The sequence below is a fragment of the Tursiops truncatus genome, chromosome 2 (genome assembly GCF_011762595.2).
Source record: "Tursiops truncatus isolate mTurTru1 chromosome 2, mTurTru1.mat.Y, whole genome shotgun sequence".
In the NCBI taxonomy this organism is placed as follows: Eukaryota; Metazoa; Chordata; class Mammalia; order Artiodactyla; family Delphinidae; genus Tursiops; species Tursiops truncatus.
Window position 1 is genome coordinate 68,238,186 of NC_047035.1, and position 576,716 is coordinate 68,814,901.

General features: G+C 37.0%; 1 protein-coding gene and 2 pseudogenes across 3 annotated transcripts; 2 read left to right on the forward strand and 1 right to left on the reverse strand.

Moving 5' to 3' along the window:
• Positions 1 to 27,653: 27,653 nt before the first annotated feature.
• LOC101317761 (small ribosomal subunit protein eS6-like) lies at positions 27,654 to 28,330 on the reverse strand (annotated as a pseudogene).
• Positions 28,331 to 137,928: 109,598 nt separating this feature from the next.
• PRKD1 (protein kinase D1) lies at positions 137,929 to 472,601 on the forward strand. 3 transcript variants are annotated; one of them, XM_033851225.2, is made up of 18 exons: positions 137,934 to 138,385; positions 310,491 to 310,629; positions 389,317 to 389,448; positions 390,793 to 390,953; positions 414,673 to 414,883; positions 415,026 to 415,103; positions 416,905 to 417,109; positions 421,417 to 421,540; positions 423,070 to 423,147; positions 425,912 to 426,191; positions 427,257 to 427,309; positions 429,787 to 429,859; positions 432,536 to 432,642; positions 448,733 to 448,894; positions 449,467 to 449,565; positions 450,487 to 450,754; positions 471,188 to 471,273; positions 472,099 to 472,601. In XM_033851225.2, the coding sequence occupies exons 1-18, from the start codon at positions 138,131 to 138,133 to the stop codon at positions 472,315 to 472,317; spliced, it is 2,730 nt and encodes a 909-aa protein (XP_033707116.1). In that variant the 5' UTR covers positions 137,934 to 138,130; the 3' UTR covers positions 472,318 to 472,601. The 3 variants fall into 3 exon arrangements, with proteins under 3 accessions (XP_073656695.1, XP_033707116.1, XP_033707117.1); XM_073800594.1 differs by lacking the exon at positions 471,188 to 471,273 and having other exon boundaries at positions 137,929 to 138,385; positions 472,099 to 472,313; XM_033851226.2 differs by lacking the exons at positions 137,934 to 138,385; positions 310,491 to 310,629 and adding an exon at positions 387,522 to 387,655.
• Positions 424,019 to 424,955, forward strand: LOC101329825 (thioredoxin reductase-like selenoprotein T; annotated as a pseudogene).
• Positions 472,602 to 576,716: the final 104,115 nt, after the last annotated feature.

Sequence of the window (576,716 nt, forward strand, 5' to 3'; positions counted from 1 at the left end):
TAAAATATTCAGTTTGAAAGTCATAAAAGAGCAATTTTAATCGACTTATTTATGTGAAAAGCTTACCATTAACAGCATATTGCTAGTCATTGATCATTTTTTTAGCAAATCAGTAAAAATACTGCTACTTAGTACATTGAGTTAATTTTAAAACCAGAAGGATATTTTTTACTTAAGAAACGTAACAAAGATGTGGTATATATATACAATGAAATATTATCAGCCATAAAAAAAGAATGAAATAATGCCATTTGCAGCAACATGCATGGACCTAGAGATTATCATACTAAGTGTAGTAAGTCAAAGACAAATATCATATGATGTCACTTATATGTGGACTCTAAAAAAATGATACAAATGAACTTATTTACAAAATGGCAATAAACTTATAGACATTGAAAACAATCTTATGGTTATCAAAGGGGGAAGGGGGAGTATAAATTAGGAGTTTGGGATTAACAGATACACACTACTATATATAAAATAGGTAAACAACAAGGACCTACTGTATAGCACAGGGAACTATATTCAATATCATAATAACCTATAATGGAAAAGGACCTGAAAAAGAATATTTGTTTATTTATTTATTTATTTATAAAAGGAAATCGTTTTGCTGTATACCTGAAACTAACACAACATTGTAAATCAACTATACTTCAATAAAAGAAAGACACATAACAATTCTGATTCCAAAATTGCATCATTGGTGGTAGCTTTCACTTTTGAATTTGTGGTTTCATGAAAGAGAATACATTTTCACAGAATCAAGTAAAATCAAATAAAAGCCAAAGTTTTGCTACAAGGCCACAAAGGACAGTTCTGAGATTTATATATTCATTTCCAAATTTCAGGGAAACTATATTTTCTGTAATTCTCCCTCAGCTCAGTAAGTTCCATATCCATATTAGCAGCTGGTTTATATTTCACTGGGAAGTTTTTCCTCCATGCACCTCCACTGCAGAAACCTAAATCATGATAAATATTTATCAATCTATAAATTACTTCCGACATTGTGGCTTCCATTGACCTCATGGAAGTTCAGCTGTACAAGTGATTTTTCTCCCCTAGTGGTGGGAAGAGAATTACTTCCTACAGAGCTTGGGGCAAGATTTAGGAGTCACAGTATCTGATATCTGCAGTAGAGATTCATAGGGCCGTGGGAAAAAGGGAAGATAGGACCTGGAATTGATGTCCAGGTCAAAGCCTAAAGACTTGTTCCAAATAGATTCTTAATACAGATAGTGAAAGAAGCCCTGGAGGCGGGGGGGGGGGGGGGGGGGGATGCAGGAAAGGGAGGAAGAACAAGAGCAGCTGAGTGGTGGGTGATATCACATGTTAATTCCAGAAACAAGGTACCAACACTTGTGGGAGGCTTTTAGTATATTACTACATACACCTATATTTGTGTTTACTAGTTAAGTTCATTAAGAGGTCAAGATTCTACTTGCCCTTTGCTTAGTCTAGACAGTTTGAGTTTCTTCTAAAAATCCCCCAAATTGGCAGAGGTTAATGGCACAGTCATAAGGAGATAGGCCCTCATAATCCATTCTTCTGATCACATTACCTAATAACCCTTAAACCAAAATTCACAGTATATGTTTTTCTGTGGTACAAGGGACACTGGGAACATCAACTTCCATTTAAAAAGAGATTTTTATTCAATTATAGTTGACCTACAATACTATTATTACAATACTACAATACTATTAGTTTCAGGTGTACAGTATAGTGATCTTTTTATACATTAAAAATATATACAATATATATTATACATATAAAATAAATGTATATAATAAATGAAATATGTAAAATAAAAATATATTTTAAAGAATACGTAAAAATATATGTAGTTTTCTTTACATTATGAAATAATTACCATGATAAATCTAGTTACCCTCTGTCACCAAAGTTATTACAATATTTTAAAACTGTATCCCCTATGCTGTACATTACGTTCCCATGACATATTTATTTTTATCTAAAATTTTGTACCTCTTAATCCCCTTCATCTGTTTTGCCTGTCCCCCGTCTCCATCCCCTCTGACAAATGGCAGTTTTCCTATGAGTCTCTTTCTGTTTTGTTTGTTTTTTTAGATTCCACAAATAGGTGAAATCATATGGTTTTTGTTTTTTCTCTCTCTGACTTATTTCACTTAGCATAATACCTCTCGATTCATCCATGTGTTGCAAGTCACAAGATTTCATTCCTTTTTAATGGCTAATACTCCATTATATATATATATATATATATATATATATATATATATATATACGCACACACACGCACACACACGCATACATACATACACCACATCTTTGTTCATCTATCGATGGACACTTTGGACACTTAGGGTGCTTTTGTATCTTGGCTATTGTAAAAAATGCTGCAGTGAACATAGGGATGCATATATCTCTTCAAATTAGTGGTTTTGTCTTCTTTGGAAAAATATCCAGAAGTGGGATTGCTGTATATTAATTTTGTAATTTATGACTTTATTAAATTCATTTATTAGTTCTAATGGTTTTTTGGTGGAGTTTTTAGTGTTTCCTATATATAAGGGCATGTCATCTGCAAACAGTGACAGTTTTGCTTCTTCCTTTCCAATTTGGATGCCTTTTATTTCTCTTTTTTACCTAGTTGCTGTGACCAGAACTTTCAATACTATATTCAGTAAAAGTGGTGAGAGTGGGCATCCTTGTTTTATGCCTGATCCTTGAGGAAAAGCTTTCAGCTTTTCACGATTGAGTATGATGTTACCTGTGGGTTTGTCATATATGGTTTTTATTATGTTGAGGTATGTTCCCTCTATACCCACTTTGTTGAGAGTTTTTATCATAAATGGGTGTTGAATTTTGTCAAAAGCATTTTCTGCATCTATTGAGATGATCATATGATTTTTATTCTTCAGTTTGTTAATATGGTGTATCTTGTTAATTGATTTGTGGATGTTGAACCACCCTTGCATCTCTGGAATAAATCTCACTTGATTATGGTGTATTGTTGAATTCAGTTTGCTGATATTTCATTAAGGGTTTTTGCATGTATGTTCATCAGGGATATTGGCCTGTCATTTTCTTTTTCTGTGGTGTCTTTTTCTGGTTTTGGTATCAGGGTTATGCTGGCCTCATAAAATGAGTTTGGAAGCATACCTTCCTCTTCAATTTTTGGAGTTATTTGAGAAGAATAGGTATTGACTCTTCTTTAATTGTTTGGTAGAGTTCGCCTATCTAGTCTTGGCTTTTGTTTGTTGGGTGTTTTTTAAATTACTGATTCAGTGTTACTGTTAGTAATCGGTCTATTCTGATTTTTCCTTTCTTCATGATTCAGTTTTGGAAGATTATATTTCTAGGAATTTATTTCTTCTAAGTTGTCTAGTTTGAACTTCCATTTTGAACTGAATAAATTGCTAAAACTTTTTCTTCTCTTTCATTTTTCTGCCTAATCTGAGATAACCGACCTCAGTGTTTGCAAGCTTATATTAAATTTCTTAATATAAGCAGGGAGTTAAGACCTCTGGTTTGTGCATGCTAATTGTATTAGTCTAATATTTTTAGTTTTCTTAATTGGGTTTGATTTCAATTTAGTTTTGTTGTCCTAAAATTCGTGGGTCTCAGGTAGATTTTACTTGGCACTTAGACTAAATGTGAATTTTCTTTAGAGTTAGTTAGAAAGGTAGTGCTTAAAAAGCCATTTGAAATGGACAAAACTACTTAATACTGCTAGAATGTAAAGCCACAAAAGAAAGGATTTCAAGTAACATCTTGCCTTAGAAAGTTATTAAATTATGTGAGTGTTGAGGATACTAATGTTTTAGATCAATATAGGTAGGTAGTACTTAAGAAATTAAAATTTTTTTCTATTTATTCTTGAGTTGGTGATTTTCAGGGAACTTTTCTGCTCTGTAGATTCAGGCTTTATTAATTTTAAAATTTCTATTATTTGCTTCTACCCTATTTATTTTTCTTTCTTCCTTATTCTTGGTCTCTATCATTCTGTTATTTATTATATACAGAGTGGATGATTAGAATTTTTCTTCCATAGAACCTCTTATCTAAAATTATTTTTATTTTTTTATCCTTCACCTTTAGATAAATTCTGAAATTTGTCTTCTATTTCGCTAAAGTGAATTTTCTGCAATATCCATCCAATCTGCTGTTTATTGCCCCTCCTCAGGTTTTAGTTGAACAATTTTATTTTTTACCTTCATGAAATCTGACATTTCTTAACTTCTTCCTTTTGATATTTGACATATATTTTTGAGAACTCAAATTAGACATTTTATAAAATGTGCTCTTTTTCTTGCAATAAATCTATTTTAAGGAAGGCATTTCCTCTGCTTCCTCCAGATGGTCTCTCTCCTTTTGACTTACAGTATCTTTTACATGTCTTTCTGAGGAAGCCCTACTTTGCCAACTCTTGGTTTTGGGGGGCCATCTGTTCTAGACTAAAGCTCATCCACACATATTTTCTGTTTGGTGCAGCTGCCTGCTCCATATCCTGCCCTCATTTCTCAATTATAGGGTATTAGTATATTATTTTAGGGCCTCCTGTACCTGTCTCCCAGGTAATTCACAGTATAGAATAGTCACCAGTTGGCCTTCTGTACCACCTTCAATACAAAAGAAATTCCAAGTGTCTGGCTTATGAGTGGTATTTTCCCCTCATTTCCAGCACAGGTACTGGCATATTAGTTTCATGCTCTTTAGCCTTTTTCATGGCAATTGGGAGTGAGGTGAGTTAAATATCTACATTCATAGTTTTCTTTTTCTCTTAAAAACATGGTTTTTAGGTTCCACGAAGTACCATCTCCAGTTATAGGCACTACTGAGAGCCCAATGAGAGTCTGGTCCCTCAAATCTTTTCCTTATTACTGTTCTTTTCCCTATCCTCCTTCTGGTTTTGAGCTCTCCAAGAGTGCATGGGAACCATGGCATTCCCATGCTGAGGTTCCCCTTCCTATATACATTCTCTAAATTCCTTCCTAGCAGCACTAGCACCCTCTTCTGCCTTCAGTCTTCATCTCCTCCCAGAGGTGCTCAGGGTTAAGATTATATTGCTGCATTATTGTGGAGAGAATGGAACATCAGGATGTCAGACTGCATCTAGCATGAGTTAGAAGGCAGCTCCCTCAGAGTGAGAAGGGATTCTTCTCCCTCATTGAAAGGGCAGGGAGCTCCTGAGACTGTAAAGAATACTTCTTCCCATGGATACAACCTGATTTTAATCTGTTCTATGTGATTTCCTGTTGTCAGGAAAGTTATTTTACTTCTCTTTATAACTCTGAAGTGTCTGAGGAACTGAGAATCCAGGGACGTAGAAATCTTTAGAGTCTGGAAAAGTAGTTGGAGCCATTTTGTTTTAAACCAACGTTTTAGTCTCTTTCTCTTTTGATGTTTTTTAAAATCACATATGTTTGATGATTTGGGGGTTGCATGAAGGATTTTTTTTTTTTTTTTTTTTTTTTTTTTGGTAAATCTGTTCCTACAAAAAGCAATCCAAAGCAATCAGGCTTTAATTTATTATATGATTACCCAATTGCTCTTATTGTCAGCACCCTAGCTAGCTTCCTGAGAACTTCCTTAGCCTCTTAGATTAGTTATAAATTAGCCACAAAGGCTGAGAAATCTGAGTGTTTAAATGTGCTTTGCTGTGAACATATCTTTCTCTTAAAGCAATGACAAAGCTTAGTACAATTTTTGCCAGTGGAAGTATGCTTGAAAAAGGGAAGCAGATAGCCCAATGAGGACGAGTGGATGTGATGCTAAATGCAGCATGTTTGGAGGAAGAACACCTGGGCCAGGACATGGCCCAGCCTAGCGCCCTGAAAAGAAAAGCTGACAAGGTGGGAGGTGGGTTACTGGGCACCGCAAGAATTTCCTCACATGCAAATCAAGCTGATGTCCCTACCATCCTCTACCCTAAAGTATTAAGGGGAGAGAGCCTGTGATTCCGGCTCCTATGACTGGATGAATTCCTTGTGGAATGTCAGAACAAGAGAGGCTGCAGCAGGGTGAGTTGTGTTTTACTCCTTTATAGTCCACTCACTTGTATCCCCATCTCCTTTATAGTTTTTGCCATGCTTATTTGCTGGTTTGGTAATAAACCAAAGTGAAAATAGCCTTAGAAGAATCTGAATCTATAGTCTCAAAAATCTTTGGGCTTGCATGAGCTTGTGTTTTCTGGTCTGGCTTAGTGCCATATAAACAAGGTCAGTTTTTAATGAGAACTTTTCATCCTGACTATTCTACCAGTGATTTCATAAAAAAGGTTTGAGGGCAAAATTAACCATTTTACCAATGTATCAGATTCAGCTTTCAAATGTAAACACTCTTCATGATCTGAGAATGACAAGCTTACCTCTGCAGAGCTCTGGAGATTGTCATTTTTGGATAGAAAATATCTCATTCATCAGAATGTTAAATAATCCACAGTACTTATATAATGTGTTATTATTTATCAGTCTTGAGCAGCTCTATTTCCAGAGGGGAGAAACAAAATAATTTCAACCAAGTGAGCATAATATTAATGACAGCAGTTTTATAAATAAATTTAAAATGATACCAGAAAGCACGTGACAACAAGAAAAAAACCCCAATTCTCTGAATTTTTTTTTCCCCTTCAATGTGCAAAACATGCTGCTATATATACTTTTATCCACAGGCTTTGCTTGAAAATTTCTCAAGACACAAGCCACCTCCATGTCAACATGGAGGTGGGTACTTGGTTTGGTGCAATTAAGATTTTTACAACTTCTACAATGGAAAACTGCAGGAAACCGGGAAAACTGGCAATTCATCAAACAGTCTAACTGATGGGAAAAAACAAACAGGGTGTAGATGAACCACTGAAAAGAGTACCATTCTTCTCTGTGATATTACAATAGGAGTGATCTTAGGGTCCCATGAATGTGAATTTCAGGCTCCCTTTCATTAAGCTCTCTTTAGACTAGGAATTATTCCAATATGATGTGAATACCCCTTTACATCCCTCATTCTTATAATTTAACTTGGAGCCTGTGTCCCTAAGCAGCTGTGTTGTCATCCTCCGAATAGGACAAACAGACAGGGACACTGTAGGAGACAGTGGTTCTCTGTGGGACACCACTCAGTCTTCCTGCAGAGGGAATCATGTTTCCAGTTTGAAGTTTGCTATTTTGATGCAAGTAGGCAGAGTGTGCTATGAAGATGAGCTATCTTTTTATACCTAATTACATTGGCTTCTGAGGCCTGTTCTGCTGATCTGCATACCTGAGAATTAAGTTGTTATTTATGCTGAGACTTTGCCACCAGAATGTATTGGGCCAAGAAATAGATTTTCTAATCTCAATATTTTTCTCCAGTGCTTTATCCAATGGGTACCATTCTTAAAGAAAGGTGTTATGTGACTGTCAAATGCCAGGCTCACAAACAGGAATGTTAGCTCATGTGGATTGATTCTAGGACGCCTCTTAGGATTCTTAGTTGTGTTTTGCAGAAGTTTACATCCTAAAAATATACACAGATTCAACGCAACCCCAGTCTAAATCCCAGCAGTATTTTTTTTGTAGAAATCCCCAAGCTGATCCTAGATTTCATATGGAAAGGCAAAGGAACTAGAATAGCCAAAACAATTTTGAAAAAGAACAAGTTGGAAGACTCACACAGTCTGTTTTTAAGACTTATTATAAAGCTATAGGAATTGAGGCAATGTGACATTGGTGTAAAGATAAACTCATAATCAAGAGAACAGATTGGGAATCAAAAGTAATCCCCCACATATCTGATCAACTGATCTTTGGCAGAGGTGCAAAGGCAATGTAATGAAGAAAGTATAGTATTTCGTCAAATGATGTTAAAGCAATTGGACCAAGCAAAGAAAATAAACCTTGACCAATACCTCATATTTTATACAAAAATTACCTCAAAACAGATCGTAGACTTAAATGTAAAATCTAAAACTATCAAATTTCTAGAAGAAAAAAATAAGAGAAAAACTTTGTGACTTTGTGCCAGGCAAAAATTTCTTAGATATGACACCAAAAGCACCAAAAGAAAAATCAATGAATTGGATTTCATCAAAATGAAAACCTGCTTTGCAAAAGACATTGATAAAAGAATGAAAAAGTAAGCCATAGACTTCATGAAAATATTTGAAAAACACATATAAGAGGACAAACTTTTATCCAGAATACGTACAGAATTCTCAAAACTCAGTAAGGAAACACAATACAGTTTTTTGGATTTGTACAAATACATCACCAAAGAAGATAAATGGATCACATATAAGCATGTGGGGTGATGGTCAACATCATTAGTCATTAGGGAAATGCAAATTAAAACCATAATGAAGGGCTTCCCTGGTGACGCAGTGGTTGAGAGTCCGCCTGCCGATGCAGGGGATGCGGGTTCATGCCCCGGTCCGGGAAGATCCCACATGCAGCAGAGCGGCTGGGCCCGTGAGCCATGGCCGCAGAGCCTGCGCATCCGGAACCTGTGCTCCACAACGGGAGAGGCCACAACAGTGAGAGGCCCACATACCGCAAAAAAAAAAAAAAACAAAAAAAAACCCATAATGAAATATCACTAGAAACTATCAGAATGAATAAAAACAAAGAATAAAAAAAACTCTGACAATACCAATTGTGAGCAAGTGGAATTCTTGTACATTGCTGGTGGGAATACTGCAATATGGCCAACCCAGTACAATATGGTATAGCCCCTGAGGAAGACAGTTTGCCAATTTCTTTTAAAGTTGAACATATACTTACTATATGACCTAACAGTTTTACTACTGTTCCAGTATTCCAGTACTCCCAAGAGAAACAAAAGCTTATGTTTACACAAAAACCTGTACATGAATAGTGATAGCAACTTTATTCATAGTCACCAAAAACTAGAAGCAACCCAGATGTCCTACAACTGATGCATGGATGGACAAACTGTGGTACATCGTACAATGTAATTCTGTTCAGCAATAAAAAGGAATGCACTATAAATCCATTTAAGAATATGGGTGAATCTTAAATATGTTTTGCTAAGTGAAAGAAGCCAGACTCAAAAGACTACATGCTATATGATTCAATTTATAAGACATTCTGGAAAAGGTAAAACAATGGAGGCAGAAAACAAGTGTTGCCAGGGTTTGGGGTGGATTCAGGGTCTGGCTGCAAGGGGACTTGGAGGAATGTTCTGGGGGTAAAGGAACTGTTTGTATCTTTATCATGGTGGTATTACACGACTGTATGCATTTGTCAAAACTTACAGACCTATGCACCCAAGAGTGAATTTTACTGTATATAAAATTTTTACTTCACTTTGTATGACAGACTCTAGGTCCATCTGCCTCACTACAAGTAACTCAATTTTGTTCCTGTTTATGGCTGAGTAATATGCCATTGTATATATGTGCCACATCTTCTTTATCCATTCATCTGTTGATGGACATTTAGGTTGTTTCCACGTCCTGGCTATTGTAAATAGTGCTGCAATGAACATTGTGGTACATGACTCTTTCTGAATTACGGTTTTCTCAGGGTATATGCCCAGTAGTATTGCTGGGTTGTATGGTAGTTCTATTTTTAGATTTTTAAGGATTCTCCATAGTGGCTGTATCAATTTACATTCCCACGAACTGTGCAGGAGGGTTCCCTTTTCTCCACACCCTCTCCAGCATTTACTGTTTCTAGATTTTGCACAGGGAGATCAGCTTGGTGCTTTGTGACCACCTAGAGGGGTGGGATAGGGAGGGTGGTAGGGAGGCTCAAGAGGGAGGGGATATGGGGATATATGTATGCATATGACTGATTCAGTTTGTCGTACAGCAGAAACTAACACAACATTGTAAAGCAATTTTGCTCCAATAAAGATGTATTTTATATATATATATATATATATATATATATATATATATATATACACATATAAAATTTTTAACTGTAAAAAAGAAAGAATCAGCACTTAGAGCTTAAAAAAATCATATTGCAGATTTTTGAGGGTAAGGACCCTGGCTTCTTTTTCATCCTAGTGCCATACAGTAAGTGTGCATGTGTTTAAAGCTTGTATAAAGTAAATTTTGTCTACATCAGGTCATAGTGAGATTTCTGTAGTCAGACACTTCTATGTTCTTGAGACCAACTAGATTTATTTTTACCAGAGATTTTTTTAATACACATAGGAAAAGAAATAAATAAAAGAGATCATTCATTAAAGCATCCCCAAAGGCATTCCCAAGAATTGTTTTGTCTTATGTAACAAAGGAAGACTTTATTTTATAATGTATCTGCATAAATAAGAGCTTTTCCCCAAAATGAACCAATGATGTATTTTTTTAAAGGCAGAAATAACAGAAGAGAAATACATGTGACCCTTTACAGTGTTTTTCTTTCCCCCTACATTTGAAAATGTGACAGCCCCTCGCCTCCAGCACCTCAGCTGCAGGATCGGGATGCGGAAGGATTATTAACGAGGGCGCTCCCATTCTGTTTTCAAACCCACATAATACCCGTTAAAAAAATAGCCTTGCTGAAAGAATATTATACATCTTTCACACCATATTTGGAGATTTCTGACAGCCAGCTCCAAAGAAGTACAACACTCCGTAGTCTTTGTCAACCAGAACGACTTTTCTTTACATAGAATCAAGAAGCAGTGCCCGTTTTCCCCAGAGATTCTCCCAGCCCAATATTCCCCAAGTCAAATGTGTCAGGGGAAACTACATCTTGCTGTGGGATTCAGATGTAGTTAATAGAAAGAAACACTACTGTTGTTGCGGTACTTATGGTGGTGACGATCTAAAAAGTTCTCATGACAGCAGAAATGACACTTTTGACATGCTATATATAGAGGCAGAAGTGTACCATTTAGAATCTGCAATGGATCGTGACTCAGTCTGCTTGTTCTCACACTTGGTATTGTTCCTTGGCACCACTGTGTGTCTTAAAGCACACACCAGTTCTGCCAGTCACAGACCTCCTTAGCGGATCCTCATTATCACCATGGCACAGAATCAAACCCCCATTCAGCTCTCTCTGCTTTTAAGAAGAGTATCTTTTAAGCTTTACATCAATGTCATGTCAGAAAACTAGGGAGCTCCCTGCTTATGGATTTGCCCTATTGAATAGAAAACAAGTAAATGGAATAGTCAGTGTTCGTGCTGCAACAAAGGAAAGCTCCCAGCCCTAACATTTACCCCACTGGGCTAGCCAATATCAGGGAAAACAATCTTCTGCCTCTGGGGCAATAACCTTCGCGAAATCGGGAACATTCATGTTTTCCGTCCTTCTCGACAACCTTCACTCTTCGCCATGAGGGAACAGGAAGAAACTCTTCCAACTTTACTTTCATCTGAAAGGCCATGCATATTCTGTTTGCCACCCTGACTGCTTTTATAGTAATGGAAAAATTTCTGAGTAATGGAAAATATCCTGAGGCCATGATGGTTCCTGAGAATAAAATAAGCAGAAAATGGAATGGAAGAGAGAAAGTTATAGAAGGCCCAGAGACAAGGTAAGAAAGAAAGAGAGGCTAAGGGGAGCCAAAAGAAAAAGGGTCAGTGTCTGGGCAGACTGAAGAACACTTTGAGAATTTCACGAGGGCCACAAAACCTTTACATAAATGCTATTCTCTGCTCAGGCAGTTACCTCTGCTGCTGTTCGGATAATTCAAGGTTCTGCTCTTTATCCCCAGCTTCATTACTTACATTCAAGGCATTTTCCATTGAGAGGGCATTTGTTCTTTTTTTAAAAATTTTATTGAAATATAGTTCATCTGCAACGTTGTGTTGATTTCTGCAGTGCAGCAAAGTGACTCAGTTATGTGTGTATGTGTATATATATATATATTACATATATATATATACACACACACATTCTTTTTCATATTCTTTTACATTATGGTTTATGACAGGATATTGAGTATAGCTCCCTGTGCTATACAGTAGGACCTTGTTTATCCATCCTGTATATAATAGTTTGCATCTGCTTATCCCAAACTCCCAATCCATCCCTCCCCCATGCCCACTAACCCCCTTGGCAACGACAAGTCTGTTCTCTATGTCCGTGTGTCTATTTCTGTCTTGTAGATATGTTCATTTTTGTCATATTTTAGATTCCACATATAAGTGATGTCATAAAGTATTTGTCTTTCTCTTTCTGACTTACTTCACTTAGAAGACATTTGTTCTTAATGTCTATCCCACATTGTATGATACCACAACTTTCCTACCACCACCAAGAATCTTCTTTCACTTGCCTCGGGGGTCACAGGATATAAGCACCCACTTACCTCGCCCTCGCCCCTCCCCCAAAAAACAGACTGAGCAACCTTGTCTGTCTGTACATCTCTATATGCCATTAAAAAATAATTATTACCATATAAAAGAGCTGGTGAAATTTAGATGTATTTTTGTGTTTTCTGTGTATTCATTCATGAAGTTTTTTTTGTTTTTTGTTTTTTTCCAGTACGCGGGCCTCTCACTGTTGTGGCCTCGCCCGTTGTGGAGCACAGGCTCCGGACGCGCAGGCTCAGCAGCCATGGCTCACGGGTCCAGCTGCTCTGCGGCATGTGGGATCTTCCCGGACTTGGGGAAGAACCCGCGTCCCCTGCATCGGCAGGCGGACTCTCAACCACTGCGCCACCAGGGAAGCCCCATGAAGTTGTTTTTTAATTGAGCAGTGTATCAATATATAATTTGTTTTGTTCTAAAGGTTTTTACAAAGTGAAAAAAAATAATTTTATGTATTAAAAGGCATGCTTATTTTTTAAAATTAGAAGAAATAAAATTATAATGAAGAAAATTTATAAAATACTATAATTCCATATACAAAAACAAACTATATTACCTTTTACTGTATTATGTCCTTGACACTTGTTTCATTTAACCTGTCCTGAATCTTTCAGAATGTGTATCAGCTAGGATTGACTAATCTATGCTGCAGTAACAAAAATCCCCAAATCTCAGTGGCTTAATACTACAAAAGTTTATTTCTTGCTCATGTTACATATCCCAAATGAGTCAGTGGAGGGCTCTGTACCACACATTCACTTACGGACCCAGGCTGATGGAAGCTCCGTCATCCTGTGGCTGCAAAGGTTGGAATGCCCTGCCTGCTCAATTTTCAAAGTAAGAGAAGGGAGAGATTAGAAAATCTTACAATGGCTTTTAGTTGCCTCGATTTGGAAGTGGCACACCTGACTTCCACATTCCACCTTGGCCAGAGTGAATTACATGGCTCTACCTCACTACGAGGGTATGACAGAAAATGAAAGGAGTAAGTGAAATATCTAGTAGGTATTACTGTCTCTGCCAGATGAGGATGGGGAAAGAAAAGAACTCCATTGTTTTAATTTTTATTTCTTTGATTCTTTGCCCTATGCTTTAAAATGCTCCATTGTTCTGGGTGAAAAAACTCAAGACAATTCAGGACTTCAAGAAATAGGCCAATACAACAATTTGTATGAAATGAGAAAAATTAAATAATTTTCATATAAATTATTATAAAGATATGTTTTGAAACTATATAGTAAATAATTTATCTACTTATACTTAAAAAGCAAGTTCAGTTTCTCAAAGTTTTAAAGCAGCTAGTTTATAATCTCAGAAGTTTTGCCAGAACTTTTTCACCAAGAGCAAGTAAAATATCACCAATTTTGAAAAACAAATTTTGCAGATATTTTCTTCAATCACGTATGGAAATCATTTATCATTTTTGTCCCAAACAGTAGAATTTTAAAAAATTGGATTGGTTAGGTGCATTCAGCATTTTGGGAAGGTCTGTGAATTAATCGTTTGAAGTATAGTTAAATAATACAAAATATATTTAAATATACTATAAAGCATATTATAAATATTATAACCTTGATAAGGCCATAAAAATCATTATCCTATGAAAGAAAAGCTCACTTGTATAGTTAGATTTTTGAAAAGTGTATGATGTACAGAAAAATCATATTGAACACAAAGAACAAAGTAAACATATTGGATCAGAATCTTTGATAAATAAATCTGAGTAAATGTTACTAAATCGATAAACACACTGTTGGTTTGAAGAGAGAGAAAGAAATTTTGTTCCCGTTTGCTTTTCGTTACTACCTTCCTACCTCTAATGTTTAATTTTCTTATTAATTTATGAGGTGACTTTATCATGTTTATAAGTCAAGGAGAGGATGGCCGTCTATATTTCATTGTTTCTATGGCGTACTTTTTCTTGGTTCACATTTTCATATTTCTGATATCGGGATGCATTTTGCAGTTGCTGTTAGTGAGGCAGCAGTCATGACTTTTAGTCACTGTCAGCACATGCGTGTCAAAGCTTAGAGGATGGGGGAAGCAATTGAAAGAACGTCTTGGAGACAACAGTGGAGCGGTCATAGGAAATGGTGTATAACACTTTTGATAGCAGAGTGTAATACTGTGTGGAAAAATATCCTCAACATCCCTGAGTATAAGAGGAATCGACCTGTGAATGCAGAGTTTTAGGAATACCTTGTTCAACTTCTTTGCCTACATTTTCCTTACTGTCTAGGCTCAAGAGAGATATATGTGAGTGATAAAGTGTTCTAGCCTAGTTTAATGGCAACGTTTATTTTTCTTTACAAGTGATGATATCTTAGGGTCAATAAAATCGAGTTTTAGAGAATAGAAGAGGACAAAAAGTTGAAAACTTGAAAGATGGGTTACGGTACTAGAAGAGGCAAAAGTGGTAAGGTCATTGACATAAATAGAGGAGTTACCTTGGCAAAGAAGGTGAAGTTCTTTCTCTGTTGGAAGGAAAGGAGAAGATGAACTTTCTTCTAATATCCCATTGTTCCTTATACCCACCTCTCACTCATGCTGCTGCAGAAATCCAAGTCAGTCTATGAAGAGGAAGTGATTATCCTGTTGCACATTGACACCAGAGAATCCAAATAATAAAGTCTGTCATTTATTCAACAAGCCTGCTATATTCCAGGCTTTGTACTAGGTGCTTTATTTGCAGATCAGAAGAAAACATTTGAAAGTGCACTTGTTTCAGTGTCCTAACTTCGAAAGTAAAAGTTAAGGCAGGTGAGGTTTCTCAGAGGTGTTTTGAAGGAGGAGGAAGGGAAGGCAAAAGCCTGATATGACAATTTTAATAGGCGATTCATAGATGCCATAGCTCTAGTGTTCTACAGAAGATATTGGGTCATACTAATGTAAGGTCATCTGTGAGTACATATTCAAGTCTAGAGTAAAGTGACAAATTTAGAATAGCCTTTATAGTATAAAAATAAATACCACTCATAGAGCCCATCTATAGATGCAACAGTAGGCTAAGTGTTTTACATTTATTTCTTCATTTACTTATAAGGAATAATTGTTGGGAGGCAGTACAGTGAAGTGCTATAAAGCATGGGTTCTGGATGTTTAAATCCTGCTTCTGCTATGTGTTAAGTATATGGCCTTGATCAAGTTAGTTACCTTCTCGGTCCCTCAGTTTCCTCATCTGTAAAATGGTGATGATAATAGTGCCCCCTTCATTATGTTGTTGTAAGGATCAAGTGAGGTAATTGTAAAGGGCTTAGAAGAGTGCCATTATTTTCACCTTTTTTATGCATGAGAAGATCAAGACAGAGGAATCTTTGTGATAGTTACTATGCTAAAACCTATGTTTCAGGTAAGGAGACCGAGGCATGGAGAGGTTAGGGTCATATACTTAGTAAGTGGCAAAAGCTGTGACTTGCTGTTAGGTCTCTCTGATGCCAAATCCTATACTGCCTTCCTAATACGGTTGGCACTCAATTTGAGGTGAAAAACAATTGCTGAGCAACAGAGTAGACCCAGCTGAAGAGCATAGATTTTTTAGTGAAAGCACCCAATGATTTTGGGTGACTTAAATTTCTGTAGACGAATATGTGCGTGATATTTGTGTGTGTATAAATTTAAAGATTTTTCTTTTATGTATATACATATCTTTTATGTATATATGCTTATATATGCAATTATCATACAGTATATTTTAAACAAAACACAAAAACCATAATTCATTAAGAAAAAACCTGATATATCGGTATTAAAATGTCCTTCTGACAACTCATGAGAAAGTTATAAAACAGACACCATATAGAGAAGAGATTTTTACAAACATATATGAGATATAATAGTAGTATTCAGAATATATAAAGAATTCCTATAAATATGACAAAAAGACAAACATCTCAAAAGAAAATTGGATAAAAATACATGAAAAAGCAACTCACAAAATAGGAAAGCTAAATGGCCAATAATTATGAAAAAAATCTTCCAGTTTGGCAATCATTAAGGAAATTTAAATTAAGATAGGGAGATTTTATTTTATGCCCATAAGATTGGCAAATGGTCTGACAATATAAATATAAAATGTTGGTGAGCACATAGAGAAAGAATTATCAAACATTTCTGGTGGGAATGTAAATTCACATAACCCTTTAGAGAACTAGTTGGTACTAGGTAGTAAAGATGAAAGTGTGTAAAGATGTGTATAAGGATATTCATACAGTATTGCACATAATCGTGAAAAATGGGAAATATCTAATAGGGGAATGGGAAAATTTATGGTATGATCAATTATATAATGAAATGCTACCTAGCAGTTAAAGTGAACAAGCTACTTACACATTGTTCATGTAACACATTGTTGAGTGATAAAAAGCAAGTTGAAGAATATGCACAGAATGAGTGCATATATGAATAATTAAAAGAACATACAAAGCAATATCATATATTATTTATACACAGATGTATGTTATAAAATGACCTAGAAGTATATACAAGACCTAGAAGTATACAAATCAAATAATGATAGCATCTGGAGAGGGAGGGAGGGAGGGGTACAGGGTGGAGAAGAGTAACAAATACTATTTCAAATTTTTCTGAAATGCTCTATTTTTAAAAAATCTGAAACAAAGTGACAAACTATAAGCATTTGTTAGTTCTGGTATGTGAATAGTACATGCATGATGATGATGTGTGTGTGTGTGTGTGTGTGTGTGTGTTTGCATTTTTACTGTATTTAAATTTTTTTCTTCCAAATATTTAATGAGAAAACAGAGCTTCCAGGAGGTCACTGCAATGAGGAAATGGTATTGTTGATTGAACAATGCAAATTTCAAAAGAAGAGTGATTGGCTCTAAAATGCTTCCCTTGACCCTGCAACTCTGCCAGACTACTTTCTCTTCTCTCTAAATTCTTTTCGCAACCAATATAAATGCAGGTGTTAATTTGGGAGTTTAACCCCTTGACCCAGTGATGTAGTAACGTAGATTATTTTTCCAGATTCGCAGAAAGCCCTGTAAGGCTTCAAGGCAAGAGACAGAGCAAGAGGAGTAATTTTGATCAGTAGTGCTCAGATTGCAATAATTCTCATCAATTTCTGTGTGGACACTGTTCAAGACAATTTGTAAATTGTAAGGTTTAAAATAAAAGCCCAGAGTTTAGAAGGTAGGGTTTGGGGATGGGACAGGGCAAGGCTTGGCATTGCATGTTGAGTGGCCCCAGTGGAGGGGTGACCCTGTGTGGCTGGGACAGTGGATGAGAGCCCTGCAACTTGAACAGGTGACAGTCCTTACATTGGAAGCAAAGCCAGTCCTGCTCCCCAACATGGACCTCCCCTAGGGTTCCTGAAACTGCTGGATTCTCCCTCTGTTTTCCATGCTGGTACTGGGTCGTTGCTCAGACGATCAATCAACATTTTTTTTTTTTTTTTTATTGTGGTATGCAGGCCTTTCACTGTTGTGGCCTCTCCCGTTGCGGAGCACAGGCTCTGGACGCACAGGCTTAGCGGCCATGGCTCACGGGCCCAGCCGCTCCGCTGCCCGTGGGATCTTCCCAGACCGGGGCACGAACCCGTATACCCTGCATCAGCAGGCGGACTCTCAACCACTGTGCCACCAGGGAAGCCCTCAATCAACTTTTAATGGCTCTTCCTCACTTTTCAAGGAATACTGTAGTCAGTGACGTGGATACTAAAGAGATAGAGATATAAGCCACTTAGAAGAGGAAAGGCATAACTACATTAAAAAATCTCTTCCGTAAGGGGACTAAGAAAAGATTTTTGATTAGCTATGCAACCTTTCCTCTGCCATCACAACTCAGAAATCAGCAAATAAAATTCCTTTGGAATAGGACTTCTCTGCTGAGATAATTTTAGGCTTAGATTTTGTGGGTAAAATTCTTTCTTCCTTTCAATTAAACTCCCTCAACAGAGATCTCTCACTTCTGTTATGTAGAGACTTCAGCACAAATTTCCCTCGATTTTATACATTTCCCAAAAAGGCCGACTGTGAAATATTTGCAGTGTCGCAGTTTCCTTCCTTTCGATATTTATTTTTCCCTCAGAGGAATACATTTCCATGATGACATGTAACTACTACTTGGGCTCATGTGATGTATCACTCAGAAAACCTTTCTAAGCCTTAATAACATTTTCACTTCCGTTTGCTATTGTGGTGTATGGTGCTGACACACTCGGAAAGTTTGTGGTCTTTCCCAGCACCTGCTTTTTTTCAAATATGCAATTGAATTTTTCACAGTTGAACTCTAACATTTCTCTCCTAACTGAGCGAAGTTTTACAACACATTTGAAATATTTCTGAGCCTGGGCATATGTTCCTGTTTATCCAACACGAAGCTGAGGCCTCCTTGAACTTTCATCTCCTGATAATGTTCCTCGTATTTTAACATCATAACACTCTAAGATTGGAACTGTTTGGAGGCTTTTGTGCTTTCCAAAGGCTTTTCTCCTTTTTCTCTCCTCCGTGTTTCTCGTCTCTCATTTTAAGCAGCTGTGCAAGGGCTGCAGTAGCAGAGTGTATCGGTGGTCAGTGCCAATAAACCTTTGGTATGTACCCTCTGTTTTCTCAGTGGGGAATTTTCTAAGAATCTTTATCTTACACATATTTAAAATCCTACGAGACCTTCTGGAGAGTTCCAGTACACCATCGTGGGTGTCAGAAGCCCAATCTATGCCAAACGTCTTTGCTCCTGAGTTGAGCCCCTTCAGTTTTTCTTCTCAGATGCATTTCCAGCCCCCTGTTTGTTCTATTTCTCATGTGTTGCTTCCCATAGGTAATGAGAGACTAGCGTAACAAAGCCTCATCTCCATTAGGAAATGGAATGATGTGGTTACAGGTTGGATATACTAAAATACTAAACCTCATCTGGAATCTGTCAGGTTTGACTTTTTATCTTTTGTGAGGTTTGTTTTTTTTTTAAAGAAAAGTCTGGCTCAGAGAAACCTGAAAATGACTTTCTTTGGCTTTTTAACACCTTCTTCACACACCATAAGAATATTATCCAGAATGCATTTGGCCCCCTGTCTGCCATGAAACCTTGGTGAGATATTTCTCTGGAGTTCCTCCAAAGCTGGAGGAGCCCACATGGCATCCTTTTACACCTCTAGGAAAGAAAGAAGGTATTCAGACTACATTTATTGGCTGATTTCTTGGTTGGCTCCAAAATACCAGCTTTATTTGAGCATTGGTACCTTATGCTAGGAAAATATTACCTTCTCAGTCCCTCTTTTTAGATAAAGTTTGACATATTCTTCACCTTTTTTTATCTTCTCCTACCTCTTCTCATGATAGGGCATAATAAGTCTCTCACATGAGTTCTAAGGGAATGGATAAAGTGATAAAGTGTTTTAAGACACAGTAATTATTTGGGCCGCACAAAAGCAAAACTTTAGCATTGTTGTCCAAAAGATTAGCACCTCCGATTTTAACAAAATTTACAATTGCAGCATCTCATGTGAGCAGATTTTTATTTCAGCCTAATGTTGTCTGCACTATTAATTATCTTTGAGTTCTTCATAAAAAGAACAATTTGTAAATCCAAGATGTCATCATAATTATGTTTTTGTCTTCCTTGAAATTTACTTAAGTGATTGGGCAAAGATGGACTTCTCAGTAATTCTTTTTCTTCATCTGTATTTAAAAGCTTAATTTTTCTATATGTCTTTTATCCATGATTGTATTTGCAAAGACGGAAGTAGCAATGAATTAATTTGTTTGGTATAGATATGCTGACTAAATAATTGGGTCATCTGGATCTGGAATCTACTCTAGGGCCTAAAATACTTGACTGAACTGTCTAAGACTTCCTGAAATTTTTTTTTTTTTTTTTTTGGCTGTGCCATGCAGCTTATGGCCCCGAACCCAGGCACCCCTGGCAGTGGAAGTGTGGAGTCCCAACCGCTGGACTGCCAGGGAATTCCCTGAAATTTTTAATTAGAAAGACGAGACAGTCAATTTTATTTCCCAGGAGATCCAACGGGGCAGAAAATCTAATCATGAGGAAGTTTTGTCCTTAGTTTGGTTGTCTGAAAGAATAATGTGTTCCTAACTAGGAGTCAGATCAACTTACATAACTTAGAAAATCTACACAAACATTCTCCAGATGTGTGGTCAATGGTCATGTGAGGCAGAGAAATCTGTTTACTCCCTTTAGTATTCAGTATATTCTGTACTTCTCCTGAGTTCTTTTTTCTTTGTTTTGTTTTGTTTTTTTAATTAATTTTTATTGGAGTACAGTTGATTTACAATATTGTGTTAGTTTCTGCTGTACAGCAAAGTGAATCAGTTATACATATACATATATCCACTCTTTTTTAGATTCTCTGCCCATATAGGTCATTACAGAGTATTGATTAGAGTTCCTGGTGCTATATAGTAGGTTTTTATTAGTTATCTATTTTATATATGTGTATATGTCAATCCCAATCTCCCAATTTATCCCTCTTGCCCCCCCTTTCCCCTTGATAACCGTAAGTTTGTTTTCTACATCTGTGACTATTTCTGTTGTCTCCTAAGTTTTTGATAGACTGAGTTATGTTTTGAATCAAAGATTTTAGAAAGATTTATTAGAAATGGTTAAAGGTCTACATTTCCATTTTTTGCATAATCATTTAGGGACCATCACATAACTGATTCTCCTTCTCCTGATCTTTCTGTTTTCTAATTCATTTGTCACACATTTGTTATGCACTTATTCATTCAGCTATTATCTCTCAAAAGCCTAGAAGGTTCAACACAAATTAGTCTTTTAAATAACTGCCAAGTTAATTGAGTATTTTAATTGAATATGAGTATTTAGCTTTACTTTTTCTTGTAATTCACATAACCTGTGTATCATTGGCAACTTCCAAGGGCTTTTAATTACAGTATAATACCTGTGTGCTATAAAACCACTGACTGTGTGTACCATACTTCTGTGCACAAAATTAATAAGTATACCAGAAATATATGAAAGTCTACTAATGCAAATAATCTTACTGAAAATAAAGTCAAAAGGTGTGCCTCAGAGATATTGTGGGTTCAGTTCTAGACCACCACAATAAAGTGAATATCACAAAAGAGTCACATGAATTTTTTGGTTTCCAAGTGCATATAAAAGTTATAGACTGTAGTCCAATAAGTATGCAGTAGCAGTATGTCTAAAAAACGCAATGTGCATACTTTAAATCAAAACTACTTTATTGCTAAAAACTGCTAACCATAATCTGAGGCTTCAGCAAGATGTAGTCTTTTTGCTGGCGGTGGGTCTTGCCTTGATATCGATGGCTGATGGTTGATCAGGGTGGTGGTTACTGAAGATTGGGGTGGCCATGGCAATTTCTTCAAATAAGACAGTGGTGAAGTTTGCCTCATCAATTGACTTCCTTTTATGAATGGTCTCTCTGTAGCACGCAATGCAGTTTGATAGCATTTTAGGCACAGTAGAACTTTCAAAATTGGAGTCAGTCCTCTCAAACACTGCCACTGCTTTATCAACTAAGTCTTTGTAATATTCTAAAGCTTTTGCTGTCACTTCAACAATCTTCACAGCATCTTCACCAGGAGTACGTTCCATCTCGTGAAACTACTTTCTTTGTTCATCCATAAGAAGCAACTCCTTATCCCTTAAAATTTTATCACGAGATTTCAGCAATTCGCATCTTCAGGCTCCACTTTGAATTCAGTGACTTCCTCCACTGAAGTCTTGAACTCCTCAAAGCCATCTATGCAGGATGGAATCAACTACTTCCAAATTCTTGTTAATGTTGATATTTTGACCTCTTCCCATTAATCCTGAATGTCCTTAATGGTATCTAAAGTTGTGAAGCTTTCCAGAAGGTTTTCAATTTACTTTGCCCAGGTTCATCAGAGGAATCACTCTGGCAGCTATAGCCTTACAAAATGTATTTCTTAAATAATAAGACTTGAAGTTGAAATTACTCCTTGATGAATGGGCTGAAGAATAGATATTATGTTAGCAGGCATAAAGACAACATGAATCTTGTGGTACATCTCCGTCAGAGCTCTTCGGTGACTAGATGCATTGCCAATGAGCCGTAGCATTTTGAAAGGAATCTTTTCTCTCAGCAGTAGGTCTCACAGTGGGCTTAAAATATTCAGTAAACCATGTTGTAAACAGATGTGCTATCATCCAGACTTTATTGTTCCATTTAGAGGGCATAAGCTGAGTATATTTGGCATAATTTTTTTTTTTTTTTTTTTTTTTTGCAGTACGCGGGCCCCTCACTGTTGTGGCCTCTCCCGTTGCGGAGCACAGGCTCCGGACGCGCAGGCTCAGCGGCCACAGCTCACGGGCCCAGCCGCTCCACGGCATGTGGGATCTTCCCGGACCGGGGCACGAACCCGTGTCCCCTGCATCGGCAGGCGGACTCTCAACCACTGCGCCACCAGGGAAGCCCTGGCATAATTCTTAAGGGCCCTAAGATTTTCAGAATGGTAAATGAACGTTGGCTTCAACTTAAAGTCCCCAGCTGCATTAGCCCCTAGCAAGAGAGCCAGCCTGTCCTTTGAAGCTTTGAAGCCAGGCATTGGCTCCTCATCTCTAACTATGAAAGTCCTCGATGGCATCAGCCGCCAGTATAAGGCTGTTTTATCCACATTGAAAATCTACTGTTTAGTGTAGCCACCTTCATCCATTATCTTAGCTTGATCTTCTGAATAACTTGCTACAGCTTCCGCATCAGCACTTGCTGCTTTACCTTGCCTTTTTATGTCATGAAGATGGCTTCTGGCTTCTTTCCTTAAACCTTGTGAACCACTTTCTGGTAGCTTCAGACTTTTCTTCTGTAGCTTCCTTACCTCTTTCAGCCTTCCTAGAATTGAAGAGAGTTAGGGCCTTGCTGTGGATTAGGCTTTGGCTTAAGGGGATGTGTGGCTGATATGATCTTCTGTCCAGACCACTACAACTGTCTCCACATCAGGAATCAGGCTGTCTCGCTTTCCTATCATTTGTGTGTTCACTGGAGCAGCACTTCTAATTTCTTTCAAGAACTTTTCCTTTGCGTTCACAACTTGGCTAACTGTTAAGCACAAGAGACCTAGCTTTTGGCCTATCTTGACATTCCACATCCTTCCCTCACTAAGCTTAATCATTTCCAGTTTTTGATTTAAAGTGAGAGACATGCAACCCTTCCTTTCACTTGAACACTTAGAGGCCCTTGTAGGGTTATTAACTGGCCTAATTTCAATATTGTTGTGTCTCAGGGGATAGAGAGGCATGAGGAGAGGGAAAGGGACTGGAAAGTGGCTGATGGGTAAGCTATCCAAACATAAGCAACATTTATCAGTTAAGTTCACTGTCTTACATGGGCACAGTTTGTGGTGCCCCAAAACAATTACAATAGTAGTATCAAAGATCACTGACCACAGATCACCATAACAAATATAGTAATAATGAAAAAGTGAAATATTGCAAAAATTACCAAAATGTGGCTTAGGGACACAAAGTGAGCAAATGCTGTTGGAAAAATAGCACCTAGAAACTTACTCTACATTGGGTTGCTATAAACCTTCAACTTGTGAAAATGCAGTATCTGTGAAGCACAATAAAACAAGGTATGCCTGTACATGAAAACTGAGAAAGGAATCAGAATTAAGAATTGAAGAGTGAAGTAGTCATAGGGCAACAACACTAGTGTTTAACTGAAACTAGCATTGTTTTCAATTAAACATTTCAGTTAAACAGAGGTCAAAAAATTATTTTAATTTTAATTATAATGTACAGCACAAATGTCAAAATGATTCCTAAGAGAAAGCACCAAATGTTCAAAATAATGTTTTAGTCTCAAGTAGGTGAAGCTAAACATTTACACTGTATTAACAAAATGATGAAGGGCAGGGGGTGGGTGGGGAGAAAGAAGTAGAAGTTTGTTAAATGCCTTATCTTAAAGAAATGTTCTACAGATGAGTTGTTTATTTTTACTCTTATTAATTTTCAAGTTATAAGAGTAGTTATGTTTGTTATACATATCACTTGAAAATAGCTTCTATTTACTGATTTAATTTTTTTTTCTCTGTACCTACTTTTTGTTTTTCCAGTATTTCTGAAATGAGACAGTTTATAAGGACTTATTTCAGCTATTACTTGGATATATTCTGCAAAATGAAATTCTAATAGTGCTTTCTCTAAGTACATGAAACTTTGAATTTTTATTCAATCAGGATTCAATGATGAAATCTAAAACCAAAATTTAATTTGTATTTTCCCCCAAGAATCTGTTGTTAAAGCTGCCAATTATAAGTAAAATAGTCAAATAGACTAACAAATGAAGAATGAAGAGGAATAATGTATGGATCAAGGACGATTGTACATGTTGGTTTTGTCTGTGGTATTATTGAGACTTACCAACATGGGGGAAAATGAATCTCACTGGGGTGCTAAGTTATCATTAAACCAGAGGAAGAAGGAGGAGGCCTGGCTAGTCTCTGCTGAAAGATTTAGTCAGGGTATGTGTGGAAGCACATGGGAAAGAGTGTCAAGAGATGGGTCACCAGCAAGCCTATATTCCCGACTGAGGCCCAGAATGTCTTCTAGAGATTGCCCTAACTCCCCCAGATTCAGTTTATGGGTTTAAAAGTTAGCTTCCTCTTGTCCACATATCACAGGTACTCTAAATGAGTACTGAGCTGGAGGATAGGCTACCTAAGCTGCTCTTGAGTCATCTCTTAACTAATGATAGGAAGGAAATGAACACTATCTAGGAAAGTACAAAATGAGCATAATGGCAAGCAATGATGTGCCTTTTGCTGAAGCAGTAACTTCACTGGGCTCGGAAAGGATATGAGGAAATCCTTGGGGAAAAAAACACGTTTCAAGAATCTTAAGTAAGCCAGCAATTCCACATGCATATGGCCATTTTATTTTTAAAGAGACAAAAAAAAAAAAAAAAAAAGAGGAACTGCCCTTTCAAATATATAAAGCAATTGGATTCTTCGTATACAATACCACTTTAAAAAAAAGTATCTTTATTTACATGTATTAGGAACAATAACGAAAAGCTTAAAAGTAGAGTGCTTAAAAATGAGTTGAAGAATATTCTTGACACATTTGAGGTTGCCTAATCATGCTTTTGAAATATTTTGAAATGATATAGGCAATGTAAAAATGAAAGTCTTCATTTTTTTTGGAAAAACTGTATCAAATATGTTTTTAAAAGAACATTTCTGCCTATTTGAGAACTTCTTGCATTTTATTACCAGACCAAATATGAAAAAATACAAACTAACTCCAACTTATCGATTAATTCAAAAATTCAGGTTTTGGGGGTTTTTTGGCTGTGCTCCACGGCTTGTGGGAATCCTCGTTCCCTAACCAGGGACTGAACTTGGGCCCTCGGCAGCAAAAGTGTGGAGTCCCAACCACCGGACCACCAGGGAATTCCCAAAAATTCAGTAATATTTTTATCATTAACTATGAAACGTGCTGAGGTTCTACCCTCGTGAAGCTGGCATGGCAACTATAACAAAACAATCCCTAAAGTTAAAAATCTACCTCAAAAGGAAAGTATCCAAAATGATGGTACTTGTGCTAGGGTGATCAGTTTATGGGTGATCTTTTCCCCTTTTTTATTTTCTCAGTTTCGTGTAATGTGAATATTATCCTTAAGGTACCACTGATTGAGATCAGTGTGCTAATAGGTGCTTTATAAACATTGTTTCATTAATCTTAGTGATTAATAACAATCCCTATTTTACACTTGTAGAAACTACAGCTTAAAAAATTAAAAATCATACCTCAAGCACTTATCATGGAGTAATTTGAAACCTAGTTGGTTTTACCTCGAATGCTCACAACCACTATGAAATTTTAGCAAATCACAGAACCTTTCAAGCAATATTTATTTCCCTTGAATACGATATAATATGTTAAAAGATAAAGTAAGAGAAAATTTTCCTGGACTTGAACTTTGTAAATTAAAATGTTTTTGTGAGAAACATAGCAATTCTTTATTTTCTTTAAATCAACTCGATGTCCAACTCTTCCCTTCCCATTGGGCTGCTGGGCAGCTCATTCATCATTCTTTAAGCTCTTCCTCTTCAAGGTTGCACCAGGGATCCAATATTATAAACAAGTTTCAAGGGGTTCTTGAGATCTATGGATATTGGTTATCTGTTTCCACTGGTTAGTACTGAAATGTCCATTGTCCAAGCCACGCATTCCATTCAGGTCTGGGTAACTCTACAGCTTTTTTGATTATGTTTTAGGCATAGAGGTCTTTGGAGAGACTGGAAACTTGTAGCCATTCTTCTGTGGGGTCTTGTAATCTCTTTGGGGCATTGTCAGAGAACAGGAAGTAGGTCACTTGCCCACCCCACTCCCCACCAAAACAGCTGTAAAATGTAAAACCTCTGTTGGTGTTGTATGAAACCATCATTTTCCCCAAACATTTGCTAATCCTTGTGAGAGGTAAGAAAGGGTTAACTTGTCCAAAACTGATCTCCTGTAGATTGGCTTCCCAAAGAGAGCTGGGCTTCTGCAAAGCTCCATGGAAACTGGCTATGACCTATGTTTAAGGCCACCAATACTTGGCAGTCTCAAGGCTTGGACCCCAGTTGCTCACTCCATCATGCCAGTTGAGGGGCCACTGCTTCAACTATGAAAGCACGGGGGCAGATTCTTTGCTGACTTGCCACTATGTGCACCTATCAGACTCCCAAGAAAGGGCATTCCTTCCAACTGTGAACACCAAACTGGCAGCTTAGAACTGTAGCAAAGGTTCTGCATATGATGTTGCTATTGAAACTTGGTTTTTAATCCCTGCAGAGAAGGGGTTGGCCTTTCTCAATCCCGCTGCATAAAAGCATCATAGCCCAAGGATCTGAGTTGTTTTCCTAGACCCCAGAGTTGGGCTCTACTAGATTGCTGTGAGGTGTTCCAGGGTAGCTGCTCCTGTCCCTTGAAAGTTTCCCAGGAAAAGCTGCTGAAGAGAGCCTGGCATGTGAAGTGTGTGGCCACTTGAACCTGTTTACACAATATTTTGACATCATCAAATTAAAAAAAATTTCATTGCTAACCTGAAGGGTATAAAATGATATATATTGTGCTTTTAATATCCATTCCCTTGGCTATTAATGGACTGAGTGTCTTTCCTTATGTTTATTGATCATTTTTGTTTCCTCCTCTGTGAAATTCTTGTTCAGTCTTTGCCTTTTTCTTATTAATTGGTAGAAGTTTACTGAAAACCAATCTTTCGTTTCTTATATGTGGTTCAAACCTTCTTGCCCATTGTTTCTCTTCTAACTTTATTTATGTTATCTGTGTTTGCAAAGAATTTACATTTTCACTCCTGATTTTTTCCAAGCTTTGATACGATATTTTCTTTCTTTCTTTTTGAATCTGATCTTATTTATTTGTTACTCTTAGAAAATCTTATTTTTGACTTGACTCAGACTAGCATAGAAGCTCTTAGAGAGAGTAGCCTCTGTCTCTTGGAAATGTTCCTGGCATTTCTCCTTGGTCTTCCATTCTCTTGATCAAAAGTTTAGCGTATTCTTCAACCTCTTCCTTCTTTTTATTAGTAAGCTGTTTCTTCAGAGCAGTGTGTAGAATGCATGGAGTAACAGGACATAGAATTTGGACACTCTGGTTCTGGGTTTCTTAATTTCTTTGTGCAGTGATTTTCTAACAGCATCTTGATGGACATCATCTTTTTAGAGAGATTGAAAACTTTACAGATGCTTTTAGCCTTTTGGGGCCTAAGCAATGAGGCACAGCAGTATCCTTTCAGGAATTTCCTACTCTCCCTTTTAAAAAATAACCAAGTTAAGAACACTCAAATTACCATTTCTTTCTCCTATTCTCCTTGGTCTATCACAGGAAAACCCCCTACTCAGTAGCAGATGAACGTGACCATGGATCAGGACACACTGGATCATAGGGAAACCTTGTTTGTCATTCCCACCACTGATTCAAGCCACATAACCCTTCCATTTTTCACTCAGAGCATCATCAGCAACTTCTGTGTCCATAGGCTTCTTTAACAAAGGTATGAAGTTTTTGTTCATTGTCTATTTCAGTGAGTTTCTGGCGGCTAGTGACTGGGAAGAAGATACCTATCTTCATCCTGAAGGAGCTGCTTTTCCTCTGAGATGCCTTGTGAAAGAGGGAGCCAATCTTATATTTCTAAGTATGTGTTGGACATCTTTCAAAATGAAGTCGTCTTACCTATCTCTTATGACCTCTCCTTCCAAACTTTTCTGTCTTGCATGATCCCAAACTACTGTTGTACATAATGACTTGAAACAAAGTCAATTTTGACTTATTTTCCCTTTTTTTTTTTTTTTTAACCTTTAGGCCCTTTCTAAAGACAATAAGTCAAAACACATTTGATGCCAAACAAACACACCACGATGTTACTCCTTTGGCTTTTTTTCAAAGTTGGTAGAGAAAATATTTTATTGTTATTTTTCTTGCAACATGTTCCCTGGGTTCTAAGTTCAGTTGGGGAAGAAAAATGCTTATGCAAATAAACTATCATGTGCCAGTTTTTAGTGAATGAAAGCTATACTGTAAAATGTTTCTATGATTACTTAATATGCAAATAAACTCCTGTATTTACCTTTCCAAAAGAAGGGGTTCTTGGCAAGCCTCCTTTCTTGACCTTTTAATAGAACAGTGTTGTGAGTATGAAGGTGCTCTGGAAAGGGCCAGCACTCACTGTAGCTTTTTCTCCTGGCTCCCCGTTTTCCTATGTGGTTACCTCCAGTCCCATCTATGGGAATTTCTGTGAAAATTTACTATATGTTACCTTTCTACATGAGGCATACAACCATCAAAATTTTATTTCTCAGTAGCCAACTAGGTAGAAGAAAAATCAGCTGTGATTGTAATTTTAATGCAGCAGAATTTACATTGTTTCCAGGCTGTCTGCCAATTTGTTATTTAGGAAAGTTAACCCAGATGCAGCTTAATCAGTTTGTCTTTTTATTTTAATCATAAAATATTCTCTTGTCAAGATCAGATGAAGGGTAATAATATCCCCTTAATGGTTTTGCACACCAGACAGGAGTCAGTCCCTAACTTCAGTGAATAGGAACCAGCTGGAGGTCCTAATGGGTCCTTCTCTGCCCCCACCCATGGTCTAATGCAGTCACATTCTCTCCTCTCCCATCCAACCTGTTTCTGTTGGCTTCAGCAAATCCATCAGTAGCTGGGGTATGTGGCCTCTTGACCAAATAGCTTGGGAAGCAAAATCTGACCTCATTGTGATACGTCTTCCCCTGACCCATAAAAGTTTTCATTATATTAAAAGTATCTTGGGATTTCCCTGGTGGCTCAGTGGTTTAGAATCTGCCTGCCAATGCAGGGGACATGGGTTTGAGCCCTGGTCCGGGAAGATCCCACATACCACGGAGCAGCTAAGCCCATGCACCGCAACTACTGAGCCTACAATCTAGAGCCCATGAGCCACAACTACTGAGCCTGCGCCTAGAGCCCATGCTCCGCAACAAAGAGAAGCCACAACAATGAGAAGCCCACACACCTCAACGAAGAGTAGCCCCCGCTTGCTACAACTAGAGAAAGTCTGGGAGCAGCAACAAAGACGCAACACAGCCATAAATAAATAAATAAATTTACTTTAAAAAGAGTGTCTTGATGAATAGATTTGAATCTTACACTCTCACAGAACATTGGGATCACAACTTATGTTGCACAATTTACAAAGCTGGTTCCTGAAGCCATCACATTTTACGTTCTATCATGTTTCTGTCAGTTAAAATGTGTGTGTGCGTGTGTGTATGCAAAACACTAGAACATTGTGATATCATACTGGAATACCAGAAGTTTGTTGTGAGACAGGGTAATGTTGTGGCCCCTGCTCCCAGGTGTCCACCTAGAAATGAGACTGTAGCGGCATTGATAAGCCGAGTGTGTAATGCAAAAATCAAGAGACAGAATAGGTCCCAAACACGTTGATTATTTTCCCGTAAAAGAATAAAAGCTTCAGGGTCCATTTTATATCCTCTACCAAAATATAAATGCTACAACTCATTCCACGTTCCTTTCTTCACTACCAGTCCTCACACCCTTCCACCAGCCCCACCATAGCAGGTAATTATATGATGTGTGTGTCCTGGATCTGTTTGCTCTCACACCCCTTCCCTGCCCTCCCCCTGCTCTGCTCTGTGTCAAGAGGCAGCTCTGGTTCCCATGCTTTTTAGACTGGATTGTGGAGGGGGCAATAGGGAGGAATAAGCCAGGGTATCTCTCTTCCTCCTTCCCTGCCAGCAGCTTTATGAATCCAACTCTTGGCAGGTGGGCCAAACTATGGTTCCAGCTTCCACTAGTGCTGGGAACACTGCCTTTGCCTTTTATCCCGTCAGTTGTGGGCGAGGGTGGCTTCCTGCTGTTGTTAATCTTTGGGTTGCCCCAGTGTCCCTTGTTTGGTGTCTCAGCTCTTTCATCACCCACGGAATCAATTTTCTGCATTAAAGTCTCTTTAACTACTCAGGTGGTTTCTGTTTCCTGACTAGACTTTGATGATACACATAATTTCCTCAGTACATATGAAATAACCTTTCAGACTTTTTTTTTCTAAATCTCTATAAAGACTGAAAATTATTCAGTCACCCACAGAGGGCAAATCCAAAAATAAAACTGCCAAGGGGGAAGCCCAAGAATGTGCAACTTTTTAATTTACTCTGATACATCTGTTGACTTGCTCTATTTAGAATATATTTATTTAAATTAAATATTTCCTCATTAAAGATGATGTAGAAAATGAATCTCCACTTTAATAAATTTCAAGAAGTTGAAATATTGCTTTTTACCTATTCGTATCATTTCTCTGGTTAAACTTTACTGATGGTTAGATTTTTACTTTTACAAAGAGAATTATTTCAGTAGTTTGTGGAGAAGGAAAAATCAGCATATAACATTTTGCATTACTTTTCTCTGGTTAACTGCTACAAAATGTGAACCTAGTAACAGTAAAAGTAGCTTCCAAGGTTTCCCACTTAATTTCAAACTGAAGCAATGACTTAGAGTAGAGCCCTTTCATCTTTCTTCTATTTGACATTAAATATTGACTTTCAGTAAATTGCATCTTGACATTATTCCTCTGTTTTTCAGTGTAAGATGACAGACATTTTTATAAAATAAGAAATAATATTTGTTGTGTATATGTGTGTGTGTTTGTCTGTGCACATCTGTGTGTCACACTTTCTGTTTGTTGCTGTATATTCCCCCTGAAAAAAATGGTGAGAGTTCCAAGGAAAAAAAGGCACTGATAAGGAAGAGTTAGATATGACATTGTAATAAAAATAGTTAGAATCTGAAATACCTTTTGTAACCATTTAAATGGCTTCCATTCTCCCTTTTCCTTTATTTCTAAAACAAAAACTCTAAGCCTAGTTTTTTTTTTGTTTTTTTAAACATCTTTATTAGAGTATAACTGCTTTACAAAGGTGTGTTAGTTTCTGCTTTATAACAAAGTGAATCAGCTATACATATACATATATCCCCATATCTCCTCCCTCTTGTGTCTCCCTCCCTCCCACCCTCCCTATCCCACCCCTCCAGGCTGTCACAAAACACCTAGCTGATCTCCCCGAGCTATGCGGCTGCTTCCCACTAGCTATTTTACATTTGGTAGTGTGTATATGTCCATGCCACTCTCTCACTTCGTCCCAGCTTACCCTTCCCCCTCCCCGTGTCCTGAAGTCCATTCTCTAGTAGGTCTGCATCTTTATTCCCGTCCTTTTTTTTTTTTTTTAGATTCCATATATATGTGTTAGCATAAGGTATTTGTTTTTCTTTTTCTGACTTTCTTCACTCTGAATGACAGAGTGACAAATAACTCCATTTCATTTCTTTTTATGGCTGAGAAGATGTGGCACATATAGACAATGGAATAAGCCTAGTTTTTAATTGCCACATTGCTTTTATCAATGTTGAAAGCACATGCCAGGTACCAAATGCCTGCCGTGGGCTGTATGTTTTACTTGCCTGGTTCTAATCATTATTAGCAAGTTAGACATTTTTACTCTCATTTTACAGATGGAAAAACTGAGACTCAGATGTAAATTAATCACTCAGCATACAGAATTTAGGCAGGAAACTCAGGATTCAAGACAATGTAGTACTCTTTTATTTCACTGAATTACTTCTCTGTGAAAGAAGGAAAGCAAATTAAAAACATTTCTGAGCCATTTATTTATGCATAGGACTCTGTTAGGATTTTTTGAAAACTTTAAAGTTGAAAATATTGACTCTACTCAACAGAGCTTACAATTTAATTTGAGAAATAAAGTGTCCCAGATCATGAACAGTAACAGAATAAATGGCAATCCAGACTATGATCATGAGAGTGTCAGAATAGTGTGGATAAAAAAAAAAACCTCTGGAGTATTAGGGTCATGTTAATCAGGGGTGTTTTCTTTGAAGGATTAAATTATGAAAGGTTCAAAAGATAACAGAAGATGCAAAGTACTGAAAGAGAGAGGGAGAGGATTGGTTTGATTGAACCAAGTTAATAAATAATGAGTAAAAGAAATAGGAAACAAAATAGATAAGTTTTAAAAACTAATCTGACTTCACCAGGGCAATTAGGTAAGAAAAAGACATAAAAGACATCCAGATTGAAAAGAATAAAATAGGAATAAACTTAACAAAAGAAGTACAAAAGTTGCACTCTGAAAACTATAAAACATTTTTGAAAGAAATTTAAGAATACTTGAATAATTGGAAAGACATCCCATATTCATGGATCAGAAGACAATATTGTTAAAATAGCACTATCCCTGAAATTGATCTACAAACTCAGTGTAATCTCTACTGAAATCTAGCTGGCATCTTTGCAGAAATTGACAAGCTGACCCTAAAATTCATATGGAAATTCAAGGGATCTAGAACAAGCAAAAAAAAAAAAAAATCTTGGTAAAGGAGAATAAGGTTGAAGGATTCACATTTACTGATTTCAAAAGTATTACAAAGCTATAGTAGTCAAGACTGTGTGGTACTGCCACAAGGATAGACATATAGATCAATGGAACAGAACTGATAGTCCAGAAATAAACTCTCATGTTTATAAACAATTGATTTTTGACAGGGTACGAAGACAATTCAATGAGGAAAGAATATTCATTCAACAAATGGTGCTGGGACAACTGGTCACACAGACCACATGGTTCTCTATTGTCTTTCTCTTGGCCCAGTTTACACATTTCTCATACCTGCTTTGTGTCTGTAAGCATTTGATTTTTCAACCTTGATCAAGTCCAACCATTCACCCAGTGCTTGAATTCTGCCTACCATTTCCCCGAAAAGAGGTTCTAGCATATGCTTGAGTATGTCTTATGGCAGGGATCTCCCTTACATTGAGCTCCATTACTTAAACCAGTAGTTCTGGGCTTCCCTGGTGGCGCAGGGGTTGAGAGTCCGCCTGCTGATGCAGGGGACACGGGTTCGTGCCCCGGTCCGGGAAGATCCCACATGCCACGGAGCAGCTGGGCCGTGAGCCATGGCAGCTGAGCCTGTGCGTCTGGAGCCTGTGCGTCCGGAGCCTGTGCTCCGCAAAGGGAGAGGCCATGGCAGCGAGAGGCCCGTGTACTGCAAAAAAAAAAAAAAAAAAATCAGTAGTTCTTTACAGGGAGAATTTTTAAGTGATGTGATCATTTTTATTTTTCATAGCAAATAGAGGATGATGTTATTTAGAGGGTGTGGGTGGACAGAGATGGTAGATGTCCCACTATGCATGTGTCAGTTTTACACAGTAGAGAGTTAATGGTACATGACTTTCAAATTTTTGAAATTTGAAATTAATACTTGTGTAGGGGGAAAATCATTTACAATTATTTGAGAGACTAGAAAATAATTTTACCTATTACAACAAAGTTTCTTCCTTACAGTTATAAACTCAAATTTCCAGGAATGCAGTACTGTTTATATCAAGGGAATATTGCACTATGTTTTCTCAGTGATATTCGCCATTTCAGAAAATCACATCAAGAAAACAGTGCCACTCATTATAATTGAGTCATCTATATAACTTACCAGTGTCAGTTGGCCCACATAGCTGCCACATGCAAATATATAACAAAGGAAACCTGAGACTCCTTTTAACAGACTTAGAATTAAAAATTGTTAAATTAGTGAAGATACACAAGATACAGGGATCTTGTTGAATTTTATTAATAAAGATTGTTTTTATATTTTATGTTATTGCCATCACATACATTTAAAAAATTTTGTGAATAACAATGATAAATCTAGATTATAAAAGTTACATATTGGAATTATTTATTTTGAGGATTGTCTGTTTTTGCCAGTGTACATAGATTCTCTGTCATAGTTTTTCACTGGTTTCTTGTATTACTGCTTCTTTTTGCAGTGCACCCTCCATCCCCCATAGCTTAGCAAAGGATATGATCTCCTGGGTCTTTCTAAGTGCCAGAGACTGATAGCGAGCCTCAACATGTGGAGGAATTCAAGGCAGGAGATATGTTTTCAGAGATACTTTGTCACTATCCCATCATAACACTGGGAATTATTTTGACATTGCGCTTATAAATAAGGCTTATCTTGTTCGTGCTAATATCATACTTCATCATTTTCTCTGTTTCCAAAGTCTGTAATTTGTCTTGGCATGTTATCCTTATTTCAATTAAGATTATTTCCCTCTTTTTCTTATAGACAAATAAGTCTGGTCTGTTAGGACTTATTTTTAGTTTAGTGACCATCGGTATCTCCACTCTTTTATCTTCTGAATTTCTTGTGATGATGGGTTTCTGATCATGTTACTCTGCTACTCAAAGACCTCCTATATATATACTGAATGTATATGTATATGTATATATATGTATATATAATGTACATACTGCATATAATATATAATACATATATATATAAATGTATATATTATACCTCTTACTCTTCCTCATTTTTTCCCTGAATTAAGTCCAAATCCCTTATTATTTCACTCATGACTTTCTTGATTCTGATCTCCCAGTATCATTTGCATCAATCTCCTATGCACAGGCTTTGCTTATGCCACGTGGGTGGTTTGCAACTCCCTGAATCCATTCATAGATTTCCAGATCTTCACACTTTTGTTCAGGCAATTCCATTTGCCTGGAATGACCTCTTCATGTCTGTGGGCATCTTTGCTACCCTTCAAATGCACATTCAATTGTTGTTCCTTCTGAACTTTTGCTTGAGCCCCAATCTGATTAACATCTCCCTCCACTGAGTTCTGAAGCCCCTTTTTACTTTTACAGGACTTAGATGACATCACATATATACTGCATATTTTTAATTTCCTTTACAAAATCCAAGTTCCTTGGTGAAGCAACAGGACATAGAATTAAGAATGTGAATTAAGAATGTGAGACAGACCTACAGGGTCCAAATCTAGATTCAACCACTTATTAGCTTATGTGGCTTTGATAATACTAGTACCGTGCCTCTAGGGTGTGTTACGTACTTATTTTTATTCTGATGATTTGATATGTGGGACCTTACTGGCACTGGAGACTTACCTTACTCCCAGGGCTAGCCAGTTCTGAGAGATAGTAAATGACTAGTCTGTGAGTATGGCTCTTACATGCAAACTACCCAATCCAAAGCCTACACCCTCTCCTACCTCCTCTATCAGGCTCTTACACTGCAAGCCAATACTTCCCTGCCTCAGTCACCCCAAGGCCAGGCATCAGGCAACTTGGGACAGCCCCTCCACCCCAGAACTACCTGAAATCATTCCAACTAGCCAATCTTAAACCTTTTTATCATGCCTTGCTTGTTCCTCCCAATGGAAACCACAATAAAAGCTCTTCCCCACATTTTCCTTCTACTCTTTTTATATTCTGATTGATCCTGGTGCTTCTTTGTGTGGCCCTGCACAGTGTGACGAGTCCCCCTCTCTTGGGAACTGTGAGTAACAAACTGTCTTTTCAATGGCAGTCATCTCCTGGTCTGTTGGCCTCATCATACCTGAATAATAATAAAACCTGAATATTAAAACATAGGGGGGCTTCCCTGGTGGCGCAGTGGTTGAGTCCGCCTGCCAATGCAGGGGACACAGGTTCGTGCCCCGGTCCGGGAAGATCCCACATGCCACGGAGCAGCTGGGCCCGTTAGCCATGGCCGCTGAGCCTGCACGTCCGGAGCCTGTGCTCCGCAACAGGAGAGGCCACAACAGTGAGAGGCCCACGTACCGCAAGAAAAAAACATAGGGAATGTTGGGAGGGCCAAGCAAGTTGATATTTGTAAATCACATAGATCATTGTCGGACACATAGTTGGTGCTATTTGAGCATCAGCTGCTATTGAGAGAAGTGATGGTGTATAGAGCATCTTTGTGTTCTCCCACAGTGTCTTGCACATAGTAAATTCTCAATAAATGACTGACGAATGCAGTTGTTCTTCTGCTGTCATCTCTACAAAGTCTTCATTAATGAAAAGCAGGAGCAAGTTCATGAATGGATTAGAAAACAGAATAATTAAGAGGAAAATAAGACTATAACTGAAGGAAAACATTAGCATTGATAATTTAAAGGGGAGTTTGAAAGGAAGCAAGGGAGCTGAAGAAAGCTGAAATCAGAGAAGTAGACTGCTATGAAGAGAAGAGATAAGGGCTCATGGGAAATAGGAGCTAAGGGATATGGAACATCAGAGAGGGATCCAAAAGAGGAAACTCAACAAGCAGGAAAATTAAATCCAAAGTTATTATTGTTGCAACTTAATTACAAACTCCCTACTTAGGGTGTTCAGGTATAACTTGCCCATCTTCAGACTTTGATACTGACAAAAATGGGGGAATGAAGAGTAGAGCTATTCAGTGCATGTGCTTGGGGCCAAAGTGAGAACTGTGTGAAATGATTCCATTTTCACTACATGAATTTTCACTTTTGAAAAATTAGACTTTTGCAGAAACTATGAATTTGATGAGAACTAAAATTGTGTCATTTCTACCACAGAACAGTAGGTTGTCATAGCACAGAAAATAAATACAAGTGGCAAAATTCCACATCAGTAATACATCCAGAACTCACTAATATTGCCCCTGGCAAAAAATTTACTGAGCTATATAATGGTTAAAGGAAAAAAAACTCTTGAGGGAAAATGACAGACTTTCACCTGTGAGAAGTCACCTGTCATGGCAGAGGGAAAGAAAAACTTAGAAACTTCCAGAAAAAAAATGCAAGTTGATTTTGTTAGGCGTATATCACATTTTTCTCACCAATGGTGAGAATTTTTTCTCACAGTTCTAGAAGAGAAAGCAAAGCTGAACTCAGCCAAAGTGTCCTGTATGAAAAAAAAAAAAACACACAAAAAAAACTGTGTCCATAAGCTTGGAAAAGCACAACGTTTCATTTTCAGTTTTTTTTTAGGAAATATGACAAATACAAAAACAGAACAGATGTTATGTCTCTAAGCAACATCATCTTTGACACATCTTGAAACTTTGTGAAACCTGCTCTACTTTATTTCTAACTTTTATATCATAAATGGAGGAGGACGAAAATGTTTGGTTTTCATGTTCCCGTGAGCTGTTAGTTAATTCTTTGCTCTTTTTCTACCACACCACAAGCATATACTTGCGCTTAAGCTTTCTCAATCTATAATCAAAGGGTCGTTTAAGTGCAGTTACTCATTTAATTTAATTAAGTGCAGTTATTTAATTTAACTGTGTAGCATAATTATTATTTATAGATTGTGAAGAAATACCTAAAGAAAACTATGCCAGTGCTAAGCATATTCTGGTATGCTATAAATGTATTATCGTGTCACCTCTGTAACCCTTTAGGCAAAATTACTGTTTATTTTCAAAAATAAATTTATGAATCACCAAAAGAAAATATACACAGAAAATTTGAGTCCTTTACCTGGCACAACAAATCAATGCTACAGTCAACAGCTTTGTTCTTTATTTATTAAGATCTAACATACGATGGTGAAATTATTAGACAAAGTAATGAGTCTCTATCAATCTGTCTTTAATTTTATAAAACCCAGCTTTACTCTGTCAACCTTGTCAATGCTACTGAATATTAATGGGAATAAAGTTAATTGCTGGGTGGAGAAAGGTCTTACTCAAAGTGAAAAGGAAGCACCTTGTTGAAATCTGTCATTTTTGACAAGCCATAATTTATTTCTATTTAGTGATATGTACCGACAGGTTTCAAACCTCACTCTTATCTTTACCACAAATCTAATTATTTTCATTCGGGATATTGTTGGATCCTAAGCCTTTGACCACTTTCATCATTTAGAAATAAATTATTTCATGAAAGGTAGTAACGCATTGTTAGTAGAAGGAATTTTGTCTAGAGTATAGGGAAGCAACTTCCTTCTGCAACCTCTAGAAGACATATAAATGTATTTATTTTATTTCAGTAACCAAGGAGAGGAAAGTAATGACTTTCATAACAAGAAAGGGTTATATGTGAACATAATAATGCTAGCATAGCTACATGCTAGTTAAACAATTTCATTCAGAGAAAGTGAATGATGAATAATCACTTAAGGTTCATCCTGATTAGTTTGTCACCTGATTGAAAACACAACATTCGGTTGTGTTAAGAATCTTAAGAAGTTTCCATTAACTTTAAACAGTTATAACTTTAAAACAATACATATTTTACTTTAAATCAGTAGCCTGTCAAAAGTAATACCATTCTTCACTCAGTAGAGTTTAGGAAATAAATTAACCTTGAAAATAAACAGTGGCCAGCTTATAAAGTTCTTATTTGAAAGGACCAAATTAAAATAAGGTGGTAAGATGAAAATGCATTTAATATTGTCCATTTCCCCTTCATATATCTTTGCAGTTGCTTCTTTATGAGAATCTGCATTTATTGTTGGAAACTTTGAATTACATATTGTTAGCTGAAGGTTCATTGTGGTCCTTACACAAATAATAAAGAAAACACTAGAAAGAAGAGAAACAGCTAAGAGGAAAAGGGGTAGCTCAGTGGGGTCAACACAGGATTTTGTTTTTAGAAATTAGACTTTGTGGCCTGATGATTTTGGTAATGATTTAATAAATGAAATCCACCTGTCCTCATGACCGGGCCTCTGATAGTTGGCTGTAGATTCTTCATTATATTTGTCATCTACATCTAGTAACAATTCAGGAACCTGCTCTTTTCCCTTGGCTAAATGTAAGTGCCACATGTGACTGGCCAGCAGATTGGGTGGCGTTTATGTTGTGGTTCTTAGTCATCCCAATTTTTCTCCACCACATCCCAGTCACAATGGGGAAAAATGAAAAGCAGCTGCTAACAGCCTCGCAACAGTTCTGTAATTACTTTCCTGGGCTGGCATTATATGATTTGACAATGGCCTGGGGATGTAACAAATAAGAAAAACCTTGTCATTCAATTTAAAAGGCTTCCTACCAGGCCAACACACTCCCCACTTCATCAGAATGACAGTACCCCACTCTGACACAGCCAGCGTGTTTAGTGCTGAGCGATGTAACTGCAGCCAGGTGGTGCCAAGCACAAACACCAACCTAAATAAATAGGTTGGTGCTTTCCTATTGACACTGCCATTGAATTCAAAGAGGAACCCTAACTTAGGCCAGAGATTCACATCTCAGGTCCAAAAAGCACCAACCTATTTATTCCAAGAAAAAATGCTAATATATTGGAGCATTTTAGTTAAAAGCAAAGATTTTTGCCAGAGATTTCAAGTTTCCTTGATGCTAACACATGCCATTTTCATAGCTTTGCATAATCAAGTTTCATCCTACCTTTCTGAGACAATATTAGGTACTGGCTCAATTGGTCATGGTGGAATACATATAAAAATCAACCCCAATTATCAGTGCGATAAAACTATAAAGATTTTAGCCATCATTCACGTCGCTGTCCAGTGAAGAGTTTGGTGAATGGTCTTCCACCTTGTGATTCAGAGACTCAGCCTCCTTTCATCCGGTGATTCCATCATGTTCTAGGGCATCTGAATCCTCCACTGCATCCTCTCCTTCCGACCAGGGGACAAGGGAGAAGAAAATCACAAGGGAAACGTAAGGACTCAGCCTGGAAAGCGCAATCCTATTCTGTTGAATTTCTACCGTATTCTACTGTCCAGAACTACACTCATAACCTCCCTAAGACTCCCAGGGCTGAGAAGTGGAGTCCAGCTGTATACCAAGGAAGAGATAGTGTCACCCCTGCCATGCTGCATTGCACAATAAGGTGAAGGACCATTAATCATTGCAGCTTACAACCACTTTAAAGTAACCTATCCAAGACCAATAAATTGTTATGCCGCTTAGCATTACTGTGAAGCTCTTCTCCACTAGTGTCAGTGATGAGGTATATTTCTTGAAGGCAGTTTTTGGTGTTACACTAGTCATAATTATACCTTAATTGGTGAGATCACTAGAGGAAAAAGAAAAATTATTTTTGCCTTCAGAAGCTATTGGTCTAGCCTTAAAAGTTAAAGCATTCATTCACTCAACAAGTATTCAGTGTTCTTGGTGCTTGAAATGCATCAGTGACCAAACAGACAAAATTTTCTGTTCTCACGAACCTAATATTGTAAAGGAAGGAGATGATAAACAATAAACATAAGAAATATTGTATAAATAGATGGTAGTACAAAGTAATGAATACTTGGGGTGTGGATGGAGGTTGGGATATGCCTCATTGAGAAGGTAATAATTACTCAGACTTGAAGGAGTGAGGAATTAGAAATGCAAGTATCTGGAGAAGAGGCATTTTAAGCAGAAGGAAAAGTAGTTGCAAGGGCCCGAAGGCAAGGGCAAACCTGACACATTTGATGAATGTTAAGAGGGCAGTATGGCTGGTGTGAAGTTAGTGACAGAGAAAATAGAATGAGGTTCAAGTTTTCAAGAGGCCAATTCACATAGGGCTTTATGGGCCACTGTAAAGACATTGGCTTTTACCCTGCATGAGGTGAGGAGGCATTGGAGGATTTTGAGCAGAAGAGACATGTTATATTACTTAAATTCTAACAACTTTACTCTGGCTGCTATGTTGTCAATAAATTGTAGGAGGACAAGGGTAGAAGTGGGCCAGTTGGAAGAACATAAAAGTAATAATTTAGGTGAGAGATGATAGTGCATTTATAAGGATATATCAGTGGAGATGGAGAAAGTGGTAGAATTCTGATTATATCTTTTTTTCTTTCTTTTCTTTTTTTTTTGGCCAGGCTGCACGGCATGTGGCATCTTAGTTCCCTGACCAAGGATCAAACCCTCTCCCCCTGCCGTGGAAGCACAGAATCTTAACCACTGGACCACCAGGGAAGTCCTGATTCTGATTATATCTTGAATGTACTTTATATTTTGAACAGCAAATCTTTGTGGATTCCATATGGAGTGTGAGAAGAAGGAAGAAGTCAAGAAAGACTAAGATTTTTGGCACAAATGACTGAAAGAATGGAGTTGCCATCATCAGAGGTGGAGATGCTAAAAGCAGAGCAGGTTTGGTGGCAGGATGACTTCAGCTTTGGATGTGGTGAGTTCGAAATGTCTATTACACACTCAAGCATATTGAATTGGCAGTTAGTAATGTAGTCTGAAGTACAGGAGAGGGGTCTGGACCAGTGATATATATTTTGGAGCATTTAAGACCAAGAGATTGGATGAGATGCCAAAAGTGTGTGCGTGTGCATGTGCGTGTGCGTGTGTGTGTGTGTGTGTGTGTGTGTATGAAAAGAGATCCAAGGATGCTTTAGTATGCTCAAATATTAAGAAGTTGAAGAAGAATCACCAAAAAAGATGAGTAGAAGGAGCAACTAGTGAAGTGAAAGGAAATTGAGAAGAGTGTAGTGTCCTGGAAGGCAAGTGTGTCTACAAGACAAGAGTAGTCAACTGTGTCAAATGCTGTTGATCGGTCAAGAAAGATGAAGATTGAGACTTGAACGTTGGATTTAGCAATGTGGAAGCTATTGATAACCATGACCAGAACACTTTGAGTGGAGTGGTGGGGTGAGAGTCAGATTGGAGTGTGCAGGAGAGGACTTGGTGAAGGGAATATAGATGTCTTTCAAGGGGACAAAGGGGAAGAAAGGGAACAAAACCATTTGTGCAGGATCTGTCAGATAAAATAGACTCAAGAGTTCTTTTGAGATGTGCAAAATAATGGTATCTTTATGCATGTTGATGGGAATGATCCAGTTGAGAGTGAAAATAGGAAAGTCAGGGAGGGGGGATTTGCTGAAGTATAGGATTTAGGGTACAAAGTTACGGATAGGCTTTAGATAAGAGCATAGATAATATATATCTGGTAACAGTCAGGAATCCAAAAATGTTGGGGAAGATGTAGGAAAATCTTTGGAAATTCTCAGCAAAGTAGGAAGAAGAAACGATAGCACCAAAGAATAATCAAACAAAACTCAACACTATTGAAGAGTTCTAAATGAGATACTTCTAATACTTCAAATTTATGTAGGCTATTTTGGGAAAGACACCTTTCGAATTGATTAATATGGTGTAGCATCTGCACCATGAATATTTATGACCCAGGTCTCATGAATTCCATTTTCATGATTATCCTCATTTTTTCCATAGTACATGTGCTCCATTTCATTCAGGAGTGTCTTAACTGGGCTGTTGTAGATTGAATTGTGTCTCCCAGGAAGATTTGTTGAAGTTCTAACCCTTGGTACCTGTGAATATGATCATGTTTGGAAATGGGGTCTTTGCAGATGTATGGATGAAGTTATACTGGGTTAGAGCCTTAAATCCAATAACTAGTATCCCTATAAGGAGAAAGAGATTTGGACAGACACAGACATGCAGAGCAAAGACAACCATATGAAGACAAAAGCAGAAATTGGACTGATGTAGCTGAAAATCAAGGAACAACGAGAATTGCCAACTATGAGAAGCTAGGAAGAGGCAAGGAAGGATTTTTCCCTAGAGTCTTCAGAGGGAGCATGGCCCTGATAATATCTTGCTTTCAGACTTCTAGCTTCCAGAACTGTGAGAGAATACATTTCTATTGTTTTAAGTCACCCAGTTTGTGGTAATTTGTTACAGCAGCCCTAGGAAACTACATCAACCATGATCATTTCAGCCTCCATAATTTTGCTATGCTCTTTCGCTCACATGAAGTGCCTTCTCCTGTCCTCAATTTAATTCTTATGTATTTCCACGCATTAATTAAAATTATATATTGCAACCGTTTATGCTAAATGGTCTGTAACCAAAAATTGAGATCTGTAACAAAGGTGAGATGGAAAAGTTGAAAATAAAACAATATCTAGTATTTGCTATCAAAATAATTTCAGGAGCTCACCCCAATCAAATTCTGAGTGTATCTGCCTTAGAGAAAATCCAACAAAGTTTTAGCATTTGAAGAATAGAGAAAACTCACTTAGGAAGAGTGAGTTTTAGGAAGAAACCAATTATATTGTAGATGTCAGTCATTGCCCTCATTCCCAGTCTATGCGCCTTCCTAAGGAGATCTCCACCCATGACCCCTGCTGAGAGGATCGCCATAGAATATCAGAAGTACTTCAATAAGCTTGACCCACTGGCCCGAGATTACTGATCCAAGATGGATGAATCAGACTCTTTCTTTTGAGAATTGCAAAATGAGCACTAAATGACTAAGTCTGTTGTGGAAGAAGAGCTGTAATGTCTGTAAAGACAGATAAAAGTCAGTTCATGCCAAACCAAAGCCATGTGGCCTTTTGTGGGAGTAGAGAGACCACGGGCAAACAAAGCTGGTTTATAAGAGGAAGAAGAATAATAAGATAAGGGGAGAAGCAGAGACCCACTGGCATGAACCCGCTTTAAAGCCAAGGTGGATAGCCTTGTCCTGACCTTTTGGATCCCATCCTATGAATCCTGGTGTTATTGTTTCCCATTCTTGAATTCTCGTGAGATTGTCTATCAATCCTGAAACCAAACTTCTCTATTGATCCCCCTTCAAATAAAACACCTACGCATTCTTGCAGAGAATAGGCTGGCATGCTGTATTTTATGAGGGATATGTGTTTCTGGAAGCAGACATGGAGCTGAATTAGGACTATTGGGGGATGAAGATAGGTAACCCCAATCTTGAACAAAGGCAATAATCCTTTCTCTTAAAATGATCAGAAATCATGATATTTTTACGTCCATTGTTTTAGCCACCATTGCACACAATTATCGGTCAGGGCTACTAGGTCTCTATGCTCTTAGGATGCCATAATGTTATGGTGCCACTTATAATAACAAGGATATTGTGAATCCCCATTAATAATATGCTGACTGCTTTCTAATCTTTACCTTCCTTTATAGATCATTTAGTAGTCCTAGACCACTGGTAAGGTGGCTTAAACAACTGTAAAATTTGCATTTTGAAATCCATCATGATTCTCTTGTTTTGTTTATTTGGGACAGGTTCAACCCTGTCTCTTGCACCACTGTAGTCAGGCATATGTGTCAAAATGTTCCCCAGAGCAGAAACTAAATGGTGGAAAAGGGTCCACTGTGGAATAAGGAATGCATGATTTGAAGGTAGAACTTTGGGCCATGGGGGAAGGAAGAAGTCAGCAAATCCTGTTCTCAAAAGCCAAATGTAAAACTGTACAAAATGGTCAAAGCAAATCCCCCAAGCATTTCTGAGCTTTAGAAATCAACGAAAGGCAAACAGTAAAGAGAGAACTATTTATTTATGAAAAGCTGCTAGAATTTAGGTAAAAACAGTGGGAGGCAGCGGCCTTCTTGCCTGAGGCTGCTTCCATCTCTCCTCCACCCCAGCTCAGTTGGCACACCAGTTAGACCAGGATAAGGCTGTCTGTGAAACCAGCAGCTTTGCTGCCAGAGGGAATGGAATTGGTCTGTAGCTGAAAGCAAAATCCCATGGCTGACAGGTGTTTTCAGTAAGAGCAGCAAACTTGGTAAGAAATGAATAGGCAAGCCTGCAGCTTTGCTAGCTTGAGAGTGCGGTCCTGCTTGTGATGGGTGGCAGGCTTACAGACTAGCCAGAAATTTGACAGGGAGATCCTGGAAGTGAGAGAGCTGTAGCAGGGCTATGTACATTCTCCACACATCCCCGACTGACTGGGGACTTTGTGAACACACAGAGGGACTCCAGAGAGGTGAGAGGAAAATAAAATCTGGAACAGACAAGAAAAAGTTGTCTGAACTTTGAATGTCTTCTTCAAATCACACACAGTTCCATTGGCAGAAGATAAGTTTTATGAGCACAAGGTGTTTGAGCACAATCTCTGACCACTAAGCTATGGCTTATTGGCTGGCCACTGAGCAATTCAGAGTGACCCCTAGGAAGCCAGGGTAACAAATAGAAATAAGAATTTAAAAAATCTTAGCAGAGACACTTGTGGTGGCACATTACAGAGGAGACAGCTTCTACAGAATAAGTTCAACGAAGCAATGTATAAAGAGAGAGAGAGAAAGAAAGGAAGTAGGGGGAGAGAGAGAAAGAAGGAGAGGGAGGGAAGGGGGAAAGAGAGAGAAAGAGAGAGAGAGAGAGAAGAACTCAATGAAGAAAATCAGGAAAACCAGGATCCAGAGCTACTACAATATACTACCTAAAATATCCAATGTTTAACAAAAAAACGTATGAGACATGCAAAAAAGCAGGTAAATGTGACACATACCCGGGGGAGAGGGGGGGAACACTAAATAGAAACTGACTTTGAGTGGGCTTTACAGTATTTTGGATCTACCAGATACAGACTTCAAAGCAGCTGTTAGTAATACGTTCAAAGATTGAAGGAAACCATGTACATGTAATATAAATATAAACGGTTAAAAGAAAATATGATGACAGTGATAAACCAGGAATCTCAATAAAGAAACAGACTATAAAAAAGAAACAAGTGGAAATTCTAGAGATGAAAAGTAAAATAACAAAAATAGAAAATTCACTAAAGGGGTTCAATAGCAGATGACAGGAGAAATAATCAGAAAACATGAAGACAGACCAATAGAAAAATCAAATAAACACATTTTTTGAAAGAAGAGAAAAATTATTCATTATGTACAGGAGAAACAATATGACTAATAATTAATTTCTCACCAGAAGCAATAGAGGCCAGAAGATAATGGAATGGTATAATCCAAGTGCTGAAAGAAATGGAAAACTACTGTCAACCTATATAATTCTATATCCAGAAATGCTCTAAAATTGATTCTGGTGATGGCTGCACAACTCTCTGGCTATAATAAAAAAAACATTGAAATGTATACTTTAAATGGGTAAATTATGTGGTCTATAAATTATATCACAATAAAGCTGTTAAAAACAGACACAGAAAATTCTATCTACAGCAAAATTATCCTTCAAAAATGAAGGCAAAATAAAGATAATTCCTCAAAAATGTATACTGGAAGAATTCATTACTAGCGGATCTTCCTGACAAGATACACTAAATTTAGTTCTTTGGGCTGAAAGGAAATGGCACCTGAGAGTAACATGAATCCACAGGAAGAAAAAATACCATCAGAAATGGTAAATATGTGGGTAAATATAGGACCATGAAAAAAATTTTTCCTTTTTTTTTTCAATTATTTCTTTAAAAGACGTAAGATTATATATAAAACAGAATGAAAGATGCCAGAGACACTCAATTTAAAAGAGTACAATAGAGCATTCATTGACAGAAAGCAATGGAAACAGGGTGTGCTATACCCATTGCCTGAAAGCTTACATGGCAGTTTGCCTTAAAGTGCTTGTTGGGCTTCCCTGGTGGCACAGTGGTTGAGAGTCTGCCTGCCGATGCAGGGGACGCGGGTTCATGCCCCGGTCCAGGAGGATCCCACATGCCGCGGAGCAGCTGGGCCCATGAGCCATGGCCGCTGAGCCTGCGCGTCCGGAGCCTCTGCTCCGCAATGGGAAAGGCCACAGCAGTGAGAGGCCTGCGTACCACAAAAAAAAAAAAAAAAAGTGCTTGTTAACTGAGAGAAAACAACACTCAGCAAATGAAAACACATACTATAAATTTTTATGTATATATCTATTTTATTTTATTTTATACAGCAGATTCTTATTAGTTATCCATCTTATACACATTAGTGTATATATGTCAATCCCAATCTCCCAATTCATCACAGCACCACCACCCCCACCTCTTTCCCCCCTTGGTGTCCATATGTTTGTTCTCTACATCTGTGTCTCTATTGCTGCCCTGCAAACCGGTTCATCTGTACCATTTTTCTAGGTTCCACATATATGCGTTAATATACGATATTTGTTTTTCTCTTTCTGACTTACTTCACTCTGTATGACAGTCTCTAGATCCATTCACGTCTCTACAAATGACCCAGTTTATCTATTTGTTGTGTATATAATTGTTTTATATGGTTGGCCCTCCATATCCACGGGTTCCACATCCTCGGGTTCAAGCAACCACAGACCAAAAATATTCGAGAAAAAATTTTATAAAATTCCAAAAAGCAAAACTTGAATTTGTGGGCAACTATTTATATAACTAACATTGTAGTTACAAACTATTTACATAGCATTTACATTGTATTAGGTATTAAAAGTAATCTAGAGATGATTTAATGTGTACAGGGGGATGTACTTAGGTTATATACGAATACTAGGCCATTTTATATAAGGGACTTGAGCATCCTTGGAATTTGGTATCCGCAGGAGTCCTGGAACCAATCCCACACAGATACCAAGGACGACTGTATTCCAGCTTTGGGAATTGGACTATCTGATTGATTTATCACCGGCCATTTTCTCATGGCAGGGTTCTCAAGGAATGGGACACAGGAAGGGAAAATATTGATGGGAGAAAATGCATGGGGAATGTTGGGAACATGAGTTCCTGCCAAAGCCCTCAAAATCTTATGTGTGGAAGGTAGTGGTGATGGTGGTGGTCATGGCGGCTAGGGGAGCGGCCGCAAATAACGAGATGGGAGCCCTAAAAACCTGTAGGAGTCTTCCGAAAGTAGGGACAAGCCAAAGAAAAACTCCTCATATTTTATAGTTTTGCCTTGGGATGACCTTATCAATAAAATGTGATGACAGTAACTGTAGTAGGCAGGTGAGTAAACAGTAAAAGCTCCGGTGGGGAGTTGCAACACCTTTTACCCCTCATGAATAGGTTCTTGCACTTTTTTCCCCTCTATGAAGTCAGTAGAATTGACCTATTCAGGGCTTTTCTAACTTTAACGAGTGTGATTTAGTCATACTGTTCTGAATTCTTATTCCTCTCCATACATCCTCCATCGCCTTGGGGAGAAGAAAAGAATGGAACCATTAAATAGGAAAGGGTTTATCCTTAACTACTTCTTCTATTCTTCTCTCATCATCAAAGAACTACACACCTCCCTGCCAAACAACAGGAACAAGAAGGAGTGGGTATGTGCCTTCCGGCCTTTCTGGATGTTAAAAGGGATGGATTGAGCAAAGATGGTTTTATAGCAATTATTTGCCTTTGTTTCTGAGTGTATGTATTTGTTTCCATAAAAGTTTTTTTTTTCCCTCTGTGCTGTGAAAGTGTCGTAACAGCAGTCATTAACAATATCTACATGCTAAACAAATACCTAACTAATAGATAGTTAATAAGTATTTTTATTATTGAAAAGGTAGCCTTTCCTTTGCACCCCACTTTAATTTCCTACCCTAAGGCAGGTATGAAGTAGCAAACCAAAGGGGAGGGAGATGGGAGAGAACTAGAGGCCTACTCTGTTGAGGAGCACTATGCTATCACCAACGTGATTTAGAAATGCATGGTGATAAGAAGATGTAAGCAGATTTTTAGTTGGTTTTATTATGGTTTTTCAGTTGCCTACAGACAGTGTGCCTCTTTACGACCTGCACCTGGGGCAGACCACACCCCCGCACCACCATCACCTTACTCTGCCACTGGCATTTAGGAGAATAGACATGACATGCATATTGGAGCCCCAAGAAAGCAGACACTTTGTGTGCACCTTCATACAAATGAATATGCATGCAAACGTGAAAAGATGGTTAAGTTAATATAGGGTCTTGAGCTTCATGTCCATAAATGAATTCTTATTTAGCTATAACCTTCTGGTTCTGCTTCAGAGAAAATATATAATATATGGACACACACATATCTTACATTTGTAACTATACACACATTCATGGTTTAGGGCAAAGTTAACAATTCTTATTCATATCTACCTATCTATCTATCGATGTAACTACGTATCTGTGTAACTACATATCTATCTATGTATCTGTGTATCTATGTATCTATCCATCTAGGAAGAGGAGGGAGATAAGCAGAAGAATAGCAGTCAGATAAACTTCTCCCAGCTCTTCATGTATAAGTTGTATCATTTACTACCCAGTGCCTCATTTTCCTCAGTGGTAAACTAAGGATAATAGTTGTGGCTCCTCATAGAGTTACTGGAGGATTCAGTGAAATGATGCACATGAAGTGCTCACTCCAGCATAAGTCCATGTCCAATAATCATTAACTATTACTATTATATGAAATAGCCTTGTATTGTAGTAACTTGGGTATGTTTTTATATGCTCCATTTCTCTTTTGCCAAATTTCCTCACACTGCAAAGGTGAGGTACAAATGTGCCTTTGTGCCATCAGACTTCAGCGTGTATGTGCACGCCCATTCCAGGGGCTGCTTCAGTAACACCACTGTTACTAGGAGAAGACAGCATTTTCTGTGAGTCATGTATTATTCTAAGTGTTTCATAAATATCAGCTACTTCAGTCGTCCCATCAATCTTATGAGGATGAGGAAACAGATGAGGAGACTGAAACCTAGGCACAGGTATTTTGCTGGAAAGCATGCTAACACGTGACAGAGGCAGGAAGTAAACACGGGCGGTTTGGCAAAGCCCTGGTGGTTTGGACTAGCCCTCTGCACCACTTCCCACAATTCTGCACAGATACACACCATGCGGGGACCTGGCTGTTTTCCCAGAATGTGGATGCATAGACCGAGGTACTAATAAGGTCAGGTTAAGTAGTTTTGAAGACAAGTCAGTTTCATAAAGTGAGCAACTCTGCCCTTTTGTCACCTGCGTTACAAGTTGCTGCTTCTGGTTGTGAGAAGCACTGCTGAATGCTTCACCACAAGAGGGGAAAAAATCCCAACTCACATTTCATTATTCCCAGGTGTAAGAAGCACCATTACTGTGTATGAAATAGGAGACATTATTTCATTGACTAGATTCTCCCCTCTTTGTCTTAAAACAGCCTGTCATTTTTCTAGTCATCATTGGGCCTTTTTCTGAGCCTTTCTTTGGGAAGAATTCCTCCAGATTACATCCCCCTCCTTCACTCCCCTAGGGAGGAAAACCAAATAAGAGCAAAACCCTCTTTAGTATTATAAACTAAACTTCAGAAGAAAATCCATCCCCAGAGAGTACAGTAATACAGTAATATCTTACTTTGGGGATCTATTTGCCTTCTCTAGGCTAGAGCTCTCCTAACATTTCAGTTCGGAGTACATTGCTCCTTTTTATGTGACCACCTGCATGGCTCTGTGCACCTTTAGTGCCAAGAAGCATGAGAAGATTTTATAACAAGAGTAATTGTAATAGGATTTAATCATGTTGTTGGCAGCAAAGGGCCAGCAACCCTAATGATAATGTTACAATAGAGAGCCCTGGAAATGGTATAAGTAGGTAAAATACTGTAAATTGAAGGTGCCTTATGCCTGTAATACACACTTAAATAGCCATTCAAAACCAGGCAGCATAAAAATATGTCCAGCGTCTATATCAGGCATTAAACATGAAGCAAACCTCTGACAAAAATCCAAAACCCCAAAGGATGCCCTCATGTTAAAACCCCATCTGTTAGAAAACTGAATTACAATGCATCAAGAACAGTTAAGAAAGCAACAGTGAAACCAAGGAAAAATTACAAATTACTAGATCTTTCAAAATTTTGAACAAATGAAATTTCACAACCCATTCTTTCGCCTCTCTAGATGGAATGGGTAGACTGGCACACTGAGTTTAGAAGGCAAAATAGATATATAGGTATAACCTTTTGGCAAATGCTTTAGGTGTCAGAGAGTCTGGTATAAGCCGAATATCGGGTTGATCAGGAAGCTATCATTTGTAGGTTTTCTGCATGTCTTTAAGGGATAATTTGTGCATTAAGTAATAGTGACACTGTTTATTCCAACCCTTTTTACAGAATGTTGCAAATGTTAATTCATCAGCCTCCACAATACCCTTTTGGAATAACATAAAAAGCAATATTAATAACACTTTAGGCTTATGTAACGCTCTTGTCTGAAAATCCCTGAAGGCATCATAAACATTAATAACATGAACAAAAGTCCTAATAATACTAGCTGGGTCTCAAACAGAAAAGATTCCTAACCTCATTTTGTAGATGCTGAGATTTAGTCACAAATCGGCTAGGAAAATTGCCTCAGACTACAGAAGCAGTCACCAGCTGAGCCAGCAATAGAAATCAATGCTTTTTGATTCTCACGTCCCCATTCCAGACATTGGACTTTTTCCTATAGAAGCAAGAGGCATTCGATCTTTACTCTTGAACTCTTGAATGTAACATTTTATGTTCACAAAACTATCTAAAACTATCTTGGACTCTCCTCCCTGCCTGCATCTGTTATCCCCAGTATCAGGAACATCAGTTCACTCCAGATGTCTATTTTAGGTGTGGACACAAATATTGTAATGGCTGCCTTTCACGTTCCCAATCATACTTACCTGTACTAGATCTTGTAAATGCTCCCACTTTAACAAGATTAGGAATGGTTTGGTTCTCTTTCACCATACCTAGACTTGGAGGCTTTATTGAATTTGAAACTTGCTAAAGCAACTGACACACACGCACACAAATCTAATTCATTAGATGATCTCACTATTAAATAGATTTTTTTTTCCTACAAACTGGTTGGTAAATATTTACCTTAAACTAGATTTGCGTTAAATTCAGCTTGTACTCTGAGTGTCTAATATCTTTTACAGCAGATCAAAATCTACTCAAAGCCAACTAACTAGTTTCTTCTCCCATTATAGATCTTGATGACTTTTAGTATTTCTCCCTTAGAGCTGCTTTTATGAAATGATGTGGAGCTTTTCAGCTTTACTTTTGAAGGAAGGTGATGCTTTGCTTCCCTTTTATATTTGTCTGAAAGCACCTTTGCCATCCAACTAGCATCTGTGCTACATGTGAACTTTTCTACAGAATCTCCCAAACAAGGTGAAAAAAAATCATTAGTAGTCCAGATTTCAGTCTTCTGCACAGCTCAGGTAACAATAAATGAGTAATTTGCCGCCCTTCGCTTTGGCAAGCTGATGCCTAATGATTACCCAGGGACAGGATAATGGTACCATAGTGATTACACTATGTTTTTCTAACCACTTTCAAGGCCTTTGCTTTCAGACCTGCCCTAATGAAAAGAAAGCTCTGAAATTGGGCCAGGTTTTTATTAAAAATGTTCTGACAGGCTCTGCTTAGATAAAATGTATTCACTTCTCAGATTTGAACCTTCTTTAGAGGATTTGGGCTCCAGAGTGGATAGGATTGCCTGATCACTTTCATAAGGAGGAAATGAGGTGTTGGTTAATTCCAAAAGCCACTGGAAAGCTTTATTTAAAGAAGATACAATGATAACCCATCTCTAGACAGTTTTACTGGCTGAGGGAGAACTGTATAAGAAAAGGAGACAGAAGATCATAAAAATCTGGTGTTTGTTTATATTACTGAGTTACTGTGTGATTTTACAAAAGTTAATTAATATTTCCAAGTTTCTTGGTCACTGTAGGCAGTCAGCACAGATGTTAATCATCTATTTTATAGCTAGAAGAGATTGATAGGTGATAATGATAGATAGACAGGAATATAGGTAGACTTACTATTGACAGGAACCACTATCTTTTGCATGCAGTTGTGGCTATAACTAGAACCTTTAACATTTTTATCTGAAGGAAAACATCTGGGCAGCATTTAATCAGCCTCTAGTACATCCTGCACACTGCTTCCAGAACTGTCTTTCTGAAGCACAATATTTTATACAACGTCATTGTGTAATACCTCACCAGTGCCCAGTGTTTATCAGACAATGGTTTGTTTGATAATCACCTGGGAAAATTTTAAAACACGGCTTATTTCTGCCCCCTTTCTGACTCAGTATATTTATGGTGGGAGTGGGGGTGGATAGGTGTACAAATAACAAACCTGTATTTTTAAATAATCTTCCTCAGGCTCTCTGGGTAAATCAGATTTGGAAACCATTGACTACAGTATACATCCCAAACTCTTTGAAGGACTAAAGACCCTTTGCTGGAGGACGCTAAGAAAGTATCGTAAGAGTCCACACTGAGGTAGAAGAATACAGATGTAAAAACAGGGGACAGAGCAGGTAGGAGGAGCTCTGGATGTTACTCGGGATTTTGGATTAGGTGATAGGAGGATAAAAACCAAAACAGGGATGTAAAATGAAGTAGAGCAGTGGTCCCCAACCCCCTGGGCCGTGGACCGCTAGCGGACCCGGGCCGCACAGCAGGAGGTGGGGGGCGGGTGAGGGAGCGAAGCTTCATCTGCCGCTCCCCATCGCTCCCCGTCACTCACATTACGGCCTGAACCATTTCCCTCTCCCCGGTCTGTGGAAAAATTGTCTTCCATGAAACTGGTTCCTGGTACCAAAAAGGTTGGGGATGGCTGAAGTAGAGACATATTTGAGGGATGAAGTAGAAAGTGAACGTATGAGAAAAGTGATGAGTTTAATGTGTGCAGAGTCTGAAGCAGTTGTCGATAATTAGCAGCCAGTTAAAATGAGAGATCTGGAGCTCAGGGAAGGCTTCTGGGTTAGACATATTGCTTTGAGAGTCAGCACTCATGGAACATGGATAAGATGACCTAAGGAATATAGCTGAGAATTGAACCCTGAGTAGCTCCAAAATTCAGGGCAGGCAGCGGATGGGGAGCAGACACAGAGATGACTAAAAACAAGAGGTCGGAGAGTTAGAAGAGAGGTGTCCCAGAAGCTTGTGTGTCGGGGGTGAGGAGTTGACAGTGTCCCATGTTCTAGCGGGCCCCAGGAGGATTAGAACTGAAAGGCCTATGCTAGGTTTGATGAGAGCCAAGTTATTGATGTGTGTTGACAGATGTGTTGCTGCAATTCACTGGGAGGGAGTGGGGCTGGAAGATATTTAATTATGTATTTATTTATTTTTATTGAAATATAGTTGATTTACAATGTGTTAGTTTCAGGTGTACAGCAAAGTAATTCAGTTATATATATGTGTGTGTGTATATGTGTGTGTGTGTGTGTGTGTGTATATATATATATATATATATTCTTTTTCAGATTCTTTTCTTTATAGGTTATTACAAAATACTGAGTATAGTTCCCTATGCTATATAGTAGGTCCTTGTTGATTATCTATTTTATATATAGTAGTGTGTATATGTTAATCCCAGACTCCTAATTTATCCCTTCCCTACCCCTCGCTATCCTCCTTGGTAACCATAAGTTTGTTTTCTGTGTCTGTGAGTCTATTTCTGTTTTGTAAATAAGTTCATTTGTATCATTTTTTTTAGATTCCACATATAAGCTGTATCATATCATATTTGTCTTTGTCTGGCTTACTTCACTTAGTATAATTTCTAGGTCCATCCATGTTGCTGCAAATGGCATTATTTTGTTTCTTTTTATTGCTAATTTTCTATTATATATATGTGTGTGTGTGTGTGTGTGTGTGTGTATGTATATATATGTATATATATATATATCTTCTTTATCCACTCCTCTGTAAGTTGTGCTGCAATGAACATTGGAGTCATGTATCTTTTCGAATTAGAGTTTTCTCTGGATATATGCCCAGGAGTGGGATTGCTGGATCATATGGTAGTTCTATTTTTAGTTTTTAAGGAACCTCCATATTGTTCTCCATAGTGGCTGCACCAATTTATATTCCCACCAACAGTGTAGGAGGGTTCCTTTTTTGGGGCTGGAGGATATTTAAATTCTATTCTTCTCTTTAAAGCAGCTTGGCTGTGAGGGGATGAAGAGATGTAGTAATAGTTAAAGGGCCAAAGGCGGGATTTGTTAGGTAGAAGAGACTTGAGCATGTGTATATGCTAAGGAAAAAGAACAACTGAGACGGGAAGATTGAGGATAAAGAGGAGAAGAGAAAATTGATGGAATGAGGCTGTCAAGGAGGTGAGAGAGAAAGGGATTCAGAACACAATTATGCGTTTGGGCATGAGAAGCAAGAGAAATGGCCCTTCCTCTGAGGCTTAAGGTAGGATGGCAGTGTAGATAGAATTCTTATCTCAGGTGCTTTGATAAGCCTGACTGGGGAAAGGTTGAGTAGGGCCTTGAGAATAGCAGTGAAATGTGGAGCAGCTTCTCTGCAAATTGAGAGAACAAGGCTCTGAGATTCTAGGCAATATTAATAATCCACTGGCAGTTAAGGACTATGAAAATATAACAGCACAAATCTCATCCACTTTGTGGTTTTTCTCCCATAGTTCTCAGCAGGGTATACAGTAGATTCAGAGTTGGGTTTGTTCAGGGAGGGTATGTAGAACAATAAGATAGAACTCTAAGGATAATAAGAATTGGGAGGTTGGAAATTATGATTCTGAGCATTAGACTGGAAGTGTAAGCCCTACCATCATAGAGCAGAAGTGAAAGTTCTTGGAGTTAGGAATTAAAGGAATTGAGAGGTGAGATGTGAGTTGGTGTGCGATAAAGCCTAAAATTAAGGCTCAATATGATGTGCTGCCTTGACATCTGGTAAAATAAGAAGGGCCTCAAATACCTTAATCACAAGCTTCCCCCACTCCCACTCTGCTCTCAGAGGTAAGACCCCCCTAGCCAAACAGCCCTCCTTATCATGGGGACCAGGTGCAGTTCTTGCTTATCCCTGAGTAGTGGGTTTCAGTTTCCTGTCATCCCATAGAATTATCCCAGCAAGCCAATCCCCTGGGAACCAGGGGCACCTACCCTCTTGGTACTATAACGCCGCCTCCCACTGCCCCTTGGTAGTTCACTCTGCTCCCAAGCACAAGCCCATGTAGCCTGGCCTGGCATATGGTGTCCTCCTCTCCTGAGCTGTGAGTATCATGAGTATCATGGGACCTTTGGGGCCATCCTCACAACTCCAGGGCAGGAATCCCTCCCTCACCAACAGGGTTCTGAATAGGAGGTGATTAAAACAATTGGGTGTGGTGTTCACCTGCACAAGATGACACCCAGTAGGTGGAAGTAGTGTTTTTCTGAAGGAAATGAATGTTCCCACTGTCAGTCATCCAGGGAAGTGATTAATCATGGGGCAGAAATTGAGAAAGCTTTGTATGCCAAGCATTGAAGGATGTAAAGTTACAGAGCTCATCATGGTCATTTGTGTGCTAATTGTGTTACCTGGAGCAGTTTTGTTGGGAAATGGATAAAGGCAGTCAAATTTAGATGGACAGAGAGGAGGGAAAAGTCAGCAGGGGCCTGGAAGAGTGTGGCACTCTGAAAAGTTGAGGCAAATCATGACCCCAGTGGGGGAGGCAAGATAGACAAGAAAAGCATGTATGGCATGATGTCAGGACTTGGGGAAGAGGGAAATTGAGAGTCAAAAGCCAGTTTTAGTAAATGCTGGAAAGCAATTTTGAGGCAGGTGGAGCATTAAAGATAAGAGCAGACAGAGAATATCCAGGTAACATGAGCCATGTGAGTGGGGTCTAAGATTGTCAGAAACTGCTGACCTTCCTAATCCTCAAGCTGAGGCGTGTCGGAGAGTTGTAGGAGGTCAGAAAAAAGGACCCACGTCTTCAGAGACAGATCTGTGCCAGGTGTTATACTGGACACTAGGCATGATACTTCGTTTAATTCTTTACCAAGCCAAATAAGGTGGGTATTATCATATTATCCTCTCCTTTTTTTTCAGAGGTGGTAGCTGAGGACCATAGAAATAGGGGAACCTGGCCAAATTCTCAGAGACAAAGGCTAGTCTAGAACACTGATCTCCTAAGTCCCACTACTGTCCTACAGTGACTCTGTCAGTTCCTATCACTGAACATTTTATTTTGAGATACTATTATGTTCAAAACTCTATCTTAGACACCGAGGATACAGGACATCAGTGGATACAAGAGTTCCTTGCTTTCAAAGAGCCTACAACATAATGGGAAATGTTGTCATAGTCATTCCTCCAGGAGAAACAATGACTTATGCCAGAAGAATTTTTAAAAATTGGTAATGTGAGGTCTGTCTTTACTGCATACTGGATTATAAGTTATTTTCAAACCTAGTGTAATCCTTTTGCCAAACATGAGAAGAGGGATCACTTTTACTAGTGAATATAGAAGCATCTATTTTTAATCACCCTTTTGTTTTTGGATCTTGCATCAGCCCCTACAGCTTAAAGCTGTGTCTGTTTCTCTTATAAGCAGCCTAGTTATAGGCATTGTATGTGGTTCTTTAAGAGACTTATGATTTTTTATTATCCCTTTGTGACAGTTTTCTCAGAGTTATGCAAATGGTATGCCAAGTGTAGTAGACTGAAATTTCTTCCATTTTATCTCTGTCCAAATAGAAGTTGCCTCATCTGCATATAACAGTTCCCTCTGCAACTCAGTTGTAGTAGAAAATTGGAATTCATTTGTATTTGCATTTCCTGGGGATACAGACAAGAGCAGATGCCAATAATGGATGTCATAATTTGCTGCCTTCTCTTTGCTGCCTATAAATCTTTGAATATTTTTCCTACAATAGCAAGTAAAGAGATTCAGCAAGCATAATGGGGAGAGAGGAGATGTAAATCTCAGCAGTGGTGGTGGATTCCAGCTATGAATATTTCAGAAACAAGGCACTCTCTTTAAATGAAACACTAATGGTTTGTAAGATGCTGATAGGCCTGATGGGCTTTTGATTTCATTTAATAACCAAAGCTCCTGACTGCATAACACTAGTTCCAGGTTGGTAGATTCTAAAGGAAGTCTTTTCTCCAGTGCTGGCCTTATTGTGGTGTTAAATCTTGATTGCCTACACACTACACCAGAGATATGCAGGTACGCACAGTTCAAAATTTAAATTATTTATATTTGGTTTTGAAATGACACATATACAAAAGGTCTCTCTCTCTCATTTTACACACAGGTGTACAAATATGCACACTCACCCACATTCACCCCCAAACACCTAGCCTTGAGCCTTTGCTTCCCTGAACCTTTTTCCAGTAGTTTGTGACTCAACTGAGTGTTGGTGATTATCCAAACATCGATATGAAAGACAGCATTTTTACTCAAATTTTGAGTCCCAAATATAGAGATTTCAAAAAGTAATGCTATTGATCAAATGTTAATTTTGTGTGTTTTTTACATCTTATATCTTGCAAGTAATAAATTAGGAAATCCAAAATTCTCCAATCTCCTCCTTTTCTAAATCACTTGGGCTAGTTTTCTACCGTTTTACTTCATTTATTTATTTTTTAACATCTTTATTGGAGTATAATTGCTTTACACTGTTGTATTAGTTGCTGCTGTATAACAAAGTGAATCATCTATACATACACATATATCCCCATATCCCCTCCCTCTTGCATCTCCCTCCCACCCTCCCTATCCCACCCCTCTAGGTGGTCACAAAACACCAGTTGATCTCCCTGTGCTGTGTGGCTGCTTCCCACTAGATATCTATTTTACATTTGGTAGTGTATATATGTCAATTCCACTCTCTCACTTTGTCTCAGCTTACCATTCACCCTCCCCATGTCCTCACGTCCATTCACTATGTCTGTGTCTTCTTCTTGGATTGATCCCTTGATCATTATGTAGTGTCCTTCTTTGTCTCTTCTAATAGTCTTTATTTTAAAGTCTATTTTGTCTGATATGAGAATTGCTACTCCAGCTTTCTTTTGATTTCCATTTGCATGGAATATTTTTTTCCATCTCCTCACTTTCAGTCTGTTTTTGTCCCTAGGTCTGAAGTGGGTCTCTTGTAGACAACATCTCTACATGTCTTGTTTTTGTATCCATTCAGCCAGTCTATGTCTTTTGGTTGGAGCATTTAATCCATTTACATTTAAGGTAATTATCGATATGTATGTTCCTACTACCATTTTCTTAATTGTTTGGGGTTTGTTATTGTAGGTCTTTTCCTTCTATTGTGTTTCCTGCCTAGAGAAGTTCCTTTAACATTTATTGTAAAGCTGGTTTGGTGGTGCTGAGGTTTTGCTTGTCTGTAAGGGTTTTAATTTCTCCATCGAATCTGAATGAGATCCTTGCTGGGTAGAGTAATCTTGGTTGTAGGTTTTTCCCTTTCATCACTTTCAATATGTCCTGCCAGTCCCTTCTGCCTTGCAGAGTTTCTGCTGAAAGATCAGCTGTTAACCTTATGGGGATTCCCTTGTGTGTTATTTGTTGTTTTTCCCTTGCTGCTTTTAATATTTTTTCTTTGTATTTAATTTTTGATAGTTTGATTAATATGTGTCTTGGCATGTTTCTCCTTGGATTTATCCTGTATGGGACTCTCTGTTCTTCCTGGACTTGATTGACTATTTCCTTTCCCATATTAGGGAAGTTTTCAACTATAATCTCTTCAAATGTTTTTGCAGTGCCTTTCTTTTTCTCTTCTTCTTCTGGGACCCCTATAATTCGAATGTTGGTGTATTTAATGTTGTCCCAGAGGTCTCTGAGACTGTCCTCAGTTCTTTTCATTCTTTTTCCTTTATCCTGCTCTGCGGTAGTTATTTCCAGTATTTTATCTTCCAGGTCACTTATCTGTTCTTCTGCCTCAGTTATTCTGCTATTGATTCCTTCTAGAGAATTTTTAATTTCATTTATTGTGTTGTTCATCATTGTTTGCTCCTTAGTTCTTCTGGTCATTGTTAAACGTTTCTTGTATTTTCTCTATTCTATTTCCAAGATTTTGGATCATCTTTACTATCATTACTCTGAATTCTTTTTCAGGTAGACTGCCTATTTTCTCTTCATTTGTTTGGTCTGGTGGGTTTTTACCTTCCTCCTTCATCTGCTGCATATTTCTCTGTCTTCTCATTTTGTTTAACTTACTGTGTTTGGGGTCTCCTTTTTGCAGGCTGCAGGTTTGTAGTTCCCATTGTTTTTGGTGTCTGCCCCCTGTGGGTATGGTTGGTTCAGTGGGTTGTGTAGGCTTCCTAGTGGAGGGTACTGGTGCCTGTGTTCTTGTGGCTGAGGCTGGATCTTGTCTTTCTGGTGGGCAGGACCACATCCAGTGGTGTGTTTTGGGGTGTCTGTGAACTTAATATGATTTTAGGCAGCCTCTCTGCTAATGGGTGGGGTTGTGTTCCTGTCTTGCTAGTTGTTTGGCATGGGGTGTCCAGCACTGGAGTTTGCTGGTCGTTGAGTGGAGCTGGGTCTTAGCGTTGAGACAGAGATCTCTGGGAGAGCTCTCACCAACTGATGTTACGTGGGGCCGGGAGGTTTCTGGTGGTCCAATGTCCTGAACTCGGCTCTCCCACCTCAGTGGCTCAGGCCTGACACCTGGCCAGAGGACCACTACCCTGTCAGCCACATGACCCCAGAGTCAGTTTCTGCTTTCCTGGAGCGCCGTCTTCTGCCCCAACTCCTGTTTTCTGTTTAGTTAAGCAAGGAGGCATTAGACTGTGGGGGCTCCAGTGCCATGACAACCAACATAAGCAAACCAAAATCTGTTCCATTTTACTTTAAATGTAAACCTTTGTTTACTACATTGTTTCGGAAATTCTGGAGCCTCTGGCAAGATTACCTCTCATACACAGTTTTTCCTTTTTAACATCTGCCAACTTATACAGCCTTTCTATAAGGTGTCTATTATTACTCTAGTGAGATGTTGAAATACATTAATTAGTGTAATGTTGTACACTAACCCCAGTATACCTCATTAACCAGCTATATTCAGTAATACTACTGCCAGGAAGTATTGGCAGCTTATAGCTTAAAGAAAATTATCCAAAAGAAAAAAAGGAAAAGGGAAAGAAAGAAAGAAAAGAAAAGAAACTAAATAAAAGTTAACACCTAGCCTATTGATGAGCTTCCACTGAGTTCAGAAAAATGTTGAAATCAGATATATACGATTCTGACCACAAATCTCCTCCAGATTTGAAGTCAGTGATCTTGTTGCCTAAATTACTGTTCACTCCCTAACTTGGCTACTCCGTTCTCAGCCTAATTACCTCTTTTCTCTTCCTAACAGGCCAAGTGTAATCTTCATGACAAAATCTTTTCTAATTCCTCAGCAAAGAGTTTCTCATTCCTCCTGTAGGAGAGCTGCTGGTGCCCGGCCCAGATCCCTTTTAGCAGCTCATGTACAATGATTGCCTCCCACCAACAGGAGCCTCCTCACTCAGAAGCGTCTGAAATGTTGCTCTCTGTCCCAGAGCTGATGATACGGGGAGACAAAAGGCTGCCCGCTTGCCTCCAGGTGGGACAACTCGGGGTGCCCTTCATGCTGGAGAGCTCACCAGGGGATCGCTGAGGCTAGACTTCTACTGTATCTCCATCTAGCTTCATCCTCTGCCCTATTCTGCTTTCCTCACTAACGTAAGGTTTCTTCTGAGAGAACTCCTTCATTAAATCATTTGCACTAGAAGCCCTGTCTCTGGCTCTGATTTTAGAAAACCCAACCCAAGATAGTTGGTACCAGGAATAATCCTAGAAAGCAGTCTCTAAGGATGAGAGGCTGGGGTCAGATCATTCACCAGCCAGATGGCAGCAAGGACTTCATTACTTTTGGTTAGTAGCGTACTGATTCCTGACCTGCTATAGCAGTACAGCTGCTGAGACTTTCACCTCTGGTGATCTTGGATGGGATACAGGTGGACATAGCTTGTGTAATGGTCCTGAGGCTTAAGAATTTCAGGGAAAATAATAACTGTAAAGACTGAGGTATTTGGGAGCTGTTGCTAAGTGCTACTAATGCCTTAAAGAGAGAAAATGACAGGCTCAGACTCAGTCTCCAATTTAAAGTAAAACATACTTCCTTGGCTGCAATTAAAGAGACCCGTACCTCTTGTTGCCAAAGTGCAGGCAGATCTGACAACCAGTCACAGGACTTAACTGTTAAGAGTGGCAGAAATTCACAGAAAGCTGAATTCATAGGCTTGGTGAGTCTGTGATAGTCAGAGCCCTGATAGGGATGGGACCAATTGAATGGGCTCCCTCTCAACATGGTTCATGGCTACTACCATGGCTGACTGTCTGACCTGTCAGCCACAAACACCAGCACTTAGCCTCCAATCAGTTTAAGCAACCTGATAAAAGTGGACCGTTTCCACCCTAGAAGGAGAAACCATTTAATCTGATTGTGATTAACTCGTATTCTGGATATGAGTTTGCATTTCCTATTCACAGTGCCTCAGCCAGTACCAAGATTCAAAGGTCTGATCTACCAGCATGATATCCAATATAATATTGCCATGAAGCAAGACCCACTTTATGGCAAATGAGGTGTGCTGTTCCTACCACATACTATACCATTCAGAAGCGGCCAGCCTGACAGAGTGTTGGAATGGCCTCTTGAAAGTACAGCTGAGGCTTGAAGATGACACCCCGTAACATGGTGCTACGTCTCCAACAGGTGGAATATATGTATCTGGTGATCAAGGCGTGGAAGTGGGAGTCAGCCAACACCTATAACTGAAGTAACCCATTTGGAGAATTTGTGCTTCCCAACCCCACATATTTAGGCTCTGTGTGTCTAGAGGCCTCAAGAAGAGGAATGCTCTTTAAGTTTTCCACTGAAATAAAAACTGCAGCTGCCACTGGTCATTCTAGGCTCCTTATACCAATAGACCAGCAGAAAAAAAGGGAAATTACCATACTGGCAGGGGTAATTGAACTCAGATAAGCAGGAAGTAAGACTCGTTGCATCGTGAGGTAGGGAGGAATATTTTTGGCACACGAGTGACTCCATGAGTCATCTCTTGGTAGTCCCATGCTCCATTTTAATAGTGAATGTGTAAATGGTAAGTGGGTTAATATAGCAACCATGACCTAGAATGGTCAAGGTAACCAGAGATTCAGATCTGTCAGGGATGACAGTCTGGGTCACCTTACCAGGAAAGCTACCTGAATCAACAAAAGTGTTATCTAGGGATTTCCCTGGTCGTGCAGTGGTTCAGAATCTGCCTGCCAATGCGGGGTACATGGGTTCGAGCCCTGGTCCTGGAAGATCCCACATGCCGCGGAGCAACTAAGCCAGCGTGCCACAACTGCTGAGTCTGTGCTCTAGAGCCCATGAGCCACAACTACTGAGCCCACGTGCCCCAACTACTGAAGCCTGCACGCCTAGAACCCATGCTCTGCAACAAGAGAAGCCACCGCAATGCGAAGCCCGTGCACTGCAACAAAGAGTAGCCCCCACTCACAGCACCTAGAGAAAGCCCATGTGCAGCAACAAAGACCCAACACAGCCAAAAATTAATTAATTAATTAATTTTAAAAAAGAAGCCGCCTACCAATGCAGGGGACACGGGTTTGAGCCCTGGTCCGGGAAGATCCCACATGCCACAGAGCAACTAAGCCTGTGCGCCACAACTACTGAAGCCTGCGTGCCTAGAGCCTGTGCTCCGCAACAAGAGAAGCCACTGCAATGCGAAGCCCGTGCACTGCAACAAAGAGTAGCCCTCGCTCACCGCAACTAGAGAAAGCCCACGCGCAGCGATGAAGACCCAATGCAGCCAAAACTAAAATAAAAAAAAAAAAATTTATTTATAAAAATAATTTTTAAAAGTGTTATCCAAGGCAGAGAGGACTCTGGAATGGGTGGGTAGAGAAGGGGGATGGTGAGTATTAGTGCTGTGGGGACTGTGGTTTGTCTCACTAACCCTCCTCCTGTAAGTTTCTCCAGAAATTTTGAACAACCCAAATCTTGGAGAAGTGGTGCCATCATGATACTAATTTAATGTGAGAAGCAGGTGGGGCTGAACGGTGTAAATAGTGGAATGCAGTAGACAGATTCTATTTCCTGGGCCAGTGCACCCATCCCCCACTTGCTGTGAGTGATGGCAGTTAACAGCCTACAGGGATATGCCTGGGAGTTGTCCCTGGTCCACAGAAGCCTGCCCATTTGGAAGTGCCTAGGAGCATATGCCTTCTCCCCAGGGCCATCCTGGAGACTGTGGTTTATTGATATAAGGTCTGGACCTTTATCTCAAGGTGGGACAACTTTATGATGCTGTTCCTGACCCGGAGCTTCTTGAAGAATCAGACCGAAGCTGAACTACTGAACTTACATCTTTGTCTATATTCTTGCTGCCCTCACTGTATGTTAGGTTTCACTTGAACACATTGCCTCAATAAATCACTTGCACAAGAATCCTTGTCTCTTAGGCTCTGCTTTTAAGAAACCCACCCTCAGAAATTCTCTTCTGTGTTCTCATAGCTCCGTTCACTTTGTATCAAATACCTCCTATCATATCATTTATTTTTATTTATTTATTTTTGGGCTGCGTTGGGTCTTTGTTGCTGAGTGCAGGCTTTCTTTAGTTGCAGCAAGCAGGGGCTACTCTTTGTTGTGGTGCGCGGGCTTCTCATTGCGGTGGCTTCTCTTGTTGCAGAGCACGGGCTCTAGAGCACAGGCTTAGTAGTTGTGGCGCACGGGCTTAGTTGCTCCGCGGCATGTAGGATCTTCCCGGACCAGGGCTCGAACCTGTGTTGCTTGCATTGGCAGGTGGATTCTTAACCACTGTACCATCAGGGAAGTCCCTACCATATCATTTAATACTTTGCATTTATCTTCATTACTAACTATGAGCTCCAGGAGGAATTTGTCTCTGGGTCTCTATTATCTAAAACAATTCCTGACACAGACTACATAAAAGCATATTGAATGAACTGAACAAACAACTGAGCAAATGAGTAAATAGTCATTATTGTAGGGTTTGCCAAATCTGGGCTAGACTATGCTTTGAATCTTTTCATCTTAATTAGAAAAAAAATTCAAGATACTTACTGTGGCTGATCAATAGTTTCAATGTATGTAATTCTCAATTGAATGTAATTTCCAAGTAATAATAAGGTGTTTTTCTTCATTTTTAGCTCTATACCTGAAGGTGGTGAAATTCAACTGATCAAATTGTGCTGGTCTCAGGAGCTACCAATTGCTCACTCTGTGATGGAAGGACTATACCATACTCCTGCAGCATAGAGGAAATCCTCTAGGGTAAATTGTTTTTTTACAATTTCTTCTGATGGTAAAATTCCACTAGGCTTTTTCCAATGGGGAAATCCCTTGAGCTTTTCTTTTGATTTATTTAGGAAACAATGGTTCCTGCCTCTTCCAAAATAGTTTAGGCATACATATCAAAAGGAACAAACAGTTCTAAACAAAGGTTTGCAAATTTTCTTCGTATTTCCTCTGTGCAGATTTATAGATGTCTTATTGGAAAATCTCAGAGACTTTAGTTAGCAAAGCTTCCCATGTGGGATATTTCCTGTTTGCTCCTTCGGATTCACTCCTCATTTTCCCACCCTTCTATGTGACCCTATGAGTCTGACCTGTTTGGACTGCATCAATGGTAGAATTTTTTTTATCATTAGTGAGCATAAATGTTTTTCACATACTTATCAGATACGTGTGTTTTATTGATAATCTGTTCATGACCTTATTCCATAGGGATGTTTATCTTTATCTTAATGATTTCTAAGTTATTTTTATGTTAGGATGATTAATGCATTGTCTTACATATACGTTACATTATCCCTAGTTTTCTGTTTATCTTTCAGTCTTTTCAAACAGTACCTGAATCTTTATTTTGATATTCTTTAATGGTTTGTGTGTTTCATAGCTGACTTAGATATCCATGAAAAATTCTGGTTATGAGTCAGATAAACGGAGGATCCCTAATACTATTTCGCTGCTATGCATAATGCCTGTTGTTTTAGGGGGTTACTGAAAATAACTTCTAGCTTGGACACTAGAAGACAAAAGAACATCAGATTTCTTTAATGTTTCTATTGTAGAATAGATCATATTCATTGATTTTCTTTTGAAAATTCTTCCCTCTATTTTATTTGGAGCTGTCTAGTTGCAGAGCTTCCCAGTTACTTTGTAGAGGTTGGAGGCAAGTGCACCTCAAGCATTTCATTCCTCAAGCATTTCATTCCCTAATCCAAGGATTACTAGCAGCTTTTCGGGTCACTCAGTAAATGGGCCAATGTGGAATATGTTGCTTCTAAATTCCAAAGAGGCCCACTAGGCATTGTGTCTCTTTTTCGGTTGTGCCATAACTTACCCTTAATCTTAGAAGGCGCATCTCAACATGCCCTACAGTACTGAAGCCCTAGAAATTTCACTGAGGTAGAAGGTCCCTGATTTTTTGTCAGATTTATTTCCCACCCTCTGACACACAGACGTCTTACCCATAAGTCTAGAGTAGTTTGTATTTCTTCCTCACTAGGTCCATCAGTGTAATAGACCAGAGTGATATCTTGTGGAAAGGAAAGGCAGTCAAGATTCCTGAAAACTAAATGATGACATAGGATTGGAGAGTTGTTGATATACCCCTAAGGCAGGACAGAGAAGTTGTATTGTTGGCCTTGCCACCTGAAAGCAAACTGCTTCTGGTGGTCTTTATTGACAGGTATCAGAAAAAGCGTTTGCCAGAGCAATAGCTATATACCAGGTACTAGGGGATGTATTAATTTGCTCAAACAATGAAACCCCAACTGATATAGCCGTTGCAATTTTAGTAATTATTCAGTTAAACCTAAAATAATCCACTGTCTTTTGCAAGATCCCTGTCTTCTTCACAGATCCAATAGGAAGGTTGAATGGGGCTGTGGTGGGAATCAGCACACATGCATCTTTCGAGCCATTGATAGTGGTACTGATCTCTGCATTCTCTCCAGGAATGTGGTATTGCTTTTGGTTTACTATTTTCCTAGGTAGAGGCAGTTCTAATGGCTTCCAATTGGCCTTTCCCACCGTAATAGCCTTCTCACCACAGATCAGAGAACCAAAGTGGGAAATCTCTTAGCTGCTAAGTATGCTTATTCAAATTATGCATTCTACAACTGGAGAAATAACTAACCCCAGGATGGATTTGGGGACCCACTGGCCCCACTGTGAGTCAGACCTGAGCTAAAATTACATTGATCACGTCACCTCCATAAGCCCCTACTATAACTGGTGGACCACAGTGATGCTTTAGGTCACCTGGAATCAGTGTCAGTTCAGAGCCAGTGTTCAGTAGTCCCAGAAAGGTCTGATTATTTCCTTTTCCCCAAAATACTGTTATCCTAGTAAAAGGCCATAGATCCCTTTGGAGGAGGACTGAAATACAGATTAGCAGTATAAATTTCTGGCAGTGTACCAGGGTCTTTCCTTAAGAGGGCCTCCCTTGCATTTAAAGGGTTCCAGGTCTGTAAACTGGCTCGTCTGGGAACGGATTGAGGGGCTGTGACTCTCTCTTTTTATATTCAAGTTAGACTTTTATTCACTTAACGTAGAATTTTTCTGCTTATACAGGTCAAGTAAGTATTTAGTAGGCTTGCTATTTAGTTCACATTTAGGTGTATACCATGATCAGCTAGTGAATACTGCTTTAGTCAGACTATTCTAATTGCTGCTTTGACTCTGCTGTCCACTGCAGTAACCATACTCACTTTTCTTTTGGCGGTTGAGTGGTGTCTTTTGGACCCTGCCACTCTGGGATTCAGTTGCTCTCTTGCATTTAGGTTTCCCAATTCAGTGACTGCAGTTCCCATTGTAAGGTCTGGCTTACAGAGATAAGCAACAAACAGAGCACTTCAAGGCTGTTGGGACTCCCCTTACAAATTGATTCCTCATAGTTGTGGTAAAAAGTGTGTCTTCTGGACTACCCCAGGGTGGGTGAGTAGGTCTTAAGTGACAAATCCACTCTAACATTTCAGTCTCCCTAAGCCTTTGAATCCCTTCCTCTACAGTAAAGCAAGGTCGGTCCAGCATTTCCAACTTGCTCACTGTGGGCCACCTTTTGGTCCATGCTTTAGCCAATCAAGCAACCAAATTGTTAGATCCCTTTCTAACCCCCCAAGATGCAAAATTAAATGCAGAATCACTGCTTAGTCAGTCCATATTAATGAATTTGGCCTGATCCAACTTTATATTCCTGATACCATTATCCCACATCCTTATTATCCATTCCGATACATGTTCTCCAAATTTCTGTCTGTACAAATTGGAAAATTCAGGTTCTTTTTTTGGAGTATATTGCACATCCTCATGGGTCACACTTTCTACCTCGGCCTTAGGGACCTATTGGGTCTTTAGCCTGGTTGTAGGTCGGGAAGCACAGAGGAGTGGAGGACAGTCAGCATTGTCTTGCGTGGCATCTGCCTCAGGGTAGGCCATTACTCTTTCATCAGGCATTGCAGAGTTAATCCCCCTCAGATGGGGATGAAGAGGCTGCTTCTACTGGAGGTTCCACTGGGGATGAAAAGACCTCTTCCATGGTGAGTAGAGAGGCTGCTTCCATTGGCAAAATGATTCATCAGAATTTAGGGGCTCAGTGTCTGTAGCTACATCAAGGGCTTTTCATGTGTCCTCATTCCACTTTTCAGGATCCCAGTGCCTTCCCAATCAGTGCCCTTTAATAGTAGACACCTTACCAGGCTGGGAGTTCAACATGCCTTGTAAGTCAGCCAGCTGCAGGTTGAGATTCTGCTTTTGATTTTCAGCATTTTCAGCCCTGCAGCTATAGGAGCACACATAGAGCTTTCAGGTCATTTATGTGGCTCTTGAACTGGGAATGTGAATCCCTGAGCTCCTTTTCTTCTCCCACTTTGTCCACCAGTGAGTGTTAGGAGCAATGAGTTACTCTCCTTATACTTGTTAGTTTGACAGAAACGTTCAAAAGCATCATGTACACAGACACTTAGATCCTTGCTTCTTGTAAGTGGTTGTTTAGGAGTCTCCAGTGGTGATATTTTGCTTATCTCTGTTGCCAGAGGTTGCCTGATCATGAACTATCAGTGCTTTCTTTACTACTGGAAATGGAGTCATTAGCATCTTGAAACCTAATCAAATTAGAAAGCCAATTCCAGAAACCCCAGAACCAATTCAGAAAACTCATAATTCTATTCCTCTAGAATCACTGTTGGTAAAATCTGTTTTAGAGTTCCCCAGAGAAACAGAGCCAGTAGGATAGAGATAGAGAGGGAGATAAAGATGGAGATAGAGGTACAGCTAGAACTAGAGTGGGAGTGATAATGAGAGCAAGAGAGAGAGAGATTGAGAATGAGAGAGATTTATTATAAGGAATCAGCTCACATGATTATGGAGGTTGGTAAATCTTAGATCTGCAGGGTTCATCAGCATGATGGAGGCTCAGGAGAGCCAGTGGTTTAGTTTCAGTCTCAGTCTGAAGGTCTGAGAGCCTGATGGTGTTGTTCTAGTCCAAAGCCCAGAAGGCTTGAGACCCAAGAAGAGCTGATGTTTCAGTTTGAGTCCAAAGGCAGAAGAAAGCCAATATCGCAGTCCTCAAACTCTCAGAAAGAACTCTTTTACTCATGGGAGGGTCAACCTTTTTGTTCTAGTCAGCCTTCAACTGATTGAATGAGGCCCATCCACTTTAGGGAGAGCAATCTGCTTCACTCAGTCTACTGATTTAAATGTTAATCTCATCCAGAACTATCTTCATAGAAATATCCATAACAGTGTTGACTAAGTATCTGGGTACCCTGTGGCCCAGTCAAGTTAACACATAAAATTAAATCATCACACCAGACTTCGCCCCCACAAAAATAGGCCTCAATCTTTAATACCAAGTATTACCACTCCACCTTGTATGTTATGTTTGTTGGGTATTTAAATCTCAATTTGTTTGTTTCCTCCCCAAATTAATCATTATTATTCTTGTTATTTAATGAAATCAGTACTTTTTTAGATTTATCTATTTTTTACCAATTTATTTGCTCACCTCCCCTTTTTTCATCTCAATCCTTCTTTACCAATTCAATATTCTTTTTCATGAAGAATATTCATTAGCAATTCCTTCAGTGATAGTCTATTGATAGTAAATACAATTCATTTTTATTTGTGAAATGCCTATTTTGATCTCATTCTTAAATGATGTTAAATGAGCACAAAATATCCATTTTTAGGAGAATTTTCTCAGCTCATCGAAGAGGGTAATTTACTTTCTTCCCTTTTTCATATTGTTACTGAGAAACATCTATGTCTAATTGTTGATTCTGGTCTGCCTCTTCTCTTGGCTTGGTTTAAAAATCATTTATTTGCCTTTGCTCCTTTAGAGACTGCTTGGGATTTATAAGATTTCTTGAATCTGAGGACTGGAGTGTTTTATAACTTCTGGAAAATTCTCAGCCATTCTTTTAATAGATAGGCTTTTTACCATTCTCTCTATATGCTCCCCTGAAATTACTTTTGAATATATGTGTGACTTTCTCATTTTACCTCATGTCTCTGAACCTCTCTTTTTTTTCTTTTTTACATCTTTATTGGAGTATAATTGCTTTACAATGGTGTGTTAGTTTCTGCTTTATAACAAAGTGAATCAGTTATACACATACATATGTTCCCATATCTCTTCCCTCTTGGGTCTCCCTCCCTCCCACCCTCCCTATCCCACCCCTTCAGGTGGTCACAAAGCACCGAGCTGATCTCCCTGTGCTGTGCGGCTGCTTCCCACTAGCTATCTACCTTACGTTTGGTAGTGTATTTATGTCCATGCCTCTCTCTCACTTTGTCACAGCTCACCCTTCCCCCTCCCCATATCCTCAAGTCCATTCTCTAGTAGGTCTGTGTCTTTATTCCTGTCTTACCCCTAGGTTCTTCATGACATTTTTTTTTCTTAAATTCCTCTTTTTGTATTTTTCTATTTCCTTGGTCTCTCTGTGTTTCTTCACATTTATCCTTCTATTCACTAATTCTATCTTTAGCCATATCTAATCCCTTTTTAAAAAATTTCAGTGACTAAATTTTTTATTTCTAAAAGTTATTTTTCATTTTTTTTTCAAATTTGCCTGGTCCAATTTTTTCATTAGTAATAATCTTGCATTATGTTTTAAAATTATAGGAAACAAAACAGTTAACTGGAATCAGATATAAAGAAACTGAACATCCTTTGTGGAGAAAAGGGAACTCTTATGCACTTTTGGTGAGATTGTAAATTGGTGTAACCACTGTGGAAAAAGTATGGAGGTTCCTCAAAAAATTAAAAATAGGACTGTCATATGATTCAGCAGTTTTACTTCTGGGTATCTATCTGAAGAAAACAAAAACACTAATTCAAAAGATAACATTCAAAGCAATGTCCATTGCAGCATTATTTACAATAGGCAAGATATGGAAGCAATCTAAATGTCCATTAAGAGAAGAATGGATAAAGAAGATGTGGTATATATATGTATAAATATATATATATATATATGTGGAATATTACTCAGCCATAAAAAATGAGATTTTGCCATTAGCGACAACATGGATGGATATAGAGAATATTATGCTAAGCGAAATAAGTCAGGTAAAGACGAATACCATATTATCTCACTTTTATGTGGAAATAATATAATAACTTCGTACAGGGACAGATGGTTACTAGACTTATTGTGGTGATCATTTCATAATGTAGGCAAATGTCAAATCACTCTGTAATACACCTGAAACTAACATAATATTGTACATTAACTATATTTCAATTAATTTTTTTAAATAAAAAAGAGAATGAACATCCTTAGAGCAAACACACAGTGCCTTTTCAATTCTTTTAAACAACAATGGATTTATACTATATGATGCTTTTGTAACTAGCTTTTTTATAAGAAAATTTGGAGATCTTTATATATCAGCATATATAGATATACCTAATCTTTTTTAATTGCTGCAAAGTATTCAATTATATGCATTGTTGATAGTATTGTATTACTTTCTTAGACTTTTGAGTCCTTCCTCTATTTATTTTAGTCATTTTAAACGTACTTATTTTTTTTAGTCTGTCTCAATCTTATTACCTAAAGCTCCCAGGATCTGATTCTGCTGTTTGCTTTTTCTGTGGATGCAAATTTTTTATAGACCTTTTTTTCCTACCTAGGTCCCAGGACACCTCAACAGCGTTTCTCTCATTTCACTTTGCCAGTAGATGACTTTTTCCCTAGCTACTCTTGCCCTGAGGACATAGCCCTTCATGTATCCTGAACTTATATATGTGTCTTTGAGGGGAGGGTTTGCTAGTCCAACTCCCCAACTCAAGCAGTTCCAGTGCCTTGGTTTTTGGTCCATAATGTTCATTAAATTCCTTTCAATAACAAGAGTGACTAATATGCCCCACCCTCTCAAGCTGCCAAACTATCAGCATCAGTTCACTAATCTGGTTTTCAATTTTCTCTTTGCTTTTAGCCCCTGGGGATGTTACAACTTCTCTGTGAGTTTGACTATGCATTTCAAACAATGTTTGTTATGTTATTATCTCATACTTATAAGTGTTTGCTGCTGAAGATTTTCAGGGTCTCTAATAATCTGTAATGTTGCTAGACACAGAAGTCCTACTGTTTTGTCACTCAGCCTTAGAAATGCCTGGGTGCTGCTTGTCTCTGAAACTCTCTAACTCTGAATTCCTTGTCTTCACGTGTTCTTATTGATATATTTAAGTAAAGTGGGGCTAATTTAGGTCTGAAAATTTGACATGGGGCTTGTTTGAATTTCGAAGTAAAAATGAACATGCCTAATTAACAATGCCAAGGACATATCTGGCAAATATCTTTATTCTTCGTCACCTCCTTCCCTTCTCTCACACAACAATAGCTCAAACTCCCTGTTTCAATTTCAAGTCCAATATCAATTTTATAATTACATTCGAGGCAGTGCAAGGTAGTAGAAATAATAGTGACTACAGTGAAACAACCTGAATTATAGTTTAAGTTCTACCACTAAATTGTATGCCCTTGAATTAAATTATTCTACCTTTTAGTGCCACTGTTAATCTGTATGAAACCCTCAAGCTCTATCTATGATCATGCAATTCTAGAGCTTATTACTTCTAAGAATTACTTCTAGCCACCAAAAGTATAGAAAAATTAAAAGCTGGAAGGTTTTATGTTTTTACGTTTTTTAAGTTATAATTTTTAAAGGCATGCATAAAAACTGAATGAAAGGGTAATTCTTAGTTTCTGGGGTTTTCCCATAAATCAGGAGAAAGTGGTCATTAGATACATTGTATTAAAATTATTAAGGGTAAGAAAATAGACTGACATGATTTCAATAGGAAAAGTCTAGGCATCCCAACCTGTAAGTGTCTAGGTTACATGTAGGGCTGGAGCTAACTATTCTGACCCAGAGCATAATTGAAGGAATTAAATATAGTCACAAAGCATGTAATTAAACAACTGACTATGGTGTTTCATTCTTTGAAGTAATTCAACATTTCGTCTACAGTGTCAGTTTATCTTGTCTTCTCCCCTGTTTACTCTTACCCTTACTCACACAACCCATTGAAGCCCAGAAATAGACAGAAGTCACTAGAAAAGGTCTCAGAATCCTGACTCCCTCGATCCTAAAAGCTATTTGTAATAGTTAGGAATTATATACACATATTTCTATGGTCAGAGCACTTCCTTTAATAAAAATGCTGGGAAGGAAATTTGTAGATCTTTTTGCTCGTGGCCTTTTAGTACTTTTGACATTTCAGAGGTGAATCTCTCTTGTGATTTTGCCTACTCAAATTTATATGGGTTCCTTCTGTACCTTCACCAGCGATTAATGAGATTATTTTATCTTCAATTTTCTTTAACAGTGGTAAAGGACCTCCAAACCTGTGGTATGATTTCCTCAAAAAGCACTGATAGCATTTTTTAGACTCACTCTCTGGAGGCCTTAGTTGATAGCAGGGAAATGTACCTCCCATAGACTTCCAGTAGATGGCAGGTACAGTATTTCAAACCTCTCATAACATGAAAAAATCCAATAGCTCAATGCGTAAATATAGATTGTTATTGTGTTTTAAATCTCAAGAGCAATAAAAAGAAAGAGTAAAACTTTTGTTTATGGATCTAGTATCATATTACCATATAAGTATCTTCTTATTTTTGTCTTCTACTAAAAATACAAATGCAACAAATGAAAATACATCTTTATCAGGGAATGCCTGCAATTCCAGATTGCAAATTAAGCATTTAAATGTTGAATAATATAATCACCATGTTATAGTTGTTAATTAAAGTGCTTAGTGAACAAAGATACATTTAGCAATTTTTAAATATAAGTTTTGGAGGACGAGAACCTATTGTTTTATAGCAATTATAGTTTAATAGGCTTCCATTTTACACTTTATTTATTCAGTTTTGTTTTACAGATTCATAGATGTCAGAAGTACAGACATAGATAGATAAATACATACAGATGTACATACATACATACAGACAGATTTCTCAATCTGTTCCTTTGTTTTCTTTGACTAATTAATCCCGTAGTGTTTCCTTCAGCTTACTATAGAAATGACTTTCTACAGTGTGTTTGGAAAGAAATTCCTCTCTACTATCTGTGGTAAGAAACAAAGAACGTTTAAGCTGGCCCCTTATAGACGGGAAATGAGCACTCGGTCAGACCATATATCACCGGATTAGTAAGACAGATGTTTGTTCTGAGAAGGATGACTGTGAAAGCTATAAAATATTCCATTACACATTCAGATACACACTTTCATTAAAAATATGTCCAGGTGTGACACAGCTAAAGTTCCCAGGACTTTCTGAAATATTTTTTATTAACTCAGTAAAATACTTTCAAAGGATTTAAAAATAGTTTTAGCTTCACCATATATCTTGAATTCCTTATAAATTTATCATATTTGTGTTATACAGAAGATGTTCAACGTGACTTGTTTGAATGAAACTCAGCCAAAGTAGATTTTGGGCTATTTACTTGACTTTCCCAACTTTAATACTATATGTTTTACTTATTTTGTTTATTTTCTGTCCTTCCCTTGAAATTATAAGCAAAGGTTTCAAATTTTATTTTATAGTTTTATTCATTACTGAATCCACAACATTTAGAACAATGCCTGTCACTTAGTGGATGCTTCGTACATAAGTGCGTAAGTGTAGACTAAGTGAATGAATGGATTTACTTTATATGGTTAGGTCGCAGGATAAAGGAAAATAATGAACAGCAGTCACTCGATGAATGTTGGATTGGCTCAGTTTCCCTTTTCTCTCTCTCCTGTCTACTATAGCACACTAGAAACCTTGGAGTCATCTTTGACTCTTATTTTCCTTCGTCACACTGGATTAGATCATTATTTTCAAAATCTTGTCTTCTTAACGTGTGGTTCACAGATTAGCAGTGTGGGTATTACCTGGGAGATTGTTAGAAAGTCAGAATTCTGGGCCTTAGCCCAGAACTACTGAATAATAACTTGCATTTTTAAGAAGATTCTCAGGCAATTCATGCATACAGTAAAGTTTGAGAAGTACTGATCGAAGTCTGTTTCTTCTCCCACGTCTTAGATTTTTTTCCCCTCTCTGTAATCACCGTCAGAGAGAAAACATCTTCCAAGTTAGTTTACTTGCCTCTGAACTGTACAGTATACCACAACCAGATTTAACTTTTTACACAAACATTTGGTCACAATACACCTCTGCTTAAGGATCTACCACTCCTCCTTTTACCTAGTTACAGGAAGTCCAGGTAACTCCTCTTCTGTAATTCATGCCTCTCCATCATCTGGCACCACCCTCCTAACCCAGTATCATCTCTTATCACAATTTATTCTTCCGTTGGATTTCTGTAGCTTCTACGGTCATTCCTGGCTACTTTGTCTCTTAATCTAGAACACATTTTTTTTAACCAAACTTTTTATCTAATCAAACTCTACTCATCGTTCAATGTTTAACACAAAGAATTATGCCTCCAAGATCTTCCCTCCTTGCTAGAGCCCACATGGATTTCTCCATTGTCTACTGCACATAATTATGCCACCTAATGCTCATTGTGGAATAAGCTGCATTGTTTTGGAGAGTTTTGTTATATGTGAAGTTCTTGTTTCCCTAATAAGAGTTTAAGTTAATCAAAAGCAGAAAGTTTATCTTTTTATTTCTTTGGTATCACTCATAAGTGATTTAGAAACTTAAGTAAATGCTTATGTTCCATTTTAAAAGAGTCAATTTTTAGGAATCTCTGGGTTTCCAGTAATACAAAACAAAGCCAGTTGGCTTAAGCATAAAGAAGTATCTCACAGACTCAAAGGGCAGAAGTTCAGTAGAGCCTCAGAAGGTACAGGAATTAGAGCGTGCAAAGCTGTGTAGAATTCTTTCACCACTCAGATCCCTTTTCCTTCTGCCTGGTCTGTTAATTTACACATATCTGCTTCATTCTTTTCTTCTTTCTCTCTGCGTATTTGCTGTCTCTGCTTCTCTGATCTGCATGGAAGGCAGATCACACTCACCAGTAGCTCTGTCTTTGAGCCTACATATTTCAGGACTCAAAGACATTGAGTCAGGCTCCTCTCACCCCAATCTCAAATTCCTGATTAGTCCAGCTTAGACCCATCCAGTCAATGTCAGAAAGGGAAATCATTGCTGCCAGGGCTTCAATGTTTTTGTGATAAACAGTTAATATGGAGAGAGGGGAATCATAACTTAGGAAATTATTCCAAGTTTGTACATTTTAGCCAGGTAAAATAGAATCTTAGCCCGTATCTATTTAGGTCAGATGAGAAGAAAGCTTTTTTCCCTCAGCAAGTACAGAAAATATAATTAATTCAACAGTATAGCCTTCTCTTTTCTCAAAAAATTCCATGATAACTTTTGTTTAGTCATTTGATCAGGAAGATAGATGTTTCACTCTCTACTTCAACAGGGCCGTAGCAAAAGAGTTTTCCAGGAGTTATCTTGCCATCCTGCTTTTATTCAGGAAAGGCTGCAATTTTCAAAAGCTCTCTAGGGTTGAAAATCTTTCAGTTCCAGTTAAGAATCTATTGTACAATTCCAGTAACCCTAAATATACACTTCTGCTACTTAAAAAACAAAGGTGGCAGAAATACTTCTGTTCACAAAAACTGCTGTAGGAAGATTTTTATAATCATTAGAAGTTTAAAATAGGTGAACTCTTTTTCTTTCTGACTTACACACACACACACACACACACACACACACACACACACACACACACACACACACACTGAGGTCACTGAATCTATGTGAAAAAGAAACAAGAGCAGAGGTAAACCCTAAAGTGTGGACTTTTTTTATTAACTAACTAACATTTTTATTAACTAACCCTAAAGTGTAGTCTTTTGACTACAGTAATTATGATTTGAAACTGTAGTCAAAAGAAATATCTGGGGATGATGAAAAGCTTCTAAAATTAGATTATGGTGATGGTTATATAACTCTGTAAATATACCAAACGACACTGGATTATATGCTTTAAATGGGTGAACTTCACAGTATAAAATTATAACTCAATAAAGCTATTAAAATACATTGCATAAGATTAAAAACCAAATTTAAACAAACCTGAAAAGCACAGGTACAATGTTGTTTAGATCACTGTTTGGACACTAAAAATGTCTCTTAGTATGTGTGACTCATCATTTTGATAATGTTGTATGATTATAAGCAAAATCGTTGAGTTGGTTTTAGGTTATTGAATATTTGAATAAGGTGAATTATTAAATAAAGTCTAGAGATATAGGAAAATTATAGTTGTGCCATTGTAATGTGTGGTATAAATGAAGCAATTCATTTGTAGCAAATGACTTGTAGTTTTCATTTAAGTGATATATGAATAAAGCTAAGTATAAGGTTGAGGAGCAGTAGGTTGTCACTATCTGGATATTCACTTGAAGGTCGAATATCAGGGAACATTGAGCTAATCATAAAAACAAGCTCTTCAAGAAGAATTATATGCAGGTTTTTTGTGTATGAATTATCCTGAATAACCAGCTACCTTGAATTTGGTTGATTGATTATTCAGTTTTTCATTTCACTTTGCTCACATAGTGTCAACTTTGTTTCAGTAATCAGCACTCATAGACAAAGAGAAAAAGACCTTAACGTCGGCACTTACTTAATGCTTCAATGAAGCTCTAACGGGACTGTTACACTGGGTCTCTCTCTGGATCATTAAGCAGATCATACAACCTTTAATTCCAGTTATCAGTGTAGGCAAATGAAAAATCTTGCAGACAAATGTAAAAGAAAAATAAATGTCACTCACTGTCCTGCAAAATGTCTTCTAGTGTACAGTATAGTGGTGCCTTGTTCTCATGCCATGTTCTTCAACTCTGTAAAACGATTTTCTATTTTCTTATTGTTCACTGGGGATAATCCTGGGTTTAGTGATTTCCTGTGCCTTCTGATAGCATAACCCCTAATTGTCACCCACTACTGCTTTCTCAGCAGGTTCCTCTACATTTTTCTTCCTTCCTCCATCACTTTGTAGAGCAAGCCATATTTACTTGTATGCTACAGCCTGTATTTCTTACATGTCTACTTGATCAGTTTCTGTGGATCATGCTATCTGTCTTCATTTGTTCCTTCAATGGCCAATTCTCTGTAGTCAGTCAATTCACTGACTATAAGGGCCGAATTCCTCTGTGATCAAGAAAAATGTGATGCCTGTGAAAATTTATTCAAATACTGTATTTATTGCGCTATTTTTATTGTAACTTTATTTTTAATTGTTTAAAACTAGAACAGAGACAAAGAACCCAGTAAAACAGATAAATTGTGTTATAGTCATACGATGGGATACTATACAGCAATGAAAAAGAATGTATGCCTTTCATACACAGGATCATTGTGTACAAGCATACTATTAAGTGAAAGATTATTCCATTTATATGAAGTTTTAAAAGAGTCAAAACTAAGCTATGAAGATAGAAGTAAAAGAGGTGTACTGTTTTTCCATTGGATAATAAGGGCAAAGGGACATGAGGGATGTTTCTGGGTTGCTATTTTAATATTCTATGGCGTGATCTTGACAGAAGTTTCACAGGTGTATCACTTTGTAAAATCCACTGAGCTGTACACTTGACTTAATATTTGTGTACTTTGTGTGTATTATATTTCTTTTTCCTACTCTTTCTCTTTAATATTATTTCATACAAATAATAATGTTATTTTTATATTCCTCAAGATGGGCCACAGAACTGTTTCAGATAGCTTTTTAGTATTAAATTTAAATTTCCTTTTTTTTAACCTTTTGACCCCGTTCACTCATTTCTTTCACCTCCCACCCCCTGTGCCCATCTGGCATCCACCAGTTATTCTCTGTATTGATGAGCTTGGTTTGTTTGTTTTAGATCCACATGTAAAAGAGATAATATGCTATTTGTCTTACTAGATGCCTAGACCAGTGCTTGGGAAACAAAGGTAAATTGCATAACCCCTACCCTCAATAAGTTCACAGTTAATTGAAGGAGACATTTACAATCAGATAATATGAAAATAAGTGTCACGACTTCTGGCTCCCAATCCCATGACTCTCTGTATCCTCCTTATGCCTTTAGGTGTGAAAGTACAACCAAATACGTCTTGCCTTTAAGAGCTGTTAGTCAAAAAGCATAAAATCCCATATGATGGGAATGTTACCACATGAGAAAATTCCTTAATCAGCTAAAAGAGCTTAGCATCCAGAACTATCCAAAGTGACTAATCAGACATTTTATCCTTTGAAAAAGCAAGTGATAAAGACAGTCATAAAACACTACTTCTAAGAACTTTGTCAGAATTAAAATAAATATCCCCCCCAAATTTGGAATAAATGGTTACTTTAGTATAGTACAAATAGATATAGATGTTCTAAGTAACAGTAAAACAATTTTTAATTCAATCATATGAATTTTAAAGGTAAATTTGGGGCAGAAAAATCACATAGATGTCGTTTTTAGGCATTTAAGTAGTCTGTTTTATCTGTCCCCATTATTATTGTTTGCAAATGCATTGCCTGTCTTTAGTCTTCAAAGCATGAGCATGATATCTAGGTAATTTGGGAATATTCTCCTTTTTCATTCAGTAAACTATTCTAAGCCTCCAACCTGGTGACAAGATTCCCTTCACCCTCTGACTAGTCATCTTTTACAACACAGCACAACAGCTAGGATTGCGCTAGACAGATTCGCTCTATCATTGTAAAGAGGAAAATACCCAAGTCTGCAGGAATCACTGCAAGGAACAAACTGGTTTACCGTAAATAAAAATGCCAATTTAAAAAGGTACATAACAAAAATTGTTTTTAAATGTCATTTTAGCACCCTTGTTTCATATAGGCCTCTGGACACACAAGTTCACATCATTTTGTGTTACTGGGTTTGTTGGAGATTTAGTGTGTCCTGATCACAAGGGCTTTTTCCAGAGTCCATGTGACTGTAAGAGTTTTCTTTGGTAAATTTTTGCTTACTTACTAATTAATTCAATTATACATTACCTGATTTCCTATTATGTGCTTTATATAGTTTCTACAGAATTTGCCTTGTAAGTTGTAGGCAACCTGGAAAAAAATGAATGAATTATTGAATAGAAAACATTATATCCTAACCTTCAAGAAACTGGCACATAGGGTGAAAGTACTTGTGCCTCCCCCATTCCCACCCTCTATGGCCTGATACCCTGTGCTTCTGTTCTCTCTGACCAGGCTCTACCCACCCACACAGAAACTTTGTGGGAATTAGAAAAACACACTTCTTCCTCAAGGAAAAAACACGTATGACAGTATATTTTCTCATTTATCAATAGCAAATTTATAACAAATTAAATTGTTACCCCAATTGGATTTTGTTACAAATGGATTATTAATATTAAATATTAGTTATGAAATATAATTATATGTGAATCATGTCTCAGTGAAAGAACTTGTAGATTTAAACTGGAAACTCAGCATACATTCTGGTGGAGTAAATGTGGATGATATTAAATGCAAAATGAAACATTAGAATTATCTAGATTAAACCATCAGGCTTTTTTTTTTAATGTAGAGATATGCCCCCTAACTTGTACATCTGTCAGGAAAGAAGCTCCTCTTTTAGAAGCACAGGTTATAAAAACGTTGTTAGATCAGCAAGAGTTTTCTTGAATTCACATCACTTTTGTAAGTCAAAATGTAATAATCAAGACCAACTATATAGGAACAAGCCTAATCATTTCATTTATTTACTATGATAAAAGCCAGAAAATGGCCATAAGTATATAAATTGCCCATCTCTGGATTCAACAATTATAGTAAAAAGATGCAAAAGTGAAAAATAATAAAAATGTGAATTATGACCCATTGATAATGGTGCTTTTGTGCAGTGCACAGCCTAAACAAAGGTGTGCTGCAGACCTGTCCCTGACATATGACTCTTTCTATATTATCAGTTTTCATATGCAGTCCCCTCTATTGGAATGCCATGGCAACCTTCATAATTCTGACACAAACTTCTATTCACTTTTTGGCCAAGTCAAATTGAACCGATCTATGAGGATATTCTGGAACTTTCTCCTCCTGGTTGGTTGAGCATTGCCTATGCTTCTACAACACATGCTTCATTTTGTATTGCAAAACACTCATCGGGTTGTTTTATGATATAGTCAGTAGTGTGCTAATAAACAAGCTCCCTGGAGGGTATGGAGAAACCCTGATTAGTAGTATTTGTTGATTTCCATGGTATAAGTACTCCCACCGTGGCCACTTTGAAGTTATCAATGGTTTAATGGTTTAACAACTGGCTGGCAAAAATTCCCAGAAGGAATCGGGAAGATGGTGGAAGAGTAAGACGCAGAGATGACCTTCCTCCCCACAGATACACCAGAAATACATCTACACGTGGAACAACTCCTACAGAACACCTACTGAATGCTGGCAGAGACCTCAGACCTCCCAAAAGGCAAGAAACTCCCCATGTACCTGGGTAGGGCGAAAGAAAAAAGAATAAACAGAGACAAAAGAATAGGGATGGGACCTGCACCAGTGGGAGGGAGCCGTGAAGGAGGAAAGGTTTCCACATACTAGGAAGCCTCTTCGCGGGCGGAGACTGCAGGTGGCGGAGGGGGAAAGCTTCGGAGCCGCGGAGCAGAGCACAGCAACAGGGGTGCGGAGGGCAAAGTGGAGAGATTCCTGCGCAGAGGATCAGGGCTGACCGGCACTCACCAGCGCGAGAGGCTTGACTGCTCATCCGCAGGGGTGGGTTGGGCTGGGAGTTGAGGCTCGGGCTTCGGTCTGAGCACCGGGAAAGGACTGGGATTGGCAGCGTGAACACAGCCTGCAGGGGGTTAGTGCACCACGGCTAGCCGGGAGGGAGTCCAGGGAAAAGTCTGGACCTGCCGAAGAGGCAAGAGACTTTTTCTTCCCTCTTTGTTTCCTGGTGTGCGAGGAGAGGGGATTAAGAACGCTGCTTAAAGGAGCTCCAGAGACAGGCGCGAGCCACGGCCAACAGCGCGGGCCCCAGAGACGGGCATGAGATGCTAAGGCTGCTGCTGCCGCCACCAAGAAGCCTGTGTGTGAGCACAGGTCACTGCCCACACCTCCCTTCCGGGGAACCTGTGCAGCCCGCCACTGCCAGGGTCCCGAGATCCAAGGACAACTTCCCCGGGAGAGCACACGGCACGCCTCAGGCTGGTACAATGTCACGCTGGCCTCTGCCGCTGCAGGCTCACCCCGCATCCGCACCCCTCCCTCCGCCTGGCCTGAGTGAGCCAGAGCCCCTGAATCGGTGACTCCTTTAACCCCGTCCTGTCTGAGGGAAGAACAGATGCCCTCAGGCGACCTACACCCAGAGGCGGGGCCAAATCCAAAGCTGAACCCTGGAAGCTGTGCCAAAAAAGAAGAGAAAGGGAAATCCCTCCCAGCAGCCTCAGGAGCAGCAGATTAAAGCTCCACAATCAACTTGATGTACCTGGAATACATGAATAGACAACAAATCATCCCAAATTGAGGAGGTGGACTTTGAGAGCAAGATTTATTATGTTTTCCCCTTTTCCTCTTTTTGTGAGTGTGTATGTGTATGCTTCTGTGTGAGATTTTGTCTGTATAGTTCCACCATTTGTCCTAGGGTTCTATCCGTCCTTTTTCTTTTTTTTTTCTTTTCAAAAAAATTTTTTTTCTTAATAATTATTTTTATTTTAATAACTTTATTTTATCCTCTTTCTTTCTTTGTTTCTTTTCTTTCTTTCTCTCTCTCTCTCTTTCTTTCTTTCTCTCTCTCGCTCTCTCTCTTTCTTTCTTTCTTTCTTTCTTTCTTTCTTCTTTTTCTCCCTTTTATTCTGAGCCATGTGAATGAAAGGCTCTTGGTGCTGCAACCAGGAGTCAGTGTTGTGCCTCTGAGGTGGGAGACCCAACTTCAGGACACTGGTCCACAAGAGACCTCCCAGCTCCACATAATATCAAATGGAGAAAATCTCCCAGAGGTCTCCATCTCAACACCAGCACCCAGTTTCACTCAACGACCAGCAAGCAACAGTGCTAGACACCCTATGCCAACAACTAGCAAGACAGGAACACAACCCCACCCATTAGCAGAGAGGCTGCCTAAAATCATAATAAGTCCACAGACACCCCAAAAGACACCACCAGACGTGGACCTGCCCACCAGAAGGACAAGATCCAGCCTCATCCACCAGAACAGGCACTAGTCCCCTCCACTAGGAAGCCTACACAACCCACTGAACCAACTTTAGCCACTGGGGACAGACACCAAAAACAATGGGAACTACGAACCTGAAGTCTGCAAAAAAGGAGACCCCCAAACACAGTAAGATAAGCAAAATGAGAAGACAGAAAAACACACAGCAGATGAAGGAGCAAAATAAAAACCCACCAGACCTAACAAATGAAGAGGAAATAGGCAGTCTACCTGAAAAATAATTCAGAATAATGATAGTAAAGATGATCCAAAACCTTGGAAACAGAATAGAGAAAATGCAAGAAACATTTAACAAGGACCTAGAAGAACTAAAGATGAAACAAGCAACAATGAAAACGCAATAAATGAAATTTAAAATACTCTAGATGGGATCAATAGCAGAATAACTGAGGCAGAAGAATGGATAAGTGAACTGGAAGATAAAATAGTGGAAATAACTACTGCAGAGCAGAATAAAGAAAAAAGAATGAAAAGAACTGAGGACAGTCTCAGAGACCTCTGGGACAACATTAAATGCACCAACATTCGAATTATAGGGGTTCCAGAAGAAGAAGAGAAAAAGAAAGGGACTGAGAAAATATTTGAAAAGATTATAGTTGAAAACTTCCCTAATATGGGAAAGGAATAGTTAATCAAGTCCAGGAAGAACAGAGAGTCCCATACAGGATAAATCCAAGGAGAAACACGCCAAGACACATATTAATCAAACTGTCAAAAATTAAATACAAAGAAAACATATTAAAAGCAACAAGGGAAAAACAACGAATAACACACAAGGGAATCCCCGTAAGGTTAACAGCTGATCTTTCAGCAGAAACTCTGCAAGCCAGAAGGGACTGGCAGGACATATTTAAAGTCATGAAGGAGAAAAACCTACAACCAAGATTACTGTACCCAGCAAGGATCTCATTCAGATTTGATGGAGAAATTAAAACCTTTACAGACAAGTAAAAGCTGAGAGAGTTCAGCACCACCAAACCAGCTTTACAACAAATGCTAAAGGCACTTCTCTAGGCAAGAAACACAAGATAAGGAAAAGACCTATAGTAACAAACCCAAAACAATTAAGAAAATGGTAATAGGAACATACGTATCGATAATTACCTTAAATGTAAATGGATTAAATGCTCCAACCAAAAGACACAGACTGGCTGAATGGATACAAAAACAAGACCCATATATATGCTGTCTACAAGAGACCCACTTCAGACCTAGAGACACATAGAGACTGAAAGTAAGGGGATGGAAAAGATATTCCATGCAAATGGAAACCAAAAGAAAGCTGGAGTAGCAATTATCATATCAGACAAAATAGACTTTAAAATAAAGACTATTAGAAGAGACAAAGAAGGACACTACATAATGATCAAGGGATCGATCCAAGAAGAAGATATAACAATTGTAAATATTTATGCACGCAACATGGGAGCAGCTCAATACATAAGGCAAATACTAACAGCCATAAAAGGGGAAATCGACAGTAACACATTCATAGTAGGGGACTTTAACACCCCACTTTCACCCATGGACAGATCATCCAAAATGAAAATAAATAAGGAAACACAAGCTTTAAATGATACATTAAACAAGATGGACTTAATTGATATTTATAGGACATTCCATCCAAAAACAACAGAATACACATTTTTCTCAAGTGCTCATGGAACATTCTCCAGGATAGATCATTTATTGGGTCACAAATCAATCATTGGTAAATTTAAGAAAACTGAAATTGTATCAAGTATCTTTTCTGACCACAACGCTATGAGACTAGATATCAATTACAGGAAAAGATCTGTAGAAAATACAAACACATGGAGGCTAAACAATACACTACTTAATAATGAAGTGATCACTGAAGAAATCAAAGAGGAAATCAAAAAATACTTAGAAACAAATGACAATGGAGACATGATGACCCAAAACCTATGGGATGCATCAAAAGCAGTTCTAAGAGGGAAGTTTATAGCAATACAATCCTACCTTAAGAAACAGGAAACATCTCAAATAAACAACCTAACCTTGCTCCGTGCTTTGTGACCACCTAGAGGGGTAGGATAGGGAGGGTGGGAGGGAGGGAGGGAGACGCGAGAGGGAAGAAATATGGGAACATATGTATATGTATAGCTGATTCACTTTGTTATAAAGCAGAAACCATCACACCATTGTAAAGCAATTATACTCCAATAAAGGTGTAAAAAAAAAAAATTCCCAGATGTTTAACAGTTGGCTCTCATAAGCCTGTATCAGCCCGCTCTAGCACACCAGTGGATATCGTTGTTTTATATATCAGTCTCATCTACTGGATTGTGAATTCCTCAAAGCCAGGAATCCATGTAACCCTATGAGCTAATATTGTGCTAGGTACAAGATAGATGCTTAATACATATATTGAGATGTTAGGTTATGTTGTTTTCCATCGGGTGTTCCCATTTTCTATTCCACAGTTAAAGCAATTGTCTTTGAGTTCATTGGTTCAGAGAATATGCTGTAGGGTAGAAAAGAGAAATAAATGCATGTGTCTTGTTTTTGTAAACAAAAAACCTGAGCCCAGAGAGGGGAAAGGATTTAGAGTATAGATCAAGTGTTAAGACATTCTATTTGGGTAAATTTTATAAACATTTCTATATGCTCTAATTATTGGTTACAGGTATTAATTGTGTCATCCAAATTTTCTATATCCTCAACTTTTTTTCCTTGATTTATCAGTTATTGGTAGAAATGTCCTAAAATTTTCATCATAGAGAATGGATTTGCCAATTTCTCCTAAAGGTTTTATCATTTAAAAAATAAACACCTTTCCAATTGTATAATGTTAATAGAGGAAAGTGTATTTATTATTCATATCAAACCATAGTGTTCGGCCTGATGAATTATGACAAAGAGCCTACACCGAGGTTAAGAATCCCAGAAGTCCCCTTTAGGCCACTCCTTGTCACTAGCCCATGTTCTTTCCCAAACCACTCTCCAAACTTCTAATATCACAAGTTAGTTCTGTTCATCTTTGAGATTCATATAAATGGAATCTGTTTTATATACTTGATTTTTCAATCAAACTCATGTTTGTGAGACTATTCATTAATGCAGTTGCATGTAGCTTTATTTTTTTAACTTTCACCATGGTGTAATATTTCCTTATATGAACATACTATAATTTATTCATTCTACTGTTGTGAGCATTTAGGTTGTTTCCAGTTTGAGAAAATTAAGAAAAATGTTTGTCTTTTGGAACACATTTCTAAACATTTCGGCTGGGTATATATCTAGAAGTGAAATTGCTGGTCATATGGTGTACATATGTTCAACTTTAGTGGATAATGCCAAACAGTTTCCCAAAGTGGTTACACCAATTTCAATCCTACCTGCAATGTAATGAGAGCTTACATTGTTTTATATCCTTAGAGACACTTGGTATTTTCAGCCTTTTTAGTTTTAGTCATTCTAGTGTTACGTGGTATTCTCTCATTGTTTTTTTGTTTGTTTGTTTGTTTGCGGTACGCGGGCCTCTCACTGTTGTGGCCTCTCCCATTGCGGAGCACAGGCTCCGGACACGCAGGCCCAGCGGCCATGGCTCACGGGCCCAGCCGCTCCGCAGCATGTCGGATCTTCCCGGACCGGGACACGAACCCATGTCCCCTGCATCGGCAGGCGGACTCTCAACCACTGCGCCACCAGGGAAGCCCTCTCATTGTGTTTTTTAATTAAACTTTTTATTTTGAGATAGTTGTAGATTTATGTGTAGTTGTAAGAATTTGTACAGAAAAATCCTGGGTTCTCTTGCCCAGTTTCCCCCAGTGGTAACATCTTCCAAAACTATAATATTATATCACAAACAGGGTATTAACAGTGATTAGCAGTCAAGACAAAGAACATTTTCATCACTATAAGTGAATTCCCATCACTACTCATTTTGCACTTTTACGGCCATGTCTAATTCCTTTCTACTCCACCTGCTCCTTAACCCCTTACAACTACTAATCTGTTCTCCATTTCTATAATTTATCATTTCAAGGGAGTTATATAAATGGGTCATACAGTACATAATCTTTAGGGATTGGCATTTTTACCCAGAATAATTGTCTAGAGATTCATTCAGATTGTTGCACATATCAAATTTCTTCCTTTTGGGGGGGATGAATAATAGTTCATAGTACAGATGTACCACAGTTTGTTTAACCATTCACCCATTGAAGGACATCTGAGTTTCCAATTTTTGGCTATTACAAATAAAGCTGCTGTAAATATGCATGTGTAAGTTTTCATGTGAATGTAACTTTTCATTTCTCCAGGATAAATGCCCAGTAGTGTAATTGCTGAGTCATACGATAGTTGCATACTTAGTTTTTTAAGAAACCAAATTGCTTTCTAGAGTGGCTATACCATTTTCCATTCCCAACAACAATGTATGAGTCATCCAGTTTCTTCACTCCCTTGCCATTGTTTCTTGCCATTATTGTTTTTCAATCATACTGATTTGTGTGTCGTGATATATCATTGTGGTTTTAATTTGCATTAACCTTAGTGATTAATGATGTTGAACATTTTTCATGTGCTTTTTTGCCATCTGTTCCTATTCTTCAGTGAAATATCTCTTCAAGTCTTTTGCCCATTTTCTAATTGGATTTTTCCTTTTTTATGGTTGAGTTTTGAGAATACTTTATATAGCCTAGATACTTTGTTGGATATGTGGTTTGCAAATACTTTTCCCCAGTCTGTAGCTTATCTTTTTATCCTTTAATAGGATCTTTCACAGAGAAAAAGTGTTTAAATTTGACGGAGTCAAACTTTTCAGTTCTTTCTTCTACAGATTGTTTATTTGGTGTCAAGTTCAGGAACTGTTATCTAGTCCTAGATCAAATATTTTGTCCTATTTTTTTTGGTAGAAGTTTTATAGTTTTACACCTTACATGTAAATTCATTATCAATTACAAATTAATTTTTGTATTAGCTGTGATATTTAGGTTCAAGTTCTTTTCTTTTTTTTTAAATCTATGGATCGCAGTTGCTCTAGCACTATTTGTTGAAAAGGCTTCCTTTCCTTCATTGAATGTTTTTTTTCACGTTTGTCAAGCATCAGTTGGGCAAATTGGTATGGGTCTATTTCTGGGTTCTCCATTTTCTTGCATTGATCTATGTGTCTATCTCTGCCAGTTGTACACAGTTTTGATTATTATAACTATATAATAAATCTTGAAATTAGGTAGACTGATTCCTTCCACTGTATTTTTAGTTTCATAATTGTTTCAGTTAGTCTAGTCCCTTTGCCTTTCCATATATATTTTTGGAATAATTTTGTCTGTAATATATAATAATATATATATAATTTTGTCTTTAAAATACTTTGGGGATTTTGATAGCAATTGTGTTAAACCTATATATAAATTTAGAGAAAATCAACATCTTTACTCTGTTGAGTCTCCTAATTCATGAAAATGGTTTTTCTCTTCATTAATTTAGATTGTCTTTGATTTCTTTCATTAGTGTTGCATTGATTTTAGTATATAAACCCTCTACATTTTTAATATTTACATTTAAATATTTCATTTTTTAGTGATTGTAAATAGTGTTGTATTTTTAATTTCCGTGTCCACATGTCCATTCTAGTATATGGAAATACAACTTGTTTTTGTAGGATTATTTTGGAATCCCATAACCTTGGTGATCTTACTTATTAGTTCCAGGAATGTTTTTGTAGATTCCTTGAGATTTTTCTATGTAGACAGTCATGTCATCTGCAAAAGGGAAAGCTTTATATCTTTTTTCTAATCTGTGTGCATTTTCTTTTCTTTTCTTTTCTTGTTGCATGGGCTAAAACTTCTAGTACTGTTTGAATAAGGGTAATGAAAGCATAGATTCTTGTCTTAGTCCCACGCATAGTGGAAAAACTTTCAGTCTTTCTCCATTAAGTATAATATTTTCTGTATGTTATTTGTAGTTGCTCTTTATCAAATTGAGGTTGTACTTAGACCAGTGTTTAGATACAAAGGTAAATTGTATAATCTCCATCCTCAAGGAGCTCAGAGTTTAATGGAGGAGACAAATGCAAACAGATAACTAAAATACAATGATGAAAATACGTGTAAGACATTACAGGAACTCAAGAAAGGGGGAAATAGCAATGTGTATCCTAGAGTGGGGATGGGTGTGAAGGTCATGAAAGATATGTCAAAGAGCCCATGCCTGAACTAAGTCTCCCCCGCAGTCAACATTTTATTATGGAAATTTTAAGTATACAGCTAAGTTAAAAGAATTTTAGAGTTTCCACATCAAGAACCTAGAAAAAGAAGAGCAATATAAACCCATTGTATTCAGAAAGAAGGAAATAATTAAGATTAGAACAGAAATCAATAAAATTTAAAACATAAAAGTAGAATGAATCAATGAAACCAAGATCTGGTTCTTTGAAATATCAATAAAAGTGACAAATCTCCAGCAAGACTGACAAAGAAAAAAGAAAGAACACAAATTACCCATGTCAGGAATGAAACAGGATATCAGTACATACCCTGCATACATCAAAAGGATAATACAGGATTACTATGAACAACTCTACACACACAAATTTGACAACTTAACTGACATGGATCACTTCAATGAAAAACAGAAAGTACCAGGCTTCCCTGGTGGCGCAGTGGTCGAGAGTCCTCCTGCCGATGCAGGGGACACGGGTTCGTGCCCCGGTCCGGGAAGATCCCACATGCCACGGAGCGGCTGGGCCCGTGAGCCATGGCCACTGAGCCTGCGCGTCCGGAGCCTGTGCTCCGCAACGGGAGAGACCACAACAGTGAGAGGCCCACGTACGGCAAAAAAAAAAAAAAAAAACACAAACTACCACAACTCACCTAATATGAAATAGATAATTTGAATAGACCTATAACTGTTAAGGAAATTGAATTAATAATTTTAAAACTACCAGAAAAGAAATCTCCAGACCCATATGCTTTCACTGGAGAATTTTGCCAAACTCTTAAAGAATTAACACAAATTCTACACAATCTCTTCCAGAAAATAGAAAAGGAGGGAACAATTTACAATTTATTTAACAAAAAGTATTATCATATCAAAACCAGAGAAAGACATTTCAAGAAAAGAAAACTATAAACTGGTATGCCTCATGAATATAGACATAAATATTCTTACTATAGTATTAGTGAATAAAATCCAGCAATATATAGAAAGGATTATACACAATGACCAAGCAGGGTTTATCTTACTGAGGTCTTAATCTGTATTTTCCTGAAGAGTAAGGTTTAAGGACCTTCTTAAATATTTATTTTTCTATTGTATTGTCTGTCATTTGCTTATTGATTTATAGAAGTTCCTTATATATTCTGGTTACAAGCTGTTTACCATTTAAACGTGTTGCAAATATGCTTCTCCTTGTGACCTGCCTTATCCCTCTCTTAATGGTGTCTTTTGTAGAAGAGAAGTGCTTACTTTTAGTTTAGCATAGTTTGATAATCACTGTCTTTATGATCAGTATTTTTTGCGTCCTATTTACAATTTTTTCCTATTATTAAGATGTGTTCTTTATTATCTTCCAGAATTTTATTTTTACTTTACCTTTAATAGTTAATTTGCAATCCCTTGATTTTTGTGTGTGGTTTGAAATAGAAATTATATCTTTCTTTTAAATGAACATCTAATTGGTCCAGCACAGTTTATTGACTATACTACTTTATTCCCACCGCCTTTGAGGGCTTCCTTTGTCATTATGTGCATGGGTCTATTTCTGGATTCACTATTCTATTCTACTAGTCTATTAATCTATCCTTGTGACAATTCCACAAAGTCTCTCTTTTTTTTTTTCTTAAAAATGGCGTTGCTATCCTTAGTCCTTTACATTTCCATGTGAATTTTAGGATTATCTAGCTGACTTCCACACAAAACAAAATGTGCTTCTGTCACCCGGATTGGAATTGCATATAATCTACAGACTAATTTTCAATACAATTCATGAACATTGTTTATCATTTCATTTATTTGGATCTTCTTTCATTTCTCTCAATAGTGCTGGAGTATATCTGGAGGTCTTGTATATTGTTAGATTTATTCTTAGGTATTTGATTTTTTGTTATTATAAATGTATCATTAGTCACTTAAATTTTCAATGTCTTATTTTCCGTATTTTTACCCTATGTGGTAGGTACAGCTACTTTAGATGAAGAAAGTAAAACTTAAAACAACAACAACAATTTAAGGAGGTTAATTATCTTATGCAAGGTCACACCTCTAATAATTGGTAGAGCTGGGATTTAAATTCAAAGCAATTTGACTCTAGAGCTTACAGCCTTAACTACCACCTTATTAGGCCTCATCAGTCATTGCTTATTTCAGAAATACCAGTGGACTGCGATGAGACTGGCCACAGAGAGTGCTACAAAATGCCCTATAACTCTGGGCACATGCAGGATGGCAAGCACAAAAAAGAAGAAAAGGAAGTGCAGCCTTATCAATTTGCTGACAAAATTAAATTCTCAGACTCCCAAGAAAATACCTAAAAAGAGAAGGGTTAAAGGTGATTTTTAAAGTCTTATTTTCAACTCTAAGTTTTTTAAAAAAAATGAGAGGTAGATGATTCCAGTGGTACCAACTCAGGTTCTAATACTTAGATGGACTCTTACTCAGTTAAAAGTCCTAGGTGGGGGCTTCCCTGGTGGCGCAGTGGTTGAGAGTCCACCTGCCGATGCAGGGGGCTCGGGTTCGTGCCCCGGTCCGGGAGGATCCCACATGCCGCGGAACAGCTGGGCTCGTGAGCCATGGCCGCTGAGCCTGCGCGTCCGGAGCCTGTGCTCCACAACAGGAGAGGCCACAACAGTGAGAGGCCCGCGTATCGCCAAAAAAAAAAAAAAAAAAAAAAAAAAAAATCCTAGGTGGCATTTTGCTGGCTTTATGGAAAGGCCTGGTGGAGCAGCCACAGACCTTCCAAAGCTGATCCAGGGCAAAGGAACCCATGGGTTTCTCCAAATGGGCAAACACTAAATTTGCTTCCCATGAGGTAGCCTGGGACCCAAATGGAGAAACTAAGACCAAGGGTAGAATTCCTACTGGGAACACTGCTCATCCTGATGGGATAATGTTTCTAAGATTTAGGGAAGCATAAACACTCCTCTTTTTGTTTTGATTATGGAGAAGATGGATTTTTTTATGGTCAACAGGCCTCTTCAAAAGACTGCAGGGCTGCAGCCATGGTGAGTTGGCTGGTGAACAGACTCTAGTTGCTGCAATTTCTGATCTGCTGATACTGTAGTTGTAGGGTCTGAAGAAACCAGAGCAGGACCAGAGTGTGGAGCTCCATTGGCCCCACAAGAGCCAGGCTCAGCCCAATCAGTTTGCTTTCTTGTACCAGATGGCTGATCTATGAGGAAGACAAGGTAATGGGTGAGGTCAAGTTGGAGAACTACCCATTGTTCTTCTCCAATTCCCTGCTTCACTCCCCCACCAATTATGTGAGGCCTGCTGGAGTTTTATCTCAAACAAAGAACTTTCCGTCTGCACCACTGGCTTAGCTTCCTGGAGGGCAGGACTGAGACCCTCCTGAGGGAACACGTAGTGACCCACAAACAAAGGAAGTAAGACATCTGTCCTGTAATGAGGCTCCCCAACTCCACACTTAGGGAAAGATCGCCACACAGACAGCCAGTGCTAACAGAGTGGGAGTTACTGTCCCCAGAACCCTGTTGCGGACAAAGACACAAGTCCTATACTCTAGAGATGGGTAATATCTGGATGAAAAGTAAAATTTCTTTGCATAAAAGCAGAGAATTTCTAGAAAAATGTATCAAGATGATATTTTTCTGATATTGATTTATATTTCCTGTCCTAGTATTTCCTCCCTCCCGTTGCCCCTATTGAGACAGATAACAATACTCCTCATAGCTTCAGAGAAGGAATGTGAGAGGTTTTAGGGCACAGATTAAATAGCTAAGACAGAAACATGAGAGAAAAACAATGCCCAGAGACTAGAAAAAGTTTCGTTGGATCAGACAGCTGGGAGGAGAAAAGGAAGTTGCTTTGAATAGCTTTCTCAGAGTGTATCTGAAGACAGACAGGACCCCAGGCAGTCTCACACATAAGGATTCCCAGGTTCCAGGAGTAGCATGGAAGCTGAAGGGGTTTCCTGGACCTTAGGGCCTTGCTTGACTGGGTCAGTGAGTGTCTTAGCAGTAACTGGTGTGTCCCTCTCCTTTGCCTCGTTGCCACATCACTTGGGACATAACATATCCCTGGACAGGATTGATGAGACAGATGCTAGGATTTCCAAACACAACCCAGTACGGCAGAGCTAAGACAGTACAGTTTTATTTCTTGGACTCCTGAGTTTTTGACCTGAGGTGCATTAACTATCACCTTCTATTCTACCATACCTAAACAGATTAACATAGTATTTCCTAAAATGTGTTTTCAGAATACAAATGGGGGTTCCTCGATTAAACAGTTCCGTGGGATGTTGTTCAAACTGTTCAGTGGTTATTTCTATTGTTCATGAGCAAGAAGTTAGAGGATTAGTGCTGGAATTGGCCTGGGGTCCACAGCAGAGAAACAAAGGCACTAAAAGGCCACAGTCGAAATTTAGAGAAAGCTATCGGGCCAGCTACCTTTCCAAAGGCATACTGAGAGCTGGCTCTCAGCAGAACAAGGGGAAATGGGCCAGGACTTTACCTTCTCCAAGTTACCAGTTCCCATGGAAGACTGAAGCTGAAGAGTTGGCCACAGCATGTAGATGAGGTTGGGGCTTCAACCTTGCAGGGGACTGTCACAACACAGCACAGAGAAGCGCCTGCTTCAGAGGAAGACAGTATGATGTTGCCTTCTACCAGTCAGCACAACGATATAGCTGAGTCTCATGGGCCACCAAGGCCAGGGGCTGCTGGGTGTGAGTCCCTCACAGAGGGGCTGCCTACTGGACCCACCACCTGTTTTACATCAAGATGATGAGAATAAGCTAGAACTGAAGTTATAGCCACTTGCCCAGGCAATGTATTGAGCAGCTATTAGTATTTTCCTTCTATTTTTTGCCCCATCAGAGTAGCAAACCTTGTAATGAGGAAAGAAAATGGTGTGAAGACAGACTATGTCCTTCTTAAAGAAAAATTTTCTTGGTCAAAGACATTTGGGAGACATTATATTAAACAAACTAAGTTTCTTTATTGCACTGCTTCTTGAAGCAATTAATCACATGAAATCCTGAGAAAGGGAATGTTATGCACAATGTACCCAAATTCATTTAGCCACCTATTCCTTTTTTCACAGTCTGGTATAAAGGTATCGTCAACTCTGAACACCTTTTTTTGGGGGGGGTGGGTAGGAGTTTATTAATTAATTTATTTATTTTTGCTGTGTTGGGTCTTCGTTTCTGTGCGAGGGCTTTCTGTAGTTGTGGCAAGTGGGGGCCACTCTTCATCGCGGTGCATGGGCCTCTCACTATCGCGGCCTCTCTTATTGAGGAGCGCAGGCTCAGTAGTTGTGGCTCACGGGCCTAGTTGCTCCGCAGCATGTGGGATCCTCCCCGATCAGGGCTCGAACCCGTGTCCCCTGCATTAGCAGGCAGATTCTCAACCACTGCGCCACTAGGGAAGCCCTCTGGACACCTTTTGAGAAACGTTGGGTTATTTGTCTGCACACAGTCAGCAGGAGGGTTGGGGGAGTGGCATTCACAGAATACAAGGGAAATATCCAAGTTCATTCTAAACCAGTGCTTAAGTAATACCCATATTGCTTTTTAAATATAGTTATGCAAGTATTTTTCTCTTCACAGCTGAAATGGTAGTAAATATCAAAAGGTTGAAAGTCCTTTCATCTATGTATAGGCTACAAATATTTTAGGTCTTCCGTAGGTGTTTAAGTGTTTATATGACCCTGTTTTCCAGAACAAAACATTCTGGAGAAATATTTCTTTGTGAGCCTTTGGCTACTGTAGAACAAGATAAACAGGTTTTATTGACAGAGAAAAAAGATAACTTTTATTTCAAGAAGTAACCACATTATTCAAAAAAATAAGTACATTTGTCATTAAAAAATGTCTATTTAATTGTATTCTGAACTTCAGTTTTACAAACGTTTTCACATTTCTATTTATCCCATTGGCTTTTCCACCCTTCTGTGAAACACACTCATTTTTTAAGATTAAAAAATTTTTTGCAATCATTCCCCAACATACTTACACCCACACACAACCACACACCCACCCACCCACCCACACACACACACACACACACACACACACACACACACACACACTTTTATATCTCTCTCTCTAAAACTACATACAAGGTCATTTCTTACCATCAAATCTTTTGCTAATAAGAATCAGGTGTGTTCAGTTGTGTTCTAACCTGGACAGACATGTAATTAAAAGTGACCTTTTATTAATGATTGATTCCTGAGAGGGGAGAGTTTATCAGTGTAAAGCCTCCCATCTAAACTGTTGTTAAGACATCTGAAGTACAACTTTGTTGCAAAAACTTGAAGTCAGGCTGCAGCCATTAATTTGTTCTCATTCCCTGAACTTCTGGCATCCAATGGGGGGTGAAATTCTCTATGTACAGCACACTTTTCAGTTACTTGAACTCTACTCCTTGTCCCCATCAAAGTACACAAAACTCTTCTCAAGGAAAGGAGTTTTTGTTGGAAGGACAAGTCTTCTGGTACCCAATGTCAAATTGGGTTTTTTTGTTTGTTTGTTTGTTTGTTTTGCGGTACGCGGGCCTCTCACTGTTGTGACCTCTCCCATTGCGGAGCACAGGCTTCGGACGTACAGTCTCAATGGCCATGGCTCACGGGCCCAGCCGCTCCGCGGCATGTGGGATCTTCCTGGACCGGGGCACGAACCCGAGTCCCCTGCATTGGCAGGTGGACTCTCAACCACTGTGCCACCAGGGAATCCCCTCAAATTAGTTTTTATCAGTGAGTGACATATATAACTCTGAAAAATATCAGTGTAATTTTAGTAAGCAGGATTGGGAACCTAACAGTTGCCAAGAATGATAAACAGACCATAACATACACATTGTGTATGTTCACCTCTGATTTTCAGGTGAAAATATCAGAATAAGGTGGGAGAATGCGCAATGCAGTGTATGAGGTAACTGTCAAGCGTCACGTTTGTCTTGGGGCAGCACCTCTCTTATGTAGCACCTCTATCCCTCCAGATAGGATCAGCTTCTAAGCCATCTTAATGAGCTGAGACATTCAACACACAGGAAAGGGCAGGATTTCAGACATGGGGACCACCTCCCCACTGTTTCTCTATCACACCATAAATATACACAAGGCCTGATCTAGTGATGGAAAGATGGAAATGGGTTACACATCTTGTTTATCAATTGTTATTTCTTGTGCTTTTCTTTGATTTGTCTTTAATTTTTATAACTTGCTATAGCAGCTACTCAATTATTTAATAGTCAAGAAATAAACCACCACTGGAAAGAGAAAACACCAAAAAGATCATTAATATCCAAATTGACTTCTTAACCCAGCATGATAGATTTTTTTGACCATTTTAGAGTGGTAAGGGAAAAATCAAAGTGGCATGTAACAAGCTGACACATTGAACAAGTCACATAATATTAGGTGACCATATGAAATTCAACACACAAAAATGGCTGTTTCATAGGGCTCGCTCTAATAGCAAAGCACACAGACCTTGTCTAAACTGACTTGCTGCTGCCTTTCCAGGTCCCAAAGGTGAAGTTTCCATGGGTAAACCAAGGACTTCCTCATTTGCTGAAGCTTTGTAATGCTGAACCATGGTAAGAACAATAATAATGGTAGCTACCACTTACCACGTACTGAGTGCTGCTCTGTGAAAGGAGTCTTATATTATTTATCATATTGAATCATTACAAAGAAAACACTGGCATAACCATTTTGCCAATAAAGCTCAAGGAGGCTAAAGATTTTGCCGCATTCACACAAGCAAAGAGGTTGTAGTGCTGGTGGTTTTTGAACTTAGTTTTGCATAAAATGTGCACGTCACATCCCCTCCCATTAATCATATAAGTTTATTATTGTTTTTTTTTCCTCAAAGACAATCTGTTTTACTATGTTTTCAAGGTGTCAACTTGAAGTTAAAAATAACTACTTTCTCATTCACTGCTATAAAGTTAACAGGAAAAACAAACTACAGTTGAAATATATGAGTTCAAAATGAAACTAATAGTTGGAAAACTTATCTAACCAAACTAAAAGGTAATAGCAAGTGAGAACAGCTTGAATTTCCACTTTACTGCCTGGTTTCCTCTAACTGTGGTTAAACTGTCACTTGCAATTCTTCAAATGACAAGTAATAGAGACCAGCCTAAACAAACCCTTTTCAAAAAGTACTTTTTAGTATAGATACTGATAAGCTTAATGGTTTTAAGAAACAAAAACTCTCTAGGTGTCAAGGGTAGCCAGGTGAATGCATCTTTCAAGTTTACTTTTTTCTTTAGATCTAATACTTTAGAGAAGCAGCCGGGGAGCTTCTGTGCATTCTGCTGTCTGGCCCAAGTGTGATCTGTCAGAGAAAGTACACATCACAATTCCTGCAAAAGTGCCTAAGGAGGGAGATACAGAGAGCCTGCATCCACATTTCAATCAAATGTATACACACATTATTGCACAAATTTACCTGGGAATCTTACTAAAACATTATATCACATAGTTTAAGGAAGCATATGTTCAAAATGTCCACGATCACTCATTCCTCTATAATATTCTGGGAGTTATGCATAACATTTGTGTTTCTAGTGAGATAACGACAATTTCATTTGAATGTTTAGTATCCCTCTGCTGCCTATCTTATTTAATGTCAACATTACCATATTTCGTCAATTCTAAAGCGCACCACCACTCATTTTAACATCTCTGTAATCAGGATGCATCTCATAATTAATAACTTCTAACTGTTGTTGGCCCAGGACGCAGTTGTAATATAATTTTCATTGCTGGTGCCTGCATGAACATCTTAATTATTCCTCTTGCTAGAGCTGGACAATGGCAATTCCCTGACCTTTTAGTCAAGAAAAATTTTAAGGATCACTTGAAGGCATATAAATCCTAGACATTGTCTAAAAGCCTCACTTTGACATGCTCTTGTAAGATCAACAGAGTGCCAGCTTCAAAGCTTACAACTTCAAAGAAAATCTCAGAAACAATAGTGGAGAACTCTTGTTGGCACAGAGGACAATACTGTGTGAAAAAAAATGGATTTTGACAATTCTGAGTAGAAAAATGACTTGGAAGAGTTAAATTCTGAATGTGAAAGAAGTTTTAGGAATGCTTTCTAGTTTGCTTATGTTTTCCTTTTCAGAAGAGTAAACTATGATCTTTAAAATTTCTGTCTAAGTAAATCTAAAGTAACTTTTTCAGTTGGTTCAAAATAAAAATTCTAAGAGATAGGAAAACATTATGTTATAGTTTAATAGAGTTTTTCCCTTTCTTAGTGAGAGGTCAAATAATGGTGCATTCTACAATCAAAGTTGACATAGATTAGTAATAATCTAAGCTAAAGATGATCAGAGGCTTCCACAGCATCTTCACTCCTTCTATCCAATTAATTACAAGACTTTGTCAATTTTGCTTGTGGAATGTAATTTTAATCTGACTGCCCTCCACCATCTCCATTGTTTCTTCCCTAATTATGATCATCGTAATTTCTTCCAAGATTGTTAATAGTGTTTTATAGCTCCCTTTGTCTTGGTCTCTTCCCAGCCCAATTCATCCTTAACAACTGAGTGATCCCCACAAAATACAGTTATATTCAGGTCACTACTCAGGTTGCAGACCCTCAATAGCTCCCTATTTCCTAAAGCACAGTTAATGAATGTACTGTGTGTCTTCTTCCCACATGTCCATGGCTAATCAATCAAGGTGTTTTTTTTTTGTTTTCTCTCCTTTAGTTTCTATGCTCAGTAAGGACAGGTTTGTGTCGACCTTGCCAACCACTGAATTCCAAATCCTTAGCATACCACTGCCATATAATATGATCTCAATAAATTTTTGGTGAATGAATAAGTAAGCCAAATTTGCTTCATAATCCATCTAAACACCAAACTCCTGGAGGCAACTATCTATCTCTTGGAGTTGGCGCTTAAAGTTAACAATCCCAAACCTTCAGGACAAAATCCTAGACTCTCTAAAGATAATAATCAAGGTCATTAAAAGTCTATAACTCTGTGCGGCGAGCCGCCTCCGACCAGCAGAATGACGAGTCGCCACACGCAAGATTCTTCTCGTATCACACTTTATTGGAGCACAGCTTGGTTAAAGAAAAGATGGAAGGAAGACACCGCAATCCTATAGCAGTCTGCTTATATAGGGATGAAGAACATGTGTCGCTCTGTGATTGGCTTTCGCCGATGGTGCGACTTGTGAGCCAGCGTCGGATAGGTCGCTACTTTAAAACCTCATTAGTATACTTAGCGCAAGCGCAGTGGCCACAGGAAGGATGATTCAGCTTACTTCAGCTTCCTGCTGCGTGGCAGTTAGCTGACCGCGCCCTACAACTCTGTTCTTTTACAGTCTCATCTTTTGTTTCTCTCCATCATGAATCCTTGTACTTCAACCTCATCATACCACTTGACATTACTTGAATAGTCTTGCCAAATTTCATAACTTCTGCCTCTGTGCTCCCCTCATACTGCTAACTCAACATTATTACCCCGAGTTAATTGAATGTGTCCTTTTGCCCTTTTAGAAAGTGAAGGAATTATGCCATAGTCATTTTTCATGCCCTGAATGCCTAGCGTCATTTCCATCACAAAAATGTGCTGAAGTAGAATGTTTATGGATGACCGTATTTATGTTTCCTAGGGCTGCCATAACAAATCGCACAAACTTGCTGGCTTAGAACAGCAGAAATGTATTCTCTCACAGTTCTGGAGGCCAGAAATCCGAAATCAAGCTGTTTGCAGGGCTGTGCTCCTTTCCAAGGGTCTAGGGGAGAATCCTTCCTCTCCTCTTACAGCTTCTGGTGGCTCCAGATACTTCTTGGCCTCCATAATCACCGGTCTTCTCCTCTTTTTTGTGTCTCTCCTCTGTGCCTCTCTTATAAAGACGCTTCTCATTGGATTTAGGGCCCACTCAGATAATCTCATCTTGAGATCATTAGTTTAATTACATCTGCAAAAATCCCTTTTCCAAAATAGATTACATTCATGGGTTCTGGGATGTGGACATATGTTTTTGAGAGCCACCATTTAACCCACTAAATGACTGTCTAGCATACACACTTTCCCCACAAATAGTTCTAAAGGTGTGAACTCAATAAAATGTAAAGGTAGACCTTACAGGGACCAGGTACAAAAAGACCACATATTTTGAATAATACTAATATGTACTCATGTTGCTTAAATCTCAGGCTAATGTTGACATTTGCATTATTGCATTTTTATTGATGTTAAAATTATGGCCATTCTATGGTGTATCACTAAAATGCAAATAAGTGGTTCTATCTATTACAGACTTTGACAGATTTTGAAATATGTTCTCATCTCTCCACATTCAAAGTAAGCATGCATTTTATTCATAGACTTTCCAAACATAAGTCAATGATTCTAAAATACATATATGTAGTTATACAGATATCTATCTATCTATATATCTATGTATCTATGTATCTATCTATGAGTGTTATCAGCTGCCTGCTATTGCTAGCCCTAGGGAACATTTCCATCTCTTGTTGGTTTCCTTTAACCTTGCCCACAAATTTTAAATAATCCCTCCATTAATTTCTCTTTAATCTCTTATTTTGAGTTTGACACTTTTTTCCTTCTAGGATCCAAAAAAAGTGATTTGGCATCAGGAGTGACTGCAGGAAATTAACCTTTCAAATGGGATTCTGTAATTGAGTTGCTAACACATTCGTGAAGGATGCAGATAACCTCCCTGCCATAGGAAAATATGACAAGTCATTGTGGCATGTAGTGGCACCACTATTACTCAGATTATCACCTATCATGGCATAGAATAGAGAGTAGGTCGAGGGCAAAGTATTTTAAGATCAGGTGACTGTGACACTTCATCACTTTGGAGACAATGGTGATTACAAAATTGTGGCTTGAGCTGGTTATTTCTGACTATTCTCTAGTGTGTAAAGAGAAGAGGACAAATTGAAAGGCTTGAATGCCAGAGTCATTGCAAAGAGGAAAATCACAAAGCCCTTATGGTTAAAGGAATGTCTTATCCCCTATTGCTGCAGAGCAGATATGGCTGAGAATCAAGCCCACGGCCTGACTCTAAGGGTTGCAAAGTTGTGGTGCCAATTAAATAGGCGCCTTGTCAGGTCTTTTAGGCCCATTTGATCTGGTGAATAAGAAGTAGCAAGCACCCTAGATGCTTTACTAAAACACATACATGCCAAAGGATGGGAGGTAAACCCCATAAAAGTGCTAGTTTCTTCGTATAAGTGAAGTTTGTAGGCCTCCTCTGTGTTGTCTGCAGTATGTGGTGAGACCCCTTCTAAAATGAGAGGTACATTGTACTGCCCACCACAGAGAAAGAGGCACAGTTTGACGGATCTCTTTGGATAGCAGGGACCACATATGTTACATTTGGGCATGTTGCTCCAGTTTAATTACTGAGTAATCCATAAGGCAGTTTTGAGTGGTACTAAGAGCATAAAAATGTTCTGCAGCAGGAACCGGTGTGGTGTAAACTGCCTCGCCACCTAGGCCTTAGGACCCAGGAGACCAGTTTGTATTCAAAGAGTTTGTGGCAGATGAAGAGGATCTGTGGAGTATCTGGTGAGCCCTGATAGGAAAGCCCTAGGATTTTGGAGTAAGTTCATGTCCTCTTCTGCCATTAACCATTTTCCATTTGAAAATAAGCTCCTGGCTTGCTTTAGTAGAGACTGAAGAACTGATCGTGGCACATTGAGTGACTGTGCACTCTGAAGTACCCACATTATAGTCCACAGGGTCATAAACTTGTATATGTACAGCAGTATTCCTATGTTAAATGAAAATGGTCTGAATAAGACAAAGCCTTAGCAGATCCAGAAGGCTCTACAAAAATGAATGAGTGGGTAGCTCAGGATCCCATGGTATCTGTTTCTACCGCTTTGTCACTTCTTTCTCAACTTGCATCCCTGGCTCAGCACTGTATGCTAACACATGCCTGAAAGTTGATAGGCACTGCATTACGGTTCCACTCAGAGGTGGCCCTGAAAGACAGTGGCTAAGGAAAATCCTCCAAAAGAATAGAACATCTAGTTGTCTAGTTGGCAGGAAAGGAGAGATGGCCTGAGACACAGATCTATGCAGATTCATAAGAATAGCTAGCAAGTTTATGACATCAGTTGGTCAGGGACCCGGAAAGAACAACGTTGGAAGAATGGTAACAAAGAGTATTGGGGAGGAATGGAGATGAGCTCTTCACAATTTGATAAGTAAAGCTTTTCATAAATCAGTGAGTAAGATGACCTGACCCATGAATATCAGTCAGTTTTTAATCCCAGCCACTCTTAATGTTTGTTGAATGAGCCCATGAACAAAGTGCCAAGGGGGCAGGGATGGAGGCAGTACATGGACTCCACAGTATGGACTTTCCCTCACTTATGCTGAACACTAGCTACTCTATTCCTCTACACCCCACATACAGTCTCTCAATTCATCCCTGAACTTCATCGCATCCCTGGGAGAAAGGCCTACCACTACAGATAGGAAAAGTTGAAGCAACAGAAAGACTGGTGCTTGAAAGACAAATGTTACCCACTTTACATGTGTGCCCAGAGACTTATCCCCCTCCCTGCCAAGTCCTTACAGTGATATTTTATAATGATATGGGATTGGTTTTCTACTTGTTTCACATTTTACATAGAAGATAAGAATTCAGGTCTTTCTAGAAGAGAGGCATTTTTGTGGAAACAACTCTTTGCTGAGTTGTCATTTTTAAAATTTACTTGACTTGATGCTGTAAATATCTGAAAAATTCAGCAAGTTGCAGAATACAAATATTTCTGCCTACATGAACCTTGAAGGTGTTCCAAATATCCTCTTAGCTTTCTAAAACCCATGCTCTTACCCTGCATTTGTGTCAGTTGAAATGCCTTTATCAATTTAGAAAACTTTAGATTGGGAAACACCACCTTAGAAGTAATCTAGATGATGGGTTTCATTTATAAATAGAGAACGTGGATCTCAGTTAGATACACTGATTTGATGAAAGTCACACAGACCTGAGAGTTAGGACTTAGACCCACTCTCCTGTCTCCCGGCTACTCAGATAACACAGGCAGGGATGTTTGCCTGGCCTCTCTGGAGCATACTCCACAGCTGTCATGAACAAACCAACAAATCTAATTAGTCAACAAAAAATTAATAAAGAAAAGAAAGCGCAAGGTCTTTCTTGGCATTGTGAGGATCCAGTTTCACATGGTCACTGAACACATCAGAGTAACTTTGTTCTTTCTCTTAGTATATAACGCGTGTGGATGTTAGAGTCTGATGTGTCACCTGCCAGCAGCTCTGCCCCTTCAGAATTCAGTGCTTTTCACATGAACAGAACTATCCATGAAATCTACTGATAGATGGCCACAATTCATTCATTTACCAGGAAATTAGAAAATTAGAGTTTGACAGCAGGTGGGGGGCGTTAAACAGTCACTGTCACTTTTGTCTGTCGAGTTCCAGATATATAGTGATGCTAGCCTTGCATAAATTTATCTTTCATCTTTTTATTAAAATTCAGTCTTATAAACTAGCAAAAGAAGAGGAAATTTTTTCTATCTATCTATATATGTATTTTTTAAATTCAGCAGCAGAAATTTCAGGCCAGTTTCCTCTCCTTGAGCCTTAATTTATTGGTCCCATAACATATTCAGTCTCAGTTTCCTTATTTAGGTTTCCACAAGTTAGTCATCATTTAGAGTCTGCATTTTTACTTTGTAAGAAGGTTCTATGATCCTTTTAAATTTAGGTTGTTTGAGCTGTGAAAATGCTTACAAAAATAAACATGCTTTGTTTAATCTGCTCTAGTTGTCGGAAAACTGCACCCGATTCATGCTTTTGTTTTGTTCATTGTCTTTGCCTTTGTTTATTTTTCTGATGGGGTAAAGCCTATGATTTCTAGTCTAAACTTTTTTATAATAAGCTTGTGATTATTTTAACTTATTTCCATTATAGTCTATGCCTATCTCATTTAACTTGCAAAGGATCTTTGGGGATACTTAGGGGCTAAAAACTAAAGATTAAGTGAATTCTTGAAAACTAAAAACTAAAGGAAAACTAAAAACTAAAGATTAAATAATTCTTGAATTTATTGACAGAATATCATAGCTAGATTATTTTTTATTTCCCTATGTCCTAGTCAAGTAATTCGAAAAATTTAAGTCATTGATTGTGTCCATTTGAGCCATATAAACTTAGTTATGTATACTTTTAAATGAATCTCTTTATCTGTTAATCCTTGATTGAAGTAAATATATTAAATCAATTCATTAAGTCACATTATTTAACTTAGCATCAGCAATACAAACCAATTTCCAGAAAGACTGCCTTGCTTATTGCTTGGTGCCAGATAGCCTCTTAAGTACATATGGAAAAGTCCACCTGATTTAGTCAGAAAATTTGTTTCTAACAACTTTATGTCTATTTAAATTGAAAACCCATTACTATTCATATTTCTGAAAGTAATTAAGAATGATTCCCTCTAAGATCATATGGCTTCAATTCTATCTTTTTTTCCAAATGCACTAGAATATTAATATTTATTTAAAAGAATTGTTGAAATAGTAGTTTCTTTTAACTTAGCTTTCTAATCCATTATTAAAGCATGCATAATAATCCAAATATTAGCATATGCAAATTTGAAAATGTGGCAGTACAGAATAAGCCATTTACTCCAACATTTGGGGAGTAATGCATGTAAGACCTGGTGCTAATTCTAACTTGATTAATATCTGGCTCATCAGTCTATGCATTTCTATTTTCAGTGTTGATGTGTATAAACAGCAGGTGTTATGCCAATCCACATCCAATAAATGTTTTTTCTTTACACCATTACTTTCATCATAGGAGAAGAGTTGTGTCTGTCTACATAAACACATGCACATACACCAACCGTTAAGGAAAATGATTTTAAATCAACTAAAATACAGAGACCCCAAAATCCTTTAGTAACAGGGTCTGAGATAAAGAGGACACATTAAAAGAAAAATGTTCTACAGATTACCAAGTGCACCGTTGATCAACGAACATTTTTTTAACAGAAAAATGTACAGAATAAAAACAATGTCTGTTAGTTTCTGTCAGTATAATGGTAATTCTCTTTAATTACCAAGTTAAATGGCAGAGAATATATCAGGATCATTTCTGGATTCAAGGCTCTCATGCTCATGGTTAATAATCAGAGATGAGAATAAAGTCATCAAAACACACCAGAAATCAGCAGGTGAACAAAACTAACTTGTCGTTATTTTATTCTCATCACAAAATTTTAGGCATTTTTTTTATTATTATTCCTTTGGGAAAGTCTGACTAAAAAAAGTAAACCCTGTTTTAAATTTAGAAATTCTGAGGGATGGGGTTTGCCAGTTTACTCTAGAGACTTACAAAAAGACAGACTTTTGTGAAAAATCATACCCTCGGCATCTCAAAGCATATATTTGGTAATTGTATACTGACCCTAACCTCTTTGGTCCTCTCTGAGGTATTGCCTCACACAATAGTCCCCATTCTTGGGCATTTTCAACCTATTCTGCTCCAAGAGCTCCTTTCTCTCTTCCTTCAGGCATGTATAAGCCTCCTTCATTCTGAAAATAGCTTTCCACAACCAGTTTCCTCTCTAGCTACTACTGCTCCTCTCTCGTTCCCTTCTCCAACCAGCCTTCTTGAAAGAATATCTATATTGGTTGACTTTTTCCTCAATATTTATTCTCTCTTTACCCCCTTACAAACCTGGTTCTACTTCTACCACTTTACTGAAAACTGCTCTCATTGAGGTCACCAAGAAGATTCTTCAAGAGGTTAGGAGGAGTAACTGTGTTAAAGGCTGTTGAAACCTCAATTGGATGGTAATTGAATCTAGACCTACAAATGGGGCAGTTAGAAGAAAGGCAATCTAGGCTTTTCACTGGGGCATGTCTAGAGGTCATGAAACAGTCGGTGCCCCCCAAAGTGAGGAGGCCCTTTTAACATTCTGAAATGTATGCCCTCTGATTCAAAGAGAGGTTAAAGCTCAAGAATGTTACCCAGTTAAGGCAGCAGAGAAACATTCTGAAATAAACAAGAAATCTGGAAATTTCACATATTTTAAGGAAAAAATATTACCCCAAATGTACATAATTCAACTGAGAAATGAAGCAAAATTAACAGCTCAAGAAGAGGGAACTTATAAGAATTTATATAAAATGACAAGAATGAAACAAGGCAAAAATAGAAAAATAGTCTAAAAGAATCAAAATTTCATTACAAAACTAGTATCAAAAATGAATATTGAAAAAGAAGCTATGTAATATAAAGTTTTTTGTTTTTGTTTTTTTTTTTGCGCTACGCAGGCCTCTCACTGTTGTCGCCTCTCCCATTGCGGAGCACAGGCTCCGGACGCGCGGGCTCAGCGGCCATGGCTCTTGGGCCCAGCCACTCCGCGGCATATGGGATCTTCCCGGACTGGGGCACGAACCCGTGTCCCCTGCATCAGCAGGCGGACTCTCAACCACTGCGCCACCACGGAAGCCCTGAAGATAATATTTTAATAAATCATCTGGGTCAAAAAATAATAGATTATGCAGACAAGGAGCAGTACATGAATGCGGTACCCAAAAGGAAGAAGGTTGTAAAGTTCAAGCTGACCAAGGAGATATGCAAATAAGTCATGTCTAAAAATTTATAAGGGTTTAAACCTCCCAATAAGGAGAAAGATTTTCATATGGAATAAAAAATTAATATAGATACAATTACATGCTTTTTCCTACAGCTACCTCCATAGATATATAATTCACATATTTTGGCCTCTGGGCCAAGATGGTTCCAAGTAATAGAATTAATAGATAACTCCCTATTATAGAAACTGAGAGTTTGGTTTTTTTTAAAGGTGGAGAAATACATCAAATAGTACAAACTTTTAAAAAGTACTTTTTTTAGTTTGAGTAGAGTTCAAGGCAAAACAAAGAAACAACAAACAAATATTGAAAAATACACAGCCCACAATGAGGACGTTAGCTATGGACCTTTAAGTGCAGAAGACATAAAAATATGTAAAGCAAAATGTCCTAGGAATATAAGGATTCATTGATTAAAAAGGCAGTAGAAGTAGGAGACCACATTACTCTATGAATCTTTGACAAATTAAAGCAAAGCATGAATAAAGGTACAGATGTGAATAATATGATTAGAAAATTTGATTTCAGAAATTGCAGATGTGTCATTTTGTCCTGCAATTGAGAACACCCTCTTTTCAGAATCCATGGAACGTTCACACAACCTAACATTAAAGTAAGCCGTAAAATACATAATACAATCCATATATTCTGACTACATTGCTATAAATATAAAACATAATGTTTACAAGTTTAAACGTAGCAACCTGAAAACGAAAAATTACCCTAGTGCTTAAATTACAAAGTATTTAAGACAGGAATTCACAATAGAGGGAGGGGTTTTATTTCATTTGTTTTGGAATTCAAATAAAATGTGTAAGTGTAAGATTTTCATATTTGTTGAAGAGATAGGACTTAAAATTTTGAGAAGCACTGATTCAGAATTTAATTTAAATGAATATACTATGTATGAAAACTCATAGGTACAAAGTCAAACTTGAAGGGATCCTTAAATGTTTCTATTATAACCAATAAGAATTAAAATAGATTATACATATGCTTAAAAAGGTAGAAAGAGAACACAACCATCTAAAGAAATTAGGAAAAGATAATTAATATATTCACTTATGGATATCAATTCAGAAGTCCTAAGTAAAATGTTCAACAAATTTAAATATACTTCAAAATGATTAATGAAGGAAAGGATAGATTAATGGGAGAAAAACTACTGCCTTTGTATTATTAAGTCAAAGAAGAACAATGTTGAAAAAAATTTTACTAAACTGGAAAGATAAGTTATCAACATTATCAAGAATTTCTAACTAACTGCTGGTCTTATACTTAATGGAGCATTTCTATTAAAGTTAAATTTAGGAGTGAGGTGGCCTGGCATCACTACTTCCATTTATTTACATTTTTTTTCCTGGAATTCAAACTAATACTATGAAACAAACCAAAAATGAGGGAAAGAAGGAGGAGAGGGAGGGAGAGAAGGAAGGAGAGGAAGAGAAAGAAGGACACAGTAAGAGAACAAGAAAGAGAAAATAAGTGGTATAGATATTGGGAAAGACAAAAATCTAGTTGGAGTTAATGGGATTATCATGTCAGTGCCCTAAGAACATGTTAGCTATTAACACAGCAACAACAAAGAAACCACATAATTTTTATGAAAACAAGAGCAAACTAGAAAATATTACAAAGCAAAAGATTAAATAGATAGGCATTTATTTTCTACTGGGTTTTTTGGTAAGATTCAGTATGGTAAAAATATAAATTCCCCCCAAATTAATTTATATACTAAAGTTAATTCAAATAAAATTCTTAACAGAACTTATAAACAATCTTAAAGTACTTCTGTGGTGCTTCTGGAAGAATACATGAACAAATATTGCAAGAAAAAATATAAATAAAAGAATATTGAGAAGGAAATTGCCTTACTGATATTAAAACATATTTGTAAAGTGGCAGTGGTTAAAACATTGAGGTATGAGAATAGTCAAGTCAGTGTTACAAAATTAAAAACCTGTTTTTAATGTTTGTATTTTTGTATTTTGTATTTTTAATCATATATGAATCATCAGAGGAGAAATTTATTCTTCATCCCCAGGAACTTGCAGTGAGGTGAACAGTTGTGTCTGAAACATTAGGCAAATCCAAATAAGGACCTTCTGAACAAACACACATACAAAAGTAATCATGTTTCTATGCAAGTGAAGGAATGAAAGCACTTAATGAGATTGAGTAAAGGATGAATGAAGTGTAAGGAGAAAAATTCAAAATTTAAATATATAAAAAAGGGCACAAAAAGTAATCCTATACTGCTGGTAGATGATGAGTAAAGGAAATTTGCCAAATAAGAGTTACTGGTAAAACTTTAAAGTAGTAAGATGTCTTTAAAATTTTTATTTTTCAAATATTTGTGGTACAAGTAAGTAAACATGATAAAAGATCACCTTTTAAATGATTTGATCATTTAAACAAATGCATCTCCTTTTTATTATTTAACTTTATTGCAAGTAGCAGCTTCTGAAGCATTAGCTGCAGGATTGTGTTATAGTCTTTGGTAGCTCTTTAAAGTGAAAACAAGGCTGACCTTGGAATGTAGTAATTTATCATTCAGGGCTCTCTACAAAATTAACTTTAAAAGTCAGACATGAAGACTTATGTCCAAAAACTTAGAAGATAAGCTTTCGGCCTAAGGACTTCATAGGAGAAAGCATTGACCTTGCTCTGGCAGTTTTTAGATAGCGCTTCACTTATACACAGAATAAATGAAATATGGTGCCTGTCATATCAGAGTTTATTTTGCAACCTTAAACACTACAGGTGGAGCATGACTTTTTTTTTTGGAAGATTAAAACATGATCATGAGAATTGTTCCAGAGACGATTCTGGTCAGAAAAATTATTCTAGTGGGAACCCTGTCCACTGAATCCCTTTTTCTCAATGTTTTTCTTGGCCTGGGACAACAATTTTTCAAATCAGTCCTTGACTCACCTCCCAAGTCGCTTTTCAAAGACTTCCCTGGAGGCAGGATAGGGGAGTGGACAGAGGCCCAGCCAGAGGAAAAGGAAACTGATTTTGATAATAGTGTGTTATATAGCTTTGTATAAGTTTATTTCTTTCTCTAAAAAGGGAAGATGATGCCGTCTCTGCCCAGCAGCCCAATATGCTGGCTCTGATTTTCTTCATTCAACATTTACCTACCCCATAATATTACTTAATTATTTCAATGTGTTAAGAATAAGGGACCAATATATTTATTTTATATTCCCCACAGTTTTATCATGGGGCTAAGAGCTATAGTAAGGTACTTAATACTTCTGTGGATTGTCACAAACTTTGAATTGAATGAGAATTATAATTGCATATTATTCATGTAGAATTGAAACACATCTAAGAGTCTAAGTTGATGAGCAAATATAAGATTTTATTACTATATTTACTCTCACAATAATAGAAGTCAGAGGTTCACTATATCTTATGTCTCTCTCCTTTGTTTTGTTTATCTTACTTAGTCCAAAAGTATCGATGCCAAAAACTCGACCTTTGTGCACTGGTGCCAAATCGAATATCAGAGACAGAGCTTTGGGTGAAGTAGAGAAGAATAGCTTTACTGCTTTGCCAAGCAAAGGGGGACACAGCAGGCTCATGACTCAAAAACTGTGTGTCCCAACCCAGGAGGATTTGGTGAGGAGTTTTATAGCAGTGGTTCAAGGGCTGAGTTGCTGATAAGGATCAGAGTGTGTGCAGGGCCTGCACTCCTTTAGTCTGGTCTCAGGTGGTCTCCTGATGAGCTTCTCTGGTTCCTTTAATCTGGCCTTAGGTGGTCTCCTAATGAGCTTCTCAAGGTTATCAAACTGTGACCTTCTCTGGAATGAAGAATGCTAACATCGTCCATCTGTTGGGGGTTTTACTTCTGTAGAGAGCTCAAAGATATTGTTATGTGTATCCCTGGAGGGGGAACCAGGACCCTGCCCCAAGGCTGCACTATTGTTTCTTGGCTGTTCCTCCCTTGTCTCTGCATCCCCTTCCTTCCCTGATGAGCAACTGTTCAAATCTGCCATTTGGAACCCAGGGAAGTTCATGGAGGCTGGAATCTATTTCCTACAAACAAGAAAAGAGAGACACAGAAAGGCTTCCATGCCCAGGAGCCCCACAGGGTCCTGCTCAGTTTCAGTATTAGGGTCCAAATTCTATGATAGTAAACTCTTAGGGGGTGATCTAAATTATATAGTTTCCTTAAATTTTTTGTTGTGTCCAGTAACACTTCAAAGTTGACTGAAGGCTGGATATAATTTTGTTATACATAACTTTAATACTTTATTGATAGAAATAATTTTAGATTTCACATTAGGATAATATCAATCATGAATGCTAACCCTCAGGTTATTTGCAAAGCAGTCCAACATATTTTTTGTTAACTTGATCTTAAGTACAATAGTTTTTTTTTCCCCAAGCCAAAGTATATTTTCTTTTAGACATCATGGATCTTCAGCCACAAGCCGTCTATTACAGGTGAACAATATTTTGTCCACATTTATAAAATTCAAAAAACTTTGAAAACAGAACACTTTTCATGACTCATTTAGAGCCAGAATCCAACCTAGACCAACTCATTAGATGGCACAACTTGACATGAAGCTATTTGTGTTTTTATCCGTTTTTGTACGTTTTGTTACAAAATACAAAAATATTAGCATGTTTGATTACAGAGTGTGGCCGTAGACCTAGATGGGCTTATTAAGAAATACATAGTAGATGTATTGCATTGCTTTCTAAATTTCAAAAATAATTTAAATTCTCAAACACATCTGGAATTTGGGGACTGCATTTGTGTTTTCATTCATGAAAAGATTTTAATCAGGTCAGAAAAGATCACAGCACTTATTTTTTGGTTAATCTTTGCAGGTAACTCTTCATCCTATTGCTGTTTGATTGTTTATTTGTTTGCTTTAACTCCCCTGGTTGTGCACCTCATGGTTCATTCTACCTTAACCATCATCCTCTATTCAGTGCTCCTTTGTGTCCCTTGGACTAAAAGGCACTCTTGCCATGTCTCTCCACTGTCACTAGCAACTCTTCTTGCTTGTCTCTGGGGAAAGAGTTTCTACAAATCACTAAAGGAACCCCTTGACTTGTTCCAACTTTTCTTCCTCCAAACTCCAAATTTCTGTCCTTATTTACCCTTTTCCATTATTAACTGCAAACAGTCGACTTTGGTGATATTTGAAACATTTTTGTTATTCACAAAATGGGAAAAAAAGCCACTTGAAGAGGAATTTATTCCAATATATTCTAAGCTCAGAGATTGATATACCAAATAGTACTTAGCCTATATAAATTACTGAAAAAATAAATGAAGATGGCATGGTGTTCTGGTTACCTGTTGCTGCATAACAAACTGCTCCAAAACTTGGTGATAAAAAAACCCCAATTTGTTGTTATTTTATTTCATGATTCTGTGGGTCAGGATTTTGGACAGGCACAAAAGAGGTGGTTTTCTTCTCAACCATGATGTCTAGAGCCTCATTTTTTTTAAACTTAATTTTATTGAAGTATAGTTAATATGCAATGTTGTGTTAATTTCTGCTGTACAGCAAAGTGATTCAGTTATACATATATACATGTTCTTTATTCTTTTCCATTATGGTTTATCACAGGATATTGAATATAGTTCCCTGTGCTATACAGTAGGACCTTGTTGTTTATCCATCCTATATATACTAGTTTGCATCTGCTAATCCCAAACTCCCAATCCTTCCCTTCCCACCCATCCCCGCTTGGCAATCACAAGTTTGTTCTCTATGTCTGTGAGTCTGTTTCTGTTTTGTAGATATGTTTGTGTCATATTTTAGATCCCACATGTAAGTGATATCATGTGGTACTTGTCTTTGTCTGACTTACTTCAGTTAGTATGATGGTCTCTAAGTTCATCCATGTTGCTGCAAATGGCATTATTTCATTCTTTTTTTATGGCTGAGTAATAGGGATCATTGTGTATATATACCACATCTTCTTTATCCATTCATCTGTCAATGGACATTCAGGTTGTTGCCATGTCTTGGCTATTGTGAATAGTGCTGCTGTGAATATAGGGGTGCATTATCTTTTCAAATTATAGTTTTGTCTGGGTATATGCCCAGGAGTGGGATTGCTGGATCATACAGCAACTCTATTTTTATTTTTGTGAGGAACCTCCATACTGTTATTCATAGTGACTCCACCAATTTACATTCCCACCAACAATGTAAGAGGGTTGCCTTTTCTCCACATCCTCTCCAGCATTTGTTATTTGTAGACTTTTTAATGATGGCCATTCTGACTGGTGTGAGGTGATATCTCATTGTAGTTTTGACTTGCATTTCTCTAGTAATTAGCGATGATGACTATCTTTTCATGTGCCTATTGGTCTAGGGCCTCATCCTGAATGACACTGAGACTTTAATGGTTGGGAGCTGAAATAGCTAGACACCAAGCCAGAATTTCAACCTCTCTCTCTCATGATCCACTGCCTCTTCATATGGCTATTTTGGACTTCCTCATAGCATGATGGCTTCAGATAGGCAGACTTCTTACAGAGTAACTTGAGGCACCAAGAGGTAGGGAAATGGAAATAGAGTTCTCTTAAAGGCTAGGCCCAAATGCGGCATAGCATCATTTCCACCATACTTTACTAATAAAAGCAATGAGAGACTTGTCAAAGAATTTGTGGCCTTCTTTAATCTGCTGCAGTGGGTCAGTCAGCTTCCTCTGTTCTCTGGAGTTCTTCTCTTTCCCTTTATTTTCTTTATTCTATGATTATATGACCTGATTCCATATCACACTTAGTGGATTTACAAAAATTTTCCTAAGTTGTTATTTTTAAAAGCCAATTTGTTTGCATTTTCTGTAATGTTTTTGCTTCCTCCATTCTTCCTATATGCATTACAAGAAGGCTAAAGGAGGTGATGATTGCTCTAGCTGGGACTTCACATTGCAGTCTAATATTTACTTGGAAAAACAAGCAATGCCAAGAAAGACAGAGAGTATTCCATCTTACCTTTCCTCCAAAAAAGCCCCACAGGGAAAAAGTTGTGGATACCTCTGAAATCTCATTTTATATAAGATTAGCAATTAAAGAAATGAATTTAGAGAGTGCTACAGAAAAGATCAAACAAAGGAGAGGTTTTAGAAGTCCTTTATTTCTCCCATTCAATACCACATGTTCTTGAAGACGAGCTCCAAAAAAGTATGTATTTTATAGGGTATTATTAAAGTTCTTAACTGCAAACAAGAGAATCCACTCCAGCTAATTTACAGAAAAGACTTGAAGGAAAGGAGGAAGAGATAAAGAAACTATGCAAGCTCCCAGAAACAATGAACAGGAACACACCCAGAGAGAACACACCCAGAGGAACACACCCTGATGAGAAATCTGTCACCAATATCTGAAGAATGATAGCACTACCTGCAGTAAGAAAAAAAATCACCACACAGACTTTTCAGATAGTTCACTTCTGAATCATTGTCTTCCATGAATGTTTCTGATCGATGGAACCATGGCCATGTGTCCCACCCTAGCTATTAGATTCCCTAGGACCTTTAGGATTAAAAAAAAAAAAAAGGCTAAGATTGTGGCAAAATATCAAAATGCAAAGTGGGTGTTTAAAATTTATTTGAAAGCAGACATATATGAGAAATATCTATCTCAGTCCATCTTTCAGTTGACAAACATCAGTGTACATTTTTTCTACCATATTAAACTTATAAAGAACACAGCAGCAATATTCTCCAACCTGATATTCTGTAAATATCGATTATACTTTAAATATTCTTACTCTTTTCCTGAAAGGACTACCCAAATTCTTCTCAATCCAGCTCCAAGTTGGAGATTTAGGTAATGTCCTTTCCTCCTCTGGTGTACAGCAGTCCCCCCCTTAACCTCAGCTGCACTTTTCACAGTTTCTGTTATCCATGGTCAACCTCAGTCCTAATATATTAAATGGAAAATTCTAGAAATAAACAATTTATAAGTTTAAAATCAAATGCCATTCTGAGTAGTGTCATGAGGTCTCATGCCATCCCGATCCGTCCTGCCCACAATGTGAACCATCACTTTGTCCAGTGTATCTGACCTATTAGTCACTTAGTAGCCTTCTCCAGTTTGGTATCACAATGCCTATGTCCAGTTAACCCTAATTTTACTTAATAAGGGCCCCAAACTGCAAGAATAGTGATGCTGGCAATTTGGACATGCCAAAGAGAAGCTGTTAAGTGCTTCCTTTAAGTGAAAAGGTGAACTTCTTGAATTAGTAAGGAAAGAAAAAAAATCGTATGCTGAGTTTCCTAAGACCTATGGTAAGAACAAACCTTTTATCCATGAAATTGTGAAGAAGAAATTTATGCTAATCTTGCTGTTAACACCTCAAACTCAAAAGTTACAGCTACAGTTCATGATAAGTCTTTCATTAAGATGGAAAAGGCATTAAATTTGTATAAGATATTTTGAGAGAGACCACACTGACATAACTTTTATTACAGTATATTGTTATAATTGTTCTATATTGTTATTGTTGTTACTCTCTTACTGTGCCTAACTTAGAAATTAAACTTTATCGTTGATGTATATGTATGGAGAGGAAAAAAAATAGTATGTATAGGGTGCAATACTATCTGCAGTTTCAGGCATCCACTGGGGGTCTTGGAAGGTATCCCTCGGAAAAGTGAGGAATACCATATTCACAATTCGGTCTTGATGTACTTTCTAACTTATGGACTAAAATATAATAACATTGGGAAAGGTGGGGCATGGAAATGTTATAAGTTTATATATGACCATCAAAAAATAAAATGTGTCTGCAAGCATCCTCCTTTTTTGAAACTAATCATAAGGCTGTAGTTGATATTTACAACTCTGCTTTCACTACACATTCCAAGTTCCCTTTTCCCTCAACCAAATCTTAGTTGGTTACGGTTCCTTACCTTGTACGGTGATACAAACCTTTATTTTTGAGGGAGCTGAAGCTCATCTCCCTTGCCCTGAGTTGGAACAAACTCTGAGGTCCAGTTTATGCTCCAGAGATCCCTCAGGGTCAGGCTGAGGCTGTTCCTCTTCCAGGTCCAGCCTCCCAACTCCCTTCCTGGCTTCTCTTAGGAGCACTTTTTAAATACGTCACTTGGGCAGGAATCCTCACTTCAAGTCTACTTCTGAAGGAACCCAATCTGACAGTGTTGTCATAGGGTTCATCCTCAAGAATTCCCAGCCTACTCTGCATTAAGAAATTCTGTGCTGTGAATTGACTGAGGGAGCCATGGCATGGAGGCTCAATTCTGGACTCTGTTTTCTGGATGGAGTTGTTGATGTTGTTTGTTTGTTTGTCTTGCTTATACAGATAAAGGGGGACTTTAGTGAGTGCATAACTTTTTCAGAGCTGAGGACCTCCTAATCAATTAGCAAGGCAAAGTGATGTGTGTCAGATGACTCTGATTATCACTATGTGGGTTAAGTGCTACTAATGAGGCTCATATTAATGGTAGCATCTCTCACCATTGTTTTAAGCTTGCAGAGAATAGACACTGCATACTTTTCAAAGATGGTTGTGTCTTTTGTCAGTTTTTTTTTTAATCTCATACTTTCCTTTTTCTAAACCCATATCTAAAATTTTGCCTCAATAGATAATTATATTCCATTTGTTCTGATTCAGAATCTCAGAATCCATTCCCACATATACTCCTGCAGGTCTTTGGCAATATAATTTGGCAATATACGACATTCTTTTTGGTGTATAAGCTTTTTATTCATGGGTTTGATTTTGCAGTGTCATCTTGGAGCATGCTATACTCTGACACTAGTTATGAGCCTAAGGCATTGAAGGGTATCAGGAATAGGTTGTGAGGAAAGTTACACCACCTTGCAAGGTAACTGCCCCAGGCAATGTGCCTACATAATTTTCAAAGAGAGCAGGAAAAGCTCATTAAACAGTGGTGAAAAAGCTATTTCTTCCAGTAAGGGATGTTTAGTAACTTAAAGTATTCAAGATGCTCTGAGTTTTCAGGGTTTTCCCATTTGTTCCAGTTAGGATTGGGATTTCAATGTCTTAACTTTCAACAAGAGACATGATACCAACTGAATTCAACAGACGTAATTCATAAGCCACAGGATTAGACTGTGCATCTAATTATTAGTTCCATCAGTCCTGCAGAGTTGAGAGCTAATTTTAGGGTAATCATTTTGTCACCCTGGCTTTTTTACTTTCTTGAGTTGAAAATTTTAAACTGTAAGCTTGTCATTTCCTTTCTTTGGAAGAGCACATTTAGAAGTAGTTGACTCACCCTGAAGCTCTTGCATTCTTCATGCCCATTATACTGTTCTAAGGCAGTGACCATTCATTCTTCCCATTCCTTGCCTTTAATAGTCACTTTCTTCCAGGGGACCAATAGCACAGATGATAAAATAAGCAACTGTTTCATTACAGTATGCACTGGGTACCAGTGCTCTTCTCTCTAAGACTCACTGGACTCAGAGCTTTCACTCTCAACTTGCCAGATAATGAATCCCAGATATCCATTTCCTTGAGGGTTCCTTGCACTTCTGATACAAAGTATTCTATTGTTAAGAATCTTAGTTGCAAGCAACAACATTCATTCCATTTAATTTAAGCAGAAAAGGCATTTATTAAAGATACTAGGTAGCTTTTTTAGTCATTGAGAGGCCTAGAGGAAGAAACAGGATAGCCTCACCAGAACATTACCCATAGTCTACTGCCAACTTCTGAACTGCTTTAAAAACAGTCCCAAGGGAGAAACTGCCTATGGCACTGCCAATGCCACAATCACCAGAAGAAAATGGATGCTCTCCAGAGACTGTCCTTACTTAATTGAAGACTTATGTGGGTGCAAATGATTGCCAGTGTCTGGTTTTTAATTGGTATATTTAGACCATTTATATATATATATATATATATATATATATATATATTTTTTTTTTTTTTTTTTTTTTTTTTTTTTTTTTGCGGTACACGGGCCTCTCACTGTTGTGGCCTCTCCCATTGCGGAGCACAGGCTCCGGACGCACAGGCCCAGCGGCCATGGCTCACGGGCCCAGCCGCTCGGCAGCATGGGGGATCTTCCCGGACAGGGGCACGAACCCGTGTCCCCTGCATTGGCAGGCAGACTCTCAACCACTGCACACCAGGGAAGCCCTAGACCATTTATATTTAATGTAACTTTTGACATGTTAGGGACTAAATTTTCCATTTTATTATTTGTTGTCTTTCTTTTTCCGTTTTTCATCCTTCTGCTTTCTTTCATTATCTTCCTGTGAGTTACTTGAACATTTTTGAGGACTCCATCTGGATTTACTTTGGTGTTTATTAATATATGGTTTGTATAATTTTTAGTTATTTCTCTAGATAGTATATACATACATAACTTAACACAGTCTACTGTTATTGACATTTTACCACTCTGAGGGCAGTGTGCAAGACTTACTTCCATTTAGGTTCCTCTCTTCTCTCAAGTTTTAAAATATAATTGTCTCAAGTATTTCCCCTATATTCATCGAGTACCACATCATATAGTCTTATAATTTTTGCTTCAACCATAAAGTATGATTTAAGAAACTCATGACTCAAGCCTCAAGTAATATATTCTATTACACTGACCTTTCTTTTTTCCATTCTGGTGTTCTTTCTGTTCTGAAGTTTTGAGACTTCAGTTACAATGTCCTTTCTTTTCAGAGAACTCCCCATAGCCATTTTTTACAGGTAGAGTTAGTGGAAACAAATTCTATTTTTTCTTTTTTCTGAGACTGTCCCCACTCCCCCTTCATTCGTGAATGATATTTTGACAACACATACCACCCTGTTTTTGTTAGTTTGCCTTTCTTTTTTTTTTCAGCTTTAGTGAGGTATAATTGACAAAATTATAAAATATTTAAAGTGAACAATGTAATGATTTGACAGTTGTATACATTGTGAAAGAATTCCCACAATTGCGTTACAATGCTCAATTGAAGGAAAACTTTCAGTACTTTAAAAATGATGTACCATTTCCTTATGGCCTCCTTGGTTTTTGATGGAAAATTTACTGTCATTTGAATTGTTTTTCCCCAAAGGTAAAGTGTCATTTCTCTCTGGGTGCTTTCAAAATATTTTCTTTGCCTTTACTTTTCAGAAGTTTAATTATGATATGTCTTGGTATGAAATTCTTTGGTTTTATCTTATCTGGAGTTCAGCTTCTTGAATCTGTAGTTTTATGTATTTCACCAAGTTTTGGAAATTTTCAGCCATTATTTCTTTGAATACTTTTTTAGTTCCATTGTCTCTTTCTGGAAATCGGATGATTCAAATAGTAGCTCTTTTGTATTGTCCCATCAGTCTCTGAAACTTTATTATTTCTTCAGTCTATCTTCTCTTTGTTGTTCAACATAAATTCTCTTGATCTGTCCTCAGGTCCACTGATTCTAGCCTCTCTGATCTCCACTCTACTACTGAGCCCTTCAAGTAAGTTTTTACTTCTGATATTGCATTCTTCAGTTCTATACTTTCCATGGGGTTTTTAAAATAACATTTATTTCTTTGCTGAGATTGTCTGTCTTTTCATTTGTTCCAACAAAATTTATAATAGCTTGTTGAAACATTTTTATAATGGTTGCTTTAAAATTCTTGTCAGATAATTCCAGTATCTGATTCTCCTCAGTATTGGAATCTGTGGATCATTTTTTCTCATTCATGTGATTTTCCTGGCATGATGAGTGATTTTCTGTTGTATCCTGGCCATATTGGATACTATCTAATCTTCTTTTAGAAGATAATCCCCTGGTGAGGTATAGCCCAAGGGTTGGCTGGATGTGTACATTCAGCTTCTTGCTGGCCTTCACTGACACCACTCAGGCAGAAGAGGAGCAATGACTCACACTGCCCCATCTGTCAAGCCAGACTTGTGTATCTAGTGAAAATGTCCTTCAGGAATTAAGGTAAATAAAGATAGTCTCCTGTGAAGGAAGACTAAGAAAATTCAAATGTGGGCAGTAGACTTGCTCTAAAAGAATTGCTAAAGGAAGCTCTTTAGATAGAAGGGAAATGATACCAGAAGGAAATGTTAAACATTTGGAAAGAAGGAAGAGCAATGAAATTGCTGAAGTTACACAGTAGCTGGGGATATGGGGCAGTAAGAGAGAGTGGAGCCACATGTAAGTACAGGCCAGTGATAAGGATGTGAAACTTGAGGAAGGGGGAGAGGGTGAGGGCATGAGCCAGCAAGCTTTGCAAGTATGATTGCAGGCAATGAAGAGGGGTGGGAGGGTCCACAGAGATACAGGCCAGCAGGCTTAATGACCAAGGACACAGAATGGTGTTGGTGGTACTGTGTGGAGGTGGAGGGTGGGCCAGCATTGTTGAGAGATTGGTTACATTGAAAAAATAGGTAAATTACTTGAGCAAATGAATAAAAATACTGAGGATGATGGGAACCAAGTTTCTCATGTTGAAGAGTATATTAACAAACTCAGAAAAGGAGAAGGCTAGAAAACCCTGAATGCTAGAAAAGTGGATTACAGTTGGAGATACAGTATCAGTGTGAACTCCTTGTTTTATAATATATACAGATGGATATAAAAATAGTTATAGAAGTATTAATGTGCATACATTCATGTATATATAAATATATACATACATATATTTCCTAGCTCCATCTGCTGAGAGGGACTAGAAGGAATGACCCATCAGTAGCAATGGGCACTACTAGGCAGGGCCCTGATCTTGGTTTCTGGTAACTTATCCTCCACTAAAGGAACCAGAGCCTCTTGCGGAAATGACTGATTCCAGGGCTGAAGATGGAGGACAACGTGAGCCTGGGATATCTTTTTGTGCCAGAAGGTAAGACTAGTCAATGATTGGGGTACATCATAAGGACACAGAAGTCAGCTGGAAAGGGCTCACTGGCCAAGTACAGGGAAATTTCAGCATCAAAATAAATGATAATAAAATATTTCAATATCGTAAACAAATAAGAATCCATGAGCTCACAGTCATAAATTTAAAAAGTGAATAGAGTACCTTCTCAGAAAAAGGAGAAAAGAGAACATGGCTAACAGTGAGCTTTATTACCTTGTGGAGGAAACCTCCACTTCCTGAGGTCTCCAGATCTGAGATAAACTTCTTTTACATCTTAGATTTGAAGTTGGCAAAAATGTGACAAATACATTCCATTTCTCACTCTTTAATATATAGGAATTCTTAATTTGGGGGGGCAAAAGTTTTAGCAAATTTCAGGGCTTCTCTTAGATGCTTGACTTTGGCCACCCTCCCTGCTTTAACTTATAACTTGTCCCCTTCTCCCCATTCCCTGTCACAACCAACATTAGTACTACCAGTTAATTGTCTAGATTTTTTCTCACCAGAACTCAACCTGATCTTCAACTTCCCAGCCTCCAGAACTATGAGAAATAAATCTCTGCTGTTTAAGCCACCCAGTTTATGGTATTCTGTTACAGCAGCCTGGAATGACTGAGACAGTCAGGCTTTTGGTGTCATATCTAAGAACTTTTAAAGTTATGGATTTACTGTAATTTCCTCAATAGTTAAAGATGATTCAATTACCTATTCATTATTGAGTGAGTTCTGGTTTTTATGCTTTTAAAGAAATGCTCTGCTTCATCTAAGTTGTCAAATTTATGTGTGTAAAGTTCACTATAGCATTCCTTTCTCATTTTGAGGTCTGCAGGGTTTTGTAGTGATATCCCCTGCTTCATTCCTGATATCAGAAATTTGTGTCTTCTCTCCTTTTTTTTGTCAGTTTTACTAGAGTTTTTTTCATTTTATTGAAAAATAAAATTCAGCTCTTTAAGAAGCTGAATGGATTTTATTTCATTGATTTTCTCTATTTTTCTGTTTTCAATTTTATTAATGTCTGCTTTTTATTATTTCCTTCCTTCTGCTTGCCTTGGGTTTATTTTCCTCTTTTTCTAGGCTCTTGAGGTAGGAATTTAGATTATTGATTTGAGATTTTCCTCTTCTCTAATAGATACCTTTAGTGCTATATATTTCTCTCCCAGCATTGCTTTAGCTGCATCCCACAAATTGTTAGATGTTGTATTTTTTTCTTTTAGATCAATATATTTCTTGATCTCCCTTAAGACTTCCTCTTCAGCCCACTGTTTACTTAGAAGTGTGTTGTTTAGTTTCCAAGTGTTGTGAATTTTTCCTGTCATTGTTCTGGAATTGATTTCTAGTTTGATTCCATTGTATCAGAGAACACATTCTGTATGATTTCACTTCTTTTAAGTTTGTTGAGATTTGTTTATGGCCCAGGATATGGTGTATCTTGATAAATGCCCTATGAGTGTTTTAAAAGAATGTGTATTCTGCTCTTGTTGAGAAGAGTGTGTTATAACTGTGAATTCAATGTTGTTGGTTGACGGTGTTGTTTATTTCTTTTACATACTTGCTGATTTTCTGCCTAGTTGTTCTATCATTTGTTAAGAGTGGGATATTGACATCTCCAACTACCTTAGTGTGAATTTGTCTATTTCTCTTTTTACTTTTATCAGTCCCTCCATCCCACTCATTTTGCAGTTCTGATGTTTAGGGTCTCTACATTTAGGATTGCTATGTCTTTTTGGTGGATTGACCTTATTATCATTATGTAATGTCCCTCTCTGTCCCTGGGAAATTTTTTCACTCTGAAGTCTACATTATCTGATATCAATATAGTCACTCATGCTTTCTTTTTATTAATGTTTGGATAGGATATCTTTTCCATCCTTTTACTTTAAATTTTTCTATAGTGTTATATTTGAAGTCATTTTTGTAGAAAGCCTATACTGAGTCATGATTTTTAATGCACCCTGCCAATCTCTGCCTTTTAATTAGTATATTTTAGATGATCTATATTTAAGGTAATTATTGATGTATTAGAGTTTACATTTGCTGTTTTATTTCTTATTTTCTGTTTATTCCTTCTGTTTTTCTTTTCTGTTTTTATTCCTGCCTTCCTGTGTGTTACCTAAACTTTTAAAAAATAATTTTATTTTGATTTATCGGTAGTGTGTTTGAGTGTATATATTTGTATATTTTTTAATGATTGCATTAGGTTTTACTTTATACATACATAACATACTACAATATACTGATATCAACTTTTTATTCATTTGAGTGAAGTGTAGTAACCTTATCTCCTTTTAACTCCCCTTACCTTCCACCATTTATAATATAATCGCCTTAACAATTTCCTCTATATAGACTGAGAACAACCTTATATAATTTTATAATGTTTCTTTGAATTACAAATCTTATTTTAAAACCTCAAGAGGAGGAGAAAAGTCTATTGAATTTATCTGTGTATTTATTTTTCCCTTGCTCTTTCTTCCTTGTTTATGTTCCAGGTTTTCTTTTTTATTTCCTTTCAATTGCAACAGTTTCCCTTAACCATTCATTTAGGGTAGGTCTGCTGGCAAAAAATTCTCTTTAGTTTCCCTTCATCTGAGAATGTCTTTATTTCCCCTTTTTTCCTAAAGGATATTTTCATTGGACATAGGACTCTGGGTTGACAGATCTTTTCCTTCAGTACTTAAACAATATTGTGCCTTTTTCTTCTAGCTTCCATGGCTTCTGATGAAAACCCACTGTCATTTGAATTGTTTTTCTTCTAGAGGTGAGTTGTTATTTTTCTCTGGCTGCTTTCAGGATCTTTTCTTTGTCTTTAGTTTTCAGATGTTTGATTATGATGTATCTTGGTATGGAATTCATTGGGTTTATCCTGTTAGGGATTACTCAGCTTCTTGAATTTGTAGGTTTATATCTTTTGCCAAATTTAGAAAATGTTCAACCATTATCTCTTTGAATACTTTTTAAGATCCACCCTCTTTCTTCTCTCCTTGTGTGACTCCAATGGTATAAATGTTGGAGCTTCATCTCTTTCCATGGATAGCTTAGGCTCTGTTTATTTATTTATTTGTTTCAGTTTATTTTTTCTCTGGTTTAGACTGGGTGATTTCTATTGTTCTATCTTCAAGTTCACCAGTTCTTTCCCCTGACCTTTTCATTCTGTTAAGCTCATTCAGTGAGATTTTACTGGATATTCAGTTATTGTTTCTTTCAGTTGTAAAATTGTCATTTGGCTTTTCTTTATTTCTCCTCATCCTCCTCCTTCCTTTTTGTTGTTCTTTTTCTGTTAAAGCTTTCTATTTTTGAGTCTTTCTATTTTTTATTTTGTTTCAAGCATGTTTGTAATTGTTCATTGAAACGTTTTTATAATGTCTCATTTAAAAATCATTGTCAGATAACTCCAACACCTTTGACATCTTGGTGGTGTTATCTGTTGATTTTCTTTTCTCATTCAAGTTAGAATTTCCTGATTCTTGTTTTGAGAGTGATTTTCAGTTGTATCCTGGACATTTTGGATATTGTATTAGTATACACTGGATCTTATTTAAATCTTCTATTTTAGCACGTCTCCTCTGACACTGTGTGAGAAGAGGGAGGGGCAAGGTAATTACTGTCAGGTGGAGGTGGAAGTCCAATTCCCTGGTCTGTCTCCATCGTCACTAAAGTGAGGAGGCTTAGCTCATTGCTGGGTGGGTGTGGAATTCCAGACTCTCCACTAGGCTTCTGCTAGCACCACTCTAGCGATAGGGGAAGGGATGCCTCGTTACCATTCAAAGGGTGTGGAAGTCTAGACTCACCATGTGCTCTCTACTGATAGGAGATTCAGATCCTAGAAGGATTGAAAGTCCAAGCTCCACACTTGGCTTTCTCTGATATTATCCCAGGGGTAGAATGATGGGGTATTTTATGTGTGCTGGGTGTGGTGCTTGTTCCTGGGGGTTGATGAGAGTTGAAGTCTAGGCTTCTTGCTCAGCCTTTGATGATGGGTGTGGATCACAGTTTTTCCCATGGCGTTAGGCTGGAATAAGGTAGTTATTATTTCAAAGTTTTCTGTCTTACTGGGCTTCCCCTTTCCTGGTCCTTTGGCTACAGAAAGCAGGCTTTCCTTAGGGCTTTTTTGTTTATATCTGTTGGTATTTCCAGGCTGTTGGCCTCTCTAGCACCCAGTCCAGACATATAAGGCAAAAATAAAACACAGTGAACTTAATTTTGTGTTATTTCTTAGGTCTCAAAATCCCTAGTTGGCCTGTCGTCTTCTCCCTACTTTTCAGAGTCCCCATTTGTTTCATTAATACAGTGTGCAGGGTTTTTAGTCGTAACAGGAAAACTACGGAATAAGTGTATCTGCTTCATGTTATCCAGACCTGGAAGTCCTGTTTGTAAATGCTCTTCTGAATTTCTATTTTTGTATATATTTTACACCAATCATATAACATTAATATAATTATACGTATGTTAAATTACAAGTAAGTATACAAACACATACATAGAAGGTACATGCTCAACTTTTACTCAACTTTTACTAATGGGGTACACAGTCAAATTCAGACTGCAGACCACTGGTGCAATGAAAGCACTGTTGACTCATTTCTTGCCTGGCTCGTCTACTAACTTATGCTATTTGGAGTATTCCTTTTTTCACCTCTAAAATGAAGCAATTGGATAAGATGGTCTGTAATACCACTTCTACCTCTAAAATTCTACAAATAAGACCAGCCAGTATCCCTTTTTAAAGATATAAAATACCACATGAAAATTGTTTCCCTTATTTATATTTTATTTAAAGCACTTTTTAAATCCTGAATAATATTCATTCCCTCAAGTGTAAATTTTTATACAATTTGTAATTATAGTAACAGTCAAGATTGAGGTCAAAAACAGCAAAATTGATTTGATTAAAAAGAGCCTATTATTCTGTTCCGTAGCTTCTCTTTTTGTTTTGTTGATGTTTTGTTCTCTTTTTGCTTTTGTTTCCTTTGCTTTAGGAGGCAGATCCAAAAAAATATTGCTGTGATTTATGTCAAAGACTCTTCTGCCTATGTTTTTCTCTAGGAGTTTTATAGTATCCAGGCTTATCACTACCTTTAGTGATAAGTGATGGTCTTTAATCCATTTTGAGTTCATTTTTGTATATGGTATTAGAGAAGGTTCTAATTGCATTCTTTTACATATAGCTGTCCAGTTTTCCCAGCACCACTTATTAAAGAGACTGTCTTTTCTCCTTTGTATATTCTTGCCTCCTTTATCATAGATTAATTGACCATAAGTTCATGGGTTTATTTCTGGGCTTTCTATCTTGTTCCATTGATCTATGTGTCTGTTTTTGTGCCAAAACAGTACTACACTGTTTTGATGGCTGTAGCTTTGTAGTATACTCTGAAGACGGGGAGCATGATTCCTCCAGCTTCTGATATTTGCAAATGATAAATAGCTCTTACAACTCAACATCAAAAAAAACAAACAACCCAATTAAAATGGGCAGAAGAACTGAGCAGACATTTTTCCAAAGAGGAAATGCAGATGGCCAACAGGCACATAAAAAGGTGCTCAACGTCACTAATCATCAGGGAAATGCAAATCAAAAACATAATAAGATATCACCTCACACTGGTCAGAAAGGCTGTCATAGAAAAGAACACAAATAACAAATGTTGGCAAGGATCTGAAAAGGGAACCCTCGTACACTATTGCTGGGAATGTAAATTGGTGCAACCACTGTGGAAAACAGTATGGAAGTTTCTCAAAAACTAAAAATAGAACTACCATATGACCCAGTAATTCCATTCCTGGGTATATATCCAAAAAACCAAAAACACTAATTCAAAAAGATACATGCACCTCAGTGTTCCTAGCAGCATTATTTACAATTGCCAAAGTGTGGAAGCAGCCTAAGCATTCAACAACAGATGAATGGATAAAGAAGATGTGGTATATATATACTACTCAACCATAAAAAGAATGAAATTCTGCCATGTGCAGCAACATGGATGGACTTGGAGGAAGACAACTACTGTATGATATCTCTTATATGTGGAATCTAAAAAATACAACAAACTAGTGAATAAAAAAAAAAGACGCAGACTCACAGATACAGAGAAAAAAACTGGTAGTTACCAGTGGGGAGAGGCAATATGGAGATAGAGGGAAAAAGGGTTATTATGGGATCATGTGAAATCATGTGTGTGAAACCTTTGAAAATTGTAAAGTGCTATAGAATTTAAAGAGTCTTACATTCAATTAAAAAAAAAGAAAAAAGAAAATAAAAAGAATCTATTATCCTAGTTTTCTGTGAATTGTTAAGTTCAGGGTTATATTATCTTATTAAGCAATTTCATACTTTTCCTTGACATTTTTCAGTAATATGCTCCCCTCCCACACTTTTCTGATGAAACTAAAGAAGGTCAAACATCAGAAAGAGAGGCTATTGTACTCTATGTCTAGTGGTCCAAGAAAATAGACCTTTGTCTTTTGGCTCTGTATGTATACTGAAATATATTCATTCTACCCTAACATATTATACGTGACTGTGTTAGTTTGCTAGGGCTAGCATAACAAAATACCGTAGCCTGGATGGCTTAAGCAATAGGAATTTATTTTCTCACAGTTCTGGAGGCAGATGACTATTCCCTTGCTGCCTCTTCACATCGTTGTACCTCTGGGCATGAATGCTCCACAGTCTTTCTATGTGTCTTAATCTCTTCCTCCAGTCAGACTGGAGTAGAGGCTACCCTAAAGGCTTCATTTTTAACTTAAAGGCCCTATGTCTAAATACAACCGCATCCTGAGGTCCTTGGGGTTTGGGCTTCAACATAGGGATTTTAGTGGGGACACAATTTAGCCAATAACAACTACATTCACCATTCTGCCATTAAAAAGTAAATTCTTTAAGATTTTGAGATTATGCTAATGACCATAGTTTCAGTTTTGCTAATACAGTACAATGGAATGTATGTGTATGTGTGTGTATGTGACATATTTGTTCAAAAGAAGCTACCTTCCCTCAGGTTATCTCAAGGCTGTGGGCTGTCAAAGTGTTCCACAAATATGCAGTTTAACAGTTACTAAGAATATAGGTCAGTTAGAGATACTGTACTGACATAATTTGGGGACAAGCCAAGCAAATTTTATAGGCCCAATAGAATAAAGTTGCTTAATTATTTTTTTAAACTAAAAACTAGATGATTTCATCAATTGTATCATTAACCAATAATCTGTGTCTTTGTAATCTTGAAAATGGGATTGGTTTGTTAAAATAGAAGTTTTTTAAAACATAGTTTTACTAGGTTTTAAAAATCAATTTTAAACATCCTTTATTCCATCTACTTTTGAACCATGTGCTTTTAATTTTTAAAGTATTATACTTCAGCATTAAGAAAATTAGATTGGCACTTATATTTCTAGCCAATTAACAAAAAGTATGGTTGGAAAGTAGCAAAGCAAATACTTTACAATTTCACTTGTCAATGATATTTCATGAAGTTAATTAATTTCTGTCATAATAAGATACAGTAAAAAAAAATATATTCTATCACTTACTTTCTAAATATAGCATACATCACTATTTTGATTTCTGACAGCAGAACTGATATTCTCCTGAGGTGTCAAATTTGATTTGATTATTCAATTTAAAAACCTACAAAGTGTCTTGCTGATTTAAAAAAAATGGTTTTTCAGATTTTATGTCAGCTTAATGTATTTCACCGTTACGAATTCTTTGAAATTTTGTGCATTTTTAAATGATTCTATTTTAATTAAAAGCCTCTAGATATTATCCTTGTTAGCAGAGCCAGTTCCTCCCAGAATTTATTAGTCATATTTATGTTTTCTTCATGCAGCTGCATTTCTAAATCTATATTTCAATTTATGAATATCTTTATTGCCCAAGCAATAGTGCTATTATTCACATTTTTTAAAGTGTCCTAGCAAAAACAAAAATAAAGTAAATGTCACAAAAGCGAGACACAAACCTTATTCTAGCATACTCTGCAGCCATTCCAAATGATGTTTCTGAAGAACATTTAATGACTTCAGAAAAATACTTTGGTATATTAAGTTTAAAATCAGATTTAACAAACAATATTTTATTTATATTACTCCATACACACACTCACATAGGAGAAATAGAAGATTAACATTAACTCTGAGTTAGGAGCTGATAGTTTTTTTTTTTTTTAGATTTTTGTTTTTTCCAGATTTTCTAAATTAACACATATTACTTTTATAATCAGCAAGAGAACAATGTATGTTATTCCAAAATAGAAGCACAGCTGAAGTAATTGATTTGGGGGAAAGGTAGGCCGTTAGATTATGCAATCCATCTTTTTAAGGCGTTTTAGACTCAAGTCATTGACTCCTTCAATAAACAATTATTGAACTATTACCAAGTATCAGCATCTATTCTATATCAGGTTTAACAGTTGATTCTGGAGACACTTGAGGAGGGCTATGTTGAGATGATTACAAAATGGTTCCCACAGGTATACAATGCAAGTAAAATCCATATAATGTGATAGATACTATAGCAATAGCCCTAAGAAAGTGCTATAAGCATATCAGGCCAGGGGAGCTATGTCAGACTACATCACAAGAATTGAATTTATCTGAACCTTATTAACTGAGTCCCTCAAAGAAATGTCTGTCTGATTTAGAGTTGGTTTCTGTGACTTGAACTTTTGAGCAGGGTGGATATAAATGACTATTATCTTGAAAAAAAATATTTGCAAATTTTTAATCTAACTGTAGTTGAACAGTTTTATTCAAAAAAGCACATTAATAAACATTTGCTATATTTGGGTGCTAAGCGACAGAAGGTGAGTTAAAACAAGAGTCTTGCCCTCAGGAAGCTCCGGTTCTAAATCAAGTGTTTTTCTATGTCTTGTGTAATATGGACACTTGTGATAATTTCATTTAAAATTTTTGTTTAAAATCAGACAATAAGAATTAGAAAATACATTGTTTTCCTTCTTTTGTATTGACTGTGAGGAGGGTTAGAGCTAAATGTTTCAACGGAAATCGTGGATATTAGTTGAGATATTTGCACTACTTTGTTTTAATAAAAATGTTTCTAATCATTAAAATGGCTTCATTGTTTTTTGAAAAGATGCAGGTGATATATCATAAATTAAAACCATGTAAATCCATTTATCATTTAATTATGAAGTATTTAAAATTTTATATAAAAGCAAAGAAAATATTGGTAAAGGAAATAAAGGTTAAAATGAATCTTCCTCATAGGTGACTTAAATTGTTGTATTTCTCCAAAGCAAGTGAAATGTATTTCAATAATTAAATTTTTTTAAAGTTCAACTTGCAAGGTTAGATGTAGATGGATATGTACTGAAATAAAATAAAGAGAATACAAAGATGTGCTGGGAAGTGATAGGACTGCTGTGGCATGGACAAGCTAAACAAGCATTCAAATCTAATTATCTACACTTGTCGACTTCAGCATTCAACCACAGCAGCAAAGTGCAAAGGTTAAGGCACTCTAGAATGTTCTTCCTTTATCTAAAAGAGTAAGTACATAATTCTTTTCTTGAATATATTCTGAAATAAGTCTGAAAAATAATAATTTTTTCAGTTTATGAGGACTCCAATTTTCCTAGACAGTCTGGATGACAAACTTATTGAACAAAACAAAATATATGTATAAAAAGTATGCATAATATCATATAAATATAAAGGATTTATATATTTAAAATAAACACAAAATTAATATTTAATTCAAGAAGTAAATATTCTACTTTGAGCTGTATGAGGTAGAGATTTTTACTTCGAATGTATGTGAGATCAAATGTGTAAATTCAGTTTAAAAATAGTAAAGTATGGGTAAGAAGGTTTACTGTGGTTGCAATAATATGATTTTTTAGGATGGTATGTTTGAGGATAAGAATGGATAAAGAAAATGCAGCATGATAATTAGATAAAATATGGCTTTAATTCCATATAAATGACCTCATTTTAACTATGCAGACTTTCATCCTAGTGGAATATGAATTTTTATAATAAATGAATTTTAGAAATAATGCCATTTAAAATTTTTCTAAGCCAAGAAAAGCAAATTATTTTTTTCTTAAACTATTAAAACTATTTTTCCTGGTTATGTCACGAAGAAATAAATCTGCCAAATTCTTTCCCTTAAAAAGTTCATTTTCCAAATCAAGCATCAGAAACCACACACGAGAAATTTCAGCTCAAAAAATATTTTTTTCCAGGAAGGAACCCAAAAAGCAACTTTGGATTAACTGTACCTTCTTTATTCTTTCTTATTAGTTTTTCAAGATTTAACCAGTGTTTTATAAAACGTACTGAATAATAGTATGTAAAGTATCACAAAATAACCTGTACTAAAGAGAATAAATCAGGTTATGGAATATTATCAACTGATGGGATGTATTTGATATTCACAGTTGGAAAATATTTGGCTATGAAAACATGTAAGATCCAACAAGAATGGAGGAAAAGTTTGTCTCCCTGGAACCAATGTGCCTCAAAATAGGATTAGAAGAATTGAATCTTTATTAAAAAAAATATATATATGTGCTGCTGTTAATAGTTTCTGAATTTGAATGTTGGATTGACTTAATAAAAGCTGTTGTGCACAATTAGAGTTGGCAACTCTAAGCAATAGCCTACTGAGTATACTATAGTACAAGGAAAAAGTGTTTCAGTCTGTTTTCTACAGGGGACCTGAGCAAATTTTATAATACCTTGGAGTCAGCAGATTTTAGTTCTTATTAGAACAGCAGAGTCAGAGTTATTACTGTCCAGGAAGGAATGATGTTTAGGGAATCAAGTCTAAAGAAAGAACATAGTATAAAATAGAAATGTAAATGTAGGTATTTTGCATGTGTGCAAAAAGTAAAACCTTCAACATTTTGGACAAAAAATTTTAAAGTTCACTTCACTCATGACTTTAAGCATTAGAGAAATGTAAGTTAAAAAGTACTTAAAAAATTTTAAGCTAAACACTGGAAGCTGGATCTATTTTTTCTAACCCATTGATGAATATGAAAGCAAATAAAAATGTCCTCCAATAGCTGAGACAATTGACATTTTAGAAAAATATAGGTCTCGAAATCAGTACATGTACTCAGCTCCCAGATTGATTAAAGTTCTTAAAAAGCAAAATAATAGAGTAATAATGGAAAGTAAAAACTACAGATGAATATTTTTCTGATCTCAGATTAGAGAATGCCTTTCTAAGCAATATAAACAAAGGCAGAAAAAGACATTTGTAAAGCATCTTGAAAGATATAACCCCATAAAAAATTAAAAGATGAATGACAAAAAGCATTTGCCTTTATATATAACAAAGGAATGACATTCCTTATATATGACAATCTCTTATTCATTAATAAGCAGAGAGCAAATATTCCAATATAAAATATATGAGGAACTTAGAATGTAATATTCAAAAAAAGAAGACATACAAGTGATCAATGAGCACATTAAAACGTTTAACCTTGTGTAAGTAAAAATTAAATTGAAAAATTTAATTATTGCCTATAAGTTAATTTCTGGGTGGGGCGGAGAATGTTTAAAAACTTGGCGCTCTCACATATAGCTAGTGCATGTTATTTTTAGCTTAAAATAACCTTTATTTTTATTTACTCTTGCTCATATAGTTTATGTCTATCTTCGTTCATTCTCTGCAGATCTGTACTCATCCAAAGCTTCAAGTGTAGTCACACTGGTGTCTGAGTTTATTGCTCACCCAGATCATCTGTAATTTTATAGTTAAATGCTTCTTCGAGGGCCTCCTGTCCTTTTGAGAGTCTCTGACTCTAGGATCATATTTGTTTTTTCTTTGAATTTTTGAAATCTGCTTTCTGAAAGAGTAAATCAGTTTTTCTTCTTGGTGAAAATTAATTTCAGTTCTTTTCTGTTTTATTTTCCATGAAAGTATCGGCAAGACAAGGCAACATTTTGTCACATTCTCAGGTTTTAGCAGAACAGTATTTTGGCAGATGACTGTATAGTTGATATCTCCATTAGGATATTATTTTTCTGTTGTGCCAGTTTTGTGTCATTAACTTTATTTAACCTGGTCTTACAGACTATCATTTATGAACACTCTTAAGGAAACAAACAATATAAAATGGTTATCATCTACGTTAATCATCTATCATCCATCCATCTATCCATCCATCATCTCATCCATCCATTATCCTCATGCTCACAACTTTCAGTGATTAATTGTATAAAAAGGAGGCCATTCTGGGACCATACTTTCAAAATTTCCAGTTTCCACATTGGTATATAATTTCTCTGCTCTTCAGTTTTTTAGGCTGTAAAATGGTTGTACTAGGTGTAGATAGGATCCTTTCAGCCATAGAATTGCACATGTTTTCTACTCATTTTTCTTTCTCCACCGTCTGTTTCATCTGGACAAAGCATATAGTGCTTCCAGACTGTCTTCCATTCAAATTGGGTCATTCTCAATCCTCTTTCTGATTACTGATTGTGAACTACTAGACACTAAATATGCATCTGTTTTTGCCATTCATGCTCTTCTTCAAAGTGTCTGCTTTTAATTATCTAAGCAATTTTCTTTACCTTCAAATTTTAACTTAAATTCTTTTACATTTGTTGTATAGTACTCCATTTCCCAGAGTGTGTTCTGTGGAACACTAGCCATGTGAAATGTTAGGGTATGCCGTGTGATAGAAACAACAGCAGCAGCAGCAACAACAACAACAGCAACAAATGATAGGGGTTCTGAGATCAAAAATGTCTAGAAAGTAGTGAGTTAAATGACATAAAACTTTTGTAGGACTTCCAAGTGCCTTCAAATGGCTAGTTTATATCGAGAATTTAAATGCTAAGTTAATTTATAAGCTATAAAGAAAAATAAAATGTATGCACTTATATCTAAAACTATTTCAACATCCAGCCCTCTTTTGAAGGCCATCCTAAAGGATTAACATTCAGCTTTGGAAATTGTAAGTACCTCCACATACTTCTGTACACTCAAATCAGTTTACAAGGAGTCTTGATTAGGGTAGTGAACCTACTTTCCAAGATGGTATTCCTTGACACTGCCAGAAGTCCATTATTCCAGTAATGTTAGCCAAGAGTAAGAAAAAAACCAAAATTCATGAATATAATTTATACAAACAGCTATTCACTCTCTACATCCTTTTTTTCCTTTCCAAAGTTCAAACACCCAGAAGGGATTAAAACCACTGAATTCTTTCAAATCCTTCAAGTTTTCTATGTATAGTTTCAAAGTCACCAGAGATGCACGTCAGGTTTCTTTTAGGTATTATCTGTTGTTCATTCTCTTTTTACTCAGCAAAAATAGGGAGCAGTTGGCAAACCGTCAGATCTCAGGTGCCTACTATTCAAATTGCAATAACCAACTCCATAGCATTTTCTGCTTGTTATGGGGGAGCTCCAGTGGTTCTGAGATTTTTTTTTCTTCTTCTTGTTTCCCTTTATCCACTCCCTTGCATTCAGTAATTTACCAGCCTCTTAAAAGTGATTCTAATTCTCCATAATTAAAATTCTTTAGAAGTCTCTCTCCCTCCCCTGCTTTCTTCTCAATGATTTCCAACATCCTACAAGAATCTTTTATACTATTGAGAAATCAGAGTATAAGCAGCAGTTATTGTCCCACAGCTTACTTTCTTCCTATACAGGACATCTAAGTTCCTGTCTCATATAACTGATGACTGCCTTAAGCCCTTCCTCTGTAGCGATCCCATCTAATCTCAGTTTGAAACATCTTTGCATTACTTATTTCCAAATGTATTTCTGACCATCCTCTCTTTCCTGAACTCTGGGCTCAAATATTCAACTATAGCTGTTATTTCTAAGTTGAATGTCTAGAGGCATCTCAAACTCAACATGGTCAAAGCAGAAATCTTATTTCTCCGCAAACTTGCTTCCTCCTTGTCTTCTTGGTCTCAGGCATCAGCACTACCATTTGGCTAATTGCTCAGAAATTTAGGAGCCTTTCACAACTCTCCTGTTCTCTCACCCCCCATAAACCTCTGATTCATCAACAAGACCTTCAGTTCTGCCTCCAAATTAGATCCTGCATCTTTACATTTTTTAGTATCTCTACTACGACCAGAGTCGTCCAAGCCATAAATGTCTCTAGACTGAACAACAGCTAATATCCTACCTGGTGTCTCTGCTTTGACTCTTTTCTCTTACACACAGAGGCAGAGAGTGATTTTTAAAAAATGCTAATTAAATCGTATCACTCCCCACTTTAAAATCTTCAAGTGGTTGGACAGTGCACTGAGAATAGAATGAAAGGGTCTTTCAAGGGTCTTTCAAGACCCTTTGTGATCTGGCTTCTACCAGCTCTCCGACCTCATCTCAGGCACTTGCCCCTCTGTTCCTGTGCCTTGAAAATGCCAAGTACATTCCTATGTTAGTTCTTTGCACTAGCTGTTTCCTATGCCTAGAGTGTAATTCCCCCAGATCTTCTTAAGGCTGGCCCTTTTCTTTCATCCATGTTTTGGCTGAAATATAAAGTCAGTGAAAACTTCTCTCATCTTTAGTTCAAAACTTCTCTCATCTTTAGTTCAAAGTTGTGCTTTTTCCACCATCCCCCTCCACAAGTCACTCATTACTATTGTATTATTGTTATTCACTGCAATTATGATTATCAGAAATAATCTTATTTATTGTTTTCCTTTTTTTCATTTTAATATGATCTGTTATGGTAGGAACCTTGTCTGTCCTCGCAGCTGCACACCTGGTGCCAGTAGTGCCTGGCACAAAGAAGGCCTGAATAGATCATTGCTGTATCTACAGAACACGAATGTCTTCATTTCTCCTGAATCTCAAGCTTTTTGTAAGGCCCTTGTAAACTGACCAGTAAACTTTTTTTTCTCGTGATAGGAAATTGTGGGAAAATTGACTTATTCCAACTTTAAAAGAAAATGAAATACAGTTTCTGACATTAAAAAAAAAACCCTCAGAGAATTCCAAAGGGCATTCATTGCATTAAGAATAATTCCACTATTCTCCTAGCTTAGCTGAATCTGGTACATTAAGGAAATTACACTTTACCATGGATGAAGCGAATCATTTTTTAAGTAAGTTAGGACGGAAACTGCCAACACACATGTAGACCTTCTCAGACCATCAAATCCAGGGAGAAAATCAGGTCTCTTCTAGAGCAGTGAATGACACAATGTTTTGGGGGACATTCAAGACTCCATTACTGACTGGGAACAAGGCTCAAAGAGAAAATCACCTTGCAATGTCATGTCCTGGGTCAGAAACAGAGGTCAAGACATAAATAAACAAATATTATAAACAAACAAAAAATGCAACTGAGTGCAAAATAAAATATGCATATTCGTTTGCCTGTGTGTGTGTGTGTGTGTGTGTGTATGTGTGCTTGTGCTGTATAAGGGGAAGGACTAGGTAAGTGCAGAAGTGGGCTACATAATTTACCTGGCCCACTGCAAAATGGAAAAAAAAAAAATTATTACGCATTCCAAGATGGTGACAGGCAGCAGATCGAGGCCCTGTGCACCTACCTGCACAGTTACCCTGCGCAGTGTGTGAAGCACGCCCAGGTGGGAGGAGAAGATTAGAGTTCATCTCCAAACACCACACCCCCCATCTCCCCACCCCCGCCAAAACTACAACAACAAAGGCAACAAGAAGAAACAGCTATCAAAACTAAAGCAGATGGTGTCCAACTTTGACGGTGGCGCTAGTGATGGCGGTGGCGGCTGAGAGCATCACTCCTAAAAAGCAGACTTTAGAGTGATGGCAAAGGAAAGAAAACGGTTTCTGAGGCTCCCGAAGTAGAAACGTCAGACACAAAGAATAAGGTAAAGGGAAAGAGGCCACATCAGACCTTCCTCCTTTCTTTATGTAGACAATGCCTTCTCTTTCAAAATCCTGATTTCAGTGACTTGTGTTTGGTCTGGTGCCTTGGTAGCTGCGGTGGAGCGTGTGGGATTGGGGATCAGGGTGTGTCAGAGTCAAAAAAGGTAGAGACAGGTTTAAATACATTTCCGTGGATTGGCTTCCTACCCTGTTTGGCAACAAACCCAAGGACTCCTAAAAGGAGCCGGGATGTACGTGGGTTTCCAAGGTCCCTCTATTTTCATCCTCCCTCGACACTCCGAAGGTAAGACCCACGGAGAACCGCAGGGCTGGGCATTCTTGGGTCCAGCACAGGTCACCTCACTGGTAGAAGTGCGTAGTCCTCGGACATTTGGAAGAGGTGGCCGGGGACTGTGGGGACCGTGAAGCTCGCGGTCCGGGGCAGCGGGTTGCAGGAGGTGCGCCCCGTCCCCTCCGTCGGCAGTCGGGAAGCCGGGCCAGCGGAGAGCGGAGTCCGGGAGGGGAGGGTCGGACCACGCCCGCGGAGGCGGCCCCGGGCCCTGCCGCTCGGTCCTGCTCCGGACTCGGGAGGCTTAGGCCCCAGGAACCTCGGGCGGAGGGGGCGGCGACCGGGAACCCTGCGGCCACTGCGGCCGCACGGCCGCGGCTCTTGCGGCTCCGGTGCCTGCCGGGTGGTGGCTCCGCAGTGCCCGCCCCCAGCTCCCCTTCCCCGCCCCTCGCGCCCCCTTCCCCGCCCCCGCCCGGCGCCCTGGCCTCGCTGACCCGCCGCCCCGTCCCTCCGCGCGCGCCGCGGCTGCTGCTCCTCCGCGCGGCGGCGCCTCCCCCGCGCGCCGCCCGCGCTCCCGGCGGCGCAATCCTCCCGCCTCGGCCATTTTCCCTCCACCCCCTCCCCTCCTGATCCTCATCCCCTCGCCCTCCCCCCGCGCGGGGACTTTTCCGGAAAGTTTTTATTTTCCGCCTCGACTCTTGAAGAAAGAAGCTCCCGGCTCGGCGGCAGCAAAACTTTTCAGCTCTCCGGACCCGCGGCCCTCGGCGCGCCCGGCCGAGCGATGAGCGCCCCTCCGGTCCTGCGGCCGCCCAGCCCGCTGCTGCCCGTGGCGGCGGCGGCGGCGGCCGCGCTGGTCCCGGGGTCGGGGCCGGGGCCCGCGCCGTTCCTGGCTCCCGTCGCGGCCCCGGCCGGGGGCATCTCGTTCCATCTGCAGATCGGTCTGAGCCGCGAGCCGGTGCTGCTGCTGCAGGACTCGTCCGGGGACTACAGCCTGGCGCACGTCCGCGAGATGGCTTGCTCCATCGTCGACCAGAAGGTAAGGCGCCGCGCGGCTCCGAGCCCGGCGCCTCCCAGCCGCTCAGGGGGCGCTGCCAGCCCGGCCGCCCCCTCGCCGCGCCAACTTTCCGGCTCCGGGGCCTCGGCCGGGAGCCAGCCTCGCCGGCGCGCTGGAAGGGTCTGGCACCCGCCGAGGTTGGACGCCCGCATCCGAGGCACTGCGCTCCCTGTTGTCCAGTTCTCCCCTTGCCCCATCCTCTTATATTCCCGATATCTCTAGGGTCTGCATCCTCCTCACCCATTCCCATCCCTTTCAGGACATTCCCAGGTATCTTGCTCTTTTCGGGTCGCGCCTCTCCCTTCCCCTTAAGACTTCCCGGCTCTCCCCTCTCTTCCTTCTGCACCCTGGACCAGCACATTCCTGGCGCCGGAATCCTCCTTCCTGCACTAGAGTTCCCCCGGGGACACGCTCAGCACGATTTCAGCACCCCTCCCCTCCCCTTCAGGCCCCTCTCCCAGCTCAGATTGATGCTGAGGAGTTCCTGGAATGATCTGGAGAGGAGGAATTTCTCACCTGTCAAATAAGCTTTGAAGAGAGAATGATTGACTCGGCCAGCTGTGAAAACAACTGACCAGACCACGACTACCCACTTCCTTGTGGTCTTTTATTCCCAACCTTATGTGAACATAGGAGCAAATTTTTCAACGATAAATCTGAAAGTTGCAGTCTTCTTGATTTTGATTCCCAGGGTACTGATAGTAGAGCGTTGAAGCTGGGACACAGATATGTAGATGGTAGGGGTACTGTCCAGGAGCACCCGAGGCTGGCTGTGCCCTTAAGTTTGAGGCTGTGGGACTCTGGACAGCGGCCACCAAAGGCAGGGTTGAAAAAGGGCCATTATCCTGGACCAGGCCACCCGAAGAGGAGACCTAGCCCGCCCACCAATGTTTATAGTGCAATTCTGAATTTCAGGTTGTGTCTGTAGCCATCCAGAGGGATGTTGCATGGAAGGGGGTGATAAGAGTATAAAGGAAAGGGGGCCATGGCGCCAGTCTTCTTAGTATAAACAGCAAGTGTTTAGGGGTGGAGACAGAGGTCTCTAAAGGTGCTGAATTTCAACCCCTGGAGGACTGACTAGTACTTACCTTATGAAGATCACTTGAATAATCATGAAAGCTTTCTCTAAACTATTTGGAACAGAATTTGCTAAACCTGCCTGTTGCAAATTGTGGCACTGAGCCCAGGAATATTAGGAAAAGCCCCAGGGAAAAAATCACTAATCTAAAAGTTGTGAAAGTTCTGGAGGCCAGACTAAGGTAACAGCGAGTGCCAGGAATTTTTGTTTATTGAACGTAGTGACATTTTGTAATGCATGTTACTCTTAAATTTTTGCAACTTCCACAAAAATTAGACAAATTTTGTCTAATTCTGCTACAAGTCATATCATATGACTTATCATCAGTATCGTGGAGTGTCTGTTGCAGGTGAAAAGGAGTATTCTCCTAGGCACTGAAAGCCTTCCCTTAATGGCAGTTGTAGTCTACAACAGTTTTCACTGAAAGCCTTCCCTTAATGGCAGTTGTAGTCTACAACAGTTTTACAACAATTAACTGGGGTGCAATCCAGTTAATTAAAGGACAATACTGAATAAGCATATAAGCAAGGTAAATTAAAATTTCTTTAAAAAGCTAATGTAATTGTATAGAATTTTAATTGAAAGCGAGTGATAGAGTTACAGGTAATATTAAGTTTAATATAGACAGACTGTTTTTGACCAGCTTTAAAACACACACACACGCACATACATATACACACACCTTGATGGAGTTTAGGATGGGGAGAAACATGTATGGTTCAAGAGGTTTACGACTGGAAATTGATTAGAGAGCGAATTCTTATCTCAGTAGCTACCAAGAGGGATGTTATATGGAGGGGGTGATATGCGTGCAGAGGAGAGAGGCAGCAAGCACCTGTGGAACACAGTGGACCTGAGGGTAGTGGCTAGGATATTTAGAGAAAGTAAAACTGTGAAAAGGCCTTGCAACTAAGATGAACTCAGTTTACTAGGAGTCTCTGTAATCGTCCACATAGAGATATCAAACCAAGGACATCTGAAAGATGGATTTGCTGCATGGAATATGTTTTAGAATGCCAAGAATTTTATGGCAGAAGGAAAATTGGAGTTCATGAGCTAATGGAGTCCTGAGCCAAAGCTCTTGGGGAGAGACCTGGAGAAATACTGGAAAAGGAAAATCATCAGCCCTGGTGACTGAGATATAGGGGGAACCCCTTCCTTCTATATTTACTCTAGCAGTTCTGTCCTGAAGAGTTGGAAACATTTGACTACTTGGGATAGCCAGAATAAAGATCTCACTTACACTTTTTTTTTAAGGTTATGGCAAAGGGAGAGTTAGATTTAGAGATGTGGATTTGACAGTTATTTATGTACAGGATACTGTAAGTAAGTATTTACTGGATTGTGGGTCTAAATAGGAAAATTTTCATCTATTTATCTGTCTTCTGTCATCTATCTTGAGATACAATTATGGCCCCAACAAGATTAAGAGGGCTGAGTATCCATCACAGGATAGCAGAGATCACTTTATTTTGTGACAGTAGAAATGGAGGAGGGGTCAGTGTGTAGTTAAGGAAGTAGGAGGAGGTCCTTTGTTCCTCATTTCAGGTTCTCTTGAAGTACTTTTTCAAGATACTAACTCTGAGGAAGGATGACAGGAGAGAAAAAGAGAGAGAGGAAGGGAGAGAGGGAAGGAAATGGATGTTTTAGGAGAGTGCTGGGAGTTTGAAGTCATTTATAATTTACTATGTAGAACGGAGTCATGTTGAACTCACAGCAGAATTCTCCAGATTTTCTGAGCCCTCCACATTCACTGTGTTACAGGGTGTTAAGAGGGTTTTCATATGATATGTCTGAGAGTTTCCTAAATACTAATAGAGATCAGACTAGCTTAAATCTTTGGAAGTATTAGCTGACAGTTCAGTTTATATCAGCAACATCCATGGGACATTTTCTGTGGGATGAGTGCTTGAGGTGTATAGAGCTAAATAAGAGAAGTCCTGTCCCTCAGAAGCAATCTTTAAGTGATTATTGTTATCATTTAGAATTCAGAGTATAATTTTCTTTTTAGTTACATAGGTTTGAAAAGTGGCAGACATATGATTGTACTCGAAAACTTTTGATGGCAATTGATCAAAAATATTCTTAGTTTAAGATAAATGTACCCCAAATATGTACTGAATTATATAGCTAAAGAATTTAAAAAAATTTTTAAATTATTTTTTAAGTTTAATTTTATATTGTAGTATAGTTGATTTCCAATATTGTTAGTTTCATGTATATAGAAAAGTGATTCAGTTATTTTTAAAAATAGTTTAGATGAAAAATCTAGTGTTCCATTTCTGTATATAACAATTTATGAATGTAGAGATAGAACTAATTCCTTCTTTTTTTAAATACTGGCTTAAGGTTTTATTTATATTATGCTTATTTCTTTATTTTGCAAGCGTGTAACCTTGAAGGCTGGTTGTATGTAAAGACATGTATCATGTTAGTTAGTATACATGATTATTATTTTCTGGAGGGTAAAAAAATAATAACAGTAGTTGACTTCACTTTGAAACATTGTTACTTTCTACTATCAAAAGAACCTTGAATATATAGACTAAGAAGGAATTGTTTTCAAATAAGGAACAGTATTCCAAAGGAAGAATTACTTTAGTTTCATAGTACATCATCTGTGTGTCTACACACACACACACACACACACACACGTTTTTAAAACAAGCAGTATTAATTTGGGGATGTGGGATGCAATTACTATGACTATCCATTCATTTTGCCTGTTATCTTATTAGAAAAACGACTCATATTTCCCTTTTTTTTTTTTTCCCGGTACGCGGGCCTCTCACTGTTGTGGCCTTTCCCGTTGCAGAGCACAGGCTCTGGACGCACAGGCTCAGTGGCCATGGCTCACGGGCCTAGCCGCTCCACGGCATGTGGGATCTTCCCGGACCGGGGCACGAACCCATGTCCTCTGCATTGGCAGGCAGACTCTCAACCACTGCGCCACCAGGGAAGCCCCATATTTCCCTTTTGAATTTACTTAAATGGAGTAATAGCATCTATAAGACTCCTGGCATAGTTTCACTTTGCATAGTCGTTTATCTGACCAAAGAAACTAAGGAGTGAGATTTTATAGACGATAGCTCACTAAAGGAATAACAAAGTTTAGCGCCTTGGTTTGAGAGCAACTGTGCTCTGCTTATAGTTGTTTTGCTTTCTTTTTTTTTTTAAAGAAGATGTTGGGGGTAGGAGTTTATTAATTTATTTATTTTTGCTGTGTTGGGTCTTCGTTTCTGTGCGAGGGCTTTCTCTAGTTGTGGCAAGCGGGGGCCACTCTTCATCGCGGTGCGCGGGCCTCTCACTATCGCGGCCTCTCTTGTTGCGGAGCACAGGCTCCAGATGCACAGGCTCAGTAGTTGTGGCTCACGGGCCTAGTTGCTCCGCGGCATGTGGGATCTTCCCAGACAAGGGCTCGAACCCATGTCCCCTGCATTAGCAGGCAGATTCTCAACCACTGAGCCACCAGGGAAGCCCGTTTTACTTTCTTAATTGTAAATTGTTTTTCTAACACTTGTAGTGTCACTTTAATTTTTATTGTTAATTTTAGCTATTCTGCTTCTACACAGATTGAGGAAACTGGAAGTAAATAGCTGCTTGATGAGGCCAGCATATGTGGACTAACAAAATCCTTTTAAGCTAATAGGTGTTTGGGTCTTAGGTATATTATTTTATTTATATTTTATATTTGTCACCATTATATGTTTATTGATTTCTGATTTAATGATGAAGTATAGAATGTGTCAGTTCATTAAGCGATTCTTAAAGTAATATAATGCTTTAATACTGTATATCTAAAATTTTGTTTTCAAGATTAGTTAATAATAGGATTATATTTTGATATACAAGTAATGCCTATGTAATATATATCTAATATATACATACATCTGTAGTATATTATCTAAATATCTGTGTTTTGAAGCATAATTTCGAAAGCCTAATTATTCATAGCCTCCAGATGCTGAAGTATTGTTTTATATTTTGCATTGTAGGCTGCAAAACGTGGGGCCTTGTTATATATCTCATAATCCAAAAGAAACTCTGCTTTATGATTTTTCTATCAATACACAGAACTAAAAACCTTTTCTTATCGGTGTATACTGTTTAACAGTTTTCCCAAGGAAATACCATTTGAGTAAGCCTTCCAGACTTAGGGCTGGGAAGAATTGGACAAATATGTGAATTACTTTAGACCTTTAGATTCAGGATTAAGATAAATTTGAAGGAATTTTCTGCAGCAACTATAGTGTGTGTGTTTGTGAGAGTGGAGATTGAAAGTAGGGAGTGGAGCTGGAAAACTATTAACGAAGTCTGAAAATTTGTCCCATACTTCATGACTGCATTGCTCTGTATCACCGGACCCCTGTCATAATTATTAAGGGAGATTTAAAACTTTATTTTGCCAATTATTATTACGCTTTTTTTTTGACAAGATGATTGTATGTAGGTCTTCAATATTTTTGCATAAATGACTTTTTTTTAACATCTTTATTGGAGTATAATTGCTTTACAATGTTGTGTTGGTTTCTGCTGTATAACAAAGTCAGTCGGCTATATGTAGACATATATCCCTTTATCCTCTCCCTCTTGCACCTCCTTACCACCTTCCCCATAAATGACTTTTAATGACCTTACTAGTCAATACAAACAAATTTATAATCCTATGAATGTATGGTTGTCACTTATCTAAGATTACTTTGAAGAATAAAGATAATATGTGTAAAGGATTAAATATACTGCCTGGTAGATAGGTGAATAATAAATAGGAATATTGATGTGCGAGGCTTTATGAATTAGCATACTGTTTTGTTAACAAAGAAATGTATATTCTATTATCTCATTCTTATCTCAATATAAAATTAAAATTGTATTAAAAAGCAATATAGCTGTATGGTCAAGGTAACTCTTTTTTTCTGCCCTGTATAATAGAGCAAATCTTAGGAGTAGCTGCATTTTGATACTGCCTCTGAAATTCAACCTCAGAATTCCTCAAGGAGTAGCTGCATTTTGATACTGCCTCTGAAATTCAACCTCAGAATTCCTCAAGGAGCAATAATCAAATAATTTGATTATTGCTAAATGAAAAACACATATGTTGATGAACTAAAGCATCTTTTTATTGCATTTTATTATTTTTGACAAGAAGTTGATTTAATTGCTTTTCAGTTTCAAGTGGCATTCCAATGATATTTCAGTTGATAAAAAAAAAAGGGACATAAAATAGGTAATTGTGCAACATTTGGCAACATAATGGTTCTCAAACATGGTCCTCAGGACTGAAATCAAAAGTTCCTTTGTAGATTGACCCTTGATGTGAGGAGGAAGGCACTTGGAAATGACTTACGGAGATCACATTTTGCTGCGATGCTAGCATATAGAGCTTATTTGTTAAACTGTTGCATCTGATGAACATCTAATATAACGTGGTTGGTTGTGCACACGCAGAAGTGTTATATTGGGATGAGAGGCGATTTTACTGGGAAACGATTGAGACAACAGTTTGGCTAAGCCAATCACAAGTCTTTTTCCAGGTCTTTTCACTAACTACCACTTACCACTCATGGGAGTCCATGCTCCTTTAAGACAACAACAATCAGTAATTATTCATCCATCTTTTAAAGAAGAAAAATGGAATGGATAATTACATGAAACCTGTGTGTGTGTGTCTGTGTGTTGTGTGGTGTGTGTGTGTTTATATTAGATTGGAATCATTGAATAAGCTCTCAAACTGTAGTGAGAAACTAGTAGTATAATCAAGATAGCAAAGCCTGGACTCAGATTGGATTAGAAGTGAATAAAATGCAGTTCCATTGGAGTTGATCATAACATGAGAATTCTTTGTTTTATTTTTATATTTGTTTGTGGTGTTTCTGTGTGTTGAGGATAGCTAATGCTTTTGACCTCTGACCGCTGATAGTCACCTTGGTTCATCTGAAAGCTCTAAACCCAAATGTGAAAATAGAGGTTGAAAATATAGGGTGTTTTTAACGATAGTGCTCATCTTTTAATTTCCCCAGTATTATTCTAGAGAGGTTTTGAAAATGAGATTTCAGTTTCTTAAATCTTTCCTTGGTGTTGGAATATGTTAGAACAACAAGAAAAATAATGCATCAATTTTTCTCTTTCTTCTGATAGCGTTTAGATACAGAGAAAATGGTTATTTTGCTCACAGATATTAAAAATTCTTTTCATATTTTCTACAAGAATATGTGAAATTTCTCCCAGGAATTCCTCTGATACTGTCAAACAAATATTTTTGTACCATTAAAAATCGATAATGACAGCACTGCTTGACGTTGCTTGGCAGCAGAGAAACCCACATTATGCTGTTTCTTATTCTGTCTTTCTAGTCTCACAGAAAATAGATAATTAAATAAATAAAGCCTTTAATTACATGGCCACTGTGGCCATTATGGAATATCATACAATTTATATAGTTATAAAGGTGAGAGTTGGGATAAAAATCTCACATATTGAGACATAATTATGCTGGTCCAAATTTATAATTTCCTATATAGAAGTTTCTTCCAAAGTTGCAAAAAGGTTTATTTGGCTAAAGCTAGACAGTTGATACAGCAGCTAAGCAGTGTTGGCAAATATGAAGATTAGATTTTTAAATATGCAATCATGCACAAATTTTGTCCAACTTATTTTACTGAAAAGAAAAAAAGTTATGTACCCTTTACTGCTTCACTGGATTTTATTCTGACTAGGCCACTAATTGATGAGGAATTTGTTGAACTTAGTCACAATTTCAAAAATTTCTGAATGCCTCTCTCCCTGTCCACAGCCATTTTTTTCACATATATGTTATGAAATGAATGAAAAGTATGAATGTGATAATGAAAATATGAGCCACAAGCAGCTGTGGCTTTCACCATTGTTAAAAGCAGAAAAGAGTTGAGGGGAATAGTGGGGACAAGAGGGGTGGCAGTTAAGCTTTGGTGATGGCTTTGAATCCATGGTGGCTGAGTAGACTTGAGTAGGCTACCGTGGGCGAGGCTGGTGGGATTTTGAGACTAGTGGCACCTTCGGGCAGTGAAGGAGAATAACAGCAAAGCTCTGACCTCTTATGGATTGAATTAGCAGGAATGGTCCCACCAAGTAAAGCCTGCATAGCAATCGGGAGAGGTATGGAAGTGGCTTTTTACAAACAGAGTTGGTCCTCTTGGGAGGTTTTCAGAGTGCCACAGGCGAGAGGTTCAAAGAGCAACCCCACAAGGATTTGACTGTGAGAGTTTCAGGAGGAGCTTGTCCTGGGAGCCTTGGACCCTGCTCTACAAGGTTCTCGGGCCTCATGGTAACAGTGACCTGCAAAGGGGAGCCTACAGAGCAACACCTTCCTGTCAGTGACTCTGTGTGCCTGTCTGTGTCTTGGCTTCTTTGCGTTTGTCGCGTCTGATTTTCCCAGTAGCCCTTTGTGATAGTCATTTTCTCTCCATTTTAAGGATGAGGGAGCTAAATAAGGGTCAGAGAGGTTAAGTCGTTCACCCCAGATCACATAGCTGCTAAGTAAAAAGCAAAACCGTCCAATTCTTTCTTCCCTTCATTGTAGGTAACCCTAAGAGCAAGGAGGGCCGGGAGGGCCATAGGTCTATATACAGAGTTTGGAATTATCAAATTGAGGGGGAGGGGAAATGTTAAACTCCCGTATGTTGGGTGAAATTTATTTAAAAACACTTCAGCTTTGACAGTGTGATATTATTTCTGTTAGTTTAAAGTATTCCTTAATCTGGAAGACTTCCCTTATGCCGGATTCACATCCCAGTTAGCGGTCAGCTGGAATTCTAACCACTTTGGAGGCTACCACTGCACGGCTTCTTTCATCTGTGGCAAGATACCTACCCCAGCTATTGATAATTAGCATAAGGGACATTAAATATGGACTCTCATTGGGGATATTAGGGCCATTAGAGATATGTGATTGCCTAAAGTATTTTAGAGACATGCATCACCCTTGAGGAGTCATATGAACTGTAATGTATCTACTTGTTAATATGTTGGGTTTTATTAAAATAAATATCTGTGTGGCAGGATCTGGTTTGGTATTTGCTTTCAGCCAGTCATCACCCATCTTTAAATTTCCAGACACCACGGTTATTTATCCAGAGAAGTTAATTACCTTATGTGATTAAATTTCCTGGGTTGGTTCACAACCCTTCCTTCCAAGGAAATATGGACACAGAGGTGTTTTGGAAGAAGTGATTATGTTAAGAACGTCTGTTGATTAGTGTGGCTCAAGACTAGTGTATATAAAGAATTTTAGGTACCCGTGAACATCAGTGAATCATTTCTTCTTGAATAGTATATTGATTCTGAGCAGATTTTGAGAAAGTAATTTAGGGTCTTAAGAAAAGTGCCTGTCAGTGGTTGCTTTTCATTTGAGAAGTATTTGGATTGCCTGTATGCATATGCTTAGGATTATGCTTTTCAAATATGTTTCCTATTTTTATAAATTTTATGTATTTGTTTGCTTATTTTTGGTCAATTATAAATTAGTCCCCACCCTAAGGTAAACTTAGTCTCACTTGTGCATAATCAATTACAAGCCATGTGGAATTTTTCTTTCCACTTCAGTAGTGCTCACCAATCTGGATTGTGAATTGTCTTGTGTTCCTTTGCATTGTCTGTGTACAGGGCTAAGGCCAACACTTACCATATAGATTGTACTGTTTTTGTACTGTTTTTACAAAAACATAATTGTATATATAGGTAGACATGATTTGATTTAAAGTATTATCATAACTCAGTTATATCCCAAGGGTTCCTGCCCTGAATGACCATTGGGAAGCCTATAGTAAAGTAGGTACTCAGCCCTAATAGATTAGAAAGGTACCTGAAATATTGCCTCTTTCTGATATATTTGGAACTTTGGAGCTTTAGTACAATGGACAGGTTACATAGAGAATTATCTTTTTTTTTTTTTTTTTTTCGCGGTATGTGGGCCTCTCATAGTTGTGGCCTCTCCCGTTGCGGAGCATAGGCTCCGGACGCGCAGGCTCAGCGGCCATGGCTCACGGGCCCAGCAGCTCCGCGGCATGTGGGATCTTCCCGGACCTGGGCACAAACCCGCGTCCCCTGCATCGGCAGGCGGACTCTCGACCACTGGGCCACCAGGGAAGCCCCTGGGAATTATCTTTTGATATGACTCACTGATAGTCTCTTGGCTGACAGAAAGGGAGCAGAGCTGTCCAGCTGTACTAGAAATCTGAATTTACTAGATGTCTCCTAGTGGAGTACTTACTGTTCTCATAAGCCTTATCTTCAGATAACCTGTCTTGAACTAGGAGGGCATGGCATCAGTTGTTGCTCGAGGAGTAGTGAGGTGGATCACTCATGCCTGGCTCTCCTCTACCAACGATCAGTGCTGAGAAAAAATTGCGTAGCTTTACAGTGCTCTCCAGACAGCAGGGTTCTGTGCCCTTCCCTTTGACACATGCTAATTCCATCTATTCATGTGGCATGAGCTCTTGTCACCTGGGATGTAGATTTTTAGAGTATTTAAATAAATCCTGTAGCTTGCATAGATTTGCAAAGAATGAAAGACTAGATATTGCATGATCTTCGCTTTTATTCAATTCTTTGGGAAGAATAGGGAGCAAAAGTGAACATAGAGTGACGATGGACTAATTAGTAGAGTTAAATACAGTGACCAGATGCCCACTTGTCTGGGATAGTTCCAGTCGTGTCTGTTTTCCAAGAATTCTTTTTTTTTTGCAGTACGCGGGCCTCTCACCGTTGTGGCCTCTCCCGTTGCGGAGCACAGGCTCTGGACGCGCAGGCTCAGCGGCCATGGCTCACGGGCCCAGCCGCTCTGCGGCATGTGGGACCTTCCCAGACCAGGGCACAAACCCATGTCCCCTGCATTGGCAGGTGGACTCTCAACCACTGCGCCACCAGGGAAGCCCTCCAAGAATTCTTTTACATTGTATGTTTACTGATAAAGAACTGTGGAATTTTAAGTTAAAAACAAACAACAAAAAAAAACAAAGAAAAATCTTACTTAGGACAGATATTTTATTGCCTTTTGGCCAAATGTCCTTGTATATTTAAATATAAAAGCAAAACTTACACTTAGAATTTATTTCGTGGAGTCACCAGATTATTTATATTAACCATGTCACATTGAGTAATTTTTCTAAATGGAATCTTAAGCTAAAAACAAAATGAAAACCTTACTGTGATTAGAATATTATCCCCTTTGACCAAAAATTAATGTATAACTTAAAGATGAAGACAGTCAACATTTAGAATTGATTTCATAAGCCAGTTAATTAGATCTGACTTTGAATATAGTATCTAAAGTAATTTGAGCTCTATTTTTTCCAACCAATCAATGTAAATCAAGATATTGTCATACTTATGTATGTTTTTTGTTTCAAGCAGCAAATAATTGTACTTATTCTGGTAGTTCATACTACCCTTATTAATTCAAGTAAGTAAATAGAAAGGCCTGCCTTGAAGCTCCAGCACCCTTGGCAACCATCACAAAGGTAGAGTACACTGACTTACATGCAGAGGGATAACACTGTCATAGTTTCAAGGTGTACTTTACTGTATTCTCTGGTCTGCAGAAAATATAGTGCGGTTAGCCAAAAAGGAGAGAAATTACACACAAATATCCTTGATTACTTAGAAAACTTGTCTTATATTTAAAGAAAAATAAGGCGAATAAGAGAGATAATTTCTTTGGAAATTATATTGTCCCACAATAACAATGTGTAGGCTGTAGCTCGTATTTTCTTAAGATGTTCACAGGCATAGCCTGGAAGAAGCAAATATATGAGTTATACCTGTTCTTCTATGCTTGATTTCTATTGATGAATATACTGTTGAAGTAATATTAAGAATTTTAAATTCAGAAATTATAGTGTTGAAAATAATGCAAGTCAGTGGGGTCTAAAACCACTTGAAAAGGAACTTGATTTTGTATAATCATTTCTGTTTAGAATTTTCCTCACATGGAATATTATAATTTTATACTTGAATTAAATAATTGTTTTTCTTTTACTTTGAAAATTATAAAATTACCACATACAATAGGCTGAATAGTGACCCTCAAAGGTGTCCACATCTTAATCCCTGGAACCTGCAAAGGGTACGGCAAAAGGGACTTCGCAGATGTGATTAAGTTAAGAATTGTGAGTTGAGGAGAGTATCCTGGATTCACTGGGTGGGCCCAGTCCCATCATATGAGCCCTTAAAAGTGGTGAATGTTCCAGGTTAGGTCAGACAGGTGAGACCAAAAAGCAGGAGAGATTACAAGTATGAGAGGGACTGGATCCCCTTTTGCTGACTTTGAAGATGGAAGATATGGGCCAAGAGCCAAGGAATGCTGGGATCACTATGAGGGGGAAACAGGAGGAGTCAGATGATAGTAGTAGGAGGAGATGTGACAGCAGTAACTGGAGGTGATTCAAGAAAGGGGTCATGAACCAATACAGCTGAAGCTAGAAGCTGAAAAAGGCAGGAAAGATGATTCTCCCCTAGAGCTTCCAGAAGGAACCATACCTTGACTTTAACTCAGTGAAACTGATTTTGTACTTCAATGTACAGAAGTGTGAGAGAATAAATTTGTGTTTTTTAAAGCTGCTGAGTTTGTGGTAGTTTATTACAGAAGTAATAGGAAACTAATATACCACATTCGCTTGAGAAAAGGCGAGAAATTCAGATATATCCCAAAAAGGGAGCTCGATTCATTCTATAAATGAATATGCTCATCATAACTCGCATATAGTTCTTTTTCTCTTTTCATTCGATACTGTCTTTCTGTGTCAGATTTTAAATATGAAATGTTCAGTGCCCTTGGGGTTAATTTTTGTGTGAAGAAAGGCTATTCAGATATTTACTTTGGTTTTAGAATTTAATATTCAGGGTATTAAAGTTACAGATTCAGATGTTAGTCTTAATCTTTCTAGTGCAACTTATAAATAGTTTAATTTTTTAAGTCTAGTAGATTTTAGCAGTCACATTTAAGGACGTTTGGAGAATTAGTATCCTTTGCAAATGTAATTATTTAAATACTTTCAAACATTTCAAAATGCATTTCTAAATTTAATGTATTCTGTTTTCTTTAAATACTGCAATCACCTGCTTGATAAACCTTTATATCTTCTTTAGTAATTCTTATACATTTTATAAATGAAACTTATAAATATGCAAATATGGTAAAATTTAAGTTCTTAAATGTTCCATTGCCATATACATAAGCCAAAATTAATTGCTTAATTATATTTATATAATATGCACAAAAGTATTAATATGATGGTTTTGACTCTCAAACTTTTCTATATTTAGTTTCAACTATTCCCATTTTTGAAAGATGTTTTTCTACCTGTGAAATAATTATGTGATTCCACACAGTTTGTGGAGTTCCCTCCCCATATGAATTCTGCAGTTGTCTTCTTGGCTTGGTTAAGGTTGCATAAACACCAGTGCTTTTAGCTGGGATGGAGATTGGATTCTTGCTGGAAGTATAGGTCAGTTCCATGGAATCCTGTTTCTGTCTGTGATTCCATTACTTCAAGAATGGGGGTAATCATGTATCCCATCGCTGGATTCAATTTATGTATTACTTCTGAGTGCTGAAAAGTCTCAAATTCCTATCCAGATTGATCATTTGATTGGATTTTGAATCACTTTAAGTCCTAAGATAAATGAATCCCTTTTCTGTCTACACTAAAGAGCTTTGAACCTAACGGAATAACTGCATTTTCATATTTTTTTCTTAAGGCTCTTAAGGCTACATTATTCTTAGAGATATTAGTATGTGATTGAATGTTGGCCCTCTCTCAGGGCCTTGCCTGACCATCTAGTCACAACTCATAAGATGATTCTCCTAACTTGGTATTTTCCCCTGTAAATAAAAGAACACTCAGGGCACCACTTTCTAATATCTGAATAGAATTGGTATATGGATTTATCACAATATGTTTAACTTGTCTCCTACTCTTGGATATTTAGGATTCTTTCAATTTTGGGTTTTAGTTTTTCTTTTTTTTAAAGCATCTTTATGCATATGCCATGGCAGAAATTTTATATTTGAACTTTTATATTTGAACTTATCTGTTAAAATTCCTAAGATTAATATTGTCTTTTAATATTGTCTGTTAATATTCCTAAGATTAATATTTAGATTATAGTTCTTATTTTAGACTTACAGTGATTCTTTGCTTTCTTCAATTTGAAAAGTACAAATGCATAGGGTTTTGGGGGTTTTGCTCTGCTTTTAGAGAGAAAAATCAAGTGGAGCAAGCAGCAAGATGCAGAATAAACTTATTTTTAATAGCCAACACTTAATCCATCATTGGGTAGACTACATATGGACTATATCTAGCAAATTCACAGTGAACAAATAATAAAATTTAAAAAAAGAACACTTTCCTTTTTCCTGTTTTCTTTTGTAACAACTGGCCTGATATTTTCTCTGTATATCCAAATTCACTTTGATCTTTTAAAAAGCAGTTTGAAAAATACACATTCCTATAAAATTTCCATAGGATAATTTCTTAAAGATTAAAATTTCATCCTAGCTTGCTCTTACAGTTCTCTGTAATGTTCTTTAGATACCTGAAATGCAAAGAAGAGGTCCTTAAAGACCTCAGTGTGAGTGTCATCTTTACATGTCCGTTTTTTTCAAAAGTCTTTTCTTTTGCAAAAGAAGCAATTGCATTATTTATTCAATACTGTAGAGCTGTCTTTGATAATTTAAAATATGTTTTGATTGATAAAACTTTGATTTACACACAAAGGTTCAGGAACGTCTTTATTGAGTAAATTGAATAAGATTGAGTAAATCACATGAGAGTGTAAATACCATACAGGCAGCCATCTTTGCCTGTTTCTCCTTTGTTACATCCCAGGGATCTAGAATAGTGCCTGGCACCGAATGATTTGAAATAAAGATTTGTCCCATTATTTACTGGTTAAGTTTCTAGAAGTAGAACTGTGTGATCAGTCTGTATGCAAATTTGTCTTTAGTTATATCTGGTCTATCTGCTTTCTAGGAAGTCCTCATTTCTACTTTTGATCCGTAATTATTATTCAAATCATTGGTTTTTAAAAAGTGAATTAGAAATATTTTGGGAGATAAGATGTACTTCCAGAGAAAGTTGGGCTGTTATTTGAGGAAACAAGCAAACACAAAATTCTGGAATTTGAGTGTCATCTGAGGAACTGGTATTCCTCTCATCTAACTGGGCCAAGAATTTGAAGCCAGCGAAAGCTTTCCTGAAAACGTTTTATGATTGGGCCTGAATAAATATTTGTTGAATTGAATTGAGTCTTTGGAACAGAAGGAGTCTTTTGTGGTTGTTAGTGGATACCTAGTTGAAATATTATGAAAGGCACTTCAGTGTTTTACTTGTCAAATCTCAGCCTAATTTACCTGTAGATTTTAAGAACATAATTATGGAAATAATAAAAAGTCTGACATATAAAATATAGTGGTAGGAGAGACAGTGATGGAGAGGAAAGAATAATGTCTTTGCGGGAGTGGGGGGGTGAATCAGAAAATAACACAAATTCAACCAATGTTAGCTGGAAGTCCCTTTGCTTTTTTTTTTTTGTTTTTTTTTTTGTTTTTTTGCTTCCCACTGGCTTGTGGAGTGAACTTGAGAAGCTCGGATGGGCTGACAGGGAACAGGGAGCATTCAACAGAGTGGCCTCAAGCAAGGAACTTTTTTAATAGTTAATAGTCACTAGTTTGGCTGCTTTGATGTGTCAGTAGGATTACAATTTAAAAACATTTACCTTTTCTTTGTTTCCTGCCAATTCTTAACCTTAGTTACTTTAATTTCTTTACTTTTTATGTCACAATTACTGTGTTTTACATTTCTTAAGTCAGATTTTAGCTTTTTAAATGATATAAAGTTATGCTTTTTCTTTTTTTCTTGCGGTACGCGGGCCTCTCACTGCCATGGCCGCTCCCGTTGCGGAGCACAGGCTCCGGAAGCGCAGGCTCAGTGGCCATGGCTCACAGGCCCGGCCGCTCCGCGGCATGTGGGATCTTCCGGGACCGGGGCACGAACCCGTGTCCCCGGCATGGGCAGACGGACTCTGAACCACTGCGCCACCAGGCAAGCCCAAAGTTATGCTTATTTTTGAAAATCATTTTTATTCATACTTTTAATACTTAATGTATACTAGATGGCAGATGTTAAATTATATATCTATATCTGTCCATCTGTATGTGTATATGTTTGTGTTTCTTATTTGGGGGGATATTTTTTAAAGTCTTATCTTATTTGGGGGGTATTTTTTAAAGTCTTTTCTTAATTCTTTTTATTTTCTGTTCATAATTTTAGCTCTTGACAATCCAGATTTACACCTCATATGTTTTAAATTTTCTGTCCTGCTGTTAGTATCTTTTTTTTTTTCCTTCATAATTTACGTTCTCCTGCAGTTTTAAGACTTCTCGGACATTCTTAAATGTCTGAGTTGATTTTCTCCTGAGTCACAAACACTACTGGGTGGATATCATATTTGATTTTCTGCAGCCCTGTTGCTTTTTAACATAACATCCAGTCCTTGGATGAGGAATCTGTGATCACCCAAGTACATAACCACTCTATTTGGGCAAAGAGTTGCGTGCTGTCAGCCAGAAGTTTGTGTAACTTCAGCAGTCACTCCTGGGGAGGGCTTCTCCCAGCCCTTGGTGCCAAGCCAGGGAAGATGACACCCTCATCAGTCATTCATAACAGGTGGAACAGTAGTGATTTTGTACCCGTGATTCTGTTTAAAACTATCCTGCTTCTAGGCTACTTATACAAGGATGGTCCCCACCTTTCCTGGCAAGATTTTACAAAGAACGAAAAAGCTGGTGAGAAGAGGAGTTATTTCAACTTGGCTTTTTCACAGTGAAAATTTTCTCCACTGGAAAACAGTTGTTTAAAGTCATCAAGTGTATCTTTTATCCAGCATTTTAAGAGTCGAGCTCTTGATATTGAAAAGAACTTTCTTCCTGTTTATTTTTGGATTAGTGACCCTACCCCCCTCTTCCCCCCAATTCCTTGTGGTGCAGGGATATGGAAGACTAAGATTTCCTGGAGAGAAACTTGTTAAATTTCATGAATTAGGCCAAGTTACAACACTCTTGATGGTGTAGTGTGACCTTCCTGCCTTTCTCCTCCAAGAATTTTCTCTCTGACTCCCTTGAAGGTGTGCTCTTTCATCTTGATGGGGTTCATCTCACACAGTCAGTGTGCTGTGCATATGAAAATCAGCTTTAGAGGTGACATCAGTCATCTGGCAGTCCCAGAGTACAAGTAAACTGTCTTCAGAAAAAGTACCATGTGTTCTCCACAAATTACTGATTTATTGGCCTTTTGTCCAAACTGATTTCCAATTAAAAATCTTAAGTCTTGTTGAGGCCACTGATTTTTTATACTAGGAACAGTCAGGAATTGGATGCTATTTTTGTACCACCTCTTCTAACTGGAAATAATATCAAATTACTTTTAGGTTTTATTAATTTCACCTTGGCCTTTGAATCCATGAAATAAGAATCAGTTGTGATTTAACTTGTTTGAACTCAGCACACAGCCCTGATCATTTAAGCTCTATCAGAACCTGCTCAGTAAGGGACCATTGGCATAAACATCAGTAGGAATCAACTTCTGATAGGTCACTTAAGATAATAATAGCAATTATTATTATTATTGTGAGTATTATCCCTAGTACAGCTAACATTTGTCAGCCATTACTCTACCACTCTTAAAGGGCCTACCTCGTCTAACTCATTTACCCCAGAGGTAGATAACAACTTTTACCCTCATTTTACAAGTGAGGAAACTGGGTCACTGGAAGAATTACCCAGTATTACATAGGCAATGACAGAGTTGGGATTTAACTTTAGGCATCTAGGCTCCAAAGTTCATGTACTTAGCCGCCAGGCTATATCTATAGAACATCTTGAACATTTCCAGGCAGATTAATAAACCTGAAAAAACAGTGGCCCCTCATCCCTTTAGCTTGTGTCTTAATCATTTGATAATACTTTTGAATGCGCTAGATGTCTGTTATAGAAAATACAAAGAAAATATTCGTTTCTAAATGGATAAGTTTTATTATTTGAAAGTACGAGGAGCCCGGACTAGAGACTGATCCTGTTAATTAATTATTGCCATAAAGACAGGTACCTATAAACTTTTCTAAATCTAAACTTATTATGTTTCCAAGCTTATAATTGATTTTAAAGAAGCGATTATATATATTCGTGTGTATTTGTACATGTAAAATATATGTATTTGTTAAAAGCATATATAATTAATGTAAAATGTAGATGCATATTTAGGTTTCTTGGTATCGTCACAAATAGTTTATCTTAAAGAGTACATTAAGACTAGTACTGTACAATGTTAGGCTTTCTTTGGATACTTTACTAGATTTTTATTTTCACTTTTTAATTATGGACTCCATATACCTATAACCTAACTTCAATAATTACAAAATATAGCCAGTTTTGTTTTATTAATAATTAATTTCTTGTTCCCCAGTCATTATCCCTTCATCCTCTTTTCCCCAGATTATTTTGAACCTAAATATTAATATTTATTTTTAATTAAAGTTCTGGAAAGTCTTCAGAATGAGTTTTGGAGAGAATCTGGGTGTTGTAACAGTACTTTCTAAGGGGGGATGCCTTGCATTTAAGTGCTCAGCTCTGTATGGCTCCTTACATTTTAGTTTTATTGTCAGTCAGGATATGTGTTCCTTTGTTCAACTAGCAACAAAGAAAAACTGTGCTCCAGGCATTATACTGATACTTGCTCCTTAGTAGTATCTTAGGTGAGAGAGATGGGCTTCAAGGGGAATTGCTTGAAGGACACAGAGTCCATCCATTCTCCCAGATCTTTGAAAGTACATTCCTGAATCAAGTTATGTTAAACAGCTGTGCGCCAAAAGGCATTGCATTAGTGAAACGTAGAATTACTTGTCGTGATGCCATTAAGCGATTTCTAGGTTGGTTAGTCCGCATGATCCTATGAATCTCAGGTCTAGGGTGAGGCCCAATACATTGTTCATTATGATGTACAGCCGCCTTTGTAAGGAACCTACAGAAGAATTTCCTGTTAAACTTTATTTCTGAGAATAGTTATTCGTCTCTGGAGCTGTTCCTAGGCTTCTAATCTCACTGATAGTGTGAAGTGTGAAATTAACATTTTTCAAACTTGTGATGACTGCCCTAAAAGTTAGAGCCAAATTTGAGGCCCAAAGAGCAGGTGTACAGGACTTTATGGTATGGATTTTAAAATTTGTTCCTACCTCTCCTTTGTCCTCACACTTGTTCTTCTTTTCCCTTTTTCAGCTAAGACAAAATATAAACAAATGAATAAAAATTCTAATAACGGTTATCTCTGTTTTGGGGTAAGACAGATGTTTATTATTTTCTTTTTACTTTTCTTAATTCTTTTACGAAAACTGTGGTTGGAGAGCCAGGGTCATGTGAGAATTGGAGGACTCTTTGAGTACAGATTTTATTTTGTCATTTTGAATTAGCCCTATTTGAAATGACCAGATCTTTATAGAACAAGGCTGTTACGTTGAGTACTTTCAGAACAGTACGTCATTGCATCCTTGGAGCATCCATGTAGGAGAGAAATACTCAATCCCTCAAAAATACCTTCTAAAGGAAGTGACAGCGGCTATTAATTTGATGCTTCAGCTTTACTCTATTTGCCTCACTTTTAGAAGGCTTTGGTACTGTTTTGATGATCCATATTATTGATAAAAATAATTTATTCCGGTAAATGTAATGTGTTTTGAATGAGTTTCTTGCCGTGAACATGAATTAATCACAATTCCAATGCACCTCGCTCCACGTTGTGCGTTGTGTCCCGTGAGAGGAGTGACAGCATGACAGAGTGGAAAGAGAAATCTGGCTTCCGAGTAGAAGACCCAGGTTATGGTCTTTCCAGACGTACACCCGGTACTTAACTATACGCCAACCACTGTTCTAAGCACTGGAGATGTAAACTTGAACAGCATTGGGATCCCTGATAGTCTCCTAACTTCTGAATCCTGAGTCCCCACATTTTTACAATGTCTTATCTAACAGGGATAACAGTTTCTCTTGTTCCTACTACAGGGGTGGTTGTTGAAACAATCAAAAGAAAAATGTCTTGAGTGAGTGTTTTGAAAAGGGCCCAGCAGTGTTACGATGGGAAGATAATTTTCTTGATGAAATAGTTTGACATTTTCATGTTACTGTGGATCAGATGCCAGTGTAAGTTGATTAAATGATACATGTGGAGTTGAAAACTCATAGAATTAATGAACTTAATGCTTTACCTTTTAAAGTGCTTTATAGTAGGGTTATTATAAGAGTTTTCTTTTTCCCTTTCCAAAGCCAAAGTTTTTTAATTAACACTGGCTCTCACTTGGCCTGGCTTGACTACTGTTTTTGCTACATGCTTTCTGAGTAACCTTGGGCAATTTACTTATTATCTCAATTGCCTTTTCTGTAAAATGGGGATAATAAGTGTCTATGCATCATAGTGACTTCTTTTTTAACATCTTTATTGGAGTATAATTGCTTTACAATGGTGTGTTAGTTTCTGCTGGTGATCTTTTAATAATATTATCATGCAGGTTAATAATGTCTATAGGACAAACAGTGCTTTGCACATTTTAAGCAGTCTATGCTAGCTATGATGACATCTCATTCATAGCATTAAGGTCATAAATTCAGGCTTGTATGGGCAAAATCATACATGGTAAATTATTATTTTACATGAACAACCTCTTCATGTTTAAGGGTGTATTGTATAAAATAAATTGATTCTACATTTTTTTTCAGTTTCCTCATTTTATTATTATTTTAATTTTTTATTGAGTTATAACTAACATACAATAGTATATTAGTGTTAGGTGTACAACATACTGATTTCATACCTTTATACGTTATGAAATGATCACCACAATAAGACCAGTTACCATCCATCAGCATACAAAGTTGTTACATCATTGACTATATTCTCTATGTGTACTTTTCATTCCTGTGACTTATTTATTTTATAGTGGCAAGTTTTTACCTCTTAATCCCCTTCACCTGTTTCATCTGTCCCTCCCACCCTTTGGCAACCACCAGTTTGTTCTCTGTATCTATGACTCTGTTTCTGTTTTGTTTTGCTTGTTCAGCTTTTTAGATTCCACATATAAGTGAAATGATATGATATTTGTTTATCTGTCTGACTTATTTCACTTAGCATAATACCTTCTGTGTCCATTTGTGTCATCACAAAGGATGATTTGTGGGCAAAATTTCATTCTTTTTTATGGTTGACTAGTATTCCAGTGTGTGTGTGTGTGTGTGTGTGTGTGTGTATGTATATATGTGTGTGTGTGTATACACATACACACACACACACCTTCTTTATCCATTCATTTACCAATGAACATTTAGGTTACTTCCATAGTTGGCTATTATAAATAGTGCTGCAGTGAACATAGGAGTCCATACATCTTTTGGAATTAGTGTTTTCATTTTCTTTGTATAAATACCCAGAATTGGTATTGCTGGATTGTATGGTAGTTCTATTTTTAATTTTTTGAGGAACCTCCATACTGTTTTCCATAGTGGCAGCACCAATTTACATTCCTACTAACAGTACACCAAGGTTCCCTTTTTTCCACGTCCTTGCCAACACTTGTTGTTCTTATCTTTTTGATAGTAGCCATTCTCACAGGTGCGAGATGTGGTACCTGAAAATGGTTTTGATTTGAATTTCCCTGATGATTAGTGATGTTGAGTGCCTTTTCATGTGCTTGCTGGCCATCTGTATGTCTTTGGAAAAATGACTATTCAGGTCCTCTGCTCGTTTTTTGTTGTTGATTTACAATGTTGTGTTAGTTTCTGGTGTACAGGAAAGCGATTCAGTTTTATATATATGTAGTTTTTAAGATTCTTTTCCATTATAGTTTATAACAAGGTATTAAATATAGTTCCCTGTTTTATGCAGTAAGACCTTGTTGTTTATCTATTTTGTATATAATAGTGTATATCTGTTGATCACAAACTCCTCATTTATCCATCCCCCCTTTCCTCTTTGGTAAGCGTAAGTTTGTTTTTCTATGTCTGTGAATCTTTTTCTGTTTTCCAAATAAGTTCATTTGTGTTGTTTTTAAGATTCTGTATATAAGTGATATCATATGATCTTTGTCTGATTTACTTCAGTTAGTATGATAATCTGTAGGTCCATCCATGTTGCTTCAAATGGCATTATTTCATTCTTTCTTATGGCTGATAAAGAATAAGAAAGTGTGTGTTTATACCACAACTTCTTTATCCATTCATCTGTCAGGGTACACTTATGTTGCTTCCGTGTCTTGGTTATTGTAAATAGTGCTGCTGTGAATATTGAGGTGCATGTATCTTTTTGAATTAGAGTTTTTATCTTTTCCAGATATATGCCCAAGAGTGAGATTGCTGGATCATATGGTAGCTCTATTTTTAGTTTCTCAGGAACTTCCATACTGTTCCCCGTAATGGCTGCACCAATTTGCATTCCCACCAACATTGTAGGAGGGTTCCATTTTCTCCACACCCTCTCTAGCATTTATTATTTGTAGACTTTAATAATTTACTTACTTATTTTTGGCTGCGTTGGGTCTTTGTTGCTGCGTGCCGGCTTTCTCTAGTTGCAGTGAGCAGGGGCTACTCTTTGTTGTGGTTTGCGGGCTTCTCATTGTGGTGGCTTCTCTTGTTGTGGAGCACGGGTTCTAGGAATGTGGGCTTCAGTAGTTGTGGCATGCAGGCTCAGTAGTTGTGGTCCATGGGCTTAGTTGCTCCGCGGCATGTGGGATCTTCCCGGACCAGGGCTCGAACCCATGTCGCCTGCTTTGGCAGGTGGATTCTTAACCACTGTGCCACCAGGGCAGTCCCTATTATTTGCAGACTTTTAGATGATGGCCATTCTGACAGGTATGAAGTGATACCTCATAGTTTTCATTTGCATTTTTCTAATTGTTAGAGATATTCAGCATCTTTTTATGAACCTGTTGGCCATCTATATGTCTTCTTTGGAGAAATGTCTGTTTAGGTCATCTGCCCATTTTTTGATAGGGGTGGTTGCTTTTTTGATATTGAGCTGTATGAGCTGTTCGTTTATTTTGGACATTAAGTCCTTGTAGGTCACATCATTTGCAAATATTTTCTTCCATTCTATAGGTTGTCTTTTCATTTTGTTTATGGTTTCCTTTGCTGTGCAAAAGCTGATAAGTTTGATTAGGTCCCATTTGTTTATTTTTATTTTATTTATTTTGCCTTGGGAGATTGACCTAAGAAAATATTGCCATGATTTATGTCAGAGAATGTTTTGCCTATGTTCTCTTCTAGGAGTTTTATGGTGTCATGTCTTATAGTTAAGTCTTTAAGCTACTTTGAGTTAATTTTTGTGTATGGTGTGAGGGAGTGTTCTAACATCATTGATTTAGTCCCATTTGCTTATTTTTGCTTTTGTTGCCCATGCCTGAGGAGACATACCCTCCCAAAATATTTCTAAGTCCAATGTCAAAGAGGTTACTGCCTATTTTTTTTTCTAGGAGTTTTGTGGTTTTAGGTCTTTAATCCATTTTGAATTTATTTTTGTACATGGTGTAAGAAAGTGGTCTAGTCTCATTCTTTTGCATGTAGCTGTCGAGTTTTTCCAAAACCATTTATTGAAAAGCATGCTTTTTCCCCATTGTATATTCTTGCCTCCTTTGTTGTAGATTGATTTACCATATGGGCATGGGTTTATTTCTGGGCTCTCTATTCTGTTTCATCTATCTAGGTGTCTGTTTTTGTGCCAGTACCATACAGTTTTTATTAGTATAGCTTTGTAGTATAATTTCAGATCTGGGAGCATGATACCTTCAGCTTTGCTCTTCTTTCTCAAGATTGCTTTGGCTATTTGGGGTCTTTCGTGGTTCTATACAAATTTTAAGATTATTTGTTCTAGTTCTCTGAGAATGCCATGGGTACATTGATAAGGATTGCATTGAATCTGTAGTTTGCTTTGTGTAGTATGGACATTTTAATGATATTGATTCATCCAGCCCATGAGCATGGTATATCTTTCCATTTATTTGTGTTTTCTTCTGTTTCTGTCCTCAGTGTCATACAGGATTCAGAGTACAATTTTTTAACTCCTTGCTACTCCTAGGTATTTTATTTTATTTTATTTTTTGGTGCAATTGTAAATGGAATTGTTTTCTTAATTTCTCTATCTGATGCTTTGTTATTAGTGTCTGTATTAATTTAGTATCGTGTAACTACTGAATTCATTTATTAGTTCTAATAGTATTTTGGTGGTGTCCTTGGGGTTTTCTGTATACACTATCATATCATCCTCAAATACTGATAGTTTTATTTTTTTCCTTTCCAATTTGGTTGCATTTTATTTCTTTTTCTTGCCTGATTGCTGTGGCTAGGATTTCCAATAATATTTTGATTGAAAATGGAAAGAGTGGAATCCTTTTCTTGTTCCTCTTCTTAGATGAAACACTTTTAGCTTTTTCACCATTGAGTATAACATTAGCTGTGGGTTTGTCATATATGATTTTATCATGTTAAGGTATTTCCTTTGTAACCACTTTGTTGAGAGTTTTTATCATAAATGGAAGTTGAATTTTGCTTTTTCTGCATCTGTTGAGATGATCGTATGATTTATATACTTTGTTTTACTAATGGGGTGTATATCATTGATTGATTTACAAGTGTCAAACCATCCTTGTATTCTTGGAATGAATCCCATTTAATTATGGTGTACGTACGGTCCTTTTAATGTATTGTTTTAGTTGGTTTGCTAATATTTTGTTGAGGGTTTTTGCATCTAGGTTCATCAGGGATATTGACCTATAATTTTCTTTTTTTGTGTATTGTCTTTGTCTTGTTTTGAGATCATGGTAATGCAGGCTTTGTAAATTGAGTTTGGCAGTGATGCTTACTCTTCAGTTCTTTTGGAATAATTTGAGAATGATAGGTATTAACTCGTCTTAAAATGTTTGATAGAATTCACCTGTGAAGCCATCTGGACGTGGAATTTTGTTTGAGGGGAGTTTTTTGATTATTGATTGAGTTTTGTTTCTAGTAATTGGTCTATTCAGATTTTCTGTTTCTTCATGATTTACTCTTGGAAGATCATATGTTTTCAGGAACCTATCCATTTCTTCTAGGTTGTGTAATTTGTTGGCATGTACCTGTTCATAGTATTCTCTTATCTTTTGTATTTCTGTGGTGTTGGTTGTAATTTCTCCTCTTTCATTTTTAATTTTATTTATTTGGGTTCTCTCTTTTTTTCTTGATGAGTCTGGCTAAAGATTTGTTGATTTCATTTATCTTTTCAAAGAACCAACTTAGTTTCATTGAGCTCTCCTGTGGCTTTTTAAGACTATTTCATTTAATTCCTCTCTAATATTTATTTTCTTCTACTAACTTTGGATTTTGCTTTTTCTTTTTCTAATTCCTTTAAATGTGCATTTAGATTGTTCATTTGAGATTTTTTCTTGTTTCTTGAGGTAGGCCTATCTCACTATTAATTTTCCTCTTAGAACTGCTTTTGCTGCACCGTGTAAATTTTGGGCAGTTGTGTTTCCATTTTCATTTGTCTCAAGTGTTTTTTTTTTTTTAAACTTTCTTTTTGTTTCCTTTGTTGACCCATTGGTTGTTGAGTAGCATGTTTACTCTCCATGTGATTATGTTTTTTCTATTTTTCTTCTTGTGGTTGATTTCTGGTTTCATACCATTGTGGTCTAAAAGATGCGTGATATGATTTTGGTCTTAAATTTATTGAGATATGTTTTGTGGCCTAAAATGTGATCTGTCCCTGGAGAATGTTCCAGGTGCACTTGAAATGTTTTTCTTTTGTTTATGTTTTTGTTTTTGCTTCTTTTGGATGTATGGTTCTCTGTATATCTGTTAAGTCCATCTGGTCTAGTGTGTTGTTTAAGGTCAGTGTTTCCTTATTGATTTTCTGTCTCAATGATGGATCCATTGATGTAGGTGGGATATAAAGTCCCCTATTATTATTGTATTACTGTCTATTTCTCCCTTTATTTCTTTAATATTTGTTTTATATATTTAGGTGCTCCTATGTTGGGTGAATAAATATTTACAGATATTATATCCTCTTGTTGAATTGACCCCTTTATCATTATGTAATACCTTTCTTTAGCTTTTGTTATAGTCTTTGTTTTAAGGGATGATATGATTATTGCTACCCTGGCTTTCTTTTGATTTCCACTTGCTTAGAATATCTTTTTCTGTCCTTTTACTTTCATTCTGTGTGTGTCTCTAGATCTGAGGTGAGTCTCTTGTAGGCAGTATATAGATGGGTCTTGTTTTTTAAATTAATTCAGCTACCCTATGTCTTTCAATTGAAACACTTGGTCCATTTATAATTGAGGTAATTATTGATAGGTTTTTACTTATAGTCATTTCGTTCATTGTTTTCTGGATATTTTTGTAATTCTTCTTTGTTCCTGTCTTCTTCCCCTGGTTTCTTCTCTTGTGGTTTGATATATTTCTTTAGTGTTATGTTTTGATTCCTTTCTCTTTTTTTGTGCATGTATTCACTGTAAGTTTTTAGTTTGTGGTTACCATGAGGTTCATATATATATCAGCCTGTATATATTGCTGCCTGTTTTAACCTGATAGTTGTTTAAGTTTGCACGTATTCTAAAAGCAGCACCTTTTTATTACCTCCTTCCTTCACATTTTCTGTTTTAGAAGTCGTATTTTACATCTTTTTATTTTGTGTATCCCTTAACTACTTATTGTAGTTATAGTTAATTATAGTATTTTTTCTTTTAACCTTCATACTAGCTTTTTAAGTGGCTGATGCACTGACCTTACTATATATAAGTGAGATTCTTCCTATATTATCCTGTGTTTTCTTGTTTGTAGTTGTGGCCTTTTCTTTTCCACTTATAGAAGACCTTTTACCATTTCTCATAAAGCTGTTTTAGTTGTGTTAACTCCTTTAGTTTTTGTGTCTGAGAAGCTTTGTTTCTCCTTCAATTCTGTTTTTGTTTTTTTTTGCAGTACGCAGGCCTCTCACTGTTGTGGCCTCTCCCGTTGCGGAGCACAGGCTCCAGACGCGCAGGCTCAGCGGCCATGGCTCACGGGCCCAGCCGCTCTGCGGCATGTGGGATCTTCCCAGACCGGGGTATGAACCCGTGTCCCCTGCATCGGCAGGCAGACTCTCAACCACTGCGCCACCAGGGAAGCCCCTCTCCTTCAATTCTGAATGATAACCTTACCAGATGGAGTATTGTAGGTTGCAAGTTTTTTCGTTTCAGTACTTCAACTATATCTTGCTACTGCCTTCTGGCCTATGAATTTTTACTGAAAAATCAGCTGATAGTCTTATGAGATTTCCCTTGTATGTGATTAGTTGTTTTTAAAATTGCTGCTTTTAAAAACAATTTTAAAATTGTTTTTAAAATCTTGCTGCTTTTAAAATTCTGTTTTTAATCTTTAACTTTTGCCATTTTAATTAGACTGTGTCTTTGTGTGCATCTCTTTAGATTCATCTTGCTTGGGACTTTTGGTGATTCCTGGACCTAGATGTCTGTTTCCTTCCTCAGATTAGCAAAGTTTTCAGCCATTATTTTTTCAAACAAGGTTTCTGCCCCTTTCTCTCTCTCTTCTTCTGGGACCTCCATGATGGGAACATTAATATGTTTGATGTTGTTCCTTAAAATCTCCTTATTTTTAAAAAATCTTTTTTTCTTTTGCTATTCTGATTGGGTTATTTGCACCATTCTGTCTTCCACATTGCTTATTCATTCTTCTGTATCATCTAATCTACTGTTGATTTCCTCTAGTGCATTTTGTATTCTTCAGTTCTAATTTCTAATTTCAGTTCCATTTTCTGAGTTTAAAAAAAATTTTCATTGAGTTTCTCCATTCTTCTTCCAAAGAATAAGCATTCTTATGACCATTTCTTTGAACTCTTTATCAGATAACTTACTTATCTCCATTTCATTAGGCTGTTTTCTGGGAGTTTTATTTTGTTCTTTTGTATGGGACATATCACTCAGTCTCCTCATTTTGTTCAACTTTGGATTTTTATTTCTATGAATTAGGCAAAACTGCTACCTCTCCTGGTCTTGAAGAATTGGCTTTATGTGGGAGTGTTCCCTGTGTAGACTCCTTGTGCTGGTGGCTTTGACAGGCTGGCTGGAGCTGGAATGAGCCCTGGCTGGGTGTAGTCTTTGGGTAGTGTGGTTCCTCAGGGTGGCTGGAGATAGAACAGGCTGGGCTGGGGGCAGTCCCTGGGGAGCATTGTGCCTGTGTCCACCCTGACAGGAAGGCTGTGGCTGGAGGGGGCATGGGCTACTGGTAGTCCTGAGGGTCCTCGAACAGTGGTTCTTGCTGGTGCCTCCAACCTGGGAGAGGACTCCAATAGTTTCCTGCCTGTTTGACAGAAGCTCTAGTGTTAGTAAATGGATTTCCTTCCTGTATAGCCCAGCCTTTTAAACTGCTATTTTATCACTGTGTCCCAGGGCAAGTGAGTCTGCATTCTGGCCCCTCAGCAATATCCCTCCCTATTGTAGGTCAAAGCATGAGGAGTTGGGTTCCTCTGGATACTGTGTCTCTGTCCTCCTACCCATTTCTGTGCGGTCCTTTTATTTGCAGAAACTGCACGCAAAAATCAATCAGCCCTCAGGTCTTCTTCAGGCAGAATTGCTCTATATGTAGGTGGAGATTCGATGGGTCTGTGGAAGGACGTGAGTTCAGGGTCTTCCTGTGCTGCCATCTTGGGACCCTCTCTGCTGATTCTGTAATTTTTTGACAAGGTTTGAAAACTAGAAAATTGATTTATATCATAGAAACTCTCATCAAGAGATGTTTGAATTTTATTTACAAATGTGTCTAAATTCAGTGTTATGAAAATACTGTATTTATTTGATGTAAACTGCATTCTGCTGGTGTGTGCTTGTATTGATTCTTAGTGAACTGTGGATTGAATTCAAAATAGCAAGTGCTAACCTTGGTATAAATATTTTCATATTTGCATCATAAGTATGAGAATTTGCACTTTGAGCATTTCATAAATATTAATCAATTAAACTTCAGAATACTCCAATGATCAAGATATTGTAAATCAACCTTCTGGATGAGTATTAAAATTTTCCAGCCCACAGAGGTATTCTCCGCCTTATGTCCTCTAAAATACCATCCAGATAAGAGCCTTAATATTGATTTGTTCTTCAAAATATATCTTACTTTTTATTTTAAAAGGAATATTTTAAAATATACTAAGTGTAGCAAAGGAAGGCTCAGGCAGTTTGTATCTGTGGGCACACCTGATTATTTGGAGTGAATTGGAGCCTGTTTAGTCCAGTTTTCAGCCAGCTCAATTAAAAACAAAACCAACATGAGTAGTGATAACAGTGTCCTCTGTTTTGCTCAGAATTATTAATCTAGTTATGTTGGAAGATATAATGTTGATGTGCTTTGTCTTAAGAAGTCTAATAACCCAGTGAAGTGATGAAATGTGAAGTAGATTACATCTTATCCATGAAAAGCACCAGTATTTGAATAATGTGGGATTCATTTATTCAATAAACATTTTATAATGTGTCTTTATTGCACTAGGCAAACATAGACCTGTTGATGTAAAAAGAGAAAAAGACCATGCCTCACCCTGAGGAGATCACAGACCACTCCACGGCTTCCTTAGGCACATTAACTAAAATGTAGTGAATTTTTTTTAATCCTTTAAGAAATGAAGTAGCCTCTTTTTTTTTTAAACTTAGATGATTATTATATCTAATGACCTGCATAAACATTATAGAATGAGTCCCTGACTTTCTTAATGTGCAAAAATACACATAAATGTAGAACTGCAAAATCCAGGATTGAAAAGTTGGATATATTACTTTTGCAAACACAATGAATAATAAAAAACTTAATTTTTTTAAATTTGTGAAATTAAGAAACAATTAGTAGTTTTAGGATAAATTTACTTCAATTTTAACTTGTTTTAAATTTAAAGGGGTGCATAATGTATGAGGTATGTCCTATATTCCTTTACATTTCAAGAAACATAGGTAGCTTTATATTACTATACAAGATTGTTTTTGAGAAATCACTTTAATATATAAGAAAATGCTAACTACTATTTCTTGAACATTAGTACTCAGAATTTATCTTTTATCAAAAATAATTGAAAAGAATGATTTCTACTGGAGAACTTACCAAATTATTTTTTTTAAAAATCTTAATTTTCCCCAGATTTTAAAGTATTATATGTCTGTCTTTAGTGATATAACATACATGACCAATATCTGTTCCATTACTTTGGCATTTAAGCTTATCTCCTCAAGAAAGGAAAGCATTATTTTTTAAGGTTTTTTTCATGTGGACCACTTTTAAAGTCTTTATTGAATTTGTTACAGTATTGCTTCTGTTTTATGTTTTGGTTTTTTGGCCGCAAGGCATGTGGGATCTTAGCTCCCCGACCAGGGATCGAACCCGCACCCCCTGCATTGGAAGGTGAACTCTTTACACTGGACCGTGAGGGAAGTCACAGGAAAGCATTATTAGTTTTCTACTTTTGCATGAAATGCCCTCCAAATTAAACTTCATATGCAGATAATATTTTGAGTATTGCAGAAGTCTTTTTTTTTTCACTAACTATACATCACACTCTCTTCAGCAATAACTAAACTTTTCTTTGATGGTTTAATAGACTTGTTGGTGGGTCCTGTTTTGCTTGATTTTCTACCACAGCTATTGTGCACTGAACAGTTAGTTAAGCTGTCAAAATACTATGAGATCATAGTTTCTGCCAAGTTAGAAAGTCAGTCTTTCAGAAATGCAACTCTAATTCTTTATCATATCTTTAGAAAAAATTAGAGTAACTAGGCACCTACCGGATACAGATCACTTTACTTATTTTCTTTCCATCTTCATAAAAATGCTGTGAGATTGTAATTGTTCTTATTTTACAGATTAGGAAATTGTGACAGAAAGAATAACTAGTAAATGGCAAAGGTCTTTTTGCTCCAAAACACTTGTTCTCCCACTGGATCATGGTTCCACATCGGAGATCATTGCACTGCAGTGCACAAGGTTGCTTTAATATGGCATTTGTCGCCTGGTCATAGAAAATACTCCCCTTTTCAACATGCATTGGATCTGTTATAGCTGTTTGTAGGGTTCCATCAGTGTAGAGAGTTACTGAGGGTTTTGGACCACACCTTCCTCCCCAACACATGCTTCATCCTTGTTTTCTCTATTAAGGTGTTTCTTTTTAATTCCTTTCTAAAAATACCAGTTTGAAACACAAAAACATTACATAATGCTTCCCTATGTGTTGAATTTTAACCTTAAGGTTAAATGGGAGTTGGCTAAGTCGCACAATTTACTACCAAATATTCTCCAACTTAAGATGCACAATTTTAAGGTTTCTGAAATTGGAGAATTGGAGAATTTCTTGTCTTTGTTTTGTAATATTATGAAGAGTTTTCCCTTTTGTTAGCTGTGGGGCATTGGACAAGTTATTAAGCCTCTCTGCGTCTTTTTCTTTTAAAATTTCTGGAAGTATCTCCAGATCTTCCTGTTCTACCTGCTTATTGGGTAGCTCTATTGAGACAAAGTAAGCCAAACCTTTTGTAAGCTGTTCAGCACTATAAACATTTAACATATGGGCTAGTGATTATCAGATTTGAGTGTTCATGAGAATCATCTCCTGAGCGTGTTAAAAATGCAGTCCTGGGGGCTTCCCTGGTGGCACAGTGGTTGAAGGTCCACCTGCCGATGCATGGGTCACGGGTTTGTGCCCCGGTCCGGGAGGATCCCACATGCCGCGGAGCGGCTGGGCCCATGAGCCATGGTTGCTGAGCCTGCGTGTCCGGAGCCTGTGCTCTGCAACGGGAGAGGCCACAGCAGTGAGAGGCCCGCATACCGCAAAAAAAAAAAAAAAAAAAAAAAAAAAAAATGCAGTCCTGGGACCCACTTCCAGTGATTCTACTTCTGTGGATTTGGAGAATAGAAACAGGTCATTAGAAAAAAAAGATCTTGCCAATAGCTTATGAAATTTTGTAATAAAAATGCACACAAAACATCTTTCAGAGACTGGTTTTCACCTTTTAAATTGGTAAAGACGAAAACAATAATAATTGATGTCAGGGAATGACTGTTCTTGTATGTCATTGATGTGAGTATAAACTTGGAATCACCTTTCGGGAGAATAGTTGTGGAATATGTATTAAAATATGTAGAAATAGGGCTTCCCTGGTGGTGCAGTGGTTGAGAGTCTGCCTGTCGATGCAGGGGACACGGGTTCGTACCCCGGTCCGGGAAGATCCCACGTGCTGCGGAGCGGCTGGGCCCGTGAGCCATGGCCGCTGAGCCTGTGCGTCCGGAGCCTGTGCTTCTCAACGGGAGAGGCCACAACAGTGAGAGGCCCGTGTACCGCAAAAAAAAAAAAAAAAAAAAAAAAGGTAGAAATATTCTTGCCCTTTGATCTAGCAATTTCATTTCTTGGATTTTTTTAAGCAGAAAATCTCACATGTACACAGTCATATGTGCAGGAATATCCAAGCATATGTGCAGGAATATCCATTGCATAGTTGTTTATGAAAGGAAACATACACTCGACAACTGAAATATGTCACAATAGGAATTAGGTAAATGAATTATGTTATATCCACATTATCAAGAATTATGCAGACATTAAACTGTGGATGTAGAACTATATTTACGTAAAGGTGTCTGTGATATGTGGTTAAGTGAAAAAAGTTTATAAAACACGTATAAAATGAACCAATTAAAATTTGTATATATACATATAAGTCTAGAAAGATAATCTGATCATCTGAAGTGGCAAATGGTTTTCTCTGGCTGATAAGATTGTGTTTTCGTTTTTATTGTATTTCGTTTTTAATAAAATATGAAAATTTACAAATTTTTATAACCAGATAAAGGAAAGCAATTTCTATGCTTTTAAAAGGAAAAACATTTAGGGGACTTATATTACTGATTAATATCATTATTTTCTCTCATATTGTGTATCTATAGCCCCTTCCACTGCCCATTCTTCTTCTAAACATGATAGTATTGGGTTGTTTTCTTCTTAGGCTCTGACAAGAAGCCTCATTTATGTGTTAGTTGTGGTTATAGAAGCCAATGAGTTTCCTGCCCCCTCCTCGACTTTTAAATTTAATTCTCATGATAAATTGAAACATCAGCATTTTTGGACCATTTGATGTAACTAAGGCCTAGCAACCGTGATATAATGTACTTTTACTTGGTTGCCACATGTCTTATTTGTTTCGTATTATGTTTTCCCAGCTTTATAACCATATCTAAAAGTTTTGCTGATGGAGGGAGAAATAAGTTCTCTCTTTTTATTTTCCTGATGGATTACTGATTATCAGGGAGAGAAAAAACATTGAGTCTGCTTCCACTCCTGTCACCTAAGCAAATATTACTTGTAGAAGGGAAAAACAAACCTCTGTTTAGGCTAACAGTTTTGATGGGGAATGTTTGTGAGTGTGCGTGCAGGTGCATGTGTAGAAGCATTAAAAACCTGATTACTCTTATAAACATGGTACTGAGCCAGAGGGTAGCCACTTCTCAAAGTTTTTCTTCAGGGCTTTGAATTTAAATATGTACTGTTATTTGAATGTACACGTTTTAATATCATATGTATAGAAATTAAATAGGACATCTTAGTTTTAGTGATTTAACTAAAGCCCTGGGGAAGAAATAAAGTTTCAAGCACAATAAAGATTGCCTTTGTTCTTCCTTTGACAGTACACGGTCTGGGGTGATTCAGTGTTGCCCTTGCTTATTTCAGAAATTGAGAAGGCATTCTCAACACCACCCTCTCTCTGTCCCCTCTCTACTTTATAATCACCATGTCTTGTCCATTGTGTTTTCATATGTTAATCTCTCACCTGTTTACTTCTGTACATCTCCACTGTTATCCCCACAGTCCTAGACATCATCAGTTTTGCTTGTACTGCAAGTATCCTCATCTATCCTTAGCAAACAGAGACTTTTGTATAAACACAAGTCTCATCAAATCACAGCCCTGTGTAAAACCATTCAGTGACATCTTCTATAGCTTATTCTCTACAGGCCCCTGTCCCTTCTCTGCCCTGCTCTGTACCTCAGAAGGCACAGACAACATCACTGGAACTCGTTTGGCTTCTGACTTCCCATTGAAGGTGGTATACTTCTCCTTACACCTAGGATGAAGTCCACAATCCATGACACTGACAGTAATCTGCAAGGCCCTGTACCATCTGACAATCCACCCAGGACACTCATCTTGCCTCTTTTCCCATCTCTGGCTCTAATGGTTCCCTTTCAGTTCCTTAAAGACCCCAAGCCCCTCCTACCTCCTTGGGTTCATACATCTCATCCCTCCTGACTGGACCTCCCTCCCCCTTCACTTCGCTCACCCTTGCTCATCCAGAATGTCTCAGCTTTAATGTCTCTTCCTCAGAGAAACCCTCCATGGTTATACACTTCCATTTCTCACTAAATTTTTCCTTTGAAGCAGGTAGCATGACTATATATAAATATTCATGTCATAATTTGCATAATGCTTCTTTTCTCTGCTGGATTCCAGGCTTCATGAGGTCAAAGATATGAAAGTTTTTGTTTATCTTTTGAATCTCGGCCTCAGATGCAGTACTTGGTAAATAGAGAGCACTCACTAACTGCCTGGTGAATGCATTCAGAAAGTGAAGATAGCTTCACAGGTAGTTTTCAGTAATTATGAAATAAATTTTAATGTGTTAGTGTAGGGTGAGACCTAGGAGCAGAACTAGAATTCAGAATTACAAGGCGACCTCCAACTAGAACCTTGGTGTGGCATTCTTTCCTGTGCTGAAATTGATACCCATGAACCCAGTGGTAACATGTAAGACACTAAGAATCGTGTGATAAAGAAAATAATGTCAACAGGTATTTCCCATCTTTCAGTTTTGAAATGGAAAGAGTATATAATTTTTTTCATTACATGTGCTTATTATAAATTTTGTGACTGGAATTATTGACATTTTTTCTAACTTTAATTAAGAGCAGTTATATGTAACAAATGGAAATGAGGGAGGGAAAACTTTGGCACCATATATGTGGGTGAAGACAAAAAAAATGACATTAATAAGATTTGAAAAACAAACCTATAAAGCTATGTTATAGATAATTCTTGTTCTTAAAAAATTCCAGTTATTTTTAAAAACATTAACTTTGGTCATTAACACCCTCAATAAAATATAACCTTTAAACATAAAATTTGTTTTTGCCAATAATGAACTACTCTGTTACATGCGTTAAATATTTTGAAATCTTATATTTTACATTTTTGTCATTATGAAACTTATTTTCTACTAGAAAATGAAAATCTAATCTCAGTATTATAATTTAATGTCATTGATTAATTTTTAGAAGTTTGAACTGTACCCTGAGATAGTGCATCAGTAGCCATTTCAGAAGTAAACAGATATGTCATTGAAGTACATATGGTATTCTAAGCATTTCAAGTTCATAGAGCTGAATGGAACTTATTTTTAACTTTATGAAGAAATAGTCTTTGATGGACATTTTTAATGGTGCTTCTATTCCAAAATAAGTTTTGTGGCTGTAACATTCTAGAAATAGATGTGTTTGATGGAAATGTTGACAGATAACTTATTTGTAAGCAATGAATAAAGCCACCTAGAATTTTAGTGACCTCTCCTTCAATGAATGGCTATTCATATTTATTATTATCAATTCTAATAATAATCAGTTTTAAAGTGCCAGCTGAGCACTGTATAACATTTGATGTGCTCTCAGTCTAACAGGTCCACTTTTAAAGTACCGTGGTTCAGCACACTAAAGCCAGTGCACAGCAGATGGTTCAGCTTTGAGCCTCTACCTTTTCCACGAGTTAATATATGACAGGAGGTCAGGATGTATATGTAATAGACCTTGTAGCGTTAAGTCATTCTTGGCACTGCAAAAAAAGGTAATTTGTGTACGATTTTTATTGTGAGTTGGAAACTGCAAAACAAACTCCTGAAAGAGATGATGTCTAATACTCTTTTGTCTTTTATTTATTATTATTGTTTTCTTGGTATGGGTGGCCAGACATGATTCCAAATTTAGTAGAAAAAGGCACAGAAATTTGTTCTAGATACACAGATAAACTTCCTCAATAATTTGGCTAAGGTATTTGGGAAATTTGAATCCTTAAATGAAAAGAGAAAGCCCAGTTAATTATTTATCTAGTATCTACCATATACTTATTCAAGGTGTTACACTCAATACACTGGTGTGTTTTAAATGAAAGAAAGAATGGTTGTATGTATAGACATGGACGATGAGATGAAAGAAAGGTGCTGAAGAGCCGTGTGTAAAAAATCATCTGGAGAATGTGACCTGTAAGAAGTGTGTGGTGTAACATCCCCCATATACTAAAAGGACATGTGGTTTCATGAAATTAAATAATTCTTAATTTATAACAAAGTGAAGTCATTATTGTTAACACCAACACCATGATTTAAGTGACTTATTTGTCAGCATCAATGGGCCTTAAAACTTTTGATGAAAATATTTTAGAAATTTTAAGAGGTAAATAGGGAAATCCTTTAGAAGTTTTTATAAAAAATGAATTTAGATTAGATTATTTTGGTATTTTATATATATGTGTGTGTTTATAAACAGCTAGCTACATAGTAAACTCTGTTTCTGAATTTAATTCCCCAGATATCTCTCAAGTACCTTCTATTTTTCAGACAATGTATTTTTTTCTGTAAAGGCTAAATAGGGGTAAGGTACACACATTCTTTGAAATTTACCACATATATGGCAAACAGAACAATCTAGAAGGAGATTTAAAAAAAAAAAAACAACACTAAAAGTGTACCATCTAGTAGTAAAGGCAGTTTGGAAGAAACCTTGCCTTGGGAGAGACAAAGAAGGACAAGGTCCCATTCACTTGGAGGGATCAGGAAGGCTTACCTCATGGAAGGGGTAAGCATTGGAGAAGACCTTGAAGAAAGAGGCTTCTTTGTATATATGAAGATGGAGGGGGAAGAGACATCATGACTTTAGCTAATAGACTGTAATAATATAATAGTGCATGGGAGGGAGGGAGAGGGCAAACTGGTATCCAACCAGACAGTTCACTTGTGGGTTTTGGTTTTTGCTGCTGAATTGGCCTGAGGCTGTTGCCATCCATGGTGGCTCTGCTTTATATGTGAAAAGGTCGCTCCATTTTTGAGCATCCAGTACCTTTGCCACACCAATGATATTTATCCCCTTTAAAGGAGTTTTCCTGTCCACTCATTTTGCCTTTCTGCTTATTACATAGCTGTCTATTGGGCATCCTGCCAGCATCCCTTGACCATATGTGATAGGAGGTGTTGTGCATTGGTGTTTCTTCCTTGATAAGTCCCCAGTGTCTAGAACAGTGCCTGGGATATAGCAGGCACTTGTTAAATATTTGGTTAATGTGCTTGGTATTCTTCTTTTTTAAAAAAATATTTATTTATTTATTTGATTGTGCTGGGTCTTAGTTGCGGTTCATGGGCTCCTTAGTTATGGCACGCGGGCTCCTTAGTTGTGGCATGTGAACTCTTGGTTGCGGCATGCATGTGGGATCTAGTTCCCTGACCAGGGATCAAACCTGGGCCCCCTGCATTAGGAGCACAGAGTCTTATCCACTGTGCCACCAGGGAAGTCCCTGTTCTTGGTATTTTCTTATATTTAGTATCAGGTATACTGAAATGCAGATTAAGCTCATCACAAGAAACTGTGACTAGTAACTGTGGTGATAGATACAATTTTCAGTCATATGAAGCATCTAACATGAAGCATCACAACAGTGGATCAGTTTCATAAAAAATTACACATCTTTGTTTGTCAGAGTATGTGATGTCAAACAGCTGTCAGGTTTCTTTGATAATTGGTTTCAGTGTTTGCACTCTTATCCATCCATATGCTCTCTAGGCAGTGTCTTCTCTTGGAGGAATTATTGTATTGGAAGATTCCCTTTCCTTGGAAGATACTTAGAATATATTATCTTTAACCACTTTATTAAAAGAAAAAAGACAAGTCAAGGAGCTTGTTTCAATCCTGTGATAGTCCTTAAAGTATATCTGAATTTTCTAAGGTTATTGACAAACTCACCTTCATTCTTTAGATTGTCAGGAGTTTCCTCATCTATCTTCTATCTATATCTACATACATACACACACACACATATGCATGTATTTATTTTGGGGTAACATTTATTATGTCAGGTACTAGGCCACATTTGTTATTCCTCCCAGCATATTTGCTTTATAAATGAAGAATTGAGAATTAAGAGGCTTAACTCTCTTGCTCAAAAGTAAACTATTAGTAAGTTATGGGAAGGGATTGACTCTGAGAGATTATTTGATGGGGTTCTCGCTTTCGGACGATGCCTTTAAGAGATTTATTCTTCTACTTACACAGATTGGGAGAATTAATAAAAGTTCTCAACAGTGAGAAAAAAGAAAACACTGAAATATCTGAGCATATCAGAAACTAGCAGCTCCTTGCTTTTTATCTTAGGAGAAACAGAATGGTGTCTGGAGAGAACTACATTTGATAAAATATGGGCAAAAATATTAACTTACTATGGTAATATAAATAATCGTTTAGGGATTTAAGAAGCTCAAACGTGTAATAAAAATGGCACAAATTATTTGAGAACCTTGTTAGAGAATTACCAAGAAAGGATTTTTAGTTTAAGTGATTCCCTGTATTTTTCAGGGCTAAGATTTTTCCAAAAGTTTCCCTTTTGAAGAGTCAAGGAGAAAGGACAGGATTGAAGTATATTTCTGAGCACCTTAGTGGTTGACTTCTTCAGATTAGAATTCCCTAAATACCTGAACTATTGCCAGCTGTTATTGGCAGTATTCTCAGTTTGCAGTCTAAGGTATACTTTGTGCTTCTGATAATTTGGGGGAGTGGGTATGACTGTGTCGTATTATTTCATCTGCAAAGTGAGCAGTTTTAATAGTAAAATGATCTTGGTCATTTTATGTTAGAGTAGCATAAACTTTTTACTTTTTCTATGTATCTCTTTTTTTTTTTAAAAGTAGCTTCATCACATTGTTGTCTTACTACAGTGTAATTTTACATTTATCTGTGTGATTCTCTAAGTGATGTCTGTCTTCTCTGTTGGACTCTACATACAAGAATACTTTTCTGCTTCCTTCTATATCTGCAGAGCCTAGACGAGTGTCTGGCATACAATATATGCTCTGTAAATTCTTGTTGGATGCATGAAAGGACATGTGTAGGCTTTTTAGAGTAGGCTAGATAATCCGTTTTTCAGGAGCATCACTGACTGCATTATTTTCTAAATGCTCAGGAAGTATTTGTAAAGGATGGAATTGTCATTTAGCAGTCTATAGGTTTTATTTTATTTATTTTTTATCTTTTAAAATTATATTTGTACAAAGTAATTTCTTATATTCAAAAATGGTTACTTTTTCTCATCAAACATACCTTATGTTATTTTTTAGAAAAGTTTTAGGTTTGCAAAAAAATTAAATTGAAGGTGTAGAGATTCATATTATTTTATTTAATTTTTATTAGAGTATAGTTGATTTACAATGTTGTGTTAGTTTCAGGTGTACAACAAAGTGAATCAGTTATACATATATCCACTCTTTTCTAGATTGTTTTCCCATATAGGCCATTACAGAGTATTGAGTAGAGTTCCCTGTGCTATACAGTAGTAGGCCCTTTTTAGTTATCTATTTTATATATAGTAGTGTGTATGTGTCAATCCCAATCTTCCAGTTTATCCCTTCCCCTGCCCTTCCCCATGGTAACCATAAGTTTTCTACATCTGTAACTCTATTTCAGATTCATATTATTTTAAAATGATACTTGGACTACTGATTAACCGGTGAACCATTTGATCATACGCATTATATATTATACATATAAACTGATGTGCTGTTATAAAACTCCATAAAAGCAAACTTTTGTCCAGTAATATTCTAGATATCTCTTAATTTATTAATGAACTATTGGACCACCATAGGAATAGTTTTTAAATTTTGAAACTTTTCTGTTTTGAAAATATATGATATATTTGAATTTATTCATAATTAAAACCACTTAGACAGGTTGACTTCTTGTCTGATTTCCCAATAGCTTTTTATTCCTTGAAGGAAATAGTAATGCATATTAGATACTTTTGTCTATATTTGCAGATGAGGAAATCGAGGTGGAATGATTTTTTTTATGATCACTTAGCTAATAATTAATAGGAAGTTAGAAAGAATTATTTTATCTATCTTTGTTGTTGTTGGTGTTGTTGCAAAGAAGAAAATAACCATTCATGGGGTAGTTTTTCGGTTGCTTCTCTATTTAGATGTGCTGTTATACTCAAATGATGATACTGTCATTTCATTTTTAATACATAAACTCTTTTATTTCTTTTTTTAAATGTCCATGGCATTGGGCAAAACTTCAGAAAAAAAGTTTAAAATGTGAACAACAGTATTTCTAGAAGAATACTCCTAATGTGTCATTATTAAGTAATGATGTCAGCTGTTGTTTTGTATATATTTTCATGTAAATGGAAACTTCTTTTTATCCCTGATAAAATAGTTGTTAGTATATTACTTGAAGAAGCTTTGGTAGAGATCATTGCAACTACAAATCCTTTTAAATTTAATTTTTTTATTGAAGTATAGTTGATTTACAATGTTGTGTTAGTTTCTGGTATATATATGTGTGTGTGTGTATATATATATATATACACACACACACGCACACACACACTATATATATATATATATACACACATATACACATATATATTTGTATTCAGTTTTCATATATATGTATTCTTTTTCAGATTCTTTTCCATTATAGTTTATTGCAAGATATTGAATATAGTTCCCTGTGTAACTACAAATCTTAAAACAATTTTGGTTTGGGAATAGTCTTTCTAATTTAGATCTGAAACATAATTGCCTTTAAAATCACAATTTTGATCATATTAGGATAACAGTATTTATCATTTATTTTGTTTTTTTGGCCACTGTGAGGCATGCAGGATCCTAGTTGCCCGAACAGGGATCGAACCGTTGCCCCCTGCAGTGGAAGCACAGAGTCCTAACCACTGGACCGCCAGGAAATTCCCAGTATTTATCATTTTAAATTGCATTAAAATTAAAATGAGTTTAAGAAATAGTATCGAGAGCTCAAAGGCTAGAGGATTACTGCTTATAATTTTATAGTAATCTTACTCTGAGGAGAACCCAAACTCAGAATGCTTGGGAGGTGTTTGCACACATTAGGAACACAGCGACTCAGGGGATAGGGGAAGACAGATGTTTCAAAGGTTTAGGTCACTATCACTACTTGTATAATAAAAGGTTGACTTTGCCCAGCTTTACTCACCAAGTTATTTTCACCTTATACATTGTATGCTTTCTTTGTGAACTCTTTTAAAATCATTTTAGAAACAGGGTTGAGTAGGTATCAGTAAATACTGGGAATTTTGGAACTAGGTGAGCTATAAATAACTTAGCGCAGTATAAATAAATTATACATTACCTAGGAACTGAATTTCTGATTTGTATGGTGTACCTGCTCTTTTCATCACTCCTCTAATTTTTTTTCTATTTCTTTGCTATGTGGAGTTTTATTTCCATTACTCACCTGTGTTAACCCTGTTGGTCAATATGGATGTCACAGATTTCCTTATATGCCACTTGTGATTTGCTGTCTTGTTACCCTTGAATGAAACCATTTAGGTCTGGATTTTTTCTTCTTCTCTTGAACATGTTGCTTACTAAAATACAACCTATATTCCAGGTCTTGAGCATATGGTATCTCCCTTCATGAGATCCCTTTCTAGCCTATTCCATGTAAAAATTGATACATCTTTTTATAGGCCTTCTTGTGTTATTTTGTTTTATGAGGCATTTATACATTGCCTCAAGTCATATTGAATAGGACTCATGTCACTTATGACATATGACACCATAAATTAATAACTTGAGCTTTTCTTTCTTCCTGATTTTAAAGTCATTGAGGAAAGGCTCTTATATTCTTTTATATCTCTCAAGGAGCCTAGTGTTGTTGCTTTTATAAATTGGGTGCTCGGTTTTTCCCTATTCTTATCCTCACAGAACGTATAGCTTATTTAATGCTTATTTGAAAGAAATATTGCTCCTACTGCAGTATGGATATATCAAGTACACACACATACAGGTACAACCCAGATCAAATCTTCATGCATTATAGGGGGCATGCATTGTGTTAACTCCCTGTTGTGTACCTGTCACACCCCTAGTGGGCGACTTGACCATCTTTGTGCAAGATGAAGAGAGAGCAATAGTGGCAGTGGGCTGTCATAAACGTTAATTCATATCCACCCTCCCAGGGCAGTCAGGATTGCTTCCTGAGTTTTCCCCTGTAGTTTGAGCTGATAGTAAGCATTAGAACCGTCTCTAGAAGATTTTATATTAACACTGGCAAGAAACAAACAATTGACATCAGGCATAAGTCTTATTTTGCGTTATGCTTTTGGCGCATCGTTGCTGGGAAAATTATGCTAATCCACACCATCTGCAGATACCAGATGTGCCATTGAGAGGTGCACAAGTTCCTTTCCAGAAAACTGCTTGATGTCGAATGTCAATCATTCATGTTAAAATGACAGCATCTACCATCAAAGGAGGGAGAACAACTACAATTCGTGTTTTATCTTTACCATCACATACCAATCTGGATGATTTATACTGTAAATTAAATGTGGCTGACAGGGGTAAAGTAACAAATGCAATTGCTCAGTCCCTCTTTTGTTCTTTTGCAAATAGCTATAGAATCTGTTAAAAACTGTCTCATTGGGTACACGTGTACAGTGGGTGTGGTTACAGCCTGCTGACAACCTTACATTTCTTGACTTGGATGGTTTATTATATTAAAAGAATTGCCTGGAAGGGTGTCAGCAGATGGTGCTAGGCACAGAGTAAGTTTTGTCATTGCGTGGTTGCATATGCTTCCAGGAACTCTCTCCCAAATACGATTTTTGAAAATAAGTTCGTTCATTTAAACACACTAATAAGTTCTTCATTCATAACATTATGTCATAAAAGACATTGCCATCAATTCAGTGGAACTATGAATTCGTGTCTTCTGGTTGGGGGAGGGAGAGGGAGAGAGTAAGAAGCAGTTACAATTGACTTTCATCTGAAATCTTTTCATGTTCTACCTGGGTCTGGGTGTATCTACATTTAGAGGTAATAGAAATCCTTTACGTTCTCTTTTCATATCTTTTCAGTTTTGCTAGCTACTGTTAAAAGAATGTCAGGGCACAGTTCAGTCTGAACTGTTGAACATGTCAGGTACACCCTAAAATTCCATTAATTTCTAGGATATTAATGAATAGCAGTGTTTGTCAGCAGCTAGAACTTACTGTAAGCGTTTCTTGTGTAGTAATGTGTCCAAGTGGGGAGCAAGTCTTTTCCTCTTCTTTTTCTTGTCCTTCTTCTAAAGTTCCTGCAGCCACACTGCACTGTCGCCTGAAGGGGCTTTGTACGGACATCAGAGAGAGTTTCTCATAGGTCAGGTATTCTATAAACATGTTGCAACCATTGTATCAGAAGAAAGTGTGGCTTGATTGAAATTCCCCCTTAACCCTGCTCAATGCTGTTCTGATTCAGATTTTGCCAGGAAATGAAGCATTTTTTTTTAAGTTATAATTATTTCCACAAACTGTCTTGGATAAATATCTAAAGTTACTCTTTGGTCCTATAATTGGTATATGGTGTCATTCCTAAGTCTTGAGTAAATGGGAATTTATAAAAGAAAATGAATGAAGAGCCAGCTTCATCCAAAAAATAAGGGGTCCCTGTGGATAAGTAGGAGATCATAATGTTAAAAGAATTACACTGTTTTGCTTTTTTGAATAACAGTGCCCATTGAAAGCTCATCTCATAAATAAATAAAATTGTACGTTTTCTTTTCTCAGGACTGATAACAAAGCCTATAGAGAAAAATATTTTAAACATTTTTTACTGGCCTTTGTGCCTTTGTCCTCCTCGTTCCTTCTACTTAGAGACTTGTCACTTTACCCATGAAACCCTGGGCTCAGCCCCAGGTGAATTTACCAGTGAATTATTTACTAGTCTTTGCAGGATGCTTTTTTTTTTTGACTTCTCAGGGGAGAATTCTGTACTTGTTCCATCCTGTACCCCCAGTCTCCTTCCCTTCCACTCTCAGTGAACTGCTTATATGCTCTAATAATATGCTAACTTTTGTCTTTGTCACCTAACTAAAGTCCTTGATGTGTTGAGAATTTCTTCTCTTCTCCTTTTTTGTTAGATATATCTTTGAATCTGTCTTTGGGATATAATGAATGTCTATTAAATGTTTGTTGAATAAATGGATAGATGAATAATTTAATATTCTATTATTTTTAATTGACGTTTAGTTGATTTATAATGTTGTGTTAGTTTCAGCAAAGTGATTCAGTTATATATACATATATCTATTCTTTTTCAGATTCTTTTCCCTTATAGGTTATTACAAAATATTGAGTAGAGTTCCCTGCGCTATACAGTAGGTCCTTGTTGGTTATCTGTTTTATATATAGTAGTGTTATATGTTAATCCCAAACTCCAAATTTATCCCCCACCCCTTCTCCTTTGGTAACCCTAAGTTTGTTTTCTATGTCTGTGAGTCTGTTTCTGTTTTATGCATAAGTTCATTTGTATAGTTTTTTTAGATTCCATATATAGGTGATATCATATGATACTTGTCTTTCTCTGTCTGGCTTATTTCACTTAGTGTGATAATCTCTAGGTCCATCCATGTGTCTGCAAATGGAATTATTTCATTCTTTTTTATGACTGAGTAATATTCCACCATATAAGTATACCACATCTTCTTTATCCATTCATCTGTCGATGTACACTTAGGTTGCTTCCATGTCTTGGCTATTGTAAATAGTGGTGCAGTGAACACTACTGGGGTGCATGTATCTTTTCGAATTATGGTTTTTTCCAGATATATGCCCAGGAATGGAATTGCAGGATCATATGGTAGCTCTATTTTTAGTTTTTTAAAAATAGTTTTTTTAGCCTCCCTACTGTTCTTCATAGTGGCTCTACCAATTTACATTCCCACCAACAGTGTAGGAGGGTTCCCTTTTCTCCACACCCTCTCTAGCATTTATTACTTGTAGATTTTTTGTTGATGGGCATTCTGACCGGTGTGAGGTGATACCTCATTGTAGTTTTGATTTACATTTCTCTAATAATTAGCGATGTTGAGCATCTTTTCATTTGCCTTTTGGCCATAAGAATGTTATATTATTCTTATATACAAACCTTTCATATATGGAAAGTCATATTTGCCATCTTTATCTTCAAGGTTCAAGAGGGTATAAAATTGTGGACCATGAATTGCAGATAACATAATTAATATCTCTTTTTATTTTGAAAAATGTAATAACATAATGTGTTAAATTGATCATCGGTATTGCTAATATTAGACTTGACATATTAATACATCAGTGTACATTTGAAAGTTTTTTATAAAGTCTTATTAGTTTTCTGTGTTTTAGTTATTTTAAATTTGAAATATTATTTGTTTCATATTAAAAAATAACTTAGCTGATAAAAAATCTTACCAGCCAAAGTTACTGTTACACTTTTATTCATTATACAAGCAGAACATTGCATATAGTTTGAAAAAATTGTTTTAATCCTAATGTCAGTAAATTATTTTTGAAATGTTTGTCTATAGCCCTGCAGACCTTTTAAAATGTATTTGCGGCAGACCTTTTAAAATGTATTTGTGTACAGACTTTAAAGTACAAAGAAGATCACATGTTGTTCTTTAACTGAGCATCACTTTTGAGTTGACCAAATTACCCAAAACATTTTAGGGTAGGAGTTGCCATTTGATGATCATCTCTGCAGATGATGCTCACATTGAAACTAGAAGGTCAACCATATGGAGAGGTTAAAAATAAAATCTGCTGGCCTTCAAAATCCTCTTATCAGCCACCTAACGGGGTCAGATGCTGACAATGATGCATCTGAGAACAGTGAGTAAAGACAGATTGCAGAAGTTTCGTAATTGTGAATTGTGTTCTCAATTTATTTAATTCTGCTTATCTTTGTTCCCAGCCTTGGAGTCTCTGGACTGTGCAAATTTGGTGGCAAATCTCAGATGCAGCCCCAAAGGGCCCGTAGTTGTTTACATATTTATGCATGAAGTAAAGTATTTTATGCTGTGTCCATCAAATATACGCCAAAATCAGAAAACAGGTGTTTTCCCAAAGTAAGTACCTTCTAAATGTAGCTAAAAAGAGCTACTTTATCATTAAAGTGAATGAGTATTCATTTTTAGAACAGACATGATATTTGGATTGTGTTAAACGTATATCTGTTAGTGAAAGTGTGAGTCACAAAGATAAAATTTCTTCTAAAAATAATATCAATAGAAAAAAAGCAATAAGTATACACATGGTAAAATATTTCTCTTTTCTGTAAGCTTTTACTTCTTTATTTTTTATTATTTATTTATTTATTTATATTTTTGCGGTATGCGGGCCTCTCACTGTTGTGGCCTCTCCCATTGCGGAGCACAGGCTCCGGACGTGCAGGCTCAGCGGCCATGGCTCACGGGCCCAGCCGCTCCGCGGTATGTGGGATTCTCCCGGAGCGGGGCACGAACCCAGGTCCCGTGCATCGGCAGGCGGACTCTCAACCACTCCGCCACCGGGGAAGCCCTACTTCTTTATTTTTAATGATTATGATATTGTTTATTTTCTGTTATTAAAAGAAACTTGTGGGACTTCCCCAGTGATGCAGTGGTTAAGAATCTGCCTGCCAATGCAGGGGACACGAGTTTGATCCCTGGTCCGGGAAGATCCCACATGCTGCAGAGCCATTAAGCCCGTGCGCCACAACTACCGAGCCTGAGCTCTAGAACCCATGAGGCACAGTTACTGAGCCCACGAGCCACAACTGCTGAGCCCATGTACCACAACCACGGAAGCCTGTGTGCCTAGAGCCTGCGCTCTGTAACGAGAAGCCTGCAATGAGAAGCCCGTGCACCACAACCAAGAGTAGCCCCCGCTCCCCACAACTAGAGAAAGCCTGCACACATCAACAAAGACTCAACACAGCCACAAATAAAGAAAGAAAGAAAGAAAAAAAGAAAGAAACTGTGACCATGTTCATAGTAGTGTTTTTCACAATAGCCAAGAGGTGGAAGCAATGCAAGTGTCCATTGATGGATTAATGGATAAATAAAACATGGTATATACATACAGTAAAATATTATTCAACCTTAAAAGGGAAATTATGACATGTACTACAAAATGGATGAACTATTATGCGAAGTTTAAATATGCGAGTCACAAAAAGACAAATACTACATGATCCCGTTTATGTGAGGTATCTAGATTTGTTAGATTCATAGAAACCATTCGGTGGTTGCCAGAGACTAGGGAAACAGGAAATGAGGAATTGTTGTGTAATGGGTACAGAATTTCAGTTTTGCATGATGAAAAATTTCTGGCAATTGAATATACCTAACCCTACTGATACGTACAGTTAAAAATGGTTAAGATGGTAAATTTTATATTAAGTATATTTTACCACAATGAAAACAAAGAAACAGAAGAGAAGATATAACTTTTAGACCAAAGCTTATTTATTTTTAGTCATAATTGTTTCTACAGAATAAATACATAGGATTGGTCTTTGAGCCTTTACAGGGTTATGATATGTTACATGATTACAAATCAAATAGAAATATACAATGGATATAGTAAATTATTATTTGTAGAATAATTAAAAGCTAACTGAAATACTGAAATCACTATGTCCAAATATGTATTTAATAGATTCTTTGCTTTTATGGTTATCAGTTCATAATTTGAAAACATTTGTTTATTCAAATATTTATCAACTGCTTACTGTCATGTCAGAGACTGAGCTGGGTTCAGATATACAATGCTAATAAGTCTTGTCCTCAAAGAGTGTAAAGGCAATTGCAGTGGAGCAGGGGGAGAGTTTACAAATAAACAGAAAATTAAAATGAAGTACCATAAAGATGATGAAAGGGGTAAATAAAGAGTGAAGTGGGAAAATGGAAGTTTAGGGATTTCAGGGTTTCTTTTCTGGGGCTTCAAGAAAAATTTTATGAAAGAAGCAACAGCTTAGTTCAATGAGAACTGGAAGTTAATTAGATGAAATGGTTGGAGGCGACCTTGGAGAGAACAATAAGGGCAGAGGGCTTGTGGGCTGAGAGAGCATCTTCCAGTTTTCCTGGGATAGTCTGTTATGCCTGTTGTTCTATTTGGATGGTTTTTTTTCACTCTCACAAGTCCAGGTTTGGTGATCTGCCTGTAGAGCTCAGAGAACCTGCCTTCATAACTGAGAGGAGTTTACTCTGCTTGGAACATTGAGTTTGGTGGTGGGGAGAGAAGAGATGCCATAGATAAAAGGAGGTTATATAATGAAGATATATGTCACCTTTTACCATGATTCTGATGGCGTGGAGGAACCATGCAAGAGTTTTGTAGAGGAGAAGAGTATGGCAAAATATGCACTTTAGAAATTTAAGTCTGGCTGCATTGGCAAGAAGAGATTGGAATGGAACAAGAGGCACTGCTGTCACTTACTAAGTACATTACAGTGAGGGCAATAACTGGCACTGATTGTGGGCATAAAAAGGAGTAAATGAATTCCAGAGCTATTCAAAAGCTGGACTTAACAAGACTTAAGAACATTGCATGTGAGTTTATGTGCATGTGGGGTGGGGAGGGAAAAGCAAAGGATGACATTAGCTCAGACTACTGAGTGAATGATGGAACGTTTCACCAAGGTAAGGACATAAAAGGAAGAGGAGATTTTGGGAAAACACATCCGTTTTCACTGAAGCCTTGGGAGGGGATGGATAAGCCTAGTGAGAGTCCATGGAATGGACTCAAGAAGTCTAAAATATGGAACCAGAGGACAAAAATTAAAGAATTAGCAGAGGGTGAACAGCCCACAACCAAACCTAACCAAACCAACAAAAACAAATAGCAAAACTGGGCAGGAGTGGGTCAGAGAGGAAGGAGGAGAACCTAGTGTGTCATTTAAAGAAACTGAGGGAACACGGTGTTTTTAGTATGAGGCAGTGGTCAGTGGGCATGTCAGGGAAGGATTTGGCAGTGAGGTTCTGGGCGGTGTGCTTGGTGAAGGCATTTCAGGAGCCCTATGGGGCCCAGGCCAGGCTGAAAGGGGTTACGGAGTTAGATCAGAAGTGGGCGCCATGAGTGAAGACAACCCTTTCAGTAATTTTTACTGTAAAGAGGAGGAGACTAGAATAGAAAGAATTATTCTGGAGAGGATGTGATAGTATCATTTTATATTTATTTATTAAAATGTTTTATTGTGGTAAAATGAACGTAGCATAAATTTACCACTTAAATCATTTTCAAGTGTACAACTTAGTGGTATTAAGTACACTCATGATGTTGACCAACCAATACCACTATCTAAATCCAGGACTTTTTCATCACCCCAAACAGAAATTCTGTACCCATTAAGCAGTAACTCTCTGTTCCCTCCTCCCTCTAATTCCTGGTAATTTATAATCTTTCTGTCCTTGAATTTGCCTATTCTAGATATTTCACATAAGTGGAATCATATAATGTTTGTCCTTCTGTGTCTGGTTTATTTCATCTAGCATAATGTTTTAAGGCTCATCTAGGTTGTAGCATGTGTCAAAACTTCATTCCTTTTTATGGTTGAATGATATCCCATTATATGTATATGCCACAATTTGTTTATACATTCACCTATGGACACTTGGGTTGTTTCTACCTTTTGGCTGTTGTGAATAATACTGCTGTGAACACGGATGTACAAGTATCTGTTTGAGTTCCTGTTTTCCATTCTTTTGGTATATTACCTAGGAGTGGAATTGCTGGGTCATATGGTAATTCTGTGCTTAACTTTTTGAAGAACTGCCAAACAGTTTTCTACAGTGGCTGCAACATTTTACATTCCCACCAGCAATGTGTCAAGGTTCCAGTTTTTGCATATTATTGCAAACACTTGTGACTTTCTGTTTTACATATGCCTCCTGGACCTTAATAATGTTCATACGAACTAACATCCTGGCTTTTGTGGACCTCCCCTCCCACCCCTAAAAAAAGATCTGTGAGGTATTATCTCCATGTTATACATGTAAAAACTTAAGTTTTGGAAAGTTCAGAAGTTTGCCTAAGATTCATGCATTGCATCTCTCAGGGTAAAAATCTTTACAGCTATAAAGACTTAATATACTTACTATAGTCATCATTTAAAAAAATTTTTCCTCTCCATGAATATTAGCTAAAACTTGAAGTTGAAATGTGTGTGATTACAAAGCAGTCTGATTAGTCAAGATACATGGAGCTTTTACTATGTATACTACCAAGCAATGAAATATATATTAATACACATGCCAGCCTAGTTTGATAAAACTGTTAGACCTGTAGCAAATAAATCTTAATAACATATAAAATAACTGCATGAATTAAATCTGCGAATGAAGAGTTTTTGTGTAGTCTTCAAACTCTTTTGAGCACACACACCATTGGTGAAAACAAATTGGATCATATATTCCAGATCACATATTCCACATAACTTTATTAATGAAATGCATATATTATAAAATTTAAAATAATACACATTTTATAAAGATAAGAATAGCATTAATATGAAATTATTTAATATGAGCATATTCGTTACTGTTCTCTCTCTTTACAGTGGTTTTTCTTGCCCATTTCTGGGGTGGGTGCCCCCCTATTTGTGTAAATTACTTATTAAAAAATGGCAAACAGCCATCTTGTATGATGTGTTCAGGCACTTTTTTTTTTTTTTTTTTTTTCGCGGTACGCGGGCCTCTCACTGTTGTGGCCTCTGCAGTTGCGGAGCACAGGCTCTGGATGCGCAGGCTCAGCGGCCATGGCTCACGGGCCCAGCCGCTCCGCGGCACGTGGGATCTTCCCGGACCGGGGCACGAACCCGTGTCCCCTGCATCGGCAGGCGGATTCTCTACCACTGCGCCACCAGGGAAGCCCCATTCAGGCACTTTTAAAAACAATATTTAAAAGTCTTTTGCATGGGAAGGGTATTTACTCACATCAGTTCACAAATGCATGTTGAATATTTATTAGGTATAAAGTATTTTTGAAAATGTCATGATCTTGCTTTGCTGTCTTCAAAATATACAATATAACAATGAATGCTGTTTTTCCCAATCGGTAACCTCTCGTAAAATCTAATTTTAACTTAATAATACATGGCTAAAGTTCCAAAACCTTGTCCTTGAGAAAGTGCCTCTAATTACGAGATGATAATATAAATAACACCAGATTCACTTGTAAAGCAATTTTTGCAGCCTTCATCTATAACTTGTATGTAAAATTGTCTTTGGAAAAGTGAACAAGGTAATAATTTATCTCATGAAGTCATTTATGCTGGTACCTTGACATTTTGAAGAAAAACACAAATATAAAATCTAATAGATGCTAAGGGGAAACTGACAAATGACTCTTTGTGATCTCAGGGAAGCAACATCTAAATACATATATAGTTTTTCATAGCCTGAATTCACGTGACTGTGTTTCCATTTTGACTGCTTTTGTACATTGATTTGCTCCATAGCAACTAACAAATAGAAATATTCCAAAGGGAAGGAAAAAAAGGGAAGGTATTTGGTGTGGAGATTGTTAAATGTTTTTTGAGTCAGGCCAGTCAGATGTTTTCCTTTTGATTGTAGTAGTTATTTAAGAAGATTTGAAATGTATTTTTGTGGTTACATTGTAAGTACATTAGAAAGTTTTTCCTGAATAGTGTGTTTTTGTTTCTTTGTTGGATAAATAAAATGAATTTCCTCTCCTGAAACAGTATCAGAATCAAATTTTCAAGGTCAGAATGTGTAAACTTTTTCCCCAGTGGCTCCTGAAAATCTAATGGCTAACTAGAGGTGACTAACTAGCTAAATTCCAGAGACTAGATTAATGAATGAGAATAAAAACATCACGGGAACAGTTTATCAGTGAATACAGCTACTGTTATATTAGGTCTGGAATAATAAGCAAAAGATGACAGTTTTGTATTTGTTCAGAGTCAAGATCAGCCTTTCTAAGTGTGTGTCCTATCTTTCACATACTTTTTTCATCCTTATTTTACCAGGATTAGTAGATGGTAATTTGGGCCAAGAGCTTTACCATCTCATGCAGCACTGGCTTAATTTCCAAACATGTTATCATCTCCTTTAGAAAATAGGTTAATTTATGTAATACATGAGGACCCAGACCTAGAAACAAACACTTGGCAGACAAGTCAGGTAAGAGTACTCACTGCCCTTTGAAATGATGATGCTTATGCTGGTGATGCTGATAAAAGTAGCTAACATTTATTAAAAATTGATGAGAACCTGTTTTGGTAAGAACTTTGCATATATTATCTCATTTAATCCTCAGAATTTTGCAGGTGTTAATTATCTCACTTCACCCTGAGTTAGGTACTCTCATAACCCCCTTTTTATAGATGAGGAAACGGAGACATGGTGAGGACAAGTCATGTTCAGGGTCACATATTTAATGGCAGAGTCAACATAAGAACTCAGGCTTTCTGACTGCAGAGCCTGTGTCTACTACACTCTACTGCCTCTGATTTTGGCAAAACTTTTTAGCAGGTGGTGATCACAGAAGTTGCTTAAAGTCACAGCTTTTAAGTACTGTTTTTTTCTAAAGCCAAATTGTGTAACTTTTATTCCCCCCCCAGATCATATTATCACTTTCGTAGTTTTGAAGAGGAAGGTGTGAAAATTTGAAATGTTATCTATTCTCATTCAATTTCTTACTTTCCATGGAGAACATACCATACCCAGATCTAAATGTCATTACCGATTGTGTCTCACACTTAACGAAAGGGAAAGGGGAAGTGTATGCTCAGTTTTGAGCAGAGGCTCCCTTGTAGGTGTGTGACAGTCTTCAGCAAAGTTTTGGCATTTGTGTTTGGCAAAACATCCTGGGCGGATGAGTGATTCATATGGCAAGAGTATTGCTCCTCGAAAAGGTGCATTAATATGAATATTAGCACCTCTTAGTGCTTGTGAAATAACCTTAATGGAAGGACTAGAATATTGACAAAACATTTTCAAAAAATTGCACTACATCTACTGGTTAAAGATATAGACAAAGAGTAATTTATTGCAGAAGTCTGTGATGATCCAATTCCAAGTTGTATGTGATGTCTGTAATTATATTTTAGAGGAATATTAAGCAATATGGATGTGATATCTGATTCTTAAATATCATCATTAAACTGAGTTCTAAATATAATCCACCTATAACCATACTTAACGGATGTTACTATGTGACAATCAAGACTTAGATGTAACAAGAAAAAACAGAAATTTCAAATTTACATGATTTCAAAATAATTCTAAATAATTCTTAGAATTTCTTCAAGGATTATTAAGGCAAATGAAAGGGATTTTTATAAGGTGTAGTTCAGTTGCAGTTTTCCTCTTCAGAATTCACATTATTGCCACAGTCTACTAGTGACAAACATTTGTGGACTATGGCAGCAATCTGTTGGGTGTTTCAATCTATTTTGAGCTGAAATTGATTAGCACTTTATGAAAAGTATACAGAAAATTGCCATGCTTATCAAGGCAAATCAAGCCATAATTCTGCCTTTTTTTTTGTACACCTGCAGCTATGAATGTTTTTTGGTGGATACATTGAGATGTGCTCAAGAATATACATATTGGACTGCATATCATGCAATTTATTCTGATCTTACTGACAGTTTGCAAACAAAAACTCAAAACAAGATGCAACTGTGTACAGCTTCCGAACTGTAGGTTCTGATTTTGGCATCCATGAATGCATGAGGAAAGGGGCTACAGCTGAAGAGGGAGGTGTGCTTTTGCTCATGTTACTGTGAAATATAATCTGGGCAATTGTTTGATGGATTTCATGAAATATGGAGGAAATCTGAACTAAAGGTTTTACCTGATTGCCTTTATTTTGTCCCACCTCGGAAATAATGAAAAGTTAAAATAATTTGGGATTGATGATTGTAGTGACACGAGTTGACCATATTCAGAGAAAGTTGTTAAGAGTGAGGAAATGAGGAAGTGAGCAATGATGGTGAACTTCATATTTTGAGAGGATGAGCCCTCTTGGTTAGTAATAACTTCAAAGAAAAACAAGTATCAAGCCAAAAGAAAAGGAGGGAGACCATGGGCTACATTTGAAATCTGTTATTTGATAGAATTTTACAAACAAAAATAATGTGGAAAGAGACTAGTCTTTATGCTGTCACTCTGGGGCAGAATTGAGAATAAATACTGTGAGATTAAAAAAGAAAGAAAATCATTGAAAATTTGCATGTGCTATGGAGTAAGCTATTCACCTACAGCTCATTTTAATTCCACCAAATGTTGTAAATTGGTACTTAAAGTAGCATATTGTATGCAAATCTTTTACTTTATGCCTGGCTCTATCTAGAAAAACATCGTGAATCATCTTGCTAAGTTCTGTATCTGCAATCAGTCCATTCTGATAAAATACTGTATTTTACATGAAAACATTTCTAATAAACGTTATCTTAAAAATAGATGTTTGCTATGAAAAATAAGGAAAAAGGAAGAAAATTTAAATCACTCATGATCCAACACCCAGAGACGACACTGCTAACATTTTGGAGTACATCATTCCAGTCTCTTTTATTATAAATTTGATATGGTAAACTGTTGGGGAATTTGCTTTTTTACACAGTACACCGTGAACCTATTTCTATGTCATTAAATATTCTCCTCTAATATTGTATTTAGAGAACATACAGTTTTTTAATCATATGGACTTTCCAACGTTATCATATAGATTTTCAACATCCGGTCTCTACATGGCTGGATGTTTAGATATTTCCAGTGTTTTTCTAATTAACGATAATAATAATTTTCATCATCATCAACATTAACAAAATGTGAAATTCACGTAACATAACATTTGGTTTTGTGCATCCATTACCTCTTTCTAGTTCCGAAGTATTGTCATCACTCCAAAGACCCCTTACCCATTAAAGGGTATTTCTCTGTCTGGCCCAGCGTACTCTCCATCATCGTTTCCAGTCTCCTCAAAATTAAACTCTCAGGTCTTATCAGGGCCCAAACAAGCCTTGTAAATTCCTGCCCTATCACCTTTGTCAACTGTATTCACTTTTCTGCTTCTCTCCCTCCATTGTTTTTCAAGCCCAAGTCAATTGCCATCTCTCTTGTGAAAAACTCTGACAGACTAAGCCTAAATCATCTCTCTGTTATGAAAACCCTTAGCACACATATCTGTACTGTTCATTTGGCCCATTTTTCATCTTATGCCAGTTCAGTAACATGTGTTGCCCATAAATTACATTGCAAACAATTTCTGTTTCTCTAGAGTGATGTCTCATCTATTTTATATCCTCTGATGATTATCTTAGTACATGGCACAACAGAAATGCACAATAAATTCTTGTCAAAATGAATTAAAACTTAGTGTTTTTCCTTACGGACCTTACCATAGTGCTTAGCACATAGTTGAGTGCCAAAAAATATTTGCCAATTGATTTTTTATGTATTTATAGTTTTATCTAATTCTCTGCCTGGAGGTTACAAGTCCTGAATAACTAACAGATTTGTAAAAAAAAAAAAAAAAAAAAAAAGTATGTACTCTTATTTATATGACCTTATTTAGGAGATTGGTATTCATTTTTAGATACTGAGATTTATTGAACAAGGCCTTGTTTGTCACATGTATTGATAAATCTTCCTCCCTCCCTCCTTTCCTTTCTTTGAGTTTGGTGTAGTCTTTTCTCAGCCTTAATCTTCCTATGTGTGATGTTTATTTGCACATGGCAAATTCCAACTGTGGGATTCTAAAATGTAGGATTATGTTTTTGCTTTTGTTTTCATAATGGTACTGGTGGCTAGTAACTTAAGAGAACATTCCACAGTGACTTTGGGGTCCTTTGTGGCTATTATTTCTGATATCTCAGAGCTCATTTTACTAGAGTTATTTATTATATGACTTCTCCCTAATGTATTTGCTTTGTACTTGTGTCCATATCAATTGCCTTCACTTAATTGAATGCATATTTCCACAGGAACTAGAAATAATAAATTGGTATTACTGTGCTTAGAGTTTCATTGTACCGTGAAGACATTTGCAAAGCAAGAGAATGTGAATCTGTGTGCTCAGTAATCTATCTGTTTTGCTTTTAAAAATAATATATGTTTTTGAAAAGCTCCACTTCACTCCAAGAAAATATCTTTTTCTTTATTACTTCTGAGGAAAAATTTCTACTAGGAACTGATGAAATTTTCACCTCCTTTTCCCCCTTTTATATGATTCCATGAAAAGCAAATGAAAAAAAATTCAATGAAGATGAGATTCACAGCTAGATCTCTCAAAGTGTACCTCCATATGTTTCTGATAGACTTTTTATATAGCATAAGGGCCACCGTTTACTTTTATTGTTCTTATAATCAGTGAATAGGTTGAACTTAATTTTATTGACAATTCCTTTTTAAAACAATTCAGCCGGATTTCAGAAGTTACACCTTTTGCATCAGAGAACTAAACTATGCAGAGTGGTGTCCTTTGAGGAATGCTCATGACCAGAATGACATCAAGGAACTCAGCTCAAGCAGTTCCTATGGTGATTGCAAACTGGCTCGTGTCCCAGCTCTTAACAATTTCAGCTTGGGTTTTTCTTGATCAATCATCAGTCTTCAGCATCTCTAAACACATTATATTACTTACACACACACACACACAGTTGGCCAGACACAAGATAAATAAAGATTCTTATTAAACTTGAGGAACAGCTTACACAGACTGATTTAATCCTTTTTGCATAAATAAGATCCCTGTTCTGTTACGCTGTTCTTGGAAATCCTATAAAGCTTGACTGAATTTTCAGAAGGCATAGTCAACTGTAGAATGTTTTTTAGAAGTCCAGATAGTCAGGGTATATGACTAATGCTCTCCCAACATGGATTCTTCTGTAGTCTAAAATGCATTGCCAGACTAATCATTCTAAAACTAATTGGTAACTACCACTCCCAGCTTTAAAGTTGTTGACTCATTTATTCGTTAATTCTGTCATCTATATTTGGGACATTTACCATGTGCCAGTTCTGTACTAGCTGGAGTGTCCGAAACTTCCCTGCAGCGACCCCATGCCCATCCTGCCTCTAGCACCACTTCTGCATACCACAGTCATGGTCATCTTTTCCCAACAGATTTGACCATGTTACCCTCCTGCTTCAAACTTTTCGATGAAATCCCATTACAATTTGCGTAAGTTACAAACTCATCACAGCTCACAAAACCTTGTGTCATGTGGCCCCCGTCACCTTCCCTGACCTCCTTTACTTCTGTTCCGTCCTAGATGAAGCCAGGATCTTTCTCTTCTACAGGCCTTTGTATGTGCCGTTCCCTCTGGCTGGAGCATCCTATCCTCTGTTATTCCCAGGGTTGGCTCCTTCTCCTTCATGTCTTATCTTTTTTTTTTTTTTTTTTTGCGGTACGCGGGCCTCTCACTGCTGTGGCCTCTCCCGTTGCGGAGCACAGGCTCCGGACGTGCAGGCTCAGCGGCCATGGCTCACGGGCCCAGCTGCTCCGCGGCATGTGGGATCTTCCCGGACCGGGGCATGAACCCGTGTCCTCTGCGTCGGCAGGTGGACTCTCAACCACTGCACCACCAGGGAAGCCTTACACTCTGTTTTCCGTATAGAACATTCAAAGCTCTGAGTTTATCTTTATTTGCTTGCTTTATTATCTTCTTCTTCGCCCAGTAGGGAATGATGTCAGAAGAGAGTAAAGTTTCTGTCTTACTGAAGGTGTAGTGGGAATGGAGGTTTGAGACAGCCAGAAAGATGGAAGATTGTGGCCAGATTGACTTTTAAGATTTTAAATGTGTAGCAGTTCTCAGGACAACTTTTGGGGTTAGGTTAGGTGTGTAGGAGGCCAATGTCAAGTGGAGAGGAAGTGAGGGTTGCTAGAGTTGAGTGTCTGCCATGAACCAGGCTTCACTAGGCATTGGGTACATAAGCCTTAAACCAAAATCGAAAGCTCAAGCCCACTACAGTATTTTCTTACTGTTTTTAACTTCATTCCCCAATGGTACTGTTTTTTAACCTCCTACGTCTGCCACATTCTTTTCCTTAAATCCAGTCTAAGCCTATTCTCTGCCTTTCCTTTTGCCTGTCTAAATTTTGTCCATCCTGTAAGCCTCAACTCTTAAAAGTCCTTTCCAATTACCTCTTGCTGCCAGCTGCCCCATCTCCCACTAGCATGCGCCATCTGTTTTTCCCCTAGGCATATAGAGAGTTGTACCTCTCTTTGTGTTGCCAGTTTGTTTATGTCCCACCTAGACATAAACATCTAGAGTGCATAATAGTTTCCCCTATATCTTTGTAATATCATGTCTCAGTGAAGCATGTTAGGGAAAACATTTGATGATAGTAAATTGAGAATTTCTTCTCATGTATATAGCTACCAAAGTGTTACATGGTGCTAATATATAGCTGACTAAGAAATTAACCATTTGACCACATTGTATATGAAATACTTGTATTGTCTTTTATTTCAGTAAGAAACTGATGGAGAGAGACATGCTAGACCTCTAAATGACATAGTTGCCACAGTCAAGGCTAATCCTTTCCTTTTTCTTTTTTGGTCTGAAATAATATCAATGTACTTTTAAAAGTTCCATGTCTTGTTTTCTGTCCATCACTTTATCTTATCATGTGAATTTTCACAGTGATTAACGTATAATAAACATCATCATTCAACATGGTTGAATAATAGTACTTTTTGTTCATTTTAACTTGGGGGTAATGCAAAGTTATGGATATTTTAAAAAACTAAATACATTCAAAGAGTATTGAGCACAAGGTAACCTTTGCTGTTTAAAAAGTAATTTAAGGTCTAACAAGCCATAATTATCAACAATTATTATTGTAGACCAGGTGTATGGAAGTTCATGGATAATTCTGTTACATAAATACGGAATTAGTAGAAGGTTTGTTGTAATCTGGAGAGTAAGCCAGGAAAGTGGAATTTAGGGTTTCCTGCCTTACCAGAAAGCAGCAGAGAGATATGGCAAATGGTAAGACAGATAACTGAAACAACTGTGGCCATTTTAATTTCCTCATTTGCAGCATTTTTGAAAACTTATTTATTCAGCAAATGTTTATTCAGTGCCTGTTCTGTTGCGTTGGAGGCTAGAGATAATTACAAAGGGAATAAGATAAGCACAGTCATCCACCCTCATGATGTTTACGTGATCTTCAGTATGCAGTTGAGTGTGCAATTTTTTTGGCACCTACCTCCCTTGCATTTTGTATATTAATTTTGTATTATCACTGAGTACATCCTGACTGATATTATCATAAATATATGTTGGCAGCAGTTTTGTGTATATTTTTCTAATAAGATGGTGCTTGTACATGTGACTTGTGTCCCAGGAAAATACAGAAAATAGTTGAAGACCTGAAAAGACTACCTTAATATTCAGTTCAATAAAGATACAGCTATTTGAGGAAAACCTGAGGAAATAATCTGAGCATGTGACCTAAAAGATCAGACCTAGAAAGGATTCAAGAGCGTCTACCAGCAAACAGGTTTCAGAGACAGAAATCCAGTAGATCTGTGCTGTTTATTCACATGGACTAACTCCACTACTCTAGTTCCTTTATTTCCCTGTCCTTAATTCCAGGCTCTTGGTATTTAAACTAAATTGCTTCTTCTTAAAGTCATCTTCAAAATGATTCGTTTTTGGTGCCAAACTGTCCCTCCATTTGTCTACACACCCACACTCATACTCCCCCTTTGGCTTGTCTGTATGATAGTGGACATTTTAAATGTGTGTTCTGAGCCTTTGAAATGAAAAAATGACAATAGCTGTTGATAAAAAGGAGTGACATTCTTAGAGAAAAAGTAGCTGTGCTTAATTTTTTCTTTTCTTCATGCTGTCAGTACTGAGGATCTATGGGAAAGAATAGGTATTGAACTCAGAGCTTTGGGCTGTTCAAGGTGTACTTTGGATATACTTCAAAATCAGACAGAATGTGTCTTCTTTTTAAGGTCAGAGAGTCTACAATTTAAAAAAAAGAGAATTGGATTAATTGACTGAGATTCCATATTCAGGAACCCTTGAAGACTTTTAAGTGCAGGCTCTACTCGTTGAATGTCGGAGTGAAACTTTGCACATGTATTTTCTTTGATTCCTTCTGTAGAGTTATATAACAGTGTCTTCTGACCAAGTTACGTTGGCAGGAACATTAGTATGTCACCAGTTTAATTCACATATAGTCATTGCCCAGTAGTGATAAAAATGTCCCAATTAATGTCATTTGGTTCTGCTTTTTAATTCATAAAATAAATATTCTCTTTAGTATCTTGCTTTAGAGATAGATTCATTGCTTTAGCTGATACCATACGTCTGTATTTTAAAACCAAGCATTTTTTTAAACTGCAAAATGGTATTATGCCATTTGATTTTAGGTTTACCTTAAAATTATTTTGGCTGTTCTTGCATCCCTTCTGTTTCCTAGAAGTAGCTAAGTACTGTTATTCTTTTGTAGTTTTTTGAGATCATATCGTCTTACCTTAGATTCTCTGAAAAACTCTGTATGCTTTACTGATTTTTGTTAGGGAAAAGTGTGCATTTCAGGACATAGTTCTCCAGGGTAATGGACATGTTATCCAAATATGAAAAATAGTAAGAATGCCCCCCAAGAGCCTTGAAAACAAAGGGCAAGAGAATGGTGGTCACATTTTCTTTGCCATGTATTTTGCTTGATTTTTCACTATATATTAACTTATTTATGTTTCTCCTTTTTCTCTGAATTATAAGAAGTCACTTTGTGACCAGAGCAGATAGGAATATCCTTAGGCCTCATTTAGCTTTCAACAGTTAGTTCTAAAAGCCACATTGGGGAAGGAGTCAAGATGGCAGAACAGGAGGACACGGAATTTGTCACTGCTCACAAGTGCATCAAGAATACATCTACAAATAGAATAGTTCTCATAAAGCACCTACTGAACATTAGCGGAAGATTTCGGACCCCTAAAAGAACAAGAAAAATCCCCTCACAACCAGGTAGGATGAAAGAAAGAAGAAAAGAGGAATCAAAAAAGGGACCAGCAACCCTGGTGGGAAGCTGAAAGTGAAGGGAGGTCCCTGTACTCAGAAAAACTCCCTCAGGGTGGGGAAATCAACTGGGACAGAAAAGAACCTTCAGGGGATCAAAGGAGAATGCAGCAGACAGTCTGTGGAAGGCAGGACAAAGTAAGAATTGCGCTCATGGTCTACACTGCAGCTCTGCGCATTCCAGCCTGAGTTGTGAGTCACCTGTTGCAGAGGGGGGCTGGGTGCTGGAAAGTGGGGTTTGGAGCGTAGACCCAGGGAGAAGACAGCTATTGGCAGTGAAAAGACAGCCTGAAGAGACAGGAGTAAGGAGCTCCACAACCAGGAAAGTCTGCAGAGAAATCCCGGGACACCATAGAAACAAGGCATCAGTGTTGAGTGGCGCACAAGGGGCAAAGCCGCCATTACAGCCCCTTCCAGCATCTACCAGTTTCTTTGGGCCATGGGAGGGGTTCCCTTCTGAGCCGTGCCCACCTGCCCCTCAGGCCGGGGTCCACTCCACCCGTGAGGGCTCTGGGGCCTGAGCACCGCTCATCCCAAAGCCTCCTTGGGAATCAGCCCCTGCCTGGGACGAGAATCCACCAGTGCTGGCGGGGCTGAGTGCTAAAGCGTGGGGGTGGGAGAACTGATCCGAGTAGAGGAACGCTATTCGCTGCACAGGTACAGCAGAGGGGCCGGGAGGGATGGGATGCACGGCCGGGAATGCCCCTAGAGGAAGTGTGGTCTGCCTGGAAAGCGAGGCACCACGGTTGAGAGGCACGTGGAGCGTGGAGCCACTACCACTGCCACACACCAGCTCCTGCCTCCATGGGCACTGGGAGGGACTCCCACCAGAGTGAGCCACTACAGTTGGTTACAACCGCCTGCTGGCTCCTGACGCTGCAGGCAATTTGCGCACACCCTGGTCTGAGTGATTAAGTGTTCCCCCAGCAGCCACTGCTTTTGCTCCCTCTCATCTGGGCAGGGAACAAACACCTGAGGGTGGCACACAGAAGTGGGGTCAAAACCAAAGCTAAACCCCAAGGGCAGAGCGATGAAGGAAGGGGAACAGAAGTCTTTCTGTGCAGCTGCACAAGCCACAGGTTAAATCCCCTAGATTGGCTTGGTAAGTCCTGCGCCTGTGGAATATCTGAATAGACAATGAGTGCTCCCACAATGGAGAACAGTCTAGTCTTCGCAGCAGTGGCCTTAGGGGACAAATACATGCAGGAATTGGGCCAGGTCAGAGTCTGGGCCCACGGCCCACGGCAGGCCCAGAGACCTACCTGGAGGTATTGGAAGGCCTCCTGGGGAGGTGGGGGTTAGCTCTGCCTCACTGTGGGAACAAGGACACTGACAGCGGAGGCCCCAAGAAAATATTCTTATTACTATTATTCTTTTTTCTGTTTCTTTCAACAGTTGTTGCTGTTGTTGCTTTTATTACTTTTTATCTTTTATTTTCTTATTTTTTCATATGTATTTTTATTTATTTTTTTACTTTTCTAGTTTTACTTTAGTTTTTTGTTGTTTTGTAGGTTTTTATCTTGTTTTTGATTTTACTTTATTTTTTCTCTTTTTTTGATTGGTTTTTATGTGTATATTTTATGTTTTCTTGCTACTCTTGTTTGTTTGCTTTCTGATTTTGCTTTAGTTTTCATTTTTTTGTTAGTTTAGTCCTTATTGACTGTTCTCATTTTTTAATTCTTTGTTTATTCTCTTTTTTTTTTCTCTTTGTGTGTGTGGTGTTGTTGCTGCTGTTTCTTTGCTGTTGCTTTTGCTGTTAGTCCAAGGTGTTGTTTATCTGTCTCTGTTCTTTCCTCTTTTCTTTTCTTTTTCTCTGGCTGCATGGTGTGGCTTGTGGGCTCTTGGTTCCCCAGCCAGGGGATGGGCCTGGGCCTCTGGGGTGGGAGTGCTGAGTCCAGGATGCTAGACCGCTGGAGAATTCCCAGGCCCCGGGAATATTAATTGGTGTGCGTGCTTCCAGAGGTATTCATATCAAAACCAAGACCCGGCCCCACACGACTGCCTGCAAACTCCTGTGCTGCACACCTCACACTAAACAGCCAGCAAGAAAGGAACACAGCCCCACCCATTGCAGACAGTCTGCTTAAAGTCATACTAAGCTCACAGACACCCCAAAACACACCACCTGACTCAGACCTGCCCTTGAGAGGGAAAAGATTCAGCTCCACTGACCAGAGCGCAGGCACCAGTCCCTCCCACCAGGAAGTCTACACAGGCCCTTGGACCAACCTCACTCACCAGGGGGCAGACAACAGAAGCAAGAGAAACTACGACCCTGCAGCCAGTGGAAAGGAGACCATAAACACAGCAGGTTAGACAAAATGAGATGACAGAGAAATATGTTGCAGATGAAGGGGCAAGGTAAAATCCCACAAGAGCAAATAAATGAAGAGGCAATAGGCAATCTACCTGAAAAAGAATTCAGAGGAATGATAGTAAAGATGATCCAAGATTTCGGAAATAGAATAGAGGCATGGATCAAGAAGATACAAGAAATGTTTAACAAGGACCTAGAGGAACTAAAGAACAAACAGTCAGTGATGAACAACACAATAACTGAAAAGAAGAATACACTAGACGGAATCAATAGCAGAATAACAGAGGCAGAAGAACCGATAAGTTAGCTGGAATATAGAATGGTGGATATAACTGCCGAGGAGCAGAATAAAGCAAAAAGAATGAAAAGAAATGAGGACAGTCTCAGAGACCTCTGGGACAACATTAAATGCACCAACATTCGAATGATAGGGGCCCCAGAAGAAGAAGAGAAAGAGAAAGGGCCTGAGAAAATATTTGAAGACGTTATATTTGAAAACTTCCCTAACATGAGAAGGGAAATAGTCAATCAAGTCCAGGAAGCACAGAGTCCCATACAGGATAAACCCAAGGAGAAACATGCTGAGACACATATTAATCAAACTATTAAAAATTAAATACAAAGAAAAAATATTAAAAGCATCAACGGAAAAGCAACAAATAACATACGGGGGAATCCCCATAAGGTTATCAGTTGATTTTTCAGCAGAAACTCTGCAGGCCAGAAAGGAGTGGCAGGATATATTTTAAATGATGAAAAGGAAAAGCCAACAACCAAGATTACTCTACCCAGTAAGGATCTCATTCAGATTCAGTGGAGAAATCAAAAGCTTTACAGACAAGCAAAAGCTAAGAGAATTCAGAACCACCAATCCAGCTCTACAACAAAGGCTAAAGGAACTTCTCTAAGTGGGAAACACAAGAGAAGAAAAGGACCTACAAAAACAAACCCAAAACAATTAAGAAAATGGTAACAGGAACATACATATCAATAAATACCTAAAATGTGAATGGATTAAATGCTCTAACCAAAAGACACAGTCTAGCTGATTGGATGCCAAAACAGGACCTGTGTATATGCTGTCTACAAGAAACCCACTTCAGACCTAGGGACACAAATAGACTGACAGTGAAGGGATGGAAAAAGATATACCATGCAAATGCAAATCAAAAGAAAGCTGGAGTAGCAATACTCATATCAGACAAGATAGACCTTAAATTAAAGACTATTACAAGAGTCAAGGAAGGACACAATATAATAATCAAGGAATCAATCCAAGAAGAAGATACAACAATTGTAAATACTTATGCACCCAACATAGGAACACCTCAATACATAAGGCAACTGCCATCAGCAATAAAAGGGGAAATTGACAGTAACACAGTAATAGTGGGGGAATTTAACACGCCACTTACACCAATGGACAGATCATCCAGACAGAAAATAAATAAACGCAAGCTTTAAATGATACAAAACACCAAATAGACTTAATTGATATTTATAGGACATTCCACCCAAAAGTGGCAGAATAACTTTTTTCTCAAGTGCTCATGGAACATTCTCCAGGATAGATGACATCTTGGGTCACAAATCAAGCCTCGATAAATTTAAGTATATTGAAATCATATCAAGCATCTTTTCCGACCACAATGCTACGAGATTAGAAATCAGTTACAGGAAAAAAAAAACTGTAAAAAAATACAAACACATGGAGGCTAAACAGTTTGCTACTAAATAACCAAAAGATCACTTAGTAAATCAAGAGGAAATCAAAAAATACCTAGAAACAAATGACAATGAAAACTTGATGATCCAAAACCTAGGGGATGCAGCAAAAGCAGTTCTAAGAGGGAAGTTTATCGCAATACAATCCTACCTCAGGAAACAAGAAACATCTCAAATAAACAACCTAACCTTACACATAGAGCAATTAGAGAAAGAAAAACAGAAAAACAAAAAAGTTAGCAGAAGGAAAGAAATCATAAAGATCAGATCAGAAATAAATGAAATATAAACGAAGACAGCAATAGCAAAGATCAGTAAAACTAAAAGCTGGTTTTTTGAGAAGATAAACAAAATTGATAAACCTTTAGCTAGATTCATCAAGAAAAAAAGGGAGAAGACTCAAATCAATAAAAGTAGAAATGAAAAAGAAGTTACAACTGACACTGTAGAAATACAAAGGATCATAAGAGACTACTACAGGCGACTGTATGCCAATAAAGTGGACAACCTGGAAGAAATGCACAAATGCTTAGAAAAGTACAACTTTCCAAGACTGAACCAGGAAGAAATAGAAAATATCAACAGACCAATCACAAGACCTGAAATTGAGACTGTGATTAAAAATCTTCCAACAAACAAAAGTCCAGGACCAGATGGCTTCACAGGCGAATTCTATCAAACATTTAGAGAGGAGCTAACACCTATCCTTCTCAAATGCTTCCAAAAAATTGCAGAGGGTGGAGCACTTTCAAACTCATTCTACGAGGCCATCATCACCCTGATACCAAAACCAGACAAAGATATCACAAAAAAAGAAAATTACAGGCCAATATCACTGATGAACATAGATGCAAAAATCCTCAACTAAATACTAGCAAACCGAATCCAACAACACATTAACAGGATCATACACCATGATCAAGTGGGATTTATCCCAGCGATGCAAGGGTTCTTCAGTATAAACAGATCAGTGTGGTACACCATATTAACAAATTGAAGAATAAATCCATATAATCATCTCAGTAGATACAGAACAAGCTTTTGACAGAATTTAACACCCATTTATGATAAAAACTCTCCAGAAAGTGGGCATAGAGGGAACCTACCTCAACATAATAAAGGCCATAAATGACAAACCCACAGCAAACATTATTCTCAATGCTGAAAATCTGAAAGCATTTCCTTTAAGATCAGGAACAAGGCAAGGGTGTCCACTTTCGCCACTCTTATTTAACATAGTTTTGGAAGTCCTATCCATGGCAGTCAGAGAAGAAAAAGAAATAAAAGGAATACAAATTGGCAAAGAAGAAGTAAAACTATTACTGCTTGCAGATGACATGATACTATACATAGAAAATCCTAAAGATGCTACCAGAAGACTACTAGAGCTAATCAGTGAATTTAATAAAGTCACAGGATACAAAATTAATACAGAAATCTTTTGCAATCCTATGCATTAACAATGAAAGATCAGAAAGAGAAGGAATAATCTCATTTATCATTGCAACAAAAAAAGAAAATACCTAGGAATAAATCTACCTAAGGAGACAAAAGACCTGTATTCAGAAAACTGTAAGACACTGATGAAAGAAATTAAAGACAACACTAACAAATGGAGAGATATACTGTGTTCTTGGATTGGAAGAATCAATATTGTGAAAAAGACTAAACTACCCAAAGCAATCTACAGATTCAATGCAATCCATATCAAAATACCAGTGGCATTTCTCAGAGAACTAGAACAAAAAATTGCACAATTTGTATGGAAATACAAAAGACCCCGAATAGCCAAAGCAATCTTGAGAAAGAGAGACAGAGCTGGAGGAATCAGGCTCCCTGACTTCAGACTATACTACAAAGCTACAGTAATCAAGACAATATGGTACTGGCACAAAAACAGAAATATAGATCAACGGAAGAGGATAGAAAGCCCAGAGGTAAACCTATGCACCGATGGTCAACTAATCTATGACAGAGGAGGCAAGAATATACAATGGAGAAAAGACAGTTCTCTTCAATAAGTGGTGCTGGGAAAACTGGACAGCTACATGTAAAAGAATGCAATTAGAACACTGCCTAACACCATACACAAAAAGAAACTCAAAATGGATTAAAGACCTGAATGTTAGGCCAGACACTATAAAACGCTTAGGGGAAAACATAGGCAGAACACTCTTTGACATTAATCACAGCAAGATCTTTTTTGTCCCACCTCATAGAATAATGAAAATAAAAACAAAAATAAACAAATGGGACCTAATGAAACTTAAAAGCTTTTACACAGCAAAGGAAACCATAAACAAGACAAAAAGACATCTTCAGAATGGGAGAAAATATTTGGAAACAAAGCAACTGCAAAGGATTAATCTCCAAAATATACAAGCAGGTCATGCAGTTCAATATCAAAAAAACAACCCAATCCAAAAATGAGCAGAAGACCTAAGTAGACATTTCTCCAAAGAAGACATACAGATGGCCAACAAACACATGAAAAGATGCTCAACATCACTAATTATTAGAGAAATGCAAATCAGATCGATAATGAGGTATCACCTCATGCCGATCAGAATGGCCATCATCAAAAATCTACAAACAATAAATGCTGGAGAGGGTATGGAGAAAAGGGAACCCTCATGCACTGTTGGTGGGAATGTAAATTCATACAGCCAGTATGGAAAATGCTATGGAGTTCCCTTAAAAAACTAAAAATAGAACTACTGTATGACCCAACAGTTCCACTACTGGGCATATATGCAGAGAAAACCATAATTCAAAAAGATACATGCACCCTAATGTTCATAGCAGCACTATTTACAATAGCCAGGACATGGAAACAATCTAAATGTCCATCAACAGAGGAATGGATAAAGCAGATGTGGTACACATATACAATGGAGTATTACTCAGCCACAAAACGGAACAAAATTGGGTCATTGGTAGGGACGTGGATGGACCTAGATAGAGACTGTCATACAGAGTTGAATTAAGTCAGAAAGAGAAAAATATCGTATATTAACGCATGTATGTGGAATCTGGAAAAATGGTATAGATGATCATATTTGCAAAGCAGAAAGTGAGACACAGATGTAGAGAACGAATGTATGGATACCAAGGGGAAAAGGGGAGTGGTGGGAGGAGTTGGGAAATTGGGATTGACACATACACATTATTGATACTATGTATAAAATATATAACTAATGAGAACATACTGTATAGCACAGGGAACTCTACTTACTGCACTGTGGTGAACTGAATGGGAAGGAAATCCAAAAGGGAGGAGATATATGTATATCTGATTCATTTTTCTGTACAGTAGAAACTAACACGACATGGTAAAGCAACTATACTCCAATAAAAATTAATTTAAAAAAATAAAAGCCACATTGGGTCCTGAAGTCTAAAATCTTTTGTTTTAAAGGAAGTAGCGTGAGGGATTTGGAAAAGAGTAAAAATATGAATTGAAGATTTCAAAAAAATGAAAATTATTTCAATAGTATCAATTTAGGATTGGAAGATAGAAAGACAAGTATTTCAAGAACACTAATGAATAGAAACCATGGATCTTATACTTGGCAGCAAAAACTGGAGAAAAAGAATCTCTATGTTTAAATATTATTTCCTCATGGAAACCTTTCTCATCCTCTTAGACTAGGTCAGGTGCGCCTCTTCTACTTTCTCATAGCACTAGGTACCTGTCCCTCCATGGCAGCTATTGCAGTAGTAAATGTATTTATTTAATGACTGTCTTTCCCCATTACTCTTTTATTCACTGGTATTCCCAGTAAACATCATGCAGCATGTCACTTGGGCTCAATGAATTAAAAATAAAACAAAATTTAAAAGTTGGACAGAGACAATTAATAGAATGAAAAATAAATTGTGTGCACATTATCACGTAAGAACAAAAGTATAACAGCTTCTGTTATGGTTCCCAAATGAACAACTGACAATGATAGAACTGAAAAATAAGACGGCTTTTTTTCAGCTCCAGGGGATTGGTGCATTTTCTTCATACAGGTGAAGCACTCAGTTGATAACACTTTGTTTTTAATTCAGCTGTTTTCAAAATACTTTCATGTCTGATATCTTGTTTTTACCTTAGTCTACTGTAAGGCAATATGAATAGAAATTTTACTCAATTTAGGGATTTAAACTCAAAAAGAACAATATTGAAAAGATACTAGGGGGACCTACGTAAATGTCCAGAGTAGGAAATAAACTCTTTGAGTTTTGGCTCCTAAATGGACTCTTCTGCTAACTTCACTCAATATGTGTGTTTTTCCCACTTGAGAGGTCAGTGAAAGGAAACTCTTGAACGTGTGCTACTGTTCTTCAACCAAATCCTCAATGGAGAGTGGCCGCTGAATCCAGCTAGTAAGATGTTGATCTCTTCAAAGCCAAAGTTGATTTTGCCCTATGAAGCTGCCAAAGAAGAAAACTCTTGTTGAACAAGTAGGATAGGATTATATATGGTATAAAAACTTCTAGAAGTGATGCGTCAGGATACAGTTTGTGAGTCAGGGCACCTCTTAGTAGAAATAAACAAGCTAAAACCAACTTACTTCATGAGAAGTGGCACCAATGAAACTGGGAACTCCCTTCCCCACTGCCATTTTTTCCCCACCGCTATCACTCGGTAAAAGTTATAGTTGGTTTAGGTGGTGCTAGTTATAGTTTATTTGGACTACTTTTGTCATTTATTCTGGCTGAAAAATGAGTTTAATTTGGCTTGTTTAGTGTACTGTTACTGTATTGAAAAGTAAATGATGGAAGGGAGGGCCTGTTTCATGTAGGCTTGAAATTAGACTGGTTTTTTTTTTTTTTTTAGTGCGTGTGGAAAATGTAACCTGTCTGATTACAGAATTAACATATAATTGGGTGAGACAAAGATCTGGGAAAAGCTGGGAAGTTGATTTGGTAGAAAGTTTATTGGCCCTGGAGTCAAGCTAAGTTTGAGTCCAAGTTTTATCAAGTGACCTCAAGAATGACATTTAAATTACTTAAGGCTTAGTTGCCTTATTTACAGAGAATAAAAACACCTCCTTCAGAGGATAGGAGGTAATATTTATAAAAGTACTTTCTAAATTGCAAATAAGTTAAACACATGTTAAGTATGGCTACTAAATGAAAAAGGCATTTATAATGCATGCAAATTGTAGAGTGGCATCAGTAAGCCATCGCTAAAACATGGTCTTATTTCTAGAGTTATAATTGTAAAAGTATCTCTCTGTGCCACCTTTGGGCAACAACATCTCAGATGAGATATGAGCTGAATACACTTAAGTTTGAACTCCCCTGAAACCTCCAACTTGGTTGCAGCAAGTCTGAGACATCTGGTTTGACTTCTGCCATGCAGTTTCCGCTATTCGGAATGCTATTATCATCTATCTTGCCTTCTGTTAAGAAGAGTATCTTCATGTCCCCTTCTGAGCTATACATTGCCTATGCAATTTAGTTTGGATTTCATTCTTCTAGAAAAGTGTAGCCACATTTTTTTCTATGATAGACCTTTGCTCTTCCAAACCTTCAGTGTAACAGCTGGTTATGTCGAAAACAAAGTTGCTTGTCTTATGATTTTTTTCAGGAATAAGAAGTGTACTTATTTTGGAGATTGTAGACATGGTATATATCCTATTCATGTATATTTTGAGTGAAGTGTTTATTTTCCAAAACCACTTCTTGACCCTCCCGTCTTGCACTTAAGTTTCTAGGAATGAAGAGTTGATTTAACTAGGACTGAATTACATAGAATTCAGAAAATGTCCTAAAAACCCACAAGAACCCTTTATTCATCCAGTTTATGAAATATATTAGTTATACATTGTTTTAAAGAAATATCTTAGACTAAGTATGTTAGATTAATTATTTTTTAAAGTTATGTTATTTCCTAAGCATAGTCTCGAACTGAAGAAGAATTACAGATCTCTTTCTAGGCCTTGAATGTTTACTACCAAGTGATATACCTTTATGATTATTAGTAATTAATAAGTTACTAAATTCCCCTTCCCATCTTTGAATTCTTATAATGAGATCAAGGTTATAAAGTGAAGCTTATTTCACCCACTTATCTACATGAGGAAGCTGGGTGACCGAATATAAAGAAGTCATTACTGCCAGACTTATAAATACAATTCACAAAGCAGCTGGGCTTTGTCTACTGATAGCCTGCTTTATTTTGAAAATTATCAAACACTTCATGTGAGAGTCTGTCCAAGTGGGGAAATGATTTACTATTTTATAACAATCAGTATAAGCAATGAATACATTGGTCTGGAAATACAGATTTGACATTGGTTTAATAGTCATGGCTCTTTGAAACCAAAAGAATAATAACTAATTAGAAATAAATGGTATTGTACCATTATTTGGATAGAGGAGACTTCTCTAATATTAGAAGCAGATGGTTCTACCGGAAGTTATTTTGAGACGCTAAATATGAAATAGGTGATTGTGTCCCCTCCTCTCATTTTTCTAAATATCAGTATTTATTTTTTCTACAGAAAAAGAAATGGGAAGATCTTACATTTCTGTATATGTGATTTGGTTTCAGAGGTCTTTTCAGAGAGAGGAGGAAGAGTTTATGGCACTGAAAAAAAAAACAGAGAGACTCATTATATATGTGGAATTATCTACTTTTGGTGCAGGTGGAATCTCTCTTTGAAGGCTTGCCATTAAAAAAATAATCTGGGGGAGCAGTGGTGCCAAGGACAATCACTCATATCATGACAAGCGATCTCCAGTGCTTCAAAGTCATCCGTGGGGCATTATTTAAAAGGAAATGATCACAAGTCCAGACAGTAGTCAGGTACTTGTGGTGTGAAACAAGAAGTGGAGACTGAGTGAGGGAGGGGCCCAGAGTACTGCTCTTCAAGGCTTAGTGTTCAGTCTCAAAGTGTCTTATGAAGACATTGCCATTTCAGATCAGCCATCCACGTATTCAGCAAGTATCAATATTTACTGAGCATTTACATTTGCCAGAGGTTGTTTTAGGTGAGGACTTTAGCAAACCAGAAAACTGTATGTACCCTCATGGAGTTCATGTTCTAGTAGAGAAGACAGGCAATGAATTGACAAACAAATAAATACGTATTATAAGTCAGATAATGATATGTGTTTAGTAGAAAACCAAACCAAGATCAAGGGAGAGAGGGAGATTGATCAGGCTGCTCCTGGCGCTGGCTTGTCATGAAGGCTTTCCCTTCAATTATTCGGTCATCCATACATCTGCTCATCTGTTAGTTTAATGAAATAAATTATCTGTCTTAAACAAGAAGATAATAGGTTATTCTTTTCAGGGAGTCACGTGAGTGAGTTCTGTGGAACTTAGAACTCATTTTCCTATACGAAAAAAAGTTAAACAAATGAAGTTAAGATTATTAGCTGGCTCACGAAAATCCCCGTTAATCCCTGTGAAAGCTTCACTGTGGTACTAATGATGGAAGACTGCATTCCAGATTCCAGTTCTTGGGAGAAGGAAGAAACCAAGTCAGAGGAGGGAAAAGGAGGAGAGGACTTCCTCCTCTTCCCTGGATACCTACCTGGTGGCCACATTGTGGGCACATTTTTAAATTGGCTAGTTTTGGTTTTCAGTGCTGCTACCAGACTTTCCACACCCTAGACTTTCCTTGTTTCCCACGCTGCCCCTTTTCAGCTGCACTCAGGCTGCTCTGTTCTTAGAAAGCACTCTGTGGCATTCCAGCATTTTCTTTATTTTTGGTTCCCCCTCACGTTCCCTATGAGGAGAGCAATTCGATTGAACTGCTTCTCATAAGTGTATAGAAGAGGCATAATGTGAGCATAACCCTAAACTGAACACAGGAATCTGTGTTTTTCTGAGGATACTTGAATCACTAATTGCTGGGGGTTTAAGCTGTCTAGCAGACCTACGTGAAAACACTCAGGGAACGTAGAGGAACTACTGTGGGCCGGGGGCCACACAGGGGTTTCGAAGGCCAACACTTCCTTTCCATCCACTGTGAGGTAAGGTGTGGAGCCTTGCTTTTCACCTTTTTCTCTTCCTCCTGTGAAAAGACTGGAGTTTTCTTCTCTGATGGCTCCCATGACAGCCAGGGAAGAGAGACAGTGGGGACAGAAGGCATTTTTATTTCCTGCCTTTTATTAAATTGGACAGGGAATTCCCTGGCAGTTCAGTGGTTAGGACTCCACACTTTCACTGCAGGGGGCACAGGTTTGATCCCTGGCCAGGGAACTAAGATCCCACATGCCATGCGGCCAAATAAATAAATAAATAAATAAATTGGACATTTGTAAGTCAGGGGTGGGGGGCAGTGGGGAGAGTTGGTTCTACCAGGTAAGTAGTCTCGCCTATTACTGCACGTGGGAGGGGAGCCAGTAGCAGTGACGTCAATGATTATCTTAGAGACTATGTTTCCTGACTGTCTAATATACTAGATATTAAACATGCATTCATGATTTCATTCAGTCTTTACCACAGTCGTGCAGAATGTGTAATAAAACCATTTACAAATAAAGAAGGCTGAGAGGTTGAGTGATCTGCCCAAGGTAACACAGGCAGTAGTAGAGTTGATCCTCAAGTCTCTTTTCTCCTTGTCCCCGTTATCCCAGAAAGAAGCGACTGATGATTCCAGAGAAACGTCCGTTGTTAGATATGCACTCTTTTTTTTTTTTTTTTTTTGCGGTACGCGGGCGTCTCACTGTTGTGGCCTCTCCCGTTGTGGAGCGCAGGCTCCGGATGCGCAGGCTCAGCGGCCATGGCTCACGGGCCCAGCGGCCATGGCTCACGGGCCCAGCCGCTCCGCGGCATGTGGGATCTTCCCGGACCGGGGCACGAACACGCGTCCCCTGCATCGGCAGGCGGACTCTCAACTGCTGCGCCACCAGGGAAGCCCAGACATGCACTCTTAACTCAGGATCAATAAGCTACTTTTCGTGTCCTGTATATGTAGGCGGATGGACTAGGCTGTGGAAAGGAAAGCCTGGCACCTTGAGTTCTGTTTGACTGCTTTGTCTTGTGTCAGCTCACTGGGGCCACCTGTGCTTGGACTCTGTCCTGAGCTTGCTCATTCCCTCTTTTGAGTATTAAAATGGGAACATGGAACAGTGATTAGTGTATTGAGCTAACGACCCTGTCGGTCCTTCTCATGCTCACTATTGACAGGACCTCCTGCTGCAGATTTTAGATAAGGTTTTATCTATTATTCACACCCGTTAGTTATTTGTATTTCTTACTCCATGGGGACACTTTGGCTGATTGTTTACTTTTTTTCGCCAAAACACCTAATGAGAAATCTGCGGTTTTAATGTCTTTGTTGTTCTGCTTAGGGCACCTGACAGATTTTTGGTTGTGGTTGTACTACCAGTTATTCAGGTATTTCAGCAACTGGCTGAATTAATTTTTTGTTTGCTTGTTTTTGAGGGGTTTGGGGGATGGGCAGTGGTGCCTGAGTTTCCATATTTGTAATGTAAAGTTATCTGCTTGGATCAAATGAAAAATGTATTCTTGTAGACTTGGCAAAAGGATTTGTCTTTGACTATAGGCTGGCAGCTGCTTTTTGGTTTTCCAGCTGTTTTCCAATTGGCCAGTTTCAGCTGCCCTTTATTCCCTCTGTGATGTGAGGTATTGGATGCAGCATTCTTTATACTGTGTCACTCTTCATCCAGATGTACATGTTTTTAATGAAGCCCAAAGCTGAGGGAATAGAATAATTCCATTATGATGGGTCTGCATACAGTTTATGACGTATTCTCTGATGTCCAAGATGGTCCTTCCACAAGTGTACTTTTGCGTCAGAAACTTCATCACCAGTGAAGGCAGCTGAGCACAGTGGGAAGAGCAGAAATCTAGATGGCCTATATATATGGTCCCATCTGTACCACTGACTAGAAATGTAACTTGATAAGTTCCTTTATTTTCTCGGTCTTAGTTTTCTCACTAATAAATTAAAGCAATTATTAACATGGCCTTTAAGGCTGTCATTTGGGTCACATATTCTGTAATCCAAGGCAGAAGTAAAATAGGGTACATTCTAGGAATGAAGAAGATAAGACCGAATGGTTAAAAATGCATCACGAAATATGAAAACAAGAGCAAAACAAATCCCAGCTGTAGAACTCAGATTGTGTTGAGATGTGGTAGAAGGGTCTGGACTTAAAAAACACTTCATTATGACAGTGTTATATTATGTTGGTGTTAGTTTAAGCTGTATCCTAGGGTGGTCTATGCCCTAGGGATACACAAAACCAAGAGCTAAGGATTTAATTAAAAGGCTGAACTGAGGAGGTGCATATTATCCCATGTCTTAATTTCTAGTCAACAGGAGAAGTTTTGCTAGCGTTAAAAACAAAATTCAGTTGAGTACATTTGAAGATCTAATTGGCTTTATTAAGAGATTCATGAATTGGGCGCATCTCATCTGGGAAACAGATACTCTCTGGAGTTACACAACATGGAAGGCTTTTATAGTAAGGAGGGTGGGACAAGGAAAGGAAGTCATCAGTAAGGGAAAGATGAAAGTTCATTGGAGGAAAATAAAATTTCAGATGTGGACAGCTTCTCATTGGCTGAACCGCAGCATTTTTCCATTGGGTGGGCATTTTGCTGGGCAAGGAGGAAGTCTTCCTTCCTCCTGCTGGGGTAGTAAACTAGTTTCACTTACTGTTGGGAGTGTAAGGTACATCTCTTTTTGTTGGAGGTCAGTAAAGTAACTTCTTTTGGGGGGTAATTCATGTCTTCCTGCTTGGGGTCATTGACGAAGCGTGGTAGGGCATGAGAGCTCCCTCTATAGACCTTCCCAACTCCAATTTTAGTTCAAGTGTCCTTTTATTAATTTTTTTTAACATTTTTATTGGAGTATAATTGCTTTACAATGGTGTGTCAGTTTCTGCTTTATAACAAAGTAAATCACTTATACATATACATATATCCCCATATCTCTTCCCTCTTGCGTCTCCCTCCCTCCCACCCTCCCTATCCCACCCCTCTAGGTGGTCACAAAGCACCGAGCTGATCTCCCTGTGCCACGCGGCTGCTTCCCACCAGCTATCTACTTTACATTTGGTAGTGTATATATGTCCATGCGCTCTCTCACTTTGTCCCAGCTTACCCTTCCCCCTTCCCGTATCCTCACGTCTGTTCTCTAGTAGGTCTGCGTCTTTATTCCCGTCTTGCCCCTAGGTTCTTCATGACCATTTTTTGTTTTTGTTTTTTAGATTCCATATATATGTGTTAGCATATGGTATTTGTTTTTCTCTTTCTGACTTACTTCACTCTGTATGACAGACTCTAGGTCCATCCACCTCACTACAAATAACGCAATTTTGTTTCTTTTTATGGCTGAGTAATATTCCATTGTATATATGTGCCATATCTTTATACATTCATCTGTCAATGGACACTTAGGTTGCTTCCATGCCCTGACTATTGTAAATAGTGCTACAGTGAACACTGTGGTACATAACTCTTTTTTTGAGTTATGGTTTTCTCAGGGCATATGCCCACTAGTGGAATTGCTGGGTCATATGGTAGTTCTATTTTTAGTTTTTTAAGGAACCTCCATATTGTTCTCCATAGCGGCTGTACCAATTTACATTCCCACCAACAGTGCATGAGGGTTCCCTTTTCTCCACACCCTCTCCAGCATTTATTGTTTGTAGATTTTTTGATGATGGCGATTCTGACTGGTGTGAGATGATATCTCATTGTAGTTTTGATTTGCATTTCTCTAATGATTAATGATGTTGAGCATTCTTTCATGTGTTTGTTGGCAATCTGTATATCTTCTTTGGAGAAATGTCTATTTAGGTCTTCTGCTCATTTTTGGATTGGGTTGTTTGTTTTTTTGATATTGAGCTGCATGAGCTGCTTGTAAATTTTGGAGATTAATCCTTTGTCCGTTGCTTCATTTGCAAATATTTTCTCCCATTCTGAGGGTTGTCTTTTCATCTTGTTTATGGTTTCCTTTGCTGTGCAAAGCTTTGAAGTTTCATTAGGTCCCATTTGTTTATTTTTGTTTTTATTTCCATTTCTCTAGAAGGTGGGTCAAAAAGGATCTTGCTGTGATTGATGTCATAGAGTGTTCTGCCTATGTTTTCCTCTAAGAGTTTTATAGTGTCTGGCCTTACATTTAGGTCTTTAATCCATTTTGAGTTTATTTTTGTGTATGGTGTTAGGAAGTGTTCTAATTTCATTCTTTTACATGTAGCTGTCCAGTTTTCCCAGCACCACTTATTGAAGAGGCTGTCTTTTCTCCATTATATATTCTTTCTTCCTTTATCAAAGATAGGTGACCATATGTGTATGGGTTTATCTCTGAGCTTTCTATCCTCTTCCGTTGATCTATATTTCTGTTTTTGTGCCAGTACCATACTGTCTTGATTACTGTGGCTTTGTAGTATAGTCTGAAGTCTGGGATCCTGATTCCTCCAGCTCCTTTTTTCTTTCTCAAGATTGCTTTGGCTATTCGGGGTCTTTTGTGTTTCCATACAAATTGTGAATTGTTTTGTTCTAGTTCTGTGAAAAATGCCAGTGGTAGTTTGATAGGGATTGCATTGAATCTGTAGATTGCTTTGGGTAGAATAGCCATTTTCACCATGTTTATTCTTCCAATTCAAGAACATGGTATATCTCTCCATCTGTTTGTATTATCTTTAATTTCTTTCATCAGTGTCTTATAATTTTCTGCATACAGGTCTTTTGTCTCCTTAGGTAGGTTTATTCCTAGATATTTTATTCGTTTTGCTGCAGTGGTAAATGGGAGTGTTTTCTTAATTTCACTTTCAGATTTTTCATCATTAGTGTAGAGGAATGCAAGAGATTTCTGTGCATTAATTTTGTATCCTGCTACTTTACCAAATTCATTCATTAGCTCTAGTAGTTTTCTGGTAGCATCTTTAGGATTCTCTATGTATAGTATCATGTCATCTGCAAACAGTGACAGCTTTACTTCCTCTTCTCCAATTTGGATTCCTTTTATTTCCTTTTCTTCTCTGATTGCTGTGGCTAAAACTTCCAAAACTATGTTGAATAAGAGTGGTGAGAGTGGGCAACCTTGTCTTGTTCCTGATCTTAGTGGAAATGGTTTCAGTTTTTCACCATTGTGGATGATATTGACTGTGGGTTTGTCATATATGGCCTTTATTATGTTGAGGCAAGTTCTCTCTATGCCTACTTTCTGGAGGGTTTTTATCATAAATGGGTGTTGAATTTTGTCAAAAGCTTTCTCTGCATCTATTGAGGTGATCATATGGTTTTTCTCTTTCCTTTTATTAATTTTCACACTAGTAAGCCAGTGAGTGTCCAAAGTGGATTTTTACTGGTGAAATTCACAGCTTGTTAGTTAGCATAATGGATGCTAGAATGAGGTTTTGTGTTTTTTTTTTTTACATAAAAAGTGGTATTCAGGATTCATGGATTGGCTGCAATATCTTAGACACACATCCTACCCCTGCAAGAACATGGCATAGGAATCTAGTGTGGCTTTCACGAATGACAATTGAAACATGAATCCCAAACTGGCCAGCTGATAATCAGGGGATTGTAGTTGATTAATACCTGTGCAAGGATAACAGAATCCTCTCTATAGATTGTTGCATGGAATGTATGATCAGAATCCCTAAAAGAATAGAAACCTGAGACTTTGCTGAGCTTATAAACAGGTTTAAAGAACAGTATTTTTGTTTGCTTGCTTTTTTGTCCCTTCTAGCTAATTAGTGTTCTAAGTGGGTCACCATTTATTCTAAGACTTGCTTTTCATACCTGTTTGTGATGTCCAGAAATAAAAATCCAGACCTTTCATTTATTTGTTACTATTGGTAGTAACAGTCAAAAAGAGCTTCATATCGTTCATGGCCAAATTAGCTTGGGTAAATTTGCATGAGATTCTGAAAATCTTAGCTTTGCCACTTAATCAGCTGTGTAATGAGTTATTTAGCATTTATGAGTCTTGGTTTTCTCATCTATAGATTACCTTAACTGGCCATCATGATTACTGGGATAATATATGCACTGTCCTCAGCACAGCTTTTGGAACAATGGTCAGGAATGCTGGCAGGCTTTGGTTACATTTAGGATTTGCCCAACAGATTCCTATTTGATCAGGTCCTGGATGAAGCCAGTGATGTTAGACACGTCCCCACTGCCCTGTAGGAGTCACAGAAACTGCAGGGATGGATACTTCATCCAAGCTGGGCAAATTAGATTATATTTTCTGGGGATTTGGCTCTTGGTCCTACAGTTGGTCTTTATGTGCAGCTGGAACTATAGAGCATGTTGAAACTTGGGAGTTATGGGATGGCCACCTTTCTCCATCATGAAGTTCAACTCCATTTCTGCCTTGGCTGCGAGAGAGATGTTTGTGTCTGTCTAATGAATAACATAAAATAAATAAAAGGTTTTGTTTGGGCTTGCTCAGATTACTTTCTATTAGTTGTAACCAAAAAAAAAAAAAATCCAAACTATATTTTCAAGGTCACCAAGTGTAGAGTTGGTCACATCTTTTTCATGCTGGCAGTAGCATTTGATATAGTTGTAGTTGTTTTCATCTTTCTTAAGACACACTCTCACCAGGTATCCATTATACTGCCCTCTCCTGATTTTCTTCCTACAGCAGTGGTGATTCTCTTCCAGCCTCCTTTGCTGGATTCACTTTCTCTTACCAAACTCCAAATGTTGAGATCCTGCAGGGCTCAGCTGTTGGCCTTCTCTTTATCTACAGTTTATTCCTGGTTATTTCATCTAGTCTGATGGTATCAATTCCTATCTACTTGATTAAATATTATCTGTGTAGTGATTATGCCCAATTTTAACTTTTGCCTCCGCCTTTGCTCTGAGCTCCAGACCTGTATATCCAACAGTATAGTTAGCAGCTCTTCCCTAATGCCTGTTAGGCATCTCAACTTCAGGTGTCCAAAACCGAACTCTTGAGTTCTCTTTCCTACCTGTTTCTGCCAGTGTATTCCTGGTCTTAGGAAATGACACCAATGTTCATCCAGTTGCTTGGGTTGACACACTGGTGTCACGCTTGACTCTTCTCTTTCACTTTAATCCTGTATCCAGTCCACCAGCGAGTGCTGTCAGCTCTGCCCCGTATTCCAACCTGACTCCTCATTTCTACCACCTCCTTGTCTTTGCCGCTGCCCCTCTCAACTGCCAGTCTGTCACTCGCTGGTTTCTCTGCTTGTGCCCTTGTCTGTCTGTAGTCTCTTTTCTTCCCAGCCACCAGAACGATCCTTCTAACGTGTCCTATCCTGCCTCTGCTCTACTGTAAACCTTCCTAGTGGCTTCCGCTTGCACACTGAGTAATACCCAAACACCCTTAACATGGTCCACGGGGCCCTGCCTGATCTGGCCTCTGGCTGCCCTTCTGACTCATCTCCTGTGTCTTCCGTCCTCTTTCCTCCCAGTCGCTCTACTTCCTGTCTAAGCATGTATGCCTCAGGGCTTTTGTACTCACTGAGCCTTCTGTCTGGGCTGTGCTTCCCTTGGATATTCATGTGGCACCCTTCTTCCTTTAATTCCGAGCTTTGCCTAAGTGTCATCTCCCTGGAGAGACTCGCCTTGCCCAAATTCTAAATACCCTTCCTTCCCCTAATGCTTGCTTTTTTTCCTTACCAGTTTTATTTTTCCTTGTAGCACTTATTGCCACCTGCAATTATACTTTATATTTAGTTGTTAATTGTCTCCCACAGTAACATGTAAGCTCATAAGCCAGAGATTTGTCTTGTTTATACCTGTATCCCCAGGGCTTAAAAGAATGCCTGACATCAATAAGTTTTGATTGTAGTTTGATAATGAATGAATAAATACTACCCGCAACTGTCACCTGTTAGATGTTGAAAGATACACAATTTTCTTGGTTAGGTACAAAACACTGATAGTGTATTTCCTTAATTTTAAGATTTTTTTTTCATGTTTTATGATTTGAAATCAAGTTGCATCTTATAATTGATACATATATTTAATATGGTAATCGTAACATCCTGAGCTGATATTAAATTGATTCATCAACATCTCATAAATTTTAAGCAATATATTGGCCCTGTGGTTGATGGGGTAAACAACATACTTCTGGTCCTTCTCAAATATTTAATAACAGTAGGTGCATAGTTTGTTGTTGGGAAGTCTTTTTTTCCTCAACTGGGTAGAGGTTTTTGCTAATTCTTCTTTATTATTCTACAGACATTAACGAATGTCTCTTAGACATTATTTCCATTGTTCTATACAGTATAAGTCATACTAGAATTGCCATGTAGATAGTGATTTTTATCAATTTAGCAAAATATGCTGCTATACAAAATGTGACTTATTTTCTAAGGCATTTACTGTCAAAATCATATGCTGTCTTAAATTTACTCTTATTTTGGGAATTCTACATTGATCTTGATCATATTGTCTTGTGTTCAGAGTTTACCTAAAGATTTTCCAAATGTTGAACTCATTAGAAAGTATGTAATTTTGCAGCTGTCTTAAAAGTATGTTTTATTACCTAATAAGCCTTTCTTGGAATAATTATTTTGGTAGTATGCTTATAGACAAAAAATACATTAAACATGCCTAGATGTTGTATCTAAGATAGTATAGTTCCCTAATATTTATGATAAGTAGACATTAAGTTAACCTGTCAATAATTTAGTTTTTTTCTCTTTAAATGTAAGCCCTTTCTTTACAGAGCACTTATGTTTTGGTATCACTTCATAACTTTGAGTATCATAAGCAAGAAAGCCTTTTGTTTTCAAAATTGTAAATATTACCCATGCACTGTACAGAATTTAGAGAATATAGAAGAGTCTTATGACAGAGACTACAAGGTGCTTTCTTAATCTCTTCTCCCCTCTTTCTTAGTTAGGAAAAATAGCAACAAAAACAGATTGGCATTCTGCCACCCATGTAAAGTTGGTGTATCCTTGCTGTGCTACAGATGGGTATCTATGTTTGGGTAGGAGTGTTTTGTGGTCTTGATGAGAAATCATCTTAACAGCAGGAGGGTACCCGTCCTCTTCCCCTTTTCCTCCGCCTTGTTGACTAGTATAGATACCTGATGGATAATGCTCCACAGCCTCGCTGGACCTTGAGGATGAGGGTCATACTGTAAGGATGGCAGAATGATAAACTAGAAGGAGCCTGGGTCATTGATAACTTCGTGAAACCTTCATACCAGCTCTGGGCTGCCAACCTCCAGACTTTTCTTTAAATGTGTGAGAAAAAAAACTTTTGTTTAAACTATTGTTCTTTGCACGTGATCATCTGTTATCCTGCTATACTGGGAAAAAAATGCTTTCCTTCTTCCAGTCTTTCCCTGTGTCTATGTATCTGAAACACACACATGCACATACCACACACACAAACTAATACAGAGCTGAGGCAAAACTGTTGATAGTGTATTTATATCGTTTTTGTCTCAATATCATATCTGCACTTTCTCATATCATTAAAATTATTTTTAGACATTTTAATATCTACTTAACATGTCTATATACTATAGTTTGTTTAATTGGTCCATTATCTTTGGCTAATTATTTTCTTTTACTAAATAGCAATCTTTTTATCTCTCTTAGGAATATTTTGATTTGCATTTTAACTTACTGAGTGTATGTTGTGTCGAAAACCCTATTTAAACACAGCACATGAAATTCACTTTCACTTCTCCAAGGGATCTTCCCTGTGAAAAAGATGCCCTAGATTTGCTGCACCTTCATTCTCCCTATAATCCCTCGTACTTGCCTCTCGTTTAGCACTTGGCATTCCTACTATAATTACTTATTTTCTTCCATGCTTCCCTCATTTGCACTTTAGGAAGGTCTGGTGCTGGGTTTGGTTACTCACTGAATATTTGGTTTGTTCACTTATCCCGGTCCGTCCACGCAATAGCTCCATGCTTCCCTAAGTTTGAGTTTCTTTATCTGTAAAATAGGTATAATATAGTTTTCCATTCTAAGTATCTTGAGGATAAATTAGATAATCCCTGTATATTGCTTAATACAGTACCGAACCCAAGGTCAATACTTATCTACTACCTTCAAGTCTTTGCTCAAATTTCATCTTCTCAATGAAACCTATCCTGGAGCTGTATTTAAATTATAAACAACACTTACCCATCATTTTTAATCCCCCTTACTCTGTTTTCTCTATAACATTTATCATTTCCAACAACTATATGATTCACTTTATTTATTTAATAGCTCTGTTGTTCATTGTCTGTTACTTCCCACCAGAGTGGATGTTTCAGTGAAGGCAGAAATGTTAATCTTTTTGTTTACTGCAGTATCCCAAGTCCAGAGAACAGTGACTGGCACATAGTAGGTGCTCAATAAGTATTTGTTGAACAATAGTGATATTAGTATATTTAAGATGTGTTGAATGAATAAACATGTTTGAGGAGCGGTTTACAATGTTCTCTTATTTGTGGATTTAGAGACTCTGTAAAAAGCATCTATAACTTTTCCAGGCTCCAGAGGTTATTTTTCAGGCTCCGTATCCTATCCTTGGTCAATATCTGCTGCTGTTTTGGTATGGAGCCTTTAGTTTCCATCCTGCACTTGTCTTCTGTATTAGTTTTTTAAGGATGCCGTAACAAAGTACCATAGACTGGGTGGCTTAAACAACAGAAATCTATTTTTCAGGATTCTGGAGGCTAGAAGTGCAAGATCAAGGTGTCGGCAAGGTTGATAATCTTCTGAGGACCCCTCTCCTTGGCTTGTAGATGACCATCTTCTCTTTATGTCTTCACATGGTCTTTCCTCTGTGCTTCAGTGTCCTAATCTCCTTTTCCAATAAGGACACCAGTCATACTGAATTAGGGGTCACCCATATGATCTCTTTTTTCTTTAGTTGCATCTTTAAAGGCCTTGTCTCCAAATATAGTCACATTCTGTACTAGGCATTAGGACTTAAACATACGAATTTTGGCATTTTGGCAGGGGGCAGGGACAATTCAGTTCATAACACCTCTTTCTCTGACTGGCCCTTTCTATAAGTTGCATAGTGGGACAATCTGTCTAAATTTTCTTGTCTCTTTTCACCTTTGGACTTTTTATGATCTTTTTATGTTCTTTTTCTCAAAGCTTTGAGTTGGCCAGTCATCCCCCTACCCCAATATCCAACCCTGTGCCCAGTCCATGTTTCCAAGAGTCTTTCAGAAAATAAGGCTGAAAGGAGAGATTGTATTCATGCCTGGTATGCTCACAATCCTGTGGACATGTCAGTTTGGTTTAGTTTTGGAGGATAATGTGGGTCAAAGATGGACAGTTAGTATACAGAAAAGGATTATCTTATCATGTGTTAAAGGAACAGTTTGCAAGGACAGTAGAATAATTTGGATATTATATACACCCAAATAACACAGCCTTTAAGTATCTAAAGAAAAGCAAACATATTTACAAGGAAAATATAACAAATCCACAATGGGAATTGTTGCATATTAAACATACAGTTGACCTTCTGTATCTGTGGGTTCCGCATCTTTGGATTCAACCAATCGTGAATTGAAAATATTTGGGAAAGAAAATTTTGAGAAAGTTCCAAACAGCAAATCTTAGCATTTACATTTGTATTTACAACTATATACATATCATTTACATTGTATTAGGTATTATAAATAATGTGGAGATGATTTAAAGTATATGGGAGGACGTGTATAGGTTATATGCAAATACTACACCATTTTGGCTCAGAAATATGTAGATCAAGCCGCTGTTTCTTCTGCTTTATCTTAGACCAGGATCACTTGCAAGACTTGTTAAAACAGAGGAGTTTCTGGTTCAGTAGGTCTGGGGTGACCTGAGCATTTGCATTTCCAACAATCCCAGGTAACTGATGCTGGTGGACTGGGGATCACACATTGAGAGCCAATGGATCAAACAACTAAAAATGAGAAATTAATAAGGACGTAGAAGACCTTGACAACAATTAGCAAACTTGATCTAATGTACATATTAGAATCCTGAACCCAATAATTAGAAAATAAACCATATTTTCAATCATACAGTGAATATTTACAAAGTGGACCATGTACTGTGGCGTCAAGCCAACTCAGTAAGCACCAAATGTTGCTATAATACAGACATTTTGATCACTGTGCAATTAATTAAAAACCAATAATAAATAACTTAAAAACTTCATATATCTGAGGAGTATTTTTAGGAGATTTTATACTTCTAAGTAATTTCTTGATAGTTTTATATAGGAGGCCTCAATTCTGTCTGTAACTTTTATTTCTTAATAAACAAAAGGTCTGAAGCAGATATGGCACAATGTTAAAAATGGACAAATAGGGATGGTGGTTCCATTAATGTTTATTTCATGCTACTCTGCAGTTTTTATTTGTTTTACATATTTCTGATTTAAAAAATGATAAGTGATTTAGAAGCCTATACTCATGTACATGAACTTTATGTGGGAGGGCAAAACAGAGACATTTTCCTAGACTTACGGACCCAGAAAATTCACCACCGATGGAACCTATTAGAATTATAAAATCAGAAGACCCTCAGAGTCCATTTCACTTCATTAAGCATCCTTAGATCTTCGCCTGTGAAAACTAGTATGTGAATGCAAATAGGGAGTTCTGTGCTCTGCTGAGAACTCCATATAGCTTCCAAAAGTCAGCAGCCAGGGAGAGCAGTATTTTCTCATGGAGTACAACATTGACTGATGAGAATGTTTGAAAACTACGTGTGCTGATAAAGTAAATCTGGCATTCCCAAAATTAGTAGAGCCTTTTATTGCAATGCTGGAAGTTCTATCAAAATTTTCTAAAATATAGGTATATAGTTTTTTGTACATATATGTGTGTGTGTGTGTGTGTGTGTGTGTGTCTGTGTGTCACAATAAGTACTTTTAGCAAACCTAAATGAATCTTTTTAATGATTGAGAATCAATGTTTTCGTTATTATGCACATCAATTACTATTACACTATTACTGTAATTAATGATAATACTTTACATTTGATTTTACTTATATAACCTTTAGGTACAAAATGTAGGCCTTGTATTAAATTTATACCTGACAAAGCCATAGATTATAGGTGCCCATTGGATATAAATCTTTTATGCTACTACATTTCATCATAATTTGTCTTCCTTGAAAGTAGGTTTTAGTTACTCAAAGGTTCATACAAATGAATTTGATTACCACTCTACTTTTACAGTGTTAAATATTAAGCTTCTCTAAATACACATAAGAAAGCTGAATAAACATCCTTAGCACTAATGGCTAATATTTATTAGAAAACAGTTGATTGAAAGTGCAGTGGTTTATGCATCATGAACCAAATTCCATTTTTGAAAGGCAGACAATCATGTACTTCAGGCTGCAACAAAACAAGGAGACCTAGAAATAGATGGTTTTGTTTGTTTGTTTTTATTTTTATGTTGCTTTTGGAAATAATTGAATTTTGAATCGTTTACAGAAGGAACACTTCAGTCATCATGAGAAAAAAGGGTACTTAGTTGCCTTCCTTTCCCTTCTTTTATAGTCATTGTGTTTATTGGAATTACTCATGGTGTGGAGGTGCATGATCCTTTTTTTCAGTTCTTAGGGCCATTTAAAGTCTAAATCCAGCCAAAGATCTTTTACTGTGCAAGGAACTAGATGGAATCATTTTGACTACACTCACAGCCAGGAGTTCAGCTAACCATCCTGGTGATAGGTCTGTGCCTGTGACTTTATTATGATTTTTACAGATACTTTGTGGAACCATGTGGCCTGCCATTTCTTCCTCTAACTTACGTCCTACTAAACTTAATCCTAACCCTGTCTAGCTCACTCAGATCTGGCCGTCCCACCTACTGGCCTTTTCATTGGTCCTGAGGAGTGCTTGTTCCATCCCTCACCCCACCTGGCCCTCATTATTCCCACTTGCCTCCCTTACTTGAAAGTGAATCCTCTGATGACAGTGGTCTTCCTCTCCAAGCTCTCTCCAGGGAGACTGCCTTCCTTGCTGCCTCTGACTGAGGATGAGGAGGTGTTGGCAAACTTTTGCTCCCAAGGGCTGAGTCCTGGTTATGTGATTTCTCAGCAGTTCCTCTCTGCAGTTCTGACTGCCTGCCGACACCAGCTGCTGCTCTTCACCTTCATTAGTGTGGCCTGGTGACCTTTTAAGACATTGTTCTAACACCCAGGGTTACAAGTACATGAGCTCTATGTCTACAACATCCCTTTATAGTTCTTCAAGGCCCTCAATACCAGTGAGCACGCTTTTTAGCTCCTAGCTATATAGTAAACATCCATGGGTTCCATTCTACTCTTGGTTACCATATTAAATTTTCCTAGTTCACTGCTCTGATTTAAGACTGAGTGGTTCAAAATCCTCGGTGACTCCTCAAGATTTACCAAATGGACTTGAGGACACTGGGAGGGGGAAGGGTAAGCTGGGACGAAGTGAGAGAGTGGCATGGACATATATACACTACCAAATGTAAGATAGATAGCTAGTGGGAAGCAGCCGCATAGCACAGGGAGATCAGCTCGGTGCTTTGTGACCACTTAGAGGGGTGGGATAGGGAGGGTAGGAGGGAGACGCAAGAGGGAGGGGATGTGGGGCTATATGTATATGTATAGCTGATTCACTTCGTTTTAAAGCAGAAACTAACACACCATTGTAAAGCAATTATACTCCAATAAAGATGTTAAAAAAAAAAAAAGATTTACCAAATCGAGTACCAAAACCTCAGTGTGACCGTCCAGGCTCAGCTCCACTCCCACCCCCTCAATTCAGCTCCAGTTTACTTTCCAAACACCTTTATCTTCCAGCTGGCTAAATGTGCTTGATGTTTCCAAGCACACTCCTTTTTGTTTGAAATACGCTTTTCCCTCCAGTCTGAATTTAGCCACGCTCTAGTGAAAACTTGGCATAATTATCACTTTCTCCTGTCTTGACTTTCTCCTCTGGAGTGTCCTCTCTTCTGATCTCCCATGGTACTTAGTTCATACCTTTTAAGTGACAGTTATTATACCTTTTTATTTTTAGAATATTTTATTGGGTTTTATGATGGCATGAAGTATTAAAAGGGGTCCTGGACCTTAGGAAGAATATAATATTGATTATGCCTGGATTTTCAGATAATTTCTCCAAAAAGCAAGCCCAGAGGTGACAAACATTCAGAGTCTGATCAGTCAGTGCAGATTGAGAAAAGGAGTCTTTTTTTTTCTTTTTGGCTGCATTGGGTCTTCTTTGCTGCACGCGGGCTTTCTCTAGTTGTGGCTTCTCTTGTTGTGGAGCCCCGGCTCTAGGTGCGCAGACTTCAGTGCTTCAGTTGTTGTGGCACGCGGGCTCAGTAGTCATGGCTCCTGGGCTCGGTGGTCGTGGCTCGCAGCCTCTAGAGCGCAGGCTCAGTAGTTGTGGCGCATGGGCTTAGTTGCTCCACGGCATGTGGGATCTTCCCAGACCAGGGCACGAACCTGTGTCCCCTGTATTGGCAGGCGGACTCCCAACCACTGTGCCACCAGGGAAGTCTCCGAAAAAGAGTCTTTGAACAATAACCAGCAGATTTTTAATCAAAGTTGGTCTAAAATAACAACCAGTTTCCTTAAATCTACTCTGTTATGCCTGTTGAGGTAAACTGTACTATGTAATTATAAGATTTTTCACCCAGTTAAAAAGGCAAAAGCTGAACCCATCATCCAGTTTTCAATTATTCAAGCCAGTAAAGGCAGGAAATAAAATATGAGCTGGAAAGGTTATTAGCGTTCATTAGCACAACGAAGTTGCTAAGTAAAAGCAATGAAGTTTTGATCTTTTCAATGGCTCCAGTACTTATACAAAATAAATTTATTATTTTTGCATTGGAACAACATTCACAGCGTGAATACATTTTTAATTAAATGTACTTTTAGTTGGTTTTCCTACATTTGTTTGTATTTTTTTGTGTTAATATTAATCAGATTGTAAAGTCACAAATGGAAAAGGATAAGTTTCAGAAAAAAAAGTAGGTCTCTATACAGCATTATGGACTAGAAGGTAGTAATTCATAGCATTTAAAAACATTGACGGGCTTCCCTGGTGGCGCAGTGGTTAAGAATCCTCCTGCCAATGCAGGGGACACGGATTCGAGCCCTGGTCCGGGAAGATCCCACATGCTGCAGAGCAACTAAGCCCGTGCGCTACAACTACTGAGCCTACTCTCTAGAGCCCGCGAGCCACAACTACTGAGCCTGCGAGCCACAACTACTGAAGTCTGTGCACCTAGAGCCCGTGCTCTGCAACAAGAGAAGCCACTGCAATGAGAAGCCTGCACACCCCAACGAAGAGTAGCTCCCGCTCGCCGCATCTAGAGAAAGCCCACGCACAGCAATGAAGACCCAACACAGCCAAAAATAAAATAAATTAAATGAATTAAGTAAAAAAAAAAAGCATTGACGCTGGAGTCCACGGCCTGACTGTGACTCTTGGCTCCACCATCTTTAGCTGTATGACCTTTGGCTAATTACTTAACAGATATGAGTCAGTTTCCTCCTTCCTACAGTGGGGATAATATTCACTTCTTAGGATGTAGGAGCATTAATGAGATAATCCTTGTAAAATGCTTAGTAAAGTGCCTAACACATAATGACTGCTATATGATTGTAACTTACTGTTATTGCTTTTCAAATAAATATGCCACTAATATTTAGTTAAATAGAAAACAATAGCATTGGGAGAAAAATTAATTATATGTAAATTATCTATAAACTGGAAGACCAGGCATTACATAATTAAGAATATGCTTTGGTGAATTTGCTTTGTTCTAAGATTTAGGGCAAGCTAAACCTGGAACTTAGTTATGTATGAGGACTAATGTTAAAGAAAAAGAAGTATCTTATTGTAACACCAGTGATGTTTGCACTGGATGAATAAAACAAGAAGAATCATTTTAGAGAGAAAAAGAAGATCACTTAAAAAATCAGGCCTGTGTTTCAAACAAAACAAGAAAAGTGAGACAATAGTTTGTTAACACAAACTAGATAAATGGCACAGCTATATTTTGCCCAAATCACAACTTGGATTTATGAGTTTCCCCAGCCAGAACAGTGAACAGCTGACGGCTTCTGTCTCTGTTAGAGCCATTTTGACGAAACTTATTAACATTTTTTTTTTTTTTTTTTTTTACTGAGAAACCCTGCTTGAAAATATTCGTGTGGTTTAAAACAAATTAAAATTTTAGGAACCTATACAATTTAATATTAAAACCCATATAATTAATTTTTAAAGGAAGAATAGGTCTATTGCAGTACAAAATCTGTAGGGAGGATCTCCATCGGGAAGCTGGAGAAGGACATGCTCTTTCAGAAAAGAGCTATATTCCTTGCTCTGTATTTTGCCTTGAGAGGTTTGAATAGCTACTCTCTTGAGAGTTTTTCGTTTTCTTTTTTTCAAACTCACTACTATCCAGTAATGGGTCTGATGGATAGAAAATGGAGGTGTAAAAGGGATTGCTTTTTATATACGAAATTGAAATTGGTTGAATTCAACAAATAGCAATTTCAATGTGTAGGAAGATAAATCAACTAAAGTTCTTTCAGAGAGAATGCAGAAAATGGATAAATGTGGTCAACTGTAAAGTAGAATCCTATCTTATACATATTCTTATACTGAAATGTTTCCTACTTTATGGGGAAGGAAAGACTGTTCAATTCTTGCTGCTCTGGAAGCAACAATAAATATCTGACATCATCAGAATCCATTTCCTCTGAGGCACACTGCCTTTGGGTTGTGAGTAATGGTTTTTATTTCAGTAGATATATTGAAGAAAGGAAGTTGCCCATCCCATTTTGGGCAACCAAATGTCAAAAGGAAATTTTAGTTTCCCAGCTGCTATTGAGGACCTTGAGAATCTGTGTGTGTGTGTGTGTGTGTGTGTGTGTGTGTGTGTGTGTGCGTGCGTGTAGTTTAACAGACTTATAAAGGAATAGAATTTTGTAGATCATTTTGCCTAATGCATTATTTTACATAAAAGGAAAATGAGGTTTAGTGACTTACCATAGTTATATAACTAATGGCAGGATGTTTGATGTATAGAACTGTTTAAGATACTATTAATTCATCCAGATGATTTCCAAAAGAATAATCTAGGCTAGGGAAAGTGTTCATTAAGTCCCACCTTTCAAAAATGGATTGTTTCCAACTTCCATATTTTTGAGATATATTTTAAAATTCTACAGATAATGAATTATAGGGAAAATATATTTTGTCCTTATAATCTCTTTCCTTACATAATATTTTTCAGTTGTACATGCAATTTGTATTTCCAGCTTCTCTGAAAGCTTAAAAATGTAAGTTACCTCAGTAATAAGAAAAACTGACTCTAAATAAAGAAGGAAGCATATGCAAAATGTACAGGTACAAACGGGATAAAATAAAATACCACAGATGGGTCAGTTGATAAAATATATAATCATATAAGTTACTGTGGTCCTTGTTATGATGGATAATGTTATCTTAACAAAAATTATAAATATTTTAATATTTTTACTTCAAATAAAATACAAAATAAAAAGATAATTCCAGTGAAAATGAAGTGATGAATTCTGAATTTTATTGGTAATAACCAAGGATGTAAATAGTCACTTTGAGGAGCATTTTGCTCAATGCAAAGAAGGAATTAGTCCAGTTCTTATTCTTCTCTTAATTTTCTTTGAGAGAGTTACAAATAAGGGGGCCATTTCCAAAAATCTTGGAAGAAAAATATATACATTCATATGAATTTGAATTTATTGTGCTAGTCAAAGGGAAAAAATAGACAAGCTTTACTATCTCAAAATTAAAGTCCCTGTATAATAAAGAATACTGTGAACAAAGGTAAAAGCCAACTCTGTCTGGAAAAAAACAACATACATAACAGACAAATAGAAAAAATTTTCAAGTCAGTAAGAGCACAAACAAGCCAGGCGAGGAATGGGTGACTGATAAATGAATTAAAGAAGAGGAAATCTAAACAAGTAATAGTAATGAACTAGTACTCAGGGAAATGCATAAAATAAGAATGAGAATACCACCTCATATCTTATAACAAAGTTTGAAAGTTTGGACAATATGCATTAGAGAAAATTTGATGGGGGAGTCCAGCAGGGATAACTGTGTAGTGGGTGAAAGTGTGAATTCATACAACCACTTTGGAAAAGTATTTGGTCATATCTAGTGAAGCTGAAAATATACATGTACATTGAGCCAGAAACTTCTGCAAATAAGCCCAAAGAGACATGTACAAATACGTTTATGTAGCATTGTTTGTTATGATGAAAAACAGAAACAAATAATAATAATACAGTATATTCATAGGATGGATATAACTAGAAATTAAAAATAATGACTTGGACATACATACGTATATTGCATGGACAAATCCCCCCAGGCATAGTTTTGAATGACAAAGCAACATACTTATAGTACACAATATGTACCTGAATAAAAAATAATTCTATGTGTCAGTTATGAACACCTATAACAAGTGATTATTGAATAATCATTGAATGATTAAAGCATGGGCTAGAAGAATACACAGCATATTTAGGAAGAGATGAATACAAATAAGGAGAACAAAAGGGACTAAAAAATTAAAAACCCCTATACAGAATGTGAAATAAAAAACATTTTATTGACTATTAGGCTGGGATTGAGAAGAACAGGGTTAGATCGTGTTCTGCTACTAATATATTTGTGACCTTAAACCATCTGGCTTCAGTTCCCTTACCTACAAAGCAAGTCAATTTTAAATGTTTCTTCTAAACTTGAAAATTTCATGAGCTTTGTAGCTGTGCAACACCAGGTCTGTTTTGTAAACTTACTTTGTCTCGGTTTCCTCATCTGTAAAACGGGAACTAATAGTAGTACCTACTTAATAGGATTGCTTTGAAGAGTATATAAATAATCCATGTAGAGTGCTTATCTCTATGCCTAGCAGGTATGCTTACATATACACACACTTGAGTAAGACTGAACTCAATAAATGTTAGCTCCTACAGCCATGACTTTAAGTTTATGAAACAGACTGACTCTGGGATACTTCAATCATAAAGAATATTTTCCTCTTTAGAGACTTCTTTTAGATAACAAGTTTTTCCAGGATATTACTATAAACTTGGTATATATGATTCCCAGGGACTAATGTCTTACATTCTGTAAGCTGGTCATACTTTTTCTAAATGTTGGTTAGATCGTAGTTTTTAATCTAGACAGGAAAAAATATGTATATGAAATAAGGAAAAATTTTAAACATTGTGTTATATGTGATTTTTTTCTGTGTGTTGATTAGAAGGTTGACTGTCTACTTGAACAGTGTCTTTTATTAAAGTCTGCTGATTGTTATGGTTAAATATATACAAGCTTGAGTAAGAATGAAAATAATCTCTTGAGAAAAAAATTGAGGATTAGCATTTAATCATCTAACAGGAGAATGGACATGGAGTACCTCCAGGGCAGACCTGACTTAATTCTTAGATATGATTCAGTAAAATATAGATTTCTTAAATGAGAAGATTTGACAATGTGCGTAATTTAATTGTACAAAGACAAACTCCGCTCTGAATGTCTTCTTGGCAAATGAAGGCCCATTAAGGCATGTTTCAATACACATGCTGGGATGGAGGGTAGGGAGGGGGGAGGGACAATTTGTAGTACACTGTATCTACTTTATGGCTACTGATTTTAAACAAATTTCAGATTACCCTTATTGTCTAATCATATGTTTGGGAGGATGGGCTATTTATGAGCTGTTAGCTTTCCAGATGCTCGAACAATGTGCTTTAAATGCTGTATTCATAAACCAGCCCCCAAAATGCAGCAGATTAGCTGTTTCTAATCTTTGAATTCAGAACAAATGTTAGAAAAAGGAACACTTGCAGAGCTGTGTAGTCTCTATTACCTCATTAAAATGTATTTATAAATGAAGTAGACAGAGGAGCAAATGTCTGCACAAAACATTGCTACTTCATTAATATTTCTTTATTACAAAAGCACTTTCTATGAAATCTGTCAGCCTCAAGGAAATAAGTGAATCAGTTGTCTTTCATTTTTGTGTTTTGTTTATTTTCCCTGATATGCAAACGCAAGTTTAAAAGAAATATTTTAGCAGTAAATATGAACTTAGTGAAATAAAAAGAGTACACGTGACTAGAACAACATCTGTTTCAAAGTATGCATAATGCTAGGATTCAAGCGGGGAAGGTTTCTGAACTTGAGGTTCTATTTTTCTTAAATGTGAGGTTTCTGTGTTAGGGGAGAAATATGTTATGATGGGTTTCATGCCTAAGGGTAATTCCATAAAAGAAGGTTTCTTGTTATATCAAGAGTAGCTAGAAACAAACAAACAAACCATTTTTCTTCTCCAGATTAGAGATAACTAAATACTTAGGTTTAAAAAGTACATAATAAAAAAGTTTTTAAAAAAGGGAGTGACAATGATACTAGAATGATGGACACCTGTCATTATACATAAGTATATTTGTAACCCGTAGAATGCACAACACCAAGAATGTGTCCGAAGGCAGGCTGTGGACTTTGGGTGATGATGATGTGTCAGTGTAGGTTCATCAGTTGTAACAAGTGTACCGCTCTGGTGGGGATGTTGGTAATGGAGGAGACTGTGCATATGAGGGTCAGGGGGTATGTGGGAGATCTCTCTGAACCTTCCTCAATTCTGCTGTGAACCTAAAACTGATCTAAAAAAATAAAGTGTATAAGTTAAAAAAAAGTGAAAAGTGAAAGCATACTGTGACACTCTTCCCTATTAAGTTTGTATAAGGCAGTGTATTTTGGATTTTACTTTCAAGATCTGATAGTGAACTACCTAAAAAATCATGTAATGGGTCTTATTTCTTTTAAGGATGGACCTTATTCAAGTTATCTATTGCTGTGTAATAATCATCCCCAAATTTAGTGACATTAAACAAGTTTTTTATTATTATTATTTTAATAGATTCTATAGGTCAAGATTAAGAAAGGGCACAGGGAGTTTTTTGTCTCTATTCTACAATGTCTGGGGTTTCAGCTAGGAAAAATTGAATGGCTGGGGGCTAGAAGCATTTGGAGGCTTCTTTAGTATTATGTCTGGCTCCCTGGCAAGATGATTGAAGACGGTCTATGCCCATGCCATGTGGTTTAGGCTTCTAAGCCTAAGAATTGAGATGCTCAAGAGGGAGAATTCTAAGAGAGTCGAAGGTCCTTTGTCTCTTAAGAGCAAGCTTAGGAAGTTACATGTCATTATTTACACTGCACTCTGTTGGTTGAAGCAATAACAAGCCTGTCTGGATTTCAGGGAAAAGGTTGCAGACCCCACTTCTTGATGGGGGAGTGTTGACAAAATATTGGTGGTCCTTTTCAGAAAGTTACAGCTGATCAACAGTCCAATCTTTAAAACCACATTTGATGTAATACGGCTAAAATGTAAATGAAGCCATGTCATTATTCCTTTTAAACTCTTTACATACTGTCCCTTTGGAAATTAGGTCCATACCATGGTATAAACTTGCTATGAAAGTCTTGATGATCTGGAAAATATCTACTTCTCATTCTCTATCCCGTTGAAATTTATGCTACTTTTACTAGAGTGAATTTTCCCTGCCTCAGGGCAGTGACTTCTCACAAACACACATATATACAAATCATACATGCACACACACACATATTCAAAAATATGGCTCTTAGCCTGACCAACTGCTGCTGCTTATTGTCTGTCAAGTGTCAGTTCCAGTATCACTTTTTCAGACCTCATATCTGCCTCGCATATCTCTTTGCTTTCTACACATACCTCTGCAATCATGACATTATAAAGAAACAATCTTTTTATACATTATTTTCCCTTTTGGACTCTGTTAAGTCTTTATTCTTACTTCATCAGGAAGCACCTATTACATTTCCTGACACATCTGGGAAACTATCTCTTCTGCAACCCAGACAAGAACACTTATCTTTTGAATTCCTCACTAAGGAAAACTGGAGACCCACTAGATTTCAGAACCAAAAGTATTATCTCTCTTTGGAAAATTCTCATATTCAATGAAATTTTAAAACATGGATGTTCCAGTCCTCCCATAGGATCCCCTGTTGAGGTGATTAATTCTCTGGCTTTTTCAGTATGTTCTGACAAGTGGATAAATACTGAGTCTAGGTCCAGTTGGACTAAATACTTTGTTGTCATCATTACTGACAAATGCTGGGATATTTGTAACCACAAGTCTCTCTTAATTAAAAACAAACCTGAACAAGACATATCCTCAATTATCTACATAGGGATTTCATATGGCCAATTATATAAACTATCTCCAAGTCACCTAGAATGGCAACCAGTTAAAGAATGTACTTAACAGAGTTCCTGGTACAATTTCATCACTATGGTGAATACATTTCTTGCATATGAATACATTCTGTTGATGTCAGTCAAGTTGTTTTTCAAGTAATATTTTGACAGGTCATTTGATACATCAGTTATAATTGGAGACACACTAACATTGTGCCCGATTATTGGTACAGGGCCCTGAACAGAAAATGATATTGACCCTAAATTGCATTCCTACTGATGGATCTCACGCAGCAGGGAAAGGAAGAGGCCACCAAGTGCTGCTGCCACTTAAGAAAATGGTGGTTTTGAAAGGCAGGGGTGGGAGAATCAAGTTTATTTATAACATCATTTTGGTTGTTCAGAATGCTAAGATATAGTCCCTACTTTAATTTTCATAAGTGGAAAATTGTGAAAGCTTGTTTTGGAAACTTGGACAAAACATTATTTAGCTTAGTCTGCTACCACTAAGTTTGATCCCTGTAGCCTTTGGCAGAAGGTAGCAAGTGTGACAGAGGCTGTTTCTCTAAAATGAATAAAGGAACATTAGGACATTCGGATCCCATTACTTCCATTTAAGAACTTTCCAAATACAGAATTGCTGTGCCCTGACCATAGCTGATAACTCACTTAAAATTCACACAAACTGATTAAAAAATGCATGGACCTCAAGCAGTGCTTTCCAACTATGTGTCTTCTGATTAAACTGAAAGCGTGCAGTGTGTCTGAGAATGTGTCAGCTTATGGCGTACTGGGGGGTTTCTATGGCTTACCCTCAGAGTTCTCAAATGGAACATTTGGAGAGCCAAAATACACAACGGAAGACACGCACAGTCTTGCTGTTTCCAATTAGGAGTGGGCTTCTGTTTCTTTGACTTCAGCAGGTGGCTATTCATCATTAAGATGGAAAAATGTTTATTAATGTGATATATTTTGGAATGGTTACAACTGAGAGCCAAAGACTCAAAACCTTTTTTTCCTCTTCCATCAAAAACTTATAATGGTCTCATCCTGATGTTTCTGTCCTCTGACCTATTACTTAAGAGCTTTACAAACGTGGTCTTGACCTTCTTCCTTTTTATGTCAGCTCTTAGGTTATGCAATGGAGACAGTGCCCCACTAAATAGCGTTTTATATTTGATCCAGTTTACTAGGTAGTACAAAGGAGGTGATGATGTGGTATTCAATGAGTGATTTTTGTCATTTGTATCATTGTATCTGATAGGACTAGGAGCCCAGGTATTTTTAAATTACAAGCCTTTTTTTTTTTACATTTATTAATCACATATATACTTTAATATGTGTGCATTTGAATAGTTTTCCTTTTGTATTATTCTCTGAGTACATAGGCTATGGAAGTAACTAACATTAAACATCGCTTATGAATCCACTTGTGACAGTTACTTCCCATGTATCACAGAGGAATATTTGTGATACTCTTTTGGGGTTTTTTTGCAGTACGCGGGCCTCTCACTGTTGTGGCCTCTCCCGTTGTGGAGCACAGGCTCTGGACGTGCAGGCTCAGTGGCCATGGCTCACAGGCCCAGCCACTCTGCAGCATGTGGGATCTTCCCAGACCGGGGCACGAACCCGTGTCCCCTGCATCGGCAGGCAGACTCTCAACCACTGCGCCACCAGGGAAGCCCCTGTGATACTCTTTTTTTTACAGGCTGACAAGTAATCATTGAAATGCAAACGACACATATGTATAATGAAAAATTATGGAATTCCCTAATGAAAAATTATGGAATGTTGTTATTTACATTATCAAAATGGAGAGTCAAGAAGGAAGGTAATATTTAGTGAGTGCCTAGAGGATACCAAATGCTAGGCTTAGTTTATTCACATATTATATTCAATTATTTCCATCTGTATTGTCAGCAAAATCAAATAACTTGTCTAAGGTCATGCAGCCTGTAAACCTGGGAATTTAGGTCTGTTTGAATTCAAATGTGACTTTCAAACATGACTGTACTGTTTCCTATTTTGAATTAGTCTTTTGTGTAATTTACTGTTGGCATAACTTTAAAATTTACTTGGAAAAAAACTTTTTTGGTATCTTGATTCTTCACAGAAATATCCAGCTCTTCCTTAGTCAGAATAACCTTTAAGAATGTGGTAGTACTGAACCACGAACTGTGGGAGTATTTTCTTAGTAGCAAGACTCAGTAAAGAATGTCCTTTTTGCATCCTAGTTCCTTGTGGGATATTCCCTAAACAGAATAGTTTCCATATATGCATGAACAAAACCCAGGATTCTGTACTTAGAGCAACATTTTAAAAAATGTTGATGAAAATCTAGATATTATGTACCTAAAGTAAAGGGCAGAACATTAACTGTCTGCAAACATAGTGATTGCTTTCTTCCTTTGGAAGCTAAGGATCTCAGCATGAGATTTTATTTATAAACAATACTGTTTCTCTTACAGGAGGTTCATCATAAGGTCATCTTTTTCACTGCCCAGAGTGAAGCACTAAAATAATTATTGCTCTATTAACATGCTAGACCAATGGCAAAGCCATTTTGGATTTGAGCTTTTATTTGCTGATTTAGAAAGCATAAGTGAATATTCACCCAAGAAAATATTCACAAAATGTAAAAGAAGTTTGTGTAATGCACATGGGATAAAATTCAGATCATATCTGGACAAAAGAAACTCCTGGAAGGCTTCTCTATAAATCCCTACCTACGTCACTTGTTTTGAAGCTTCTAAACTTGATCTGTGACTGATTATTTTCTATAGCTCATGTGTAATGAATACCTGTAGTCAGATGACTGGGTATTATTTATTCAAATGATTATACAAGAAAAACAGATTGCTTTCTGTAGTGACCTGGGAGGCCAAGAACGTTGCAGATCCAAGCAGTACATTAATTATGAAATTTAAAAAGAAAAAAATTTTACAGACACCAAACTGGCTCAGGGAGCTAGTTGTAAAACCTAGTTGCTATGCTGGGCTACTAATTACAGGTATCACTGTTTCTGTGAGAGGATAGGTGATTGCACCAGACTGTTGGTCACTGTGTGTGATGAGGGCAGAGCGTGTAAAAAATCACTCTGACTATGAAGTCTTTGTGAGTGAGGAGGTTGTGTGGGGTGTGTGCACACACATGTGCTCTCACATGCGTATCTGCAGGCATTCCCTGTGGAGGATGCTTGTTGTTTAACCCAGAATCACCCGGTATTACTATGATGAAATCAGAAGTTTGCACTATTTTAACCGTGGTTTATTATAATATTTTCCCCATAAATAATGTTAAAAAGAAGGGTGAATGTGTTGAAGAATAAGTTTGCGAACCTTTTTATCATTATAGCCCTGAATGGCTACAAAGGCTCTAGTGCGTCCATGATTATAGTCCCTTTTAATATAAAGCCTTTTGTTTAATTTTGTAGTTCAGTGTGTAAAGAGAGAGTGAATAGAACAAGAATTTAACTTGCACTGTATCCAAACTTGAAAGTGACTATCTTATTCAGATATAGTAGGAAATTGGGATAGTGTAATAATCAGGTAGCGAAGCATCAGGTGTCTAATAGCCCTCAGTGATTGTGTGTTGAATGTTGGTAGAACTGTGCTGACTGGGTGTCTAACTCATGTATAAGTACCATGTAGTACCAGTTACCATAGAATTCTGTCCTCTCATTCTTTTTCCTTCTCTTCGCTTGTTTTTTTTCCCCTGATCATCTTTAAATATCTATCCTTATCGTCTCAATCTACACGATCTTCCTTAAAGAATACAAGAAAGCTATCTTGTATTTAATCATCGTCAGTATGATCCTAGCATCTTTACATTTACCCTAACTTCTCTCCTGAACTTCAGTGCACTTTCCATAATCCTAAATTCTATATTGAATGTCTCGAAGCATACTACACTGGAATTTCAGACTCAGTCACTGTTAATGACTCCCAGAGTTTAAGCTAGAAAGCTGTGTCTTCACTCTCATCCCTGTCATATCTCATCGCCCACAATCATTTGGTTGCTGAGCCCTACTCATTCTGCTTCCTTCAATGTCTCTTTCCTGGATGTTGTCTCAGTACAAGCTCTGGTCACAACTCTTGAAGGCTCATGCAATTTACACATGAACCGTTCTTCCTGACTCCATCCTTTTTTGATAATGTATGCTAACATTTCAACCAAAATTGTCTTTCTAAAATAAAAATTTAATCACTTGAAATTTCCTGCTGAAAATACTCTGCCGTTCCGTCTGCAAGAAGATTAGCTGGCAGCTCCTTAGCATGCTCTACAAGGCCACTTGGGATCTGGCTCGGACTGATTTTACCTCCTCTGCTAACCAGACTCACAGGAGATGCTGTGCTCCCAGCCATGGTGATTCCCTTCCTAATCTCTGAAAGCAGCTTACGCTTTCATGCCTCTGTGCCATTGTCTCATGTTATTACTTGCTTTTACCTGAAATTCCTGTCTCACTTCTTCGTCTGTCAGCTGGAGGTTGTCACCCGTCTTTAAGGTCCCTTTCCCTGACACAAAGTAAACGTTCGAATAAATGAATGAAGCCAAGTCTCACGTATGTGCTTAGTCCTTCTCAGAATACTTGATATGTACCTTTATTACATCAGTATTTCATATATTCTACTGTAATTATGGAATTAGGTCTTTTTCTCCTTACGTTGTGAGTTCCTTAAGATTAGTGCCAAAGCTTATTCATCTTTCTCTTCCCAGCACATAGCCCAGTGCCTGCACAGAGTAGGCACTAAGTAAACATTCACTGAGTCAGACCACTAGAGTTGTAGCCATAAGATGTAGCCTCTGGATTGGTGGTGTGGGTGAGCCTTATTTCCAGGGCACGTGAGGGGTGGCTTTGTGATCCTGCAACCATTGTATTAAGGTAGATGAGCCTCGCTTTCTCATTATGGAGACTGTGAGCTTATAGTTGCTGAGGAACTTGAGTGTATCCAGGAGTACCTTTCTGGTGAGACCTTAGTGTCAGAAATAACTGGCACTCCATATACACCAAGGTCTTTTGAGACCTGAATGTCTGTGATAGTCCATGACATAAAATCAATACCTTGAGGGCAGGCTTCAGGGACTCTCCTTCTGTGTCTTGTAAAGAGTGAGCTCAATCTGTGGGATTTAATTCATACTTCTGGTTCAGGTCAATAGTTCTTCATTGTTGCTTTTTTTTAACTTTTTATTTGGAAATAATTTCAGTTTCACATAAAATTTGTAAACAATAAAAATAATACAAAGAACACTCCTCTACCTTTACCCAGATTCACCTAAACATTTTATCCCATTTACCTCTTCCTCATTCTCATGCTTTTTTTTTTTTCTCCTGAACCATCTGAGGATGTTACAGACATCTTCAGGAGATGGGTCTTTCCATCCATTTACTGCAGGGTGTATTTCCTAAGAATAGGGTATTCTTTTATACAATCAGCGTATAATTATCAATTTCAATAAATTATCACTAAGAAAATACTGTAATCTATCTTTCAGATGACAGTTTTATCAGCTGAGTCAATAACTTCCTTTAGAGCATTTTCCCCTCTAGTACAGGATCCAGCCTAGGGTCAGGGATTGTGTTTGGTGACTATGTCTACCTCCTTTAATGTGGACATTTCCACAACCTTTCTTTGTCTGTTACGACACTGACTTTTGAAGAATACACTATACCTCACCCTCTTTTTTAGTAGAACATTCCTTCTTTGGAGGTTTGATATGTCTCTGTAGATTTTGCTTAATCATTTTGTTTTCTTAAACTAACAATGATTTGGATTTGAGCTAATAAGTTATTACCACATCTAATACAAGGAATTACTACATTAAAACTGTTTATTACTTAATTTTCTTTGAGTAACTTGATAATATTTGTGAAACTTCACACAGAAATAAAACAGATCCTTCAAAAAAGATTTCTACCCAAGAGAAGCAGATTGAAGAAACCAATTTTGGGTGTTTAAATAGGCTCCTTATGGTACTGCAAGAAAAAAATACAATGCCTTCTATTGGGTTTTCATTAGTAAAATGAAACAATATAGTAAAATGGAACAAAAATAATTGTATTGAAGGACAGGTACAATTTTTGTTTTATTTTAAAATAAAATGAAGTGTTTAGTTCAAGTGAACTATTCAATATTTGAAATTTTAAATGTCAAGAAGATTGAATTCACCTCCAGTTCCATATGTTGATTAATTAAGTCTTTAAATAAAAGCTTTTGCTGTTATTTTGAGGAAGGTGTGCTATTTTTACTACAGGTACTTGTAAATTAATTCCTTGTAGAATAAAACCCTCAAGGTATTAAAACAATACATGAATATTTCATAGGTAACAAATATTTAGAATGTTTAAACAAGAAAGTAAATTAGCATCGAGTTAAATAAGCAGCTCTGGATATTCATCCCCACTATTGGAGAGAATTGTGTAGTTTGATATTTCTGTTTGTTGTTGTTTGTCATCTGTTCTGCCATCTCAGCTAAACTCATGAATTGAAAAGCATCCTGGGCTTATTTCCACAACATTCAGCCCTTATTGTGCATTTACATTTGCTTACAATATGCTCCTCTTTTCTTTGCAAGCATGGTCATCTTTCATTTTCACACCCTGGGTGCTCTGCACAGCCACTATATACAGTGCCGTCAAATTGTCATAGGCAGCAAGGTAGAAAGGATACTGTCAAATGCCATTTCTTAAAAAACTTTAATTTGTTTTTCTTTCTTCATTGTTTATGATAACCTCCTAGAAACCTGAAAATAGCTTTTCCTTCCCTGCTGTTTTTTGTCATTTGTGTTTGTAAGTCAAATTTTTTTTTTTTATTTCTTACTTTTAGTGAAAAATAGTTATGTTGCCTTTAACTGAAAGGGAAAAAACTCCAAAGCTCTATACAGTTTCATTTTCTTCTGTAATAAAGATATTGTCTTGGTTTCTTATTGGATTTTTTGGTGGAGTTTATGAGAAGAATAAGGGAAGCAGTGGCCAGGAGAAGGCAGTTATTAAGAGCACGGCCTCTGAAGTCTTACTGCTTGGGTTCAGATATTGGCCCATGCAGTTTACTAGCCAAGTGGTCTTGCACAAGTTACTGCATCTCTCTGTTCCTCTGCATTCTCATCTGTAAAATGGGTATTATATAACAGTACCGACTCATAAAGTTGTTACGAAGATTTATTGAGTTAATATTTGCAAAATACTTTAAAATAGTGCCTAGACTATAGTGAATGGTATGTGTTTGTTAAATAAAAACAGTGTTTCCTCCTCTCCCAATTTTACTACACTCATTCTTTTTCTTCATGGTATAACTTAGTGGAAAACAGAATGCACAGCTCCTCAGAGAGTCCTCCTCAGAGAAGTAGGGGGGGCCCTTAACTGAAGAACTGCAGGTCATTTTTGAAATGTAACCTTTTTAAAAGTTGAAATGTGTCAATGTGCCATTCATCCCTGTGCTTCGGTTGAGAGAAGGCATTATTAAAAGGTTACTATTGTTTATTCACCCATGGGCTCTACTTAGTCATGTGTGTCTTCATTTTGATTTAAAAGGAGCCCCACTCTGTGTTCTTGTGAAGAACATTTAGTTTAAAATTTCACAGATGTTAGGTATGTAAACTTGAAAGAAAACACGTTTTTAAAGATGATCCTAGGAGATATAACCTCATTCTTCAAACAAAACAAAAACCCAGCTAGTATGAAAGTAGAGTATATAAATGTGTATTTAGAAAAAATAGTTAGAAACCTTCAGGCCTTAATATGTCTCTTTTATCTAAATGTAGTTAAAATGAGTCATTTTTGAAACCTAGTAGATCACCAGTAGTTTATATTTATTTTATACTGAAGGTAGCAACAGAGAAAGCATGATCTCTTGGACTTCCAGGAATGCGGAATCATTTCAATGTGTGGAAACCATTTTTAGTAATCACAGGGTTACATGGAATAGGTTATTTACTTTATTGAGGACATAATATCCTGATGACAACTGTCTTAGTTCCGGTTGCCAAATTACCATAGACTGGGTGGCTTAAACAGCAAACAGTTGTTTCTCACAGTTCTGGAGACTGGGAAGTCCATGATCAAAGTGCCAGCACATCTGGTGTCTGGTGAGAGCCCGTTTCCTGGTTTGCAGATGGCCATCGCTTTGCTGTGTCCTTAGTTGCAAGGAGAGAGTAAGGAAGAACAAGCTCTCTTGTGTCTCTTCATGTAAGGGCACTATCCCATCATGAGGACACCACCCTCATGACCTAATTACCTTCCAAAGGCCCTGTCTCCTAATACCATCACATTGGGGATTTAGAGTTTGAACATATGAATTTTTGTGGGGGACGCAAACATGCAGTCCGTAGCAACAGCTTTTACACTCCATTGAAATTTAACACCGTCAGCAAAGCTAAAGAAGCCTAGACCAACATCTTCACCCAGGACAAAGTCAAAGTAAACGTAAACTTCTGAAGATTATTAATGACCTGGCTGAGGATATATATTTACTGTTAGAAAAAGAAATCGCCTAGAAATTAAGGACAGTAGTTAATTAAAAGAAGTTCATATGTTGGGCAGTGAATAATAACTTAAAAAGCAAATAACTTTCCAGGTTATTTAAATGTTGTGTTTGTGGGTAATAATTTTTCTATTAATTATGTTACTATTTAAGTTTCATAGCAATAAATTTAACTAACAATAAAACATATTTTTTAAAAAGATGAAAATCAACTCCCTACCGCTGTGGTTCTGTTGTCATTCCTGAGTTTGTGGCACATGGTTAGTTCTTTTGTTAGGCAGAGATGGTAGCTCAGGGAGCGTGGCTTTCTCTCCCTGCTGATTTCTGTAAATGCTGATAAAAAGCTTCTAAGAGGAGTATTGATTAATTACTGACATGGCTATGTTTCATTCGTTCAAGTGTTCCCTTTGCTTACACCTCCACTGAGGGTAGAATTAGTTTTTTAAGTTAATGGAGAAGTGAGTATTATTACTATGTAGAAAACAGGCACCACATTTAAACTGGTAGACATAAAAGCTATTATAATTTCTGTAGTTTATCTGGAAATAAAAATGGAGTCTGAATTTGTGCTATTCCAACTGTAAGAAGCACAGCTGGAAGTATTCAGTGGACTGTGAGTCCACTTAAAGACTTGTAAAGAACATACATTGTTTATGGTCTGGGAAGCACCCCGTGATGAGTAGGCATGTCCCACTCTCCAGAGAGGCTGATACTACAAAATGTATCAGGCTGAGTTCTTATCGAATGTTCCATTGCAGAGTTCTATAAATTGTTCCAGGCTCTCTAATTAAGTACCGCTTGGATTAATGATTAGATTGTTACCAGTAAATTTCACCACCTTTTGTGTGTTCATTTTCATACCTCAGTTTGTGCCAAAGGCTTGTATTCTGTGCTTGAATTTTCTTCTCGTTGTGTTTAACATCTTGCGCTCAACAGTTTCTCTCTAGGGACATTTTGAAACTGAATTTCTGGAATGGAGAGGTGAGAATATGCTGGGAGGGTATAAATCATGAGACTCTCTATGGCATTCATGTCAATTATGATGTACTAGTGGATTAGAAAGTAATAGCTAATTACCGTATGATTGATTTATCTTAAATAATTTAGATATTTATAATGGTAGTTTTGCCATGTCATGATTAATTATTTAATGGTATAGAAGTGTTCAGTCAACTGGTAATTTTTCTTTGATGATTGAAAGGTGATTTGATGCACTTTTAAAAGTAGCTCTTTAACTTTAAAGCCAGTGAGGAACCTCTGAAATAGAGCTAGGAAGAAGAGCAGGGAAGTTGGAGCAGCAAATGATTTCCATGGGACGTTTTAGAAAACTAGTTTCTAAGAATCAACACAAAACACTTTGCATTGTTTATCTATGTTAAACCACACATTCTGTCATCTTCTTTTGGACTGGTATTTATTTAAATATTGAGCCCTCCTTTACACTGTTTATATAGTGACACAATTCAAGTTGGCTCTTACCTATGTTTTGCTTAGTCATTAAAACTTTTGCATGTAGTTAATTAAATTTCATGAAATAAAATTCCTTCATTTCAAGTGCTGAGGAATCAATGGTAGAGTAGAGCAGAGGCAGGGTTTCTGTGGCGCGTAGATACAGAGCTGCATTTGTGTCAGTGCCAGCCCTGCAGGCAGCAGGGAATCACTGAGACGGGCGCGCAGCCAGCCTGGGATCTGCGCCTACGCCAGGTGGGGAGGGTTTGAATATACCTTTGAGAAAGTGTATGGAAGTCAGGTGTGCGGGCACAGGCAGACGTGAGAGGTGAGCGGTGCCAAACCTGAAGGCCGGAGATGGGCCAGGGAGAAGCCCAGTTCCTTAGTTCCCTGGCACAGTCAGAAGCCCAGCAATCCACAGAACCTGGAGACTGCCAAAACAAACTAGGGCACCACGAGAAGGAGACAGTGATAGTCAGCCAGCGCTGCTCTCTGCCTGGGGAGGTTCTTAAATGCTTTTTGTTAGACTCCCATGCTCAAAGCTTGGCTAGACGAAGGCGCAGTAATTTGCCACACCTGGCAAAGCCTGACGGAGTTGTTGATCCACGTCCGACTGGCGCTGACAGTGATTAATTACGTAGCTGAGCCTGCACTATACAGTCAAGTGAGGTCGTGAGCAAAGTGCTGTTTTATTTGTGGTTCCTCCCCCTCTACTTTGATATGTTAACTCCGAAATGCAGCTGAAAGGGAATTTAGCTAGGAAAGAGAAAAAAAGCCAGGTTGGAGAGATGTCTGTGCACATCCATTCATTAATTCAGTCTTTCATTCAACAAATATTTTTTGAATGCCTTGGTATGTAATTAGCCAAAGTGAATGAATATTCATCTATCTTTGAAATTCAAATTCCATTTCACTAATAAACAGCCCAGTGGTTTACCCAGAGGTGCAGAGTTAGCAGTGGCAATATGAATTTGAATCTCAAACTTCTTTCATTGCTTAATCAGTTCTTCAGGTCTCTGCGAAGTTCTGGCTTGAACCAAAGGTGAGCTTATCTTGGCTATGAGCACTGTCTGGTGGAGCAAGAAATCGTAATTGGATGCATAATTTATATGGAGTTGGTGCTGAGCGCTTGAGAGGTCAGAGTGGGAACAGGCTGCTATGGTTGATATAAATTGTTAAAGTCTGGTGAGTATTTCCAGTGTGCTGGGCTCGGTGGTGTTCAGAGCATCTCTTCTTTTACCTTATTTATGGAAGTCAGGGTAGAATTAGGTGCCCTTTGGGCAGTTTCTGTTCCTGAGGCCCTATAGAAGTGGCCTTCCCCTTCCCCTCAGACTGTGATGAGATCCATCCCCTTTGGGTATTTGCTCCCATACACAGTCCTAAAAGGCAACATGGAATTCTCACCTGGCTCAGTTCCTTGGGAACTCAGCCTGCAGAATTCAGAGTTTCCCCCGTTATATTTGTGATGTCTCAGCATCTGACAGGGAAGATGTTTTATATTTGTATATAAAAATTAAGTCACTGTACCAGCATCAAATATGTCCTTTTAGTTGTAAATGGTACACCGGCCAACTCTTCGGATGCAAGAACATTTTAAAGTTGATTTTGTGCTCTTCCATACACACTTCTCCCTCTTTTGTGAATAAAGGCATGCTTTGTGTAGACCACTTCAGTTTCCAGTGTATTTCTGCAGTTTCTCGATGGTGTGTTTTCATTTTATCTCAGGTAGATAAGAGAAGTTTCAACAAGAAGTAGAGCTGAATACATTCCTCCTGATAGTACACTGTGTGGTTAACGTGCTGATTGCAGACTTGTGTTTGAGCTAGTTATTTCAAGGATCGCTCTTTTACATCATGTCAAGTCAAATTATATACAATTTAACGTTCTGAATATATCCAGGTAGAGGTAGTTTTGGTAATGATCTCCTGTATGCTGTATTTTGTCCGTTTAATAGGCCTTGGATCTTTTTTCAAATTTGAGATAATTAAAATATTCATTTGTAAGAAATAATACAGAGAATCCCTTGTACAGTTGACATGGTTTCTCCCAGTGGTAACATTTTGCAAAACTGTAGTGTAGTATCACAGCTAGGATACTAACATTGATACAATCCACCTTTACCCAGGTTTACTCAGATTTTCCCAGTTTGTACTTATTTGTGTGTGTGTGTACGTGTGTGTGTTTGTATTTCGTTCTATAAAATAAAAATAGGGAGCACATAATGAATTTGAATGTCATCCTATGTGTCTGTGTTGTTCAATTTGAGTGTGTATACTGCAGAAGTAAGCACAGGCCTTGGGTTTTTATATGAATCAGGGCTGGCTTCACGGGCCTGTGACCAGAGCACTCAGTTGGAATTCAGTGCTCTGGCTTTCCTGACTTGAAGTCCTTAGTTTTATGTTTGAATTTGTGTTTTGTTAGTGAAGTCTGATAGGATAACGGAGCGTGGCCCGGAACTGGGAGCTTTAGGTTTGGTGGAAGCTTTGGTGTTTCAAAGCTGGAGCAGGTGCGTGCCTTGCTAATATCATTAGCAAGCATTTTCTTAAGTGCCTTGCTAACATCAACACGATGAGACCGCCTCCTTGGGATGGGTTCTCTTCTGCTCTCTACTGCTCATTTCCCCAACTCCTAGGATCCCAAGGACCTGGCCTCTTCCTCCCTGCTTCTGCCCCACAACTGCTGCTGCCTTCAGCCCCTGGCAGGGGAGGCTCAGAGTCTGGAGCAAGAGCCTAGGATGTCTCAGGACAGGACACTGATGCGGCCATCCACATCCTGGAGTGTCACAGCAGTACCTCAGTAGGGCGAACGTCTCACCCACCACAGTCCAGGTACCCAATCCAGGCACCTCCTTGAGTAGAGCTTGCAGTGCTCCCGGGGAGCGGGGGAGGGTCTGTGGGTTGGGAGATGCCTGAGTTGACTTAAGCTCCCCGGTTGGTGTGCAGAGCGCTGGTCTGCGGCTGGAAGGAGGGGAGCTCAGTACCTAGTGGGTGGGTTGTTAGTGTGCACTGTGGGAGCACACGTGGGGTGGTACCCAGATCTGCACTCACCCTGCAGGTATCCCTGTGCCGGAAGGATTGAAACATTGAGTAGCAAATAAACAACACCATGGCAGGTTGAGAGAGGAACTGCAGGAAAAAGGGAAACCTTGATACTTTAGTACCTTTACTAGAACTTTTACTCTGCATTTTGAACAGGGGACCTCACATTTTCATCTTGCATGGGGCCCTGCAAATTCTGGAGCCCATTCTGATAGGCACAGTGTTAACTTCAGCAATCATGTACTGTACACATTGCCCACTTGTTTCCACCGCATCATCCTATATTTGCTTCAAATTTCGTTGACATAATAAGAAGATATTCAGTGAGACTGTGCGGGGACTGGAGCAGCACAAAACCCATAATGATATAAATATGTGGTGGAAAATTACAATAAAACCCTTGCATCTTCCACTTTAATTTTGCCTCAAGGAAATGGCAAGATGCCCAGCTGGCAATAACCAGTTCCAAATGAGCTGCCAAAACTGCTAGGTGCTGAAATATATAGTTTGTTGCTCTTCCCCATTTCGGTGCTTGACTATAGGTTTTGAGGTTGGTGTTTCAAAGCCGGAGCAGGTGCCTGCCACCTGGGAGCATTTTCTTGAGTGCCTTGCTAATATCAACACAGTGAGACCTATTGAAGTGCATTTTTAAATAACATTGAAACTGCTTTACATGTGTATACATGTCTATTGAAATACAATCATAAATAGGCCTAAAATGTTTTCGTCTGGAATTCAAAGGGATATGATTTGTGTCTTGGAACAATGAAGGATTCTTATTAAAAAAAAAAAAAGGAACATGCTGATGAAAAACATTCAGATAAAATTAAACTATTTGAAAAGTTTGTAAATGTGGGTTGAAGTACTAGCATAACAAAATTAGATTGCTTCACCTTAGAGCCCTACAAAAAGAGGTGCCTTGTAACTATCAGGCAGCAGTGCTCCTGGGGGCGAGGTGATGATGAAGAATAAGTACAGCTCTGAGGACACATTTCTATCTTGGAGACCAAAGGCCCTCTCTTGTTTTATTTGAAAAAAGTACCTTCATTTTGGTAGCTGTAAATACATTTACATATCAGATCCTTTCGGGATGCTAAAAGGCAGTTCCTTGTCTCCAGTTAAGGTCTTCTTTTCCTTAAGCTAGTGCTAGAGTTTTCCGTGAGTATCTCTGCATATATATTGCATCAGGGATCAGTGAATGTCAAAAGTTTCCGAGGTCAGTTTTTGTTTTAATGCTTGTCTGAACAATCTGAACTGTTTTCCAGTTCTCATCTAAGCAAACAACTGCTTTGTTTATAGTTCTGCCTGACCTGAAGTCTACTCTGCATAATGTGCTAGCTGTTTTCTGATTCAGACTATATATACTTCAGGCTGGGTACACTCAGCACATTTCTTCCCCCAGCAACATGAAGGCCAGGCAAAGAGGGTGCATTGAATTCTAGGCTTAATAAGAACGTATTTTCATCATTAGTTTCACATGCTAATCTTCCTGGTCCAAACCTATTGCTAGACCCCCAAATAAGAACAAAAAAAGCAAAAACAAACCCCCAAACCCTGACTTAATCGTCTTCTCTTCTCCCTACTTTCACAAAGTTGCTGATTAGAAGCAAAATGTCCAAACAATCCTGTAGGAAGAAGAAAGAGACCTAGCAGGGGGCCCAGATAATGTGTAACTTAGGTAATTTGTGTAAGGATAATCATGACTGTTGTCTTTGAGTGCTTTTTTGTATATTTGGTGGAAGTAAACTGTTCCTGTCCTCCTGTAGTTGGTGAGATCTACCACTTGACTTGCTTTCCTCTCTGGGGCGTTTATTTGCCAAGCAGATTTGCATCTGTGTCTGGTTGGATGCTACTTCCATTAACACAGCACTCTCCTAAATCTATTTTTCTCCAAATATTACTTCCATTTTCTAAATTTTCCCTTCTCCAGCTTGTTCTTATTTCCTGTCTTACCCTAACTTCTCAGTTTTCCTCTTTCCTCTCCATCCCCTATTCCCCTTCACTGGCAACTTAAAAGTACTCTGTCACCTTGCAGTGATTCACACTTCCCATCAACACTGAAATGTGCCTATGTTCCAGAGATCAGAGTCTCTGCTCTGGAGGCAGCCTGCCAGGAGTTGCATCCTGGCTCTACCACTCACCAGTGTTGTGACTTTAGGCAAGTTACTTAACCTCTCCTTGCTTCTTTTTTCCCACATCGGTAAAATGGGGATAATAATATAGTTCCTACCTCATAGAGTTGCTGTGAAGATTAAATGAGTTATTCCATATTAAGTATTTAGAGCAATGCCTGACATATAGTAAGTGTTTAACACACGTTAGCAATTTGTTTACCTCAGTTACATGACCATTGAGTCTCCTATTAGCATCTTATTTTTCTGACAACACCTATTAATATCCCAGATAATTAGGGCTCCTTGGGATCCATTTGGAAAATGCTGCTCTATAAGGTAAGTATAGTATTGCCATTTTTTTCAGTGATTTTCCACGGAGGGCAGTTTGGGGTGGAAAATCTGGAAGCAGAATCTCTTGCAGTCAAGTCCTTCTTTTGTAAGCATCCCTCTGCCGATGTGCTGTCTTTCGCTCTTTCTCCTGACCAGTCAGTAATGTATTCTGTCATCTTGCTACTTCAGGGATGGTCTACTGACATCACCTGGGAGCTTCTAAAAATGCAGATCTCAGGCCCCATCCAGACCAACCGACTCAGAATCTGTGTTTTAACAAGATCCCCAGGTGATTCTTAAGCACATTAATGGTTGAGATGCACCAGGCTAACATTTCTGCCCCTGCAGCACCAAAATTCTGCTCGAGGGAAATAGGAAGAAATCAACCTGAATTCTATTTTACAACACATAATATTGACTACTTCTACAAGTATAGCAGTTTAAGCCCTATGAGATTTCCTGGAAAACCTATGCTGACATTCTCTTGGGTGTAATTGTTATCGATTAATGTCATGATTAAAAGTGTAGCTTAGGTCTACTGGGAGATTTAGCTCATTGAAAGAAAAAAACCCCACCTCATTGATCTGAAGCCCTCAGCCAGTCATTCTTACCTTTTCAGAAAACACTTCAGATAAATAGCAATAATCTTAGCAGTGAGAGATTTGTCTTAAGGGATAATCTTTCCAACAATGACTTGCATTGATTAAGTTCATTGCTTTTTAACTGTTCAGTTTGTTGCTGTGGTAACTGTTTTAAAAATTAGAATGTATTTTCTTAGTCGGGGTTATATGTGGGGATGGTAGCACAAAGAAGCGCATTTGGGCTTCTTCTACTACTGGTTTGGTACTTGCTGAGAGCGTCTAGTGCTCTTGATGTTTTCAGGTTAGTGCTTTGTTGAAACAAGGTTCTGGAATGGGGAGACTTTGGACACGTGTAAGGGGTGGACAGCATACAGGAGGGTCAGGCTAGTATTACGGTTCTTGGTATCTCTGTCAGCTGTCAGGAAAGGACCAAAAGTGCTAGATTGTTAGCTGGAAAACTGCTTTTGAACAGTTTAGTCTTGTAAACCATGTAGAGTAGTGTTGTTAGATTGTTGCCTCGCCCTTTACATATTCCTGTCTATGGGTGGGTGGAACATTTGGAAAATCTCCAGCTTGCTGTGGTTGTGAAGAGTAAAGACTCAGCTTGCTAGATTGGGTTTTGACTTGTATACCACTGACTGGAGTGTATTAACTCATTCAGCTTCCTCAGCTACCATGCGTTCTTTATAATTGCAACCATGAGTATTAATAGAAAACGATTTACGCGAGTTTTTATAACATTTACTGTAAAGAGAGAGCAGAAATGTAAGACTGGTGTCACCTGTCTCCTACACTTTGCCTCACAAAAGCAATCTTTCTAAAATATAATTCACATCATGCCTCTCTCTCACTTAAAATTCCCCTGTGTCTTCCATCACCCCCGGGCAGAGCACGACTCATCAAGACAGAGCTTCTGGTTCAACCATATTGTGAGCTGATTATACAGAAAGGATTTTGATTTTATTTCTTTTGGTTTGTAATAAGAGCTAACTTACCGTTGAGTCAGGCACTCTCTCTCGGGCACACGCTCTCTTTTTTTTTTTTTTTTTTTTTTTTTGGCCACACCGCGTGGCTTGTGGGATCTTAGTTCCCTGACCAGAGATTGAACCCAGACCCTCAGCAGTGAGAGCACAGAATCCTAACCACAGAACTGCCAGGGAAATTCCCAAGGCAGAGCTTCTGACCATTCCCTATGTGCACCTGGATTACACTACAGCCCCCTAGCCTTGCTCCCTTCTCTGCCTGGTGCCATAGCTTCAAAAGACTCAACCAATGATATCACCTCAGTGGAACCTTCCTAACCTCACAGGTTGTTCACCTTGTGTGCTCATACTTCTGCCATGGCATTTATCATGTTGTATTAGTCAGGATACTCTAGAGAAACAGATCAGTAAGGGGTGTGTGTGTGTGTGTGTGTGTGTGTGTGTGTGTGTGTGTGTGTGTGTGTGTGTGTAAAGAAGTTTATTTCAAAGGGTTAGCTTATGTGACTGTAGGAGTTGGCAAGTCTGAAATCCACAGGGCAGCCTGTCAGCAGGAACTGATATTACAGTTACGGGGCAGAACCTCGTCTTCCTCAGGGAAACCTCTGTTTTGCTCTTGGGCTTTTTGACTCTTTGGATGAAGTCCATCCAGATTATTGAGGGTAATCTCCCTACTTAAAGTTAATGGACAATAGATACTAATCACATCTACAAAATACCTTTATAGCAACATTTATATTTAGTGTTTGATTAAATAATTGGGTACTATAGCCTAGCCAGGATGACGCCTAAAAATATCCATTACGTGTGTCTTACTGTAATTGTTTATGTACCTGTGTTTTCAACTTAGGACTGTGAGCTCTCTCAGTCATAAACAAACAGTAACTTTAAATAATTGAAATATTATTTTATAGATTGTTCAAATTGTGAAATAAAAAACATGATAGTTCTACCATTTAAATGTATAGTCCTTAAAAACTTGAGTCAGTTTGCCCATGATTTATAATGAAGTTATCCATTAATAACTTGCTAATATTTTTAATTGAAGGGAAACAGAGGAAGCAGTGTATTTATTAACAATATTTTATATATTATATATTCATAGGCATTCATTATGTGCTTTATTAAATTATTAAACTTGCAAAGTATAGGTATACAAATGAAAGTAAAAGATCTGTGTAAAAATGGTGATTCAGCTTGTTTTAAAATTAAGAGATCTGTATCATTGTGTAAATATATGCTACCTTTATTTTCATTGAGAAAAGTCCCCAACTATACATAATATTAAGTACAATTATTTAATAAATATTTAGTGTCAGCTTTTTACCATGTTGTGTCACCACTGAAAAGGCAATCCCCTTATTTTGATCCTATCTTTGTATTATAGATGTTTGAAAATATAGCTCAAAGCACCTTTCTCTCATGAAAACTTCCAGGATTAATTGATATATTTTAATGTTCCTTTCTTCTCCTTAATATGTGTATATATATTCACATTTGCTCTTTTAAAAAAAATTTATTGGTATGCTGTTCTGTACATGGCAAACATCATTTTTACGTGTTAATGGTTTGAATCTCTTAATATCACTGGTTAGCATCTGCAAGTGGGTTCACTATTTAAGGCCAAATTTACATTGTCTAAACCCAACCTATTCGTCTTTCCTGCTATCCTATGTCTGCTTTTTTCCCTGGCATGTGTATTTCTCTTAGTGGCACTATTATACTCCTACTCGTAACCTTGGAGTCCATGTCAACCTTTCTAGGCCCCTAATCTTTCACATTCAGTCAGATGCGTAGTGAATCCCAGTGATTATCCTTGCCTTAGGGTCTCACCTTTACATCTTCTATTTTTTATTCCAACAGCCATCTTTCCAGCTTGGATTATTATTATCTCCTATGTAGACTGTTGCCGTAAACTTCATATTTACCAGTCCCTCTCTCCTCAAAGACATCTACTGTGCTCTTAACAAATTAATTATGCTATTGTACTTACAATTTTGATATTGACCAGCTCAAAAGAAAAATCAAAACTTGGTGGCTTCCTATTGCCAATAAAATAAAAATCATTATCCGGTTTGGTCATTTAAAGTGCTCCAAATACCCAGTCTACCTGTACAATCTTCTTTTTCAATCTTCCTAAGATTGAATTAGAATAAATTGGATTATTGATTCTAATCAGTACATACATTGTGTTTCCCCATCTTGGGGAAACCTTAGCTATGTTTTTCTCTCCATCAAGAATGGTCTACTCAAAATTTCTGTGCATTAAAATACTTATCCTCCGTCTTTTTTTCTGAATCCTCTGGGTCCTTTCAGGCTTCAACATATAGGAATGACTCAGAGACCAGTACTGGGTAGGAGTACAGAAAGGCCTGTCAGGCATGGCCTGTCAAGCTGGCCTATCACATGACTGGTTCACTGAGGTACAGTTTCTGGTTCTCAGATTTTAAGCTCCAGAAATTTTATTTTTTCCTTCCAGCCAGAGTTGCTATAGCTCCTCAAAGACAAACGCCATCTAATAAAACTCACACAAAATATCTTTATGAACCAGTATGCCTATTTATCAATTCACAGTGATTGATATGCCTTTCTAGGGCATTGCCTCTCCATAGCAAGAGGCCTATGAAGCAGCGTTAGTAACTGGAAAGTTGCTAAATTGGCTCAGAATTGAAACATAAGGAATTGATTAGTCTTGAGGGATATTCCATCTAGGTTATGGGAAAACCTCATTGCCTTATTGGGTCACCTGATAAGGTTCTTTTCCTTGGATAATTTGATATAAACATTGATGGATCTTCAGGTTCTAATCTCTTATCTGTCACTCCAACTGACTGAATTACAGTTCTCCTTTACATTTTCCATTCCAATAGTGTCATTCTAAAGATGTTGCTTTGTTACCTTGTTTTAAATTTTGCAACACTCTATCCTTATCAATTAATTTGTAAGGTAATCCAGGTTTACAAAACCACAATTAGATCCCTCTACTATGGTGTCTTTGGATGGCTGATCTCATACATTGTGCTTGGTTTTTGACCCTTCATAGTCTGAGAATGTGCCTCTTGTTTGTCTTACACCAGAATTCTTTATGCATTAGATGCATTTACTTCTGTATTGCTTTCTTAATATGTTTGTATTATGTTTATAAATGTTCATATGTGCAAGCTGGACTTCTTTACCACTTGTCAGGTCTAAATTGTTGGAAAGCGGGGACTGGTTTTTGTTTTGTTTTTCACTTTTTTTTAATGTTTTTATTGGAGTATGATTGCTTTACAATGGTGTGTTTGTTTCTGCTTTATAACAAAGTGAATCAGTTATACATATACATATGTTCCCATATCTCTTCCCTCTTGCATCTCCCTGCCTCCCACCCTCCCTATCCCACCCCTCTAACTGGTCACAAAGCACCGAGCTGATCTCCCTGTGCTATGCAACTGCTTCCCACTAGCTATCTATTTTACGTTTGGTAGTGTATATATGTCCATGCCACTCTCTCACTTCGTCCCAGCTTACCCTTCCCCCTCCCCGTGTTCTCAAGTCCATTCTCTAGTAGGTCTGCGTCTTTACTGGGGACTGTTTTTTATTCTCATTTTTTTTCCTGTAGTCTCAAGTACTGTAACTTTGGGTTCTTTCCAGAAGTGAACTTTGACATTTATTTCTTCATTTACTTATACATTCATTCATTTTTTTCCTTCCTTCCTTCTTTCCTCCCTCCCTCCCTTTCATTTTTCCTTTGTTCTTTAATAAGCATACTGAGGTTCAGGGAAGAAAAGTGACTTTCTTAAAAATACACAGTTAGTGAGACAGCTGGGGTTTAAGCCCAGGACTCTTGCCTCAGTTTGTTCTTTTTCCCTATTGCTTATTCGTGTTCATTGGAGGCAACTGTATGGGGTAGGGTACTGTGATGGTTAGTTATAGGTGTCAACGTCATTTGGCTGTGGTGTCCAGTTGTTGGTTAAACATTAATATGAGTGTTGCTGTGAAGGTATTTTGTAGTTGTGGTTTACATCCACAGTCAGTTGACTTTAAGTAATGATCTGGGTGGGCCTCATCCAATCTGTTGAAGGCCTTAAGAGCAAATACTGAGAAGAAATTTTGCCTCAAGACTGCCGCACTGACTCCTGCCTGAGTTTCCAGCTTTCCTGTCTGACGGATAATTTTGGACTTGCCAGCCTAGACAATCGCATAATACACACACACAGAATATATACGTACACACACATAACACTGTTGGATTCTGTTTCTCTGGAAATAAAGATTGATTAGCTGCTAAGCTCATACAGGTTCTGACAATTAAGTAGGCAAAAGTATTACACAAAAATGTTTATTGCATTGTCTTAAGTTCCCAAATTAAAACAGTGTTTTAAATTTAAAATTCATATGGCATATAGTAATTTTTTTAATAAGGAGGATTGGTGCCAGTGGCCTTATCGGATAGGGAGCAAGTGTGGAGAGAGAAGGAAAGGGATATGAAGGATTGGATTGTTTCCCAAAATGACTGAAATAGTGGGCTGAAACCATCTACTCATGTGATAGCCATCTAGGGAAAGATTTATAATATTGCTAAAGGCTTTTTCTTTCAAGGAAATCCAGCAACAAAAACAAAAACAAACTCCGTTTTTTTTTTTCCCTTCTATTTGATGTTGGCATCTATCCATATATAGGGTTTGTAGTGTTCAAAATTTTACTTTTGGGATTTTTAAGGTAGAGCATGTCAAATATTTTCCTGAAACATGTTTTTTCCCAATCAGAAGATACTGAAAAGGAAAAAGAGTGGTGATTTTAGGAATTTGGATTGTATAAGAAAAGTAATGTTGTTAGACCCAAAATCACCATGGTCAATCCATAGAAGTAAAGTTTTTTGTTTGCTTGTTTGCTGTAGATTGGAGATAACACTCTTAATAAATCCCCAAATCTAAAGAACGGATTTTTGTTAAATAGAAATGGACAATATCTAGGAACAAAGTGTTAAAGAAATGTGAATGTTCTGCTTTTCTCCCGACGCAGCTTCTCCTTGGGATGGTATACCATAGCCAAATTGATTAGAAATAACACAGTCCATGGTAGTTATGCTCTACAAAGTTATTTTGAACACTGAATTAGTAAATATCAAGCCATTGTTCATAAGGGAAATATACAAGATTGGTTTCTTTGAGCCTCTGACCACATTTTTGTCAACCAATCAATACATAATCTTGTTTATGTGTTTTTGTTTAAAGACACCTTGTTTAGTATACTCATTGGCCACCAGCAGCCTTAACTCATGCCCTGAATGAAGCTAATCTGACTCACATATTTCTCCATAAGGCCCATTACAACCTTCTTACACTCAGGCACACCGGACAGCACTTCAGCACCATTCTCAGGGGCCATTTTAAACAGTGAAATCATCAAAAGAAGCACAAAATGCAAAAACAAAAAAAGTGGCACTAAATAGACAGAGAAAAGTATACTTGTTTACAGTATGAGAGGTGAAACAAGAAGGCAGAGCCTCAGCCTGGGATGTGCATGTTGGGTGACTCAGAAATTTTACCACTCTGTAAATGACCCTGAAATGTCTGTGCATGACCCTGAAAGCACCGTTGAGTATTGGTTTGGGGGTTACAAATACATATTAGCCAATAGGTGAATTCACAAATACAGAATCTACAAATAATGAGGATCTACTGCAAATAGTTTGGGGCTTTCTGGAAGATCCATATATCTGTAGTTAAATAGCCTCCTGCAAAGCCACTCTGTGAGAGAGTACAGTGCTGCGAAAGAAAGTTGTCGGGCCTCTAAACATTTTATGTTCATTTGCAAGATTCTTTAAGAAACATTTTTAATCCTTGCTATCGCAACCTTTTAGGAGAAGGAAATAAGTGCTATAAATAACAAAACTCCAAATATAGCAATAGGCTTTCCTCAGAAACCCTAGCAATTTCAGGTGTCTGTTTTGAACTGCTGGCATGATTAATAAAATCAGCAAAAGTAAACAATACCTGAGCAAAGTAATTTGTCATCTTTTCCAAAATATTAGAGGAGAAGCAGTTTGTTTTCTTTCCCTAAGATTTACAAAGTTAATTCATTAAAATGTCGCATGTTTAACCATGTTAAGACAATTGCTTGTTTAATTGAGGTTTTCACCTTTTAGTGATTTTTGTCATATTGAAATTTGCCAAGAAATTAGCAAGTCTACAACTTTGATACTTGCAAATTGTTTATGTGCTTTTAGATTGATACCAGTCCTATAATTCTTTATTTTTCAAGCACTTATGTACAAATTTCTGTGCTTAAAAGTCCTGAGGGACTTCCTTGGTGGTCCAGTGGTTAAGACTTCACCTTCCAATGTAGGGGGTGTGGGTTCGATCCCTGGATCCCTGGTCAGGGAGCTAAGATCCCACATGCCTTGTGGCCAAAAAACCAAAACATAAAACAGGAGCAATGTTGTAACAAATTCAATGAAGACTTTAAAAAAATGGTCCACGTCAAAAAAAAAAAAAAAAAAGTTCTGAGTCAGCAAACCAGGGCTTTTCTTGGCTTAAGCAGCTGCCACATCATGAAGGTACCCCCCGTGCCCACCCAAGAAAGAGGAGTAAATGGGAGATCTGCTCCTTTATAGCTACTAAAGCAAAAGTAGAGCTCAGGGCAGAAGAAGTAGATTGGCTCAAATACTGGTGAGATGATTATCAAAAAAAGAAGAAAAGAAAAAAATGAAGAATCAGTGATATGGAAGATGATTTGAGTATTTTATTGTCCGTGTTTCAACCGCTAGACCATTGTACACTGAAGTGAAAGAAAGGTTAGGTTGTTATTTCTTTATTTTGAAAAGACATTGCAAACCACTTTCCTCAGCCATTTCATAAATTAGAATGGGAGAAAATAGATTTATGTTACAGCAAGTAGAATTTAGTTTAGACTAGTGGAAGGGGACACTACCAGAGGACTTTGGTTATGAATATTTATAACCTGAAATACATATAAGAAGTAAATTAGAGAAATTAGCATTGGCAATAATCATATTCATATAGTGACACTCTGACTTGGAGGGAATTATATTAGGTAGTCAGAAAACTTAAGTCTATTGCTGCTTGAAATTATGGATACGTGGATCCCTAATGTTCTGGGCTTGAATTTGAAAGGCTCGCTCATCAAGATTTTTAGACACATTATATTTGCTTTTGCAAATTAGAAGCTCCAACCACAGATGCAAGTATACATTGCCATGTGTGGAATTAATGCTTCAGACATCTTATGAATATGTATGTGTATTTTGGTGGTGCTTCTGCTACATAAGTCTGAAAAGCAGTGGGAAGTGGGTGGATCTGTGTGGAACTGCATATTGCTGTCAGAAAAGTGCAATTCTCAAAGAAAAAAAAATTATAGGGGCAAAATTTCATTTCAGACACGTCTTCAAAGACATAAAATTTTCCAGAAGAGGAAAGCTGATATTTGTCCATTTTAATTGTTAAAATTTTTGTTGACATTTTCATAACAACTTGGAAATAATCTGAGGATAATCCTTTGTATTTAAGTGTGCATACATCTTCGTGATGGTTTCTGGAATGCCTTAAGTATTAATATGCGGTGAAATTTGGATGATATTTAGTTCTGTAGTTACAGTTGTACCTGATTGAATGTCTCTATTACTGGTATGCATCAGTTGGGTTCAGCTTAAATTTTAGTGTGAGGTTTCATTTCTATATGTCACCTGGATTTGGGTATTAACTAGTGATTATCTCAAAAGTCTGTTTCGGCAAAAAAAGAAAAAAAGCAAAGTTAATGGTAGTGCAGTTGCAAAATCCATCTGTTTTATGGTCCCCCATTTAGATCATAGTCCCTGGGCAGATTGGGGAAGAAGAACAGGAAAGCTGAGGTGAGTGGCTGCTCGTCCAGTGATGTGTGTTTCTGCAGTGGTGGATGTGCCTTGAGATTTCCTGGGCTCAGTGGAACACAGGATTTCCACCAATTAATTGAGGCCCCCATGTGTAGTTTGAATTAATTATCCATTACAGTTCAGTGCAAAGAAGCCTCTTTCATAAAGGTTTTAGATGTTCTGAGAAACCTTGTTACTTGGTGACAAGTTGATGTAAGGGTGTGGCTAGAGCAGCATCAGATCATAGTTACATATTTTATATATTCTAACAGTACAATTCTGATACTTCAGACAGACATTTAAACCATTCCTTCCAGAACACATTTTAAACATCAAATTGAACTGGTGTTAATAACATCATCCTTCCAGGTCTATTTTATTGAATTAAGCTTATTATTTGACCAATGAATCAACACCAAAGAGATTTTAATTTATCACTGACATACAGTTTGTTTACAAGGCATGCTAATATTCTCCCTAAAAGACCACCTAATACAGCTTTGCTTTTTTACCTGTTCTGGGAATAGTGTCCCTCAGCAGATTTCCCATTACCCCAGTATCATTTATGAAAGGGAAAAGAGCACTTGACTGCTGCTTTTGATATGTAGTTAGAATCCTGGTAAATTTTAACTACTTTGAGAATAGGGCTGGCCTAATTGAGGGTTGAAAGTTTTCTAGACAAAAATATTTTCCTACAGTTAGCCCAGGTCATCATTTCTTAATGCCCTTCCTCATTTAGAGCTTTAAATTGGATTAAGAAAATATGTTGTCTGGGGACTTTATAATTGTTGTAAATTTTCAATTGTCTTAAAAACAAACAAAACCCTCTTGCCTTTTCATCTTTCTTGCCCCACTAGCCATTTTTTGTTTCCCTTGGCAATGAAACTCACAAGTCTATACTTTTTGTCTCTACTTCTCCTTTAATTGTCTTTTAAATGTACTTCAATCAGATTTATGTCCCCACCACTCCACCAGAAATCTGATCAGGTTCAATAGTGACCTCACAGTCACTTGAATTGGTCAATGTTTTGGTCATCTTACTTGATCTATCCCAGAGCAGCAGAGACAGTGCATTTTCCCAGATGCCCGTGACTCACTTTTTCTTTCCCCTTCTTTTGCTGTACATCTTCACATTGGAGTGCCTGAAGGCTCAGTACTTAGTCCTCTTCTCTTTATTTGCACTTATTGTTGGGTACATCATTCAGTCTCATGACATTAAATATCATTTATAGGCTGATGGCTGCCAAATTCATGTCATTAACCCAGAAGTCTTTCCCAAACATTCAGTTTTTCTATTTCAGAAATTATAAGAATCTCTGGTTCTACACCCTAAAATTTAAATAGACCAGTTTTGCATCTTCCACCAAAAGAAAAAGCCGTCTATAAGATGATAAATAAAGAACAAAAATTTAAAACATTGATATCATTATAATTAAACATTCATTCTAATTTCCGTATTCAGGAGTTGGGAAATTTAACTTCAGATAGACAAACTAGAATCACTCAATTCAGGAAAACATCATACACGTTTAAATGATTTTTATGCATACTTGTTGATTACTATTTCATGTTTAAATTTATTTACCTAACAAACTAATTCATACCAACATAATATACCATGTAATCCTATTGAGAGATATCATTTAGCCAGAGAATCATTTGCTTGTTTAGGAGAGTGTTACAAATATGCATAGCACCGTTATTTATATATCAATAAATAAAAGAATAATATAGCATTTATAATTAAGGAAGAAACATATATACTAATATGGCCAACTAACACATTTAAAATGATCTTAGTAAATTACTTGTTTTGCTTGCCTCCCTTTGTAAACATTGTACTTTTTGCTTACCTACCAATAAAAAATTAACTCACTGTTTCAACCAAGTTGAGATATGCAGTCCACAGCATACATCTTGTATTTTCAGGCTTAAAAATGTCCAAAGTAATAATGATGAGCATCCTAGAACATTTTGTGTCACATGTTTTAAATGATTATTTTAACACCTAGAGTTTGGGAATATTCCAAGTTATTATATTTATCATTCTTCTTGGTCAATTTTGCAATAATTTCTCACTAGAAAATAACTCTGATTTGAAAGCAATTCCATATTACTTCATTTCAACCTTAGTCACCAAAATGTTTACTCATTATCTAAGTCACACAAGTACTAATTCTGCTGAAGGAAAGACAAAGTTAAACTGAAGATTTCAGAAATGTTTGTTGGAATTTGTTAGATGAAAATTAGGTGAGAAGATAGTGAGAACGTGAGTTATTTAATGCACAATGTTGTAAAACTGAGGTAAGAATATAGAAGTAGATAAATTTTCCCTATACCTCATGTGATTCAAAAACAGGAAGACATATGTAATGTACAAAACAGATTAAAATAATTACATATATGTATGTAAATATGTGTTATATTTAAAAATATAAAAATAGAAGAAATACAAAAATTGACAAAAGCAAAATGGTTTGGGGGTGAAATTTTCTGGTTCTATATTTAATATTTCAATAAATTTAATAGTATGATGAAGTATTGATAGAGTTGATAACTAAGAAATTGATATTGATGTCATTTTGGAGAATTAATGTAAATTGTGAGATTCAAAGGAAAGATAGATGTTCAAAGAATGAAAATAAATTTTCATATAAATGAAAACACAAATATCAAAGTTGAAAAGAAAAGTATCTTAGTAATATTACAGAAATGTAAATTAAAATAAGTGTGGGGTGTGTACTACTGTCTATTAAATTATTAAATAACTAAAAATTATAAATCCACTTTAGGTGAATTTGTAGGGATATATGTGAACTCACATATTGCTGCTAGTATTATAAATTGGAAGAATTTATCAGTATATCGGGAGGGTTACAACTGTGATCATACCTTTGACTCTACCATTTAGCTTCTAATTCTAAGACTTTTGCTCAAGAAAATAACCCCCAAATTAAATACAGTGGCAGAGAGAGAGAGGGGGGAGGAGGGAAGTATCTAAATTTTTTTATATTTAAACTGGTTTTATTTCAGTAAATTAAAAAAAATTTTTTTTTATGTTGGAGTATAGTTGATTAACAATGTTGTGTTAGTTTCAGTTGTACAACAATGTGATTCAGTTATACATACACATGATTCTGTTCTTTTTCAAGTCCATTTCTCGTTTAGGTTATTATAGAATATTGAGCAGAGTTCCCTGTGCTATGCAATAGGTTTTTGTTGGTTATCTATTTTAAATACAGCAGTGTGTATAAATCTTTTATATTTATTATAAAGATGTAGTATAAATTGATGAACCATATATGAAATAGATATATCAGTATGCAGCATTTTATCTACACAATGATTATAAACTTCTAAGGGTCTGTATGTGGAAGGGTAGTGAAAGGAAAAGGCTAAGGAAAAAAAAACCCAACCCTAATAATTTGTAGATGTTATCTAATGTAATTTAGCTTTGTTTACTTCATTAATTTAAGCTTCTGGTTATAATAGTTGTTGCATATTCATACGTTAAAAAGAAATATGATAATTTTATATACTAAAGTATACTCTGCCATATATTGTAATATATAATATAAATCATGACCCTTGTTTTGTATGAATAAAATTAAAACTTGAAAATAATCTGAAATAATTTTTTGAAATTCTGAGCCACCTTTTTAAAAATCAGCATGTTAACCTTAAATTACAAGTTAGATTTGAAACTAAAATATCTGTTAATATGTCTGCATTTTGTGGCAACAAAAGAAGCTTAATCACCTCTGCACAGCAGAAATTTACAAAATGCTAGTAAGCTTGACTTAAAATGGCCACAGTAAAAATCTGATGTTAGTAAATTCACAGCATGGCCCATGAATTGCTGTGTTGAGAGAAGGTACTCCTCTAGCTTGCTTATTTCCTGTCTCTCTCTTTAGCATTCCCATTAATGCAAAATACACCTGTACATGGAATAAAAATAATATTATGTGTTTAAGAAAAAGACCTAATTAAATTCTACATCTCCTTTTCTGTGGCTAGACAGCAACTGTGGATGACCTAAAACCCACCACTTCAGTAGAGTTACACAGAAGAGTGCTGGAGACCAGGTCCATTTTTCAAAGCTTGAGAAACTGACAACAAATGAAACCCCCTGCCCCCCAACCAAAAACAACCCAAAAGACCAAACTTGTACTTCTTTCTTCCTATTTTTATCAGAAATACCCACTGTTCATGGACATGATTATTTTAAACATGGTACCTATTTAAGTGTAAGAAACTTAATTGTTCAAACAAAATAGTGTCTTTACCCTCCCACCTTCCCAGAGAACACACATTGAACAGGTAGCTGTGCTATTCTTTACAGAATGGGGGATTTAAATACGCAAGTATCTTAGAACAAATCAATTCTTGGTAGTGGCTTTTGTTTTCTTTAAGGAGAGCCTATCTCACATTTCCCTGAAACAGGGAAATAAAGTGAACAGACGAAGTGTTTTCTTTGGTTATTGTAGTTTGGATGATTTTAAAATAGTCTGCTTCTTTTATTTTTCCTGTGGATATTTTTTTCTTGCCGGCATTTTAAAGATGACTACTGTACATGAGGTATAGAATTTGATTTTTTTTAAAGCGCAATTCCATTTTCTCTTCTGCAGAAACACCTACCATTTAAATAAAATTACAGTGCTCCTGCAAGCAAAAAATAATCTTTTGTTACCCTTGTATATTTATGCATATTTTGCTTTTATTTTAACCACAAGAGCTTTATCCAGTTTTGGCAGCGCTAATAATCTGCAGATTGTCATTTTTTTGTGATGCTACTGTGAAGTTAAAAAAGAATCTGATTCGTAGCTGTCTCTATATTGCCATTATATTCTCTTTTATTTTTGAATATATTTTATTTTGTAATTAGGTCACTTTTGATCCAGTGAATGTTAGAGGAATGTTTGGCTTTTTAAGGCAATGTCTTCAAATTGGCAGCACTTTAACATTGACTATTTTACTAAAACCTTGCTAAGTGAATTCGAATAATTTTTCCTGTCTATTTTCCATCATGTCATTGCTTTGTTTGCAGGTATTGCTGTGTCCTGGTATTTGGGAGTTGGTAGCAATTTCCATACAGATAATAACCTTTTTCTTTTTGCCTGAGTTCTTCAACAATGTCATGTTCTGGCACTTACGACATTTTAGCAATTTTCCTGACTGCTGCTGTTACTGAGATGGCAAATTATTTCCTCCCATTTTTTTGTGTTTTTTGACTTAGTTATCACGGTCATCACATTTCAGCCTCCTGGTTGCAGTTTCACAAGCTCCAATTGTGCCAAGTATTGGCCTTGGAAACTTTAAATATTGAATAAAATTTTTTTCTACAAGGAAATCACTCATAATAACATTTGAGATAAATTGATATGTGAAACATTTGAAATATTACTAATATTTGATAACTGTACTAAGAAGGTATCTCATCCCACCCAACTCTGTAGGATTACAGTACAAAATTTGGACCTTCTGACTCTGTAGAAGATATTTCTTTTTTTTATAATATTTCATATTCTAGTCTGTGTTTGGGATTAAAACTCATTTGCCTGCTAATTTTACTGTGATGTAAATCTGCATTATAAAAGTTCAATTATAATATCAAATGGCATAAGAATTTTGACATTTTTTAAGTTTAAAATTTGTATATTAGAACACAATTTTGTGAACTCTGAAGGGACTTTCTGTAATTTATCTCATTGGGAGGAAAACATGAGCAGAGCTTCATTGTTCTGATCTATGACATGGAGATTATATATCTTTTTCATAGAATGAGAATTAAACAAGGTATAACTATAGAATGGCTAAAAGTAAAATGATTTACCATACTCAGTGTCAGTAAGGATATAAAGGAAGTGGAACTCATACACTGCTGGTGGGGAATATAAAACGGTACAGTCATTTTGGAAAACAGTTGGGCATTTCCTTAAAAAGTCATATATTCCAGCTATTCCATTCCTGGGTACTCACCCAAGAGAAATCTACTATACCTTGGTATGGTATGTCCATACCAAGAATTATATACAAATACCTATAATAACTTTGTTTGCGATAGCCTTAGACTGAAAATAACCCAGATGTCCATTTCAGTAGGTGAATGTATACGCAAACTATGGTATATCCACACAATAGAATCATACTTGACAATGAAAAGGAATGGACTATTGATATATGGTTCAATATGGATGAACCTCAAAATAATTATACTAAGTGAAAGACACCCCACACATAAAAAAGTACGTAACAAATGATTCTATTTATAGAAAATCTCAGAAAGCATGCAGTCTAATCTGTAGTACCAAATTGTAGATCAGTGGTTGCCTGGAATCAGAGGGTAGGGAGGAACCAAGGGAGGGATTGCAAAGAAGCATGAGACGTGATGCATATGTTCCTATCGTAGTCTGTCTGGGCTTCTGTAGCACGATATGATAGATTGAGTGGCTTAAACAATAGAAATTTATTTCTCACAGTTTGGGAGGCTGGGAAGTTTGAGATTATGGTGCCAGCATGGTCAGGTTGTGGCTTGCACACAGTACTTTCTTGCTGTGTCCTCACATGGTGGGGTGAGATCATCTCTTTTGTGTCTCTTCTTATAAGGTCACTAACCCCATTCATGAGGACTTCATCCTTATAGCCTAATTATGTCCCATAGCTCTTATCTCATACCATCACATTGGGGATTAGGGCTTCAACGTATGAACTGGAGGGTGACACAAACATTCAGTCTGTAGCAGTTCCTTTGGGATAAAGCATATATTCGTTATCTTGATTTTGGTGGTGATTTCAGTGATGTATTCACATGTCAAAACTTATCAAATTGTGCACTTTCAATAAGTATAGTTTATTAGGTCAATTACGCCTTAGCTAAGCTGTTAAAAAATTTAAAAAGGTAATATATATGAAAGCACCTACTATGTTGCCTAGGAAATGGCAATCTCAACAATGCATGGCATTAAACTGAAATGATAAAATGATGAGGTGGGGGAAAACCAGTTTCACTTCTACTACAAGGAAGAAAATGGTTGAACACTAGTTTCCCTTCCAGTGAGAAGATTGCTGTGTATATTTAAGGATTGTTGTGTACACTTGCTCTTATTTATTTCTGTGTGTGCGTTCATTGAAGCCACTGTCACCCTGTTTTAGTCATCTGGTTGTCCACACATGTGAATGCTTATACTGGCAGGTCCTGGGGCTGAGGCCGATCTCACTGAAATGGCCCAGTTTGAAGAGGAGCTACATGACTGAGGAATGTGGAGAGATACAGAAGGGCAGAACTGAACAGGTCAAGGATGCTAAGTTTCTCAGTGGCTTCATGCAAACCGGAGGAGTGAGGGGCCTAATATGATTGGAGCTGCCTGACCTCAGCCCTAGCTCTTCTCTTTCCTGAGTAGCATGGCAACTCCCATTTGGATCTCAAATAACATATTTAGAAGAGGAGAGCTAGAAATATTCTAGGGAGGCACACACTGTTAAGGCTCTGATGAGCAGAGTCTACGATAAAGTAATGGTAAAGATAATGAAATGGACAGCTACAAGCTCTGAGGCCCTTTGTCGTTATTCCTGAAGCAATAGACAACATACAGTTGTTCTTAGCACATCTGGTTCTATTCATAATATATTCTAAACATGCCTGGTCTGGAGGACTAGGAAGATATTGAGCTGAATGATTTTAATTGTGTCATATCATCATCATTATCACCATCACTTCACTGAGTGGCTGCTATGTTCTGGGCCCCAGGCCATATGCTTTTCACGCATTTAATTTTCACAGTAACCCTCAGAGAAGACTTCCCTGAAAGCCTTTTCTCCCATCCCTCTTCCCCAAAGTAAGTCAGAACTTTATTTTATATGGTCTCATAGCATCCTGTACAGCTGTTTAACACTTGTGACCATTGCAGTCATATAATGGATTACATAATTAGTTGATTAATATCTTTATCCCCTCTAGAATGTGGAACTAGATATGTCTTGTTTACAGCACCTTGTACATACTTAAAGTTTAATACTATTTGTTGAGTGAGTGAGTGAATAAAATATCATCATAACATAACTTTTATAGAACTGCAGTAAAGACCTTGTGATACAGTGATTCCAAGTTCTGTATAAAGATGTTTAGTCTGGGGATAATTTTAGTTTTAAACAAGTGAAACAACTGAACAGAAATATGAGCTGTGACATTGAAAACAAGAATAGAGATTGGGAAATTGGGATGTTATAAATAGGTTAAATCAGAAAAATCCCCTGGGACTGGCTAGTTCCAGGGATTGTTAAACTCAGTCAGTTGATGAATATCTTCTTCGCTGAGAGGCATCAGCTTCTTTGTTCAAAAAGCAGAAGTAAAAACCTAGTGGTATTTATGGCATATGATCAGCATGTTGTTGAATAAATTACAAGTCTTCTGTTACATTACAACTGGCAAAGTAAATAATAATTAGACTGTATCCACAATATACATCTTTCTTTCTTTCTTTTTTTTTTTTTTTTTTTGCGGTACGTGGGCCTCTCACTGTTGTGGCCTCTCCCGTTGCGGAGCACAGGCTCCGGACGCGCAGGCTCAGCGGCCATGGTTCATGGGCCCAGCCGCTCCGCGGCATGTGGGACCCTCCCGGACCGGGGCACGAGCCCGTGTCCCCTGCATCGGCAGGCGGACTCTCAAGCACTGTGCCATCAGGGAAGCCCCATCTTTCTTTCTGTCATAAGATGCTCTCTCAGCCAAGCATACATCATTAGCAAATACGACTTTTATGATACGTATTTCTAGATGCAACATACTTAGATGATGCTTCTAACCAGTTTTCATCCTTACTATTAAATAAACAGCAAAGAGTTCCCAAACCAAATACAGCAGAAGATAATTTAAATATTAAAATTTTTCAAAGGAAAGATTCATAGTTATAATTCCCCAAAACTGTATAATTTACCTAATATAAAATCAGATTTTATATTTTGCCTCAGGACTTTTCTGTTGTTGTTAGTAACACTCAAAACTCAGGAGAAATCACAAAAGTAAAACAGTCTTTAAGATAAAGTAAATGACCCAGAATTCATTTGTGAATCAGATCAGAACATATTAGTGCAAGTGCTCTTGAGAGCAGAATGCTTCACTAAGACACAGAGAAGCATCGATAGTGGTCAGAAATGTTCACTGGTACTTTAGAGTTTCTTTGATAACTTCTCTTCTCCATTGTCCAGAATCTTCTCAAAGCGAGTAGTTTTTCGGTCTTCAGTGGAACTGAGCATCACGATACAATGTCTTACAAAAGCAAATGTTTTTAGGTATTCAGGGAATATAAGGGCATAAAGAATGCATAGTAGATATATTTCATATATATGAGATACCTCAGTGCATTTTCCAAGAATGTTCACAAATGATACAATTGTCTCCGTTTCAATGCTTTTCAGAGAGAATATGCTGACTGCTCTTTTTTCCTCTGTCAAGTTATTTAGTAAGAGTGTGTTCTATGATTATGTTATAGAAGTGTTCCTGTAAACTCAAATCCCTGAATATACAACATAAACAGTGAACTTAAAAAAAATTCCAACTCTAGCCAAACACTTTAGGCTCATCGTGACCTTATTCCAGCTGCCCTTCCACAATGTCCATCCTCTCTGGTCGTACACAGCCCATTCTCTCCAGCACGTGCCACACTAACTACCCTTCCTTTGTCGTTTTCACGCTCAATCCTACTTCCAATGCGAATAGAGAAGGGTTTTGGTTTTGTGACTGCTTCTCCCATGAGCTTATTCACATAGCATTTTTTAGGACTGTTCATATTTCACCTTTTCTAGGAAGCGTTTTCCATGTACTCCAGCCAACTGATCCTTCCTTTCCCTGATCTAATATTTATGGTACATAAAACTTAACACTTCAGTGCTCTACTGTTTCTTATGAATGTGTATTAGTTTGTATCTTTCTGGCTTGAAGTATGAGGTCCTGAGGGTTGGGGCCACAGTGGCTAACTGGTCATAATGGTTGGTTTTCATTAAACACATAGTCCTGAATTAGTCATTTTGGAATAGTTTCCTGGTTATGTGGGTCCATCTCATAGTCTCATGTCTAGCTTGTGGTCCCTTATCAATTTAGTTCTCTCAAAATAGGAAAAATCAATTTTAACAAGCAATGGTCAAAACTAATGAAAACTTTGAGTAAGTTGTTATGTTTCTCTCTATAGAAATAACATAAAATGTGATTGAATTATATAACAGTATATATTTATATATATTTTTATATATATATATATATATATCTTTTTTTTTCTTTTTTTGCGGTACGCGGGCCTCTCACTGTTGTGGCCTCTCCCGCTGTGGAGCACAGGCTCTGGACGCGCAGGCTCAGCAGCTATGGCTCACGGGCCCAGCCGCTCTGCAGCATGTGGGATCTTCCCGGACCGGGGCACGAACTCGTGTCCCGTGCATCAGCAGGTGCACTCTCAACCACTGTGCCACCAGGGAAGCCCTATATTTATATTTTTAAAAGGAAGTAACAAACAGCACAAATGGCTGTGGTGAGTGCAACTGCTCATCAGAAAAATAGATCTGATGGTGATTTATGTGTCACCTAGAAATGCATTGTATATACCTATATAATATAACTCTCTTGGGTTGTCTTTACAACTCAAAGAGTTCTCTCTTTTTTAAAGCTAATTATTTCTGAAAGGATTATCTGAAAGGGTTGGCAGAAGGATTTAGCAAAAAGTACCTTCATTTGTTTTCCAACTCTTATTGTAAAACTATTTTAAGCAGTCCTAAAAAAACTTAAGATTTTATAAAGTACATTTTAACATTTAAGAAATCTTAAGGCACTGAGCACCAAAAAAAATTGAATATGTTAAAACAAAAAATGAGCCCAAACAAGGAGACACTATCAAGTGAAGATAAAGAATGCAGTCATTAAGATTTCTCTAGAATAAAATCTTATGAAGAAAATTCTTGTTATCAGTTGTACTTCCTAAGGAAATGTAGAGAGCTGAAAACTGTGGAGGTGAACATGCAAGGGCTAACAAAGAGAAATGGGCACTGTATTTGCAGAAAAGGTGAAAGAAGCTAAGATTTCTGAGAAACCAAATCCTGCAATCTTTGAAGGCATGGAAGTATACTTTAACTTGTTTGTTGATCTAATGTGCATAATCACATAACATTCTGTCTTAGGCAGAGCTTTGCAACCTGTGGGCAATTGTGAAATGTCAGTAGAGACAGGATTGGTATTAAGTAGGTGTCAGGAACATTTCAGATGATAAATAGAAGAAGAATGTATACTCAAACACATAAATTAATATGAAATATATGTAAGCTATAATGTATGAAATATGATTTATAATATGTAACATAATACATAATATATATCATTTATTGAGAGTTATTTTCTATAATACACATAGTATTTAATAATTATTAATATGAATTTTTGTTTATGTTCATATAGATAAATTTCCTTGTATAACAGTCTATATCACTATTTTCCTATACATTTATATGTATTTGTATATAGTATATTGTTTCTTCGTTAGTTTCCTTAATATACCAGTGGGTTGGGGGTTGAGGTAGCAAACTGCTGCCTTTTTCCACATAAAGGAAAATATTGGCATGGACTCCTCCTCAAGAAACTTTTACATAAATTCTTGCGGAACTTAGATACTCCATATTAAAAAAATAGGAGAGGGGCTTCCCTGGTGGTGCACTGGTTGAGAGTCCGCCTGCCAATGCAGGGGACACGGGTTCGTGCCCCGGTCCGGGAGGATCCCACATGCCGCAGAGCGGCTGGTCCTGTAAGCCATGGCTGCTGAGCCTGCGCGTCTGGAGCCTGTGCTCTGCAACTGGAGAGGCCACAACAGTGACAGGCCCGCCTACCGCAAAAAAAAAAAAAAAAAAAAAAATAGGAGAGAAAAGAGTGCCATATAGAGTCTCTCTCTGGGTGTGTCCCTGCATGTTAGACCTGTGGTGCTTTGGTTTTCTCCCTCTGGTGATGTATGCAGCTCCTATGACCTGCATTTCTGTCTTCCCCACGCCAACCCAAGACTCTTATCTGTTGATGCTTCTGTTATTTCCTGGTATTTGTACAAGTTACTGTAATGCTTTTAGTTTCCTTCTTATCGGCTAACATTGGGCCCAGGTTAAGCATTTTGGGGTGTGGGGAGGCAGAAGGAAATGTACAGGTCAGGGATTACAAGTGACTTGGTCTCCCAGATTCAGGACAGTGCATATCATGTTGGCCCTGAGATGTATGTAACCAAGGATGGTTATAACAGAGGGAGAGTATCTTTTAAAACTGGTTTCAGAAGTTTGAGGCATAGCATAATCTAAAATATACAGCATAACCTAAAATATACAACATCCTGCCAAAAGAGAAGGCATTTGAAACTAGTTTCATAATGAGATCATGGAAGAGGTAGACTGTTTGAAGACTGTTGTATGGTGTTCCTAGATGATAACAAGAAAGCAGAGGTACTTAATAATTGTTTTACTTGTATTTTTTTTTTTAAATCAAGGAGAAAGATCTTCAAATTCTAGAGGTAGAACAAAGCTAGCTAACAGGAATTTGATGCCTTAAAAGATGTGGAAACAGTGCTTGAACCCTTAGATAATGAAGAAGTTTTGTCTTGAGTCCAGATTTACCACTTAGGGATCTTGGAAAATCACTAAGTCATCTTTACAGATTCAAGGAATTGAAGAGTTCTAAGAGATTAAAGATAATTTTCCAGAAGGGGTAATAGAAAAATTTATATTGATAAATTACCAATTAGTTATTTTAATCTCAAATTTTAGGAAAATTTCAAAACAGGTTATGAAACTGTGAGCACTTAGATAAGTAGCAGTGATTAATAGGAGATGGTACAGCTTCCAGAATCTAAGAGGAAATCATGCCATACCAACTTGTGTTACATTAATTAGACAAGGGGTCCATTAGACTGAGGCAGTTCTAGTGCCTTAGTAGCCTATGTAAGCAAACCCAAACCTAAGCCTGTAATACCTCAAGGTTAAGAAATCAAAACCTAAGGACAACCAATCAAAAACAGCCAACAAGGCTTTCCCAAATAAGGCGACAGCTTATAGTCAATCGAGTAAGTTTGTTCTGGGTCTTCCTTGTAATAATCTTGCCCCTAGCTCCTGTCGGTGGAGATCTCCTAACCACCTCTTGCTTGTCATTGCCCTGTTTCAATGGATTTTTACTTAAATATCTTTATCTTTCAACACTTGATATCTCTCTTCAGACAGTTATTTGATTGGGGGTACAGGGAATTTTGTGTATGTGGTGAGTCTGGATAGTTTTTACAAAATTTCTTTTGATAGTCTTAGGAAGTAGATGGAAAAGTGTGGACTTCTTGGAAATGGTTAACTTAGTTCTTAGTTGTGACGTTAATCCTTCAAGGACTGTTGTTGAATGGGTCAGTGTGTCTTCGTATGGGAGGTTTCTAGTGTGTTGCAAGGTTCCTTCCTTGGTTTTGCCCCGTTCAGAGGTTATCAGTGACTTGGGTAAAGACTAGAAGGCCTACTTGTCAATTCTGTGTTTATCTAAAGTCGTGGGATGAGTAGTGAAGGGCAGGGAGGTAGAGCACAGACTTAGGAGTCAGATGAGGTATGAACACTGATTCCAAGGCAAGTTACTTTTGAGGTTTTGTACCTCTATTTCCTTATCTTTAATATAACAATTTTCTGTGTTACAGACACAGAAAAGTTACAGATGAGTAACTACTCATCGAATGCTAACTAATTTACCTCTTGGTTAAAAGAATAAAAGATAAATATTTCAAGCGACTCAAAAGTTGGTTTATAATTAATAGGGTGATATTTATTATATATAAGTATAAAAGTAAACATAATTTTATTGAAATTGATCACTTATACAAAATATAATTGTGTGTGTGTGTGTGACAGAGAGAGAGAGAGAAAGGAGAGAGTGAGATTCTGAAGGTTTGCTGATTTTCACATAACAGTGTAATAGTGCTAACAAAAACAGGGTTTATTCCAGGCTGCATTAATAGTAATGTGGTGTAAGCACAAAGTTCTATGCTGAGTTTGAGCACTTTATTTTGGAAAGAACATTGACAAAATTGAGTTCAGTCCAGTAATGGATCTTGAAACCATACTCTTTGAAAAACAGCTGAAGAAATAGAATATGTTTAACCTGGAAATAAGAAAATAGAATCCTCTCTCTCTATATATATACCTACAAGACCTACATGAGGTTGAGAGAGTGGAGATAATTTTACATGGCTCAGAAATGTACAAGGGGGCTTCCCTGGTGGCGCAGTGGTTGAGAGTCCGCCTGCCGATGCAGGGGACACGGGTTTGTGCCCTGGTCCGGGAAGATCCCACATGCCGCGGAGCAGCTAGGCCCGTGAGCCATGGCTGCTGAACCTGCGCGTCCGGAGCCTGTGCTCCGCAGCGGGTTAGGCCACAACAGTGAGAGGCCCGCGTACCGCAAAAAAAAAAAAAAAAAAAGTACAAGTGCCAGCTGGTACGGCCTACAAGAAATAATTAGAACATCCTTACTACTACTCAGATTATGGATCTTTCCCATTGGAGTTTGGGTTCACTACTGCTGAAGGTTTTCAAGCTGGATAAGCATTCAACAGAGATGAATTAGGTAGCATTATTGCCTGGGTTTGGGGAGACTGTTTTCTCAGAGCTGAAGAAACTGAATAGGTTGCTCAAGAGAAACAGGAAATTTGGGCAAGTTTTTTGTTTCAGGGACAGAAAAGATTCAGGAGAGTCTGATAACATGAAAATCAGGATTTAGGGGTAAGGGTTGGGCACTGTTATTAGGAATAATATAAGATTAAGTACAAGTAACTTTTAAAAACTTAAACATGACATGAAATACAAACCATTCCTTTTCGGAGAGTGCATTTTAAATAAAACATGGTTTCATTTGGGAGAAGGTACAGATTCCTAACCTTAAGTAGAATTTCTTCCTCAAGACAGGGATTGATTAGTTTATTTTATTTTATTTTATTTATTTATTTATTTATTTGCAGTACGCGGGCCTCTCACTGTTGTGGCCTCTCCCGTTGCGGAGCACAGGCTCCGGACACGCAGGCCCAGCGGCCATGGCTCACGGGCCCAGCCGCTCTGCGGCATGTGGGATCTTCCCGGACCGGGACACGAACCCGCGTCCCCTGCATTGGCAGGCGGACTCTCAACCACTGTGCCACCAGGGAAGCCCCTTCTTCCTTCTCTTCTTCCCTCTTCCTATTACTCCTTGTTCCTCTTCTTTTTAAATACTGTTATTATGAAACATAACATGTGACCAGGAGAGTCCATGAAGCTGAAATTATGGTTTAAATAACTACCATAAACACAAATCCATGCAGTCGTCACCAGCTCAAGAAAAAGAACATTGCCTGCTCTCCTGTGTGTCCCACCCCGCTTATAACCTCTCCAACTCCCCCATTATTTTCCTTTTTCTTTAGAATTTTACTATAGGGGCTTCCCTGGTGGCGCAGTGGTTGAGAGTCCGCCTGCCGATGCAGGGAACACGGGTTCGTGCCCCGGTCCGGGAGGGTCCCGCATGCCGCGGAGCAGCTGGGCTTGTGAGCCATGGCCGCTGGGCCTGCGCGTCCGGAGCCTGTGCTCCGCAACGGGAGAGGCCACAACAGTGAGAGGCCCGTGTACCGCCCCCCCCCACAAAAAAAGAATTTTACCACGATGTGTGCATATCTAAACAGTATTATCTGATCTTACCTGTTTTTGACTTTATGTAAGTGTAATCATACTATAGGAATTTTAGTGGCTTGCTCTTTTTCATTTACTGTAATGATGTATGTTATTGTGTATAATTGCAGTTTACTTATTCTCATTGCTGTATAATACTCTATTGTGTATACCACATTTTATTTATCCATTCTACTGTTGGTGGACTTTTGGGTTGTTTCCAGCTTGGGCTATTAAGAACAATGCTGCTAAGAACATTATTGTGTGTGACTCTTGATGTTCCCTGTGCATGAGTTTCTGTAGGATGTATACCTTGGAGTGGAATTTCTATAGCATGTGTGTTTCTTCAGTTTTACTAGAAAAAGCCAAATGCTTTCCAAAGTGCTTTTTTCTCCCCCCAATTTATATTCCTATCAGAAGGGTATGAGAGTTACCGTCTCTCAGTTCTCCAGAACATGTCCCATTCCCCGGCTTCAGAACCAAGCAATCAGGAGGGTGTGTAGTGGCTTTAATTGTGGCTTTATTTTGCATTTCCCTGATTATTAATGAGGTTGAGCACCTTTTCATGTATTTATTCACCATTTGGATTTCCCCTTTTGTGAAGTATCTATATAAATCTCATATAGGACTATCTATATTCTAGACATTAGTCCTTTGTCTGTTACATGTGTTACAGTTTTTTCTCCCATTAGGTGGCTTGTCTTTTCTCTTTCTTTATGATGTCTTTTGATGAACAGAAGTATTTTACTTGAATATAGTCACATTTACTTGTGTACCGGAATGAAGGTACCTTCTCCCAGAGGGAATCTGTATTTGCTTCTACCAGGCACCTGGAGGCACTTTGAGTCTAGCACCAACTAAGTTCAGGGCTTGAGTTTCTTTGGCTGACCTTCATAATGCCAATCAGGGCTGCAAATCCATCCTCTTTCACCTGTGCCCTGAATTTAAGTTGGGATTCCGAAAGGAATCTATATCTGCTTCTGCCAGAGTGATCTCCTATTAGATTCCCCATCCTGTGTCAACTTGGGGTTTGATTTCAAACACCTACTAGTGAGCCCGTTAAGAGAAGATTCAGATCTGTAGGAACTGTGAAGTTTGCACTCAAAGAAAGGTGGTGTCCCATGCTAGCTTATCTCTCTGGGTTCTTGTTTTCCTTTCGGTATTGATCTGATAATTCCTTATTATTTTGTTAGCTCTTTGATGCCTTTGAAGTGATTTATTAAATGAAAAAACTACCCAGCATTTTTTTTGCCAGTGGAGGGAGATTGGTTTGAAAACCTAGTTCATCATTACTGCAAACTGGCACCTCTTCAGTGGTTCTTTATCAAGGGTGTACATCCGAACCAAATAGCGACTTCCTTTTTTACCCCCAAAATACACATGCTTGCGTCCCACCAGAGCAATTCATGCCTGTGGCATAAGACAGGTCTAATCTTGAAAGTCTTCCTGGGTGATTCTATTCTGTAAAATGATTGAAGTATCATTGTGAAACAAAATCAATCAATCTGTTACCTACCTACAAAGAAACAATACCGGCTATCCTAATTTATACAATTAGAGCAGATTAAAATCAACAATTTATAGGAGGGGAGGGGTAATTTAGGTTGCCTGGATTGCTTTGGGGTCCAGTGTGAGCCAAAATCCAACAGACAGTTTATCCTAACTAGAGCAGGAGCTGTTGCAGTCAGTTCTCTACTCTGTACGTATTCTTCAGCAGGAAGAAAAACAGGGTAAAGCGGGGTTTTAGGTACTTGGTTCCCAGTCCATTGTTTTTTCTATGGTTTCTCCCATGAGGTACAAACCAAATCATCAGTACCTTGAACATCTGTGGAAGCTTCTGGAGCACCACCCAAGGCTACAAGAGCTACCTTTCCTGGCTTTGAAGCTTCTGCCTTTTATTCTATGATCCTTCTGCCACCAGGACACTGATTTAACAATAATCAAACGGCTCCATTCTTCCTGTTACTAATCATAATTTACTTCTGAAATACTTCAGTACAGTCAGTAATATATGTGTGTGCTCAAGTTTGCTTTCCATGTAGACGTGGTTGGTTATACAAGAGGAACCTTAGGGGGAGTCTGCCATCTTAAAGTGGTCACTAAAAACACTTCAAATATTGCTCTATAAATATGAACCACAAAGTTAATTAATTAATTAATGGATGTTAGAAGTAATTTTCCGATAGTGAGATGAATGTGGTTCGTTAGGAGTTATATAGGTACCTCCATCCTTTGCATGAAGGGTGTGTAAGAATCTTGTGAGTGGAGCAGCTAACACCCGCAGAATAAAGCCTCTGAACTGAGAATTCCAGTGAGTCCACTCAGGAGCATTCTGCCTCCTTATTTGACTAGAAGGTGAGCTGATCCTCTGGGAATGGTGAATCTTTCACGCAGAGCGGTGGTTGGAGTGCCTAAAAAGTTGAGAGGGGAGTTCAAGAGTCTACAGCAACAGGTAGCATGGTGGTGTTTATGCCTGTTTGCTAATGCTTATTTGAACTGGCGGCCAAGTTCCATCTAAGACTTATTTTCATTGCAGACAGGTTTTGCTGATTATCCCAGGATACACATGTGTTTATCAAAAGAACTAGACAGTTGTGATAGGCCCAGTTGGTGTAAATCAGTTTGTAGCACCTCTTCTTCCTCCATTTCCCTTCAGGAAGCTCTTTACTTAGGGGAACCCATTCCTCTGCTTACAGGAGGAAAGAGGAGAACTCTGTTCTGTTTTATACGGGAAGGTTCCTTTTATTTGTTGTATCCTGTACCCCCTTTTTACTTGATAGACCAGTGGTTAACATAATGATGGCAGTGATAGCATCAGCCTATAGCACAGGCAAATAGACAATAACGATCAAATCAAGCCTGAGAACTCTGAATGTGCCCTGGTCTGGAGCTGTGAGACTAGAGGCAGAAGTTTCACCTGTCTCAGCAGATTCTGAGAGCGCTCCAGCCTTCTAGAGGAATGATGTGGACTTGTGTTTTTTGAGTGCTCTTAATTATCTAACTCAGTCATCCTGACAACCATAAGAGAAATGTGTTCTTACTGCCATTTTGTGCATAAACAGGCCAGGGGTCAGACAATCCCAAGTAACCTGATGAATTCGAACAATGAGCCCAGGACTTTATTTATTTAAAATTTATTTATTTATTTGTTTGTTTGTTTGTTTATGGCTGTGTTGGGTTTTCGTTGCTGCCCTCGGGCTTTCTCTAGTTGCGGCGAGTGGAGGCTACTCTTTGCAGTGCGTGGGCTTCTCGTTGCGGTGGCTTCTCTTGTCGCAGAGCACGGGCCCTAGGCGGGCGGGCTTCAGTAGTTGTGGCACGTGGGCTCAGTAGTTGTGGCTCGCAGGCTCTAGAGCACAGGCTCAGTAGTTGTGTCACATGGGCTTAGTTGCTCCGCGGCACGTGAGATCTTTCTGGAACAGGGGTCAAACCCGTGTCCCCTGCATTGGCAGGCGGATTTTTAACCACTGTGCCACCAGGGAAGTCCCGAGCCCAGGACTTTTGATTTTGATGCTCCATTGTGTTGCTTCCAGTAATTACTGATGTTTATTATGATGACTTCAAGCTAATGTTCAAAATCTAAGTTATGTTTAACAAATATCCTTTGGAGGGAAGGAAGCATGTTTTCCATGTTAGAAATACTTCAATACCTGTTACTTAAAATAAGGCGTTAAACAATGCTAATTAAAAGTGAAACATTAGTAAATCTAGCCAACAAAGGTATGCCTAGGACCACCAATTCTGTACGAGCTTTGTTGGGATAAACTTTTACTATGTAGCTAATATAAATACAAGCTACCTATTATTAGGGTAGATATATGTGTTACAAAGGATCTAGAAAGACTGAAGAACAAAGTGGAATGACTGCATCATAAGGCTGGTAGAATGGAGCTACAAGATAGTAATCAAGAAATAATTCACTAATATGCATGTTAACTAACATGTTTGGTGTTTGCTAAAGGTGAGAAAATTCCAGATGGTGAGACCTAAGTGGCACTTTATAGTGAATTTGAAATCCAGAAGCTGTTGTAATGCACCACTGTTGCAGGCAGGAGTGAGCTCTGTGTGGTCTCTTATTGGCAACTCAGGGACTCTGCAAACTAGAACACAGAACAATTTCTCCAATATGAGGAAAGAGGGAGTTTTTGGTTGGCTGAATGGAATGCTGCCTATTAAAAGGAAAATTGGAGAGCTATTGAAAACTGCCATCATATGAAAATAGTAAACAATGGTTCTCGCCCATTAACTGGACACAATAGTCTCTTATTGAATGACATTGGGGAGGTCTGTATTTCTACAGCCTTTCCATGTGTTTAGTCAAGGGTCTGACTGGTCAGATTATTTTAACTTTTGACCATAAACCTGAATTTGAAAAAGTTGAAGTTATTTTTTATAAACAAAATATTTTGCCAGTGACTAATATGCAGTGTCTTAGTCGTAAAGAAAATATACATACGAAACTTTTCTGCATGAGTGCCTCTTTAAGAGTTTTCACTTAGTGAATTTGCCACGATGTAGCAGCTTTTCACCTACATGAGGTTGGTGCCTGACTGAAGACGGTACCAACTTCTGCTGCTGTGCCTGTGGCCCTTATGTTTCCTATGTGCTTGGTGGGCTCTCATATTTCTTGCATCAAAGTACAATGTTGTACATTTTCATAGAAGCCCTCCCTTTTGTGCTTATTCTGAGTATCACTAAATTGCGTGACCTTCAAACTGCTGCCAAAATGCAGAGGGCTAGGAATGCAGTTGCTTCCTAGTCTGTAGTGGCTTCTGGAATGTTTATATTTTTAAATTAGTGTTAGGCCAGTGTTTAAAGTTACCTGAAGTGTGAAGATGCTTAACGCATTTTAGCAATGTGCCCTGTTTAATGCTTGAGCTTGCCTTCATAATAATAGAAAGATAGCTATTTTTAAACTAAATAGGGTTCGTTATAAGGGCCCTGTGCTTTTCACACACCAGATGATTCACATGCTCTTTCAGGTGAATTCCATGTGCCCTTGCATAGTCCCAATAACTACTCTTTTTTTTTCATTTTTTTCTCTTCTGTTTGCTTCCTGATAGTATGGAATCATCTCACTAGCATCTTCCACACTCATTGCCTTTGTATCTAATCTCAATATTGTGTGGTAACTACAGTCATGGAGCCCAGAAAACCCAGCACAGTTACAACAGTCTCCTTATACTAGAGAACCCTGTGGTGGTGAAGACCAAAAGACCACATCATGTTAATGAACACCATCTGTAAAATGTTGAGATACTTTTGCTCTGGAGTAGAGCTTTATTCTCATATGTGAAAGTTTGTAAGTTGAGAGTTTGTAGGTATAGGAGCTCTTGTATTTAAAAATTTCTTTCTACTAGAAGTGAATGTGCTAATATCAAATGAATATGGTTACAGTATGGGAAATGCTTGTGTGACAGGAGGATTCTTTTCTTGAGAGTGATAGATTGAGGTTCCAAAATTAGCAAGTTCTTTATCTGAAGAGGGAGGCTTCTCTCAGTCCCAACTTGGAATGTCATGTGGCCAGATTTCTAATTTTTGAAAAGAAATCAGAAATGATGTGAAACCTCCCAGTTTTTAAATATTGGTCAAAAACGAAAAATAAAGTATAGACTACACCCACGACCTTGATGGAATTGACCTCCTGTGCTCTAAAGCTCAGTTGAGGAATTGTCTCTTTGCAAATATAAGTCCTGATGTGGCAGTTAAACTTCTCCAGTTATTTATTTGCTAACTGTCCGCATCTGTGGAAAAAAGGAGTTCGGTAAGTCCTGCTGACCCTTTCTTGCCTTGGCTCCCTCAGAGAGAGAACAGGCTTTTGTTAACAAAAGGTATCTGAGGTCTATGACCTCTTGCTGAACTGCCAGCGCTCTCTGGCAGTTTTACTGTAGTGGTTTGCTGGTCTCACTGTAACCACCTTGAAGTCAGGTCTGCACAGCTGCAAAGGTTTGGTTCACTCTCGCCGATGCTAATTATTCTCTTTCCACTTTCTGTGGATATCACTTCCCTCTTCATCTTCCATATGTTCACTCTGCTCATTGAAGTATCTTCTTTTTTCTCTTTCTCCTTTCCATGCTTTTATCCCCCTCTCTTGGTAAGAAGAGATTTTTATTTACCCCATAGGAAACTATAATTTTGGCAGAAAATGACTAGCTTCTGAGCAGTGCAATCAGAAAGAGAGGCACACCCAGGAAGCAAAGCTTGCATCCTGGCATTTTGTACTCCCAAGTGCAGTTCTTCATCTTCTCCCCTAACTTCACTCTTCCTCCGGTATTCCCAGTTTTGGAGCCTATCAACATGAACTATCTAGTGGGTCAGCGCTCAGTGTGTCCCTGTACACACTACACCCTCCCGATCAGAGCTGCTTCCCTTCACTGTGTCCTCACTGCTCTGCCCTTGGATGGCTCTCAGTACTTCCCGTTTGGATCTCAGCCACTCCCGCCCTCATTCCCGTTACTCCAGTCCATGGAATGCCTCATCTATGATCACATTTCTATTGAAAAAACTCAATCAAACTTTTTTGCACCCATAATAAAACAAAACGTTCTTGTAACAATTAAGGACTTAAAAAAAAAAATCAAGGACTTTTCCCTGTCTACCTTTCCTGCCATTTTCCTGAAGTATGATTTGTTACAGCCGTATTCAGCTATTAGTCATTCTCGAGGAGTGCTGTGTATTTTCACATGCTCCTCTCTCTTTGCCCAGTGACGCCTCATACTTCGAAACTCAGCTGAGAAGACACTTCTGCCATGTTGCCTTCAGGTGGGCCAGGTACCGTCCATCCCTGCATTTAGCTTTATCGCTGTGTACATACTGCTTGTTTCTCCAGCTCTCTCATTAGACTGTGAGCTTCTTGAAAGCAGGAAATATTTTTCATCCCAGAATCCTTAGGGTTTCGTGTGATGCCCAGGTACTGTGTTAGAACCTAAGAATGGTGAAACAGCCAACAGACGTCAGTTATTCAGTCGTTCAGGGTATGGAGCTGTTGCAGTTTACTAGCAATATGACATGTTAGCTCTGATGATCTTTATTAAGACTCGTGTACAATAGATTCATTTAGCCCGTCTTATAATTACTATTATTTTTATATAGTTTTAAACTCTGAGTTATAATTATTTTTAGTCTTTTAACTACTTAGACAAATCTAAAATTAAAAACATGAGGTTTATAGGCGATAAAGGTGCTATTGGTCTGAATGTTTGTGTCCCTCCAAAACTCATATGCTGAAATCCTAATGCCCAATGTGATGGTATTGGGAGGTGTGTGGCCTTTGCTTAAGTCATAAGGGTGGAGCCCTCATGAGTGGGATTAGTGCTCTTACAGAAGAGACCTCACAGAGATCCCTAGCCTTTTCCATCATGTGGGGAAAATGTGAGAAGTCTATGACCTAGAAGAGAGCCATCACCCCCCGATCATGCTGGCACCCTGATTTCGAACTTCCGGCCCTTAGAATTGTGTGAAGTAAATTTGTATTGTTTTTAAACCACCCAGCCTGAATAGACGAAGACAAAGGGACTTCAAAGTCAAATAATCTGTTCTGCCAGAGAGCATTCAAGTTAAAAGAGGCATTGAAATTGGTCGCTAGCCACTCTGCCCTTTTCGTAAAATTCATGAACAGCTAACTCAAAGGGTAGTCCCTGATGATGAGTCCTGAGCCTCTCAGGTAGTTTCTGAAATACCCCATCTCCGAAGTCTGGGGCTACTGCTGTGGTTTTGCCACTGCGCAGGCTCGCAGAGCTTTGTTTGCAGGACCTCAGACTTTTTGATTATGTGGTAGAGACTTCAGTCTGCAGTGAAGGAGGAACCAGTGGTGTAGTTCCTGAAATGAGTATTCAGTATCCAAACTGATCCTATTTCCATCAACGACAGAATAAAGGACAAACATTGGACAGTTTTGGTGGAAGTTTTATCTTGCTTGATTTTAAAGTAATATTCCAAAGAACTGTCTATGCTATTAGTATTTGAGGGTTTTAGTTAGTTAGTTTATTTGTTTGTTGTATGTTGCTTTTATTCTTGAAAGCCTGATGGGTAAGAGATGAGCTACCATGTGCATATTTTCAAATCCTACTTCACCCCAAAATCATCAAAATCTTGGATATACCTTTATTACTGAGTAAATTTTGATTTAAGAACATAGAAAGTCTTTATACACATCACAGAGAAAGAACACTTCAAGCAGACTTTGGCAGCATGTGTCATTGTTTCTAAATGTAAAGTTTTTAAACATAGCTTGGTACAACAGTTTGTTACAGTTAAAATTCCGTTTGTGTCACTTTTAGAAATCTAAACATTGTTTCTCTGTCATATGTCTTTGAAATGATATCATATGTTCTGGAAACTCAATGGAAGTATTGAGAGTGCCAGAACTTACTAGAGGAAGAAATAAATATGTATAACCACTATAGATATAGATATGACTATATATAAATATATGTTTTCCTTCTTTCTCATTAAGTTTATGAAACTGTAAAGTCACAATTGGGGACTACCTAAGGAAACTGAGTGACAAATGTGTGTGAAAATTGGTAAATCTCTATTTTATCTGCAAATCTCTGACACCGTGACCTGGGCAGTGTGGGGCTGTGGTGATTGGGTGGAGAGCTAAAGAGAAAGCTTGGTTGTTCCGAGTCAAAAGATAGCCAGGTTCTGAAAGTGAGATCAAGGCTACCGCTTCAGAGAGCTCCGTTCCGCACACCCGAGAGCAAGCAGAAACTGTGGGCTCAGGATATCAAGGCAAAGGCCACGGAGTCAACAGTTCCCCTCAGGCAACATTTTCAGGGGCAAGAGGTCAGTAATCCGTCAAGAGCCAAGGAGGATCCAAGTTTACAGGCCAAGGTATTAAGACCGAACTTTTAGGAATCGTGTGATTCCAAAAGTCAGAAACTAGTTGAGAAACATCTTCTTGAGGAACTCTTGGCACACCCAACTATGCTGACCAGGATTCAGTCTCACAAGGGCTTATTTCTTGGCTTTGTTGGCTCAGATTTGGGTCCAACTACACAGTGAGCCTCTAAGATCCAGCGTCTCCCTTTATGATTCCATACCTCATATTCTTATGCTACTAAGCCAGGCAATGGAGAGCTTTGTTTATCATTCTTCACAAAAAAGTTCTGGGTTTTCTGTCTGGGCCAATTAAGGTAATACAGCTAATCCCTAGACCATTCATTATGGCAAAGGTAACTGATTTGCTGATTGGTAGGGTTAAAATATATGGCCTGACTCTAGAGCTGCAGAAGGGTCACTCCTCCAAAGAAAAATGTCTGATTTGTAAACTTAGATGAAATGAGGCCATTTCTTAAAAGATATAAAATGCTCAAATTGGCACAAGATGCAGTAAGGGATTGGAATTAATCAGGTAACTATTAAAAACACATAACCCAGGATCGGATGGCTTTATAAGTTAATTGCACCCAACTTTTAAAGAACTCTAATTCCTATTCTTGAGAGTTGCTCCAGAAAATTGAAAATGAGAAAAAGCTGTCCAGCTCATTTAATGAGGCTAGTATAATCTTAACTCTAAAGCCCAATGAGCACAATAAAGAAAAGATTACTATAAGCCTGTTTCTCATATGACTATAGATACCATGATCCACACAAAGGAAAACTTCAGCTAAGCAGATCCTATGGTGTGTTATAAATAATGCGTCATGATCAAGTAGAGCTTGATATTTGATATTTAAAAATATGTCAGAGTAAGTCAACATACTATTAGATCAAAGGAGAAATAAAATCAAATGACCATGTTTATCGATCCCAAGAGAGCATTTGATAAGGTTCAATACCTCTTTATGAAAAATGTATCTTGGGAATAAAGGATTAGAAGGGTATATTCTTAATTTGACAAATTTTATGTACAAAAAACTACAGAAATGATTATATTTCATGGAAAAATTTAGTACATATTTTGGAACATGAAAAAGTTAACGGGCAAAGGACAACACTTAAAAAAAAAGAAGTGGAAGGGGACTGGAATGAGAGAGATAAGACCCATTATTTGCGGATGAGATGACCATCTATCTTAAAAGAAAAATCCCAAAGAATTAACAGGCAAACTATTAGAATTATTAAGAGTTAACCAGGGTCCTGTATGCAAGATCAACTTTCGTAAATCAATACTATTGCTCTATACCAGGAATAATAAACTAGAAATTACAATGGAAAAAGAGCAATACAAAGTGTTAAATACCTAGGAATTAACAATTGAGTGTATACAAGACTTCCATGGGGAATGTTAAAATAGAAAGCATAATAGGTGTTGTGTATAAAAAGAGATAGTCCATACTCTTGGGATGATATAATTTGATATTATAAACATGTCAAATCTGCCTAAATTAACCTTGATCTCAATTTCAATTGGATTAAAAAATACTAATTTGATTTAAAATATTTATGGAGAATAGAATTCCGGAAACAATTAACCTTAAGAAGAGGAAAGCAGAGAGATTTGGCCATCAAATATTAAGATATAATACAAAGTCATAGGAAAATTTTTAGAAAGTTTTATTGGTACAAGAATAGACAAGTAGTCTGAAGAGATTGAATGAAGAGCACAGAAGTAAACTGGCATATATGGACAAATTTTATATATGACAAAGCATTGCACCACAAATCAATAGAGAACAGATGGATTGATTAGTAGATGATGTTGGGAAAATTGGTTCAGCAATATGAAAAAAAGGAAACCTCATGCCTTCTTAATACCATATACAAAGACGTACCTCTTCCAAATAGGTGAAAGACCTAAGTATGAAAGGTAAAATTGTAAGTTGAATTGAAGAAAATTTAGGAGACTATCTTGTAATGGAGAGAGGGAAGAAGGCCATCTTCTTCAAAATTTCAAAAAGCAAAATCATAAAATGAAAAACTGATGAATTTTATATAATCAGTTGTAGGATTTCTGCTCATCAAAGGATACCATGGACAACATTAATAAGCATGTAGCTAAACGGGTGAAGATATTTGGAATATCTAAAACCCAACAAGGGACCAATATATAGAATACAAGGAGTTTCAAAAAATCAACTGGAGAAAGAAAGCAGCACCAATAGAAAAATAGGCAAAGAATATGAACAGCTAATTTATAGAGGAAGAAACCCCTAATGCTCGCAACCTCAGATTATTTTGTAATTAGATAAATGCAAATTAAACAAATTACGAAATGTCATCTTTCACCTGTTAAAGTGAAAAAACATTAAAGTTGGATAATGCCAGGTGTTGTTGAGGATTTGTATAGTTAGGAAGCCTGAGGCACTGCTGGTGAAAATGTGTGACGGTACAACCATCCTAAAGAGCAGTCTGGCACTATTAGTGAAATTAAACTATACAAATATTGTAACTCAGCATTTTTGGGTACAGATATCCCCCCAAATCTTCTTGCACTGGTATATGAGGAGGCCTGTATCAGGAAATCCATTGCAGCATTGTTTGTGGAGAAAGCAAGTTGGTAGAAATACGGGTGTCATCATTAGAAAAGTGCATAAGTAGATTATAGTGGTCATCAAGGAATATTATGCATCAAGTAGAAACTGTGAATTTGATGTGCATATGGCAACATAGATACATCTCAAAAGCAAAAAAGAAATAAAATGATTACTTTGCATAACACTGTTTTTGCAAATCAAAATATATGCATATACATACAAACTAAAGATACCCATGAAACACATTATGATGGCTTTCCCTGGGGTGGAGAGAAAAAGGAAATAAGTTGTGGGTATAAAAGAGAAGCAGAAAAAAGACATATCCCAAGGGAAGCAGGAAGCATAGATATTGTAAAATTGAAGAATGAATCTTGTCTGGCCAAAAAAAGCCAAGTGTCTACTGTCTCAAGAATGTTCAAGAGATCAGGACATCAAAAGTAGACTCTAATAGGCAGAGTATGAGAGAAGACTGTGTGAACACCAACCTAAGGCACAGCACTGACTTCATTTATAGTCATTATCAAATCAGCCACCCAAAGACCTGGGCCCCCCAAAATGTGGAGAAAATGGCTAGCTACTTAAATTTAAGGAGAAGGTTTGGCAAGCATTTGCAGAATGGATTCTGAAATATCATGGCACAGTAAGCCAGAAACTAATCATGTCACACATAGAAGTTTCTCCCTAGCTCTGATAAAATTGGTTTCATTGTAATGCTTTCTTTCTTTCTGGCTTTTCTTGCTCTTCCTGTTTCTTTTATATGCCTCCTAGTTTTTTCTGTACCATCATTCACATTCCTTGGCTGTGTCCTGTCACAATTTTTTTTCCACCACATCAACTTGCTTTTTCCACTTTTTTCCTTGCTCTCTGTATTAAAAAATAACTGTTATTTCTCTTTCTACACTTTTTCCTGTTCCAAACAGTCATACAGCCTCTGTCCCCATTTCTTTCTACTAAGAGATTGTTTTTCCTCAGCCTGTAGATCTATCCTGCACACCTCCCACACTGTTTTCCTAATATGACTTGGGGAGGAAAATGGTAGGAGGGAATAAACTACTAGGTTCCTTGATCTTATTTTCATGCACATATTTTAGCAATAGAAAGTAAATGTTACGAAAAAACTCAGGAAATCAGAAAAGTTCATTTCTAAATATACTCCTTTTTACGTTTTAATTTTTGGTACTGTAGGTTGTTCTTTGATGATTTCACAGAAATGAAAAGATTAAATTTAATCACTGTATCAACTAATCTCATTTTTCAGCCTTTGACCTCATGTTAAGTTGGTGATGCCCTCATGGATCCTCAAAAAATGAGGCCCACATGAGAAATTGTTACCTGATTCCTATTTCTAATTGATGAAAACAGTTCAAAGAGCATGGATATAATAATAAATTTTAAAAATTGATTTCTCACTTCTGGGGAGGAATGCAAATAAAAAGTCCTTGTATTTGGAAATCCACCTCCCCACCCTACCTCCCACCATTATTCTAGCTTTCCCTGCAGGTGTATAAGGAAGTAGAAACCTACTTTCACTGATTATGTCATCCTTTTCCTATAGAGCTGAGCAGCTTTCTCTTGGGGAAAATAATTTATTATCTTTCTTTATGATGTAGAAATGGAAGAATCTCTTTTCTGTCTCAGCCTTTGGGAGCTCAGGGGACAAGGTGGCATGTTATCCCATACTCAGTAGTGTGCTGGTAAATGTTTAACACCCAACTCTCTGAAAAAAAAGTATTATAAATTTTAATGATATAAAAGGTGTGGCATATAATTTACAAATAATAATAAAATGTACAATATCCTTTATTATAAATTCCAAATAGCCAGTTATATCTCACAGAATAACTTTGTCTTTTTTCCGCCTAAACTCTTGCATCCTATGGATGCAACCTATGGTTGCAAATGATGAATAAATATAGTTCTGACATGACTGTTGGTTTATAATTTTTTTATATGAACATGAAGATGAAAATGAAACAACAAAGGTGGAGGTCAGAACTTCACATGCTCATCCGTGACATGAATGAGTTCTTTGCTGAGTCGAATAGCGGTTTTGAATACTGGAAGAAAATTTCCTGTGTGTGTATGTGTGTGTGTGTGTGTGTGCACGCACGCATGTATGTGCTCTTCACATGGCAGTGGCAGGTTTCAAGGGTAGCAAGAGAGGACAGACTCTAGTCTCCAGAGCTTGAATCACGTTTGCTTACATCATGTTGGCCAAAGAAAGTCACACGGCCAATCTCAGTCAGAGTGAAGGCACTAAAAATTACAGGGTAACTGAATGGACATGGATACAGGGAAGGAAATAATTGCCAGTCATTTTATGTATTCATTCTATCATAGATGCATTCAGCTGCATCACAGAAAACCCACAGAACGATGTTAAACTATAGGGACATGTAAATGTATTTAGCACGGAGTTTGTAGGTAGGCATTTCCAGGGTCTCTTCTACTGCTCCACAGTATCAGGTTGAGGGATGGTATCTCTGTGGTTCTCTTGGCTTTATCCTCTTTGTCATAAGATGGCTGCCCACATTCTAGACATCATGGCCTTATAAAACTTTGAATAAAGGCAGAAGGTATCTGAGAGGTCAGGGCAGTGAGAGAGCTTAATTTGCATGACCCATCCTTTCATTAGGAAGGAAAAAGTGTTCCCAGAAGCAGCCAGTAGACTGCCCCTATGTGTCATTGGCCAGAATTAGGTCACATGACCTCCCCTAGCTTTGGGTGACTGGGATACCAATTTTCAGGCTTTCTCCAAGAAGGATGGGAATAGCTCTGAGGGATAGGCAACTATGACTGAGCAGGACCCATTAATAGCCTAGGATACTATAATTAAGAGTCAAGTCAGTATCCCCTCTCATGCACTTGTATGACTCAGTTCAAGGATTAGAGGAACAGCAGAGTTTAGTTTGCATAGCTTGGGTCATGTCATCACCCCTTTACCAGAGGAGGAAATGAACTGCTCCTTTTTTTGTACATCTAATGGACCAAAGATGTGATAGTAATTTCCTCTACCAAAAAGTGAAATGCTATTTCTCCAAGAGAGGGATGGATATAGAATGACAAAAACCACTACACCGCCATCATAGGACATATTCTCCATTATGGGGGATAGATCTTTTGAATGGGAAGATACACTTTTCTGACTAACTAGAAGTAACTTCTCTGCTACATCACATACTCTCCTGACACAAAAATGTATGATTTGAAGTTATGGTAAGCTAAATAAATGTTAAAATCCATAGATGATTTTTCACAAATTTGCTTTGCTAGAATGAACTGATTCTCTTCCTGGGTGTCCCTTGGTTCACATTTGTTAGAATATTGATCACACCTCTGAGGGAGACTTATAATGAACTGTGATGCAGTGAACCTTGTTCCATACAGTGCAAGGACGAGGTAATAATTCCTTTGGCAGTTCCTCAGACTGTGCCTCGTGATACCTCTTTTATTGTGATCTGGAATACATTTTTCTAATATCTTTTGCTCTGTAATTTTTCATGTGTGCATGGTATACATACCAACGAATTCTGCCAGCAACTAATTAAATTTTCTCTAAATCAATCTTGCACATGCAGGAGGAAAATAAATATTTGTGATTAAATAGGGGTTTAGAGGTATAGGGTTTCATCTTTCAGTTGCTGTTTTTATATTGTCTCCTTGTCTTATTTATTATTTTTTTTTTTTGCGGTACGCGGGCCTCTCACTGTTGTGGCTTCTCCCGTTGCGGAGCACAGGCTCCGGACGCGCAGGCTCAGCGGCCATGGCTCACGGGCCTAGCCGCTCTGCGGCATGTGGGATCCTCCCGGACCGGGGCACGAACCCGTGTCCCCTGCATCGGCAAGCGGACTCTCAACCACTGCGCCACCAAGGAAGCCCTCCTTGTCTTATTTACTAGTAAGTAAGTATAGGGACTTCCCTAGTGGTACAGTGGTTAAGAATCTGCCTGCCAGTGCAGGGGACATGGGTTCGAGCCCTGGTCTGGGACGATCCCACATGCCGCGGAGCAACTAAGCTCGTGCGCCACAGTTACTAAGCCTGCACTCTAGAGCCTGCGAGCCACAACTACTGAAGCCCACGGGCCTAGAGCACATGCTCCACAACAAAGAGAAGCCACTGCAATGAGAAGCCCGCGCACCACAACAGAGTAGCCCCTGCTCGCCACAACTAGAGAAACTCCGCGCGCAGCAACAAAGACCCAACGCAGCCAAAAATAAATAAATAAATTTATTTAAAAAATAATAATTATAATAATGTCGATTATTTATTACACTTTACTACATGCCAGGCCCTGTTTGACAACTTTACAGACAGCCACATGATTTATTTGCACATAGGTAAGGAAGATGACACCAAGCATGGGTCAGTAATGACCATTAAGTAATTGAGCTAAGTGGGCCTGACCTGTTTTTCCTGACCTCAGATGTGTTCGTAACCCCATGGTTCCATCTTGGTGCTGGGAACTGTACCGTGGTGGAGGAAGCACCCCAAATCTGTTGGTAGGAAATGCGTCCCTGGAGGAGCGACCCCTATATACCATCCCAACACGGACACATGTACACACATACAGACGTATCTGGTGTATGTTCCAACCTGAATAGGCTGTAAAATTGTATCCTGGAAGGCGGATCACAACCCATAGCTGATTCTTTCCTGTCTCTGTAACTGCCTGCTTGCCACCCCTCCATTTTTCTCTCCTCCTTTCCTGTGTATTTGAAGAATGGGGCTACAGTCTGGCACATAATGTGGTATGAGCTGGCTGGCTAGAGAGTGGGAGAAGAGATAGCAAGCAAAGTAATTTTAGGAAAACAGCAGAACCAAGTCCTTCTGCTGTACAGTAGCTTTTTCCCCCTCCTTAATTATAAAGGGATTACACATATGTAGTGGAAAGTTTGAAAAATGAAAAAGAAAATCTTTCACAATCCCATTCCTAGATATATCTACAGTTAATGTTTTTCGATTCTCTTCAAATACTTTTTCTATGACTGCATTTAGTTTTAACAAAATAAGGGCGCCATTGTCTATATTATTTTATAATCTTCCTTTGCACTTACTGGAGCATCAAGACAAATTTCTCACAACATTAAATATTTCAGGTGGGGGGTGGGATGAATTGGGAGATTGGGACTGAAATATATACACTAATATGTATAAAATAGATAACTAATAAGAACCTGCTGTGTAGCACGGGGAACTCCACTTTGCTGTACAGTAGAAACTAACACAACATTGTAAAACAACTATACCCCAATAAAAAATAAAATAGTATGACTGTTGGGAGTAGACAAGTCTGGATGTAAATCTCCAGGCTATCATGTACTAGCTTTGCGTCCCTGGAAAAGTTGTGTCCTCCCTCTTAAAAAAAAATAAATCAAATATTTCATTTCCCACTCTCCATTCGTTTGTTCGTTCATTCAGAACGTATTTATTGAGAACTTCGTATATGATTGGCCTTGGATTTTAAAGGTGGCATAGTGGTACATTAGAGTGACTCAATTTATTTAATTTTCTATTAATGGCTATTGATTCACTCAATAGACAAATATATATTGAGCACCTATTATTAACCTGGCCTGTTCTAGGTGCTGAGGATATAGCAGTGAATGATGCAGATAAGATCCTTGCTCCTTGGAAGTTACCCTGAGGGAAACAGTAGTCAGTCTCCATGTAAATATATGCACAGGACAGGTGAGGGCCTGTATGAGATCTGTTTGCATCAGATTTCCATCTCCTTGATATTTGTCAAAAGTCTGGTTCATTGATGGTTCTTGCCACTCCCATGTTCAGTGGTGACATGGATTAAATTCTCTTTATACAATACTGTCCTTTCAGTAGAATTTTTCAAAATGAAACATTAATGTTTTCTGCTTCATCTGCCATCTTGAACCAGAAGGCTTCTTAGCTTAAATGATTAGAAAGGTATTTCCTAATCAAATAAATATACTCATATTTCTTTCTGATTTATTTATTTAACTACTTATCTTATATTTAATTCCTTTAGTATGTATTTTGGTTGGTTGTAGAGATTTCAATTTATTTTTCCCCAATATTTTGAAATCCATGATCATAGTACATTATATGTATTCAGTAAATTGTAACTGTTACTCTAATTATTAATAGAATCAGAATATTCTGATTTCTATTGGGAAATATTTCAAATAGTAATTCTATAGCCAGATTACACAGTGCCCATAGACATATTTGTTACATTAAGTATTTGGAGTGGTTTTGGCATATATGTTTAGGAAGAATTGTATTTTTAAAGTGTAATTCTTTGAAGCTACTTACATTGAAATTATATAAAGTATACTGGCTGTAGGAACTTACAGAATGGAGTGAAGAAATTGTTCCAGAGAAGCAGTGAAACAAAATCCTAGACAAAGTCATGTCAATTCACAGATTAATGAAATATATTAATAACTGTTAGCTGTGAGTAGTATTAGTTTACATTTCAGTAATGTTCTCCAGATCAATAAAGTGTGTCATTTCATAACTAAGAAAGAAAATTATATTCTAAAGTAGATGTCAAAATAGCCTATTCTTAATAGTTTTGAAATAAATGAAAATTTTCTCAATGAATAATGAGGGGAACTAGTGTGAAGATGTGCTGTTTATGGAGCATTCATTCAACGATTGTTTATTGACTATCTGCTCTGAGCCTGGCCTTGTCCTGGATACTGGGATAGAGCAGTAAACCAAACACATAGTTTGTGCTCAGATGAGGTCACGTTTTAGTGATCAGAGAGATACGATACGTGCACGTGATGAGATTATAACATAAACATATTTGGGCATATACCGGTACCAGATGGTATGTGCCAGTGGACTGTTAGGTGGAAGAGTGTTTCAGGCAAAGGGAACAGCAAGAATGAAGACCATGAGGCAGTGTGCCTGGTAGTTGAAACGCCCCGAGAAGAGTGACTGAGGGGAGAGTGGAGAGTAGTAGTTGATAAGAGAGAGAGGTGAACTGAGCCAAGATCGTGTCGTTTTCTATTGATTTTGCGAATCAGCATATTTAGTTTTCCTTGCTTAATCTAAAGTTTTATAGAGGTGATAAGGACAAGATTCTCTGATAAGTCAACTGAGGAAATACCCATAGTGGCACAAAAACTGAGAATTAGGTCCCGGATGCCTGGAGTTTCTATATTGGGGAAACATGCTTCTCCAGTGTGAGCAGTCTGCCAAAGTCATTGTAAACATTTGAGTGTTCGAATATGTCTGGGCTGTAACCTCTGCAGGGAAAGGAAATCCTGATTTCTAAAAATAAAGACTGCTTTTATTTTAAGAGTCAAAGGGGAACAGACTGTCCCAGTAAATACAGGCCATTGGCATGTTTTAATTGTGAAATTAGAACATGAAGAGAGATCATCACTTTAAATCCGTGGATCGCTAGATACCACTTTTTTTTTTTTTTAGACACCACTTTTTAAAATGTCTCCAAACATATTTTATAACCTCCATCGAGAAGTCATGAATTGGTTTTCAGTATTGATAGGTTGGTAATGTTAAAGGAAAATGAAACAATAGTTAAATTCCTCTAATACTTTTGTGAGGTGAAATAGCTCGCTTTGTTGTGACTTATAAATTTATTCATGCATTCAGTACTTCATACTGAGCACATACTATGTACCAGACACTGTTCTAGGCTCTTAGATTATAATAGCGAATAAGATGGAAAAAGCCCCTGCTCTAATGGAACGTATATCCTAGTTGGGAAACAGATACTAATTTTTAAAAATGAAGATAGATACATTATATAACTTCAGATAGTGATGACTTCTCGGAAGCAAAAGGAGGCAGGATAAAAGAAATCAGTTAGAGGAGCTGTCGTTTTACTTAGGGTGGTCAGGGAAAGCTTCACTGAGGAGGGGACGCTTGAGCAACATGAAGGAATTAGTCATGTGAACCTCAGGAAAAAGAGTATTTCAAGCAGGAGGAGGAGAGCAGGTGCACAAGCCCAGAGGAAGAATTTTTTATGATTTATTTGAAGAACAGTAATGGGGCCAGGGTAGAGGAAGAGTGGTAGAACATGAGAGCAGAGAGGTAATAGCTGGGGTAAGAGCACTGTGGGCTCTGGTTACCACTGTGGGATGGTTTTAAGTATGAAGACAAGCCATCAGAGGGCTTTGATCTGATACTTGTTTTAAAAGGATGACTCCAAGTCCTGTGTGTAGAATAGACCGTGGGATCAAGAGTAGAAGCAGGTAGCTTGAGCAGTTATTGGGTTTTGGATGAGAGATGGTGGCTCGGACTAGGGACATGGCAGTGGAGATGGTGAAAATTTTTAAATTTGGAGTATATTGTACTTTTTTGTAGAGCTAACAGAATTTGTTGATGGATCACACATGAAGCAAGAGAGAAAGAGGAAACTTAAAGATGTTTCCAAGGCTTTTGACCCAACAACTGAATGTTGGTGCCATTCCTTCAGGTGTGAGCAGCAGGGAGGACATCAGGAGTTCCACTGTGAACACGTGAACGTGAAGACCTCATAGATATATCTGTGCAGAGATGTTGAGTGTTGTTAGATTGATCGGTCTGTGTTTCGGGGGAAAGCTCATTAACAGAGATGGACATTTGTATCACCAGACTCAGAGTACGATGGTACAAATGTCTATCATCATTAAAGCCAGAAGACTGGATGAGGTCCTCTAGGAGAGTGATTATAAATAGAGAAAATAAACTTCCTGAAGAATGAGCCCCGAATGCCGTAGCATCTAAGAGGTTGGAAAGAAGAGAAAGTTTTGGTAAACATGACTGAAAAGTTATAGCTTATCAGGTAGGAGTAAAAGCAAGAGAATGCACTATTGCAGAATCAAGGGAAGAAGGTGTTTTGAAGGAGGAGGAAATGAATCACTGAGTCAAGTTCTGCTGAGATGTTGCCTATGAGGACTGAAAGTCACCCATGGAATCTGGCAATGTGAAGGTCATTGACAGTCTTAAGAGATTGGCTTGAGAGTAGAGGCTGGGCAGACAGCTTGCCTGCAGTCACTTCAAGTGAGAGTGTATGCATTGAGCACCAGTACTTCTTGTGAGGAGAATTTCTCTAAATGGGATGAGGGAAATGGGATGGACTTTGGAGTGCAATACATCTTGAGTGTTTTGCTGGCAATCTGAATCTGATTGTTGAGTTTGAAGTTTCATAAAGCATGGTGTTCTGATTCTTACCATGTTCCAGTCTCAACTAATGAATTTCCTTTTCTATGAATTTGAAGTGAGATATCAAATTTCTTTTGATTCTCATTTTCTTGATTCTCTGTGTTCAGGAAATTACAGTTTGTTTTCAGTGCTAATATAATCACTATGGCACACATATATATAGTGAACTTTAAAATACCGTATTCAATTCAAATGTTTGTTTTAATTTTTATATGCACTCATTCCCTCCCAGTGAAAAGGAATATGAATTAGTGCAGTGACTGGATCTAGATGAAATGACGTCATCACGGGCTGCACTCTAATAAACTCCCAGTTGCTTTGAGAATACATTAGAGAATTTTGATAACTTGCAGTTGCTGGGCTATTCAGATCACCCAGATTTCTCAGATTTCACACTGTAAACTAGATTCCTTTCAAGAGGATTTTACTCTCCCCTCTTTTAAAGGCAAATAGAAACTTATCTCAAAATGTCTCACTTAAAACATGTTCCACACTGACTACCATCTTTACTGTGCTGTGATTAGTATAAGCAAATTAGATCATAAAATACCAAGGGAACAGGATGAAAAATGGCAAGAAGTTAGCTTTTGGGGGATTGTCTGTGGTGACTAAGATAAAGTCATGAATTTTAGGCAGAGAAAATAGAGAGGATATCTTAGATTTTCATGAAGGTGGGGACTATTTGTCTATTGTTTACAACTGTGTCTCCAGGCACCCAATAAAATAAAAATATAAACTTGTACTGGAATAACTTATGTCACAAGGTATTAGTGTAGCTATTGGCAGGCTAGCTATCATTGTTTTTCTTGGAAGTACAAGTTATTTTATATTAGCATACATATGTATTTATAGATGACCTTTGAAATGTATGAAAAATGAAAGAAACTAACCTACTTAATGTTAAGTCATAGTATAAGGTTTCACCTTTGTATTCATCTGTACTCTCTACTCTAAATCAAAGAACACAAACAACTATAGTTGTTGTTTTTTTCCCCTCAATGTTTCATCCTTTACTTCCACCTCACTTGGGATCCAGTGTACTTGCTCTCTCTCACCAGTTTTCAGATTTAGTATTTGCAAGTTATCTATATCTGCCTTTATGAGCGACAGTATCAGAAGGTTGGTCAGTTTTGCTGGAAATATAATACATTTCTCTATGACCCAATAACTTGAATCAAGGTCCAAGGCATCACAGATATTTGTAAGAGCCTTTGCAGGTATCTTTTTAATATAAGCTTAGACAGGTCTTTGTAGCTGGGGTCAAAACCTTTTCTTGACAGAGAACTCAGCTGAGGACATCTGGCCACTTAGAAATGAATTGAAAGGCTAATTTATTAAATGTTACTTCTGGTGGGGTGGCAGGTGGTTTTATTATCTTTGGCCACTCCTGACTCTTCCAAAAGCTATAGCATTCTTTCCAGAAGCTGTATAGCATTTTACAAGGGGAGAAAAAATTCTTTCCTATCTTGGGGAACATCAAAGTAAATGAGAGAATGTTTTAATTTTGATCCTATAAATCAGATGCACTGCCTGCTTATCAGTACAAAGAAGAAAAAAAAAATACACCAGCTCCTTGGGGATTTGGTTTTAAGGAAATGAGATTTTTATCCATGGAACCAAAGGATCATTAACAGCACAATCAGAACAATGGAATTCCGCAGTATGGACGCCAACATCCAAATCTATGGCCCTTGCTGGGTTCTAGTACAGTACTTGGAATTAACGCAGTAACATTACAGTATAAATAAATACAAGGAAGGGAGCTGTTTAAAAATCAGTTCATTTATTTTCACCAAAAATAGGTTAGTTTTGAAGAAACATATCTTACATATAATGAATATATGTAACAGAAAGTTCACAAAACTGGGAGTGAAGAAGGTCTTAGCCTACCTAGCCTTTTGAGTTCCAGGATGTGGCTAGAGTCAATTAGAAATTACATGAGCTGTATTGGAGCTACAAGGAGCCAAGGAGAAATAGCAGAACACTGAGCATGCCTGACGTATGCAGCTGAGTTGTCCCCCCTCTGGAGTTTTTGATGAAGAACAGAGTGGCTGGAAAATCTTGCTTTTATTATAGCTAACTTACTTATAACTAAATGTTGTAATTATTATCTATAATAACGACAACAGACACTTATCAAGCATTTACCGTGGATCTGGCCCTATTAGAAATACTTTACATATGTTCATTTAATCGCTACAGTGGTCCTGGGAGGCAATCAATCAATAAACAACTAAACAAGTATATGTGTGTATGTATTGAATATATATATGTATTCATATACATGGATGATGTATATCACATATATACACATATAGGTGTCAAATATAGAAATATGATTTGGACACAAGTTTCTTTGTACACATTAATTATGATAATGTGCATGGTGGGTTTTCAAGAAGGGCATAGCGTATGACACATTTTCCAAATTTATTTCAAACCTTATTGTCATAGAGCTTCTCATGGAGTAAATACATACGCTTTGAGAGATATTAATTTAGTCATTGAACTCAGGTCTAGGTCTAAGTCCAGGGGATTCTTAAATGAATGAGTGTTTTGTTGGGTTTCATGTGGTATCAGAGCTACAAAGCAGCTCCTGCCGCAGGCTTTGGACCCAGTGCGTATGACTGTGGGATCTGAAGGGGTGATGGCAGCAATACTTTTTTCTACCCTTAATCAAAGGAGACTTAGAGCCATTATTTTTAAGGATAATAAAGAACATGTAAGATTTCTGCACAGATGCTTGCTCTGCTGGGAACTCCAGCCTCCTGCCACCCTCCATCTGAAGTTACTGAGTTTGAGCATTGGATCTGAGCTAAAATGTTATCTCTTCAGGGGAGTCTTTCCTAATTCCCTGCCTAGTCCTTTGTCATAGTCCTTGATTATATGCTATCTTAGAATGGCGCTCCATTTCTTTATAACATTGATCTCACTGTGCCGTTACACTCTCATTAGTGCTATATTGCCTCATGTCTGTCTCCCCTACTTGTGTTCTCCTGCTTATACAGCCTCCCCTGACTTATCTCATGACAATGGGGACCATCTGTGGTTTGACTTATCATCATATCTCTAGCTAGGGACACAGTGCCTAAGTGTCTGCTTCATTCCTGAGTGAATGAAGAACCATGAGCCCTTGTGGTGTGCCCAATATCTGTACCTACCTCTTGTGAGAGGTATTCTGTGTGCTGTGGTGATCCAGGCAAGCTCTCGTCATGAGTGTTGGATTCATGACATCAGCTTTTCAATTTCATTTGGAAAGCCAGTGTCTATACTCATTCCTTTTTCCTCTAAGGCATATCATTCAGATAGCTTTGGTAAGAAAAGTATTTTACCTCCAAACTCTTAGGAAATGTCTATTTCTGTATTTATGACCTGAGGTTCTGTATTTATGATCCAGGAAGTTCTCCTCTCTTCCGCATCTATCTCCAGTGTTGTTATAATCCCTGATTTTTACATGTACTTAGATCTATCCCATTATTCTTTTTAATGAAAATTACCTAGAATAAAATTAATTTAGTAAAATTAAACATTTTATAACATGACAGTAAACAGTTAAAAAGGAGATGGTTTACTTATTTATTTAGTTATTTTGCTGAAGATTGATTTTTTTTAAACTGACTTTCATAAATTGGTAAACTGTTTATGGAGTCCGATAATTATTTGAAGTTAGTACCATCTTTAAGGATTACATATATACTTTGTTGCAAATGTGTGCTATTAAATCAGCATTTCCTAGTCATTGGCCTATGTATGTTTAATGTTAAAATTTAGTTTTAATATAATGGAAAATTATACTTCCTGCATCTGAAATACAAACCCAAATTGTGTACCCTAATAGAGTTAGCCTTTCTTTATCATCATCAATGAAGGTGGTATTCAGATGTACAAACTTAACAAATAAGAGTACATTTTATTTTTCAATTTTATTTTAGATAATTTAATGGAAATCTTTTCAAATGTATTATTCAATACTATGTATATGTTTCTTTTTATCTAAAAGGTCAATAATTCTGTAAATATTAGCTGCAGTTCCATGTAATGCAATACTCCTTTGAGGGTGGGATGCATAAGGCTAACAGCCCCTTGTCTTAATGACCTCAGCCAGTTTTTCTGCTGCTGTAAGCTGCCATTCTGCTGTCAGCCAGCCTTCAATGAGCTACCTCACTGTCACTACCCTTTTAATGACTTGTCTGTCTAGTAAGAACTGGAGATTGCCAGGGAGTAGCTGCTACAAAGCTCATTAAGCCATTTTACCTTGGTTTGTTCAGAATCCAAAATCTGGAGGCCTGGGTCTGTACTTTCTGGCCAAGAAAAGTGCTCAGAATTTGCAATTGTGAGTCACTGTTTGCTGGACATTTGGCTATTCTTCCTGCATTTTCTTTCTAAGAGAAGCAGAACTGAGAGGAAAGATCAAGGAGTATGTTTTAAGAGACTAGACCACTCACCTTGTTCTGGCATTACCTAGCATTGCCACCTTGGTAATATGTTCTGGGCATCAGTCTTCTTATCTCTAAATGACAAGATACATAATGCAGCAGTTTTTCTTTTCCAAAGTTAATGATTCTTAATTTTTGGTAAAACCTTTTTAGTTGCTGTCACAGTCTTCATTTTATCCAGTACATGCATCAATTATCGTTAGTTCATTAATGAGCAAACATGTAACCTTATTATGCAATGTAAAAAATCTACACTATGCTATAATGACAGTTTTATTCAGAGTGAGACAAAGAGTGTGAAGTACATTTTTTTCCATTTTCAAGCTGCACATCCACACGCCTAATTACTGTTGTGTGAATAATTTCACAGTGCCTACTAAGACTTCTAATAGCTATCACTGACTAGTAATCTGTCAAGCTATAATGCAGGATAATATGTTTTTACACAACAATGGTGAGGCTCTCATTAATTATTACCACCTATAATTGCTTGATGTGAACCTTTATTCTAAAACTTAAAAATTATATACAACAAAATAATGATTTAAAATACTTCTAGGAAGTCTATACGCAGACGTTGCAGCATTAGAGTTAATGATGTATTAAGTCATTTCTTATTGCTTTTGTCTTTTTAATAGGTGACATATTATTCAAATTGAAATAGAATAAAAGTCTCTGCCAACAATTAAGCATCACACTTAGTCACATCTGCTGCCTTAAAGATAAGCATATAATTTATTAGACAGACTTCTTTAGCAATATCTGATACAGAACGTCAATATATGCCCAAAGAAGAAGAATTTATAGTCTAGCTTTATTCTCCAACGATATTGCAAGTTCAGGTTTTATGCATGTTCTATGTCTTGTAGTATATCTGACTTTCAGATCTCATAATCAAAATCTACCATTTCACCTTTAATCTAAACTTTAATTCCAGAAGATTTCAAGCAGACCTCTTTTTGATAAAGTATATTCTTTCTTTTCTCAGATACCTTATTCCTTTTACTTTTTTACTGTAAAACATATAGAGGGCAAGGCTAAGATCCAAATTTAAAATTATGAATGAAAATGATTGTTTAAACAAGGGAATTTTGAATTTAACAGAAACGAGAAGGGCTAAGAAAAGGAGGTCTAAGCAGAAGAAAATCCGTGTTTCAGATTCTAGATTTGCCTGTAGGAAGGCAAGAGTGGAATAAACTAAGGTTCTGTCTTGAATGAGAAAAGGAAGTTTTTGGCGGTGGAGTGGAGAAAGGAGGACTAACTAGAGTGACTTGTTTCTAGGTTCGGACCTTGAAGATTTCTGAAGTTGATAGACCCCTGGTATTAGGCATACCTTTTCAAAGGCAGCATTGGGTTTGTGGAATGGGGAGTCATATGATTGCAGGTGCTTATGTGAGAGAAGAAACGACAGAGGAAGCAAGGCAAGGATTGTGATCGTTTGCCAGGGTGATCTGCATTTGGACAGTACGCCCATGGCCCAGAAAATAGCAAAGTCAAATGGAGAATGATGCTCTGCAGTGGACAACAGTGCCGTTTTTCATGGGTGGGAAATGTATAATGAATCTTCATAAAGTCAACACTGTAATTAATCATTTAGTCTTTATTTCAGAAACTGAAATTTTTCATAGGCTTTTAAAAGCTATTTCATGAAAGTAGGTATTGCAGATTTATTTATATGAATGACATCTTTCAGACTGACAGATGAATGATTCAACCAGGGATCTCTAGGAAAATAGATTGCCACTAGGAAAGATAGTAAAGTGCTACCTTTAATAGTAGTTCTTAGTTATTTTGATTCAGCGCTATTCATTTTCTGCCCAGCTTGGGTGGCATTGGGTGGAGGAGGGAGGGAGGGGAAGAAAAAAGAAAGGTCTAAAAATTTTTTTCTGGTTTCTGTTTCCTAAGATTACATTCAGACACTAGTCACATAGCTATGTGGTCATAGTGTGGAATTCTTTTCAAGTGCCTCCTTTTGAGGATATGAAATCACCAAATAAAAGATCCTGTGCCCAAATTTGAACACATTTCAGAACTATGCCTGCAAATAATACAGATTATTCGCTTTTTCTTTTATGCTTTCGTTGACACATTATAACTTGTGTTTCTAAGTGAAAATTTAGTGTTCATGCTTTTAGTGGACTTGAACAATCTTATGATTTTTTTTTGTCATTATAGCTGTAGTGCTATGTACATGACACTCACCCAATGTTTATTCACTGTGTTGTTTTTTCATTTACTTAAATTTTTATACACTTAAATTTTCAATCTGTTATTAGATGCTTTTTTAAAAAAGGGGATAGGTTTAATTTCCTAGGCAAAGTTAGTAATACAAGTTTATGACTCGTGTCTTAGTTCTCGCCCATGAGACCCCTTGGAAGGATCCAACTGATCTTAAGGATCTACTGCTTTCAGAACCATCTTTAAGTGCCTGCCCTTTCCTGCTTTTTACAGCTCAATGGCCGCATCACTCAGGTGCAACTCCTCCAAGGGAATCCAGAGATCACTCAGGTGCAACTCCTCCAAGGGGAATCCAGAGACATTTTCACCCAGTGGTTTAGGAATTCTCGTTAAAATAGTTGCTTACAAGGTGTCCATGTTGTCCTGTACTCCAGCAACAAAGGGAGGGTTTTGGTCAAGCTAGGAAGCAGTAGCACCTTTTTAATTTCTTTGCTCATTAAGGGTGACCAGTCATGGCACTACTTGTTGTAAACAGGAGAGTCCTTGGAAAATGACTTGGGAATCATCTTTGATGAGAAGAGTGCTGTATTCACCTGCCTGATGTGTTCTCTTATTGAGCAGAAAAACTTAATTTCAGGACTTTCATCACCTTTTAGCAAAAGTAAACTGCAGTGTATTTTCATTTCCTAATCAGGCCATTTCTCTCTTTCTTTTTCTGCTTGACTGAGTCATGGCTTAATTTATTTCTGATATTGCTCGTTCCTCGCCCTTTGCGATTGGCCTCAACTGTGGAAGAGCACCCTTTGTTCCCTAGAGTTCTCTTTGGCCAGGTCACATTTCAGCTACTCATTGAAACATATATTTATTCTACTCTGGAGCACATTGTCTGGCCAGCCAAGAATTTATAGTGAAATGTAACAGTAAATTGTGCTCTGTGGTCAAAAAATGCCAAATGATACACACAGCAGTACAGAGATTTCCAGTGTAGGGTAGAATTAAAGAGCTAAGGACCAGCGCCAGGATTGTTGGCCATATTTTCACAGTGGCCAGGTTTGTTAGAGTCGAACTTGGAGAGAGCTTGAAATCACTTATCTCAGATGTTTGGGCTCACGACCACAAAGCCTCTGAGAAACACAGAACTGATCTTGTAATAAGCTCCAGCTGAGTGTACAAGCCTCCGAGCCTTTCTGAAAGCCTGTTTAGTTTAATGAGGGTTTTCAGATTTCAAAGCTCACACACCTTCACATAAAAACAGATGATTATGACCAAATTAGGGAATGTTGTTCCATGAGTGTTTTCCCCAATATGTTCTCTTCTCAGTTGTCAGGCATTGTTCCTTCACACTTTTCACCTTCCAGGCATCATTTTTAAATATAATTTTTGAAAGTCTTATTGTATATAGTTTCCATTCAAGCAGAATGTTACATTACATAAAAGAAAAGGTTTTCTCTTAACAGGGAAAGACAAATAGGCATATATTTTATTCTGGTCAATAAAAAAAAGGTACAATCTTAAAAAAAATCGAACCCTTAACTTCTGCTGCCATGACAGCTGTCCCGAGAGGCTATATCTCCATGTTCACCCCTGTGCCCTGCTTCACAAGGCTCTACAACCTGTTTCTGAATGTCTTGTTAATGAAGAGAGAAAAGCCATGTCTGTGACCCAGTAGGAAGGAATGTGGGAGAGTGGCTATCCACACCTCAGTCATTTATATATTGGACAAACAACCTTCAAGAACATTTATAACACTAACTTCATTTTTTCAATTTAGCCTTTTAAAATAATAGCTTTAATGTGTGGCATATATTGGTATTATTCTACTTATTCTGATTTTTCCAAATGTTTTCTGAGTCACCCTTAGAAAGAAACATAATTGGGATGTGAGGCATTCAAGCCTTACTTGAATACCAAATCTTTGATTACACTATACCCATGGTCTTACAAAGAAGCACGACACAGAGTGTGATGTCCACATGTCAGCAATACAGGACCACAAGGGAATGGTATATACAGATGTCCAAGGGACATGTGCATAAAGGCCAGGTTGCGCTGATGAGCCAGCAGAATCCTTGTCTCCTAAGCCCCTCTTCAGTATTCCCACCTATTCTTCCACCACACAGGCTCATTGACAAGGTATTTGTTAGACGATGCAGTAAAGTTTAGCTCTTCTTTGGGGAAACAATTGCTGTTTCATCTCTTCCTTTCCAGCTGTTATTTTCTATTCACTCCAGCTCAAGTACTGAATCTCTTGAATTTTCTCTTCTCTCTTGAGTCAGAATCAGCTACCCATGATTTTTGAAAGAATATGGTAAGAGGAAGTGTGCATTAATTAGTGTATTATATTTTGAAGAACATTTGTATTCCAATCAGGGACAATCCTTTAACAGTTAAAGTTTAACTCAGGATAGGTCAAACTATGTTTTGAGAGTTATATGATAATTATTAATTTTTAATTCTTATTTCATTAAATATACTTTGCATTTATTTCAATGTAATATTAAAAATGTACTCTTACTAACTATGGATGTTTTATTTTTCTTTAATTTACTTTTCTTGCAAATGCTATTTGCATAGAATTAAGTAGTCAAAAGTTTGGGTAGAAAAGATCGGTATTCCATATTTAAAAAGCACATGAGACTTTGGCTTTCATTCACAAGGAATATCTGGTATGGGACATACTCACCTGCCCCAAACAAATAGAAAATAATACAAAATACATAAAATACCTGTTATAGACACTGGCCAACAGGCAATGCAGGGTGACCCCTGAGAAAAGGAAACAAGCAAGGTAGGTATTACAGTCATCTGAGGTTTAGTGCAGGGAGAGAGAACCCAAGAAGAGCCTAGTTCTGTGGCTGCATAGAGGAGACAGGTAATAGAGCTCAAGGTGCCCAAGTCAACAGAATTTTTAGGGGAAGAATACTGGAAAGGTAGGACCTATACAAAGGAAGAGCTCCAGAAATCTGGTTAAGGGTCCACTTGAATATTAGACTGAATACAAGCCCATAGGGTAAAAATCTATAAGGCAGAATAAAGAGCAACTGTTGGGAAGCTCTGAAATGAAAACTTTTCAGAGCCCATATAGGGCTGAGAGATGGTCTAGTTCCTACCAGACAAATAGAAGAGATTTCACTGAACATTTGAAGTGTTCTATAGAGATAAAGAGTCATGCATTAGTAGTGGGACTAAATTATCCCTAGAACAACTGTTATTCTAGAGCTGCCATAACAAAGCTTAAAAGTAAGCCTTGAAAAGATAAAGCCAGTCTGCAAGTACCTTAATGTTTTGCCAAAACAAATATCAGTGTTCTTTAAAGGAAGACAACAACGTACAACTGCTCACATTAATTCATAAAATCTGGCATCTAATTTAAAAAACACAGGTATAAAAAAGCAGGAAAATGTGACCCATAACCAGGATTAAAAGAACTAATAGAAACAGTTCAGAAATGATAGAGGTGATGGACTTAGCAGAAAAGAACTTTCATGGTTACATGAAAATATGAGATGAAAGACTTGTACACTAAAAGATCTCTGAAAGAAATTTAAGCAAAGGCAAATAAATAGAAAACATCACATTATCATGTATTGGGAGAATTAATATTGTTAAAATGTCCATACTACCCCAAGCAACCTACAGATTCAATGCAATCCCTATCAAAATCCCAAGGCATTTTTTACAGAAGTAGAAAAAACAATCCTAAAATTCATATGGAATCACAAAAGACCCCCAAATAGCCCAAGCAATTATGAGCAAGAAAAATAAAGCTGCAGGCATGACACTTCCTGATTTCAAAATATATTATAGTAATCAAACAGTATGACATAAAAACAGATATATAGACCAATGGCCAGACCAATCAAGCAAAAAAGAGAGAGGACATAAATTACAAATATAAGAAAATAATAGACATCACTACAGACATTAAAGAGTGACAAAGGAATAATATGAAAAAACTTTTTGCCTGTAAATTCAGCAACTTGGATGAAATGAATTGGTTCCTTGAAAGATTCAAAATGCCAAAGCTCACCTAGAGGAAATTGAAATCTAAGTAGTGATATATCTATTAAGAATATTGAATATATAATTTTAATCCTTCCAAAAAAAAGATAATTCCAGGCTCAGATGGCTTTGCTAGAGAATTCTACCAAACATTTAAGGAAGAATTTATACCAATTTTATACAGATCTTCCAGAATATGCAAGAAATGAACCTCAATCCATATTTCTTACTTTATTAAAAAATTACCTCAGAGTGGATCATAGACCCAAATGTAAAACCCCAAACAATAAAATTTGTGGAATAAAACATAAGAAAAAACCTGTTACCTTCGGTTATACAAATATTTATTAAATATTAAACCAAAACCATGACCCATGAAGAAATTTTGATAAATTGGGTTTCATAGAAATTAAAAACTTTAGAAAATAAGGGGATGAAAAGACAAGCCACAGACTGGAAGAAAATATCTGTGAAACACGTATCTGGTGAACCGCTTTTATCTAGAATATATAAAGAGCTATCAGAACTCCACAATAAGAAAATAACTCAACTTTTAAAATGGGCAAATGAATTGAGCAGGTGGGTCTGTGTGTGTGTATGTGTTAAATAAGTACAAGGAATGATACTCAATATCATTAGTCACTAGGGAAAAGTAAATTAAGACTATGAGATACCATTATACACCTATTAGAATGTCTAAAATTTAACAACCCAACGTTGCCAAGCGCTGTCAGAGATGCAGAGCAACAGGAACTCTCATGCGTTGCTGGTGAGAATGCAAAATTGTATGGGCACTTTGAAAACGGTTTGGCAGTTCCTTATGAGGTTATCCAGATACTTCCATATGCCCCAGAAAAATAAAAACTTAAACCTCTAAGTGAACGTTTATAGCACCTTTATTTGTAATAGTCAAAAACTGGAGCTAACTTAAATGCCCCTCCACTAATTGAGGAATAGATACACTGTGGTCCATCCATACACACAATGGAACAATCCTCAGCAGTGAAAAGGAGTAGATTAATGATGTATGCAACAGCATGGACAGATATCAGCTTCACTGCACTAAGTAAAGTCAGATTCAAAATTATGTATGTACTGTATGATACCATTTATATCGCATTCTTGAAAAGACCAAACTATAGGGACTGGAGCTGTTCTGTATCTTGGCTGTGTTGTGTATACTACATATACGGCATGTGGTTATGGTATACATCTTTCAAAACTTTCAGAACTGCACACTAAAAAGGGCAAATTTTACTGTATGTTTATTGTACTTTAATCAGCCATTTATAATAGCATAAAAATATAAAAACTTAGAGATAAATCTAGCAAATATATCTAAGACATGTACACTGAAAACTACAAAACATTTTTGAGAGCAATTTAAAGGAACCTAATAAATAGGGCGATATGCCATCTTGTTCATAACAGAATAGAAGTCTCCACATTGTTAAAATATAGATCTACCCAAGTTGATCTATGTTTCAATGTAGTATCATGGAAAAATCACAGCAGATTTATTTTGTAGAAATTGACAAAGTGATTCTAAAATGTGTATGGAAATTCAGAAGACCTGTAATATCCAAAGCAATCTTGAAAAGGAAAAAGATGGAGAGCTTACACTAACTGAATTCAGGGTTAGTAGAAAGCTCTAGTAATAAGTATAATGTGTTATTGACGTTAAGATAGTTATATACTCAAACATATATTTATATGCCCTGGAAATTCTTTTCCTAGATATTTACTCATAAGAAATGAAAACCATATACCCATCGAAACACTCATACATAAATGTTCATAGATTTATTATTTGTAACAGCCACAAATTGGGGGAAAAATACGAATGTCCATCTGTGGGTGCACAGATAAGCAGTTATCCTAGATCCACATAATGAAATGGTAATAACATAATAAAAACAGGTGAATCTCAAATACCTTATGTGTAAATGAGTCTCAAAAACATAATGAGCAAAAGAAGCCAGCCAAAAAAAGAGTACATAGTGCATGTTGTATGATTTCATTTGTATGAAATTCTATAGCTGGCTAACTAATCTTTGCTGACAAAATAAAACTGTGTTGAGTCAAGATTGTGGGTAGCATCAACTGCAGGGGGTACAATAAAACTTGGGGGGTTGATGAAAATGTTTCATGGCTCGGTTGTGATTTTGGTTTCATGCGTGCCGGGGCAGGAGTCAAAACTCATAGACTTATATCCATTTTATTTATTGTAAATTACACATCAGATGAGGTTGATTTTTAAAATAGTACATGAACTATTTGTTGCTGTAGTTTAGAAAATGGTATTTTAGTTTCTCCCTTTCCTTGCACTCTAATAATATTATTGGAGAAATTACCAAAAAAAAGGAACTATTATTTTTGTTTTAATTAGCGCAGTGGAACAGTGACATCATTTCAGCTGTTACATTTTATTTTACAGAAGCCAACTTTACTAAGTGATATGCAGAAGTAGTTTTAAGCCTGGTTGTCAGCAGACTCTTACGAGCAAGAGGATGTTCTGTATATACTTATTTTTAATTCACACAAAATGTCTTACATAATTGTAGCCCCTAGTTTTATTAATAAGAAAAATAAGGAAGAATGCATCATATATTGTATTTATCTTCAGAAGATCTCATATTCTGGACATTTCTTCATGACAGTAGCTCCTTAAAAGTCAACCTTTATTGACATACGTGTCAGAAATATCACAAGTTTCAGGAACAAGACAATTTTCTCTCCTTGACTTATGACCTTTTTCCACACATGGCAAATATCAATTTATAAAAGAAATAACAACTGGTAATTATGTGAAAATATCATATACAAGAAAAGAGCCCTTTTCACATACGTATTAGCCTAGGTTGTTTGTTTTAATAAAAATATTCAATGCTAATACAGACGGATCTTTGCTTACACTGTTCCTGAGATTGTGGTTTGTGATAAGTTTGAAGTTGGCTTTAAGATTCTTAAGGATGTTCCTACCCTTTGATCAAATAATTCTACTTTTAAGATGGAATTCAACAACCAGGACTATGGTTTGAATTTAGAGTACTTTCTTGCATTAGAAGGAAGAGGAAATGAAAGGAATAATATTAATTGTTGATATTCTAATAGTTATTGTTAATATCGGAATTTTTTAGGTTTCTCATTAGAAAATATCATTCATTTAGCTTTCATTATATGCCTGCTATTGGGAGATAGTCTTGAGTAATAAACTCTTGGATTTATCCCTGTGAGGAGAATATAAACTATGTATACTTAAAACGAATTGACTTCTAGCTATTGTACTTGTCTATTTAACCTAGATTGCATGAAAACTAAATGCAATGTATGGGCAGCAACAAAAGGGAGAGTTGGGTTGTCTCCTCTGGTGCTTTCCGGAATCAAAGAATCTAGATAACACCTCTGCCCACACACAGAACATGTTTAGATTTATTGAGTCATCTCTTATTTTTGAATATGCCAAAATGGACTGACCGTTTTTTTTTTTTTTTTGCAAATAAATTGCAACAATATTTGTAATGGAATTGTAACAAACTCCCATTTTAATGTAATTGAATTGCTATAAATCATGTGAAAATGCACAGTTCTTACCACCTGTTGTATTTCTTAACTGCCTTACTGCCAGGACTTTCTTTGAATCTTATCGCAGATTCTCTTGTTTTCTTGCTCTCTAATTAGAAGATCATTTTGTCATTATTGCCCTTATGATATGTGATTTCTTTCCTCCTGCTTTGGAGTCATGTCAATATCAATTTGGCCATTCATTTTTATTTTTTGATGTTCTAGATATTTTGAACTTTTCTAATTAGCTTGTGTTGGTGCCCTGACATTTGTTTATTTGGTTTTGATTAAATTTAGGAAAATTTTGACATTTAACCTGTTGTGGTATTTGTATTTACAGTTCCCTGAATGTGGTTTCTATGGAATGTACGATAAGATCCTGCTTTTCCGCCACGACCCTACCTCTGAAAACATCCTTCAGCTGGTGAAAACGGCTAGCGATATCCAGGAAGGCGATCTTATTGAAGTTGTCTTGTCAGGTAGTATACTTTTTCCCTCTATCCATAGATAAATAATTTGTATCTGGAGAATTCTTGGCCATACGTTTTTAAGGCAGCATAGAAAGCGTACATCAAACCCGGCCCCATGAGGACATTTTAGGGCTCTGTCTATATGAACTTTCAAAATTATTTTGAAAAAAGCAAAAGGTTTCCCTTGAATTGGCTGTTTCCCTAGCCAGTCCTGTCCCAGTCACTTCTCCCAACTTCACGCTCTCCCCAGGCTTCCAACAACACACATGAATACCTTCATGCATTACCTTAGGTCATCTGGAAGAGCAGTAAAAGCCAACAAAAACAAACTCACCAATGGTGAAGCTAAGACAGATGTCAGGGCCCCAAATGTACTGAGTGTCTGGAAGCCAAGGGCTAGGGAACGATTGCTTTAGTCGAGTCAGAAATCCATTAACTACTAGCCAAGACCAAGGTGGAAACCAGAGCTCAGGAGTTATAGCAGGTCAGGCTATGCTGTGTGACTTTATCTAACTCACTCCCTGAGAAATGGCTGTGTTTCCCTCTGCCCAGATTTATATTTCTTGTTTAGGATTTAGAAGTTAGTAATCAGACTGTGCCTGTCAATACAGAAAAAAATTTAACTTTTTAAAAATATGCCAGAGAACACCTGTAGCAGGGATCCTAACAACAATGATCAGTGCAATATTCTGAAGAGGTACAGATGTTTATTGTTTATTTTTGTTAAAATTGAGTCATTATTGAGAAACACAGATTACATTGCTCTTTCTCCCTTCTTTGCTTGCTATCCCTTTGACTAAAGGAAATTCATTCACTTTAAAAATGATTCTAGGCTCCATTTCCTCAAGTTCCAGAGCCCAGTACTTGGATGCACTGATTATAATTCACTTGGTCTTTGTTTTGATTCAGTCCAATTCATGTTGTCTGTATTGATCTATCATTATGACAGGTCCTGGGATTGCCCCACTTTCATTGGGTAGATAGATCCTATAAAACAACTTGGTTTAGCTAGATAAGAGTAATAATTTTCCTGTTGTTTATAAGTTTGCCTGTTGCTAAACAAACCAAAAAAGGAAAAGTTTTCATTTTTTAAATTTGGGGGGTGGGGGTAGAAATCACTTGCTTTGAGTTCTCCTTTTTACTTTCCTCTGGCTCTTTTGACATTGGCTCACCGAGCCTGGCCACACAAAACTAGTGCCTAGACATGTTGTTCTTTAAGTTTCCTGTTTCTGAACACTAGGGGCTGCCTGAAATAAATTATTCAAGGACATCATACACCAGATCTATTCTCACCATGATTCATATTAGACTCATAGCAAGGCGGCTTCGTGAAGAATGTGCTTTGAGTCTTTTCCCTGTGGCCGTGTCCAGAAATATATGAATATTTTCAAGATTGCATTTCGAAATTATTTATTTTTCTTTTCATTTTACTTTTGTTATCAAGCCCTTCAGAGTAGTACCAGACAGATCGAATGCAAGCTGTGTGTGAGTGTTCCTGAGGTGGGGAAGAGGTACTGCCCGTTTGCATGTTATTCCCACGCCCTCCGTGAGCCAGACCTGCTCTGCCCCACGTTGACGTGATGCAGCCCTCTGGAGGGCCCCTGGGCACAAGGATCAGCGTTCTGCTTTTCCTCTCCGTCTTTGCAAGCCCAGAACCTCATTGTGCCTACACTCCACTTCTTTTGCCATCCACCCTTTATGTTCTGTGTCCTGCCTCTCCTGTGTCCCTGGCCACAGTGCTGAGGGGGCATTTAAAGGCAGCCCTTTTCCTCACCTGCTGTCGCAGCACCTGGCTCAGGAAAGCCTCTCCTACTCTGTCAGGAGCTATCTGGTTGCTAATTAAAAGGAGCCATTTTATAACAGCCTGATTCCAATTTTGAAGCTTGAACCTTTGAACCCTTTTCACACTCCACATAGTTGCACTTCACCTTAAATTATTCATATATATACACACACACATTCAATTATGTTTAGATCTCCAGCATTCACCTGTAACTTCTTTGGTATTCTCCTACCACTCTAACACTCAGCATTGTGATTTTCTCAATACATGGTAAAAATGTTTTTCCTGGGGCTTCCCTGGCGGCGCAGTGGTTGAGAGTCCGCCTGCCGATGCGGGGGATGCGGGTTCGTGCCCCGGTCCGGGAAGATCCCACATGCCACGGAGCAGCTGGGCCCGTGAGCCATGGCCGCTGAGCTTGTGCGTCCATAGCCTTTGCTCTGCAACAGGAGGGGCCGCGGTGGTGAGAGGCCTGCGTACCGCAAAAAAAAAAAAAAAATTTTCCTTAAAAGCTCCCAGTCCTCCATATTACAACCCTGTTTCCCCCTCACAGCGCTTACCTTTGCTGGTTGTTGTCAGTCACCTTCAGTGTAACTACAGACCTGACCTCACCAATAAGGTGTGGCCCCCGCTCTGAGATCTGCACTTGAGCGGCACCCCTCCTCCATCTTGTCAATTGCCACCAAATGCACACACCCATTCCCTGTCTTTTTCACTTTAGCTTTTAATCACTAACTCCCTACCATTTTTGGACTATATTTTTCCCTTTCTTCTTTGCCCACAGCACATGGCCCACTATATTCATGTCTTACATCACTTTGATGCACTCTCGACTACTTGGTTATTCTCTTATACCTTAGCAGGTCCTGCTATACCTGTCTGTAATCTGAATTACTTTAACATCCATTTTTGCCATTCCTGTTCCTGAGCCTCACATGCCTGCTAGACACACGGTCCCTTGCCGACATGGCTCAAGGCAGATATGTCTTTCACTTGGCTTTACTGTTGTTTCTCAATCTTCTTCTCCCCCCATCCTTTTGTTACCATAGACATGAGGTTCTGAGTAAACATATGTGGGTTGCTTAAGTGACTATTGGCTATCACATTAGAAGTTATCATGTATACAAAATTTTGTAAAAATACTGATTTGTTGTAAAAATATTGTTTTTAGATATAGACTCAAAACTAAACTGAAATTCAAGTCTCCTTGGTGTGCATTTACCCAGCCCTGACAAGAAATTAGTGCCTGTGATATGGGCAGGATTGTATCGTATTATAATGTGAGGCAAGACAAATGATAGCTACTAAGACACTTCAGGACATCGTGCAAAGGAGCTCATAAGCATACTCATTCCTGAACCAGTCCCTGAAGAGAATGGATGCTATGATTGGCCAGAGAAATGTGCCATTTCCTGGAGGTGTGGTTAAGGACCAGCTTCATTCAAAATGCAGCAGATAAGCGGGGTAGAGGAGCAAGACACTGAACATCCACTCTGTGGCCTTTTGACCAGCTCCAGAACATAAACATGCTCTGGAAATTTTCCTCCTACAGACTATAAATACTTTACTGTTAAAATTCATTTCTCCATATTTTCTATTTTTCCTCATTAAAAATTAAATTTGGAGAACACAGCAGGTGCCTCATCACCTCTTGCTCTCATTGGAGGAGTGCTCACATTCTCAGGAAGCTGCACATGAGAGAGGTGCTTTTGCGGAAGCCAGCAGTGTCTGGTCCAGCCTCCTCTGGGAGTGGGCAGGTGGCGACCCCACGCTAACCCACACAATTCTGTCCCGATCCCCAAATTCTCACACGGTGCCCGGACAGCTGTGTGGCTAACAGGGTGTTGGTGCTCTGGGCGGGTGTCAGACCTGTGCCTCTGAGGTGGGAGAGCTGAGTTCAGGACATTGGTCCATCAAAGACCTCCTGGTTCCACGTAATATTAAACGGCACAAGCTCTCCCAGAGATCTCCAGCTGGTAAGTAAGACCCAGCTCCACTCAATGACCAGCAAGTTACAGTGCTTGACACCGTATGGCAAAAAAACTAGCAAGACAGGAACACAACCCCACCCATTAGCAGAGAGGCTGCCTAAAATCATAATAAGGCCACAGACACACCAAAACACATCACCAGACGCCATCCTGCCCACCAGAAAGACAAGATCCAGTCTCATCCTCCAGAAGACAGACACCAGTCCCCTCCACTAGGAAGCCTACACAACCCACTGAACCAACCTTACCCACTGGGAGCAGACACCAAAAAAATGGGAACTGCAAACCTGCAGCCTGCGAAAAGGAGACCCCAAACACAGTAAGTTAAGCAAAATGAGAAGACAGAGAAACACACAACAGATGAAAGAGCAAGGTAAAAACCCACGAGAACAAACAAATGAAGAGGAAATAGGCAGTCTACCTGAAAAACAAGTCAGAGTAATGCTACTAAAGATGATCCAAAATCTTGGAAATAGAATGGAGAAAATAAAAGAAACGTTTAACAAGGACCTAGAAGAACTAAAGAGCAAACAAACATCAATAGGAATCAATAGCAGAATAACTGAGGCAGAAGGACGGATAAGTGACCTGAAGAATAAAAAAGTAGAAATTACTACTGCAGAGCAGTATAAAGGAAAAAGAATGAAAAGAATTGAGGACAGTCTCAGAGACCTCTCGGACAATATTAAACACACCAACATTCGAATTATACGGGTCCCAGAAGAAGAAGCGAAAGAAAGGGACCGAGAAAAAATTTGAAGAGATTATAGTTGAAAACTTCCCTAATATGGGAAAGGAAATAGGTAATCAAGTCTAGGAAGTGCAGAGAGTCCCATACGGGATAAATCCAAAGAGAAACATGCCAAGACACATATTAATCAAACTATCAAAAATTAAATACAAAGAAAAAATATTAAAAGCAGCGAGGGAAAAACAAGAAGTAACATACAACAGAATCCCCATAATGTTAACAGCTGATCTTTCAGCAGAAACTCTGGAAGCGAGAAGGGAGTGGCAGAACATATTTAAAGTGATGAAAGGGGAAAACCTACAACCAAGATTACTCAACCCAGCAAGGATCTCACTCAGATTCGATGGAGAAATTAAAACCCTTACAGACAAGCAAAAGCTCAGCACCACCAAAGCAGCTTTACAACAAATGCTAAAGGAACTTCTCTAGGCAGGAAACACAAGAGAAGGAAAAGACCTACAATAACAAACCCAAAACAATTAAGAAAATGGTAATAGGAACATACATATTGATAGCTACCTTAAATGTAAATGGATTAAATGCTCCAACCCGAAGACATAGATTGGCTGAATGGATACTGAAACAAGACCTGTATATATGCTGTCTACAATAGACCCACTTCAGACCTAGGGACACATACAGACTGAAAGTGAGGGGATGGAAAAAGATATTCCATGCAAATGGAAATCAAAAGAAAGCTGGAGTAGCAATTCTCATATCAGACAAAATCGACTTTAAAATAAAGACTATTACAAGAGACAAAGAAAGACACTACAGAATGATCAAGGGATCGATCCAAGAAGAAGATATAACAATTGTAAATATTTATGCACCCAACATAGGAGCACCTTAATATATAAGGCAAATGCTAACAGCCATAAATGGGGAAATCGACAGTAACACAATCACAGCAGGGGACTTTAACACCCCACTTTCAACAGTGGACAGATCATCCAAAATAAAACTAAATAAGGAAACACAAGCTTTAACTGATACATTAAACAAGATGGACTTAATTGATATTTATAGAACATTCCATCCCAGAACAACACAATACACTTTCTTCTCAAGTGCTTCTGGAACATTCTCCAGGGTAGATCATATCTTGGCTCACAAATCAAGCCTTGGTAAATTTGAGAAAATTAAAATCATATCAAGTATCTTTTCCGACCACAATGCAATGAGACTAGATATCAACTACAGGAAAAAATCTGTAAAAAATACAAATACATAGAGGCTAAACAATACACTACTTAATAACCAAGAGATCACTGAAGAAATCAAAGAGGATATCAAAAACTACTCAGAAACAAATGACAATGAAAACAGGATGACCCAAAACTTATGGGATGCAGCAAAAGCAGTTCTAAGAGGGAAGTTTAGAGCAATATTGTCCTAACTCAAGAAACAAGAAACATCTCAAATAAACAACCTAACCTTACACCTAAAGCAATTAGAGAAAGAAGAAGAAACAAGCCCCAAAGTTAGCAAAGTAAAGAAATCATAAAGATCAGATCAGAAATAAATGAAAAAGAAATGAAGGAAATGCTAGCAAAGATCAATAAAACTAAAAGCTGGTTCTTTGAGAAGATAAACAAAATTGATAAACCCTTAGCCAGACTCATCAAGAAAAAAAGGGACAAGACTGAAATCAATAGAATTAGAAAAGAAAAAGGAGAAGTAACAGCTGACACTGCAGAAATACAAAGGATCATGAGAGATTACTACAAGCAACTGTATGCCAATAAAATGGACAACCTGGAAGATATGGACCCATTCTTAGAAAAGCATAACCTTCCGAGACTGAACTAGGAAGAAATAGAAAATATAAACAGACAAATCACAAGCACTGAAATTGAGACTGTGATTAAAAATCTTCCAACAAGCAAAACCCAGGACCAGATAGCTTCACAGGTGAATTCTATCAAACATTTAGAGAAGAGCTAACACCTATCCTTCTCAAACTCTTCCGAAATATAGCAGAGGGAGGAACACTCACAAACTCATTCTATGAGGCCACCATCACCCTGATACCAAAACTGGACAAAGATGTCACAAAGAAAGAAAACTACAGGCCAATATCACTGATGAACATAGATGCAAAAATCCTCCACAAAATACTAGCAGACAGAATCCAACAGCACATTAACAGGATCATATACCATGATCAAGTGGGATTTATCCCAGGAATGCAAGGATTCTTCAATATATGCAAATCAAGAATGTGATACATAATATTAACAAATTGAAGGAGAAAAACCATATGAGCATCTCAATAGATGCAGAAAAAGCTTTTGACAAAATTCAACACCTATTTATGGTAAAAACCCTCCAGAAAGCAGGCATAGAGGGAACTTACCTCAACATAATAAGGCCATATATGACAAACCCACAGGCAACTTTGTTCTCAGTGGTGAAAAAGTGAAAAAATTTCCACTAAGATCAGGAACAAGACAAGGTTGGCCACTCTCACCACCATTATTCAACATAGTTTTGGAAGTTTTAGCCACAGCAATCAGAGAAGAAAAAGAAATGAATCCAAATTGGAAAAGAAGAAGTAAAGCTGTCACTGCTTGCAGACGACATGATACTATACACAGAGAATCCTAAAGACGCTGCCAGAAAACTACTAGAGCTAATCAGTGAATTTGGTAAAGTAGCAGGATACAAAATTAATGCACAGAAATCTCTTGCAGTCCTATACACTAATGATGAAAAATCTGAAAGAGAAATTAAGGAAACACTCTCATTTACTATTGCAACGAAAAGAATAAAATACCTACAAAAAAACCTACCTACCGAGACAAATGACCTGTATACAAAAACTATAAGACACTAATGAAAGAAATTAAAGATGACACAAACAGATGGAGAGATATACCATGTTCTTGGATTGGAAGAATCAACATTGTGAAAATGACTATTCTACCCAAAGCAATCTACAGATTCAATGCAATCCCTATCAAACTGCCAATGGCAGTTTTCACAGAACTAGAACAAAATTTGCACAGTTGTATGGAAACACAAAAGACCCCAAACAGCCAAAGCAATATTGAGAAAGAAAAACGGAGCTGGAGGAATCAGGCTCCTAGACTTCAGACTATACTACAAAGCCACAATAATAAAGACAGTATGGTACTGGCACAAAAACAGAAATATAGATCAATGGAACAGTATAGAAAGCCCAGAGATAAACCCACACACATATGGTCACCTTATCTTTGACAACAAAGGGAAGAATATACAATGGAGAAAAGACAGCCTCTTCAATAAGTGGTGCTGGGAAAACTGGACAGCTACATGTAAAAGAATGAAATTAGAACACTCCCTAATACCATACACAAAAGAAACTCAAAATGGATTAAAGACCTGAATGTAAGGCCAGACACTATCAAACCCTTAGAGGAAAACATAGGCAGAACACTCTATGACATATATCATAGCAAGATCCTTTTTGACCCACCTCCTAGAGGAAGAGAAAGAAAAACAAAAATAAACAAATGGGACCTAATGAAACTTAAATGCTTTTGTACAGCAAAGGAAACCATAAACAAGATGAAAAGACAACCCTCAGAATGGGAGAAAATATTTGCAAATGAAGCATCTGACAAAGGATTAATCTCCAAAATTAACAAGCAGCTCATGCAGCTCAATATCAAAAAAACAAACAACCCAATCCAAAACTGGGCAGAAGACCTAAATAGACATTTCTCCAAAGAAGATATACAGATTGCCAACAAACACATGAAAGGATGCTCAACATCACTAATCATTAGAGAAACGCTAATCAAAACTACAATGAGGTATCACCTCCCACCAGTCAGAATGGCCATCATCATAAAATCTACAAACAATAAATGCTGGAGAGGGTGTGGAGAAGAGGAAACCCTCTTGCACTGCTGGTGGGAATGTAAATTGATACAGCCACTATGGAGAACAATATGGAGGTTCCTTTAAAAAATAAAAATAGGGCTTCCGTGGTGGCACAGTGGTTGAGAGTCCGCCTGCTGATGCAGGGGACACAAGTTTGTGCCCCAGTCCAGGAAGATCCCATATGCCATGGAGCGGCTTGGTCCATGAGCCATGGCCACTGAGCCTGTGCATCTGGAGCCTGTACTCCGCAACGGGAGAGGCCACAACAGTGAGAGGCCCATGTACCACAAAAAAATAAATAAATAAAATAAAATAAAAATAAAAATAGAACTACCATAGGACCCAGCAATCCCACTACTGGGCATATACCCTGAGAAAACCATAATTCAACAAGAGTCATTTCCCACAATGTTCATTGCAGCTGTATTTACAATAGCCAAGACATGGAAGCAACCTAAGTGTCCATCAATAGATGAATGGATAAAGAAGATGTGGCTCATATATACAATGGAATATTACTCAGCCATGAAAAGAAACGAAATTGAGTCATTTGTAGTGAAGTGGATGGACCTAGAGTCTGTCATAGTGAGTGAAGTAAGTCAGAAAGAAAAAAACAAATACTGTAGGCTAACACATATATATGGAATGTAAAATATATATATATATATATGTATATATATATATATATATATATATATATATATTTGAAGAACCTAGGGGCAGGACAGGAATAAAATGCAGATGTAGGGAATGGACTTGAGGACACAGGGAGGGAGAAGGGTAAGCTGGGACGAAGTGAGAGGGTGACATGGACTAATATATACTACCAAATGTAAAATAGCTAGCTAGTGGGAAGCAGCCTTATAGCACAGGGAGATCAGCTCGGTGCTTTGTGCCCACCTAGAGAGGTGGGATAGGGAGGGTGGGAGGGAGACACAAGAGGGAGGAGATTTGGGGATATATGTATATGTATATAGCTGATTCACTTTGTTATAAAACAGAAACTAACGTACCATTGTAAAGCAATTATACTCCAATAAAGATGTTTAAGAAAAATTAAATTTTATTCTGTAGTTTGACGTACACATAGTCTGAGTCTTCTCATGTTTAACCAATGTTCCACCAAAAGGAACATTTTCTGGCATAGTACAGTAATAAAATGTGAGAAAACGTGGAAAATATTAATTTTCAGGAATGTTAAACACTCTTGTCTCTTCAGACAACATCAAGAATTTTCTCTTGCTTATGTCATTTTCTGCTGAGACCTTTCATCATGTTAGTACTAACTAGACTGCTCCTGGCTAATTCGCTGGCTTCCCCCACCAATCCCTGCTTTTTTTTTTTTTCCCGGAAAACATGGCATGGTTGAGCTAATGCTTTTAGAACCAGTAAGCCAGGAAAAGATTGCTCATGGGTGGATGGGTTGGGTTATGGAGGGAAGAAAAAAACAACTCCATGGAAGTTTCCCACCATATATACTCCCATGGCTGGCAAACTTTCTTTGTCTGTTGACCAAAGGGTTAGCATTGTTACTATTGTTATGAAGTAGGAAAACACTGCAAATGGAAATTTCTTTTCCTACAGCCAATGTCAAGTTCAAGTGTATGGTACTGAACTGTAAATAAAGTTCATGGAATTTATCTGAAGTCTTCTGCATGATGGATCTCTGTTGAAGCATGGTAATTCATCCGTAGCAAAGCATATTAATAACAGGACTGCATTCATATGACTCAACCCTTTTTTGCTTTGTTTTGTTTGGACTTGAGCTCTAATTGTCTATATGTGTGTATGTATCAGTCTTGTAGGTGATTAAATAGACAAGGACTACAAGAATTTCTCAAATAAAATCACGGTTTTAAAGTCTTAGAGCTAAGTGTTAGATCTTTCCTTCTTTTATTAGTAGTAAAAACCCACATTTTTTCCTGGGAAATTTTTGTCATCTTTTACAGTAGATTATGCTGTATTGTTTATAACTTTTGCAGAATGCTGTTTCCCCATGTGGTTATTTGTTCCCCACTATCTAGAGATGGGAGCCTCCTTAGAAAGCTAGTACTATAGCCCAGGCAGAAGGGTATGGACCTATTCTCAGGCAGTGACAGAAGAGCTGGAAATGAGGTACAGAGATCAAGAGATATTTTGGAGCTGAAATTAAAGAGATCTAATAACCATTTGTATATAGTTGATGAAGGAGATGAGAAAATGAAGGCGACTCCAAGGAGGGCTACAGCTACCTAAGCGTGATCTCATTTCCTTTCCTTCGTCCCAAGTCTTGCCCTTATACCTTCTTCAACATGTTTGCCAAGTGGTTTGGGTACTGCCCCGAAGGGCTGATAACTGATTATATATAATCAGGATATATAGTACCATTGGTTTCCTTCGTGCTTTTGTATAAGTTGCATAACCTCTGGGATTCATGGGTTTTGTTTATTTTTTAATCTAAAAAGGAGCTTATACTGGATGAAAGTATCATACAGTGATAATAATACATGGATTCCATGTTTTCTTCAGCCTGCAAGTAAAGTGGTATGCATAAGGCTTGAGTAGTTTCCAGGGCCAGATCATCTGGGTTCATATCCTTTTTCTGTGCTTCACCACTTACATCTTTGCTAAGACATTAAATCATTCAGCGATCCAGTTTCCTCATCTATAAAATGGGGACAACAAAAGCACCTACATTGTATGGTTATTATAAAAATTAAAATAAATTAATGCATGTAAAGCACTTCGGAGAATTTCTGTGCATAGCAGCTGCACAATAGATGTTAGCTGTTTTGATTGCTCTCCTCACACTCTAAGTGGCCTTACCCATGATGTTCTTGGTGGTTAAACATACCACAAAAGGGAATCCTGGTCTTTGATAACTTTGAGATAACTTTGAGAAATGTTGTGTTAAGCAATGTTGAAAGAATTATTTCCTGCAGGACTCTTCAGAACTCTAGTGCATGCTAATAGAAAACATAATTCTCCAATATCACTTCCCAAATTCATTGTATCACGAACTACTTTTTTTTCCCCTCTATCTGGGGAGTCTTGGGTCAGCAGTTCACACTGGAAATACTCCTCTAGGTCAAGCCCATAGACAAGTGATGTGAGATGATATATCCATTCTCTTTATACAGGCCACTTCTTTCTCACAGAGGGCAATGTTTAAACCATGGAAAAGCAGGAGTTAAGAAGCAATAAATCATTGTTTACATAGTGGCACAGGCTTTTGAAGCAGTTTACATAAGTAATGTTTCCTTTGCAATGACACCATGAGGTAGTGAAATCAGGTATCTTAAAAGCTATGGAGGGCTTCCCTGGTGGCGCAGTGGTTTGAGAGTCCGCCTGCCGATGCAGGGGACAGGGGTTCATGTCCTGGTCCGTGAAGATCCCACATGCTGTGGAGCGGCTGGGCCCATGAGCCATGGCCGCTGAGCCTGCGGGTCCGGAGCCTGTGCTCTGCAACGGGAGAGGCCACAACGGTGAGAGGCCCGCATACCGAAAAAAAAAAAAAAAAAAAAAAAAGCTATGGAATATAACTTTTAACTGGCCCACATCCTACAGTGAGTAGGGGTATTACTAACCAGAGCTTGAATCTAAGTGACTGAATTCTTCACACCGCTTCAAGTTAGCCCTTTGAACTTGTACTGGTAAACAGGAATTCTTGAGAACCTGTTCAAAGAATTCCTACTATAGTAAGACAGTTTATATTTCAAAGAAACATTGATGGTATTTGTAACAACAAAACCAGCAGTGAGCTAGCGACAAGTTCCATTGACATGATTTTTATCACACAACCATTATTTCCCTCTTCCTCATAAAAAATATTTCATAAACATACAAATTGTGATCATATTAAGAAAACTCTGGAGGCTCTTCTCTGTAGAGTTATGATACAAAATATGAAATAATAAAGTAACCATGTCCTTGTTTAACTAGGATCCCATCATGTAATTTCACAGCTCTGATCAAAATTGAAATAGTGTCTTAGGGTCACTATATTTAAAGTATTCTTTTTTTTTTTTTTTTTTTTTAACATCTTTATTGGGGTATAATTGCTTTACAATGGTGTGTTAGTTTCTGCTTTATAACAAAGTGAATCAGTCATACATATGTTTTTCTATTAGTAAGATTCATTGTCTAAACTATAAGCCAGAAAAAATACATGGTAACGAAATTCCAGGTCGTCCTCCCTTATTTTATAGAAGGTGTAAATTATTAATTTATATGGTGCTATGCCAGTTATATCCATTTCTCTCAGATATAGTACATTGCCTAGCAGTGTTTTTCCCCCCTCTGAAATATGGATGGAAGGGAAAAACCTCGAGAGTGATGTATTAGATCACTGCATTATTATTTCTCCAAGAGTACGTTATGTATACATAAGTTTGTTTGTTTGCTTTTAAGAAGGCAGATTTAATCATGGAAAGCACCTCCCCAGCCCTAATACTGCTTGGATAATTGTATTTCTTTGTAGTTGTTCTTAGACATCTAAATCTGCCAGGCTGAGTGGTCCCAATTCCTGTCCACCTTTAGTTGCAATTATCTGTGCAGGTGGTTTTTTAACAGTGGAAAACTTAAATGTGAGATTATAGGTCATTACTCTTTTCTTCTAAATATGGTTTATGTTAACTGTGTCTTTAGCATTTCCATTTATTAGTGATATTAATTCTCTTTACATTCTTATCTTTCAGATAAATCTGGTTTTGGTCTCATTGTGCCACTCTAAACCATTTTCATTAAAAAGTGAATGCAAAGAGCAGACTGTTGGAATGTTTCCATAGATTGCCCATTTCCTACTTGTGACCTCCTTGATCACAAGTAGGAAAAGGGGCCTTGAAGCCCTCCCGCCTTACTTTGATAGTTTTCTCGATTATTTGTCCTTTTGTGGAGTGGATTCTCCAAGGAGATACAGTACAATAGTGCATTGCTTCTCTGTCTTTTTTTTTTTGAAACTTAACTATCCTTAAGTGTCAAGGCAAAGTGAAGACATTCTTCCCAGGTCACATGGGGCATAAGACAAACCCTAAAGGAAAAAAGTTCTTTGAAGAATCTTATTTCATTTGAAAATTTTATGCACATGTTGCATTCTGCTACATTGTATTTCTCTTAATTTTTTTATTGAAGTACAGTTGATTTTCAATGTTATGTTACCTTCAGGTGTACAGCAAAGTGATTCAGTTATACATACATATATATCTATTTTTTTCAGATTCTTTTCCCTTTTAGGTTATTATGAAATATTGAGTATAGTTCCCTGTGCTATATAGTAGGTCCTTGTTGCTTATCTATTTTATATATAGTAAAGTGTATATATTAATCCCAAACTCCAGGATTAACATAATTTTGAATAACTAATTTTTCTTCCCCATGTTGTTCCTTAAGAAAAAAAATAACATTACTGATAGTGATATAAGGACATATAGCATTTATGATGTGTTAGGCACTGTTCTAACTGCTTTACATATATTCATTCAGAAATATGCACATTTCTTTTGTGGCATATATCCTCATAACTTCAATTTGATAAATAGTGGACTTCTAATAAAAGACTTCAGTTTAAACCCCAGAGCTGCCATTTATTTCTTATATAGTGTATTGCAAGTCACCTCATTCCCCAGAGTCTTTATCTGTCACCTGTCAAATAGCAATAACAGTATCTCCAAGATAGGGTTGGGTTATAGATTTCATGAGAATAAATAGAACGCCTTTCACAAGATGCCTGGCAAATGTGAAGTTCTCAACTTTCATGCCCCACCTCCACCCCACTGGACTACACTTTACTTGAAACAGGAACCGTTTATTTTGGTATTGAATCCTCAGGACCTAACATATGACATGTAATCAATATCTGTTGGTTCAGTGAATGAATGAATACTTAGGTAAACAAAATGAACAAACCAACAAATGAACAGTTAAATAGGTGCTCTGTATATGATGTTGAAAATTGCTGTTCTTTTGTAGGAATTGAATTTCAGTGCTTACTCTCTGAAGTAAGAGTCAGTGTTGACTCTCCTTGGCCTAATCTGTTAGTAAGATTAATATTATTATCATCTGACTAATCCTTTTTTTTCTGTTTTTTTTGCTGTCTTCTACATATCCTTAAAAACAATTTTTTGGAAATTATTTATTTTTAGAAATTTAGTTTGCTTTCAAAACATTGCAATGTCTTTGACAACATTTCTCATGTACAATGAGACCTAATTCATAAAATACCAGTTGTTTTCCTATCTTAATTCTTACAACTCCTTGATTGTGCTCATCACCATGACCAAGTGACCTCATCTGCCACCGAAGTCCATTCATTCTTGCTTGAGTTAGCTTTCCCACCCATTGTTCTTTTCTTTCAAATATCCTTGCTTTCTTTCTAAAACATGTTTAGTAATCACTTCTTTTTGATGCGCTCCCCCTCAATAGTAATCTCACTGTCCTTCATCAACTTGCCATCGTTTCTTCATCTGGAGCCTCAGGGTTTCCTACCTGGCATTACAGCTCAGAGAGGTGACCCTGGAGCTGGCCTCGGGCTCTGACCTTTCTATTTCAGCATTTGGAAGGAGTAAGGAGTGATATCCTGAGATGCTGGCTAACCTTTCCGGCCGCTCCCCCTCTTCTTTTCCCTCCTCACATTGGAGCTCTGTAGCTTTGCCTGTCCAGCAGAACAGCTGTCAGTGCCTAAGGGTCAGCTGGCAAAAGATCTATAGGAGAAGCTGCGTCACCCGCTCCAAACTGGAGTCTAAATCTCTATAGAGATCTCTGTCCGTGTACGTACTGTGGTTTTCAGAGAAGGACATACCAAGCCCCTCTGCTCTCTCAGAATTAGCCTAAGGTCTAGTTCTTAACCATCTGGCAAGTGAATATCTAGCCAGAAATCATACTTTTTCCGTCTCTTCTCTTTTAATCTACTACTTCTGTAATTGAGGACAGTACTGTAAGTCATCCAGATAAACAGGAAAAGAACACATGGGTAATGAAAACCACACAGAGGGGGATCTTTCTCTTTATGTTCCGGTCTCTGTATAACCCCAAATTCCTTATAATTCTTCTTAGGGTGGACACTCAATGTCTCACGTATATAAATCTTACAATGTTAGCATTTTAATGATACAACAAGAGCTCAGAGGACTTGCATATTCAGAATCCTTCTAGGAAACATAGTAAGATGTTCTTGTTCTTTTTACATTAATTTTGTCTTTATAATTGGTTTATAAAGCACACAAAAATGTCATTAATCTATTTTATTTATCAGATTTGACTCAGAATTATTTGGAGCTTATTTCCAAAAATCACACTCCAACTCAAAAATGAAGATTTTGACACATCAGAGATACTGAAATAGATGAGTTACACAATCTGACCATAATATAAAAAATATTTTAAGCAATAATAGTATCTTATAAATAGGTATTGCCTTGTCTCAATTCTATACAGAGGTAATACAGATTTTTTTCGAGTCAGAAACTTTGAACAAATGGTTAGTTTTCTGCCGAGCTAAATAACATGAAATTCTTGTGCTGTAGACTCAAACTAGAAAATAAAAGTGTTTGGGTTTTTATTTTGTCCATCTATTGTGAAAATATGAAATTGTATTCGTGAGAATAGGTTGAGGGCTATGCAGTCCAACCATGCCTCTGGCTGTGCCGTGTCCGGTGTGGTAGCCACTATGTGTGGCAATTTAAATTTCAATTAACTAGAATTAATGTAAAATTAAAATTTAACTCCTTAGTCACATGACTGCATTTCAAGTGTTTAATAGGCACATTGGCTAATAGCTGCCATGTTGATATAGAATATTTTGACCATCAAAAAAATTCTATTGGACAGAACAGCTAGATAAATGAAATTTTACTCCTAAAACTCTGGAATACATTCTTTACACACACACACACACACACACACACACACACACACACACACACACTTCAAAAATGCTTTTAACTGAAATGTTCTTTGATATGACATACTGAGAGATGTTATAAATAACACAACTGAAAATTTTGGTAGCATATTTATTACTGAAATCTCATGGGAGTCATTGTCTACTATATCATCTACTATATCACCCTTTCTTATTGGATAAATTCCTCAGACTTTAGTACCCAAAACAGCTCTATTTTATGAATAATATTACTCTTAGGACATTTAATTTTCCTTCTTGCTTTGGCCTTGACCTCTCAAATCTGAATTCATGGGCCACCTTTAATAATGGTGCAAGTCAGTATTACATTGCTTTCACTATACTAATCCTTTGTATTTGGCATGATATTCACTTTCCCCAGGGCTTCTTGATTTCTTTATCTCATTTCACTGTGTGCTACACAGAATACCCTAGTAGTTAAAAGCACAGATCCTGGAACGAAACTGCCTGAGTCCAATTCCCAGCAGCCCATTTATTAGCTGTGTGGCATTGGGAAAGCTGTTTTGTGTTTGGGTGCCTTCAGACTAAGGCTTGACTATGATAATAATGTAAAGTATCTAACACATTATGTAAGACATCCAGATCTTGTAAAATCATCCTAGAAAGGAAGGAGACAGGGAAAGTAGATAGTAGAAAAGAAATAGGTCAGGAAGGATAATACAGCATGATGGTGTAGTATATAGACTATTTGTGCGATATATGAATGGGTTCATTTCTTTGTTTTATCTCACATTTTCCCAAGGTATATTTATAATGGTTTACAAAAACATGCAAAATATAATAAAATATCAGGGGTTAACAATGGATCTTGTGCAAGTTAGAAAAGACATTTAGTTAAGTACGTAAATTCTAAAATCTTTATTTAAAAAGTTATATAACCTTAGCCTCATACTTCATAAGGTGCCTTGAATCAGAGAAAAACCTGCTTTTGAAGGCCAAACAGTGCCCAGCTGTTTGTTCTCTGGAAAATCATGTCTCTGGGTTTGCAGGAAATTTACATAGTAGCATTCTGAATGCAGTTCTTAAAATGTATTAAACAAGATTGATCAGTGAAGATTAATATTGATCAGGATTGTCTCATGATCTTACATGGATGGATTATTTTTCACTATGATGACAGGATATACTGAAATGCTTCTTGACTTCTTCCAAGATAATCCCCTTAGTAGTAGGAGAAATCATAATATATACTTTGTTTTCATATTCCTTCCCCTCCCCCTCCCCCCGTCTCTCTTTCTGTCTCTCAACACACGCACGCGCACACACACACACACACACACACACACACACGAGAGCCCAGAGGAGGAAAGGAAGGAAGGAAAGGTAGAATTGTATGTACCATCAAAATCCGTGAAATAAAGTCATTGAAGCCTGCCTGTGTTGACAAAGGCCAGTTGGAGAATGGCTACTGAATGGCTATCTGAAGACTTCGTGGACTTGAATTATTTTTGCTTGAGGTAAAGGATTGGGCTTGACTTGAAAAGCTGCCAAATATCCCTTTTTGATGTTCCATGATTGGTAGCACATAGCACTTCAATTCAGTAACTCAGCCGTGCTACCATCTGCCCAGCACTCTCATTTTGCTGGTTGGCATGTCGTTTATTTGCTTTTAACATGCCACCCATATAAAAATCCCTTGTAATCTGCCAAAATTAGAAATGCAGCTGTTTTAAGTCTTCAACGGCAATAGACTATTCATTTTGCCAGTATGGAGGAATAAAATAGAAAGATGTATTTGAAAAGAGCAATACTATACCAGAATGTATTTGTACCTCCACTTCTAAGAATTTTTAAGACATCTATATACTGTTACGAGTGTTGACTTCAAGAAGAAGTCTACACACAAATATACCAAGTACCTCTTTTCCTACATATACTTTAATACAAGAATTGGGATTTGAGTCAAACTCTGAATTCATTTTTTTTTCATGTTATGAAGCAATTTCAGCATTTTGATTTCTAGAAAATGAAAAATTTCTAGCTAACTCTGGGTCTCATTCTATTTTTATTTTCCCCAGGAGTTTTTTGAGGTTCTGATCATTATAACTTGTTAATCCTGAGAACGTGATAATGTAGAGCTGTGTGGAGAATTCTCAATGAGAACAAGCAGTTGGTCCTCTGTTTAAAAAAAAAGATGAAGAGAAAAAATTTTTCCCCACATAGTAATCCTGTGATGCTGAAAAAAACAAAATTAAAACAAATACTACCCCTTGTTTCACTATGTTATCCACAATCAGATTATTTAGGAATGATGGACATGAGGAAACAATAAAGATCTGGTATGGATCACTCTATCCAGAAGCATCTTTCCTCACAGTGACTAGGCATAACCATTCTGAAACTCAAGTTGGATAGTTTGAAATTGTTTTGCTCCAACCTTTACACTTTGATGTTCATATCGGTAAAGGTCTAAGTTGAATTCATTTGGTTACATGTTATGTTGCCCCCACATGAGACCTTACACCGTGTGAGTTTTGAACGCTTAAAAAAAAAATCATGTATATTTTTGAAAAATGACCTGTAAAAAATTACCTCCTGTGGAATCAGGGCATGAAAAGCAACAATAGAGCAAGACACAAGTTTGCTAAAATGAATGTATTGATATGCATTTATCTTATGTATCCAACAATATTAATAATACTAAAGAACAGGGACAATATGTTACAGTTCTTCAAAAATATGTATAACAATTAGCTCAGTGCCAGACATATAGTAGTCACTCTGTAACTACTTGTTCATGATATACTTAGCTTGGCAACTTAAGCCTTCATAAATGGATCTCAATTTGAAGGGAAAAATTTAATTTTGGTTTCAAGGAGTTAAAATGTTTGGGTAATTCCAAAGTTAAAAGACACACTAGACCTTATGACATGTTGTTATAACAATTATTTTGAAAATTTTAATGAAAAATATTTAATTCTATAGCCTTAATATACTACCTTTTCCCCAAGAACAAGTGTGTAATGTTTATATATCCAGCCAGATAGATTCATCTTGTCCTTCAAGCTTAACAGCAACCTCAGTATTATCTCATGTGTAAATCTCCACTCTTGCTGGTTTTATGCTTTCAAAACATTTAGTGCTGAGCAGAGGTCTTGGTTTGCTATCGCTAATGACTGAAATCTATTTTTGGTCTCCTGGAATACTTAACATGCAGAACAAGTGAGACAAACACAAATGCATCTTTCCCACTTTGAAATCAGACTGGCCTCCTTAGATGATACCACCCTAGCAAGTGAATCAGTAGTGAAGCATGATAGATTTTTAACTAAACTTTTTATTTTTTGAATAGTTACAGAATTACAGAAAAGTTGCAGAGACAGTACAGAAAGTTCACCTCACTCGGATTTACTTTCCTCCAATGTTATCACCTTACATTGTCATGGTACATTTATCAAAACTAAGAAATCAACATTGGTCAAGGATTTGAACTTAGCAGTGTTTTCCCATTAATGTCCTGTTTCTGCTCCAGGACCCAATCCGGAGTATCACATTGCATTTAGTTGTTAACGTTTCTTCCAGTTTCCTCTGGTCTGCCTCAGTTTCTCATACTCCCCCTGTTTTTCATGACCTTGGCGGTTTTGAGATTTATCTCTTCTCCATTTATTCAAAACCCAATTTTAGGTGTTTATTCTTTTACTACATTTGATAACACAAGTTCTAATGTCACTTGTTACAATATCTTTGAGTTCAGCTTTTTTTATTAAACGTATAAAGAGGATACACACACATATATATGTATAGTTCAAAGAGCTAATTCTGAACACCAGTGAATACCAGTATAACCAACCATGATGGTTAATTTTATATGTCAGTTTGAATGGGCCATGGGTGCCCATATATTTGGTTAAACATTATTCTGGGTGTGTCAGTGAGGTGGTTTCTGGATGAGGTTAAAATTTGAATCAATAGACGAAGTAAAGCCAGTTGCTCTCCCCAGGGTCGGTGGACCCCATCTAGTCCCTCATAAGCCTGATTAGAACAAAAAGGCAGAGCAAGGGAGGACAGTCTGCCTGACTGCGTTTGAGCCGGGACATTGGTCTACTTCTGCCTTTAGACTGGGATTAGAACTAAGTCACTGGCTCCCCAGTTTGCTGCTTGCTGATCCTGGGACTTGTTAGCCTCCATAATTGTGTGAGCCAGTGCTCTTTCTCTATTGATAGACATAGAGATAGAGATAATCTTCATCCTGTTGATTCTTTTTCTCTGGAAGGAACTCTGTTTATTATACCAAACATCCCACCGAAGAATTAAAGAAATACCATAAACCTGAAAACCCTTTGTGGGCCTCTTCCCTGACTCGATCCCTTTCTACACTCCTGAAATTTAAGTTAAATCATCTCCTTGCATTTATTGTTTTATGTGATGGTATTTTACAACTTATAAATTGGAATTCTTCTGAAGTGGTTAAGTAGGTATGGTTCTTAGCAAAAGCTATAAAATAATTTTCTTTACATTTTGAGTTTGACTTTTCCCTTTTATTTAGGGGGATAAAAGGCATCTCTTCCTTAATGCTTTAGCAGTAAAGATGATGAATCAAACCCTGTGTACTGAATAAACTAACTCTTATTGGAGTTTCTTTACTCCATAACTGATCTGTTTCTGAAGCAGGTACTAATCAATGGGTAAGGATCCTCTTATCTTTAGATCTGAAATTGCCATAAAAAAAGAAACTTTGCTTAAGAACAATTTTTTCAAGTATTGCAGTGCAAATTGAAGAAACTTGACACATTAATACTACAGTATAAGTTAAGTTGCATAAAAATATGTCTTGGTATAAATATATAAATGTTTACTATCTTGCTATAGAAGGAGTGATTGTAGCTTTATCTCAATTTAAAGACCTAGAGTTTTTTTATAAAATAAATATTATAACATAAAGATGCTTGGTGTCTTTACCTTACCGTGACTAATAGGTAAGGAAAGAATACTAAAATCTCTTATTTGACATCATGGCCACCGTATAAATTTTGAAATAAATTTTTTAAAAAATTCAAATATTTATGCACTTATAACAGTAGTCATACAATCACTAAAACAAAGTCTTGCAGGGTTTAAACCCTAATAGTTATCTCAACTCTCTAAATCATTTAAGTTTGCCCACCGAAGACTGCAAAATAATCCTAATTATACGTTTTAATGTCATCCTTTAAATACTTAATCCCCTAAAGTCTACTCATTTCTGGGATGTGTTTTCTTTTATTTTTTCACTTTGCAGGTACAATTTACTTCTTCTTTATGCTTTACTCCCACTGCCTAGAACAGAGCCTGACAACTAGTAAACACAATACATATAAGTTAAATGAATGAATGAATGTAATAAATTGGCAAGTTCTATGGATATTACCTTTTACTAAATAGCTGCATCTCTTACTGTTTTCTAGTTCAGGTCACCATACTTGCCCACCTGTATCATTGGAATAGTTTCCTAATTGGTTTCCTAATTGCCTCTAGTCTTGTCCCTTCTCATTCGTTCTCTTCCATCATGCAACCCTAGTAAATTCTAAAGCCTAAACTGGATCATGCCATTCCTCTGTATAATACCCTTCAATAGCGCAAGGATAAATCCTCCTACATGCTTTAGGAAACTGTGATTTGCCTTCTGCTTATTTCTCCAGCCACATGGCCCCCTATTCCACTCCGTACCCTACCCAACTCTAGAATATGGACGTATGGAACTTCTTTCATTTCTTCCAATGTTTATAATATCCTGTTTTACTTCCAGTGCCCCTTTATACCTATTAGTCTTACAACCTGTGCTATTCGTATGCACCTCCATCCTCTTTTGACTTGCCTGGCCACCTTCTATTCATCTTTTATGACTGGGTATATGTATCCTCCAGGAAGTCTTACCTGAAACACCAGGTTTGGGTCAGGCAGCTCTTCCTACCAGGTGCTCCCTTCACTAACACTATGTTTGTAACAACATGTTTATTGGTTTCTTTTTTTTTTTTTTTTTTTTTTTTTGGCGGAACGCGGGCCTCTTGCTGTTGTGGCCTCTCCTGTTGCGGAGCACAGGCTCCGGACGCGCAGGCTCAGCGGCCACGGCTCACGGGCCCAGCCGCTCCGCAGCATGTGGGATCCTCCCGGACCGGGGCACAAACCCTCGTCCCCTGCATCAGCAGGCGGACTCTCAACCACTGCGCCACCAGGGAAGCGCATGTTTATTGGTTTTAAAGTAAATGATACCCTGTGAGTAAAAGGGCCATGGTTATCTAATATGCAAATATAATAGTAATATTATAGGACTATTGGTAAAGATTATATGAGATACTACTGTCAACTTCTTACATGTTTTAACTTTTCTTCTGATTATTATCATCTTCAGTGCCTTGTGCACCATATGGCTGTAAATGTTCACTAAGTAATTATCATTAAATATATTAAAATTCCACACTTATTATCATCATGGGCACTTAAATCAGATTTGGATTTAAATATGATACAGATGATAATCAGTTTAGAACATGATCATTAGTACTTGTCAACCCAAAGAGAAATTTTTCAAATGAATGTTTATGTGGGTTTTTAAAATTCATAACTTGAATAGCATCTAACAACAGTATTCCTAAAAAGCACGCATCAGTGAACAAGAATAAAGAACATATGGAATTAGTCTCCATTGAAGTTAAAAAGCTTAAAAAGAAGTGGGGAAACCAAATTAAAAACGGGCAAAAAATTTGACTAGAAATTTCTCCAGAGGGGTTACGTAAATGACCAATAAGCACATGAAAATATGCTCAACATCATCAGCTTTTAGGGAAATGCAATTCAAAAGCATGTGAGGTACCACTTCATACCTACTAGAATGGCTGTAATCAAATAGGCAAAACAAGTTTTGGCAAAAATATAGAAAAATTGGAACCTTTATATATTGCTGATGGAAATGTAAAATGATGTGGCTGCTTTGGAAAAGAGTTTAGCAATTCCTCAGAATTTCTCAGCAATTCTGCTCCTAGGTATATACCCATGAGAAAACACGTTCATGCAAAATCTTGAACACAAATATTCATAGCAGCATTATTCATTAAACCAAACAATAGGAAAAAAACAAATTTCATTAACCAATGAATGGATAAATAAAATGTGGTATATCCATTCAATAAAAATGAATGAAGTTCTGATACATGCTACATCATGAATGAACCTTGAAAACATTATCCTAAATGAAAGAAACCAGAGGCAAGTCTGGCATAGTGTATGATTCCATTTATATGAAATGTCCAGAATAGGCACAACTTTAGAGAAAGTAGATGAAAAATAAAAGAAAAAATAAGAGAATTTGGCTTTTCTGTTCACCTAGAGGATAAAGGTTTGGTGAAGGGAGGATAAGGAAGATATTAGTGTATAAAAAATACCATGGAGGTTTTTCATACACAATTTCAATTGCCCCAGGGCTTTTAATTGCTTACAATCTGTAGAATATAAGGATTAAAGAGTCAAGAAGTTGAAAATAAGCTTTATTTCTGGGAACCTACTTAATGAAGGATCATTATTCAAATTATCTCTTCTGAGAATAGCCTGTCAATATAATTCAAAGGATTTGGCTATAGCACCTTGCAGTTCTGAAGTACAATATGCTTTGATTCTTTTGCAGCAGAGATTTTCCATTCTTGCCAATGCAAAGCTCTCTCATCTTCTTAACTTATACATGTTTATGCAGTGATATGATATTCTTGATAGAACAATACAACATCTTTAGCTTTGACAGGACAAAAATTGCATAGACTGAATTGTGTGTTAGTCTGTGCATGTGTGTGTGTGTGTGTGTGTGTGTACAATAATTAGTTGGTACTCTAATTATTTCCAGTGGTGTTTAACAGGTATTTATTTTTTTCTTTTTCACTGTGTCTTTGTTTTACATATTACGAGCTCACAGATTTTTATATGTTCATTTCAGTTAAGAGCACTGGAAACACCCCCAAAATCCAGTGGAGTATGATGATTCACATGTAGCACTCTGCATGATCTGCATACCAAAACAGTGGCCACATAATTTACTTGCCATACTTGATGTAGTGGGGGGCTTCACAGAGGTGAAGTAGATTTCTTGAAGGATGAAAGGCAGAAAGTAAAAAGGAGACATTAGCTTTAGTCCACAATCTGGTAGATGTAGTCATAAATGTTATCATCGTTTTTATATGGAAGGTGATGGGAGACTTCTGGATTTAAATGGGATAGCTCCACGAGCTGAGGATCAGTAAATGGAGACGAGGTAGCTAAAGAGAAAGCACAGACAAAGGATGATCAAAAATCCATGGGAAAAAATCAGGGATTGGCTACATGGCAAAAAAAAAATCTTAATAAATTCCTCAAAGTAGAAACCATCCAAGCTATGTTCCTTAACCTCAGCGCAATAAGATAAAATAAAAATCTAAAGGACAAACAAAATCTATCAACTTGGAAAATTTAGAAGATTGTACTAGAAATGCAAGTTAAAGAAAAAAAGCAAGCAATGAAATGATAGACTATTTGGAAATGACTGGTAGAGAGCACTGTACATCATGTACTTTTAGGATATTGCCAGTACGGTCTTAAGAAGAAAATAAATATTCTTAAATTCATTTATTAGAATACAAGAATGTTTAGAAATAATGAATTCATCATTCCACTCAAGAACATGTAAAGGGAACAAGAAAATAAGGGAATTGTAAAATGTTAAAGAGGATACTATGCATTATTCTTACTAACACATTTGAAAATCTAAATGGGGTTTATTCTAGGAGTGAAGGACTGCACACTTTCTAGAGATTTATTGATATAATTTCTTACATTAATAGATTAAAAGAGAATAAATGATATAATCAGCTCAACAGGTACTGGAAAAGCTTTGCATCCATTTATAAAATAAATCTAGCAAGTTAGGAATAAAGGTAAACTTCCTTAACTTTATAATGCATATTTTAAGAAACCTGTATCAAGCATCTCATGTAACAGTAGAGTGAGAAAGAATCATTCTCATAAAAATCTGAAATAAAACACAGTAGACTGGTCTAATGCCATCATTATTAAATATTGTACAAGAGATCTTTGCTAACGACATATGTAAAACAAATTGTATATAAGTATTGAAAAGAAAACCAACTATTATTTTTTAAAACAATTTGATTCTCTAATAGTTAAATCTAAGGAATTTAACTCAAAAGCTCTTAGAGTGATTAGAGGGTTTAGAATAAGGTGAGATAATAGACCATAAATCATGGGAGAAATCCATAAAGCACATAGAAGTACACCTTAGAAATGTTAGTGCCTCTAAAAGAAAACTATTATACATTGCTGAAAGGCATTAAAAGGAAGAGCAAAGGAGATAGTTCCATATTCCTAGATAGGAAGTTTCAATAAAATAAACATTTCAGTTCTTCCCAGAGTAACCATGAATTTATTGCAATCTTAACAATGTTTAAGAGACTTTGATTTAATCTGAAAAGCTGATTTAGAAGGGGAAATGTGCAAGTATAAGACTATTTGGTGGGGCTTCCCTGGTGGCGCAGTGGTTAAGAATCTGCCTGCCAATTCCGGGGACACGTGTTCGAGCCCTGGTCCGGGAAGATCCCACATGCCGTGGAGCAACTAAGCCCGTGCGCCACAACTACTGAGCCTGTGCTCTAGAGCCCACGAGCCACAACTACTGAGCGCATGTGCCACAACTACTGAAGCCCACATGCCTAGAGCCCGTGCTCCGCAACAAGAGAAGCCACCGCAATGAGAAGCCCGTGCACCGCAACGAAGAGTAGCCCCCACCCTCCACAGAGAAAAGCCCATGCGCAGCAACGAAGACCCAATACAGCCAAAAACAATAAATAAATAAAATAAATTTATTAAAAAAAAAGACTATTCGGCATATTTAGATTATGGCCTTTTTAGGTGATTCTTAGAAGGTTGGGGAATTTATGTCTGAGACAGGAAATATACAAGATAAGCTGGTCATATTTCATGGTGCCAGGAAGTGAAGAAGTTATCAAAAACTAATGAGTCTTGTCAGAAAGATACAGGAGCCAACATGAGGAGTTTCCCATTGAGTAAATGTGGCACAATTTAAGCATCAAAAAGCAATAAGTCCAATTTATGGAAACACTGAATATATATTTAGAAATCTATGAGCTCATGATATTTAAGACAAACCTAGAATAAAAAAAGAAAAAAAATAGATAAATAGTTATTGAACACTACTGGAAATAAGTAGAGCACTAACTAATTATGAAAAATAATAGCAAGTAAAAGGAAAGAATTAGGAATTTATTTTGCCTTCCCTATACTGACTGCCAGAAATAGCCAGATAGCACCAGTTTATGAGGAAAAGATATTCTTTACAGAAATATTCCAACTAACAATGTAGAATGAATGATAGAATTAAAATCACTATTTTGCAGCCTCTAATGAGATCATTGATTCAGGCAGTGTTCATCAATGGATGAAACCATTACAGCATCAGTTCTGAAAATTTTAGTGTGCATCAAAGTCTCCCAAGGAACTTGTTAAAATACAGATTGTTGGGCTTCACCTCCAGAATCTCTGATTTAGAATGTTTAAGGTATGGCCAAGAATATGCATTTCTAACATGTTTCCAAGTGATGCTGATGCTGCCGGTCTGAGGACCACACTTTGAGAGCCTCTGCATTAGGTGAAATTTTGGTAGGGAACCAAAATGGAAAAATCAGGCTGTCATCAACTGAATCTATGCATCAGTCAGTGTAAGCCTAAAGTAGGGCAACCAGATACTGTGAGTATCTGGTGTCATGCAGAAGGAAGTACATAGTACTGAACTATATGGACAGGGTTCTCCAAAGAAACATAACCAATAAAGAGAGAGAGATTGATTTTAAGGAACTGGCTCATGTGATTGAGACTGGCAAGTCCAAAATCTTCAGGGTAGGCCAGCAGGCTGGAGACCCAGGGAAGAGTTGATGTTTTAGTTTAAGTCCAAATGCAGTCTGCTGGCAGAATTCCCTCTTTCCTCGCGGGAGGTCAGTCTTTTCCTGTTAAGGGCTTCAGCTGATTGGATGAGGCCCACCCACATTATGGAGGGTCATCTGCTTTACTCAGAGTCTACTGATGTTAATGTTAATTTCACCTTTAACATACCTTTACAGAAACATCTAGAATAAATGTTAGCTCAAATATCTGGGTACTGTGGCCTAGCCAAGTTGACATATAAAAGTAACCAGCACATGAACATAAAGTGTTCTTGCCAACAAAGTTGAACCTGAATCCAATCAAGCCTCCAGAGTTAACTTTTCTTAATAAGAAATATGGGAGAACGTGGAATAAGTTAAATGAGAAAACAAGATGTCAAAGTGATTAGGCTTCTTCAGTGTATCAGTGGTATGAAAGAAAGAAGGAAGGAAGGAGGGGAAGAAGGAAGGAAAGGAAAAGGAGGGGGATCTGCCCTCAACCAAGAGATTTAAGAGATATAACAACCACATGTGATGTATTGAATTAGTTTGGACTTATTCAAACAAATCAATTGTAAAAAGAAGTTTTGAAACTATTGGAGACATTTGTTTATGGAATAGAAATGTCCAAGAAATGAAGTTGTTGTTAGTTTCATTTAGATGTTATTATGGCATTTGTGGTTACGTATGAAAATGTCATTTTTATTTTAAGGAATTCAGTCTGAAATACTCAGGGCTGTAATGACAAAATGTATGGAATTTGCTTTAAAATACTTCAGTAGAAGTAAAAACAAGAATTGAAAGGGATAGGTGAAACAAATGTAGCAACTCTTTTTGATAGTTTTTGAATCTCGTGCTGGGCATGGAAGTTTACTGTACTATTTTTTCTTCAGGCTTAAAAATTTTCATAATAAAAATTTTAAAATACCTTGTAAAAGAAAAATAATAGAGGGGCAAGGCATTTACTCCTCCAGATATCAAAACATACTATACATCTACATAATTAAACAATGTGATTTTAACTTGTAGAAGGCAGATCAGTAGAAAATATAGTCAAGAAGAGACATATTTGGGTAGGAAAATTTAGTTTAATTTTGAATCAATAGAAAAAAGAATGGATTATACAATAGGTGATGTTGGAACAATTGGATATCCACTTAGAAAATAAATTTAAACAGTCAAGAGCTAAGAAGCAAATCTTTTAATTTTAGGTAAAGCCTTCTGAAGTGTGACACAAAACTCTAAATCCATGAGGGTAATTATTACCAGATTCGAACTTATTAAAATATTTAACTTCTGGGGGCTTCCCTGGTGGCCCAGTGGTTGAGAGTCCGCCTGCCGATGCAGGGGACACGGGTTCGTGCCCTGGTCTGGGAGGATCCCACGTGCCGTGGAGCGGCTGGGCCCATGAGCCATGGCCGCTGAGCCTGCGCATCTGGAGCCTGTGCTCTGCAACGGGAGAGGCCACAGCAGTGAGAGGCCTGCGTACCACAAAAAAAAAAAAAAAAATTTAACTTCTGAACAATTAAAAAGCCATAAATATAAAGCACTGATGCAAGGATTGGAGAATGTTTTGCCATGATAGACAGAGGATTGAGAGTTTGGATATTTGTGGAGCTCCTTCAGAAATCAGAACAAGAGAAATTAATCAAAGGAAAAGTATGCAAAGATCTGGATAGCCCACAAAAGAAGAACTAAAAATATATGCAAACAAATGGGGGACTATTAATAAACATTTGAAATGATGTTCAACCTCCTTTTTAATCTAAGAAATGCACATTAACATAATATAGCCTTCATCTAGAAGATTGTCCAGACTTATAAACCGGGGGAATTCCCTGGTGGTCCAGTGGTTAGGACTCCAAGCTTCTATTGCAGGGGGCCCGGGTTCAATCCCTGGTCGGGGAACTAAGATTCCACAAGCCGCGAGGTGTAGCCAAAAAAAAGCAAGGCAATGTCCAGTACAGATGAGGCTCAGAGAAGTCTGCAACCTCACATATTGTTGGTTGGAAAACAAATTGGTAAAGTTCTTTTGGTGGCAACTTGGTAGTTCCTTTCAAAACTCTTTAAAAAGCAAACTCATTGACCAAGCAATTCTACTTCTAGCAAAACCTTTTTTAGAAATACTCTCACATGTAGAAATACTCTTTCAAGGTTATTAGCAGCCAATTAGAAATCCACTATAATAAGTCCTTAATGACCCAATAAATTTTGATACTTCATTGCCAGGGAATATTATTTAATAATTAGAAGGTAGAATTAAGGAGATCTATATTTACTGACATGGAAATATTCATAATATTGAATTAAGTGAAAAAAAGTCAGCAAATTTTATCCTGAGTTATGCTCTTTGTTAAAAAGCTGCCCTTGACCACATGAATCTATATTTGAACTTTAGCATCTAACAGGAAAAGACCTTCCTCATTTGTCCCAAACAAAATTTCTTTTGCTTCATGAGGGCAGTACAGGCTGAGCTTTGTGTTTTGTGATTTTTTATGGAGTCCTAGCTGCTGTTGATTTTGTCCTTAATTTTAGGGCAAGTGGATCATGATTAAGTCAACTGTCAGGACTCACAAACTAGCAGTCAGTGCTGTAAGATACTGCATGGAGCTGTGTCTGGAAGGCCTTTGCACTGTCAAATGGCTCTACATGCTTTCAGGCAGAGGGTTAGGATGATGTTCTTCCAATAAGCAGGGTAGACCCTCTCCCAATTTTAAGAGTAATAAATGTTTCATGATTAGAGAGCTACAAAGGAATTGGAAAAGCCAAGATTTCCTTGTAGCATTGAAACTTCATTGGCAACCTGGGAAGGCAGAAATTAATTCAAACGGCCAAATTATCTACCATCTTGGATTTTTTTGTAATAGATCATTTTCTATTATCTCATTCCTTCCCTGTCAAGCTTGACAGAGCTTGATAAAACTTGCTTTACAAAATTTCAAAACTGTAAAAAGCTTTCCTTATAAATAACACTGTTAAACTTGTTACTTTGCTCTCTTCATTAAAAAATGACATCCTAGAGAAAGAACTATGTCTACTTTGCTTAGTTTTAGTAATTTAAAAGGTTTTATATAGTATCTCATGATCCAGATTATAGAAATTAGAAACATTTATTTATGTTTGAATATCATTTTTCAATTTTCCCAAAATTTAGTTTCAAATATCCAAATCTTTGAAGTGAGGAAACACTGGGTTATTGCTCCAAATATCGATGCTTGACAGATCCCATGTCATTAATGATAACAGGTTTTAGAAAAATTTGAAATATAGGGTGTAATCAGAAGGGCATATTTCAGTAAATTTTTTGAGCATCTCTTGTTTCCTTGTGGATTTTGACCTCAGGTTACTTTAGAAATGCATAATACTGCTTCAGATATTGCTCTGCAAGTTTGAATAGGCATTTATTCTCAGGTGCTCTGTCTTCTCTGGCATATAAAATTACAGGGTTCTTATATAATATCAAAAAAGTAGAAAGCTGTGGGAGTTATACAATTTTGTTATGTCAAACAGGAATACATTAAGGCTTACTGTTTGTTAAAGTTAAAAATGCATTTGCTGAAATTACTGGAGAAATTCAATTACAATCATGTCAAAAAAAAAGTAAAAAAGAACTGAAGTGTGACTACCTAAAATTATTTTAGTCCAGTTCATGAAACAGAATTTTATATTACTACCTTATTGCCTCTCCTCCAAAGTTATTTTGCATATAGATTTTAATAAAATAGATGTTTGCAGTGGGAGAAAATACTGTTAATCAGGGGCTGCCCTAAAACATTTTGCTTCATGAAATTTAAAATGTTACTAAAAGCAAATCTGCATACATGATACAGACATCCTTATTTTAGAAAATAGTAATTCAAATGACATTTTAACTTTTTATTAAATGTTTAATCTTACGTACATATATTCAATTATGCTGTTGTAACGCTGGGAGGTGTGTTGGTGCTATCACTTGCCAACCGAGTAGAAGCGGCCGTCTCCCTTGGAGCACAGTGTAAGAATGGTTTTCAAAAGATTCAGCCCCACGTTTTAGCTCTTAATACTGAGATTTTAAATTATCTGGTCAGAGTAGGAGTGGACTTAAATTTGGGCACATGATTTTTATTTTCTTTTACTATGTATCAAAATGTGGCAACAAACTGGCAGTGCATGGGCCAGATACAACCTGTAGACATGCTTTATTGAGCCAAGAAAATGTTGTTTTTTCCAGAAACTTAGAGCAGACATTTCAAAATACAGAGATTTCACATAAAATCTAGATTCCAGAATTTTCTTGAAAATCCAGAGGGCCTGGCGCTCAGGCTCAACATTCCATGGCAGCCACTTCTCAGAGCAGGCAGCCTCTCTTCTGATGGATCTTCCACTCTGCTGTCAACTCCACTGTCTGTTGTCTTCCTGGCACTGAGGCTGAGTGTCCGTTACCACTAATCTTTGCAATTGCAAATTGTATCTCTCGTAATTCAGAAATATTTACTGGCAACTATCTCTCTAGCAAATGACAAAACAAAACATTGAAATGACTGAATGTTTCAAGCAGAATGTGTTGAAATAATATTGATGATTCACTTCATCTATTTTTGTCTGTTTTCTGCCAGGTCTTATAGACATTTAAAAATATCTTTATTGACATATAAATCATATACCATAAAAGTCAGTCATTTAAAATGCATAATTAATGGTATTCGGTATATTTACAAACTTGTGCATCCATCACCATCTAATTTTAGAGATTTTCGTCGCCTCCGAAAGAAACCTTATAACCATTAGCAGTCTTTATAGACATCTAAAAGTATGAACCTGGCAGAAGATGTGAAACAAAGGAATCATCTTTAGTCCGTAATCTAGATTTTATTTCAAAATTTGGGGCACTCAATTTTCATGTCTCATAAACACCTGGCCTTTCCTAACTTGGTATGTACTTCAGATTTCATTTCTCCATCCAAAATAATGATTTGAAAAAAAAAGCAAAACCACAAAAATCTCGTACATGTGCACAAATATAGATAAGTACTTGGCTCAGTGGAATATGACTAGATGCTTTCCTAGTGATACATATGAATTCATTAATCAGCAGTTTATATGTTTAAAGTTCAGCCCATGTTTTTTTGTTTTGTTTTTTAATTTATTGGGCTAACCCAAGACACTCTAACGCGTGTTTTGCAGAAAACAAGATGCTTCGTGCTCTGGTTATTCCCTTGTCTTCATACACCAAAAAGAACACTTACTCCTAAGGCGAAGTGAATTTATTTGGCTGAAATGAATGAACTGATCACTATTTTTGTTTCCCTCAGGGCTTCCAACTTGTCTAATAATCCAACAAGAAATTTATATTGTAAATCTATTGGTTTATCATTTTCCCACTTTCTTCCCCCTTTTTAAGATCTAGGATAATATGTGCCAGTTTTCATTGCCTGGCAATCTTCCTCTTTTCTGATATTTCCCTACAGATTCACTCTAAACTTTTTCCAGTTTGAAGATGTCCCCCCTGAACTCCAGACTGTCATATCCACCTGCCTCCTCAGCATCTCCATCTGGAATGTCTAATAAACTTTGCAAAGGCAACACGTCTAAAACTGTGCTCCTCTTAGTTTCCTCTAGACGTGCTGCTCTCATACTCTTCCCTTCTGGTTGAATGGCAACTCCATGCTTTCTATTGCTCAGGCTATGAATTTGGAGTCATCTTTGTTTTTTCTCTTTCATACCCTACCTCTGCTCATCAATCATAATCTATTCTGCCTTCAACATATATCCAAGTGCTGATCACATCTCCCTTTCCCTACTGCCTTCACCCTGGTTCAAGCCAACATCATCTCTTACCTGCTTCTGCCCTTGATCCCATACAGTCTGCTCACAATATAACAGCTAGATGATCTAATTAAATTCTAGAATTCAGTGCTTGTGGAGTAGCATTCAGGGTATCCTGAATTGGAGGAAGTCGAAGACAGTGGATAAGTGTCATATCAGGCCACTGCCATCCTTATTAAAAAAAAAACAAAAACCCCACAGTGCACATTTCCAGTAATGTACATTCATACTAAACTTTCATTACAAAAAGAAAATATTCTGGTTGCCCCGCTAATCAAACATTTTAAATTTCCTTTTTCTGATGGCCACCAAATTTTGCAGTTCTTTCTCTCCTGCCTCTAAATAAAAATAATCCTTTCCCTAGAAGCAACCCCAAGAACAGTCATTCTGTGAAGTTTTCCCTGATTAAAACCCAGTCCTTAAGGTACAGCGCTCTCTTGCTTCTAAGAACACAAATGAGGTTAAGTGCTAAGACAACCTAAAGTTCTAAGGATATTTAATTTTTATTTAACTGTGTACACTGAGAGATTTAAAGGCAGGGATTAAATCATCCAACAGGTACACTTGGACTAAAGGCTTGCTGGGACACTTCATTTTCTTTTGAGCAGAATTTTTTAAAATGAGTGGGAAGTCTGTTGTGAACTCCATTTGAAGACATTTTTAAATTCCTAAAATGCCCCTCCCAAATTATTGTAATGGGGATAACTTATAAGGTCACTTATCTCAAGCACAGAGTATCATCATAGGAAGATTTAAGTTGTACTCAAAGCTTGGCTGTGTGGCTTAAGTTTACATTTAAAATATTGCATTTCTATGCATCCATGAAAATTTAACATGTTAGTTATTCTGGTGGAACACTTACCTAGAACTGTATATGTACATCTTTAAAAGCCCTAGAGGAAGGCTGCCTCTTCATTAAGGTAGGCAATGAGGAGGGGAAAACATCTTTTTTAAATAAGCTCTCATAGCTATATGCAAGTGCTGTTGGAGAAATGGCACCTACAGACTTGCTGGACACAGGGTTGCCACAAACCTTTAATTTGTAGAAATCAAATTGATGAGTTTGACTTTGAATATCTTAGACAACATCTAAGGCTCCTGTGAACTGAACAAATGAACTGTGGAATAGTAGGTGGTCATACAAATCTAAAACTCATAACTGATGTTGGGTCTAGGGATGACTTGGGGAGTATAAACATTCATAGGATAATTAAACCAGGGGAGTGGATGACATTCAGAACGTGAGAAGAGAGAGGAGCCTGGATTTAAAAATTTCAGGAATAAACGAGTTTATTGGTGGGCATCCCTGTCCAATACCAGTACATTGGACATCAGTATAACTAGGTTATAGTTCTGGCTTTGCCACTTCTTATAACTATGCCATGGGCAAGTGATTAAATGGTTCTCATTTCATTTTCCTAATCCATTCCTGGAAAAGCCTCTGCCTCCACCTTTGGTAATGCTCCATCAAAGTTGTCTATGTCCTAATCCCTGGAACTTGTGAAAATGTCAGGTTACATTGCAAAGGAAAATTAAGCTTGCAGATGGAATTAAAGTTGCTAATCAACTGACTCTAAAATAAGGAGATTATCCTGGATTATCGTGGTGGGCCCAATATAATCACAAGGGTCCTTAAATGCAGAGGAGAGAGGCCAGAAAGAGAGAACCAGAGGTAGCATCATGAAGAGAACCTGGCCTGAGTTACTGGCTTTGAAGGTGGAAGAGTGGGCCGTGAGCCAAGCAATGCCGGCCACCTCTAGAAGCTGGAAAGGCAAGAAAACTGATTCTCTCCTGGGAACTCGAGGAGGAATGCCACTTGCTGCCACCTTTGATTTTAGCCCACTGAGGCTCATTTTGGACTTCTGACTTCCAAAACAAAAAGATAATAAATGTGTGTTGCTTTAAGCCACTAAGTTTGTGGTACAACAGCACAAACTTAGTGGAAACTAAGGAAACTTGTGTTAGGAAACTAATACAAGTGATGGGCAGATGAAATGAGATTATGGATATGAAATAATTTTAAAGACAGTAAATGGACATACAAATGGATATGCTTATGAGGGCACGTTTATGTTTTCCTCTGCTGATTTCAGTGACAGATATAGAGCACTAGGTGGGGGTGAATTGTGCCAGACGTGATTGGTTTTAACATTAGACTTTTAAGCAGTTACTAAGTAACAGGGAAAATGATCAGAAGACAAATGTCGTGTGAATATGCAATCGATGATGATAATTCTGGTATTGAGATATCTGTGAAGTGCCTGGTAGTGTGTCAGAGTGGTTGTGATCACTGAAGACAGCTTCTCTACCCACTCAAGGACTGTCCACATTCAGGGCCCCCTTTCCACCTACAACAAATTGTGCTGTAGCCTTAGGTGAACTTGGGCCTCATGCTGTTGACCCTGAAGAAATTAGCAAAACATTTTGAGCCTACAGTGATACTAGCCTGTGGAGCTGTTGTAAAGAGATAAGTATATACATGATTAATCCCTTTTCCCTCTTTCTTTCCTCTCCACTCCTAATTTCAACCCTTCTCTCTTCCCACCAAAAATATGAAGACAGCCGGTTTCAACTGGGCTTTAGCACAGCTGGTAAAATAGCTTCAAGTACTTATCTTCTGTTATCAGTATATCATCATAAGAGACTAAAGTGTGTTTTCTAAGAATATGCAAGAAGTTTTCTATTCTGATAAAATTTTTAAGTCCGTATTATGAAAAGAAATATGTTGTAGATGGTAACATCAGCCTCAAGAAATGCCCAAAGAGGCGGGGTGGCTGAATGCTTAGGAGGGCTCAGGCTAGCAGGTCCTAGAACCTGGGGCAGGGAATGGGTAGTCAAGGTCAGGCTGTAGAGAACGAAGTAAAACAGACTGAGCTTTAGGAAGGGGATGGAAGGCTCTGACAACAATACCGTGGCGCATTCTTAACAGTCAGCTGGTAGTGAGTTCTATGCCGTGGTCAGCATCAACCCTGTTTAACCTCAGGTAGAAAGAAGGGTAATGATAATGGATTTCCTCCTTGAGTGTTTAACTGAGTACCAAGTGTTTTCTTAATTATATTACAAAGAATCCTCAAAATATTCTGTTAGGTAAGTAACGTGACGCTCATTCACATTTTTACAGATGGAAAAACTGAGGCACAGAGAAGTTTATGAATCCGGCCAAGGTCACATAGCTGGTAGCTGGCTGGTAGAGTTACATGACCTACGGACAAACCCCTTGACTGGGAATCCAGAACATCTGTCAGATAATAGCAAGGCCCCAGCCCCTGCTTAGTGTCTGTGGCTAACCAGTGAGGGGAAAACTGGCAAAATCAAGATGGGGCAGCAGATGTAGAGGGGATTGTCTGTATCCTAGTACAGACAATGGGAAAAAAGATTCAGCCATCAGAACTGGATGCTTAGAGTACTCTGAATGTCGAGAAGAAGACTGAAGAAGTACGTTTGTCACAATTGACCGACTCACAGGGGTAGCTGGATATCACATCAGAATGTAGAGCGCCAGCTTAAAGCCCCCAACCCTCTCCCAACTGACCACGCTTCCTGTAGTCACTCCCCTAAATGCCTCCCCCCAGAGACCTTGTGAGAATCCTGGTGTTTGCTAGTTCGCCCAGAGTCAGGCAAGTCAAGCAAGCATTCACCAGCTGAATTGGGGAGCACCTCTCCCCTCAAACAAGAAAGTACCCCAAAGGATACAAATTAAGAGGAGGAGGTTTCAAGCCACCAGTGGGACAGGAGCTCTGTATCCCATTTCACAAAACCAATAAAGAAAGTAGGAAGCCCCTTGAAGAATTGTGCAAACTGAATTTAAAACTGCATTATGCCTTCCCCCCCGATAATACTGTTACTGTGGAAAGTTATTATATGTGTGTCTCTGAAGACTTTAAAATGGAAATAAACATTTTCCCCAAATCAGCTGTCATCATCAAAATGAGAATCTGTCTTACTGTTAGAAATTCTGAGTTTAAAAAGTTTCTATTTCTAAAACTAAATGCTGATGAGAGCTATACAGTCCAAAATAGAAACATTTTTTTCTCCTAAGAATAAACATCTGAAGTTCGAGTTATAGTTAGCTGGTCCAGTATTGCATAGAAAAGACTGTTAATACACACACATTCAGAGTGAGCATAAAGATACATCTTTGTTCATTGTCTGAATTATAACTATGCATCTTTCTAAAGTATTAAACTAAAGATCCACAAAGGATGCTATTTGCTTCCAAAGGTTTATCACCTTTCCTGGAAAATATGTCAGAATGTTGATCACAGGATTGGGGATTTTAACCACCCACATTTTTGTTCACTTGAACAAGATGGAGCTAAAGCTGAATAAGATGGTCCCCTTGTCGTAACAGAGTTTGTGATGCCAGATTCATTTCCATGCAATTAAAGGAACACTTTACTTTTTTTCCTTGGAGAGGATATAAAACTGTGCTTTTGTAAGAACACTGTTCAGTTTAATATTTCAGAGAGATAAACGCTGATTATTTACGGAAAATTTTAAGATAAAAACTTAACGGTGTATGAGGAAAGTTCAGTTGTAAAAAGCTTCATTGCTATAGTCTTTTTTTCACCAAAATGAAACTTTTTAGATGTTTGCGTGTACTATACTATCATTTCTATCAAACCGAAGTCCCACTGCAGATGATGAAAGGAAGAGTGGTTTTAAATGCATTTAGTTTGGCGCTTGCTTTCTCAGGTACACTTGGAATAATATTATGGAGTATATTTAAACAAGCTGAAAACAAGCACTCAAAGCAGGGGGAAGACGTACTTTCTAGCAGTTTTCAAGTCAGATGTTCTGGATACAAATAAGGTGTCCCTAGTCCCAAGGGCAGTCAAGCTTTGGCCGAGTGGGCAGCTCCTTTGCCCTCTGAGTGGAAGTCACGTTGAGTCTGTACCTGAGAAGTGCTGCCGGATGGAGACAAGCCAGGGAACTGGAGGGGCTTACGTTTTGGAGTTGGTCTCAATCTTACTCTAAAGAGGACTTCATCTTTGTTTTTTACCAAAAAAAAAAAAAAAAAGTAAAGTTTTGTTTGAGAGGCTTTTTTTTGGTAGAATACTCCCTGGAAAGGGGAAAAATTCTTTCAGATTTCGGAAACCAAAGAACGAAAGGCAAGAAAGCCTTCTAAAATAAGTTTAAACGTCTCAACCATTGGAAGGATTGTATGCCATAATTTGCTAACAGTTTCAGGGGTCTGATAACTGTGTGAGAAGCCAGGTATAATTTCAGAGCTTCTAGCTTGGAACAGCCGTCCTCAGCCCCACCCAATGAGCAGGGTCTTTCCTTCCTAGTCGTCCATTCAAGCTTTTTGGTGGGCTGAGGATATCTTTCTGCTCTCTTAGAACCATCCTGGTAAATCCATATAACTGAGAACATTTCTGCTCACTTAACCCTCAGCACAATTCTGATTTCTTTTAGAGTCTGGAGGAATGGGTTAATTCACGACAAATATTTCCTCACTGGGTATACCACACCTCTCACTGACAAATTGCTTTGTTGGGTACAGAAGAAATATACAAGGTGATAAATCTCTGTCTGAAGGCACCAGCTACTTAGCTGAGGGAGAACAATGCACTTAAATCTTTGGTGCATAACATAGGATGTTACATAAAACTAATGGGTCTTCTACATGTTACATAAAACTAATTGGTCTTCTACGTCTTGAAAAGTAAAATGCTGTGAATGTTATAAAGAGGATATTTGGAGAGTCAGAGTTATGGGAACGATGGCTCTTGAATTAAGCTCTGAGGTCTGGTTTTGAGGAGTGAGGGACATTTTAGCTAAAGAAACCTCACAGCAGCGGGGCATGTGGGCACAAGGAATTTGTTAACTGTGAGAAAATGATCATCGGGGTCCAACCGCTCTGAATGCATCCCTGCTCTGCCAATAAAAACTAGCATTGTGTCTTCAGACAAGATGTTTAAATTCCGAAAGCCTTAGTTTTTTTTATCTGTACAACGACAGTAGAATCTACCTGTTGTGATTTGGTGTCAGGAATAAATGAGATCGTACCCAGAAATCGTTTAACGTAGTGCCTGATGTATGCTATGTGTGTAATAAATGTTCGTTATTATCTCTCAGTCTGTATCCTACTCCACAGCCATCTTTGCAGTATTTGATAGTGGTTTAAAAACTGTTCAATCTGGACATCACTTCTTCCTTAGCGTCCATTGAACTCCTGCCTCCTCTTTGACCATGGCTCTTCCATCCCTTAGAGGACCTCCAAATGGCCTCTTTACTCTTTCTGTTGGTGACCTTTTCACTCCCATGCCTTTAGGAACTACCTGTGTGGTGGGTGACTTCTCCAATCCTGAAGCACATTTCTAACCACTTGCTGATATTTCCGCTTGGATATCGCACTGGCACTCCTGGCTCAATATATCCAGAACAGAATTCACTGTTCCTCTTCCTCAGCTCACACCTGTTGGTCATCTGCCATCCTTAATGGTGCCAGCTGGTCCCCAGTCAGTTGTAAGGGTTCAGTGTCACCACTGACTGCTTTTCTCAGTAACTTCTCATTGCATAAGTTGTCAGGTCTGTAGCACGCATTTGTTTTTCTCTTTGCTTCCACTGCTAGAATCCCTGTAAATCCTTCTGGCTAGTGTCCTTGCCCCTCTGCAGTCCATCTTCTCTGCAGACCATTGACATATTAATCTTCCAAAAACCTGGCCATGATCTGATACCACCTCTGCTCCAAGGCTTCCGTTTCCTCCCTATTCACTGTCTGCTGAATACAGCTTCCCTAAGCAAGTGTCCAATCCACACAAGTCCTGACTCACCTTCCACATTTTCCCTGGCACACTTCTGTACATCCCATTTGGGTATTCCATGATCCAGTCAAACTGAATGGCTATACTCTAAACTGCCCTTTGCTTTTCTGATTCTGGGCATTTCTTTCTGCCTGGAATACCTGCCTCTTTGTAGCTTTTTTTTTTTTTTTTTTTTTTTTTTTTTTTTTGCGTTACGTGGGCCTCTCACTGCTGTGGCCTCTCCCGTTGTGGAGCACAGGCTCCGGACGCGCAGGCTCAGCGGCCATGACTCACGGGCCTAGCCGCTCCGCGGCACGTGGGATCCTCCTGGACCGGGGCACGAACCCACGTCCCCTGCATCGGCAGGCGGACTCTCAACCACTGCGCCACCAGGGAAGCCCTCTTTCTAGCTTTGCCTCTCACGTTTTATATTTCCCCGTCAAGATCCACTTGAGATCCCAAACTCTGCATGAAGTTCTCTCTTCTGTTACAGTATTTGTCGCATTCTACCTAGTGTAATTTTATGCACATTTTATGTCTTCTACTAGACCATAAGCACCTGAACCATATTTTACTTCTCCTCTGTTAATATCCCCACCTCTCCTTTCCTGCCCACTTCCTAGTACTATGTCTTCTGTATAGTTGCTGTTCAGCAAATGTTTCTCGAATCAGTAATGCAGTGAGAAACATAAAGCCATTTCATTTTAAGCAAGGGAGGGGTAGTGATGAAAATGGTATTGGAGGAAGATTAGTCTGATACTAATTACATGAGGGATCTGAGCTATGTTTTCAGAATATTTGAAACTTAAAAAGGGAAGTAAAATTATTTTATTGAGACCCTGAATCCAATTTATCCTTTCAGGCCTAGGGAAGGCCTAGAAAAAGCCTTTGAGATGGAGGTTAAAGGAAATTTCTCTAATTTGTACTGATATGCATAGTTCAGTATCTCCACTTTAACCAATGCTATATAAATAAGTGCATAATAATTACCAAACCTTGTTGATATTCTCAGACATGACATTCACATTTTAGATGACCTAGTATGATGGAGAACCCGAAGTCAAATCTCATACCTAAATTCTTAATTACATGAATACTCACACACACAGACACACTACTTTATATAATCAGTGGGTATCAAATTATGCACTATGATCCGTGGTCATTTTGCTAGTTTTTACTTTCCATTTGTTCATTATCTTTAGGTTCAGTGTATTTTTTTTGCCATGGAAAATGTCATTGGTAGTGTAATTGAGAATTACATCTATACTCAGCAATTTTGGAAGCTTAACTGCTCATTTTCTCAGCATCCTCTCAGTGTTATTGGCTTGAACTGATCCTTCTGGAAGAATTTCACCATGATGTGAATTCTTGAATATAATTTGTGCCACCTTGCAGGTTTAGAATCAAAATCACAGAATCAAAACTATGATCCACGAGGGCAAGTTTTGGTTCTACACAAAGGACAATGTAACTATGACAAAAGGGAAACATCTCTCAGATATTATTTTTTCTTATTTTACTTAAAGATATTAAAGTATATAATTACTTGACGTGTCTAAGTGCCCTCCTAATAATTTCAGCATAATAAGTCTCTGCTTCTTCACCATACTCAGAATGCAATGGAGAATAATGCCTGTGAGAATGACTTTTCAAATACACACTGAATGGGGACATGAGGAGGGCAGGGTTGGTCCCCTGTGGACATTGTAGCAGTGACACAGACAGTTTATTCACCTTTCCCTTCCCCCAGTGTGAAAGTATTACCCATCTCTGTTATGGACACATGTAAATATAATTAATTTATGATTACTCAGAAACAGAACGAATTTTCCAGGATACTAGGTTCTTCCCTCTTTTTTCTTTTTATTGTTGAACTTTTTAATTCATCCCGTATTATCATTTTCATGAAAAGACAAAGGATCAGGAAGCAGACTTGAAAGTAACACAGAAAACTTTAAATTGTACTGTGGGAAAAAATTGAGGGCAGTAGCTAAATAAGGTTTGGGGCTTTTTTTAATGCATTAGTCTTCCATTTTTGAAAGCAAGAAAATATGAAAGAGAGCAGGCAAGCAAGAAGTAATACCTTATTTGCAGCAGGAAATTTGTCCCAAAATACCAGTACAGGACTCTACAGAGCTAAACTGAAATACATGGAACAGTGCATCTCTGTATTAGTTTTCTTTTGCTGCTTTAACAAATTACCACAAACTAATTGGCTTAAAACAGCATAAATTTCTCTTAACAGTTCTGCAGATCAGAAGTCCAAATGGGTCTCACTGGGCTAAAATGAAGGTGTTGGCAAGGCTGCCTTTCTTTCTGGAGGCTTTAGGGGAGAATATGCTTCCTTGCCTTTTCCAGTTTCTAGAGGCTGCCTGCCTGCAGCACTTGGCCCATGGCCACCCCACCATCTTTAAAGCCAGCAATGAAGAATTGAGTCCTTCTCATTTTGCATCATTCTGCCTTTGACTCTTCTTGCTTCTTTCTTCCATATTTAAGGACCACTGTTATTACATTGGGGATTAGATAGTCCAAAATAATCTCAGTATCTAAGATCAGCTGATTAGCAACCTTGATTCCAGCTACTACCTTAACTTCTCTGTGCCACTATACGTTCACAGGTTTGGGAGATTTAGATGTGAACATCTGTGGGGAAGGGGTGATAATTCTGCTTATCACAGTTTTCCCTCTGGCTCAAAAAGATTCGCATTCATCCCACATCCCAAGATCCTCAAAAGTCATTGTAGAATCAACTCAAAGTCCAAAGCCTCATCAGCTCCCTCAAAAGCCCCAAATCTCATTATGTGCATTTGAATCCACTGGTTATCTTGTTAAAATGTAGATGCTGATTCAGTATGTCTGGCAGAGCAGGGATAGGAGTGAAGGGTATGGATGACTGTGATTTCTGTGTTTCTAATAAGCTCCCAGGTGATGTTATATTGATGCTGTAGATGCATGGACCACATTTAAAATAGCAAGAATTTAACTTCTCTTCTAAAATGCTTGGTGGCTATTCTTAGAAAACTATTCCTGAAATTTGGGTGTAGACTTTTAGATTGGATACATAGAGCAGGTCTTTGACAAACTTTAATACTATGGTATCTCACACACACACACACACACACACACACACAGACACTCAAGTAAAGAAAGGAATGGAGGGAGAAAAGGAGGGAGGAAGTAAAGAAAAAAAGATTATAAACAACAACAAAAAATAGTTTATACTTGCTGCATGTTTACTGTTTGCCAGGCACTGTTCTAAGAGCTCATTCAAACCTCAAAACCAACTACGTCTTATTTTTATTCTCAACTCCTTTGTCACATGAAGAAACTGAGGCACAGAGAAATATGTAATTCACCTAAGGTTACCTAGCAGATGAGTGATGGAGGGGCCAACGGTTTATGCCCAGGGCTCTGACCCCAAAGCATGTGCTCTTTGGCTATATCTTAGATCTCTCTTATTTGCTCTACTCCCATATTTGCTATAGTGCAATGGATATACTAGCTTCAAATAAGATCAAATTGATGAGGGCAGTAGTTTAAGCCATAGGCGGCCGCAACAGACTAGAGAGAATACCATGGAAGGCTGTCCTCACCTCTCACGTGCAAGGTAGGCTGCAAGGAAGACTGGAGAGAAGAGACCACACCCCTGCCCGTAACAGACTTTAATCTTCTGAATGTCACACTGGCCAAGAGCAAAGTGTGTATGTTAGAATCCAGAGAGGGGACTTAGTTGTCCTAGCAGCTAATTAAGGTAGAGATGTCAGGTAAGGAATAGTACATGTGTATGGCCCATGTTCTGCCATGAGCACTTCCTATTCTTGTGGGAGAAGTTCACAGCATTGCCTGTGGAGAGTAGTTGCTGAATTCACAGGCAAACACTGACCAGTTGGTAAAGGATGCATGGAAGATTAAAGAATTTTACTCCACGCTTCATCGCTCTATAGTCTCAACAGGCTTACGTTAAGCTAGAATATTCTCTCCCATACTTTGAAGACTAGCATCAGGCATATGGTTTTGACTGTGTTAGCTCCCATTATTGTCATCATACAATTCAGCTCTGAGTCATGTATGTCTTTTGATGTTCTTAAAATTGTTACATAGAATGTTGTTTTATTTCTCCATCTAGCAAATTATGGATGGCAGTCACATCTTGCTTTAAATATGCTCCTTAATACCTTGAAAAACAATGAACCAATGCTAGGTTCTAAGACTTTGTTAATTGAATGAGTTTTGGAGACCCGTGAAAATCAGTGAGGTCACTCTTAAGCAGTGATTCTCACCCTGAGCACTCATGAGAGTTAATATATATATATTAATTAGAATGTATAATTAGATTAATTTTATATTAATTAAATATATAATATATATTAATTATATATATATATATATATATATATATATATATACATTTTCTCTCTAACCCAGAACAATTCAATCATTTTCTAGAGGTCAGGTCCAAAGCTTTCCATTGGTTTAAAGCTTCCCAGGTGATTTTAATGCACAGCAAAGGTCAAGAATTTCTGCACTAGATAATTTGTGAGAAGGAGGCATAGGGAGGCTTAGGAAAGGCCAACTGCTTTGGCAACTGAATAGGAAATATGTATTGGCTTTTGTTTCTTCTTCTTAAGGCGTGAAGAGGCTGGAAGGAGAGAGAGGTGATGAATGTCTCAGCACTGCTCTGGGCTTATTCTAGGTGCCAGAGGGCTGCTTATGGGTTTCCACAGCAGAAATATCATTACATGGCTACAATCCAAGGAAATTTCCTCTTCCTCCCATTACCCAAAGGGATCACTGTGGACTTCTGCTGCCCTTTAATGCCAAGTACTGTGGATAAGAGAAGCTTAAATATATGATATTCCTTTGGAATTCTAAGTGAGGGAAGAAGTCCCTGCACAATCACTTTCTCTTTTTCATCCTTTTCTTTGTCAGCTTCCATCAGGCTGGACTCTGCCCCTCTACTCCCTCTCACAAACTCTCCAACTGACTTGATGTTAAAAAATATGCAGGTGTGTTCTCAGGCCGCACCCTTCTCCCAAAGCTGTCGTCTTTACTTGCCTGTGACACAGGGCGCCTCTGTTACCCCTCTGCCCTGTGTTTCTACTTCTGACAATCCCTCCATCTGTTTCCTTCTTAGCTCTCAAGCCTCAAATCTTAACTCTTTACTTCTTACTTCTCAAAAGGCTCATGTAGTCTCAAATTATTCAGCAGGTGTTTTGGGAAATTATTTCTTGAACCCCTTCATTGTGCATTTTCTTCTACTGATGTAGTTTTTGCACTTAAATGTCTCATTCCCTCAACTATGGATCTAAAATACAGGCTTTCCCTTCAAACCTTCCTCTCTTTTCCTATTTCTTTTAGGGGAACCAATATTTTGTTTCATTAATGCCAGAACAAGTCAAATTAAAACAACTTCAAAAATAAACAAGCAAAACAAACACAACAGATTGAGTCATATTTGCCTTCCGATTTTTTCATAACAGTGTACTATAGGTTTTTCCTTTCTTCTGTATTCCTACTTCTCCTTTCTTAGTCTAAGGCCCCCAGGATTCGTATTGCTCGCTAAAGCATGTCTTTTTGTATCTCCCTGAAAATGCTCCTGAACATCCTTGACTAATCTCACCAAAACACAGACACTTCTCTGTTTAATCCACCTACCTGCGAAAGGGATCATAAGGCAGCTTCAGAGGTAATGGTGATTTTTCTTTTTCTTCAGTTCGATGGACATTACAATGGCTGTTTATTATTACTCTTTAAACTACACATATGTTACCTATGCTCTTTTGTGTATGTAATACTTTTAACTAAAATGAATTACAGTCATTTTTTTTAAAAAAAGTTCAAACTATGTCTTATTGTATTCTAGAGCCTAAGCTTGAAATATCAGAGTTGGCCATCAGCTAATCTCAAATAAACTGTCCCCTTTCTCACTGCTTGGCGATAGTAACCTTCCCTTCCAGTCACATTAATTCTTTCAGTATCCCTCACTTCCCACATGTGTTTCCTCTTCTGAACCTTATTCCCACTGTTTTTCTATCTGAGAAATTCTGTTCCTTCTTCCTTCCAAGATTGATATTTTCCTTCATCTTTCATAGCACATCTTTCTGTACACTCTCCCTTCTCCTTGCCTGGAACCCTTCCTGATGGTCAAATCTCCAAATCTATGTTTGGTTACATGCTGTGTTACAGTCTTAACTGACCTAGTTTTTTTTTAGTATATTTATCATCTTTCCTCAGTTAGAATATAAAATCCTAGAGGGCTGACCATGAATCTTATGCTACTTTGTTTTAAATATGCTGGAGTATGCTGTTTTTGTTTGGTCTAATCATGTCGAGTGTCGAAATAATTTGGAGAATGTTACCGTAAATGTTGAGTGAGCCAAAAAATGTTGAAGGCCAGATACAGTCTTTAAGTGTCAAAAACAATGGCCTTTGAAAATGAATTCAAAGCTTTACCAAGTGTAATAATCCTGCAGGCAAAATCACCTTTTGGAACGTTTTGTTCAGAGTCACTTGTGCTAATGTTATGTTTATAGCACACTTTAGGAAGATGGGCTAACGTTGCCATATGGTACATGTTTATTCTCTGCTTATCATCAAATCAGTTTTCTTCCATTTTAAATTTCCATTTTTAGGTTCATTTCATCAGCTTTTTTGATAAACATGGCACATGACTTGGTTTCTGAATTTTGTACTATTTTTCTTTATCATTTTCATCTAGGAAAATTACTTAAAAGTGTCCAGGAAAATGACTGCATTCTCTCCTGCCATGTGGCCTTCTGATTAACAGGAAGCTTTTAATAATGGCTGAAGCTTTTAACTCACCTAAAGCTGAAAGCTGATGTACAAATTGTCCTTTGTTTTTAATGTTTGTCTTAATGCTTACTTATTATCATTTCGAATAATGTTTGTTTTAATGCTTATTATCATTTCAAGTATCATTTCAAATAATATCTTATGATTTAAGATGAGGATTATCATGTTAAATGTATGCTAATTGTGTTGTGACCCAAATATTCACAGTTTATTAATTTAAATCTGACCGTTTATGTTAAAATTCATTATTTTTATAAGAGATACAATTAAAATCAATTATTGAAATACATTTTAGAAGTAAGGTTTATCCACTATATGATTTTGGTTCTAAGAAGTTATTGGAATGTCCTCTTTACTCCCAGGTAAACATACACACACACACACACTTTTTGATAGAAAATGAAATTTGCTCAAGATGTACAAAGTACCCAAATTTTCCCTCAAAAAAAAAAAACACCCCACATTGTGTAGGCAATTTTTATTTATTATTTTTGGCTGTGTTGAGTCTTCGTTGATGTGCATGGCCTTTCTCTAGTTGAGGCGAGTGCAGGCTTCTCTTGTTGCGGTGGCTTCTCTTGTTGCAGAGCACGGGCTCTAGGTGCGCGGGCTTCAGTAGTTGTGGCACACGGGCTCAGTAGTTGTGGCTCGCGGGCTCTAGAGCGCAGACTCAGTAGTTGTGGTGCACGGCTTAGTTGCTCTGCGGCATGTGGGATCTTCCCAGACCAGGGCTCGAACCCATGTCCCCTGCATTGGCAGGTGGTTTCTTAACCACTGCGCCACCAGAGAAGTCCTAACTAATCTTTTTATTGTATTTTTATAAATTTATTTATGTATTTATCTCTGGCTGCGTTGGGTTTTTGTTGCTGTACGTGGGCTTCCTCTAGTTGCAGCGAGTGGGGGCTACTCTTCATTGCGGTGCATGAGCTTCTCATTGCGGTGGCTTCTCTTGTTGCACAGCACGGGCTGTAGGCGTGTGGGCTTCAGTACTTGTGGCTCATGGGCTCTAGAGCGTGGGACCAGTAGTTGTGGTACACGGGCTTAGTTGCTTCATGGCATGTGGGATCTTCCCAGATCAGGGCTCGAACCTGTGTCTCCTGCATTGGTAGGTGGATTCTTACCACCGTGTCACCCGGGAAGCCCGTGTGGGCAATTTTAAGTGAGATTTCTGTCAAACACTTAAGCAGAAACTATTTCAGAACGCATAAAAGTTGAATATCTTGTCCAATGCGTTATCTAAATCTAACAAAATTTTAATACTGAAACCTCGAAAAGAAAGTATACAAAAGAAAGGGAAATTGCAATGGATTGAATGTTTTTGTCCCGCAAAATTCATGTTGAAATCCTAACCCCCAATTGATGGTATCAGGAGGCAGAGCCTTTGGGAGGTGATTGGGTCAAGAAGACCCCACCCTCATGGCTTTAGTGCCCTTTTAAAGAGAACCCAGAGGGCAGAGCAAGAGTACCTTCCCCCCTGCTGCGTGAGGTAAGAGAGAAAGAAAGTCATCTTTCAACCAGGAAACAGGTCTTCATCAGACACCAAATCTACTGGAGCCTTTATCTTGGCCTTCTGAGCCTCTAGAACTATTGTTTGTAGGCTCCACAGTCTGTAGTATTTTGTTATAGCATCCCAAATGGACTAAGACAGAAAGAAAACTGTAGACCATATGCGCTAGTGGAATGGTTAATGTTTTTGAGTGTTTACTATTCACTAGGCACTATGATAAGCCTTTTTCAGAGGTGTAGAGACATTAAGTAATTTGCCAGGAGTCGCCAAATTACTTAGTAGTAAAATTGTACATAAAACCCAGGAATATCTGAAATCAGAACCCATTAATCAGGCAAAACGAAGTATTATTTTTGCTTCCTGGATGCAAAAGTTTTAAATAAATTTTTGGGAAAAATAGAATCCATAAGAAATCAAAAGAATAATACAAAATAGCCAAGGAAGTTTATTCTAAGAATAAAAAGATGATTTGGCATTGTTAGTAAATTAATTCATTGTCATGAATTTTATTACTCTTTTAAAGTAATAAGGAATAGCTAACTCACGTCAACAGCATCATACGAGGTATAGTGCGATCAAGCTTAAGGAGAAAAGAGCTGTCTTTACTGGAATTCAGCATTGTTCAGGAAATTCTTAGCAAATGCGATAATGCCACAAAAAGAAATGAATTAGAAATATTGGAAAGGAACAGCCAAAGTGATACTTACTTGCAGTTGATATGATGACTTGGAAAAATCCATATATACGTCTGGATTCAAATTGATCTAAATTATTCTCCAGAACTTCTCTGTTATTAGTTTGTAGCCTAATTTGTCCACAAAGTCTTAATCTCTTCATCTATAAAATGATGGTAATAATAGCACTCATTCTGTGAATTTGGGAGATTAAATGAAATAAATAATATATTGCTTTTAGCATGGAACCTGACTAAAAGTAAGTGCTCAATAAATGTTAGCCTGTTATTACTAAGTGCAATACTTATAAAGCTTGAGAATAAAAATGAAACGTAAGCTTAGAAAATACATGTAGAAAACACATCTGTGTTTTATGTGCCAGCTACAAGATCCTTTTACTTTGCTAAATGCTCTCTCTAGAACAGTGCTGTTCAATACAGTTTTCTGCAATCATGGAAATGTTCCATGCTTTCCAATATACTGGGTTGGCCCAAAGGTTCGTTTGGGGTTTTCAAAACCTGAATGAACTTTTGGGCCAACCCAATAGCCACTGGTCACCTGTGACTATTGAGAACTTGATATGTAGCTACTGTGTCTGAATTTTTAATTTTATTAAATTTGAACAAATATAAATCAGAATAACAACATGTGGCTGGTGGCTACCATACTGGAAATTAAAGCTTGAGAGGATCTCATAAATTCATATGGTTTTAATTACCGTTGTTATGCTATCGATTCCCAAATTAACCCTTCAGCCCACACCTCACTCTAAACCTCATCGTGTATCCATTTGCCTACTCCTCACCTACCTCTGCTTGTATTTCTCCAGTTTTCTCAGTTGCACCTTGCTCTTAGCAGATCCAAAATTGAACTCAGAAATTGATCCCACTGATGTTCAAGAAAATGAAAAATGTTTAAAAGTCCACTGTGAAAGAGACTAGTTGTCTCCCAGTATCCATCTGCTCCTCCTTCTTTAGCCATATGAACCCCTATTTTTTGGACACATTTTCTGCGGGGTTCCTTGCAGTTGTGGCTTCCAGCAAGTGTGAGTAAAGGGAGGTGGGCTGTCCTCTCTCTCTATCCTGCTGCCTAGAACTAATGTCCGTTTTGAAGCTGGAGGAAAAACCAACTGAGGAGATACCCAGGTGGTCATCTGGAAGGAGCATAGGTTCATGGAGTAGCCATAGCAACATGGAGCTTCCTACCTCTTTGTGAGAGTGTAACACATTCCCATGTTGTTTATGCCACTGTTATTTTGGGTTCCTTTGAAATAAACATATGAACCTAATCCTATCCTAAAACAAGAACAGGACCACCATTATAAAAACATTAAGGACTTCAAAAAATTGAATAAATGGAAATTCATACAAAATAACAATAATAATCATCATATTAATGTTTGACACCTAACCTGAAGATATAATAAGTGTTAAATAAATTTTTATTTATCTCAGCAACAATAAATACTTGTTGAATGAATGAACATTCCTTTGAGAAAGATAGAGATAATGCATTTGTTCAACATATATCTACTGAGTAGCTGAAATGCTAGGCAATGTGCCATTTTAAGAATAAAAATGAAACAAAAGAGGGGCTTCCCTGGTGGTGCAGTGGTTAAGAGTCCACCTGCCAATGCAGGGAACATGGGTTCGTGCCCTGGTCCGGGAAGATCCCACGTGCCGCGAAGCGGCTGGGCCCTTGGGCCATGGCCACTGGGCCTGCACGTCTGGAGCCTGTGCTCCGCAACGGGAGAGGCCACAACGGTGAGAGGCCTGCGTACCGCAAAAAAAAAAGAAACAAAAGAAAACAAAGACAAGCAAAGAAAACAAAAACAGGGAAGTAAGATCCAGTACCTTGGTATAGTTCTTTTCATTGATGATTTGCAAATGTTGACTTGAGAGTTAGCTGAGATAAACTTTCAATTTAGAAACAGCATTTAAAAAATTACTCTATGAAAGCTAAATGAAAAATTGTTACACTGTTTCATGTCTGCGATATTCACATAACGTGAAAACAAATGAATTATAAAATGAATATGGGAGAGACCTTCAAGATGGCGGAGGAGTAAGGCATGGAGATCACCTTCCTCCCCACAAATACATCAAAAATACATCTACATGTGGGACAACTCCTATAGAACACCTACTGAATGCTGGCAGAAGACCTCACACTACCCAAAAGGAAAGAAACTCCCCACGTACCTGGGTAGGGCAAAAGGAACAAGAAAAAACAGAGACAAAAGAATAGGGACCGGGGCTTCCCTGGTGGCACAGTGATTGGGAGTCCGCCTGCCGATGCAGGGGACATAGGTTCGTGCCCCGGTCCGGGAAGATCCCATGTGCTGCAGAACGGCTGGGCCCATGAGCCATGGCCGCTGAGCCTGCGCTTCCAGAGCCTGTACTCCACAACGGGAGAGGCCACAACAGTGAGAGGCCCACGCACCGCAAAAAAAAAAAGAAAGAAAAAGAAAAAAAAAAAGAATAGGGATGGGGACCTGCATCTCTGGGAGGGAGCTGTGAAGGAGGAAAAGTTTCCACACACTATGAAGCCCCTTCACTGGTGGAGACGGGGTGTGATGGAGGGGAAGCTTCGGAGCCACGGAGGAGAGCACAGCAACAGGGGTGCAGAGGGCAAAGCGGTGAGATTCCTGCACAGAGGATCAGTGCCAACCAGCACTCACCAGCCCGAGAGGCTTGTCTGCTCATCTGCAGGGACGGGTGGGGGCTGGGAGCTGAGGCTGAGGCTTCAGAGGTCAGATTCCAGGGAGAGGACTGCGGTTGGCTGCGTGAACACAGCCTGAAGGGGGCTAGTGTGGCACAGCTATTCAAGGGGTAGTCTGGGAAAAAGTCTGGACCTGCCTAAGAGGCAAGATACCATTGTTTCGGGGTGTGTGAGGAGAGAGGATTCAGAACAGTGCCTAAACAGGCTCCAGAGAGGGGCACGAGCCATGGTTAATCAGCGCAGACACCAGAGACGGGCAAGAAACACTAAGGCTGCTGCTGCAGCCACCAAGGAGCCTGTGTGCGAGCACAGGTCACTATCCACACCTCCCCTCCTGGGAGCCTGTGCAGCCCACCACTACCAGGGTCCCCTGATCCAGGGACAAATTCCCCGGGAGAACGCATGGCATGCCTCAGGCTGTTGCAACATCACGCCAGCCTCTGCCGCAGCAGGCTCGCCCCACATTCTGTACCCCTCCCTCCCCCAGCCTGAGTGAGCCAGAGCCCCCTAATCATCTGTTCCTTTAACCCTGTCCTGTCTGGGTGGGGAACAGCGCCCCCAGGTGACCTACATGCAGAGGCGGGGCCAAATCTAAAGCTGAACCCCAGGAGCTGTGCGAACAAAGAAGAGGGAAATTTCTTCCAGCCGCCTCAGGAGCAGCAGATTAAAATCCCACAATCAACTTGATGTACCCTGCATCTCTGGAATAGCTAAATGGACAATGAATCATCCAAAAATTGAAGTGGTGGGCTTTGGGAGCAACTGTAGACTAGAGTTGGGGTTTGCTTTCTCCATCTAATTTGTTTTTGGTTTTATGTTTATCTTAGTTTAGTATTTAGAGTTTATTATCATTGTTAGATTTGTTTATTGATTTGATTGCTCTCTTCCTTTTTTTTATATATAGATATATATATTTTTTCCTTTTTCTCTTTTTGTGAGTGTGTATGTGTATGCTTCTTTGTGTGATTTTGTCTGTATAGCTTTGCATTTACCATTTGTCCTACGGTTCTACCTGTCGGGTTTTTTTTTCTTTAACTATAGTTTTCAGCGCTGGTTTTCATTGGTGAATTTGTTTTTTGCTTTGGTTGCTCTCTTCTTTCTTTCTTTTTAATAATTTTTAAAATTTCTCATTTTAATAACTTTTATTTTTATTATTTTTTTCTTTCTTTCTTTTTTTCTCCCTTTTCTTCTGAGCTGTGTGGCTGACAGGGTCTTGGTGCTCTGGCTGGGTGTCAGATCTGTGCCTCTGAGGTGGGAGAGCCGAGTTCAGGACATTGGTCCACCAGAGGCCTCCCAACTCCATATAATATCAAACAGCGAAAGCTCTCCCAGAGATCTCCATCTCAACGCTAAGACGCAGCTCCACTCACTGATCAGCAAGCTACAGTGCTGGACACCATATGCCAAACAACTAGCAAGACAGGAACACAACACCACCCATTAGCAGAGAGGCTGCCTAAAATCACAGTAAGATCACAGACACCCCAAAACACACAACCAGATGCGGTCCTGCCCACCAGAAAGACAAGATCCAGCCTCATCCACCAGAACACAGGCAATAGTCCCCTCCACCAGGAAGCCTACACCACCCACTGAACCAACCTTAGCCACTGGGGGCAGACACCAAAAACAAAGGGAACTATGAACCTGCAGCCTACAAAAAGGACACCCCAAACACAGTAAGTGAAGCAAAAGGAGAAGACAGAGAAGCACACAGTAGATGAGGTAGAAAGGCAAAAAACCACCAAGCCAAACAAATCAAGAGGAAATTGGCAGTCTACCTGAAAAAGAATTCAGAGTAATGATACTAAACATGATCCAAAATCTCAGAAATAAAATGGAGAAAATACAAAAAACATTTTCCAAGGACCTAGAAGAACTAAAGAGCAAACAATCATGAACAACACAATAAATGAAATGAAAAATTCTTCCCTAGAGGGAATCAATAGCAGAATAACTGAGGTAGAAGAGTGGATAAGTGACCTGGAAGATAAAATAGTGGAAATAACTACTGCAGAGCAGAATAAAGAAAAAAGAATGAAAAGAATTGAGGACAGTCTTAGAGACCTCTGGCACAACATGAAACGCACCAACATTCGAATTATAGGGGTCCCAGAAGAAGAAGAGAAAAGAAAGGGACTGAGAAAATATTTGAAGAGATTATAGTTGAAAACTTCCCTAATATGGGAAAGGAAATAATCGTTCAAGTCCAGGAAGCACAGAGAGTCCCATACAGGATAAATCCAAGGAGAAACATGCCAAGACACATATTAATCAAACTATCAAAAGTTAAATACAAAGAAAAAATATTAAAAGCAGCAAGGGAAAAACAACAAATAACACACAAGGGAATCCCCATAAGGTTAACAGCTGATCTTTTAGCAGAAACTCTGCAAGGCAGAAGGGAGTGGCAGGACATATTGAAAGTGATGAAAGGGAAAAACCTACAACCAAGATTACTCTACCCAGCAAGTATCTCATTCAGATTAGACAGAGGAATTAAAACCTTTACAGAGAAGCAAAACCTAAGAATTCAGCACCACCAAAGCAGCTTTACAACAAATGATAAAGGAACTTCTCTAGGCAGGAAACACAAGAGAAGGGAAAGACCTACAATAAGAAACCCAAGACAATTAAGAAAATGGTAATAGGAACATACATATCAATAATTAGCTTAAATGTAAATGGATTAAATGCTCCAACCAAAAGAAATAGACTGGCTGAATGGATACAAAAACAAGACTTGTATATATGCTGTCTGCAAGAGACCCACTTCAGACCTAGGGACACATACAGACTGAAAGTGAGGGGAAAGAAAAGGATATTCCATTCAAATGGAAATCAAAAGAAAGCTGGAGTAGCAATTCTCATATCAGACAAAATAGACTTTAAAATAAAGACTATTACAAGAGACAAAGAAGGACACTACATAATGATGAAGGGATCAATCCAAGAAGAAGATATAACAATTATAAATATTTATGCATCCAACATAGGAGCACCTCAATACATAAGGCAAATGCTAACAGCCATAAATGGGGAAATCGACAGTAACACAATCATAGTAGGGGACTTTAACACCCCACTTTCACCAATGAACAGGTCATGCAAAATGAAAATAAATAAGGAAACACAAGCTTAAAATGATACATTAAAAAAATGGACTTCATTGATATTTATAGGACATTCTATCCAAAAACAACAGAATACACTTTCTTCTCAAGTGCTCATGGAACATTCTCCAGGATAGATCATATCTTGGGTCACAAGCCTTGGTAAATTTAAGAAAATTGAAATCGTATCAAGCATCTTTTGTGACCACAATGCTATGAGACTACATATCAATTAAAGGAAAAACACAGTAAAAAACACAAATACATGGAGGCTAAACTGTGTGCTTCTAAATAACCAAGAGATGACTGAAGAAATCAAAGAGGAAATCAAAAAATACCTAGAAACAAATGACAATGAAAACATGATGACCCAAAATGTATGGGATACAGCAGAAGCAGTTCTAGGAGGGAAGTTTATAGCAATACAAGCCTACCTCAAGAAACAAGAAACATCTCAAATAAACAATCTAACCCTACACCTAAAGCAATTAGAGAAAGAAGAACAAAAAAAATCCAAAGTTAGCAGGAGGAAGGAAATCATAAAGATCAGATCAGAAATAGATGAAAAAGAAATGAAGGAAACAATAGCAAAGATCAAAATTAAAAGTTGGTTCTTTGAGAAGTTAGGGAAAGTTGATAAACCGTTAGCCAGTCTCATCAAGAGAAAAAGGGAGAAGACTCAAATCAATAGAATTAGAAATGAAAAAGGAGAAGTAACAACTGACACTGTAGAAATTCAAAGGACCATGACAGATAACTACAAGCAACTATATGCCAATAAAATGGACAACCTGGAAGATATGGAAAAATTCTTAGAAAAGCACAACCTTCCCAGACTGAACCAGGAAGAAATAGAAACTCTAAACAGACCAATCACAAGCACTGAAATTGAAACTGTGATTTTAAATCTTCCAACAAACAAAATCCCAGGACCAGATGGCTTCACAGCGAATTCTGTCAAACATTTAGAGAAGAGCTAAAACCTATCCTCTCAAACTCTTCCAAAATATAACAGAGGGAGGAACACTCCCAAACTCATTCTATGAGGCCACCATCACCCTGATACCAGACAAAGATGTCACAAAGAAAGAACACTACAGGCCAATATCATTGATGAACAAGATGAAAAAATCCTCAACAGAATACTGTCAAACAGAATCCTGCAGCACATTAAAAGGATCGTACACCATGATCAAGTGGGTTTCATCTGGGAATGCAAGGATTACTCAGTATACGCAAATCAATCAATATGAAAAACAATATTAACAAATTGAAGGAGAAAAACCATATGATCATCTCAATACATGCAGAAAAAGCTTTTGACGGAATTAAACACCCATTTATGATAAAGGCTGTCCAGAAATTAGGCATAGAGGGAACTTACCTCAACATAATAAAGGCCATATATGATAGACCCACAGCCTACATCTTTCTCAATGGTGAAAAACTGAAACCATTTCCTCTAAGATCAGGAACAAGACTAGGTTGTCCACTCTCACCACTATTATTCAACATAGTTTTGGAAGTTTTAGTCACAACAATCAGAGAAGAAAAAGAAATAAAAGTAATCCAAATCAAAAAAGAAGTAAAGCTGTCACTCTTTGCAGATAACATGATACTATACATAGAGTATGCTAAAGATGGTACCAGAAAACTGCTAGAGCTAATCAATGAATTTGGTAAAGTAGCAGGGTACAAAATTAATGCACAGAAATCTCTTGCATTCCTATACACTAATGATGAAAAATCTGAAAGAGAAATTAAGGAAACACTCCCATTTACTACCACTGTAACAGAAAGAATAAAATACCTAGGAATAAACCTACCTAGGGACACAAAAGACCTGTATGCAGAAAACTATGAGACACTGATGAAAGAAATTAAAGATGATAGAAACAGATGGAGAGAGGTTCTTGGATTGGAAGATTCAACATTGTGCAAATGACTATACTACCCAAAGCAATCTAGAGATTCAGTGCAATCCCTATCAAACTGCCACTGGCATTTTTTTACAGAACTAGAACAAAAAATTTCACAATTTGTATGGAAACACAAAAGACCCCTATTAGCCAAAGCAATATTGAGAAAGAAAAATGGAGATGAAGGAATCAGGCTCCTGGACTTCAGACTATACTACAAATCTATAGTAATCAAGACAGTATGGTACTGGCACAAAAACAGAAATATAGATCAGTGGAACAGGATAGAAAGCCCAGAGATCAACCCACACACATATGGTCACTTTATTTTGATAAAGGAAGCAAAAATATACAATGGGGAAAAGACAGCCACTTCAATAAGTGGTGCTGGGAAAACTGGACAGCTACATGTAAAAGAATGAAAATAGAATATTCCCTAACACCATACACAAAAGTAAACTCAAAATGGATTAAAAACCTAAATGTAAGGCCAGAAACTATTAAACTCTTAGAGGAGAACAGACAGAACATTCTATGAGATAAATCACAACAAGATCCTTTTTGACCCACCTCCTAGAGAAATGGAAATAAAAACAAAAATAAACAAATGGAACCTAATGAAACTTAAAAGCTTTTGCACAGCAAAGGATACCATAAAGAAGACAAAATGACAACCCTCAGAATGGGAGAAAATATTTGCAAACGAAGCAAGTGACAAAGGATTAATCTCCAAAATATACAAGCAGCTCATGCAGCTCAATATCAAAAAAACCTCAACCCAATCCAAAAATGGGCAGAAGACCTAAATAGACATTTCTCCAAAGAAGATATACAGATTGCCAACAAACACATGAAAGGATGCTCAACATCACTAATCATTAGAGAAATGCAAATGAAAACTACAATGAGGTATCACCTCACACCAGTCAGAATGGCCATCATCAAAAAAATCTACAAACAATAAATGCTGGAGAGGGTGTTGGAGAAAAGGGAACCCTCTTGTATTGTTGGTGGGAATGTAAATTGATACAGCCACTATGGAGACCAGTATGGAGGTTCCTTAAAAAACCAAAAATAGAACTACCATAGGACCCAGCAATCCCACTACTGGGCATATACCCTGAGAAAACCATAATATAAAAAAGTCATGTACCACAGTGTTCTTTGCAGATCTATTTACAATAGCCAGGACATGGAAGCAACCTAAGTGTCCATCAACAGATGAATGGATAAAGAAGATGTGGCACATATATACAATGGAATATTACTCAGCCATTAAAAGAAATGAAATTGAGTTATTTTTAGTGAGGTGGATGGACCTAGAGTCTATCATACAGAGTGAAGTAAGTCAGAGAGTGAAAAACAAATACTCTATGTTAACACATATATATGGAATCTAAAAAAAAAAAAAAAAAAAAAAAACTGGTACTGAAAAACCTAGGGGCAGGACAGGAATAAAGACAGACTTAGAGAACAGACTTGAGGACATGGGGAAGGGTAAGCTGGGAAGAAGTAAGAGAGTATCTTTGACATATATACACTACCAAATGTAAAATAGATAGCTAGTGGGAAGCAGCCACATAGCACAGGGAGATCAGCTCGGTGCTTTGTGACCACCTAGAGGGGTGGGATAGGGAGGGTGAGAGGGAGACGCAAGAGGGAGGAGATATGGGGATATAGGTATATGTATAGCTGATTCACTTCGTCATAAAGTAGAAACTAACACACCATTATAAAGCAATTATACTCCAATAAAGATGCTAAAAAAATGAATATGGACAGAGACAGAGTAAGCTAGACAGGACAAGCTCACTTTGCAAATATCATAGTATGATAACAATAACTTTAAAGTGAGACTAGAGAAGCAAAAAATTTCCTAAATGTTAGCAAACATTTTTTATAAGGTTATTACATGCTAGTCACTGGTCTAAATGCTTATATACATATTGAATACTTCAGCAGTCCTGAGGGAATTTCTTTTATATTCATCACTCTCATTTTACAGATGTGGTAACTAAGACCTACGCAGTTAAGGAATATAGTGAGGCTCAGACACTTAGTGAAGGTGGATTTCAAAACCCGACATTCCTGCTCCAGAACTGGCGTTCCTGACCCATTACATGGAATGAAACAACACAGTCCTTTCTGCCTGCATGTTATCTACATGCTCAGCACAAAGTAAACTCTGCTATCGCATGGAATAATAGTCACAGGAGAATATTCCTCTAGACCAGGAAATCAACTGCTATCATAATTTCAAGGGTAGATATATAATTTGAAAACTGCTTTGTTCCCTTCCCTCCCAATTCTGGAACATCACTGGGAAAATATTACTACTGTGTGAGAATCGCTTACCTAAACAAACCATAAAAGGAAACATCAAATTTAGATAAAAATTTACATCTCTCTCCTTTAAAAATTTTTCCTATGCTGTTTATCCTTTATTGTCCTGAAACCACTGAATTTAGAATTCTGGTAGAGAATTTATATGATAATGAAATTAACCCCTTGTTTTTTAATAATAATGACATTGTGATTTCTGATTTTAGAAAGGGAGAAAGGATAGTATTAAATACTAAAATCAGGTATGACTGTATTAGAACAAGGTGAGAATAAAGTACATATTAAATGATTAAATGAACAAAGTTGAAATAATAATTCACTTACCATACACATGCAGAGCATTTTGATAATCAAAAAATGAATATTGTTATACAAAATTAATTAAGGGCTGTCCAAACATAGTTAGTTTTATATTAAAAACCATAATCTGCAATTACTTGTGATGTTTTCTAAAAATTGTTTGGCAATGATGTCTTGATCTTCCAAAATATTCTCTTAAGTAGGACCATAGTTTGTGATTTGAGTTACAGAGATGGAATATGGTATAATGTCCTAGGACAGATATAGGTTGCCCTGTATATGGGTGAGTTATATCCCCAAATGTATTAATTTGTAAGTTAAATATTTAGAACATGAATGATTTTGGATTGAAAGTTTCATAAATGGTGATAATGATCCCAAACTAGTTTACTAAAAACCACTGAACCCCAGTGTACTGCAGTGAACTCGGTTTCATGTGCTTCTTTGCCATCCATGTAGCTTCTTTTGTCAACTTGTCTTTTCAAGCCTTTTGCCTATTTTTAGTTGGTTCTTTTCTTAATAATTGTTGAGAGTTTTTAATGGAATCTGGATACAAGTCCTTTATCAGAAATATATTTTGCAAATACTTTTTCCCAGATTGTAGCTTTTCTCTTCATTTTTAAACAGTTTTTTCGAAGACTAGAAATTTGTAATTTTGATAAAGTCTATTGATTTTTATTTTATTTTATTTTCTGCTTTTTTAATTTTTGTTTTATATTGGAGTATAGTTGATTAACAATTTTGTGTTAGTTTTCAGGTGTACAGCAAAGTGATTCGGTTATACATATATCTATTCTTTTTCAAATTCTTTTCCATTTAGGTTATTATAGAATGTTGAGCAGAGTCCCCTGTGCTATACAGTAGGTCCTTGTTGGTTATCTGTTTTAAATATAGCAGTGTGTACATGTCAGTCTCAAACTCCCAATCTATCCCTCCCCCTCTGGTAACCATAGATTCATTCTCTAAGCCTGTGAGTCTGTTTCTGTTTTGTAAATATCATATGTGTCATTGTTTTTATATTCCACATATAAACAATATCATATGATATTTGTCTATATCTGTAGGACTTACTTCACTTAGTACGATAATCTCCAAATCCATCCATGTTGCTGCAAATAGCATTATTTCATTCTTTCTAATGGCTCAGTAATATTCCATTGTATGTATGTACCACATCTTCTTTATCCATTCATCCGTCGATGGACATTTAGGTTGCTTCCATGTCTTGGCTATTGTAAACGGCGCTGCAATGAACATTGGGGTGCACGTATCCTTTCAAACCATGTTTTTCTACGGATATATTTCCAAAAGTGGGATTGCTGGATCATATGGTAGCTCTATTTTTAGTCTTTTAAGGGACCTCCATACTGTTCTCCATAGTGGCTATACCAATTTATATTCCCACCAGCAGTGTAGGAGGGTTCCCTTTTCTCCACACCCTCTCCAGCATTTATCGTTTGTACATTTTTTGAAGGTGGCCATTCTGACTGGTGTGAGGTGATATCTCATTGTAGTTTTGATTTGCATTTCTCTAATAATTAGTGATGTTGAGCATCTTTTCATGTGCCTCTTGGCCTTCTGTATGTCTTTGGAGAAATGTCTATTTAGGTCTTCTGCCCATTTTTTGATTGGGTTATCTGTTTTTATGATACTGAACCGCATGAGCTGATTGTAAATTTTGGAGACTAATCCTTTGAAAAGGGATTAGCAAGCAAGACCCTATTGATTTTTTTGGTTTTTTTGGATATTTTTTTTGAATTTTATTTTATTTTATTTTTAGAGAGCATGTTCTTATTAGTTATCTATTTTATACATATTAATGCATATATGTCAATCCCAGTCCCCCAATTCATCCGACCACCCCCTCCCCACCCCGCTTTCCCCCCTTGGTGTCCATATGTTTGTTATCTATATCTGTGTCTCTATTTCTGCCTTGCAAACCGGATCACCTGTACCATTTTTCTACATTCCACATATATGCATTAATATACGATATTTGTTTTTTTTTTCTGACTTACTTCACTCTGTATGACAGTCTCTAGGTCCATCTATGTCTCTACAAATGACCCAATTTCATTCCTTTTATGGCTGAGTAATATTCGATTGTATATATGTACCCCATCTGCTTTATCCATTCATCTGTCGATGGGCATTTAGGTTGCTTCCATGACCTAGCTATTGGGAATAGTGCTGCAGTGAACATTGGGGAGCATGTGTCTTTTTGAATTACGGTTTTCTCTGGGTATTTTCCCAGGAGTGGGATTGCTGGGTCATATGGTAATTCTGTTTTTAGTTTTTTAAGGAACTTCCATACTGGTCTCCATAGTGGCTGTATCTGTTTTTAGTAATTCTGTTTTTAGTTTTTTAAGGAACTTCCATACTGGTCTCCATAGTGGCTGTATCAATTTACATTTCCCACCAACAATACAAGAGGGTTCCCTTTTCTCCAACACACTCTCCAGCATTTATTGTTTGTAGATTTTTTGATGATGGCCATTCTGACTGGTGTGAGGTGATACCTCATTGTAGTTTTCATTTGCATTTCTCTAATGATTAGTGATGTTGAGCATCTTTTCATGTGTTTGTTGGCCATCTGTATGTCTTCTTTGGAGAAATGTCTATTTAGGTCTTCTGCCCATTTTTTGATTGGGTTGTTTGTTTTTTTAATATTGAGCTGCATGAGCTGTTTATATATTTTGGAGATTAATCCTTTGTCCGTTGATTCATTTGCAAATACTTTCTCCCATTCTGAGGGTTGTCTTTTCGTCTTCTTTATAGTTTCCTTTGCTGTGCAAAAGCTTTTAAGTTTCATTAGGTCCCATTGTTTATTTTTGTTTTTGTTTCCATTACTCTAGGACATGGGTCAAAAAGGACCTTGCTGTGATTTATGTCAAAGAGTGTTCTTCACATGTTTTCCTCTAGGAGTTTTATAGTGTCCAGTCTTACATTTAGGTCTTTATTCCATTTTGACTTCATTTTTGTGTATCGCGTTAAGGAGTGTTCTAATTTCATTCTTTTACATGTAGCTCTCCAGTTTTCCCAGCACAATTTATTGAACAGACTGTCTTTTCTCCATTGTATATCCTTGCCTCCTTTGTCATAGATAAGGTGACCGTAGGTGAGTAGGTTTACCTCTGGGCTTTCACCCTGTTCCATTGATCTATATTTCTGTTTCTGTGCCAGTACCATGTTCTCTTGATTACTGTAGCTTTGTAGTATAATCTGAAGTCAGAGAGTCTCATTCCTCCAGCTCTGTTTTTTTCCCTCAAGATTGCTCTGGCTATTCAGGGTCTTTTGTGTCTCCATACAAATTTTAAGATTTTTCGTTCTAGCTCCATAAAAAATGCCGTTGGTAATTTGATAGGGGTTGCATTGAATCTGTAGATTGCTTTGGGTAGTATACTCATTTTCACAGTGTTGATTCTTCCAATCCAAGAACATAGTATATCTCTCCATCTGTTGGTATCATCTTTAATTTCTTTCATCAGTGTCTTATAGTTTTCTTCATACAGGTCTTTTGTCTCCCTAGGTAGGTTTATTCCTAGGTATTTTATTCTTTCTGTTACAGTGGTAAATGGGAGTGTTTCCTTAATTCCTCTTTCAGATTTTTCATCATTAGTATATAGGAATGCAAGAGATTTCTGTGCATTAATTTTGTATCCTGTAACTTTACCAAATTCATTGATTAGCTCTTGTAGTTTTCTGGTGGCATCTTTAGGATTGTCTATGTATAGTATCATGTCATCTGCAAACAGTGACAGTTTTACTTCTTCTTTTTTGATTTGGATTACTTTTATTTCTTTTTCTTCTCTGATTGCTGTGGCTAAGACTTCCAAAACTATGTTGAATGAGAGTGATGAGAGTGGACATCCTTGTCTTGCTTGTGATTTTAGAGGAAATGCTTTCAATTTTTCATCATTGAGATTGATGTTTGTTGTGGGTTTCTCATATGTGGCCTTTATTATGTTCCCTCTGTGCCCACTTTCTGGCGAGTTTTTATCATAAATGGGTGTTGAATTTTTCAAAAGCTTTTTCTGTACCTAATGAGATGATCATATGGTGTTTATACTTCAGTTGGTTAATATGGTATGTCACATTGATTGATTTATGTATATTGAAGAATCCTTGCCTCCCTGGGATAAATCCCACTTGATCATGGTGTGTGATCCTTTTAATGTGTTGTTGGACTCTGTTTGCTAGTATTCTGTTGGGGATTTTTGCATCTATACTCATCAGTGGTAATGGTCTGTAATTTTCTTTTTTTATAGTGCCTTTGTCTGGTTTTGGTATCAGGGTGATGGTGGCCTCATAGAATGAGTTTGGGTGTGTTCCTTCCTCTGCAGTTTTTTGGAAGAGTTTGAGAAGGATGGGTGTTAGCTCTTCTCTAAGTGTTTGATAGAATTCACCTGTGAAACCATCTGGTCCTGGACTTCTGTTTTTTGGAAGATTTTTAATCACAGTTTCAATTTCATTTCTTGTGATTGATCTGCTCATATTTTCTATTTGTTCCTGGTTCAGTCTTGGAAGGTTATACCTTTCTAAGAATTTGTCCATTTCTTCCAGATTATCCATTGTTTTGTCATAGAGTTCCTTGTAGTAGTCGCTTGTGATCCTTTGTATTTCTGTGGTGTCTGTTGTAACTTCTCCTTTTTCACTTCTAATTTTTTTGATTTGAGTCCTCTTCCTCTTTTTCTTGGTAAGTCTGGCTAAAGTTTTATCCTTTTGTTTATCTTGTAAAAGAACCAGCTTTTAGTTTTATTGATCTTTGCTATTGTTTCTATTTCATTTATTTCTGCTTTGATGTTTATGATTTCTTTCCTTCTGCTAACTTTGGGTTTTGTTTGTTGTCCTTTCTCTATTTCCTTTAGGTGTAAGGTAGATTGTTTGAGATTTTTATTGTTTCTTGAGGTAGGATTGTGTTGCTATAAACTTCCCTCTTAGAACTGCTTTTGGTGCATCCCATAGCTTTTGGATCATCATGTTTTCATTGTCATTTGTCTCTAGGTATTTTTTGATTTCCTCTTTGATATCTTCAGTGATCTCTTGGTTATTTAGTATTGTATTGTTTAGCTTCCATGTGTTTCTGTTTTTTCCTTTTTTTCCCCCTGTAATTTATTTCTAATCTCATTGTGTTGTGGTTGGAAAAGATGCTTGATATGATTTCAATTTTCTTAAATTTGCCAAGGCTTTATTTTTGACCCAAGATGTGATCTATCCTGGAAAATGTTCTGTGTGCACTTGAGAAGATAGTGTAATCTGCTGTTTTTTGGTGAAATGTCCTATAATCATCAGTTAAATCTATCTGGTCTGTTGTGTCATTTAAAGCTTGTGTTTCCTTATTAATTTTCTATTTGGATGATCTGTCCATTGGTGTAAGTGAGGTGTTAAAGTCCCCCACTATTATTGTGTTACTCTCGATTTCCTCTTTTATAGCTGTTAGCAGTTGCCTTACATATTGTAGTGCTTCTATGTTGGGTGCATATATATTTATAATTGTTTTATCTTCTTCTTGGATTGATCCCTTGATCATTACGTAGTGTCCTTCCTTGTCTCTTGTAACATTCTTTATTTTAAAGTCTATTTTATCTGATATGAGTATTGCCACTCCAGCTTTCTTTTAATTTCCATTTGCACGGAATATCTTTTTCCATCCCCTCACTTTCAGTCTGTATGTGGCCCTAGGTGAAGTGGGTCTCTTGTAGACAACATATATACGGATCTTGTTTTTGTATCCATTCAGCAAACCTGTTTCTTTTGGTTGGAGCATTTAATCCATTCAGATTTAAGGTAATTATCTATATGTATGTTCCTATTACCATTTTCTTAATCGTTTTGGGTTTGTTTTTGTAGGTCCTTTTCTTCTCCCATGTTTCCCACTTCAAGAAGTTCCTTTAGCATGTGTTGTAGAGCTGGTTTGGTGGTGCTGAATTCTCTTAGGTTTTGATTGTCTGTAAAGCTTTTGATTTCTCCATCAAATCTATATGAGATCCTTGCCGGGTAGAGTAATCTTGTTTATAGGTTCTTCCCTTTCATCACTTTAAATAGAGTTTTAGAGTTTCTGCTGAGAAATCAGCTGTTAACCTTTTGGGAGTTCCCTTTTATGTTATTTGTTGTTTTTCCCTTGTTGCTTTTAATAATTTTTCTTTGTCTTTAATTTTTGTTAACTTGATTACTATGTGTCTCAATGTGTTTCTCCTTGGGTTTATCCTGCCTGGGACTCTCTGTGCTTCTGGACTTGGGTGGCTGTTTCCTTTCCCATGTTAGGGAAGTTTTTGACTATAATCACTTCAGATATTTTCTTGGGTACTATCTCTCTCTCTTCTCCTTCCGGGACCCCTATAATGTGAATGTTGATGCATTTAATGTTGTTCCAGAAGTCTCTTAGGCTGTCTTCATTTCTTTTCATTCTTTCTTCTTTATTCTGTTCTGAAGCAGTGAATTCCACCGTTCTGTCCTCCAGGTCACTTATCCGTTCTTCTGCCTCAGTTATTCTGCTATTGATTCCTTCTAGTTTGTTTTTCATTTCAGTTATTGTATTGTTCATCTCTGTTTGTTTGTTCTTTAGTTCTTCCAGGTGTTCATTCTTTAATTCTTCTAGGTCTTGTTAAACATTTCTTATATCTTCTTGATCTTTACCTCCATTCTTTTTCCGAGGTCCTGGATCATCTTCACTATCATTATTCTGAATTCTTTTTCTGGAAGGTTGCTTACCTCTACTTCATTTAATTGTTTTTCTGGGGTTTTATCTTGTTCGTTCACCTGGTACATAGTCCTCTGCCTTTCCATCTTGTCTATCTTTCTGTGAATGTGGTTTTCATTCCACAGGCTGCAGGATTGTAGTTCTTCTTGCTTTTGCTGTCTGCCCTCTGGTGGATGAGGCTATCTTAGAGGCTTCTGCAAGCTTTCTGATGGGAGGAACTGGTGGTGGGTAGAGCTGGGTATTGCTCTGGTGAGCAGAGCTCAGTACAACTTTAATCCACTTGTCTGCTGATGGAAGGGCCTGAGTTCCCTCCCTGTTGGTTGTTTGTCCTGAGGCAACCCAGCACTGGAGGCTACAGGCTCTTTGGTGGGGCTAATGGCGGACTCTGGGAGGACTCATGCGAACGAGTACTTCCCAGAACTCCTCTTGCCAGTGTCCTTGTCCCTGTGGTGAGCCACAGCCACCCCCCCCCGCTGTGGAGGGTTGGAGACCCTCCAACACTAGCAGGTAGGCCTGGTTCAGTCTCCTTTGAGGTCACTGCTCCTTCCCCTGGGTCCCAATGCACACACTACTTTGTGTGTGCCCTCCAAGAGTGGAGTCTCTGTTTCCCCCAGTCCTGTTGAAGTCCTGCAATCAAATCCCGCTAGCCTTCAAAGTCTGATTCTCTGGGAATTCCTCCTCCCATTGCCAGACCCCCAGTTTGGGAAGCCTTACATGGGGCTCAGAACCTTCACTGCAGTGGGTGGACTTTTGTGGTATAATTGTTCTCCAGTTTGTGAGTCACCCACCCAGTGGTTATGGGATTTGATTTTATAGTGATTGTGCCCCTCCTACCATCTCATTGCATCTTCTCCTTTGTCTTCTCCTTTGTCTTTCTCGATGTGGAGTATCTTTTTTGGTGAGTTCCATTGTCTTCCTGTCAATGATTGTTCAGCAGTTAGTTGTGATTCCAGTGCTCTTGCAAGAGGGAGTGAGTGCATGTCCTTCTACTCTGCCATCTTGAACCAATCCCGGGCCTATTGATTTTTAAAAATGAGGTATATTTTTGGCATTGTATCTAAGACATCTTTGCTTAAACCAAGCTTATAAACATTTTCTCTGAGGTTCTCTTCTAGAATTTTTATAGTTAGGCTTTATATTTAGGTCATTTTGAGTTAATTTTTGCAAATAATGCAAAAACATAAGATTAAGTCTACGTATGCATATTTGAGAAAATGTCTAGTGTGTTTTACCATATTTTGTGCACTACCACAGTGTAGTGCCAGTTACAATGCTGTGATTTCAAAATATTTTCTCAATGAAATGATTATGCAACTATTCTTTGAGTTAATAATTATACCCATTTCAAAGATGAGGGAAATGAGATACAGAGAGATCTTGCAGCCTAAAAGTGGTAGGTGGAAACAGCAACGAAGCCACTTTATCTCACTCTAAAAGTTATATGCTGTCCACTGTTGTAAAAAGATAATTGTTTTCAGCAATAAAGTTCCCATGCTGTGAATGACATGTTCAGATCATAAATTATTTCTCTCCACCTCTTTCTCCCTACTGGAGCCTGGGCTCTGCACCCTAGATCCCTACTGCCCTCAAACCCAGCATGACCCTTGGCCCTAATGCCCAGATGAATGGATAAACTGATGCCCTTTTCAAAAGATTCAACTGGTGAGTGGATAAGCAAACTGTAGCATACCAGCCAAATGGAATTTGACTCAGCACACAAGGATGAATTTCAAATGCATTATGATGTTAGAGGCTACACTCAAAAGACTACATTTATATGACATTTTGGAAAAGGGACAGAAAATAAATCAGTGGTTGCCGGGGAATGGGGGTGGGAAAGAGTTTGTCTCCAGAGGGGCCCAGGGGAATTTGGGAACGGTTGAAAAAAATTGTTCCATATTTCGATTATGGTATTGGTTACACAATTGTATGTGTTTGTCAAAAGTGTTCACAACAAAGCATAGATTTTACTTTGAGTAAAATATTTACTCAGTAAGTGTGACTGAAAAGCATCAAAGCAGATTTTCAATTAATAAAGCTCTTTTATTCTGATAAATCAGAGCAGACCAACTGAACCAGTCAGCCTGATTCTTCTTACAAGAATACAAGGAGTCCCTTAGCAGTAAATTCCCTCCTCTGGGCACCCTTGAGCAGCAGCCAGAACTATTCCTGTTCACAGCAGGTGCCTGGTCAGCAGGCATTGAGCTGAATTCAGCCATCATTGAACTGTTGCTTCTTTGGGAGTGGGAATATCCAGCAAATTTCACAGCTTTTAAGGTTTTTGTTTGTTTGTTTATGAATCAAGAGTAAGCATCTGTTTTTAAGAAAAGTACAGTGAGACTTAAAGAAACTTGAAGCAAAGCATATAGGACCTCAGCATGTTGTCTCTATATGCAAAGATATTTGACAACAGTGATGCTATTTGTTGCCAGAAACCCCGCTGCCTATAAGAACATTTCATTATAAAACTGTACCTAACCTTTGTCTACCAGCCTTTTGTAAGTAGTCTAAAGGGCAGTTTGTATGCTGGTATTCCTCATGCAAATGAGGTCATTATCCTTTTAAAGGTATAAAGTCTCCTGTATGTGATGGAGCTTTCTAAGAAACAGGCTTGACCTTTCTTTCCCCTATTCCGGGTGCCTGCAGAGCCTGCACTCATTAGCTAGAATTTGACTCCATGACATTTTTACTTAATTTTCTTTTTCCTCTATGTTGGACACATGGGGCAACCATTTATATTCTTTCTTGACCCGAGATGCTCTCAAATCTCTTTCCAGCTGTGGCATTTTTCATTCAGTCACATCAGGATATAGTGATCCTTCTTTCCCCTCTGCAATTCCCAACTGTTAATTGTTTCATTTTAGAGAAGGGACTAGACACAGTCCTATGGACTTAGCACCATTTAATTAGCATTAACCAGAACAGTGGAAAGAAAAGCAATTTCCTCTGGAGTGGAAACATATTCTTTATGAGGTAGTAGAGGAAACGAATAATAATAGTTTTTAAAGGCCTTAATTTTTTTATGTGCTGTGATTGATGATGGATTTAAAAGCAGTACTTCCCTCTATTAGTATTGATGATGATGATGACAATAATAATAATTACAAATAACAAATAATAATTGGGATTCAAACCCAGATCTTTCTGATTACAAAGCCCATACCGTTAATTATTATGCTAAGAAATCCCTGTGATAACTACTACCAGTATGCCAAGGACTGTGCTAATCACCTTGTGTCCTCCTCACAGCCTACCTAACAACGTGAGCTTCACTAAGCCAGTTTGAGAGAGAGGGACACTGAGGTTCAGAGAGGGGAAGTAACACATCCAAGGTCGCCCATTTGCTGTGACTGGGATCAGAGCCCAGATATGCTCTGACACTAAGTCCGTACTTATCACCACTGCCTGCACCACTCTGCCTATAAGAGTAATGACGCACTAGCAAAGACATCTCTGGGAGTGTCAAGGACATTGCTAGTTACTTTTTAAAATGTGCAAATTGTGATCCACGTTATGAGTCTGATGGGCTTTGGGCTTTGCTTTTGAACTTGAAATACTATATTTACAGATTATTAGGACTTAAAATGTAGAACCTTAGAACTGCAGGCTAGCAATATCAGTTTTAAAGACATTGCTTCATTTATTCAACCATGGACATTAATTGATTGCTTAATGTCTGCATAAACTCAGAGAAGGTATACTCTCTATCCTTCAACAATCTGCTAATGTCAGGTGTGATTGCATAAAGGGGTAAAGGGTGTCAGAATAGCGTGATACATTTTATGATACGAGTGTGCCCAGGAGCTTATCAGAACATAGAAGAGGGCAGGTAATGTCAGGTGGGGGTGGGCTTATCACTGAAGGCTTCCCAGAACAGGTGATACTGAGCTGAGTTGTGGGATGGGAAGCAGAAGGGAAGGTTTGTGTGAAGGGCAGGGAGGCATATATCAGTAATGACTGGATCAAAAAGTATGTTGAGGGGAGTGTTAATATGAGGGTCTTTGGCAACTTCTTAATATGGAGGTGGACGGATATAATAACTCGTCTTACAGCTCTCTTCCTTTAGTTACGTAGAGTTCCATTTTGTATCTGTTTCATCCTAGTAGCCTTCCTGGCAGAAGACATTGCTACTACTGTAACAGTTATTCTGCAGCAGCTACAGAGCTCAGTTGCCTGAGAGGGAAACAAAGGATTGATTGCTCAGGTGTTAACCGTAACTCTCCAGGTTCATGAACAGATCCTAAACTTCTTGTGCAGAATTTTTAGCCCTGCCATCATAACTCCTACTGTCCTGCTGCTTGCCTCTGGTTAAAAATAAAAGAAGGCAAATAAGGATCTGTTTCCTTCTGAGAAGGAATGAATGAATACTTGTGAACTTCCTTAATTTTCATACTAGAACATAGGCCTTGTCACCTGCATGCCTGACATTTAACAAGCGTAGGGATCTCTCCTTGAATGTTTGTGATTATATTATAAATGCTTGAAACTATTGAACATAATTCTGTGACCTAGCACATATAATTATTATAAATAAACCTATACTAAATAAAAGAGACTATTACATGACTCTTAAGGCACATCAGTCAGTAGTGCCTGCTACGTGATCATGCTGATAAATCTTTCCTATTTGATTTTCCACCACTTTGAAGATTTATGAATTTCTTTTACTTTCTAAAGTCTTTTTTTCTCCAGAGATTTGATAAGCACTCACTTCTGTTTCCTTCTAGTTTTTCCATGGTTTGTTATTTTAACTTTTTACTCATCAGGTATTTTATATATATATATATATATATATATATATATATATATATATATATATATATATATATTTATATATTTGTATAACATAGGAGATAAGCTTCTAAATTGTGTTCCCCCCAAGTAGCTAAATGTTACTAATTGTTAATCATTTGTTAAATTATGTTTCCCTGCTGCATTGATTTATGATATCTATTCTATCATATTTAAAATTCATACATAGAGTAGATTTCTATGTTATCAGCTCTATCCTATTGATCTCTTTTGTCTTACACAACCACCACTTACTTTTCTTTTATAAATTTATTTGTATTTATTTTTGGCTGCGTTGGATCTTTGTTGCTGCGCGCGGGCTTTCTCTAGTTGCGGCCAGCGGGGGCTGCTCTTAGTTGCGGTGTGCGGGCTTCTCATTGCCGTGGCTTCTCTTGTTGCAGAGCACAGGCTCTAGGTGTGCAGGCTTCAGTAGTTGTAGTGTGCGGGCTCAGTAGTTGTGGCTCGCGGGCTCTAGAGCACAGGCTCAGTAGTTGTGGCGCACAGGCTTAGTTGCTCTGCGGCACATGGGATCTTCCCGGACCTGGGCTCGAACCTGTGTCCCCTGCATTGGCAGGTGGATTCTTAACCACTGCACCACCAGAGAAGTCCCACCACTTACTTTTTTTTTTTTTAATTTATTTATTTTATTTTTGCTGTGTTGGGTCTTCGTTTCTGTGCAAGGGCTTTCTCTAGTTGTGGCAAGCGGGGCCCACTCTTCATCGTGGTGCATGGGCCTCTCACTATCGCGGCCTCTCTTGTTGCGGAGCACAGGCTCCAGACACTCAGGCTCAGTAGCTGTGGCTCACAGGCCCAGTTGCTCCGCGGAATGTAGGATCCTCCCAGACCAGGGCTCGAACCCGTGTCCCCTGCATTAGCAGGCAGATTCTCAACCGCTGCGCCACCAGGGAAGCCCCCCACCACTTACTTTAAATATCATAGTTTTGGGCTTCCCTGGTGGCGCAGCAGTTGAGAGTCCGCCTGCCAGTGCAGGGGACACGGGCTCGTGCTCTGGTCCAGGAAGATGCCACATGCCGCAGAGCGGCTGGGCCCGTGAGCCATGGGTGTGCTCCACAACAGGAGAAGCCACAACAGTGAGACGCCCACGTACCGCAAAAAAAAAAAAAAAATCATAGTTTTATAGAATATTTTGATATGACTAGGGCTAAATTTCTTCATTAACTCTCCTTTTAAACTCTTCCACTCTTATCAGAGTATCTTCTATTTTTTTTACAGAAGGCCTTTGGCATAATTCCACAAGCCCAACAAGAGTTTGTTAGAATATTGTGGTAGATGTTTTCATAAGATTAAAAATAAATTTATATAACTCACCTGGGCCTATTGAGAACAGATCAGATTAGATAATCTTTGTTCATCTACCCTAGACTTTGTTTCCTTCTTGAGTATATCTGATATTTCTTCTTCCCTTTATTTATTTATTTAGTTAGTTAGTTAGTTTGAATATAGATACTCCTCTTCTAGAAAAGGTAGAAGCAAAACTACAGTTGAATAGTTTAGCTTTTTCTACTTTGTTAGCATTAAACTCTTTTTTCCATGGTGCAGGCCTATCTCGTCCTCATTCTTGCCACATATGACACACAGCTAAACGGCCTTTTGTTCTTTCCAGCTTTTTAAAAGCTTCAGCTTTCTCCTCCTGTTAGCCTTCTTAAGGTGGTTCTCACTGGCCAGGCCACTATTTGCTGTTTCCCTGACTCTGCTGCTCCTTCTGTAGCTGCATTCTCTTTCTGAGTATAAGCTTAACAGAGTTCCCTGGGCAGTTACATCAGTTTCTTTAGGTACTACCCCCTCTTCTCCCTAATTAAGGTAACTTGTTATTGTGCTGTCACTCTGGCTTGTGAGACCTTTTTATTCCTCTTGGAGCCTTTTTTTTTTTTTTAAACATCTTTATTGGAGTATAATTGCTTTACAATGTTCTGTTAGTTTCTGCTGTATAACAAAGTGAATCAGCTATACATATACATATATCCCCATATCTCCTCCCTCTTGCATCTCCCTCCCACCCTCCCTATCCCACCCCTCTAGGTGGTCACAAAGCACCGAGCTGATCTCCCTGTGCTATGCGGCTGCTTCCCACTAGCTATCTATTTTACATTTGGTAGTGTATATGTGTCCATGCCACTCTCTCACTTCGTCCCAGCTTACCCTTCCCACTCCCCGTGTCCTCAAGTCCATTCTCTACATCTGTGTCTTTATTCCTGTCCTGTCCCTAGGTTCTTCAGAACTTTTTTTTTTTTTAGATTCCATATATATGTGTTAGCCTACGGTATTTGTTTTTCTCTTTCTGACTGACTTCACTCTGTATGACAGACCCTAGGTCCATCCACCTCACTACAAATAACTCAATTTCGTTTCTTTTTATGTCTGAGTAATATTCCATTGTATATATGTGCCACATCTTCTTTTTAAGAGTCTGGCCATATACTTATAAAATATTTTCCCAGAACTTTCTGAACTGCCTGATCAGCATATCTAAATACATTTTATGTTTCTTTGGCTGCTGTAATCTTTGGGATGATATATTCACAGCCTCCCAAGTTCCCATCATTGCTCCTCACTAATGCTTTTCTGGTCATATGTGAGTGAAAAATTGAAATTTCTGTCTTTTTTTCTCCAGTTATCTAAAAGATGTTTTTGTAAGTGTCTCAACAAGAATTTGTTTAATGCTCTTGTTTCTGAAGAGCTATGGGACTTTACCGACTCTAGACATCTCCACGTATAACAAAAATGTGAACCGTGTGATTAATTTGAACAGTGCTTGCGTGAAGGGAGTATCTGGTACAACAGTGGCTTGGAGAGACTGGGATCAATGGAGAAGCAAAAAGAAATGACCAACTTCAGGGTGTAGGTATTAGGTAGTGGAATGGGGGCGAGGCAGGCACACATCTGCAGGCGTAATTTTACAGGCACAGATATCTGGGCCACAATAGTGTGTAAATGATCTATTGTAATTTCTCAGTTACCTGTGTCATGGACAATTTGTTGGAGTCACTCTTGCTAACTGTCCTGACAGTGCACCAACAATCAAGAGCCTACAAAATTATAATTATAAAGAAATTTGTAAGTAGTCTTACAAATTTTCTATAATTAAATAAAATCAGGCTATACAAAATGTTTCCTCTTTCCTTTATCCTATTCTTTGCTTTTCAAAACACTCTTCATCCTTCAAGATTCTGTTCAGTGATCCCTCCTTGCTGAAGCTTTCCCTGATAGACCCAGGCAGTCTTAGTTGCCCTTTCTTTTGTGTTTCCATCCCTGCATCTTGTATTATGATTATTTATGGGTATCTCATCCTCATTTTGACTTTGAACCCTCAACAACAGATACTATTCCTTGTTATTTTTCTATTTCTAATATATACTATATTACAATACATATACATTACTATATAGTAGGTTCTAGATATATGAGTAAAACATAATATTAATCAACTATATGCTTGAAGGTATTAGGCCTGCTTGACTTACATGAGCTGATTTAAGAAAGACACAAAAATGTCTTAATTTAAATGCTTGCTTTTAGAACTATCACCTCCAAATAGAAATTACAGAGTAGAGTTTGGGACTCAATATAAAAAAATATTTCTAATAATTTGAGATATTTACGAATACAGTAAACTGATTTGTGAATAGTTATCATTCCACTAATGAAAGCTCTCACGGAACAGAGGATTACTTATGTGTATCTATTATGTGTGTGTATGGATGAATGATAGGATGTTAAAGTGAATATGGTTTCTTATCCACAGAATACCTTAAAACTGATGAGTATTTGTATTTATGTGCGGAGAGTGATATTCAGAAGCTATTTTCAATATTCCAGAGGTTAAGAAAAAAACAAATTTATCTACAACAAATCTTAATTTTTAAAAGCTTCATAATGTTTTGCTTTGGGCCAGACTTATCAATTGAATGACACTGGTTATCATGTAGACACAAAACTCGAATTGGGTGTTAGTTATCATTACCTTTGATTTTTGTAAAAATTTTAAAACCAGTTATTGTTACTAACTCCAATTTGTTTGGAGGGAGAAGGATTTCAAAAAATGGAGTATATGCAGAAAGCATGTTAAAAGAATTTTTGACTATGAACTGAATTAATTTCATTTTATACATTATTTCATGGACTTTTTTTCCTCAGTAATTTTTGCATCTCTGAATTAAGGATGCACCTTACAATAGTGGTGTGTTGTATTTAATTGCAGTGTTTCTTAAGTCTTTGCTAGTAATTCATAAAATAAAGATGCAGCTTTATAATCGACAGAATTTTGATGGTCAGAGAATATGATGATTAGATTCAGAGTCGCTGAGAGAATTTGTATGGTTCAGCTGTCAGGCTGTCTGAATCAAGATCCTGTGTTACCTAGGGCAGCTCCTTAATTTTTCTGAGACAGTTTTCTCATCTATAAAGTGGGGACAATAGTACCTACTTCATAGAGTCCTTGTGAAAAATTGAATGAGATGATACTTGAAATGTGTTAAGCTTTTCTTCTTCTTATACCTGTTCCAACTTGGCAATGCCAGAACACTTCTCCCAAATTGCCAAAATTACCAGTAAAAATAAATTACTAAAACTCTTGGAAGATAGGACATTATTTGATTTTATTATGCAAATATTTTTGACCTCCAGAGATTATTTATTTTGCTTTGGAAGCCTGATTTCTTCTGTACTGCTAACCAAACAGTTTATTCCATTTTGTGCAACAATTTATCATGAACCTTAAAAGAAGTACTGATTATCTTAGAGTTTTTGGCTCAATTACCTGTTTTAAATGCTCAGTGACTAAGGAAAGCATGTTATTTTCTCCTCTCCTGCACCGTGGAGTATAACAATAGACTGAACAAAGCAAATCAAAGATACACAGGTACCAGTATAAGGGGCCCATTGTGTTTAGTTTGTAGCCCTGTCATATGGTTTTAATTTAGGTCACCTGATTGATTATGACATACTGACAGATAGCACATTGTTCTCTCTTGGAATCTCTAGACACTTTAGTATTTCTATTCTTATCTGTCCATTTTGCTTCCAAACCTTAAGTGAAATGGAATTACAGCATTCACTTTGTTTTCCTGTGCTAAGTGATTATCTCTGAAGTGCAATTTTGTGATTAGGCAAGATGGCATGCATACACTCAGCTAATGCTGATTTCCCCCAGGGTGCAGAAACAGGTAAATTCATAATGAATGGATGTTGTGCTTTGATTTCAAATGCATGTGAAACCTCACCACACTTGGTAGTTTTATTTTAAAAAATGTATTTAATTATTCTAAAATTAACAGGAGAATATTAAAATTGAACTTTAGAAAATGGCATTTAAACATAAGTCAAGGGTGCTAACTGCTTATGAATGTTAATCCCCTTCAGAAAGTGAAAAAACAAACGTACCTGACATAAACTGGATGGGGGGGGGTCATTGAAAATCTTCTTTTTAATTATTTATATTCTTTCTGATTAATTCAAAAAATATCTGAACACATCTAGGTATTAGTATTGTCAAATTCTAACATTCCTTATTTTGAAAACTACCTTAATTATTCAACTAATTGCTATCATGGTATTGTCACCATTGTTTGGGTGACATTTGGCAGGGGTGGGAGATGGGGGGAGAGGCAGGGGAGAAGTTAGGAGTTAATGGTTGGCACAAAGTATTTTCTTTAACTATTTTCTTTGATGTTTTAAAAACAAATTTGTCCATGACTGTGAGAGACCAATTTTAAAGAAGATTTAGCATTTACAAAATTAGACACACTTTGACCAAATTATAAAAGTAGTTGACTGGAACCCAAACCATACTTTTTTACTGATTTACTTAGAATAAGCGTTGACTGTAATATTGTGAAACTTGAAGTGAGAAACATAATAATACAATTTCCCAATCTTATTTCAATTGGAATCCTTTTTGTAAGGAACCTTGACACTAATCAGAACTCCTTGTAGGCAATGCTAGAGCAACTCACTTGGCTGCACTTCTTTGATTAGCTCCTTCTTCCCACACTTTAATCTCTTAGTGTAGTGTCTGGTATACAGTAATAGCTCAATAAATCTTAACCTTATTATTATTCTCATTATCTTTCCATTGAGTAAAACTAGTACCTTTAATAAGTTGATGGATGATTTCCAATAGTAAAGCATATTAATTTGGAATAAAGTACTTTTATTCAAGGGAAAACTGACCCATTAAAAATTTTAATCTCTTTTTATGGTCCAGATATACGTCTGTGAACTATCAGTAATATCCTTTCTGGTTGAAGTGATTCACTTTCCTGCATGTTCTGTTGTCACTTGCCCTGAGGGATGTGATACCCTCAAAGTTGTCCTCATAATTTTGGACACCTATCTAGCAGAGATGAATTGCCTACAGTTTCAGCGTTCACTCTGTCACACCTTGCATACTTACCAAGGTAAGCACTTCATAAGTATACTCCACAGGTGATTCGTTAGCCCATACCTACTATCCAAGACACCGTCAGGAAAACTGCAGATGTTTATTTCCCTCACTATGGAGCTGTTGGATACAACTCTTTGGGCAGAGTTAGGAAAGGTAAGATGTAACACTGGTATGATGAAAAGGACAGTGGATTGGGGACAAAACACTTGTGGGTTGTAGTCTTAGTTCTGTTTAGTAACTTAGGCCAAATTTTGTAGCTTCTTTGAACCTTAGAAGTTATTTTATAGTTATTGTGGAGTTTTTTTGTTTGTTTTTATCTGCCTTTCTGCTGGTCTGGTAGGCTCTGTAAAGATGTCTTACTTATCTTTACATCTCTGTCCCTGGAACGGTGCCATTGACAATATTGAAAAGGTGTTTAACAAATGTGTGTTGAAAAAGTAAGGCAAGAAGACAAACAGGAGGAAGAGAAGGGAAGGCAGAATAGAAGGATGTATTTAAGGCCTAAATTTTCCCCCAAATTCTCTTTGCATAAAACCTTACGAAATCAAGTGCATATGGTTCTATTCTAAGTTTATGGAAGTTTACACTTTAAGGGTTAGGAGAAGTCACCATTGGTCAGACCTTCCCTTTTTATGTATGGGAAACTGAGGCTCGTGATGATTCAGTGAGTTGTCAGTAAGGTAATGGCAAAGCCTCATCCAGCTCTTCTCACTCGTAGGTCAGCACTCCCTGGACTATTACGGGCAGCCTTAATATCGGGCTATATGTGTAAATAGATCCAGAAAGATATAGCCCTACACACTAGAATTTGGGGAAAAGGGGTGGTCTTTCACTTTCATTTATCTGTACCTTTCTATTTCTTGATTTAAGCAATACCAAAAAACCGTGAACTATTTTTATAACATAATAAAAATATCATGTGGAAAAGTATAATTTTTAAAACATAATGAATTTCAATACTCTGTACGAATACCATATGGGATAAATAACAATAAGTATAACAAAAAGTACCCTATAGCATGAATATGATTTGCTAAAATATATTTATCAGAGTGGGCTGAAATTCACCAGTGTGTGTATTAAATCCCTCTGTTTGGCATATTGATGAAGAGACTGCTTGTTATTTTTAGGTCAGGGTTTAAATGCTTGGTTATATTGCCTGAGTTCAAACAACTGTATCTCCCCAAAAGAGGCTGCTTCCAGTTGGGCCCCACCCTTCTAATGTACTTCTTCAAGGTCATATTCAAGTACACTGTCTTCTGATCTGTCTAAATTCCATTCATCAAGTGTTTCCTTTCCATTAATATTTCTGAATACCTCTCTGGCTCATTTAGGTAAGAGAAAAAGCAAAGTGTTTTAAAGCAACATCCCGCATTTATAGATTGAATTGAGTTATTCTTTCATTCATTCTTTGTTCTAGCGTTTTGGCTATTTTTGAAGTGGCCTGAGACCTTGATAAGCAGGAAGACAAGAAAGAGGTTCCTTTGCCACCACTTACAAAGCTGTGGTTGAGAAGAATGGAGTGGAATGGCTAAAATTCAAGCAGTGTTGCATCTTATCTTTCCTGACTTTGCCCAGTTATACCCATACTTGCATGTTAAGTATCTGGCATACTAATTATCTACAGATGAGCGTATTTATTCAACTTAGTTTTCAATGTTATTATTTTCACAGCTTCCGCCACCTTTGAAGACTTTCAGATTCGCCCCCACACTCTCTTTGTTCATTCGTACAGAGCTCCAGCTTTCTGTGATCACTGTGGAGAAATGCTATGGGGGCTGGTGCGTCAAGGCCTTAAATGTGAAGGTAAGGTATTCCTTCCCCAGCCAAGTGGAACGCATGCTGGAGTTAGCTACTTATGTCGTGCCCTCTTCTGCAATGCCTTCTTTCCTTCAGATACCTTCCAGGGATCTGGGTACTGCATGGATTCTGTTCGGTTCATTTCCTATCTTCAACATGTTAGCCCTGATCTGGGAAACCAGATTCTCCTATCTTTTCCCCTATATCATGTGGATATGTTTCTCTCCCAAAAGGTATTGTTTATTTTGCTAACAGGCTAAACATATAATTTGCATCTTAAGCCAGAACTTGGAATAGTAGGCATTCAATAAATGTTTGCTGAAAGGAGCTGAGATTCAGGAGGTTAATCAAACCATCCAAGGTCACTCAGCTGTTGAGTGGCAGGCTGGAACGTGTACCCAGTTTCTACACCAAGATCATAGTTTTATCATCCTCCATGGACAGAAATCCTTGAAGTGCATAATTCAGGTTTATAGGATACCATGATACAATCTTAAAAACGGACCAAATCATACCTTGCTCTTTTTTGATGAAGGATGGGGCGGGGAGGGATAGAGCTGTTTGAACTTTGACCAAAAACCCCAAGCTTTTGTGATGAAATCCATAAATAAAATAACCATAATTTCTGAATTTCTGTTTGTAAGAAGAGAAGTTAAGAGACAGTGATCTGAAAGAAAGTCTGCCTAAAGTGTAGTTTTATGAAAATTTGCCTGGACTGCTATGTGACACATGGGGAAATTCTGAACAGTAAAACTACATGATAGAACTATGAACAGTAGAAATATTGAGAGGAAAATGGTGCTTTTTCCTAATTATCTACCATGTAGAAACTAGCATGCGTAGTATTTTACATATTTTCTCAACAATTCTGCAAGGTAGTTATTATCCTCATTTTACAGACAGGAAAACTGAGGTGAAGTAATTTTTCCAAGGCAATGTAGACAAACAAGTTGTGGAGCCATGATTCAAATCAGTGCAAGTCAAAAGCTGTGAAGCGTTATGATTAATTTTCCCTTGCAATAGAACTTGAGGCAGCTAAAAATAGGTCATCTCACTGGAGTTTTATTGCTAGATCCCTCAAAGCCCAAGTCCCTTATGTTAGAAAACATTTTTTTAAATGATAACCAGGGTAGTTGCTGGGCTCATCCAATAAAATCAGATGTCAAAACCCAGCTTATTGACAAATTGGGAAAATAAATCAGGAGACGCTCAAAAGAAAATTTACATTTTCGAACAGCCGCAAGAAAAATGGAAGCAGCACTGTTTCTAAAAATTCATAATTTACAACTTATACTAAAGTAGCTTTTAATTTATAGTTGAACAAAAGTCATTTTTACTTTCTCCTTCCAGGATGTGGGCTGAATTACCACAAGAGATGTGCATTTAAAATCCCCAACAATTGCAGTGGCGTGAGGCGGAGAAGGCTCTCAAATGTTTCCCTTACTGGGCTCAGCACTGTCCGCACAGCATCTGCCGAGCTTTCCACCAGTGCCCCCGATGAGCCCCTTCTGGTATGGCCTCCTGTTTATCCATTTGCCCGTTTACATGAGAAATCTGTAGGACGATGTGGTAACGGTGGTAATCAATCCAAGACAGCGTCCTGGGAGAGAGGACACAGCCAGGGTGTTAATGACTGTGTTTCTTCAGGGCCTGTGCTGTAGATTGGTCAGTGCTTCAACAAATATCCAACAGCTTCGAGTTTGCTTTTATCTGTGAGCTTAGAGCAATTTTAAAATCTGTGAGGTTTCATCATGGTCATGGAGCCAGAGCAGCACAGACTAATACGTGAATGTGACAAAACATAGTTTGTCAAAATTTGGAAACCAGAGATAAAAGATTTTCTTCTCTGATGATTATTAGAGTATTTCGTGGCATAGTTGACTGTTTATTCTGGGAGAAAATCTGAACTTCGCTCATATGAAAAGATGAAAGTCTTTAATTGTTTGGCATTAAAGGCATACATGCTGATGTCAAAGTGACACTGGTTGACAAATGTCATGGGAAAAATAGCATTTAATACTTTAAATATTTCCATTGGCTCTAAAATATATATCTGTGGATGTGGCTTAAATATTTTTCTTTAAGAAAGTTAAATTTTGATTTTCCAAACATTGAAAGCAAAGTAAAAGTTGTGGTAATTATGTGCACTATTTAAAATAAGAACATTATCCTGAAATAAGCTAATTGTGTGAGCTTAAGTTTCCTATTTTTACTCCCTCTGCTAGTGGATATTACAAAAACTCTTTATAATCTAATAATTACAAAAGTCAATTAAAGAGAAAAATAAAAATTATGAAACATTTAGGTTAGATAAATCCCTGGGGTGGAGAGGGGCAATGCATTTTGAAGCCATCTCTAAAAAGCTGTATTAATTACTCTGTTGTTCAGAAAATATTTCATTGTGATCTTTAAATCACTTAAATTTTGTTGCAACATAAGCCAGACATATAACTCGAATGCTTATTTTGATAAATAGGAAAAGTCTGTACTCTGTGTTTCTGTGACTTTTGGGTGGGAGTTTGTTGTGTTTTCATGAAGTGAACCTGTTAGGGGAAGTCAGGCACTAAATCCCACCAGTAACTAGAAGAATATATTATATTTTGGTGACTATTCAGAATGCATGTGTGGTTGTATATTATTTTATACAGTTGTATTAGTTAGAATTAATGATACTCTTACTGAAAGGTGCTTAAGTCAAAATCTATTTACTTTTTCAAATAACTCTCCTATTATCTTCCCAACTCTGAGATTTCTTGATTTCGTTTGAATTTTTGTAGGTAGTGATTTTATAAGTTAGCAGTTACTCTTGCTTTTAAGTACCATCTCTGAGAGTCATACTGTTTACAGAATAGACATTTTTAAACAAGTTAAAGAAATAAAATTATAAGTTAATGTGTATTGGTTTCAGTTTCACCAGGAAAAGATTTTTAAAAGTTAGTTAACATCTCATAAGTAATCTAAAGCTGTAAACTAAAGTTATTCATCATTAGAATAGATTAGAATCTAGGTAATTAATGCTAAAGATTCTTCCTTTAAAACTCAGTTTTTCAAAAAGAATTAATAGGAATATATTTAATTGTTTGCCTGGAGAATTCAGACCAGACTTCCAAGATGAGGTGTTACTTAAGCTGATCTTTACTGTGCTTTTTCATTTATCAGTGGTTTGATTTTCTATATTAGGCTAAGTGTTTGATCTCTTCAAAGTCATACAGGGTAATTTTAAAATGATGGCTTTTGTGCAAAGACTTCATAAGTCAATAGAAAGAGTTGCATGTATATAATTTGTTTTAATGTGTTTCTTAATATATGCTTGATGTATTTTAAATTAATTTTGTGTGAAATTTGAATACTAAAATTAAGAAAAAAACCTATTTCAGTTTTTAATAATATATACATATATGCACATATGTATGTATACATACACATGTGTGTATATATATATATATGCTTCCAAACATCACATATGTATCATTTAGACTTTATAAATGAAATTATTATATGCATGCATATTTATAAATGTGAATGCATAATTTATATATAAATTTAATTTAGGTTACTAAAGTCTTTAAGCAGGTTTTTGTGTTTTTCAACCAAATTATTTAATTGCTTTAATTGCTTTATTTAATCAAATTACATAATTATTTAATTATTCGAATTACTTGATTACAAGCTATATTGTACATCAGATATTGAAATTCATTAGCACTTTATTGCTGAACGGAATTTTTTTGTAGTAGAATGCTTAAAAATGTTTTAAAAATACATTTTAAAAATCATATTTTAACCATATCTGCCAAGAATGCTTACAAAGGTTTGATCAAATCATATGTTTATGAGGTGAGAAAATATTGGGGCCACAGGATACTTCGAAAAATGTTATTATGAACTTTCATAACCTTATATAAAATGCCCTATGGGTAACCTTTAAATGAAAAATGCCTTTGGTAATAGTGTTGATGACACATTGGCTCTCAAATGCACGTTTTACATTCATCATAGCACTTTTTGCCCCTGTGGGGTGCCTGTATGTCTCTCTTTGCATGCTCGGAGTGCAGCTAATATGTCTCTTTTCATCCCTGTGCAAAACATAAAAGGCCAGTAACTATAGTTTAAAGGTTATAGTGAATGCCTAGTCAAAGGTAACATTATGATAATGATAGTAAAACCTTTTAGTCCGTATACAATAAACAATATTTTCCATTTCTGAAAAGGATGATGGTCTATATTAAGATGGCATTGCTAAGTAATGCCATTAGACCACCCATGTTGCAAGTCTGCAATAAGTATAGATTTTCTGCCAAATGTAAGAAAATGATTTTTCTATTCAACACTTGATTGCCTATTTTGACTGGAAAATCACCATTTCACATATGGATTAAAATACTGGTAATTCTATTAATTTACCCATTTCTGGCAAATAAATTGAGTCTTGGATTTCTCTACTGCTGCTAACATAGAAAAAAAAGTATAACAGCATAGATCTTATGACAAGCTTTGTCTGTCATCAACTTCGGCACTAAACTGTATCCATTATTCCAACCATGATGCAGTCCTTTTTTGAGAAAATCCAAAATGTAGGCAATTTATGGCATAAGAGCTCGGCAAGGGTGTATATCTTTTTGTACATCATCACCTATGTTAGAAGGAAACAAGAAAAACTCAGTAGGTACTTAAGGAGGACACACTAATATGTTGTTTCATTATGTATACTTATTAAGATTATATCAGTTTTATAAACTTTTAGACAATTGCATAGGAGAAGTCAAGATTAAATGATCCTATAATATCTCTGTTTATCATCTAGATCTTTTTAAAAATCATCTCATCTTTTTAAAAATTTGCAGATGTTCTTGTGGTGTTTGGGAAGAGTTAAAGCCATTTGAAATCATGTTATACAAGGCTTAGTCTTAGGCAAAAAAAGTTAATAATCTGTTCCAGAACTTCTGCTCCTAGCTATGAAGAAGCTTGTATCAGACCACTCTCCTGTAAGGGACAATTATAAAAGCTGAATACAGTATAACAGAACATAACAAAACAATATTTAAAGGTACCTGGGAGCAACCAAGGCAACCAGGATTTGAGGGACAAATGTCTCAGAAATAAGGAAATCACAGAGAGGTCAATGTACAGGACAGCCCCCAAACAAAGAAGTAGCTGGCTCAAAATGTCAGTAGTGCTGAGTTTGAGAACCCCTGATGTAGAACAAAGCTGGAGAATTTCCAAACATATCATAAAGCTGTAGTTAAGACAATGTGGTATTACACCAGAACAGAAAATAAACCAATGAAACAGAATAGAAGGAGTCCAGAAACTATGCGCATATACAGGCCAACTAAGTTATGACAACAGTACCACTGCTGTGAGAAAAGGATGGTTTTTTTCAACAAATATTTCTGGAACCAATGGGATATCTATATGGAAAACATGAATCTTGACCTTACCTTATACCATATACAAAATAAATCCTAGGTAGATTAGGAGCTTCTAGGAGATAACATACAAGAGTATCTACAGTAACTTGGGTCACGAAAACCTTTTTCAATAGGACTCAAATCACTGATGACAAAAGAAAAAAATTGGTAAATTGGACATCATTAAAATTAACAAATTATTTTCAGCAAAATATACCATTAAAAGGGTGGAAAAGCAAGTCACAGAATGGGAAAAGATATTTTCAATGTATATAATATGTATATATATCTTGTAAAAGAGTCATATCCAAATGTATAAAGAACATCTATAAAAGTTGAAAAGACAGACAACCTTATTTAAGATACAGGCAAAGTACTTGAATGGCACTTTACAAAAGAAGACAGCCAATAAACATGAAAATGTATTTTATATCGTTATTTATCAGAGTCTAAATTTAAATCTACAATGAGATATCTGTACACCAGAATGTCTAATGTTGGGGGAAAAAAACTGACAGTAACAAGTATTGGTGAAGATATTGAGCAACTAGAACTCACATACACTACTACTAGGAATATAAATTGGTTCAGCAACTTTGGAAATCCGGTTGGCAGTTGTCTTCTAAAGCTGAACATATGCATATCATGCGACTCAGCAGTTTTACTCCTAGGTATATATTCACCAGAAATGTGTATAGACATGCATGGAAAGATATGTACCAGAATTTTTTTTAATTTTTAAAAATACGTACCAGAATTTCTAAAAATTTTTTAGACTTCACTTTTTTAAAGCAGTTTTAGGTTCACAGCAAAACTGAAAGGCAGGCACAGAGATTTCCCATATACCCCTTGCCACCCACACATGCATAACCTCCCCCATTATCACCATCACTCACCAGAGTGGTACTTTTGCTAACACTGGTGAACATACGTTGACATACACATCATAATCACCCAGTCACATCATAACCAACCAAAGTCCATGGTTTGCTTTAGGGTTCACTCATGGTGTTGTACATTCTGTGGATTTGGACAAATGCATAATGACATGTATTCATCATTATGGTATCATGCAGAATATTTTCACTGCTCTAAAAGTCCTCTTAGCTTCATCTATTCTTCCCTCCTCCCCTCCAGCCAACCCCTACCAACTACTGATTTTTTTTACTGTCTCTATAGTTTTGCCTTTTTCAGAATGTCATATAGTTGGAATCATACAGTATGTACCCTTTCCAGTTTGGCTTCTTTTACTTAGTAGGACATACTTAAGTTTCCTCCATGTCTTTTCATGGCTTGATGGCTCATTTCATTTTAGAGTGGAATAACATTCCATTGTCAAGATGTCCACAGTTCATTTATCCATTCACCTAACAAAGGACATCTTGATTGCTTCCACGTTTTGCCAGTTATGAGTAAGGCTGCTGTAAGCATCCATGTATAGGTTTTGGTGTAAACATAAGTTTTCAGCTCTTCTGAGTAAGTATCAAGGAGTGCAATTGCTGGATCATATGATAAGATTATGTTTTGTCAGAACTGCCAAACTGTCTTCCAAAGTGGCTGCACCATTTTGCATTCCCACAGCAATGAATGAGAGTTCCTGTCGTTGCACATCCTTGTCAGCATTTGGTGTTGTCGTTATTTTGGATTTTGTGTTCTGATAGGTGTGTAGTGGTTTCTCATTGTTTTAGTTTGCATTTCCCTGATGACATATGATGTGAAACTTCTTTTCACATGCTTATTTGCCATCTGTATATCTTTTTTGGTAAGACGTTTGTTAAGGTTTTTGGCCCATTTGTAAATTGGATTGTTTGTTTTCTTAATGTGGAATTTTAAGAGTTCTTTGTCTATAGATATATTATTTAATATTTATTTATTTTGGCTGCCCCTGGTCTTAGTTGCAGCATGTGGGATCTTTAGTTGCAGCAGGCGGACTTCTTAGTTGTGGCATGCAAACTCTTAGTTGTGGCGTGTGACCTCTTAGTTGCGGCATACATGCAGGATCTAGTTCCCCGACCAGGGATTGATCCCAGACCCCCTGCATTGTGAGTGTGGAATCTCACCCATGGACCACCAGAGAAGTTCCAAGAGTTCTTTGTATATTTTGGATAACAATCTTTGTTAGATGTGTCTTTTGCTAATATTTTGCAAATGTTTTCTCCCTGTCTGTGGCTTGTATTTTAATTCTCTTAACATTGTCTTCCGCAGAGCAGAAGTTTTTAATTTTAATGAAATCCAGCTTATCATTTATTTCTTTCAAGGATCATATCTTTGGTTATGTATTTTAAAAAGCACCACCATATCCAGGGTCACCTAGGTTTTCTCCTATGTTATCGTCTAGGATTTTTATAGTGTTGTGTTTTACATTTAGGTCTATGATTCATATAGAGTTAAAATTTTAATTTAAATTAACTTAATTAACTTGCATTAATTTACTTTTTAATTTAAGTTAATTAAGTTAATTCATTGTAAGTTCTGTGTCTAGATTCATTTGTTTACATGTGAATCACCAGCACCATTTATTGAAGAGACCATCTTTGCTCCATTGTATTGCCTTTGCTCCTTGGTCAAAGGTGAGTTGACTGTATTTATGGGGGCTTATTTGGGGTCTCACTGTTTTACTTCATTGATCTATTTGTCATTCTTATACCACACTGTTTTGATTATTATAGCTTTATAGTAAGTCTTAAAGTTGGGTAGCATCAGTCCTCTAACTTTATTCTTCTCTTTCAGTATCATGTTGGGTATTCTGGGTCTTTTGCCTTTCCATATAAACTATAAAATCACTTTGTTGATATCCATAAAATAATTTCCTCAGATTTGGATTGGGATTGCATTGAATCTATAGGTCAAGTTGGGAAGAACTGACAAATTGATAACATTGAGTCTTCCTATCTGTGAACATGGTACATCTCTCTCCATTATTTTGCTCTTTTATGTCACTCATCAGAGTTTTGTAGTTTTCCTCATATAGATCTTATTCATATTTTGTTAGATTTATACCTAAGTATTTCACCTTGGTGGGGTGCCAGTGTGAATGGTATTGTTACAAGCATGTTTTAACATTTTTATTCATTGTAGCTAAAAGCTAGAAACAAATAAATAGTGGTAGAGTCATACAATGGAATCGTATACAGCAATACAGCAATAGAATTGAGGAAATGTTGATTCATTCAGCAACATAAATGAATCTCACAAAATAATATTTAGGGAAAAAAACAGACACAAAAGATTATATGCCTGTGAATCCAGTGTATGAAGTTCTAATCCAGAAAAACTGATTTATGGTGAGAGACATCAGAATAATGGCTCCTCGTAGGTGCCCACTTAGAGAGGGAGCAAGAGAGAGCCTTTCTGGGTCCTGGAAATATTCTATATCTTGATCTGGGTAGAGGTTACATGCTTATATGTGCATGTAAAACCTCATCAATATGTACACCTAGAATTTTCTGCACTTTATTCCATATAAATTATACCTCAATAAAAAGATTTTATTTATTTTTTTAATATGTGGTCTTAATTATTTATTTATTTATTTATTTTTGGCTGTGTTGGGTCTTCGTTTCTGTGCGAAGGCTTACTCTAGTTGCGGCAAGTGGGGGCCACTCTTCTTCGTGGTGCGGTGGGCCTCTCACTATCGCGGCCTCTCTTGTTGCGGAGCACAGGCTCCAGACGCGCAGGCTCAGTAGTTGTACGGGCCTAGTTGCTCTGCGGCATGTGGGATCTTCCCAGACCAGGGCTCGAACCCGTGTCCCCTGCATTGGCAGGCAGATTCTCAACCACTGCGCCACCAGGGAAGCCCAATAAAAAGGTTTTAAAATGACAATAGCAAGTTATAAAGTCATTAGGTTTCTTCATCCCAAGTCATGTGGTAAAAGAATGAAATATTATATCAGAAAAGTTAATAATTTAATTTAATTCTGAGATTCCTATCAGTCAATTTAAAGAAAATGGGGTTATAGAAATTACATTATTCAGTAACAGGAAACATAAATTCTTTGGGTGCTAAATGAAAGTAATATGGCACATCACCCTAATATATATAGTATTCATTTACATAATAAACATTTTCTACAGTAGTCTTCACCACAGATACACAACTGTGACTCATGTGATCTTCTTTCAAGGGAAAAACAAAAGTAAAAACAAAGCTCTAGTAAAATATTACAACCAACTACCAAAGGAATAGGTGGCTCTCTTTTTCTTGGCGACCTATGGACATTTCTGGTGATTCTAATTTGATAGCAAGGGAGAAATACAGAGGTGTGTGTTCCCCAAAATTTTTTCTTTAAAATAATGGTGCTATAAAATATTATGCAAAAAATCCTTCTCCTAGTCAAATAAGATTGGGAAGTACTCCTCAGTCCATCCAAGTACTGGACATCACAATATTCATTAAGCATAGTTATGGCTCTCAGAAGTCTTGCAATAATGAAATCAGTATAATGAATAATCAGTATAATGAATCAGAATAATGAATTCCTAAACTGACTCAACTATGGAATCCCTTTTTCTCAGGAAACCTAGGAATACCTAGTGGGAAAATAACATGCACTTTTAGAAATGGTAACTTAGAGGAATAAGTCAATTAATGCATGTTGCATAGACCATCTTCAAATATCGTGCAGTAAGCCAGCACTAAGCTGGAATTGAATTCTGCTGATAGCCCAGAATAAAGACATTCAGGGCTACAAACTGGAGGAAAACCCTGAGCTTTGGATATTAGGTATGTTGATGACAAGGATAATATCTTATTTTGGAAATTGAGGAAATTTGATTTCTTCTCGCAAAGGGAAAGCTTTGCCTCCTCTGTATGAAAATGTTCTATAAAAGTACATTCAAACAGGGTTATAATTTCTCCTCCAAAGTCATGTTTGGGTCTGGCCAAATGAGCAATTGTTGCTCCTGAATTCTGCTCATGCTTCCTGTTAATCCAGAGGTCTAACTGGTATCACTGGGTAACAGTTAATTTTAGCAGAACCTCAGTCTAAATGTACATCCCTTTCCAAAGTCTCTGACAAAATGGGTTAGCTGTAGATTGTAAATTAGGATGCAGGGACTGAGAGAACAAATAATAGGATTTTTCTCAAAGTGTAATGTTTATTCAACACTGGAAATATCATGGATTTCAAAACACCATCATACATTTTTGTTAAGAAAAAGAGTCAACTGTATTTCAGTTTTGATTTAATTTCTAGTTATCAGAGCTACCCCACAAAGCTTGAGGGAACAGAGATGAAAAAGAACATATTCAGCATAAATTACCAGATGCATGTCTACTTAACCAAAATGTTTCTTAGATTTTTCATTGATACTCCTCCTCTTAAAAAAATTTATCATAACCTTTCTACTTTTGAATTATATTTCAACCTTAAATGAAATCAGACAGAAAGCAATGATATGCAGCAAAGACTCTAAAATGAGCAAAGAATACACTGTAGACATATTTCTCTCATTAAAACTCTAACCCACTATTGGACTTTTCAGGTTTGTAAAGCACTGACTGATACTGATTATTCATCAACTTATTCTTGCCTGCAGGCAGATAACTATGTCACATTTGATTACTTTGATGACCTTTTTCTTTCTTTTTCCATTGAGAGTATGAATTATTGTGAAGAAAATCTGATCTTTCACTTAAAGGTCAAAATGCTTCTTTCTGACTCTCATTTATTTTCAAGAAGGTGAATGAACCGTCTTTCATCACTGACACTGTGACAAGTTGATATTTTCTTTACCTCTACCAACTCAAAACTTTAAACTGTGTTTTTTGCAATCTTAGTGTCTGTAGTTCCATTGAAATGTTAAAAAGTAGTTTCTAACCCAGATGTTTCTGTGCCACAAAGACTGATTAGTATCACATTTTGCTTTTTTTTGAAAATATATCTATTATTTGCTAATAATATTATTGAGTAACATGCATTGCTTTCCTCCAATAACACGGTTCTCTTGTCTTCTGCCTCCCCTTTTCTGCACCTTTGTCTGCTTTTTGCTCTTACGACTTCATGTTTCAGTCTCCTCTGAGTCCTGGCTTTGAGGTAGGTACTAACTCTGCCTAGGAATGTGCTTCACCATCTTTTGCAAGCCAACATTATAATATTAAATTAACATCAGACAGTCATCTGTATTGACTCTATGAGAATACTCAGGTTAGAATTTAGCTCAGAATCCCGCCTGTTGAACTGCAGAAAGCCCATGGGTGGTGGTGGTGGTGGTTGTCTTTTCCTGGTGTTATTGTTTAAGTTTTCACAGTCTTCAAGAAGACAAAGAGCAGTGCAGGCATTAGACCAATAGTTGGTTTATTAGATAAAATTTTGCCCTCAGATTACTTGATTCCATAACATTGGTGTGTTTTCTATGAAGCTGGGCAGACCAGTTGAGAATAGAACAGAACACAGTCAGCACTCACTTTACCTGGTAGCATATTAACTGAAATGTGTGCATGCTGGAACTGTGTCCTGATGCTAGGTACCATAGAACCGTGCCAAGTGAGGTCACCATCCTGATATCCAGCAGTTTTGGTTGGCACCATAAGGCACAAAACAAGGACTGCCTGAAGAGGACATAACTTTTCAAGAAAGGAGCTTTGAATCCGTAATGTATTATCACAGTCTATTTAATTATTTTTTAAAAGGATGGTACTAGTGTATGTATTAAGGTCTCAATCCAAGAAGAAATTATATATGGAAAACCACACATTTCCTTCATAAAGGTTTTAAGTAAGACCCCCTCCAAAATTGGCCTTTTGTCTATCTTAAGCAATTAATAACCTAAACATGGAAAAGTCAAGCATTAAAGCAGGATATACAACAGTGCTCTTCTTGTGATAACTTGTTTTGACCAGTTGACTTGTTAATGTTTCGTTTTTCTTATTTCTGTACCTCTGGTGAGTTGAGAGTTGACATATTGTTATTTTCTTTCATGACACTGTAAATTTCAAATACCATTATTAGTGTCCATTCTAAGATGGTATTGTTAAGGTAACTCTAACATAGGAAGCAAATCAAAATACAACCAGAACATGTTCTGGGTTAAAGAAAATTAACAAGTCAAGATATCTTTTTTTTTTTTTTTTTTGCGGTACACGGGCCTCTCACTTGTTGTGGCCTCTCCCGTTGCGGAGCACAGTTTACGGACACGCAGGCTCAGCGGCCATGGCTCACGGCCTAGCCGCTCCGCAGCATGTGGGATCTTCCCGGACCGGGGCACGAACCCGTGTCCCCTGCATCAGCAGGCGGACTCTCAACCACTGCGCCCCTGGGGAAGCCCCAAGTCGAGATATCTTGATTCATAAGATGTAAAATGAAGAGATCTGCTTCAATAATAGTGAATTCCCACGATTGAAAAATTATCCTAGTTCAAAATGTGCCGTACTTAGAAAAGTCTGGGGTGAATGCTAGGTCAGTATAATTTTTGATATTCTTGTAAATTTAAATTTTGTAATTTACAGTGCCGTTCAGACATAATTTTAGATGTGGACTAGTATCTTTCCCTTCAAATTATCCTTTGGGAATAAAGCCAAAAAAGGGCGGGAAGCGTTTTCCACTTCCCTCTCCTGCACTGAAATCGGAGCAGATGGTGTAAAAGAGGACCGAAGGGTAGTTTGCTTTTCTGTGGAAGTTGTACAACTTAAAGGCAGCCAGGCCTTCACGGGATAGCTCCTGAGGGAAACAAGATGCATTTTCTGCATAAGCTATTGTTCTTGAAGTTGTTTATAGCTGGTTTGTTGAAAAGGTAACAAACTTTTCTTCTTTTCTTTATAATGTCCTGGAAGATAATTAGTCATAAAATTTGACCAGTATTTCAGAGAAATATTCTAGTGACAGTTTGTGAGTTGCAGAACTGTTTTGAGAAACCTGGTCATGGCGCCATGTTCAGCATGTCCTAGTCAGAGTTTATATTTTCAGGTTTGTGACTCAAGGATGCAAAAGTATACAAGTGTAGATCAATCCTCTGCCCTCATGGACTTGCAGGAATGGACACTATGGAAACAAAGAAATGTGTTTTTGTAAAAGCTTTCTGGTATTACATTGCAATGATATATATTAATTTACTTAATGTCCTCTATTGATTAGATTGGTTCCTTTTTTTTTTTAAACAATGTGGAAATAGGCATCCTTGTCTGTATTTTTTGCACACTTGTAAACATATTTGTAGGTTTCTCAGTAAGTATTTATTGAATGAATCCAGTAGGTTTTATCCTTAGAAGCCAAGTAGACTAAAGAATATACACATTTTTTTTTGCCAACTAGTTCTTTAAAAGGATGTAAAAGTTTAAATTTATGACTTCACTGACTGCAGTGTATGAGAGTTTCCATTTCATCATAGCCTTCCCAACAATCGATTTTATCAGTATTTTAAAAGGTTTTTTTTTTCACAAATTTGATAGATAGGTAAAATAATTTCTATTCCTAAATATGATTTCTTTACTGGAGAAGAGAAACAACTTTTCATATATTTATTGGGCATCTGTATTTCACCTATGGTGAATTGCCTGTCTCTTTCTCTATTGAGTTGCTTTGAATATATATATATATTTTTTTCTTTAAACTTAAAAAAATTTTAACATCTTTATTGGAGTATAATTGCTTTACAATGTTGTGTTAGTTTCTGCTGTATAACAAAGTGAATCAGCTATATGTATACATATGTCCCCATATCTCCTCCCTCTTGGATCTCCCTCCCGCCCTCCCTATCCCACCCCTCTAGGTGGTCACAAAGCACCGAGCTGATCTCCCTGTGCTATGTGGCTGCTTCCCACTAGCTATCTATTTTACATTTAGTAGTATATATAAGTCCATGCCACCCTCTCACTTCTTCCCAGCTTACCCTTCCCCTCCCCGTGTCCTCAAGTCCATTCTCTACGTCTGCATCTTTATTCCTGTCCTGCCCCTAGGTTCTTGAGAACCTTTTTTTTTAGATTCACATATATGTGTTAGCATACGGTATTTGTTTTTCTCTTTCTGACTTATTTCACTCTGTATGACAGACTCTAGGTCCATCCACCTCACTACAAATAACTTAATTTCGCTTCTTTTTATAGCTGAGTAATATTCCATTGTCTATATGTGCCACATCTTCTTTATACATTCATCTGTCGATGGACACTTAGGTTGCTTCCATGCCCTGGCTATTGTAAATAGTGCTGCAGTGAACACTGTGGTACATGACTCTTTTTTTGAGTTATGGTTTTCTTAGGGTGTATGCCCAGTAGTGGGATTGCTGGGTCATATGGTAGTTCTATTTTTAGTTTTTTAAGGAACCTCCATACTGTTCTCCATAGTGGCTGTATCAATTTACATTCCCACCAGCAGTGCAAGAGGGTTCCCTTTTCTCCACACCCTCTCCAGCATTTATTGTTTGTAGACTTTTTGATGATGGCCATTCTGACTGGTGTGAGGTGATACCTCATTGTAGTTTTCATTTGCATTTCTCTAATGGTTAGTGATGTTGAGCATCCTTTCATATGTTTGTTGGCAATCTGTATATCTTCTTTGGAGAAATGTCTATTTAGGTCTTCTGCCCATTTTTGGATTTGGTTGTTTGTTTTTTGATGTTGAGCTGTATGAGCTGCTTGTATATTTTGGAGATTAATCCTTTGTCAGTTGCTTCATTTGCAAATATTTTCTCCCATTCTGAGGGTTGTCTTTTTGTCTTGTTTATGGTTTCCTTTGCTGTGCAAAAGCTTTTAAGTTTCATTAGGTCCCATTTGTTTATTTTTGTTTTTATTTCCATTTCTCTAGGAGGTGGGTCAAAAAGGATCTTGCTGTGATTGGTGTCACAGAGTGTCCTGCCTATGTCTTCCTCTAAGAGTTTTATAGTGTCTGGCCTTACATTTAGGTCTTTAATTGAATATATATTGTGATAGTAATCCTCTATCTGTTAATCTGTGATGGAAGTATATTTTCAGTTTTACATGTGTTTTTCATGGCTTTTTCCCATACTGATATTTTAATACAGAGAAAACATTTTCACTCATTATCTTACTCTACATGGAATACTATTGAAAATAAATCAATGTAGGCAGATTAAACATAATATTCTTTTCAAATGATTCAAGAGAATAGTCTTTTCTTGACGTAAATGAGCTGAAGTCAAGGTAGAAAATGAAGCAGAATTAAAGACACTGGTGTCCTTTGCAACAACAGGATACAATGATGACACAATATTTTTTTAAGTTAAGTAGGCCTTATGGAGTTTTTTTAAAATTTAAGAACTTTACTGAAGTTATTTTAAATATTTTTAAATGTCTTTAAGGAAGCATTTACTATTACAGCTTTGAAGTTAAGAGGCTCTAGAGAGAATTTTTTTTTTTTGGTGAAATTAAATGCTTCTAGACTAGTCTTCTTGGTAATTCTTAACAGTCAGACTGCCTTACAGTAAGATATTATTAGGAAATACATTGCTCATTCCAAAAGCTTTCTCTATGTTTGACTGTTTACCCTTCACATCCTTTAGTTTTTACAAAATTTGGACGATATTCAGTTTACCTTTTTATGTGAGGGTGCGTATTTTCTAAATAATACTTTTCCATAAACCACTATTATTTTTTATAGAGTTTCCTGAGTCACATTTAATTCAGACAAGTATTGTAGTAAAAGGAACTCTTGTCTGCATACTCTCCTAGAAAACCTCCCCCCAAAATGACTCATTCAGTTGCTGTTTCTGTTCATTAATAAATAAGTAAAGACAAGAGAATACCACTATTGCATTACCTATCTGTAATTGGGTATGATCCTGATACACTTTATAATAGTTAAGGCAGATTCTTTTCAAATGAGCAAATACTGGGGAAAAAGTTTATTTCTAATGAAACTATGGTGAAATTTCTGGCCCAATAAATATTTACCAGGATATTTTCCAAAGTAGCAAAAGTCTATCTAGAGGTAGACACTTTAATTGTTATGCTTGTGTTCTGGAGTTCCAGGAATCCTGGTGATTCATCTGAATTAAGAAGTCATTTTTCCATTTAAATATGAACCATGACATCCAGTACGTTAGCCAGATATTGCAAGATTTCTTTTGATGATTGTACAGACTAGTTCTCTAAATTCAAACCTTGGCAGTGTATACTTCCAGTGAGGAAAAGACATCCAAGAATTATTTAACTGGCACTTTTCCACCTCCTGAGAGGCAGAAGAGAGTATGTGCAGTGGTGCGTTTGTCGGGAAGGAGCCCATCAGTAAAATTAAGAGTGTGAGGCCTTCTTTGATGTGCTATTAATCAGCTGTTGCCTGATTTCATTCAATTTGTCTGGCTTGTCATCTGTACATTATTATTTCATGTTCTGAACATAGACTTCCAGGTGTGTAATTCTAAGTACGAACACAGCTGGAGAGTTCTTCATGAATTCCACTGGGGAAGAGGACATCAAGTACCACTTGTCCACAGTTACAAACATACAGGTCTTTGGAACAAATGGATCTTTAGTGAAGTCCCTGAAGGGCCTGCACTCACATCGGGAAGGTACCTTGGCCTCCGTAACACTCTGCACTGCCATGACTTAAGACACAAAACATTGCTCTCTGCTTTAAGATGCAAAGCAACCCCCCCACGCACCCAGTGACCAGTAACAGGCATATGCTTAGTGGCTATCTGTGTCCATCTAATGTCACGCCAGGCCTGTCAGATTTAAGTCTCTGCTCCTTAAATTCCTCACCAATCATAACTACTAAGCTCCAAGGCAGTAATCACTGGGAAAATCTCTTTCTAGATTATTTCATTCAGCTTTCCCGTTAGCTCGTAAACCGAGGCCAGGCACCTGTCAATTCAGTCAAGGTTAAATACCATGAGAATATGTGTCCCTAAAATCACTTTTGAATTTTCCACATGATCTGCTTACCTTCCAGTTCACTTTCTATATGACAGTCGAAGCCCTCAACTTGTTGACATGCAGAGTTATCTTCTTCCTCAGCGGAAATGCTTTTTTATTTTATGAGTGTATGGTGTGTGGAGTTAAGGTTGCATTGCCTTCAAGGATAAGGAGAGCCAGTACTTGTATTATGTCTCCCCTTTCCTCCAGGAACCCAGAGATTTGGAAGATGTCAGTAACTGACATTTTGAAAGAACAGTGCATTGTAATTTGTAACAAGTTCTCCAGGGGTCTAGTGCTTTCCCTGGAAAAGGTGGATTGCTTAAGAAAATAGTAAGGTTCCTTTATCCTTCATTTCTGTTTACTTAAGAAGAGTGAGGCAGTATAAAAGTTAATGTAACTTCTAAGACTGCTTCAGCACTCAGCAAATCCAGATCACCGTGTATTTTTAATAAGAGATTATATATGTTGTTACTATGAAATCTTTCACAAATTGCTGCAAACATTAACAATGGATTCTCCACTGTAAAACAGCATCCATCACCACTAAGCAGGGGGCACACTTTTTTTTATTTCTGCTCTGTGGCAGTCCTTTTCACTGTTATGAAAAGGTGTTGATTAGATTTTATTTATGCTACATATTTAGGGTATCCAACTGAGGAACCAAACTCATTTATCTGGCACACTTGGCAGGTAGTTCAAGGCCTGTAGAATCAGAATTGTAACAGAATAGCACTGAACAATTTAAAACTCGCCAAACACCGTAGCTCTACTCAGCGAACTACAGGGCATGGCAACATGCCATGTTCGCATGTTCGTATGTGCACCTCAATTCCCAGGGCTCTTCAAACTTGTCTGTTGCCCAAGAACTGCTCTGTGCTGGGAAATCCTGGACTCCCCATGTCTGAGGTGAAATATTCATCTCAGTGTTGTTGACAGAAGTCGATTGTTTCTTTTTTGCTTCGTAAAATAGCCTCAGACTAAGCATTCACAGCCGTGTTTTACTAGCAGTGACAATGGGTGGCATTCGATAATCATTTCCAAGTGGGATAAACAGGTTTCAGAGTGTATAAAAGAAATCTCTAGGCAGTCTGAAGATTAGGAGGACTGAGTTGTCCTAAACAGAATTTTAACTGCTAGTAATAGTCAACATAGTCATTGCATGGCAAGACTCACTTCAGGATCCACACCCAATGCCTCTTCTTCAGGAAACTCCTTTTCTGAATGACCCCTTTATCTCCATCATGGAAGTGGTTTATCTTTTCTTCGAACCTTCATACATATGGGCACTTATTCTGTGTGAGGCAGTATTCCAGAAGTTGGTGATACAGTGATGAACAAAATTGTCAAGTTCCCCTTCTCATGGAACTTATATTCTACTGAAGGGAGACAGTAAAAACCTAATAAACAAAGAGGTAAATAAGATAGTTGTGCTCTGCAGTAATGGCTCTGGAGGGGACGTGATGATGTGCCAGAGAGTACCACAGAGTGGAGGGGATGTGGGCAGGAAGTGAGGTGATCTGGAGGCGTCCTGGAGAAGGTGATATATGACCTGGAATCTGAAGAATGAGACAGAACCATCTATGCCTATAGAAGGGAAGAGCACATGTTGTTGATAGTAACAGTTATGTTGTGTCCAGAATTCTATTGAATAGTAAACTCATTGGGCACAGAGACTGGTCCTTGTATGTCCTGTAGCATCTGACTTGAGCCTTTAGGTAGGATTTGTCCCAGTAAGCACTTGTTAAATTACATAGATCCATCTGGATGGCAGTAGGAGCAAACTGTTACAAGGTGCTATTCTGCACAGTTCTTTGATAATCAAAAAATGCCAGATCATAAAACTTCTAGAGTAAAAGATTAATGTTTGGTTGGCTGTGTTTCACATAGCTGTGCTGGTATCTTTTAAGCATAACAGCACCTGAACAGGAAAGTTGGCAGGCAACTGAGTGATACTTATACAATAGAGGCTGTGTATTATGCTAATCATTATGTTCTAGAAAACATGCATGACTCAGATGCTATCCTCTGGGCACAGACAAGTCGCTTGAAAGTCTCTTCTGTAGGTCAAGGTTAAGGGGTTCACAATATTTTCACTTTGCATTTTGGCAAGTAGAACATACTATTACTTGATTTTTCTTGTTTCCTGTGAACTCTTCCTTCATGACTTAAATGAAGGGAAGAAAATACTTTCTATTTTTATATTAGCATAAAACCAGGGGATGTGAGAACTGGGAGAGGCTATATAAAGAGAGGAATCATTATTATCATCTGGAACAAGAATACCTGGGGCTTCCCTGGTGGCGCAGTGGTTGAGAGTCCGCCTGCCGGGGACACGGGTTCGTGTCCTGGTCCGGGAAGATCCCACATGCCGCGAAGCGGCTGGGCCCGTGAGCCATGGCCGCTGAGCCTGTGCATCCGGAGCCTGTGCTCCGAAACAGGAGAGGCCACAACAGTGAGAGGCCCATGTACCGCAAAAACAAAGAAAAGAATACCTTAGTTCATAGTTCTGCTTCTACAGGCTGTGCGATCTTGGGCAAATGATGTAGTCTCTCTATGATTCAGTTTCCTTATCTTTAAAAAACCTGGTGGTCATGAGGTTTAAATGAGTTGATGAATGTAAAGTGCTACGAAAAGAATCTGGCACCTACAAAGGTTATAGAAAGTGTTTTATGTCGTGATCTAGTTCAGAGGTCTCAGACTCCCCATGACCAGATTTATTCCCCAAATCAGTTGACTGGCACAACGTTTCAGAATTTTTTCAAGAGTCGCTAATGTCGAGAAATAGAGTTATTTCATAAAGCAGCTAGATCTTCTGCTTCTTTTGCAAAACTAAGAGGTCAGGAAACATAGGGCTTTCATACTCACAGCCATTAGCAGTCTTTGATCCATCCCTTTTCAACCGAGCCTGTCCTCTCCGATTTACTGTAGTCTCCACCATTCTCTATTGCATCCCTGACACCATTAGTATTAGCAGCCTACAGGTATTATTGATATTTGAGCTTGCCACCTGTCCTCTTTCCAGAGCAAAAGGGTTCTGACAGATTTTGTTTTCATGTTGGAGATGCCAGGTAGGGACGAGGAGCAGGTAGACAAGTACAGAGAACAGTTCCAGTGGAAAACATTCCTTAGTCAATTGTACTCACTTAAAATTGAAACCCTGTAGAGCAAGTGTGTCAATGTTACAGTGCATGTAATACTAAATTTTTTTAAAAGCTTATATTAACAGTCTGTATTTTGAACATCTCTATTGAAATGTCTCATCCATTATTTGCATGCATTTATTGCTTGAAGACATTCATTTTTGTTTAGTTCAAGCAATGCTTATTACTTATCTTTACCAGGCACTTCTTTCCATTAACAGAGGACAAACATGATTAAGACGTTGTCCTTCCCTTAGGAGCTTATTGTGTCCTTCCCTTAGGAGCTTATGATTAAGACCAAAAAGAGTCCCAAAAATGAGGAGTCCAAAAAGTGATGTCAACACGTATGCTAAAGTGTTCTCTACTTTTCTATTTCTCTTTGATTCAAGGGGAGTTTATGTCACCCCAAATCCAGTCCCCAATATGGGTCTGTGAAATGGATTTTAGTTAATAAACATAAATATCTTAATAGTGGAGAAGTTTTTATTTGAATCTTGTTTTTTAGACAGTGACTTTCATCTCTCAGGAAGTCTTATGTTTGATTTTTCCATAAATGACAACAAGAAACCACAAGTAAGGGCCATTTTTCCCCTCTGTTTTCTAGCTTAACTAATAAAGAGAATTCATTTTGAACTGTGAAGTGGAATATACCTTGTTGGGAAATTGTTTCATGGTCCTGTTGAATGTTTAAAGATGTGTTGGCAGTTGGAGTTTCCATAATGTAATCTAACCAGTCATTTCCTGGGATGGTTCCAAACTTGCTGAGTCATCAATTTAATACACCAGGTTAAAAAACAGATTCAGTCTCTAGAAAAGCAAGATGCATTGCCTCTGTAAGTAGGTGTTCAGTGCATATAGTTTTAACTTTGGCAGTCATTTCAAATGAAATATTGTTAGCATGAGGATGTTACACTTCAGGACACCAGTCTTTTAAAAAAAGTGTAATCTGTATAATCTTTATTTAATATCTAATCCCGCCTTTAAATTCAGCTTTCATCATTTTTTTGTTCTCGTATTCTCTCTCATCTATGATGTGATACCTCTTACAATGAGAACAAGAGATCTTTATACTTTTCGTCATCTATAATTTGCCAAATCCGATTTACATCATTTACATCAATCCATCCCAATACCATATTGTACAGTGATGTCAGTTCTCACAAAAGTTCCACACCTGTAATGTGATCCAAACTCCTCCACTCAGGAAGAGAACAGTTCATAGGACCAGTGGCTAATGTAAAAATGTAAATTTTTAGAAGCACATCCTCCTGCAAGTGCCTACCATAATTATAGAGAGAGAAGAGAATTTTATAGCTGTTCAGAGTTTTGAGCCAGTTTTTGTCCTGCACAAAATAATGAAGCAGAATGAAACAAAATGTTGCTGTTCCCTTTCCAAAACATTTCAACTTTCCTCCCTGTTCCCTTAAAAAAAAAAAAAAAAAAACCACTCATTCTGCAGATTGCCCAGGTTCACCAAACACACAGTGCCAAACTGGAGCAGCAAGTAACAGTGGAAATGAATTTAAACACCATTTAGTTAACCTAGTAAAACTAGTGTTAATGGGTAAGAGAGAGTTTTCTCTTTACCAGAATTAAAGAAAGATTTTATTTAAAACTGTAAAGTTCTATACATATTATAATTAAGTATAAAAATCTACAAATAAATAAAAAATAAAATGAAGTTAATGAAGAAATACAATGATACCATATCTCTTTACTTTGCATAATAATGCATAACATCCATAAAAGCTGTTATTTAAATCAACATTACCCTTTGACTTGCTAAGTCTACTTTCACATTGAAGTTATCTTAAAGTCCAAGCTAGTTGGATTTAGATCAGTGAGATTTTTTAAACCATTCCGTTTCATTTAAAATTACTAATTTCTGAATTTTCGCCTACTCTGTAGCTTGATGCATCAAACAAAAATACTGTAATTGTGGATTTCTGATGTATGTACCTTCAAATAAAACTTCACATAAAAATTGAAATTACAACTAGTAACTTTCTTAAAATAGTAACTGAATATGAATTATTAATCAAACTCTATCACTGATTCTGAAAAGCCTTAGAAGCATTTAGTTTGCTTTCATATTATTGGAAGGAATAATTAGCAGGATTCCAGAAATGATGGTTTTTGAACATTTATATAAACAGTGATATATAGATAGATATTATAAATATAAATTTATATTACAGGTCAATGGCCTTGTTTCATAAGATCTTATTTTTCTGTTTGTTTACAATTTTCTGTTTGTTTTACAAGTAAGGACTCTGGGCCACAAAGTAACAGCCAATTTCTTTTCCCTAAACTCGTGTAACGTTTTAAAATTCCTTATGTAATCTTGCCTTGAAGGTAATAAACGAAATGACTTCTCAAGAATAATTCTGGTTCTTGTAGTTTATGGCAGTGTTTATGTGAATGTTATCATGTTGGATGAAAAGAAAACATTCAGTTTTATCAGATTGCTTCTTGCTCTTCTAAGTGAATTTGCCCCATGGTATACTGAGTAGTCCTACATTAAACTGGCCTTGTTAACACAGCCAAGAATTAGGTCTCTTTAATTAAGGAAAGTAACTGAAAGGTGATTTGGTCAACTTTTCATATGATTTTCCAAATCTGAGAACATTTTAAGTCTGCTAAGAAAGTGTGACATCACGTCAGCTTTTATTCTGAGTGTTGAAACTTTCCAACTATGGAAAAATATCACTTTTCATTTTAGTGTATGCTTAAAACTGGCCCATTGGATATAGTTAAAGCAGGGACCTAACCCTACAAATTTAATTATTTTCCAGTAAAATTCAATTCCATTGAAGATATTTTTTCAATATATTTATGATTCTGGTTTGGCAAACCTTTGGCTCATCTTTAAAAGTGCCCTAGATCTCTCTGCAAGAGTTGAGCCCTTCCAGAATAATTATGCTTTGTAGTTTTATTTTATGGAATTGAAATTATAAATGTAACTGTAGACATAATATCCCTAAGTAGAACCTCATCTCAAATTTCTTTTTATTGCAGCTGGTGAATCTGCAAATCAAAAATTTCCCATTTGGTAATAAATGGTATTACCTTTTGATGCAGATAGGCATTGAAAAGGATGGAAATTGTCTGTAAATATGATTTGTTTCTCATCAGTAATTATTTCAAATCAGAAATTAACTGAGTAATGTGATAATACAAGGGCTCTAGAAGCAGACAAGTGTAGGTTCATGTTTTGGCTCCACTGTTTACTAGCATTTGACCCAAAAGAGTATATTTAAACTTTATGAGCTTAGATCCTCAACTATAGATAACCAGGCCTGTCTTGTAAGGTGCCTAACACAGTGATTATTAAGAGTTAATACTAAGCTAAGAGCTTAATAAATGAGATATATAATTATAATAACTGTTAAAAAGTAATTCAGTTCTTTTATTCCAATGATTATTTTTCCTGATGATTCCCAAGTACATTTCCATGATATCAAGAGATACCATGAAATTGTTCAAAAACATTGTAAACACAGTTAAATTTATTTTATTTTATTTTTTTAAAAACATTTATTGGAATATAGTTGCCTTACAATATTGTGTTAGTTTCTACTGTACAGCAAAGTGACTCAGCTATACGTATACATATATCCCCTGTTTTTTTGACTTCCTTCTCGTTTAGGTTATCACAGAGCATTGAGTAGAGTTCCCTGAGCTATACAGTAGGTTCTCATTAGTTATCTATTTTATACATAGTATCATTAGTGTATATATGATACTATATACAATAGTGTATATATGTCAATCCCAATCTCCCCATTCATCCCATCTCCCCTTTCCCCCTTGGTATCCATATGTTTGTTCTCTGTGTCTGTGTCTCTGTTTCTGCTTTGTAAATAAGATCGTCTATACCAACTTTTTCAGATTCCATATATATGCGTTAATATACGATGTTTTTTTTCTCTTTATGACTTACTTCACTTCATTTATTTTTTTTAATCTATGTACTGGGCTGATTAATTACAAAATGAGAAACAAGAGTGCACAGAGATATAATTGTAACCGAAACATTAATATTTGTGTGTCTTATATAATCCAGTAGTCACTATGTTTTTCAATTATATAAATGATAGTATAATTTTAACCCTTTACTTTTATGGTTGAGGAGTAATTTTAAATTATATTCATTTTTTTCTTGGAGGGAATCCAAAGAAGCTGTAGGCCCTGTTCATATGAAGTACTAGATTGGACAGATTGGGGGAATTTGCTTTTCATTTTTTATCTTCTTGAACTGCTTGCATTTCCTATATGTAAAACTTTAGAAAATGTCAATGAAGTAATATATGGAGTGGGATTAAGAACGATTTTTTGGTTTGCTTTCAACTTTATATTTCTGCATTAAACTAATGAAATTGAAAAGCTGCAAATTATTTGAAAGTCCTAGAAGTAAGGTTCAAATAGTTTGATCTCCAATTCTCTTCTTTTCATACTTTAAAAATAAAGTAACTCAGAAAAGAAATTAAGGGGAAATAAATGACATTAATGAACAGAAACATAGTTTTAGTTTATTCCTCTCACATTCTTAAGGATCAAACCACTAAATACAATAGTAAAATAAAAGGCAATTTAAAAATACACAAATATATTATGCTGTGTCAGGGTCACTTGCATCTTACCATATCACTCTGAGAACATCACTACTATATGAACAGCTGGATGTGCTTTATTGGGAAAATGATTTTTCTCTTTGTGTCAGTATTTCTGCACTAGTGCTTTGGCTCAATAATGAATACATGAGACCTTTTGTTGGAAAATAAAATTTAAAAAAATGAAAATAAAAATATATAAATCAGATAGTCTCTTATATCTTATTGTCCTTTATTGTTTTTCAAACGTATAGCAAAAGTCACCATCAGAGTCATTCATTGGTCGAGAGAAGAGGTCGAATTCCCAGTCATACATTGGACGACCCATCCAGCTCGACAAGATCTTGCTGTCCAAAGTTAAAGTGCCGCACACTTTCGTCATCCACTCCTACACCCGGCCCACTGTGTGCCAGTACTGCAAGAAGCTTCTCAAGGGGCTCTTCAGGCAGGGCCTGCAGTGCAAAGGTAAGGACGATCTTGCCACCAAGTATTTGTCAACCGCCGAAGTTTGAGCCTCACCTATTTGAAATGACTATTTTTCCCACACCTTCTCTTTCTGATGCATCCTTGGTTTTGATTTGTTTTCTTTTAAAATGATTGTGATTAGATTGCAGATTCAACTGTCATAAACGTTGTGCACCAAAAGTACCCAACAACTGCCTTGGCGAAGTGACCATTAACGGAGGTAGGTAAAAGGTCAGCTGTCACATCTATGCTTCTTTTCCCTCTTAAGGCATGTGTCAGTTAGGACTTAGCGGGATTTTTTTACTTTTAATTTCTTCCATTCAGATACTCGTGACCCAAACCAAAGTAAATTACGGCCTCTGTCCTACTTTACTGTAAAAAAGCACCCATCATTGCGTTGTGATAAAGACCAGAGATTTTCTTGATTTTTACATGGTGAACCAGCTAGTACTGAAAACTTGGATATCCAGGATTTCTTCCCCAGCTCTCTTATTTTTCTACACCTATTCTAGTTCATTCAGAAGCGTAGAAATTGTTGGAATGCCTCCCAGTTATAGCTATCAGTCTCATCCTCCATCCTTTTCATTCCCAGCATTGAGACAGAAGTTAACTTTTCTTCCCTGTCTGTCAAGGAAGGGAAGAATCACAGAAATTGACCTACCAGGAAATAGTTACAACTTTCTTCCTCCACCTGCTTACTATTCTCATTATGTATGTGCTTGTTAACCCGCATCTTTAATAATAATAAAAGGAACTTTAATTTAGACAATTAAAAACTACATATCCTTTTCTATATTGGGGAATATTCCTTTGGGAAAACTTTAATTGTATAAATTAAGATTGAAGGAATTCTAAGAAAAACGCTATGTCCTAAAGGAACAGCTCTCATTTTCTTCCCTGGTAGAATTCCTGATGGATTCTGACCAAAATATTTGACTTAGTGTCCCAGGCTGACTTTTTCCATAGATAGTAGACTGTGTTATATTTTCAGTCTGTTATCAGTTTGCTGATTCCTCTGGGAAGAAAACTGGTGATAAAAGACTGGAGAAACAGGTTGAGTATTTCTGTTGCTAAAATCCTGAAGAACAAGTGATTATGTATGTTCTCCAACTTTCTTCTCCAGAAGAAGAAGAGAAAGCTCTCTAGGAAAACATTCCCATAGTCGTTTCTGGCTTCAAGATGCATGACTTAGCTGCCAAACTCAAAAGCTTGGCAATCTTCCCGCTTTCTGTGGCATATGGTATTGATTTTGTTCAGGCCCAGGAAATGTCAATGTGTACTTGATAACTAGAACCAAAGGGAAACAGTGTAGTTTATGTTATGTTGATTAATTTGAAATTGCATTTTTCCATACAGTCAGAAAAATCTGGAAAAATGTGCATTTTCCAAGCTTGGCAGGCTAGGGTCTCTGATCAATCTGTTTTCTAACTTTAAAGTAAGTACTTTGCCTTAGTAAGTAATTATAATTTACTACATTACCATCAACTATATAATGACAGGATTCAGTATTACTTCGAATATCAAATATCTTAGGCTTATGTGACCATATATTAGAATCCATGATTTTAAAAGTTACTGGAATATCAAGAATCAGTGACCTTGAGTGTTCTTGCATGTCAAAGTTTCCCACATCCTCCCATGTATTTCTTTTTCCCACCAGGGCTGTACTACTGAAATAAGATTCGTATCCTCTTCACTGGTGCCTGGTATCACTTTGCTTCCTAGCACTTTGTTTCTGTCTCACCCTTGGCTTCCTTCCAAGGCTTCCCATGACTTTTCATGCTTTTAGGCTTAGGGGCACAAAAACGAGCATCTGCTCGTAAAATTATATATTCATCCTCTCATTCATTCAGGTGACTATGAACTAAAATTTAAAAGGAAAGTGAAAGAAAAGAAAAATTCTTCACATAACTATATTTTTAGGGCTTCCAGTTGATTTGCTTTAAGATTGCCTAACTTTCTCTTAAGTCCTGGCTCCAGGATTCCAGGCTTATCTTCATGGGCACAAAACAATTTTTTAGATTTGCTTAGCCCTGGGGCAGAGTCTGATGTAGTCATGGAAGAAGGGAGCGATGACAATGACAGTGAAAGAAACAGTGGGCTCATGGATGACATGGAAGAGGCAATGGTCCAAGATGCTGAGATGGTCATGGCAGAGTGCCAGAACGACAGTGGGGAGATGCAGGATCCAGACCCAGACCACGAGGACTCCAACAGAACCATCAGGTGAGGGCTGCAACCCCAGCTTTGGCCAAACAGGGGAACCCCAAGTGGTATGTACTTTTTAAAGCTCTTTGATATTTTTATCTGTTATAAACTTCAAGTGTGCATTCACAGGCATACCTCGTCCTATTGCTTTATTGCACTTCAAAGGTATTCCGTTTTTTTTACAAATTGAAGGTTTGTGGCAACCTAGGGTAGTGCACATCTATCAGTGCCATTTTTTCCACAGCGTGTGCTCACTTTGTGTCTCTGTGTCATATTTTGGTAATTTTTACAAGATTTCAAACTTTTTCCTTATTATTATATTAGTTAGGGTAATCTGTGTTTAGCAGTCTTTGAGGTTACTATTGTAATTGTTTTGGGACACCACAAACCATGGCCAGTATAATACAGTATACTTAATCGATAAATGGTGTGTGTGTTCTGACTGCCCCACCAACCAGCCGTTCTCCAGTCTCTCTCCACTTCCTCTGGCCTCTCTATTCCCTGAGATACAGCAATATTGAAATTAGGCCAGTTAATAAACCCTACAATGGCCTCTCAGTGTTCAAGTGAAAGGAAGAGTCACACGTCTCTCACTTTAAATAAAAAGCTGGCAATAAGTAAGATTAGTGAGGAAAGCATGTTGAAAGCTGAGATGGGCCAAAAGCTAGGCCTCTTGAGCTAAACAGTCAGCCAAGTTGTCATGCAAAGTAAAAGTTCTTCATAGAATTAAAAGTGCTACTTCAGCAAACACGTGAAAAATAAGAAAGCAAAACAACATTATTGCTGAAGGAAAAAGTTTCGGTGGTCTTGATAGAAGGTCAAACCAGCCACAACATTCCCTTAAAGCAAAGCCTAATCTAGACCAAGATCCTAATTCTTTTCAAGTCTGTGAAAGCTGAGAAAGGTGAGGAAGCTGCAGGAGAAAAGTTTGAAGCTAGTAGAGATTGATTTACACGGCGTTTAAGGAAATAAGCCATCTCCATAGCATAAAAGTACAAGGGGGGGAAGCATGAAGTGCTGATATAGAAGCTTCAGCAAGTTACCAAAATATCTAGCTAAGACAATAAATGAGGGTGGCTACACTAAACATCACACTTGCAATGTAGATGAAACAGCCTTATATTGGAAGACAGTGCCATCTCGGACTTTCACAGCTAGAGAGAAGACGATGCCTGGCTTCGAAGCTTCAAAGGACAGGCTGACTCTGCAGCTGGTAACCTTTAAGTTGAAACCAATGCTCATTTACCATTCTGAAAATCTTAGGGCCCTTAAGAATTATGCCAAATCCACTCTACTTATGCTCTGTAGATGGAACAACAAAGCCTGGATGACAGCATATCTGTTTACAACAGAGTTTACTGAATATTTTAAGTCTGCTGTTGAGACTTATTGCTCAGAAAAAAATATTCCTTTCAAAATGCTACTGCTCACTGACAATGCACCTGGTCACCCAAGAGCTCTGACAGAGATGGACAGTGAAATTCACGTTGCTTTCATGCCTGCTAACACAACATCCATTTTTGCAGCCCATGGATCAAGGGGCAATTTCAACTTTCACGTCTTATTATTTAAGAGATACATTTTGTAAGGTTATCATTGCCATAGATAGATGGCTGTTCTTCTGATGGATCTGGGCAAAGTCAACTGAAAACCTTCTGGAAAGGATTCACCATTCAGATGCCATTAAGAACATTCATGATTAATGGGAAGAGGTGAAAATATCAACATTTACAGGAGTTTGGAAGAAGTTGTTTCCAAACCTCATGGATGACTTTGAGTGGTTCAAGACTGCGATGGAGAAAGTAACTGCTGATGTGGTGGAAATAGCATGAGAACTAAAATTAGAAGTGGAGTCTGAAGATGTGACTGCAATGTCATGATAAAACTTTAAGGGTTGAGCAGAGGAAGTGGTTTCCTGAGATGGAATCTACTCCTGGCGAAGATTCTGTGAAGTTTGTTGAAATGACAACAAAGGATTTAGGATATTACATACATTTAGTTGATAAAGCAATAGCAGGGTTTGAGAGTATTGACTTCAATTTTGAAAGAAGTTCTGTGGGTAAAATGCTATAAAACAGCATTGCGTGCTACAGGGAAATCATTCGTGAAAGGAAGAGTCAATCAATGCTGCAGACTTTATTGTTGTCCTATTTTAAGATATTGCCACAGTCATACCAGCCTTCAGCCAACACCATCCACATCAGTCCACAGCCATCAACAACAAGGCAAGACTCTCCACCAGCAAAAAAATTATATCTCCCCTGAAGGCTGAGGTGATGGTTAGCATTTTTTAAAGCAATAAACTAATTTTTAATTAAGCTAGATACATTGTTTTTTTTAAGCATAATGCTATTACACACTTAGTAGACCACAGTATAGTATAAACATAACATATATACACTGGGAAACCAAAAAAATTTCATGTGACTCGCTTTATTGCCATATTTGCTTTATCTCCGTGATCTGGAACCAAACCTGCAATATCTCCGAGGTATGTCTATAATTTGTTTATAAATGAGCTGTGTACTATGGAGGAGACTCCTAACTTTGGAATTAGGAGGTCGGGATTCCCTTGGAGAAATGTAGTTTGCATCCTTTCCTGGTATTGCCTCATTCTTTGACCCATTTTCTTTTCCATGTAAGGGTTACACGTATGTGCAAATGACAAATTTACTACTAAGTTAATATTCATTCAAAGCTCATTGTGTAAGGGTAAGCCGGGACAAAGTGAGAGAGTGGCATGGACATATATACACTACCAAATGTAAAATAGATAGCTAGTGGGAAGCAGCCGCATAGCACAGGGAGATCAGCTCGGTGCTTTGTGACCACCTAGAGGGGTGGGACAGGGAGGGTGGGAGGGAGACGCAAGAGGGAAGAGATACGGGAACATATGTATATGTATAACTGATTCACTTTGTTATAAAGCAGAAACTAACACACCATTGTAAAGCAATTATACTCCAATAAAGACGTTAAAAAAAAAAAGCTCATTGTGTGCACATACAGAGATCAGGGATCAACCTCAGCGGACACCATCTATTTTTTTTTTTTTTTTAACATCTTTATTGGGGTATAATTGCTTTACAATGGTGTGTTAGTTTCTGCTTTGTAACAAAGTGAATCAGTTATACATATACATATGTTCCCATATCTCTTCCCTCTTGCGTCTCCCTCCCTCCCACCCTGACACCATCTATTTTTATAGCTGGTCCCTATTACGGATATCACATACGTCTGGACCTTACTGTTCTTGATTTTATTTCAGAAGTGTGTGGAGTTTCATATTTGTCATCTAATTATCTGTACTTTTTGATTTGTAGATGATCCCCATTTTTTATATTAGTGGTCAGCACACTATGGCCCGAATCAGGCTGCTGTCTGTTTTGTAATAAAGTTTTATTGGAACATAGCCAGGCCCGTTCATAGCTATGGCTGTGTCTGCTTTTGCACCACAATGACAAAGTTAAGTATTCTGCAAAGCCTGAAATATGTATTACCTGGCTCTTTACAAAAATAGTTTCCAGACCTCTGATTTATGTTATAAAGTGTATTCAAACTTTTGTGTCCATTTTACAAATACCATATTCATTGACTGACTGAAATTGTTCATGAGAGGAGAGCAATAAAATAATTGGATTTTATTCCATTCAATAGCATGAAAAATATTTTTTAAATACTGGAAAATATTAGTCTTATGACCCCACCGTCTTTCAAAGGTGTACATTTCTTTAGTATCAAAAGATTGGTGTGGGCAGTGGGCCTGTGGTTGGGGGCAGTGAAGGAGAGAGGAAGACACAGAGACAGAAAAGACAGAGAAAGAAAGACATGAAGGATGGGCATAATTCCATGAGCAATAGTTGTTTAAAAGACAGTTTCAACAGCAGATGCTAATTTTTGTGAAATTATCCAGAGAGAGACTGAAATTCACAGTAACTGATATTATCTCTAAACGATTAATATTATGGCTGTAATATGTAGCAAGCAAGCGTTCACGTGTGATTCTGAATACTGTGGCCTCAATACACTAAAACTGTAATCTACCCAATGTTCACCCCAAAACTGAGCACCATGCACTTCAACCTGAAAACCGAGGAGCTTATTATCCTCCCTCGGGATTGTTAAGGTGTACATATCAAGCGCCTATCACCCTTCAGAGTAATCCAGATTCTGAACTAGGGTACTCTGGCAGTACTGTTCACTAAAAATGGAATATGAAATTTTTTTTGACTTTCACTTTGAAATAGCTGAAATAAGGTTTTATGCAGGAAAAAAAGATCGGTATCTAAAAACATTTCTTCCCTAAAATATTTTGACTTTTCAAGTCCATCAACAAGCAACAATATCCCACTCATGAGAGTAGTGCAGTCTGTCAAACACACGAAGAGGAAAAGCAGCACGGTGATGAAAGAAGGATGGATGGTCCACTACACCAGCAAGGACACACTGGTAAGATCCACAGCAAGAAGTTTTCTCTTGCCCTGCAAGCTTTAATTAGAGGAGGTGCTGATGCCCTGTCAACACTGTGGGATGTCTGGGTTACCAGGAGCAGACCTCAGTGCAGGCAGGGCACCGGATTGGGGGAGCACGTTCACAGTCACTGAGTGTCCCAAGTAGTTGAGCTAACAACGGAGTTAGAAAAAAGTGTAGACAGCAATCTCAGGGAAACACTCATTTCCCTCCATTACTTGAGATGATTTCCAAACAACTTGAATGTCTTGCCTGTCATTTTACAGGCTTGCTTTCAGAGCACTCCTCTGTGATTCAGGTTTTTTTTTTTGAAACACTGCATTTTAGGGAGAGAAGAAACGATGATAACTATTATATACTTCTTAAATCCTTAGGTGTTCACTTAAAAACTGACCTATTCAGAAATACAGGAATCCTATATTTTATTAGATAAAAGACAACACATTTTAATTTTTTCATATAGTCTGAGTAGTTCATTACTTCTTATTTTCCTAATAGTTGATGAATGAGTTTGTGTGTAAGAGAGAAAAAAATTTGATGTATGTTTCAGTTAAGCTAATTGACATTTAGTGCTAAGCTTCTTTCTCAGCTATTGGTAGTGTTTTCCTCATCACCCCCTAGCTATAGGATTCCTATCATTTTTTTTAGATAAATGGACATCTGTAACCTAATCACTCTAGCTATAATCTCGACCTTCCCTTCTGGAGGGAGATTTACATGACTTACTGTAGGACTCAACTGAATACTATCCAGTCCTTCCTAGACATGGTAAAATATTTGAAGCATATTTAGTGTATTTGACTGGTCTAAGATAGGTGTGGAAGAGACCAAGAATAGTATTAGGGCATTTTGGCCTAAAAAGAAGAAACACATACACACATACAGACACACAAGGACCTGATCACCAAATCATAGAAGTTTAGATCTGCAGTGAGCTTAAGAGAGAATCGAGTTATTGATGCACTCTCCTGGTATTGTTAAGTTGATGCCATGGAGTCAACCTTGCCATCCTACAGAACATTCTTTAGTTCTGCTGTAACAGTCAGAGCTCTTCCATCTCTAATGGAAGCCAGAATACCTGGCTGGATCAGCATGGCATGCCTTATGTTCTAAAATAATAAGAATATATAAATATTGTATCTCCTGTTAAGCCTTTTTATTTTATTACAGCTACAAATCCACTTTTAGCTCTTCAAGCCATCAAATAAATTTTAAAATGGAGTTTTCTATTTACTATACATTCAGTAAGTGCCAGGCACCGCTTGGGTGCTAACACATCATCTCCTTTATTATTCATAACTCTCGGATGTAGACACAGAAACTCACCACACATTTGCTGAGTAGTCATCTTCTAGAGTCTTGAAATTGAGTGTCAGTCTTCCTGGTCCAAAGCCCATGCACTTTCCACCATCGAGTCTGATGTCCCCAGTGGGAAAATGTTTTGATTTTTATCTATCTTGGATATTTTTTAAGTTTTTAAAAGATACTAAATCCAACTTCTGTTTCAGCGGAAACGGCACTATTGGAGATTGGATAGCAAATGTATTACCCTCTTTCAAAATGACACAGGAAGCAGGTACTACAAGGTAAGGGTGGCTCTTTCCTTGACTGAAGTTTCACACCCCCTCTTTCTTTCTCATGGGAATGTAGAGTATCAGAAATACAAAATACATCCAACAGACATGACTCTTTTGGAGCTTGCTCCAAGGGATATTTTTTCTTCTCTGTAGTTTACACATTTGGGGGGAATCAGGTTGTGACCCCATGTTAGTTATCTGTGAATTTCAAATATCCCTGTGGAATACTTCTGGCCCCATGTGATGGTGGGGCAGGAGCGGGAGGGGGAGAGAAGAAGCTTAACTGACTATTTTAGCAGAGATGTGTGATTTAACTAGAAAATTCAAGGTCACAGAAGATTAGCGAAAAGTAAATTCCTGAAATCTGTTCTATCCAACTTTGTTTGTTTTGTTTTGCATTTGTAGCCTTGCCGTACGTCACTGGGGGTTAAGAAACATTTTATGATTTCTCCATGTATTGTCAATATTCACAAGGAACACTTTCCTCTAGAAAAAGATTTGTCAGCTATTTTCATTCTGTCTCTCTACATGAAATAATACAGGTGTCATATAACGTTATCACCCAGTAAAACACGGTTCCAAAAGAAGTTCATACTGAAGACAGTATATACTTGCTCCTTCAAGATTAATGCAGGCTCAGGCAAAGTTGGTGTCGTTCTCCATGGCCCCTTTACACAGATCTAACAGAAAAAGGAGACGTCATTAACTTTTCAATTAAAAATTTGTTTTAAAAGTTATTATTTCTTAGTCACTCTGTACCTAAGTTATTATTTCTTAGTCACTCTGTACCTCCTGGAAGACAGTGTGGTGATTAATTTTTTTAGTATCTATATTGTCTTAAAAGCAACTACTTTTTAGAGTCTGAGGGCGGCCGAAATGGCTGGCTTGTTTTAAGATGAGGCTTCTGCTACTTCTCCTGGTGGCGGCGTCAGCAGTGGTCCAGAGCTGTGCCTTGGCCAACCTGGGAGGCGTGCCTGGCAAGAGATTAAAGATGCAGTACACCACGGGGCCGCTGCTCAAGTTCGAGATTTGTGTTTCCTGAGGTTATAGGTGGGTGTTTTAGGAGTACACGCGGATTGTTAGCTAGCGGTACCCAGGCATTCTCATTGAAGGAGAGAATTACCTCCCTCAACCAATATATAGACACATAGCATCTTTCCTGTCGGTCTTCAAGCTAGCCTAGTAATTAGGCTTAATAATTGTTGGCAAGGATCCTTTTGCCTTGTTTGGCATGCAGGCTCCTAGCATCTGGCAGTGAGGCCAAGAAAATAAGGTCTCTGCATGCATGATGGTCTTCTTCTTGAGCAACAGGATTGAGAACCAGTGTATGTTAACAGGTGCATTTGAGATAACTTTGAATGATGTACCTGTGTGGTCTAAGCTGGAATCTGGTCACCTTCCATCCATGCAACAGCTTGTTCAAATTCTTGACAATGAAATGAAGTTCAATGTGCATATGGATTCAATCCCACACCATCGATCATAGCCCCACCTATCAGCACTGAATACTCTTTTACATTAAGGGATTTTTGCAAGAGCAGCATGAGTGACATTGTGAAGGCCTGTACTAAAGACAGCAAGCCGTTAGTACAGACCAGATGCTTTCTTGGCAGGCTCGTTGTACCTCTTGGAAAACCTCAACACAAGGCAGTTTTTCAGTGCTGGCACATTTTGGGATTCTGCACATTCGTGGAGTGCAATAATACTGTATAGTTTTTTTTTTTTTTCTTCCCCAAGTCCACTCGGTTAATAGTTTTTTTAAAAAATGCAGACATTACTACTTGTACTTCTTTTTCTCTCGGTCATATTTGAAAAAGTAGAAAACTGAGTTGCAATTTGATTTTTTTTTTCAAAGATGTCTGTTAAGTCTTGTGATTTTATATGAATTTTCCTTTTTTATAGGTTAAAATTGATCTTTTCAGGACTAGAGCTGAAGTTCCCAAATACTTTATAAGAGTTTATCAGACATCTCTAATTTGCTCGTGTCCAATTTATATAGTTTTCAAAATACTGCAGATTGTGAACAGCACATTATATAAGATTATGGGGGGAAATCCTATATCCAGAGTACTGTACAAATTTGTGTATGTGTGTGTGCGCGTGTGGGATTACCAGAGAGCTACTAAAAGACCAACCACTTTTTAAATCCTGTTAATGTAGTTCAAGTGTCCTGCCTTGACTGTCAATTTAATGAGTTGATTAGCTGGGCTTTTATACTTAACTCAATAAAAAACTAAGCAGATGTAAGTTCAAAACAAAACAAAACAAACAAAAAGCAACTACTCTTAAAACCACTGTCTGTGGTTTTTCTCATTAAAACTATTCATGTGGCTATATTATTATATTAACATCGATCAAATCAAATTGTATGATTCATTTTCAGTGCCTTAAAGAATAGTTGAAATTTAAAAACAGCTGCACATACCCAAAGGCATTTCAAAAGGGTCGTGATTTTACCTCACCGTTATAAAAATTATCATTTACATTCCAAGTCTTAGATCTTGATGCAGATTCAAAATTATTATTCTTATTCATACTTATTCTTACCACATGAACATAGTAAAAAAGTCACTTGCATTTTTCTGTAGAAAGGAGATGATAACTTTTCCCCTACTAAAGATATTTTTGTATTTTTCTTAGTAATATTCTGTGTCTTACTAAACCATTTGATGGCTGATTGTAATGCCATTTCTCACATGTCCCTGGCATGAATTTTATTTGAAAGTTTACATAGTTTTGATAAACTGCGTTTAACACACTCTTTCTTCCACAGGAAATTCCTTTATCAGAAATTTTATCTCTGGAACCAGTAAAACCATCAGCTTTAATCCCTAACGGGGCCAATCCTCACTGTTTTGAGATCACTACAGCAAATGTTGTGTATTATGTGGGAGAAAATGTGGTCAATCCCTCCAGCCCACCACCAAGTAGCAGTGTCGTCACCAGTGGCATTGGTGCAGACGTGGCCAGGATGTGGGAGATGGCGATCCGGCATGCCCTCATGCCCGTTATTCCCAAGGGTTCCTCCGTGGGTTCAGGAACCAATGTGCACAGTGAGTCTGCTAGTTTTCTGACTATCTTTAGAACAGGTGAAGAGAGACTCTTTGGGGATGATTTATTTTATTGGCGAACATAGGGTCTCCAAATAAAAGCTGCTGCTACACATACTAAGGTATGTCATTCATTAAATGATCCTATTTTATTTTTCATTTTACATTAAAATTCTGAACAAATGCATGTCAACCCAATATATTAGGCAATAGCAGAAACTTAGAGCTGTTGGTCATAAAAGAAGAACTAATCTAGTCAGCTTGAGCTTGACCTGGAATGCCGGTCTTGCCATTTGCAAATGTGAGTTAACATATGTCCTCAAAACCACCTAATATGCTATTCCGGGCAGGACGCTTAGTGTGCAGAGTACCTGGAAGCTCTTGATCATTTTATCCCAGGAAGAAACCTCTGTTCATTGTAGAATGAGATAAATTTTACCAAAATGCAAACAGGATCAAGTATTGAGGATGAATTTCTAAAAGATATTTTAGAGGAGTATCTATTTAAAATGCAACTTAAAATCTTATAATGGCTATTAATAATGAAGCCTATGGCAAAAAGCCCTCTGTTTTCACATCACAGTGTGTTATCTAATGATCTATCACAACTTTTTAATTGATCTCTACAACCAATATACATATTAATAGAATATATATGCCTAGTTGGGTGCTAAGCATTTTATGTGAGGTCTCTATTTTAATGCCTAAAATAACCCCAATAGTTGGATGTTAATGGTTAGCCTGTTTTGCAGGTGAGGGAATCAGGCCCTAGAGACATTAAGTTGTCTCAGCTTGTACCAGAGTTACGACATGGCACACCAGTATTTGAACCCAAGTCTTTACGACTCCTAACTCTAAACTGACAAAATATTATTATTTTTCAAAGCCAAGTACAGAGTAAATCTGTAACTGTAAAAGGAAAGAAACATTCTAATAGACATTTTTGTAGAAAAGTCTAATCATTATGGTTTTAAAACAGCCCTGCAGCTTGATTAATAAGCATGTATTTACTTGTTTTGCTATTATCTCTCTTACTTATTTTGTGTATTTTTGAACATGTATTTCCAGGAGATATTTCTCTGAGTATTTCGGTATCAAATTCCCAGATTCAAGAAAATGTGGTGAGTGTGTACCTACTAATATAAAACTTGCTACTGTGATCCTTTATTTGAAAATAAGAGCATCATAAAGTACATTTTTATTGATCTGAAATTTTAATTTTTTAGTGTTTTCTAGAAAATAAAATAGGGTCCTTTTGGATGTTTTTCTTCTATAAAATTTTAGAAACATTACATTGTATCAATTCTCTTAGTGATTTTCTATCATCTGTTCTGCAGGGTGGAAAGTTAAATACCTACTTTTCATCTCAGATAAACAGTTATCATGCAGTGCCTGATTTCTCACGTGTTTGCGCATCTTGGTACTGGAATTTTAAATGGTTGATACTATGTAATACCAGATAAAATGAAATAAATTATTTGAGTTGCATGAATAGCTTAAACATGTCCTATTCTCATTCCTTGATTGCTACCCAGAAGTGCTGTCGTATGACAAGGAGCTGCATATACTCTTACAATCACTTGTACTTAACAAGGAGACCTCAGAAAGCTGCATAAATCAGATTTTATGCATCCACATTCTAGCACCCTAGTTAGCTGTGCCACATAACTCCATCCTTTCAGCTCAGTTTTTGAAAATTGTAGATCATACATATTATGAAATAATTTACACTCTGTCATATGTTTGCTTCTTTTGGTTATACTTTGTCACTGGAGCAAGCAGCCCAAAAGTAATAAGGCCTTTCCTACCTCATCCTGTGACTCGATCTTTCCCTCTATTTTGACTGCTATACCTGTCACCAAAAGGAAAAAGTTTGTAGCCTTACACTGATCTGAGTCTATTTTTTAAAGAATAAACTCCATGAAACTCGATTCATCACTAGCATAGCTTTGCAACCTTTGCTACATTGGCATAAAGTAAACTGAAAACCAAATATGATTGAGAGAATTAGGGAAACTTTGTAATGAAAATTAGACATATTCTTGTTCTGTCAATCATGAGCTAGATTTCTAAAGACCTGAAGGTTCCTGTTGTTCTTGCTTAGCCAGAGAAGACTTTGGGAAATACTGATCTACCTATAAGCCTCTTGGGAAATTCTAGATTCCACCCTGTTTGGCTGAAAATTCTGGGTGGCCATTGAGCTATCAGAGAAAGATGGAGTAGTAGTTTGGACTCAGAATACTGGAGTAGTATTAATTCATTTTCTTGTCTTCAGACAACCTTGAACTCTGAACCATGGATACTCTGAAGGGATCACAGGATAGAACTTGTAGTTGTTTTCTGGGGGAAGGACAAAGGGAAAGGATAGCAATGTATGGAATATGCAGAGGGTAGGATGTGATGTAAAAGGACTTTTATTTTTGTTTTTTTAAAAATTTATTTATTTTTGGCTGCGTTTGGTCTTCGTTGCTGCACGTGGGCTTTTCTCTAGTTGTGGCAAGCGGGAGCTCCTCTTTGTTGCAGCGCGCGGGCTTCTCATTGCAGTGGCTTCTCTTGTCGCGGAGCACAGGCTCTAGGCACGCGGGCTTCAGTAGTTGTGACACACAGGCTCAGTAGTTGTGGCTCGCGGGCTCTAAAGTGCAGGCTCAGTAGTTGTGGCGCACAGGCTTAGTTGCTCCGCGGCATGTGGGATCTTCCCGGACCAGGGCTCGAACCCATGTCCCCTGCATTGGCAGGCGGATCCTTAACCAGTGCACCACCAAGGAAGTCCAGGACTTTTATTTTTGAAAGGACAAAGAGTACAAGAGTGGAGGATAGGCAGAAAATTCCATAGGATGTCATAGGAATACTGAAAGTGAAAAAGTGTTACATTGTGCTTTCATGAGTGTGGTCATCAAAATCACAGACTAAGCGTAGTCATCTAAAACAGAATGCTTTACTTAGCAATTATTATTTCAAAGAGGAAAGAGTAGACATTTGGAGACTTGTTAACCTCCAGAAGTGGTAAAAGTAGAAGAGTGTGGTTACCTCACAGATGAGAATTTCATTGTGGATGGTCATCTTTTTGTGGTGTCTCTGGCTCACTCACAGGGATTCAGCCCCCTCTTCCTTCAGTTTAAATTCATGTGGATGTGGATGATTGATAAAGAGGCAGCCACAGCATTTTAGCCATAAAGAATGAAATGGTTGGAATCAGGACTCACACAGACATATGCTTGGGAACCATGATTATTTAATGTGAGATTTCTAAATAACGATTGAAATAAGCAAATCACTTTTTGAATACTGACATTATGTATGTAAATGACATAGAGTTTTAAGTCTTTTTTCTTTCTAATGAAACCTATATAATTGAACATTGGAAAATTTCTGCTGCTTAAGATTAGGATAGTTGTCCAACATTACAGTATTACATTAAATTGAAGACTGGGTTTTTAATATAGTTATATTGTAGATTTCATCTAGCATTTAAATTTTAATTGTTTATGTTTAAAATATTTATCAGTGTTAATGATATATTTAATAAAATTATAGAGTTTATTAGGACTAATCTTTTGTTCCACTTCATGTTTGTTTTCCTCTGGACTTGCACCTATAGGACATCAGCACAGTTTATCAGATTTTTCCTGATGAGGTACTGGGTTCTGGGCAGTTTGGAATTGTTTATGGAGGTAGGTTAATTCACTAAGTATTTTTATTAATTTAAAGTTTTAGCATTTTTGTTTAGAAAAGTAGTATCTCCAAGAAAAATATAAAGGACCTATATGTAGATACGTTTTTATGTATGTCTCTCTGTGTTTGACCTCTTTAGAAATTTCTCTTGAGGTAGTCACTAAATGGAAATTTGGTACCTTTCTGTTTTGAAAGAGAAATTTTTCTACTACTAAATATCAACAAACTTTTGCTTAAATATTGACAAACTCTATACACTATACTGGTTAAATATTGGTTTATTTAGACAAAATATTGAGAAACAAGGCAGCTGTAATCATAAAGATTCCTTTTCCTCTTAGCATATTTGATCAGAATGCTATAGAAGTCCATTCAAAAATTCTTTAATTCTAACATCTTTAATAATATTATGTATTTTGGTAAGGTTTGCATTTTTTACATTTTTGAAGTAAAATACTGAATTTTTACCTTTTTCTTATTGTCAAGCTATTTGGTGAATTTAGTTAAAACTTCTGCTGTTTTTGATTCTAGCCAGTTCAATGACATTTTTCAAGTCTTTAAGAAAGATTTAATATCAATGTTTCACCTGCCCTATAAAATGACATCGTAACTTTCATTTCCTTAATATAATCAGTAACAGATTATCTTTTTTTGGTGAAGTTAGGGTGCTCTGAAATAATCACAATGTCTCATTCAATATTATTTATCATAGTATAATATTGTGCTTTTTATTTAAAAGCTAATTAAATTCTACTCTAAAAGTAATTTTGATTCTTACAAAATGCACAGATTTTTTTTTGATAGAAAATCTATCAAGTCAGCAACCATTGTGCTTTTTGTTAAGGCATAACTATATAATAGAGGAGACCAAGTACTACATAGAAAATTCTTCTGCAGTGTAATAATTGCATGCAAAGAAATCATGGTATATAAAGAATAGTAAATATACATAACTGCGTATAGTGTGGAGGTGAAACAGGGATAAGAAATGAGGTTAGAGAAACCAGCAGGTACCAGGTAATTTGTAACATCCAACAGTGAAGGAGCAGGCATAGGAAAAGGCCTCCGTAAGCTGTGACAAAGTGAGAGAGTGGCATGGACATATATACACTACCAAACGTAAAATAGATAGCTAGTGGGAAGCAGCCACATAGCACAGGGAGATCAACTCAGTGGTTTGTGACCACCTAGAGGGGTGGGATAGGGAGGGTGGGAGGGAGGGAGATGCAAGAGGGAAGAGATATGGGAACATATGTATATGTATAACTGATTCACTTTGTTATACAGCAGAAACTAACACACCATTGTAGAGTAATTATACTCCAATAAAGATGTTAAAAAAAAAATGTTACGGCTGGACACATATGGGATGAGGCAGATAAGAAAAGTTACAGAAGAGAGGTCAGTTGCCATAGTGACAGAAGCATAGAGACAAAAGAAGCTACAACCTTGAAGACAGTAGATGCAATAAAAGTCTGCATTGGAATAGAGATTGCAGCGAGTCAAAGAGTTAAAAAGTGATGTGAAGAAAGTAGAGAACATGAAAGCAAGACAATAGTTTTGTCAGTTGGGAAGGGAAGTATTCTGGAAGGAGTTGGAAGGAATAGTGAAAGTGGGATGTAGGGGAAAGGAACGCTAGATTTACACCAAATGTAGAAATAATGGAATTTCAAGTTAGTTTGTATGTGACCAAAAAAATGAATAATTAGGTTCATTTTCAAATTCAATTAGCATTCCTATATTCTATGCCTTCTATAATCTAGTAGTGTAGGAGTTAAAAGCTTGAGGGTACCCTGTGATTCCCTAGAAAACTTGTGAGAATTAAATGGGATGTGATATACGTAAAGGGACTGTCAGGTGATGACAATGATGATGATGATGATAATTCGTATTTTTGAGTGTGTATAGTTATCTGGGCACTCTGTGTACTGTACGTATCTTATTACACCTAATTCTCACAACAACCCTACCATTGAAGATGAGGAGCTCAGAAAGCTTAAGTGATTTGCTCAAGATCATGAAGCTAATAAGGGACAGAGCCAAGACTTTCATTTGTTCCATTATAACATACATTCGTTTTTTAGGACTTTAAAATTATACTTTTTTGTGTGTGTGTGTGGTACGCGGGCCTCACCATTGTGGCCTCACCCATTGCGGAGCACAGGCTCCGGACGCGCAGGCTCAGCGGCCGTGGCTCACGGGCCCAGCTGCTCCGCGGCATGTGGGACCTTCCCGGACCGGGGCACAAACCCGTGTCCCCTGCATCGGCAGGCAGGCTCTCAACCACTGCGCCACCAGGGAAGCCCTAAGATTATACTTTCTTAAGGAGAGGACTTTTGCCCGTGGTATGAATATTTTCTATATCAAGTAGCTCAGTATCCTGTTTCTAAAACATATATTTTACAAGAAAATATCAGGCTGTTCATGCAAATAGCTTTTAATGTCCTAATTCTTTTGTGTTCTAAATTGTAGCTAATTTTATAGTGCATATTTGATGTAGAAAATGAAGCTAAGAAGTGAAATCTTTATGGATATAAGTCGGTGCTCATCAGAAATGTTAATTTATTCAGTAAAGCATTTTTATAATTCCAAACGGTTTTTATAAATTCTGGTATTCTTTAATAGAGATGATATATAATAAGATTATGCTAATATTTCTCTTTTTTATTTTAAAGGAAAACATCGTAAAACAGGAAGAGATGTAGCTATTAAGATCATTGACAAGTTAAGATTTCCAACGAAACAAGAAAGCCAACTTCGTAATGAGGTTGCAATTCTTCAGGTACTTTTTTGTTTTTTATGTAGGGGCTATAAAATGTCCCCTCAACTTCTGCAAAACAAAGAAAAGTTATCCAAATATCTGTGGCATAGATATTTAGGAACATTTTTAAATAACTGAAAAGGCAGGTCAAGCATCAAACTACAGCCTGTGTAGTATCTTTCCTGAGTCTAGGCAGCGTTTTTTTATTTTTCTTATGTACTTACTTCTAGGTTTTAATGTATTATTAATTCTCATTAAATGGGTAATGTTTCAGCATTTGCTCATAGTGGGCACGCTGAGACCATTTTGTTTTACATTATCAATGAACTTGCCTTCATAAACATTCCTCCTTTATGCTGTGATAATTATATGAATTGAGTACGTAGCTGTCAGCATATCAGGTAAAAGAGTAATACATGTCCGAGAATACATGATCTTGGTCTTATTAATGTCCTCTTTGTGTCTCACTGTAAGCCTTTTATTTAATATTGAGACTGTTCCTTAACTCTTCTCATTTTTAAAGCCAGTCCCTTTTTAAAGCTAGAATTTGTTAATGAAAGGTATTATGTGATATATATAATTTCTATAACTATTAAAACTTTTTCTGCAGATCAAAAGGAAATGGAGCAGTTGTTTGCTAAATGTGGTCAACTTAGCTATCTAGTCTAGACAATTTAGACCATTGAAAGTGCTCATTTTTATATAACTTCCATAATTCTCTACTTGTCATCCAAGCTGATCATAATTTCTAATTTTTAGTTTTATTGAATAATTTTCATTTCAACGTTGCTAGCAAAGCAAAACAGATTACATTTCTTCATTTATTGTTTCATGTAACTGCTATTTATTGAGTTTATACAATAAAATGTTGAAAAAGATATGATTTCTGCCCTAAAGGAGCTCATGTGTACAGACAACTGAAAATAATTGCTGCTGTACATAAAAAATGACATAAACTTTTCTGGGACTCATATTTTCTAAAGATGGTGTTCTTGTGCCTTTGGACAACTAATGTAACACAGAGAACTACCACAGTGTTCTCTGCTTTCTTGGAAGAAGATAACTACAGATCTTAAGCTGACAATTCATAGATTCATAGCTTAGTCCTTGCTAATCAGATTCTTTTTTTTTTAATTATTCTTAATTTGGCCGCATTGAGCTGCAAATGACACCTTTCCACACTTGGACCCTGCTGTCCTGGTCTCCACCCTCACATAGTGTCCTGAAGGCAGACTCCTTTGCAGCTTGCCACAGTTGGCATAAGGATAAGACATTTATCCTTCCTTTCAGGACGTAAGAGGAGTTTCCCGGTTAACATGGATGGTTATATCTTTCTACATTTTATTGCAGCTGCAGAGGAAGGTCTAATTTTCTGTGTATAGCCCTTTAATTGGCTTTCCTGAGCCTGTCAACACATTATCAGCTGCTGACTCTGTAGTAAGGTAGAAAAATAAAATACATCATAAACCGACTCCATCTCCTTTGCAGAAGAGTAGCTGCAATCAACAACTGAGATGCAGTAAACATACATTTGGCAAAAATTCCATTGTAATGTGAAAAAAGAGTTTGCTTAGGTTGAAAGTCAAATTCTGCCCCTTGAGCATATGAAGAGTTTGAGCAGCTCTTATATTATGGCCTGAAATCTCAAGAATCCTCATCACTTATCACTCGTCCCCATTGTCCCCAACCATATTTCACTTGCTTCATCAAACTCATATTTATTGAGTACATATCATGAGCTAAGCACTGTTCCAGGCTCAGTGGATACAGTGGGGACAAAAACACACAAGTCCTTCATGTCACGAGTCTTTAAATTGTATTACTCAGGCTTACTTCTAGTCTGATGTTTGCAACATACTTACGTGTAGAATTTTTAATTACAAAACCTGTATAAGGAGTCTTATTAAGGCTTGGCATAAATATATGAGGTTCAGGAGTTCATACTTTATCAAAAGTTGACATTTGTTTCAAACTTGTTCCTCAAAAATTACTCTGACCTATGTCCTCTTTTTCCCATGACACTTATCATCTTCTAGCCTATTACAGAATTTCATTTATTATATTTGCTGTGGGTTTCTTTCCCCATCCCCTACCCCAGCCCCTCCACTGGAATATATACATTTCAGGAGGGAGAATATTGTTGTTTTGTTGTATCCCAAACACCAGAGACTGTTCCTTACAAACATTAGGTATTTAGCAAATATTTGTTGAGTGAATGTTTGTTGAATTAAAATTGTACAGAGACATCCTCCTGTCACATAAGAAGACATATTGCTACATAGTATCCAACCAGGTAGCAAAAGTCCAGACTCTATTTTCTATTAATGGTTAATTGGTTAGTTAAGAAGGATTGTGTGTGTTTCGTTCTTTGAAATCCTTCATTCCCCTGTTTTATATTGCTTCTCAAAAGAAAGAACTCATTTTTTGAACCTGAAAAGACAAAATGGTAATGAGGCAAGCGATAAGGGAAGGGTTCTGACTCACTAAGTGATATGTTCAGGAAAAGTACCATGATTGAAATCAGCTGAATGGTGGGGAGGGTTTTCTTTTACTAATCTTGAGGAACAGAATTCTGTCCCTCTGGATATAAAAGTGATACCCAGAAGCATTTGGTATTCTCTGCCCTGTGGTCTGTAGCTTATGAAAGCTGTTTTCCTGGCTTATGGTTATACCTGGAGTCTGACAAGTTCTGCCCCATCCCTTTCCTCTTTCTGATTCTCCAGAGGGGATCAAGTGGGCCGAAATGACTGATGGGAGAAAATTCCCCTCATGCAGTTCCGTTAGTCCTCTGGTCGAATTTTGATTTGTTTCTGTTTTTGTAAAAAAAAAAAAAAACCTTAGCTTATAGAAAACTTCAAAGTTGTATAAATGCAGAATGTGTAAAAAAGTAGACTTCTTTCTTTTTCTATTTCATCTTCTTTACATAACCTATGTGAAGGCTTTCCAAAGTCTGATTCAGTCATTGGAAAACCAAGCTCTTTAGATATCTTTGAATAGTTGGAAAATTAAGGCAAGTGTGAATCTTTTGGCATAGTTATCCCTTATTTATATCTTTTCGAGTAGCTATTTTCATTATCTCTAAATGCTTCATTATTATTATTACGTTTCAGAAGAATGTTAATTAATGTAGACGTTAAACTTGGTTCAAAAATTCCCAGAAGATCCTATTTATATTATTTTAAAAGTTGTATCTTGATTTTTAAAAAGGTAAATTTGAAATTACTGTTTTTTCTATTCGTGTCAACAAAATAAGAATAAAAAGATAGTTTACGATTATTAAGGGTGTCACAGAAAATTGACTTTTACAAGGAGGTGCAATTACATTTTATAAGGCTTAGAAACTTAAAATCTAAAATAAGTGATGTGGGCGTGATATATTTAATATAATTTATCAACACAGGCTTGTTTGGTCTAAATTAATTTTTATTTTCTAACATAGTATCACAATGCATAAAAAGCTTTAGGATAATACTTAATTGATTTACTATTATTTTTAATTGATTTACTATTATTGAATATAATATATGAATGAATATTATATTCTATCTGATTTGAATATAATTCTATATATTCAATTGATTTACTATTTTGAATTTAATTCTAATTGATTTACTATTATTTTTCCTCTTTATCTTAAATATCAACTTATCTATCTAAGGAACAATACTAGAGCTTCTGTTTATAATACAGTATATTAAAGCATTTTGGAATTGTAAAGATGCTGAATACAAAATGTAGGAAACAATATGTAAGAATTTTACAGGCCATCAATTCAGTGTATCCCCTTGCACTTATCTCCTGAAATTCCCCCATCATTCTTATTTCTCTGTTGTGTGGCAGTCCTCTTCCCATTTTAACTTTAAAACAAAATAACAGCAATAACAAACTGTGAGCTCGATATGTCTGCCACCTCTCATAACTGCAGCACGTTTTATATTGCCACACTTCAGATTTCTGCTCTATGCTACTTTCCATTCTTATTCATAAATTCCTTTCTTTGATTTCCACACCTTTCTTAAAATACAAGGCCCTTTGGTCTTCTACCTCTGCCCACCTATCACCCTTTGGCTATATTTTAGTCTTTACCCTAGTTGACTAGTCTCAGTCCTTCAACAGCATTGATCATTTGCTCCTTTTTAAATCTCACTCCTCACTTCATCCCTGCACTTATCAGGCCCCGTTTCACCTTCCCTGCTAGCTCCATCCTTCTTCTTGAACTTCTTCTGTTCGTCTAAATGACGTATGCTAATCTGGAACTCATTCCCAGAGTGAGCTCATCCACTTTAAGAGAGTTGTCTGTCATCTCTTCACAGGTCATTCCTTAATTTATCTCTTGAGCTCCGTTCTTTCACAGACACTTCAGTCTCCTGTTTCTGACCTTAGGACATCTCCACTTTGCTGTGCCAGTCTTACCCAAACCAACCAGCTGAAAACCAAACGATTATTCCTAATGTCTTTCCCTGCAAGTTATTCTTTGCCTAATTTTGTCTATTTTGCCATCATTCTTCCAGTTTCTAAGCCTAGTATCCTTTACCTTCAATTAATAAAAATATTAAGTCATTCAGCAGTACCCTGAAGCACTTCCTTCTTTGATACAAAGCGATTTACTGGGCCTCTGGGTCATATAACAATGAATGAAACCTTTTAGGATGTTTATCATCTATTTGAGCAGATAGATACAAGTAGCTACAAGTCAGGATAGCTGTGGAAATATCATATACTTATAGCTGATTCACTTTGTTATACAGCAGCAACTAACCCAAAAATGTATAGCAATTATACTCCAATAAAGATGTTAAAAAAAAAGAGTCATGGATTATGACAGAGGTCAGGACATTGGAATGAAGGATTTCTTCAAAGAGAAATATAGCATTGGCGAAATCTTGAAAGATTCACTGCCTTTTGGTAACCAAAGAAATGTTGGAAAGGGTCATTAGGCTGAGGGGCCACCTTAATAAAATAAATATACTATGAAATGTAATTAGAAAACTAGATCATTTTAAAAGAGTGGCTTCAAACCATTTCATGTGTCCTCAGAAAGAATTCTAGAAACCTTTATTTCTGCTTGTGTATTTTTAAGTTGACAGAACTGTTTTGTCAGAAGTTTAACGAATTATAATTTTGTACTGTACTGAAAATATTGATATTTGAAAATGAGCTGCTATATAACTTATTTAAATATACTCATTAGAATCTAAATATCAGAAACATTTGATATTTTTTAACAATCATTTAAAACATACATGCATAGGCTTTTTAAGCAATAGTTTATTTTACAGCATTCCTTGTTTTCTTTGACTACGTAACACTTTTCCCACAGAACTGTATTCCAGTGTAATGTATTTTTATACTTAAAAGTCTTTTACTGGTCCCCCTTTCATACTTATTTGCAGTAAACATAAGTATATATTTTTAAATTTCTTGATTACAACACTAAATGTTTAAAGCATTCTCCTGGATGAATTTATCATTACAGTTATTATTAGTAAACCCTTTATCCAGCAAAGATAAATATTCTAAAAATTTTGATCTATGTTTGTTAAACAAAAAATGAAATGTTGCTGAAAATACATTATTTAATGAGATTTTTTAAAATTTAGTTCATAAATTGGTGGGTGATTATTACTTATTGTTTGAGTTAAACAGAGTTCAGCAACAACTTTGTTTTTCTAAATTGTAGGAGCCCAGCTGTAAGCCCTCCCAAAACAAGACAAAACTATCCCAGTGATTTATCTTCGAAATTCATCCTCTCTCTTTTAATTCTCTCTCTGTTAATAAATCTATTAAATGCTTCTCTAATTTTGGTGAAAGCATGAATTAGAAACTAAGTTGCAAAAGAACTGATTTCCAAGTTATTAGGGTCATTCACTTCATATCAACACAATGTTTCAAATTTTCCTTTTATTTTTCTCCCAATTTCCTTCCCCATGGCAAGGTACCCTAGTAATATTTGGAAGTGTGAGAAGCATGCCTTCCTTTTGGAAAGTGGAAGAAAAATTATTCTGAAAGGCAACTTGGGGTTGGAGAATTTGAAGACTGTGGGGATTTTCTCAAATAGATCTGTATTAGAAGAATATTTATAGACTGTTAAGATTCATTCATTCATTCAAAGTATAGTTCCAAGCAGTAGAGACACAAATGTAAAAAAAGCACATTTTCTTAAAACTATCCCTCTGCTCACATATCTTTAAAATCTTCTGGTACCCCAAAAGTATGCCTACCATAGTTTAGAGACTGCTGTGAAAGGACAGAGTACGCTTAGGTAAGACTGGGAAATGGCTTTCATGTGAGTTCATAGAGAACCTTAGATATTGTGCCAAGTCAACTGGATTTTATTATGCTTTGGTGTTTGTGAATTATTGAAATATTTTGAAAAAGAAATTGTTATGATCAGATCAGTATTTGGGGATGACATATTATAGAGAAAAAAGTTTAAAGGCAAGAAAACTTTCTTAGAAGCTATTTTCAGCTAGTTGTGACAGTCAAAATGCCCCCGTTCTTGTATAAATAAATAATTACATTTTAGGCTCTAATTAGAAAACTATGATGTTTTATGAGGAGGAAGAGTTTGTAGAGTGACTGCTCATTGTTCCAGATGTTACAGCTGTCTCAGAAGCTTAGACCTGGGGGAAAAAATTGGGCATCAGGTGCAAAAGAAATCAGAGAACATGTCAGAGTGATACCTTTAAAGGCAATGGAACCTCAAGATCAGGAGGGGATTTGGTAACACAGAACAACACGGTGGCGGTACAGGAGCTTAAAAACAGAATAAGCTGTAAGGAAGACGTTCTTCCAGCTAGGAAGGCGAGGAATCCAAATTGTCAAGGTGGATGTCATAACAGGTACAGAGGACACTGCAGTGAGAAGACTGACAAGGCAGCATTCAGAAATCCAGACAACATGCTCAAATGCACTCTGAGAGCAAAGTGAGGAGGCTTAAGTAGCGTGGCCCCTGAAGCATACTAGTTAGAACAGGCAGGACAGGTCCTAAATGGATTTGAGTCCAAGGAAAGCATTGAGGCAATGGATAACATAGAGTTTAGAGAGCCTAAGTTCTGGGGTTAGACTGCCTGGGTTCTCACATCAGGCTTAAGAGTCTTAAGAGCTTGGATAAGTTACTTAACTTCTCTGACTCTCACTTCCTTATCCAGAAACCTTGAACAGATGTTATAAGAATTGAGTGTGATAATTTTGTGAAATTCTTAGTGCCTAGCATATAGTAAAGATTCCAAACTTATACTACTAGTATTGCCACCACTAAGTTGTAAATCTAGCTCCTAGGAACAAGTTCAAATAACTTGATACTGAGAATTTCCTAAATAGAGAACATAGAGACACATAATTTCATTGTAACAGAGAACACAGTTGACTCAAATCCTGGGGTAAAGCTGAACATATATACATTAACATATGCCTTACCCCTGGTAGACACTCAGTAAATATTTGTTGAACAAATTATTTAGCCACAGCTCAAGGAAACAGAGGGATACAGAATCACAGAGCATGCCAATAAGACAATAAAGTATTCCTTACCTTAATTCCTTTTTTTTTGTTGTTTTAGGCAAGGATTTATTTGGGACCCCTGCTGCAGCAGGGGGGAATGAAAACAAGCAACAGTTTCCCTTGCTCGCTCCCCAAGGCGGGTGCGAGTTGGTTCCTTATATGGGGTGAGGGTAGGGATGTATCCAGTGTTTGGCCAGAGGGGTGTGTAGGTGGTTTGCCACCCCTTAGGTAGTGTTGTGTGCAGGGGGCATGCACAGTACCCTGCTTTTGCTCCCTACCCCCTGCTTTTGCTCCTAGCTCTTCAAAAGTGGCAGATGGGTTTTTTGGTCTCATTGTATCTTTTGTCCAGAATTTGCCCCAACTGCACATGCATGCATTCCTTTTTGACTACAAAACATGGTAATTTGGGCTTCCCTGGTGGCGCAGTGGTTGAGAGTCCGCCTGCCGATGCAGGGGACACGGGTTCGTGCCCCGGTCCGGGAGCATCCCACATGCTGCGGAGCGGCTGGGCCTGCGCGTCCGGAGCCTGTGCTCCGCAACGGGGGAGGCCACAGCAGTGAGAGGCCCGTGCACCGCAAAAAAACAAACAAACAAAGAACAACAAAAAACATGGTAATTTATCCACAGAACAAGATTAAATATACATCTTGTAAATACCTGGCTTTGTTCTCTTAGTCAAAAAAGACGATCAAGGGTAGGTGGAAAAGAGGTAATCATGATAGACAACCAGAGAATAATATTGCTAAATCATGATAGAAAACCAGAGAATAATATTGCTAAATAAATAATATTGCTAAATATGAGAATAAATATTGCTAAATATAAGAAAATGAAAATTTGCACAAACTGGTGATTTTACTTAAATCATGAAAGAGTCAACTTTTCTTTCTCTAGAAAAAATATGCAAAATTTGAGTTCTTTCTCTTTTGTGTGTACTGAGAGGTTAGTTTATACTTCTTTTGTTTCATCTTACATGTTCATCATATTTCTTCAAATATTTTTCTTTTTTATATTACTGCATGAAGAATTTTAGTGAAATTGTTTCTTCTGAAGACATGTTCTGCAGCTCTAAAGTAATCTTGTTATCTTCTGCACGTTCCAATAAATAAAGCCCACAGATTATGTGTATATATATCTAAGATAGAGGGAAAAATAAAACAAAGATCTATTATAAGGAAAAGAAAACAAACTTAGAAAATTTTCTGAATAGGTATTGTGTTCCCTAAGAAGTTAGTCATAGTGAAAACTTAGTGTCAGAAGGTCAGGTTCCAGTCAAAGCTTTTCCATTTTTTGGCAACCCTCTTTTTGTTTCCTTAATTATGGCTTAGAATTCATCTGACTTGGTGTGCTTGCTTCTTCACAGGAATGTTTTGGGGGGATTAAATTAAATAATATATAAGATGTTTTATATTTATTTATTTTTAAAAAAATATATTTATTTATGTATTTATTTATTTTGCTGCGCTGGGTCTTAGTTGCAACACACAGGATCCTTTGTTGTAGCATGCAGGATCTTTAGTTGCAGCATGCAGAATCTGTAGTTGGGGCAACTCTTAGATGCGGCATGTGGGATCTAGTTCCCTGACCAGGGATCAAACCTGGGCCCCCTGCATTGGGAGTGTGGAGTCTTAGCCACTGGACCACCAGGGAAGTTCCTATAAAGTGTTTTTTAAATCAATGTTTCCCAACATATTTTTGGAAGATCATGTCTTTTGAGTTCCTTCACGGAAGAGGGTGGGGGTTAAGATGTTCTCATGAAGACAGTTAAGAAAATATTGTGTACTACAGCCAGGTCATCTACATCTTGGAAGTGAATAGTCTTTCACTTATTAAAGATTCTGAGATGCCACATAATTAAGAACTTATTTAATTTTGATAATATGCCAGTTAAGTGCCACAGAACCCTTACACAAATGTAAGATATCACAAACTGACCTTTTTGCACATAATGTTCTGTCTTCTAACCCTGTACAGTAGACTTTACATGGTCACTCCAGTTCCCAATATCCAGTACTTAAGACATCAGAGAGATTATGTGTCTACACAGGTCATTTAACCTTATAATAGAATGTTATGCTTTCTGGGGTGCTGACATTTAAATATAGTAACTGGGCTACAGTGATATGAATTATTAAAAGTTACACTTTAAATCTAACATCAAGGTAAGATGGGATTCATGTGTTCATGTTTCCAATCAGGCAGGTTAACAGGAAATAAAAAAGTTTTCCAGATGTTGTCTCCATTGCCATGCGTTTGTAGCAAATAGAAAAAAATATCCAGATATTTGATCCATTTTTTAACTTTTATGTACAGTAAACACACCTTGACCTACAAATTCCAATTTCCTTATTTTAACATGCCATTCTTTTAATTCTTGCCTTTCCGCTAAAAACAAACAGTAATGGCATAGAGGAAATGGGGTCACACTTTATGGGTAGAATGTTTACTAACACTGATTTTTTTTAAAAGGTAACAATCAGTTATTAATTTTCTGCCTTTGAAGCCTTTGCTGCTTGTTCTCAAATATTACGTCCTTTTGCCTAAATTCAACTTGGAACTCCGGCCTTTGTCGGGGGCTAGGGGATAGATACTAGGATGCATGCAGGATCCTTGCTGTGTAAGGGTCTTTCTTTTGATAGAAATCACTCCCTCGACCACCAAAAATTATAGTAACAATTTCACCCATATACAAACATCAATGCCAGTGAAACCTCAGTGTGTGTATGACTCTAGATGGTGGGCTTAGGAATCTAGATTTTGCTTTTTAAATTTCTCATTCATACCTCTAACCTGAAAGTTTCCTGGTGATGAGTAGAAAATATCACATATTTTTATACTGTTTCTACCTACTGAAAAGTCAAGAAAGTCTAGAAACATGAGAGATGATGGAAGGGTTTTTTAAGTGTATTTTTTACATACTCCTCCCTCTGCATTCGGTCTCTTCTCCTTTTATAAGGAAAGGAGAGGACTCATTCTATCTATCATGTGTCTGCACAGCCCTGGAATCTAAAGCTAGATTAAAGCATTTCCAGAAGAGATGAAGTGCAGAATGACTGAGAGGGTTGTATATAGATTTATGGATATATGTGAATACAGAAGTGTTATATCAGGTGTCACCTGATTTTTTTTCTTCCATGCAAATACTGAACTGGTCCTTTAAAAAAAATTTTCATGCGCCACTGTTACTTAATAGAATGCAGAGGACTTACAGCTAACTTAAGATGAAATAATGGTAAATTTCGCATTATAATCCAGCCACCTAAAAGTTGACTCCCTTTCTTGATATCCAGACACAATATATGTATTGTCATTAGCAGTCAATGGAGATGCTTCAACTTATTTCTTCCACAAAATTTTGAACTATTTAAACCAGGGTCAATCTGAGCTAATTAGTGCCATACAAAAAAAGTAACATTACACTCCAGTTCTGATGGATGGTATGGGCAGACAATTTTTACCAGGAATGATCTGGTCACTTGTGAGTTCTCAGAGTCTAATAGGTTAAATTTGGTTGTGGCCCCATTGATCTAAATGTCAGCCAGTGATACCTATTCACAGGAGGGTGGATTGTTACATCTGGTCTTATTGAAGTAATATCGGTGCATTTATTCCTCTGACAGTATATGTTAGCTTTATTTGGTTCTAGGTTATTATCAATGTGCATTTCTAAAATTTTACAGGTGAAATTTCCCCCAAAAATGCTACCTCCAAAAAGATAACCACTAGAGTATGAGCCTATTTAAATTGTAGGCTTTTTGCCAACGGAACATGAAATAGGGATACATTCATATGCAGCAACCAAACGATCTCCATCCTCATGTTATATCAGGAGGGCTCTCACATGGTGTAACACAGCCCTCACCTGTTGACTTCACAGTAGAGGCACCTCTGCCATCATTGAAGTTTAAAAATACAGCACAAGGGAAGACAGGGGAGGACAAATTAGAAGGTGCAAGTTTGTGGCAGTTCATACTTAGCCTAATGTAGCCTCCTTTAGGTGAAACACAAAAGGAAATTTTCTTTTCTGCCACTTACTTTAAATTTCCAGTTATCAAACTAAAGAGAGAATTTAGGAGAGATAGCTGAGTTTACTGTATCAATTTGGGTATTATCTTTCGCAAGTCTTTTTATAATTATCTGCTCTCTACACGATGACTTTTCAGCATCTATCAAGGTACTATTACACACTGTGTCCCCTTCATAAAGCATTAGGTGATTATGACTTCTAGGACCAGTAAATGAAGCATAAATTGTAAGAGACTGTGTTTAGAAAATTCATAAGATGGTACGTTTATCCCTCAATCCGGGAATGAGAATCAACAAAGCCGTTGCCATGGTGCTGTGCCTCAGAGAAAGGTACCTCTCTTCCCCACCCGCATCGCTGTGCACCACTGTGCTGTGGTATATTCTTCTGTCTGCTCTGCATGCTATTTAGAATTTAGATCCTGGATTCTTCACTTTGAAGTTTCTTTCTTTCTGTCCCAGTATGACCTAAACAACTTAGTTGTTTGATAGAAAAGTAGTCAGAAGTTCCCACATTAAGGCTGAATCCTAAATAACCTGTTGAAAAGATACATTGATTCTAATTTTTCTCTTTCCTACCTCTCATATGTTTGAGTATAATAATCCTGAAGGTAGAAGAAGGGGAACACATGACATTAATGTTTCACAGCTAAATATATAGAATGAATTTGCAATGCTAGATTTACAATAAAGCAAAACTATTAGAATCAAAGATTTTAAGTACAAATTAAATATTACTTAATACAAATCCAAAAAAAAGTAACATAAAATAGAAGGTACGCATAAACTAAAATTTTTAATTAAATGTTTTTATAAAATATTGCTGCTTTTATAAAATCCTTTGCTTTTAGTGACTAGTTTCCATTAATTACATGAGAATTCTCTTTGCAATTTGAGTCAGGAGAATTTTTGTCTTGATCTCCAAATGGCATTTCCTCCGAGTCTTTGAAACAACTTATATTCACCCCATGGATATGTCATCAATCTGTAATGTGTGAATAGACACTATTCTTTCCTATATTTGACCAAATGTTTCATTTCCTGAAAATTAAATTACTTAAATGCAACAAACAGATGGTCAGAAAGTCCTGTAGTAGCTTACTCTGCCATGAAATTTATTATCCAAATCCCTGAGCTAGGCCTGAGAAGTTAGCAAAAATTCTTTCTGAACTCTACTATTCCACAGTTGATGTTACAGTCATCAAACCATTTTTAAGTTAATTAAGTTACTTTAGACTTCAGAAGGAAAATGTTGAAAAGCTATTTCATATTTTATATACAAAATTAAAATTGTGAACAAGTCACATCAACTACTTTGATTAAAGCTCATCTTAGAGTTGATCTTAAGGTATTAAAAAGATAATATGAATCATACATGATAGAAAATAGTGACTTTAATTTTTTTTTCTATCTCTAGTCTTCAAATATTATCTTCTCTAGGCTAAATAAATGCTTCTCATCAGTATAGTAAAGAGAATTTGGATGATGAAGGCATGATTCTTTATATTCCATTTTCTTTTGTTATTGTCAAATGTAAAAACAAGTTTGGTCATTTGGTTCAGTGCAAAAAAAATACGGGTCTTGAGTAGGCATCTATGATGGCCTTGTCTCAACCATACATAATAAACCCAAAAAACTATCAACTTATTGTATATCAGCTATACAGAAAAAATGAAGTCATTTTGCTATTGGAAAGATTTTTCAGCTACCACTCAATGTATTCTTTAGCAAACCTATAAAACATAAAGGTTTTGGTAAAAGACCAAGGGCCGATTGCAATGAACATATGAGTTTAAACTTTTCTAAGACATTTTTTTTTACCAGTGGTGTATACATGACCTTTAGTTCAATGCATTCATTGACTATACTTTTTTCTAAAATATATACCTAACTATATTCAAAGTCCTATACTTTTTTCTAAAATATATCCCTAACTATATTCGAAGTCCTTTATCGAGAAATAGAAAAATTTTCCCTTATCCTTTTCATAAAGATGCTGTTAAAGGAGAGTTGTACAGTCCTTCAGAGTCTACAGGGAACATGGCACAAAATAATTGACAGTAAACAATCTCATTAGTCTATTCCATACTTTTGGCCTAGAACATTTTGGGAATATACCAATTAGATAAGGACATGTTAAAGTCCTACCTTCTGAATAGGGGCCTCTCAAGTCTTCTTGTTGAGTGGTGGAAAGGAAAAAGGAGTATACTGACTGGAGGACTTAAGTACCACTAGGAACTCATATGCTTAGAAAAATACAAGTAGAGGCGCATGAGGGTTGACATTGTGCATATATTCGAATAATTTAGGTAGGAGAGATTCCTGGTCATCTTCTGACTCTACCCCCAACCTTCACGGCCTACGACAAGGGCAGCAGAAGCAGCAGGCTGAGCCACTACCACACCACTTTTGTCCTCCCCTGCCCTCCTTGGGTCCTGGAGGTCTCACTCCCTTAACTTTCCTCTTCTCCTTCACGCTCTAGGTTTTCCCCTGTCTAAACACAAGGGACCTGCTTGCTTTGCTGCCTACTTCTGTTGTTCTGCTCCTTTCCTATTCATTTTTCCCACTCCCCACCTAGACAAGGCCTTGGCCAATTAAAGAAGCCAAACTCCCAAGAACACTGCTTGAGTGCTTAAAGTTAGAGTAAATAGAAGAAAGAATCAGTTAAGAAGATACTCAGAAGAGGAAGGTATACTTATCACATCTCATAGTGGACTTGTCCTGGGAGAATCATGACTCTGGCAGGACTCTCATGTCATCCTTAAAGCTTCTTCTGTGATCACTGATTTAAAAGAGGACAGCTGAGATGCTTGGGTACCCAGAGGCTGGTGGTCTGTCTAGTTGTTGTGACAGCCTGGGCACAGGTTCAGGTATGAACCATGCTGTCACTGGTCTTCCATACTGCATATCGAACAGATATATGGAGTCATTAATTAGAGTCTCCCACCTAAGGATCTGGCACTCCCACAGTGGTCAAAGCCAACCAGCTATCTGGTCCTATTGGTAGGCAGTCGGGACAAAGAAATTTAAGAGTAGTGACAGTGTGAGCTTTGTTAATCCCACAGTTGTCCCACGTACTTGAGCTCTGACCAGGAGAGAATAACTCTGGGGGGCCTAGTCTATCTAGGCCAGATCTAGTAGCCAGATTTGACAGTTTCAAGAATAATCACTCCAGCCCTCGAGAGGTGAATGGCCATTGGGTAGGTGTGCAGGCATCTCTCAGACCACATTCAGTACCTTGCTATACCATGACCACATTATACTGCATGATTGGGCCCCAAGGCCTCAGAATCAGAAAGACCCATCAGATGTCTGAGGTGGAGATCACAATTGCCAAAGTAGTGGAAGGGCACCCAGAGAGACAGGTTATCATCACGGGAGCTACTGCCAGCCACAGCCGTAGCTCCATGTTGAGTTGATGCCAGGCTCTCTGTGCCGATGAGTAGCATGGAAGACAATGACAGTGCAGATTCACCCACATGCCCTCTACTGCTCACCACCCAGCATCTGTCTGTGAGGTCTGAAGAGTGAACCATTTCAGGTTTCCAATAATTTGTGGAATTTTCATTTTACATTTAATTTTATTGCTCGCTGAGATTTTTTTTCCCCTAGAATAAAGGATGCAATTTCTTCTGCCTGTTCAGCTGTTAGCACATTAAAGTTAGTCCCTATTTTTTTCTTTTGGTAGTTTTTATTCGTGATGATTTTTTTCCCCATTTTTCATTGAAATATACGTGGAATATGTAATAGTTCTTTTAATGTTAGGATTTTTTGTTGTCATGTGCATAAAAAAAAAATTAAAAGTCAAATGATCAAAGGCTTTTGTTGATGACACCAGACCAACATTCAGACTTAAGCATCATTACAAGGGCCCATCTAATGTTAAAAGTAACTTTACTTGACATGTGTGACAACCTGTCAAGCCAAGTTCAGCCTATCATTATTGGCCATTACTTTATTGTGGAAATATTTATTGAGTGCTTGAGAACCATGCAGCACTACCACATGGCATGGTGTCCTGAACAAAACAGGGCTCAATAATCATTTCTTTTCTGTTTTCATGGGGGTCTTTACTCTGTGTAAGAGCTTCTGGAGCAAACGAGAGCAGCCTCCAAGAGCAGAGCAGTGCCAAAAGGTTTTCACTAATATGCTTCATCAGTGCAGTCAGGTGCACTCCATGAACATACTTCATCTTGTCTACCTTAAATTTCTATGAAGTGTGTAGAGATGGCCTAGTAAACTTATTTAGGACAGTATGCTTAATATTGGAGATGATCCTAAGAAATTACAGATTTCTCAGTATGGTATTCTAATTAAAACCGAATTAGCAATTCACTGTGCTGGAACTTGGATTTGTAGCATAGAAAAAAAAAAATTCACTATGCACAGAAAGTAAAGATGTATTTTTTGGAGACATTAGAATTTCAAAAATATAAGGCAGCACATGTGGAATTTAGAGGTGTTAAAAATCTTAAGTGTGGGTTTCTCCACAGCTTTAAACGTGAACAGTTTTGTATAATCAGTGAGCTTGCCAAACAGTATCAAAAAACTCATTTTCTTCAAGTGCTTTATTTATCTTTAATAGAACCTTCATCACCCTGGTGTTGTAAATTTGGAGTGTATGTTTGAGACGCCTGAAAGAGTGTTTGTTGTTATGGAAAAACTCCATGGAGACATGCTGGAGATGATCTTGTCAAGTGAAAAGGGCAGGTTGCCAGAGCACATAACGAAGTTTTTAATTACTCAGGTAAGAAATCAATTAGAGTCAGAAAAAAAAAAAAAGGTAATATCTAATATCAAATGTTATCACTGTTTACCTAGAGCTTTCTACCCTTGTTGTTTAGTCCCTACCTCCCCAGTCTAAACTACACTTAAAAAAAAAGTTGCAGTGGCTTATTGTATTCTCTAATTTATATCTGTAGCATCCAGAGTTCAGGATACGTACCAAATGAATAATGTGTGTGCAGGCTCATGTATTAAAACTACTCATGAAATTTTAAAATGCACAGTGACTGAGTCCTCATTCTTTGAAAATATTCAGGAATATGTATCCTTGTTAGATATCATTGAATTCTTTTATCTACACCTGTTTTGGTTGCTGTATGGATACCATAATATGATACTTTTTCCATTAAAGTTTCCTTAGAAACCTGCTGTGTTAATTAATCTAGCTCATTTCAGGATCTGGAGTGTAAAGAAACTCAACCATTCATTTTGAGGTTTCTCTTGACCCTCTAAATTTATGTCCTAGTAGAAAACATTTTGAAATAAACTTTTAGACTAAAATAAAATGATTTTGATGATTTTTTTCCTTTATAGATACTTGTAGCTTTGCGTCATCTGCACTTTAAAAATATTGTTCACTGTGACCTCAAACCAGAAAACGTGTTGCTAGCATCAGCTGATCCTTTCCCTCAGGCAAGTATGAAAGCCTCTCAGCAAAAAAGCCAGCCGACAGCATCACTGGTTCCCCTGCAGCATTCTGTCACCCTTTCTCCTCAAAACCTTTGTTTCAAGTCTCACCTGCCTGTTTTCATCCATTTGTTACCCTTCTTATATTGTGGGGACTGCAGCTTTGTCGCTCTGCATCTCAGCTCAGCCTGCCTTAATAATGCACACTGAGCCTCTCATTGTGCTTCTGCTTCTGTCGTGTGGACATCCTGGAGAACTGGCAGCACTAGGTCAATGCTGGGAGCACTGGCCTAAGAGGGAAACACTTAAGAGTCCCAGGGATGCTACCAGCTCTCTAATGTTAGGCAAGATATTGCAGTTCAGTGTTGTTCTCAGGGGCAAGGAGAAAAGTTTCTTCTTTTCCTCAACTCAGGGGATGCAAAACAACTGTATCTCTTCCCAGGAACTGTCATATCTGAAGTGACTGAGGTGGCTGTTCTGCCCTGGCTCCCTGATACCCTCAGGTCCTGGCTAGGTGTCCGTGCAGAGCTAATTTTGAGGAATATTGTGGATGGCATGATGCGTCCTTGTGCTTATCCTTCAACCTTTCCTTATAATAAGCCCTTGAGTTAAATCCATCAGTTTGCATGATGTTTTCCTGCCTGGTAAAACACTATTACCCACTTCTGTGTATACATATTTTCACATTTATCTCTGGTTTTACGGAGGAGGGAAGGAGAATGTTTAGATGATATTTTTATGAATAAAAGCATACTTTTGTATCAGTACCTAAACCACTATCTTCAAGTACATAAAATGGAAAATAGCTATTCTACCGTGAGAAATCCATACAATGTATGTAAAATATTATAGTTGTTTTTTAGCAGTTGTGGACTAAGACACACAGTTTGTGACCTTACTATATCTCCAAACCATTATTATCAACAGGTGAAACTTTGTGATTTTGGTTTTGCCCGGATCATTGGAGAGAAGTCTTTCCGGAGGTCAGTGGTGGGTACCCCAGCTTACCTGGCTCCTGAGGTTCTAAGGAACAAGGGCTATAATCGCTCTCTAGACATGTGGTCTGTTGGGGTCATCATCTATGTAAGCCTAAGTGGCACATTCCCATTTAATGAAGATGAGGACATCCACGACCAAATCCAGAATGCAGCTTTCATGTATCCACCAAATCCCTGGAAGGAAATCTCTCATGAAGGTAATATCTTCCATTCAAAAGTGATAATGATTTAATCATTGTGTTATATTATTAATTCAGTTGTGAATTTTTAAATTGATAAATGCTTATTGCAAATTGCCCACTAAGGCAGGGGCACAAATTTATTGAGGTGGATGGAGCAGTAAAGGAAATGGAGACAAAAATATCTACTGGTAAAAAGTATATGTGTTATAGAGAAATTGAGAAATACACATTAAAAGGTAAATGAAATAAAGAGAAACTGTTAATATTTGGTGTATTTCCTTAGAACTTATAAATGTTTACACATTGATATAATGGTAATACTTGATCTTTACTAACAGTACTCTTTTATTTACTATATGCCTATTTCTGTGTTAAGCACTTTTAACTTATTATGGGCACAAGAACCTTATGAGATTGATATTTTAATTGTCACATTACATATATTAGTATACCGCATTCTTTGTTTACTGTTTTCCTATATGTGACATTAGAGCATGTATAATATTTTATACATATTCCCCGCTATTATATTTTTAGGTTATTTCTATTTGTTCAGTGTTAGATAACCTTCATGTATAATTTCTTATATGTATCTCTGATGCTTTTTTTTTAGGATAGATTACCTTGGCAGTGTTGCATTATTTAAAATTAAATTCTTCTTAATAAATGTTTCCTTCTTAAAGGAAGAGTGGTAGATAGTTTTAATTCCTTCTTACAGGAAGAATGATAGATAGTTTTAATTCCTTCTTAAAGGAAGAGTGATAGATAGTTTTAAAAGAAGTGGTGGGGCAGTCAGGGCAGTGAAAATGGCTCACTGCATGCTTCAGAAAGAAGTTCCTGGGCTTCCCTGGTGGCGCAGTGGTTGAGAGTCCGCCTGCCGATGCAGGGGACACGGGTTCATGCCCCAGTCCGGGAAGATCCCACATGCCACGGAGCGGCTGGGCCCGTGAGCCATGGCCGCTGAGCCTGCGCGTCCGGAGCCTGTGCTCCGCAACGGGAGAGGCCACAGCAGTGAGAGGCCCGCGTACCGTAAAAAAAAAAAAAAAAGAGAAAGCAGTTCCTCATGAACGTGCTTTGGAGTTTATTTAAATCACACACACACACACACACAAAATGTGAAGATAGGTTTAACTATTATATCTATATTTCAAGTGAGAACACTGAATCAAAAGAAGTGAACCACTTGGCAAAATCACAAAGCTAGTAAGTGGCAGAGCCAGAATTTATACCCAGATGTTCTGAGCGTACATTCTGTAACCACTGGTCCTGCTTCCTTTTTAGTTTTCAGGCAACATCTAGCTCTAAGTTTGTTGAGATTTTCCACCACTTAAAGAGGCAAATACATTCATAGATAAACATCTATTTGATACCTGTTATTGCACGTCATGGTGCAGAAATTGGAAAAGAGCATGTATAACTTGCTTGGACAATTAGTTCTTAGACTACATTCATATTAAATGGCACGATCCATCAATTATCAGAGCTTTGAGTTACTATTGGCAGCAACCTTTTTAAAAAAATTGTATTGAAGTATAGCTGATTTACAATGTTGTGTTAATTTCCTCTGTACAGCAAAGTGACTCAGCTATACATATATATTTATATATATACACACACATTATATATCTATATACACATTATATATCTATATATATCACATTATATATATATACGTTTTTATATTCTTTTCCATTATGGTTTGTCACAGGATATTGAATATAGCCCCCTGTGCTATACAGTAGGACCTTATTGTTTATCCATCCTATATATAATTCTCTGCCTCTGCTAGTCCAAAACGCCCATCATTCCTTCCCTCCCCTCCCCTCCTTGGCAACTACAAGTCTGTTCTCTGTATCTGTGAGTCTGTTTTTGTTTTGTAGATATGTTGATTTGTATCATATTTTAGATTCCACATGTAAGTAATATCATATGGTATTTGTCTTTCTCTGTCTGACTTACTTCACTTAGTATGATAATCTCTAGGTCCATCCATGTTGCTGCAAATGGCAATATTGCATTGTTCTTGATGGCTGAGAAACATTCCATTGTACATATGTACCACATCTTCTTTATCCGTTCCTCTTTCAATGGCCATTTACATTGCTTCCATGTCTTGGCTATTGTAAATAGTGCTGCTGTGAACATAGGGGTGCGTGTATCTTTTCGAATTAGAGTTTTATCTGGGTATACATCCAGGAGTGGGATTGCTGGATCATATGGAACTCTATTTTTGGTATTTTGAGGAACCTCCACACTGTTTTCCATAGTGACTGCACCAATTTACATTCCTACCAACAGTGTAGGAGGGTTCCCTTTTGTCCACAACCTCGCCAGCATTTATTATTTGGAGACTTTTTGATGATGGCCATTCTGAGTGTGAGTTGATACCTCATTGTAGTTTTGATTTTGTGAATAACCTTTAACATCATTTAATTAGTTGTAAATCATAGCTAGGTGGATATATTTTGAAGGAATCTGTGACCTTAAAAAGAACTACCATGTAGCCAAAGGATTAATGAAATATTTAGGATAATTCAATAGGAGAAAAAAGGGAAGTGTAATTCTTTTTCTCATCCAGGAGGCAGAAAGGAGAGAATTATCAAATATCCTTGTGACCTAACCTTGTCAGGGAACATTACCCTTAAATACAGTTAAAGGTATGTTTGATATCTATAATCTAGAAATCCAGTAGGATAACTGATGTTGTTACCACAGTGCAAATCTGAAATATCTCTAAAGCCAGTCATACATTTTCCTATTATGCAAGAATAGGACATTAAGAAAATAACCTTCACATTAAAAATTTTTTTTCTTGCAGTAGTGGAACAAATGATGCCCACTCTCGGAAATATGCTGGCCTTCTGTGTAGATAGAAGCTATAGATTATGAATGTTTAATTATCACTAGTAATAGAAACCAGAGGCATAGATATCAATAGCTCAAGAAACTCTTGTTGGGAAACCACAGTATACATGCATAAGTAATATGAATGTAAAGGGCAAAACATAAAATATCCTTCAGGCTTTCATAAAATGCCCTTGAAAGTTTGTTGGGGAGATGAGTTATATGAACTTGGGAAAATGATCATTTATTTCCTTGAATTGTTAGCTTGGTATAAAATCAGGGTCTCCAAGTTCAGAGGAGGGAGAATCACTGTGGACTTGACTAGTCAGAATTGCATTTTCAGGGGAGATGGAACTTAGGCCAGTCACTGAAGAAAGAAAAGGAAGAGATACAGCGTTTTATAAAGAGAGAATTACATGGGATTATTCAAGAGGCATTTATATTTGACCAGAAAGAACACATTTTACTTGGCTATAGATGTCTAAGCACTAAAAATGCCCTGCCACTCAGACAAGTGATGTGGAAACCAGCTCAGGTAGAATCTCCTTCTTCTAAATGACTCAAGTATCAGTTTGGGGATTAACTGGCCTCTCTTCTCAGTATCTTTTTCTAGCTCATCCTTGCCTTTGAGGCACAGGAGTTGTACTATTTGCTAAATGAAGCTCAGATGGCAAATGAGTTACCTACCTGCTGGTGTACAAACAGAAGTATTATTGAATATAAAGAAAAGCTAATTAAATTATGTCATAATATTATCTGAGGTGTTACAAAAGTAATTACTGGCCCAGATTCTATTCCACTGTCTTGTTGGGAACAAATAATTTCCTGATTAGATATTATCACAGGGCCAGTACCAAATAATTTTAAGCACGTAGGATCTGATGAATACACAAGCAAACTAGTATCGGGCCAAGGGTGGTCACAACTGAAATTAGTGAATTTTCAGTCTCAGGATACTGTAAACCACACCAGAACCACTAAAATTCCAGATGCAAGGAAGTAAACATCTAGGCACCTCAGTGACTCTAAATCAAAGGTAAGGATCAGCAGTGAAGCAGTTTGTGATGTTGTATTCCTGCCATTCTAATTAGCCATCACTTACCTTTTCTGAGCTTCAGTTTCTCATCTGTAAAACAGGGTAATGATTCCTGCCCATATAATGAAGTTGTAATAGAGACTGAAAGAGATAAAGGATGTGAAAGGCATTTATAGAACGCAGGTGTGGGGTGAGCCAAGGATTTGGATCTAGGAAAAGGATAGCAGAGCACTAAGCTAAGCAGTTGCTCTGGCGAGTAACCAAGAATTGATTGTATAATTTTAGAAATTATATGCAAACTGATGTGCACATTTCCCAAGTGTTCTTCAGAAAAATTGTTAGTTGTACTTTTTTTCTTGGCATGAAAAAGCAAAAGATAAAAGAAAGTTGTAAGGTCTTTGTAACGTACGTAGATGTGTCAGGAAGAGAAAATTCCTTTATCGTGCTTTTTTTTTTTTCTGTTAGTGTAGACATGGACTCAGTAAAATACAATACTATATATTGAAGTGCTTGAGCTATCATTGTGTCATTTGATCCTCACAGCAATCCTCTAATAAGTAACTTGATTTAGTCTCTATGTTAGAAACCAGAAAGGTTCAATAATTTGCCTAAGGTCACACAGTAGTAGGGCTTGGACTTGAAATCATTGGTTTCTCTCCATTCTTCACAGCATACATTGTTGCACACCAAAGCGTGCTTATTTCTAATGTCTTGCTATTTAGCAACCTATAGGGAATATTTTAAACTCATTAATTATTCTTGCTATTATAATATAATAAGCTGAGTATTGGCATTAGAGATATGCTTACTAATAATTTATCAGTGAGTTAATCAGGACTCTTGCATGCAAATAATAGAAACTTATCTCTAAGTTAGACAGAGATAATTTATTGACTCACACAACTAGGGAAGTCCAGAAGGTGAACTCCATTCATCTGGATCCTATAGTTCAAGTGTCACATTTCTCTCTCTTACCTCTGCTTTACTTTATGATGGCTTCCTTCTCAGGTGGGCCTTTCATGTGGTACAAAGTGATCTCCCAGCAGCTCCAGGCTTACATGGTACCCATTGTACATGACTCAGAATGGAACCATAATTATCTGTCAGTAGCTGTAGAGTCTCTGAAAGGGGCACTGATTGGCTGCCCTTAAATCCTGTAATACCCTGGGAACAATCACATTGTCACTGCAGGAGCCTGGCTCTGATTGGCACTGTGGATGATGGAGAGCCCCTCCAGGTTGGAGAGAGGAAGTTCCTGCAGGGAAAAGATACTAGGCTAAAAACAAACACAAAAGCATTAACAGATGTCCGTTATAAAAGTAGATTTTTTGTGTGAATTAAAGCATGACTTGAAAAATGAGAAAAAAATTGGGGAAAATTTAACTTAGCAAATGTTACAGGTAAAATGGTAATAGTAAAATTAAATAAATTTTGAGAGAAAAAAATAAGAATAACTAATCTTCTATAACCTTTGCACTGTAGCCAAGCACTACTTTACACACTTTACATATATGAATTTATTTAATTGTCCCCAACCTTTGAGTAGATACTATAATTGTTTCCATTTTAAAGATGAGGTACTGCAGACATAGAAGGTTAAGTGGCTTCCCTGGGTGGGGCTAGGGTGCAAATCCTGTCAGCCTACTCCAAGGCAGATGCTCTTACTCATTGCATTGACAGCCACTTGATTATCCTTTCTAATGAATTTAGCCATGCTGTCACATTAAATTTTTATTATGTTTTCACTAGCTTAGAGCTAGTGTAGCAACACAATTTTTAATAATGTCTAAAAAGACAGGGAAACAGGATCATGTTGTGATAAAGACCTGAGTTGCCTCCACTCAGCATCTTGGTGACCTCATCCAAGTTACTTATTCCTTCAGGTCTCAGTTTTCTTGTCTGCAATATAGTGACACTAGTTACTAACTCACTGGATTACTTTAAGTATTAAATGAAATTGCACTGGAAAGTGGTTAGCACGGTGATTGACATAACTAGATTACCTTAAATGTGTTAAACACTATTTCCAATCACTTTACATGATCAGTCGATCTCTCTGTATATATATATTTTAGTTCTACACTTATACATACAGTCATATAATTATGTATGTAACTAAACACATATTTAATCACAGTTATATATATAACTAAATACTTGTATAAATTATATATTGCTATACATATATAACTAAATAAAAATGCATGTATACAATAAAACACTCCAGAATGAATCATATGATTACAAATAATTGCACAAAAGGAGACTTTAGGTAATCATGGAAAAGGAGGAGTTTGAGAACATTTCAGTTCATTCTAAGGCAGTGTGTTGTACCTTGTTTCATTTCATCATTGTGACTATCTGATGGCCATTTGACCATCCAGTTTATCCATTACTACCTGTCAGTAATTAGACATGGCCTCACTCTCACCTCCAGCTTTATCTCATACTAGGTTAAGCTTAGTCCTCAGCACATAGGATGGCTATGACATTTCTCAGTTCCTTGGAAGGACTTGTTCACCTATTTTCAAATAGTTACTTGATTAGGCAGATTTACTTCATCTTATGGAACAGGCAGTCCATTGTCATTTAAATGTTTTTTTAGATAATCAGATGAAACTAAAGAGAATTGCACCTTATTTGATCATGTACCAATATGCCCTTTCTTTCATTGCATTTTTAGCAATTCCAAAATAACAAGAGATAGGCCAGGTTGTCCTCCATGTTTGTCACATCTAGTACATAATAAGGGTGAATCCTGGATGGACATGGCCAAAAAACCAGAAAATTGCAACCAAGACTCAATCTATAACTTAAGAAATAGGTAAGCAGGGCAGTGGTTGAGAGTCCGCCTGCCGATGCAGGGGATGCAGGTTCGTGCCCCAGTCCGGGAAGATCCCACATGCCGCGGAACGGCTGGGCCCGTGAGCCATGGCCACTGAGCCTGCGCGTCTGGAGCCTGTGCTCCGCAACGGCAGAGGCCACAACAGTGAGAGGCCTGCGTACCGCAAAAAAAAAAAAAAAACAAAAAAAAAAAAAAAGAAAAAGGTAACAGGGATGTAGAGCTTAGAAACAGGAAGTGGAAAAACTACCTAATAGTCAGAACACAGGAATATTTGCAAGGTAGGGGATTACTAATAATTTTGCCAAAGAACCTCCTTGATCATGGCTCGTTTTAAACTACCTGTAATTGTCTCGTTCTAAATGTATAGCAGACAGTTTTTAACTTTGGCATGCCAGCGGTTAATCAGAGGAGCGAGTTAATAATGGGGATTCCCAGACTCCACCCCCGTAAACTGCCATCTTGCTCTGAGACTGTAAGTAGTCCATGGAGCACACCTTCTAAAACACTGCTCGGGAGCCCTGATCCCCAGAAAGACCTGGCAGCTGACAGTGCTCTCAAAAAATTTTTAGTAAGTTTCCAATATTCAAATTTAGATGAACTAAAAATTCCTCTCATTCGTAACATTTTTTTGTATCCACATCATTTTCTTTATCAGATATTTAATATCAGGACGTGTAATTTGTTCCAAATGTTGAATGTATTTCAATATAGACTTCCATGAAAATAGTTAGAAAAAAAAATAAGAAAAAGCTTCTTGACAAGCTTCCTATGTCAAGATGAAAGAAGAAAAAAGAAACTCCAGGAAATGCAAAAATTTGTGTAATAAAGTTATGTGTAATAAAGAAGAAACTAACATGTGTGTCACGATTTTGAGCGATTAAGCGAATATAGGAAGAGAGAATCCTTTTAACACTTGAAAATTCTCCTTTGAGTGGGCATAGGTGTAGAAATTTGATGTTACAGGTTGTAGGGTTATAGGTTATAGACTATAGGGGGTATGAGTTATAATCCTATAGTTCATAATAGTTATGTATAAATTATTCCACATATTGCTTATTAATTTTAAATTATAGAAAACCTTTAGACCAAGCATATCTGACTTCATTATAATTATGCAAAAGGATGTGTAAATAGTGAAACTTCTTTCACACTGGAAAGGAGGACAGAGAAGAGGTGAAAGGAACTGTAAGAGCTGTAACTTGCACAGAGTTGATATCTGATTCTGCCGAGGTGAATGGATTGGCTTATGTATTGTGTTGGCCAGAAGGTTCATTTGGGTTTTCCCGTAAGATTGTACGGAAAATGCCGAATGAACTTTTTGGCCAGCCCAGTACATTCACATGCATGATTTAGTATACGATTTAATCATAGAGTTAATCCTTTTGAATAAATGTTTTATATATACATATGTATATATATATATATATATATATATATATATATCCTGTGTTGTGCACCAGGCACTGTTCTAAATTACAACAGTAGCCAGTACATTAATGTAACTAAATTAATTGCATAAAGGAGGACAATGAGGTAGAAAAAGCTGAAATGAATGATTCATTGTCCTTAATGGAAGAGAATCAGTGTTTTATTTTGTTTTGTTTTTAAGGTGGCTCTTCTCAAACTATGTGATAAAGGACCAGTTTTATTTTATTTTAATTTCCAAACATATGGATCAGTACTTTGTGAAATATAATACAAATGTGACAGCAATGTCAAAATGCTGTGAAAGTTTCCAAAGACTTAGTCTCACTTTCTATACTTATCTCATTGTAAACTAATAAACATTTCACAGACTGGCATTCGTCCATACTCTGAATAGCTTAAAGTTAGTGAATCAAGCATAAATGATACTGCACGTATTTTTTTAAGGTGTAGAGGTAATCAGAAGAAATTTTTTACATAGTTAAAAGAGGTTTAATAATGAGATATTAGGTTTTATCTTTCAATTTGAACTCTTCCTACTGATTGATTTAGATCTTTTACCAGGTGCATATGACACTTTTGTAAAAAATAATAATAAGGAACAAAAGTGCAAGAAAGTTCCAGGAATAAGTGGAGTACAACCTTTTGTGTGACTTAAATTCTTGCACACCTGGTCTAAAAGTTGTCTATCATGTTAAATATACAAACTCTATCTATGTATCTTTATCTATCTATCTATACACACACACACACACACATATATATATATATATATATATATATATATATATATATATACTATTTTGTATGTGAATATTACTGGAGAGTTAGAGGGTTTTAGTTCCTTTTCTATAATACCAATTCTTGCATGGTGACTGAGCAGATGAAGAAGATGTAATCTTAAATCTCTAAACCTTCTTTGCCCACACAAAGGAGAATTTGCAAGTGTGAGAGTCAAATTAATTCTCTTTTTCTACATTCCTTCAGTTGGTCAAGATCCTAACACATCTTAAATTATTCTATTTTATAAATGGCTTTTTTATACAGCATTTTTTACCCAAGAGTTTATTCTTAGAAGGAGAAGAGAGATGACACAGGTAACCATGTGAGGTGGGTTATATAGCTAATAAGGTGAAATATAATTTGCTTCAGTGCAAATCGTCCTACTAGGAGAATGATGACAAACCTACAGTGATGGGAAAGCCTCTGTTAGAGTAAAAGTACACTTCCATCATCAGATTGAATTGATGTATTCAATTAGAGATACACAGTAAATTTGAGGAAGGTTAGTGATAGACCATGATGATCACTGGATAAATTACTATTTTTTCCTTCTGAGTTTTGATATTCTTTTATATGCCATTAGGGAGGCAAGCAGGCAGTAATCAACACAGAGGCAACGTCAGAAATTGTCTCACAAAGAGCCCACGACCCCCGCAGACAGAGATCATTTTCTGTGCTTGCAGGTGAAGTCTGAAGAAGCACCTATTCTCATCTCACCTGCTGTGTTGTCACTGCTCAGCTTCAGAGTCACATGGTTAGTTGATATAATCAAGAATTAAGATCAGACATGAAGCCTTGACATATGTGAAAAGGAAAAAAAAAAAGAAAAGGAAATGCCCTTGCATTATTCCTATAACTTATCTTTAGTTCAAAATTATCAACTTGGGATGGTGCACCCGTGACACAGGTTTTTTTCCACTGCACGATCCAACAGTCTCAATGGTAATATTTTTGCTGCTTCTTTCCCCTGATAAGTGCAGCTGTAGTTTATTCTTCCATTTGGTCTCAATCCTCTGCTGACATTTATGTTCAGTGCAGAATATATGGCATCCCAAGGCATAGAATGGCTATAATAATATACCACTAAATTTATCCAAGCATCTAAATTTTATTTTAAAAGCTATTTTTTTTGCCATTCAATGTGGTAAATTCAAATAAAATTGGTCACAAGTGCGTTTTTCCCCCAGAAATTGGAGATGAAAAATACAGCCAGTACAAACACAAAGCAAAGCTAAATAAAAGCCTAGCACCATTACCACATGGTATGTTTTCAAAATCCAACAGTGTTCCAGAACGCTAAACACTTAAGTTGGAAGTAGCACTTTGCCATGAAAAGGAACCAGCTGTAGGTCCCTCTTTCACTACATATTGTTCAAAACAAAAAATAACCCTATTGAAAATAAGCCTCGGGTAGATGAGACCCAGAAATCCAATGGTATGAGAAACAAAAGAAAGACAATTGTCATTTAAAAATTAAACTGTGTTTGTAACAGTTTATGAGCCTTGCAGATCCAGCAAGCCTGCTGAATATTAATGAATAGATTGATTTGTCAACATATTAGCACCACTGTCAGACATAACAGCATGGAGGAGATGCAAGGGGACTAGGCAGTAAAGTACTTAAAAATGCTGGACTGGGTACCATGAGATTCTATCATGATTGATAAACTATAGTGAATGATGTGGGTCACAACTTCCACTGGGTTTTAACATTTTTAACAACCTCTATTTGAAATTCTAGGATTACTTGCGTTTAATTTTTTTGAAAAAGAGTATGCTTTTTGTTCAGTAATAAGGAACTTTAAAATTATGAGCCAAAGACATACAGTGGTTTAAATGATATCTACTTAGTAGAGTGAATTTTTAAATATATGTATGTGTGTATGTGTTTATATACATACACACACATACATATTTCAAAATCCAAATGAGTTAATATCTGAAAAGGTGTCCCACCAGGTAAGGAACGTTTGATAGCAAATAAAATATAATTAGATTTTTTTCTTAAAAAATGATAATTTGTAGAGAGAAACTGATCTGAAGAAGTTTTAGGCAGAACATTGGCATTATAAGTGCTCAAAAATTGGCTGTTTATTTGTGCTCCAAACTGAAATGTTTCCTATATATCCCAATAATAAAAATAAAATTTCACTTCTGAATGCACATCCTAGTTGAGTTGAAATGTGACATCTAAATATATGTGGAGATGTCAGGATACAGGAACAACAAATGTTAAATATTCTGTAAATTTGCTTTCTTTCACAATAACAACACAGAATAATATTTCAAATTACAGAATATTAAAAATCTTATCCTACCCCTGTACTGCTCCACAATACCAATCCACTGAGCAATTATCCAGAATACTCTTATGTTGCTACTGTAATAGAAAATGTACAATTTCATGAGGAGCCCTATTTCTTCTCAGTTTGAGCCTAGCACAATGAACAAAATGTCTCTGGGTTTTTACCCACTGGTAGAAACAAACCCAGTCCTTTTTCCAAATAAAAGCTTATCTCAGAGGTTTGAAAACAGCCATCGTGTCACCCCAAGCTTTCTCTTCTCCTGGGCAGTGAGTTTTTTCTTTAACCACCTGTTCACTCTGGTCCAGACACTCCCCTCTCTATGTTCTTTTTATTTATTTATTTTGCGTTTTGCGGGCCTCTCACTGCCATGGCCTCTCCTGTGGCAGAGCACAGGCTCCGGATGTGCAGGCCCAGCGGCCACGGCTCACGGGCCCAGCCGCTACGTGGCATGTGGGATCCTCCCGGACCGGGGCACGAACCCATGCCCCCCGCATCAGCAGGCGGACTCTCAACCACTGTGCCACCAGGGAAGCCCTATGTTCTCTTTAAATCAAACCTCAAAACTGTTCTGACTCAAGGTTCAATGAGCCTGAGAGTAACGAGAATCCACCATTCCTTCATTATAAAGAACACATTTCTTTTAGCATGGCATAAAATAACACTTGATTTAGGTATAAAATGTAAACTCATGTTGAGTTTACTGTGCATTTAGGACCCTGAATTTTTTCTTATATATGTCGTTGATAAGCCACATTTGTCAATTCTGTACTTAGACTGGTTTGGTTTCGGGGTGGGGGGTAGCTAAATAGAGGACCCTGTTTCATTCGTCCCTGTTAAATGTTATCTTACCAGTATAGCTCTATATGTATATAGTTATCTTGGAACTTATTTGTGTAATCCAACTTGTTTGCTCTTCCTCTCGGCATCCTCTGAGTAGAAGCTATCCTGAAACCTTTCTATTGTCTTCGTTCCAGAATACTGAACAAGATGGGGCCTTCTCTATGTTTATATCCATCTATTCTGGGGCCCTTTGAACAACATTAAACCAGTTTTTAACTACTTTCAATGTTCTCATACGCCTAGTCCTTTGCTATTCAAAATGTGGTCTAAGGTTCCACCTGGGACTCTCAGGCTCCTCCCCAGACCTACCTAATCAGAATCTACAGTTTAAGATCCCTAGATTATTCATATGGGTGTAAAAATCTGAAACGCACTGCTTAGCACAGCCTTTCTCAACCCTAGGAGCACATATTAGAAACACCTGAAGTGCTTCTAAAACTACCGACACCTGGAGGCCCCTAACAATTTTTTTCACTTGACCTTTGGCTTGCGTATCAGCATAAAAAAAAAAAAAAAAAACAGAAACCCCTCCAAAGTGAAAATGAAAAAAAAAAATTCACCCCAAACTTCATTAAACTAATATAAATATATTTTAATTTAGACTTTAAATTTTGAATCAATTTGGCATCAGTTTGGGGGCTGCTGTATGCTGTGTTTAAACAATTCATGATTTCCAAGATTGTCTTTCTAGTCTTCAGGCGGAAATTAAACTGAATGTAAAGCAAAGGACTACCCAATGATAGAATAACTTTCTACAGAGGAAAGAACTGGGAAAGGAAAGACCCTGCTTGAGCCTCTAAAGGTCTCGCACTTCATTGGATTGCGGTAATTGACTCAGGAACGAGTGAGATGATGATTCCCAGCGCCCTTGTTTGCTGCCGGCAGCCTCTGGTTCCAGCCCCTGAGAGGAGCGTCCCACTTAGTGTTGCTGGGCAACAGCTTGCTGGGTTGAGAGCTGGAATGTGAAGGGTTGCAAAACGATTTTTTAAATAAACACATAACTTACCTTCAGCATGAATCAAGCCAAAGGGAGAAGTACTGAGCCTACAGGGTGACAGGCAGTGAGGCAGAATGGAAAGGGAAAAAAGCAAACAAGGAGCTCAGTAGTGACAGATGAAGACTCCATCACTAGAGTGATAGTTCTGACCTGGTTTCTAATTTGAAAATTTGTACCTCAATAATTTGCAGCTGGACGAAAGACAGTACCGGAAAAAACAATTTTTTCTAAACTACCGTGTCTAGACAAAACAGGTCAGCCCCAGGGTTTCACAGATAATTTCTCTTGTGTCAAATAAACATTGTAAAGTAAATGTGATCTGTATTGCAGATCCTCTCAGCATTATTCTGATTTTCTGATGAAAGTCATTGATACTGTGATCCGTTTGTAGACGTGTGATGTCCTACCATCCAGGAGTATTTTTAGCCAAAATATACAAACTATATGCACATAATGTGGATATTAAAACATAGAGTTGAGAAAATGGATATTTAAATTTCTAATTAATGTATTCAATCTATCAAATGCTATTTAGCAAGCATTTTCCTAATACATTAAATGATGCATTTGATTTTACATATTTATGAAATTGTGCAAAAATGAATACACAATCTGTGGGACCTTAAAAGAGCTAAAATCTAGTGGGGAGAATGGGGGGACAGGCAGGTACCTAAAATGAAAGATGGGGAATGAGGGAATTTCCAGGGGTTAAGACTCAGTGCTTTCACTGCAGGGGCCCAAGTTCCATCCCTGATCGGGGAACTAAGATCCTGCAAGCCTGTCGGCCAAAAAGAGATGAAAAATGGAAGATGACTGAGAGATGTGACCTGAGGGTCCTATTATGTCTTCACATATGTCCAGTTCCATTCTTTCTGTAGGATTTTCTCCAAGCTTTGGATGCTGTTTAGTTTAGCCATAGCTATGACACATGCAAATGTCCCTTCTGCATACTAAGAACCTATTGTCCATACACATGATATTTGCTTTGAAATGGAGAATGACTGCAATATAGTTTCCACAATTTCAAAGATGATTCTGAATTTTGACACCCTAAGAAAATAGAATCCATACAATTAACACCGATGGAACGTTTCTTTTCATATTAAAACATAAAGCCCTCAGCACCTGCGTATACCATTCAATTTTGTTTTTGTTCATATATACTTATGCAGAACTTCAGCTATCCCAACATCTGCTGAAAGTCCCATTCTGTTAAAAAAAAGAAAAAGTTTGATAAAATTTTCTCTTCGCTTTCCTGACATTTCAGTCTCTCAGCTGATGGGGCAACAAGAGAAATTGCTGTACAGGAAGTTAGGGGAAAAGTAACTTTGTTAGCCAAGAATTTGTTGTAGCAAAAAAGAAACATTAAGCGTCATAAAACAGATTTTCTTTGCTCTTATTTTAATTTATAGGAAACATTAATATGAATCCATGGCCAGAGACATTTTAGAAAACACAAAACTCTGTGCTTATGAGAGAGGGGATTCTTTAAAATAAAAATCTGAACCATACAATTGTTTAAAATTTTCTAATAAGAAAGAAAAAGGAAAGACTTCTCACATTGCCCGAATGTAGCTATTTGAGGTGCTCAGAGAGCTCAGCCTTAAGACAATTTATTAAAAATATGGAAGGAAGGGATTGAGTTTTAGGATGAATAAGAGAACAGAACTCTCAGAATAATATTAGAAAGGCTAACTCTCAGAGTAAATGGGCAAGTAGAATCAGAAAATAATCCTACCACTCTCTGAAAAAGTTGCCATCATATTTACTGCAAAGAGAAGGAGGAACTAACCACTGCCTATTTTACTCCTGTTTTCTTTGGGGGTGGAGAAGCGGCTCTTCAAATTGAGAGAATAATGGAAGGAGGGTGTGAAACAAAAAATATAACTCAGAGAATGGAGGATTTTCCTGCACAGCTTTGGCCCTAGGTACAACGACAGCTGTTTTAAATTACATCTGCTTATTGCCCCAAACTGGAGAATCCAGCACTGTGTAGCAATAAACCTTGACCTCATGAAAGGCAGGTATTGGGATATGTACTTTTTGCTATATTTATGGAAGGAAATATGGGGTACCAGGAATTTGCGGCAATCTCTGCTTCCCCAAATATCTCTTTATCCTGGGGCTCCAGATCTTCCTGGTGCTCCGGGGAACCTGGAGTTTCTGTATCCTTCTAGTTTCCGCCTTGGGTGCTAGTATCCTGTTCTGCTGACATGCCAGCATGTCACCTTTCCTTCTGACTTCCCATTCTGCTGCAGTCCCCTTCCTTACTTTCCTATTTCCCACAGCCAGACCACCGTCCCTTTCTCCTTTGCTTTGTTTTTGAAAGAAGTTCACAGAATGGCCCAGTTTCATATCTGTCTTTCCCATTGTCTCTCCTCCTCCACCCCCAGCCACCCTGCAGTTTCAAAGACAAACCCTGTCAGATTCCCTCTAGGTCAGAATTCTGAGTCTTGATTTGAGTTTTGGAACTGGAGTTGAGATCCCGTTTGGAATTTTTTCCTGATTGTTGACTCTCTTGGGACTGCTGTAGCTACTCCAGTTTTACTAGTCTTTTTGCTCCTTTGCTATTGGCTTCCTTCCTCCCTTAACTTGGATCCTTTACATTTGAGGGTTACCCATAGTCTCAGCTGGGAGCTAGTACCTAGGGGGGAAATAGTGGTATCACAAGAGTACACTCAATGGCAGCCATAAACTATGACTGATGTTCAGAACAGGACTTAACTGCATATTGAAGAGGCTAACAGAGGTGCTCCTAGAGCCATTGTGGGTAATTAGTAAATCATGAATAAAATGAGAGAGATACCAGAATACTTAAGACAGGCCAGGGTTTTCTGAATTTCTAAAAGGGGGAAAGAATGGATTCTGTAATCATTCAAGAAGAAGCTTAATATTTGTCCTTGTCAGAATCCTAGAATGTATGATTAAATGAATAGTTTGCAGATATTTAGAAACAAATCCTGGTACTGAGAAGGAAATGACTAAAAACCAATACTAGTCAATATTAGTTTACTTAGAATCTATTACTCCAGAATAATTGCATTCTTTTTCAATAAGATAGCTACTGCCAGATAGGTAGAATGAGTAATACCAAGGACTTATGTTTCTTAACTATAATAAAACATTAGAAAAAAATCTCCCACAGTAGCCTTTGGAGAAGATGATAACATATGGACTGAATGGGATACTCCTAGGATGAAACATTGCTCATTTATGAGTGTGTTCAAAGAATAATTAATAGGCATGGCAGTTGGACATGTAACCTATTGGAGAGTCATCAAGTCCTATGTTTAAGCCTTATCCTGAAAAAAGGTTCCTAGTAATTTGATTAATACATAGCAGATAGGCTTACTCAGTTGGGAAGTGGTGGAAAGCTAGAGGATTAGTCCCTTCGATAGGAGAGATCACATCACATTCAGAATAGTCTTTGCTGAAATGTTGAGCTAAGGTCACAAAGATAGATAGATAGATAGATAGATAGATAGATAGATAGATAGATCAATCAATCCAGGCACTTATGTACATAAAAGTATGGTGGAAACATGACTAAGAAGAATTTAATGTTCATTATTGGAAATTTTCTAAATTTAATTAGTTTTTGAGATTATTATCGGTTAATAATAATGAGTTAATGGTATGATGTGCCTACTGCATGCCACAGTATTTAAGAGCATGGGCTTTGGAGCCAGTTACCCTGGGTTTCAACCTCAACTGTTACCTGGGAACTGTCTGACTTCGACCAAGTTATATGACCTTTTGAAGTTTCAGTTTTTCCTTTTATATAAAATAGAGATTAAAATAGTAACTACTGGAGCTTCCCTGGTGGCGCAGTGGTTGAGAGTCTGCCTGCCGATGCAGGGGACGCGGGTTCGAACCCTGGTCCGGGAAGATCTCACATGCCACGGAGCGGCTGGGCCCATGAGCCATGGCCGCTGAGCCTGCGCGTCCGGAGCCTGTGCTCCGCGGCGGGAGAGGCCCGCGAACCACAAAAAAAAAAAAAAAAAAGTAACTACTTTCATATGTTTGTTAGGAGTACCTAAGAATATGAATGTCAAATTTTTTTTAAAAAAGCAAAACCTTCCATCCTAGGCTATGTGAATAATATCACAATTAAGGTGTCAGTTAATTGTGAGGAAAATTCTGGTCCATTGTGAACAGGGACATTGAAAAAGAGCTAGTGAACATAAAAAGCTGTCATATAGAATAGTCAAGTTCTCCATTGCATCTACAACATAAATAGGATTAATGGGGGTAAGTTATAAAAAGACAACTTTGGGCACAACATAGGAGAAAAGAATTCTTGTCACTGGTATCCTGCAACACCGTTGAGATGTGAAATAGATTGGACTACTGCAGTTAGTCACTAGGACCCTAGCTAGTTATATTTAGGGAACGCTAAAGAAAACATTTTTTTCTTTGAGTAGGATAGTAATTAAAGGTCAAAGATTTTAAATGGTGCTTTTTTTTTTTTTTTTTTGCGGTACGTGGGCCTCTCACTGCTGTGGCCTCTCCCATTGCTGAGTAAATGGTGCATTTTGTCATGTTGTGTGTGTGTGTGTGTGTGTGTGCGCGCACGCACACACACATGTGCATATTTTGCCTTTGCAATTAGATTGGGAGCTTTTCAGGGCTTTATCATTACCTTTTTTATTCCCAATGTCATTGCCAACAGTAATTCCTTAAGGAATATTTGGTGAATGAACAGATAAATGAATGATACGTATATGCGATATATACATGGTCAATATAAAGAATGTTGTAAAAAAAAAACAACAGTAGAATCTCTTTTTAAAAGTGAGCTTAGTGAAAGGCATTTTGGATGGTATATTTAATGCTGGGTTGTATGAGCCTTGATTAATGAAAAGGATGTTTTAGGAGTTCCAGAAACAGTGACCAGTAGAATGGAACTCTCAAACACTATGATGAACCTATTTTCTCAGTAACACCGGGTTCCCAATATTTAACTACAGTGTCCAACATTTAATAGTTAATTATTTCTGTTTTCTGCTATCAAGAGCCATGAAATATATTTATAAATACACAGATACACCCACCCTCACACACACACTCCTGCTAATTCTCGCCTTAGGTCCTAAACTATTTTCTCTCGGAGGTACTTGTCATTGGCTTGCTGTGCTTATTCAGGTCTGCTGTGTACTGTGGCTGTAGTGAGACTTGTGATTATATGCTTCATTCAGCAGAGCAATTTTTTCATCTTCACATATTCCATTCCCTTCAGACACATCTAGTTTCTCCCCTGGCCGTACTTCCTTCCCCATTAGGCAGTGTGATTCACTGTTGGGGCCCATTTGGGCACAAACCAGACTTTTTGTCGAGTTGCTGTACTCCTACCTTCCTAATTATAGAATTCAAAGCAGAAGGAGTGAATTAATAACATGTCTTTATTCCCTGCAGTGTATGAGGAAGCATAATGCTGTGGCATGCTTACGGTAGCACATGCATTCTCCCGTCTCCCCTTATTCTCCATTTTTGCTGTGTGACTTCACAGCAGCAAGAATGGAAGGTGCACTTTACACACCAGTGAGTAAATCATGTGAATGGATGTTTTAAAGCCCGTGCCCAATACACAGTTCACTGAGAGAACTATACTTTCAAAAGCCCTCTGAGAACACATGCTTGGAATTTGAAATGGTACTAAATACTGTGTTTCCTAAGGTATCCTAGCGAAGGCAAGGGTGTAGGGGCATAGACAGCATTTAAATATGTGCTATTACATTTACTTTCTCCAATCAAGCAATTCTTAGATGTTTGATTCTACAGTCCTTCCATGCAGGCAAATACTTGGAATATTAGTATCAAAGTGATACAATTCTAGATTAGCAAAAGCCTGTAAAAATCGTTTCTCTTTGCCTGATAACGAGAAGGATTCTGATTCCTTCTGAGGGAATAAAGTGATCTTTGTTCCAGGTGGCCTCAGGACTCCTGTGACACTGTATTTTCAGATCCACACAGACTGATGTAGACCAAACAATGGAGTCAAAGCCCCCTCATTCAGGACTTGATGGTTGAGGAAGTTGGGGAGTTAATTTGCATCTTTATCAGATACCTGTTAAAGGTTTTTGATAGAAAGATCCATCTCTCAAGAATCTTAATGACCAGGGTTGATTAAGGGAGGGAATGGACTCTTTGGTGGAATGTGAATGCTTTCATTAGTTTGGCAGATTTCCCTAAGTTCTTTTTGGGAAGAAAATGCTAACAGGAAAGAAAGAAATGGGAAGTCATTACAAGAATGAGTGGGAAGCATGAGGTAATGAATTGAATAAATAGTGAACAATTAAGGGTATAGGCTGAAAATAATAGTTTTCAGAAAGGTGAGTGAGAACTCTGTTACATGGTACTCTGGGTAAGATGATTTGTAGACTAGATAACTAGAAGAATCGCTTTTTTCCCTAAATTACATTCTGTTGAAGTCCCAGTCAGAGGCAGAGTATGAGGCTGGATGGTTTGTGATTCTAACCTCTTAGAAGAATTCTTGTTAGACAAGTTGATTACCTGTCTTCCCTATGAAAGCAATGAAGGCCGATATAATTCCAATTCATGGGTTTTTTTGTTTGTTTGTTTTGTTTTTTGTTTGCAGTACGCGGGCCTCTCACCACAGCGGCCTCTCCCGTTGTGGAGCACAGGCCCCGGATGCACAGGCCCAGAGGCCATGGCTCACGGGCCCAGCCGCCCCGCGGCACGCGGGATCCTCCCGAACCAGGGCACGAACCCAAGTCCCCCGCATCGGCAGGCGGACTCTCAACCACTGCGCCACCAGGGAAGCCCCATGGGTTATTTTTAAAAGTAAAGAGAAAGAGACAAAAGTGTTCCACCACTGGGCCATTGGTTTTTAGGCTCTAAGTTTATCATGAGTCATGGCCCATGGTTATGCTTTATTTTCTTCCTTTTAAATGTGGTGTCCAGATGTCTGTCACTTAATTCAAGACTACGGAGCCCATTATGTGTATTCAAACTTTAAACACATTTTGTAACAAAATTAGTAAATGCTTTCTCTTGAATATTAGTTTTATCCTGCCATTAGTGCAACACATATTTAAATGATGTATATTTGAACAAAACTCCTACTTCAGAGAAATGTATTAGAAACTAGACTAAGAGAAGTTCACATCATACTCACAAAGGACTCATACTCCTTCCTCTACAATTATTTCCAATTCATTTTTTTGCATCTAAAATTAAATTAAGGCCAAGGTTTTAGAATTCTCAAGGGGAATTTTCTTCAGGTTCTAGTGTCTACTATCACTGTGTTGCATTTAACTGTGTGAAATAGCATATGTGGAATAAACTATAAATGAATTATGCATATGTTCCAGATATGTCATCTATTTTTACCAATAAAAATTTTTTTCAGCCATTGATCTTATCAATAACTTGCTGCAAGTAAAAATGAGAAAGCGCTATAGCGTGGATAAGACCTTGAGTCACCCTTGGTTACAGGTAAAAATCAATCACTGGCTCTTTTCTCAGTTGAATAAGCTTCTAAATATTTAAGATTCTGATACTATATATAAAAATCTTTTGTCATTTTTTAAAGTATAATTATAATACCAGTTTGTTTGCCAAAATGCATGCCACTTCATAGGATTTAATAACAATTTAGTATTTCTAAACCTCTTTCTCTACCAGGAAAGTTGGATAAGGGAGAAACACACCATACCACACACATACACACAGACACACACACCAAAAACAAAAGACAAAAAAAGAAGGGTCATAATGAAACTCCAAGGACCAGATTTCAAAGGCATCTGTATGATAATACAGATAATATATCCAAGTAGACGCCCACCTGGTCATGCACTGTACTTGTTTGGAAGCTGTATATTTAAATCCAAGGCAATACTTGTAAAAGAAATGCATGGTAGATATAAAGCATATGCATGTGTTTGTTCTCTCTTAAATATTTTATTTTCACACTGAACTTAGAAGTTTAGAAAAATGATCCTCTGCAATACTGAAGGATTATTTGTAGGCATTAAATTCCAAAGGAATACCAACATTCTGCTTTGTTTGACTGCAAATATTAATTGCCCACCTTCTGATGCCTGATATCCTATAAACAGTATGCATTTGCAAAGTTTAGGTAAATAGGATGGCTTTGGTGCTGATGCTGTCACCTCAGGGTGCCTGATGAAAGACATAGCACGGTGGGAGTGGAAGAAAAAAGGGTAACATATATGTTGTGGGAGCTGACAACAACGAAAGAGTGTTTTAATGAGTTTTAATCATATCTATGGTAATATTTTGCAATTTCTCCCTCAGGATTATCAGACCTGGTTAGATTTACGAGAGCTGGAATGCAAAATCGGGGAACGCTACATCACCCATGAGAGTGATGACTCAAGGTGGGAGCAGTACGCAGGCGAGCAGGGGCTGAAGTACCCCACACACCTGATCGATCCAAGCACTGGCCACAGTGACAGTCCTGAGACCGAAGAAACAGAGATGAAAGCCCTCAGTGAGCGTGTCAGCATCCTCTGAGTTCCATCCCCTATAATCTGTCAAAACACTGTGGAATTAATAAATACATACGGTCAGGTTTAACATTTGCCTTGCAGAACTGCCATTATTTTCTGTCAGATGAGAACAAAGCTGTTAAACTGTTAGCACTGTTGATGTATCTGAGTTGCCAAGACAGATCAACAGAAGCATTTGTATTTTGTGTGACCAACTGTGTTGTATTAACCAAAGTTCGCTGAAACACTAAACTTGTTATTGTGAATGATTCATGTTATATTTAATGCATTAAACCTGTCTCCACTGTGCCTTTGCAAATCGGTGTTTTTCTTACTGGAGCCTCAATTTGGTAAGAGTCTACAGAACCTGTCCATGAAGTGGTTCTGTTCTGTGTGTCCCATTGGTGTTGTCACTATAAGCAAACTCTTGAAGAGTAGATTATTACCGGTGTTCTATGAACAACTCCAAAACTCATGTGGAAAAAACGAATGATGGGGACTGGGGGCTCAGGGGGATGGATATGCAATCCTAAGACACAAATGCATGGAAGAGTTTTACTGTATAGTTTCAAATCCTTTGCCTGCCTGGTGTGCCTCAGTGTATTTAAACTCAAGTAAATGGGCCTAGGTGCACCTACTACTTTTTAAGCCTAAATGCCTTAGAATTGTAACTGCCATGTATAGAACAGGTTTATTTTCCCCTTTCTTACAATACCCTGCTGTACTATGGAAAATCAGCAGCTAAGCAACCTTTTGCCTATGTGTATTTTTCAACAATAACAAATAAATATTCTTGGCAAAATATGTGTCCATCGACTGAATTATTTTCATTTGTGATCCATGCTAATGTTCTCTGGCCAAGTAAGAGCAGGGGTATCTGCTCAAAAAGACCAGAGAAAGTCTCAGGGCCTAGAACTTAGCTTTGTCTAGTCTGCAGCCACAAAAGTATGTTTCCAAGTATATTGAAACCTTTCTATCTCGCATGTCATCTAGTTTCCAGTAGAAAGGAGAAGAATGACCAAAGCCAAACAGAATACTTGGAGACATAAGAATATTACAAACAGCAATCTCAGTGTAGCCTCCTGATTTATTAGAATAATGGCTCTAATAATTTCTTTCTAAAAAAGAAGATTCTGAGGTGAACTATAATAACACATCAATACTGGAAAACTCCTAAAGAGAAAGCCAACTTAAGTAAAGTTCTGTAGCCTGGGGAAGACAAAACTAATATTGGACTTAACAGACTTCAGGTGTGTGGAGTGGATAATTGTGGGCTGTTTTTCTTTATAGCAGGATGACAGTGAATTATCATGTATTACTGTTACTATATAACAGGAAAAAAATTGTAATAAAGGTTTGGAAGAATTTTATGTGTTGTAAGCCACTTGAATATGTTACATAATTATGTTAAGACAACAGACAATATTTGCACTTGGAGGGATGGGAGGAAAATAGTTGATCTTTCCAATGGTTAATTACTACTTTGTATTATTTTAAGGGATTTGGAATTTATTCTGTGTTAAATCTGAGGAAATCATTCAAACTTTTTAAGCAGAAGAATAATCAACATCAACAAGTTCACTGCCAGCAAGACAGAATCTGGATTGAAGCCAGGGCAGGGGTGAGCCAAAAGACCAGGTAAACTATTGTAATAACATCGGGGATGATGAGGGCATGAGCTAAGGCAGGAGTAAATAGGAAACTAGGTGGGGAGGTATATATAAGAGATGTTGATGGGTGGAATCAGTGGGACTTGGTTACTAGTTGAATGTGGAATTTAAAGGAGTCCAGAGTGAATCCTAGGTTTTAGCTCAGATGAATGATGGAACTATTAATCAAAAGGAGTTATAGCCTTAAAAAGGGTAAGTTCACATTTGAACATGTTGCATATAACGTTCCTGTTAGATGTCAAGTCTGAGATATCCTGAAGATATTTAGATATGTGTGTAGAGTTTAGGGAAGAATTCTGGAGTTGAAGGTACAGATTTGGGAGTCAGTAACTCACCACAAGTTGATTAGAATGACTCAGGTCCTTGGGGGTGGAATGAGAAAGAATGATCATAGGACACAAACCTGAGAAATATCAACAGGAATGGTTCAATCAGAAAAAAAGGAAAATTGAAAAGGAATATTTAAAGATAGAATTACATGAAGTAATATTATAGAACTCAAGGGACGAAGTAAGTTCAGGAATGAAGTAGACAATAGTAGAAAATATTATGGAGGAATAATGGTTTCAGCTTTTTGGGGGGCAGCCTTACCAACTATTCCAGCAGTTTGTAACAAACATTACTCTTTCTGTTACATTCAGAGTAGCATGTCAAAAGGATATCTGTGTGGCCATGCTACCGACACAACTTATTCAAGCACAAGAAAGAGTAAGTAACCGCTAATGTTCAGAAAAAAAATGGGCCGCTGAAAGTCATGCCACTTTCTTCCATCCAAAATATCAGTTGATACTGCAAAGACTCCAATTTCACTGAACCAGCACCCACTTTTTATGCTAAATATCATCAATGCAGTTGTCCACACTTCACATCAGTGGTATATCATTGTGTTTAATGACATGGGCAGTAGTCTGTGTTTAATACAAGAGGCAGAGCAACATTTTTGATACAGAAGAATCTTCTGATTCTGACAAAGATGAGAGAAATGACTGATGCATGATTTAGGGAGGATGTGTCCTCTGTCATTGTTGCAGTGGCGATATTCCTTAAACAACATTATCAGTCTATTCAAGATGTCATAAATTTGCTGATCTCTGTATATCCAGAACCACTAGAGCAAACTCCCACTATTCTTGCTTCTGGCCTGAGCAAGAGGACAGTGCTTAGAAAAATATTTTGATCAGTGATGCTTTCGATTTGTCCATTAGCCCTAAAGAATCTTTGAGTTTAGTGAATACTTACTCTCATGGAGACTTTTTAAAAAAAATATATGGTCAGCCATTGTACTGAATGTGTACAATAAGTACAGCAGTGAGAATAAGAAAGCCATCTGTCTCCTCTTTGCATTCATTATCCAGTCAGTGTTAAGTTTGACTACCTCTATGAAGTGATTACATTTTACATACTGTCTGTTTAAACCTGTTTTAAGGAACCAAATACTGGTTCATCTGAAGATACACTGAGGCCCATGGAGAAGGGCCAACTGCTTTTAGTTGCCAAAAGGGAACACGCTCTTTCATCTCAGTCTTTTCACATTGTCTGAAACACTCAGAAAATGTGGGGTGTCCTCTCCACGCTACCCTCTTGCCTTGTTAACTCCTGTTTATCCTTTTACCATGCATTTGACATATGTCTCGTGTCTTTTTTGTTCCCCTGCTCCTTTTTAATTACCTTCTTTTTTGTTAGATAGTTATTATTAATGTAACATTTTAATTCTTTTGTTGGATTTTTTACTATTTTTAAGTTATTTTTTAGTGATTGCTCTAGAGATTTTAATATGCATCTGTTCTTATCACAGTCTACTTCACACCAGTAATAACTAAATTCTGGTGAAATATACAAACTGTGCTCCAATATAGCTCCATTCTCTCCACCCTTATTTGTGATGTTATTATCATATATGTTATAGATTTATATGTTATAACCCAATTTTTTGTAATTATCATTTTATACAATTATCCTTTAAATCAGTTGAGAGAAGAAAGGTAAAAAAATACACCGTCTTTTATATTTACCTACCTTTTCCATTGCTCTTTATTTCTTCATGTGAATTCAGGGTACTATCTAGAGTCATTTCCTTTCTGCCTGAATGACTTTCTTGAGGATTTCTTTAAGACATGTCTGCTACCAACAAGTTCTCTCAGTCTTTGCATATCTTGTGAATGCCTTTATTTCACATTTATTTTTGAAGGAAAGTTTTGCTGGATATAGAATTCTTGGTTCACAGGGTTTTTTGTTTTTTGTTTTTTTCTTTCATCCTACTGCTTTTTAGCCTCTGTTGTTTCTGATGAGAAGTCACCTTTAATCGTATTGTGGTTCCCTTATATGTGATGAATTATTTTTCTCTTTCTGCTTTCAGTATTTTCTCTTTGTCTTTCAGCAGTTTAAGATCATGTATCTAAGTGTGGATTTCTTTGTTTTTATCCTATTTCAGCTTATGCTTCTTAGATGTGTAGATAATTTTTTTCATGCAATTGGGAAAACTCAGACCATTGTTTCTTCAAATACTTTTCCGCCCTTCTATCTCTCTCCTTTCTGTCTGGGACTCTCATTACATATAAGTTGGTGTGCTTGGTGAGTTTTACAGGTCTCTGAAACTCTGTTTTTGTTTTGTTTTGTTTTTGTTTTCGTTTTCTTTCTGTTCTTCAGATTGGATCATCTGTACTGATTTATCTTCAAGTTCACTTATTCTTTCTTTTGCCAAATCAAATCTGATGTTGAGCCTCTCCAGTGAGTTTTTTATTTTACTTTTTTTCCAAATGTAAATTTTCTCTCTGGTTATTTTTTATTATGCTCATCTTTCTAAAAAGTATTTTCTATTAGTTGAGTCATTATCATACTTTCCTCCAATTCTTTATATGTGGTTTCCCTGAGTTCTTTGAACATGTTTGTAATAGCTACTTTGAAGCCAGTGTTAAGTCCAATTTCTGGGCCTTCTCTCCCATCCTCTACCCCACCAGAGACAGTTTCCATTGAATACTTTTTTATCCTGTGTATGCATCACACTTTCCTCTTTCTTTTCATGTCAAAATTATGGATTTTAACTAACATATTGTAGCAACTCTGTATTGTGACTCATCTCTTATCATCCCCATCATAGTTATTGTTGTTGCTTTTGTTTGTTCGGTAACTTATCAGGATTAATACTCTAGAGACTGTCTTCCCTGAAGTACGCATCTGCTTATGTCTCTGCTCAGTTTTAGTTTGTTTATTTTTATTTTTAAGACTGGCTTCCTAGATGCCACATCTAGGACAGCATAGGTTAGTAGTCAGTGATAGTTCAGAGATTGTGTTTAAGCACCTTGAGCCAGTTAGACTTCTATCCTTTGCTGGTGAATCAAAGTGTGGGTTAGGTTCAAGCAGTTAATAAGTTTCTTTCCCTGAGATGCTTTTATTCTCTCTGTGTGCAAGGTCTTTCACTCAGGTGAAAAGTAGATGCCTAAGGCTCAGAGTCTTCTGTGTGTATACACCTTTGTACATACACGTAGCTTTTGAGCCACGAGGGGTATGTGAAAACCTCCTCTGTATCTTCCTAGTAAATTTCTGGCTGTTCTACCAATCTGTTCATTATCCCAATCTGTATTGCAACCTCAGGATAGCTGTAATGTTGTCCTTAAATGTTTGTTCATGATGAGATTGCTATTGTTTTTGACAATAACTCTAGAAGTGGGTTTTCCACGTTCTGCTCCAAATCAAGTCAGCCATGTGCTATCAGTAAGATCCCTGGTTTTTCCCAGCCTTCCCCACCCTGGTAGAACTCCCTTGCCACAGAGTCAAGGGGAGAGGGGCGGAGGGGAGCAAGCTAAAAGGCCACAGACTCCCATTGTTCTTAGTAAGGGTTGGTTAGTTTTTCCTGAATAAATGCTTATCAGTTCATTGTATGCCCTTGGCCAATTTCCATGGTCCTAAAATGGTTGTTTTGGGAAAATTTGCTAGGTGTATTATTGCTCTTTGGGAAAAGATTTGCTGAGCTTCTCACTCCCCTATTATGAAAGTCTTCAGAGTTAATAATATTAACCTCACTTTAAGAATGTCCATAGGACTTTAAACAAACACCCTGAAAACATATATAATCTGTTATAAATAAAAAGAGAGATACATTAGGAGAAAATATTCAGAGAATCCAAATTTTTCTCATTTATTCAGACTTCTTATGATGAGCAAATAAACTATCAGGTAATTAAATTTCAATTATATGTGAAATTGAAATGTCTCATTTAAAATTTTCACTTAATCTATTTCTCCCTCATTTAAGGCTCTGCGTGTCTGAACAACATGACTCCGGGTACTCAAGTGGATAAAAACATTCCCTATCTCCACAATAAGGGGATGAGTGGGTGTGGATGGGGCCTGCATGAACCTTCCAACCCTTAACACTAACCTCAGCTAACAGCAGCATGCTGTTTGAGGAGAATGTTCCAAATTGTTTTTTGAAAGAGAAAGGGTTGGCACTAGTGGTAGCTATTTTGCATGTTTTCCTCAGCACCTCCAGCTTCTTTGTTCCTTTGTCCCTTTGGTTTGACTTGTTTTTCTTTCTCCCAGCTCTGAACTTTTCTTGCAGGTTCAGAGAAAGAATCTTTTTTAAATCTACTCAAAGGCTGAGTAACCCTCCTACCTGAACTCTTCTGATTCTTTCTTGCCTTTTTTCAGACAGAACGCAGCCCCCAATTAACCTTGCTCTGTTTGGTATCCATCAACAAATTATCTTTTGACTTAAAACAAGTTCAGCTTCCCACCTCCAACAAAACCTAAACAAATCAAGTTGGGCCTTCCTTCTTCTAGCAAACATCTAATTACTGTCTTTTATTTCTCTGGAAAATTCCTCACTCCTTTTTCTTCGGCTTCTGTATTTATATTCCATGGAATAAAATGTTCATTTTTGTCATCAATGAATCTCTTCTCACATGAGTCATCAGTGGCTTTAAACTCAAAATTGATGGATTTTCTCAAGATAACATAGAGGTTAGAAACCCAAATGAAGAGACAGACTAACTTTGTCTTGAATTCTGGGTGACCATGAAAGCATTGTAATCTCTTATTGGGATATTTTGAGAGATTGTACAGGATAATGCATATAAAACTCTTTAGTGCATCCTTGATCTGAGACATCCATCAATCAGTGATAATTATTATTCTTGAATCATTCAACAACTATTTTTGACCACTTTCTATGTGCTGGGAATATAGCAGATGAAAAGACAGATGTGGTTACTGCCCATATTCCCTCTAACTTCCATCTCTGGTGTCCTGCCTCCATTTGTTTTGATGGGCTACGGGAAAGGCCTGAATTCTGAAGCTTAAGAAGCCTGGGTCCAAATCCCAACTCCATTCCTTGTTTAGTGAATTTAGACAAGTTCCTCTAAAGTCTCTCTGTCTACTCGAAAGTAGAATGGCAATGATGTATGTTTCAGAGTGCAGGTGGGATAACTAAGATAAGTATTTAAATTTCTTAGCCAAATTGCTGGCATATGTTACAGCTCAACAGATGTTAACTTCCTCCTCTCTCCTACCTCTATCTGCATTTCCCAAGGTTTTATTATTTTTCTCTTTCAATATTTTCTTCTTTTGATATGACTTATTTGCATGAATTCAACTGTTACTTTAGCTAACATTCCCAAATCCATATTGACCACGTCAAACTCTCAACATTCCAGTTACATCTCTCTATAAATCTATAGATAATCTCCATAATCTATATCTATCTAGAGGTTCCCACCCCATGACTTAAATTCAACACATCTAAAAATCACTATTATCAATTTACTTTCAAATCAGCTTCAATGTAATGTTTTCTAAGTGAAATCTTCTCCTTCAAATTCCTCTCCGTATCATCTACTCTACACACCTCTGCTAGATTTACCGCCCCCCAAATTGCTTTAATCATTGTACTCATAGGTTCTGAAATCTTCAAAGACTCTGCTGCCAGTTACCTACAAGATGAATTCAAATTACTTAGTGTTACAAAAGCTGTGGGATCTAAAAATTAATAAAGTACTATTCAGTAAGAATTCCATGTATTCCACAAATTTCTGAACCACATATATGAATGTCAGAGCTTAGACAGAAACAATTTTCACCTCTTTGAAGTTCATTTCTTGTTTCTATAGCAAGACAAGAAGCTGGGCAAGCTGACTTCTAACTTACCTTCTAATTCACAGATTTCATGAAAGCATGGTTTAAGTTGAATGTCAGCAAGATGTCAGTGATGCATATGTTTTCTAATTCTCTGGGGGCAAATTCGGTTTTGAAAGAGGAAAAGTCACATCCTTCCCTGGACCTTATTTGTGTCATAGATTGTGTCTAGGGACTTTTGACAGTGACAGTTTCTTTAAATGAATCTGGGCTACCAGCTACTTTCTGTTGAAAATCGTGAACATTTGCCTCAAAACTTCTTTCTGTACCTTGAATGAAATGGTAAGATTTTGAATTAAGATTTATTTTTTCTGGGAAATGAAAGGATCTTCATGTTTTATACTATTTTTTAATAAACCTGAAACCCTTGGATCTTTTCCTTTTGAAATATTCAACTTGTTTTGGTCTGAGAACTGAGGTTACACTTTACTTGAGCTTTGGACACTTAGTGATCTCAATTTTCAAGGAGATCCAAATAGATTATTTTTCTTTTCTCTCATAATTTTGTCTCCACTCTTGAAGGTGGGTAACTGTCTCGTATTGGTTGACTACTGCATTCCACTACCTTCCATAGAGACATGGGTTATTAGAAGCAAATACCCGAATGTGACCTATATATAGGTCTCCTGCAAAATCTCCAAAAAACTGGGTTCATTGTGGGTGCTTTCAGCCCTCTAGATGGAGGCAGAGGAGCAAGAGGAATCACTTGAGGAAGGATAAAGAAGTAAGAATGAATTGAACAAAGGAAAAGCTCTTGATGAAGTAGAGGGTTAATATGGAGGTAGATCCAGGAAATAACATTGTCCAGGTTAATTAGAACAATACTAACAAAGGCCTCAAAAACTAGGAAGAAGAATTCACACTTTGTCCCAAAGTATATAGGAAGCTCTTGGTTATTTTGTCAAGGGGAATTGTGGAATCCTTATTTTACACTTAAGAAAGTAAAATAAAACTTTTGTTTGGAGTCCAAGAATTTAAATATTAATTCATGCTTATGTTCATAATGAGATTAAAAGGCTTTTTTTAAAAAAAAAAAGTAATACGAGCAGAGTCTAAAATTAAACTGACTACACTTTCATTACTCCCTTTTGAAGACAGAGTACTCTTTCCATCAGATGTGAATTTTTTCGTCATTCTTAATTCCCTCTATTCAGGCACCCAGATAAACAAAGGACATCTCAGAGGAGATAGTGACTTGAAGTATGCTCTGTAGGCAAAACTGCAGAATAAGTCACACTTGGACATCATAAAACTGTGGCTTGTGTACATAGAGAAATAATCATTAGAGCCAATTATCTTTAGACAGACTGATATTTCAAATTCTAATTACAAAGTTTTAGCCTCATTAACACATGTGTTTCATTTTGTATCTTGGCTACCACATTTTATTGTTACAATTCATTAAAAATAATGTGAAAAATGAAGATGATCATAAACTTCATCATATAAGCAAAAGAAAAAAATAGTGCCTGGATAATGATATAGCAACACTTTATATTTGCATAGCAACTTCCTTTTAAGGAGCTCAAAGCATTTCACAAACATTATCTCATTAATCCTATAAGTACAACAATACAAAATAATTTTTTAGAACTCTAAGCTAGGGAAGTTGATGCATTAAAATGGCTACAGTTTGTTTCCAGTGTCACACACTGAATTATGAACAAATGAAGTAAGATATTCAGATTCATTTATTATTATTTTAAAGTTTACATACAGTAAAATTGACTTGTTTTTTTTTGGTCTACGCTTCTGTGAGTTTTCACACATACCGATTAATGTAACTACCAAAACAAAAACACTGATTCGAAGATACATGCACCCCAATGTTTATAGCAGCACTGTTTACAATAGATAAGTTATGGAAGCAACCCAAGTGTCCATCAACAGATGAATGGATAAAGAAAATGATCTGTAAAAATAGTAAATCATTATGCTGTACACCTGAAACTAATAATATTGTAAATCAACTATACTTCAACAAAAAAAGTATGTTTTTTAATTTCCAAGTATTTGGAGATTTTTCAGTTATCTTTCTGTTATTGATTTCTAGTTTAATTCCCTAATGATCAGACAGTATACTTTGTATGATTCAATTCCCTTGAATTTGTTAAGATGTTTTTATGACCAAGAGATGGCCAATCTTGAGAGTGTTCCATGTGTACTTCAAAAGAATATGTATTCTGCTGTTGTTGGGTGGAGTGTCCTATAAATGTCAACTAAATCCAGTTGATGGATGATTTTGTTCAGTTCTTCTATATCATTCTGGTTAGTGGTTAGTGTTTGCATGGTACATGTTTTTCCATCCTTTGGAAAGGATGGAAAAGATGTATATAGAGAGAGTTTCTTGTAGATACCATGTAGCTGGGTCTGGGATTTTAAAAATTCATTATGAAAACATTGGTTTTTAATTGGTGTGTTCAGACAATTTAAATTAAATATAATTATTGATATTTTTGGATTTAGGCTACAATGATATCATGTTTTCCTATTCGTTCCTTTTGTTTTTTCATTCTTTCCCTTTCCTGCCTTCTATTGAATTATTAGAATATTTATGTTTTAGTATTCCATTTTAGTTTGTATGTTGAGTATTTTACTATATCTCTTTGTAATTTTTTATTATTGGTTGATCTAAGGATTAAAATATACCTAGTTAACTTTTTACAGTGCACTTAGAATTAATATTTTACACTTCAAGTGGAATATTGGAACTTTACTACCTTATAGGTTCTTTTACCTTCCCCTATTTATATTGTAGTTGTAATATGTATTACATCTACATATATTGAAAACCCTATCAGACTGTTATAATATTTGCTTTTAATCATCATACATAATTTAAAAAGCTAAGAGGGGATATTTGTCTGTTATGTTTACCCTAACGTTTACTGTTTCTGTTCCTCTTCCTTCATTGCTGACCTTCCAAGTTGCCCTGCAGTGACATTTTTCTTTAATCTGAATAACTCCGTTTTGCCTTTTTTTAAGAGTATTGCTGCTGGCAACAAATTCTCTAGTTTTTCTTCATCTGAGAATGTCTATTTTTCCTCCATTCCTGAAGGATAATTTCACTGGATAAAGAATTCTCAGTTGACAGTTTTCTTTCAGTACTTTAAAAATGCCCTACTGCTTTCAGACTACCGCCCTCTGGATTTTGATAAGAAATCTGCTGCCATTCGAATTGTCTCTGTATATGCATGCAGTGTTTCATTTGGCAGGGGCGCTTTCAAGATGTTTTGCTTGTCATTTGTTTTCAGGAGTTTGATTAGGGTGTTTCTGGGCATGGATTTCTTTGCATTTATCCTATTTAGGTTTCACTGAGCATCATAAATCTCTAAGTTCATGTCTTTGGTCAGATTTGTAAAGTATTCAGTCATTATTTCTTAAAACAGTTTTTCTTAATCATACTCCTTCTATTATCCTTCTGGGACGTCAGTGATATTGAACAACGTTTTGGTATTGTCTCACAGATCCCCGAAACTCTGTTCATTGTTTTTTCAATCTTTTTTTAGATTGGATACTTCCTATTGATCTATGTTCACGTTTACTGACTCTTTCATCTCCATTTAGTTCTTGAATCCATCCAGTGAGTTTTTAGTTTTTGTTGTTGTGTTTTTCAGGTCTAAAGTTTGCCTTTGGTTCTGTTTTTATGTCTTCTATTGAGACTTTCTGTCTTTCCATTCATTTCAAGAGTGTTTGGCATTACTTTTTTTTTTTTTTTTTTTTTTGTGGTACGCGGGCGTCTTACTGTTGTGGCCTCTCCCCTTGCAGAGCACAGGCTCCGGACGCGCAGGCTCAGCGGCCATGGCTCACGGGCCCAGCAGCTCCACGGCATGTGGGATCTTCCCGGGCTGGGGCACGAACCCGTGTCCCCTGCATCTGCAGGCGGACTCTCAACCACTGCGCCACCAGGGAAGCCTGGCATTACTTTTTGGAATACAATTAAAATATCTACTTTAAAGTCTTTCTCTGATAATTTTTACCTTTTGCCATCTCAGTTTTGGTGCCTGTTGATTGCCATTTTTCTTGTGTGATATTGAGATTTTATTTTTCTCTGTAAGTTAAGTGATTTTAGGATTTTATCCTAAACATTTTTAATATTATGATTTTGTTTTGTTTAAATATTATGAAGAATATTGTTTGTAATTTTTTTTTTTCAGTAGTTATTGATCCTGTTAGATTCTGGCTACAAATTTCTAGTTGCTGTCTGCGGGCTGTAATTTCAAAGTCAGTGCAGTTTTTGAAGCTTTACAAAATGTGCTATCTGAAACTGTCTTTTGTGTGCTCCACCCAGTAGCAGTCTAGCATCTGGAAAATGGTTACCCCACAATTTAGTTCTGAAAGTCTTTGATATGCTGATTAGAGTCAGATTTAAGTGTGCACAACTTGTGACTGACCCCAAGCGTTCATATATAACTTTCTGGAATTATTTTCCTGAGCTGCCTCCTCTCTGTGATGTCCCTGACTCCTGTATCTCACAGGAGCACCTTTCATGGTCCTTTGGCTAAAATGCCAGGGCTTTAGATTCCCCACACTGCTGCATGATTACTATGACTGTGTCCATCTCCTGGGCCAACCAGCAAGAGGATGTATTGGGTTGGCCAAAAAGTTTGTGTGAGTTTTTCCGTAACATCTTACAGACTTTTTGGCCAATCCAATACAAAGGTAAAGAAACAATGGGGCTACACTCTTGGGACCAGAGTTCCTGTAATCAAAAAAAAAATGTCACTTCATTTGGGTTTTAGGTACCTGCCTGACAGACACTGCCATTGCTGTCACTGCTCATTCGGGATTGTCTGGGGGCCAGGGTGAAAGACAACAGAAAAAAAAAACACAAAAAGAGGATTTTCTCCAACTTTCTCTGACCCTAGGGAACCCCCTTCCTGCTTAGTGGCCAGAAAATAGCTTCTCTTGGCAGTGTTTCTATTAACATTCAATGCATAGTCCCAGGTTTTAGGCTCTTTGAGTTTTCATTGCCAAGAGATACTAGAGAAGAAAAAAAAATGTGAAACTCATCACTGATTTGGTGCTACATCAAGTTTTGGTTTCTTTCCCCAATCTGCCTACTACCATTTACTTTTCAGAGTCCTCAAATAGCTGCTGTATATATTATGTCCAGGGTTTTTAGTTGCATTTGGAGGAAGAAGTAGGATGTTATGTGTTTATTCCATCTTGATTGGAACCAGAAACCATGGTTTAGATTTCTTGAGCCCTAGTCGTCAAACCAATCTTGAAAGTATGCTTTAGTCTGGAGCCTAAAACAAATGTCCAAATAATAATAGTATGTGAGATTTAAGCAACAAAGGTGCCCAAAATTCAAGTGTTTTATTTAAAACTCTGAGGGTTATGTGATAGGTGTTTTATACATTTTTACTTTACAGATAGGGGACTGAGGTACAAGGATATTGAGTAACTTACCCAAGGTCACACAGTTAATAACTGTTGGGGGTCAGTATTTGAATCCAGGTAATCTGGCTCCGGACACCAAGCTCTTAATCATAAATATATGTGCTTAGTTGTCTATTTATATTTTCTTTTTTTGTTTTGTTTCAGTGCATATGATATTGTGCATTTTGAGGAGAACATTAAGTGTAATTGCTATAGCTACAAGCTTAACTTATTTTACTCTAAGTTTGGAAAGGAGTAAAGATTAGTTGACAAAGAGGTGATATTACCACTTCTCCAAAAGGGTGAGGAAAAATTGGAGGGATCAAAATAATTTTAAAGTCCCACTGATAGATGTGTATCAGCTGGATTTATTCACACAGTCCCTTTCCCCTCAGACTTTTAAACTCTAATGTTAAATGGAAGGGCATATGGAGGGTAGGCGGTTTCCACAAGAATCAGCTCTTGCTGGAAAAAAAAAAAAGTTTTTAAATTAAAACAATCAATAGGTTTCAGTTATTCATAAAACTAAAACCCCAACCAAAGCACTAACGTAGTGCTACAAGAACTAAAATCTGTGGAATAAGGCTGATCTTGGGCCACCACAAGATGAGGAGAGATATCGAAAGCAAGTGTTTAGGAATTTTTATGGCAATTTGATAGAGTAATTTTATGTTGTTGAATATAATAATTAAAAAGTAGACTAATATTTTATTGTCTTTGTTTTTATTTTATTGTAGTAATTCATTTTTACAATATTTTCCAAAAGTATAACTATGCAATGGATTGGGAATTAAAACCAAAAAGTGAAAAACTGATTCTTTACCATAACCAGTTCGAGAAGTGCTGCCTTCTAATTTTAAAAGAAACAATGGCAAAATGAATTCAAACACAGGGTTGCTGACAGGATTTTCTTTCTTCAGTGATTCATAACATTTCTAAAAAGTATGTCTGGCATTTTAAATAAAGTTGTGTTTGTTACTAAGAGACAGAGGCCTGGAGAAAGGTCCCAAGAGTTGATTTCAAACCTGTCTGAAGGGTCAGCCCCTACACTCCCATTATGAAGAGCCCCAAACTGCTGCAGCAGGGGAAAACCACTGACACCAGGTCCCAGCCTGGTGTTTCTCAGGGAGCTGGAGGCCCCCTTGGAGGCATAGCACTGTAGTCTCAACCCTTGCAAGATAAAAGGGAATGAAGACAAAAGAGAAGAAGTGGAGGCACGTGCATCCCAGTACATGTTCACTATTTTCCTTATTACTCAAACTTGGTGAGTGACAAACAGCTCCTACTCCTTTAATCTAATCTGTTCAATTAACAGGCTACTAATATTTTCTGACAAGTGTGCTACATAAACATCCATGCCTAGTTAAAAATGACAATTAACCAACTTCTCTGGAGGTTCCCTATGTATCTAGAAGTAGATCTTAATGTAAGATAATGTATTGCAACACACACTAAACATGTTCTTAGAGAAAATAACTGTTACGGGTGTGGAGATTGTGTTCCTTATGATAAAGTTTTACAACAACATTTCATCAGAAAAACGCTGTCCAAGTTTGTTCAAGACTTTTTTCTTTTTTTCACTCTAATCGATCCAAATCTTAGTATTCTAAAAAAAAAAAAGTATTTACAGAATTGGAAAATTGGGATGTATAAATGTCTCAATTTGTTCTAACAAAAATACTAAGAATTGGTCAAAATACAAAAAAGAAAACTAAATCCATTAGTTCTATATATCATGTTCTATGAACTAGTCCATCAATGTTGGTTTATAGCCTTCAGGTATCAGTTGCCTCAGTATCTTCAAGTCTTTCAGTCTACTTGAGGCACTCTAGCCTGTAAAAATTTAATGTTCTTTGTAAGATAGGAAACACAGTGTTTCCTGGAAATTCTTGGGTTACTCTGATGTTTCTCTCAGTGTGACATCTCTTTCTGCTTGAATAAATATTTTTGACCTCCCTGTGTTTTCTCTAGTCTGCATTTACCTGAATGTAAATGGAATATAGCCTTTAACTTCTCCAGATTATCGCTTCCATGAGGCACCTGCATGTTGTAAACCTTTCCTGAAGACTGGGGTTCACAATAGTTCTTACTTCATAGAACTATTAAAAGCATAAAGTGAAGTTATGAAAGTAAACTACCTCGTATACGGTAAGCATCTAATAAATGTTGGTTGTTATTATTTGTTTAGGGATAATGGTGTGGAGCAACATCACATCAGATAGAATGAAATTAAATATTAGACATCCCTGTTCTCTTTGAAATTCCTTTAGCCTGTTCAACCATGGGCATTTCTCACTAGGTCAAACTGGCTTCTATAACATACTTATTACTATTTCAATCTAGCTGTCCATATCTCAATTCTAGTTACTTTCCTTAAGCAGAGGAACTGAGCGTGCTCTCGTTCTCTTGCTCTCACTTGTCTCCTGACACCCCTGTCCTATGGTGTGGTGGAGAGGAGAAAGGATTGGGGTCAGATATGGGACCAGGAATCATTTGATAGACCCTTTCATCTTCCAAACTCAAGTGACCCATCAAGGAGGAATTGTTCCACTACCCTAACAGCTGAAGGTCAGATAGGGTAATCAGTTATGAAATTAAAGGTTAAACTAGCTCTCAAATTATTATTTGACTTTACCCAAAACTGTTTCCAGTAATGAATCCATCACTGAAGCAAGGAGAGTTTGATACTGTGGAAAATTACTCTTAGACAACTAATATCAAATATTGCTCCACATTTAATCTTCTAATAAGTGTCTAATGTGTGTCTTATATGTTTCATTGAATGTAGTGCCTATTCTAATCCAGAATGGTCTCACCTTTAGACCTCTAGCTTAATTACATCTGCAAAGAACGTTTTTCCAAATAAGGCCACATCCACAGACTTGAGGAGTTAGAATATAGACACATCTTTTTGAGACCACAACTACAGCTACAGCTGTAGCTGTAACCAACTACAGCTCAGAAAATGAATAATGCACTGATTTGGGGGGAAAAAAAAAAAACTTCTAGCAAAATTTCATTAGTTGGGTAGAATTAATGTCAGTATGAAATAGTAAAAGAATACTTGAAAATCTGATTATATTTTAGCATATATAATAATTTTAGCAATGCTAACAATCTATTAAGTAAATTATAATATCAGTGAAATAAGAATGGTACCCTGCAAATTTGAAAGCAACTCCTTTCTTCCCTTGAGTATTCTTCATATTATTATGTATGATTTTTTATATTGTTAGCAGATACTTTCATCACCGGTTAAAATCAATATGAGTTGAACCCTTTTGAGTAATCAAAAATTAGTTAAGTTTGAATTTATAAAATAAAACTCATAAGGAGGAATTCCATAGTTGAAGAATTAAAACTTACCTAAATTCACTTGGAGACTTGCTTATTTCAATACATATTCCTATAGGTTAATCTTATTACATATTCTTGAATAAGTCCAAATTTGATGAGCTTAATAGGAGATAAGAGGATATTAAAGTCTTAAATCTTGACCTACAATATCACATGTATATTGGAATATCAATAATTTTTAACCAATTGGCTAAGCAAACTAAAACTCATGACTTTATATAAGATAATTAACACAAAAAACATGGGTCCTTGTCTAAGGCCTACTTGTCTAGTTAGGTTTTGATCTAGAGAGTTCTCAAGCGCCTTCAGAGTAAATCAGTAGACTATCATAATGTGTCTTTATATTCAGTAATATTTATTTGGGAAAAGTATATCAGTTTCTGTTTCAGGAACAAAAGCTAGAATACTAAACCTTGCTTTTGTCTAGAACATTCAGTTTGAGGCTAATCTCTTCAAGACCGTTCTCTGAAGAGATTCTTGTGCTTTAACAGTTCAGTTACTGAAATATAACAAATTTGCTCTATTAAATTATAACCAATTTCTCTAGGGAGTACCCTATTTAGAGCAAAGGTGAATAATTTTAACTTGGTTTAATAATTTGCTTCATCATTTTCCTGAGGCCATATAAGCATGAGGAGTTAAGGGGTATGGATCAAAACAACTATCAACATAGGATGTCAGTGGCTTCATAGCCACGAGCAAAATCGCAGAACCCCAGTCCTGAACAACATCAGCCGACTTTTGTTTAGCACTTACTTTGTGCCATCCACTGTCAGCACTTTACATGCATTAACTCATGTAATCCTCGTAACAGCTCTATTATTGTCACTCCCATTTTATACACGAGGAAGCTGAGGAGCAGAGAGAATAAATCATTTATAGTGAGAAAGTGACCGAACAAAGATGTGAACCAGGTAGTCTGGCTCCAGAGTCCTCTCAACTCCCCCCTCAACTTTGTTGTTTCCTTAATATTATACAGCAAGCATTTTTCTAAACTGTAACATTATTTGAAAACATTATTTACATAGCTGTACAACATTCTTAGAGTTTTACTGTAATTCATTTTACCATTTCTATATAATCTTAGTTTTCTGGGGTTTTTTTTTTTTTTTTTTGCTATTATAAATAATATTTATACAAATGTCAGACCAGCTTTTCAATGACTTACTTTTCAAAAAAGTGAAATTGACAAACATAAGAATGTGAATTTTCTAAAGCACTTAATACATTATGCCAAAAGCATCCAGAAAGCTTCTATGGGTTTATATTGAATATAACCCCAGGAGTACTAGCTAGATAACAAAATAGCATAAGCAAAGGCACAGAAGGGTGAGAAAATGTGGTAAGTACGGGAGAAGGGTGTAGAATAGTGGCAGAGGCTGAAACCAAAGAAGTGGACAGGGTCCAGACCATGAAGTGTACAGGGAAACCAAAAATTAGATAAAAACAGTCCTAGGTTTCTGACTTGGGTGTCACCAACCATTGGATTACCAGAAGTGAAATCAGATAAAAGGAGTAGGCATTTTGGGAGGAAGAAAATGAGAACAATTTTAAATACATTAAATATAAATTGTGTATGGCTTATCCACATGGCTATTTGAGATTTTCTGGCTTAGGACTCAGGGAAGCCAGAGCTTCAGCTGTAGATTTGAGAGTCAGTATTATATATTAGGTCATTGAAAATTGGTTGATCACTCAAAGTACGTTACAGCAAAAAGATAGGCCAGAACATAGAGTTTTGAAAACAACAATATTAAGTCTTATAATCTAGCTTCTCGAAACCGAAAATTTTTGAACTATAAATAACTGTAATTTTGTGATAACTAGCACTAATCATATAATCACATCGCGGTTCTGAATTTGGGTAGCAATACCGCCCACTTTCCAACTGACTCGTGTATACATATCAAATGGATTTAAAACGTTGTAAGAGAGAGTCCTAATCATTTTGCCTTTAAAATACACATTTAGGATTTAAGAAATTCAACTTTGCTCTAAAAAGGAAAAATTTATAATGAATTAGAGTAGTAACGATACACACACTCATCTCAAGAACCGGGAATTTGGAATAATTACCAAATTTTGAGAAATTAGTATAATTTTGATATTCTCTGGCCAGCAGACAGTCATAAGAGAAGCCCTCCCCTCCCCACCCCCTCCCCCATGCTGAAAGACATTTTTTTCTACAGGAAGGTCCCATCTAAATGATGTAGATTTGTATACTTTGCCACCTTGTGGTCATTGTAGTTATTTGCATGACTCCATCTGTACTATGGCTTGAAGATTTTTCCTGTTAAAATGGCTAGATGTTCTTATATATTTAATAACAATGCGAGCAAAAATATATTAGAATAAACTTGAATGACCTTGACAAAAAGGCAACCATGTCCAGGATGAATACCTATGAGATGAATTTATTATGGGCTGGTATGACTGCTTGATGACCTTTCCTGGACCTTTCTTAAATGTTTTTTTTCCTGCATGATGCTACAGTAGTTATTTTGAAACAGAATAAATATTAATAAAAAGAAAAGGGCTATTACTCTTGACAGTGTGAATATTGACATAATCTCTTTTTTGCATTTCACTAAAGTTTTAAACAGAAAATAAAACTCGTGACATCATATATATGGAACATATATATGAATAAATGATAACCTTCTGTGAAACTCAAACCAAAGCATCCCTGAACACTTAGGTCAAGCTCTAGTTTCTATATTTTCCAGTTTAATCTGTAAGAAATAAATGTGCTGGAGAAATGAATATTTAAGATGTTTCTAGAGGTTCAGTAGCTATTGCCAGTTAACTAATGTGGTACAGATGCATTTTTAAGAGGTTTGGGTTACTTGCAAGATAATAATTACTGTATATTTCATTATATTGTTTCATTTTTTATTCCTTTTGGCATGAGATTTGATTTTTCTATGTTTGTAAATCAACAAAATATTCAAACATTTGTTTTGGAAGCTACTCAGAATCATCTTGGTTTTAGTGCTCTTTCTTAGGCATAAACAGAGGATTTTGCCATTTCAAGTCACTAGTTCTCTGTATCTTGAGGCAATAACTGGGTTTTAAACAACAGATTTGGGACTTCCCTGATGGTCCAGTGGTTAAGACTTCACCTTCCAATGCAGGGGGTGCGAGTTCAATCCCTGGTTGGGGAGCTAAGATCCCACATGCCTTGCGGCCAAAAAAAAGCAAAAAACAGAAGCAATATTGTAACAAATTCAATAAAGACTTTAAAAATGGTCCACATCAAAACACATTTAAACAACAGTTTCATAGACATAGTCATTCTTAAGACACATTTTATTTCAAAATTCAGGAAACGTTATTTAAATGTAGTGAGTTGAACAGCTCGGCTAAATGTTCTTAATTTCTTTTCCTTAAAAAATCTGTACACTTTTGACTCATTTAAGCTTTGGCATTAGAGTTGATAGGCTGCATATTTACTCATGTTATTCAGCTGAAGGGACTTTCTCAAAAGTATATCAGTAGTACAGAGCCCTGTAGAAAACACACAGCCTTGACTACAAGAGAAATGATGGGGAGAAATGATTATCATTCTATTACTAGAAAACCAACCCAAATTACAGATGCTCTTGATGTTAGGTCCATAATGGCTGTTCTACATGATAAGCTCTCAAGAATTATTTGGCTCATGTGTCCAATAAGGACAAGTCCCTCCAGAGAAGCATGAAGTAGCCAGGGCACACAGGCTTCTGCCACATATTTTTTCTCAGTTACCCACCAGCTTTAACTGAAATGAGGAGGGAGATTTCTGATAGACTGTCCTCTGCTGTGTATTGGAAACAAATTGTAGTACCTTGTTTAATTCTGAATTAGGGAGATTGGGTTTTACCTCATAGAATAAGAGGCTTTACTTATGCAGTGAGGATGGTCATAGCAGGCATACATTGAAAAACATAAGGATAAAAAGGGATAAAAGGAATCACTTTTGTTCACATACTAAGGAGCTTTGATGCAAAAATAGTAGCTCCATTCACATGCAAGTCCCATTATATGTGATATAATAAAGAATAGTTTAAGTGAAAAAAAAAATCAGTTCAGATGAAAGCTTGATTTATACCCCAGCTCAGCCATTTCCTATTTAGGCAAGTATTTAGATGTCTCCAAGTCTCAGCTTTCTCATCTGTAATATAAAAATAATTACACTTGCCTCAAGTGAACTCATGAATATTAAATAGAAAAAAAATATTAAAAATTATACAAATGTGTGAGTCAGGATAGCATAGACTATGGTGTGGTAAGAAATAAGCCCCAAGTCTAAGTGGGTTAACAAAAAAAATAAAGTTTATTTCTTGCTCATATTACAGTCTGATGCAAATCTAGTGAGACTCTTTTCCAAGTAGAAGCCCAGTTTCTAGCAGCACAAATGGAAGAGAGCACACAATAGAAATACACCCAATTTTTGCTGTCCAGAATGGAAAGTGATGCACCACTTCTAAATTTGATTGCTGAGAGATAGTCACATGATCTTATGTAGATGCATGGCAGCTGAGAATTGCAGATGAGCACGTGGATGTATTGCAAAAACCAGCAACCCCTACCGCAAGCAATGTATTTTTATTGTTGGAAAATTGAGAGTTCAGATGCACATAAAGAAAAAAATACACATTAAGCATAATCTCATTGTCCTTTCAAAATTTCAGTATCCTGTCAAACTTTTCTACATATGCATTTTCATATAATTTTTAATGAGCACAGGTTTTCAATAAATGCTGTTTCCTTCTCCTTTGGAGACTCCACCCATTTTCCTTCCATGCAAGAAAAGCATGCAAATTGGGAACAAGAATGACACGATAGGGATAAACTTAAATCTGCTCTAATTTCCTTCAAATGCACACCAATTACACATGTCTATAATTATTGCCAACTGATTACTTGTGATACAACTTTTTCCCAAGAACATGAAACAATGTGTCTTGCTTCAGAGGGTGAAGAGCCCTGCTTGCAGAACTTGCCAGAAGAGTTAGGTGGTGATTGAAGGAGTCATGAAACCTGGAACATATTTCCCTGGCTTCCTGTGTTCTACCTTAATTTTCCATGACAAAGTAGTGTGTATGATTTTTCATTGTTTCCTAATCATGTTCGTATATGCAGTAAGTCAAACTGCAGCATTCAATAACTCCTATGTTCCTGTTCAAAACAAATTATACTGCACACAAGTTTATTTTCTTCCTCTGGTCTCACTTCAAATCGGGTAGCTCTTATAAATAATACAAAAAAACACGTTATTTTAGAAAAGTACAGAAAATAGCATCACCTCTTACAATGTTACAGAAATATGTGGCTAGTTGGAAACCCTAAATCTAAACTCTTATGAATAAATATCCAAATGGACTCAGGAGAAGTAAGACTGACTTTTAAAGATCATCTTTTCTAATTTTTAATACTAAGGTAGATGTTTCATTGTAGGTTAAGCATGGCTATAGAGATGTATAGACAAACAAGACAAGACAATATATTCCTGCCACCAGTACAATGAAGATGATTGTTAAATAGTCATAGCAGTTTACTTTTTGTAAAATATAAGTCCTGAGTGACATTCTTAGAGCTGGTAAAATACATTGTTGGTAGTCATGAATACACTCAACAGAATTAACTTAAATATTCTTTATTGAATTTAATTTAGGATAGTGGTAGCAATAGATGCTTAGGCTCAGAAGGAAGCATAACAGCCAGGATAGAAAGAGAAAATGATCCTTCTAGAGACAGAGTGTGCATTCAAAGACAAGGAGAGAGTAGCTTCAGATCAATTTTATTCTCCCATGAGACTCATCTGTATAACAATTCCCAACCTGGTTTCTTGAAATTTCTACTCTAATTTTATTTTTTTTCTTTATTAACACCCTACTATGACCAACTTTTTTTTTTTTCCTTTTTAGTTACCTTGATTGGATCTCTCAGTTACTTGAGCCCATAAGGAGCCTTTGAGAGGTGACCATCTAGTCTGAAAATGTTCATGATGATTGGTCTCTGAAGACTTCATGAGGTAGGACCCTTCACTTGGGAATCTGATAGATGTTTGAAATTTTTTTAAAGCTGATAACCATGTACCCATTTGAAGAGACATTTATTTCTATTTATCTGGAATAAGTAATATGTTATCTCACTAGCATTCCGCAGTCCCTAGGTGGTAATTACCTATGTGAGAGGAGCTTGAAGAACAGTGCCTATCTGATCAAAACCCAGTGCCTAGGGTTTTGATTACTTTGTTAATGAAAATATTTCAATTTTTAGTGGTCTATAAGAGCAGGATAAGATACTGCATTTGAAGGTTAAGAATTTCCAGTTCAAGATACTAAGTCCTTGCTCTGCTAAAATGAACCGCTCACTTAGGAATGTAGAAATTTCCCTAGTTCTACTTGTGTAGACAGGATGAGCCCAAAGGCTGGGCTGGAGACATTGCCTTTCACCATAAACGTTTGATGTGAATCAGGGTCAGAAATTAAGACTAAAATTTTTTAGTCAAAGATGGAGATTTCTGGGACCTGACAAAGCTTGTGTCCTGCCACAATAGTATTATAATTAGGGATGTGTTTTAGGAAGTTTGAAATAAACCAATGATAAAACATTCCTAAATCCAGGGAAACAATAAACTCACAGAATATATCTGTAGGAAACCTACCATATAATTTATGCAGCTAGAATTAACAGGGAAAGATGGGGGAGAGAGAGAGAATGATACAGAAAGAAGATAGAACGAGAAGAGAGGAGACTTGGAGAGAGACAAATAGATATGAAAAGTCAAGATATGTGGGCAAGTATCTGCTCCTATTCATAAAGAGGTTCCTGTCCCAATACTAGGTCACATGTAACTTAGCTGTACTTCATATAATTTAGCTGTACTTCATTTTGATGGGTCCAATATATCATTAAAATAAGAATATTTTTTCTTGAACTGATGTAACTGGATTTCTCATCTTTGCAACAACATACACACACACACCTTAATACGTACATTAATTTTCTTAGTGTTTCAAGAAAACTTACTGTGTGTAACAAAGTAGTGTATTCTCTGTAAATAGTGTGAGCTAAAACAAGAGTTGAATTCTGCCTGGTGTGATGTGATACAATCAAGATAATACTAAAGAATGTATTTATTTTTAATGTATTTTTTGAAAAGCAGCATTTATAGAACATTCCCTGATGTTTTCTGGGAATTTGTAGACGAGCAATAAAAAGACATAATTTCCAACGTGGAGAAGTTTGAGTCCAGCCGTGGAGGTTCACAGTCTGGCAAACCCTGAAGTGTAACGCTTTGGACTAGAAATATCTCTGCCAGCAAATCACTCTGTCAAGGTTGTGGGCTGTCAGAGCTGGTAATTTCTGCTGTTGATGTCAGTATCCTGTCCCTCCTTATCATGAAATTGTTAGCTTTCTTACTCCTTAATTGCACTTATAAAAGAATCCATTACCAACCTGAATTCTTTACCATGAGATTGTGTTTTGCTTGTGAACAAACCTGATGTTCCTGCTGTCTAAGTCCGCTTGGGCTGCTGTAACAAACATACCAGAGACTGGGTGGCTTAAACAACAGAACTTTATTTCTCACAGTCCCAGAGGCTGGGAAGTCTGAGATCAAGGTGCCAGTAGGTTTGGTTCCTGTGATAATCCTATTCTTGTTTGCAGACTGTCACCTCCTTGCTGTAACCTCACGTGGTGGAGAGAGAGAGCTCTGGTCTCTTCATCCCCTTCTTAGGGCACCAATCCCATCATGGGGGTGCCACTGCTGTTACTTCCAAATACCATCACACTGGGGGATTAGGGCTTCAACATATGAATTTGGGGGGAAACACAAACATTCAGTCCATAGCACTTGTACAGGGTCACCTTTAAAAAGGGTATTAGTTAAAGATGAACCATGTGTCTGATTTTTAGATAAAATTTTAGCTAAGATATGAAATGGAAACATGTTCTTTTGCCCAACTGAGATAAATATACTTGAATCCTCTTTCCAGAAATCTAATCAAATGGAGAGTTCTCACCCTGGCCAAGTTTTCTGAAACATTCAAAACACTCTGTTGACCTACATCGTTGTGCATTGTTAGCAGCTGAAAACATAACATCGCAGTGTGCTAGAGTTACAAAATGTTTTGAAATAGTTCTAGAGACCTGGTTATGCTTATATAGTGCAGCAAGATATTAAAGATATTAAGTCCTGCACATATTTATTGATGTCCTACTATGCATTTTGTAGGCACTGTGCTAGATAATGAGGACTCAGTCCTCAAATAGAGTCTAATCCAGAAGATGAAAAAACCAGAGACAACATGTCAAAAGTCTCAGAGATAATGGCCTGTAGCATTCCATAGATTTCTGATTCTAGAAGGGAACCAAAGCATCTGGTCTAGCCCTTCACTGTGCAGAAGTTGAAGCTGAAGTTCAGAGAAAGTGTCTCATTCGGGACCCCCTGGGTCTAAAACCCAAGGCTTCTGATGGTCCCACGAGCATTGTTGATTTGTCAGAGAGTGGATGCATGGCACAGATCCTAAACTCACATATGGGTTTGTTTGGGGGACTCATTTAAGTTCCTGGTTTTTGTACTTTTTATAGGAGTCAGGGTCTAACTACAAAGAATATTATGATCATCCAAATTCAAAAAAGCACAAAACAATGCTGTGAACATTTTACAGTACCAGCTTGTAAGTTATTCCTAATGGCCCCAATATTGTTCGATTTCTAACTCCTAGAAGGAAGGAAGTCATACACGCTGATACCCTCATGACATGGAACACACATGGTACTTGGTGTTAAGTACCAAGCTCTTAGATTAATTAATTAATATATAAACTGGGGACAGGGAAGTGAGAAGCTGGGGTTTCAGGAAGAAATAACTGAGTAAGTTATTCTGGAAAAAAGTTTACCTCATAGCAAGGGTATCCACCTGAGTTATAAGTAACTGAAAATAGCACCTCCTATGAAAGCACAAATCTTATGTATAGTAGCCTTGCAAGGCAAAATTCTGTAAGATTTTCAAGGAAAATGGTATAACAAATGACAGAAAAATGGGTGGTACTATACAAAGGTTAATACAATGTTCTTGCTTTTTTGTGCCTTCAGATTTCAGACATACTTAGATTGAACCTCCACCCTTACAAAGACATCTTGGTCTCCTCAATGATACCATGGGACCTCAGTAACCCTTGTTCTATTTGCATGTAACTTTCCCCTGGCCTCCTCCTCAGGCCATGAGCCAAGGCACAAAGTCATGCCTGCTTCCACTGCAGCTCCAGGGGAAGCTCAGGAAGGCTGCAAATGATTGGCATTATCACGAGCTCTTCCACAGTCATAGAATTTCAAACCCTCTTGGTTTTTTGTTTTCCTTTTAAAAGTTCTGACATGACTTTCAGAGAATCAATCTAGAATGAGATTATTCATTCATATTAGATTACTTAAGTCTCTCCTTCTGATACCGAAAAAAGAGTCTCCAAATACACAGAACATTAATATTTGTTTAAAAGGCATGGGTTTATAAAAATAGGCCCTAATTTCTAACAGGTGTCACTGACTGAGTAGCATGAAAACTGCCAATTATTTGAAAGAAGACTGTATTTAGAAAAGATTTAGAGACTAAATAATAATAATAATTTTAAAGTTCTTGGTCAGGGTTAGTGCTGGATATTTTCCATCTGTCCTTCCAGATCCACTGTGCCACTTCTGGACTCTGCTCTGTGCTCCGGTAGATGGAGCTTGTGTCCTGCTTCTCCTGGGCTTCCTGTCCTTTGGCTACAACTGGCTTCAGTCTGTGGAAGGAAAGAGCAGGAGAATGAAGGAGGGAACTAGAATTCTGGTAAACTACTTATTCCTTCCCTTTTCCTCTAGAGGCAGGGATGGTAACAACTCCCCTTGTTGTGAGCCCCAGGGTGCTGCATTATCCTTTGGGTTTCCTTTCTTCTCTTGACAGATACAGAAAAACTTAAGCAAAAACATAGAGCTAATTAAGCTCAATGAGGTTAGGAATTTCTGCTTTGCTCAGAGCCTAGAAGAGTACCAGGCAAATAGTAGGCACTCAGCACATACTTGTTGAATAAATTGTTATACACGTACATTCTTATGAAAATTATAATTGTTAAATAAAGATATGTAAAGATAATATTTATGATTTGTAAACATAGAAATTAAAAATAAATTCCTACATGCATACCAAAAAAACCCCCCAATCACATCCATTTTTATCATATGTGCTTGATTTTTGCTACAAGTATATGAATAAAAAGGTATTAATGAGTGAGAGTGACACTGGCAGTGCCCTAATGAAAATACCTGGAGAAAGATGGTCACTGCTTAAGACAGAGTTTAACCTTTGTAGGTAGGAGATAGTTTATGCTTTCTCTTTCAACTCCCCCAAAATAAACTGCACACTTATACGGTCCCTTATGTAATAAATGTTTATCTAGTCCAGACTGGGCTTCCGCACTGCTCTAGAAGCTGGGAGTATAATGATGAATAAACTCCACCCTATGGAAATGTGATGGGCTATGGGTGGGGTAGATGAGTATTGAGTGTTTTGGGAGCCCAGGAAAGGATTATCTGATCCTTGCCTTAAGACTTCTTAACAGGAGAGCTGAGAGATAAGATGATGGGGGGTGAGGTGGGGCAGGAAGGTTTTCCAGGCACAGGGGATAAGAGTCTGCACAAAGTTGTGGAGAGCGAAAGCATGCCTCAGGCAACTGGAAGAAGTTCCTTATGGCTGGAAAACAGAGTGAGAAACGGGATGGAGAAGTAGGTAGGTCAGACCATGAAAGGCTTTACATAAGATTTAAGGGAGTTGAGATTTCAAACCTGCTAAGCACTCATAGAAAAGGGGAAAAAGAAAAGTAAGGAAAATGATTATTCTGTCCATATTCTCCAAAATATAAATATACATACACATTTTATATCTCCCAACTGGAAGGAAGTTAAGGATCGCAAAAATTGCTGTAAAGCAATGGTTTTCTAGTTGATACTAACCCATATTCTTTGATTTGTTTAAATAACAACTATGGTAAAGCAGTTAGTAGTTACTGTGTGTTTGCTATGATACAGTGAATGTTCTAGGAAACTTACAGGTGTGATTTTTTTTAGCAATCAAGATAACTGGATAGATAACCTTTGGAAGTAGTTACTATTAGTATCCAAAATTTAGAGATAAAGAAGAAGAGGTAAAGGGAGGTTAAATGGCTTATTCAAGGTCACACAGATAGTTAAGTCATAAAGTTTTTTAAAAAGAGAGGGAGTAGAGCAGTTGCTTTGCCTTACCTGTTATGAAGGTAGGGTGGGCATTGATACTGAACATGAATAATAAAGGCTCTGCTGATAAGCTTTCTTTATAATGAGGCAAAAAATTGTTTATGCATCTTATACCACGGCAGAGAGAACAAGCCTAGCGAATGGGTAAATGAAGACTTTATCTGTTGAAATCTATGTAATCACAAACACAGCAATTAAATTGCTTTTCTATGGGGAAAGTTTAACAGAATTTTTTAAAGTCAGGGGAGCCAGGGAAACTAAAAAAGGAAGCTTGAATCGAAACAGATCAGGAATCAGGAAGTCAAGGCAATGTCTGGTACCTCCATTTTCCTCACTTTAGAATAAAGTCACATTTTATATTACCATACTAAAGTGTTTAAGAATTATGCACCAGACAACCACTTGAAAATAGGCTATAATTCTATAATTTGAATCAAACAACTTCTAAGTCTTTAGTTTTAATACATGTGTACCATTTAATCTTTTTTTAAAAAGTCTTTGGTTGTTTGACACCAGCAGATGGCACCCTAACAAAATAATTTGTGTGCCACAGGTGAACTTTGTGTAGTCCTTTTACATGCAGATGCAAGGGAAGCTCAGTGGGTCTGGACGTGCAGGGTAGCAAAGAGAAAAACCAAAAACAGGACTTGATCTTTTTAAGTCAGACAGCTTTTATTTGCAGAGGAAAAAGCAGAAAGAACATTTTTCTCATTATTCTTTATTTTGTGAATAAAGAATAGTTTGAATCATTATTGTAAGAAAACCCTCTATAAATCTGCATTAAAGGCCTAACTATAATAGGTAACGTGATTACATTGAAAGGAATAAAATGGATTGATACATATATTTTCCAGCCAAAAAAAAAAAAAAAAGAATTTGAAGAACCAAATATTCTTTTTGATTGCTTTGGCTTTCAGAGGTGACCCTAGAGTTTTGTTTTGTTTTGTTTCACAGTTTAATTGAGAAGAATTTAAACAGAAGTCTGCACAGAAACTACTCGCCACAATACCCATCTCAACATCAGGCCCATTCAGTTTGAATTGTTCCAATTAGGTAATTGGTGTTTGCATGCCCCTTTTGCTATTCATGTGTTAACTGTTATTTTTAAAGCAAATACAGATTATTGTGTCAAGATCATGATAAAGGCATCTATAAGGGATGAGTACCTTCCTGTTTTGGAAGGAGTCAGGGTTACCACTTTTCCTTTCTTCTTCCTCTCCTCGTCCTTTTCACTTAATTCCAGGTATTTGCTTTAAGAAATCAACCATATTTGCAGTTTGCCTATCATTTTCTTGTCTCTGAAAAGAATAACGACTTACGTTTTTAGCCTTTTTACTAAGCCTTCTCACCTGCCTCAGTTTCCTACCAAATAATTATTTCCTCTGTAAAGATATCAGTTTATAATTAATTTGCAAGAAGCCATAATAAAAGAACCAAACTTTGGCATGAAAACTACCCCGGATCTAAGAGCAGCCCTCTCTCTAAGATGGAAACTCCAGATTTGAGGCAGCAGCAGCAACATTCTATAATCAGGATCCATCCGCTTGCCTTGTGCACTGCTGCAAAGGGGGAAGAAAGACATAGAAGGTTGTGTAGGGCTAACTTCAGAGCAGGCACCAGAAGACGTGGCCAGTTTGTGAAGCTGATCGTCACTGGTGAGGATCTGAAAGAAGAACTGAAGGCTCCTCATTGCCTCTGCCTCCTAGCTCTTGCTGAAGAGAAGGGCTGAAATTAAATATATAATTCCATCCTCTTTAAGACCTCTTTAAGAATGAGAAGACTCAGGATTTGCTTTCTAAAAAGAAGGAATGGTGACAGGAGGCAGAGCCCTCCTAAATGAAAAAAAGAAGCTCAATTCCACCAAAGCCTTGGCAAGCAAGTGAAGCCAGAGCTTGGAAGATGAAACACACGTTGAAGAAAATGAAGCTCAGTGAATTAACAACCTGACTTGAGAAGATCACTCAGCTGCAGATAATAATGGTTAACGTTTATTGAGCACAAACTATGTCTTGAGGACTCTTTAAAATATTTTACATTAGTTAATTGATGAATTAATTAAATGCTTATGATAATCCATGATCTTGGTGCTACTGTGTATATATTTTGAAGTTGAGGAAACTGCAGCACAAGCAACTTTACCCAAAATTGCCCAGGTGGTCTGGGTCCACTTTTAACCACGAATTCTTACCATCTTTCTAATAATTTTCTATGAACCTTTTGTGAGATTGCATTTATTCTGGGAGAAGTCTATACCCTACTCCTGTCACCACTGTCTAAATAAAGATGGAGAAAGACTGGGGTTTTATACAGCAAAAAAGAGAAGGTGTTTTTCTTTAATTTTGGAGCAGTGGAGCTTTCTGGATTGATAACAAAGCTCAACATTGCCAGGTTTCTTCATCATTGGGAAATGTGATTCAGCTGTCCTGCCCCAGAGTGCCTGGTCATCATGGCAGATCCGTCAGAGTTTGCAGAAGGGGAAAGTTTCCGCTCCTCAAGAGTGATGTCAAGGTAAGTGTGCTTCAAGACTTAGTGGGAGGGACTTCCCTGGTGGCACAGTGGTTGAGAGTCTGCCTGCCGATGTAGGGGACACGGGTTCGTGCCTTGGTCTGGGAAGATCCCACATGCCGCGGAGCGACTGGGCCCGTGAGCCATGGCGGCTGGGCCTGCGCGTCTGGAGCCTGTGCTCCGCAATGGGAGAGGCCAGAACAGTGAGAAGCCCGCGTACGGCAAAAAAAAAAAAAGAAAAAAAAAAAAAGTTAGTGGGAGGCACAGAGAGAAATGTGACAGCAGGTAGGGACTGAGTAAAGGAAACTGGTGTTTTAAACAAATGCAGAAAAGCCATTTTAGAATCACTGGGAGGGAGTGGTCAGTCAAGAAACATACCAGGATGGTTTCAAGTCAATGAAGTCAGGGCTTCACTCTCCATACAGAGAGACTCTTTTCTGGGTATAAGAGAGAAGAGTTATCAGTTGAGTCTTGACGACTATTCTAGCATTCTAAAGTGTGAATCATGTCTGGGGACTCCTTGTCCAATTGTCGAGTTATCGGTGTCACTTGTCAGCCTATTCCTCCACCAAATAACAATGCAGCCAGTCCTGCCAAGTAACTCCTTGATCAATAAAGAGCAATCTTAGGCCTATTTTCTTCACTTTTTCTTTCCTTCTTGAGATGCCAAGAGGTAGATGGTTTCTGGGTCTTCTCCTTAGCAACTGTCTTTCACAACTCACCTCCCATCAGCCCAATTTGTTTTCCCACTTTATCCTAAAGTACTCCAATGAGGGAAGCTAATAAAAACCATGAAAGGCAGAAGTTGGGTAACTACAGTCATTAACGTCTCTGAAGTTTTTTTCCCCTTCTGTGTATTATCACCATCAAGGCTAGGCTGATGTTTAGCAAAGAGCACCTGTCAAAACAAAAGAAGAGTTTCACACCTCACAATTTTAAGCCCCAGGTAAGAAACTCAGCCTGGTGGATCGGCAAAAAGGAAGACAAGAAACCCGAAACTCGTAGACTTGGAGTAGAGTTAAATGAGTTTCCTCTGGGTACCAGCAGCCTTTTGTTTAACACGATTAAATCCTCTTTGTTTCATTACAGACATCAGTGCGAAAACAAACAGTGTGATCAAGATAAGGGCCTGGAGCAGCATTCTGTTTCTCTTTCTCTTTCTTCTTTTTCTCAGAGAGCTATCACCACCTCTCAGTGGACAGGCTTAAAGGAACTTAACTGGCTCACAGAAAATTGATGAGCTGAGCTGAGCAGGTGTACAGGAAAGCTTTGGGCTGCCAGGTTAGGGGATGGAAAAAGTGTGAAGCACTTATGTCCATGACCAGATTGAGTGATAAGAGGACAGGCTTCCTTTGCTATCTAATTAATTGTCTTTCTTTTCAAAACACAGTCTTTGATTTTGAGAAGCATCTGAAAAAGATAAGACCTAGTCCTGGTGAAATACAACAAGCAACTCCAAAACTCATATTGAGGTTGGAGTCAGGTGGTGGGAGGATGGAGTGGGGAGGAGGAAGATGTTACCGAGTCAGTAACCAAAACAACAAACTATTGACTGGTCAGGAGACAGCAGTCAACTGAATTCTATCAGGGATGCAACAAAACTGAAACCTCTGTGCATTTCCAAGGCAGTCCTTTCTATATTATTAAATTGCTTCTTTTATTGTTGTTAGACAACACGAACTCCTCTTCCTAAACAAAACATAGACATTGTCAGTGTAACAGCTACACTGAGCTGACAGAAGCTGGGGTCATCCATATACACATTTTAATTACCTCTTTTCAGTCAGGAACATCATTAGAAGTTTATTATTACCAGCCACTATCTTGTGATCTTAATTGGCTTCCTTCACAGACGACACCATGATGCCAATGCAGAAGCTCTGGCAGCCTCCCAGAGATAGTGACCAGATCGGTGACACTTTACACTGATACTGTCTTCAGCTGAATAACAACCATCAGTTTAAGTTTTAATGCTAGACACGAGGTGGAAGCTTCTTTTAACACCTGTATGCAGAGATGTTCCTGATTCCGTGGTGTTGAAAAACACACTGAGAGGGAAGACTTTTCACACACCCTTTTCTAGAGTTACAGAGAAATTATCTATAGGATAAGAGAGGGGCATGCCAAGCAGCCCGTTATTCCCCGTGGCTCTCTTGGATACTGCTAAAATGAAAAAAAAAAAAGTTTGCTTACCAAATGGAAAAATCTGGATCCATTGATTCACAAATTAAATCTGCAACATGGACCATGGTTATCTGGCTGCTTGCTACTCAGAAAGTATGGAAACACCCTTAAATTAATAGTTTTCATTAATAACACTGGGCTTGAATGAATAATAATTATTAACTTAGTTTTCAAAGCACTTGCAATCATGTTGGAGATAATGGCAAACTTTGAGGCAGGGAGGAAAAAGAGAATGATTGTCAAATAAACATATCGTCAGGTCCTGGGGTGGATAGGAGAGAGAAAGGTCTTTCTGTGAATAGAATTAGTATCTTTCTCTTTGCAAAGGAAAAGAAATAAGTCCTGAAATTTTAATTGCTGGGGTTAACTCTCTGTAAGATCAGGCTTATGATATCTCTGGGAACAAGGTTACTTGGATACCTTCTTATTACAGATAATTATATTGTTGATTCCCGGCCCTTTGGGCCATTCTTCAGACATTTGTAGAAAATGAGCTAAGTCACAAATATTCTAACTTTAGTTATCAAAATTCAGTAAAATTTTGAACTCCACCAAAGAGAAAAAAATCAGTTTAAAAAGCTACAAATATCAGTGGATTACTTATTCAGAATAATAATGGTTAGAAAGCTTGTTGTTATTTTTATAGTTAAGATTCAAGTAATTTTGGTATTATCAGTATATTCCTGACATTCTTTTAAAAGAGATTCTTGTCATTCATCACGATCTGCAGATTTAAGGGATACATCTACAAACATCATCGCAGAAAGAGCCTAGTAAGTGGGTAGACTCCTAGCAGTAAAATTTCCCATTCAGTGAATTGAATTAGTGTAGACATTAAGGTCTTTGGAAAGAGCCATCAGTCCACTTTGTTCTCTCTCTAGAATTTTGGTTATCAGAGGATTGGTACATCTGCTTTCTTTCTGGAGTTTACTCTCTGGTGACCCAGAACACATAGGATATTTCCCCAGGACATTATATTTTACTTTTTAATAGCACTCCACCTTTTAATTATAGGTAAATGTTACGAAAATTTTTAAAGTATAAACGACAAAAATAACTTCAGTTTATGGAATTCCTGGAATATGAGGTCATGTCATGGTTATCCATATATAAGTATAATTTCCATGCCATATGTATAGGTTTAAATTTTAAAATGTCTCTTAAGACATGACATTGATATATTCCTTCTACAAATATAGCTGAATTCTCTGTGAGAAGAATCTTGAAATAAAGAAAAAAATTGGATGAAAAATTCAAATCCCCATAATTATTATGAGACTGCTACATATGGTTTATACCACACACAGTGAAATGGAGACATAAAATTATTCTTTTCCTCCACTACCAAGCATAACCTCTTGGCGGCTCCACTTCTGTTGCAGGAATGGTCATCTTTTGCCTCCAGAAAATAGTTTCCTTCTCATCCTCATTTTTGTTTACCTGATGGATTTCCTCTTTTTAGGGAGACATGAAAATTCGCTTTACATTTCAACTGCTTTACTGTATTGAAACAGGATGGTGAAAATACAGCTGTTTAAAACATACTGTGTGCAAAAAGGAAATATTATTTTTAAGAAGAGTTATCAAAATCAGAGTGCCAATCACTCTTAAAAGCAGGGTAAAAATTACTTGTACTTCAATATTTATATTTATATTTATTATAAGAAAAAAGGTTTTTTTTTGGTGGAAAGAAGGTGCAGAAAAGGGCACAGTATTAGCTAAATATTGTACCTTAGAACATCAGTCGTTTCCTTCTCAATAGTACTGAAAGGGTCTAATTTATAAGTTTTTCCATCTCCCTGTTATGCTGGTTTGTAAGTTCTGACACTGCTACTGGTATGTTAATGAGAAGCTAGCGTTCCATTAAGAGAAAACCATATGCTCTGCTGCCTACTGTGAAAGAGAAAGCATGTAATGTGGCTGTTGCCTTAGTAACACATTAATTCATTTTGTCAGTGTTGGCACAGATCATTTCATTTATAAGAAAACAAGTATAATAGTTTACCACATCTATAATATTTACAGTGTTTCTGTTACAAAACAGTGACAAAATGAGTTTAAAAAATAGAGTTGGTATATCATTAAAATACGGAATTTGTGGTAAAATTTTCCCTGTAAAAATGAAAAAAAAATAAAGATTGCTGTAAAATTTCCCTCCACAATTCTACTTAAAACATTTTAACACCAAACTGTTTGCTTTTTAGCATATTTGTATTATACTAATAACGTGCGTCTGCTGCAAAAAATTTAGTCCATGAAAAACACAACTGCATTAACAGTTTTTAATGAATGCTAAACAAAATATTTCATACAACAGTTTTGTTAAATTACAACCATTATAAACCTAATCGTACGCTAGTGTGTTACTCATAACAAGGCTAAACATTTATCTAGTTTTATCTGTTCTTCCAGATGTTTATTAGTATTCTAGCACTCCTAAAATATTTAAATTAAGCCACTCCATTTTCTCATGTGAATGCATTTGGGGTTTTATTCACAGAAAATCTAGTCACATGTATATCTAAATAAATATAGTACCCTGTATATGCTTTATGCACAAGTGATACTTAATGTGAATTGAGATAATCCAAAAGCATGATAAAGGAGAGAAGTGATTAGAGGAAAGACAAGTTCCTGTTTATTAAAGTCTGCACCTGCAGCAGGGTATCAGTTCTACCCATCCTTAGGGTATTCCACACCTGTAAACACACATTCTTAACAACAAACATTTTGCATCTGTGATGTTCACCTACCTTCTTTAACCAATAAAAAGGGACCTGTGTACAAGATAGCGAGCAACTATCATTTACCAGTTTATGTAATGATTCAAGTTTTATCTCATTTCAAAGGAAGCATTTATACATTTACATAACTTATACAAATGGGTGCAAGGCACTGTAGAGCTGGCCATGTAAGTAATGAATGGCCAATTATACTTTCAACATTAAGAAATACCTTCTTAATATATGTGTGCAGTGGGTTCTTCCAGAGCTTCATGAACCAAATGTGGGTGTTTTTGTTTCAGTTCTCTCGATTATATTCACAGCAACGCTCCAAGTTTGATGGGATTCTTTCTAATTAGAACCCAAGACCCAAGAGGACTTTTGAGAGTCTCCCTTACAGACCTGCAATGTGATTACTCTGGGAAACACTTTAGAAAATAAAATTTATGATTAGCTTTAATGAAAATGACTTTAGTTTTAACTTCATAATATCTCTGCTTTGATATGAGTAAAATACTTTGAATGGCTACATCACCAGAAGAGAAAATATAAGCAAACATCAATGTGATTTTATATGATGGGGAATTAAATGTCTCTGAAATGTAATCATATCACATTGACTCACCCAATAAAAGTAAGTTAATGAAGTATTTTATCTAATTCACATGTTTTTACTTATTAGTTTGCGGTGCTTGAAAAAATAAAGCTGTAAACTTTTCAAGATCCTTCTTTCAACTCAAGCTATTTCTATCAATAAAACTGGTTTGTCAGCAGTTAAATGGCACCACACTTGTGCTTTAAGTACATGAAATTACGGGTATCTTTATAATAAGATTCACTGATTAGACTTACTATAAATAATGTGATACATATTACTATGACTTTGGTTAAATAAAAAAATTATCTTGTGGTTGGTAACACCTCAAATTTTAAATTCCTTTGATTTTAACAATTTATTGTTACTTATGTCCCTCCATTAATATGATAATTAATGTAAGATTAGAGATTAAAGTTATGAACTGGAAAATATACATATATAAGTGTATATATGTATATATACACACATATGTTTATACTATTCAATATATTATTATTTTCTCTTGAGAAATAAAATCACATATTTTCTATCTGTATAGTCCTAGTGAATTCTCTTATGTTTCTCATGATTACTTCCAAAATCCACATACAATATTAAGAGCAAAGAAAACTATTGTCGTATCTACATGACCATAAAAAGGATAAAATAAAAATTCACCAAAAAAATTATTATGCTTAGGTATATTATACCCTGTAATCAGGTTAACTATCCTTTCCTCTCTGGTAGCGTCAGCTGTGTTCACTTTATTTCCACACAGATATGTGAGTAATACAGAATGACAGTTGTGAAGGTCAACTTTGCTCAAGGTCAGTTTTATGTATACATTTGTGAACGTATCAGAGTCTAAGGAGTTCAACTCTGATAATATTAAATTATTATGTTGCTTCATAACTGCTTACCCACAATATTTTAAAATGATATAATCTTTGATCTGTAAATAATATTTATTATAATCACTACTTTGAAATATACGTGAAATACAATCAATATATATCAAGTAAAAGTAGATTTTTTTAGCTGTTTGGAGTACTTTAAAAACTTTGAAGGAGAATATAGTAAATATGTATTAAAAACTCCAACATTAAAGTATTTTAAAAATCATACATGTCAAAAAATAAATGCTTCATTAGTGCTTGTTGAATAAATGAATGAACATAAAGCATGTAAGTATACTTGCATTTATACAAACCCTCTTAGTCACATATGTGATAAATTTATCATATAAATAAACTTATTGGTGGAGCATTTTGACTATAAGAGTGCTGAAAGTGAGTATTTAAAACTTAACAGTAACTAATCAAGCTTAGCCTTTGAAGTTAATCTCTTATAGAGTAATGTTTCAGTCCAGTTTAATTCAATGTGAATTTGCTATGTGGTGAAGGGAAGACAGAATTAATGACCTCTCAAATTCTTAAGAATTTTAAGATTTCAACAGATAAACATGCCAGTATTTGGAGAAGGATTAAATAATGTTAGCTGCACATGTATGCCTTTTCAATATTTATCTTCACTTTTGTTTAATGGCATATAATTCAACAAAAAGTTGGTCAGTAGTTTTAGATGAACTCAAATTCGCATTGTAGTAAAAACTCAATGTACCCAAGAGACAAATCATTTAAAATAAATGTCTGAATATTCATTATTCCTGATTTAAGTAGAGCAGCACATTTATATATTTTATATAACGTGTGAAAAATTTATACATAATATATTTTATCATAAATTAAAATAGTTATATAATAAGAGTGCAAATATTAATAGATATCCAAAGATTTTAATCTGAGATGTAATTTGTTATTGTCATAATTTAACACAAAATATGTAATATGATACAAATACTAAACTTTAAATAGTTGAACACAGAAAAAATTGGTCTGATGCATTATGGGAATAGAAACAGAAATATGTCAGTATAAGCATAATGACAAGATTTGGGTTGTGTTGTTTTCTGGGAAAATCAAGATCCCTGTTTTAAGTTTGTCTTGTTTATTATCTACTTATATTAATAATATTTCCTAATTAAGTGAGAAATTAAAATTCATATATATGCTGTAATATTTTAGAAGATATATGTAGTATTATATTATTGTTCCATTAATTTATACACTAACAATTGCTGGCTACTAACTTATAACTATTCCAGTGATTAGGGTATTCTAAAGAATCTAGTCTTGGGATATTGTTTTCTAAGCTATATGGTATAGGAGGATATATGACAGCACATGTGACCCACACTTTTATGATATAATTAGTATATAAAAAGGCTTTATTTAGAAATACTGGCACACTAGATAGTTATATATTTCAGTAAGTTGACTTTAACAGAATATGTTAGAGATAAAAATTTTTCCAAGTTGATGTAAAGATTATTCAAACATACACCACACATTTTTTTGAGTTTTGTCTCCTTTTTAACTTTTGGTCAAATTGATGAGCAGCCTAGCTTCATAGCAATGTAATATGGAGGCAGAATCATGTCAGAAGGCTAGACTTTTGACTCCTGGAATCTTATGTTCTAGCCAGTCCAGCAGGATTTTTCTTTTGCTTGTTTGTTTTGCTTTTTCCTCTTTTATACAGAGAACGAATTTTATGCCTAAAAAAGAAAGATTCTTGTGGGGAAAAATGTAGTAAAGAACACAGTATCAAATTTGAACTATTCTCTAGAAAATGAAATTTAGACATTTATACATATAAAATACTTTTATCACTAACTATATCCCCATAAACTATACCTTATTTTAATAAAATCAAAGAATATTTTCATAAACAAAGAGTATATACTGAGACACTCATGTCAGAACTGGACCTTTTCATCTTTAATATACAAATGCTACTTGCAGAACTTTTACCATGATAAAATTTTCTCTTATGTTAATCAATAAAGGGTAACATAAATTTTCTATAAATCCCACTCTATTTAAGTCCTCTCAAGGCTACTTTACTGGTCATATTTACAAACTTTTGGTTATAACACTCATGCTGAAATGTTTTTTGAAAATATGATGATACCACCCAAAGCAATATATAATTATTTTAGACTGGGTGTATGAAGAATCCTCGACCTGTGGCCTCACTAGAGAGTTAATCAAGAAGACTTGAAAGGTGGGTTTTCTGATTTGTGCAAGATTAATATTCATAAAACAACCAACTTTTTTTCTTCATTTTCTTTTTGTTTGAAAACAGATCTCCAATTCTTTTGCTCGGTTCACTCATGCTCCAGGAGTGTGGGAATTTTGTCTTCATCGGTGTATTCTTCATAGTATGCTAAGTCACTGCTCACTAAACATTTGACAGCTTGAACTGAAACCCTATAGTAGGTAAGTTTGTCTTTACTTATAAGGGATGATGTTGCACTTTGTGTTAAAATGTTTATTAAATTTACAGAAATAATTAACTTCATAAGCTAAACCTAGACAAAATGTAATTCCCCTTCTTGGTTGTCATGTACTAAACGTATAAGTAATTTTAGCCATAATTGCTTTAGTGAATTGTTAGCCTATGTAAAATTTTAAATAATATCCAGTTGATTGTATATTAAAGGTTTCAAGAAATACACATGTCATAATTTGTTATGCTAGAGTAGGCAGGTAATCAATGCTCACACCAAATAATTTTCATAAAATTAACTTTGACATTCAAGAATTCTTGTATATATATTTTATTATCAATGCTGATCAATGTACTTATAAACTATCCAATTACATAGGGAAGTTTCCACTCAATTGAACATCTGGTTGTTGAATTTCATATGTAATTCCAGAAAGATTAAATTATTTATTCAAGATTAGAATTTAAATACTACTTAAAATTCAAACTTTTTGCCAGTTTAGATTATTTCTAGATATAGCTAATTTAAAAACTTATAATCATAAAATTGCAATATTAAGTACAATATGGTTGGGGTGAAGAAGTAAATAAATCTACCCTGAAAATTATAAAACAAACTCATTTCTCTTTCACCTGTTTAATGTTAATTTTCCTGTTGTTAAGCCCACAATAAATTATTCACTGAATATAATACCATATAGGTACAAATCAATCATTACTTACTAACACAGTAATTCACTGAGATTATATGTTTGCTAAAGTTATTTATCTAAGTTTACCCCTAAAACACAGTATTACCATAAAAAATGTTAGAATTTTAGGCTTTATCAGGATGCTAATGGGGCAAATACTTACCACCTTGGTTTTATAAGCCAAAGGTATTTTAGAAAGTCCTATCTTACAAATAATTACAAGCTAAAACTTAGAAAGTAGATTTCTGGAATTTGAATATAGTTTTCTACATGTATAATATTATAATGAAGAAAAAGGAAGAGGAAGAAGCTGAGAGAAAGAAAGAGAAGGAGGAAGGAAGAGGAAGGAGGAAGGAAGAGGGTGAATGAGGGAAAAGAGAGGAAGTGGGGAAGGAGAGAGTTCTGGAGGAAATTTTCCTAAATTACTGAACAAAAGTTGAAATAGAAAAAAGAAAATTTAGAAGGATGGGTGTGTTTGTGTGAGAAAGAGATTAACCAAAGCTAAGTCTGGTTATGTGTTTAAAATCGGAGAGAACGAGGGGCAAGGAGAATGCTTCAGGGGACTCATTCCCCTCAAAGGAGGAAAGAGATGGAGAGAAATGCATGAGGCAGATAAGGGCCAACAGGTGGCACCAATGGATTGAGACAGTTGAGTTGTTTGGCAAGTGTAGCTGGTCAGCTTGGAATTGGGAAGAGAAAAAGACTGAAACTACTGCAGGAACACATATTTGTCCTGCAGAAAGATTAAACACAGAATGGTTTCTCTAGTTGAAAGAAAAACGGGAAATTAAATTTATTCAACAAATAATTATTGAGCACCAACTAGTTGCCAATTACTGTTACAGGCTCTGGAGTTTAGTGGTGAGCAGATAGACATAGCCTCATGGAGTTTGCAGTCTAATGAGGCCAGTAGCCAGTACTTATCAACACATCACCAAATAAACATTTAAGTATAATCGGTGATAAGTTGTTTGGAGGAAATGTCCTAGGAGTGTGTTTATATCACAGATGTAATACTTGTCCAGGGGGTAGCATTACTTCTCTGTGGAAGTGATGTTTGAGCTGAGCTTGGATCAGAAGAGGAGTGATCTGAAGAGGCAAAACGTGGTAGAAGAAAAATGTGCAGAAGACCCCTAAAACAAAAAAGAAATTAATGTATTTGGGGGACTAGACAAAGGCCAGTGTGGCCCACAATTTGCTGAGAGGAGTGGTTAGACACAAGATTGGAGAAGTAGACAAGGATGATCAGGCAGAGATTTTATGCAATGTTAGGGTTCTATGTGTCATAGAAAATGTTTGAAAGTTCTTAACTAATGCATTATTTCATCATATTTGTGGTATAAAAAAATCACCCTGACTGTAATTTGGAGAAAGAATTCAGAGCCTGTGTTTGGGGTGAGGGGGAGAAGGGGTGGTAATGGGGAAACAGAGTAGAATTAGGAATACTGTTTTGGAGGCTCTTATAATAACCCAGAAGAAAGATGATGGTATCATCAACTAGGGTGGTAACGGTAAATGTGGGGAGGAGGGGGAAGATTCAAGATGTATTTAGGAAGTAAAATTTACAAGAATGGCAATACATTGAGTATGAGAAGTGAGGGAAAAAAAGGATGTCAAAGGTTACTTTTGGGATGAGGGACCTTTTCACATATCATAACTGAGAATTATTTTCTCGCAATATCTTGCACTGTGGTTTGAAATTCATATATGATTGTAAAATTTAAAAACATGATTATTTGCAAGGGATCCCCAAATAGGAAAATCACATTGCATTGGTAGCTCTGGAAAATATATTGTGTCCATTTCCAAACTGTGAGCGATTGAGTGTTCTGTTGCTCCCAAGGTTTCCCTCCTGAAGGTGAGAATGACAAGCATGCCAGTTCCCTGGTTTCTCCTCTGACTTTCCTTTGTCCAGGATGCCCCTGAATTCCATCATAGATCACTGACTTTTATTCTTTATAACTGGTTCCCAGTTGGTTATGGTAAGACTTTGTAAGTTCAAGATTGTTTCAGCTTCAGGAAAAAAACCTGTGGCTCTCTGCTCCTTGTTATTCCAATTTTGCTATCAAGAGAATTTAATTTAAATAAATTATTTAAGTTAACAATAAAAGTATAAATAGAATTCACATTATTGAATTTTCTTATTCTCATTTGTTATGAACATTAAGCATGCCATATATAATTATACTGTTTTTAAATTTAAAAGATAAGGAATTAGCAGTTATTGATATATGGCCATCTAAATAAAGCCACTTAATAATGTTAAATTGTGTTTTCTTCTGAGTCCACAACTCACACTTAAGCTGTTTTTCTAATAATAATGGCTATAATTTTTAAGCTTCTACTAAGGGCAAGGAAATTGATATATACATGATCTCATGTAAATCTCACTAAAACCCTATGAGGTAGGTTATTCTTATTCCCATCTTTCAGAATAAGAAACAGATTATTGTTTTTAATCAAGTAATTTTTCCAAACACAGGTCTGTGTCATTTCAAAGTTTTATGTTATAGCATATTCTATTTTTTTATATCATATTCTTAAGAAGAAATTTCATGTTTATATCTTTATTGAAAACTTCTGTAGAATGAATCTTGGAAAGAAAACACTTTTCAATATTCTTTTTTTGTTTTGAAATTATGTTCAGTATTCTTGGCCTAAAACAAAGTTTTAGAAATAAATTTTAGGAAGTACACATCACTTGCTCTTTGCAAAGCTTTCACTGACATCTGACTCTCAAATACAGTTATGTGTAAAGCCAATGGAAGCCACATGTTGGCTCACAGGTCATAGAGTGATGCACTCACTTTTGTCTCTAGGCAAGTTATTTAACTGCTTTAATCATTAATTGTCTCATTTCCAAATGTGAATAGTAAAATTTGCTTCTAGGAAATCCAGGATGACCAATGAATATAAAAGACAATTGGTTAGAAATTATGAATAATTTATGAAAGAATGATTCAAGCTAATTTAATGTATTCTTTATCTTTTAGCTATCACATTGGGAAAGGTGCTATGACCCTAAAAGTTCTCAAGAAAGGTTGAAAATAGGATCTTTTCACAGCATCTATTATTTTCTTACCATGTACATCAAAGTAGAATAAAGTGGTGGTAGAATTAGATCTTTCCTAGGTCTTTCCAATAATTACCCAATACAGGAAATGGTATTGTCATAAGTTTTCTGCCTCAATTTCAAAACATGACATAGTCATAGCTTATTAAAAAAGAGATAAGTTAATTTGATCAGGTAAAATATAAAACATTTCTATCGAAAAGTTATAACCTGGATATATTAAATTGTTTTAGAAAAAACAAAGTAAAGTAAATAGGGAAAAAGTCAGTTGCATTTTTGGAGACTGTCACAAGAGGGCATTTATGGACTAACTCAGTAAATTTTTCTATATGTGGAAACACTGAAACACATTTGCAACTCCCAAAAGCAAACTAAGGATAATTAATTAATAAAAATTTAAAGAGAGAAAAAGAAAGTCTCCAAAATTTTTATTTTATATTAATTCTGCTCTAGGAAATTGGCTGTTCTTTTTCAGGTGTCTATCAAATGAAATGTAGTATATACTTTCAAGTGTTAGATGCTAGTAACTCATTTCTCCAAAGTATTGAGATCCAAAAAATATTGTATTAACTAAAAAAAAAACAAACCACCCATATTTTGTTTCTAGCATTTGTTTGTATACTATTATAAAACAAATATGTAAAATAAATCCTATTACTACAGCTGATAAAAGGTAATTATATTTTTAAAACATGATTTTATCTTCTGTGCTGAAAAACAAGCTAAATAATATTCCTAAGTATTTTGAAAACTGGTGCCATTTAGACAATACAGACACAAATGCCTTAATAAAATAATGAAAAGCTTGGTTTCATTAGGAAATAGGTAAAGTAAATTGCTAGAAAGAGAGTGTTTGGGGGCCCAGTTAAGGGGAAAAAAACCAAACTGAAACAAATGTTAAAATATCTTTACTCGTGAGATCTTGATTTAAAAGCAAGGTCTTTGACATCTTCATCTTTGCAATACCAGCCCAGCATGGTGCTGAGCATACAGTAGGTACTCAATGAATACAGTTAAATGAATAAAGAAAAGAATGTCTTTAATTGAGGATAAATTTAGAAGTGGCCACGCAAGGGAGAATTTTCAGTGATTATTTATTAAATTAATGACTTTCTTGTTGCATTAATTGATGTCAAGCCTTCAACTACAAAGGGAAAACTTCATCCAATCACCTGGGGTTTCCAAATAACTGCAGCGTTGGTGCCATATAAACAAAACATCAGGAGAGCTAATGTGATGATTGGTGTATGTTCAGTTGGCGAGAACAAAGAAGTTGCAAATACAGGAGCAACAATGTATATAATACGATCTGGGAATCCTAGAGTTATCTGGGAATCCTAGAGTTCACGATCATCTGACCTATCCCAATAATACCCAGTTTATATCATGAAGAATCACTATAATTTTTACCCAACTGGTCCAATATTTTGTAATATTTTCTTTTTATTCGTCGAAGACCTGCAATGGGCTATAAGAGTGTTTAATAAGCATTAGGTAATCCTTGTTATCATATTATTTTATATAATTTCAATCAAAAGTAAAGAAATGTGACATTTTAGATAACCTGCAGTCATATTACAGATAAACATACAATGTCCTTTAGGCATTTTGACATAATTAAAACAAATTTCAGATTTGTTTTCCTACTTAGGCCAAAGCACAGGCTTTCGAAAACCATTTTCATTATATCATACTCAGGGAAGACAGTGAGATACAGAGAAACAGGCTTATTGTTTACTTGTGTTAATAGCCCTGAATTTAGAACTCACCTCCAGTACTTATTAGCAAAATTATTTTCCTTAAATCTGTTTTTAATCTATAAGACTGGATAATATTGCCTACTTTACTATAAGTCGTACAGTTGTAGGTAGTAAATTTTAGTACTGTAGGTAGTTTTAATGTGTGTAAATTGCCCGATAAATAGAGGGTAGTCAGTAAATGCCAGCCTTTATGATTAGAGATTTTAGGACCCCTGTTGAGAAATTTGAGATTGTGGCAGATATAGAAATGATCACAAAATATCCCATGTGCTCTTTTATATTTCTCAGACACCTTTAGACCATAAGAATAGTTCTGACCAATTGGCTTTGATAGTAATGGTGTATATCACTTTCTGGCTGAGATAATTAAAAGCTATATACCCCCTCCATCAACATCGTCCCTTACCATGGTGCCCTGTGAAGCCTGGTCCTGAGATTCAGGTGGTGTCTCAACATAACAAGACATCCACCAACTGGGGTGCTGAGTGACTAAATGAAGCAGAACCTTTGCAGGCCAGTATTGGACATGAGAAAGATTTTACATTTGTGTGTTAGGCCACTGATATTTAGGAGTTAAATGATCAATGCAGCATAATTAATAATCTGATTTAACCCAAACACTCCATTTTGTTAATAAGGAAACTAAAGTCCAGAGAAGTCAGTTTGTATAACAGCCAAGATTAGACTGCAAAAAATAAATGAATACAGAGGTATCATGGGTCCTTTCTTAAGTTATGTATTATGAATCACAGAGCACTTTCTTAAGTTTCTCTGTATAAATATACCTAATATAAATTCCTCCACAATGAAACTGACATCTCAAGTTTTTTAAATTATTTTTTTCTTCCTTCCATCCATTTTCAATATAAAGTCCTCCTGATCAGGTCAGATAGTCTTCTGGGGAAAAAAAAACCTTCTTTCTGTCTATTCTGGTCTTCATCTCAATCCAAATATCATCATTATTTTTGTGTTTTAAACTATGGTCCAGATTTCAAATCCTATTCATTAAGATGTATTTGGAACCAGAAGTTCTTTTCCCGGATATTTTTGTCTGACTAATCATTGGCTGAATTTGCAAAAAAATTAAATATGACTTTAAAGTATTTTAAATTCTAAATTAAATCGATCAGATACTACATTCAATATTGTTTTATGCCATTTGCTCTTAATGGAACTTTTTATTGTGCTGATATAGGTGTGGGCTAAAATTTCTGGTTATAATGTGAATTTGTTTTTCCAATGTTTGGTTACTCTTGAAAGGAGTGGCTCATTTTTGTAATCATAGTACAGTGATGAAAAGTGGGATTATTTACATCTATATTTGTTATGCTCACTTACTTTTTCCTCAATCCTCTTTATTCCTCTGCTCAGTAATTTGAAAGATTTAAAACAGTCTTCTGAGTACTTGATGGAAGTGGGAATTATTGTTAAGAATGAAAATCTAGAAATAACTTTGCAGGACACATACATTTAAAAGCAAAGTAGATGAAGAGGAGCTGGTGAAAAAGAAAGACTAGGTGCAGTCAAATAAGTAGAAGTGTAAGCAATAAAATAAGTTTTTAAGAATCATAGGATAGAGTTTCAAGAAAGAGATAGTAAACATCACATGAGTCTACGAGATAAGGATTACAACTGAGGAAAAGCATCTGACTTTGATGTTAAGGACATCTTTGGTGGTTTTTGAACGTAGTAATTCTTAAACTTCTTCTTCTCTCTGTAAGGTAAGATATGTAGCCACTCCCATCAGCAACAATGCATTATCACAGCAGGAGATGATCAAAAGCAGTATCTGGTATCAGAATCTCATAGTAGGATATGAGTAGTTTAAAACCGTTTCAAGTTATTCCGATCCACTGCCCCAGGTGGCCACGTAACTGTTTTTCCACCCCGATAAGAACCATTATTCTAAAGTAGTTTCCTCATCCTACCCTCTGTGCAGTCCACAGGTTCATAGGGTTAGCCTTTGGGTCTGATGAGTTCACCCTGAAAAACATTTTAATTTTATGTTTTCATTTTATTTGAAAATCTAAAAAATAATATAACCATAAATTGCACTATTGAATATCTACCTGCTACATGGTTAGTGCTCATGTTTGCATCTAAAACAAGTGATGGATGGGTGTCATTTCCATCAATCTCTGCTGTCCTGATGATGGTTACATAGTACCTAATGGGGACGTGTTGGGGGGACTTAGTTTGCCATGCACTTCAGAGTATAGGTGTCCAAGCTCAGAAGCAGCGGAGCAGTAGCAAGTCACTCCATATTCAACCTGTAAGCTGTATTGTGTGAATTCTGTCTTTGTTCACGTCAGTCCTTAACAGTTATACTGAATCTAAATACCTTAATGAAGAACTTTTCTGTTTCTTCTTATTGCACTAATTGGGTCACATAGGCATTTAACATAGATTCCAACAATATAGCAGTACTAGATCTGTCTTAAACAAAGAAGACAAATTTAGAGAGTTCTCAAGGGACAGCTAATTAAAACTGACATTTTAAGATTGCTTCCTCAAAGGGTCTAGGTTAAGTATAAGGTCTGATTATCATGAACCAGAATTCAAAGACTAAATATTATTTACATATCTTCTAAAACTGGGTTGTATAGAGAGGTATAAGTATTATTGATGTTAAAATAAAGAAGCAGATTAGATATAAATGCATATATAATTACATTATATTATTACTAAACATAACTAAATATTTTCCAAAATAAAAATATCATCTAGATACTACATTTATATTTTACATTTATAGTTTATTGATTTTTCAGTTTGTATTTGATTTATATGTTTATGGTTACATTATCATAACTGATAAAAATTATACAGAATTTAACTTGAATTTGTATTTATGCGTATTTAGGTAACACAAAAATGCAAATAATTTAATACCACCAATATGTTAGAAGAGGATTCTGTTACAAGAGGTACATGTCTCAAATATAAGAAAAACTGTTCTAAAGTTTACTTCATAAAGTAATGTGGATGAAAGCCAGATTCCTTTCATCTAAGGAGAATCTGTGGTAAGAAAACAGTGGTTGTGACGATATAAAACGTCAATTAGAGAAATGTGATGGGAAAAGGAATAAGAAAAATAGAGCTGGTGCTAGAGAAATCAGCTGAGCTAGGCAGGCTGGGCCAAGATAGAGGAAGGAAGCCAATGCAGTTAGAAAGCCATGGAGGGAGAGGCCAGGAAGAGCAGATTACCATGGAACAAGATCTGTCCTGAAACCTGCCATATGGAAACAGACTAATAACACATGGTAACTTGCCACATGGCTTCAACCATGAAGCAACACTGGGCAAAAACCTGAGACATCATCCCCACTGTCCTGCTCCACTTTCTGCCAGAGGTCTCTCGTTGGTAGGGATCCCCAGGCTTGCCTGGTGAGAAGTCATTGAGGATAACTCTTAAAATAAAATTCCCCAATCCCGTGCCAAACATTCTGAATCAAAATCTTCATGAGACCAGTCTGGGAAGCTATGTTATTAATAGGTTTCTAAGGCATTATGATCATCTGGTACTTTTTGTGGCATAGTTAATAGTGTTTCTCCAAATGTGGTTCACAGGCCAGCAGTATCAGCAATATTTATAAATATAAATTCTTAGACTCCACTCCAGACCCCTGAATCAGAAACCCCAGAGATGAACCATAGAAATCTGTATTTTAACAAGTCACCCAGATGATTTTGAAGCCTGCTAACCTTTGAGAACCACTGGATTCATGGGAAACCATTTGAAACTGGATCTCTGGAAGTGGAGGCCCAGGCATGGATGTTTTTTAAAAGGTTTTTTGGGTGGTATTAATATGTAGCTGTGGTTTACAGGCAGAGCCCATGCTTAATTTTCTGCATATTCTTGCTCTAATTTCATCTTTCTCAACCCAGGAATAATTGGACTACATGTTGATATGAGTGATGATATAGATAGAAGTAACTTTGAGTCTGCTTTAATCTGTTTAAAAAAGTAATTATTTGAAAAATATAGTGGTTTGTTATTAGCAACAAATTACTTGAGGCCCACCACAGTTCATCAAGGCACACCACAGTATTGAGACTGAGAACAACGAATTAACATGTATGGAAACTGATCAGGTTTTGGACTCCAGCTGAGAGCCCTTTAGCCCAAGAAACACAAAATTATTTTGTCCAGAGAAGAGTGTATACAGAGGGGTTAAGTCCTGGTGTAAATGGCCTTAAAGTGAGCCTGAAGGCTTCACTCATTACCCTAGTTGCCATAGTCAGTTTCCTTTAAAACTAGGCCCCTCCTTTTTTGAGACTTAGTAGGAGGGCTTGGAAAAAGAGTTATACAAAGGAAAGAACTGTCCTTTTTTTTTTTTTGCTATCTAGCATAGACCTGGGATGAACTGGTACAAAGCATTTGTTGGGTCATATATCGGCTGTTGTCAGGATTATCATATCGGAGACCCTCATTTTATATATGAAGAAACTGAGACCAAGAGAGTTTGTCCCTGTCCTTCCTCTCTGTGTGTGCCATTCTCTCTCTTAGATATGAGTCAGTTCAGAGACAGTGTAGGTGAAGATGAGGAAGCTGGTCTCTTTGCTCTTTGTGACACATCTCCTGGGATTCTAACTCAGTATCCAGAGCCTTGGAAAGTGTAACTCTTGACTTCTTAACAGAAGATAGGAGGAGTACTTGTCACTGAGAAAAAGAAAAAAAAAAAAAAGAAAAAGAAAAATCCTGAATTGAGTGAAAAAAGAAGGAAAGGACTGGAATCAGTGAATTAAAGGAAGGGAATAAAGGCACAGAAAAAAAATGAACATGAATTGCAGATCACTAGATAAAAGAACATTATTTTTAGGTAATACATCAAGTATTACTTCCAGTTTATGTAGAATTCTTTGTAAAAGAAGTTATTATATCTACACTGTCACATAAAATAGGTTATTATGTCATACACTGTCATAAACTTCTCAGAGAAGCCTTGATAAATGAGTGTAGAAGTTGGACCAGCTGATGGAGATGGAACTCCCAAAAAAAGGAATAGAATTTATTCATCCTTTTACCAATTCCCGTATTTTTTTTTTCATTCACTTACCTACACATTCATTCACTCAACAAAAATTTTTTGAGAGCCTACACAGACAAAGACACAATCTCTGCTCTCATGGAGCTTTTACTGAGTAATGAAACTCAGAGACTTATAGTTTGGTGTGGCTAAGGGAAGAGATTCACAGGGCAGCATTGGATGATAAAGTTGGAGACTTGGGGAGAAACTCAGAAAAAAAGAGGAGAAACTCAGAGCTCACATTAAAAAGGTTACTCAAGCTATAATGTGGAGGACTGATTAGAGGTAGCAAATTTGGAGGTATGGAGCCCACTTAAGGAGCTATTTTAGTACTCAGAGTCAGAATGGAGGAAGACTATTGTAGGCAATTTCAGTGGGGACAGACTGAATGGGACAGACACTGCAAATGTAAAGGTTGATAAACAATGTAACTTGACATCCATTTTGCCATTTTGTTCCAGGTGTGGCTCTCGTATACAGAAAAATCTCCATTGTTTTTAAGTTAATTCAACAATATTTGTTTTTGAATATAGGAATTTAATCAATTCATATTTTTCTGGGTAATTGAATTTTTTATTCCTACCATCTTTTTTATTGTTTTGTATTTTGTTGCCATTTTATGATATTCTGTGCTACTCTTTTAATATCACTTTCTACTTTCCTCTTGTCCCATTCCTTTTTTTTGCTAAGTTGATAAAGATGTCTTAAGAATTCTTTCTTTTTTCTGGATATTTGGAAGTTCAACTATGCAATCTATTTTTCTAGTGATTACCTTCATACATTTTTAACAAATGCATTTGAATCCTTTTTATCTATTTATCTAATTTACCTACATAAGGATAAAATTAAACTAAATGAAGCATATAATAACATTAATCCTCATCTTTCAAACAATTTAGCAGTAGAATATCTATAATTCCTTAGAAATAAAAAGTTTATATTACCGTAATCATAGTCTAAGATTTTAATACATTACCTTAGAAGACTTTAACAGATGGACTAGACAAAATATACTAATTGATATAAAAGATTTGAGTAACAAAAATAAAAATATTAATTACAGCCCTCAATACACATACACACACACACACACGCACACACACACGAAAAGAGAGAGAGACACAGAGGTTTAGTTTTCACAAAATATTTGTGAGAGTAAAAGAAACTTTCATTAGAAAAAGGTTACAAATAAAGCCTAAATTATAATTCTTAAAATGTGCATCTTATAGACTACTTATTGTACATGATTAAATAAAACAAGAAATTAAGAATAAAAAGATACAAAAGAATTAGGAACTTGAGAGAAAAAAGAATTATTATAAATAACACATGGACTTAAAACCCAATCAAAACTGAAGCAAATGATTTGCAGTTTAATAAAATAAATGTGAATATATCAAAATATATGACAGTGCAGGCCGTAGTTAGGATCTATGGCCTTATATGGTTTATTATTAAATAAGCATTGAACAAATAGAAAAAGATGAAAAGGAACAAAAAGCAAGGCACATGAGTATAGATAAAGATGAATAGGTGTGAGAGATCTGCAGTACAACATTGTGCCTATAGTTAGCAATACTGTATTTTTCACTTAAAAATGTATCAGAAGGGTTGATCTCATGTTAAGTGTTCTTACCTCTATAAAGAAAAAGATAAAAGGTTAAATAGTAAAGTAGGAAAAAAAGTAGAACTGAATTTTCGCCTCAAGCTATTGAACAAAATGTATAAATCCCTGACATGAATGAACAGAGAGAAATTTATATTATGAATGAAAAATAGATATAATTATGTAAATATAATATTACCAGTATTATATGAAAATATTTATATGCAAATATCAATAAATTAGAACAGAACAAATACTGTGGAAGAAATTTAAAATGTGGTCAAAGATGTAACACTAAATAAAGTTGCAGTCCAAGATAATATTGTGTGTACGTTATATTTAACCTCTAAGGAACCAGTATATCCCGTGTTGTTTTAACTATTTCTCAGCATAGAAAAAGATGGAGACTTCCCAATTCATTTTATTTTTTTAAGATTTTTTAAAAAATATTTATTTATTTTGGCTGCACTGGTCTTAGTTGCAGCATGCAGGGCCTTCACTGCCGTATGCAGAATCTTCTTAGTTGTGGTGTGCGGAATCTTTAGTTGCGGTGTGCAGAATCTTTAGCTGCAGCATGCGAACTCTTAGTTGCGGCATTGCAGGTGAGATCTAGTTCCCTGACCAGGGCTCAAACCCGGGCCCCCTGCATTGGGAGCATGGAGTCTTAGCCACTGGACCACCAGGGGTAGTCCCCCAATTCATTTTAGAAAAAGTAAGGTATCAGTAATAATAAAATCTCATACATTTACTTTCCATACAAAACTCTGTAGACCAATCTCATTTGTTCATGTAGAATTAACAATGTAAATTATACAATTGTAGTCTGTACTATATTAAAAGTTATTTTAGTAATAATACATAATGATAAAATATCATTTATTCCAGGAATCCAAGGATTGTAAAATTCTAGGAAATAGATCAACATGAGAAAAGAATAATTTATAGTGGTTATGAGTATGGGCTCGCATCTAGACTGCTGGGTGTGAATCCTGATTATTCCACTCAAAGCTGTGTGACCACTTTATATATCAGCTTCTTCATTTTAAAATTGGGGTAATGATATGACATAATGAGTTCATGATATGACATAATGAGTTCATCAGTATAAAATATTTAATTATGTATGGCATATAGTGAGAACTACATAAGCATTAGCTATTATCATTATTAATAAAATGATGGCAAAAAAAACACATGATTATGTAAAATGATCCTGAAAAGTACTTGACGAAATTCAGTCATTTCCGATAAATTCCATATAGGCCAAATAGAAATAATAGATACACTCTAAATGTTATAAAATATTTATCAGAAACATCAAGCATGTGGAATCATATTAAATGCTGAAATACTAAATACTTTCCTTCCTAAATCTATATCAAGACAGGATATTCACTATTATTTAGCATTCCTGAAGGTTCCAACTAATGCAATGTGAGTAAAACAAAAAAAGTAGAGTAATTGCCAGCAGAAAATAAAATATACTTTTTTTTTCAGTTGACAGAAAGTTACAAAATTTACTTAGAACATGTGACAGACTCTACAAAAGCAAGTTTTATAAAGTCAAAGGATACAAAATATACAAAACTCAATAGCTTTTTTATTCATGCCAGTGAAAACTAGCTAGAAAATGAAGTGTAAGCAAAGGTTCCAATCACACTTGTGTTAAAAACTATAAAATACATAAGAATGAGTTTTGTAAAAATGATATAATACATAAGTATATGTATGCATACACATAATATGTATGTGTGTGTATGTGTAACTCAAAAACCTCACTGAAAGATGTATGAATCGGTCCACTTAAATTAACAGGTAAGTAGGGCTTCAAATATATAGGGAAAGTAAGGCTTTTTCACTAATGGTTTGGGAAAAATTAACAGCCACTTGGAAGAAAATGAATATAGACCCCTGCTTCACTACAAATTTGAATAAAAATTCTGGATGGATTAAATGCTTAAATATGTTTTGTGTATAGTATTTGAAATAACTATACCATTTTTGTTTAAATTACAGAGGCTCAAGGGGAGATTTCAAATTTTTTTCAAAGTGGAGTTTGTTTAATAAATTTATAGGAAGAAGTTCAAAAAAGAAAAGAGGCTTTGGAGTATGGGCATGTAAGAGAATAATAAAAGGAATGAAGTCCCTGAGGAGGCATGCTGGGAGGTGATACTGATCACACCAGTGATGTGTATGGGAGAAAGGATGGTTCTTTGTTAGCAGCCATCGCTGAGCTACCTCATGTGTAGCTGTGTTTTAGGTTGTCGATAAAACAAAAAAGAACCCAATGTATATTTTTCTCCATGAAAGCTAGAGATGGGGGATGAGAAATTATTTCTTGTGAGAAGTGAGGAGAATTCCTCCAGAAAGGCGTTTGAGAGAATGGTCTTTATCCAGAGGAGGAGTGAGAGATGTCAGAAAAGTCAGAACATCTATGTCTGGGCACTCTGGTTTCAATGGCCTAAGGTTCTAAGTGCTTTCTTCAGTGGCAGGGTGTGTGTGGGGATGTGGTTCCAGAAAGCAACTAACCAGATGCAACTATAGGGTCTTCTGTTCCTATCTCTCTCTCATCACCCTTTTGAGATTTCTCTAACCATTTATGAAACACTTTCTTCGTTCTCCACTGTAGCCCCGGAGTATATGGACCAAAGAAAACTTGCTAGGCCAGCAGTTACTTTGGAAGGGAATAATTATTGTCCCCCAAATATTTTAGGAGCCTCTCATGGAAACGGGGCTATAGGGGTAAAACTCTCTTAGCACCAATGAGGTTAGATAAAATTCTTGCTGAATTAACTATTAATTTGAAATTTATTTCCTATAATTTATAGCATAAATTCTTTTTCTTCTTTTCTTTACAAACCAAAGAGATGGCCAGCTGACTTCTTTTGGGACAAAATAGCTGGAAGAAAAATAGGAGCTGTTAAGCTGAAACCTGCTATGCCAAGTTGTAAAACTACAGCAAATTTTCATGGTTGAGTGGAAAAAAAATCCTGAAAGACCGGGCTTATAATGGAAGTGCTGACAAAACCAGCTCTAGCAGCACAAACGCAGGACTATTACCAGGCCCTTAGGGTGGACTAGTTGATATCATTTGCACTTTAAGCAGTTTAGGTGTTAAATTGCATGCAATTGCACAGTGTGATAAAACACCCTTCAAAGATATGAAATAATCCCTCTTTTTTTCCTGCGCTATTTTCTTACAGGAAATCTTAACTCATAAATGGTAGTATTGGGTAATTTGTTTCTAGTAAAATGCAGCATAATCCATTTAGTTACAATGCTTATCCCGTTCCAGTGGCAAAATGTAACAGGTGTAGGGTGTATTCAGTAGACAGTGAGCCTAATTTCACAGGTCTGAGTGTAGATTCAGATTTTCCTTCTTATTTTTTCTTTACTGATTTCTAATGGCTATTTAAAACCATTTGACCAAAACAAAACAGGAAAGTAGCCAGAAGTAGATTTTTTAATGTGAAAATTTTAATGTAACGGCTCTTCTCTCACTTCTTTTTCTAAGATTGAGAACACAATGAAAATAATTTCTGTTCCGTTCTGGGATATATATGGTTTGCTTGCTCAGTTTTGTTCACTAGTGTCATTTTGGTTTAATTCAGTGAGCAACAGCTGTCATAGGATGATTAACCTGCAGCTGGGCTGATAATACAGAAAGTAAAAATGATTTTTGGGTTTTGGCAAAGCCTTCTTGAGAGTGACAGGCTCTAGAGGAGGATTTTCTCTATCACTTTATGGAGGTTGTCAATCCTGAATTGGTCAAATAAAGACACATTATGGCAGGCTCTACCTCTTAATGGAAATATTGGTTAGAGGAGTTTAAAAACATATTTTAGAACACTTTTTGAAATAAAATCTTAGTATTATTTGATGACCCTTGTTAGAAAAGATTGAGAAATAATCTTTTGGAGAATTGAGAAAAGGGAAATTGTAAGAACCAATGAAAATGTTGACCAGAAAATGGAAATATACTGTATTTTTCATAAATGAAGTTACTTGTTAATCACTTAGATTAACCTTTTGGGAGGGGCAAGAGTTAAAAATTGTGTTCTTATTATAACATATCAACACAGTAAAGTCAGGACAATGCCTAAAGTTTAGTAAGGGCTGTTTACTAACTACCACACTAGAAATCCTTTACACAAAGTTCTTTCTGATGAAATAGAGGTGAAAGTTGTAAGTGAATATAGCCATCCATCCATCCATCCATCCATCCATCCATCCACCCATCCATCATTTCATCCACCCATCCATCATTTCATCCACCCATAGAATATTTATTTTCTATTTCTCTATGCCAGACGTAGGTAGGTAAATGTTAGGTACTAAGGACAGAGCAATGAAAAAATTTTGGTCCTTATCGTCAAGGAATTTATAGAACAGTGAGTGAGACATTCAAAAGCAGTAAATGCATTGACAACAAAACTGAAAAACAAAATTGTAAGAGTAGACTTTGTAGCAGGCAAATGCTGTTTTTTTAATGAGTGGGTTCAAAGGGAATAAAATGTGAGTGTGAGTGTTTACATGTATTATTTCTAGGTAGCTATGTGACCTGCAGGAACTCAGAAATAACAACTCTCTCAACTCAGTGGGCTCTCTTAAGGAACCACAGGAAATCACAACAGTTGCTACTGCTGATTGAACCACAAATGTATGGACATGGCAAAAATGTCACAACAAAAGTTTTCAAATTTTAAAGAGGTATTTGTGTATCACTGAAGCTACAACAGTGAACTTCAACTATGAAACTTGGCTGGAGAATGTGGTGATTTTTTAAATAATATTTTCCACTTAATTGGTCTATGCAGTGAAACAGCCTCAGAGAAACTTTCCCTGGCTTGAATACAGGTGCTTGTGTATTTGGACTTTTTTTCACTTATGCGTAATTATGTTGGCTGATTGCTGAGGATGGGGGACCTGTACCTATTACCCTAGATGAGGCTGGGAATATTCTTCAGCTCAATAGTTTAGATCTTCACAAAGTTTTGAATATCCTTCAGGTGACTACACTTCACTGTATGTTTGTGTCATTCCAGTGTCATTCTGTTTCTTTACACACACACACACACACACACACACACACATAAGCATGTTTCTTTTCAACATAAACAGAATCATTGTTCAGTAATTTGCTTCCAAAGATAAAATTTCAAAAGAATATCCAAGTCATCAATTGCAGTATCAATGCATTTTGAAAGATACCTAATAAAAATACAGAGGGGGATTGTAATAGACCTCAGATGATTCTGCCTATAGCCCTTGACAGCTGTGTTTGAAAGAGGACCTCAAAAAAGCCACGATCTCAATGCATGGATGGGTTTGCCCAGAAGAGAAAGTACCCAGAAGATGGGTAGAAGGGAACTTTTAAGTTTTCTTTTCAGTTGAAATCTTTCCCATATGTTTAAATATTCAACATATTTATAATTATTATTAGGTTTTCATAGCTTCAAACTTGTGATTAATAAGGTTAGCAACCTTTGAAATAGAAAGAAAACTTCACAAGATGTGTTTAGTCATATTTGTCCTTTCATTTTGCATGGTACCAAGTGGGCTCTTTCAATTTGAACAATCGAATCTTTAGTTTAAAGAAATTTCTTTTCTATTTGGTTCTTCCTGTTTCATTTTTCTGGAAATGTATATACATCTCCACACATATGCATATATATACGTAAATATATATGCATATATAATCTGTATATATTATATGTATATTATCTTCTGCTGCTTTTTCCTCCTCATTATCTTTATCACTTCATTCTGCTGTAAGAATATATATAGCTGATACTTGAATGTATTTACTATCTCCACAGTATTTTAAAATTTAGTATGGTTTTCCTTCAGTTTTAGAATTTGTTTTTGAAATGGAGATAATAACATCTCCCTTATAGTAGTATGTGAATTAAATTAGAATGCAAAATTAGTGCTTAGTGAATTTCAGTTATTATTGGATTGTGGTAAGAGAATGTGTTCTATAAATGTATTCTTTTGGAAATTACTGAGGCTTATTTTGTATCTTAGTGGATGATTATTTTTGTGTGTGTGTCTTTAGAAAATGGTGTTCTCAGTTAGGTACAAAACTCTCCGTATATGTTTGTTTACTAAGCACGTTTGTCAATCATTCATTCAGTTCTGGTCATGTCAAATTTTAAGATATGTCACTCCACAATCAGAGTTTCATCAGATTATTCTTATATTGTTGATGTTTTTTACCTTATATATTTCAGTGATACGTTTACTGGTGCATAAAAGCTCCTGACTGGGTATCTTTGAAATTTTTAACCTTGTAAAATATCCACCTCCACTTTTCCTTATTTAATGATTTTAAGTTGAATTCTACTTATCTTTTATGACTCTCTGTGCTGGAAATCTTATACTTTCCTCCCAGATCCACTCTCCACCCTTTTCTATTCTGCTCTGCCTCTAGATGCTGACTTGTATGGACCACACACAAGGGCACCACACATCAAGAGGTGCCCTTGCCCCCTGGCTTCTGGTTGGGTTAGGCTAACAGGGACCACTGGCAAGACATCTCAGGGAAGGAGGAGAATGAAGTTGGGATACGTCTTCCACAGGCTCCTTCCTTGTGGAGTTTCCATGTGACTCTAGGTTTTGACCAAAGGTCACAGCTCCTGTCAGATGGCCCTCTCCTTATAGCCCATGAGTTCCTGTCATAGCTCCCTCCCTTTACCCATGCAGACTTAGGTGTGGTAAGAATTTCCTGCTATAAATAGTGCTGGTTTTCCTAAACCCTGCCCATCCTTTCTTTTTATTAAACTCTCTTTAAATTATCCAAGCTGAATGTGCTAAATATTTTCTGCCAGGACACTTACTGATAAATTATTTTCAAACTTGCTTATTTTCATTTCTGATATATTTTTACTTTTCTTTTTTTCAATCCTTCTGTGTCATTTTAACTATGTCTCCAAAAAACAGCATTTATAGATTTTCTTTTTTGTTTATTCAAACTGAATGTTTGGTCTTTTAAAAGGGGCTTTTTTAGTCCATTCATATTTATTATGACTTCTTCTATATCTTATTCCTAACATCTTATTTTTTGTTTTCTTTTCTTCCTGTTATTTGCATCCACTTAATTTTTGACTTATATGAAATGATCATGTAGACTTTGTTCCCTGAAAAAAATCTGTCTAGTGTTTTGGAAATTTTTACATCCTACTTCTTTTTCCCCCCTGTATCTATAAAATATTTGACCTCATGTTTTAGTATTATCATAAAGAATATTGATAACCTAATCTTCAAACAAGATTTGACTTTGGCATTCTTTTTTTCTCCACCACCCCAGACTTCAAATTTTTCTAAAAATCAGAAATTTCACTTCTAAATTGTCATAAAAGTTTATTTTACAATGAGCAGCAAAGGTGAGAAGAATGTACAGGATAATTATAGTCTTGGAGGTGCTGGGAAAGATGTCCATTCCTCTGGATAAAAAGCTAAATATAATTAATGCTAAACTTACTTGGTGATATTTATTATTGGATTTTTTTCCTGGAAAAAAATAAATTTGTTATTGCTAGTTTGAAATTCTATAGTCCTAGTTCCATTATTTTCTTCATGAAAGTTAGTATTGTCAAGTAATTTTTCACAATAGCTACTTTCTCATTGATTCCACCATAGTATTACAATATAGACTATTTTAAAAATTATGGACCTGGTTTGAGAACTATTTATTCCTTAATTCACCATATATTATTGAATGCCTACTATGTACATACATCAATGAATAAATTAGACAAAATCCTTGCCCTGGGGAGACTTATATTCATGGGGTGGAAAATAGACAATAATAGTATATATAATGAATAAAACCATTCTTTGGCTTCTCTCCTTATTTGAGCTATTTGTTTCAGGTCATAATTGAGTCTTCTTGCTTTTCTTAGACCTTTGATGTCTTCTGAGGTCTTCCATAGGGCTGACCCCCTCTTCTTTTTTTTTTATAAATTCTTATTCTCTTCCCTCTGAGACTAGATAGCCTGTTTGATTCTTCTTTTCTATATCTTTTTCTTCTTTTCCTTCATGAGTTTCTCCACCTTTTTCTACCCTTTAGCTGAGATTACTTTTTAAAGGCTGAGATCTTGGCTCGCTTCTTTTTCCACAGTCTCAGAGATTTTATTTATTCTCATATTTAAATGATCATGTCTATGAAAAGTTTTCTAATCTCATGTTGCCAAATCTCTACTAGATATTTCTTTCTTAGCTGATCATTCTTCTTCTTCAAAATTACTGTTTCTTTCCTGTTCCCTCTCCCCCCATTTTGTCAATACCATTGTTATTCTTTTCTTCAGCAAGTCTCAATATAATAATAATGCAATGATAAAAATGATGATATAATAAATAATACTTATTGGACTCTTTCTAAATGTCAAGCACTGTTCTAAGAACTTTACCTTTAATAACTCACTTATTCCTCACAAAAACCCTATGAGGTAGGTAAACTTAGATTCAGCATTTTACAGATGTAGAAACAAAGGTACAGAGAGATGAAAATTTTTCTTAAGGGTCTCCCAGAATCTACAGCCTCTATTGCCTTATCCAAAGCCAACTACCACATAGGCACTAAATCAATTTTTCTAAAACTTTCTTTTTATCAGGTACAACTCTTACTTAAACTCTTAAATGTTTGTACATTGTGCATTTACTCATAATAATAATTATAATTTATTGAAGAGTTACTACATGTAAGAACTGATCTAAACATATAGGCTGAAATTTTAAACTTGCATGTACTAACAAGTGCTTTTTTACTTTTTTTTTTTTTTGGTTTTTAAGGAAACATTTTATTTTAGAATAGTTTTAGATTTACAGAAAAGTTTCAAAGAGAGTACAGAGAGTTCCCATATACTACTCTATTGCTAACACCTTACATCATTATGGTCGGTTTGTCACAGCTAATGAACCAACTTTGATACATTACTATGAGCTAAGCTTCATATTTTATTATTGTTATTATTATTATTAACTAAACTCCATCAGATTTCACTAGTTTTTCTCTAAAGCCCTTTTTCAGTTCCAAATGTCCCATACGGAAAAAATAAATATGGAGAATATACTTTGCTCTAATGTCCAATAACCCACACAAATTTACTGTAGGAAACCCAGTTTTTTATCAGATCCCCCCCCATATTTTTGTAATCCCAATGCACATTTGTCATCTTGTCACATCTGCCTTCACTGAACCACCTCATCATGAGCCCTTCTCTAGCTGCCCCATTGTCATCTGAAAGCACAAGCCAAGACTTCCACAATATCCTCCTCGATTCTGGTTTACCTCCCATTGTAGAAGCCAGCTCATCTGCCCTACTTTGAAATAAAAGAATCCTAAAAACTGCTCCTTGTAAATATCTTGTTTCTCCTCGTGTCTGTGACGAGTAAAACAACTGTTAAATTAATGGAATAAAACTTAAATGATTTTCAGGTCTTCAATATACTTCTGAGATCTTCCTCTTTTTACTTACCCATTTTCCAGATCACCAAATCTTGTTTATTCTTCCTTTGGAATTACTCATACTTTTCTTTTCATTCTGTTGTAACTGTAGACCAAAGTTCGTTCTTTCTTTTTAAAGCTTGGTGTGGTTCTGCTGTATGAACAACTCACTGTGAGTCTGTGTATATCTGAATGGTGTTTTGTGTTCTAATCAGATACAACCTTCACATTTAAAGGTGTGCACGCTCATTATTGAGCAGCATTGTTGTTTAGGCATAGATTGTGAGTAGTAGACATAAATGACTGGAATTGGTATTACCTTTTTTTTTCTTTTAACAGCTTTCAAGATATAGTCCATTGATTTAGTGAGGACCCTAAATCCCACATTTTCAGGATTTAGCATGGTATTTTCTTCATTTATACAATAACTTGTACATATTTGTACATACTTAAAGTATTTATTATCATGGGGTAAGCTGGACGGTACCAGGAAAGTGATGGAACTTCAACTATGAGCAGCATTGCCAAGTGTTACACTTGTGGATTTGAGGGAAATAGATACAAAAGACTAGAACAAGTTTAAGTTCACAGTTGAGGAGTAACAGCCGCTAAGAAAGTGGTATGACATAGAGAAATCATCTTTCTATTTAGGTATTATATTTCAGGACTGTTTCAGTGTATATGAAGCGAGCTTGGAGTAAAATTCTTTGAACATGGTAGTACCCTTCATTTTTTCTTTGCAGCAATATGTCTTCTGTGTCACCCTGAGTAGATCTATGTTGACCTAGATGGAAAAGAATTCCTTAGAAATATATATTTATTATAAGTAGACATGCTAGTAAGAGTGTAAAGTCCTGTCAGTCATCTCTCTGCCCTCCTAGCCTTTAATAAACAAGTTTATTTCCAGTTTAACCAAAATGAAAGGAGTCAGCTTTGGTGTGTTTGTGTGGTTTCAGGGGTCAAGTTGTAGATCTGTCCTAGAGTGTATCTGAGTGCCAGGTTCTGTCCCACAGACATCTGTTGTATTCGTAGTATTTTTCAGAGGGGATGACCTAAGGTCTGGTTAGACATCCCTGGTTATTTTAAAACACAGTGGTTTGGTGGGGAAGAGAGGACAAAAACATCTTCTCTGACCAAATCTGTGTCCGTTTCTTTCTTTATTTCCCCTCTCAGGGGGAAGCATTGCTATGGTTTCTGCCAGCCTGTAGGATTTTGATTGAGACACATTTGCCAGTGAGTGTGGTCACTGAGGGTTAAGAAACATTCCCCCTTTCCTTTCCTTCTTTTCACTTCCCTTCCCTTCTCGTTTCTCTTTTTTTCCTTTCTCTTTCCCCTGTTCTGCTCCCCACTCATGCCAATTTTGTGCACTCACTAAACTGGTTTAGGGCTTTCCTTGGGGCCAGATTGTTCTCCTATCTCTCTCTCTTTTTACCTTAGTTTACTGGTCACTGCTTTGAGTTCTTATAACATTGGGCAGAATGATCCTCCCAAGATTTAGGTGGAGAATGGATAGAGCTGGTTGGAAGTTGGAGGGCTCTTCTTACATGTATTCCTGCCCAAATTTTCCAGAGTTCTGTTCATTGAAGAACTGGGTGCTGGTCCAACTATTACAAACGTGTCCTTTGATTCCCATTTTGAAATTATTTCTTGCTTGTAGCACCACAGGTGGCACACTGTGGGGACAAGAAATGGGTACTTCTGGGTTCTAACTTCCTAAACATAATCTCATCAAATTCCTGCAAAATTTCACCTCAGTTCTGAACAGTGGGATGGTTCAACTTGCTTCCAAGACTCCCAGAGGGAGAATGGGGGTGGGCCAGTCTGAAGGTTTTGAGAGAAGCACTTCACTGTATTCTGATTCCATGTTATCCCTCAAACTTATGCTTAGTATCTTTGCCTTGTGGGGAAAGCCCAGGTGGAGACTCTGAGAACAGACTTGTCATGGCACTTCCCTCCCTTATTTTGTTACCCTGAGAATGCCATTCCTCCCACCAAGGAGAAGTGTGATTGCTTGCATATGCCATCTGCTTACAAACCCCTGTGAGCTGAAATTCTCCCCCAAAAGGTTTATGTAAGCCCCCTGTGAACTCAAACGACTATGTTTTGCTCAGCTCAAATAAACATTGAAAAAGTATCTAAGCATTTGAACTTATAATACGATATTTATCCCAACACATGAGGCTACTCATCATTGGTATATGTGTAATATATAATTGCAGCGTGTAGAAAACAAACAGCTTTCGATCAAAGAAGTCTCTAGATCCCACGGGGCACTAATCATCTACCAAAAATAGAGATGGTTGGGGAAGATAACTTATAATTGCAATGGCAATCCACTATTAAAGTATAATTTCATGTTGTTTTCATTTCTAGCAAATAAATAATAAAAAACTGATTTGATAAAATTGCTTATTGCATTTACTAGCAGACTCCAACATGAAATCTAGAAATTGAGTTTGTATACATATTTCCTTAAGTGCGCATTTTAAAAATCTAGGAAAAAATATGCACACACATATATATGAACTTGTACTCTTTTAATTTATAAATAAAATTTAGTTTGTATTCATAAAATTTAAATTATACCCTTTAAAATATAAATGTATACTCAAGTTATGAATAAAAGTATGAATACATATTTCTCTTTAATGGTTTTAAAATATTTATATTTATAAAGACCTAGTTTTGCTATATCTTCTCAAAATAGGGGAATTGCATTTTAACTATATTTGCATATATGAAGCGTGAAGTTGCCGATCAACCAACAAGCAGAGCCTGAAATTACATGACAGCAATGGAACCTGGAATTATTTGAACCAGAATTTATGTTAATGAAAATCCTATAGGCTTAATTTTGGAAGAATAAAAATGATATTATAAGGCAGATAAAGTAAAAGAAGCTAAAGATAATGGGTGACCAATGCCCATCAGCAAATGTTTTGCCCGTGTTTCCTTTGTTGCTATTTCACTGAAATTTATACATGAAATGGGTCAGGTCTGTAGCACGGTAGGGGATTACCTCTCATCTCTAAAATATTACCCATGTAAATCTTATTTAAAGCTACCTACTTAATGGCTGGTTGTAAATATGAACAAAAAATATAAAGTAACCCATGTGTTACCACAATAGAATGAAAGGCATCATGCAAAATTAAAATAGTAGCTATAATAATAGATAATTAGGAATAAAACCTTATTTTCCAAGTTATAGGTCAGCGGCAAGAGTGCCCTCCAAGGGCTTTCCCAGAGGTAGGACATTTGGTCTAGACCAAATGGCCAGTAATGTCTCCCCGGTCCAGTAAGTCACCGCAAAGAGTACATTTTGGCGTTAGAATATACTCAGAGTCTTCAAAAATATATAAGGCAGACTTTCCAGTTGCTGAGAAGAACTAGTAGGAAAACACATTTTGCTGAAGCATCCTCCTGTAGCAGGAGGTTAAATACAGTTGACCCATAGGTCAAGGCAGAGATGCACAGGTGACCCTGAGAGTTTCCTATCAGAAAAAAAGCAACATTTTAGGCATAAGCTGCACAGTATATTGGTTTGATTTACTAGTCTATAAAGTGTCGCCTCTTGAAATTATAGTTTGCTTGTCGACTGGCAGAGGAAGTGACTACTAAGCTGTAGGTTTTTTGATGAACTGAGCAGAACTTCCAATGGTGGTACCTTTGGAAGGTGGGGTATTAAAATGAACATTGCTTTATGGGTGACAATAAATCAGTCAGTCTATAGCTAAAGACGGAAAATATGGAGGAAACCCCTCAGAAGTCCAAGTAGGGGTAGAGAAAAATCTAAGGCAGCTAGTAGTGTGGGTTTTACATAACATATAACCTTTTTAAATAAAGTGATCTGCATTGGCTCATGTAGACTGTGGGAAGGCTTGGCGAGGAACGCTTTGGGGTATATTCAAGTCTGTATAAATGACTCCCAATGTGTCATCTGAAAGCTGTTAGGATTGAAAAAGGCACTGGAACCAATTCTTTCTTTTGTCTCCAGGAGGATTTGAACAGCCCACTCTCCTGGACTCAGAGAGAAGTTTTTTCACACCTCTTCTGAAGACACTGGTGCCGGAAGCATGCTTTGGGCCATATGTAAGAAGCAGCTAGTGCAAAGATAGCCTTGCCCATGTATTCCCAACGGCCTTTAAAGGGCAGAGGTAAGTTGATGCAACACCCTCATACCCGCTCACGCTTTGTAGCCTTTCTGCCGTGTATTGTGTCACCTTTTGGGATTTTGCTCACAGTGGATAAGGAAATCTTATTATTACATAGGGGATGCAGTCTCTGAATCTGAGTTTCTCAACACCTTAAATGGGTATAACATTACTCTAAAGCTCAAATGAAATAATAAAAACATTTCAAACCTTGTCAAGTACTAAAATAAGATATTATGGGCTGGTGTAAAAACTCAGTTTCGAGAAGAAAATATAATGGCACTGCCTTGTGAAATGAGTCCTATCTCTAGGCAGTGAAAGTCTGAATAGTCTAGTTTTATAGGATCAGCAGTGATCCCCATCATGTCAGAATCATCTCATTCCAAGACACTGGACTGGTTTTGTTGTCCTTTGAGGAATTCCACCTTTCACTTAGCGTGCCAGCTATATTCCAGGGCCACCAAATTTTATACAAAGCAAAGTTATTTGGTATGGCTCTCTGAGCCCCACTCAAGTAGCCCAGATTTGAACCGTACTGTTCTAAGAATACGGTTGCTAAAAGGGAGCCAGGGACTATTGGGGAAACAGATCCCTAACCATTAAATACTCTGATGAATATGACTATTAACCTGGCACTGATTCCAGAAAATAGGGAAAACAAGCAAAATCAACCCAGAGACTGGCTTTCAGGTATTTGCGCTCTTAGAAGCTCACCCCACTAAGAAGGTGAACATTCTGCCTTCCTGCAGAAAACTCTGGGTGGTCTTGAAGGCTGACATTAAGTATAGAACTTTACAATAATTAGCCTTGAGGTTAAAAAAAAAAACTCTGAATGGATGGGTATTTCAGCAAATTTATGCAAACAGTCCCACATCAGATGCTACTTACAGAAAGTGTATATTTTGAGTTTCTTTTTTTTAAATATCTGACTTCTGTGTTTCTTTAACTTTATAATTTCTCTTCCATTAAATATACTCTAATGAGATTCACGGAAAAAACAAACAAAACTAAAAGCAAGCACATTTTAAAGGCTTTTAATACATATGAATTTTCAGAAAGGTTGTATCCCTGTAAATTCAGTTTAAGATTCACTTCCTTGCACTTTTACCAACATTGAATATTATACTTTAAAAAATTGCCAATTTAATAGAAGAAAAATGCTACCTATCTTTATTGGTAATTTGTACTTAATCATTTGTGAATTCAGTCTCTCTGTAATCTGAACTAATTTTAAGACTTACAGTGGAAAATCCATAACTCTCAGGTTTGGTGACAACCCCCTGTCAGTAAACTATTTTTTAATGCAAACTATTGAATTTAAAAATCATTTATCATCAACAATAATGTATAGTGTTTATTGAATGTTAACTATGTGTCATACACTCTGGTAAGGTCTTGCAGACATCACACATAAATCTAACTATTTGTCCTCCTGCCACTTGCCTACTTCTTAACTTCCCTTGACAGTAAAACTTACCAAAGTCCACACTTATTGCCTCCAGTTTGTTACCCTCCCCTCAATTTTTGCCTCAGTCCGCTTAAATACAGAAGCCATCTTCCATTTCACTGAGTCTTAAGGACACAAACAATCTCCTTATCACCTAATTTAAAAATCATTTTCTCTTTCTAATCTTTCTCCACACCTCAGCAGGCATTTACAAAGTTGTACAGTTGTTAACAAAGAACTCAAATGGGTGAGTCACTTTTTCTCTTGGCTTCTGTGACACCACAGTCTTCTGGTTTATCTTCTCCAGGCAGCTTTTCCACTCTATTCTCTGTGGGCTTCTCCTTGTGCTGTCATCCAATCAAGGTGGGATGCCCCAGAGATCGGTCCTGGATTCTCTTCTTGCCTTCTACATTTTCTTTTTAGGGGATCTCTGCATAGAGAATGTTAGCCCCGTAAAGGCAAGGATTTTTATCTGAATTTTTTCAGTGTTGTATTCCTAACACTTAGAACAGTACCTGGTTCATCTGAGGTGCTCAGTAAATATTTGTTGGATAGATGAATAAATGAATGACTCTAGGCTCAAAGTGTAAGTATCATCTATACGTTGATGACTTTCAAATGACAACCTCCTGCTGCGCTTCCTCAGCTTGTGAACTCCAGATCTGCTATTCTGATTGCCTCCTGTGTCTCCACAGGGATGGGTAACAGGTGCCTCTAACTTGTCATGTCTAAAGCGCAACTCTCGGTAAAACCGACCCGTTTGTCCTCAGTCTTCCTTATCTCGTGACATAGTTACTTAAGTGAGAAAACCTAGTATTCATTCTTGATTCCTTAGCTCCACTTTTAATCCATCAAAAGGTCCTTTAAAAGTATTTCCAATATGTTCTAACTGTGTCCATCCTGCACCACCTTTGCTGCCACCACCTTTGGTGAAGCCACCCTCATCTCTCACCTGGGCTGCTAACACAGATTCCTCATGCCCCATCCTCACATCTATCTCTCCACACTAATCCATATAGACCCCCGACACAGTGTTTTTAAAATGTCATTTCACTGTCTTCTGCTTAGTACTTTCTAATGATTTTCACTGCCTTGATTACACAATCTAAACTCCTTACTAAGACCTATGAGATCTGAATCATCCTTAGAGTCAAATCAGGATGTGAACTGTATCATAGAGTATGCCAGTGTCTGCAAGATTTGGAAGTTTGCTATGTTTTTAGGTGGAATGTAGTAACCCCCCTCCCCAATAGCCAAAGACTAGCTAATCAGATTTTTAAGTTCCAGATTTTATTTCCTAAAAGGTGGTGCTTTGTGGGGAGGAGGATATGAATAGAGGGCATTTCACAGCTATTAGGACAGGTAAACGGAATATTTATTGTAAATGAATACTGCAATACTGTAAGTAATACTTAAAGCAAATGCTTAAATATTATATTTATACTTAAAGTAAATAAATAGTAAAAGTTCAACATCAGAAATGACCACAGGCTGTTGCTATTTACCCACAATTTGGGGAATAGCATTTCTCATTGTACAGGAATTTTAAAAAAATGTATCATACATAGTATACATTGTATGTACATATATGATTATGAATATTGAATGTATGTATAAACACACAATCTCAACACTTTGGTTCTATTTGTTTACCCATGGAAATGAAAATTCTTTATTTTAACGTACAAGTACACTAGAAGAAAATAATGTAGAATATATGATTTTTACTTTTTCCATTGTTTTTAGACTATTTTAAAATATCTAATATTGTCTTCTAAGCTTTCATAATTTGGTATAAAGGTTTTTTATATATGCAACTATTTTTGAAAAAACATAGGCATATTGTTTTCACAGGTGTATTTGTTCACAATCATACATATCTCTATGGTAGATTCTTAAAGATATCTGAACTCCTGGCATTTTTAGTTGTATTTCTTCCTGTCATTTGCCTTGTTATTGAGTGATAGACCCTTATTCACATTTAAATTGTCAGTCTCTTCAAACAAGTCTAGCTTATTGTCTCCAGCCTTCTTTTATAACTTTAACATATTTGTGGGAAAGAACTAAAGATTTAGAAAAATTAGTCATTTCACTAATCAAACCTGTCCACTTCACATTTTATAAAGATAAATTAGCACACTATTTTAGAACTCAGTATCATCTGTTTTTTGACCTCTAATATTAGTATTTAAAAAAACTTCCTTTTGTGTTTGTTATTTTTCATTCAGTAGCACCCAGCTATTAACATGGTTTTAAAAGAAAACCTTCTATTTGTTTTTGTTGTTGTTTTAATTTTGATTTTATTGAAATATAGTTGATTTACAATGTTGTGTTTCATGTGTACAGCAAAGTGATTCAGTTATACATACACATATATTTATTCTTTTTTAGATTCTTTTCTCATATAGGTTATTACAAAATATTGAGTAGAGTTCCCTGTGCTATACAGTAGATCCTTGTTGGATATCTATCTTATATGTAGTAGTGTGTGTATGTTCATCCCAAGCTCCCGATTTATCCCTCCCCACCATATTTCCCCTTTGGTAACCGTAAGCTTGTTGTTGATATCTGTAAGTTTGTTTCTGTTTTGTGAGTAAACTCATTTGTACCATTTTTAAAAATTAGATTCCACATATGAGTGATATTATATGATATTTGTCTTTCTCTGACTTACTTTGTTTAGTATGATAGTATCTAGGTCCATTCATATTGCTACAAATGGTATTATTTCATTCTTTTTTATGGCTGAGTAATATTCCAATGTATATATGTACCACATCTTTATCCACTCCTCTGTTGATGGTTGCTTCCATGTGTTGGCGATTGTAAATAGTGCTGCAGTGAACATTGGGGTACATGTGTCTTTTCAGATTATGGTTTTCTGTGGATATATGCCCAGGAGTGGGATTGCTGGATCATATGGTAGTTCTATTTTTCGTTTTTTAAGGAACCTCCATACTGTTATCTGTAGTGGTTGTACCAATTTACATTCCCACCAACAGTGTAGGAGGGTTCCCTTTTCTCACATGCTCTCCAGCCTTTATTGTTTGTAGACTTTTTGATGATGGCCATTCTGACTGGTGTGAGGTGATACCTCATTGTAGTTTTGATTTGCATTTCTCTAATAACTAGTGATGTTGAGCATCTTTTCATGTGACTGTTAGCCATCAGTATATATTCTTTGGAGAAATGTCTTTTTAGGTCTTCTGCCCATTTTTTGATTGGGTTGTTTGTTTTTTTGATATTGAGCTGCATGAGCTATTTGTATATTTTGGAGACTAATCCTTTGTCTGTTGCTTCATTTGCAAATATTTTCTCCTATTCTGTGGGTTGTCTTTTCATTTGTTTATGATTTCCTTTGCTGTGCAGAAGCTTTTAAGTTTAATTAGGTCCCATTTCTTTATTTTTATTACTCTGGGTGGTGGATCAAAAAAGATATTGCTGTGATTATGCCAAAGAGTGTTCTGCCTATGTTTGTGTGATTTATGTCAGAGTGATTTATGCTGTGATTTATGTCAAAGAGTGTTCTGCCTATGTTTTCCTCTAAGAGTTTTATAGTGTCTGGCCTTACATTTAAGTCTTTGATCCATTTTGAGTTTATTTTTGTGTATGGTGTGAGGGAGTTTCTAACTTCATTGATTTACATGTGGCTGTCAACACCCAACCACTTGCTGAAGAGACTGTCTTTTCTCCATCGTATATTCCTGCCTCCTTTGTTGAAGGTTAATTAACCATAGATGTGTGGGTTTATTTCTAGGCTTTCTATCCTGTTCCCTTAATCTATGTTTCTGTTTTTGTGCCAGTACCATACTGTTTTGATTACTGTAGCTTTGTAGTATAGTCTGAAGTCAGGGAGTCTGATTCCTCCAGCTGTTTTAACTTCTCAGGATTACTTTGGCTGTTTGGGGTCTTTCTATTTGTTGTTAATTTAAGTGACTTTCAAAATCAATCTCTTAAATTCCCTTGATATCTGTTAATCTTCCAGTCCTTTAAAATCCTCAGTTAAAAAGTGCACATGAAGATAGCCTGTCATTAATTCCATACCAACTCACAAAGTAACAATCACTAAGAGAAACTAAAAGAAATCACAACTTTATTCCTGTTATTTTAAAATATGGGAACATCTACTGCCAATGTGTAATGTACAGTCCAAATTTCAAATGCAGACTTGACTGTTGGGATAATGACTGGAGCTCCGTATTAAATGTAATAAAATCTGACTGAAGGTTCTATGCAAGGCTCATAAGGTGGTACATTGTGAATGCCAAGGCTTAAACTCCCTAGTATGAAGTAAAACATTATAAGACAAATCTGTCATGGATATGAGTTTTTAAATTGTCATGAGGTTATTTCCCTTTCTGACCATTTCATTTTTAGTGAACAAATATAATGAATAATAATGACATATGCTAAATAAAAAAACCTTACTATATTTAATTGTGTGAGAATTAACTTGCATAGTTTACTATGTTTAAGAATTTCTTAATTATAGTATTAAATTGGCTTTCCCCCAAATTAAAAATTTTAGGTTATGAATAAATATATAGGTTATGAATATATAAGTTATGAATATATATATATATATATATATATATATATATATATATATATACCTTTTGACTGTCTTTATCCAATTCCTCCTCTCCCCACCCCCTGCCTCTGGTAACCACACATCTTATCTCCTTTTTCTATTAGTGTTTTTATTTTTGAAGTATAATTGACCTATAATACTATGTTAGTTCCTGTTATACAACAATATGATTTGATGTTTCTACACATTTCAAAATGATCACCATGATAAGTCTACTTACAGTATGTCAGCACACAAAGGTATTACATAGTTATTGACTATATTCCCCACACTGTACATTTCATACCCATTGCTCATTTACTTTACAACTGGAAGTTTGTACCTCTTAATCTCCATCACCTATTTCTTTCCTCCCCTGCCCCACTTCTGGCAACCACCTGTTTGTTCTCTGTATCTATAACTCTATTTCTGTTTTGTTATGTTTGCTTATTTGTTTTGTTTTATAGATTCCACATATGAGTGAAATCGTACAATATTTGTTTTTTTCTGTCTGACTTATTTCACTTAGCATAATACTCTCTAGGTCCATTCACATTATCTCAAATGGCAAGATTTCATCTTTTTTTATAGCTCAGTGATATTTCATTGTATGTATATACACCACATCTTCTTTATCCATTCAACCATTGGTGGGCACTTGGGTTGCTTCCATATCTTGGCATATCGAATATTTTTAAGAAGCACAAAAGTATAAAGGATCGTAAAGCGTTAATTCATGTTTCCACTACCAAGATTTATATTGATTTCTTCAGTTCTTAGAATGAGTAAGTATGGGAGAAAGTAAACATAGAAATTCTTTTTTCATGATAATGGGCAATTATTTTTCCTTTACAAAGACTATATTACAAAATCAAAGACACAAAAATGACTTTTTTATTAATATTTAATAATAAAAGTTTGGGTGATTAATAAAGTACAGAATTTATAAATAAGAATCAAAGGAATATTTTGGAGAAGGAATTTTGATAATAAATATTTGCTTATTTGTTCCCAATAAAATTTTGATTTAGGTTTACTTTAAGCTTGAAAATATAAGGATCCAAATACAGATATGAAGACAGAGAGTTACAAGCTTGAATTTTAAGTTATGAGTGCTCTTGACATAGAGTAAAACTTTATTGGTTACAACTTCTAAAGCACCTTGTTCTTCCTTTATGGGAATTATCAGAACACGTACTAGACAGGTGAATGAATGAGTGCTTGTTACATATGCAACGACTCATTCTTAGCAGTTTCATTTCGTAAATGTGTGTTTCATTTTGTTTTACAAAAGAGAGACAAATATGTTATTCAGTCCTGGACTCTGAAGGCTTAGTGATCTGTTTTAAGATAGTTGATTACCCCAGAATCTAAGTTTTTGTCCAAGTTATGAGAATGAAGTTTTTCTAAAAGGTGTTCTAGAATAAATCTCATAGGAGAGACAAAAATGATGCAAAAGTTATTTTTTCTATATTAGTTACAACACAGTATTTTCCAAAATTGTATAATTAGTAAAATAAGAATAATTCTTCTGACAAAATTATTAGACAAGATTTTTTCAATATTGGTAATGTCTTATATAAGAAAAGTGTTTCTGAAAAGTTATAATATCCGTGTTGATGTATCACAGCAGCTCACTGACCTATAAAGTACTAATGAAATTCCGGATACCAAATTCTAGCTTAAAAATTACTTACCCTTTTAACCATGACTTTCTTGATTCCCCAGTCAGAATTTCTAGGTTTTCCTGTTTATTTGCATTGCTAAAGTTTAATTTGTATAAGCACTAATTACTCTGCAATGTATTAGCTAATTTATAGTCTTGACACCCTGTGAGGTATGTCCAATTATTATCACCTTTTACAGATGAAGATATTGAGAAGAGGTGAATAGCCAGGATTTCAGATCCACACAATCTAGCTCTAGAGCTGACACTCTTAATTGCTATACTATATGACTGCTAGTACCTTATTTCCTAGTATAAGGATGAGACCAGCCTCACCATTTATATTAAGTAAAGGAAAATTATATTGCATAATCCACTCCACAAAATCCTTCTGCCAGTAGTCCTAATCCAGCAAAAGCTATCTGTATTTACTTAAGAATTACTGTGTACAAGGCTTAGAGTCAGATTGTGGAAAAATACAAAGGTACACATTTTGGTCTTAAAGAAATCTAGAAACCTAGGTAGGAAAATAGATATGGTCACAAATAGACATATAAGTAAAATATTCTGATAGCATCGAGAAAATCATGAAAATTCCAATCTGAGCTAAGGGAATGAGAAAGGAAAGAGAGCAATCAATATTAAGAGCATCTGGCATAGAAATTAAGATAACATGCATGTTTGACACCAATCAGAGTATTTTCTTAAAATAAGTACAAGAAGTACAAAGAATTTAAGTTAATTAAATTCTCATTTATTTTCCAAAAGAGAAGAGACCATTAAACAGAAGATAGTTTATATCCCTATCCTTTAATACACCCATATAAATGCACATATTTTATATATATATATATATATATATATATATATATATTACAAAGAGAAATATAAGTTACCATTTTCTAGGATAAGCCATGGCCTACACCTTTTTAATTTAATTTATGAGACAGGGGCCATCTCCATACCATCGATAGAGTGGTGAAGTATTTCTGGTACAGTTCTGGCATTGGACCCGTTAGCGTGTAACACTCAAATCTGAAACTGTATGGGAGAACATTACCTGAGGTCCAGTGGAAGATGAATATGAAGACGAGGGCATAGCTACTTCTTGCTTTGTGTGCTTGAGGGAAGTGGTTTGCAGAAGTAATAAGTCTAGAATTCATCAGTCCCATTTCCTTTAGCTTTGTTGATATGATGATATTAAATGAGATTTTAAAATTATTGCTAATGATCCTCTTTGAATTAATGTTTGTGGCTTTTAAAGAACTTCAGAATTAGCTCACAGGGAAACAATGATAACCTTAATTTTGAGAAAGACATTTTCTCAATAAGGTATTAAAAAGAATCACCTGCTTGCTCCTAGGATGGGGTTGGAGAAACTTACAAAAACATGTGTATACAAAAATGCTTTTAGAATAGAGAAAGATTTTTCAAATGTAGAAAATATACTATTTCAAGAGCAAATACATTAACTGTGATTAAGTCTTATACTTAGCTCAGAGATTCCTGGCAGCCAATAACAAGGAAAGGAGGATGGATTTCATAAATCTTAATATCTTGTAAAAGATATAGATTGCTTCTTCAAAGGAAGACATTTTTTGTTACTAAATTCTAAAAAAAATTTATAATGGACATTGAACAAAATATGTAGAAAGTATTTCCAATGATAGTTTTATATGGTTTTTCCTCTTAGACTCTTGGTAAAAATCAAGGGCATCACATCAAAATCTTAGTAATATATAAATTATTTTAAATAATTTTATTTGTATTTTTAATAAATAATTTATAAATTACTTAATAAATCTATTATGGTGGGGAGCTTAGATAATGTGGTCTAAGCTTACTGCTTTCTGATTTAATTTGCTATGAGGTGGTTCTCAGTCTATTAGACATATGATCCACACATTCCTTTAAACATTCTCTTTTCTTTGTATATGTACTGCTTCTTTGACCTTTTGAATGAAAACTAGATATGGAAATGTGTCCTCTCTACTGAGAATTATGTCATTAACAAAGCACATTTTAAATACAGATTCTGTATTAGGAGTAAGCATATTTATCTCTCAGATGTTTAATGTAGCAGTATAAAGTACAGATGTAGAAACAAAATGTTAAGGTCCAAATGCAAAATCCACTCTCTTTTTAGTTGCTTCCTTAGCATCTTCTATAAAATGGGATTAACAATAGGGAGTACCTTAGGGTTTAAGGAAGGATTTAATACATATATGATACATAATTAGCACTATGTAATTGAGGACTCCTATTGTCTCAGATGAGTGCCTGTGAGTTTCACATGTTGTTACACCTTCAGGAAGTCAGACTGATTTCTATTTGTAGAGAAGAGCTTGCTCCTGCACAGAGGAGTTGAAAGATGCCAACCCTCAGGGCTAGTCTTTTTCTTTAAGAAGCTGCTTGTGAGCTACTCAAATTCCTGAAAAAGTATTAAATGAAAGCTTACAGTTATACATCAAAGTGCATGGCAGAAATCATTTTACCCTGAAACTTTGAGTAAGCCATCTACCTCAGCCATGATGGGGCTACAGTGTTATACCTTTGAAATGTTTGACTTTGAATTATGCCAAAATCAACTAAACTAGCAAAAGTTAGTAGTTAAACTCATTTCTAAGAAATTAAATACTTGATTGGATTGTTTAATACTGGCAGCACAAATTTCAATTTTAGTAGAGTTGATATCAGGAATGTTATGAGTTAGCAATAACAAGGGAAGAACTTGTAAAATGTAAAGATTTGAAGAGACAGGCAAAGGGTAATTCAGCCTATACCATGACATTTCTGTAGTGCTACTTAAAATATTTCATAATATGACTATGGGTTTCATTGTAAACATAGTTTAGGGAAGAAAAGATACCATACTGTTGAACACAAAGTACTCTGCAAGTTTCCTAGCATGTCCACTGGAGAATCCCAGTGACTCAGGTCTTTCTCTTCCTTCTCTCTGACCGAACTGCCCCTAAAGCTCAGGGTCACAATAATTAATTAAGAAGTGCTATCTCTGATGCATTTTTAATTTACCCGATGTAATCTCCTCCCTGAAGTCACCACTGCAACACCTATAGTGACCAGTGCTAATATTAATAATAAAACAAAAGATCATTATTTCTCTGGATCAAATATGCTTCTTTATTAGTCATAGATTATTAATAATTATATTGTTTTATCTCTTTTTAATTTGAGTCAGTCCACTGGACCTAGAGCATATTGCAAAGCTACTCACAAGCCCTAAGACTCAAAGGGCTTCAACAACAATTACTTGAGTTGGTTTAAAAGGAATTAAAGAGGTAAACATTCCAAATCATCTATTGAAATTTTCTTTAAAGGTCATAAGTAGCTTGTTGTTTAAATATCAAGGACTTTGGCTGGACATCAATAGGAATGGCAGAATAGCAACTTCAAAATTTTACTCCTATGTAACTGAATGGGAATATCTGCAAAATAGTTAAAGTAACTTTTTCAGGACTCTGGAAAATACCTCAAACCTGCAATCATTCAAGGAGCATTTATTCAAGAAAAATGGTTGAATCTCACTAAGAACAGTAAGGTTTGTGGTATTTTAACATGCCCTGATTCCACCACCTTCTCCCCAGATCTAGAGTAGCTTTGCAAAACAACAGCCCCAAAATCATGAAAGTAAGCAGCTTAGCAGCCACTGGAAGGATCACAATGAGTTGGAGACTTTTTAAAGCCTCATTTTCAGAGAATTGTCATCAGTTGACTTGTTCAGTAGTTCTCTGGAAATCTCCAGTTGCAGAGCATGCTTTTACTTGACGCAACTCAGAGATGACTCAATGAAAACAGCATTTTTACCTGAGGGAAAACTATCAATTGAAATTGTTTAACATCACCCCTGTCTAAGGCAGCAATAACAGTTGGAGCAAACAAGAAGATGACCCCAGAATGCTAGGGAATGAGATGTCCATAGGGGACTTTGAAAGGCTCCTACATATTCCTGAGAATCTAGAAGGCTGTGCATGTTCAGAGGTGTGCACATCCCCAGGATTCTGTGAATACCCAGGAAAGCTCTGAGAAGGCCCTAAGTGCTCACCTGTGGTTGACCTTGATGCCTGTGAAGGCAGGAGATGAAGGCTAAAGCAGAGATGTAAACTGACCACCCGGACATTGAAGGGATGCCTCAATATGTGCATAGAGAACCTCAGCAAAGGCTAAAAACTTAATGTTTTCAAGAATTTAAGAAAATCTCTTTCTAATCATTAGGTAACTACTAAGTTAAGCTGACTAAGCAATAACTTCAGTGATCACACACAACAAAGAATACAGACTTTCCAAAATTACAATTAGTTCAGAAAAGTCACTAAATGAAGAAATATTACCAGCAGCAGCCACAATGAACCCTGGGGTTGGGAACCTGATTCTAGAGTTGTCACATTATTTTCTTTTAAATGTCTAGTTTTGAACAACAACAACAACAAAAATTTGAGACATGTGAAGAAACAAGAAAATATGGCCTATCACAGGAATAAAAGCAATCCATAAAACTGCCCCTGAAGTAGTTCAGATGGTGGACTTACTATACAAAGCCTTTAAGTCAGTGATTTAAAATATGTCCAAAAGACTGAAGGAAACTATATCTAAAGAACTAAAAAAAAAGTGTTATAATGTGTCTCACCAAATAGAGAATGTCAATAAAAATATAGAAATTATATAAAAAAGGCACAATTGGAAATTCTGGAATTGAAAAGTATAATAACTGAAATGAAAAATTCACTGAAGGGCTCAGTAGCAGATTTGAGCTAGCAGAAATGAAAGCCAGTGAACTTGAAGATAGGTCAATTGAGGTTATTCAGTCTGAAGAACAGAAAAAAATGAATGAAAGAAATGAACAGAGCCTCAGAGACCTGTGGGACCAACATACACATAACGGGAGTCCCAGAAGGAGAGGAGAGAAAGAAAGAAACAAAAAGACTACTTGAATATAAACTTTGCCCCAAACTTCCCAAATATCTGCATATCGAAGAAGCTCAATAAATTCCAAGTAAGATAAACTCAGAGGTCCACACCCAGACGCATTATAATCAAACTATCAAAAGCCAAAAACAAAGAATGAATCTTTTTTTTTAATATCTTTATTGGAGTATAATTGCTTTACAATGGTGTGTTAGTTTCTGCTTTATAACAAAGTGAATCAGTTATACATATACATATATCCCCATATCTCTTCCCTCTTGTGTCTTGCTCCCTCCCACCCTCCCTACCCCACCCCTCTGGTTGGTTACAAAACACAGAGCTGATCTCCCTGTGCTATGTGGCTACTTCCCACCAGCTATCTATTTTACATTTGGTAGTGTATATATGTCCATGCCACTCTCTCACTTTGTTCCAGCTTACCCTTCCCCCTCCCCACGTCCTCAAGTCCATTCTCTAGTAAGTCTGCATCTTTATTCCCGTCTTGCCCCTAGGTTCTTCATGACCATTTTTTTTGTTTGTTTTTATGTGTTAGCATATGGTATTTGTTTTTCTCTTTCTGACTTATTTCACTCTGTATGACAGACTCCAAGTCCATCCACCTCACTACAAATAACTCAATTTCATTTCTTTTTATGGCTGAGTAATATTCCATTGTATATGTGCCACAACACCATACACAAAAATAAACTCAAAATGGACTAAAGATCTAAATGTAAGGCCAGACACTATCAAAGTCTTAGAGGAAAACATAGGCAGATCACTCTTTGACATAAATCACAGCAAGATCCTTTTTGACCCACCTCCTAGAGAAATGGAAATAAAAACAAAAATAAACAAATGGGACCTAATGAAACTTAAAAGCTTTTGCACAGCAAAGGAAACCATAAACAAGATGAAAAGACGGCCCTCAGAATGGGAGAAAATATTTGCCAATGAAGAACCTGACAAAGGATTAATCTCCAAAATTTACAAGCAGCTCATACATCTCAATATCAAAAAACAAACAACCCAATCCAAAAATGGGCAGAAGACCTAAATAGACATTTCTCCAAAGAAGATATACAGATTGCCAACAAACACATGAAAGAATGCTCAACATCATTAATCATTAGAGAAATGCAAATCAAAACTACAATGAGGTATCATCTCACGCTGGTCAGAATGGCCATCATCAAAAAATCTACAAACAATAAATTCTGGAGAGGGTGTGGAGAAAAGGGAACCCTCTTGCACTGTTGGTGGGAATGTAAATTGATACAGCCACTATGGAGAACAGTATGGAGGTTCCTTAAAAAACTACAAATAGAACTACCATATGACCCAGCAATACAACTACTGGGCATATACCCTGAGAAAAACATAATTCAAAAAGAGTCATGTACCAAAATGTTCATTGCAGCTCTATTTACAATAGCCAGGACATGGAAGCAACCTAAGTGTCCATCAACAGATGAATGGATAAAGAAGATGTGACACAAAGAATGAATCTTGAAAGAAGTAAAGAGAAGTGATTCTTTATGTACAAGGGATCCTCAGTAAGATTAACAGATAACTTCTCAATGGAGACTACACAGGCCAGAAAGAAGAGGAATGTCCTATTCAAGGTGCTGAAGGGAAAGGACTGTCAACCGAGAAGTTTATATCCACCAAGCTATCCTTAAAAAATTTAGGAGAAATTAACCAAGAGAATTTATTGCTAGCAGACCTGCCCTAAAAGAATACCAAAGAGAGACCTTTAGGCAGAAATGAATGGACACTAGACAGTAACTTAAATCCACAGGAAGAAATAAAGAGCACAAGTAAAGATAGCTACATAGGTAAATACAAAAGACAATACTATATTAAGGCATTTTTTGTTTGTAGATTTTTTTCCCTCCTACTTGGTTGCATAAAGACAACAGTATATTGCTTAAAGCTTTTGTTTTTATCTTTAAATTTGGGAAAAATGATTTTATTGTAACTACCTTTTTCACTGCCAAAATTTTTTTCCAGGTAAGGGCATATTCAGGGCTACTATAAACTGAATAACAAAAAATAAATATATGTCCATATAAAACAATATTCACCTCATTAAAAAACTCTTAGTTAAATTCAAATGTAGTCTTTCTGATGCCTTAAGTTCATATATTGATAATAATGACACATTGTCTTTTATAGCAATGGATGGGAAGCTATGGACTATTTCATGTCAATAGGGAACTGACCTATTGTAGCCATTTATTTGCCCAATGTCAGTGACTCTTTTGGATGTATACATTAGGAAGTATCATGATGTCTTTGGAATTGAAATGCCTTTTGCTAGTCAGATGCTAGTACATTGGAGTAAGCATTTATAGACTGCTTTTGTAGATTAATGTGGAATATAGCAATGTAAGATATCTATACGGTAGCACATTTCTAGGTGAGACAAGCACTTCAGTTGATTTGTGTCAGTGGTAATTTAGAGCTGGTGAATCAAATGAAATGTTCTCTCAATCTAGATAATTTCTAGCAATGCTAAATCAAACCAATTGAAATGAATTTTCTAATTGAGTCAAAGCCTTTGATCAACAAACCTGGAGATTCCTTTTGTATGAATTTATGTTTATCTTTGTTTACTTACACAGTGATCCATTAGTAGGTATAGTAGATATTCACAACCATAGTAAACATTAATGTTAATGAATCAGAAAGCACACATTTATTCTTTTGGTTGAAATATATATGTTTAAATACAATTTAAAATAATAATAAAAATAAAAAACATTTGTTGAAGTCCTACTCAAAGTGCTTTACATGTATTGACCTCTTAAAGGTGAAGTAACTAAGTCACAGAGAGGATAAGTAAGTAGCCTGAGGTCATTCAGACCACCCAGCTAGCAAGCTGAACTGAAATGAAAATCTAGGCAGTTTGTTTCCAGAGGCCATTCTTTTAACTACTTTGTAATTCTGCTTCTCAATAAAAAATAATGAAATTAGGACATATTAATAATTACTAGTTAAGCTGGTAAACAAAAAAAGGGGAGGTATTAGGCGAAAAGGATTAGCAAAAGTGTAGTTCTGAGATTATTTATTCACAGTTATCAGCAATTAGTATGCCAGCCATTACCAACCTCCAGTAAAAAGAATGAAAGTCATATCAGGTGTGTCACACATTTGGTCAACCATAGACTCAAGTATTAGCTGACATTAACTGCTATGAGTATTAAAACAGATTTTCCACTGCTTCACAAACTCTTCTCCCCAGTCACCTCAACTAAGAAGAGTGAACTGGCACTCCGTGGAGACCTAGGGAGGGACCATAAATGGACAGAAATATCATGCTGACACTTTATCTTACAGATATATATGAGAAATTCTTATGCAGAATATATTTAATTTCCCAAAAATCTATTTGTTTTAATACAAAAATATGTTTTATCCAACACTTTGCAATAATTCGACATTCTGGGAAAATACACTATGTTGAGTCTGGAAATGCAAATTGAGTTTTAAAAAACACAGGATTCCACCTCACATCCATCAGGATGGCTACTATCAGAAAATCCCAGAAAACAAGTGTTGTGAATGATGTGAAGAAATTAGAACACTTGTACACTGTTGGTGGAAACATAGAATGGTGCAGACTCTGTGGAAAGCAGTATGGTGTTTTCTCAAAATATTAAAAATAAAGTTACTATATGATTCAGCAATTCTATTTCTGCATATATACCCAAAAGAATATTGAAGAAATATTTGTACACCCATATTCATAGCAGCATTATTCACAATAGCCAAAAGGTGGATGCAACCCAAGTGTTCATCAATGGATGAACGGATAAACAAAACGTGGTATATACATACAATGGGATATTATTCAGCCTTAAGAAGGAAGGAAATTCTGACACATGCTACAACACAAATGAACCTTGAGGGTATTATGCTAAGTGAAATAAGCCAGTCACAAAAAGACAAATACTGTACGATTCCATTTATATGAGGTACCTAGTGTAGTCAAATTCATAGAACAGAAAGTAGAATGGTGGTTGCCAGGGGCTTGAGGGGAGGGAGAATGGGGAGCTATTGTTTAATGGACACAAAGTTTGAGTTTTACATGATGACAAGAGTTCTGCAGATGGATGGTGGTGATGGTTGCACAACAATGTGAATGTACTTAATGCCACTGAACTGCGTCCCTAAAAGTGGTCAAAATGAAGATTTTTATGTTATGTGTATTTTATCACAATTAAAAATAAAAAGGAGGCATAGGATTATGTAATAAAAATAGCAGTTTCCTGTGCATTATGTGCTTTACTTCACTGATACTTCACTTCATCCTTGTCCAAGCTACCTAGATCAACGTCTTACTGGGTCACCTCCATAGCCTCAGACCATCAGGTGACCATACATTTGTGACCCAAACCTTTGAGAGTGAAACAGGGCACTATTAATAATTATCCCAAGACAATTTGCATAAACCAGGATTGTTCTGTTCTCAACAGAGAAGCCATAGTGATCTTTGAAAAAAGTCAGATCATATTCTACTGAAAACCTGCAACAGCTCCCTATTTCCACAGGTGGCTAATGGCTATCATATTGGACAGTGCTGATCTAGATTATATATATCCACCACTCTCTTTTTGTCTGAAAAAAAAATGGCCTTTTCCTCACTTAAAGAAGTTGAATACTCTTCATAATTTTAGCTAGTATGTAAGCTCCATGAGAGCAGGGACTGTATGTTTATTCAGTACTATATCCCCAGGGTTTTGTCTCTCCTGTGAGGTATCTCCAGGATTCAGTTCAGTGTCTGGCTTGAGCGAAGGACTTAATATATGTTGAAATAAACAATGATTATATTAGCAATGTTCAAACAAAATATGATTTTGTTTTCAGGCCAGAAAATATTTTAAAATGCAGCACAACATAATAACCTGGAATTATATTTTTTTCTATTTCCAATTTCTCTAATAAATATTGTGATAGATAACATAAAAATGTCTGGACCATAAGATAGATAAGCAGACATTAAAGTGTCAAGATGTCAGTGTAACTGGTACATCATGTTGGAAAATTGAACAAAATACTTGAACTTTGCCTTTACTTAGCTACTACTGAGTTTTTTATCTTTTCCTGGTATTTCTTTGACACAAAGAAGATATCCATTATAGTGGCTTCTACTCGAAACATATCAATTGGATCACATTTTACTAATCACCACCCTTTGCAACCTTCACTTCTGGGATGTGAGGGAAGTAGGAATGGGAAATGCAGATGGCGTGTAGAACTCACAAACAGATACAAAGAAAGACCATGTGAAGTTCTGCTTCTTCTCCTTGTCTTTAAGTTGGCTCAGATAAGGAATGTGTAAAGCTTCCTGTGTGTGTGTGTGTGTGTGTGTGTGTGTGTGGGAGAGAGAGAGAGAGAGAGAGAGAGAGAGAGAGAGAGAAAAGGGGAGAGAGAGGAAGAGAGAGAGTGCCTGTGCTTACTCGTGAAAATCAGAACTCAGAGCATGAAAACATGGTACAGGGACTTATATCATTATGACTGTGTGTTCTGGTCATAGTTCTTAGAAATGAGCCTATCGTAACTCAATGGAGTTTTCCATTTCATCATATTATATGTAAATTAGTAGTGTCTGTATTTTATTTATTTCTGCATCACAGCACCAAACTCTCAGTAGGCTCTCAGAAAATGTTTTTTAAAAATAATAGATTCCCAATTAGCATTTTTATCAACTGGTGGCAACCAAAATTACATGTTAGTAGCAACATGTGTATATTGCCCAAATTTATAAAGATTTATTGGATTAGTATTACTACAACCAGGGAGCATTTAAAAAGCTCATTTCGCATATGCAGTGCAAGTATCTTCTTGATATATTGAATTATTATGATAAAAGTTTTATTATTGCTGAACAGATGACTCATGATGCGAAGAAGAATGTTGAAGAGTATTTTTGTTAACTGCATGGACAATGTGTCCAAAAGCATTTGAGGGAAGTGTTTACTATACATTCATCTACACCTGGCCTCAAGCAATTTAAGAAGAAACTAGTGTGTTTGTGTGTGTGTGTGTGCCTGTGTGTGTGTAGGAAGTAAAGACCAATGGCAAAGATATTTTTCTTTTTTTTTTTTTGATTCATGGCATTAAATTCATAGTTAGCTCATGGGCACACAGGTCTTAATCTCTTTCCTCTCTGCCATTCTTTTCTTTTGTAATTTGTTTACCATGAAGAGGTTGGAGAAGCCTGTTAAAGTACAATGGCAGGAGAATAGAGGATCACAGAAGAAATCCAATAATGAAACCACTCTGCCTAGCAAGCAACCTGTTGGAAGGTAATGTCTGAAGAAGTTGGTAGGGGCACTTAATTATTACAACCTTTAATTCAATGTGAGTTGCCTGAACACCAAGAGTGTGATTTGTATGTGTTACTCTAGTTAAAATAGGCACTTTTTTCTCAAAATAAACTGGGAGTGCAATGTATGCATCTCAAATCCTGATTTATAGCTGTTCCAAACTTCAGAGATAAGGGTTTAGGTAATGTTGCATTTAAAACAAACACTTTGCCATTATCTATAAAAATGCCCTTCTTCTGACTTCAGGATTGTCTTTCCAAAGTCTTTTCCCTTCATATACACATGTACTCACACATATATGTAATGAATGATGATGGCATATAATGAAATAATACTGCCTTCTTAAAGCCACTTACTTTTGTACCCACCCGAAACAATACCCATTTATACTGATTATGTGGCAGTTGGACCAGATGCCTTATGACTTCTTTTCTATTGAAGTTGCGTTCTATAAATGACAGAAGCTTTAACCTTTATTTAGCGGGAGCAGTCATTAATCTGTCTTCAGACTTTCCCCTACCTCCCACAGAAAAAACAATTTGCTCTTCAAAAGTTTGTTTGGAAATGAAACCAAATTCGGTGTTTCCTCTACAGATGGTTGACCTCTTTCAGTTAGTGGCTGCATTACTCATTTAAACAATCATACAGGTCAATATAGTGTAATCTAAATTATTTAGTCTCTTAGTGTTTTTCAGACACTACTGACAGTTGGAGAAACTCCAGCTGCTAGTTGTACCTGGATTTGAACTCCACCCAATGATAACAAGAGTTTTAGTCCAAATTCATGGACAGTGCCTACTGACCCACTTGACAGTCTTGCACATCGGTCCTTAGGGATTCTAACATAAGAATCAATATGTCGACACATGATGATTAATTATTTTCAGATGAAAAGTTTAAAATATGAATGATTTTCAAAGACTCGTTACTACCTAGACGGTCTTTCTTCTAAAGCCTAACTTTAAAACACCTCTCTTTTTTGTTTGTCCCCCACAGGGAGCAATTCAGATCTACCAAATAGACTAGCAAAATATTATGATAACCTTTTCCATCCTAATTTGTACTGGAGGCTGAGTGTGTACTAGGATCAACATTAATTACTGTATAACATTTCAGCAGTGTGGGTCATGGAAATGTCAGGGAGTTAGCTAAAGGGGACTTGGGGTCTTGGAAACATCAGGGGGGAAATAGCTAAAGAACATGTGCTCCACAGAACAATGAGGATTTACAAACATGAAATTTAGGACTAAGGTGGAAATAAAACCCAGGATTGAGGTGTTAATGCCAAGCAAATCCGATAAAAGTTAGGTTTATCAAGGTAGAGAAAAGGCACAATGCAATGCAATCTGGTGGTCTTTCTACCATCTTTAAATAACTTAAAAATGACTGAAATTTAGGTTCCAACAGTGAACACAACAGCTCGTACAAACCGATTCCGTATAATAAGGGATCTAGTTTGTTAAAGTTAATATATCAGTTTGAATTAATGAATTTTTAATTCATTATTCCTTTTGCAGCTTGATTTCAGACTAATTACAGGTTTTAAATTGTCGCTAGTCAGAGCTCAGCCAAGACATATTTCCTCTCTTCTTTACTTGTACCCTGAGAATTCATGAATCAATTTTTTTCTGGGTCATGACTTTGCCCCACCAGGAGCAGAGAAAACCCTTCAGTGAGAAGAAAATTCAATGGCAGAGATCCCAGTCAGTCAGAATTTATACGCAAAATGCAAGGAAGTAAATGACAGAGGAAATTTCCCATCTATGAGGGGAAAAGGCTTAAAAATCACATATATTATCGAAACAGTAATGAATTTAGTAAATACTTTCCAGAACAGCAGTACTCACTTGCATCCTTGTAATTTAGGATTACTGAATATTTTAGGAAAGGGACTGCTTTTTGCAAGCCTTTTTTTTAAACAGCAGAGGTCACCTTAGTACAAACCTCTTCAGGGGGGAAATGCTTTCTGTTCAGTGGTGATAAATTAAGTACTTTTAAACCATCAGCAAGTCTTCTCTTATTTCATTGAAACTCAAAAATCAGACACATATGGTTAGCTGGATTTTTTTTAAACTTAGACAAAATAAAATTGTTTTAAAATTAATTTACTCTCTATATCCTTTAAAAAAACGATTCTTTTCCAAAATGAATGAGTATAATATGAAATAATATAAGTAATCATAGCATCAATTATATTTCCAATTTGCTTAACAATATTCCATTTTGTATTTACTGTTAGAAAAATATCCAATAAACCATTCTGGCCTAGCCACTGTGGCTAATTTTTAAAACTAATTGTATCTATAAAATATATCCATTAACAAAGAATAGCTAATAAACTGCTGACTAAATGTAAAAATTTCCAAAAAGGGGAAAAAGTTATTCAATAAAACTTCATTTAATAAGACATGCATTAACTTAGATAAATTGATAGTAAACTCAATTTTTGTTTTATGACTGTTTTTACTTTAAACTGTAGTTCATCTAATGTTGCATTATAAGCTACTATGGGCATTTGCATTTCAGATATTTAAAGACCAGAAGGTATACAAGTGTATACAATACACTTTTAATTAATAATTACATCTGGTTACATTATGTACCTTTAAACATTTAATCCATGTTTTCTAATGAACTCATTACCTACAAGATATAATCAATTTTAAACAAATATTTCTAATATCCTTTTTATTACATGTGCCAACATATCATTTTCATATTATAATGAACAACAATAACGATCTGACAAGGAGAATAAGATTTCTTAACATCCTCTCCTTTCCCTGCCCTTTCCTTTTCCTTCAACAGATGACAAAGTTGCTTTAACTTTCACAATAAGACGGCGAAGACACTTGCCATTTTTCAGGGAATGGGGGGGGGGGGGAATTCAAAGAAATAAAAATGCCTAGGAAATTCTTAAATGCTATTTTAGATTTTAATCACTTTATTAGATTTCTTGCTTGAGTGATTTGTGCAGAAAACATTTTATCTATTTTGTTTTCCTCTGATTACCAAACTGTGTTAGACACAAAAGTCTACTTGAAACTAGCTTACAGTTTAAAGACAGGTTTAATAACAGGTGAACACTGGAAAATATGCAAACAAAATGGCAGACATGAATGACTTCATTTAAGGCATAATTGCTTCTCATCAACCCAAGAAATCATGCAGAAACAGTCTCTGTTTTACCCAGCCAGGAAGAGACCAGAGAAATCACTCAGGCAGAGATACTAAAAGGAAGGTCCATTCTTGGGTCTCAGCCAGACAACCACTCCACACACAGATCCAAGCATAAAGACAATAGTCCTTAGAATCACAGTTCATCATAACAGATAATTATACAGCAAGTAAGACAATAAGGTTTTTTGGCCTCTGACTATATAGACTAATTGCTGGCTATGGAGCTCTGCCTGGAAGGCATACAGCACTGCCTCTGCAATGGCTTCTTATTATGTGAGGACTGGTGTAATTTGGGTGGACAAGAGCTTTAGTATCTAGTGAATTCCATATGGTGGCTCTTACTCTTTTGTGGATTTTTTTTTCCCTGACAGATATATAGCGGTATTCCAAATGGTTGCTGATATATCTATCTGGAAGGAGTTTTAAAATGAAATAATCCTGCCTAGTATTCCAAAGAAGTTTTAAGTTGATTAAAAAAAAAAAAGATAAAAAAGCACAAGAAAATCTGGCCATTCAACCATAGGGTATGCCTTTATACATTGCAAAATATTAAAATTAAGATATGATGTCAGGTTTTATTTAAACGCATATGGTTGTCAGCAGATTTGCTGGGTAATATAGGCAAAATTCAGAGTTAACAAACAAACACTGCTTTCAAATATGCATCTGGAAGGAATAAATTCCCCCCTTCATTTTTGTTTTCTTTTGCTCCTTTTACTCTCTAACAGGATCTCTCATGATTGCATTTATTATTTATTTATTTATTATCAGGAAAAGTGTCTGTTTTTAAGATATTGATTTATGAGAGTGAGTTCCTGCCAAGATAGCAAGGGGATGCAGAGGCTCTGGATTAGCGATCCCTTCTTTCCCCATCAGAAACAAATACGTCTCTCTGCAATTTGCGCAGCCCCCAAAGCCAGCCAATTAACTTGAAGTTGAGTTTTGACTCAAATTCGTGACCCTTCAAGCCATAGAGACTTATTCTACATCTGGCGTCATTGAACCAAGTTAGGGTAAAAATAATCTCTGCTATCGTTTTTGTGTGTGTTGCTTCTTTTTCTTGTACTATAAAAAAAAAAATTGATGTTTCTAAGACCTACTGAGGTCTTTAGAATTCCTAAAGCTTTCTACATGATATTTGTATGTTTTCCCCTCTTTGGGAGGAGAAAAGAGCTGGGGCACAATCATTTTTATTGAATAAAGTTTGCAGTTCAGGAGAGGCTTTCTTGCTCCCACGTGCAAGTGCTGACCATTACATCATGCGCCCTGAGGGTTGTGCTAGAAAAGAAAAAAGAAGGCGAAATAAGCAAAAATAAAAGACTCTTCCTGACTTGAATTGAAAAAAGTGCTTGTTTTTTGTTAAACACCACAAATTTACAGGAAGGCTGGCAAGTGTAGTAGCATTCTGAGCATATGCTGCCTCGGAGGCACAAAGCCCTCCTTTAAAGAAATACACACGAAATGTACACTTTGATTCCCAAGATTTGTTCAGATAAAACTGTAGTTTCCAAGCTATGTCATCTATTTTGAAGTTAGTTTAAAAATTCTATTAGGATTGAATATGCACTACCCAAACCAATTTCATTTCATTCACTTTTTATTGTGAATTAATTTGAAATTTTTTTCCAGTGAAAAAAGAAAGAAGGTGGATATCTTGAAACAAGGTGAGCTGAGGATCAAAATAAGCAAAAAAGAGGTCCTGAACGTACTGAATTTGCTCTTTTTTTTCCTGTTTTACTCCAATTTTCTAAGAATGCAGCGACATTTGGCTGTTGTAGATGTTTGTTACTTTATGTATAAAATATATACTTAGATGTTGTAAGTAATATTATAGTAGAGGTTCCAGGAGTGTAATGAGGTGCATATGTCCAAAAGGGGCTTTGAGTAGTGTCTGCAATTTAGCCACCATTAAATACTCATCTCATTTCAGCCCCATGTAAGTGTCTATGTTTTACTGGGAATAAAGTGAATTCACTACTTGTGGTTTGATTTGCAGAAAAAAATGAAAACAAAACCAAGCCCAGCAAGGCCAATCATTTTGCTATTGTGGTGGTGTTTTAATGCATTCTCTTATTCTGTGTGAATATTTTTTTTGAAAGTACACAGATCTTAAATATCGTAGCTAGAAAGTTGATATGGTTTGGATTTCAGATGATAAACACTACCAAACGGTGTCATATTAAAATGTAAAAACTCTGCATGCATGCCACAGCCTCTGCCTGCTATGAGTTTGGTTGTAGGAGTGTTTTTTTGACTTCTAAATCACACATTTGCTAAAATGAGCTCTGCTAGATATCAGTTTGCGCTCAGGCACAATGTGTCTCAGTCAGATTCCTAAAACAGATAGCTGAACTAGACTTTGACTTTTGACATCAACAATCTGACTTCAATATTTCTCCACAAAAAAGAGACTCCTGACTCTGTGCTGTTTCCATGTGATGGATAGCTTTTCAGCTGCTGACAGCACTGAACATAATAAATGTATTCATTAGCATTGGGGGCTGCATATCCCCATGTCTTAAGTTTTACAGCTAGTGGCTTTGAAATGCCACCCAGAAACACCTGCAGCACTGCCTTGTCTCTACAGAACCGCAGAGCCACTGTGCAAAAATATTATTATAAAGTTGTCTGTATATCAGCGTTTCTGTGCTAAACAACCTTTTAATTGCCTACCCTCTAATTTTTCTTTGCCTGGAAACACTTGCAGGCACATATTTTAATTTAAGTTGCTCTGTTTGACTCCTCTGATCATCTGGGTTTTCATTGTCATTGCTTCACAATAATTTAATGTCATATATAATGGCATCAAATTGGGGAAAGCCCTAAAAGCTGCCAATCCAAAGTGATCTGAATGTTCCCGCGTACAAGCCTAGATAAGCTTGATTTGTTTGTGCCAACATTATTCATCACATTCTGTGTCTAACTGGGCCAGTGTTCTCTTGCTCTTGCATTTTCAAATCCTCTTTCAACATACACTGAAGCTTCTTAATCAGTGTGTTTTCTATACTATAGTTAACAAAATGGTTGAAAGTGTACGTTTGAGACAAAAAAAAAAGTATTATGATGATGCTTAGCACACTACTATCTAAACATTTTACCATACTGTTCTTTCACTTGGTTCTTGTTAAACAAATTTCATTTTGTTTGCCGCTAGAAGAGGAGAGTTGGACCACATGTGCAATTCAACATTTGTTTTAGATTTTCATTTAATAATATTAAAGAGAGATAACTACCCTTAATGAAAACTTATTTGTGAGTCTACTCCAAAGCTGATCATATATGTCTTCTTGGGAGGAGAAGAGTTTTATTTTATAGCTAATTAAAAGTTTCTAAAGATGCAGTGGATTTTTTTTTTGGTGCAAATTAAAATTAATTAGAGTTATTAAGGAGCCATGAAAAGAAGGATTTGAGAAATAGTGAGAAATATTATTTAAACCCTAATGGAATTCAGTGAAACCCACAGGTCTATTACAGGCCCCTGATTTGCCAGGATCACTGCGGGGAATCTAACATTAATAAGCACACTGGTAATTAAATCATTTGTTACTTTGTCTGTAATGTTGTAATGTTTCACTGATACTCTGTCAGAGCTCTTTGTGCAGATCAGAGCTAATCAAAGGTAATCAATTTTCAGCATTTGAGAAATCTGTAAATGATTATACATTCATCAGATCATTTAGTGGAGTGCAAGGAAAGTGCAATGCAATTAATCTTCCTGCATGAGGAGGAATTACCACCACAGAATTCAACAGTTATAATTAATTTCATTGTCTTGCTGTGAATTTTGATTGCTTTTCTTTGGACTGTATAGTACAAATGATGATTCATTGCAAAGTATTTGCAAAGCAAACACACCAGTGTGCTATGCAAATTAAAGTAGCTGTATAACAGATAGGTTTCAAACTTCCTATTTACTCAGGGTTGTTGAGTACTAATTTGCCAAATAATAATTGCTTGTTAACTTTATACACTCTTCCCTTGAATATCAAGATTGGTAACCAACATAAATAGAAAGCACGTGCTATTTTGCATCATATGGTATGTATGCAAAATACTAGTTAGCACTTAAACTTGTTCGCTTTACCCAATAACTTAATTTAAGCATTAAAAGAGGGTTATTTACCTCTGAAATAATTTGCTATTTATTTTACTTACACAAAATAGATAGTAGCAAATAGATTATGCATAGAAATTATAAGTGTGTTGCTTTTTCCATTATTGTAACTATAAACCTTTAAGAGACTTTCACTTGAAACATTTGATTCCTAGAATCTATTTGTATCTAGAATCCTGCTTGTTTTAAAAATATGTAATTTTTGGTACATAGTAGGGTGTTTCCAAAACAATTTTCCATAATTTACAGATTTCCTATATGATTCCTTTTTAGTTTCCCAATGTTCTGTTCATTTAAAAATGTGCCTGTGGGGACAGAAATGATTCAAAACGACCTACAGTTTCATCTCACATTTTGTGATAAATCGAAATGATTTTTAAAAATGAAATCAAGGTTAATGACAAACAATAAAAAAAAGTGTGCATGACTTTAACATTAACTGTTTGCCAAATGACTCCAATTCCTGTGGTAGTTAAAATGCGGAGCACGAAATTTATTTCCTTTAGATCACTTTGCAAGATCCAAGTCTCTGTTTTCCTCCAAATTAAACTCTGTAAGTCTTGAAATCAGCTCTAATTCTTTCAATTCATACAGATCCACGAACATGAAACCCTATTTTAATATTTCTTAATCAAGAAGTTGAACTATGTGAATCCCAATTGAAAACCAAGATGAGACATTACTTTTCCCTCAGATACATTCTGTATGTGATGTTACTGAGGCCTCTGTTGAATGCACATTGAAGAATAAGTCACTTTTCCTGTATATTAATTTTAAAATCTGTGAGTCAATTTAAATTCGTTCAAACCATTACTTGCTAAAACCAGAAGGGTTAATATGAGTCTTTTCTATTCTGAAAAAAGCAAAAAACAAAAAAACCATGAATGGGCTAACTGACTAAATGAACACATTCCAAATCACGTACAATTAAAATGTCAAGGTATCTTTACTTAAAATTCATGGTAAGGTAAGTAATACTAGGAAGTAGACCAAAATAATACAAACAGAATAGTAAACTAATGCTATTTTTTTTCTGAGAGAATTAAATTATTAAACTGTCTGGAAATCCAAAGAAATAGTCAAATAACAAGTGAGGGCCCCCAAACCACTACTTTGCTGTCAAAATCAATAAAGCAACTATGGAAAAATTCTTTGAGAGCATCAAATCTTTCACATATTTTAAAATACGTGTCTAATGTGAAGATGCAATACACGCCTCATCAAGATTTTGGTAAAAGAAAAATAGTATAGCTACATTGTCTGTTTTTTCATGGGAACTGTTTCTCTTTAATTTATTCAAGTTGCTAGTATCTTTTAACAATTTTCTATTGTTGCCTGGATCATAGCATTCCTACTTGTCAGTTCTCTCAAGTTTTCTTACTTGATACACCATGCAATTTCAGGCATTGCAGTTGGTTCAAGCATTATTATGTACTAAATATAGTTCAACTAATTTAAAATTATTTGAACTGCCAAAGTTAGAAAATTCATTAAAGAAAAATTAATCTTCTCAATTGATACCTTCCATTATAATTTCTTAAGGTTGAATCTCCTAATATTAATCTATGTGATGATTTTGACTAAATTTACTGATTAAATCATTTGGAAAAAGATAGTTTATTTGATTTAATAGAGGAACTAGAGATATAAACACAACATAAAACAAGGATGAAAGAAAAGTTAAATATATAACGTAACATGCTTTATATGAGGATCATGGATTTGCAGTAAAAAAAAAAAAAAGACCTGATTCAAATCCTGGGTTAACTTCTTTAAGGTGGTGTGATCTTGAGAAACTTTCCTTATGGAAACTTTCTAAGTCTCATCTATAAAATGGGAATAATAATCTATTTTGCAGAAAGTCTTTTATTGAAATGTGCATTGATTGGCACATTATAGGCACTCAAAGAATGAAAGCTGTTCTTATGATCCATGGAATGAAGAAAAGGAAATGTGTGAGGTGGTGGTGGAAATAGTGGAAGAAAGAGTCCTAACCTCTGGGTTTTATATATGAATGTAAAGCAGTTTTCAGTCATATTGGCCTCTTAGTTATAAAAATCAGGCTAGCAAAAATAATGTTACAGATTAAAGAATTTAAAACACATGATTTGGGTTGCAGATAGAGATGTTATGGATTTCTCCATTCACTGTCTCCAAAAAGTTTTTCTTTTCTTTTCTATGAATACCTTTGAACTACTCCAAGCTTCTGTTTTTGAATGTTCATCAACTCAGATGTCTTGCACATCTGTTTTTTAAAAAGTTTCTACAGGTGTCCTGAATTATTACCCTCTCCTTCATTTACATTGGGACAGAAGTTTGAAATGGTAGAAATATTTGAATAATTTCTACTAGCCTGTTCAGCATTATTTTTATCAACAATAATTCAGAAAATTATTTATTAGATTTATCATTAATTTAATTAAGCAATGATTTTCTAGGTAAGATAGTAAAATCCAATACATACAAAATCTTTGGCTCACCAGAAGTCAATTTGCAAAATTCAGCAAGGGTCAATATCAGGTTGTCAAAAGGCAACCTAAATATATTTTAAAGTAAAAATCTCTTGGAAAGATAGATTTTTTTTTTTATGGTATAGTCTCTGCATAATTCTTGGCTCTTTACTAAATCTCTTCTAAAATTTTCTAGTTTGAATATACATGACAAATCTTTGTAAGTGAAAAGTAAATTCAGGGATAGTTTTATAAGATTGGAAAAGTCTGTTTTATTTTGATTTTAATAATTACAAATCCAAAAAAGTCCCTTACCTGTCATTTAATTTAAAATTTGATGAGACCAGATGTTTTCTCCCAGTGCAAGATTCAGGGAAACTTTTTATAAGTCAGTAGTTATCCTTATTAACAATATATATTTGATGAATATTTGCTTCCACTGGTAGTTTCCATGCTTCATCTACTAAGTAAAAATTCCTTTTTCCTATTTTTTAAATTCAGAAAGTCTGATTTTATTTTGTTGTACATCCAAATGGCTTGGAGGAATCCCTAATTCTAATAATTAATAAAATGCAATTGGGGAATGAGCATATATATTTTTGATAGATTTTTGCAAGTGTTGTTCTGTTCTTTCAAAGCACCAGTCTGAAATTTTTCCTTGATATAAGATGGAGAGCAGTATAAATAATCTATCTGACTTAAAGGATATGATAAAAAAAAAAAGAAAACTTGAGGTTCTTGCAATATCATAAATTATGTGAAACATGAAAAAAAAACATGCATACATAACACCTTTCCTGTCTGGCTTCATCTGAATTCATTTGTTGTCAAAACAGGTTTCCATATTTAGCTTCTTTTTTTGATTATGCCTTTTCCTTTATTTCATGGAATGATATGTTATTATCTCTGAAGTGTAGATTTCTGCCAAGTTCTGTGCACTTCAGTGTTAAAAGTATGGCCCACAACTCTGGGAATCTTTGTTGAAGCTGTAGAAATAAAATGAATAGTATAAAAGCTTGATGGCATCTGTGGATAGGAAACTCATTAAAGGCCCCAGCCTTCTGTTTTATTTCTAACCACATTTTCCCTGTGGGATTTCAATGTCTTGCAGGATGAAACCAGCAGGACTCATTACTTACAAAACAATGTTTAGAGTCCTTTCGTGGTGCTGGAATGCTTCTGCCAGTCAGGTAAAAAACCTAGGCCTTTATCCTTTTGGGGACAATGCAGGCCAGCTCACAAACTGCTTGGAAAAGTCATGCCTTTGAATGCAACTGCAGGTGTTGCGCCCCAAAGGCTGTTGGTTGGTACCCTCCTATGCAATGTACAATGGGATAATAGAAAATTCACTTTGGAATTCAAACAAAGTCTTAGAGAAATGGAAATAATAGGAACACAATTTTGAGACTTCCTTAGTTTTTCCCACGAACTATGGACCATGACTAATACCCTCAGGGCAAAAAACATCCCTTTGCCCTTAAGGGATGTACACAATTCAGTATTTCAGATAAATAAGTTTCATGACCTCACCAATTTTGTGACTTCATTTACTAGAAAATAAATTTAAGCAAGAAAGGAATGCCATGTTATGGATAGAACTTCAAGACAATCTAATAAAAGATCAATGCATTTGAATATAAAGTATAACAAATAGTATTTTTATTTTCTCTTTTAAAAGAAATCATTGCTCTAACTGGGTTCGCTAAATCAAACTAGTATAGTTCTGACTGAATTGCCTGTCTCTCTTTGGCACTGTGGCTAGTGGCATTTTGGAAATATTCTTAGAACTTGTAAAATTCCTGCAGGAATAATAAGGACCTTGCTATTGTGGAATCAAAGAGATTCAATCACTTAACGTAGTACTATAGGCTTGTCAAGTGGAATTGCTTTTACAGATTTGCTGAATAACTCATCCATAATGGCTGAAAATTTCAGCCATTTTGTTAAAACACCCAAGGCAGAAGAGATTAGTGTGCACCATAGAATAGCATATGTATAATCATGAAGAAGTTTAGACCACGTCTGCACCGTGAAGTACCATTTAAACATCCCAAGCTCCAGTCATTACATTATGGAAAACAATGTGAGCTATCTAAAAAATGAAGTGTGGCTTGCCCTTTGCTAGCTGATGAGACTGCAATAGCATTTAAGCTTGATAAAATGTATTTCTAAACAAAGTTGCTATCTTTACAGCTTACCTTTACAGATGAGAAGGTCATGTAGAATTTGACTGGAGGGAATTTTAAAAACAGTTAAATGTGGCAACTATAGAGAAAAAGTTAAACAGTGAGAAAGTGCTAACCTAGTTGTTGAGGAATTGATATCAATTAGATTCCTATTAATAATAATAGGATAAGCTGACAACAAACATCTGGGTTGCTACAATGAGACACCGTTAAGCTCTTCCTTTTTAAACACATTTTTGACAATGGAGACATGTATGTTATTTGTCAATGGGTAAGTTTCAACTTGCAGACTTCCAGTGTTTATTTTCACAATTTTATCTTAATTCTGAAAAAGAGTCAGGAAATAAATCGCCATTTTAAAAAGTGTCCCTCAAGCCTCTTATGCTTTGCAGAAATTTTTGTGAAAATAGTTGGGGGGTGCAGGGGTTAAGATTACTTTTAATTGTCAAATTCACCTCTCATTTTCTATGCAGAAAATTTCATGAATACTATACTTGAATTCGTACAAAGGCTCAACTAGACTTCACGGAGAATAAATATTCTTCTGTCCACTTATACTTTGAATTTGGGGGTTATATTTATCTTGGGTTGTATATGGCAGTCAGTGGAATAAAAACATGTATATCAAAGTTATCTTCAGCTTGAATTTAAATTCATCTGCTTATTACCTTGTTTAAACAATAAAACGGGAAAATATTCCCCAGGAAACATGTTTAAATACTAGTATGTAAATAATGATGTCACCTTGTAATTTTAATGAAATATTAATAGAAAGAAGAGCAGATGAATATCAGAATATATTATGAATAGAGTAAATGCAACCGAAGGGTATTTTCTATCAAAAGAAAGGTGGTAAGAAATTTAATAGACCTAATTCAGTCTCATTAAAATTAATGCATTTGGAATAGGATATACAGAAGTCATTCAGCTTCTCTGTTCCAAAAATCTCAAAAGTCTATACACATTCAGATTTAAAAAGCGAGTCAGAAGGATGATAACTCAATCAACAATATCTTTTGGTTTTTACTGTTCACGTAGCTCTTGCCAGAGGTCATGCAATAGGTCACTTGCAAAAATCCATCTTCAACTCTAACACTCTTTCTACAACACTCCTTACATCCTCCAAAGCAAAGTTGCCTACATAGAAAGGATTAGAAAATTTATCTTGTACACAAAGCTATCTGAAAAAAAAATCAACTAATTAACCCATCTAATGAGCCATTCAGTAGTAAAAGCAGGATTTATTTGATATGTTCCAAATATGCCAGCAGTTGCTGTCTTTTTTTTTTTCCAAATCAGATCTAGTCCCTCTCTACCAAGTTTCCCATTCCAGTTAGTTGTGCTTAGGGTTGTAGAGGAGGCCAATAAATAACAACCTCTCCTAAGTTTAGACTCAATTAAAAGATAGGTACTAGAAGCAGGTGGATGGAGTTCAGATGGTCACCTTTACTACCGGGAAATGGTGGGGTGGAGGAGTGCTGGGGCTGCGCGCTTCTGTTCTCATAGTTGCCAGGAGTGTTTTACTCCAGTAGCTACGACAGTGTGTGCGTGGGGAGGGCCCTGCATGAGAGGTCCAGGACTAGAAGCAGCACCAGGACATTATTCAAACAATATGGACTATGGACTCAGACCTGGGTTTGAGTCCCAGCTTTGCCACTTACCAGGATTGTGAGCTTGGCACGTTACTCAACCTCTCCCAGCCCCATATGCCTGTATGTGGTTGAAAATTGGAAAATGATACTGAGCTTTAGATTTGTTGTGATGTTTACATTAAGAACCACGTGGTAAGTGCATGACATACCGTAGGGGGATAATACATTTTAGATGCTTTCCCCTTAATTTCTAACACGTGAGAGATATCCTTGCTTATTTTAACAGCCTCGGATTTAGCATCCTGATTCTGCACCAGCCAGTGTGGGACCTTCAAGGAAAGAGGTTTGCTTCTCTCTACATGAGTCCATCATGGCCGAGCAATGATTGTCATATGCTCTTTTGCTGCTGCTATAGCACAAAATACCTCTTGTATACTGATCACTGAGTATTCTCATAACAACCCCGTGAAGGGAAACTATCCCTAGTCCTATTTTCACAGGTGCTAAGGAGGTGTGAGAAAGTTATGGAACTTACCTAAAGTAAGAGTTTCTCAGAGTTCAAGCTCCTAAGAGTTCAAGTTGAGATTCAAGCCGTGTGCTCTTCTTCTAGAGCCTAAATTAACAACTACATAAGACATGGAATTGGAAAGATTCATCCACTTTTTTCCGTGGTTTCTGTTATGACCAAGGACATATATTTTCAGGTTAAGAGTAGAGTCCAAAATCTGAGGAAACACAGAAGCACATGGAGGAGACATCAAGCCTTAGATCTGGACCTCATTTTTCTGGGTAAGGATCACAACCTTCCACCAGCAGTAATGATTCCTTTATACTGCAAAGTTAAGTCACTTCGTCATTCCTATTCTCTTGGGAAATAAACAATTCTGGTTTTGCACAGTCTACTTTAAAGAAGTCTGGCTCAATAATCAATGGTTATGGTGGGGAAGATGGGCCAACTTCCTCCCTGGCTTTCCTTCATGGTCAACAGGAGGCTGTAACCAATGCCTGTTAATCTCTGTGTAGAGAACAAAAATGAATGTGAGCTCAGCTTTCTTCAACTTTTATTACAGACATTATACTTAAGATTTACAATATACTTTCAATGTCTTGAAAGTTTCAAAACTGTGCTCAAGGTGATATCAATTTAAAGGAAACTTAAAAACTCTGAATACTTTTATTAGTCATTCATTCACTCATTTGTTCATTCCACACTAATTTATTCAACAAATATATATCATGCATCTTCACAGTTATGAGCCTTAACATAGGCACTGAGGACCCAGAACTCAACAAGACAGACAAGATGCCTGCTTTCACAGAGCCTGTGCTTCACTCAAAGGAGACAGAACTCATCTGTATAGGTAAAGCCTTTGATATCCCATTTCATCAATCTTGATCACTTTGAGCTAATGACTAGAAAAAAAGAGATAGAACATTTCATTTAGTGAAATGCACCCAATATTTTAAAACCCATGAATAAAAAAATTAGTAATGGTTTTTACTGGGTGAAATCTAGCCTGTTTTGATAGGTACATGTTTTAGCATAATCAGGTTAATTCTCAGAAAACACTGAATAATGGTAATTTAAATTAAGAACATCATTTGCAACTGCATGTACGGTAACTCACTTAATATCTAAATATGTTAAGTTGGGTTTCTCGAAACATATCAAACAATGTCCAGAAAATATGGTATACAACATGAGAACATCTATCTAGCTATCTATATATCTATAAACATACATAATATCTAATAAATTTACTATTTTTGATACAATTGCATTTTTCACCAGGTGCTATTACTTAATCAATCAAATGAAAACTTTAATCACCTATACTTCAGTAACAACCCTTTGAAGAGAAATGTACCTTGGAATTTTCCAGGTTTTTATTATTCTGTGGAAAGGTAGTATTGCACTCTGCCTGAAGAAGGTGCTCATAGTTTTACTTCTCTCCCAAGACTCTTACATTTTCTATTTTAAGCATTTCTTTTCCTCCATTTCTGACATTTGAATTCATCATTCACGTCTGTGACATGTTTTCATATTATCATTTAATATCGATGTCAGTACCAAACAGTAATAAGGGTGCAAACATCTGTTGTTTACTCTGAAATGATTAGCTTCCATATATAATAAAAATTTACCCTATTGCAATAACATTTTAAAAGAACCTTGCAAACATTTTGGACTCTGGTGATACCTTTAAAAAGGCAATGGAAAATCAGCTATGTGAAGTTCGTCTGCTAGTTGCTTCATCCCAGTAAAATCTAGGATGAGTGGGACTAAAGTTCATTCAGATACTGTTTACATTAAAGAGAGTCTCTTAAGTATATGCATAGGCCTACTTGGTATTTAACTTCACTGAGGCTCAGAAACAATCCAACCAAAGTGATAAAATCACCTAGACTTCTGGGGAGGAGGGCCTATCGTTTTACTGTCCTGTACCAAGTTGGCTGGTTGTTTCTTTGGTGACATTTAGGGACAAGACACAGTTGGTTGATAATACTGCTTTAAGCTGAAATGGAAACATTGGGAGGAATACCACTTCTTTGCCAGGCTAACCTTTATTTCTCCTTTGAAATTCTGCTCAGACATTATATTCTATAGCAAGCCTTCCCTAACCCTCTAGGTTAGGCTAAATGTTCCTCTTTGCAACTCACAGCACCCAGTGGATACCCCTAACTCAGAACTCATCATAGGATTGTATTTGAAAAATCTCATATCTGAAAATCTTCCCTATTAGAGTGTAAGCAGAGACCCAGCCTTACTCATCTTTGTATCACTGGTACTTAATATAGCAATATATTGCCTGATCATGGGTAAGCAGCCAAAAGTTGGGCAAAAACGACAAGAACATTGTTACATCAGGCAGTGTGCTAGGTAGGCCAAGGATGAATAAGATATTTCTTTCCTTTAAGACCTAATCATCTAATAATCTAGACGTAAATAAATACTGCCATGAGAGTACACACGAGTTGCAATGGGGAACAAAAACGGAAAATTAATCAGCTCAAGGGAGGAAATGCCGAGGAAGTCTCTTGGAGGAGGTAATGTGGGGATTAAGTATTTAAAATATATAGGTACTCACTGATTTATTGATTACCTCAAGAGTAAGAGAGCAAGACAACTTTGGGAAACAGCAAAGAGTTTCATATGTCTTGAGTTTAGGATTTTAAGGGTATAAAATGGTCTGAAAAATTAGATGGGAGTTAGAACAGGATGGATATAATTTGAAATGCCAAGTACTTAGTTTTTTAACCTGCAAAATGAGAAGCCATTGAAAGATTTTAAACAGAGGAGTGACATAGTAAGTTTTAAATTTGTGGGTGATAATCCACAGTAGAGTGATGGAGGTTGAATTATTGGGGGCACAGGAAACAAGGAACAGTGAAAAGAGAAATAAGGTGGAACTAAGGGATGGGAGTCAAGGACAGATTAGAGATACATTGAAAAAGTCAAATCACAAGGACTTGGTGAATTAAAGGATGAGGTGTCTGGCAAGGTGAACTGAGTTTTCTAGATTGGCCCATTGAGGGTATGAAGGTGGCATTCACTGAGAAAAGCAGTGCATGAGGATAAGGATGTGAGCCCAGTTTTGGACAAGGTGTGTTTGGGAAGCCTGGTTGACAAGGAAGAGGTCCAACAGGTAGTAAGGTGTATAGGTCTGGAGTTCAAGGGTGAGGTCTGCAGTAATGATACAGATTTGGAATTTTTCACACTGGTTGAAGCTGTGGGTGTTATAGTGGACACTGATATTTTGCACACAGATCCAAAGGGATCCTCTGGGATCCCTTTTGCATTTTCTATTTTCTAGCCAGCCTCCCCCCACCCCATCTTCCATATGGTCTTGTATCTGGTGGCTTGTACCTGTGGAGAGCTGCCCTTAGGAACTGTGGCTGCTTTGTCTGCAGGCTCAGAGAGCTGGAAGCCTCTGGTTGTTTCACTGCCAAGGGGCAGACCTTAGCCAATGATCAAGTGGTACTGGAGTACCAAAGCCCAGCTCTCTTGCCTCCAGTTGGGGCAAACTGTGAGATGTAATTTGCCCTCCAGGACTTTGCCCTCAGTTGCACTTTGCTTGATTTGATCCATTTCCTGTCCTGCTTCCCCACTCCCTTACTGGTCTCCCTGGGAAGCATTTCTCTAATGAATCACTTGCACACAAATTCTCATCTCAAGGTTTCTTTCTGGGTGTGTGTACCTAAGACACGTTGTGAATAAGACCACTGATATAGAGTATTTAAAATGAAAAGGAAAAATATCCAAGACAGGAACTCAAGGGAGTATCACCAGTTAAGAGGTGGGCTGTGAAATCCATTACCTTGAATCCTATAATTATGGGTAGGGCCACCTTAGGTGTTGAAATCTGTCCTCTTAGAACATGTGGTTTCCTCACCCCTGCTCTCTTTCTGGCAGGGCAAAATTCCTGCTGCTGCTAAATGTGAAGAAAGGAGAGATTGTCTGATGAGGCATCGCAATGACACTGTTAGCAAGGATGCTGATAAGCATACCATGACCATAATAGGGAAATGAGCACTGAACTATGGCCAAATGGATATTGTAGATTTGTTTATTAGGGAAGAATGAAAATGCACTACTTCATATATGGGGAGGAGCTATCAGTTTTCCCCTTTCAATCTACTGATTATGTAGATTTCTATGGGAATAAATATAGATATATATACTTTTAAATTTCTTCATTGCATATTATTGTGTATATGAATTATGGTTAAATACATAACTAACTTCTTATTATGGGTACCTTGGTTTTCTCCATTCCTTTCTTATTGTGACTGATGCCTTTTTTAGTTATGAATGCATGATGAACAACCTAGGACACATATCTCTTTTTGTATAGTTGAGTATCTTAGGGAAAATTTCTTCAAGTGGGATTTGTTGTTTCAAGGGTAAATGTGTTATATATTTTGACATGGGTAATTATATGAATTTTTAAGTTAAATTAGTAAACCACATTCATGCATATAATTTATAACTTTTTTCCTCATGATTGACATTATCTCTATTAAAAGTCCCCATTTCCACTTGATTACGGTAAATGCTGTATAGTCAATTTCAGGTTTAATCAGTTCAGTATAAACTTATATTGATACTTAGTTAATACAGATAAAAGTTCAGTCATGAAGAGGTTTAAATTTTCTGCTCTGGTTCTCTCTCACCATATCCTCTATGGGGTCAGTTCCAAGTTCTAGGGACCTTATGCAACTACCACCAGTGTTGGGGAGGAAAGGACTACTTCCTGCTCTGGCTCTGAATTGGTTCTGCACTGACACCTTCCCCGGATGTCACTTATCAAGCCTGTCTCTTGTCACAAACAGTGTCCAGTGTTTCTTCAATGATGACTAGTCTGCAGTTTTAGTGAAACTCTCCTTGGATCTTTGGCTCAAGTGATTTCTCAAAGATGCGGCGTGTTGTCCTCAGGTTTCTGGTTGGAACAGTAACTATCTCTCATCCAGTCCTTATGAGCCCTGTACCCCTGCAGGGTCTCTCAGCCAATCTTCAATCCCTCTTGGCACATGGGAACTTTGGATTTCCTTCCACACCAATTAGGGGACAAAAACAACTGCAGGAAAATTAAGAAGTCTAACAATTTCCCCCTTATAGACATTTTTTCTTAATCTTCATAAGAAAAGAGGTAATTCCCTAGGTAATTCTGAACAGAATGAATTTGAGCTTGGGGAGAGTAGTTAAGTATTAAAAGAACAGCTGAGGACAAAAAGCAGACTATGAGGAAGAAATGTCAGGTAATACTAAAATAGCAATGTAAGTTTCTGACCATAAATTTCTAATGGAAAAAACTGGGCAAATATGTGACATTTTCTCCATCATTGTGACAGCAAGGTGTTGAAGACTGGGAGAAAAATGGAGAGATGTGGACTGGAAGATTGAGGATGTCAACATATTGTGAGAGTAAAACAATAAACGAGCTGGACAGTTTATAGATGTGATCAGAGAGGAAGGTAATGAATTTTCATAGTTTCAAGGTAGAAAATTTGGGGGTGATGAAACATTTTTTGTGGGGAGGTTGGAGTAGAGTAGTGAAACCCACTACATTGAGGAAGCCAAATCACTGTGACACTGGGGTGTTGATGGAAATTGAAGGTAGTTAGAATGAAGGGTAAAACTGGGGTGGGGCTTCCCTGGTGGCGCAGTGGTTGAGAATCTGCCTGCTAATGCAGGGGACACGGGTTCGAGCCCTGGTCTGGGAGGATCCCACATGCTGCAGAGCAACTAGGCCCATGAGCCACAACTACTGAGCTTGCACATCTGGAGCCTGTGCTCCACAATAGGAGAGGCCGCAATAGTGAGAGGCCCGCGCACCACAATGAAGAGTGGACCCCGCTCACCGCAACTAGAGAAAGCCCTCGCACAGAAACGAATACCCAACACAGCAAAAATAAATTAATTAATTAATAAAATCCTACCCCCAACATCTTAAAAAAAAAAAAACTGGGGTGAATAGGAAGACAAAAAGCCAGGTTCTAAAGTTTTCAAAACATGTAGAGAAGCGATGGGGAGTTAAATGGAAGGAAATAAAGATACAGTGTGTGACAACAGCAAGGAGGAGTAAAACACGATAGACTAGAAGGCAAAAGCCTGAAAGGAGGAAAGATTTAATATGAGGGAGGAAGATAATGGTCTGGAAGTGAAGACCTGGAAATTTTAATACTAATTAGTCCCTCCATTCTACTTCCCCAACTCCAGACATGTAAGACATACAGAAGGATGAGAAGAGCTATTCTCGGTGGGGAGCCAGATTTCAGTTAAGGCAAAGAGGTGGAGGGAGTTCATTTGACAACTGACTCAGAGAGCAGGAAGGGCATAGTGATAAGGAAGTGAGAGGACAGGAAAGAATGAAAGACTAGTGGGGCTTACATTTTGGATGCTAGGCAAAGCAAACAGGATTGGGAGAGAAATTTAGTTGACTGTTCTTAATGTTCTGAAGAGAAAGAACTTATGTATACAACTGTTTGCTGTCACTGGCTGAGGTCTCAGGAGTTAATAGGCCTCTTTACTTCCTCTCTGTAGCCTTGTCAGCAGGGGGCAA

Coding starts and splice junctions, on each gene's coding strand:
- PRKD1 (XM_033851225.2), top strand. CDS start 138,131: ATGAGCGCCCCTCCGGTCCTGCGGCCGCCCAGCCCGCTGCTGCCCGTG. Junction 415,104..416,904: donor CGAAGTGACCATTAACGGAG/GTAGGTAAAAGG, acceptor ACAATTTTTTAG/ATTTGCTTAGCCCTGGGGCA. Junction 450,755..471,187: donor GAAGGAAATCTCTCATGAAG/GTAATATCTTCC, acceptor AATTTTTTTCAG/CCATTGATCTTATCAATAAC.